This window comes from Canis lupus, chromosome 36 (genome assembly GCF_048164855.1).
Source record: "Canis lupus baileyi chromosome 36, mCanLup2.hap1, whole genome shotgun sequence".
Classification (NCBI taxonomy): domain Eukaryota; kingdom Metazoa; phylum Chordata; class Mammalia; order Carnivora; family Canidae; genus Canis; species Canis lupus.
The window spans coordinates 25,102,248-25,672,439 of record NC_132873.1 but is presented as its reverse complement, the minus strand read 5'-3'; the positions used below and the strand labels follow the sequence as shown (position 1 = coordinate 25,672,439).

At 39.3% G+C, this 570,192-nt stretch overlaps 2 protein-coding genes, 4 long non-coding RNA genes and 1 other non-coding gene across 33 annotated transcripts in view; 6 read left to right on the top strand and 1 right to left on the bottom strand.

Annotated features, from left to right (window-relative positions):
• The window catches only part of LOC140625748 (uncharacterized), a 26,978-nt gene extending 18,496 nt beyond the window's left edge, over window positions 1-8,482 (top strand). The window contains exons 2-3 of the long non-coding RNA XR_012025077.1: window positions 2,350-2,574; window positions 8,245-8,482. This is a non-coding gene — a long non-coding RNA (uncharacterized lncRNA). The remainder of the gene's footprint in view (window positions 1-2,349; window positions 2,575-8,244) is intronic.
• A 156,388-nt stretch (window positions 8,483-164,870) lies between these two features.
• Window positions 164,871-164,943, top strand: TRNAK-CUU (transfer RNA lysine (anticodon CUU)). Its single transcript has one exon. It is a non-coding gene; the product is annotated as a tRNA-Lys (tRNA).
• A 15,622-nt stretch (window positions 164,944-180,565) lies between these two features.
• On the top strand, window positions 180,566-316,944 carry SLC39A10 (solute carrier family 39 member 10). 9 transcript variants are annotated; one of them, XM_072812874.1, is made up of 12 exons: window positions 250,067-250,217; window positions 251,695-251,806; window positions 259,168-259,254; window positions 277,036-278,060; window positions 279,935-280,142; window positions 292,069-292,238; window positions 294,638-294,826; window positions 298,564-298,684; window positions 299,920-300,288; window positions 301,414-301,494; window positions 308,820-309,010; window positions 314,141-316,944. In XM_072812874.1, the coding sequence occupies exons 4-12, from the start codon at window positions 277,047-277,049 to the stop codon at window positions 314,297-314,299; spliced, it is 2,502 nt and encodes an 833-aa protein (XP_072668975.1). In that variant the 5' UTR covers window positions 250,067-250,217; window positions 251,695-251,806; window positions 259,168-259,254; window positions 277,036-277,046; the 3' UTR covers window positions 314,300-316,944. The 9 variants fall into 9 exon arrangements, with proteins under 9 accessions (XP_072668967.1, XP_072668971.1, XP_072668968.1 ...); XM_072812872.1 differs by lacking the exon at window positions 251,695-251,806 and adding an exon at window positions 255,781-255,909 and having other exon boundaries at window positions 250,080-250,217; XM_072812870.1 differs by lacking the exons at window positions 250,067-250,217; window positions 251,695-251,806; window positions 259,168-259,254 and adding exons at window positions 180,571-180,720; window positions 207,369-207,472.
• On the top strand, window positions 259,261-271,334 carry LOC140625539 (uncharacterized). Its single transcript, XR_012024884.1, has 2 exons — window positions 259,261-268,694; window positions 269,420-271,334. It is a non-coding gene; the product is annotated as an uncharacterized lncRNA (long non-coding RNA).
• On the bottom strand, window positions 316,941-551,280 carry DNAH7 (dynein axonemal heavy chain 7). 4 transcript variants are annotated; one of them, XM_072812864.1, is made up of 65 exons: window positions 551,154-551,242; window positions 541,304-541,366; window positions 536,294-536,356; window positions 533,051-533,159; window positions 532,133-532,280; window positions 524,062-524,146; window positions 522,840-523,020; window positions 521,112-521,187; window positions 519,147-519,272; window positions 513,345-513,464; window positions 507,487-507,670; window positions 506,703-506,882; window positions 501,617-501,889; window positions 500,737-500,864; window positions 499,541-499,619; window positions 495,683-495,907; window positions 493,385-493,531; window positions 490,675-491,360; window positions 488,325-488,511; window positions 479,707-479,900; window positions 478,048-478,246; window positions 475,165-475,305; window positions 470,707-470,919; window positions 467,143-467,252; window positions 462,848-463,016; window positions 460,582-460,684; window positions 460,333-460,460; window positions 457,086-457,298; window positions 455,334-455,432; window positions 450,635-450,883; window positions 447,997-448,146; window positions 445,535-445,717; window positions 444,824-445,000; window positions 442,306-442,437; window positions 440,581-440,805; window positions 438,886-439,083; window positions 432,263-432,418; window positions 431,238-431,406; window positions 429,194-429,320; window positions 427,773-427,992; window positions 421,126-421,998; window positions 418,968-419,197; window positions 410,825-411,155; window positions 408,123-408,469; window positions 406,565-406,745; window positions 404,077-404,262; window positions 397,881-398,044; window positions 384,645-384,799; window positions 380,398-380,588; window positions 376,440-376,573; window positions 375,189-375,524; window positions 367,817-367,943; window positions 366,340-366,534; window positions 363,572-363,664; window positions 355,634-355,810; window positions 353,524-353,685; window positions 350,867-351,067; window positions 346,706-346,867; window positions 343,332-343,517; window positions 341,619-341,756; window positions 330,467-330,697; window positions 327,420-327,572; window positions 325,897-326,074; window positions 321,427-321,530; window positions 316,941-317,340 (listed from the first exon to the last, which is right to left on the bottom strand). In XM_072812864.1, the coding sequence occupies exons 1-65, from the start codon at window positions 551,166-551,168 to the stop codon at window positions 317,134-317,136; spliced, it is 12,072 nt and encodes a 4,023-aa protein (XP_072668965.1). In that variant the 5' UTR covers window positions 551,169-551,242; the 3' UTR covers window positions 316,941-317,133. The 4 variants fall into 4 exon arrangements, 2 of the variants coding, with proteins under 2 accessions (XP_072668965.1, XP_072668966.1); XM_072812865.1 differs by lacking the exon at window positions 343,332-343,517 and having other exon boundaries at window positions 551,154-551,257; XR_012024865.1 differs by lacking the exons at window positions 316,941-317,340; window positions 321,427-321,530; window positions 325,897-326,074; ... (1 more) ...; window positions 330,467-330,697; window positions 343,332-343,517 and having other exon boundaries at window positions 350,947-351,067; window positions 551,154-551,280.
• LOC140625537 (uncharacterized) lies at window positions 352,063-488,675 on the top strand. Of its 8 annotated transcripts, none has more exons than XR_012024869.1 (5): window positions 352,063-352,184; window positions 357,484-357,645; window positions 410,992-411,169; window positions 487,935-488,021; window positions 488,369-488,675. It is a non-coding gene; the product is annotated as an uncharacterized lncRNA (long non-coding RNA). The 8 variants fall into 8 exon arrangements; XR_012024868.1 differs by lacking the exons at window positions 487,935-488,021; window positions 488,369-488,675 and adding exons at window positions 465,285-465,367; window positions 465,858-466,001; XR_012024867.1 differs by lacking the exons at window positions 487,935-488,021; window positions 488,369-488,675 and adding exons at window positions 425,031-425,114; window positions 426,575-426,818.
• A 58-nt stretch (window positions 551,281-551,338) lies between the features above and the next one.
• Window positions 551,339-569,976, top strand: LOC140625538 (uncharacterized). Of its 9 annotated transcripts, none has more exons than XR_012024876.1 (6): window positions 551,339-551,615; window positions 552,430-552,792; window positions 554,438-554,599; window positions 565,144-565,290; window positions 565,488-567,279; window positions 568,902-569,976. It is a non-coding gene; the product is annotated as an uncharacterized lncRNA (long non-coding RNA). The 9 variants fall into 9 exon arrangements; XR_012024880.1 differs by having other exon boundaries at window positions 551,339-551,627; XR_012024874.1 differs by having other exon boundaries at window positions 551,339-551,667.
• Window positions 569,977-570,192: the final 216 nt, after the last annotated feature.

The window sequence follows — 570,192 nt, the reverse complement described above, 5'->3', positions numbered from 1 at the left end:
TTCCCACAACCCGACCCAAACCTCAAGGTCCCAGCATTCCCCCACTACTCTACTGGTTTAGTGGAAGTTGGGAAGTTAAGGGAGGATATGAGAAAAATGTTTCTGATTCTCCAGGAACAAGTTTGTCCCTGTCCTGCGTTCATCCCCTCCAATCACTTTCTTGAGAACCACACCCCCTGTTTCACACAGAAAACGCTATTTATTAATCATCTTTCTCAAGTGCCTTGTTGATCATATTGTGCCTCTTTTTGGAAGCCTGTGGTCATCTTCAGTTGTCATTTTAGTCATTGGAATGGATAATCTTTTAGATTTTTAAAGAATAATTGCTCAAATGCACAATACCTAGTTATTTCAGGAACGTTTAAAGCAGGCCTTATTAGCACTTCTTTTATCTGAGGATATTTTTATTTTCCCTGGCATATTACATGCAATATCACTGAAGGCTTAGGCATTTAACTCAATTAAAACATAAATGTTAGATGCTTCTTTTCTTTTTTTTTTAACCCAAGATGTTACAATGGAAATGTTCACTGTTCTTGCTGTGGAAGACATTCACAGGAAACTGGAGATTTCCTTTGAATGAATAATTAAGTTTTTAAAATACTCAAATTAGTGCTGCATTGAATTATAAACTGTCACTTCCAATAATCGTTTGTTCTGACATCTCTACATTACCAAACTGTATTTCTGGAAAAAAAACAAAAACAAAAAACAAAAAACTAGTGGCCAGGGACAGCCTTTTGTCACTATCCATGGAAAGTATTATAAAAAAATTCCGCCTAAGATTGTTTGTATATCAGCAACCCAACTCGTTCAATGATATTTAGAAATCAAAAATATCAGAAATATTTAGAAAGCAAAAAGAATATTACAGTAGTCATCTGTAAAATAAATTTTACATTGTGAGCATATACTGTTGCTAATATTTTTTTCTTATTTTGAAACAAACATCGCATGTGAAAAAGTATTACACTCGTGATAAATCTGCTGCCTTGGTAAGAGCATAAAAAACATGAAAAAAAATTAAAAAATTAAAAAAATAAAAAAAAATGAAACCAAGTTCATGAGAATAGCCTTGACTCGTCCTCATCAAAGTGGTATTTCTACAACACAATCTAGAATTGTTTCTGTTTGTGACTTGTTCCAGTTGTCTATTGCTAATTAACAAACCGCTCCAAATTTAGTAGTTTAAAAAAATAATCATTTGTTTTGCTCATAAATATGAAATGTGAGCAGTCACTAACATCTTATCTCTGCCTAATGGACCATCAGCTGGGGAAAGGCAAGAAACGAAGGATGCGTGGGCTGGGTATCAAATTATCTGAATGCTTACTCATTCACACGTCCCGCAGTTGTGGCGGCCGTAGGATGGATGGGATTTTCGCTGTAGCTGTGGGCTAGAACTCCTACCCACGGTCCTTCACGTGGCTGTTTGGCTTCCTTATAGCATACTGCCTGCCAGCTGAGAGCGAACATCTTAAGAGGACAATCGGAACACCTGTGGCACTTTTATGACACACCCCCACCTCTGAAGTCACACAGCATCACTCAGCTGCACTCCATCAGTTAGGGCAGTTACAGAGGCCCTCCCCATTCAAAGGGAGGAAATATGAACCCTACCAATCGGAAGACTTGTCAGTCTCGCAGTGTAGAAAATACATGTGAGTTGGGGTAAATTGTGAAGACCATCTTTGGAAAGTCCAATGTACTATATGATTGCACAAATACAGATAATTTCAGAAGATGTGGCTCTCCTACAATATACGTTTCACAAAATACTCCTACAAAAGCTTCCTTTGCCAAATACTTTTTTCTGCAGCAGGGGAGATTTTTATGAATTTGATTCTGGGTACAATAAGAGAAGTTTCTAGGCTGAATATTATCCAAAAAAAAAAAAAAAAAAAACCTTCCTTCTGATGAGAAGCCCGTTTATCAAACTATCTTGCTTCACTCCGTCAAGAGCTTATTAGGGTTGGGGTTTGGTCACCTTATTATCACTCTTTGTGGAATATACAATTAACTACTTTGGTTTATCCAGAAGGAATCCATTATGTACCTACGTAAGAAGTAAATATCCCTGGCTGGCCTAACCCTGTACCTTTAAATCAGTCAGTCAGCTCCTTTGTTTCAACATGCAATAATTTTGAGCCCTGGCATCTTTGCCTTGTTCCCAATCTTAATCACAAATGTTGACCCATTTCACATCCTGTTTCATGACTTTATCCTCAACCCCAGACCTCTTGCATCAGCCTCTTGACTGGAGACTCACACTCATTGCCTTTAAATCTGATGATGCATAGGACAGGTTTATGGGTCGTTGCCTTGCACATGATTCTCATCTTTCCTCAGGCTACATCTCCTTCCACTACTCCAGACACGAGTCTACTGCCCCTGCTGGTACCCTGCAGCGCAGCCTCTGCAACCCTATCTGAGCAACAGCCTATGAAGCCACCATTTCTGGGGCCTGGGAAAGCTGAAAGAATGATGCCCCAACAGAGAACACAAGTGTGAATTACTCAGATGTTCACTTTCAATTCATTTAGCATCTAGCCGAAGAAACATATATGTAAACAGGTAAATATAATACAAAACAGAATAAAGTGAATGCTGTAAGAAAAATATAAACTAGTTAGCAATATTATTTGGTGATTCAGATAAATAAACAAATGCTTAATTTTCCTAGGAAATCATCTGATACTGACAAATAAGGATGCATGATACACATAGCTTCTGGATTACTGTGGCTAGTTGGCTATCCCTAAGGAAATAGAAGCACTTGCCGGTGGGCACCAGAGAAAAATAGTGTCCCTGGACCGAACCTATTCATTGTTAACGAATGACAGCTCTCACAATCCGCATGCTAGATCTCTCTGCCAGGGGTGGCATGGTGCAAGGTCACTTAAATTTTCAGCCAAGAGGATAGATCCCAAACAGTTCACCACAAAAGTTCATCATTGACGGCTCCATTGGAGCAGAAGAAACAAGTGTTGTGGGTGCTCGGAGATAGGCTACATCCCCATGGGGATCTTTCTGATCTCATTTATACTTAAATATTTGGTGACACACAGTTCTGGCAGTGTTTGGCAGTTACTGCCTATGCGGTTCTGTCCTATATAAAAATCCCCACATGTTTATTTTTGATATTATTTAAATTTCCTCTATGTGTTTCTTACCAACATTCTAAATGTTGTCTTTGATCTTTTCTTTTTATTCAACTAGTTTGACTCACTGAAATTCCAAGATAGATTTTGGCACAGGACACAAAGAACTGAATAGATTAAATATTTTTCTGATTCCCTTTTCAACTTTGGAGTAAACACAAGTTAAAAGTTATTGTCAATACCATGTGACTTAATGAAAGGTGCTGTATATGTATTTATGTGTACTTCAGAAGAATATTTGCTGCTAATATCCTTTGGAAGATATAGTTGAACATCGGCACATTTTTCCTTTATCAAAATTGTTAGGCCAAGATCATTTTTGCGCTTTATTTTAAATTGCTGGGGAAAACCTTGAGTGTTCCAAGAAAAGAAAATAGAGAGAGAGGGAAAGAAAGAAAGAAGAAAGAAAGAAAGAAAGAAAGAGAGAAAGAAAGAAAGAAAGAAAGAAAGAAAGAAAGAAAGAAAGAAAGAAAGAAAGAAAAAATGAGCCTCTCTTTATAGAAGCTAACCCTTTGAATGTAGATGACTAATGCTTGAGAAATGAATAATCATTGCATAAAATTGTGAGTGTTTAGTGGGAGTTTAGTGGGGTGTGTAGTTTCTTCATAGTCTATGGACTATTTTGTAATTAAAATATAACTTTATCTCTTTGTCTTATATAACATAATATAAATTATTGAAATATTGGAAATATAGATAAATTTTAGTAAATCAAAATCATTACAGGAAAGAATCCTGAATAATGAATTCATTCCTGGGTCCTTAAAGGGCAGCCTATACAGTATTCTATTAATCTGACTGCTGCCCATCTGCAGTTATTTACTCTGGCCCTGCTTCTGTCATAGTAAATCTCTCATGAGAAAGTATCTGAGTGTGAACTCTGCACTCTGGTCTGAGACTGTGAAGTTGATCACCCTTCCTTGTCATTCTTCTCCTGGCTGTCTCAGTAGGCAGACTGGATGGATCTATCCATCCAATATTCTATCAGCAGATTGGGCTCCAGCCTGAGCTGGACCACAATTCTGGAGGCCTGGCCCACTCCACAGTGGGAACAATTAGTTGAGCTTCTATAGATCCAGTCTTGATATGAAGGCTACTAATATCCCTTCCTAGCATTCCAGTTGCCTTTCAGACTTCAATAATCAATTTTATCTTGTTAGGAGGTTCCTTGGAGTACCCACCTTCTGGTATTTAAGAACTACCAAACCAAATAATATTTTAAAAATAGGACATTCTTCAGTCATAGGCTCTCCCGTGAAGCGGTTGCTAGCTCCTAGGTGTATCTTATATCTGTAGAGATAGAAAACAGGCTGCAATAACTAGATTATATACAACAGGATACATTCAGATGTCAGTGCTCTATTTGAAATCCAAGTGTATGTTTAGTTTTAAACCTGGTATTTTAAAAAATTGATGGTTTCCTTTTACTAAGCATCCTGGCTTCTGAAATATTTTACTGTTAATATATACTTCAATCCTTCACTGTGGTCACCCGGATGCCTGGCACCTAATGCCTGGTCACTCATAAAGAGTCAAGTTTACATCCAGCCAGGCCGCTGAAACAACCACATATTCATCTGGTTATTTTTTCTCTAACCAAACAAGCTCAGACCAGTATTTCTGTTGATCTATAGGTTCTCAGAATATTCTCATTTTGCCCAGTCCCTCATAAGCATGTACCAATCATTGACTAGAGTGTCAACTGTAAACCATCAACTAACTCCCTTTTTGACCTGGGCCTATCTTCTTTCTTATATTTTATTTTATACTATACGTCTGTGTCTGGACATAAAGAAGCCATCAGTGTAGAGAACTGAAAATCTAGAACCAGAGCATATCCCTATTCTGAATAACACTAGCATGCAACATCTGCTTAGCATGGATAAAATAGAAAGCAATAAAAAAAAATAGAAAGCAATATATACATAGTTCCTGCCTTCATGCAGTTGATAATCTAAGAACCTAAGATTGAAGATAGAGATAGTAACTACAAAGGAAGGAAAAAAGGGAGTAGGAAAGTTAAGACAAGTAAATGATGTAAAAATGCGAAGGCGCAGCAAGGCTGGAGAAGCCCTCAGTGAATAATGTGGGCTGTGATCATGTGCTGAAATGTAAGAAGTGCCGCATAAAGTCACTTAGTCCCATAGAGCTCACCTCTTCCTAAGCCATGGTGCCAGAAATTCCAGATTTAATGATTTTGCTTAACCAATCAAATTATGCAGTATGTGGCAGAGATTCAAGAAATACTTACTGAGTAAATTTTATAACAGGAACTCTTTAGCTCCAGCCTTTCACCAGATTGGGTCCCAAGGACATAATCCCAGGGGATTTGGGAATATGTTCTAGAACAGTATGTAAGCACCAGGCTCCAGAGGAGTGGGCTGGATGCATGCTCACAATTTGATCACTGCCAGCTCAGCTGAAGACAATAATTTATTCTGATTTCCTATTTGGACTTTGAAAACTCAATGTGAATGGCTAACCATCCTCTAACATGTCTTATTTTCATAAAAGAAATACTAACAGCCACACGATAAAAACCTATAATATCAAACTCTGGCAACCACATTCAGTACTGACCTACTTAAACTATTGGCCCTGTTAAAAGAGAAAAATTAAAACAGATGTGCCTTGATAATCCATTCTTTTACAATGAAATAGATTTAGCAACTGAATTTCAACTACGGTTCTAAGGGAGACTCATTACGGTTATTTTCCAATCTAGTTTAAACTTTTCTGTGGTCATTTTAGATACAGATAGAGATTAATTTTATGGAGAAGGGTTTTAGAAGGCTAAGGTTCAAAGTTTTGAACCATCTATGAGCCAGTTAGCAGCATTTTGTGAACCACATTCATAGTTCTTATCAGTTCTTGGTTCTAAAGTGAACCATTTGGTCATGCGTTGAATGAATATTTGAGGGTCTGAACATGTTAAAGAAAACGGATGGCTGACCAAAACAAACAAACAAATAAAAAACTATCACTCCTTGAAAATCTTAAATCGATGGCACTTGATTTCGTAAAATATTTAAAATAATGTACCTCTGGTCCTATGCTATTAAACAAACTGGCAAACTGTCAACTGCGACACATGCTAAGCCTTTTCATAGAGATATATATGTACATTATGCTACCAGAATACGAAGGAAGAAGCACACAACTGCTTCATGATGACAAGAGTAGATTTGCTATTATTGTGATGTCGTTTATTTCAGGGAGTCAGCATGTGTATGTTTAGTTTTGTGTTGAGCTCTTACAACATTCTGGGCACCATACTAAATACATTTCAGGATTTCTCATTTGATGCTCACAAGCCTAGGAAGTGGGCAACCATTTTTCCCAGTTCAACCTTGTATGAAGGACTAAGGGAGGGGGCAGAGGAGGAATGGTCGGATATTAAATCTGGCCAGGTAGGAAGGACAAGGCCACACCTGGACTTGGAGAATATGAAGGCAACAAGGAATTCCTGAAGAGTCTGTATGCACAGTAGTTACACGGTCTCCTTTCCTGTTACAAAGATCACTTTGCCTTTATTTTAGCTGGAGGTGATGTGTCCTCAGGAACTTTCTGCAGAGCAACTTTGTCGGCTCACAAACACCAGGCAGGGGTAGCATCATCCACAACTGTTATAGAGTAAGTCACATGAGGAAACAGAGGGAGCCCTGCTTAATACAGCTGTACCAAAGCAACCTGGCATAGCCAGCCATCAGGCCAAGAGCTCTAGCAACACTGTTTCAAGTCCTGGCTCACTCATTCAATGGCCTTGTTTTTCTACTGGTGATATGTTGTAGAGATGTGAGAAGCAATGATTATCTATATAATACATTGCCAGTTTCTTCCTAATAAATATGATAAAGCTCTTACCCAGAAAATAAAGTGAGGTTGTATCCAAGGTGGACATAAATGAAGAACAAACATACAACCACCTTCCCAACATGCACATACAAGTTCAAGGCTCCGCTTGACCTAATGCATGCAGATTGTGTTACATACTGGTTTAAAATATATATATTTTATTTTTAAGTAATCTCTGCACCTAACATGGGGCTTGAACTGACAACCCCAAGATCAAGAGTCACATGCTCTACCGACTGAGCCAGCTAGGTGCCCCTATATTGTTATGATCAGAATATACTAATAGCAGCTTCCCTGCACACACTGAGTAATGTGCTCATGGCTACAGGATAATGATTTTTCATCTCAGCTGCAGATTAGAAATCTGAGCAACTGGGGGTGAATGGGTGACGGGCACTGAGGGGGGCACTTGACGGGATGAGCACCGGGTGTTATTCTGTATGTTGGCAAATTGAACACCAATAAAGAATAAATTTATTTAAAAAAATACCCACTTCTGAGGCCTCATCTTAGACAAATTCACTCAGAATAGGTCTGGGCAAGGCCCAGGTATTGTTATTTTTACAAAGGTTTCCAAGTGATTCCAATACATATCCAGATCTAAGAATCACAAACTCTTAGGAAATGCATAAACTGCTGACTACTTGGTGGTGAATTTCAATTCTTGCCAGGGTAAAGGTCCTTTTAGGCCTTTGGGGTTTTGAATACAACCCATCGCTCTGTATCCTAAATAAATTGTTTGCTTGTCTCAGCACACCTGTCAGGGTAGCTACAAAGGTGAAAAGTAAACAGTGCAGAAACTGTCCAGAGATGCCACTGAATCCCATGTACTCTCGGTGGCCTACTTTTTCCATTTTAAAGATGTGAGTTTTAAATGCAGTCCTTAAAGAATTACCATTTGCTCAAATATTTTACCTACAGTTAACATATGTTACCTCCAAAAGAGCAATGATTACTGAATTATTTATAAAATGGTATACTTCTCCAGGAAACTGAGAAACGAGAGCCTTTTCCCTACACTGCGGTCCTTTCATAATTCAAAGAAGATACGTTGCTAAGATGGCAAAATATAATACTAATACTGACAGTGCAAAGGGCAAGTTATTAGAGAAAACAAATATGGTTATGATCTCATGTCTTGCTTATTGATCTGAGCTATTCCAGTCAACACCTACTACAATTCTATTTTTATTACAGGATCTAAGTGTTATGTTTTTGTTGTTTTCAGCTCATCCTGAATCTTTTAAGATGGAGCTAAATCTCTCTAAGGCATACTTGTGGCTGTCAGGACTACATGTGTCAACAGCCTTGAGCGAGCTTATCTGCATCTTCTCTAGAACGGCTTTCTAGAAATGAGAGTGGGCTCTGCATCCCCTATCAGGCGAATAAAAAATAATTAGCATAAATAAACACATTTAGAAAATAGAGAAAAGTAGAAAAACATTATCTATAATCACATCCCCTGATCTCAGTTATTATTAAAATTTTGGTATTTTGCCTCTTAGCTTTCTTTTCTATACATCAGATTGCCTCCAACATAGAAGTAATGAGACTATATACACAATTTCATATTCTGATCTTTTTATTTAATTGTACTACATAAGTATCTATCCATGTTATGATATAATACAGTTTCCATTTTAAAAGAGACCTGAGGCAGTTTAAAAAATAATTTCAAGGGACACCTACCTGGGTGGCTCAGTCGTTGAGTGTCTGTCTTCAGCTCAAAGCGTGATCCCGGGGTTGCAGGATCGAGTCCCACATCGGGCTCCCTGCATGGAGCCTGCTTCTCCCTCTGCCTGTGTCTCTGCCTCTGTGTGTGTGTGTGTGTGTGTGTGTGTGTCTTGAATAAATAAATAACATCTTTAAAAATAATTAAATAAATAATAATTTCAAGATAAAACATTTAAAGATACAAAGGAAGAGCCCATCCAATAGAAGCAGATTCTCTCTGGCAGCTGACAGCACTTAAACTATGAATTTAACATTTCTCTTAGCTGATATAAAACGGGTAATTTGTAGGTATTATTTGCTCATTTTACAACAAAATAAATCATTCTTACTAATACAGAAAACAAGGAGCATGCATTAATATACATAGCATTTTTCTATACAAAGCCAATGCAGAAATTTATTACATACATCTGAGGATATAACTGGGCTGACTATATCCTTTATCTTCTGAACCAGGGAACTTTTGAGAATATATGGATGATTATTGGTTAATAACTACTGCAATAATAGGACAGCAGAAGTAAACCGGGCTGTCCTAATTATTAATTAATAAGAAAATCAAATGTCACAGATAATTTCTACTATTGTTACCTATTAGCAATAAGCATAATAAATTTTAGTCCAATCATGATCTTCTTGTTTAACTTTGTTATTTTTCTTAGAACATTCTGTTGATGTATAGTGTAGCTATTACTGAAAGTACAGACTAAATCTTGGATTAAAATTCATCATAGTCACTGTCTGTCTATGAGGGTCAATATTACACCATTTACTGAACACTTAAAGCCATCAAGCTATGGAAATATTCATGCATAGAAACTTATAATTTTAAGAGATGAACAGAAGGACTATCACTTTGTGGGGGGGAAGAGCACAAGTTATAAAGTCTGAAGCTAACAGCACATTTTAATAATTAGGACGAGGGTCAATTTTTTTTTTCTAACAAAGATCAGAAGTACATGTCCTAAATATTTAAAGATGAAGATCTTAAGAAAAAAAGAATAAACTCCACAAATGAAGTATTAAAATGAAGCCTACTTCATGAGAATATATGTTTTTAAAATCCACAAATAAATGAAAAATAGACAAAAATTCAATGAGGAGAAAATAGAAACAGATAATATGAATAAACAATCCACTAATGAGGAAACAAAAATGTCTAATACATATTTATAAAAAGATGATCATATATCACGTATAATCAGGGAAAGCGATATTAAAAGGAGTGAGATACCACTTTATATTAACTTATTTGACTAAAAAATGTATATCTGACAATACTTTATTACTGAGTCTTTTTGTTCAATGTCACTCTTTCATTACCAGATGTTGGTGAGGATGTGAAGCAACAGGCACTACTAGAGGCAGTGCTAATTGGTATTACTATTTGGAGAATAATTTTGGCACTGTGTTACTAAAATTGAGGTACAAACACAACCATCAGAAATATGGCCCCCAAACAACTAGAAACGTTGCACAAGAAATAGCAAATACACTTTGAAATGCGTACATACATCCACGACAAAGTAAAGTAAGTCTCTGGAGGCCAAAAAAGACAAGGTAACTGAAAACCAGACTCACGCTGTGTGAGTTGTCAGTGTTCAATCCCTACAAATGCAGGGACTTAGGTCTTCAAGACCACAGGGGAACAGAACAAGAGGTCTTTGGCTTGAGGGAAGCTGGAGTCAGAACTGAGACGCCCCATCCCCTCACCCTACTGGACACCACATACATGCATCCGCACACACGTACACTTAAGCACATAGACACAGTGCTTGTGTCCTAGCCGCTTACACCTTTAGTGAAAGGGTTGAATAAAAACAGATCTATCAACACTGGGAAATATAAAGAGTTTGGTTTGTATGGCCTCTAGGTAGAAAATCCTCTCCCCTGAGAATCTATAACACCAGATCTGTGCTGTATATAAGATTAGAATTTGAATGTATGCAACATAAACCGAGAATCCCCCATTTTAAGAAATTAACACTGAAGGGTGCCTGGGTGGCTGAGTCTGTTAAGTGTCTGACATTGGCTCATGTCATGATCTCAGGGTCCTAGGCTAGAGCCCCACATCCAGCTCCCACTCAGCAGGGAGTCTGCTTGTCCCTCTCCCTCTGCCCCTCCCCCCATTCATGCTCTCTCTGTCTCTCTCAAATAAAAAATGAAATCTTTAACAGAGAGAGAGAGAGAAATTAACACTGAAATGATATAAATTGGATGCCTGGCACACACACACACAAAAGCAAGCCCTCCTGGAATGAAGCTCTTGGATCTGTCACCATCCTTCCTGCAAAGGAACTGTTTAGAGAGTTATGGATCTAATAACCATGTGAACTCAAAGGGATAAAGGGCAGGCTGGGGCTAGTAATAATGGAGCTATTATAATCCACATCGAGAGGATGAGGGAAGAGGGGAGATGCAGGAATCGAGGAGAGAATTGGGTACAGAAAGTCATCTTGAGTGAAACAATGACTTTCGCTTAAGAATGCATGAGGAGCATGAATAAATAAAATATTTTAAAAAAAGAATGCATGAGGAGGCATACATAATGGAGAAAATTACAAGAATGTTCTTTGTATCATTGCTCTTTCGTGCAAAAAAAAAGGTACATTTGAGATGCATAAACAGGGCAATAAATTAGTTAACTGTTCCATAACTAGCCATTCATTGGAATATTATACAACAGTCAATAATAAATGAAAAGGCACTACATGTAACAATATGGATACATTTCAAAAATATGAGTAAAAAAAGAGCAGCTTGCAAAAGATTCCTGTAACAGCTATATAAATTTTTAGTTTGTAAAACAATATTTGTATTGTTTATATCTACATATATATGCAATAAAAGTACAAAAGCATGCACAGGAATAATAAATACGACTTTGAGATAGTGCACAACTTTTAGAACTCGGAAGAAGGGGAATGAATTTGAGGAGGAACACAAATATTTATGTATGTTTATACTATTTTCTCCTTTTTAATTCTGTCGTAAATATGGTGGTTAACATTTCACAAGTTGGGTAAGAGATACATGGCTATCCCTCATTATTTTCCCTGCTATTCTGTATTCTTGGAACATTTTATAATTAAAACCCAAGTCTCCTAATTGCTAATTTAGATGATCGGTCTTCAAACATGATGCTAAATTAAAATACGGTCATGTGAAATTAGACTAAATCCAACTCTGACAAAATATTTACATATATAATGTATACATAAATTTTTGTATACATAAATAAATATATACATAATTTAGGTAAAGTTTTCTAATAAATATCTTAAAATACAGGGTCTAATTATAGCCAAAATTATACATGTTCCCTTTAAAGAATTCCAGCTATTTATAGCATTAGAACATTGGGGGAGTTACATGGAGAAGTGTCCACATGGGAAAAAGAAGAGGCTCTAAAGAAAAGCGATAGGCAATTATAGGCAAAATTATAGCCAATCCTCACGTTGGTAGATTTACTTTCATCCGAATTAGGACATCTCTTATCCACTTAAAATTATTAGGCTTTTAATTTTGCATTCTTATTGATTCATACACCTGACCTCATTCCAAGTTTCTTGAGGAAATTAACTGAATATACCCTCACATAGATGTATATGGATCTCATATATGTGTATATTAAGCACATAGATATATAAATATAGGAGGGGTACGACGCTGTTTGTCTTGACAGGAGAAAGTGGTTGACTACACAGAAACTGAAAAAGATCCACTTTGAAATTATAAAAGCAAACATTAAAATGTGACGGGGATAAAACATTAAAATAACTAGTCACACGCCTGTCTTTGCCCTTCTTGCCTTCCAAGCAGAAAGGATTATTTGCTTTTGAGCAGATCCCCAATCTGGGCCTTTGCCGTGCTTGTGAGCAGGGCTGCAGAGCTGCTGATTTATGTGGTTACAATGCACAATGTGAGTTCACTAAATTTGAGGAAGTCAAAGAAATCTCCACGTGACATTCCGGGCTGGGAAGTCAGTCTGTAAAGACATCCAATTTCTTATTTAATCCTTTCTGAGAAAAAAAAAAAAAAAAAAAGAGGAAGGGAGTAGCAGAGAAGCATGGAACTGCTCAGAGCCCTTGCTCCATTGCTCTGCGAAAGAATGGGTCACCTGGAAGCCAAGTTGCTGCCAGGGGGTATCTGGAGCTCTGGGGAAAGCCTGCTTCCTTCCAGGCACCAACCACGATGCCAGGGTCTGAAACACTGGCCTCACATCACATTCCATCTTGAGCCCTGGGACTATTTTACTTTTTGTTCTTATTTATTGCCTCTCTCTCACCTGAGAGCAAGCAATATTTAGTAGACAAATCTTCACTGAGATGAATAGTTGACCTATGCCCCCAAAACACTACAAAGATGACAGGCTCTTATCACTAAGAAATTCCTGGTGGAAGTGAAAGCTTTAAGCTCTAAAATTAGGAGTTAGGCATGGACCCACAGACCAAAGTTTCTGAAAACCTGTCAAGCTGCCCTGAAAGAGCATACAGCAAAGTGGAGCATTACTAGAATCCATATGTAGGAGGCATAAAAATGTACACATAACTTAAAACATGCGAAGAAAATTCAGCTCTTCACTTCCCAGAACTGATTTCATATTTTTACAAGCTCCCATTGAATATTGGAGAAGCTGGCAGGATATAAGTTTGGGGGAAACATCGTATCAATAAACAAGATTTCGTGTTCATAGATTTTTAAATTTGGGGGGTATAATTCACCTTTCAGGTAAACACTTTCAGAGATCCTCTCCTTTGCCCCTGCTTCTACCAATATGGCATTTAGCTTTGTGGTAGAGCTCTCTTGATTTCACGGTGGTGCAGGGGGGATCTTCAAGTCGTCGGAAGCAGGTCTAATGCCTTCTCTGGCCCACCATCAGTTCCTACTGCGGAGCTTCTGCCCAGGTCTGCTTTACTCTGGGTGTGGCTCGCCGTCTGTTCCAGACCGAGATTCACAGCCCCAGCCATCTACCTCTATTCATAAAATGACCATAGCTTCACACCCACCCTGGACCACACCAGCCCCACAAGCTCTTTGAGCACCTCTACATTCCATCCCTCCCCTATCACCCACCAGGATAACAGAGATTCAAGATCCCAACCCACCACAGAAGGCCATGGGAGATGGGAGCCCTGACTTAGGTTAACTACCTCCTTACCTCCCTCCACCAGGGCTATGCCAGTTCTCCCACACTGCTGGACACAGCCCCCAGCGTTCAGGAAGCAGGAGCTGTTTCCTCTTCCTCCATAGCCACACTCCAAACACTTCTCAAGTCTAACTCTCACTCCTCTTCCCTCTTTTCATTCCATCAAGTTTTAATAAGACTATCCTTCCTTCCTAAAAAGCAGAAAATTGCCTTTGCTCCTGGCTTAGAGAAACCTTGATATTTGGGACACCTGGGTGTCTCAGTAGTTGAGCCTTCAGCTCCACCTTCAGTTCTGCCTTCGGTTCAGGGCGTGATCCTGGAGTCTCAGGATCGAGTCCCACATCGGGCTCCCTTCATGGAGCCTGCTTCTCCCTCTGCCTGGGTCTCTGCCTCTCTCTCTTTCTCTGTGACTCTCATGAATAAATAAATAAAATCTTAAAAAAAAAAAAGAAACCTTGATATCCAAACCACCAGACCTACATCTTAACATATTCATGGACGCCTAAAGAATTTATAAAACTTTCTTTTTTTTTTTTTTTTTTTTTTTTTTTTTTTTTTTTTTTACAAAGCGTAACTTTGGGGGACTGTGGTTTTAATGTGGATTTAAAAATCCAATTAAACATGTCAAAAATTAATGTTCTTTTGCGTATATGCTGTATCAATGCTAATCTCCTCAGACCCAAACAAACGGGGCTACTTGATAGTAAGGAGATCAGAAAGTGAAGCCACTAGCACAACCGTGGTGCGGCACAATTGGGAGAACCAGAAGCAGCTGAATTAGATCAGAGCCAAAGGACTACACAGCCAAGATTTGCCTAGACTTGAATTATCACCATTAATAAAGCTACTTAGAGAAGAAGAAAAAAGAAAGAAAGAAAGAAAGAAAGAAAGAAAGAAAGAAAGAAAGAAAGAAAGAAAGAAAGAAAGAAAGAAAGAAAGAAAGAAGAAGAAGAAGAAGAAGAAGAAGAAGAAGAAGAAGAAGAAGAAGAAGAAGAAAGAAAGAAAGAAAGAAAGAAAGAAAGAAAGAAAGAAAGAAAGAAAGAAAGAAAGAAAGAAAGAAAGAAAGAAAGAGAGAGAAGAAAGACACGTAGCCACTATGGCAGTCCTCAGGAAGCACAGTCAAATTCTGATTTCATAACAGAGTTGCCAGGGGGAACCGAGAGAACCAAAGGCAAGTAGGTATGATTCAGTCTCTTGAGAATAGATTCCCAACCATCCCAATTCTGGTGACTGGGAAAAAGTGAGTCCTTTGGATGCACGTAAGGAAGCCTCTGAAAGCCAGCCCAGGACTGAGGTCCTAGGAGAACCTGTTTCTCTTAATCTGCTTCCAGTATGGCAAGACTTACCTTAGGATTAACCCACCAGCTAAGCAGTAACTTTCTGAATTTTTAGGATGTTTCACACCGTGGAATAAAATCCCTAACAGCCCAGGACTGTCCAGAACTTTGGACGGATAGAAGCAGGTGTGTCAGTTTTGACTCTGGCAAGGAAGACCAACTCATGGCCTGCTGCAGCCAGTATTCAATGAACACCCTGATTCTTCTTCTGCAATAAACACACCCTTGTGGATGAGGAGGGAATGAAATTCTGATTGACTTCTGGGACCCCCTATAAACAGTTGCAAGTTCTCTAGAACCCAGATTTAGTACAAGAATATTTGATAGGCAAAGCCCTACTGAACCAGTTCTAGGAGAAAGAGGTCCTGATGGCTGACGAATTCTAAGGAGCGCACAGATGTATGGGATAAATACCTAGAAAAGACAATGGAACAGTTAGTTTCCATTAGTGGAAACAGCTATTTAATGATGTAGAAGAAATGATTAAAGATTATTTTCAGAGCATTTGTATGTATATTGACAAAAACAATTTTATCACTAGCCTTGTTCTCTCAGTTCTGGAGTCGGCACCTTGCACCTGTTAGAATGGCTAAAATCAAAATGACAAGAAAAAACAATTGTAGGGGAGGACGTGGCGAAAAAGGAAACTTTGTACACAGATGGTGGGAGTGCAAACTGGTGCAGCCACTGTGGAAAATTGTATGGAGTTTCCTCAAAAAATAAAAATAGAGGGGCACCTGACTGGTTCAATTGGTAGAGCATGTGAGTCTTGATCTCAGGGGCATGAGTTCAAGCCCCATGTTGGGCATAGGGTTTACTTTAAAAAATAAAAATAGGGGTGCATGGGTGGCTCAGTCAGTCAAGAGACCAACCCTTGGTTTCAGTTCAGGTCATGATCTCAGGGTCATGAGATTCAGCCCCATATCAGGCTCCACATTCAGTGTGGAGTCTGCTGGAGAGTCTCTCCTCTCGCTCTCGCTCTCCCTTTTTGTGCTCTTCCCTCCACTTATACACATGCTCTTTCTCTTTCTCAAATAAATAAAAATCTGTTTTAAGATCTTATTTATTTATTCATGAGAGACACACAGAGAGAGAGGCAGAGACACAGGTAGAAGGAGAAGCAGGCTCCCTGCAGGGAGCCCAATGTGGGATTCAGTCCCCAGACCCTGGGATCATGATCTGAGCCAAAGGCAGACACTCAACCGCTAAGCCACCCAGGAGTCCCAATACAATTTTTTAAAATAATCAATTAATAATTAATTGATTGATTTTTTAAATAGAAATACTATATGATCAAATAATTCTACTATTGGGTATTTACCCAAAGAAAATAAAAACACTAATTCAAAATGATATCTGGGGACACCCATAAATACAGAGAACAAATTACAGTTGCCCACCAGGGAGAGGCCTAGGGTGGTCAAAATGGGCCAAAGGGAGTGGGAAATACAGACTTCCATTACGAAGTGAGTAAGTCATGGGAACAAAAGGCACAACATAAGGGACATAGTCAATGACCTTGTATAGTGATGTAAGGGAACAAATGGGAGCTCGCTGTGGTGAACCTGGCATAATGTATAAACTTGTCAAATCGCGAAGTTGTACATCTAAAACTAAAGTAATATTATGTGTCAATTATATTCAAAAGAAAAAAGAGTTTTGGAGTTGAAGTTCTCTCTGAGTGTGTGTGCTGATGTGTGTGTCTGTACATGTGTGAGTGTATGTATCTGTGCGTGTTAAACACAACTCCATGCTGCTGCCAACACCAAGGTGGCTCAGGTTATTCAGGTTACATGTATTAAAGGTATATGTTTAATGAGATTTACTAACTTATGCCTTTTCTACTTGTAATCTTCCTCATTTAATGGTACTCATTATCATTTTTGTCAATTCATAAAATTATAGAAATTTAGAGTTAGGAAATATTATAAAATTTAACTAGCTCCATACCATCACTTACTGATACATAAGTCAAAGGCTAATGAAAAAGCTCCCAAAAACACAGCTAGTGAATGAGGCAGTAAGAGCCAGAAATCAAGAAATCGGGTCTCTTGATTCTTGCTATCTCCAACAAGATATGGAAGCCAAAGTTTTCTTCCTTGGGGAAAGAAATTAACATTTCTGCCAGAATGCTTGAGTAAATTTCTGATAAGATTTAATTTAAAGACTTGTTATGGGACACTATTTCCATCCCATATAGCTGTCAGACAAAAGTGACCTTTAACCAGACTATTTTTTTCCATTTATATCTAATCTAGTTATTCTCAAATTTTGTCACACATGTGAATCACCTACGGTAGTTTTTAAATTCCCAATGTCTGGATCAAACCCCTTACCAATTAAATAAAAATGACTGGGAGTGGAAGCCAAGTATCAATATCCAGATCTTGGATATTACAAGATTACAAAGATCTTTCTGTATGTGAGGCCAATGTGTAGCCAAACAACAACACTTTTGCTCTCCCTCTACCCCCTTCCCTCTCTCTCCTTCTTGCTCTCTCTTCTTTCCCTCATGCCCACCCCCCCCACACACACACACACACATACACACACACAAATTTCTATCTCTGTCTCTATCTCTCTCTTTTTCTCTCAAACGGCCCTTGGAATTTTGACTATTAAGATTGGTCTAGCTTTTTCTTTTGCATGGATTAACTATTTTTCTAAAGTTTACCCCTCTTTTCAATACCTAAACAATAGGCTTGGGTACTTGAAAAAATAACTTTTAGCTGTGCCTGGTTGGCTCAGTCGGTTAAGCCTTCAGCTCAGGTCATGATCCTGGGGTCTTGAGATGGCCCCAGCTTCAGGCTCCCTGCTCAGTGGGGAGTCTGCTTCTCCTTCTGCCCCTCCCCCTGCTCATGCTTTCTTTCTCTCTCTCAAATGAAGAAATAAAACTTTTAAAAATAATATTAATAACTTTTAAGGACAAACAATACATTCCTTAAAGTGTTTGCATTTATATTAGGAAAATCTAAGAGAATCCAGTTACTCTGAATAAATAAAATCACAACTAACAATTTACTGTCAGAAAAATAGTGTTTGATTAATATCAAACGACTTTACATTCCTTCCATGATTGTGGAAGCACTTGCTTGCTCTTCATTATACAATTATTGGACTGCTAATGCTTTTATGAGCTCTAATCACTTTTTTTGGCCTCTTCCCATCCATCGCTGTAGCTGTAATTGAGTTTACTAAGGAAGTAAATTATGCAATTGTCCATAATAAGATTGACAAGCCAATTTTCCTACTTCCTAAACAGCTAGTTACAGAACACCACAATGTCTAGCAGAGAATATAAGAAATCAGACAAATCCCCATTATTGAGAATCTTATTTTTCTGTCACATTAATTATTTCTCTAAACTTTGTTCCCTATGCATTCATTAACTTGCAATTAAAAATTATATGATTAAAGTATATGAAAGCATCCCAAACTAATATTATTGCTAGAGCAGAGAGAGCTATTTATTGAATTTCCAATATGTACCAGGCTCTAACTGAGCACTTAATACCTATTATCTTAATTTTCACAAAGATTCTAAGATACGTCCTTATTTTATAGTAAGGTAAATTAAGACTCTCTGTAAAGTTAATTAACATCCCCAGGGCATCCTGGTTGGGAGATATCCGACTGGATTTATACTGTCAAATAATTTTAAAAGACGACCAGATTTTTGTTATTAAATCCAAATCTATTGACTCACCAAACAAGGGAACATGGGCCAGGGAAGAGATCTATTGAGTAGTTGATCGAAGGAAGAAAAGTCAAGGGTTTAACTGCCAAAAAGGAGGCATCTTTGATGTTTATTGTAGTTAAGAAGTGAAAATTAGGGACTCCTGGGTGACTGAGGCGTTAAGTGCCTGCCTTCGGCTCAGGGCATGATCCTGAAGTCCCAGGATTGAGTCCCACATCCTGGTCCCTGCATGGAGCCTGCTTCTCTCTCTGTCTATGTCTCTGCCTCCCTCTCTCTGTGTCTCTCATGAATTAATAAATAAAGTCCTAAAAAAAAAAAAGAACTGAAAATTAGTCTTCTGGATAAAATCAAATAAATATATATTGTCTGTACATAGTTTGTTAAATTCCAATTCCCCAAAGGACTTGTATCCAAAATTTATATATTTTTTAAGACTTTTAAAACTCAGTGCTAACAATCCATGTTTCTAATTAGTTAAAATATCTGAGCAATTTTGACACAATCAATCAATGTCATTAGGCTTTAGGAATGCAAATTAAAACTATAATGAAATATTACTGCAAAATATTAGGCTAACTAAAATCCAAAAAAAATAATATCAAATGCTGACAGGATGCAAAACAACTAAAACTCTTTTACATTGTTGTTGGTTTATTTTTTAAGATTTTATTTATTTGAGAGAGAGAGAGAGACACCATGAGAGAGAAATCACAAGCAGAAGGGAGGGGTGGAGGGAGAAGCAGACTCTGCTGAGCAGGGAACCCAACTCGGGGCTGAATCCCAGGACCCTGAGATCATGACCTGAGCCGAAGGTAAATGCTTAACCAACTGAGCTAACCAGAAGCTCTCTCTTTTACATTGTTAATTAGAATGCAAAATAGTACAGGCATTTTGGGAAAATTTGACAGTTTCTTTAAAAATTAAGCATATACCTTTCATATGGCCCAACAAATGTGCTCCTAGGTATTTATTCTAGAGAAATGAAAATTTACTTCATAAAAAACCTTGTACATAAATATTCATAGCAGCTTTATTCATAATCTCGAAAAATTGAAGGGAAAAAACAAATATCCTTCAATAAGTGAATGGATAATAAACTGAGTTATACTATGGACCACAGTTCATCAGCTAAAGAAAGAAATTATGACAAGTGCATTAACATGGATAAATCTCAAACAATTATGCTAAGTGGGGGGAAAAAACTAGCTTTAAAGGCTCCACATCCTATGATTCCATATATATGATATCTTAGGGAAAAAAAAACAGAATAGATGGGGAGTCACCAAGAGTTTCAATCAAATACCCCTGCAAAGGGTGGGGAGCAGGAGAAAGTTTGGAGTATGATGGAATTGTTCTGTGTCCTGATTATGGTGGTGACTGCACAGATCTATACAAGAGTTAAAACTCACAGGACTACACACACACATATACACACACATGCGTGCAATTTTATGGCATGTTAATATTTTATAAAAAAAAAAAACAGAAACTTTACTGAAAGAAAACCCATTGTTCATTCATTAGCAAAGTGTCCTCACTTAGGTTCAATAAGGATCTGATATACTGGAAACACTCAAATTTTGTGACCATTTATCAGCTCTAGTTGATTGGAATCAACTGTGATAAAACCCTAACATCCAGCTTTTATATCTCCTAGGAAGGTGCTACTATAAATAAAACAAAATTATTATTTTTCTAGTCCCTCTTCTTGGTGCTCCTTTGGCGTGAGGCAACAAAATGAGCACACAAAGGATAAGCAAGTCATCAGATTGTAGAGTCTGCACCACCATATTGGTTTTGAGTGTCAATCTACAAAATTCCATTGTATTTATTCAAGTTATTCAAGCTCTTTTGATGGAGAATTATCTGATATATGAACCTGAAAAATAATGGCTGTTCAAAAGCTCTTAAGACCCTATTAATAATTTCCGTGGCAGTAATGACAATTAGAAATGACATAACAAAAAGAAAAAAAGAAATGACATAACAAATGTTTATAAAGTATCCCTTAAAGAAGTTTCTGTCTGGACAAGCCCAAAATATGTGCAATATCTAATGAATAGGTTTGTACCGTCTTTGACATCTTGGACATCTTGGCTTATTGTTGAATTTTATATAAGGATCCAAATGCAGTAAGAGTTATTAGCCAGCACAAAAATGTTATTTAGTGAGTAAAATACCTAAAATGATTCTATTCTCTAGTACCTTTAGATAAGCAAGTTTAAAACTTTTGTTGTTGTTGTTGAGTTTGTATAATACATACTGTATAGTACAATGCCATTTGCTAACACTGTAATTGTAAGGTTAGTTTCAAATGTAGCATTCAAGGGCCTCAGCCAAGGGACAAACCTATGCTCAAAGCAATGAAAAACCAGGGACACCTGGATAGTTTAGTGGCTTAAGAGTCCAACTCTTGATTTTGGCTCAGGTCATGACCTCAGGATCCACCCCACGTCAGCTTGGTGGTCCAGCATGGAGTCTGCTTCTCTTGGAGTCGGCTTGTGTCCTTCTCCCTCTGCCCCTCCCCCTGCTTGCTCTCTTTCTCTCTTAAATAAATAAATCTTGTAAAACTTTTAAAAATTTAAATATTTTTAAAAATGTTTTAAGTCTTTAAAAAACATAGCAATGATAACAATTAATTCCAACCTTCCCTGGCAGATTTGATGTGTGAGCACACAGCCAGAAGAGAGAATAATTCATCATCAATACTACCGGTATAAAAATTCCACAACCCAAATTGACATATAACTGCCTCCCCGAGGGCAAGGCCCACAGAGTGAGTTGATACAACCATAGTACAAGTATACCAAGTCACATTTACACAACCTGACATTTTGGTAAGTTACGTTAGTATACTTGTCAGCTATCTTAGGTTATAACTCTATAACCTAAAGCATGTGAAGTATCCTAACCCAAGTATAACTTGTATATGAAAGCATATAAAAGTATAGGTAACCCAAGCAGTGCAAAATGTTTACCTTAATCAATTTGTTGAGTGAAAAACTGTTATTAGTCATCTCCTGTGATGCGGTGCTATTAGCAGTATTCTACATTATATGGATTATAGAAAAGCTGTTACCTTTTCTATAAGGTATTTATATCCTATTTATAAGGATTAAAAAAAACACTAAGAACATACTTTAAATTTTTTTACCACTATAACTAACTTCGCTTTCTTTACAAAACTAGTGGCTGAATATTATCAACCCGGAAGGCATAATTTTTACTGATAAGGTTATTAATTGTGGGATAATCATAAATTAATTTCCATGGGTGAATCTTATCATAATTGCAGCTGACAACATTTTTAGTAGAATATTCTAATAGCTAGAAACCTCCCTGGTATTATAGAAGGATGACAAACTCAACTTAATTAAATTTCCTGATACAATTATGGCTTTGCTGAATCCAACAAATAGTTGCCTATATAAAGAGTTTGTCCTAGAATTAGGATGGTCAAAAAAATAAGAAAAGTTTCATGACTTATAACAGTTAATATTATTATTAACTAACAGTCCCACTAGTAAGTATTGATCCGAATATTATGTTACCTGTTTTAGATAGTTGGGAGTATAAAATAATAAGTGAATTAAACTTTGCCACTTAGTGAGGAGTCTTTTAAATACTTAATACATTATCTTGGAGGGAAAAATAAAACAAATTTAAAAAGTGATAATGATGTAAAATACAGACTTGTCGAATCACTATGTTGTACACCTGAAACTAATGCAACATTTTGTGTCAACTATACTTAAATAAAATATACTTAGATAAAAAGATAAATAGAAGTGATCATGATAAAAATTAAAGATTGGTGACTTACAACATTGCTCAATACAGAACTTAAAAGAGATGAAAGCCAAGTTACAAGCAGAAAAAATTGTTTTGTTTTGTTTTTTTAAGATTTATTTATTTATTTTATAGGACGCCTAGGTGGTTCAGTCGGTTAACCGTTTGCCTGCAGCTCAGGTCAAGTCCCAGGGTCCTGATACCCTGCAGGAATTCTGCTTCTCCTTCTTCCTTTACCCCTCCCCAACTCATGATCCCTTGGTCACTTTCTCTCTCTCTCTCTCTCAAATTAAAAAAAAAAAATCTTTAAAGATTTATATATTTATTTTGGAGAGAGAAAGAGAGCAGAGAGCATGTGTGTGCACACAAGTGGAGAGATAAAGAGAATCTTAAGCAGACTCCCTGCTGAGTGGGGAGCTGGTCTCCGGGGCTCCAGGGCACCTAACCATCCTGAGATCACAACCTGAGCCAAAATCAATAGTTGGACACTTAACTGACTGAGCCACCCAATCACCCCAGCAGAAAAAATTCTTAAACACCAGGCCAAGACAATGGGACTTCCAAGAGAGGAATTGTCAAGAACATTTTCCAAGATCAAACAAAGAAATTATATGACTATTTCTACCTAGCCATTGAGTCAAGGGAGATAGTAGAAATGAGAACTAAGACTCAAAACTCAAAAATGGAGATAGGAAGGGAAAGGATGGGAAGCAAGCAAAATGCACCACGTCAGGCAAAGAATTGGTAGGAGTCACTTGGATGCTGAGTACTCGTTTAGAGTGAATTTCAAGATGTAGCTCTTTAGCTATCGTATCCCTGTACACGGAGTGGTCATAGAACTAATCCTGCTCACTGGAACTCCTTTCAGGGAAATGGGACACTAAAAATAGATAAAATTACCTGAGTTTTTAAAGTATTATTGACCAACAAATTACCTACAGTAATTAGACTATCACTTTTAATAGCCCCTTAAATTGTACTATCCAAATACTGTTTTTGAAAATAAAAATAACACAACCGTGTGCACTGAACAAAACTTTAGACACTCATATTGAATATCTGAATATTAACAAATAAAATCTTCAGGTTTAAATTATTCTCATTTTAATCAGTATATTAAATAACATTTCTCTCTAATACTATGTCTTGGTATTTTTCTAAAGAATTTATTTTCCTATATAATCTTAATCTTTTTTTCATTGTTTTCATAAAACTGCCTGCACTTTTCTTCAATATTTTTGAATTATTGACATCTTCAATGGATACTTCTTGCAGACTACAGTATTCTAAAATAAAAACTCTATATAGGTGCTGAGATGCTTGAAAAACTCAACAATTTCTGCTAACTAGGATTATTGTCAATGATTTTATACTAAAATACATCAGTATTTCAACCTCAATATTTTCACAGGTACTCCACTCAAAGTGCTTTTCTTTAACAAATATTTTTGCCAAATAAATAACACTGAATAAGTCACCTCCTTTCATGATTTTTTTTAATGCTTTGATTGGATGCTACAAAATCATAGTTCTCAGTTTCATTCCATTCTGGCATAAAATATAAATTTATCTAATTAAAAATAGAAGCTGCATCAAAAGATTCTCCTCATAAGTCAAGATATTTCAATATGCAATTATAGAATTTCAAATTTAAATCTTTATACTCCATCTGAGATCATAAGTTAATTTGTTCAGTTCTGTCTGGAAAAAGTTCTATGTCTTAAGGTTTTACAGTAATTGTAATTTGCTAAAAGTTTCATGCTAACATTTGATTAAAGTTTTCAACTTATTTTGACAAAAATATAGTCAAAATTTAGAACTTGCTTAGATTAAATTTCTATATCATTACAGTTTGATTTAATTTTTTTATTTTTTTAAGATTGTTATTTATTTATGAGAGAGAGAGAGAGAGAGAGAAAGACAGGCAGAGGGAGAAGCAGGCTCCATGCAGGGAGCCTGATGTGGGACTTGATCCTGGGTCTCCAGGATCAGGCCCTGGGTCCAAGGAGGCACTAAACTGCTGAGCCACCCAGGCTGCCCAGTTTAACTTGATTTAAAAAGAAATTCTCCAAAGGTTTAAACATTCCTAAATTCTATTTGATATGAACAACAAAAAGAAAAAATACATACCACCATGTTACAGTACATTTTTAAAATTCAAATTTAACTATGTCACAAGAAAATGTATAGTTCCTTGTTTATAGACAGTAAAATATTTGTAAATCTGTGTAAGTCAAATCATACCTATTTGTGGAATTGCAGCTTCTACTGTATAAAATATTGAACCACAAGCAATCTTAGAGTCATTTTAATTTAATGACATTATTTTTACCATGACCTTGTATTCCACCAAAATACATGTACATATGACATGAAAACAGCGATTTTACTCACAATACTGAATTTTTTTTTTACTGAATGTATGATAGTATTCATAATAATGTCAGTTTTTCAGCTTTGACAGAAAAAACTTCCAAAGTTTTACTTTGATTTCTATGTATTAGATGAAAATAACAAACCATTACAGAAATAAATAATTTTTTTTCAAGTATCTGATGTCAAGATATAAAACTGACATTATTTAACCGATTACAAAGTTCTGCTAGAGGAGCTGACACATTAAACAAAATTGTTTCATAGGTATACAATAAAACTGAATCAAAAAGGAGTAAAATTTAAAAAAAACAAAAAGGAGTAAAATTAACTTAGACTAGTCATTTGACATAAATAAATGTCATACTTCCAGAATGATGTTAAAGGCACATTCTGGGGGTGCCTGGGTAGCTCAGTCAATTAAGTGTCTGACTCAGGTCATGAGTTGATTTTGGCTCAGGTCATGACTTCAGGGTGTGAGATCCAGCCCCACATCAGGCTCCACGCCGGGAGAGAAGCCTGCTTAAGATTAAGATTCCCTCTCTCTCCCTCTGCCCCTCCTCCACTCTCTCTCAATCTCTCTTAAAAAAAGTCACATTCTGCAGACTCACATGTTAACTTTTGGTCTTCAGGCATAATGTTTTTTAAAAAGGAATAATATTTTCAGGAGAATTTCAGTTTCATGCCTTTGGGTTTTCATTGGTCAGTTATACTATTCTGCACATGTGTGCCCCCTACCCTCACACCTTTTTGGTTGATAAAAGTTGACAAACAACTACATGAGTTGGCCTTGACAATCAGAAATTTACTAGATTGTCATTTTAATGTATTTTTTTTTATTTTTGAGAGCTATTAAAAATTTTAAAGTACTGCCAAACACCAAAATGTCTAAGTAGGTTTAACTTTACAACTTACAATGAATGGCAGTACCACTGGGAGGAGGGCAATCAGATCTCTCCAGATGCCCTCTAGAGCAAGGCAGGTCAGCCTCTATCCTCCACACATTATTTTTTAAACCACATAAACTAAAATCCCCATTTCCCTCTGGCCCTAGTGATTGGTGATGACTTCATGAATTTCACAGTCCATGGCCTGGGCCACAGCACAGTTGGCTGGAACCTCAACAGGCTACCTCCCTGCTGAAACAAGAAGGAATGAGCTGTTCCCATTTAATGTTCTGGTGCAATCTGTTTTATCAACAAGGGCCCTGCTTGTTGTCCTCGATAATACTTCTAAGCTTATAACCTAGAAGAGGTTTCCTGAAATGAGAAATAGTACTCTGGCTTGAACAATTACCACCTATCAAGTAAAAACAAACAATAGTGTTTATGCTTTTAAAACAAAGACATCTGTCACAAAATCACCAATGCTAGTATATAATGCAGTTTTGCAAAAGTGCAGCTCTCACCAATGACAAAATCCTTAACTCCTAACTTAATAAAAGCCAACGGTAAGTTTTTAATTCACATTAGTCATATGGATACAGAGTCCGTCAAGTTAACTGAATGCATCGTGGATGAACTTTGAAAACACTATGCAAAGTGAAAGAAGTCAAACATAAAAGGACATATATTGTATTATTACATTTATATGAAATGCTTAGAAGGGGTGAATTTATAAAAACCAAAAGTAGATCAGTGTTTGCCTGAGGCAGACGGTGGGGAAGGGGACATGTACATGGACACGAGGGATCTTACTGGGTAGAGGATTCTAAAATTCATTTATGGTGATAGTTGGATCACTCAGTAAAGTTACTCAAGATCACTGAATTACACACTTGAAGTGGGTAAATTTTCTGCCATGGAAAACAGACGTCAGTAGAGTTGAGGGATGGGAAATCTATCTTTAAATGACAAGCCACTGCACAGGATCACAGTTGATAACATGCAAAAATGTATTTCACATTGTGCTCCATGATATATTTCAAATCAAGTTGAAATGTAGACAATTTCTTAGAATTGAATAAAGCCTCTGACCATAACGCGGTCACTATTATAACTACACGGGAGATGCAACATGCGATTTCTACTTCACAAAAGTGGTAGTAACAGTGGAAGCACTGATAACAAGTAGAAGACTGAGTGTTCTCTGCGGCTCACCCAGAAATATTCAGGTCTGTGCAATAAGAGAAAAGAAGGAGACTCAACAATGAATGTCACACAAGACTGACTTGAGAACAAAAGCATTACCAGGTATTTTTAAAGTGTTCGTGACCTTTCCAGACTCAGTTTCTGTTACAAATTGAACGCAGGCCTGGCATTCAGCAGCTTCTCTGCTTTCAACATTCAGGTTCCAAAATATTATGACTCCTTGAAAAGCTATGAGAATATGCTGGACTGATCTCAAACTTCAGAATGATTCAAGAAAGTCAGAAAAGCTTTGTGCTTGGAAAGTGGATCCACAGAAAAACATTTTAGTTTTTCTAAGCATATACAATAGAAGCTTTCTTGACACATTCATTAACCACTCACAAAAATAAAAATAAAAAAGAAACAAAACAAAACCAAAAACAATCCAGCCCCTCTCAAAAACACACTGGTCGGCCCACGGTGTGCTGAGTGTTCAAATCCATACCTGTCTCTCTCTCTCTCGGACATAAACCTGGGCACATCTGCTCCCATCAATGGTATCCCATTTTACCCAAATACTGCTATTTACTCCCAAATCATTATTGTAATTATTTAATTAAATATCATCAGTGATGTCAATGAAACTGATAGCATAAGAACGTCCCAAAACCCTCTTCTTTGTCAAAGCAACAAGAACGTTGAAAAAATTTGTCAGAATCAACTTTTCCAGAAACTCTGATAATTAACTTTTTGCAGCAATCCAAGCATTTTTTAAATATTTATATATGAACAAGTTTTGTGGCAAGTTTTTGACTGGCCCTATTCTCTTCTTCCTGTGCCTAGCTATGCAGGAGACTTAAAAACCAGCAGCATGCAGTCATGGTAAAAATAAAAACAAAAACACAGTAGCCTAGGAACCAGTGGATGGGATAGAATGGGTTGGAGCTCCTCAAAGCTCCATTCCCAGAGACTGGACCTGATGTGACCCACCTAGTGGTTCCCTGGAAGACCTCAGTCACAAGCTTTATGGACCTGACTCAGAGCTTGTCCTGTGCAAACAGCATTTTCCCCAAAGATAATTTGTCAAAAATAATCAGAGGAAATTAGTTAACATCACAGTTGTCAAAGGTGGCGGATTGGGGTTAGACTAAATGATAGATTAACCAAAAATTTAAAAGGAAAAGTGGAGTAAGGAGGTGTCCATAGAGGGCTTCGAAAACTCCAACCTAGTCCTGGGAATCTAGAAGGCCAAGTACGTGTGTATAGATCTTCTGAACTTCTGCTGTAGTTATTGTTAAAACCACATCATTTAACACTTGCAGAGTAGCATATATGACTTTTAATTATATGTTACTTTTGTCTCCCCAACATTGTATTAACAGCTAACGTTTATATAGAACCACGTGACAGGCATTGTTCTAAGTGCTTTAGATATGTTGGTTTTTTTTAATCCTTATAATAAACTAAACATTACTATTACTCCCATTTTACAAAGAAGAAAACTGACGTTTTAGAGTACCTTAAATCTCAAAGTCCAATACCACCACATGGGGAAACTAGGATTCAAATGCCAGCTTTTCAGCTCAAGAGATCACACTCCTAAACACCCAGTGCTATCATTTCTAATTTGGCCTTTAGCTTACAGAAAAGGCAAAGGCTTTGGAGTCAAGGACTTGTGGGCATTCAATTTTCTAATTTAGGGAAATCATTTCATCTCTGTGAGTCTCAGTTTTTTCCTCTTTAAAATCAGTCTAATAGAGGTGCCTTGGTGCTCAGTCAGTTAAGATCTGCAAAGCATCTGCCTTTGGATCAGGTCATGATCCCAGGGTTCTGGGATCAAGCCCCACATCAGGCTCCCTGCTCCACGGCAAGGCGGCTGCTTCTTCCTTTCCCTCTGCCCCACCCCACCACTTAAGCATGCTCTCTCCTCTCTCATCTCTCTCTCTCTCTCTTTCTCTCAAATAAATAAATAAAATCTCTTTTTAATTTTAAAAATTAAAAAATTTTAAATTAAAAAAAATCAGTCTGATTATACCACTATTTCATTTCGGTTATTATGAATAGTAAACAACAATGTATATAAAAATACACTTTGTATGTTGAAAAGTACTAATAAAAACATTCATTCATTAGATACTTGGGTCAGCGGGACAGCAAGGAGAACAGTGTGATAGAGCAGAGTCAACAAGACCAGGATTGATGCTGCCTTGAACATCTTATCCCTTAGACCTTGGACAAATCATTTCAACTCCACAGGTCTTAGTGTTGACAACTACAAAATAAAAATAACACACACTAACTTTCTAAGTTCTGAGGATTAACGAGAAAAAAAAAAAACTGATAAAGTGTACTCCACAAACATTTCCCTTCTGACTCCCCCTCATCATCGTAGAACAATGCTCCACTTCCATTTACTTTACTTTGCTTTATTTTGCTTCATTACACTTGTCAGCCTCTGACATATATTGATTTGTTTCTTTATTTTCCGTCACTCCAATACAGGATGTAAACTCCCTCAGGTCAAGGACTTGTCATTTTCTTCACTGCTGTATTTCCAACATCAATAACAGTGCCTTAAAAATAGTAAGTGCTCAATAAATATTTGTTCAAGGACTCATTATCATCTACCATTACCATTGTTATAAATGAGATCACAGTCCATATCACTGTAATCAATTAATATAAAATGAAGCAAATATTCACTGAGTAACTTTAAAGTATACAATATGCTCTCAATCCAATTTTCTTAAAGATTAAGCACCACACTACCTGTATCAGAATCACTGAGTATTCATTACACAAGAATTACTGAATAAAAAGGGTGATGTCCCAGGAATTTTTTAACTGAAATCAATCTTTTTCTACTTTTTTTCTTTTAATTCAGATTCCTATTTACCAGCTATTTAAAAACTATTACTTAATGCAAAATTTTCTCATAATTTTGGTAAAGGAAATGCAAGGCTTTTAAATTTTAAATTCAAAAGCTTTGAAACTAATTTTATTTTCCAATGTGTTCATGGATTAAAATGAAAAAAAAAGAAAGAAAGAAAAGATTTATTTTCTAGTTACCATATATTTAAAGTCCAAATATTTTCTCTGGCCAGAACATTTGTCATAATTTTTATGAAAAGATTTTTCTAATTTTTTTTCTTTTCTTGGGTGTTTAGAAGATATCTTTAGATAATTTTTAATTCACTAGAGTTTAAAATTTGGGGTTAGCTAACAGGAAATCATTCAAAAGATACCAAGGAAACCATCCAAAGTTTGTACAAAGATGAATTTTCACAAGGAGAGAAAATAAAAACTATCACATTAAAGTGACTGCCTCATTGTCATCTCAAATAGTTTCACTGTGATGTGAGCCTACTCTAGGCTAAGTATGGTAATAATTCCAAAACCACAGCAGCAATCAAGACCACCAACCACATGAGAATTTAAGGGGACATACTGAAACTTTGCCACAGCTTGAAAGGTATGCAGAGATGCTTGCACACATACGGGGTCTCTGGCACAGTAGTGGTTGTACCTCTAGTCCTTGTACATTTGTTCTGAAGTTCAAAATTTGGAAATACTGATCTCTGAGCAGATTATATATTTACTCAACTAAATCTTAAGCATAGTTTCATACTCTGGTCTACTTTTTTTCTACCTGTTATTATAAACTGGACAGAGAAATGAATGAAGCTCTTCCAGGATGCTCCAGTGAACGTCTGGAAGAAGAGCCACAGTGAGAAGCCAGAGCCTGACTGTTGAGCCAGTTCTTCTCCCCTTTTGCTCATTAGCCATAAACTCCAGCGAGCATGGAGGTGGAATCCATAAAGGATGTTATGACATTGTGGAGTGACTTCTCTGGAATTGATGCCTTAGGCATATTGATGGGAATGAGCAAATGCTGATGCTAAGCTCAGCACCACTGTAGGCATTCAGTGAAAGAAGATGCAGATGTCTTACATCTTGTTGGGGAGAGTGTCATAAATGGCACTAGTTAATGTTAAAAAGGATTAGCATAGAGTACATAGTGAAGAAATTTTTGTAAACAGATGCAAGCCTAGAGTAGAGTGGTTGAAAAGAGCAGATTTCAGAGTTAGACTAGCATTTGAGTTCCCTCCCACCATTTATTTACTAGCTATGCCTTTGCATCTGTGGTTTAATGTAGCTACACTAGAATTTCCATTTTTTTTTATTATTTTATTTATTTACTCATGAGAGACACAGAGAGAGAGAGGCAGAGACATAGGCACTGAGCCACCTGGGCTGCCCAGAATTTCCATTTATATTTAATTATTATAAACCTACTTCCCAAAGAGTTCTTATATAGGTTAAAAGCCAGTTACCATATCTACTCAATAAGAAGAATATTAAAAGCAAAAATTATTGAGTGTTTGTTATCTGCCAAGCATTTTTCTAAGTGTTAACTCATTTAATTCTCTTAGGAATCCTCTGACAGGTTAGAGTGGAACACTGAAACACAAGAGAGCTTATACAGTAGGCTCAAGGTCAACTCTACTAAGTGGTGGAGCTGAGATCTGATGCTATGACCTGTAGTCATGGTAACTTTTGCCTTTCATAAATGGTAGCCAAAAGGGGGAAGTACCAGAGACAGATAGCAGAGCAGGTATTTAGTCACTCCTCTAGGACACCTGGCTGCAATGTAAAGAAGTAACTAGTAGATGGTAAACTTTTTATTATGACGCATATAGAAGAAGCCAGAATCTCTTTAAGAAAATAGGATATATCACAGAAACTTGGCAGGCCAGAGGGAGTGCCATGATATATTCAATGTGCTGAATGGTAAAAAAATATGCAGCCAAGAATACTTTATCCAGCAAAGCTGTCATTCAGAATAGAAGGAGAGATGAGTTTCCCAACAAAAACTAAAGTAATTAATGACCACTAAACCAGCCCTGCAAGAAATATTAAAGGGGACTCTTCGAATGAGAAAGAAAAAACAAAAGCAACAAAGACTAGAAAGAAAAAAAGAGAAAATCTCTAGAAACAATGACTTTACATGTGATACAATGGAGCTAAATTCATATCTATCAATAATCACTCTGAATATAAATGATTAAATGCCCCCAACAAAATACATAGGGTGTCAGAATGGATTAAAAAAACAAGACCCATCTATAGACTGCCTACATGAGACTCACCTTAGAGTTGACATTCTGTGTGTCCCCTGAATGCCCAAATGTTTTATATTTTAGAGATAGCACAGACTGAATGTGAGGAAATGGAGAACCATCTATCATGCTAATGGAAGTCAAAAGAAAGCTAGAGAAGCCATACTTATATTATACAAACTAGATTTTAAAGACTATAACAAAAGATGAAGAAGGGTACTGTATTATAATAAAGGGGCATACCCAACAAGAAAACTGAACAATTTTAAATACTTATGCCCTCAACTTGGTAGCAACCAAATATATAAATCAATTAATTACAAACATGAAGGAACTCATTCATAATAATACAATAATAGTAGGGGACTTTAACATTCCACTCAAAGCAACGGACAGATCATCTAAGTAGAAAATCCACAAGGAAACAAAGGCTTTAAATGACACACTGGACCAGATGGACTTAACAGATATATTCAGAACATTGCCCCTTAAAGAAACAAAATGCACATTCTTTCCCAGGGAACATGGAATGTTCTCCAGAATAGATCACATACTGGGTCACAAATCAGGGCTCAACAAATACAAACAGAATGAGATCATATGATGCATATTTTTTAACACAACACTATGAAACTTGAAGCCAACCACAAGAAAAAATATGGAAAGACCACAAATACATGGAGGTTAAAGAATATTCTACTAAAGAATGAATTGGTTAGCCAAGAAATTTTAAAAATGCATGGAAGCAAATGAAAATGAAAACACAACAGTCTAAAACCTTAGGGATACAGCAAAAGTGGTCCTAAGACAGAAGCATATAGCAATACAAGCCTACCTCAAGAAATAAGAAAAGTCTCAAATACATAACTTAACCTTAAATCTAAAGGAGCTAGAAAAAGAACAGTAAATAAAGCCTAAGCCAACAGAAGAAGGGAAATAATATAGATTAGAGAAGAAAAAAGTGATACAGAATCAAAAAAACAAAAAGGCAGAACAGATCAATGAAACTGAGATGATTCTTTCAAAGAATTAATACAATTGATAAACCCCTAGCCAGACTTATCAAAATGAAAAGAAGAAGGACTCAAATAAACAAAATCACAAGTGAAAGCGGAGAGATAACAACCAACACCAAAGAAATACAAACAATTATAAGAGAATATTATGAAAAATTATTTGCCAACAAACTGGACAATCTGGAAGAAATGGATAAAATCTTAGAAACATGTAAATTACTAAAACTGAAACAGGAAGAAAGACAAAATTTCAACAACTCTATAACCAGAAAAGAAATTAAATCAGTGATCAATAATCTCCCAACAAACAAGAGTCCAGGGCCAGATAGCTTCCCAGGGGAATTCTCCCAAACACTTAGAGAAAAGTTCATACCTATTCTTCTTAAACTGTGCCAAAAAAGTACAAATGGAAGGAAAACTTCTAAACTCATTCTGCAAGGCCAAGATTATTTTGATTCCAAAATCAAAGACCCCACTAAAAAGGGGAATTTTAGGCCAACATCCCTGGTGAACATGGATGCAAAATTCTCAACAAGATACCAGCAAATCATATCCAACAGTACATTAAAAGAATTATTCACCACCACCAAGTGGGATTTATTTCTGGGCTGCAAGTGTGGTTCAATATTCTCAAATCAATCAATGTGATACCCTATGTTAATAATTTTTAAAAAGGATAAGAACCATAGGATCCTGTCAATAGGTTCACAAAAAGCATCGGACAAAGCACATCATACATTCTTGATAAAATCTCTCAATGAAGTAGGGATAAAGGGAACATATGTCAACATCATAAAGGCCATATACAAAAGTCCCACAGTCAATATTATCCTCAATGGGGAAAAAGTGAGAGCTTTTCCTCTAAAGCCAGGAACAAGACAAGGATGTCCACTATAATCACCGTTATTTAACATAGTACTCGAAGTCCTAACCTCAGCAATCAGACATCAAAAAGAAATAATTGGCATCCAAACTGGCAAGGAAGAAGTCAAACTTTCACTACTTGCAGATGACTTGATACTCTATATAGAAAACCCAAAAGACTCCACAAAAAAAAAAAAAAATGCTAGAACTGATACATGAATTCAGCAGTCACAGGACACAAAATCAATGTACAGAAATCTGTGGCATTTCTATACATCAATAATGGAGCAGCAGAAAGAGAAAATAAGGAGTTTATCCCATTTACAATTACACTAGAAATCATAAGATACCTAGGAATAAACCTAACCAAAGAGGTAAAAAAATCTGTATGCTGAAAACTATGGAACACTTAGGAAAAAACTGAAGATAACACAAAGAAATGGAAAAACATCTCTTATGTATTGGAAACATGCTTATGTACTGGAAGAACAAATATTGTTAAAATGTCTGTACTACCCAAAGCAATCTACACATTCAACGCAATCCCTATCTAAATGCCACCAGCATTTTTCACAGGGCTAAAACAAACAATCCTAAAATTTGTATTGGACCACAAAAGATCCCACATAGTCAAAGCAATCTTGAAAAAGAAAAGCAAAGCTGGTGGCATCACAATTCCAGACTTCAAGCTATATTACAAAGCTGTATCATCAAGGCAGTATGGTATTGGCACAAAAACAGACAAGCAGATCAATGGAACAGAACAGAGAACCCAGAAATAGACCCACAACTATATGGTCAACTAGTCTTCTACAAAGCAGAAAAGAATATTCAATGGAAAAAGAACAGTTCTTCAACGAATGGCATTGGGAAAACTGGTCTGTGATGAGCAAAAGAATGAAACTAGACCACTTTCTTTGACCACACACAGAAATAAATTCAAAATGAATGAAAGACCTAAATGTAAAAAACGAACTATCAAAATCCTAGAGGAGAACACAGGCAGTAACCTCTTTGACCTTGGCTGCAGCAACTTCTTACTTACATCATTATATCATTAAAGGCAAGGGAAACAAAAGCAAAAATGAACTACCGGGACTTCATTAATATAAAAAGCTTCTGCACACCAAAAGCAATAGTCAACAAAACTAAAAGGCAGCCTACAGAATGGGAGAAGATACCTGAAGATGACATATCTGATAAAGAGTTAGGATCCAAAATGTATACAGAACTTATCAAACTCAACACCCAAAAAACAATAATCCACGTAAGAAATGGGCAGAAGATATGAATAGACATTTTTCCAAAGAAGACATCCAGATGGCTAGCAGATACATGATGGCTCAACATCATTCATCATCAGGGAAATACAAACCAAAACCCAATGACATACCACCTCACACCTGTCAGAATGGCTAAAATTAACAACACAGGAAACAACAGATGTTGGTAGGGATACAGAGAAAGAAGAACCCTCCTACTCTGTTGGTGGGAATGCAAACTGGTGCAGCCACTGTGGAAAACAGTATGGAGGTTCCTCAAAAAGTTAAAAATAGAGCTACCCTATGATCTAGCAATTGCACTACTAGCTATTTACCCAAAGGATACAAACATACTGATTTGAAGGGGCACAAGCACCCCGATGTTTACAGCAGCATTATCAACAATAGCCAAATTATGGAAAGAGCCTAAGTGTCCATTAACTGATGAATGGATTAAAAAAAAGTGGCATATATATACAATGGTATATTACTCAACCATTAGAAAGAATAAAATCTTGCCATTTGCAACATGGATGGAGCTAGAGTGTATCGTGCTAAGCAAAATAAGTCAGAGAAAGACAAATACCATATGATTTCACCCATATGTGGAACTTAGGAAACAAAACAGATGAACATAGAGGCTGGGAAAAAGAGAGGAAGCCAAATCATAACAGACTCTTAAACTATAAAAACAAACTGAGGGTTGCTGGAAGGGAGGTGGGGAGATGGGCTAAATAGGTGATGGGCACTAAGGAGGGCACTTATTGTGATGAGCACTGAGTTTTATACGTAAGTGATGAATCACTGAATTCCATTCCTGAATATTACAGGGTTACACCATATTTAACTAACTAGAATGTAAATTAAAAATTGAGGGATCCCTGGGTGGCGCAGTGGTTTGGCGCCTGCCTTTGGCCCAGGGTGCGATCCTGGAGACCCGGGATCGAATCCCACGTCGGGCTCCCGGTGCATGGAGCCTGCTTCTTCCTCTGCCTATGTCTCTGCCTCTCTCTCTCTCTGTGACTATCATAAATAAATAAAAATTAAAAAAAAATTGATACAAGAAAAGGGGGGAAATAAGAAATAAAGCAATCATTCTACTCAGCTACCTCTAAGGGGGAAAAAAAACAACCTCTTTATTTCTTTGAAAAAACTATTAACTGTAACAGAACAATGTTGTGATAAATATCAAGATTTTATACCCACAATAATGCATACACATTTATGATGTTCCCTGCAGCCTAAATAGTCTTTGTTTCAGTTGCTGTTACTTAAATCAAGCAGTCCTATCCTACTCTCGCTTGGAAGCCACTTAGAGCCTGCAGCACCATTATCTTCAGCAGCTTGCCTCGCTGCTCTTGGAGGCAGCTGGTACCTAAACTAGGAGGAAACCTCAGCAAGGGCTATAGCAGCCTTTAATCTCTATAATGACAGCACTTAGACCCTAATTATCCAGGCAAATAATTCATGCTACAACAATGGGAGCAAAGGCCCCTTTTGGTCTCTTTCCTCCCAGTGTTTTCATCAAACTAAACTCTGAGAAGATCGTGGCGGTTATCCAAGGTGGACTTGCCATAAATCAGAAGACTGCCTCTCTGGAGAGGTCAAGACCACCTTAAGGATACTTGATCACAGAAATGGAACCGTTCCCTAAATCCTGCAATTTAATCAACCCTCACTAAATACTAAATGGCAGTCATCTGGTTGCTGCTAACTCCAACTGTTAAAATCTAGTCTTCTAAAAATGCAGAACATTTTTATCTTAATACGTTCCTTAAAAATATAAAACCAGTTTTCGTGTGAAACAGGGCCAGTATAAAGACAAGAAAGGAAAACATAAGAGATCCCACCATTACATGCACAGACTAAGAAGAAAAATCAGCAAAGAAAATGACCTATAGGCTAGGGTACATGTGAAAGATTTTATAATAACAATATTCTTATTCCCATTTTACAGTTGAATAAAATGAAATTATATGACCTGTTCAAGGTCATATAACCTATAAGTAAGAAATCAGGCCCACGTGTTCAGATTTGCTCCACTGCTCTGGACTATCTCTCCTGAAATGGTACAATTTGAACTAGGCCTTGAATAAGTACAGAATTTATCAAAATTAAAAAAATGTAGAGCTTTCCAAGAGGGGAAGAAAATAAACAGCAAAGGCATGGAAATAGACTGGAAAGTCTTGGAAGGATATATAATAGAGAGGATGGTACAACATATTGGAGAATTTCAGAGATCAGTTAAAAATATGGGAAAGAAGTCCTCAAGAGAGCAAAATGAAGAAAGTGGTAATTTAGAGAAACCAGTGTAGTAGCTATGGGTTTGAAAATAAGGTCACTTATTGAATACCTTCTATGTTCCAGGCAAACATGATCTCACTCAACCTTTACAACTTTGTAATTTTAAGTTTTCACTGGAGTATTTATTATTTCTCCTACAACTTTGTAATATTAAGCATTCATTGGAGTATTCATTATTTCTCCTGCTCTAACAGCAAAGTGTCTCTAAATGTGGAAATCCCATAGTACTTCTCTAAATTTAAGTACAAAGCAATAAAGTAAACAACACGCAGATAATGTGAACTAATAGAAAGACCTTCTTTTGTGCTCATATTTTTCAAACTGACACTGATCTTCAGAAAGAAATTCAGAACAAAATTATTATACTTCCAAGACCTAGAACTTAAAATATCAAATTATGCACCATTTTAAAGAACTATCACTTATAAATGCAGATGCATTTAGCATGCAATCACAAAACTGTGCATGAACAAATGGATTTTACAAATAGAAAATTATTAGATAGTGTAAGTTTGAATGGATAAGTACTTGAGGAAGTATTTTATTCTAGGCATACTTTTTAAGGAGAAAAAAATAATTATTGTGGTAAGAGCTTAACCAAAATTTTGTTCATATTGGGTTTTAGAAAAATTCAATTCAGTAACTCTTTGTAGAAGATCTACTGCATTCCCAGAATCTTTGGCAGAACCAGAGCTTCTAACAGGCCCTACAACACTAATGGTCATGTTTTATATCTTATGGCCTCCCATTCCTTCCTCTCCTGCACTGCTTAGACCAAGGGATAAACTCTACTCAAAAGTAGCCAGTTCTTAGTCTGCCCAGCAACACACAATAAATTATGGCTCAGCTTAAAAATAAGAATTAAAATAAATCCCTCTTGGAAATTTGAACTAAGAGACTATAGAAAAAAAAATGCCAGATAGTGATAACAGCTGAGAGATTCAAGTTGTGTATGGTCCAAGCAAGAACAGTGGAGCCATTGTGCCATCAGATTTAGAGGAAGCTGATTTGACAGAGAAAATGTGAGGCAGAAATGAGACAGGCCATGCATCCCCTGAGGGTGAGAGAGAAAGAGATAAAAACAAAATCCTTAGTTTCTCATGTTTTCCCAGTTTCATTTCCCAAGAGTCTTGTACATACTCTGGTGCCTATATTTCTATTTCTGTGAGATTTTTATCGGTTGTCCTTACAATAACCTTCTTGTTGAGTGCTTTTCAGTGCTTTTCTGTTCCCTGCCAGCAAGCTATTCCTGCCTAAGACACCTGCTGTGATTCCAGCTCAGAACTACCATCCCAAGGGTTCAAAGACGACTTAAGGAAAGTCCCTGATCCTAAAAATCTTGCAACCAAGTGGAGAACAAATACAGGCACATATCAAATATAATATAAGACAGACCGTGTAGGAGAGTACAAAGTATAATCAAAGTACCATGGGAAGGATGTCTGGTTCAAATTAGTTGTATCTAAGTGGACTTTGTAAAGAAGGTGAAATTTTTACCGGATTTTAAATAATGTCAGGGTTTAAAAAGTAAGGAAAGGTAAAGAGTTATACTCTAGTGCAGGGAAACAGTGGCAGCAGACACAGTGGCAGAAAAGGGCAGCTTCATTGAAGAGCAATTGTTTTGAAATGATTTCAAAGAAAAGAAAGAAAAGGAGAGTTAAGAGGAGATAAATTAAGCATGGTACACAGCACAGAACATGGAAACTGCATAGCCCACAGAGCTTTTCAATTAGAGATATTAGTTGTAAAAAAACTTAAAATTCAGTATTTAGTAATCACTAGGAACAGAGGTAAATCAAGGTAAGATGCCAGTTATTAGAGTAATTGATTCTTGTAGGCCTGATCTTAGAAGGATTCAGAAGACCCAGAAATGATTTTCTGAGTTAAATGTATAAGCAAGGTCAATGAATGCATTTACTAGGAAATGGAGCTCCAGGGGTCCTGGTAGAAAGAGTTGAGAAAGAAATCAGTAGCAAAAGGATAACCCAAGAGGAAGGATAGGACAAGGTAGTGCAAAGTTTAAAGTATATGAGAAAGCAGATACTTTGTGAGTGGCAACCAAGGACAACAGAGTGGAGAAGCATGGTAAAAATAATTAGCCTCAAGGTTCAAAAAAAAAATAACTCAGGTGTAAAGGAATCATAGTGATTTGCATTTGTAGTACAGAAACATTTTTTCAAACCATAAAAATTATCAGTGTATCATGGCGACTCAGTAGGTTAGTAACCTATCAGACCATGATAACCAAAATATTGAATTGGGTTTTTAGAACTTAGCTGTATTTCCAGAACCTAGGAAAATTAGCTATATTTCCAGGTCCTAGGAAAATTTCTTTATAACCTAACTCCTGTGAAAGGTATTAAAACTAAACTAAAATATATATCAGACACTTGCATTTCTGAAAAGGCATTTATCCCTTCAAAGTGGAAGTGTTATTCTTTTTCCCCTTAACAGACCATTGTAAATTTTATAAAAGAATCCCACATATTCAAGCGGTCTAAAATTTAAAATATCTAGGTACCATATCATTTATGAGGCAGTCACTGGAAATCACTTCACCTCTTTCTGTCTTTTCCAAGTGTCTTGAAGAAACATTTGGTGTATGGTGGTGCTTACTTGACTCAGGAATTATTCAGTGAAGTGTATTAATATTCTCTAGACTATGGGCAACTTGGGTATCAATAAGGGTATGGTCATTACAAGAGACTCCTTAACTGCTGCCTAGTTCATTATTTTGTTCTCACTAGATAAAATAGTAGTCATCCCCTAAAAAACAATCCTAAATATGAACTGAAGCACAGGGTTCCTTCTGGGATGAAGAATGAGTGCTGCTCTTCTTACTTTATAATTTTTGGAAAACTATGCTCAGGACTTCAAAAAAATTAAACTAGCATATAATATAACTTATTAAGAACTTGATGAGCCAGGAGAATGAGGAACAAAAGCTTAAATAATTCTGCATATTTAAAATCAACATAAAGAAACACCCTCCAGAACAAAATTGAGGAATGATGAAAACTCATAGCAATGTCTTTGGAAAATGTCTACCGACCAACTTTAACATCTCTGAGTACAGATTTCACAAAATGTCTTACATGGGAGGTCTCTGAAAGAGCCATCTAATAATATTTCATTTAGAAAACTTTAATGAGGAAGACAGACTTCTCTTCTCGTGAACTGTATAAACTTTAAGAAGTTACCTATCTCTCAGGTCCCCATTGCTATTCATGTGAAGTAGAAAGGGTATCGGTGTCCTTCTCACTGGGTAATCATAAAGATGATAGGAAATAGATGATATTGGAAATTTCCTGGCACTGAGTACTTAAAAATATTGGTTCCCTTCTTTCATCTACTGCATCATCATTTGGTCTTCTAGGATTAGGCCTGCAATAATCATAGTCTAGAGCTAAGTAATTTTATTTAGCTGCAAGTAGTCAACTCTACACGCTCTCCTTGAAATCTCTGATGTGTAAAATATACCTTTAGTTAGAAACATAAGGTACAATATGAAGATAGTACCCTTTGGGGCTAATTTAGACAATAACAAGCTGAAATTTGCAGCAGTTCAAAAGTAAAGGGAAAATGATAAAGAATTGCTTTCTATACCTTTTAACTATTTAAAATCCAAGAAGTAGCTATAATTTAGAGATGATTGAAATTGAATTGCTTTTCTGTGTTCTGCCGAAGATAAGAAATGTGTAGATTGTGACCCAACTACTTTGAGAAATTCCATTTATGTTTACCAAAATAAGAGAAAAGGTCAGAAAATGATGCATATGTCCTTTTATACATTGCACTGAAAACAAACATTATTTAAAAGAGCGATATCTCAACCTAACAAAGTTAAATGGGCTAAAACCACCTCCACACTTAATACAGCACTTCATTTTCATGTGGTTAATTTTAAAGATACATAATTTTCACGATATGTTCAATAAGTAAAAGTACTTGAAAGCGATTTATTATGCATGAAACACCCAAGAGGCAATTACAGGTTGTATAATTGGTCATCACATTTTGTTAACAACTAAAATAACCTAAATTGTAAGTCAACCAAGTATCTCTAAAGCAGACACACAACAGGGTTGGAATTAGAAATAAAATGGTCATGTTTCTAAATTTCACCTGCTATCTGGCTTCATTCCCCCAAATTTGATGCATTTGATGTCAAATTGATTATGTTTTTCCAATAAGCTGGAGTCATCAACCTTCTAACAACCATCGCTGAAGACTAAGATTTGGAAAGAAAAGAGAAGTTTTGCAAGAAAATTGTCCTTTTCTCAATATAATCTCCAGTGGTTAGTGGTTTTTTATTCTTAAATTGTGTTATGTCACAGCATTTGGGAACTTCAAACGACTAATTCATGAGTGCCTATGGACACTTGGCTTAGATTACATTAAGGTGCAATCATAGCCCAAAATGGTCTCTTTGAGTCCTATTATTTCCAGTTAGTTTCATTCTCCCCCCATGTCAATAAGTTGTATGCATGGATCTCAGTGGCATTTTATATAGGTGAACAACAACAACAACAACAACAACAAAAAGATGAGGCTGCAGTTCAAGTCACTACTGGAAAAAAGTGATCTCGAATGTACGGTGGGTAATGGAGAAGTAATTTGGCCCAAATTATAAACAAGACAGCATTAGAGAAGGCATTATAAATTCTTATTATCTAGAAACTCATTCATCTTTACAATACCAGACTCCTGAACTATGGTCACACATCACATGTTCCATCATGTGATCATGCGAATGTTAAAGGTACCTGGGAGCAGAGAAAAGCTAAACGTCAGGAAAGGCAAAAATACACGACTAGTGCTACCACCATCCTACACCCAGAGTAAACACCATTAATCACGCCGCTCCTTTTTACTGAATTTGTCTGGAAATCTTACATACGATACCATTAAATGATAAAAGCTAAGGTTAAAATTATGTTCTAAAAAAATGCTCAATGTGACTCATTTCCTTCTCATTGTTATTAATAAAATAACTATATGATAATAATTCCTTAATTAAAATATTTTAGTTCCTTAATTAAAAAAAAAGTTTGTCTATAAATAAGGGTCAAAATACAATAAAAAATGTTATATTGCTAATGACCTGTTGTTTTTTGTGTAAAAGAGATTATTAATTTCTTCAAACAGCATACAAATTAATCATTCTGAATGTTGGATATTTTAACTTTTTATTATGGAAAATTTCAAATGTTAAAAAAAAGTAGAGAGAATTGTCTAATGGATGTGCATACCAAGCAAACATCTCCGATAATTATTAACTTTCTGCTGTTCTAACTTTATCTACCCCTTTACCTTTTTTTCTAAGATATGTTAAAAGTAAATTCAAGAAAGTGTGTCATTGTATCCATTAATTCTCATAAACATATATCTCTATCAGAAAAGAACTTTCTAACACATATCACAATATTCTTATCACACCCAACAAAATTTGCAATAATTTCTTTTTTTTTAGCTTTACATTATATGTAGTTTGAAAGTAATCCAATAAAGCTGTTTTAGTATTTCTTTTTTTAATTATATTTACATTCAATTAATTAATATATAGTGTATTATTGGTTTCAGAGATAGAAGTCAGTGACTCATCAGTCTTACATAACACCCAGTGCTCACCACATCACACACCCTCCTCAATGTCCATCACCCAGCCACCCCATCCCCCCATCAGCAACCCTCAGCTTGTTTCCTATGATTAAGAGTCTCTTATGGTTTGTCTCACTCTCTGATTTTGTCTTGCTTTATTTTTTCTTCACTTCCCCTATGGTCCTCTGTTTTGTTTCATAAATTCCACATATGAGTGAGCTCATAGGATAATTGTCTTTCTCTGATAGACGTATTTCGCTTAGTATATCAGCAAATAACTGCTCATATTCAATTGTCCCCAATTGTCCAAAAATGCCTTTTGAGTTTTTTGGTACAAATCAAGAATTGAGATCTAACTGGTTGATAAATATCATAAAGTATTTTTCAATCTGTAACATTCTTCTCTCCTCTTTTTTAATTTCTTTTTTTTTTTTTTTAGAGAGATGGGAGGGGCAGAGGAAGAGGGAGAGACAGAGAATCTCAACCAGGCTCCATGCTCAGTACAGAGCCAGGCACAGGACTTGCTCTTACAACCCTAAGATCATGACCTGAGCCCAAACCAAGAGTCAGATAGTTGACTGAATGAGCTACCCAGAAGCATCTCTTCTTTTATTTCTTTTATTTTTTTAAATGTTCTTTGTTGAAGAAATTGGGTCATTGTATATAGAATTTTTCCATTTTCTATCCAGCTAATTGGATGGTTTATAATGATGTTTACTATGTTTCCCTATCCTCTATATTTCCTAAAAGTTGGAATTAGAAATAGACAACTTATTAATTCAGGCTTATTTTATTAATTCAGTTTTTTTTTTACTTCTGTCAAGAATCCTTCATGTGTGGAGATATTCATTATTGTGTTACTTCATGAAGCACAAGCCTCCATTTCCCCACTTACTGTCCACAATTAAGAGTGGGCCTCCGCCATCGTCAGGTTCCCCATCAACTTTTCACTTAATGATTCTAGTAGCCATTTGTGATTGTTGCCTCAACCTGCTGTTTCATTAGGGCTTATAAAATAGTGATATTAGCATTCTTTCTGCATTTAATAGTGATTATTTTTCTGTAAATAAGAAATTCTCTCCTCTAAACTTTTAGGTATTCTGAAATACCGCCCATACAGAAAAACTGCATGAGAAGTAACTGAATCTTTCCTTTGATCAATTTTCCAAAAAAATTATTTGATGCCCTAGCTACCTCCAAAGGTGTTAAAAAGGTTTTGTGTTTTTGTTTTTATGCTTGTTTGGTGTTGTTTGTGTGTATCATTAAGTGTTTCACTGCACTGTAATCATTATTCTTTTGCCCCATCTTTGGCCAGTGGGAGCCCTTCAGGTTGGCTCCTGTGTAATTTTGACATGATCGTAATATGCTCGAATAGCTTTCTCCTATCTGTTCTGACAAGATGTCCCAGACTCATCTTGTACAATTCCTACCCCAACCTATAATCTGTCAGTCCTCTAAAGAGCCTTCTTTTTTTGGTTTGGGGTTTTTTTAGTGGAAAAATGATATTTAGATGCCTATGAGTTCTAGAATAGTCATTGTAACTGTGTGGTCATTGCTTCTAGGGCTTTTTCAGTGTACAAACCTAAAAAACAGGTATTTTCAGATAGAGAAAAATAAGCACACGTATCTCCAAGTCAACAGTTACAGGATTTTTATTTCTTTGATTTTATATTTTATCTTTTTTTTTCTTATAGTGAATATCCTGGTTCCTAACATTAACATAATTACTTACGTGATTTATCCTATGTATTTATCTACGTATCTGTTAATAATAAAGTAACAATGCCAACATTACCAGCTGCAATACCATTGAAGGCAGTTTAAAATGTTCGAGTGGTTTTGTCTTTATATCTCACTAATGCTGTAAAGTTAAAACACTGTGTTTTAAAATCACTGAAGTTATTCTTTACATAGTTCTCTGTGACATAGAATTAAGTTTATTAGTTTCTGTTCATTCCCTGTTTTCTAGATAGATTTATGGTTTTCTTTTTAAATTAATTTTGTTTTTAATGACATAAAATGCTTATATAGTCCCCAAGTCCAAACTATAAAACAAAGCACTTTAATGGAGGTCTAGCCTCCATTGCTCTCTCTTTCCTACTGTTTTCTTCACATGTCTGTAAATAATCATTTTCATTAGTTTTTGGCTTATCCATCCATTGTTTCTTTTTGAAAATATCAGCAGTGCACATACAGGGACATATACATACTCACGCACACAAGCCAATATTCTTACCCAAGAAGAAACTTACAGTACACATTCTTCTGCATTTTATATATATGTATTTTTTAAAGATGTATTTATTTATTTATTTGAAAGAGAGAGAGAATGTGCACATGTGAACATGGGGTGGGGTGCGGGGCAGTGCAGAGAGGAAGGGAGAGCATCTTAAACAGACTGCCTCTCGGGCAAGGCTCAATCCCAGGACCCTGAGGTCATGACCTGAGCCAAAACCAAAAGTCAGATGCTTAACCAATTGCACTACCCATGCACTTCATGCATCCTGTATTTTTAATTAATAGCATATTTTATCGATTACTCCAAACATTTTTAGAAACCCACTTCATTTTATGGATGTACCATTATTCTATATCAGATGGTTGAGGGTTTTTTAATAATTAAAAAAATAATTTTCTGGGACACCTGGGTGGCTCAGTGGTTGAGCATCTGCCTTCGGCTTGGGATGTGATCCCAGGGTCCGGGATCAGGTCCCGCATCGGGAACCTGGTTTTCCCTTTGCCTGTGTCTCTGCCTCTCACTCTGTGTCTCTCATGAATAAATAAATGAAATCTAATAATAGTAATAATGATGATGATAATAATGATAATTTTCTAATAATTTTGCAAGTAGTTTATTATTCCTAATGAGATATTTTAATTTTTAGTCTATGACAACTTATTTCCCATTGAAATAAAAAAAATTAACTCCGTGCTTTTCTGGAATCCTACCATAACCCCTCTCAAGTGCAAGATGGGTGGCTTTCATGTGAAAATGTTTATGTCCCCAGTGGGAAAAAAATGAAATACATTTCTTTAAACCAAAGCACAAATTTGTGGTTAATATTTCTCCTTTGACATGAATTGAAATATAGCATTCATCCTGTAGCTTATAGAACACAAGAAAATAAGCAGAAAATTACTGGTTTGAAGTCATAAACACTAAACATTGCTCATAAGTTTTAATAGTGCTAAGAACTGGTTAAAAAGTATCACAAATCTGAAAGATAAAGGTTGTGAGTCAAACAAGTTCACATTTTGCATAACACATCTCCATTACTTCTGCCAATACATAAATGGCATAAATTTTGAATTCATATATGCAAAGTTACTGAATACATATACACATCATAGGAATATACCAAAAGAACTTGTCAACTGAAGCAGAGGTCACCAAGGATACTCCATCAAACAATCAAACAAATGTACATTTGAGCACCTATTGTGGGGCAAGCACTCTGCTAGCTGCTGGAATACAGAGCTGAATTGGCTCCCTGGACTTAACTTTTCTACTAACCTGAGAATTTTTAAAGGATTGACGAAAGACAGACATGATTTACAAATTCTGAAAATGTGCTAGGGACAACGATAATCATTTACAAACTACATCAGAGACAGAACAGAGGAGAAGTTCAACTGATTAATTTTGGGACAGCTTCCCAGCCAAGTGGCAGCTGAGCTGGGCTGTGAAGGATAAATAACGAGAGTAAGATGAGCAAAGGAATTCTTGGCAAAAGGGAAAAGCAAAGGATATTATATTATCCGTTAGAAAACTCTACAAATGGCCTTTCCCAGGACTCAGTACCTCTAGGGTCTCTAAAAAATACCCAGGCCTGGATGCCTCTCCACACCCACAAAGGAACACTCAGATTAATTGGCCTGGAATGAGCCTGCATGTAGGAAGTGTTAAAAGCTCCCCCAGGTAATTCAGTGTGAAACCAAGGCTGATAGTCATTGCAATAGTAGATGTCTGGAACTATATAGGATGTGAGTCCTGCACAAATAGGTCTTTTAGCTCCAAGACAGAGGGATGTCCTCTTTGCTTATAGGAACCCTATAATAAATAAATAAATAAATAAATAAATAAATAAATAAATAAAAAGGAACCCTATAACTGCTGTATGATTCTATATCCTGGGTGTAATGTTCTCAATATTTCACTCTCACTTTCGAATTAAAAAAATGGGGATCTTTTTCAATGCATATTAGAGTCAGTATTCTAAAAACATCCATTGTTTTGCTTGTTTTTATAAACGTATAGGACCAGTGATGTTCTTAGCATTAGTGAGAAATTAGGCTTCAACCTAAAGCCAAAATCTAGTCCATATAAGAGAGGACTGTCCATCTTTCTGGCCACCGGTGCTTAATTATGCATTTCGTTAAGTAAAGTTTTTACTTTAATAGGTTCATTACTAACAATTAGTCTTCTCTCTTTTGTAATTTATACGCACCTGTTTCTAATTACAGTGGCACCATGTCAGCCTTAGAAAATGCATCTTAAACTCTTTAGACAACTTGGATATTTCTACCTACCCAAGGATATTTATCTTTCTGTTTTAAGAATTAAGTCGGCCTTATTTTGTCTCAAATACATTTCCTGCGCTTTTCCAGTATAATGATTTTTGTACTCCCCCAACATTGAAGACATAAATATGAGCATTCCTATTTTGTTTTCATTCTGGAGGCTTACATCTTATTGAAGGTGGTAAGAATTTCTGAATGAAAAAAGGAGACAGGAAACCCTGAAAAATAATTTGTAATCATTAGATTTTTTTTCTAATTCTGTGACTATGCTTATCATCGAATGTCTGTGCCCCCTCTCCACCCAACCCAGAAAAATCATATGTTGAAGCCCTAATCCCCCAACTACCTTGGGAGGTAGTTCGGTTTAGACAAGATAATGAGGGTAGAGCCTCTCCGAAGGGACTAGTGCCTTATTAGCAGGGACCACAGCCTCACACTGTACCATGTGAGGACACAGAAAGAAGATGGCCATCTGCACCCAGAAAGAAGACAGCCTCTCACGAGAAACTAAATCTCTCAGAACCTTCATCTTGGACTTTCCAGCCTCTAGAAATGTGAGAAATAAATATCGTTTAAGCCACCCAGTCTATGATATGTTTTTGAATATTTTATTTATTTATTTGAGATAGAGAAAGAGAGAGAGAGCATGAGCAGGAGAGGGGGGTAGAAGAAGAAGCAGACTCGAGCTTCCTGTGGGGCTCGATCCCAGGACCCCAGGATCATGACCTGACTCGAGGGCAGGCACTTAACCACCCAGGCGTCCCCCATAGTATTTCGTTATAGCACCTCAGAACCCAACCCTAAACCAACGCCACGTTAACTAGTATCAGAAAAGTCTTCTGCCAGAAAATGTGATTACTGTCTCGGCAAAGGAAAGGCCATAAACAAATCCTCTACTCTCAACAGCACCTTAAGCTGAAAGCACAGAATTCTGTGTCACCTGTAGGGGCAAGTAAGGGGAAAGGTTTACTTATAACCATCTATTTTTGTATTTAGTTTTGTATTTAAATATATATTATAAATTATTGCTGACTGGTTAATAAATTCCTATTTTTAGAAACTTCCAGAATTTCAACATAAAGCAATCCTAACAAGGAAAGAAAATAAATGGCACTTAAACAAGGTCATTTGATTGTTTTGACGTTACAATATATAATATGTGGTATTATGTGTTGAAGACATGAATGCTACTTTTAAAAAAATCATCACAATTAATTAATTCCCTGTGCGTTCTGCAAAGGACATTCTCTTACCAGGGTATATAACACGGGGGAAAATCTGCTTCAACATTCTCACTCCTTTCCTGGGGGGCATCTTCTTTATCCCTCCCAGACCAGCTGTCAAATGTGGAAATTCCACATGGTGTCTAGGACATTCCACCCCAAGCCTGTTTGGCCTCAGTGTGCTTCTGGGCTTCCTCTCTTACATCAAACCTTAGGTATCCTTTTCACCATCTCCTCTGATCTCAATTTCCTGGCAAGGACTCAATGAACAAATTCTTATCCATACATGCATGGATGACAGTAAGTTCATTCCAAGTACATTTATGAATTTTCATAATTATCATCTAGAGCTTCTATTTTAAAATGAGTAAGTTATCCTAATGCTGAGAATGGAAGTGATATTGTTTAAAAAAAGACACACACACACACACACACACACACACACAGTTCCAAAAGACCTAGCTTAACAACTCCGTGTAACTCACTTAACCTTTCCGAGCCTCCATGTTAGCAACTGCAAAATTTATATAATATCCACCCCCTTTGTTAGGAGGATTATATGAAAGGAGGTAAAGTAAAGGTACTTTGAAGCCTCTAAAATATATAGGAATATTACACTTGTATGTAAGTGTGTGCGTACACAGGCACGCATATACACTTAAATAAGATAACATTATTCGCTCAACACTGTGGAGTGCTTGGAGCTTTTGGTCCTACCTTCTGCAACTGTCAAACAAATGAGTGACCAGTTAAAATATTAGATGAAAAGGAAAAGAGTAATGACCTTTGGACAGGAAAAGATCGCTATATACCTTGGAGCCTACCACTGAGATGCCCAGAGAAATGACTTTTAGAAAAACGGTCACCATTTCATCCCATGAGCCTTCCAAGTCCAGTAGAGCTGAATCGGACACAGTAGGAGAATATAGAATAAAAATGTCCCTGCAGGTAATTTCATCCTATTATGTTTATTTGAAAGGAAGACTGAACTCTACGCATTTTTTTTCAATGTTCTTTCTTCCAGTTTTGGTGCACTGATCAGAAACAACCTAAAGCGATGTGCTGAGGGCTATAATTTCATAGGAAGTATTGCAGTAAAAAAATTTGATGGATGTGTATCCAAAAGGAGATAACCGAGGGAAGGCATCAGAAGCGAAATAAGATTGTCTTTAAGTAAACCCATTTAGGACCGGCCTATCACATAGACTCCACCACTATAAAATTATGGATTGGCCAGGAGCAGCCAAAAAGCTTGTAAGATATGCTGAGGAAACAAGTTCGGGCTAGTGTGTAATCTTAAAGCTGCTGAGACAGGAAAATCACTAATTGCATTTTCTGAGTGACACTTTTGATCATCCTACCTTCTCATGAAAGAGGATTTTCTGAAAATTGAAAGAGTGTGAGGATGTTAAGAGATCAGCCAAGTGGTGGTATGTTTGCCCAGAATATCATTTTCTGTTTTTGTGAGGATTGGAAGGAAGAGTTGTTTTCGATATTATTGTTTTCCCCTAGAACTCATACTGTGTCTGAGCACTTATTTAGGACGGGCCTTATATACAATATTTTTTCACATGACTACTGAAGTGGATAGAAATGCATGCCAACAAGACATAAATGTCAGTGGCTCCTTCTCCTTGTAATTCTTCAGACGAGTCTTATATAAATGTACTGATGGGAACAAGCGGTAATGGGATTCCTCGGTGAGGAAAAGAATAATATAATGAATGGAGAGCTTCAGGGCAAGAACAATATCAGCAGGAGATAAAGAGAAGTTGAGCAGTGTTCAGACTGAAAAATTATTGGAGAAACAATCTCTAATCTCGGCTAATATGTTAGTGGCTGAATACGAATGTAGGAATACAGCGGCTGTATCATTCATGTTGTGATAACTACTCTTTTCTGTATGAAGAAAGAATCTACACAAGCTGTGGTGCTGGTGAATAAATGGAATTATAGCACTTTAATAGAATCATTTAAGGAAAGACACGGACCTTTTGGAAAGAAAGCTACTTCTCATATCCTGAAAGCCATGAGATCACCTGGGGAGGCTGATGAGCCAACTGCCAGTCAAGGTACTGGATAGAACAGGGGAGAAGACAAAACTGTGCAGCTAACCTACTTATTAATCTCCCTCTCAAACTTTGAAGGTCATCCTGTCTACTCTCTGCCCCAGAAATGCTTAATGTGACTGCTTAAAAACCTTGAGTTTGGGGAACGCCTGGGTATCTCAATGGTTGAGCATCTGCCTTTGGCTCAGGGCCTGACCCCGGGGTCCTGGGATCGAGGCCCATGTCAGGCTCCCCCGGGGAGCCTGCTTCTCCCTCTGCCTGCGTCTCTGACTCTCTCTCCGTCTCTCATGAATAAATAAATAAAATCTTTTTAAAAAGTCTTGAGTTTTTTCACATTATTTACGGTTACTTAATAAGTATCTCAATAGCCTAATGCTACTTCAGATTAGATAAAAATTAGATTCTTTTTAAACATTTGATTCTGCACTAAATTTTATTTACATGGGTTCTGTCTTCATAGTTTGTTGATTACCTGACAAGTACTTAGTCCACAGCATTTAAACATGAGATGGGAATGTTCCACCTGTTTAAAAATCTAAATCACACTAACTTCCATAAACTGCAAATTCCACACACACACCCTTATTCATATTCCCTACCAATTAGTCAATCTGGATAACACAAAAATATTGAAAGGATTTGGTGTTGGAGAAAAAAGAAAGACGTAGAAGATTTTCTCCCACTATTAAGTAACATACTCTGTTTCTAGGCAATTTATTAAAAAAAAAAAAAAAATCGTTCAGCATCTACTACATGCCCACCTGTTCCAAAAACTTGGGAGATGCAAACAAGAATAAGAAGAGAATCCTTACTTGGCTGAAGAAGTATATATGTGTTTGTTTGTTTGTTTATACTTGTAGGAGAGAGTAATTATCCCATATTGTAAAAATTATATTAAAAATATTAATGAGGCCCCTGGGTGGCTCATTGGGTTGGCTCCGTCAGACTTTTGTATTCAAGTGAGGTCATGATCTCAGGGTCATGGGATCCAGCCCAGTTTCAGGCTCTGCACCCAGCAGGGAGTCTGCTGAAGATTCTTTCTCACCCTCCCCCTCTGCCCCAGCCCTTTGCACATACGCACACACTCTCTCTCTCTCTAATAAATAATTTTTAAATATATATATATTAATTTATAAGTAAAACTTCCCAAAATGATTAGACAAACCTAGGATGAATATCTTACTGTATGCAGCATGAATTGGAATGAATAACAATGGGAAATTTTGGCAACAATTACTCTTCACACTGTTTTCCTTTTTGCATTGTTCAAGTAACAAAGTAAATGGAGAAAGTGGGGGGGGGGGTGGTAAAAAAAAAAAACACACAAACAAAAACAAAAAACCTCTGGTTTTAAGACTAAATAATAGGTTCCAAAAGAATTTTTCTGATTCAAAAAAGGATGTTCATTGTCACGTTCTCAGACTTCCAAAGGCTGCCAAATGTTTGTATATTTTGACTCAGTCCATCGAAGATCAGCACAGAGAAGCCCAAAGGTAAGAGTCATTTGGATGCATCCGGGAAGATGCTTGTTCTCTAGCAAGCAACTACCAACCCCAAGCAGCCCTAGAGTGACCTGTCAGCAGCGGGAGCCAGTGTGGGAAAACCAGCACGTAGGTCCCCCAGGTCAGGCCTCTACGTGGTGAAAGAGAAGACAGGGGGAGATTGAATTTGAGTTGAGGATGTAGAAGGAGATGCATGTGGGACCCACCTCCACTGAAGAACTGGTGCTAACAATCCCTCCTGGTTTCACATATTTTTATAACAGAGCCAGAAAAGGAAAAAGAAAGAAAAAAAATAAAAAACACTTTTGTATAAATTGCTTCTTCGTCTGAACTATTGTTTATACTATTTGTCCCTGAGTTTATATTTCTTTATATTGCTATTTATCTTCCTGCAACATTTCCCCAACTGTTCTCTAAAATTCTCTTTGAATCTTCCAAAAACCCAGTGTATAATTGTTGTGTAACAGGGAAGATGTATTTTTAAACAGATTAGAATGCTTCCCTTTTGCTAACTTCTTTGCGTAAGAACTTTTTCTCTTTTAATCCACAGCCAGAGGGAGGATCGGGATTTTTACAGCAGAAGTACAGCCTGCATACATTCTGCTTCTCATGCCCAAAATAAAAATGGGAAGCCAGATTTTTCTCTTAGCTTAACTTTATTAAGAAATTAAAGGGTTTTCTACATTTGAGAACGACTCCTCCGCATACGCAGAGACAAGCCCGGCTGCCTCGCGTGGAAGTTAGGGGTCGCAGGTCAGGAGGGCGGCGTGGGAGGATCCGGGGCTCTCGGCCTCCCACGGACCCCAAATCTGCAGCTACAGGAGGAGCCGAAGGCGTCAGAACTGCCTGAGCAACTGCTCCAGATGGACAGACACGGGGGGACAGGAGGGAGGACACGGGAGGGGGACGAGGAGGGGGGACAGAGGAGGGGAGATGGAGGAGGGGACAGGGGAGGGGGGACACGGGAGGGGAACAGGGGAGGGGGACGGAGGAGGGGACAGGGGAGGGGGGACACGGGAGGGGAACAGGGGAGGGGGGACAGGGGATGGGGATAGGGGAGGGGGGACGGAGGAAGGGGGACAGGAGATGGGGACAGGGGAAGGGGGACAGGGGAGCGGGGACAGGGGAGGTGGACAGGGGAGGGGGACGGGGGGACCGAGGAGGGGGACGGAGGAGGGGGGACAGGGGAGGGGGGCAGAGGAGGGGGGACAGGGGAGGGGGGATAGGGGAAGGGGGCGGAGGAGGGGGACGGAGGAGGGGGGACAGAGGAGGGGGACGGGGGAGGGGGGATGGAGGCGGGGACAGGTGAGGGGGTGGAGGAGGGGGGACACAGACCTTCGGTGGGGCAGCTGCGGGCAGGCGGGGTGCTCCCCCAGGGCCCGGGGGTGCTCACAGCCTTAGTGCCCCCCTGCAGCTCCCTGGGGGTACCCGAAAGCAGCTCACCCCCGCGGGGCCCCCCTTTCACCGGATGGGCCGCACCACCCGCCCCGGCCTCCGTCCGCTTCCAAAGCAGCAAGACCACGAGGGCTTCGGGCGGAGAAGGTGACGGAGGCCGTGGGGGGCCCAGAGGAAGGGCCGGGTCCCCCGAGTCCCCAGGGTGGCCCTGCGGCAAACGCGCGGGGGTGCAGGAGGGCCTCGGCGGCGGACGGCCCCCACCTCCCTACCACCCCCCGCGGGGCAGGAGGGCGCCCCCTCCCTCCCCCCACGGCCCCCACCGAGGCCGCGCAGCGGGGTGACCTCCTCCAAACCCCTGGAAGGCCTAAGAGGAAGGACTCGGGTCCCCTGATGAGAAGCCAGCCCCGTGCCCGGCTCTGGGTACATGGGCCTGCCCTGCTCCTGGGGATCCCGCCCCCCCGCCGTGCTCCTGGGGGTCCCGCCCCCCTCCGTGCTGCTAGGGGTCCTGCCCCCCCTGTGCTCCTGGGGGTCCTGCCCCCCCGTGCTCCTGGGGGTCCCGCCCTCCCCGCCGTGCTCCTGGGGGTCCCGACCCCCCTCCGTGCTCCTGGGGGCCCCCCCTGTGCTCCTGGGGGTCCTGCCCCCCCTGTGCTCCTGGGGGTCCTGCTCCCCCCGTGCTCCTGGGGGTCCCACCCCCCCTCCGTGCCGCTTGGGGTCCTGTCCCCCCCCCCCCCCCAGGAGCACGCCCGTCCGCAACACCGACCCCGGAGCCCATTCCGGGCAGGCTCGGGGTCCCGACCCCAGGGCTGGGACGTCGCAAAGGGCCGGGGGCCCGCAGTGCCCGCGTGGGGTCCGGGGGGGTCCGGGGGGGTCCGGGGGTCCCGCGGGAGCCAGCGGATCCTGGGCAGAGAAGAGGGGGCAGCGGGAGGGCCGGGCAGCCGCCGCCCGAGCCACCCCACGGGCAGCGAGTCCGCGCGAGCCCCCGACCGAGGCCCCGCACAGCCTAAGCGCGCCCCGACAGCACCGGGAGGCGGCGAGGAAGGGGGCACAGCCGGGCACAGCCCGCCCCCCGCGGGACCCCAGAGCCCCCCAGGCCGCGGGGAAGGGCCGGCGACCGCACAGTGAGGCCGCGCGCGGGCGTCGGGCTCCAACTCACCGGTGCACCCTCAAGATCGCGAAGCTGATCCTACAGACCCCATTAAGCCAGGCCTCCTTGATGGTCGGGATTCTTCCCCGGGGAGGGGACGGCTGCAGGTGGCAGGGGGAGGCGTCCACCCCGGCCCCCAGCAGCCATCCCTTGGGGTCGCCCCGGGAGACGAAGGTGCGGTGCACCTGGGAGCCTTGTACTTGGGGATCCAGGTAAGAGGCGACAAGAGCCCCGAGGCGCCCGGGACCGGGGGTCATGCTGAGAAGGGGGGCGGGTGCCCAGGCAGCAGGCTGTCCAAGGGGCGCCGCAGGGCCCACCCTCCGGGGCCCGGCCCCCCCTCCTAGGGCCCTGGTCCTGCCCGCGCCCCCGCCCGACCCCGCGGGGTCACCGAGCCTGGCTCCCCGCAGCCGCGGAGGCCGCTCCCGACCCCGCCTGCCCGGGAGCCCGGGTGTCCCTCCCGCCCGGGTCCAGGAGTGTCTCTGCTCACCTGCCCCCAGCCCCGCAGGCCAGCGCCCCGCCTCCTGTGACCCCGCTCCAGAGCCCCCCCGCCAGGGAGCAGTCACGCAGGGATCCCGCGGATGCAGGCTCCTCAGCGCCCCCAGAGTCAGGCCCCCCGACCCCAGACACCAGGCCACCTGTGGACCCGAAGGCTGCCCTTGACCCAGCTCCCATCCGACTCAGTCGTGGTCCCAGCGCATGGGAAGAAGATGTAGGCAGATGTGTGCTTGAACACAAAGAATGAAAAAATGACTATGGGAAAAATGACTAAAAAGAATGAAAAATCACTAGGGAATGATTCTTGATGTCCTGATAGAGACACCTAACAGCCCTGCCATCTGGGGACCAACTGAAGACCCTGAAGTGCAGCTTTGTTTCAGCAGCACCCCACTAGCCACGAGGCCGGAGGCCGTGCTGTCCACCCCAGGACCAGGGTGGGCAGCTGCCAAAGCCCCTGGTAACGGGCACAATTGCTGGATTATACAGTAAAAGTTTGTTTAGTTTAGTAAGAAACGGCCACACTGTCTTGCAAACTGGCTTTCAAAATGCATTCATTCAGAGCAACGAATGGCAGGCCTGTGGATCCGCGTCTCCACCAGCACTTGGTTCGGTTCCCAGGGTCGGCCGGGTTGTTCTAACAGGTGTACAGTGGTATCTCGTTGTTACTTTAATTTGCAATTCCCTGACAGCTTATGATGCTGAACATCTTTCCATATGTTTATTTGCCATCTGGGTCTCTTGTTTGGGGAGGTGTCTGCTCCACCTTCATATTTTAAGAATGTGCTTTCCTGCTCTTTTTTTTTTTTCAAATTTTAAATATGAAGGGACAAATTCATTTACTCTTATAATAACCTCAAAAATAAATTCCTTCTTGAGATGGAAGTGAAGAATCGGAGTTATTTAATGGGGGAAAAAAAAAAAAACCCAAATGACTCATTCATGATCTTCTCTGAAAAAAAAAAAAAGAAAAAGAAAAGAAAAAAGAGAACTCCTCTTTCTCTCACAGTCACATAGATGGCATTGTACCTGAAAATAAATAATAATGCGCATTGTCCAGCTAGCCTGGAACATTTGCCACTGGGTTTCCATGGTTCCGATTTCACCTGTTTTAGAGGTGCCTATCCCCATCCCACTCTGCATGATGAATCTGAAGGTCTAGGCTATTTTTGAATTGTCACTTTAGCTTTATGAGGTATGTATGCCCTCACTTGTTTTGAATGCCCTTGTATTTAATTCTTTTTTTTTTTTTAAGAGAACTAAGCCTTTATTTCCTTGTTTCACAGATAAACTTGGCTGAATGTATTTAATTCTTATCAATTTTACAGCCAAGGAAAACAGGGATCAAATTTACTACGCAAGCTCGGATTAATGAAATTATTTAAACAACTGGCATGATTGGACTGAAAATACTGTTGCTTTCTAATAATTAATACATTTTCGAATAGGTGGCACATCAGGATATTTATTTTCTGAAAATGTGTTATATCAAAAGATAATAAAGTGCCACTGGGAAAAATCACAAGTCCCTTATTAAACCATGTTTTGGCATGAGTGTGGGTTAGAATCTGAAAGTGTTTGTGAATGAGTCTCAAGCAGTTTACAATAGCTTTATAGGCATGGCTGTTAAGGATACTAAAAGTTTCATAACATAAAAAAAAAAAAGAAGAAAAGAAAGTAAAGAGGCATAAGTAGAGGTCATGCTCAAAATATCCTTAGACATCAATAATTTAGATTAAAATTAGGCTTTACTTTCTAGTACATTCTCACTTATTGGACCAAGTATTGTATGTAATGATTCAGACTAAAATACTATATTCTTTTAACCTTTGAATTTTAACATTTATGATTAATATATTTATGCTTTATGCTCTAATAAAATCCCTGGCTATGTTTTAAAACTCTTGTTGGAAAGTGAATGCTCCAACAATGATAGTTTGATCAAATTATATCATCAAAGACAAAATGAATAAAAAGGGCAGATAAAATTCTGAAACAACAACAAAAGCACCAAGCAGTAGGAAATAATTAAAAAGCAGAAATATCTATTTATCATGAAATTTGAGACTATTTTGGAACCGTAAGCAACTCAGAAGGTCATTTGGTCCATCTACCATGTTTGGAGAAGTCTGTAATTGAGAATTATGCTGGGCAAGTAGTTGTCAATGGTTCTTCTAAAGTTTCCTGGAACATTCTCTGATCCTCCATTACCAACGTTTATTAATTACATTCTAGAATGTCTTAGTTGTCTTCGCCTGAATTCTTTCCTGCTGCTATTTCCTCTGCTTTGCCTTCTGAAGGAACTGCAAATACTTCCTCAAAAGCTAGAACAGTGTTGCTCATACCTCAGTCCCACCAGCACTTTTACACTTTTATCTAAAATTAATAGAAAATACCAGTGTATTAGGTAAACCGAAATAACTGATCCATGAAATGTGTTTCAGTTATCCACATGTATGTGTGTGGATATTCATTTAAATACAAGTATGTGTCTGTCAAGATAAAAATATAATTTTTACTAAGTATAATAGTTTTTAAATATATTTATTTAGTTAGTTTAAAAAATTTAAAAACATAAATCTCTATTAGGACATCAAGAATTATTCCTTAGTCATTTTTCATTCTTTTTATAGTTCAAGGGTATTTTCTAACCATATAATTCCCATTTTGGCTAATAAAATATTTGTTGTTCACACAATAATTCTCCTTGTTGATTGCTCAATTTTGCTTTGGGAAAACTCATGAAATATTTTCTTACACTCAATTTTTTCATTAAATTTTGTAAACTTTTTCACTAGAATAGGAAACCTAGAATTTTCCCACTATTTTTTCACCAAATTACAGAAGATCTAGAATTGTGACTCTTGGAAAATGAGAATAATTTAAAACCTTTGGAGAGGCTACAGTTGGAGGGGCTGCGGAAGATGTCTCCTTGCAGTGCAAGTGCAGTCCTTGGTAACAGTAAATTCCAAAACACCCTTTGGACACCTACCTTTTGGCTTAGGGTTCTAAAACCACAAAGTCCACTCACTTCAATTATCTGCCCAATATTTACCTTATTTGACCCAAGCAAAGGGAACGTCCTCCATGTAGTCAGCTCCATTTGAAGGAGCTAAGAAATGAGTGGAAAAATGATCCTGAGAAAGCATACTCACAAAATCTTGAAAAGTTGATTTGCTTAAAACTCCTCTTTGGGCTGATATTTAGAAGAAATGTCTCCACTTCCCACCTTTCGTTTCTCCAGAGTTTGTAGGCAATAAAAGTGGGATCTGGACCGACACCTCTAAACGGGATGACCTCTGGCCTTTGTAAACTTGACCATCAGCCATGAAAATGTCCCCTGAATTAATTCTGGGCTCTTGTGGAATAAGACCTTCTTAAAGACCATTTTATTGGGACGCCCGGGTGGCTCAGTGGTTGATCGTCTGCCTTCAGCTCAGGACGTGACCCCGGAGTCCTGGGATCGAGTCCCATCAGGCTTCCTGCATGGAGCCTGCCTCTCCTTCTTCCTGTATCTCTGTGCCTCTCATGAATAAATAAATAAATAAACAAATATTTTTTTTTAAAAAAGAGACCATTTTATTGCTTTATTAGGCACTAATGTTGTAACCTGACATATTTTCCTTTGCTCAGGATAGGTCTTCATACATATTTCCTTCAGGGTGGGTAGGGGAAGTGAAAGGGACAGTCTTGTTGTAAAGAAGATGTGAGTTATAGTCCAAGTGCCAGCTTCCCGTGCTGGGACTTTATTTGCCATTCCTTGGGTGTGGGTTCAAAGATAGGTTTTCCAATTTGGGAACTATATTTCTAGTATTAAATGAAAACTGGCGAGTTTCAAATATCTGCCATGATGTTCTTCATATTTGAAAGCATATACTCAGGTATATGCATTTGAACATTTCAGAAGAGTTCCATTCTTTCAGGCACTTAGGACTATAAATCTAAGTATTTAATTCTGTTAATGGGATTTTCCATACCCTGAGATTTTGCTACACTGGGGCACCTGGATGCCAAGAACTGTTCAAAGTGCACAATGATGTTCATTTTTAACTCCTTTATTCTTCATAACGACCACAGAGGTTGGTTACCATTATTTTCCTTATTTTGCAATGTCTGTGGCATAGAGAGGGATGAGGTAGTCACACAAGTTTGCACAGCTAATAAGTGAAAGAGCCAGAAATCAGATACAGCTTGGATTTGGCTCCAGTATCCATGTTCTTAAACGCTGTGCTGTGCCGCCTCTCCATAGAGGGGTCCGTTTTCTCTTCTTGAAGTGGATTAATTTCTGAAGTTAAAAATGAGGTTACTATAAGATATTGCACCTGGTTAAGTGATACATCATAGAATTTGAGAAGGACATCCCTTTGATACCGTCATATGGCTCCCATTGTACCGTTATAGGAAATCTTGTTTTCCAAATAAAATAGACATACTACCATTTAGATACTACAATTTGTAAGGATACTAATCAACTATCTTTTTTGAAAGACTAGAAATGGCATCAAGCAAACACTAACATTTTAAAATGTAATGCCAAAAATTATCTAATTTTAGTGATTTTTAGATTTTTTTTTTCTTTTCAAAATTTATCATGGGGGGGCACCTGCGTGGCTCAGTGGGTTAGGCCTATGGTTCTTGATTTAGGCTCAGGTTATGATCTCAGGGTCATGAGATTGAGCCCCGAGTCAGGCTCCGTGCTAGACCTGGAGTCCGCTTGGGATCCTCTCTCTCTCTCTCTCTCTCTCTCTTGCTCTCTCTCTCTCTCTCTCAAGATAAAATAAAATAGGAGGTCCTGGGTGGCTCAGTCAGTAAGTTTCTGCCTTCAGCTCAGGTCATGATCCCAGAGTCCTGGGACTGAGCCCACGTCAAGATCCCTGCCCAGCGAGGAGTTTGCTTACCCCTCTCCTTCTGCCACCGCCCTCTCACCTCATGCACACGCACTCTCTCTCTCTCTCTCAAATAACTAAATCTGTAAAATAAAAAAGTAAAATAAAAATTTATCATTGAATTTCAGATCACCAAAATGAACAATTCTCACCTGATTAGATAGGAAATCATCTTGTACTTAGCTAGTAAGTGTCGTCAAGTTTGTGTCTTCTGGTTTTAGGTAGGAGAAGACATCTGGTCACCATTCTTCATATATAATAAATCATATACCTGAAGTTGGTAATTAAGCTTACCCTGAAGACTTAGTAACTATGATTCTTGAAAGCTTCTTTGTAAACTCTCAAGCCTTTAATCAGTTAATTCATTATGGACCCTTGCCAAATTCTTTTCATTTTTTTCATGTCTTTTAAATTGTGAAGATCCCAATTGGACACATCTTATAATTTATTATTAAAATATCTTTATCATCGTATCACTCCATTTGGGGAGCACTTGTCTGGGAGTCAGGAGATTTATTTAGAATCCACTTACCCCTTTCCAGTTGATTAGCCATTTGGGGTCTCACAGGTCATCTGACTCCTCTGTATCCTGGTGTGCTTACATGGAGATAGTAGCAACTTGACTACAAGATCTTTCTTGTCTTAAGATTGTATGGTTCCATGATTTCCTCCAGTGAAACAATAACTTTTAATGGATATCTTCATATAGCTAACTTTTTTGCATTGTCTTTTGCCAGATTGTTTTTCCTTTACAGATTTTTTTCCCTTCAGTATATTTATTTTTCAGCTGGTCAAAGTCATTCAGAATTCTACTTTTCTGTAAGGTGAGGGATTTACCCCTTAAAACATCAGTCCTTCAATGCCAATATGCAGTCTCTAGGAAAAAACTCAGAGTATTCTCATGTGTATTAGATCAGTTTGGGGAATTTATATAAGATAAACTGGCATGTTTACACCTAGTCTCACAAAAGAAAAGTTTAACAGGATAAAAATAGGTCAAAAGGTGAGATTAACCAACCATTACTGTTCCTCCATTTCTTCTTCTTCCAATCGTATTTATTTAACACCCCATTTACTGTGCTAGGTGCTATGCCAAGAAAGCACAACAGATGTATTTCTTGTCTTTGAAGAACTCACATCTTAAAATAGGTATTACTGAAGTGAGAAAAAGGGTAAGAAATAGATTTAAAATATGCAGAGACTAAGTGACTCTTTCAAAGTATATGTGCTTTTACCAATATGTTCTGGTTGGAATCTTGCCGTAAAAGGTTCTTTACCATCAAATCTGACCTCATGACTTGGGCAACAGCTACTACTTTGCTCATCTTCATATGACTTTTAGGAAGGATCTTAGAGAAAAGAAACTTTTTTTTTCTTTTTTCCTCTAGTGTTTTTTTCACTTTCTCTTTCTCCTTTCTTCCCCTCCCCACCTCCTCTCCAGTCTGCCTTGCCCCACTCTCTACACAGTACCTCCTCCAGTTTAGGTACTTCATGTATGGTCGGCCCCATACTTTCCTTGGAATCTGGGTCCCACAAATTAGTCTCAACTTGTCCTTAAAATTACTCGTTATTTCTTCCTAAGAAATAAAGGGTTCCTGAGAAATAATAATGATGATGATAAATCTAGTGTAGCTTCTTTTTATAAAGAGGCATTAGAATCTCTGGTAGGGGGAATATAAATAATACTTGCTGGAGTGAGATGTGCATATTCTTAATGTGTGGCTCCAGAGCTGGATAAGGTCAAGAGAACTATAAAGGAAGAATTGGAAAATTTCTGGTAGGATTGAAACAGGAAGAGATAAGGCGTAGAAATATTTCAGCAATATTTGAGAATATGCAGAGTGTTCTAAAGAGTAGATGTAGAGAAAAGAAATAATAGAATAAGCAGTCTGCACATATCCTTTTATTCTAATTTCTAACTATAGATAAGGAATTGGACAGTGAAGAAGAGAGAAGCAAGAGAAGAATTTTAATAAGAATAATTTGATGGCTAAGATGATGAATTACTAGCTCACTCTAGATAAAACAGAAGCACCTACAGCCTTCATTCCTTTGTAAAATGTGGCTAATGGTGCTCTCCTACTGAGGGAATGTCAAAAATAACAATAAAAATTATTGGAAAGTTACCAATAGAAAAAAAATCCCTTAAATAATAACTTTTCTGTCCTGAATTTTTTCAAAGCTTCATTCAATTATTCTACTGATTTATTTTAACACGCCATTTTTTTCTAACAGAACACAGCTATCCTGCTTGAAAGGGAAAAATCTTGAATTTTTCCCTTTGTCAATTGAAACATATCATTCATGTCTATAAAGTTCTAATAGTGATCATCACAATGTAGAATAAGATTTGTGCTTCTTTCCTTTATCAGAAATAGTGGTACATGAGAGAAAGATTGGTAATGAAAGTGACAGTGAATAAAAACATGATAATGGGGAGATGCTGAATTGGGTGAGCCAGAATATTTAATATTAACCCAAATCACTTAAAATTTATTTTACAGAAACAGATGCATTTAAATTACTATTTAGGTGCTCTTACACATTACTGTTTGTAGGGTATGTTTTAAATTTATGGCTCATTTAGTTACGGCTCGGTTGGTAAGCGTGTTAATGAACAAGGTAGAGTTTGGACCATTTATTTAGGTCACGGAAATACTTTCAGGCAAGGGAGAAAGTTCTTCCCCTCTGCAGGGGATGCCTACGTAGAAAAATAATGATTTTGTGTTGATTCTCATGACGGTGTTAGCATCGATAAAAGCTTAAAACTAAATGTTTGATGGGATTTGTATATTCAGTAGAAATAGAATTCAGTGCAGTTGTATCCTCAGCCTTTTTATTTTTTGCTCGGGAATTTTTTAAATGCTTCTACAAGAGGTGAACATTTTATTGATTAGCTAACCCCACAATTTTTACTATGTATAAATAATTGCTAGGTGTTTCAGCAAATTCTAGTTGTAAAAGTGACTGGAGTCAACATTATTTGGTAAATTACTATAATTCCTTACTAAACATTTTTCACATTTCAATTACCTTTTTTCCCTCCCCTCAGTACTAAACAATAAAGTAACTGGGCAGTTAGGACTCATTTTGTCATGCCTGAACATTACCATTTCACAAAGAGTCATCATTTTTGGATATATAAGCTGTCAGTAAAATAATTTTATTTACCTTTAATTGATGCTTAAGCCTCTTTAAGACCATCATTAACAAACCTTCTTTAATGATTAGCCAGGAAACGTCTTCAAATAATTAGCAAATTTCTGGCACCAAACAGAACACCTTTGTCCTACAGGAGTAGAGGGTGGAAGGACCCTTGATGAGGCCCACCAAAGGACAATTCTAGGCCAGATACCCCCAGTGCTCACAGAGGATGAATGCCTGGAGCCATTTAATGAGACTTCCCCCAGGAGGAGAAGAGAATGCTCTCTAGTACCATCATCATTTTATAATCAGCGGAGGTGGGTTTGCAACATTCTTCTTTCCTGTGTGTAAATATGGAACATCTGTGGGAGCAAATGCCTGTACAGACTATGCAAACAAAAATAGAAAGACTCTCATTTTGAAATCTCTTTCCTGGGATGGTCAGGGATGAGAAATAAAAGAGCGGATCCTATTATGGCAGCTTAAGGTAATATTTAGAGTTGCCACAGAAGATAATCAGGTTTGCCCGTTGCTTCAAGACAATGATCTTAATTGATAATTTTCTTAATGTCCCCAAGCATAAGATTCACCTATGCAGATAGAGGCAGGTTGATGTAATGCTTCTAGCAAAAAAGATAATGTTGTGGTCTGCGCAGTTCGAAGTCTCCATGATGATCAGAGATCAGAAAGTAATTTGAAAAGGACAAATTCTACTCCCCAGATGCTCTCTGCTAAAGTAGTTAAGATTGCTATTCCAGATTACTTTTAAAAACACACATGCTGACTTTATACAAGTAATAGAATGTTTCAGTTAGATTTGGCTCACAACAATCCTTTTTATGTTATCACAATCTTAGACTAACTTTCTAATCATACCAAGTTAATTTAGACTAACTGATTAAAAACAATGGAGGAAAGTAATAACTACAGCATTTAAAACCACTTGGGTTTTTTTTTTTTCCTCTCTGGTGTTTATAAGATTTTTCAATAGACCAATGAATGAACACACCATACTTTGAGGTTAGAAATTCTATGCAGTACGTTAACGTGTCCACAAAAGAATCTAAAATCAGCAAGTAGTCTTTGATTTTTCTGATTGAGGACATATTTTAAAATTACACCTTCTAATTTTAACTATCATAAAACAATCCACCCTGATTCCATTTCCCTCTAGTACAAGACAAATTTCCTGATTTGGGACATTTCACTGATAATGATCAAGGGCCCCTTTTACCCCTGTTAGAGAAGTTATTTTCAAAACATTTTAGGAGAACCATGCCATATATTAAAAACTGCGTGCTGTGAACCTTATTTAGTATGTTCTATTGGGAAAATACCAAGCCATGTATATTTTTAAACTTATATGTGTTGAGGAGTGGGGCTATACTGTGCTCGAATTTAATTTAAATGTTACTTATTATAAAGCAGTAGTATTTTAATATGTAGTATTTCAACCCTATGGTTGTTGGCAAGAAACTAGAACTGATTTATAAAAAGTAGATCAAAAATTTCTGAGATTAATCACCAATATTTTCAGCTGTGTCATAAGGTGATATGAAATGAAAAGCCTGAGGATTGTTTTGAAAATTTTATGGGGTCTATTAACGTGGATAGCTGCTGATAATAGATTATACTTATTATTCGAGAACTTTCCAGCAAATGGGATTACCATTGTTCTCACCCCAAACTGTCTTGTCAACTCTACATTTAAAAAAAATTATTTTCTATATAATATACAGGCATACTACCTCAGAGACACTACAGGTTCAGTTCCAGATCATCACGTTAAAGCAAATACCACAATAAAGCAAATCAAATGAATTTTTTGGTTTCCTGATGCATATAAGAGTTATGTTTATACTATCCTGCAATCTATCAATTGTGCGATAGCACTATGTCTAAAAAACAATCTTCATACCTTAATTTAAAAATACTTTATTGCTTAAAAATGTGAATCATCATCTGAGCTTTCAGCTAATCCTCATCTTCTCGCTGGTGGAAAGTCTTGCCTTGTTGTTGGCTGGTGACTGATTAGGCTACTGCAGATTGGGGTGGCAATGGCAATTTCTAAAAATAAGACAGCAATAAGGGTTGCAGCATTGATTGAGTCTTCCTTTCACAAATGATCTCTCTGTAGCACACAATGCTAAGGCTGTTTAATAGCATTTTGCTATTAAACTTCTTTCAGGATTGGAGTCCGTCCTCTCAAACCCTACCACTGCGTGATCAAATAAGTTTATGCAATATTCTAAATCCTTTGTTGTCATGTCAACATCTTCACCAGGAGTAGATTCCATCTAAAGAAACCACTTTCTTTGCTCATCCATAAGAAGCAACTCCTCATCCATTCAAGTTTTATCATGAGATTGCAGCAATTCAGTACATCTTTAGGCTTCACTTCTAATTCTAGTTCTCTTACTACTTCCACCACATCTGCAGTAACCTCCTCCACTGAAGTCTTGAACCCCCCCCCCCCGAGTCACCCAGGAGGGTGGGAATCAACTTCTTTCAAACCCTTGTTAACTTTGATATTACGACCGCTTCCCACTTTGAGTCTTGACCGTTCTTAATGGGCATCTAGAATGGTGAATCCCTTCCAGAAGGTTTTTAGTTTACTTTGCCCAGATTCATCTGAGGAATCACTATTAATGGCAGCTACCGGTATCTATATTTCTTAAATAATAAGACTTGAAAGTTGAAATTGCTCCTTGATCCATGGGCTACAAAATGAATGTCGTGTTAGCAGGCATGAAAGCATTAATCGCATTAGACATCTCCACAGAGCTCTTGGGGGAACAGGTGAGCAGTAAGGAAACTTTATCTTTCTTTCTGAGCAGTAGGTTCTCAACAGTGTGCTTGAAATATTCAGTAAATCATGTTATGAACAGATGTGTTGACATCCAGACTTTGTTGTTCCATTTGTAGAGCACAGAGTAGATTTAGCAAAATTCTTAAGGGTCCTAGGATTTTTGGAATGGTCATTGACCATTGGCTTCAACCTGAAGTCACTAGTTGCATTAGTCTCTAACAAGAGAGTTAGTCTGTCCTTTGAAGTTTTGAAGCCACGCACTGACTTTTCCTCTTTAGTTTTGAGAACCCTAGATGGCATCTCTTCCAATAGAAAGTGGTTTCATCCACCTCGAACATCTGTTGTTTGGTGTAGCCACCTTCACTAGTGATCTTAACTAGATCTGGATAACTGGCTTCAGCTTCTACATCAGCACTTGCTGCTTTACCTTGTACTTTTCTGTTATGGAGATGGCTTCTTTCCTCAAACCTCATGAACCAACCTCTGCTAGCTTCCAACTTTTCTTCTGATGCTTCCTCACCTCTCTCAGCCTTCATAGAATTGAAGACAGTGAGGACCTCCTCTGGATTAGGCTTTGGTTTAGGAGACTATTTTGGCTGGTCTGGTCTACCATCCTGACCACTGAAACTTTCTCCAATCAGCAGTAAGGCTATTCTGCTTTCTTATCATTCATATGTTCACTGGCATAGCACTTTCCATTTTCTTCAAGAACTTTCCTTTTGCACTCACAACTTGGCTGGCTGGTGCAAGAGGCCTGGCTTTCAGCCTGTCTTGGCTTTTGACATGACTTCCTCACTCCTTTCTAGCTTCTTATTTAAAGTGGGAGATGTGTGACTCTTCCTTTCACTTGAACACTTAGGGGCCATTGTAAGGTCTTTAATTGGCCTAATTTCAATATTGTTGTGTCTCGGAGAATAGGGAGGCCTGAGGACAGGGAGACAGGAGAAGGGCTAGTTAGTGGAACAGCCGGAACACACACATTTACCCATAAAGTTCACTGTCTTATATGAATGTGGTTCATGATGCCCCAAAACAATTATAATGGTAACATCAAAGGTCACTGAACGCAGGTCACCATAACAAATAAAATGATAATGAAAAGTTTGAAATATTATAAGAATTACCAAAATTGACACAGAGACACAAAGATAGAAAATTATACAAAAATCGGTTTTAGGGCTCAGGGTGTGATCCCAGGGTCCCAGGATGGAGTCCCACATCGAGCTCCCTGCATGGAGCCTGCTTCTCCCTCTGCCTGTGTCTCTGCCTCTCTCTCTGTGTGTCTCTCATGAATAAATAAATAAAATCCTTAAAAAAAAAAGAAGAATCGTATTGATGCAGGGCTGCTACAGACCTTCAATTTGTAAAGAATATCTGTGAAGCACAATAAAGCAAAACTTGAGAAAATGAGGCGTGCCTATATATAAAATGCAAAACAGTATTTACTATATTCATCAAAATGCATTGAATGTTTTTACTAAATACAGAAAGGATTGTACAATCCTTTTTTTCTGCATGGTCTTTTTTTTTTTTTTTCCTGCATGGTCTTATTGTCCTTAAATTTATAACGTCTGCCTTCATCTCTGCACTCTGTACTTCGAGAGTGTGGGGAAAATTGGTGCTATAATGTTTCATACTTTTCATTTGGATTTATGAGCGCAGAATCTAACTCATCAAAAGTATATTATGTAGGTCTGATTAGCTCCCCTGCAAATGTCTTCTGGAATGCATATCACATACTTTGCATGCAATTAGAAGTTAAAATATGGATGGATATAGGGAAAACTGAGATGGTATCCTTGACTATGCTTATAGAATTCCAGAACCGAAATGGAAACACGTTTTCCATAATTACCATTTACTTTAGCTTCATGTCAATCTCTAACTGGATTACTTCTTTATAAATAATCTTACAGATAAAAACTTTCAAAATAAAATTAGACGCAATGGGAGATAGGAAACAAAGTAAGCTATGAATTCTGTCCTTGAGAAGATGATAGTTTAATATAGGAGATAAGTAAATAACTATAAAACAGATGATACGTGATCTGAGGGGAATCATCAGGACAGTTTAGTGAAGAGGAAAATGACTGCAGGGGACCTAGTGAAGAATATGGCAGATGAGTTTTGGGACTGAGTCTGGCAGAAATAATCAGAAGACGAGAAAAGCAGGGCAGTTCATAGGGTGTAAAATTACTACTAAGAAGGGACTGATCACAGTGTAAAATCATTGGGGTTGGGAGCTGCAGCTGCTGCTAGAACAGGGCAGAGGAGACCTGGGGGTGACTCTGCTCTCTGCCACCATCTCAGGCCAGGTCATTTTCAGCTCCACCACAGTGGCCTTTCCATCGTTCGATGGCCCACTTGGAATGCTGTAGCAAAGGTGGCTAAGGGACTCGTGGCAATTTACTTCCTTCTTTTACTATCCCCTCCTTTTACTATTCTGTCTTTAATGAACAGAATAACACATAGGGAAGGTTCATTTCTCGCAATGTTCATGTCACCCTCAGAACCAAACTCCAAGGCCACACCTGAGAATGAGTCCTGGATGTAGAGCAACGGAGGCCCCGCAGGCGAGGATGACAGGGGCAGTGTGTTTTCAGATGAGGCACCCTGGAGCTAAACCAGCCCCGCACCAGGGGCCTTCAGGTCACTAGGGACTCCCAGGACACTGGCTGCTCAAGGATTATTGCCAGCCTCAGGTCCTCTGGAAATGCCAACAAGGATAATTGCTTACGGAAAAATTGCATAAATTGAAACCTGCTCTTTGCCCAGATAGTATAGATTCTGGAAGCTCTCATTTTTCTGTATGTTTTGTTTGTTTCTAGGCAGCCTGATCACAGCTAGAGGCTGTATTTTTTATATTATTCATTGCCGAATATTGGGTAAGTAGAAAAGATTGAGATGGTTGGGTTGTAGGCTGCTTCCGATGTGTAGGTGATGGGGTGAAGCGCATTCCGGAGCCTTTTAAGGCAGTTCTTAGCAAGCCCACTGTGGCCACCACAGGTGAAATTTATCTCATTAATTTTAATTGGGGAAAGTCATCTTTACTTCCTTTACCTAAAGCCCACACTTCATTCCACGGTTTAATTATGCTATTAATGCGCCTCACCAAAAACACAGTTCATCTCCTCCTGATCTCCTAATAAGCGTCTTACAACAGCTCTTCCAAAACTTCCTCACCGTTTCCAAGCTCTCATTTCTCCACACTCATTCCCAACAAATGAGCTCACTAGCATTTTATGAAGGAGCTAAAACTCATTTGGTGTGGTTTAAACTCCCTCAACTGCTGTCTTCCCAGGTTGGACTTCCCTGCCACCGTGCCCCTTTCCTTTCAAGGCCTAGCACCGGGCCGGGCTTCCTGCCTCTCTCAGTGTGGCCAGAGGCAGGAGCATCAGCTCAGCTGGGAGCTCATTCAAAATGCAGAGTTTCAGGGCCCATGCTGGAACTAAGACTCAAGATCTGAATATTAGAAGGAGCCCCGGGGGTTTTGTACACACAGTCACATTTGGTTTCAGATCCTGGTGGGTCCCCTGTCCCCCAGACTATTTTCCTTCAAGTTTGTGCTTTCACTGTAACTCATCATTGCAATATATCTTCTTCTCTTGTCTTTTCTATCTTGTCAACAAGTCCTTCCCTTCCCACCAGTTCTCACTTAAATTATACTTTCCAGAGATTCTTGGCATAGTCTTAGCCCATTGTCCCGGTTCTTACATCCTTTCATAACGACTCCTGACATTTTGCTTCTACACGTACCCTTGAAAGTAACCCGTGAGCTTCAGTCCCATAAACCAACAACTGAGACTTAGTCTGTGCGCCTTTATATTTTTGGAGAATGTGACATTGCTCAGCAACTTGGAACTTTCTTCTCCAGTTCCCATGACACTAGACTTTGCCCGAGGCTCCAGTGCATGGTGCTGGCTTGTTTTCCTTTCCTGTTCTCAACCATGGTTGAAAAACTGGCATGAGAGAACCCTTAGCTATAAATATGAGACACCTCAACCGTAGGAATTCCCCCTTCCTATACCATGGGGTTGGCATCATTGCGGCATTCAAGGGAAAATCAAAGCAAAACCCAGGACTTGACAACGTAGTTGTTCAAAATGAAAGAGAAGACTTAAAAAGAAAAAAAAAAAAAAAAGAGAGAGAAGACTTATGGAAAAGTCCTGGGGGTTAAGAGTGCTAGAGTTGCTCAATAGATTTGCTCAGATGCCATCTTTTAAGAGAGGCAATAAGTGAGCTGAATAACTTTTGGACTTTTTTCTCACAATATGGGGATTTGGGTATTATAATTATTCCTTTGATGCAAAGTCTCCTGGCTGAGTTCTCACTCCTCCTCCAACTTGGTAGAAATAACTTTGGGAATCAGGAAAAAAACTCATCAATATAGGATGTTAGAAAAAAAAAAAAAAAATAGACCCGAAATTCTATTCTGCTCTCTTGGAGATAACCACAGTTAACACTTCAGGTTTACCTTTCTAAATTTTCATTCATATATAAATAGATAAGTAGATGGATGGATGGATGTGTATTGCACGTGAATACAAAACAAACTTATGTGTGTACAAGAGAACGAAAGCTCCTTTTTTTAACTTACTTTTATAGCATCCCTCAAGTTTCTATGTAAGAGTATATATATCCACGTCATTTTTAATGTCAGTTTTATGACAAAGTGAGTGGTGGTTCTAATCACTTATCATTTTTTTTCTATGTTTTGCTCCTTTAAACAATGTTTAAATGGGCATTTACGTAAAGATGCCTTTATTTGTTTATTTAAAAAAAGATTTTATTTACTTATTCATGAGAGACACAGAGAGAGGCGGAGACACAGGCAGAGGAAGCAGGCTCCATGCAGGGAGCCCGACGTGGGACTCGATCCCAGGGCCCAGGATCATGCCCTGGGCCGAAGGCAAATGCTCAACCGCTGAGCCACCCGGGTGTCCCTGATGCCTTTATTTGTTTAACATATTGCTTCATTATGATAAATTCCCAAAAGTAGGATTTTTATAAAAAGAGCTACGTATATTTCAATTGTGGAAATATATTGCCAAATTGTCCACCAATTTGTAGGCCTTTGACAGTAACAGAGTATTGTTTCTACTAATATTCACCACTAGGTGCAGGCCAGGATTAAGGTCATAGAAAATGCAGGGCTGAATACTGCCTTTATTTAAAATTTTGACATTTTGGGGGCACTTAAGTGGCTCAGTCAGTTAAGCATCTGCCTTCGGCTTGGGTCATGATCTCAGGGTCCTGGGATGGAGCCCCCAGTCGGGCTCTCTGCTCAGACGATATCTGCTTGTCCCTCTCCCTCTCCTGTTCTCGTTCCCCCCTGCTTGTGCTCTCTATCTGTCTCTGTGTGTCAAATAAATAAATAAAATCTTTATTAAAAAATCTTTATGACATTTTGTTCACCATAGACTTTTTTAGATTAATTTCCACCAAAAATGTTATTTTTTGTGATTATTGAATTTTTTGTTCCTTGGGCAGGTAACTTGTCTCACCATAGTCCTTACCCCAAATTTTGAGATTGACTTTTTTTTTATTTAAATTCAATTTGCCAAAAAAATATAAATAAATAAATTAATTAATTAATTCATTAATTCATTAATTAAATTTGCCAACATATAGTATAACACCCAGTGCTCATCTCATCATGTGCCCTCCTTAATGCCCGTCACCCCACACCCACCTCCCGAGACTGACTGAGAAAAAAAAAAAAAAAAGCCAATATGGTTGGTATGAAATGATGGTTGTTACTTTAGTTTGCAATCCTAAAATTTCTAGAGAGGGTAAGCAATGTTTCATATTTAATGATAATTTATATCGTTTCCTCTAGATTGGTTGCTTGTGTTCTTTGCCAACTTTTTATGGAATACTGTCTTTTGCATTTTGACTTGTAAAAACTCTCTGTTTATCATATACATGGTAATAATTTCCCCAGGTTTTTCTCGAAGCTTTTTTTCACATGATTTTTTTCCTACATAAAAGTATGAAATTTTTTTTGTAGGTATGATGTGAATGAAAGACTGTTTGAAAGGGAAAGCTATTTTATTTTTCTTCCTTTCTTCAAATTTTTTCCTAAGAGAATTTAGAGACCAACTCTTCCTTGCCCCTAAGAAAATGTTAACTTTTTTCTCAACACTTAATAATTTGAGTGTTTTGAAATGGACCACGAAGTCTGTTATAGCAGAAAAAAAGGGAGGACAGGTAGGAGGGAAGAAGCAGAGTAATGCTCTCTACACAAGAGGTTGAGCGGTGTTTCTCCACCACCGCAAAAGACTTTTGGAGGAGACAGGACATCTGGTTTCAGGGGTGCCTCGGCCTTCATGCTGGAGATGCAGCAGGATCCCAGGGAAGGTTGCATTGTGCCTCCAGGCAGAGGCTGGCTCCCTAAGTCCTCGTGTGATGCAGAAGCCAGAGTAGAGCTACCCAACTCCAAGACCAAACAGGGACTTAAATATTGAGAATGGCAGCATGAGAAATTCCTTCGAAAATAAAAGCATTGACATTGCATCCCATCATTCCCTTTCAACTCACCTAATCTTCTAACTACCACGTAAGCTTCTCTGATTTCGATGCAACCTTGATGAAGAGAAGGCATCAGCCGTAATAAGATTGGAATTTCCTGACAATCTGTTAGAAGATTGAAATTAAAGGAAACAAAGTCTTGTTGAATATATATATATATATATATATATATATATATATATATTCAAGATCAAATCTGAGATACACATTTGCTAAATGATTAGATTTAAAAATCTTTTCTTCTATATATTTTTGGTTTTGATATAATGCTAAGAAGAGGCTTTCCCATTCCAGGAATTTTTTTAATTGTCCTAGAATTTTTCTAGTATGTTAATGGTTTCATTTTTATTTTTAAATCTTTAATTCATCTCCAGTTCATTTTGGTGTGTTTGTGTATAGTAGGAATGTAATTTTAAAATCATTTCCAAAATGGTTAGCCAGTTTAATTATCATCTCAACCATATATAAAATTCCCGATGGTATAAACTGGACATCCTATGAATGTGAAGCCAGAACTTGTTCTTTTTATTCCCCCCTTCCTTATAAAAGAGTCTAGTCTCTTTTTAAATTCCCTTCAGCTCACTCCCTTTCAGTTTACTCCACCTTGCAGACAAAGTAATCTCTCTAAAAGACAAATGGGCAGAAATCTGCTCATGCCGTAAAGTTGCTGACAAATATTTGAAGGACTATGTTATGTAAGAGGAATCTGCTCTGTCAGGCACAACCAGGATTTCTGGTAGGAAAATTTGGTGCAAATTTAAATTGTCAAACAGTGAAGTATCCTATAGTATAAGGAAGCGGATTCTTGGGTTTTCTTGCCTGTGAACATACTTCAGATTGGATGAGTACTCTGACAAGAAAACCATGGGGGAGCCTGGGGGGCTTGGCCAGTTGGACATCTGACTTTGGCTCAGGTCATGATCTGGGAGTCCTGGGATTGAGCCCCCAGTGGGGCTCCCTGTTCAGCGGGGTGTCTGCTTGTTTCTCTTCCTCTGCCGCTCCCGTTTGTGCTCTCTCTCAAATAAATAATAAAATCTTTTTATTTTTTTTAATGCTGTGGAAGAGAGTCCTTCACAGGTAGAAAATTGGAATCGATGATTTCCAGATTCCAGTTGTGTCAAGTGTGTAGGGCTCCATACACCCAACCTAAAAAAGCAACAAATTAAGGACAAAATTATGATTGTTAAGAAATCTTCAGTTGAAACATACCAACTTTTCCATTAAGTGCCACTTGTTCTATTAAATTCTATTAAGTGCTATTTCTATGAGTGGTTTTAAAATAATGGAGACAAATTTTCTGAATATATAACATATTTATTTATAATTGTTCCCTTTACGATTGGTGTAGTATTTAATTACAAAACAATATTCTTATGAAATGTTAATGTATATTCTCCATCTCTGTTTCAGGTATTTAATTAATTATGATGGCTTAACTATATGAAAATATATTAGCCAGGATTTGATCTTAACATAACTCATTAAAGTGATTTCTTTCTTTCTTTCTTTCTTTCTTTCTTTCTTTCTTTCTTTCTTTCTTTCTTTCTTTCAGTATGGAGTTATGTTATTGGACCATAGTTTTGGTAAAAAAAAAATGGGAAAAAGTTTATTATACTTTTTAACAATATCCATCAGCTCAACACTGATTATCATATGAAATAGGGGCAAGGAGAGTATCAGAACTTCATGGTTGAGTAATTTAGTCTCTGAACCACAATCTAGTTAAGAGTAGAGCCGCAGGGTTACTAATACATTAGGACTAAGGTCACAGAAGGGAATCAGGCCTTATGCTTTGACTTGATTATTATTAAATGTTTCCCTTCAGGAACATTACATTAATTTTCCATTTCAGAAAGAAAATTACTTTTGCAATAGTTAGAACAGGGCACTAACTAGGTTCCTTCAAAATCTGGATATTTGCCAAGTGCCTTGAGATATTCTTGATAGATAATTTCCTCCCTGCCTCCTCCATGCATGCACTAGGCTCTAATTGTCTAGTAGGTGGGAAATATCATTTTGTGTTCAATGAATTTCCACAAATGCTATTTGGAATACCTATGTGATGTAATCAGTAATTCACAGGAGGCTATTTTCCTAGATAAATGCTTTAAATATATGGTGATTTTGTAATTCTGCATCTTTTCTCAAAAAAAAATGGTTTTAGTAACATTTTCCTATTTTCCTTTCTTTTTTTTTTTTTGTAGAAAATTAAAATGTGATAAAGACTAGCAAGTGAAGGAAGGGCACATGGAAAAATAACAGCTCATCCAATCTGGAGATGTTTGAGGTTCTACTTATACTTTACTCTCTCAAAACTTTTTATTCCCCAAAGGTAGCATACTTACTTATATTATGTGCGATTCTACTTAATAAATTTTCTATTGTGCAAAGGAGGATTAACATTTGTCAGAAAATCTGAGGCTTTGCAAAATTCAAATAGCATTGGTCATAAGACACGGTTGTGTTTCCATTCAACTTCTATTTTTTGAAAGAAAACGCTTTAGCATTCATTTTGCCCAAACCCAACCCAATAAATGAAACTCTTCTTGAATGTATTTCAATCCTAGTGTACCAATTACCTATTGCTTTGTGACAAATCACCTAAAAACTCAGTGGCCTCAAATAACTACTATTAATTATTTATCACAATTCTGCAAGTTGACTAGGAGTGTTTTCTGGCAGTCTCAGCTAAGATGGCTAAACCTCTCTATCCTCCAGCAAACAGACCTGGGCTGCATCAAGGGTTTGGCTTCTCTATGTGGCAGTTGGATTCAAAAGGGTGAAATTGGTGGAGGTGAGGCCTCTTGATGCCCTGGCTTGGCAGTCATTTGAATGTCACTTTTGCTACATTCTCTTGGCTAAAGAAAGTCACCAGACAAGCTCAAATTCAATTGGCGAAGTAGATGCCCCCTCTTTCTTGATTAGATGAGTGACAATATCACTTCCTAGGATGGGAGAAATTGTTGGCCATATTTTGCAATCTACCACCTCTGGGAATCTGATCAATCACCATAACTAAGTCAAAATCCCAAGAAACTAGAAAGTATAGATAACTCATACAACCAAGTAAACCAAAAATTTTAACTGGCAAAATTTAAATAGACACTTTACAAAAAAAAAAAAAAATATATATATATATATATATATATATATATATATATATATATATCAATGTCCAGTACACATGTAAATATGTTCAACATCTTATCATCAGGACATGTAAATTGACACCAGAAATAAGGTAATTCCCACTCAACACATGTTACTCATTCTCCCATTCATTTCTTCAATTAACATGTATTATTTTCTCAGTGCCAAACATTGTGATAAGCAATAGTTACATAAAGATAAGTCATGTTTCTTGAAACTCCCAATAGAAATGAAAAAACTGATGCCAAAACAGAGTATTATCATAGACAGTGTACAAAATTTGTAAAGGCACAGAGGAAGTAGTGACCCAACTTTGAGAGACTGGAGGAGGCAGAGTGATTCCTAGATAGTCTTGAAGGAAGAGTGGGAATGTCCAAGGAATAATGGGCACAGGGGGTATTCCCAGAAAAGAAATAATCCTGTGCCAAAATACAAAGGCATGGAAGAGTGTGGCAGGTTTAGGGGAACATAAGGAAGTTTGGCCTCTAAGAGAAAGGAATAAGCTTAGTGGTAACTGATAGGTGGGTGAGTATACAATGGGTGCAGAGACCCATGATAACATTTCCTACTCTGTCTTTCTTGGTGGGCCAGCACAGAAGACCACACCTCCCACACCTCCACTGATCTTTAATCTCCCCCTTCTCTTCTTCCTTCCATAAGAAAAAAATCCCTTTCTTCCCTTGAGCTTCAGTAGCACTTTGTTGTACAGTTGGCACATTTTTACCTCATATTTAGATTATTTCTCTTCATGTCTGATCTCCCTATTTGACTGAAGGCCACTCTTAAGGCAGGACCATTGTCATTGCTTTTCTCTCCAATATTTTGCAAGATTCTTTACTTTTATAGGCCCTCAATAAATGCTTGTTAAATAAATTTTTACTGTACCCATCAATTATTTTTTGGTATATAATGTTGACATGTTATAAAGAAAAGATCAAATACAACATAGTTTACTGCAATTGTCTCATAGGTTTTAGGTAGAAATGAAACTCAGATTGTTAATTTTATATGTTGTAGGCTTTCTTTACAATCAAGTAATTTTGTATATTTTAGATGATTATTGCTTTTTGATATATTTAAATTTTGGAATATTTATTTAAAATATAGATTCCTTTATGCTATGTTTCAAGTTGAACTCAGCTTTCTTGTCCTTACACATTAAATTTTGATCTCATACTAGTTCTTTGTCATGGAATCACTTTCTAACAGTAATTTATAAAAGATATATTAAATACATTGACAATGTGAGATATGAAATGTATTCATATATGAACTAATGATAAATTCAAAACACATTCCAGCAATTCTTGGAGGATGGGCTTGAGGATAATATGGAATATTTTGTTTAGCATCTCAAGGAATGAAATGTGAATTGTTTAAAAATGTAAATCTGATCTAAATTTTAGATATACTTTTAGAATGAAAACTACACAAAACAAAGCTTGGCTTATGTATGTGAAGAGAGAGTGAATAAAACACAAAAAGGTAAGAAAAAAAAGTTATAAAGCTTAATGTGTACTGGACCTAAATGTATTAAATGAAAACTATCTGAATAATTTCAGGAAAGAAAAAAAATTTTTAAATCACAAAATTCAGAAAGTTCATTGAGCATCTATTATATATAGGATACACGAGGGTTTTCATTATTCACTAAATTCAGATGAAAGTTTTCACTTTCTACTTTATATTATATGTCTTGAAGGAGACTTAGTTTCTCCCCAGAATGAAAGGACACTTAAATAATTTATCCCTAGGTGCCAGGATTTATCCTCTACCTCCTGTCAATCCCTCATCAATCAGGCCAGTCCCTAACTAAACAGATGAGGTTTTCACCAAGCTCTGATGGCCAGCAGGCATTGTTGAGCCAAGAATGAAAATTAATTCCATAGACAATGACCTTCTTCTGAAAATGCTTACATAGTCAAGGTTTGCATTCAATCACTCAAGGAAGATGTATTCTACTTGATTTAAGAGAGGCCTTTCCTTTTACTACTATATTGCTTGCTATTGAACAGGAACTCATAAAAAAGGTATTTGTCAGAAGACAGGGCTCCTGCTCTTTTCAAATGATGAGGTTCAGGTCATTTAAGATAGGGTTTCTCCATTTGTGAAGGAAGGTGGTAATGCTCTCCTCCTTTCCAGCTGCAACAGGAGTGTTCAGTGTATCAAGAACCACAATAATTTGTAGTGCATTTTGAGTGTGACAGACTCAAATACCTGTAGCATTTTTTAAGTGCCTACCCCATTACAGTTTATTAACCTTATTTCAGTGGACCCTAGAACAATAATGAGGAAGTATCATTATCCCCATTTTATGAGCAGAGACTGAGATTCAGCGATGTTAAGGAGTTTGCAAAGATAACATTTCAAGTCAGTTCTGGAAAGAAGATTTAGAACTATGTTTTTTCTTATTTCAAATTCAGAACTCTCTCAAGTTTCCCATCCCCACCCTCTCAGAGAAATGCCATCGGCACCGTATTCTCTCCAGATTGTTCAGTGTGTTGAAGTAACACTCTATGCAAGTTCTATAAACTTCAAACTAGACTTTTCCCCTTTACCCCCAAAGAAGAAGACCTCATAGCCATATCGCCTCCCCTGAAATCTGTCATTGCCTCAAAAAGACACTGGATTACAAGCAAAAATAGCCTTGCATAGTTTTACCTGTGATTCAAACGATCCTTATCCAAAACATTTAGAATCAGCCATTAAACCATACGGCTCTGCCTTGGAAACATATTTTTAATTAAATAAAAGCTAAATGGTATTAATAAAGCATTCCAAAAAAAGTTTCTAACTTTAGCTGAATTTAACAACAAAGTTGGGATCCTTTCTCAACCTACAAAAGTAATTAATTCACCACCTGGCTCAGTGCCTCAAAAGGCTTAAATATAAAACATGAAAATTGCTTTCAGTTAAGGGGCAGTGAGATGAGATGGCATGAGAACTTAGTAAAAGACTCACAAGATCAAAGCAATACCTTGGCAGCAGGTCAGGGGTATCTGTTCAAGCACAGCTCCTCTCAGGGTTCAAACAATTGGCATTTATGTGGAACTATAAATAAGCAGCCTCCATCAAGAAAGTGTCCCCAGTCTCTGCTTTTTAGAAACCTCTGAGGAGAGGTGTATTTATCCTGGGTTTTTGTGCTTCTCGGCTGCCAACATGTTTTTGGAACTATCATTAGCACAAAAGGAAAGACATCAGTAATTTCCAACAGCCAAAAAGAGTGAAAAACAAAATAACTGCTGCAGATAGATGTAAGATTCATGCTGTGTACTCCACAGTTCTAACTATCTCTTTTAAGCTTCTACAGGGAATTCGGATCATATTCATATTTGTTTCCTTCCTTCCTAGTGCACATCTTGGCACAAAGTAGACTTTCCAAAAAAGATTGGATGTCAGAATAAATAAGCTGTTGAGTGAAGGACATTCACATAGAATATATCTGTCAGGGAGCCAATATAGTAGGGTCAGTGATTAGACTCTGGAGTCAGACTGTCTGGGGTCAAATACTCATTGCATCACTTACTAACTCTATGATCTCACTCATTATAAAAAAGGAAAAGAAGTGGTATAAATCCATTAGATAAAATATGGTGCATAATAAACTTAGCACAGTGTTCAGCAGATAGTAAGTGCTCAATATACTTATTGTATATTCAATATACAGTATACTATATTTGTATATACTTAATTGTGTATACTCAACATACAATATACTTATTTATCTAGAATCCCATACTTACTAATTTTAATCATCATATATTTGTGATTCACAGAGAGAAATATGGGATGAAAGATGGTTCTGTCTGGTGAACACCAACTGGGTAAGTGGCTGTACAAAAGAGTAAAGATTGATGACTAGAGGGAGATTCTAGGAGCTATACTTCAGGGCTCTATCTTTGGCTTCTTCTAATCAATAATTGTATCAATGACTTGGTTGGAGATTTATCACATTTAAAGACTATCTGACACATCTGGTATAAAGTGGCATCTAACATTCCCCGATTCAGCCTTTCTCAGCTTATCCCCAAAATATCTGTGAAAAAGAGCAAATTATCAAAAACTGAAAGCTGATGATCCATAGATTATGAGAATCCAAGAGGCATGGGCACTATCAACTATGGCTTAAGAAGCATCTAAATTAATGCATCCCAACTGATACTAGCCTGAAATATATTCATTTTATCCAACTAATATTTACTGATTGCCTATAATGTGTTCAGTACTATTCTAGGAACTTGGCATCCATCAGTAAACAAAGCAAAGATTCCTGTATTCATGGAGCATGGGGACAGACGGTAATTATAATTAATGGATAAAATAAAATATATTGTGTTAGATGGTTTTAAGTGCTATGAAACAAAATGGGGGATGGGTACATCACCAGAGGATGAGGGCCGCAGTATTAAGCAGGATGGTCAGGAAGGCCTTGAAGGTGAAATTGGAGCCAACACTAACGGAAGGCTTGACATATGTAAGGGGTTAGCTATGGAGACATCTGAAGGGGGAGGCAGAGCTGGAGGAAAGGCTCTGAGGTAGAATGAAAGAAGAAAACAAGATAAATCACTTTTTCCATGTTCATCCCTACGTGAACAAAACATGATGATCCAGTGGAGTTTGTTTTAGGAAAAGAATAATAATATACATTTTGGAGAAGTTAAGCAGAATTACAACTCAAGAAAGGCCAAACTGAATAAAATGAAGTTTAATGGAGATAAGTGGAGATAAATGATATATTACAATCAAGTTTAAAAAAGAAGTACCTAATTATAGTATAGAAAAAACTAGTTTAAAGGCAGGATGTATCAAAGACACTTAGAAATTTTAGTTGATTTTTTTTTTAAGACCCAATTTGAGTCAACACTGGGAGAGGCTTCCAAAATAGCTCTGGTATTTAAATGCATTATTACCGTGTAATATCCAAACCTGGGAAATTGATATTTTGGCCCACTCTACATGGTTGGTCAAATCCTGGAGTATTGATCAATTCTGTGTTCTTCATTTAAAAGTCCACTCAGAGGAAAACAAACATTATGTTAAGACTAATAGCAGGGGCACCTGGGTGGCTTCAATGGTGAAGCATCTAACTTTTTGCTCAGGTCATGATGTAGGTCAAGCCCCCCAGCAGGCTCCCCACTCAGTGGGGAATCTGCTTGTCCCTCTTCCTCTGCTCATGCTTGCTCTCTCTCTCTCTCTCTCTCCAATAAATAAATAAAATGCTTTTTTTAAAAAAAGACTAAGCATGACATCTATGAGACTGACACTGAAAAGCTAGAAAAGGAAAGGCCTGGGATAAGAATATATTTAAATAGTTGCAAATAAGGTACATATGCAAGGCACTTTCACATAGTTTTTCTTGTTAAATCTTCACAGTATCGGGATCCCTGGGTGGCGCAGCGGTTTGGCGCCTGCCTTTGGCTCAGGGCGCGATCCTGGAGACCCGGGATCGAATCCCACGTTGGGCTCCCGGTGCATGGAGCCCTCTGCCTGTGTCTCTGCCTGTGTCTCTGCCTCTCTCTCTTTCTCTCTCTCTCTCTCTGTGACTATCATAAATAAATAAAAATTAAAAAAAAATCTTCACAGTATCCAGAAATATTCATTATTATTTTTATTGCCACTTCCTTTTTCAAGCCAAAGATTAAGACTCAGAGAGCCTGAAGAGAGGTCAAGTTTGACTTGGCCCCTGGAGGGCGAATATGCATGCTCCATTGATCATGGCTCCAATCCAAGGACGCTCACCAACCTCTTAGGGAGAGCTGTGTTGCTCCCTTCAAGTCTATCTCCAACACTACTATCCCAGCTCCTTGACAAACTGAGTCTCAAGGTTCCAGGTGTCACATGACTATCAATTAACTAAAGCCAGTCTTACGTCTTCTCTTTTTTTTGTGTGTGTGTGTGTGTGTGTGTGTTTTCTTCTTTTAGTCTTCATTACCCTAAGGTCCTAGCAAATTTCTCTCTTCTTTTCACCTTGAAAAAATTTTGAATAGTTCTTAAGTACCCACCATATAAGCAGCAAGAAAAGAGAAAGGCAGTGGAAGGAAATGCAAAGAGATAAAGATGAATAAAAGACCGTATCTAGTAAGTTGAAAATACATACACATCTTGACTCAGTCATTCCCTTTCTGGGTATATTCTCTAGAAAAATTGACATTGGTATATAAGAAGACAGATAGAAAGTAATTACTACAATGCAAGTAGCATTGTTTGTAATATTGAAAAACTAAATAGAAACCAAAGGTGCAGCAACAGAAACATGGGTGGGGCTCCTGGATGGCTCAGTTGATTGAGCGTCCAGCTCTTGGTTTCAGCTCCAGTCATGAGCTCATGGGATTGAGTCCATGTTGGGCTTCATGCCGGGTGGGGGGGGGGGGTCTGCTTGAAGATTCTTTCCCTCTGCCTCTACCCCTACTCGCACATGCTCTCTCTCTAAAATAAGTAAATAAATCTTAAAAAAAAAAATAGAAATGTGGGTAAGCAAAAAGGCAAAATAAATGAACCAGAGCTTATAAGGATGTAGAGGTCATGCAAAGAAAGTTGAATGGGGAAAAAAGTTGCAGAATGGTATATACAAGACGCTTCCACTTATAAACATTTTTAAAAGACCAGAAGTTTCAGATACACATGTGTATCTGCATGCAGTGTGTATATCTGCTTGCCTCCTTCTTTCAAGAGTTGTCTTCCTCCTGGTCACTTCATTTTCTGCTCTGTTCAGATGTATCTATTTGCTTGTTTCTGGGAACTTGATAAAGTTCCCAACAGAGATGAGTCCTTAGTCCTGAGAAGGAGGATTAAGTAGGATCCTGAGCTTTATTTTCCTCATGCTCCCTACCTATACAAATTCGCTTGGGATGCCTGTCCTCATTGCCTGATATAAAATTCTTACCCATTTTTCAAGATCCAATTTAAACCAATTTCCTCTAAAATACTTTCTTAATCACCCCTAATTGGAATTTAATTCTCCTCCCTCCTGTTCTCTTAGCACCTTTTTCAACCACACTTGAAAAATTGTTTATGTATGTCTGTCTCCCCACTACACTAATTGCCTCTGGAGACCATGGGCTTTATCCTCCACACCTCTGAGTTCCTCCTCAGCGCCTAACGCAGGTTCCAGACCTGCGTTTGAGCACCATAAGAGGTGCTCAAAAACGGTTTGTTTAATCCTGATACTTTGTTGTATCAAGACTTCTTGATCTCTTATATACCACTTTCCAGGATGCCTGGGTGTCTCAGGGGTTAAGCACCTGCCTTCGGCCCAGGGTGTGATCCTGGAGCCCCAGGATTAAGTCCCACATCGACTCCCTGCATGGGGCCTGCTGCTCTCTCTGCCTCTCTCTCTCTGTGTGTCTCTCATGAATAAATAAATAAAATCTTTAAAAAAAAAAAATACCACTTTCCTTGGAGCCAATGCCTTTTTTCCCTCTTCTTTTTTTGTAATCTGTAACTAAACATAATTACATTCTGAATCAATTGCTTATCCCCTTCTCTACTGTTTTATCCTCTGCATGCAGTGTGTATATCTGTGTGTGTGTGTGTGTGTGTGTGTGTTTCTACTTTCACACGGAGTTTACTTATTTTTAATTTGGGGAGCTATAAGCTAGTAGTCTACGTGATTTAATTGTGACTAATTTTTTCAGAGTTATTTCAGTGCTAATCTTTTTATATCCACCATATATGATCTTAACAGATAATTTCAGCAAGAAGTGATGAACAAGCTGTTTTTAAATGAATCTTCCCAATGAATTGCAGGACTAGAAAGTTAATGGAGTTAGAAAAGGAATTACTGGAGGCTCTGGGAGTTTTATGAAAGTCATTCCAAATTACCAGATAATGAGGAGCTTTCTTTGATTGCTAATTTATAATTGAATGCAGCTGGATAGTAACTAGTTCCAAAAGCAATTCACTTGTATTGTAGAATTCTGATTATTTTTAAAAGATAAGTTTCTTGGGACTAGAACAGTCAGTTCACATTATATTTTTCTCTCTCTCCCTCTGCATCTTTCTAGGTTTACTTCTGTTCTTATTGAAGCACATCCTTTAGTAGTTCTTTCAGGAAAATCTATGGGTAGCAAAGTGGTATAATCTTTGTCTAAAAAGTGACCTATTTTACTTTCAATTTGGAATGATGCTCTAGCTCTAGTACTTTAAAAATATTGCTGGGAAGACTGGGTGGCTCAGGAGTTTAGCGCCACCTTCAGCCCAGGGCATGATCCCGGAGTCCTGGGATTGAGTCCCAGGTGGGGCTCCCTGCATGGAGCCTGCTTCTCCCTCTGCCTGTGTCTCTTCCTTTCTCTCTCTGTGTGTCTCTCATGAATAAATAAATAAAATCTTTAAAATATATATATTGCTGTCCTTTGTCTTCCAGCGTCTATTACTGACAGAAGCCTAATGACGGTTTAATTATTATGCCTTTGGCAATAATCTATCTTTTCCCTTCATTTAGATTTCAACATTATCTATTTATAAATGTCCTTTTCCCTTTTACTATACTATTTCTAGGTATAAATTATTTTTATTTACCCTAATCATTGTACAAGTATACTTTTAATCTAAGTGTAACAGAACCCAAGTCCATCTGCTCAATATGCAGCAAAGCCAATCACTGAGACATCAGGTTTGTACCACGGAAAGAGTCTGAGAGGCAGCAAAGGAGGAGATGGAAAGACAAGCCTCAAATCCACCTCCCTAAAAGGGGAGAGAACAAGTTTTCTATAAACATGGGAGTTGAAATTGTATACATACTGATAAAAAGGGGGGGCAGAGAATCTGTAATTATTCATGAGAAAAGAGGGAGCATGCACATTAAGCAAACATATATGTGCCATATATCCCATGTCCACTTTGAGGTAGAGACTTAACATCAGAACAAGACAAAATTCAGTCCCTAATGTCAGGGAGGTTATCTTAGGACATGGAGAAAGGGCTATGGTCATGCCCCCCCAAAAGTTTATATAAACTGGATGGAGACTTAGGCTCATTAACTTGGGCGAGGAATTGCTTGTTCAGAGGCTGGAACATTATCAGTTGACCTTGAGTCCAGACTTCTGCAGTGACAACTAGTGAGTTTGCTTGTGGGGTCTAAACAGACACAATAGCTGATTAGGGGGAAACCATTCTCTGGAAAATAAGCTTTAAACTTTCTGCTGGTTTTAACTTCATTAACCCTACAGGACGCAGTTTCGTAAGAGCTCAGCTATTTCCATCTGACGCCTAATTTCAGCTCGAGTCTTGATCTCAGGGTCGTGAGATGGAGCCCTGCATCCAGCTTCACACTCAGCAGGGAGTTTGCTTGAGATTCCCTCTCTCCCCTCCCTGTGCCCCTACCTCCCTGCTCTCTCTCTCTAAAGTAAATAAATACATCTTTAAAAAAAAATTTCAGCTGTTTCTTGCCTAGCTAAATTCATGACTCAGCTCCACTTTTAGAATAGTTTAAGCCAGATAGTTTTCTATAATTCTAGAAAATTTTCAACAATTGCTTTTTCAAATCTTTTTAAAAATTCTTCCAGATAAACATTAGACATAAATTAGCACTTACCTGGTCTTGCTCCTAGCTATATACTTTCATATATTTCTGTCTTTTTTTTTCCTGTATTATGTTCTAGGTAGATTCATCAATACAATATTTCAATTTATTAATTCTTTCTTCAGGTTATTTCTGCTTAGAGTCTTGATGATTTGGGTTTGCAGACTCATTTTTAGAAGTAAGTATTGTTCCTCCCTCCAAGTCACTTACTTCTTCCAATCTAGCAGCTTTCCAGGGGAAACCAGCTCAAAAACTTTTTGACAGGCTTAGTGTTCCTGTCCTGTAACAATAATAAATGCAAAGTGGTGCTCACATCCTTCCTTAAAGCTAATCCGGATCCTCCTGCCTCCCCAAACCACCCAGTTTACGATAGCCCCAGGCAACTGTCATTAGTAACTCTTTACATCTTCATTGTAAAAGGAAACCATAATGTACCTGGTTTCCAGTGGTCTCTCTACATCTAGAACTCTACCTTATGTGTTTTCATTTTTCCTGTACTCAAAAGATGAAATCCTGGCAGCCTCACTGGTTTAGTATCTCTCAAGAGTTTGCAGTTCTGTTCTGTTTCCTGTCCATGAACATGTATGTCTGACTTTGACCATTTAGTTTTCCCTTTCTCCATGTTATGTGCCATGTGTAAGCATATGACACTGGGCTTGGGGGAGAGGGTGCATGGAGTCTACCCTGCCCCACTCTGCTCTCATTCTAGCTGTTTTTAAGGCAGTTCTGGTGTCTCACTGGAAGCCTTCTCTCTTCCTCTAGCAGTCGAAGTTGTAAATGCTAGCGTATGAGATTCAAGTCCCATCATACGCACACCAGATCGTGAAATTGTTCATCAAATGGGAATAATCCTTCTGGTTTGTATCCATAGACTCTTTAATAACAGTTAAATACTGGTTGAATGTTTTCTACTGTTTTCTACTGATAATGAGCAGAACCAACATTTCACATACCCAGTCAGCACTTTGTCACTATTTAAATCTGATGAACCAACAAGAGAGGGCTACAGTAAGGTAATTTCTACGTTAAGATAATTTCTGACTGCACAAGATCCTGGAAATCCTAATTCTGTAGAAGCTGACACTGAGTGAGTCAGAGTAGACACCTGGAAGGGTAGTGTTCTCCTCTATTTTTCTACCTGGTACATTGACCATTATATAAGCAATCTATCCCCTTAATGGAGACTACAGAATTTCAACAAATAGATGATAGATATAGATGATAGATGATAGATGATAGATAGATAGATAGATAGATAGATAGATAGATAGATAGATAACACACACACACAAGGTCCTTGAAGAGAGAAGATGAGGGACTTCAACCTGTATCTCCATTACAAAAATACTGTTTTTACTTAAATTATATCTTTTAGTTCATGGAATTTTAAGAAGACTGGCAAAATATGGCTGCAACATATAGCACGTATTATACAAAGAGTCAGTAATTGACTGAAAACAGAATAAACTGATGACCCATAGCAATAAATCAGCACTCTCAAATAGCACTTTCGAAGATAATTAAAAATTTAACCACCACCTTTTTAACATTATTTCTCCAAATACTTACATGTATTTATTTGTGCAGGAGAGATGAAAAAGAGAAAAAGGTGTTAATGAAGAATGGATAATAGAATTAATAAAAGCTTGGTTAAAAAAATTCTCCCACTTTTGACTTTCAGTATCATTTCAAGTGCATCACATAATTTCTCTGCCTACAAAGTAGAAATGCTAATATTTGCCATATCTTCAACTGATAAACACTCTTTGAACAGCCAGGATTAAGACTCAATGTATTACATTGATAAATACAGCAGAGTGCTATTTTTACTAACATTTTTCAAACCTTCTAAAATTTTTAATTCACCGAAAATAATTGCTTAATTATATGAAAAGACATGAACACCTGACTAGATTAAGATTTCACATCCCAAGGGGAAATTCACATAGAGTTGTCCCATGAATTTACAGGGGGAAAAATTGGACTTATAAACTTGGAGCCTTAGGTCAGGTTTACTCCAATCTAAAGCTTTTTTCCAACTGTAAGGAAAAATTCAGCTTTGTTTTATGAGATGAAAAAGTTATAAAACACACTGCTCTTACACAACCAAGTGACTCAAAGTGCTATTTCTCTCAGCAATTATCATATGAGCTACAAGAATCAAATGAATTCAGGGGATGCTATGAGCCACTATAAAATGCCAGTGCCGGTGTTTAAGTAAAATAGTTGAACATTGTCAAAAAAATGATTGTGTTGTGAACAGTGCTAACATTGAAAAAAGAACCATGCCTACCTATTTATCATCTGTGTCTGTGTGTGTTGAGAAGGAAGAAGGGTGAGTTGAGAGCGGTCCACGAGGCCAGCAATACACCTTCACTGTCCTACCTCAGGAATCTATCACTCCTCAGTACCATCCAGTAATTCAGTTCACACAGATCTTGATCACCTTTCCCTTCCACCAAATATCATGCTGGTCTGTTACAGTGATATATTATGTTGATTGGACCTAATGAGTGAGAAGTAACAATCACTCTAGACTTATTGGTGAGACATTTGCATGTCAGAGGATGGGAAATAAATCATACTAAAATTCATAGGTCTTCAACTTCAGTGAAATTTTGAGGGGTCTACTGGTATTGGCATGTTGAGATACACCTCTCAGGTGAAGGATAAGCCGTTGCATCCCCTGGACCCTCCTATAACTAAGAAAGAAGCACAGTGCCTAGTGGGCCTTTTTGGATTTTGAGTGCAACCTATTTCTTATTTGGGTATGTTACTCCAGCCCATTTATTGAGTTACCTGAAAAACTGTGAGTTTTGAGTGAGGCCAAGAAGAAGAGAAGTCTCTACAACAGGTCTAGCTGTTGTTCAAGCTGGCCTCCCACTTGGCCCATATGATGCAGCAGATTCAGTAATGCTTGAAATGTCAGTGGCAGACAGAAATACCATCTAGGGACTTGGGCAGGCTTGTGTAGGTGAATTGCAGCCCAAATCTTTAGGATTTGGGAGCCCTGCCATTCTCCGCAGATAACTACCCTCCTTTTGAGAAACACCTCATGACCTACTATTGGGCCTTAGTAGAAACAGAAAGCTTGGCCACAGGCTACCAAGTTACTATGCTATCTAAGCTACCTATCATGAACTAGGGGCTATCTAGCTCACCAAGCCATAAAGTTTGAGGAGCACAGCAAGACTTCATCATCAAATGTAGGTGTTATATACATGATCAGGCTCAAGAAGGACCTCAAAGTTGGGACACCTGGGTGGCTCAGTGGTTGAGCGTCTGCCTTTGGCTCAGGGCATGACCCTGGGGTCCTGGGATAGAGTCCCGCATCAGGGTTCCTGCATGGAGCCTGCTTCGCCTTCTGCCTGTGTCTCTGCCTCTGTGTGTGTGTGTGTGTGTGCACGTGCGTGTGTCTCATGAATAAATAAAATCTTAAAAAAAAAAAAAAGAAGGCCCTCAAACCATAAGTAACTTATGTGGAGAAGTGGCCCAAATATTCATGATCCCCACCTCTACTACACTGGCTTTTCTCCCAGCCTGCTTCTGTGGCCTCATGAGAAGTTCCCTATAATATACATTGACAGAGAAAAAGACGACACAGGCCTGCTTTATGAATCCGAAGTAGACAGCTGTCGCACTATAGTCCTTCTCTGGGACATCCCTGAAGAGCGGTAGTAAAGGGAAATCCTCCCAGTGGGCAGAACTTTGGGCAGTGCCCCTGGATATCCACTTTGTTTGGAAGGAAAAATAGCCAAATGTGCAACCATATAGCAACTTACAGGACTGTAGCCAAAGGTTTGCCTAAATAGTCAGGAAATTAGAAGGAACATGATTGGAAAATCAATGACAAAGAAGTTTGGGGTTGAGGTATATGGATAGACTTCCCTGAATGGGCAAAAAAATGTGAAAGTATTCATGTCCCATGGGAATGCTCACCAAAGGACAACCTTGGTAGAAGAGGATTCTAACCATCAAGTCAATAGGATGTCCTGTTCTGTGGATACTGGTCAACCCCTTTCCCCAGCCATCTCTCCCATCACCAAATGGGTCCATGAGCAAAGGGCCATGGTGGCAGGGGTAGAGGCTAAACATAGGCTTAGCAACATGAACTTATACACACCAAGACCAACCTGGCTGCTCTGGCTACCACTGAGTGTGGGCAGTGGTCTGGTGGCAGCAGACCAACACTGATTCCCCAATATGGCACTACTCCTTGGGGTGATCAACAAGCTACCTAGTGGCAGGTGGTTCCATCTGCTTCCATCATGGAAGGGACAGAGTTTTGTTCTTTCCAGAATAGATATTTACTCTGGATATAGATTTGCTTTATCTACACACAAAGTCTCTGCCAAAACTATCATCTGCGGACTTCTAGAATGTCTTATCTACTGTCATAGTATTTCACAGAGCATTACTTCTGGTTAAGAAACTCACTTGGCAAAAGAAATGTAGCAATGGGCCCATGCTTATGGAATTCATTGATCTTACCATGTCCCACCACCCCCTGCCCATTCTGAAGCAACTAGCTTGATAAAAGGCCACAAGGACCTTTTGAAGACAGTCATAGCATGGGCTATGTGGCAATACCTTGCAGGGCTGGCACAAGGCTTCTCCAGAAGGCTGCATATGCTTTTAATCAGTATCCAATATAAGATGCTGTTTCTCTGGTAGCCAGGATTCATGAGTCCAAGAACTAAGGGTTTAAAAGGGGAGTGGCACCACTCATTATTACCCCCACCGACACATTAGCAAAATTTTTCCTTTCTGTTCCTTTGACATTATGCCTTGCTAGCCTAAAGGTCTTATTTCCAAAGAGAGGAGTGCTTCTATCAGTAAAAAACAATGATTCCAGTGAACTATAAGTTAAGATTGCCACCTCACCACTTTGGGCTCCTCACGTCTCTCAATCAACAGTCAAAGAAAGAAGTTATGGTCTTGGCTGAGGTGATTGATTTTGACTACCAAGGGGAAATTTGACTACGGTTCCTCAATGGGGGAAAGGAAGAGTATAGGTGGAATACAGAAGATTGACTGGGGTGTCTCTAAATACCACCACGCCCTGTGGTTAAGGTCAATGGAAAACAGCAACAACCCAATCCAGGCAGGACTATTAATGGCCCAGATCCTTTAGGAATGAAAGTTTGGGTTACTCTGCCACCTGCTCAAAAAAAAAAACAAAAACAAAAACAAAAACAAAAAACAAAACAAAACAAAACCACAACCAGCTGAGATGCTTTCTAAAGCAAAGGGAATACAAAATGGGTAGTAAAAGAAGAAATGCTTACAAATACCAGCTACAACCACATAACCAACCAGTTATAAATACAAGGACTGTAATTGTCATAAGTATTTCCTCCTTTTTTTGCCATGAATGTGTTGGGGTGTATACACACATATGTTAAACAAATTATTTTACATCATAGTATTTAAGTTATGGGATACCAGGAGAAGAGTAGACCTGAGTTAAGGACTTTATCTCCTCTCCTGGTGAAGCTACAGGATAGTTGTGTCATGCGAGGCAGAATTATGACCTTATCATTGTTAGAGGTGATGTACAGATATGTGCATGGGTGCCAAGTTGACAAGGGTTGGATATATAATCGTTTATTGTATGTGTCAACTTCCCTGGGCTAAGGGACACCCACATAGCTGGTAAAATATTTTTTCTTGATGTGTCTATAAGGATATTGCCAGAAGAGATTAGTATTCGAACTGGTAACCTGAGTAAACATTGCCTTCACCCGTGAAAGTGAGTATCATCCAATCTGTTAATGGTCCAAATAAAACAAAAAGGCATCAAAAGGGCAAATTTACTCTTTAAGCTGCACTCAGACATTGGTGCTCCTTGTTCTCAGGGCTTTGGCCTTGGCCTTGGCCTTATACCATCAACTCCCTGGTTCTTAGCCCTTCAGACACAGACTATGACTTGTGCCATTGTCTCCCGTGGTTCTCAGGCCTTCCAGTTTGGACTGGAACTACCACCGTCGGCTTTCCTGGTCCTCTGGCTTAAGTATTTCTCAGCCTCCATAATCAAATGAGCTAATCTCTCATAATAAATCTCTTTCTATATATCTGTACAAATCCTATTGTTTCTCTTTCTCTGGGGAACTCTAATTCACCAGTCTATTTGATATTCCCTATGTCACTACCATATATTTCCCCCAACGCTGCTAATATATATCTTTCAAGAAACTTCGTAACTGCCAATTTAGTTATGGACTACATGTTCTCTCAGAATGGATATTTTGAAGTCCTGACTCCCAAAGTGACTGTATTTGCAGATAAGGCCTTTAAAGAGGTAACTATGGTTAAATGAGGTCAGCACAGTGTGGTCCTAACAGGAGAAAGAGACAACAGAAAGAACGCCCAAATAGGCCATGTGATAACACATGAGAAGGCTACCGTCTGAAAGCCAAAGAAAGAGCCCTCAGGAGAAACCAACCCTGCCAGCACTTTGATCTTGGAATTCCAGCCTCCAGAATTGTGAGAAATAAATTTCTGTTACTTAAGCCACTTGACCTGCGGTACTCTGTTATGGCAGCCTTAGAACACTCATCCACCGTCTCTGCCATGAAGTCTTTCTGAATGGGCGCTCACCTCTATGGAGTCCTACAAGGCAGTTTCTTCTGCACCACCCTTATGGTACTTTTTTTTTTTTTTTAACTTTTTATCGTGAAATAATTTTAGACTCACAGGAAAGTTGCAGAAATAGTACAGAGAGCTCTCATGCTATCCTTCACTCGTCTTTCCCTGCTGTTAACACCTTATACAAGAAAAGAACATAACATTGGTAAAATACTATTAATTAGGGACACCTGGGTGGCTCAGTGGTGGAGTGTCTGCCTTCGGCTTGGGGCATGATCCCGGAATCCAGGATCGAGTCCCACATCGGGCCTCCCGCATGGAGCCTGTGTCTCCCTCTGCCTGTGTCTCTGCATCTCTCTGGGTCTCTCAAGAATAAATAAACAAAACCTTTAAAAATATACTATTAACTAAACAACAACCTCATTCAAATATCACCAATTTTCCTCAAGTGTGTGTGTGTATATGTGTGTGTGGGTGTGGGTGTGTGTGTTACAGGGTAACACAAAGTTCCACATGGCATTTAGTTGCCATGCTTTCTTAAACTCTTCCAATCTATGACATTTCCTCAATCTTTTCTTATTTTTCATGACCTCTATACTTTTGAAAAGTACTAGAAAGTTATTTTGTAGACTGCCTATCAATTTGGATTTGTCTGATATTTTCCTACGATTCAACGGAGGTTATGCATTCCTGAGAAGAATACCCCAGAAGTGAGGTTGAACCCTTCTTGGTGCATCATCTCAGAGGGCACATGGTATGAATATGTCTAATTTGGGGTAATGTTAACATGGATATTTGGTTAAAAAGCTACCTGCCAGATTTCTTCACTGTAGGGTTACTATTTCGGCCTTATAATTAATAAATGCCTTGAGAGAGTATAAGATTATGCAAATATTCTGTTTCTCATCATATTTTTGCCCATGAATTTTAACATCCATTGATAGATCTTGCCTGCAACAGTCATTACGTAGTGTTTATCCAATGGGGATTATTCTACTTCTCTAATTTCTTGTACATTTATTCATTGAATGTTTTTCTCTAAGTAAGAGTTGTCCTTTTTTCAAACCCCATTTATTCATTTATTTAATTGCTTATACGAGTATGGACTCATTGATATTTATTTTATGAGCATAATCTATCACTGTGGTTATTTACTTTGTTCAAATTATTTCAGCTCTGGCCTTTGATTCTGGAGCTCCTTGTTTAGATCATAGTCTCTATCATCAAATAGAATAGCTGGGTAAATCTTTCTTACATTCATCACTTGGACTCTCCCACTTCCCTCTTTACTTATAATGATCCCTATGATTACATTGGACCCACACAGATAATCCAGAATAATCTCCCTAATTTAAAGTCAGCTCATTAGTGACCTCAATTCCATCTGTAACTTTAACTCCCCCTTGACATGTAACAAAACATATTCAAAAGTTCTATTGATTAGAATATAGATAATTTGGGGAGACTACTACTCTGCCTACCACAGAATAAATACCTCTAATTCCAACCCAACATCTCATTCTATCCTTCCTCGTTTCCTTATTTGAAACTTCTTTCCTCGACAGTGAGAAAGCTGGCTCTCATTATCTATGACATATTGTTCTAACCTCACAGTATACAGTCAAAATCCTGTTTTCCAAAGTTATTTAGGTTAGTTGTTATCACCCCCCATCTTTTTCATTGTGGTTCTAACAGTTAGTTTCACTTCTTACTGCTTGCATTCCCCCAACTATATAGTGGACTTGAATTAATTATTGGAGGGAATAATACAAGAAACAATGCTAGGATTCTAAAAATTAGGACTATATAAAAAATTTATTCAGAGAAGTGTCACTTTCTCCCTCAATCCTTGCCACTCAATTCCCGTTCTTCCCTTCTTTGTACTACTTTGTCTCTCACTCCCCATAAAAAGCCAATCTTATTGAATTTTGCTTTATTCTTTCCCTATTTCATTGGCACAAATGAGCAGGAACATGTATATCTTCTTATATCCTCCCCTTGTGGTGGGAACAATTAAAATCCAATCTTTTAGCAACCTGGAGGTTTAGAATGCCATATTGTTGTCTATAATCACTATGCTCTGCATTACACCTCTAGGACTTTTTTTTTCTTTTTCTCTAGGACTTATTTATCTACTAGACCCAAGGTCTGTACCCTTAAACCAGATATTCTCAATTCCTCCACTCCCCGGTCTCTGGTAACCAACATTCTATACTCTGTTTTTATAAGTTTCGCTTTTTCAGATCCCCCATATAAGTGATATCATACAGTATTTGTCTTTCTCTGTATCTCACTTAATGCCCTCAAGGAGGACCATTTCTATATCTTGTCTTTTGTATATGAATTATGTATTCATATATGTTTTCCTTTTCTTAGCAGGTTTTATTCCTTTGTGCTTCAATTCTCTCTATATTAGGAATGTTAGCACTTTATTTATGTCATATCTAAATATTTTCTCCAGTTTTTCAGTTATCTTAGGCTTTCATTTATGGTATTTTTCACCATCCCAGGAAGTGTTTTATGTAGTCAAATTTACCACTCTTTTCTTTTATTGTGAGTCAGTTAGAAAGACTTCCTCTACTTTGAAGTAAGAGAGAAATTCATCTAGGGTGCCTGGGTAGCTCAGTCGGTTAAGTATCTGCTTTCAGCTTGGGCCATGATCCAGGGTGGTGGGATCAAGCCCCACATGGGGCTCCCTGCCCAGTGAGGAGCCACTTCTCCCTCTCCTCCCTACTTATGCTCCATTGCCATCTCTGTCTCTCTCGCAAATAAATAAATAAAGTCTTTTTAAGAAGAGAAAAAGAGAAATTCATCTATCTCATCATTCCTCTAATACTGTTCCTCTAATCATTCCTCTACTACTGTCTAATTTCTGTCTTGCAGTTATTTGGTTTAGTCTCCACTACCACCACCAATAACCTCTTTCTTCACTAAACTTCAAGATCTCTCAAGAGAACCTCCCCCTTGTTTTATGATCCCTCAAATAATTAACCCAACTTCTTTATCTTCAATAAGATCCTCAATAAAATAAAAATTAAGGAAGCAAATTGAATTGAATTTACAGGAAGAAATCAGCTATGCTTAACAAATGCCATATCTCAAAAGTTAGAGGAGTTTTAAATAAATCAGTTATCAGGTTCTCCAAAATTAAGTAGATTGTCTTCCAAAATGAGGACTCTGGAAGGAAATATAAAGATACTCTTACTTAGGCCCTTTAATTTGCAAATAAAGAAACTAATACCAGGTAAGTTTAGGGACTTGCCCAGTATCTTACAGTCAATGAGAAGTATCAGCTCAGTGGTCTACGAAGCCCGAACAAACTCTTCGTCTACTAAACTTCCCATCCTACTATCCAAAACTTTCTCAACTTTTATTTTAGTTTAGTAAAGCTGGTTTTCAAAACAATCTACACCCTAATACAACCCAGACAGAACAGTTGATAAGAAATCAAAGAGTTTTCTAAGAGGTTAAAAAAGCTGCCAGCATTTCAAATGTCTGGCTGTGGTCAGATACACTTTGAGTGAAGGAAACACCATGGATTTTGAGTCTAAAAAAGATTTTCTTCCAATACACTCTTACTAGAAAGTCAGCTACGTCATGTATGAAAGACAGGATTTCCTGCTGATAAATAAGGAACCAACTGCTCAAACACAGCTCAATAAATATGTCCTGCAGAGGTTTCAAACTGGTGGACAGCAGGCCAACTACAGCTAATAGAGCTGTTTTCTTTGAAGTGCTATTTTCTAATACTGAGCAACATTATTTTTACATCAAGAAATTACTTATAAAAATATCAATTTTCACTGTTTCCTGAAAAATTAAAAGAACTGGCAGCTCTGAGCTTACATTTCCATGTGATATTAACTGGTCAGAGTTGAGACATGGCTAATTCTTTTGGACAGATTTCAATGTACCACTATCTCTGCCACTTCCCAACCCAACCCAACCCACTTCATTCAGTTATGTCCCACCTAGACCTTATAGGCCTATATAGTTTACAACCACTGATATGGACTTTGGTTGGATGCTGGCAAGTAACACGTTGAGTTTGGAATAACATCAGTAAGATGGTAGTTATTATTTATTGATCACTTTAGGTGCCAGAGATTTTAAAGTACTTTATATACATCATTTAAACCTCGCAAAGAGCTCTTTGAAGGAGATAAAGCCCTCCCGTCTTTCAAAAGAGAAAACGGAGGTTCCACAAAGTTAACTTGCTTCAGTGTACACTGCTACAAAGTGACTGCTACTTTGGGCAGGGATTTAAAGTACTCAAAGACAGCAGATGGTGAAAACAGATGGAGTGACAATATAGATGAGATCTGAGAAGTTTGTGCATGGAGAGGGTCATAGAAAAACATAGCAAAAAGGGTAAGTAAAAAACTTACAGAAGAGTAAAATAGTAAGCAAAAAAGAGAACAGAAGAATAGGAAAGGAAAGTTCTGAGAACACTCAGCAACAAAAGCAAAGCTCCAGCAGTAAGATATTCAGATACAGAGCAGGAAGGGGAGACTAGAAAGGATATTTGAGGAAGCAGCATGATCCAAGGAATGATGGAATGATAAGTCTTAGAGAATGGGACCATAGGCACCCTCAGCCCACACACATTGATTCTTTCAAAATGTGTTAATCATTCATAATCTGATGAGCAAATTTGTCTCTAACTTCCACAGCAATTCCACAGCAATTGTGGACCGTCGGAAATACTCTAAAATGCAGGTGAAGGTCAGTTGGTCTTGCTTAGCTGTCTTATCCGCCTTACCAAAATCCACTCTGTAGAGACACCTGGGTGGCTCAGTGGTTGAGCATCTGCCTTCAGCTCAGGGCATGACCCCAGGGTCCTGGGATTGAGTCCCATGTCGAGCTCCCTGCAAGGAGCCTGCTTCTCCCTGCCGATGTCTCTGCCTCTCTCTGTCTTTCATAAATAATAAATAAAATATTTTTTAAAAATCCGCTCTGTACCATCTACTAGCGACATTGACAACCTTGGTGCTAAACCATACTTTTCAATCACTTCCTTGAACCTATCCCCTTCCTGATCCTGACCTCAACTCCAGTTTGCAATTACCTTTTCTTTGTCGTTCTTATTCTTCCTTGAACTCTTTGGTATGCTTCTAAAGGTTTTCAGAAAGGAAAAGGAGGGTAGGAAAGGGAGGTAGGGAAGGAAAGAAGTAAGGAAAGGGAAAAGAAAAGAAAGGGAAAAGAAGGAAAGAAAATTCCTGATTTGTAGCATTTGCTGATCCCCATAGTGTAAATATTGAATTATGGCCAACTTCAGACTACGTATGCAATGTCCCTGAAAACCATCTTGAAGAGAGATGTGAAGTAAAACACCATTTTATAGTATTTGCATCATACCATATGCATAAAATAGATATATCAAGCATATCAGTAATAGTAAAATGTAGTGAAATAAATAGAAATCAGTTTAGAGCAATTATTACTTTGTTTTTAATACAGTATATTTAATTGTTGATATCATTTAATATTTAATGGCTGTGATAACAATCAACTAACAAAATACCTGAAAATGTAAAAATTGGCTCTTGTGAGCCAGCAGGAGCCAGCTCCAGCACACACCACTGTTTATATTTCAAACTTCTAGGGGACATGAGACACTTAAATGGGCTAGATATCTTCTTTCTCTATTTTTATAATTTAATCTTTGACTCTGAGACCTTCTAAACAAAAATATATCCTGTGTCTCCTCTACTTTCAGTTCTCTACTGCAACATACTTCATTTCCAAAACCAGATGTGTGGGTTTTCCACGCATGAAGCAATTCTGTGACACCTGTGTGTCCTACAATTTAACCCAATCCTGACACTATCTACCTGGAAATGGTGCCAGATTCCCCAGGTCAGAGGGTCAGTCCCACAAGCCTGCTCCACCCTCTCAGATGGCAATCACAAGTCCAGGCTAATGCCGGTACTTCTGGCCAGCTGACTAATAATCAGAGGTTCCCATGACGTTCCCCCCGCGCCCCCCCAATCCCCTACCAGGTTCTATTAATTTCCTAGAGTAGCTCACAGAACTCAGGAAAACAGTTTCCCCACTAGATCACCAGTTTATGATAAAAGGCTTTAACTCTAGGAGATGCATAAGGTAAGGAGATAGTGTGGAGCCTCTATGCTCTCTCAGGGTGTGCTGCCTTTCTAGCACCACCACCTGTTCACCATCTCAAAAGTTCTCTGAACCCTGTCCTTTTGGGATTTTATGGAGGCTTCATTATGTTGCCATAGCTGATTAAATCATTGGCTGCTGGTGATTAATTCAATTTCCAGCCCCTGGCCCTCCCCAGAGGTCAAAGAGGGGAATTAAAATCTCTCCAACCCTCTAATCACTTCGTTGGTTCCCCTAGCAACCGCTACCCATCCTTAGATGCTTTACAAAAGTCACCTCATTAACATAAATTCAGGTGTGGTTGAAAAGGGGTTGTTAGGAATCACAAGGTATTTCTTTCACCTTATGGCTCGGGAGCTGTTTCAGAATAGAGGATAAAAGAGCAAAGAGTATAACAGAGGCTCTTATTGTTAGGAAATTCCAAGAGTTTTAGGAATCCTTCACTAGAAATGGAGACCAAGATCAAAATATATATTTCTTATTATGAATCACAATTTTGCAGATTGCCACAAAAAAGAATTTTAATCTCTGTCTTTTCTTGGTCCTACCACTCCCATAGGCTGTGCCACACAGTCCCTGAGATCTTTCCAAGTATTGTGAGGGAGCCACCAGGTTAGCAGTCATCAGAGCAAACAGGTACCACTGAGAAGTCCATTGTCCTGACCCACAGGACACCTGGATCCAGTGTCTCTCTACTCCTCCACACCACGTTTGGAAAGCTAAGTGGCAGATATTTTTTGGTGACTTACCCAAGGTCACACCACTATTCAGCAACAGAAGCTAGGCAGAGATGCAGGTCTTCTACCTCTAAACCTTAACAAGGCACCAGGAGCTTCTCATGATCTGGTCCCTGCCCACCTACTACTTTCTATGGTGTTTTCCAACTCCCAGTTGCCTTTTTTTCTCTCCTCCAGCACACCTGTCTTCATGTTTTTAGGCTTTTGCCTATGCTGTTCTGATCATTTGAAATCCTTTCTCATTCCAAACAAGAGCTGATAGGTTCCAACTCAGCATTCAAGACTTTACTGAGAAGTCTGCTCATTTGGATTCAGGTGCATGCCCCTCTTACAGTCCTTATCACATTTTGCTATCATTTTCTGTTTGAATTTCTCTCACCTATTGACTGTGAACCAGCTTCTTGAGAGGCAGATTCACTGTTTTGTTCATCATTAGCACAATGCCTAGCATGCAACAAATCTTCAGTAAATGATTGTTTATATCTAAAAGACCATAAAAAATGGATGAGTCTCATTTAGTAACTTTTAAAAAGGGTGATTCATTGTACAAATAACCTATTGACTGCAAATTAAAGCAACAATCTAGTCAAAGAAGATGTTGGCTAGAATTGCAGCAAGTCACAAGTATCTCAGAAATAAAACCCAAAGGAGCCCCCTGGGCAGATCATCTAAGAACTATCAGCCATACAGAGGATGAGAGGGACATTCTCTGTATCCTCCTTCCCAGCAGCTGTCACAGTGAATCCACCTTTTCTTGAATTTTAATCAGAGCTACAATTCTCTATTTCCCCCGCCAACAAAAATATATGAGCAGCAGCTACACACAGATTTTCTACTTTCATCACTAAGGAGACCACATTTTGATAATTCTCAACACAATTACAAGGAAGAACAAACCCAAGTCAGTATGCTTGACTAAGCCAAGTCAAACAAGCCTAGGTGTGGAATGACACGGGCAAAAAAGGACAAGGTCAGTGGAAAAAAATTCTCGGTGGGTACAGGCTATCTCAATGTACAAAACTTTGCATGACCACCAGTGTGATGATTGCTTCTTGCTGAAGACTTGAGTTAACACAAAAGAAACTATCGTGGTCTATTTCCATTCTATGACCATTGCCAAATTAATACAAAAATAGTGAAAAACTTTCATAGCATATAAATCGAGATGGAAAGCACGTCTCATTTTTTTATATATGAGCAAAGCCAAGGGCCACAAGAAAAACTATTCAGCAGTAAGCCCCTTACTGCCTAGATTCACACAAAATTGCATGCAGAAAAGGACCCTTCTCCTTGCCTGCCATATGCAAAAACCTCTATGTATTCCTTCCTTCAAGCATCCCTTTGCCTCTTGTCGTGGGTTGACTTGCTTTCCCTCCAAAAGTTCATATAGTGAAATCCTAACCCCCAGTACTTCGGAACGTGACCTTATTTGGAGATAGGTAATCAGATTAAAGTGGGGTCATGGGATGGGGCCCTGATCCAATGTGATTTGTCTTTTTGAAAAGGGGAAATTTGGAGACACACACACACACACACACACACCCTGAGAGCATACCTGGTGAAGAAGACACAGGGCAAAGATGGCCATCTGTAAGCCAACCAGAGAGGCCGCAACAGATCCTTCCATCACAACCCTCAGAAGCAACCAATCTTGCCAATACCTTGATTTCAGACTGGTGGCATCCAGAACCATAGGACAATACATTTCTGTCATGTAAGCCGTTCTGTTTGTGGTCCCTTGTTATGGCAGCCCCAGGCAATTCATACCCTCCTCCTAGACATGTTTCTTCAGATATCCTTCATCCCCGTTCTTCCAAGATTTTCTAAGGTTAAAAAAAGTTACTTCACAGATGTGTATTATAAATCTTACAGTTTCATTTGCCTTTTTTTAAAAAAAATCAGTGCATAATCTTACCTCACAAAGTTAGATGTAACGTGGGGGAAAACCTCTACAATTTTCAAACCTGTAATAATTGAGTTCTATAATCACCAAAAAAAGAAAAGTACAAAAGAAAACCAATGCTGAGACCTCTCATAAAGCAAGTATAAAGGCAGAAGACAAAATTGGCTGTGCACTATCATTAACTAAAGCTATCACAGTCCCTTTGTCATCTTAAATAGCTATTCCATGATCTTTTCACTTGCAATAATGAATCAAACTTTTGATAAAAGAAAATATTTGATCTCCTTTTAGCCAAAAATGTCCCTTTTATAATCCCATTTAATATTCTAGAAGAGTTTTCTTTCCTTTGAAAAAAATGTAAGTTTGACAATCTAAAGGCATTTGTATTTTAAAGCCTACAAAAAGACTTTTGGAGAGTACCTGGTGAAGTACTGACTTGCCTCTGCAGCTCAAAATTTCAATTATTATAGAATTTCACTCAGAATAGCATTTCTACCTTTTAACCTTCATCTAAATAATGTTCATTTCTCTTTCACTGTGATAGAGTTCAAGCCCTTGCAATATGCTGTAAAAGTAGTAGGAGATATACAATTATACTTTTTTCCCCTTTGTTCCTCGATTTCAGACATCAGTCTATACCCCCAAATAAAATAAAATAAAAATTCATGTTTTCTGCAGAGACCTGTTTCCCAAGAAGAAATCAGTAAGGATAGATTGCAGTTCTCTCAGAGAATAAGAATGCATCAGGCAAGCGTATCTCTTTTATTGTGTTTTTCTTCTGAAACACAAGAAATAGATTTTCCAATTTTGGAAAGCTGATTCCCATAAAAGCATCCCTAAACTGTGAGAAAATTATCTCGGCAATGAGGAATGAAACGGTCTTTCCAAAAATATTTACATGACTTGCAAAGGAGTGGCTAAAACGCATCTCAATAGACAGCTTATATTTGTTGTAGGTGGAAAGGACTACAGAAAAGTGATTGAACATGACAAGACTCTGATTTTAAAAACTGACTTCATTTGGCAACTAATAAAAGGAATTGTGCTTACTTGACTCATGGCATTTTTCCCTTGGCATGCAAAATCCAAATGAAATTAAAAAAAAGAGTAAAGTTGACTACGACAGAATTTAGAAATGTGGCTGAAAGTAAATCAAGAGAGGAATGACCCTGACTACTAACTATTCAATGACAGCTTGTTGGTAAGCAAAATGGACTCTACCTAATTTGAGCAGACAGGGAGCTTAGAGGCACAACCGGAGAGAACTCAACGAACACACCAACCTGACAGGACAGGAGCCAAAATCTCTCTTACCTGGTTAGCAACAGCGAGTGGGCAGTTTTGCCTGGGCTCCGCCAGTGGGTTGGATCCACTCCCCTGCTTGTCCTTTCCCCTAGATTCAAGCTGGGGAGATTGTCATCAGGCCATCTTGGTTTACCTGCCTAGAGAAGAGTCCTTTGACCAAGGCTGCTTACAAGGTACGAGAGGTAATTTCTCCAAAAGTAGGAAGTGCTTAAGAAGAGAAGGAGAAATGGAGGTTAAGTTGCATAGATAAGTAAACAAATAAACATTCTATAATTATATCCCCCCCAAAACCTCATAAAAATTACAAAAAGTAAAATCATTTTCAAAATGAAGGTGCTGACAAGTAGTTGACCAGTAGTAGCATATGAGTTAAATATGAACTAAAGATAGTTTAGGAATCTCATTATGCACAGGAGGATTGAAAAGAAGTTATTATGTTTAAAACAGTCAAGCAAGATTCACGACTCCTAGAATAAACCAAATAATTTTCAAGTGCCTACACATATATTTTTCTGCATGTTAAATAACTTAAATGACTTTCCCCTCCCCCCGTATTTCCTCAGTTTTACATTCAGATTATCTTTTACATACACCATTCTATTCACTGAGATTTTACTAGTGGCAGTGGCATGAGTTTAATGGCATTTCTCAAATACAAATGGCCAATTCATGATACAATTTAAATTGTCTAAAAAAGGGTTTTATGTTAGGCTAAACAAATCCTTTGAAAATGTAGCCAGATTTTTAAGTTCTCCTACAAACAACCAGCCTTGTAATTACTGTTCCGCAAACTATATTTTTAATGTTGAAGTATCTTCTCAACAGTAAAACTTCACTTGTGCCATAAATGCCATTCAGTTTGGATTTTGCTTTGCTTAAAAGAAATGTATAAAAATTATCATTGATGATATAGTTTATTGCCCGAAAACACCACACCTAGCAAGCTTTGTTTCTCTACCTAATAATTTGTTAAGTGTGCTCTTACTTAGAAACATCCTGATGAGTTTCTTGCCACATAATAAAACACAGTGTTAACTTATCCTCATGGCTTGTCAAGACCAAGAAACTGAAGAGACAGCTTGAAAAAGGAAACCACATCAAAATGGTTTTATTTCCTGGAATAAGAGTCATTAAAAAAATTTTTGATTCCTCAAATTTAATTTTAATTAGACTTTTTTAAACCTAAGTTCCTGGCAATAGAAGGATCCTCACTCGTTTTATCTTAGCAAAATGAAGAGAAATGCAAAAATGTCATGTTCATTCTTTATTTAAAATGAAGAATCTTTTCTGCAGAGTAAAGGCTTTAGGCATAAAGCTCTTCATCTAATAGCAATATTTTGACTATCTTTATGCTAGAATCTTCATTTTGACAGTCTTGCAGCTGTGAAAGTTTGCAGCTTCCTGAGCTAAACTCAAGAGGCTCTGAGTCCATGCCAGCTGTCTTTCAATTTCACATCAACTCTCTTGATATTTTGTCAGTTTAAAGCTTTTGCAAAGTTTGCAAGGCCTGAATTCATTAGATAAGGGAAATGGGTCATCTAAATCTTAGCCAACCTCAACTGCCATAGAGATTCACTATTGCAAATCTCCTTCAAGACTGAATTAGAAAATAGACCCCATGGGTCTTTGTCATTTTTGGTATTTGATGATACCATTTTAACAGCAGCTGCTGAAGCTGTGTGTGCCTCAATAAAAATCTCTGGTTTAAATTCTCTTTCCTTTATATTTTCTGTATAAAATTGGATGCTGACAGCTGCAATAATAAGGCCAAGAAGGTCATTTAAAGTTCAGTTTGCTGGGCACACCCTAGGTAACAAATTCATCATAAAGGCACTTTTCAAAAATTACGATGGTTATTAGAAGAAAAATCCATCTTGTTTTTAAAGAATTTGGCAACAGTTTTAAAGAGCTAAAAAAAAAAAAAAAGAAAAAAGAAAAGAAAGAAAGAAAAGAAAAAAAAAACGGATTGGCAGGGGTAGTTAAAGAAATTGGACAAAGTTTCAACCAACAAAAGCATTTGATGATTCCTCTGAGAGTGAAGAACAGCCTTATTATCACAGGCAATCATACATTATCTATATTTTGGTATAGTATGCATCTTAGATCTGCAGAGATTGATCCCTTTTTACATCTTGTTATTAAGATAGAAATAGTTAAATGCATATCTTTTTTTTAAATTTTTTTAAATGCATGTCTATGCTTTAACTGAAGGGGAAAAAACTACATAGTACATGAAACAGAAAAAAATTGTTGTTAATATTCTGTAACACATAAATGAATGAGTGCTTTATCCCATGTCTACGTGGATTCTCTGTACACACACCTATCAAATTTTATTTTCTTCTGTTAATCTGTCTCATGTCAATTGACTCTTAGTCCAACTAGAAGGACGTTGAAAGGGACAGGAATTCCTGCTCCCCAACACCTACTAGAGCAGTCACAAGCTCGGTAACAGTGCTATCCCTTAGCACTTCCGGTGATGATGGAAATGTTCTATATCTGCACTATCAAATATGGTAATTATTAGATGCATGTGGCTATTGAGCATGTGAAATGTGGCCAGCGCAACTGTGTAGCTGATTTTTTTAATTTAGCTTAATTTAATTAATTCAAATTTAAATAGCCATATGCAGTTAACGCTAACATCTTGGATAGCGTAGACCTACACATTGATACTTCCACTAGAAACTTCACTCAAAAATAGTTCTGAGTGAATAAAAGTTTGACTAACATATCAATCCTTATTTTAATCTCTGGAACTTTATAACAGTTTTATTTACTAAACTATAATACATCAAAATTTCTCCTGAGGAGGGATGCCTGGGAAGCTCCTACTCTTGGTTTTGGCTGATGAGGATCCTGATCTCAGGGTCCTGAGCTGTGGCTCTCTACTCAGCATCAGGAGTCTGCTTGAAATTTTCCCCTTCCCTCCCCTCCTCCCTCCCTCCCCCTCTGCTCCTCACTCTCTCTCTCTAAAAAATAAATAAATACAATCTTAAAAACAACAACTACAACAAACACTTCTCCTAAGGAGGGGCACCTGGGTGGTGCAGTCAGTTAAGTGTAGGACTCTTGATTTCGGCTCAAGTCCTGATGTCAGGGTCCTAAGATGGAGTCCGTCCTCAGGCTCTGCCCTCAGCACAGAGTCTACTTCAGATTCTCTCTCCTTTTCTCTCTGCTCCTTCTGCTCATGCTCCATCTCTCTAAAATAAATAAATAAATAAATCTAAAACAAACAAACAAAACACACACACACACACACACACAAAACCCTTCTCCTAAGGAAATCAACACAGGCTTTGGCAGCTGCCATGAGCTACCATGATATAAACTACCATGATAGCAATGGTGAGCTGCCCAGATACCAAAGCATGATGGAGCTCCTTTGTCAGCAATTTGATAGCATGCAAAACACCAGGACCCTCTAAGAACAGCTTCCCACGAAGGGATCCATAATGGAAACCAGTAACAATAGGAGCCTCTATCAGCAGAATCTGTGCTTAAAAACCAGGAGTAGTTGTTAGGGTTGGCATGTGACGATATGACTTCTTGGAAAACATCTCCTCTACTTCCAGTCGAATGTTACCCATGTAGAAGAATAAACTTTTTTTCACCTTTGATTTGTAACCCAACATAGTCACAGTTTCTAGAAATTAGTTACTCTTTGAGGGACATTATTCTACCTAACATACATACTCCTAACAAAGTGGCCATGATGATGCTTTGGATCCTCAGGTAACAGGGTCAACTTGGACTCTATGTCCAAAGATTAGCAATATGTTTGGACATTCCTCTTTCTAAAGTGTATGACGTCCAAATAAATTGTCACAGGTCCTTTTGGGTAGAGAGCAGAGAAGCCATTGATCTTTATACATGCTGTCAGTGTTGCAGCCTCTTTCATCTGGGAAGTTGGCCTTCCCTCTAGTCAATGAGCTCTAGATCTGAGAATTGGCTCAGGTGTGTGAACTGAGCAAGAAAGAGATTACGACATTTTGTTGGGGTGACTGCTCTTAGCCTCCTGATCATCAATACTTGATTTATTTTGGTTGTATAGATTGTGAAATATCATGACTGATGGCTCCTTTATGTTGCTCCTGGGAACGCCATGCTCTCTCTTTGTGGGTCAGACATGCTGGCTTCTACTCTGACCTTTGGTCATTATTATAACTGCATCTGCCTTGCTTCTGTAGTTAAGGACACCACCTGACCGCTATTTCAGGATTCTTTCATCCTCTTTGCTATCGGTGACCCCAGATCCATAACAGCATCTTCTTCTGAGTCCTGAGTTACAGAGGGGAGCCGCCACTGAGCTCAGCGATGCTGGTGCCACTCTCATCTGTATAATTCAACACAGTGGTTAACAGGATTTTTCTTCCAGCACATTAAAGATGTCACTCCACTATACTCTGGTTTATGTAGTTTCTACACAAGAAATATGTTTTTTTATATGTGCTCCTCTCTATGTAATGTATCATTTTTTTCTGTGTGTGTACATGTTGTGTACGTGTGTTTGGCTTTTATCATTCTGGTATTCTTTGGTTTGGGTTGAATTGAATCTTTGGTTTGGTGTCTGTCATTAATTTTGGAAAATTATCAGCCATCATTTCTTCAAATTTTGCTCTTGTTGTTGTTGTTGTTGTTGTTTTATGCCCTCCCCACCCTGTTCTAGGATTTCACTTGTACATATATCTGACCATCTAACATAGTCCCATAGTTCTTTCTCTGTTCTGAGACAGGGTTGTTTTTTTTTTTTTTCCATTCTCTTTTATCTTTTTATATCAATTTTTGTAATTTCTATCATCAAATTCACTGAATTTTCCCTGAACTGTGTCAGTTGATAAATCAATCAAAACCATTCATCATATCTGTAATTTTTTTATTTCTACCATTTACATTTGGTTTTGAGTTTTCTTATAATTTCTATCTACTAGAATTACCCAACTGACATGCATGCTCTCCATGTCATGTCTTTTACACTTGAGCCTTTAACAGAGTGGTCCTAATTATTTTACGTTCTTACATCTTGTGTTATGTAAGAGCAAACTTGTGTAGATTACTTTGCCTTTTTATAGTGGATTAACTCTTCTTACTTCTTTGTGTCCTTTGTAATTTTGTTGTTGTTGAAGGATGGAGGAAAGTGATTTTTACGCTGGGAAATGGGCATGCCTTTCCTTCTGCTAGGCCTTCATTATGGGAGGTTGAGTAAATTTGGCTAGAAGTTGAGCTGAGTTTTGCATTGTTGTTAGTATGCCACCAGCCCAAAATTCCTCGAGTATTACCCTGAGTTTAGAGTGGAAACTGGTCAGGGTAGAAACTGGTTTAACTCAACTTCTGTTCCACCATCAGATTAGGATTTCCCTTCGGATTATGCCTCAGAGAGACTCTCTCTCCAATCTCCTTCCCCTCTCCCAACAATAAAGCACTATTACTTGTTATTCAGTGTTTATAAGCTAGTGCCTGTCTTTGGTAAGCAAGTGCACAATTCCTATCTCTCCTTGAAGATGACAGATTTCCTGATTTGGGGTTACTTTCTTACCTTGTAACTTCAGCTCTCCCATGTCTTTAAGAAAAATTGTGAACTTACAAATTGTCCATGTGTTGTTGTTGTTTTTGTTATAAAGAATGGGGTTTTTGCTCCTTCCAACTTCCTATATCCTAAGCAGAAGTCAAAATGCCCTTAGCATTTTGATCAAGAGAGTTCTATCTAGCCCTTTCCACAGATCATGGTCAGCTGGTGGGTATCGTGGCTTTATGTAGCATATCCATTCCCATATGCTCAAATCTCTGAGCCTTTTGATTGCTTCCTCTATTATTTGTCAGGGAAGTTCTGGGACTTTTAAAGTATGCACTTTTCCAAGCTTCCAGGATCCCACCTGGAAGTCTATTATTATCAGTTCTTGAGGCCTTGCTGGAACGTTAAACCTGTCTTACTGATAAACTCTCCCTCACTCATCTTTATTTTCTTTGCTGTTTGAATCAGCACTCTTAGATTCTAGTCCCATATGCACCCTTCTAGTTCCTACTAGTTTATGTTAACTAGGTCCTGCAACCTCTCTAGTCCCCTTCCTCGCTTAGCAGACCCAGCTCTTTCCCAGGCATTTTGTGTTGTAGTTTGACCCCAGCTATTGCTCAGGAGAGACACAGGAGAAAATGCATGGGGAGTCGGGAGGGGCTGCAGAGAAGAGGGGGGAGGACCTGCAGATGTCATTTTTTCAAGGAAGAATCCTCTCTACCTTGTCTATAGACAAGTAAATGCCTCTTTACACTGTCTAAAGCATGACAGAAAAGATAAAAAGCCCAGGGCTCAGAGGAAAGTAAGGATTTGAGATTCTCAAGTGTTTGAACCCAAATGTCTCGATCCCAAATTTCACTCCTTCCCAAATAGGGTGCTGGATTTTGTAAGCAGACTCTCCAGGATTGAGAATTCAATCTCCTTTGGAATTCTGTTACCCCTGTAAGCACTGGGCTGGATCCTCAGCCTTTCCTGTACTCTGACAGGACATTAGAACTCTGATCCTAAGGAGACCCTCTGGCTTTCACTCTTACCTCAACTTTCATTGTCCTTCTCTAATACAGCAATCCACCCCCAGCAACAACCCTCCATTTCAACAATCCTTAAATCATCATTTTGCCTCAGCCTCTCAAATGCTCACCTACCATAACCTGCCAGTATATTTCCTTTCACCGGGATCCCATCACCATCACTACTGATCATCTGTGAATGTTGTAACAATTATAATGCAATCTCATGCCAGGCTCTATCAATGCTCCATCTGCCTACCGATAGCGATGGTGAACCAACTCTAAAGTCCCATTCTAGAATCTGCTTCCTAGGATCCCTCTGCTTCTTATATCAACTGAAATAGTCCCCCAACCTTCACCCTACTTCTGGAAAATAGTCTCTGAGACTCTGATTATTTACATACAGAAGGTTTATTGCTAATGCTCTTGGAAACAACTATGAGTGGCGAGAAAGCAGTATTACACAGAGAAACAGGTCAAACTGTGATGGATTTACAAACCAGGACTACAGGCAATACCTCAGAGACCTTCAGAATGAAAATGGTCCTTCATGGTGGTGTCTGGGTGGCTCAGTGGTTGAGGGTCTGCCTTTGGTTCAGGTCGTGGCCTTCAGGTTGAGTCCTTACATCAGGCTCCCTACAAGGAGGCCGCTTCTCCCTCTGCCTATGTCTCTGCCTCTCTCTCTGTATCTCTCATGAATAAATAAATAAAATCTTAAAAAAAAAAAAAGGTCCTTCAGAGTTGTCTCAATTAAGTCAAGAGGGCTGAGCATTTGTACCACACATCAACCAGTCCTAAGAAACAGATTTCTACCAGTAGAGGAGTGAAACCACGTAATCTTCCTTCATCCAAAGACAATTCCCAGGAAAGGATTCCATTATGAGCCTTCATCAGCTAACTCTCTCATCAGCTACAGGAATGAGTGCCCTGATCCTGAAAGGGATTCTGGGCAACACACCGTAACACCAGCCTCAAAGGGATTACTACTCATAGGTGATAAATAGGGAATTTGCAACACTGTAGTTGGGATCTCCTCTCAACATCTCATGTGAATTGAAGGGCTCTAAATATTCACAGATTTTTCAAGCCTGATCAACAAGATTCATAACACTCTCTGTCTTCCCCATGTTTTATATCCTAAGCTTAATGCTTCCACGAAGTTTGTGTGAATACCTCAATCTCATCTCAGCTATCAAATGAAGAAATAAGGAAAAGTCTGTTAAATACAACTAGAGTTTTGAAGGGAGAACCACAAACTTCCAATACCATGAAGTCAGGACAGTGGCAGCAGTAGAAAACCAAGAGAAACTACAAGAGAAAATGAGCCCATGATCAGAGATAGGCTCACCAGGAGATGTTTCTTTCATTAACAGTGGTGGAAGATGTGGGTTTTAATTTCATGAAACAGCTAGGATTTCTTTGCAGTTCACAACACAAAAACTCTAGGCTGTAACTCTGTCACATATGTTCTTTCTTCGTGATGGTACTTCAAGAGGCTCAGATAGAAATGTATTATGAAATCCAACATTAGTAAATGTTACTCATTTTGGTACAGTACAATATAAAAAGATAAAACTCTCTAAGTCTTATAAGAATACTTATAAAAGAATGCTTATCAAAAATCATTCTCATAAGAACATGATTGTTTTCATAATTTTAGCCAAGGCTTAGAGATTTCAAGTAAGTTGTCCAAATTCACATTGTTGATAACAGATTAAGAATTCTAGGGTAAAAAAATACATAAATAAAAGGATTCTAGGATGATCTGGTCCTCAAAATTCATGCCCCTAAGCACTATGCCAAAGGATGTCTTTAGAATAAAATAAACAACATGGAAAAAAAAAAACCCTACATGATTTTAAGCTCAAAATTTTCTCTAAAATGATTAGATTTATGTTACCTAAAATCTTTTATTTTTAAAGAAAGATTTTATTTATTTGACAGAGAAAGAGAAAGTGAGTACACGTGCATAAGCAGGGGGAGCAACAGAGGAAGAGGGAGAAGGAGGCTGCCCACTGAGCAGGGAGCCTGATGTAGAGCTTGATCCCAGGACCTAAGCTGAAGGCAGATGCTTAGTGGATGGAGCCACCAGGTTCCCCACCTCTCTCTAGCCAGAAGATGTAGTATCACTTTTACTGAAGCCTTAGCCTTCACTTCTTCTTTACCATGCATGCACTGGGATAGATTTCAGAATGAACCAAAGTATTACCCAGATATAGAGGAGTCCCATTTTGAAAAAGACAATGTATTTAATAGTACCAGGAAAAAGACACTGAATGGATTAGGAAGACATTTCCAGCTTCGGTTCTCTCAAAACCACAACTGAGGGAGGAAAAGAACCACACAAACACCCAACCCATGGGATTACCTTTATCTCCATCTAAGCATCACAGGAAGAAGTGGCAAAACCAAGTCTCATCTTAAAACAAAACTGTCTTTCTTATGATGAAACGAAGTGTTAGGGTCTTCTATTTCTCAAGAGGGCTGCCAATATTTTAGCCAAGTACTATAGAAGAAAACATAAGCAAAAGAAGATACAAATACCTAATGTAATACTTCCGGAACAATAACACAACTGGAAGAGACAAGTGAAAGTGATCTTTGGTCAAATTGGGTTAACCCTACAATGGGACCATTATCTCCCTCTCCTTTACAGAATGTATATACATGGAGCCAATGATTTTTTTTTTCACTCTATTTTTGAGAGAAAGAGTGGAGCAGAGGGAGAGAGAATCTCAAGCAGGCTCCACACCCAGCACAAACACTTGTCTCATGACCCTGAGATCATGGATCATGACCAGAGCCAAAATCAAGAGTTTTGACATTTAACCAACTGAGACACCCAGGCACTCCTGGAGCCAATGATTTTAATTAAACAGGTATAGTGCACAGGATAACTTCCATTTCTTTTTTTTTTTTTTAAGATTTATTTATTTATTTATTTATTTATTTATTTGAGGAGACAGAGGGAGAGTATGTGCACAAGTTGTGGGAGAGGCAGTGAGACACTCCTCAAGCAGACTCCCTGCCAATCACAGACCCCAACTCAGGACTCAACCTCACGACCCATGAGCTGAAACCAAGAGACAAACTCAACAAACTGAGTGCCCCAGGCACCCCAGGATGACTTCCATTTCTGATCAATCTTCTGATACCGAGTCCAGCCCAGTTCTTACCAAAAAAAACAAATATACATAAACGATAGTTTTCCTGCATAGATCAAATGACTCTTCCGTCCCTATAAATGCTCTTCTGTGAAATTAAGAAGCACAGAGTCTGCTTCCGATTCTCTCTCCCTCTGCCCCTCTTGTTCATGCTCTCTCTCCTTCTCTCTCAAATAAACACATTAATCTTAAAAAAAAAAAAAAAGGTAAAGAGTTACTTGTATGCGAGAACAATAGTTGTGTCAGAGGCTTTTAGACTTGATATCAGGATTTCTCCTCTAACTTTAGACTACTTCAGCCCATTCTCATGAATTTTTTTTTTTTTTGTAATTAATGAAGTTCTACAACCAAGAGCAACTGTCTCCTGATAGTAAAAAGAGGAGCCAGAAAGAAAAATGTGATTTGTGTACTTGTAGACGCAGCCTTTCAACCTCCTGGCATTTCTTTTTCCTTCTCCAATCATTTCTCCTGTCACATAATCAAGTGAATAAACATTTCTTTTGGTTCCAGTTTAATTTAAAAAATTTTAAAGGTTTATTTATTTATTTATTTGAGAAAGAGAGAGCAAGCACAAGCAGGGGGAGGGGCAGAGAGAGAGGGAGAAGCAGACTCCCTTGCTGAGCAGGGAGCCCGAGATCATGACCTGAGATTGAAGGCAGATGCTTGACCAACTGAGCCATCCAGGCATCCCAACTCAAATTCTTATATATATTAAAAAAGATGGATCTAGATTTTGAAGCCCCCCTCACCAATTTAGAAAAACAAACAGGGTATCCCTAGGAAACTTAGTAGCCAACTATACTTTTTATAGTTGGGGAGATATTGATATAATCTGTTTGGTATTACGTAAATATGAATCATAGGGTTAAGTAACCTACAAGATTTAATTAAAAGCATATTAGGTTCCACATTTTGTTTTCTGGGTTTTTTTTTCTTACATCACAGTTATAAGCCTTATGGAATGCAAAAAAAACCTAGTAAGGCTTTGATTCAATTCTACATCACAATCCCATGAACTATTTTGAAAGGTTTGGTTCAGGCACAATGATTCTAACCAAGGAATTCTTTCTGTAATTTCACAAGAGTAAAAGAAACAGTTACCAGTGAGTTTTTGCTTGAAACAAAGCACGTATCACCATTATTCATTATCTGTATTACACGTACAGCATTGAAAGAACATAACTGACATCAACCTAGCATATTAACTATCAGAGACAAAATAGAATTGCTCAAATTCATTGGCCACTGGAGAGCTCATACCCACTCCATTCACGCCCCGTACACAATGATGTTTGATTTGGAACAAGTGTAATATCACACAAGAGTCACTGACCCACACTAGTTGAGGGCAGCAGATAATAAAAGAGAAATTAAACAAAACCTTTACACTTAATTATAAGGTTAGTGTAAGAATTTTGTCCCTCAGACTTACTTTTCTTGAAATATTTAACTTGGTTCAGAATGGACTTCTGCAGACGTTAAGTTGGATTTCTTCCAGGTTTTGAGTCATTCTTCAGCTTTCTATTAAAAAAAAAAAGAAAAAAACAAAAATTTTAATCCCATGTTGTTCATTGGTTCTTAATAATCCCTCATGTGTTAGTAACTTTCCTAAGGAAATGTTCCCAGTTCTGGGTTCTGAAAAAAAGTCAGGCTCCAACTTACAAGTTAACTCAATGTATTATTAACCATTCAGGGCCCCTGGGTGGCTCAGTGGGTTGAGTGTTTGACTCCTGGTCTCAGGTCAGGTCATGATCTCAGGGTTGTGAGATCCAGCCCTGTGTCAGGCTCCTCGACACACAGTTTGCTTGAGATGCTCTCTCTCCCTCTCCCTCTGCTTCTCTCCTGCTCTCACTTTCTCTCTCTAAAAATAAATAAATAAGATCTTAAAAAAAAAATTCTTAAGTCAGTTCACTCAAACTTGGAAACAACATCTCCAGAGAAACAATCTTCCGAGGGGCGGTCGCATCCCCCGCCAGCATACACAACTCACAAAGTGATGAAATTTCCCGCAGCATCCTGCCACCGTGCTTGGTTTTAATAGTGTTAAGGGAATTAAACAAGGAGCCCATTAGACTGGGGTGGCTTCAGTGCCTCACTCGTCTATGTTAGCAAACCAAAACCTCAGCCTGAAATGCTCCAAGGATAAGAAATCAAAACCTAAAAAAATAAAATAAAATAAAATAAAATAAAATAAAATAAAATAAAATAATAAAAATTTAAAAAAAAATCAAAACCTAAGGACAAGCAATCACACAAAGCCAACCAGACTTTCCCAAATAAGGCAACTGCTTAAATTATAGCAATCAAATAATTTCCTTGCTCTACTTCCGATCTTCTCTGTAAAACTCTTTCCCCAGCTCCTGGCAGTGGAGCACTGCTAACCACTTCCTGCTCGGCTGCCTTATTCCAGCTAATTTTTGCTCAAGTAAGCTCTTAAAAAATGTATTATGCCTCAGTTTATCTCTTTAACACTAGTAAGCACATCTCCTCGCTCATGTGGGGGGTAAAAACACAGTTGGCTCAGTTTCACACAGAGAATCTGCTGGCTTTGCTCACAGGAGCTCAGAATGGGGAGCAAATGCTACTCAGGAGCTGGAAGTGCTGGCTGTTCTCCTAGGAGCTGCCCCTGTGAGGAGAGAGACCCCCTCATACCAAGGGCTTCAACAGCTGCTTCGCCCCGGCCCTACTTAGACCCTACTTAGAGCAGGCTCTCCACACAGCAGCCCAAGAGACCGTCTACAGAGCAAACCGGATCGTGTTGCTTCTCATCTCAAAGCTCTCCAAGGTTGCCCATTATAGTTGGAAAAAATTTCAAGTCCTAACTTGGACCTGCATGATCTGGCCTCTGGCTACTTCCCTGATCTCATTTCCTAACACTCTTCCCCCAACTCACTCTCTGCTCCAGCCAGTTTGAAACTCTTCAAACATGTCAAGCATGTTCTCACTCTAAGGACTCTGCACTTGGGATGCATGGGAGGCTCAGCAGTTGAGCATCTACCTTCAGCTCAGGGCCTGATCCCAGTCCTGGGGTCAAGTCTCATGTCGGGCTCCCTGCATGGAGCCTGCTTCTCCCTCTGCCTGTGTCTCTGCCTCTCTCTCTCGTCTCTCTCTCTCTCTCTCTCTCATGATTAAATAAAAAAAACTTAAAAAAACAAAAAAGGACTCTGCACTTGATGTTCTCTCTACCTCTCTACTTCTCCCTTCCTCCAGAGGAGACATGGCTTCTGGCTTTTAACTTCTTCAACTTCTGTCTCTGTTGTAATGTCACCTTCTTAGGTCTCTTTGGATGATCCTAAAATAGCACTCCAATCACTCTCAAACAATTGCCATGCTTCATTTTGTATCACAGCCCCTGATACTCTCTGGCTTTTGTTGCATATTTATTTATCTTTCTTAGTACAATGTAAGCTCCACTAGGGTAAAAAATTAGTTTTGTTTGCCTCTGTATTCCCTAAAACGGTGCATGGTACATAGTATCCATTCCATATATATTTGTTCAGTAAATGAATGGGAGATATGGTTCTGTAAGAAAATTGTTCACAAATCACAGCCTGCCTACATTTAAAACTGGCTTCTATCATCTCAATGTTTACCAGCTAATGCCAGGAAAAGATAAGTTAGCTAAATGAGAAGAGTCAGCCATACAATAATTAAAACATTCTTCTGAACAAAATACATTCTGGAAAATCAACAACCAGAATATTCTTTAAAAAAATCAGTGTATAGGACCTTCCATCTTTTCACCTATGGCCTGATTATAAGCAGGAGCCCTACAGCTATCCACAAGGGCTGTATATTTTCCAAATTGTGCATATCTGTGTAGTCCTCTGAAGCACTTGACTCAAATGGAAAGTACCTAAGGCTATTGGCATTCACAGATGCAACATCTTCACCTTCAGTTTACCGCAGCCTTCAAGGCTGAGAAAGACAGTACACTCAGCAGGAGTGATGATTGCTGATCTTGGAATGACGGAATGTTAGAGCGGAGACACCTAAGAAATATTTACTCAACCCTCTACATTTATATTTGAGCAAATGAAGGACCAGAGAGGAAATGTAGCTGGAAAGTACCAGAATATGCCACCGGAAAAAAGCCTGTTTGGCAGATGTATGATTTTGAGCTAAAAGCCATTGAGAACCAGCAGAAAAAGCTCTAAAAAAAAAGGGCACAGGTTTTCCTTTTGTGAAGGAAATTTACACGTATAAGAGGAATTTCATTTGCAGAGTTGTCCTCCTCTCCCATTCTAGGAAGAGACGAAAATCTGATCAATGGGAAGAAATCTACTTTCATATGCAAACAAACCATACTAATGACCCTTGTTTATCACTTTCCCTGATCACCTTCCCACAACTTGCCTTCCTCACCCCAAAGCCCAAAACCTCTTTTCTTTGGTTTTGCATAGGATGGTAGGTAAACAAGTTCTAACTCCCCTTTGGATTATTCACAGGGTCCTCCCGTGTGCGTGCATGGCGTGCATGTTAATATGCGTCTGTTCTTTTTTCTCTTGGTAGCCTCTCTTTGCCAGTCTAACTTACAGAGCCCCAGCTAGAGAACCTAATATGGGTAGAGGGAAAATGTTCTTTCTTCACCCCCTACATTGCTGATGTATCTTTATTATTTTATTAAACATCTTTATAAACAGGTTTTGTTTCGATCCATTAGTTATTTTCCTCGTTTTTGTTAATTTAGAAGCATACCTTTATGTTGCAAAATCCAGTTGTTTCTTTGACGAACAACTCTAGAACCTAGTGTGGTTGACAAATTGTTAACCTTCGCCTGCCCTCCATCCTTTCACAGACGCAAATACTTCTGACTCACTTACTCTTTCCTTATCCTGAGCTGGAAAGAATGGAAACTCTTCCTGGCTGCAGAAGTCAGCCTCTGACGCCACCAGCCACGTTAACCAGAGCCTCGTCTAGCCCTGTCCACAGGAACTGGCTCATGGAAGGACACAGATCTATTACATTAGATCTATTACAAGACACCAAAATCCTCATTCCAGGAGTAAACTCAAGAGGAAAAAGAGGAAAATTCACTAATTTAAATCTTGATCCATAGTCAGCCACAGAAGGGAATCCTGCCTGGAAAATGAGCCCACACAACTGAAAGCAGAGACACCAGATGGAAAGAAACGGAGACCCTATGACATTATTAGGTTCTTTGGATCTGGTTATATCTACATCTTGATTTTTCAGTTCCTCAGGTCAATGCACTAAGTTGGGTTTTCTATCATGCACCACCACAAGTAGACTAACAACTGCAGAGTGTTATTTGAATTTACAGAGGAAAAGCAAATACAGTGATATAATATAGGGAGTGATTTGAACACACAAGAATAAAGCTTTTCACATTCATCCGCCTTCAATAAAGAGGCTAAAACTAGAAGCAATGCAAATAATATAGTTAGCAAGTTTGTTGGCTCTAATTTAAAGCAAGAAACCTACTGCCTGAGTTTTAATCATCTGCACACTTTCCTGTGCCCCAATCCCTAGCAAAAATAACTTCCAATAAATTGTTATAGGAAGAAAAGAGCCTTGTGAATCAAATTGCTATTTCTACTGGCTGATGAAAAAAGGTTTTAATATAAAAAGATACTAAAAAGCAAACTCAGCTGCAAAAAATTAAGATCAATTTGGAGATTTGTTTTTATTCTTAAGGCAGAAAAACTCATGACTATAACAACAACTGCATGCATAACTATCCATGGTTCCTGTGGCCCCCAAAGGTAGCCACACACACACACACACACAAACACAAAAAAAATGCTGTCATGCATTGCAGCTTTCAGCTAGAAGGAGAAATACTGTCAGCCGGAAGAGTTCAATTTTCCCTTCGGCCTGTGTGGGGTCACTTATCTAACAGAATTGGCCATAATAATAACCAGCAAAACAAAATGGAAAAGTGTACTGAGGGAAACAATTTCAATTCAACCCTATTTCAAATACGGGATAGAGTAAAAATCCTTTCTTAGCAACACATTTTCCCAACCTGAAGAGCTTTGGAAGGTTTATTGTGCTCACCGTAGTCTTCTCTAAAGGGCTACAATCCATGAGTCATTTAGTTAAGTAATCTACTTTTACCCAACAATTCAAACATTTCTTTGAGGTTTGGAAGAATCGTAGCTTCTGTGTTATCCATGCCTGTGTCTATACGGAAACAAAAGCTGTGTTCATAAACATTAATGTAGAAAATTAAATAGTTGGAGAGAGAAAAAAAAAAGGCACTCTCACTGAATGGTGAGTAAATTGATATCGATATGTTTTTATCATGAATTAGAAAGCTACCTCAATTCTTTACTTACACTTGTAAAAAACAACAAAAATGAATGTTTCATTAGTTCAAAAGTGGATTGATGCAGTAAAAATGTCCATTCTTCCCAAAGTGATTTATAGTTGCGATACAATTCCTAACAAATTCCCAGCAGAGTATTGTGTAGATATGGGCACGCTTATTCTAAAATTTATACTGAAAGGCACAGGAATTAGAAGAGCTAAACCAATTTGCAAAAGAAGTATAAAGGGAAAGAAATCAGTCGATCCAGGGTTAGGAGTTACTAGACAGCTACAGCGATGGGGACGGTGTGGTGCTGGTAGAGGAAAAGACCCATAGACCAAGGGAACAGAGCAGACAACAGGGACAACAGAGAAAGAGACCCCATAAATATGCCTCCCTGATTTCTGCCAAAGGTGCAAAAGCAATTCAACCGAGGAACGATAGAGAACTCTTTCAACAAATGGTGCTGGAGAAATTAGACATCCATAAGCAAAAACAAAAAAGGCAAGCAAACAAACAAGAAAGAAAGAGAGAGAAAGAAAAATGAGTGGGGCACCAGGGTGGCACAGTCAGCTAAACATCCAACTCTTGGTTTCAGGTCAGGTCACGATCTCAGGGTCCTGAGAGCAAGTGTGTCAGTCTCCGCGCTCAGCATGGAGTCTGCTTGGGATTCTCTCTCCCTTTTCCTCGGCCCCTCCTGCTTGCGCTTTTTCTCTCTCTCCCACTCAAATAAATGAATCTTTCTGAAAAATGAAGCATCACTCTAAACCTTACACCTTATGCAAAAATTAACTCAAAAGGATCATAGACTTAAATGTAAAATGTAGAACTGTAAGACCATGAAACATTTATACAAAAACATAGGAGATAATCTTCAGGTCCAAGAGCTAGATCTGACACTAAAAGAGCCACCTATAAGAGGAAAAAAAAAAGATAATAAATGGGACTCCGTCAAAATTTAAAATATTTGCTTAAAAATAAATAAAATAAAATAAATAAATAAATAAAATAAAATAATAAAATAAAATATTTGCTTAGCAAAAGATCCTGGACAGAGTATGAAAAGAAGAGCAGCAGACTTGGAGAGAGCATTTGCAAGCCACATCTCTGATAAAGGACATAGAATAAATCTTAAAAACCTCAAACACTACAGCAGGGGCGCCTGGGTGACTCAGCTAGTGAAGCAGCCAGCTCTTGGCCTTGGCTCAGGTCATGATTTCAGGGTCCTGGGATCAAGCCCTTCCTGGTTTCTCCCTCTCCCTCTCCCATTGCCCCTCCCTCCCACTTGCACATACACTCTCTAAATACTTATATTCAGTCGTAAATCTTAAAAAAAAAATAACAGTATTTTTTTTTTTATTTTTTGAGTATGGTTGACACATAATGCTACATTAGTTTCAGGTGTACAAAATAATTATTGGACAAGTGTGTACACTATGCTGCGCTCACCACAAGGGTAGCTCCCGACCATCACCCTACAATGCTATTACAACGCCATTGACCACATTCCTGATACTGTGCCTTTTATTCCCATGACTTATTCGCTCCATAACTGGAAGCCTGTACACCCTCTCCCCTTCACCCATTTTACCCATCCTGCCACCCCCAACCCGGCAACCATCAATTTGTTCTCTGTATTTATAGGTCTTTTACTTGCTTATTCACTTTTTTTTTTTTTAATTTCCACATACAAGTGAAATCTTATGACATTCGTCTTTCTTAGTCTGACAAATTTCACTGAGCATACTACCCTCTAGGTCCATCCATGTTGTCCCAAATGGCACTATCTCACCCCTTTAAATGGCTGCATAATATCCCGTTGCACATCTGTATCTCCCTTACCCATTCATCTATCAATGGACACTTGGGTTCTTAGGTTGCTGCCATATCTTGGCTATTGTAAATAATGCTGCAGTAAACATAGGGCCGCTTATGCCTTTTTGAATTATTATTTTCATTTTCTTTGGGTAAATACCCAGTAAAAAAAAAATTCAATAGTATCAGATTTCCCCTCAGAATCTTGGATCAAGGGGCTCTGCAGACCTACTCCCCAGAAAAACAATCATAATTGTTAAGATTACCAAAAAAGTCTCTGGAAAGAACATTTATTCAAGGAAGATCTACTAAAATTCAGTAAAAACAACAAGAATCTGGCATTTAACTACATCCCACTCCCCACTCCTCTCGCCCCTTCCCAGCTCAGCACAGCAGAAATCCCACTCTAAGTGGGTGCAGCCAAGAATACATTGATTCCTCTCCCTCTGGCTCATCACAGTCAAGGGCTATGATATCTCCCCAGGAGGAGCAAGCCACTATTTCTCCTCCTTTCCTCCAGATCCACGTTGCAGAGGCTAAATGCAGGTGCCTGTGGCCTGAAGACCGTGCCTCCCTTTCTCTACCTGGCCCCTTTGTAGAGCATAGGCTCTACCTCCCAGAGGGCCCTCAATGATGAGAAGATGCTGAGAAACTGGATCACTCACCCCCTGCTGGTGGCTGCCTAGAAAGCATGTGTCAGTGTCTTACATGTGTTTACCATGTAACCCAAAGATTGCCCCCTTGGGCAATCAGAAAAAAAGATTGATGTTCACATGATGACTTGCACATGAATGTTCACAGCAGCTTTATTCATAATAGACAAAAGCAGGGCAGCCCGGGTGGCTCAGCGGTTGAGCACCGCCTTCAGCCCAGGGCCTGACCCTGGAGACCTGGGATCGAGCCCCATGTCGGGCTCCCTGCAGGGAGCCTGCTTCTCCCTCTGCTGTGTCTCTGCCTCTCTCTCTCTCTCTCTGTGTCTCTCATGGATGGATAAAAATAATAATAAAATAAAATAAAATAAAATAAAATAAAATAAAATAAAATAAAATAAAACATAGACAGAAGCTTGAAACAACCCAAATGTCCCTCCATAGGTGAGTGGTTAAACAAACTGTGGTATGTCACAGTACAGAATAGTATTGAGCAATAAAAAGGAATTGATATACTAAACAACTTGGATCTCGAGAAAATTAAACTGATTAAAAAAAAAATATGTCAAAAGATCACATACTGTTTGATTCCATTACTAAGCATTCTTGACACAACCAATGATGCCATGGAGGATAGATCAGTGGTTGCCAAAGACTGAAGGTGCGTGGCTGCGGCTATTAAAAAGTAGCATGAGGGAGGCAACTGGGTGGCTCGGTGGTTGGTGTCTGCCTTTGTCTCTGCCCCTCTCTGTGTCTCTCATGAATAAATAAATAAAATCTTTAAAAAAAAAAAAAGGTAACATGAGGGATCCTTGTGATGAAACTGTTCTTGTATTGACTGTGGTTATGGTCCTATGAACGTACACATGTGATAAAATTGTATAGGATGAAATACACACACAAACACATACATGTGCATGTGAGACTGGTGAGATCTGGATAAAATAAAATTAATGGCTTCCATCAATGTCCGTTTCCTGTTAGTGCTATCATACTATGGGGGGAAACCAAGTGAAGAATATATGGGATCTCTCTGTATTATTTCTTACAACTGCACAGGAATCTACAATTATCTCAAAGTAAAAAAATAAAATAAAATAAATTTAATAAACGTGAATTAAATGTCACACAAAGTTGAGCGGTCAGATGAATTTTAGATGAGATTAGCTGAGATAATCACGTCATCATCACTACTAACCATTTGGACCAGAGAATTTCCTTTATTTCCCCTTATTTTGGACCTTTATGACACGAAAGACATAAAAAAATACGGTGTTTGAGGGTTACTACCTCCAGCTATGGTCCCTTGACAGCTAACAGGTTAAGAAATTTTCTTTTGGTAATCACGGGGTTGCCGCAGAGGTGATTTGGCACCGGGCAAAGCGTATGGCCCACGGCATCATGGGTGAGGAGTCAAATCCTAGCTTGGTTTCTTGCAACATCTGTGACATGGAATATGTTCTTTACTCTCTCTCAAAGTCAGGGCTGCAAATTGCATAAGAACAGCTGCTTACAGAATTTTGTGAAAATTAAATGTGGTAAAATAAGTAAACAAATGGCTGTATTAAAGGGTTAAACAATTATTGCTGTCAACTAGAAATAAAGCCACGATGGACCCTCAGAGCTTCCCTAATGAGGTCCCTGAATTACACAGAAGAGGGATCTGAGGTCAGGAAAAGTGACAGTCGGAGAGTAGGCGGGGGTTAGCCTAACAGGTGAGGGGCCGGGGCAGATGTACTGGGCACTTTGGAAGGCCTCTCCCATTTTTATAATAGAAAGATGTTAAGTATTTGAAGGAAATCACCTCTTACTCGCCTGCTTTTTAATCTCCCACCGCGCCCAGGTGATACGAGTACACATAGCATAGTCGTTTCATAAATGAGAGCTTCAGTTACAAAAACAAAAAACCAAAAGCAAAAATCCTGCCAAGGCAAACTCAACAATATACATTTTATCTCGTAGAGGACTTTTTGTCATCCTGGTCCCAATTTGAAAACCAGTACAGCTTTCTTCCCCCTCCACCTCAACTGAAAGAGACCAAAGTTCCACGTTTGTAGGTATCAGTTGCCAAAATTCCTTACATGGCAACATAGTACCTCGCCCAATTTTATTTCATTAAAATCCAAATTGTGTCAGTATAGTCATTGTCTTTACCTTTAGAAAATGAGATCTGTGGTCTTTTCCCTTTATGGAAGCTGAGCAGACGTTGAAACTCCCAGGCTTGGGGGGTACGAGGGGATATCTGGACCTTCACATTTTCGTTTTATTTCTGTAAAGTCATTCTGAGTAAAAACTTTAGTATGCCTAAAACTAATACAATAGTATATGGTAATTATAGAGCGACACCACCAATAAAAATCACCATGGGCATAAAGCTGTGTTTGATGACTGACGGGTGGGCCTTCTCCAGTCTTAGAATCAAAAAAGAAAAGTATTGTCGAAGCAATGTTTTGTTTGTTTGTTTGTTTGTTTGTTTGTTTTTGAAAAATGATGGAAGTGAAGCAAAAATGAAGGCCAATCAAAGGTAAATCACAGAAGAACAGACTTAGTGCCGAGAGTGGCTCTTCAACCTGTGACTAGAAGATCCCTGGGAGGGGGAAAGTAGAGGTTCTCATAGGAAATCTGTGGAATCGTGAATGCAGCTAACATTGTGTGTGTGTCTCACACATACACGCTATTTCCAAGTGCACAAAAATTATGCTAAAATTAACAAAGATAAAATTAATTTTTAGACATCATCTAGGGATTGAAGATATGTCCATTAAAAAAAAAAAACCTTTAGGCTTTTGTTTTATGGCACTGTTTTAGCTTTCCAAGTCTACCTGTCTTAAGGCTTTATGCATTATTTTATACACCTGAATTTTCAGGTTCTTATCTGGGCCCATAAGAAGTATATTTAAGAAAATGCCTTTGTCTGAGCTCCTGGACCTTGAATATACTCACCTTTATTTATGCATGCTCTGAAAACCTTATATAACTTGATGTGTCTTATTTTTTAACAGGTTTCTTTTGCAAGCAGGAGCTGCTGAAACAATCATTTGAAGCTCCCCAAGGGTTTCCCCCACCGTAATGCCAGCTTTCCTGGATTGACTGTAACGCTACAATTCCCCAGGGCTTTGTAATAATAAAACCTTCTACATGTACAGCACTTTCAATTTTTCAAAGCACGTTAACCCATATAATTTTATCCTGTGACTCTTTGTAGAGGGTATTTTTTTTTCCTGCTTAAAAGTGAGGGCGAAACTGGAAGGGAGACTGCCTGTGTTCCCAGGGACAGAGCCCAGACAAAATGCAAGCGTCCGAAAATCCCCCCGAATGAAAGGCTGCTAGTACGTATCATGCTTGACACCCAGAAAGTTTCTCTTCTGGGTTATGAATGTCAAAATATTTTGACAACTGAGAGTCACATGAGTTTGTGGGTACAAGTGGCAACATTTTTTTTGTTTTTTAATTCCTTTGTGAGCTGTGTCAGAATAATCATTACCCGAACAAAAGTGCCAAAAGTGGTGGTGGGTGGACAAAAAATAACCTTAGGTCCCCGTTGGCGGATATTTTTATAACTGTGCCAGTTTGCTGAGGAGTGGAATCTCTGGTATCTGTATGGCCAACGATACAACAACGTCTTTTACTCCCGAAGGTAAAATTGTTAAATCATTTTTCTAGCGGATCAAAGTGGCAGATGGCGTTCTTTATTTCATCATAAATATTGTAATCTTCATCACATAAAAATAGATGCTAAATATTGAAACCAGCGTTGAGAACCCCTCTTTTTCAATCAAAGACATAATATATTAGCGACAGGAGAAAATTCATCACATACTATTATGCACAGAAGAGTAAAATGAGGTGGTCTTCTTAATTTCTGTAAGAATTACAGATTGAATCACAAATTGAACTGAGACACCCAATTCCACTGATGGGAGGAGGAAAAGGCTGCGTTGAAATTTGCCAGGGAAAGATGATGGACGCGTTGTCGCTTAACACAGTCTCTTTCAAGGAAATATCAGTCCATTTGAAGTATTCCTGTCTATTAGGGCCTGTCTCCCCTCCTCCTCCTTTCCCAAAGAGGCATCCACTGCCCAAGGGAGCCTGTCGTGCTCCAAGGCCATGAGGCAGGGCCCTCAGCTGACCTCACCCCAAAGGGACCATCTAGAAGTCTTCCTTTGTGTGGGGATCGCGCTCCTCTCTATGGAGCTTCTAGCTCTGACATCTCTGGCTGCAAGATTTCTTGGGATTTTTCCCTTAAAATGTGCACTTTAAAAAATATCATTATAGCAGCGATGGCTACAAGAGACACCATATTTTAGACATTTGCATCTCCTCCATCACAAGCTCCAAATTTTAAATAAACATCTAAGTATATCGTTCTCTCTTAATATCTCACTTCACTTGGTTTCTCTAGCTGGTGGTGGGAGCCGTGCTCTCGCCCTCGTGGCCAGCCCTGGTGCCCCGGCCTTGGGGACAAAACACGCTCCCCTGACACCAGGTTGTTCTTAACCTTCCTCATTACCAAGAACATCGCCGATGATTTCAAGCATCCTGTTTTCTGTGCACCGATCCGGCTTCCTCGTTGTTTTTATAATTTTAAATTGTTGCACATTTAAAATGTAGATTAACTGGCAGGAAGAAAAAAAAACATCATCTAAAAGTTCCCCGCAATTTCAATCCTTCTCTTAACCGGAGAACACACCACAGGAAGTGGAGCTGAGCGTCGCCAGTAACCATATATTATAAATGAATATTTTTTTCAGTTGCAGTTGTGGAAGAAGGTTGACTTGGGAGCCATGTTCTTGTGTGTGTGTGTGTAACCAAAATTTAAGAAAAATTATAATATTGATTCATAAAGCTCAATGCATTTCTCAAAAAGACATTCTGGGGGATGGGGGAGCCTCCTGGGACTCATGGGCCCCTCCTGTTTTCCAGCTAGCCTTCCTGCAGACCAGAACCAGGTATGTTGACCGGTGGCAGTAACTGAAGGACCCTGTGATGCTGTCCCCACAGCTCCCAATCCAGGGAGGGCATTTTCAGCCACCAGCTCCTGCATGGTCAGCCCCAGTTCAGGGAGCCCCCTTACCCAGGTCAGATCCTTCCCAGGGAGATCCGTATCAGATGACGGATCTACGCAGGCCTGGTCATTCCAGTCCAACGACAGACAACACTGCACAGAGCATCTGAGCTCCAGGTCTCACCCTGGGGTCTGCAAAGCTCATCAAGGGGCTGCTTTGCAGCTTGGCTTCCACTCAGCTCAATCCTTGCACCTTCTCCTTGCCCAGTGAGCACGCTGCAAGCAAACCTGGGTCTCAGCGTCTGCTTCCTTGAGAACCCAATCTTATCCTCCTAAAGTATTACAGTCCTGATACCACCCTCACACAAAATCACTCCATTTTCCAGGCACTCGCCATATGTAAAATATTACACCATCTACCCCAGTGGTTGTCAATGGCTCGGAGAGATCTCGGTTTTTTAAATATTGGTATCCAGACCAATTAACTCTGATACAGGAGGGTTTGGTTCTTGTCTCCGGGAGTCCAGGAATGAATCTCGAGGACCCAGGACAGTGAGTAAAGTGATAGAAGTCTATTAAGAGATACAGAGAAAGCTCTCAGGAGTGAGAGGGGTCCCGACACTGAGGCCTTGTAGGGTTGGCCTTGTAGGGTTGGCCTTCTATCGGAAGGCAACCAGGGAACCTACATCCTTTTAACATTATCTACTGATATCACTATTGAGTAAGGCCTAGTGGTAACATCTTTAATGCCTTACTTCTTCTTTAGGGTCTGGTTATTCTTTGTTGGTCACGGATGACTGTCATAAAGACACCCTCCCCGCCCACACCTAGGGCAGGGTGGTCTGGCTTGTTGCCTCATCTCTGGTTTCCTTACACCTCAGCATTTTGGGGATTTTTGTGAGCCTGCTCCCATGGCCCCCTACCTAGCCCTGCCTAGCCTTGTTTGTCCCTAACTCAACTCTGGGTGGGGTGGGGGACTAGGGATTTGTATTACTTTGAAAGCTCTCCATGGGATTCTAAAATGCGGCCAGGATTGAGAACATTCTAGGCTTCTAGGAAAATGTGTACAATTATAATCAACCAAGGTGAAAGGAACAGATTCTGCTGCATATGCTTGCCCTTGCAGAGGATAAAACATGTTCCCACTACCTGGTCTGCCAGCCAGTCTACACACACCCATCACTTTGCTTTTGCTCAAGTTCCAGCAGGTGAAATATTTTTGCTCCCAGTTAGCCAGTTTCTCCATCTGTGCAATAAATCCTGTCCTCTCAAGGACTTCTCTCTAGAATGACCCCTCCTGCTTCTGCATTTTGTTTTCTTTCTCTGCTGCAGTATTCCCACTGGCAAATAAATATGTGAAGATATCTCCATTCTTTACTGAGAAAAAAAGAAAGCTCAACCTTATATCTTTCTCTAGCTACTTCTAGCCATGTAGCCACTGCCCCATTTCTCTGCTCCTCCTACAGGAAACATCTTCAAACAGCTGATTGTATCAGCTTTCTCCATTTCTTCACCTTCCACTCTCTCCTGAACCTACTTTCATCAGTTTTTTTATCCCGACCCTCCGATCAAAGCTGCTCTTATCAAGGTTATGGTGACATCCACGTTGCCAGGCTCAGTGGTGAATTCTCAGTCTTCATATTACTAAACCTGTCAGGTGACTCTGACCCAGTCCATCATTCCCTCTTCACAGCACTGTCTTCACTGGGAGTCCTGGGTAGCTCACCCCCTTGAGATTCCCTTCCGGGCACCTGGGTGGCTCAGTGGCTGAGGGTCTGCCTTTGGCTCAGGGTGTGACCCCAGGGTCTTGGGACTGAGCCCCTCATCTGGCTCCCTGCATGGAGCCTGCTTCTCCCTCTGCCTATGTTTCTGCCTCTCTCTCTCTGCTCTCATGAATAAATAATTTTTTTTAAAAAGAGAGATTCTCTTCCTACCCTAATCGTCCCTGCTTCTCAGTCTTCTTCGTTGATCCCTCTTCATCCACCCAACCTCTACACATTACTTTGCCAAAGAGCTCATCGCTCCTCTTCGCTACCTGCGTTTGCTCATTCAGGAATTATCCCAGTTTTATGGCTTTAAATACCATCTTTATGCTTGAGATTCCCAAGTGTAAGTTCCTAATGCAGATTATTCCCCTGAATTTCAAGTGTATCTTATCCCAACTACCATTCTGATCTCCACTAAAATCTCTAATTGTTATGTCACACTTATCATGTGCAAAAAACTAATATACTTCCTTCCCAAACTGCTACTTCTCTGGTCTTCTCAATATCAGTAAATAGCAACACTAAACCTAGTTGTTTTTGCTGAAACTTCGAAATCATTATTAACTGTTCTCTTTTGATTCTATCCCACAAAGCTCTTAGCTCTACCTTTAAGATATATCCAGATGAGACCACTTCCCATTCCCACCCTGCTGCCAGTCTAACTAAGCAACGCTCACGTCTCAAGCTAAATCCCAACGTCCTTAGGTATCTATGAACATACTCCTCTGGCCCCATGCTGCCTGTCCATGTGCATCACTTTCAGGCCTCTTCCACTCACATCCATCTCACCGAATGCGGAGTAGCATTGTACCTCATGATGTGAATCTCTCCCACTAGGCTTCGAGCAGGTTCTTAGTCATCTCTTTATTTCCATTCAGAGCGACATGACGAAACACTATCAATAAATGGTAGGTGGATGAATAATGAATGAATGATTCAACAACGTTACAATATTGACTATAATGGATAAATAGATATATTGATCTGCTTGACAGACATCTCAAGAGGTTATTATTAGCTACATTCACTGTGTCATGCCAACTGAAAAGAATTTCACACTTGCTTTGATATATTCATTTTTTTTTCTTCGACTCAGTCAGTAGAATTAATTGTCTTCCCTTTTTTCCAGAGGCTGATTAATTTAAACAAAAGGGCACGTGTGGTGACCCTCACAGCACACCGAGTGAGTTAGTCGACTTCAATAACTCAGTGTGTACAAAGAAAGCCTCCTGAAACACGGCAAGAGCTAACTAAGCCGACAAAAATCAGTCCTAAAAGTTTAGAAAGCCCCCAATAATCTATGTATTTTTAAAATTATCTCAGAATTATTTATAAAGAGATGAGGTAGGGGCGCCTGGCTGGCTCAGTCAGTAGAGCATGCACCTCTTGATTTTGGCTCGGACCATGATTGCAGGGTTGTGGGATGGAGCCCTGCCTTGGGCTCTGCCCTCAGCATGGAGTCTGCTTGTCCCTCTCCCTCCACCTCCAACCCTCCTCTCTCTCTCTCTCTCTCTCTCTTTCTCTCTCTCTCTCTCCAAATGAATGAATAAAATCTTTTAAAAAATAAAAATCTTTTAAAAAATAAAGAAAGAGATTAGGTAGCTGTTGCATATTCCTGGATAACTTAAATTGGCATAATCTTTTTAAAGTTTTGACCATTTTTATTTTTAACTTAGGCCTACTTGTTATTAGTTCAGAGAGGCTTACACCTGGTCCAAAATTAAAATTAGTGTGCATTTCCCTAATGAGAGTGACTTCATGATTTGCATTCACATTAATTCTCAACAGCCTTGCTTAAAATTGTTTTGAATTAGAGTTTCATAATTAGGATTTAACATTTAAATCATATTCAGGAGACTGTGCATATGGTTAAACAGACTGCCAGAATAAATTATGAACTAACAAAATAGTAATCTATTACTTTAAGGCATTTGGTAAGTCATACTGTAGTTATCCTTTTACATCTTTTTTACAAAATATTCTCTTAGGTTTCTTAACTACAGTTCACCCCCCTCTTTTGACCCATGACACCTGCTCACAGTGATGTCACCTTCACCATGCCACCCAGGGCATCAAACGGGGCATGTCACCTTCACCATGCCGCCCCAGGGCCCAGGTCCTATGGGCCGATGACATGAGGGAGAAATTTAGTAAAATACCTAGTGTGCTTGCTTATGTCTTTATTAACCTCAACTCCCCCCTTTTCTCTCAATTATAGTGTAACTTCCAATAATGCTTTTTTCAGCTTATAATATTACCTACCTAACATTCTATTTAGAAATTGGAAAGAAAAACCCAAGATCAGGTGTTTGCATATTTTCTTTTGAAATTTAAGTGCCATTTTATTGGTTATTTTCTCTCCTAACCTTTCCATCTTCCAGTCTTCTCCAACTTAACTGTATCCTAGCTTGGTCACCTGGTCTCCGGTGAAAGCTTTCACAACCTCAGGACTACTGACATTTTGGGCCAGATGATTCTTTGTTGTTAGGGACTTTTTCTGTGCATGTAGGATGCTTAGCAGCATCCCTGGCCTCTACCCACCAGATGCGGGTACAACTCCTCCCACCCCCACTCTGGTTATAACAATCAAAAAAAGTTTTCAGATATTTTCAGACATTTCCTGAGGAGGTAGAGGGAGGGACAAATTGCCCCCAGTGGAGAACCACTGCTCTACGATAACTGAAGCTAAAGGTCTTTCAAAAATTTGTTTAAAAAGATCTTTCTGAATGACACAGCAGCTACCAAGGATCACAGGGATTCAAGTTCATATCATCTTAATCCACAATGTGTTCTTTCGCCTAAAATGAGAAAGTTTACCCTAGTGGGGCATAGATAAAACTCAATTTAACCACGATACACTCCTGGAGGCCGTGAGTGTAATGACATGTGATGGTTAATTTTATTGTCAACCCAAAGAGTATTTTTGGATGAGATTAACATTTACGTCAGTAAATTTTTATTAAATCAAATTTCCCTCCATAATGTGGGTGGGCCTCATCCAATCAGCAAGTAAGAAAACTGTATTGCTGGTAGTCCAACAGACTGCCTTGGAACTGGAATTGTACCATGGGCTCTCCTGGATCTCCAGCCCGCCAGCCCATGCTGCAGATTTTGGATTTGCCCGCCTCCATAAATGTATGAAGTAATTCCTTATAATAAATCATATATATACTTTCCCTCCGGAGAACTCTAACACATGACATAAATAAATGGACGAACAATATTTCTGTTTTTCTTCTCCGTACACACAGTCTTTCCTCAAGTTACCAGAGCCATCCTCATTGCTTTGAAAAGAATAAGTGTGTTTTTTGACTTCTGAACGTTGCCAAAGATTCAAAAGGGAAGGTTTAAGGAAGACCTAGAGTTTCTATGATAACAGAAGAATTATAAAGAGAGTAGAGGGTGTGAAAAGATGCAGGGTGGAGCAAGACATGATAGGGCTTGTGGAAAGAAGCAGAGCCAACACTAAGAGTCCGAGGAACTCTGTGGTAGGAGGGCCAATCTTGGGAGCCAATCCATGGTGCAGAGGAGACCCGCTGAGGGAGCACCTCACATCCCCTGGAGGGAGATCCACATTACCTGCAGTCTTGTGACTAAAACGTGTCTGCTATCAGTTGCTTACATGTTGCCCATGAATTGTGCTCTGAGACTTTGTGGAGGCCCATTCGAACCGCCTGATGTAAAAGCAACGTCTCTTTTTCAAAGGCCCAGAGCACTTGTAAGCCTCTTTCCAAAACAGAGGTTTGGGCTCCTCGGCACTCAGAAATAGGGAAGGGAAAATCGCTGTTTTGGTGAAATCATGAATGCTTATGCTGTGCTTCCTCATGCTGAGAATGACGTCCGGTGATCAAGTTCACAAGATAAGAAGCGTAGGTCTCAAGTTGAATAGAGCAGAAAATGATGCAAAGCAAAATATAACACAGAGTATTGTCTTTTGTGCAGCATTCTAAGTTTTGAAAAAAATCAAACTCCCCTATATCTGCTTTGTTTTAAATCACAGCTCTTCTGAGTAAGATGCTTAACAAACAAATGAGTTCTCCTTACATGCAGACCGCATTCGTATGTTATGAGGTTCTTGACTTATTTGAAAAAAAAAATTATTTCTAATAATACAGCACATGAAAATGGCTAGACATAATTCACCAATTTTTGAAGCATGAGTTTGGAATAGCTTGACAAAATATAGGTTAACTTACCCTATAACCCAGAAACTCCACCGACAGCTAAGTACCCAAGAGAAGTGAGAACAGAAGAAAACATGTACTAGAAGGTTCATGGTAGCTTTATTCATAATAGTGCAAAATTGGAAACAACCCAAATAACCATCATGGGAGACTATGCATAGACATAGGCATACAGAGTACTCTACTATGAAAAAAAGAATGAACTAGCAATATCACTATCACATGAATGAATATCAAAAACATGCTGAGCTAAAGAAGCCAGACATTAAAGCACATCCTGTAGGATTCCATTTACATGAATTTCAACAGGTGAGTCAGGATAGAGGATGACTCTGGGTAAGGCAAGTAATCTGTAGGGAAGGACGGAAAGGGTGCAGGGGCACCCACTGACGTGGTGGGAATAGCCTGTATCTCATCCTAGGTAGTGGTCCTTAGCCGCTCACATCGGAAAACTTAAACCAAGCTATACACTTAACAGTACATGTTACTCCATGCATGTTATATCCCAACATCCTAAACGTTCTATATATGGAAAGAACTGCATACAGCATCCACTGGGAGGGACCTCAGGAGGAATTACTAAGAAATAAAGGAAGTTGGATTCAGTCTAAAGCCTCTGAAACTGAGGTATCTGCTGATTTAAAAAGTCATGTGCCAGGGCGCCTGGCTGGCTCAGTCAGAAGAGCATGCGACTCCTGGTCTCGGGGTTGTGAATATGAGCCCCGTGTTGGGTGTAGAGATTGCTTAAATAAACAAAACTTAAAAAAAAAAAGAAAGAAAGAAAGAGTCATGGGTTAGGTATTCATCCTCTATAATCAGGAAAAAAAAAATGATTCAGATATCAAGGCCCAAAGGAAAATCATCAGGGTGCGGATTTGAGACAACAAACACTGTCCTGCTGTCCACTGCCTCTCACACGGTCTACTAATTTTCTGTGGCCGTCATGACTAGTTACCAAAAAATTAGTGGCTTGTCTCTCCGTTTCTATGGATAAGAAGACAAGGTCATCTTAGCCGGTTTCTCTGCTCTAAAATTTTTTAAGGCCAAAATCAAAGCGTCAGCCAGCTGGCCTCTTATCCAGAGGTTCTGGGAAGACTTTATTTCCCTGCTCATTCTGGTTATTGGCAAAATTGAGTTCATTGTGGTCGTAGATCCCTATTTCTTTGTTTGCTGTCATTTAGAGACCACCCTCAGGTCCTAAAAGGCCCACGCGTGTTCCTTGTTGATGACCCCTTGCACGCCAGAGCCAGAAAGGAAGGTCAAATCCTTCCAAGCTTCCCATGTCTCTGCTGGTTCACTCGTATGCCTCCAGCTGGAGAAAGTTCTCTGCTTTCAAGAGCTCGTGTGATTAGGTGGGCGGACGTGGGTAATGCAGGATAGATAGGCTCTCTTGCCCTCATCACATCTGCATGGTCGCTTTTGCCAGGTGGCATAGCCTCTCAACAGGCTCCAGGACTTAAGCTCAGGTGTACCTTCCCGCCAGCTGCACGTGGACGGCTCGGTTTGGCACTCATGGCTCTGTGGCACCAGGCACTCGCTCACTCACCAGTGCTCACTGGTCGTCTTGAATGAGAAGAGGGAGGATGGCCAATCCGTCTGCAGCCTGATGGCCATCAAGGGATGGTCTCTTCACTGGGAGCTGTAGTGCAGTCTTGGGATATAGCACCCCTATCTTCCGTTACCGACGCTAGCCCTAGTTGGACCCCGACAGGCTGCTCCTAAGGAATCACTGCTCCCCACAGTAATTCCTAAATAATCCTCTCTTATGAAGACTCTGTTTCTGGGCAAAGATAAACCTTCCAGGCGAAGGATGACACGTGCTCCGATAGCCATCCTCTCTCCCCTGCCCTGGCAGGGACCAGCCCGGACAAGGGGAGCGAGGGAAAAGTGGCTTGCTCTAACCCGGGATACACAGAAGGCAGCACGTGAATCCTGGTCATCTCCACTGTCCGAATTCCAGGGGTGACCACAACGTGGCCCTGGGACCCCCCCTTAGCCGTGGCTTGGATACACGTTGCCTTGGCCACATTTCCTTCCCCCTTTGGTCACACCCTCGGATATCTTCACTCCACAGAGCATCTCACAGTTTGTGAATCTTCTGTCACACATGCACTGCCACGGGGCCTCCAATCTGGTTAGTAAAGCAGGCAAGCTCTGTTTCTCCTCATTTTGTTGTGATCGCCGAGGCTCAGGTGAGCAGAGTGACTGGGTGTTAACGAACTGGCGAGCAGCAGACGGGCTGCATCCAGCAGGTGTTTCACCATCAGGGTGGCACTTGCAGCCGCACCCACCCCCAGAGCCCTCTCGTTGGGAATCTCTGAGTCCCGCCCCTGTGCTTCCTTCACAGTAGAGTGTGAGTGACTGAATCTTCCCAGGAGTGTCTGTATTTTAATAGCAGATGAAGCAGATTCAATGGGTAAAATCTCAGGTATTAGCAATCAAGTCAGGGAGAAATGGGTCGGGAAGAAAGGGGGCATCGGAGGTCTTCCCAAAACGCCGAGGATGACATTTGGAAGGTTCTTTCAAATACATCAAGAAAAAGGTCAAACTCAGTGCCAGACTCTCATGAAAGTTAGACATCAAGTTAAAGCTGCTTCAGACACACCTCAATTCATACCAAAAATGAAGTCAACACATGGACAGGGGAAGGTGGGAAGTTTAACAAGAATTGCAGCAAGGAACTTAGGAGGAGAGATTAAAATGCCAGGTGCCAGGAAACTAAAATGATTTGAAAGACAGCAGTTCTCGAGTTAATACGTTAAATCAGATGCGTTAACATTCGGTCAAGAGTTGGAGAAACTGGAAATATGGCTTTCTCTCCCAGATGACTGAATAACAGCGATTTTTATGCTTTTTTTTCTTTTGTGTTCATTAGAATAGATCGCCCTGTCCTGAACTCAGTAGGACCCAGAAAGCCCCCATTAAGGAAATGTAATCATCTCTGAGACCACAGTGTACACTGGAAATAGTGTGCAAGGGCCTGCCTCTTTCTTTCCCCTACAGTGTTTTCCCACTTATTTTTTTGTCCCCTGTTATCTCTTGACCTGTTTTATACTACCAGCTTCTCAGATGTATTTTAATAATATAGAAAATTATGCATTTTACGTTTCCCTTTGTGAAACCTCAGGCCACCAAAAAAAGATTAATTTTAGTCTGACAAAATTAGACTAAAACCTTTTTTTTGTTTTTGTTTTTTGTTTTTGTTTTTGTTTTTGTTTTTTTTGTTTTTGTTTTTGCAGCAATGCTGGAGTCTTGATTTCTTGTTTAAAACCAGCAAGTTAAATAAATAAATAAATAAATAAATAAACAAACAAACAAATAAATAAAACCAGCAAGTAACATCATTTTTGTGTCATTATAAGGTGAAAGGGACCTTGGCAAGTTATCTAGTTTTTAAACCAGGAGATACTGCATTAACACCATCGAACAATAGGGCCTGCCCTTCCTCTTAATTATGTATTTTCAATCTGAAGGTAACTTCATAGAGTATTTGTTCTCTTTACAAATGACAAAATTATAATGGTGATTATGGTTGACATAGGTGGGTAGGTATCTAGTCATAGACTGAATTTTTGCTTCTATTTAGATATACAGAGCTGTCCTGTTTCATACGTTAAGCACATCTCACCAAAAATTATGGTTCTCTGTTTATCTGTTTAAGAGAAAATACTATATGTAGGGAAGTGAGAGTCACCCTCCCTTAAAAGAAATATGAACTATCCCAAGTACAGAAAGAACTGGTCAGCATCTATGGTCATACCCATTGACGACGCAGAAAGATGGTTCAAGATAATAGGTTAATTAGAATGCTCCAGAGCAGAGCTACCTCTGTGGACTCACTCCTCTCTCTAAGCAGATGAAACCTCTCTGTGACCCCATTAATGATGCTGGGATGATAATAAGGCTGACTGATGTGAGACAGGACGCTAAGGTGAGACCTCCTTCTAGCGAACATCACGGGCCTAGGAGAGGAATAAGGATGTGCTAGAGGACAAGTTGGGGGTGAGGTGGGGGAGGAGACAAAGCAGGAATTTTATCTCTATTTTTATATAAGCCAGACTCCCTACCGCGTCCTTGAGTCTTAGCGGGGCTCTCGAGCTGGAGCTCTCTAGCAGGAATAAAGGGAAAGCAGGGCCTTGTCTCCTACCTGTTACTGAGGGTGACAGCTGATTTCATGGGGGAAGATTCGATAGAATTTGATTTGGAGCCAGTGATCTGACACTCCATAGAGATGTATCTCTTGGCTTAAGATTCACAGCAGGGCTCAAGTAGGAGTCACAGCTTATTGCAAAACACATACGAGAATTATTATTCACCTCTTCGTTATAATGAGAGAATCTAAATATTTCAGCTTCTTTTTGTTTTTATAATTGGAGTCTGCTAGTCTAGGAAGAGGACTGTAGTCAAAGGCTACAGTACTCCTCCCCTCTGCAACAAAACACAGAGCAAAAAAAGTTACTGACTCTTCTACAACCCTACTTAAGTATCCACGTATTTTCTAAAATACTATGAAATAATCCTATGTTAGATGTTTTCAAACAATAGGTAGACAACTAACTAATGACTGTGGTTTAAAATGCAATTAATATTCCATCTCCAAGATTCCTCTGCTCCTTGCAGTTCCAATTGCAAATCCATAGTTCACTGAAATCGCATCGGTGATGACGATTAGAAATTTTTTTTTGAAAATTACTTTATAATTCATTAAGTATTATATGGAAAACACGTCAATGATTTTATTATTAACAAACAATGGCCTATGAGGGAGCTCTGAGCTCTGCTCTAGGATCCCACCGCCACTTCCTCTCATCTGGTGGGAAGAAAATTAGCAAATAATTCTATCCCCTGCCACAGAGGAGCAGGGATTATATACCATAGAAGCACAACAAAGTTGTAGATTACTTTTGGATTTAGAAATGGTCAGAAGCACTTTTATTCTGTTTGTGTTTCATCCTGAGCCAAAGGAAAACAGTGGATTAAAAAAACTATCTCTTTGTTTTTTTGTTTTGTTTTGTTTTGTTTTTTTAAAAAAGCCAGGACACCTGGGTGGCTCAGTGGTTGAGTGTTTGCCCTCGGCTCAGGTCATGATCCCGGGGCCCTGGGATCGAGTCCCACGTCGGGCTCCCTGCGTGGAGCCTAATTAATTAACTAATAAAAGCCGATTCTGAATGTGTATAGATAATAAAACCAAGAACCTAGTTTAAAGTCATTTTAAGTTTGGTTATGTCTGGAGAAAACTAAGTACACTTTCTGAACCATCATTTCTCTTCTGAGCCAGTCCTGCTTTCTGGACTCCCATAATTATCCAAATATGTTTCATGATTTTGACAACACAAGGGCTGATGCTCTGGTTGGCTGATAAAACAGTATGAGAGCAGGAGACTCTGTGGTTTTTGACAACGAATGGAAACACATCCCAGGAATCTGCCAATTACGGTTGAGCAGAACCAAGTTTTAGTCTCACTTGAAAGGTCATGTCAACCTGGTGTGTTAGAAGGCAAGCCTCTTGTTTCAGTCTTTGGGCTTAGAGATTCTGTTTGCATAGTTTTCTTTATCATCAAAGAGAAGCAATTAACAATGCTTGAATCAACAGAGAGTGCCTTTAGGTCTCCCTGGCCCCACAATTCCTCTTTCACGAAAGCTGATTCCTTGCGTAAAACAAACTACCATATCTAACTTGCCTTCTACGAGGGAGGGATTTATGTTATTCGGCTTCCACAACTCTGTAAATCATGTTCTTTCAAACTACACTTCCGAGGCTCACAATATATGGAGTATTGGAAGGGTTCACACGACCTGCTGACAATCTCACTGTGCCTCTTTTTTTTTTAAGATTAAGATTATTTATTTATTTATTTATTTATTTATTTATTTATTTATTTATTTATTTATTTTAGAGAGAGAGAGACTGGGAGAGAGAGTGTGTGTGTGAGCACAGGGAGGGGCAGTGGGGCAGGGGCAGGTGAGTAGGGAGGGGGAGAGAGAGAGAACCTCAAGCAGACTCCACTGAGCTCGGAGGGCCACTCATGACCCCGAGATCACAACCTAAGCCAAAACCAAAAGTCTGGGCACTTAACCACCTGAGCCACCCGGATACCCCTCCACCTGCCCCTTTTCTATCTTCCAAGTTACACTCTTGACCTATGGTAATTGTGCATCTGCACACAGATACACATTCTTGCGCTTGTTCATGAAGGACAAACACAAATGTGATAGATCACCAAAAACCAAAGCAGAATTTCTGACATAACTTTTAATCACTTACCTATTTTTGTTCACATTTGTACCAAGAAGAATGCTGGCTTATTTTAATAATGCCTGCTGTTACTTCACTAACTCTGACTTAACTTAGGCAAAAACAGATTTATTAGAAATACTTGCAAAAATAAATAAATAAAATTTAAAAAGAAAGGAAATATTTGCAATAGTTCATACAATTGATGGGGATGCTGAGCAATCAGATCCAAGGGAGCTCCAGGTGTCAGCAGAGCACCTTCTCTTGAATGAATTTGTTCAAACCAATTCCAGTCTTCTCTGTAGTCTACTCAAGTTCCCTATTTATTGAACAAAACATCTGATTAGTTTAACTAGAATCATATGCTCATCTCACTCCCATTTTCCAAAACAGAGACTATTCCTTAGAAATTCATCAGTACTGGGCACCTCGGTGGCTCAGTGGTTTGAGCACCTGACTTTGGCTCAGGTCATGATCCTGGGGTCCTGAGATCGAGTCCTGGATCAGGCTCCCTGCAGAGAGCCTGCTTCTCCCTCTGCCTCTTTCTCTGTGTCTCTCATGAATAAATAAATAAAATCTTAAAAAATATAAAAGAAGGAAAGAAATTCATCAGTACCAAACGATGGAATGGATGTGACACAGCCCAAATCAAGGGCTGTCCACCCCGGTCCAATAGTTTAGCTTCCCAGGAACCTCATATCTGCCTCTTTGTGTAAGAGAGCCAACCATCCTCATCCAACAATTCGTAACTATTGCATGTAAAACTGACTGGAAACTCATCTCCCCCAGAAAGAAACCTCCAGGTGGGTCGGTTTCTCGTGAAGTTGCCAGTGAGACTTTCCTTTGCCCTCTCCCCTAACACCCCGCCCCACCAGCAAAGTTGAATCTAATTATATGGAGGTTTCAAATACTACCAACCACTTGCTTTGTTGTTTTTTCTTAAGAGAATTTGAAGGAGGATTTTCTTCCTTACAAAGGAGAATACCAACTGCCTATCTCTTGGCTTAGGGAACAGAGAGTAACTTAATAGTTCCACAGATCATACACCCCCAGGGAAAGAGTTACAACGCTGGCACTAAAATATGGAAGTCAAAAATCAACCAATGATCAGTATATCCCCTTCTCAAATATGTTTTCAACCATTTTATTAAGGCATAATTTACACACCATAATATTCATCAATTTTATGTCTATGTTCAATGAATCTTTTTTTTTATTTTTTTTTAATTTTTATTTATTTATGATAGTCACACAGAGAGAGAGAGAGGCAGAGACACAGGCAGAGGGAGAAGCAGGCTCCATGCACTGGGAGCCCGATGTGGGATTCGATCCCGGGTCTCCAGGATCGCGCCCTGGGCCAAAGGCAGGCGCCAAACCGCTGTGCCACCCAGGGATCCCTGAATCTAAATAAATGTATACAGTTGTGCAGCCATCACCACAGTCCAGTCTTACAAAACTTGACACCCCAAAATGTTTCCCTGTGCTCATTTGCAGTCAATCTTGACTCCAATCCCAACCCCTACACAACGACTGATCTGCTTTTTTTAAATTATAGTTTTGTCTTTTCTGGAAATTTCATGTAAATGGAATCTTACGCAGTTCCTGCATCTGGCTTCTTTCACTTTTCATAATGTTTTTGAGGTTCATCCATGCTGCCGCGTATATCCTGGTTCTTTCTTTTCCATTGCTCAGTTGCTGAGTAATATTCAACAAAATGGCAATATACCATTTTGTTTAGGTGTTCACTAGCTGATAGACATTTAGACTTTTTCCCTGTTTTGTTTTGCTATTATGAATAATACAGCTCTGAACGTATACAGACAAGATTTTGTATATATATATATGTTGTCATTTCTCTTGGTTAGATTCTAGGAAAGTATATCTTTAACTTGTTAAGAAATTGCCAAACTGTTGTCCAAAGTAGCTATACCATTCTATATTCCTACCAGCATTGTGCGGAGGTTCAAGTCCCTCGACATCCTTTTTTTAAAAAATTATTTTATTTATTTATTCATGAGAGACACAGAGAGAGAAGCAGAGACACAGGCAGAGGGAGAAGTAGGCTCCATGCAGGGAGCCCGACGTGGGACTCGATCCAGGACCCCAGGATCACGCCCTTGACTGAAGGCAGAAGCTCAACCACTGAGCCACCCGGGCTGCCCAAGTCCCTCCACATCCTTGGCGACACTGGTATTATGTCTTTTTTACTACATCATTCTAGTTGCTCCCAGTGCTATCGCTGTGTTTAAATTTGCATTTGTCAATGACCACACTCGCCATGTGCATACCTTCTTTAGTGAAGTGTCTACTCAAGACCATTTTTCAACTGAGTCCTTTGTTTCTTTATTCTTGTGTAATAGGAGTTTGTCATATATTCTGGATGCAAGTTCTTTATCATGTACGTTATTTGCAAATGTTTTCTCTCAGTCTGTGGCTTATCTTTTCATTTTTGAAAAGTGAAAGACGTTGATTTTGTTAAAGCCAATTTATCTTTTTTTCTTTAATAATAGATAGGACTTCTGGTACCCCATATAAGAAATCTTTAGCTAATCCAAAGTTAAAAAGATTTCTTCCTATGCTTTTTCATAGTTTCAGTCTTCACTTTAAAGTCTATGATTCTTTTGTGGTTAACTATTTTTGTTAATGGTGAAAGGAGAAAGTCCAAGTTCATTTTGTGTCATACAAATATCCATTTGCTCCAGCATTATGTTTTTAAAAGGTTAAAGCATAACCTTTATGTTTCTCGGGTGCCTGGGTGGCTCAATCAGTTAAGCATCTGACTCCTGATCTCAACATATTTATGTAGGCTCCACGCCCAGTGGAGCCTACATAAAAAACCTAATTAATTAATTAATTAAAAGGTTATATTTTCTCAAAGAAAAAAAAAAGATTATACTTTCTCCATTGAATTACCTTGGCATCTTTGTTGAAAATCAATAGACTCTAAATATATGAGTTTATTTCTAGACTACATCCTGTTCTATTGTTGATGTTTATCCTTATGACTTCATTAGTTCAGCTTTCCAGTTAGTTTTTCTTTTTAAGATTGATTTATTAATTTTTAGAAAGAGAAAGAGAGAGTATGAGTTGAGGGGAGGGGGGATCAAAGGGAGAGAACTTCAAGCAGACTCCTAGCTGAGCACCGAGCCCGATGCAGGGCTCAATCTCCCAACCCTAAGATCATGACCTGACCCAAAAATCAAGAGTTGGACACCTAACCAACTGAGTCTCCCACCAATTAGTCTTTAAATTGGCTAATCTAATTTTCCAGACGTGTTCTTCTTTTTCAAATACATTTTAGCTGGTCTATATCCTTTGCCTTTTCATTTAAATTTTAGGAGGAATTTGTCCGTTTATACCAAAAAGAAATGCTTGGAACTTTATAGGGATTATGTTGTATCTATAGATCAGTTTGAGAAAAACTGTCCTCTTAACAACAGGGAGGCTTCCAATCTTTGAATCCTTAACATTACCCTCTATTTAAATCTTCTTTAATTTCTATCAGCTATGTGAGTACTTCTCAGTATATAATTCTTTTTTTTAAGATTTTTTTTATATATTTATTCATGAGAGACATAGAGAGAGAGAGAGGCAGAGACACAGGCAGAGGGAAAAGCAGGCTCCATGAAAGGAGCCAGATGCGGGACTCGATCCTGGATCCCAGGATCACACCCTGAGACAAAGGCAGATGCTCAACCACTGAGCCACCCAGGCGTCCCACAGTATATAATTCTTATACTTCTTTTTTTTTTTAAAGATTTTATTTATACATTTGACAGAGAGAAAGAGAAGAGCACATGTGCACGAGAGGAAGAGGGGCAAAGGGAAAGGGGGAAGCAGACTCCCCTGCTGAGCAGGGAGCATGATACAGGGCCCGATCCCAGGTCCCTGAGATCAGGACCCAAGCCGAAGGCAGACACTTAACCGACTGAGCCCCAAATCTCATACTTCATTTGTTATATTTAGAAGTAAGTATTTTATTCTTTTTGATGGTATTGTGAGTAGAATTGTGGGTTTAAGTTTTTATTTAAAGTGCAATTAAATACCATACAGTGTAATATTAGTTTCAGGTGTACAAAGCAGAGTTGTCTTTTACCCATTTTTTTTTATTGTTGCCAGTAAGTAGAAATAAAACTGATTATTTTTAAGATTTTATTTACTTATTCATGAGAAGAATAAGGCAGGCAGAGGGAGACACAGGCTCCATGCTCCCCGACGTGGGACTCGATCCCGGGTCTCCAGGATCACACCTGAGCCAAAGGCAGATGCTCAACCACTGAGCCACTCGGGCGTCCCTAAACACAATTTTTGTATAATTTTATATCTCATACACATCTTATAGCCTGTGACTGTGCTAGACTTCAGTTTCCTCACCAGGAGGACATTGCATTTTAAAATTATCTTCAGCTAAAAGATTCTAAGATCCTTGTTTTAGAACCAATAAAAACAAAGGAGGAGCATAAACAGACGCCGTGGCTCCACTAGACTACAAAGGTCAAACTCGGAAGTAGGCTTGCAGGTTCCAGCGAGTGTGCCTGTATGCCATTCATTAAAGGAAGGAGGTGGCCTCAGTGTTGGTCCCGGCACAGTCTGACCATGTGACGGTTGCTGCCAGGTGCGCAGATGTCATGCTCTTCCAGACGATGCTGTTGGGTTATCTGTTTCCCTGAGCTCACGGTCTGGGTTCTTCCAGAGAACTGCTATAGAAGCAAAGATCACCATTCTGTGGATCCGTAGCTGTCAGATAGAAGCTGCTGGAATCCACCTTGCACTTGAATTCATCTTGCAATGGATTTTTTTTAACACTATCAACATATCTCATGCCTCAGCTGTTACACCTCACGCAGACACCTGAAAAATGAGCTGATAATGAAACAGAATGTGAACAGGATCTATTGTCCAGGGCGCCTTCCTAAATAACTGGCGCACTGGGAAAGCCTGAGCCACGGTGGGAACTTTCGGGGATGATGACATAGCATGTCCCTGGATCTATTTTACTGTCCACGAACGTAATTATTTCCTGGGCAAAATATCAGTATGTTGGTGCTACGGTTTAACTAGAATTGTGGCACCTGAGTGTCATAAATAGTGTGAGTGTTCACCTGACCGCGGGCTTGTGCCCTGTGTTTAAGTAAATACGAACAGGTTGTCTTTTAAGACCTATAGCAAGAGAAAATATAAGCAAAATATTGCATATTTTTGCTTGAATATATATTCATGTTTTGAATCTAAGCAAAAGAAAACTCAAGGACGCCTGCATGCTTGTGTGTGGGTGCAGGTGTGGGTGCTGCGAGGGAGAGGGGCTTGCTGAGCTACTTCCAAGGGCCCCAAACACCTTGGTGGAGGGTGCCAGGGACGGCCCAGGGGAGCTTCTCCTCGAGGGGACCCAGGAGACAAGGCTGGGGGAGATGGGGAGGACAGGACTTGCTCTGCTGTTCGGCACTGCTCCCCCAGCTGAGCTATTTTGGGGGTCCCCAGGACAGAAGCTCATGGAGGGACCTACAGCCGGCGCAGTGAGGCCTGGATGCCCTACAGGTGTAGCCAGGACCCAGCAGACCCAGCCACGCCTGGCAGCTCCCCTGAAGAGCAGGGCTGCTTGTGAGCCCCTGACACATCTCGGAGGACTTCCAAAAACCACAGGGCAAAAGGATTTTTGGGGGATCAGTGCCTCGCCCCCCAGCGGGCACACCGAGCTGGCAAAGCCCGAGCCTTACCATCAATTTCACATTGTTTTCCATAATAAACCAGTAAAATCTGGGGAAATGTGGTTTTATATGGATCCAGAAGTTCCTTTTCCCCAAACCAGTTCTGATTCCTCTGCTGCTTGTGTCCTGACCACCCTTTAAAATTTCCAAAATTAAAAAAATAATAATAAAAAATAAAAATAAATAAAATTTCCAAAATAGGGGATCCCTGGGGGGCCCAGCGGTTTAGCACCTGCCTTCGACCCGGGGTGTGACCCTGGGGTCCTGGGATCGAATCCCAAGTCGGGCTCCCTGCATGGAGCCTGCTTCTCCCTCGGCCTGTGTCTCTGCCTCTCTCTCCTTTTGGGTCTCTCATGAATAAATGAATTAAAAAATCTTTAAAAATAAAATAAAATTTCCAAAGTAATCTAGATAACCAGTAGTCTAAACACTCCTGTGCCCCTTTGCCAACAACCAAAACTGTAAGGAAATAAATGATTTCCCAGTCCTTGTCAGTCCTTTTACCCTAACTATTGCTTCCTGTTAAAACTAATGGTGGGAATACTAATGCTGATACTTATTTTTTTTATCTCTAAATCTACCTACATTTATCTCTACCTAAATATGCTTAAATATATACATATATACACACGCACTTCTCAATTTTGTACCTCACTTAAAGGGAGTAGACACCAAAAGAATAAATCATATAAATCAGAACTTCTGGGCAGCCAGAGGTCATGAGAAAGGAGCACTAGAAAATCAAACGATGCCAACGCGACCTACTTGATCCCCGTAAGCATGGTGACCTATGATGATAGGTTTTATCCGTCCACTCACAAACCAGTGGATATTTTTGCAGATAATAACTTCCCTGAAGACGGTGCCACCCAGGATATTGCAGATGGTGCCATTTTGGTGATTTCCACATTTGTTTCAATTGAACTCCTCAACCCTCTTATCTTTGGGGGTGATGGGAGCCCACTTGACACCAACATTGTAGTTCTTTGTAGCTCCTGCAGCAACCTGGGTGACCCGGTCATTGGTGGCATCATGATTCTCTGTGCCTAACTCATAGCTGTGCAGCTCTAGTTCCACACAGGGAAAAATGAGTTTTTCTTTAATCAACTCCCCAGTGATTCGTGTCACTTCATCTCCTCGAATCTCTACCGCATAACCGCCATGGATTTTTGGAAACATTTTGACTTCAAGAAACCTTTCCAACTTCTAATCACCTCCACTTCTTTCAATCCTGCAGACACAACTGAGTGGGTTTTATTTCCTGCCGAAGAAGATTCGCGGGCGAAGAGCCAGGGGCGCCACAGCCCCCCACATGCTGAAGCTCACAAGCATCTACACTGGCAACACCAACCGGGCCTCAGCTGTTTTGGCTTCCGACACCACCTCTGCACCAACCCAAGAGCCAGGGGGTTGGGGGGTGGGAGGAGCAGAAGGCTGGTCTTACTGACTCAGCATGATGCTAGGTGACTTCACGCACTGTCTACTTTTTAAATTCAAAATAGATCTTTGAGTCCTATCCTTATGTCACAAAGAAACTAAGTTTTTGAGGGATTAAGTAACTTGCCCAGGGGTCACACGGCAAGTAAGTGGTGGAACCAAGGGAATAGCAGTGAGTTTTTTCCTAGCTCACTCCTGTGTTCAATGCTGGTGGATCAAAGCAGATTTTCTGGCCGAAAGTCTTGACTCTTTATAGGGGCTCAAGCTTCCTCAAGAGAAGAAAGATGGACAATTATAGCCCTTGGTTTTCCTTTTGCACCCATTGAAATTAATAAAAGCCACTCAAGAGGCTCCTGGCTGGCGAAGTCAATAGAGCTTGCAACTCTTGATCTCAGAGTTGTAGGTGCGAGTCCCACTTGGGTGTAGACATCACTTAAAAATAAAATATTAAAAAAAAAAAGAAGCCACTCAAGCCACAAGCAAGAGCCAATTCCACCTGCCACTCTATTGTCTGCCAATCATCCAATGTAAGGATGCCAGAGGCCACTGAGCAGTGGAAATAACAGTCACAGGAGGGTCTAAGGAATTTAAAGCAGTTTTAAGTCCCTGCCAGTTTACGGCAAAAGCCTTCCATCGAAAAAATAACAGGGGTAGCTGGCTGGGTCTTTTAATCTCAGGGTCGTGACTTTTAATCTCAGGGTCGTGAGTTCAGCCCCATGTTGGGTATAGAGATCACTTTAAAATAAAAAAATAACGGGGCACCGGCTGGGTCTGTTGGTAACTCTTGGTCTCGGGATAGTGAGCTTGAGCCCCATGTTGGGAGTCGAGTTTGCTTAAAAATATAATGTCCATTAGGCATTAAGACAGAAAAGAGAAAAGAAGGACACCTGGATGGCTCAGTTGATTAATTATCCGACTCTTGATTTCAGCTCGGGTGGTGATCTCGGGGTCGTGGGATCAAGCCCTGCACTCAGCGCGGAGTCTGCTGGAGAGTCTCTCTCCACCCCTCCCCCCTCACATTCTCTCCCTCTTTCACTCTCTTTCTCTCTCTAAATAAATATCTTTAAAAAAGAGAGAGAGAGAGAGAAAAGAAGAGTAGAGGGGTCCCCTTCTTCCCAGAACACCATTGGCAACTTGAGGAGCCCCACTTAGGACACAGAGGAAATTGAGGCCAAGTGTTTCTCAGGAGAGGATGCCTCCCCCTCCCCTAAGTATCCACAGTACTGAGAGCTCTAACAGGAGAGGAAAAGGGCAGCCGCTGCCTTGGCTGAAGATTTGTTTCCCTCTCAATCCCTCCACCGTCACACATGCACGTGCACACACACACACCCCCAAGCCCTGTAATTTTGCACACCTAGGGTATATCCAGTGTAGCACAGAATAAAGCTTACAAGACCTTATAGAGTAACAGTGCTGGCCCTGGCCCTGTCGTCCCTCGGAATAAGTTAATTAACGCTCTTTGGGTCTCCTCTTCCCACACTCTTAAAAGAGGAAATTGGACCAGATCGTATTTTTTAAACTTTCACAACTCTAACCATCTCTAATGTTCAAAGAACGACCCAGGGGAATTGTAGCATAGCTCTTAAAAGAACTCTGAATCAGGGTGTAAGTCACCTTTCATTCTCTGAATGATCTAAATTGATGTTTAAGATATTCTTTTTCTCTTTTATTTTTCTTTTCTTTTTCTTTTTTTCTTTTTTTATTTTTATTTTATTTTATTTTAAGAGACTGCTGTTGCCCTTCAGGCAAAAGAAAGCTCTGTCCTCATCGGTTAGCTGGCCCTCTTCGAGGCACAATGCATCCCTAACTTCTAACCTTGGCTGTGGTACTTCCCTGTTCTTTTCCTATTGTAGAAGCTCTCCGAAGTCTTGTTTGCAGAATAATGAAGAAAACATCGCTGTGTGCAAGACCGCTTGTCACCTCTGAATAGACTCCATCAACATCCCGCCACTTCATCTTGTTTAGACTCATCGACTGCTCTGTGGAAGGACACCGAAGGCCCCATCTATCTCCTGGAGACAGGCGAGCACGAATCCTTTTTCCTGTCTCAAAAAGAGCTGACACGCTTTTAGTGGTGTTTATCTTCACTGAAGGGTGATAACCTTGAAAATGAAAGTTAAAAAAGACTGAAACAATTAGGTGCACGGTCTTCTTCATTCCGTATCCACAATAGGCTTCCTGCTATAGTTCACCGTGTGGAAGCTTTTGTAGGGTCCACGCTGATGTTTGTAATGCAAGGTAAGGTCACATTTTATTTATAAAATACAAGCGCACCATGTCGTGACTCTTTTGCAAAAAAAAAACTAATTCCTCTTTTAAGCCTAAAATGGGTTACAAATAGCATCCTTTTGACTTTTCCTTAATGTGAGCTCTGCACCCGAGCTGGGGCCCGAACTCAGGATCCTGGGACCAAGCCGCCCGCGCTATCAGCCGGGAGCCTCCGAAATACCATCCTTTTCCTATTTTCCAGCCTCTCCTCCACCTTCCCACAGGACCCAGGCCTTTTTTTTTTTCCTCTTCCGTCCCATTCCTGGACTCCACCGTATTATGTCCTAATTACAGTCTTGGAATTTCCCTAAAATAATCGTCCTGAGCGCGGGCAAAGTCTTGGGGGCGGGGCAAGGACAACGGTAGGCGCTTTCCGAGTCGCACCCCTGGGTTTCTGCACCCACTGAACCGCCTCGCCCCTGCAGCCCCTGCGGCCACCCCTCCCCGCGCCCACCCGCCGCCCCGCCCCTCGGGGACCTGGGGTCCCCCCGGGAGGCCCGACCTTCCCGGCTCCGCAGCCCTCGGGAGGGGGAGGGGGAGGGGGAAGGGGGAGGGGGAAGGAGGGAGGGGGAGGGGGGAGGGGGTATCGGCGCCGGCCCCGGGCCGCTCCGCCCGCAGCTCCCCTGCTGCAGCCCCTGCACCCAGCCGCGGGCTCCGGTGCTCTTCCCGCACCCCCGCACCCCAGGGCTGGGCCCCCGGCCCCTGTACCCCCACGCCCCCTCCCCCTGCGCACCCCCAAACCCCGCACCCTAGGGCCCCCGTGTACCCCCAGCATCCCAGGACCAAGCCCCCGGCCCCCCGCGCACCCCACAGCCCCGCACCCCAGGGCCTCCGCGCACCCCCCGCACCCCAGGGCTGGGCCCCCAGGTGCAGGGGCCGGTTCCGGAGTGAGGGGGACGTTGGACCCATCCCCACCCCGGCACCCCCCAACCCCCCTGACGTGCGGCCAGCGGGGCTCCTTGCAGCCGGTTGCGGAGGCGCCGGCGTCCTGGGGCCGCAAAGTGGCGCGGGGTGCGCGTGGGTCCTTCCCTGGGACCGGCCAGGCCGAGTCCCCGCCAGCCCTGCTGCCCGCTCCGCCACCCGGCGCTCCCCACCCTCCGGGATCCCCGAGGCCCGCTAAGCATCTGCCCCCCGCCTCCCCCCCTCGCCTCCCCCGCCCTGGGCCTCCCCCCCTCCCCGGCCTCCTCCACTCCGCCTTCCCCCCCCTTGGCCTCCTCCCATCCTGCCTCCCCCCGACGCCCCCCACCTCCCGACTCCCCCACCCCCCTCGACACGACATGACCCCCCCTCCCGAACTCCCTCCAGACCTACCCTGCCGCCCCGGCCGCCCCGCCTCCCCCAACCACCCCCCCCCCCCCCCGGCCTCCTGACACCCCTCTAACCGCCCCCTCCCGCCTCCCTGGCCTCCCCCGCCCCCCGCCGGCCTCTCTACCCCACGCCCGCCTCCCGAACCCCTCCCGAGTCCCCCGCCCTCCCAACCCCCCTGCCCCCCGCCCCCGTCCCCTGGGTGCCATCGGCTGAGCATCCAACCCCTGGGGGCCAGGTGCGGACGAAGCCCCATCATAGCCCCCGTCAGCCCCGCAGCCCCGCAGCCCCATTTGGCCGCCTGCGCCCCAGGCCTGAGCTCCTCCCGGGATGGAAGAGCGCCCAGGGGTAGGGCGCCCGGGTTGGTCCCGGGGATGGAAGAGCGCCCACGGGGTAGGGCGCCCGGGTTGGTCCCGGGGATGGAAGAGCGCCCACGGGGTAGGGGTAGGGGTAGGGCGCCCGGGTTGGTCCCAGGATGGAAGAGCTGCCCACGGGGTAGGGCACCAGGTAGGTCCTGGTGACGGAAGAGCGCCCATGGGTTAGTGGGTTAGGGCACCGGGTTGGTCCCAGGATGGAAGAGCGCCCACGGGGTAGGGCACCGGGTTGGTCCCAGGGATGGAAGAGCGCCCACGGGGTAGGGCGCCCGGGTTGGTCCCGGTGATGGAAGAGCGCCCACGGGGTAGGGGTAGGGGTAGGGCGCCCGGGTTGGTCCCAGGATGGAAGAGCTGCCCACGGGGTAGGGCACCAGGTAGGTCCTGGTGACGGAAGAGCGCCCATGGGTTAGTGGGTTAGGGCACCGGGTTGGTCCCAGGATGGAAGAGCGCCCACGGGGTAGGGCACCGGGTTGGTCCCAGGGATGGAAGAGCGCCCACGGGGTAGGGCGCCCGGGTTGGTCCCGGTGATGGAAGAGCGCCCACGGGGTAGGGGTAGGGCACCCAGGTTGGTCCTGGGGATGGAAGAGCGCCCACGGGGTAGGGCGCCCGGGTTGGTCCCAGGATGGAAGAGCACCCACGGGGTAGGGGTAGGGCACCCAGGTTGGTCCTGGGGATGGAAGAGCACCCACGGGGTAGGGCGCCCGGGTTGGTCCCAGGATGGAAGAGCACCCACGGGGTAGGGCGCCCGGGTTGGTCCCAGGATGGAAGAGCGCCCACGGGGTAGGGCGCCCGGGTTGGTCCCGGTGATGGAAGAGCGCCCACGGGGTAGGGGTAGGGCACCCAGGTTGGTCCTGGGGATGGAAGAGCACCCACGGGGTAGGGCGCCCGGGTTGGTCCCAGGATGGAAGAGCACCCACGGGGTAGGGCGCCCGGGTTGGTCCCAGGGATGGAAGAGTGCCCACGGGGTAGGGCGCCCGGGTTGGTCCCGGTGATGGAAGAGCGCCCACGGGGTAGGGGTAGGGCACCCGGGTTGGTCCCGGTGATGGAAGAGCACCCACGGGGTAGGGCGCCCGGGTTGGTCCCAGGATGGAAGAGCTGCCCACGGGGTAGGGCACCGGGTAGGTCCTGGTGATGGAAGAGAGCCCATGGGTTAGTGGGTTAGGGCACCGGGTTGGTCCCAGGATGGAAGAGCGCCCACGGGGTAGGGCGCCCGGGTTGGTCCCGGTGATGGAAGAGCGCCCACGGGGTAGGGGTAGGGCACCCGGGTTGGTCCTGGGGATGGAAGAGCGCCCACGGGGTAGGGCGCCCGGGTTGGTCCCGGTGATGGAAGAGCGCCCACGGGGTAGGGGTAGGGCACCCGGGTTGGTCCCGGTGATGGAAGAGCACCCACGGGGTAGGGCGCCCGGGTTGGTCCCAGGATGGAAGAGCTGCCCACGGGGTAGGGCACCGGGTAGGTCCTGGTGATGGAAGAGCGCCCATGGGTTAGTGGGTTAGGGCACCGGGTTGGTCCCAGGATGGAAGAGCGCCCACGGGGTAGGGCCCCTGCGTTGGCTCCTGGGCTCCGACCCGGGAGCGGGGCATCCTAACAAAATCCCCACCGTGGCCTGCCCGGCTTCACCCCGCCTATGGGGAGGGACGAGCTTGCACGCGGAGGCCTTTCTTTCCATATGAACTTTTTTTTCATCTTTACATCTTCCACCTCCACAAAATAGTTAGAGGTACACTAGGTGCTGGGCAGCAGCTTCAAACAGTGTAGATGAGGACTTGCCCTAAAATAGCCATAATCTAAAACACAAAAATATTGAGATTTCATAGCAAGGTTTTTAAGATGCTTAAAACTGTAGCACCGGGCGGAGGTGCAGGAGCATCTCAGGAAGGGCTTTTTGAGTTGAATTGTGATGAATGAAGTGAAATGTCTGCTTGTCTGTTAAGAGCAAAGCAGCGTCATAGACCTGAAGCTCGAGGAAGCTTCTTTGAAGAAGCCAGAGATTCTTTATATATATATATTTTTAATTGGTGTTCAATTTACCAACATACAGAATAACACCCAGTGCTCACCCCGTCAAGTGGCCCCCTCAGTGCCCGTCACCCAGTCACCCCCAGCCCCCGCCCACCTCCCCTTCCACCACCCCTTGTTCGTTTCCCAGAGTTAGGAGTCTCTCATGTTCTGTCTCCTTCCCTGATATTTCCCACTCATCTTTTCTCCTTTCCCCTTTATTCCCTTTCACTATCCTTTATATTCCCCAAATGAATGAGACCATACAATGTCCTTCTCCGACTGACTTACTTCACTCAGCATAATACCCTCCAGTTCCATCCACATGGAAGCCAATGGTGGGTATTTGTCATTTCTAATGAAGCCACAGATTCAAATCCTACCTTCTTTGCAAAGCGTTGTTAAAAAGGGAAAAGGAGGGGCCCCTGGATGGTGTAGTCGGTCCAGCGGCTGACTCTTGATTTTGGTTCAAGTCATGATCTCAGGGTCATGGGATCGAGCCCTGTGAGCCTTACGTCAGGTCTCTGCTGTAAGATTCTCTCTCTCCCTCTTCCTCTGCCCCTCCCTTGCCTCCCTCTTTAAAAATAATAATAATAATAATTAATTAATTAAAAAGAAGAAAGAAAAATAAAGTAAGATCAACACAGAGAGGGAGGCTAACCGTTAAGAGACTCTTAACTATAGAGAACAGACTGAGGGTTGCTGGAGGGGAGGTGGGGGGTGGGCTAAATGGGTGATGGGCATTAGGCACTTGCTGGGGTGAGCACTGGCTGTTGTATGTGGATGATGAATCACTGGATTCTGCTCCTAAAACTAGTGCTGTATGTGAGCTACCTTGATTAGGTAGATGATAGGTAGATGACTGATTGACTGATAGATAGATAGATAGATAGATAGATAGATAGATAGATAGATAGATGATAGATGGATGATAGATAGATAACAGAACAACAGGCCCCACTGGAGTCACTTCCCTTAAGCCCCACTTAATGCCCAATCAAACTGTAGGTTTGGCCTCTACCAAGTATGGGATTTTAAGCCAATCAGTCTGGGATTTCCTGAGCAGCACGAGCACCCCCTAAAGGAAGGTGACCTTGACTGAAATAATCCTTCTATTTCTTTTGTGGATGACCTCCTTGCCCTGCCCCCTCCTGCCTCTGAAAGCCTCCCATTTTGTAGAGCTCCTCTGGAGCACCCTTCTGTTTGTTAGCTAGGATGCTGTCTGACTCATGAATCATGGATAAAGCCAATTAGATTTCTAAATTTACTCAGTTGAATTTTTGTTCCTTAACAGTATATAACCTTGGGAAAAAATCATAAAACAGAGATAATAAACTATCTCTCGGGGATGTTGTAATGAAAGTTAGATAAGTATGCAAATCATCTAACATGTTTGGTTCAATGGAAGCTAACTTTTTTTTTTTAAGTCATAAAGAAGAGTTTTATGGCTGTATGAAATGAGGATTAAAAGGTCAGCATCTGTCACTCTTCTAAGCTCTTATCTAAGACCAGATAATGGTGACGGTCAGGGGTCTCTGTAAGAGGTTTCTCCTGTTTGGAAACTGAATGCCAGGTGCAGAGCAAAAATGAAAGCTCTTGAGGGTATCCGAGCCTTGGATGCCAACGATAACTCACGGAAATATCAATGCCTCATTTTACTATCAAAATAAATCTGTAGGGAGTCCCTTGTTTAAATATGGCACCGAACATTTGGCCTAGGACAACAAGGAGGACAGCAGCGGGGAGACCATCCCCGCATTCGACTCAAGTTTGGCCCATGGTTAAGTCATGATCTCTCTTCACCTTAAGCAGCCCATTGTGGAGACAGCTCTGGATGGACACAGGGTCCAAAATCCTAGGATCTGAAACAAGTGGCCCCCCTTCCTAGCTGTGGGCCTGCGACAAAGTCCCGGAGCCACTGCACCTCAGTTTCCTCATCTGTGAAGTGAAGACAGTTCTTGTTCTTCCTCCCCCATCAAGTTACTGATTGTTACCATCACCTGTTCTGTCCCAGCTGCACCCACCTCTCCGGTTTGGCCTCGAGGAAGGGGCTTCTCAGCTCTGTGTCAGGTATTCTTTTCTTTTTTTTTTTTTTTAAGATTTATTTATTTATGATAGACAGACAGAGAGAGAGAGAGAGGCAGAGACACAGGCAGAGGGAGAAGCAGGCTCCATGCACCGGGAGCCCGACGTGGGATTCGATCCCGGGTCTCCAGGATCGCGCCCTGGGCCAAAGGCAGGCGCTAAACCGCTGAGCCACCCAGGGATCCCCTCTGTGTCAGGTATTAATTTGGGTTCCCTCGCCTAATCCTCGCATCGGCCTAATGAGGTAGCTGTGATTCCCATTTTACAGCTGAGAAAACTGAAACTCTGAGAGGTTAGTTAGCTTACACACCTGGTTAGAGGCAGAGGGGGACCCCAACCTCAAAGCCCATGATCCAGGCTGTTACCCCGCTGCTCCTCGGAAACTGAAGCAGCGCGTGGATGCCCGCACTCAACTGACAGGCGTGGTTGAAGGCCCAGATCCTGCCTCGAGGAGTTTATGCCCAAAATCACAGTTGAAAGACGTGCCGTTTCCATCCACCCCAGAAGGATTACCTGAAGCCTGGGTCTCCCGCCAGGGGGCTAATTTCCTGACAGGCTGTAGGACCACCACACGCAGTGGCCCCACAGTCAGTGGGCCTGCAGAGACTTGATCCGTCTCACCAAAAGCTGCGACCTCTCCTCTGGCTTGTCAGGACCTCCCCCTCTGTTTCCACTGAAGTAACATCAAAGAAAAAAACACTTATTGGGATCCCTGGGTGGCTCAGCGATTTAGCACCTGCCTTCGGCCCGGGGGCATGATCCTGGGGTCCTGGGGTCGAGTCCCACATCGGGCTCCTTGCATGGAGCCTGTGTCTCTGCTTTTCTCCCTCTCTCTGTGTCTCTCATGAATAAATAAATAAAATCTTTAAAAAAAAAAAAAAAAAAAAAACAACAACACTTATTTACTCCATTTCCTTTAACCAGAAAGAAAAGTGCATTTGGCTGGTCTTAAGCAGACAAACCTGACGCTGCACTGCAAAGAGGAAAACATCTCTCAAAACACAAAAATGATAAGAGACCTTTCCCTGGCCTTTCTTAGCGACGCACATCGTATTACAGTATTAATTGCTCACACAGTTAGAGCCTAGATTTTAAGACTCCAGAGTCGTTGTCTGATTCCATTTCGCACCAAAGGACGGGCCTGGAAGTCAGGGCTCCTTACTCCCTGTGCTGTGGCCTTCTTCAGCTCTGCTAGTCTTAATTCCCTGCCTGAAGGAGAAGAATCTTGTCCTGCTTTCTTCCTCTCTGCCAAATTCCTGTTGCTTGGTTGGTGATGAGCTGGTAACAGCTTGATGAGAATGCCATCGAGGCCTTCGGTGTCCAGATCAAGGGAGCTTATAAAGAGGTGCCTTTCATCTTTTCCTAAAGTCAGGGCCTCGGGTAATCACTTCTTGTCCAGAGGCAGTGAGTCCCCCAGATGAGATGCCATGACGTGGGGAACTCTGGCCCCAACTTGGTCAGCTCGAGAAGGATACGGTCTACCTCAGGGTGACTTCTGGACACACTAAGTAGGAAGAACCAAACGGTTCCTCCAGTGACAGGGTCAGCGGGATCAGAGCCCGAGCCTTGAGATAAATCAGATATTGAAGAAGTAAACAACAAAAGGAGCTGAAGACAGATTGGATACAGACATGGTGCTTGTATCTGGCAGCCAGCAAGCCGCCAACTTTCTCTTCTGCAAGCAGACAGACACGGTGTTTCTGCTGAGCCATCTTATCACATTGCTGGTCTGCGAGCTCTTGGGAAGCAAGGACTCTCTTATGCAGAGTTGTAGCTCATAGTTCGCAGCACACTGCCTCTACACGGTGGGCGTTGGATGTATGAAGAAATGAAGGAAGGAAGGAACAAAAACTCTATGTCCTCTATCCTGAAGAAATTTATGATGAAGACTTTTGCTCTTCTCCCAGACTATTTAAAACCTCAATAGACAAAACTGAACAATTATGTTATAGGAGAAATGGGGAGAATGGGAAATAAGAGGGAGGACTATAAGGAAAGGAGTAAACGTTTGTTCAGAGGCTACGTCGTGTCAAGCACTACAGCAGGAAATTCGCATATGTCATTTCATCTAATCTGTACGATAGCGTCATGACTCAGATACTCCTATGCTCCTTCTTTTATAGATAGAGAGCGAAACTGGGGCTCGGAAAGACTAACTTGTTCAAAGTCATGCCGCTGGTGACGGAGCTGGAATTCAAACCACTAACTGCAAAGCCCATATTCTTTTCATTGGATCAGGCTGGCTACCGTGGGCAAAAATAGCCTTCTACAGTCAAAATGAACAGCATTCTAGCAACAAACATTTCTATCATTCCAGCACGGCTAGCACTATCCCCTCTTCTCCCATTGACATACTTTTTTTTTTTTTTTTTAATTTAGAACTGATTTGGAACGTCTGCTTCCAGCAAAGATGGAATAACAAGCAACTAATGTACACTTCTGGCTAAAATAACCAAAAAAATAAATAAATAAAATGTATAAATATATTACGCTACAGTTTTCAAGATCTTGAGCACCAGGCAATGAAGTAGAATGATCCCCGAGTGATGGGAAACAAATGATGTGAGCCCTACAACTGCCCTGACTTATTACTTTGAGAGAATTTCCAAGCCATGGCACAAAGAAGGTCTCCAGGCACAATCCAGTGAATGACCTGAGTTGAAAAGATAGAACTGACAGCCCAAGGAGAATCAAGGCAGGTAGAGTTTACAGAGCAGTGCACCAGAAAGGAGAGAGCTACACAAAGAAAGAACTCCAGAGATTTGCAGAAGGGACCCCAGAGAAATCAGCAGGGTACTGATCAGTGCAGGCTTGTGAAGAAGTTATTCCTGGCCAGGAAGGAGCCACCTAATAGGATTAAAGTGAAGTGTGTCCAGCAGTCACACAAAACCAAGACTAGCATATATTTCCAACCAGACTGGATAAAAGTCATAATCCATGAAGTTTGGGGTAGATTACACATTGGGTATTCTTACCTCAGTAGTGGCAAATAATTATACCTAAACACTATGCTGATCTCCTAAATAAATGTTAAATACAAGACCCAAAGGATCAAACTATTTTCAAGTAACTTAACTAGATTCTAGAATACAGCTCAAGAATATTTATAGGAATACAATGATGTACAATACCAACATGGTAACATTCACAATGTCCACCATCCAGTTATCCAGAGAAGCAAGCAAGCAAAATAGTAGGAAAGCGCAATCTAACCTATAATAAGTAGAATATTAACCAACTGACACCAACTCAGAACTGGCACAGACGCTAGAATTAGCAGACAAAGACAATGAAACGTTATTACTATGTTCCAGGTGTTGAGAAAGTTAAGTAGAAATACGGAAGATTCGATAAGGAAATCAAATCACCATGCTATCTGAAATTTTTTAAAAATACACTGAATGAGGTTAAGAGTAGATTAGACATTGCAGGAAAAAATATTATTGACCTTAAAACATAACAAAGCTATCCAAAAGGTAACAAAGAATTTTTTGAAGGATTTTTTTTATGAAAATAGAATGAATGAGCCATGGAACAGCTTCAAGAGGATTAATATACATATTACTGGAATCCCTAAAATAAGGGTGTGTAAAAAAGTATGAAAGGAAATAATGACGAGGCTTTTCAAATTTGAGGAAACAATAAACCCCACAGATGCAAAAAGCTCAACAAAAGTCAACTATAAGAAACAGGAAGATGGGGATCCCTGGGTGGCGCAGCGGTTTAGCACCTGCCTTTGGCCCAGGGCCCAATCCTGGAGTCCTGGAATCGAGTCCCGCTTCGGGCTTCCGGCATGGAGCCTGCTTCTCCCTCCTCCTGTGTCTCTGCCTCTCTCTCTCTGTCTGTCTATCATAAATAAATAATCTTAAAAAAAAAAAAAGAAAGAAAAGAAACAGGAAGAAAACTGTACCAAAGTACATCATAATCAAATTGTCAAAACAAGTGATAAAGAGAAAAATCTTGGGATGCCTGGGTGGCTCAGGGGTTTAGCATCGCCTTCAGCCCAGGGTGTGATCCTGGAGACCTGGGATCGAGTCCCATGTCAGGCTCCCTGCATGGAGCCTGCCTCTCCCTCTGCCTGTGTCTCTGCCTCTCTCTCTCTCTCTCTCTGTGTCTCTCATGAATAAATAAATAAAATCTTTAAAAAAAAAAGAGAGAAAAAAATCTTAAAAGACAGAGAGAAAAAAAGATACATTATGTACAGAAAAGCAAAATAAAGATGACACCAGATTTCTCCTCAGGAATAATACAACCCAGAATATAGTCAAGCATCATTATTTTAAATACTGAAAGAAAAAAGCTGTCAGTCTAGGATTTTACACTCAGTGGGAATATCTTCCATAAACAAAGACCAAATAAGGACTTTTTCAGACATACAAAGCTGAAAGAATCTATCACTAGCAAATCTATACTACAACAGATATTAAAAGAAGCCTTGGCAGCCTGGATGGTTCAGCGGTTTAGCGCTGCCTTCAACTCAGGGTGTGATGATCCTGGAGACCCTGGATTGAGGACCGTGTCGGCTCCCTGCATGGAGCCTGCTTCTGCCTGTGTCTGTGCCTCTCTCTGTCTCTCATGAATAAATAAATAAATAAATCTTAAGAAGAAAAGAAGTCTTTCCTACGGAAGGAAAATGACACCAGCTCGAAATATAGACTTACACAAGTTAATGAAGAACACCAAAATATATATTTCCATGGGTAAATATATAAGGCATTTTTCTTACAATTTATATGTCTTAAAAGATGGTTGCTTGTTCAAACAATGGTGATAATTTGTTGTGGGGTTTATAACACATGTAAAATTAAACACACATGAAAATAATAACAAAGGCTAGCAGAAGACAAAAGGAAGTACACTATTGTAAGATCCCTAAACTATCCTTGAACCAGTATAATATCACTTGAAGGGCAGCCCGGGTGGCTCAGCGGTTTAGCGCCGCCTTCAGCCCAGGGCCTGGTCCTGGAGACCCGGGATCAAGTCCCACGTCGGGCTCCCTGCGTAGAGCCTGCTTCTCCCTCTGCCTGTGTCTCTGCCTCTCTCTCTCTGTGTGTGTCTCTCATGAATAAATAAATAAAATCTTAAAAAAAAAAGAAAGAAAGAAAAAGAAAGAAAGAAGAAAGAAAGAAAGAAAGGGCACTCATTTAGATCCTATGGATTTTATCTTATCTATGGTTTTATTCCTCCTCAGTTACTCTTTGAAATGATTTATCTTTCAATTTGCAGAAATAATTTTTCCCTTCTAACTAACATCACATTCTGTGATGCTTATTCATCTACGTTACAACAAGGGACAATGTGCTCCTTTAACAATCTTCTATGCTAAACTCAGCTAAGGCCAAGAATTGGATTCCTGGATCATAAATCTCAAAGCTCAGCTCTTTCAGAACAGGTGCCCCACCTGCCCCCCAACCAAGGTCTTGGTTTCTCAGAAACATGATGTTACTCCTTGAAGATCCAAAAATCACCGTCCACTGTCCCTCCTCCCGGGGATCCACCCACCATGAGTCAGATAGAGGCTCCTTTACCACCTTCCAAATAAACTGTTGCCAATGCTACCTCCTTATCCAAACAAGAGTGTCACCAGATCTCTTCTTTAGTCCTCAGAGTGGTTGACCTTAGTGTTTCCAGAGAACTTGTTGCCCACACCTCACAGCAGAGCTAATTCAGTTTCCTTCTTAAGAGAGGCTAAAGTAATTTTTTTGGCACTTTCTTGACAAAGAAGAAAACACACACACACACACACACACACACACACACACACACACACCAAATCTGGTTTGGAAAACAGCAACCTTTTGCGCTTGAAAATTCTTTCCAGTCCTCTTTAACCATGAAAAGAAGAGGTATGCAAATACATACTCAGTCTTTAATGGGTTATAATGCCTTAAGACTAAAACCAAACTGATAATAATAATAATAATAGCAACTAATGGGGCGCCTGGGTGGTTCAGTCAGTTGAGCATCCAACTCTTGATTTTGGCTCTGGTCATGATCTCTGAATTGTGAGTTAGAGCCCTGAGACCAGCTCCGCACTCGGTGGGGAGTCTGCTTGAGATTCTTTCCCCCTGCTCTCTCTCTATATATATATTAAATATAATATATTTAATTATATTTAAATAATCTTTAAATAATAAAATAAAATAAAAATAATAGCAACTAATATAAACTGAATATGATGTTCTTCATCTGATATAGTGCACAGGTCACCAAAACCAAACCAGATTAATAACAACAACAATAACAGAAGCAGAAGCAGCAATAAGAGCTAACATAAACTGAATGTTCCCTCTGTTTTCGGCAACATGCAAAACACTTTATTTGTATTGTTCCACTTACTCCTTATCATAATTCTGTGGGTAAGGGATTATTATTATGGTCATTTTATATGAAAAACTTAAGCCCAGAGGGCACGTAGCTGAAAATGTTAGGATTGAATCCCTGAATTATAAATTACTGTATAAAAATTAACCTCAAATAATTCAACTAGCTGCTAATTAATGTATTTCGTTTTAGAAACAAGATAGTAGCAGCTGTTTACCCTCCTGTAGTAACTGTAAGCATGCCTAATCAATTTATTTCAACAAATATTTATAGAGGGGCTACCATGTGCCACGCACTGCACTAGCCACTAGAGATACAAAGGTTAGTCCTTGCCGAAGAGCTCATAACCTGACAAGAGAGAGAGAGATTTTTTTTTAAGGCAATAAAAAAGGAAAAGGAATAAGGTCAAAAGATATGTTACATGAATATAGGGTAGTACAGAGAAGGAAATGATTTATATCCTGAAAGCTTTTGATCTCAGAAAAAAATTAATACTAAGTTATACATTTGTTGGAAGAACAGTAGAATGAGAATAAATGCAATAAAAGTGTGAGCAAAAGAAAGTGTGAGGAAAAGTGCATAAAACTGAATCTTGATGTTTTTATATCTTTTCAGCTTTCTTACATAGGTTTCTAGATTTTATTTAAAGTATGCAAATGGTGCTAATAAATGAGTAATGAATAGTGTTACCTTTTTTTCCCAGAGTTTTTAAAATTACTTATGAACTTTATTTCATCTACCTTTTTTCCCTTATACTTAGGAAAGTCTACCTATTGAACCAATTACTACTAAGCCTGGAAATAATCCTCAGGAAACATCCCAAATTGCAGGGAGAACATCCAAGCTGAATTTTCAGTCTCTAATAAAAATAATACCAGTCAGTTCATTTATTTTTAAAGATTTTATTTATTTATTCATGAGAGACACAGAGAGAGAGGCAGAGACACAGGCAGAGGGAGAAACAGGCTCCATGCAGGGAGCCCGATGTGGGACCCTGGGGATCACACCCCGAGCTGAAGGCAGATGCTTAACCACTGATCCACCCAGGGATCCCAACCAATCAGTTCATTAAAATTGCTCTAAGTTTTAGTGGAGAAAATTTTGTATGCATTTTTCTTTTCCAGTTCTGCTGGTTTTCCTCCTTAGGGTGAACAGTTTAGAAAATCAGCAATGAAGAGAAAACTATGCCCCTTATACACTGAATGAATTGTTACAGTTCAGATCACAAACTACACTTTTTTTGTGAGAGAGAGAGAGAGAGAGAATGAATAAGGAGGGGAGATGGGCAGAGGGAGAGGGAGAGAGAGAGGACCTTAAACAGACTCCAAGTCAGCACAGATTTCAACCCTAGACTCCATCTCACAACTCTGAGACCATGACATGAGCCAAAATCAAGAGTTGGGTGCTTAACTGACTGAGCCACCCAGTCGCCCCACAACCATGCTTTTTTAATTCTATAAAAGGAAATTCTTTCTTATTCAAGATTTATTTATTTATTTATTTGTTTATTTATTTATTTATTTGAGAGAGAGAGAAAGAAAGAGCAGAGAATGGGGGTGGGTAATGGGGAGGGGCAGAGGGAGTGAGAATCTTTAAGCTGACTCTGCAGTGAGTGTGGAACCCAATACAGGACCCCATCTCACAACCCTGAGATCATTACCTGAGCAGAAACCAAGACTCCAACGCTTAACCGACTACACCACCGAGGCACTCCAGCAGAAGGAAATTCTAAATGGGCCAGAGTATCAAGAAAGTTGGTTAAAGCAATCTTAACTTGCCAGAACTGGCGCTTTTTAAAAAAGTAATTAGTAAGGGATCCCTGGATGGCTCAGCAGTTTAGTGTCTACCTTCAGCCCAGGGCATGGTCCTGGAGTCTTGGGATCAAGTCCCACGTCGGGCTCCCTGCATGGAGCCTGCTTCTCCCTCTGCCTATGTCTCTGCCTCTCTCTCTCTCTCTCTCTCTGTGTCTCATGAATAAATAAATAAAATATTTTTTAAAGTAATTAGTAATAACCATTGCTATCAGGTACTTTTTTATTTTTATTTTTTTCAGGTACTTTTTAAAAAACAGAATTATTTTTATCTATTTATTTGGTGAATCATTTTTTATTCACTCATTTTTTTTTTCAAAAACTTTTTATTGAGGGTCAATTTTGTGCTAAATGTTCTAAGCGCTGAGGCTATGACATGGAACAAAATGATGGTTCTGATCATAGAACTTATTTTCTACTGAGAGAGAGAAATAATAGCCAAATTAAAAAGCAAATATGTAATGTCAGATTGTGGTAAGCACTAAGGAAAAGAAGAGTAAGGCATGACAAGGAGCATCGAGGGAGTTGGGGATTCGCAAATACAGTACCAGATACAACATCACATGAATAAAAACCTGAAGGAAGTAACAGAGCAGTTCATGCAGAGATTCCCCGAGGAGGAGCAGCCAGTGCAAAGGTTCTGAGGCAGCAGCATACCTGGCCCATCCACAGAAGCAGATGGAAGCCAAGATGGCAGGAGGGAAGGAAGTGACAGACCAAGTGTAAGACAGAAGTTGTAGGATGGAGAGAGGGCTGGGAGACAAACACAGACAAACATTGTGGGCCATTGTAAGAACCTTGGCTTGTCTTCTGGGTGAGATAGAAGTCATTGGAGAGTCCTGGAGGAACAACCAGCCGGATCATAGAAGAACCAAAAAATGGTTTTCCTCCAAAGTGAAGAAAGTGAGGTGCTTCCAGAAAGAGAGAGAACTCAACTGTATCCAGTCATCGAGGGAGTTGAGGACTGAGAATTAGCCCTTTGATTTGACAAGAAGGGGTTCAGTAGTGACGCTGACAGGAACCTTGCGAATGGCACAGTAAGAGCAACAATCTGGAGCAAGTTCAGGCCTGAAAGGAAGAATAAGAATCAGAGCCATTTTTGAAGAGGTTTGCTCGAAAAGAGTTAAGGCAATATCAAAAGGGAGATTCAGGGTCAAATGATTTTGGCTTTTTTTGTGAGGAGAGGATACTATAATTTGTTTGCATGTTTCGTCATTACAGCTCACAAATTAGAACTCTTCAGTAGCAACACAGATTCGGATGAATTTGCCTGTTTTCAGAACTCTTTTGATGGACTGATGTGACTCATTCGTCTCTTAGTATCCTATGGGCTTACGGACTTTGTACCTCATAACATTAGAAACATATGTCCTACTGGTCTTTTCTAAACCTTTTAACCCACCGTCTGCTCTGGAATCATCAGTAAAGACCTGAAAATTAGAGATGTGCTGTGCGTGTGTGTCTGTGTACATGTGAGAGAGACAGACAGAGAGACAGAGAGTTGAGAAGCAAGCTGTACATTACTTAAAATTTGATATTTATAATCCTTTTTGGCCAAACTTCTAAAAAAAAGAAATTGATCAAGCAGGAAAACAGTTCATCCAGAAAATTAAAGTAATGCTTCTTTTTGCATGCAACAATTTCTTCTGCTTAATCTTCTTGATCTTTCCAAATTAACACCCTCCAAAATTAAATTTACTTTAGACATGCATAATTTCTAAGATTTGATCCTAGTCATTTCCTATGCAGGTTTTTCAAAGAAATCGATGCAATCTGTAAGGATGGATCAGTTGCATGACCAGACTATCCTAAAAGACTAATAGTTTTCCAGCTAAATAGAATTAATTTATGTTTAGAGGAATATATTGAGCAATGTGAACCTTAAATGTGCTTTTTTTCTCTTTCATATATATAAATGATATGTGGAATAAAAACAGTGCCTGTGTGGAGTTCGTGTAGCTTGGTGTTTGGGACTTTTTTTGTTGGCCTGAGATGCATTGACACACTGTTGTTCTGGGACTACGGTTCCAAGAAAAGCCATTGTAGATTTTTCTCTTAGGAGGTCATGATTGATATGCAATTTTTACCCATTGGCATTCTTAAACTTGTTTGTCTTTTTATTAAAGAAAAAGTGTTAGGATAAGTAATTGGAAGAAAATTGTTTTTATTCATTATTATATGGCACAAGAGAATCAGAACAAACCCTCTTATCCTCCTTTTTGCAAAAATTAGAGAAGCATTTCAGGACCTTTGTCTTGTTTCTTATTCATTTCTCACCATCAGTGTCACAGGCATCAAAACACAGGTGGGTGCTTAACTACGTTTAGACGATAATGGTGATGATGGTGGTTATCGGTCGTAGCAAATATGCAACTGGACTTTCTCTCGAATAACTGAGTTAAGGGTGGTATTTTCCCGTAAAATATAGAAAGTAAGAACTTGTCCTATACACCTAATTTTGAAATTCTGCTACTTCTATAAGTGCCATAAAGTAGCTGCCAAGGTATTCGGTATGGCCCAGAAGAGCTACTCACAGGCCATTCTTGCCTAATACAGGCAAACTTAAAAAGTAAAGTTCGATTAATTTTTTTCTACACCCTGCCACACAAACAACTGGTTAAGTTTGGGAAAGCAAATGTTTTTTGTCCTAAAATTCATCCCTATCTTCTATTCCTTAAGATCATTAGAATAAAATAATCACTCAATAGATCCTGTTGGATGAACCCCAACGCCATTACTACTACATTCACACTGGTGTTACCATATATGGATAGAGAAGGCATTTCTAGAAATAGGTTATCATTTGTATATATAAGCTATTATTTATATACATAAGTTTTTATTTCCAAATATAGGTTAATATATATATAGCTAAATACAGGGAAAGAGATTATGAGTTTAAAATTTAGGAATCAAGGTTTGTAGATTCAGTTTTAACCCTGCCACATACTGTGACCTTGAGCAAATTAGTTAACCTCCTGGTGGCTTAATTTATACATCTACAGAAGAGTAAATTACCACCTACATTATTTACAGAGAGGATGAGGATTTACTTAACATAGTAATTAGTGGGACTCTATTATTTTGGTAAAATTCTAGCTCAGCTGGAAATCTGCACAGATTTAATTTATGGCAAATCTTAATGCTGAAATAACTACTAATGTATTTTTTTAAAGGAACTATCCAACTGTAAAATTGGCAAAATGCTTCCCTTGGGCAAGACAAATGAGTTTACTCTGTTGAAGCAAATCAGCTCATTGGATCAGACTATAGGACTAGAGAGTTCAAGGTCACAAGAGTAGCTCCCATATTGCTCAGATACTTTCACAAACAAAACTGTCTGAGCCATGACTTCATTTGCATCCCTGATTTACATCTTCATCTATTGCTCTATAGTATATGGCATAGGTCACCAAGGAGTCTGTCCTAAGAATGTAGATACCTCAGTAATATCTCTACCCCCAACTGAATAAGGAATGCAAGACCCAAATCCTGCTAATTGTTTAAGTTAGTAAGATCATTTTTATTTAATTACTAAAAAGTAGGCTTCAAGAACATGGAGGCTTTTGGGGATGCCTGGCTGGCTCAGTTGGTAGAGCATGGGACTCTTGATCTCAGAATCATGAGTTCAAGCCTCACGTTGGGCATAGGGCTTGCTTTAGAAAAATAGTCTGCAAGAACATAGACGCTTTTGTCTGTGTTCTATCATATGTCTGGCTCCTTGAACAATGCCTGGTACAAAATAAACAATAAGTATCTGTTGAATAAATTAACTCTCCATCAGAAATTTGGAGGTCTCTTTCCTGTCATTTCCAAAGAAGCTATAGGACATCCAGAAGGCAATTTTAAAAATCTCTTTTTCTAATTATTATTATTACATTATGGTTTGTGGTCAAATTGACATATACATTGAACGTATTCAGAAATAACGAGGGTAAGAACATTTTGCTCTCTGTGTTCATCTCTATTCATCATGAGACCTACAAACTGATCTCCACTTATAACAGTTTGCCCAAAGCCTTCCTAATGTATACCTGTCAGCCTAACATTATTATTAATACCACCCTCTTTTATGTCCAAGAAGTCCTGCTTCAGACCAAAATATATGCTTAACTCTAACTACCAGCCTAACTACATACCAGGACATAAGGAACCTATCCTGTTGCAAATTGACTCTAAGTAAAGCTGAAACAGAATCTGGAAGTAATCTATGAAACCTCTAATAAGGAAGGCCAAAATAAGTAGTATAGTAAAAAGAATATTAAATTGGAAGTTAACAAACTTGAAATATAGTCTAAGTTATACCCCCTCACTAGCTGGGTGGCTTTGGAACAAAATGTTTAAATGGCTCTTACTTTAATCCCTAAAGAGAGCCATTGACTTAAACTAGAAAATCTTAAGAGCACGTCTGGCTCTGTTATTTTATAATTCTTCAGTTTATTTAGTGTTCTTTCTCCTCTATTTTAATCATTTGTTAGAATGTGAATTTTGGCTCACTGATTTAATTTCCTAATGGCTAAATGACTTCTGAGATCCCTTCCACCCAAGCCTAAAAATGTAATTGGGCTTGAAAGTATAGGTCTGCTAGTCTAGACTGAGGAAGTAAAAATCATGACTAGATGTCTTGTGAAGGAAATGACTAAACAATAATTTATAAGTATAGAGAACTTTTGAGGAGGAAGATAAAATCTGGGTAGGACACTGTAGTTTTGGGACAGCTAGAAAAATGTTAAGGTTCTCTAAGATCCAGTAGCAAGGAGAAGAGAGGGAGTCAAAAGTTAAGAGAAAGAAGGGTCCTAGGCTGGCTGAGGTGGTAGAGTCTTGATCTTGGGGTTTGACCCCTATGTTAGATGTAGAGAGTACTTTTAAAAAATGTTTAAGAGGAGGAACATAGAGGGAAATCTTCAGAATTTCTTTAGATGTAGTTGATCTCGTCATCTTCACCTAGAGGCCAAACCAGTTGTTCATTAATGACATATACCATTGATTAGCTCCTTCTCCATTTTTTCATGATGTCCACCCATTGATGATTGTGGTGATTTTTTTTAAGGTTTGTATGTTTAAGCAATCTCTACCCTCAATGTGGGACAGGAACTCACAACCCCAAGATCAAGAGTCGCATGGTCTTCTGAGAGAGCCAGCCAGTTGCCCTGATTCCGGCAGTTTAAAAATATGTCCACAAATGTTTAAATTCTCCTTCCTTAAAGAGGTGAAGCTTATTCTTCCTCTTTTGAGTGCAGGCTGGACTTGATGACTAGCTTCTAATAAGTAGATTATGATAGAAGTGATGGGATATCACTACCAAGACCAGATCATAAAAGGCACTGTGATTTCCTCTTTGATCTCCTTGAGTAACTCTCTAAGGGAACTGGCTGCCATCTTCTAAAGATACCCAAGGAACCCTCTGCAGAGTTGCATGTGGCCTCCTGCCAACAGCTAATAGGAACTGAGGCCTCCTGCTAACAGTCATGTAATGAAGCATCCTGGAAATAGATCCTCCAGGCCAACGTAAGCCTTCAGATGACTGCGGCTCCCACTGACATCCTGACTCGACCTCATGAGAGACCTTCAACCAGAAATACCCAACTGATATGTTTTTGAATCCCTGACCCACAGAAACTTGAAATGGCAAATATTTGTTGTTTTAAGCTGCTAAGTTTGGGGATAATTGGCTACAAAGCAATATATAACTAAAACAGTGATCCGGCTAAGAAAGGGAATACCCTCAGGAGAAGGGGGGCAGGGTATGGATGATCAATATCAGGTGCTAAGTATGAGAAAAGAGTCTAATTAAACTATCTACATGGGAGAAGAATCTGTCCTCTAAGAATGAGATTCAGGTGGACAGGGAAGGGCCTTTTTTTTTTTTTTTTTCATAATGCCACTAACCTTCTCTATGGGAGATATATTCTAAAGTCTTTACAAGTGAAACGACATGATGTCTATCTAGATTTTGCTTTAAAATATTTTAGGAAAAAAAATAATAACCTGGGAGTAGGGGGTAGATGAAGTGAGATACCAAAATACTGATAATGGTTGAAGCTGCACAATTGATACACGGGAGTTCATTATTCAATTTTCTCCACTTTTGAGTGTGTTCAAAATTTCCACAATAAAATGCTTTAAAAATCAAAAAAATATATATTATGACACTCTCGACTCTAATGCTTTATAGCAAATATCCACTTCAGAATTATTTTAATTGAGCTCAAAATGTATTTCAAATACAATTTCAGGACCTGAAACAATAAAAATAAATAAGCATGCTTTTTAGCCTCATCCACCTGCATGAGTGGAGTGGTGGGGGATTGGCGACACAGAACCCCAGGACTCCCAGGCCATGTTCGCTTCTTCATTATCCTCAATACCACCACCCTCGAAGAGGTGGCAAGGTCTGTATGCTGAGCCTATCCAAGGGAATCTGAGGGGGTGCTCTGGGTTGAATTATGAAGATATACCAAGCAGATATACTCAAGGTCAAGCTCCTGTAACCTATGAATGTGAATTTAGGGAAATACAGTCTTTGTGACGTATAGTTAAGTTAAAATGAGGTCATACTAGATTAGGGTATCCTTTTGAAAAGAGGAAAATTTAGACACATAGAGAAGAAGGCCATGTGATGATGGAAGTAGATATTGGAGTGATGTAGCTACAGGCCAAAGGAATGCCAGGGATTGCAGGCAGGCGACTACCAGGAGATAAGAGAGACACAGTTTCTGCCCCAGGGCAGAAGGAACCAACCCTGCTAACACCTTGATTTCAGACTCCTTGCTTCCAGAATTGTGAGAGAATGAATTTTTGTTATTTCATTGAGTTATATTCATTGAGTTTGTGGTACCTTGTTCCAGTAGCCCTATGAAACATAAACTGGAATCACTAAAGCAATTTCTGGATCTATTGGATTTCCTTCCCACAAATGAACCTAGAAATACTCGCTTGGCAGTGTAAAAACAGAGAATTTGTCACTTTTATGAGCAGTTTGCTGCTAATAAACCCTCACAGGGTGAGGTCCACATTATCACCCCAGATCCCTTACCCCTGCCTTCCTCAGGTCATTCTCACTGCCTTCACTTTTTCCTCTGAGAGCAGGATGTGGTTTACCCCAACTTGCCCCCTTCTTGGAACCAGCATATGATACATACTTATTTTGAAGGGTTTTACAATTGCTATTGCACAGAAATGGGAATTTAAAATGATTAAAAAGTATCACAAAATTATAGAAATCGCCAAAATATAGAAATAGTGACATATGCAGTTTTCATTAAGATGTCACTGAAGTTTGGCCTATCATTGTCACATGGTAATGGCTCAGTAAGGATGACTGTCATTGTTTCCAGAACTACTTCATGAGCCACTTCGGAATGTGGAGGTTGTATCAGGCCACTGACCACAGAAAGATAAGAATATAGGGATGCCTGGGAGGCGTTGAGTGCCTGCTTTCAGCCCAGGGCGTGATCCTGGAGTCCTGGGATCGAGTCCCATGTCGACTCCCTGCATGGAGCCTGTTTCTCCCTCTGCCTGTGTCTCTGTGTCTCTCGTGAATAAATAAATAAAATCTTTAAAAAAAAAAAAAGAAAGATAAGAAGATAGAGTCTCCTTCAGAGGTTATTCTTCAGAAAGGACAAAAATATCTAAGCAAATAAGAGCTATAGGTGTTAAGATATAAAAGAATACAAGTCAAGCCACCTGGGAGGGTCAGTTGGTTGAGTGTCTGACTCTTGATTTCAGTTCAGGACATGATCTCAGCATCATGAAACTGAACCCCCATCAGGCTTAGCACTCAGCAGAGTCTGCTCAAGATTCTTTTTTTCCCCTCTTCCTGCACTCCTTGGTCTCTCTCTCTTTCTCTCAAATAAATAAATAAACAAACAAACAAATAAATAAGTAAATCTTTTTTTAAAAAAAGTATATGTCATATTGAGGTAGCATAAATTAGTTGTCAGAAACAATTTCCAGAATAAAATAATCCTTATTGGGTCTTTAAAAATACAACGTGGGGAGGCGACTGCCTGGTTTAGTTGGTAAAGCATGCAATATTTAATCTTAGGGTTGCAGGTTCATGCCCCATGTTGGGTGTGGAGTCTACTTAAAATTAAAACAAAAAAAAATTTTAATATATTGAAAAAATTAAAAAATAAAAATGCAAAGTGGAAAAGGATATTTTAGCATGAGCATAGAAAGATAGGTAGGTAGATAGATACAAATTGGGGGGAACTGCTAGTAATTTATTGTGGGTACAGTGGCATAAAATATAATTGAAAACGAGTAACAAAACAAGAGTAGGTACAAATATTTGGAGGGAAATAAAATGATGACAAAAGAGAAGTTAGTTTCGAAAATTGTTCCATAAATTCCCAAGGGTTTTTTATAAGTAGCCTTCACATATGGCTCCATGCTTCATAGCAGATAATTCAAAGAAAGAACATTATCACTTAAGAAACTTAAGAGTTTGTGAGGAAAAAGAAATCCTTTTCTCAAAAGAATGGGAATAAAGGAAAGAAAGTTAACACGTTCGGTTGTAGGAACGTGAACAGTTTAATGCCTTTGGGGAAATACTGGTGAAGTTGTCCAGTGAGCACCAGAGCCCACGGTTAGAGATGTCAAATAAACGGTGCCTGGGTGTCTCGGTCGGTTAAGTCTCCAACTCATTTTCAGCTCAGGTCATGATCTCAGGGTGGTGAGATGGAGCCTGCGATGGGCTCTGCGCTGGATAGGCAGCCTGCTTAAGATTCTCTCTCGTCCCTCCCCTCTGCTTCTCCCCCACCCACTTAACTCCCATTCATGCACATGCTTGCACTCACGCATGTGCTCTCTCTCTCTCTCTCTCTCAAAGAAAAAAAAAAAAGGTATATGACAGAGTAGATAGTAGCATAGGCTCTGGAGCCAAAATGCCAGGGCTCAAGTCATAGCTCCATCCAGAACTTACTAGGTGACCTTGGGCAAATTAACCTAACTTCTCTGTCTCCGTTCCCACAAATCTGAATTTTAACACTTCCTTCATGTGATTCTGATACAAGCAGTCTGAGTATCTGACCCTTTCAAATAATTGCTCTGGATCGTGGAAATGAATTAGGAGTAGATATTTTTTCATTAGAGTCAGAGCTATCACAAAAGCAGGCCAAGATATTTTGTAGTATTTGGCCCCACATTGCAAGAATTCAATATTTGCGGAAAGAATCTGAAATGTTAGAAAAATTAACTGAGTTATTTTATGGAAAGTGCTTAGAAGAGTGCCTGACCCATAGCAAATATTCAATAATGTTAAAAGAAAGGAATAGGGACCATAAGAGGAAGAGACCAAGACAGAGCACACCAAGGGAAGAGAGCCAAGGAGAAGTAGCACATAAGCGGCGGACAAAGAAATTGAAGGCTCCGGGAAAGGGAACCAGCAGAAACACTGATAAACAACAGTTGCTCAAAAGTTAAATCTTCGGAGAATTCCAAAGGTACAAATGAAAGAAGAGTCCAGTGGTTTGTCACTTGGATCAACTGGAAGCTCTCAGATGATGCACAGAAGCCACAGAAGTAGGGAGAGCAGGGTAGGTGGCCAGGGCACGACCCTTCTCATCAGCCCTCTGCTGTTGTAGCCCTGTGTCTGCCCACGGTAAGTGCGAATGGTTGTCCTTGACGTGAAGGTGCAACATGAAGACTTAGCATTTTCTTCCAAGATAATCGACTCTAGCTGTTCACACATATCAACTTGGGGAAAGCATTTTAAATAGATAATGCAAATTCTTAAAAATGTATCTTTGTATCACCTTCCCCCAATTTTACCCCTGTCACTCAGTATCACCTGCCCATTTCCTAAGATAGAATTAGTGATAATAAAAAAAAAAAGAAAAAGAAAAAAGAACTAATGATGATGCGGGAGTAGATAGCAGGGCAGAAAGAAAATGCCACAAATGGAGATGTAAGGTAGACTGAAAATTAAATAAGACTTTGTCTTGAGAAACACTGCAGCAGTAGAGGTAGAAAGTCAGTCTGGTTTTAGATGTTGGTTAGGGGGTGTGCTTAAAATGCAGATTGTCAGGCGCTACCTTCAGAGAGGTCCAGGAATCTGCATTTTAACACTTCCTTCATGTGATTCTGATACAAGCAGTCTGAGTATCTGACCCTTTCAAATAAGTGCTCCAGATCCTGGAGATGAATTGGGAGTAGATATTTTTTTCATTACAGAGGCAGAGCTATCACAAAAGCAGGCCAGGATATTTTGTAGTATTTGGTCCCACATTGCAAGAATTCATATAGAGAAGCAGTTGTCAAGCTTTAGGGATTGTTAAATACAGATTAGTGGGCCTCACACCCAGAGCTTCTGACTGAGTAGGTCTGGGGCGAGGTCCAAGAATTAGTCGTTCTAACAAGCTCCCGGGTGATTTCATTTTGCTGCTGCAGGAACCACATGCCGAGCACTACTACCCTTCAGCTTCCTAAAAGGATAATATTTTGCTATCCTTTGTCAGAAACATGAAGCAAACCAAGCTCATTATATTAAAAAAAAAAGGAATAAAATATGAAACTATGGTGGCCTGTGAAGCTTATATGTTAAAGAAGAAAATAGTTTCACACATTCATTACGCTGTATGATCTCAAGGCCGTCCCAGGTGGATCAGGATAGAAATGAGCAATATTTGGTTCCTTTGATTAAATCACAGTGCTTTTGCACATACATCCCAAAACTTCCCCTGGGAAGTTGTAAATGACACACGTAGAAGTACTGGGTTCAGCCCTTATCAAAAAGTCGGTTTCCATTTGAGCAGACTTCACGTGAGAAATAGTTTGGGAATTATTTCTCCTTCCTAACTCTGGGATGTTGTGTAAGAATCCCAAATAAAGATTAAGTTAATAATAAAGACCAACGTACTATGCTTGTAAATGACTTATTTTCCAACTATGATTCATACTTACATACTTGCATAGTGTGTATCCAATATGACTGTACACACTGTCATTCTTTTTAGCAACTATTCTGAAATTCCTTTAAAATGAGAAACCTGAAATAGTTTTCATATGATGCATTTATTGTAACAAATTAAAGTGCAAAGTTCCTCCATAATTGCCTATCTTTTCTAAATGTATAGCTGGGGGGAGCCCAGGTGGCTCGGTGGTTGAGCATCTGCCTTCAGCTCAGGGCATGGTCCCAAGGTCCTGGGATCGAGTATTTGTAAATACTTTCCCATAAATATATGTTACGTGCTGACTTTTATAGAAGAGAGTTTATCATTTGAAATAATACCTGTTAGGCTTTCATATTTTTGGAAGAGTATTAATTCAAATGTATATGCTCAAGTTAAATTGTTAATTATGGGGCCACTTGAGTGGCTCAGTTAGTTAGGCATCCAACTCTTGGTTTTGGCTCAGGTCATGATCTCAGGGTCTTATGATTGAGTCCCAGGTTGGGATCCATGCTGGGTGCGGAGCCTGCTTAATATCCTCTCCCTCTGCCTCTCCCTCAAGCCCTCCCCTCCTCCCTCTCTAAAAAAGTAGTAGTAATAATAATAACAAATAGTAAGTAAAATTGTAAATTATGAAAAGAATAGGTGTTTTATGAGAGAGAGAACATTTATAGTCATCAATGCATTTATAACAATATGAAATGAAAATCTGTGAGCATCAATTACATAGTCACAGGTGTATTTTAGGTGAATGTGAGGCGAACAGATTTTTTTTAACAAAATCACAGATGATGAAATTGGAAAATGAATACCATGATAAGAAAGGTTTGACCTCACAGGTGTGTTAGATGCAAACCAGGTGGTTCTGATCAAATCACTCGGGGATGACAATGAGATTTCTAGAGCACTGTGGGGGCTTACGGGACTTCTATGGAGGCTATATGGGCCAGACTGCGAGCTGCCTTGTAACTACAGTTTTTCAAGCTGCCTTCTTCAAAGCTTCAGTAGAAGAAGAGTAAGATTCCTTTTTTCTTTTTTTAAGATTTTATTTATTTATTCATGAGAGACAGAGACAGAGTCAGAGACACAGGCAGAGGGAGAAGCAGGCTCCATGCAGGGAGCCCGACGTGGGACTCGATCCAGGGTCTCCAGGATCACACCCTGGGCTGAAGGTGGTACTAAACAACTGGGCCACCCCAGCTGCCCCTCCTTTTTTCTTTAAAAATAGTTTCATTTGGGGGTGCCTGGGTGGCTCAGTCAGTTAAGCATCTGCTTTTGGCTCTGTTCATGATCCCAGGGTCCTGGGATGGAGCCCCACATCCGGCCCCCTGCTCTGCGGGGAGCCTGCTTCTCCCTCTGACCTTCCCCTCTACTCATGCTCTCTCTCTCACTCTGCTCAAATAAATAATTCAACTAAAATCTTAAAATAAATAAACACAATCCATCCTTAACATTAAGGTAATATGTAAATATGGTTTTAAAAAGTTTAAGATAGAAAGGGAAATGCTTTCCCCCTCTCATAATACACTGAGTTCCTCTCCCCAAAATTAACCACAGTTAATATGTTTTTTGTGTGTCTATGTGTGAGTATCCCAACTTATAAACATCTCTTTTTTCTTATTTACACTAGTACAGTCATTCCATACATATTGCTTTACATCTTGTTGAAAAACATATGTTGGAGATCTTTCCATAAGTGCAAATACAAATCTTCCTCATTCTTCTTTTTTTTAGGTGTGTGATATACCACTGAATGTGTGCACAGTAAGTTATGCAATTATCCTCCTATTAAAGATTTAGTTGGTTGTCAATTTTTGTTTTTTATAAGCAATGCCACAATGTTGAATATATCCATAGGGTAAATTATCAGTTGTGGAATATCTGGGTCAAAGGGGATGTGGGTTTGCAATTTTGATAGATGCTGCCAAATTGCCCTCTTAAAGGGCTGTGCCTCTGTTCCTATTAACAGAGAATAAAAGAGCCTCAGGAGCACTGGCTCTTTGCTTAACCATTGCTTCCAACCACAGTAAGAGGAGAGGAGCCTATTCCAGATACTGGCAGGAACCCACCTGCCCCCTGTAGAGTTTCCCACTTATCAGTGCACGAGGGAATTCCCTGAACTCTGGTGAGGGCACTCAAAGGCATTTCTCTCTAATTTCACTCGTCAGCTTATCATATAAATATGTATTTAGCATATTTATCAAAGGATACCCACCATATGCTAGTTTCCCTAGAGCTTGCTAATAATCTGGAATTTTTGCATCTGTCCTGCATTTCATTTTGTCCTTGGGAAATATATAGTTCCAGCATCTGGATGGTAATAATAAATAATAATAGCTCCCTTATATGGGACTTTTGCTCCAGGAACTCAAAACACATTATGCACATTATCTCATTAATCATAAAAACATCCCTTTAAGGAAGGCATTTTCATCCGTATTTTAAAATTACATAGAGCTTGAGCAACAGAGTGTAAGGATTTCCCTTACGGGTCTTCATGAACTGATGGGTTTTATGTATTCTGGTCTCCTGACTTGAGTTCAGCAAAGTTCACGACAGAGGCTCTCTGAGTTCTCTTCATTAAGCAAAGTCTCAATGCTTTTATAAAACTATAACAAGAAAATGGAACAGAGGTCTCCAGATAAGACAGAGAAGGTTGTGAACCACTTCTCTCAAAAGATTTTACCTTCTTCCATTAAACAATTGCAAAAAGAATAGGAGCCAGGCCACAGGTGGGGAAGAAACCGTATTGTAGGTTAAAGTTTATTCCAGAGTGCCAGGGGATTCTCATGGTGGCGGTCGAAATGAGACAACTGAATCTGTCAAGTTTTCTGAAACACTCTCAAGCTATGATCAAGTGGGAATGGAGGGAGATGAGCTAAAATTTATGTTTGGCTTGATAGACAAGACTATAATTTGGGGAGAAATCTCTTAGACTGCCCAGCTGACGTTGCCATGTGACCCCTGATACCAACATTGGCAGATCAATGTCTGAAGATAATGCCAAGTGGTTTACTCGGTGCCTTCCATGTAGCGACCATCATTGGGAAATCCAGAGCTACTTGGACAGAATTCTTGGTCTGACTTGGGAAGGTTATCTGCAGAAGCTCCTTGCGGGCAAGTAGGAACAGAGGCATGACTCCGGCATTTCCTTCAGGCTTATTGGGCTGTCAGCTGCAGGTATACAATGGATTTTTCTTTTGGTGCATTTCTATTCTTCTCTCATAAAAGTTAAGATTCCGAGGATAATGTCTTACACAAGAAGGCAGAAATACCTTTCAAGCTGGGATCTCACTCAGGGATCCTCTTCCTACAGTTTTGAGGTCTTAAACAAAGGCTATCATTGTCTCTTCCTGTTGCAATTTATAGCAGAATTCTTTTTTTTTTTTTTGGCCTCAAAGGAGGAAATGCAGTATGGTGAATAGAAAAAATAATACAAAATTCCATAAATAAAATCTCCTCTCTTGCCTTATAACTTCCACCAAGAATGACTTGTGAACCAGTAGCAGAGATCAAAGACAGCTCACAGACTTTTCCAGAACAAAAAAAAAGTGCTGGGGCTGAATTTTTTAGCATTTCAAATACCAAAATAGATAGAAGGAATTCAGAGAAATAATGTGCAAAATACTGTGGGCTGCAGTTAGCAGACCTGATTTGCTTTCTATAGCAGCAAAACTAGATGTGACTAACTTCAATGCTAAGAACAGTGGAGCATAGCTGTATGGCTCATATTCGTGTTAATTTTGGTGCAATAAAAGGTTTTTGATTGTGTTTATTATCTCAGACCACTCAAAAAACACCAAAACCCTAGGTAGGTGTCCTGAAATACTGTGCCATGTTTAACCAAAAAAGCTTCTTGTGATAACATTCATTTGGGATCTGACGCTTGAAAGATTTCATAAATGTGAAGCATTTCGTTTAAACAAACACACAATCACATACCAAACTGTCTTTGGTAAGAAGAGACAAGGTCAGCTCCAAAGGGTTCCTGTCTCCTGTAGGGTTTACCATTAGAGAATGAAGGCAAATTGCCAGTGCCTGTGTACATGAATTTTCTTTGTCCTCTTTTGTTTTGGTTGTGGGGCCTATCCTAGTGATTTTACAAGATGCCTGCTGTGTTCCTGAGAAAATAAAATGTGCTAAGCATGCTTGCCTTCAGCCTGTCCTCACCCATGGGAGATATCGGAGGTGATTAATTGCTGGTCTCCTAACTGCTCTTCTCTCCACTCCTTAGGTAGTTTGGTTTTAATCACAACAAAGTTATTCTTTCAAGTGAAAATGCTGGCAGGTCCCTTCAGGTTTTATTGGGCCCTAGAGATACTTGGTCTAATCTGAATCTGAAGGTTAACTTCCAAAATGTAATTCAATTTATCTGATTTTTTTTTTTTTTTTAAGCCATTGATACTGCCAAGAATACAGGTAACCTTTTTAGGATCCTTTCAGGCAGTTTCAGTGGTGTGAGAGAACATTCAGTGCAAGAATTTCTGTATTCTCTAAAACTGGAAGACCTCTCATGAAACTACACAAAAACATGATGTTAGAGCTGGAAGGGATGCTAACTCGTCTAATACAGGCCAGTCATTTTATCACATAAAACGTTTTCATGATATGATTTTTTTCAAAATATGTCACTTTCTTTGGATAAAATAAGCATACCGCTCAAATGTCAAAAGGCATTTGTCAAAATATTGGGCAATGGAAAATAAATATTTCCTGATTACCCAGTTAGTATCCCTGGAGAGAACCACACTACCAGCTTCTTAGGATTTTTCCAGAGGTCTTTTATGCATGCTATGCCATCCTTTCAGCAAGAGCTCCAGAACTGGCCAGCCCAGAGAGGTCATAAATTAATCACCATTTGATAATCATCATAAAGTAATAGTGGATCTTCTAATTCCAATATCTCTTAGCTCTGTCACTTACTATCTTGGACAAGTTAATTAATCTTTCTTCCTCATTTTCCCCATTCCTGTGGTAGAAGTGATGATGCCTGTTGGGCAGGATTGTCAGGGTAAGTGAGATAATGTACCAAAGTTTCAGACACACCCCTTGATTTTGACTATGGGAAAATATCATCTTTTTTTCCTATCCATTTTCATTTCAAATGCAGAAGACAAAGTCTTACCAAGGTAGGAACGAAGATATCTGTGGAATAGATGCAATAAGAAAGTGTGTGTCATGTTGTGTGTTTTCACAGCTCTATCACTTTGCCTAGCTTTAATGAAGTTGGCTGGCCTCCTCCTTCCTCATTTCATTAGTAGGTGTCTTTAATCTTCTCCAAGACCATGGCATACAACCATGAAAATCAGATGTCTCCTCTAAATGCACTACTTTCAAAGACTGTATGCAGAAAAAATTATTGAAAAAGTAAGAGAGGTGAGGATTTATCATTTAATAGATGCAACAAGTCTGTACCAGGCACTTTGCTAAGTGACACAGAGTCAGGCAAAACACAATGGAGAAGATGGTACTAAGGACGGCTCTACTTAGGGATTGGTGAAATTCAAGGGAATGCTTGGTCTGCTAAGACCTAGAAAATCATTAGTCTCACTCAAATTTAAGATTTCACTGAAAAAAAATCCAACCAAATAATTTAAGGAATTATTGATATGTATTATTCATATGACTGAGGAAGCAAAAAGATCGAGCAGGCTTTTTATAAGAAGGGACCCGGTTGGCTTATTGGTAGGGCATGCAACTCTTGATCTCAGGGTCATGAGTTTGAATCCCATGTTAGGTAGAGAGCTTATGTAAAATGAAAAAATAAAATAAAAAAGCCAAGGGCTCTATAATATCAACAAAGACCTACTTTTTTTTCCATTGTTATTCTCTGTCTTCCATGATGTTGTTTTCACCTCCACCTTGTCTCTTCTAATGGTCTCAAGGAGGTAGTGAGAAACAACCAGAAGTTCATTATTCCTAGTTCATATCTACAAAAGCAGAGAGTGCTTTTGTGGTAACCCCCATGGGTTAGAGAGAAATTTTCTTTCCCCCAAACCCTTGCCACTGTCTACTCAACATCGTTGTTCCTAACTGGAGGAACAATGTCTGAAGCCAAACAGCAATTAGCCCTGGAGCTGGGCAATCTGACCCAACCCGTGCTGGAAAACACAATGTTTACTTAGAAAGTAGAAAGAAGCCTGGCTGGCGAGGAGAGACTTCCCAAATATCAACCAGAGCTCTTGTTATTCTTTCTTTCTGCATGTCTATTCCACATTGCTCTCTTGCCATGGGACAACTCCCAAGCCAAATATCTGTGATTCTGCAAATCTAATTCCATTCCCATCATTGACCTGTGATGTTTGCGCTTTATATCAAAAGTCTTAAATATAATTAACTTGGCCTAACCTATGGGTTGACTTGCATAGTGGGTCTCCACACATTGGTCCTTGTCGCCTATAGCCAGAGGAGTAGGGTCATCTGAGATAATCATGGATGACTAGGCCCATCTGTTTAGCAGGGTTTGTGGGTGGGAACAGATTCTTTTAGAAGGGGATGTAGGCAGAAAGGCAATTTTATACTTCTCTTCCCAGAAAAATCCCAGAGGTGAAAAGGATAGGGAAAAAATGGCCCTGGAATGTAAAGATAAAAGAAAAAACTGGATTCAAAATTAGGCTGTGTGACTGACCATAGATGTTTGTTCTACTCACTATTTTAACCTTAAAATCTCTGGAATTTGCTTTTAAAAACACCAAAATACTACTTCAAGGAGAACTATCACAGAAGAAAACAATCTTTGATCATAATCTAGAACCTAAAAAGATATTTTTATGCTCACTGTAGCCCAGGTGTTGGAAAGTGTCAACCCATGGCTAAATTTTATGCCTTTTTTTTTTTTTTTTTTGCACACTATTACTTCCTCAAAACGACTTTAAAATTGAAAGGGCTAAGAGAATACCTCAATAGAATTTCTCCCAGCAACAGGGCATTTCACTCTGAGGTAAATAACCCATTTGAGCTTCCAGATTTCCAAAAAGGTGGTAGAGGTTCCCATCCCATCCATCCCTGGCCTAGCCCTGATATATTCACTGGAAAGGGGGAAGTTTTTCAGTTCTCACCAGTAGCCATGGCGCCAAAGAAAGAAGAGAGTGTGGGCATCAATGAGAGCAGTGCAACCAAAATTCTGTTGGGCAAGGGTAACAGAGCTGGAATGAGCCGGGCTTCTCTTGACTCCCTAATCCCGCCCAAGGCTCACTTTGACCCAAAAGACCATCTAACTGATCACTATTTTAAATGTGAAAGAAGATCTAAAAGGACTCTTTTAACTCCCACCATCCCCAACCTGGAGCGGATTGGGCTGAAGGCACCAAAATTTCCCCTGAGGCATGGAAATCGCACCAAAGTTTATCTTGATGGCTCCAATACTTGAATTCAGAACCTTTTGCCTAGACTAGACCAGATTTCAAAAAACCCTAAAATGAAGTTGAACAAAAGAAAAATATAAGGAACAGAGAGACAAACACTTTTTAAAACAATGTTACTTGGCCTGTAGCTAATTCTGATTTTAGTTTTAAAAAAAAAAAAAGCCCACAAAGGCCAGTGATGGTTAAAACTAGAGTTAAAAGAAAGAAGAGAAGACTTTAGATATAAAGGCAGAATTTTTTTTTTGATCAACATTTCATGTAGCAGCTCCTACACGGCCTTCCCATTTCTCAATAGCTTTGATTTGTGGAAATAAGGGTTATGCAATTTCCACACATTGTGCTCCAATCACAGCATGTAGGCAACAATAAAAAGCAAACAACTAGATGCACTCAAGGCTGGAGATTTTGATAAGCTTTTCTTTTCATTCCACAAGGGTTTTTAACTTGATATTTTTCTGAGGCAACTGAGATATTCTTATTGAGCTTTAATGGGATATACATGAATACTGGGAAGCATCTCATTTTCTTCAATGTATCTATGGCAGCAGCCCTGGTTAATCTAGTTGTGAAAAATTAACCGAAAAGAAATTATTGGACTATGAGAATTCCACAGTTGACAGATTGTTGGTCTTTCTCTTAAAAAAAAAAAAAAAAAAGAAGAAGAAAAGAAAAAGAAAAAAAGAACTATGCCATCTGTTTACAAAAGATGAGAAATGTTGAAAAAAATTATTTCCCTTAGGGCATAATGCTACAGCCATTTAGAGAGAGGTCTCTGGCATTTTCAGTGAGGCTTTGGTAGGAGGAACGAGACAGCATCAGGTCTGCACAGTCGTTGACTGAGAAAAACACAGATGATTTCCTCTGGTCCTTATTTTAGTTTTACTCTTTGAACTTCCAGCAGTTTATTTATTATTGTTGTTGTTATTTTTAATTGGGGACAGATTGTTTTAGGAATCATCTTGGTTCCTTTTTTGAAGTTGGGTTTTTTTTGGTTTTTTTGTGTTTTGGTTTTTTTTTTTTTTTGAGACTGGTTTCTAAAGTGCTCCACCTCCACCACCTGTCACTCTACGGAGGGCTACGACTTGAGGGCACTCACCAGTTCTGAGCTCAGCTGCGGACTGGATGGTGAAGGGCAGCGGCAGAAGGAGGTGGAGGTTCAGATCTGGAGGTAGGTGGCAATACAGTCTTTCAAAATAAAAATCCCCAGGCTGCAGCTCTCTGATAAATTTCCATACACTCTGTGCACCTAGAGAAATAAAACTAATCTACCAAATGTAATTCTCTCAGAAGGATTTTCTCCTTACATACAAAACCCTGGGATATTTACGTCCTCACCCCATCATTTCTATGTGATTAATCATATGTTGGTCACCTGTCACTAGATGGCATCCTGTAGTGTTTCTTAACAGCAGCTAACTAAGTTGGCAAAATTACAGCGTGGGCCATTTTTCTGTATTTTCTTCTTTGGTATGGATCTAGAGAGTCTAAATTGGATACTGGATATTTCATCTTTATTTGCTTTATGGGTTTGGTTTTGTAAAATTTGTATATGCTTGAGATTCTTCTTCTCAGTGTGTCTTGCTAGGACATTACCTCAATGATTCTGAGTCTTAAATAAAGAATAAATTTCTGCTTCCTCTAAATTTTCTTCCAAGTCACACACACAAATATTTACTCTTAGAGACTTTGCAGAAATAAAATAAAGCTCAACACGTCCAGGATCTTTACCTCGACATGCAGGCAGAACAAGATCTACCTATGAAATCTTGTTTTATCCAAGCATGGCCAGTTGCCAGTTGGAATCTATTCACAGATAAGCCAGGTTGATGGGAATAATATAAAAATGATCAGTTGATGCTTTCAGAAACCTGTGATATTTATAAAGGAAATATAATAACAATAAATAAGGAAAACTGTCACAAATAAGAGTTAATGGTCATAGTCTTCTACTTTCCAGATGTGACAGGTAATTATGACCATTTTCCCCCCAGTTTTATTGAGAAATAATTGTTAATGATTATTTTTATTTGTTTTATTCCAAACAACCATATGTTACTGAAGAATGGAATCTAACTTTCATGTTGTCAGTAAAATAAGACAAATCTTTCTACATTTCAATTATGATTTAATGACCTGAAAATTTGTAAACAATAGCAATGTATTATTGATGATAAAATGTATTATTTGGAGTTAGGCTAACAAGATAAATGACAGATCAGATGATAAGATAGCATCTAATATAGTACTTGATATTCTAAATAATTGTCTAAAATCTATAGTATTAATTTTCTATTTTCATTTACTAGTTTACTATCTGGAAAGATGGTTCTCCTTCAATTTATCTTTTTATTTTATTCTATTAATTCATTCAACAAATATTAGCTGAATACCTATGTTGGATTAGATGGCTAGAGATGCAAAAATAAATAAGACACTAAATTTGCCCTCAAAAAGTTTTTAGTTCTTTGTGTTGTTAAGCATCCATATAGTAAGTTTCAGAATCAATCAGCGGGAGTAGGAGGAGGAAGGAGAGAAGGAGAGCAGAGAGAGAAAGAAAAAGAGGAAGTGCAGAGTCTTAGATGAAGCAACCAGAAGTACGATTCTAGTCACAGCTCTGCTAGTAGACTCCCTGGAGCTCCCTCATTGTATGTGTAAATGAAATAATTTTACATAAAAGTGTTTTGTAAACTGTAAAATACTTTTTAAATGTACAGCTTTTTAAAGCTTTCTAATTTCTTCCTGCAAGAACCCCACAGTTTTCAAATAGAGCTTTGATCTTGTAATCAAGTCTTACTTCCTTTTAATTTACCCTCTACTTTAAAATTCCAACTCCATAAATAAACCCCATTAAATTACCAACTCCTCTTGTAACACAAAACAGAAACACTATGATCTTGGAGAGTGAAAAGGTAGGAGGCTAAACTAAAGAGCCCTGTGATCACATCAGACTCTGAGACATTAAGACTCTGCAATGATCACTTTCTCACCTTCTACTCTAACTCTTGCTCCTTCCCCTTGGATTCCTGCAGATGAGAAATGGAATCGCCAGCACATTCTATTACAGGAACTCATGCGGGATAAAGAGACCTCTTGAAAGTTTCATTCTGGTCCTATAACTTTACCTCTTTTACACTTTGACGGTAGAAAGGAAATAAAGTCCTAGTTAATGGATGGGTTTAGGAGATTCAGTGAAATACCACCTATTTTTACAGTTATTCAATAGTTTTGCAAAATGCTTCTCAGTTTTGAGTATGGCCAGTCATTTCATATTCTCTGATACAGAAGTCAGAGAACTTCCTTTTCCACAGATTGTATGCAGAAATCAATATGTAAGAAACTCCATACTCAAATATATTTAAGACCCCAATGAAAAATACAAAAAATGGTGTCCTTTGTCAAGTCCTTGACTGGCTCTGGATGGGTAGAGGTGTATTATCTTAGTTTCCTAGACTATTATCCGAAGGTTTTGCCTTTTATTTTGTTACTGTATTAAGTTGCATTTTTAGTATGATGACAGCTTACCAATAAAGATAATCTTCTAATTAAGCATTTGGGCTGAAGATAGCCCCTCAATATATCAGTATATCCTTATTTGAAATAGTCTTATTCCATTGAGAAAATAGAAAAAAAAGTTACATTCTACCTGTAGAAATTTATACCTATCCTTATTTTGAATGATTAGTTTTATTCTAGAATATTTATTTGCTATCCAATATGGGCTGGGAGAAAACTTGAAAGGTTGGAACTGAAAGGTTAGAGACAGAGATATCCATTTACCATATTGTTTTCTGGCTTCTCCTTCCTTTTTTAGGTTTATGACATTTTTCTCTTTAAAATATTAATTCAAGCCAACGAGTGTCTTAGGAATGGCTTATTAGTATTTGTGCATAAGAAACCTAGAAAATAAAAGTCTGCATCATCAGTTCCAAAGATCATAGCATTTAAGTCTTTGGCCATCATTATATTTGGGTAAAAAGATGTTTTCTATCACAAAAGTGTATGCACCTACATTTAGCCATGGACAAAACGTCCCTGGAAAGAAGCAGAGATTTTTTAAAAAATTATTTTGGGAAAGTGTGCTGAGGCTTTTCTCTAAAAATAAAATGGCATTTCATCAGTACTGGTCATTTTGTAGCCACATTTGACAAATGATCACAGATGCTCATAAAAATCTAAAAGGAACTGTGTGTTGTTCTCCTCTGACACGGCAAAATATCTTTCCTTTAACTGCATTTTAAAACAAAAACAAACTTTACCACTTTGATTAAAGAGAATACAGGAAGCCATAGGGTCCCACCCAGAGTTCCTGCATTCAAAATGTCCTCACGGGGAAGAAGGTTGAGGTGTTTTTAAGAACAGAACTTTCATGTTTCTGTCTCTAAACAATGGCGCTTCCTGTTTTGACCTCTAACCATGCTAAGCTATCCAAAAGTAAGATGATGGACTTCTCCTTTTTACCCAGTGAAGAGCATTTGTACCTCTTCTCAGCGTATGTGATTAGAGTGAAGATTATCAAAGCTCAATTTCCCTGAGGTACTGTACATTGATCTATGGTCTCCTAACAAAAGTTGGGATTTTCCAAAATTTATAGTTACCTAGCTATGAGCCTGGTAGTCAAGCCAAGAGAATATGCACTATTCTTCATCTCAAATATAGGTCAAAAGCTGCATGTTGCCTCTAAATGTCTCCAGTGTTTTACTAAAAAAAAATTATCAACAGCCCTTAATAGTCAGGACTCTGTGATTGCCTCCTTTAAGACACCTTCTTTCAAAAGAAAGAGAGAGAAAAAGAAAAGGTGAGGAAGGAAGAAAGAGGAAAGAAAACAGAAAAGAAGGAAAAGAGAAAATAGGAGGAAGGGAGGGAGGAAGGAAGGAAAGAAAGAAAAATTAAAATAGAGCGAGAAGGCCATCACTTCAAAGTGATGCCAGACTGGCTGAGGCTCCAAGAGGGAGGGCCTTAGGCCTCTCACCAAGAAGATTCTTGGCTTTGGGCAAGAAAGAATTCAAGAGCAAGTCATTTGGAAAGAGAGACAAAGATTTATTAAGTATTAAAGTGAGAGAGGAGCTACTTCATAGACAAAGTAGCAGTCTTTCCTCCCAAGTAAGGAAGAGAGGGGGATTCTTCTTTTGCCTCTAACAAAGGGTTTTATAAGTTTTGGGGGGTTTTTTGGTGTTTGTTTTTCTTTAATTAGCTAACCATAAGGACACCTGACTGGCTCAGTTGGTAGAGTATGTCACCCTTGATCTCAGGGTTGTAGGTTTGAACCCCACATTGGATATAGAGATTACTTAAAAATAAAATCTTAAACATAATGTAGGTAACTGTATAGGGGGGGCTTACTCTTTAACTTTGGGTCTAACATTTACATTAGGTGGTTGGTTTTTCCATTGTGTTAGGGTTGTGGAATCATCCACAGGGTGCCATCTTAAGAATATCCAGCATTTATGACTTACTGCTGTAAAGAGTGGGGTTTTGTGGTCCTCTGTGAGTTGGATCTTGTGACTCTTTTTTTTTTCTTTAAGATTTTATTTATTTATTCATGAGAGGCAGAAAGAGAGAGAGAGAGGCAGAGACACAGGCAGAGACAGGCAGAGGGAGAAGCAGGCTCCCCTCAAGGAGCTGGATATGGGACTCGATCCGAAATCCAGGGATCACGCCCTAAGCCAAAGGCAGACGTTCAACCACTGAGCCACCCAGGCTTCCCAGATCTTTATGACCTGCTGACTTTTAGAGTAAGGGTTAGCCTAAAGCCAAATTGGCATGACTTTGGTCAACGTGTCTCTCAAGCCTTCTTCCCCTCTTTGCCTCAAAAGTAAGAAAAAACTACTTGGAAGATTCAATAATCTGAGTACCTGTTGCTTCCCAAAACCAGAAAAAAATATTATTTTTAAACAAATCCTGTTTCACTTAGTATAAAACGTAATTCATGTTAGTTTTTGAAAAGTAGATACAAATTAATGGAATGCTGAGGATGTAAGTATGATCTCAAAACAAATAACAAAAGCATTTTAGAAGAAATATACTCAAAGTTTTGTTTTGTTTGTAAGTAGTACTATATATTGAAAGAGGACACTATTTAAAGTGGGGGGAAAATTCAGCAACAGTTCCATTTTCTTTATTATTGTGAAAATGACAGTTTATTAGAAATAAGAATATATTTTCTCAACAAAGACAAACCTTATCTGGGAATCTTGGAATTTGTCCTTCCATTCTTGAGTGAAGTTGTGTATTTCTTTTTTCTTTTCTTTTTTTTTTTTTTTTAGATTTTATTTATTTATTCATGAGAGACACAGGCAGAGGAAGAAGCAGGCTCAATTCAGGGAGCCCAATGTGGGACTCAATCCCAGGACCCTGGGATCACGACCTGAGCCAAAGGCAGATGCCCAACTGGCCCAGTGAGCCACCCAGGTGTCCCAAGTTGTATATTTCTATATCCAATGTGTTGGCTTTAATTCTCAGATTCTATAAAATCTTCCTTAAATATAAATGTGTAAACTATTTTATGTATATTTACACACACAATTTAAATTACATATGCATAGAAATAAATGTTTTAGGAAGAATTAAGTGACAGCTTTTTAAAAAATAGTTCAATTAATTGGGATAAACACATTGAAAATAAATTCCTTCAAGCATTCATTATTATCATTAATGATTTACGTATGGCTTTTTTAAAATAAGAAATTTATATGTTTCAGATGCAAATTCTAGATTGTTACTCATACCAAATGATACTAAAACAATAAAACATTTGCTAAAGCAGAAGATAAGTAAAACATCCTCCAAGGTTGCCATTGGTGTAGCTAATAGCAAAATTGTTAAAGCTGCTAATCCCACTTGGAAATCTGTACAATGTGATCAGCAAATGCATGAAAAATATTAATGGAGTATCTGAGAAGACCAAAGACAATTACAAAACTCAATTTTTAGAATACATTCTAGAGCAAAAATAAGTTTTAAATGCAGAAGATTTTCTGACACAGTAACTAAGCTGATCAGGTTTTCTTGACTGATACTTCTATAAATTTATAAAACTGAAATAAAAAATGGGCAACTGCCAAAAAGGAATGTTTTCTCCTTCTTCCATAAAACAAACATTTTGTAAAATAATTTTTGCTGTAAAAATGATCACTGTTACACCCTCTCCTTAATTCTTCTTCTTTTTTAAAAAATATTTATTTATTTGACAGAGAGGGAGAGGGAGAGAGAGAGCACAAGCAGGCGGAATGGGAGGGGGTGGAGAAGCTGACTCTGTGCTGGGCAGGGAGCAGGATGTGGGGCTCAATCCCAGGACCCTGAGATCATGACCTGAGCCAAAGGCAGATGCTTAACTGACTTTTCCACCCAGGCACCTGGCCTCTCCTTAATTCTTGATTTATGTTTTTTAAATATATTTTCCATAAATAAAGAATTGGTAAATTATTTGATACTCTTGATTCACTATCAGTAGCAGTCTGGTCAGATGATTAGATAACAGATAAATAATTTTTTAAAACCTTTATAAATAGAATATGAGGCCATGATAATCCTTTAAGTTCAAGGAGATACTCCACATCTAAGATCACTCTTACCTCTAAAAGTCAATTGCTCGGCAGGTTCAGTTTTAGATGGTGAGTGCTCCAAGAGCAGGAACTATGAAACCAGCTAGCCTGTATTTATAGTATAGGAGTACCACTCACTAGTATCTCTAGTAAATTAGGTCAATTTACACCAGTAAACTGTAGTTTTGTCTTTTATTTTTTTAAAAGACTTTTTTAAATTTATTTGACAGGGAGAGAGAGAGAAAGTACAGCAGGGGAATAGCAGAGGCAAAGGGAGAAGTAGGCTTCCTGCTGAGCAGGGAGCCTGATGCATGACTCGATCCCAGGACCCTGGGATCATGACCTGAGCAGAAGGCAGACTCTTAACTGGCTGAGCCACCCAGGTGCCCCTCTTTTATTTTTATTCAAAATTTTTTTTTTAGGATTTACTTATTTGTTTTAGAGAGAGAGAATATGAGCAGGAGGGGCAGGATGAAAGAGAGAGAATCTCAAGCAGACTCTGTGCTGAGCTAAGAGGCCAACATGGGGCTTGATCTCACAACCCTCAGATGATGACCTGAGCCAAAATCAAGAGTGGGTCACTTAACAGACTGTGCCACCTTGGTGCCCCTATTTACTTACTTACTTACTTACTTACTTACTTACTTACTTACTTACTTATTTATTTATTTAAGAGAGAGAGCACACATGAGCTTGAGTAGAGAGGGGGAGAGAGAGAATCTTCAAGCAAACTGCCTGCTGAGTGCAGAGCCTGATGGGAAGCTCGATTCCATGACTCATGAGATCATGGCCTGAGCCCAAAGGAAGAGTAGGAGGCTGAGCCGACTGATCCACCCAGGCACCCCTAGTTTTCTCCCTTTAAGTGGAAATGGTAGCAGCCCCTTCTTCACAGTGTTGTTCCGAGCACTCCATGAGATAATTCATGCCTAGTGCAATGTCTAGGACACAGCAGGCATGCCAAAAATTACCAGTTGATGGGATCCCTGGGTGGCTCAGCGGTTGAGCACCTGCCTTTGGTCCAGGGCGTGATCCTGGAGTCCTGGGATCAAGTCCCACATCGGGCTCCCTTCATGGAGCCTGCTTCTCCCTCTGCCTGTGTCTCTGCCTCTCTTTCTGGGTCTCTCATGAATAAAATCTTAAAAAAAAAAATACCAGTTGCAATAATGTTGTTACTGAAGATGGTGCAAATGATGATACTTATGCTATCAGGGTTTTAAACTTCCTCCTGAGAGTTTTAGTTTTATCTGGGACTAGACGGTAAGCACCCTTCCCACCCTCGTTCATGTTCTCCTTGAGACCTCAATATCTACACAGAAATAAAGTGTTAGAATTACACTCTCCTATTCCTGACACCTTCCCATCTCAGTAGTTCTAAGGAAGTATGTAGTTATATCTCAAATGTGAAATTATAGTCAATACAATTATAAAGTCAAGTTTGGAAGTTCAGGAACACAAGACCCATACTAGGAAAAACAAAGAGAATTAGCAATCTATAAAAATGACAAAAAGCTAGAAATATGTGGTGGATTAGGATTAGGTGGGGAGCCACTGTGATGCTAATTAGAACTGTAAACTCCTCCCAAAGAGCCGGGCAGGAAGACTTTAGGCTGAGGCAGGCTGAGACCATTTTGACCTCTCACCCTGTCTCCCCTGACCAAGATAGAAGAACATTTTTTTAAGGGAGAGCAAAACCATATCCTTTTTCTTTCGAGCCAATGCACCTTGAAAGCTGTTCCTGGGGTAAGTCTTCTCATGTCCAACTCATCCTAGACTTAAGATAAATGACCACCACCACCATGGAAAGGACAGTTAGTAAGGTAGCGTGTATTTCCTTATTATTTAAACACTTGAACTGAGGTCATGGGGAATATCAATGGGCCAAGCATCAAGAATGGCAGAGTGCTTTAGGGTATTAGTGGAATATTTTCTTGAAGACATAAACTTGTATTTCTACACACTAGAAACTGCTTCTCCAAGGAGAAATTTTGCTGCCTTTAGTCTTGAGATTCATGTGCCTTGTCCCTTTCCCCCTTCCAGATCCCTCTCTCATGTTTTCACCAGAGTAACAGATCTAGGAACTACTAACTATAGTGAAGAATGTAAGCATCTGGCACGTAGAAAATTAAACTATTGATGTTTGTTGTATATACAGGGAATCGTTCACTGGAAGCTTTAAATTGTTAGATTTGTGTTTTTCAAAGGAAGTCATTGTAGGAAGAAACAAAAGTCGGGTGACTGGCTCTTTGCCATATCTCTAAGCAAGGTTAACTGTTCACTTACGGTCTTTGGAGTCAATAGAGTGGTCCACTCTATTGTGAAGAGGAAAAAGGCAGGGAGATGACACCTTTGATGTGATCCTCTCAAGATTTCTTTCAATTCTGAGCATCTAGATTCTAGGATGATGTAGAATGTTGGATATATGACAAAACTATCGGGCATCATTATATAAAGTAATGTGCAAAAATGTGAAGGTGTGTGTGTGTGTGTGTGTGTGTGTACTTTGCTGTGGCAGGGAGGAATATTTCTTTTACCCTATTAGGTTCTGGGGCTGGCCTAAGAATCGAATCGACATAAAACAGATTAACGGGAGAATAACATACAAATTTTCTTTTTCTTTTTCTTTTTTTTTTTTTTTTTTTTACAAATGCATGAGAGTCCTCAGATAGAAAATGAAGACCTGAAGAAGCCATCAGGCCCAAAAGCTTATGGAAGTTTTTACACAGATCATAAATTGTGAGGATATGATAAGACACAAAGGAGTGTGGGCTGGGGCCGTGGGTTGCGGGGCAGTGATGAGGAATTATAGGAGAAGGGAGACTAAGGGAAGACAAGAGTTACTTTAGTAAGGGGGTACGCAGGTCCATCCCACAGTGACATCTCTAAGGACAAGATTGTTCCCTTCCTCGTAGACGGAGGGCGCTTTTCTCCTTGAAAATGTAATACCTGCTTTTAGGTGGGAAATGGGGGACCAATAGCTCTTCATACACCTTCAGTTCAAAATCATCAATATGCCAAAGGGGAATATTTTGGGGTGGCATGTCTTTAATCCCCTCACCTAATAAACTTTTTTCAGATTAGAAAAAAAGGCAACTCAACAAGAAAAATCTTTTTAATTCCTACTGTGAACTAATCTTGCAGCCACAGATAGTGGTACATGGGTCTGTGGATTGTTCGTAACGTCTCGGTAATTTGCAGAGTAAACACACTGGAGTCCTTCAGTTAACAGCAGATAAATAATCTGAGGCTTGTGTGTAATTTAGTCAGAAAATAAGCAATTTGATCAGCAAAGATTTTCAGGCCGATCAGAGAATTGAACTAGTAAATTGTTAAATCAGTTAGATACGTAACATTGTAATGGAAGAGATACGTTGCTAGCACGACCTTATCTCCTAGAATTGATCATTAATTCCAAGATACTTGAATGATGTGATGAGGGAATATATTCAGAAAAATCAAAGGACAAACAACGCTAAAAACAGTTCCTATGCTAAACCAGTCAAATTAGAAGGACTGATTCGAATTGCAAAACACTGTTCGGAAATGATGAAATGGAATAGTAAATGAATGTGAATGGAAGTTAGGAAGGACAATAAACAATGAAAATAAGTGCAGATAAATTTCCATATTATGTAAATGGGCACCTTAAGACATCTTTTTAAAAAGACTTTATTTATTTATTTATTTATTTATTTATTTATTTATTTGAGACAGAGAGAGAGCGCCCGGGCGCAGCACAAGTTGGGGGGGTGGTGGAGGCAGAGGGAGAGGGAGAAGCAGGCCTTCCACTGAGAGGTAGCCTGACACAGGGCTCAGTCCCAGGACCTTGGGTCATGACCTGAGCCAAAGGCAGACACTTAACCCACCGAGTCACCCTTGTGCCCCCTGGACCTTAAGACATTTAAAAGACATTTTTATAATGCTGACCACGTTGGAAAAGTGGAAGTAGAAGAACCAAAGAAAAGTTGCATCTTATCATACATGTCGTATAATGCAAAGACTAAGATAAGGTGGTTAGACGGTGGATTCTGGGGACCTGATGCTGAACCTAGATGATGCGGAACGACTTTGCAAATCCTGCCTTGTGTTACCTAGTCTCTGTTGGAATTGCTTTGTGCTCTTAACCTTTTTGAACGTGTTGCACCTTTAGATTAGCCGTGTGGAGGGTACAATTTTAAAGATAAAAGGAAATCTCTCACAGGCCCAGACAGATGAGTAGGCATTTCAGGTCAATGCCAACTTGGAAGCGTACGAGGGGGTGTCCACTCCCTGGGATAGAAGCTCAGACTCCGGGCTATTGGAAGGCCTGATGTGTGAATTAACTCTGTTGGTACAAACCGTCTTCCGACTTGAAATTCTCTCAGTTCCCCACTGTAGGAGGCCCAAGCCAAGTTTAGATTTCTGAACGCTTGTCTCTTAGGAAGTATTATGATTTAGAAGATTAAAACCTTAAGGAGAAACAGTGTTCAGGAAATAGAGGTCAGGAGTAGCCACGTAGAAGGTTTACGACTGCTTTGCCTCTCACTAAAACAGAGCGACGTCGTGAGCACACTAAATAAACCTACTATCTCTGACACATCAGCAATAAAGGGTGTTCATAGGATTAATTTTTTTTATTGTACCTTGCTGTGTGCTCAAAACTCTTCAAGGTCTCAACTCTGCAGAGCTTCAGTGAGATTGTCTTTCTTGTTCCAGGTAACGTGAATCTTGAGTTTTATTTTTCTTCTATTGGCATGAGTGGTAGCAGTTTGTTTCTTTGATTCAGGATCCCAATCCTCAAGCTTTTTAACATACGATAATTTTAATAATTAATACAAATTTTTAAAAAGATTTTATTTATTTATTCATGAGAGACAGAGAGAGGCAGAGACACAGGCAGAGGGAGAAGCAGGCTCCATGCAGGGAGCCTGATGGGGACTCGATCCCGGGACTCCAGGATCACGCCCTGAGCCAAAGGCAGGCGCTAAACTGCTGAGCCACCCAGGGATCCCCTAATTAATACAAATTTAAGTTCTGAATTATCTTTCTGTAACCTGCTCCAATAGCCAAGTAGATGTATCTTCATTTTCTCTAAAACCTGACCAAGTCTTAAACTCTTTTACTGATAACTTCACCCTGAAGCTCAGGCCCTGAGATTTGCACTCAAGTCCCAATTACCCTTTTCTGAAGGTGCCATCCCAATGCACCTCAGGGCCTGGAATTTCTTCTTCCTCTTAAACTTCCTTTCTTTTTCCTAATGTGCTGTCCTCTTCAAGTGGGGTTTCTATTCCCAACGCCCATGTCCCTCTTTCTTAATCACCACAAGCAGAAGTACTGGTCAGTTCTCAAAGGCCAACACCGAAATGTTGATAGTTTGCTAAATGCTATCTACAAATAAAGCTGTGTGTGTAATAGATTTTCTCTTAAGGGTCCTACGGGTAGGAGAAGCATTACCCTACTATTAGTAAATAGCCCATTGTTGGCTGTGAAACCCAAATAATTGAGGTTTCAAGGACTGAAGGGCAGGTGTGTAACAGGTAAACCACAGACACGGCCCTCCCTGTATGCAGGGCCCCAGGAAAACAACGGGGAGGAATATTCAAGACACTTGTCAGCAGGGCCCTGATTACAGCTGCAATACTTCAGCGGGCCAAGCTGTGTTTTGCACTGTTTGAATCCCTAAATTTTAAACATTTCTATAGAACTCTAAAATAAACTATCTGAAGTCTGCCCAGAGCTTATTGTATTTAGCACGCGATTCTAAAAGCCTTCCAAAAGAGCCACCTTAGCAGTTCATTCCTTTTTACTTATAATAATAAGTTAAGTCTGTACCCTGGCCCAGAGATGAACTATTTATGGCTTTCCATCTTTTTGGCCCAATGCCCTGACAGCTTAGTGACCAGACATTTCTAGATATGCTAACTGAAGATTTGGAGCATGGGGGAGTCAACTTTGCTCTTGACTGGAGATCTAGTTTGTGTTATGAATAAAACAAAACCCTTCTCCCCACCTCCCCCCAGCTGCTGTACCTAGTCAGATTCCAAACTCTTCTCAAGGTAAAACAGCAGCCTCCCAAAGTGAGTCCTTCACTGCATTTGTAAAGCTGTGACGGTGGGACACCCAATATTGTAAGACATAGCTTGAGATTTGTAACCATACTCTTGATATTTAAAAAAAAGGGGGGGGTACAAAAAAATGGAAAAGCTGAACAAAAAATAGGCTGCAAAGCAAAATCTGACTCCAGAATTTTGGCAAGTTTTCTTTTTTTGACTGCAATCATTTCAAGGAGAGGGTAGCCTCTTTCTCCAATCTCATCTTTGCAAAGAAGCACATCAAAGCCGAAGAAGGAGTCCTGATCTTTCCCCTGCTGGGACCCGAAGGGCAAGATGGGGCTGTGTGTGTAACACAGCCATGGAAATAGGATGAAACTCGTGGCTGTTTTCCTGAAGCTTATCCCAGAGTTGTCATGGTAACTCCCGGGGGTGGGGGGCGTGTAGACTGTTGTAGCTTCAGGGTATAATTTTGGGCTACATTCTTAAAAGAGGGCATCAAGTGCTTGCATTAAGAGTTACAGAAGAATCTTTTGGAAGTGGATTAGACTGAATTAAGATTTTGGTTTGGACTTTTGAGAGAGTGGGTGTCTTGGGAGAAGACAATAGAAGAAATATGTCGATTGGAAAGTCTTGCTAAATCAAGGGGTGGGTGGCGGTTGGAGCTCAGAGAAGCAGAGATTCATACCAGATAGCAAAACTAAAAGAAAGAATCTGAACGTAAAAAACAATTGGAGCCATTTGCTAATCTAAGTATGCACATTCGGCTCAGAATTGGAGCTTTTTTTATTTTTATTTTTATTTTATTTTATTTTTTTAGAATTGGAGCTTTAAGAGAAATTGCCCTGTGCTATCAGCTTCTCTGTTGTTCTATTGGTATTACATATGGAAGCCTCCATGGCAATGGATTGGATCCTGCTGGTTTCCTATATTTTCATTCTGAAATGATTTCTCCTCTGTGTTAACAGCCTGTATGAGCTTTTCTCTTCTTACAGAAAAGCTTAAATGAAATAAAGTCTCATTGCAGCCGTTTATTTATATATATTTTTAGAGATTTATTTATTGGGGCACCTGGGTGGCTCAGTCAGTTGAGTGCATGACTCTTGGTTTCCTTTCAGGTCGTGATCTCAGGGTCTGGGATCCAGCCCCACGGCAGGCCCTGTGCTCAGTGAGGAATCTCCTGGAGCTTATCTCCCTCTCCCTCCTCTCCTCCCCCTGCTTGCACATGCCCACGCGCTCTCTCTCAAGTAAATATGATTTAAATTTTTATCTAATTTTTCCTTTGTGGCAGTCCCTAAGCCTGCCTCTCTGGTTTTTCAGATTCAAGTACCATATCCTTGAAGGAACAGGCTTCTGTACAAACAAGGTACTCCTTTCCGGAGCTTTAGCTTCACTAGAAAATTTTGGTGAAAAGAAATTATGGAAGAGACTGCCAAACTCAAAACAACATTTGAGACAAAACAGAACTAGGAAGACCTACCCTGTTTGGGGCAGGACAGCTTCAAGCCACCTGTGCCCAACCTGCCCACCCTCCATGATTTTCACTATTAATACTTGGGGGAAAACAGAGAAGCCATGATTGCAGCAGTTTCCTGGGGATTCCTGACGATGAATCCAAACCGTGCAACGTGCAAGTACCCCCAAATTACTATTGAATTACTTACACCTGGTTCAGGGCATGGTGACTTGTCTTTTTACAGCAATCTCAAGGCCCACTGTGGGCCAGTGTGATTCCAAGTCAGAGGTCAACACTCGATTCTCCATATGCCAAGTCAGAGCCACCACCTGTTTTTCTTTGCTTTTCTTAAATATTTTATTTCTTTATTCATGAGCAACACAGAGACAGAGGCAGAGACACAGGCAGAGAAGCAGACTCCATACAGGGAGCCGATGTGGGACTCGATCCCAGGACTCCAAGGTCATGACCTGAGCCGAAGGCAGACCCTCAACCCCTGAGCCACCCATAGGTCCTCCACCACCAGTATTTTTTACAGCCTTCACGATAAAAATGATCTTTACATTTTTCTATGATTGAAAAAGATCAAAAGAAGAATATTCATGACATGAAAATTATATGAAATTCAATTTCAGCTGCAAATAAAGTTTTATTGGGACATAGGCCAGAAACACATTCGTTTCTGCATTGTTAGGGGCCGCCTTCTTGCCATTAAGAGCAGAGTTAAGTAGTTTCCACAGAGACCATATGGCCTGAAATATTTACTCCTTGGCTCTTTACAGAAAATTGTAGCCATGCTCCCCACTATGGGATAACCCACAGCCTGGGTTATCTAAATTTAAGACATCAATCAAATTATTTTAATACTCCATTAACAAGAGTGTTCTAATAAGAGTTCTATTGTTCTGCTATCAGTGCATAAAAATACAGAGATTAGATTTCTTAATGTTAAGACTAACAAAAAGACAAGATACACAAAGAAAAGCAAGGGTTGTTGTGATACTTCTAAGTATCTCTTCCAAAGAAAATGGAAGACTTTTCAATGATACTCACTGTTAGGTTTCCTTTTACATATCAGAAATCAAAATGCCCTGGTTTCAACCCCATGGTGACTGGACACTCCCACTTGATCAGCAATTTTCTTACAGAGAAGTTAATGATCAGTGTGTGCAAGTTCAGATTCTGACCTTATTTGTCAAACTGTCTGTGGTTCAATGTGCTGGGAAAACCGGCAAAAGGAAGGAAGCGTTCAGATATGTGTCTTCTGAAGCGTCATTCATCTTGAATTAATGAAGAACCCAGAACAGTTTTCTGGGCTTGCTTTATATTTATTTATTTATTTATTTATTTATTTATTTATTTATTTATTTAGTTTGTTTATTTATTTATTTATTTATTTATTTATTTATTTCTGGGCTTGCTTTAAACAGAGGAAAGGTGTCTTTTTGAATTAGAAGTTGTGATTCTAATTTAGCCAAGTCTCTCACCTCCCTATTTAAGTCTGGAGAGTGTGGTATTTTTTCCTTGGGTCTTAACCAATCTTTTTAAAAAATCAGAACAATGGGATTTACAATTGTACCTTTGCCTTATCAGAGTCCTTCTCCACTTTTCTACTGATGTACCTACTGGGTGATGTTCACATGGGGTGTGCCCAAGGTTGTACATAATCCCAGAATCCACTGACGACAATGCAACCACACTCAGGCTCGTAGGATGGGAGTAAATACAAGAAAACCATAAATCCGGGCAGTCCTGGTGGCTCAGCGGTTTAGTGCCGCCTTCAGCCTAAGGTGTGATCCTGGAGACTCGGGATTGAGTCCCACATGGGGCTCCCTGCATGGAGCCTGCTTCTCCCTCTGCCTGTGTCTCTGCCTCTCTCTCTCTCTGTATGTCTGATGAACAAATAAATAAAATTTAAAAAAATAAAGAAAACCATAAATCCAGTCCTATGAGTATTTTAAGTCAACTCCAGTACATTTATGCCAGTTTTAGGACTTGTGAACAAGTTGGTTGAAACACATCTCACACACAACTAGTCACAAGACCTCAGTTGAACAAGAGCTGTGGCCTGAGAACACATTTAATTCGGGTTACATAGCCAAAACATTGGCTGCGCTGGCCCCTTGGCCTCCAGAGAGCATTCTCTGGGAGGCAGCAGCCGGAGTGGCAGCGAACTTGACTGTCATGGTACTTCTGTCGGGAGAGGCTCCTGGAGATTGAACATTAATAGCCTCTTGCAGCCTCACATTTGACTCCACTTCTGGGACACTTTGCCCCTTTGGATCCCATTGCCCATCAGTGCAGTGAGCTGTTCAGTCCCACTGGACGTGGGTACAGGTAAGAGATCACGCCTCCTCTGTATGTCATTTCCCATAAGCTGCCAAGGTGTTCTCAGAAACCTCAGAAACAGCTGGTGTTTTGTGGCATCAGAATTACTTATTTCTGTACATGCCCCGCAGTATTTTCAAGAATGTGCTCATTTTCACTGGACGTGCATGGCTCTCTTCAAGGTCACACCTTCTCAGAATCGTTTCCCTCACGTATTTAGGACAGCAGGTATTTCAGGAATAAGCATTCATCAAAATCATTCAGTTGGAGTTTGATATAGAGTGCCTCCTTTTAACCAGTCTAAAAAATGGAGGGAAAAGTTCTGGTCAGTGGATCTAGGTCGAGAACATACCTACATCGCGGGGCACCTGGATGGCACAGTCGGTTAGGCAGCCCACTCTTGGTTTTGGCTCAGGTCATGATCTCAGGGGCCTGGGATCCAGCCCTCGCTGGGCTCTGTTCTTAGCCGGGAGTCTGCTTGAAATTCTCCCTGCATTCCCACAACTTGCACTCTCTCTCTCTCTCTCTCTCTAGTAAATAAATAAATCTTTTTTTTTTTTTTAAAGAATACCTACATTTAAGGAGAAAATGAAATTTTCTAAGTCAACAGCACACTTTTAGACTTCTTCTCACTTATAATAACCGTAGTCTCATCAGACCTGAGCACAGGGCCCATCTGTTGGGTAGGCTGAGGAGTGTCAAATCGTGGTAATGACGTCAGGCAGGTTAGGATAGCTGCTGTGACTCTCCAGGGAACGTTCATTCCCCAGGGAGTTTGTAGGCTCAACTGCCAGAAAGGGGAACACAGTCCTAGTCCTGAAGTCAAAGCAAAACTCCCCTTGAATGTGAATTTGGTGGCTGTGTGTTCTGCACAAGCAAGACGTGTGCTCTGAATGCAAGGTTTGTTGCAAAAACCGAAATTTAATTGGTATCAATGATGTCTAGATAACACATTTCCCGTAATATAGAACTTACTTTCTGGAAGTGGCCTATGCTGCTTGGCGTTCACAAGACTGACACTAAGGCTGCCCACAGGGTCTTAGCCATCTGATTGGATTTTTCTATTCTGTTTCTTGATCAAGACATCAAGCTTTGTGTTTTTTGCTATAAACAGATCTTCCATCATGACTTTTTTTTAAGATCTTATTTATTTATTCATTTATTTGAGAGAGAGAGAGAGAGCACAAGCAAGGAGAGGGGCAGCCGGAGAGAGAAAAGCAGACTCCTGGCTGAGCAGGGAGCCTGAAGAACTCAGGGAAGCAACATGGGGCCCCGTCCCAGGACCCTAAGACCATGACCCCAGCCAAAGTCAGCCCCTCAACCCACTGAGCCACCCGGGCACCTCGCATCTTGATTTTGAACAACATTCCTTCTCTTGGTTTCCTTTTCTTTCTTTCTTTCTTTCCTTCCTTCTTTCTTTCTTTCTTTCTTTCTTTCTTTCTTTCTTTCTTCTCTCTCTCTCTCTCTCTCTTTTTTTTTTTTTTTGGTTTATTTTTTCTTAGTGTCTTAAATGCTTTATGCCAGTCATTTTTTTTTTTTTCATTTTTCACTTTTAAATTTTTGGTTGCTTTTCCCACTTTATTTTCTTTAGTAATTGTATACCTTCAATTTATAATGTGAATACGCTCATGTTTGCAAACATTCTTTTTCCAAAGAAGTGATAGGATTTGATGGATTTCCTTGGCATGTCAGAAACTGACTTAGCAACATGTTTCTTTAAAAATCTACCTTTGATTACAGTGGATTTTTTCATGTCATACATATAGTTTCTACTTTTTTCAGCTTTATTTATCATCTACATAGAATAAAATTTAATAATTTTGAGTACATATTCAGAAGAGTTTTGACAAATGTGCAATCCCCATAACCACTACCAAAATCAACATACAGAACACCCATAAGGACTCCCTGCCCCTCTGCTATTAATCGTCTCGGCCTCCCGCCCCCCATGCCCTCAGTCGCTGAAAGGCCTACTCATCTTTCTCTCACTGGGCCTACCTTTTTAAAATTTCATATAAATGAAGTCATCTTGTGTGCATTCTTTTGTCTTTGGCTGCTTCCACTCAGCAAAATGCTTTTGAGATTTGTCTGTGGCCAGTGGCTTGTTTCTTTTCACTGTTACATGTATTTGTAGTTTATTCCTTGTTGTGAAATAGTTTTCCATGGAACAAGTCTACCACAAGTTGTTGATCAGTTTACTAACTGATGGACATTTGGGTTGCTTTCATTTGTTGACTATTACAAACAAGCTCCTATGAACATATCACTCAAGCCTTTGTACGAATATACATTTTTGTTTTCTTGGGTAGATAACCAGGAGAGGGATTGCTGAATCGTACAATAAATGTATATTCAATTTTTCAAAGGAACTGCAAAGAGTTTTTCAAAGTGGCTCGACCACTTTGCATTCCCACTAGCAGCGTATAAGCATTTCGATTGTTTTACATAATCACCAAAACTTGATACTGTGTTATCAATATTTTAAATTTTAGTTCCTGTAGTGGTGATTGATGTGACTTTAATTTGTATTAGCCTCATGAATAATGTTTATTTTATCTAAAAAGACTGTTGGTTTTATTCATTTTTCTTTTCCTGTTGTCCATTTTCTGATTTCTATTCTTTTTTCTGTTTTACCTTGGTTTACTTTGATCTTATTCTTAACTGTTTTATTTTAACAGAGAATGAAGGCATCAATCCTTAATGTGATTGCTTAATGTGAAAGCTCTTAGGTCATTCATTTTATTTATGTATTTACTTTTTTAAGTGATCTCTATGTCCAATGTGGGGCTCAAACTCATGACCTGGTGATCAAGAGTCATATGTTCTAACAAGAGCCAGTCCTCTTTCATCGTAAATCTTTCTTCTCTTGTAATATAAGCATTTAGTATTATAAATTTCTCATCAAACTCTAATTTAGCTGCATTACATACAATTGCTATGTTGTGGGATTTTTGTTTTTGCCTTTGTTTTAGATTTTATTTACTTATTTGAGAGAGAAAGCACGAGTTTGGGGAGGGGGCAGAGGGAGAGAGAGAAGCACGCTCCCCGCTGAACAGGCAATGCTATGGGGATGTGCGGCTCCATCCCAGGGCCCTGGGATCATGATCTAAGCCAAAGGCAAACACTCAACCCACTGAGACACTCATGCACCCCAACTATGTTGGGTTTTTACTTTTATTGATTTCAACATATTTTATTTTTACCTTGGGTTATTTGGAAGTATGTTGTTTAATCTAACTGCTTGAGAATTATCTACATATCTAGAAAACTACTGCTTTCTTGTATCCTTGCTTTTTGGCCAGACACCGTTTTGTTTTTGTTTTTCTTTTTAAATTTTCAGTACTATTAAATTTATTGAGATTTATTTTAAACCTAAAATCTGATGTATCTTGAATGTTTCATGTACAGTGGAAAAAAAAAATGTGAATTCTGCTGCTGTTTCTGGATGGACCACTCTGTTTATGTCAATTAGGTCAAGTTGACTAACGATTCTGGTAGTTTCTGTTTACTACTGCAACCCAAGTATGGTCAGTTGTCTATAAATATTTTTTGCGTGAATGAAGGAATACATGATCTGTATTGTAACTATGTTGTTTTTAATCCCCCACTCGGAGTTCTAAAGTGGCCTGGCTGAGGAATAATCTCAAAGCTGATCAGTGCATCTATCTCCCTAGCATCCAGACTGTCACATCTGAGCAGTAGGTTGAAAGGCCACTGGGCCTCCATGGCCTCCCTTTACGTCAGTTCTAGACCTATTACTGCAAAGTTTGCTGTGTACACAGTTTTCCTGGTTACCTAAACTTCAAGAGATTGTCGATCATTTCTTTGTACATGAAACCTACCTTTCATTATTGTTCTGAAGGAAAACATCCAGAAGAAAAGAACTTACATCTATGTAAAGAGAGTCAGTGCAAATCTGATTTTCAAGGCAGGCAGCTGAGGACGGGCGAGGGAGAGGGCCAAAGGGAAGGGAGAGATCGCAGCAGTGAAATTTTTATGACCTAAGTGCATTCTTTAGTGATTACAATTTTTTAATGTACTCTCTCTTTACAGAGTGTTTGTTTCTTTGCATGAATCTTTTAAAAGAGATGTCACTCGTGTTCGTGGCCCAGGAATAAAAATGGCAGTCCCTGAAATCAAGGTTATCAGTCTTTTTAGAATAACCTCACAATCCCCACCACCACCAAAAGTTGTATTCCATGCTTCTTTCTTTTTTTTTTTTCCATGCTTATTTCTTTTAAAACTTCAGGCAAATAAACATTAATTTTATTTTGAGACTTTTACAACACCCCTTGAAATTAATATGTATACACTGCCTGCTAAAAAAACAAAAAAACAAAACAAAACAAAACAAAACAAAAAACAGGATTTCAGGATTGGGATTGAATTGTTTGGTAACTGTGACACCTATTAGCTAGAGTTGTAATTTGTATAGCCTCCAACAGTGGTGAGAGCATGCTATTTTCCTAAATTAATGCATTGGAGTCCACATAAAATTTGTGCGCTATTAATGTCCAGCTCTGCTTCCTGTCATTTCAGTCCTTTTTCTTCTTTTTCTTTAATTCCCTCCAAGGAAACCTTGATGGAAATCAAGTCTGGCCAGTTTTGTTAGTTCTTGCCTCAAGTATAAGTGCTATCTTTAAAATCAGAGCTCTGCTTGCTAGTCTGAAGTGCTTCTAATTAGGCCAAAACATGTCTTAGCCTGAGAAATTTCTCTGCATAATTTTAAGTTTTAATATGTAAGAAAGCTGGCCAAAAGAATATTATATGTGGATTTTTGGGGGTTAAACCTATTGAAACCAATTTAACACAATTTGCTATAAAAACTTCCCTCTAGCCTCTGAAATATTTTAATTAGATACTGCTTGGAGTATGCAAACATTAACTTGACATATTCTTGTCTTTAGCTCATGGTCTCCTACATTTTCCCTCTGACTATTTTTTTTCTTGTGTTACTCCCACAAAGGGATTCTTTGTGGCTTATTTTTAGATAATCAGGAAGGATGATGCTACTCTGGTATGAAGGAGAATCATTCTGAATCCAACGAGAACAGCTTAGTTTTGAGAGCCTGAGAAGGAGGCCTTTAGTCACAGCTCTGGGGACCATCCCTGACTGCACTGTGGGAGCAGTTACTGGATGAAGTGGCACGTGCAAGGCCTTAGTCTGAGCCACTGTTCCCCTGGTGTGCAGGGTAAGGGGTGGAGGGAGAGGGAGAGGGAGAGAATCCCCAGTAGACTCCCCACTGAGCACGGCGCCCTATGCGGGGCTCCATCTCCCGACCCTGAGATCATAACCTGAGCCAAAATCAAGAGTCAGATACTTAGTCAACTGCGCCACCCAGGCAGCCCCAAGCCATGACCCTCCTGATGCCAAGAGGAAGAAACACACACTTCCCCTGAAAGGTGGTTATAAATCCTGGTACAGGGCTACAGGAATATGAATCCTCTCTGTCCCTATACCTTGGGATTAAGTTGGGTTGTTCCTAGATCGAACCTTGAGTCCCCAGTGCCAGCCTGCTTTGGAAAAACCATTCACTGTATTATAAGCGTGCTTCTGAGGTTGCATCGGGCCCTTAGCTGGTTATAGGGTAGAAAAGGACCCCGTCCTCAGAGGCAGTGAGCGCAGCCCTGTGCTGGGACACTCTGCTTGCCCAGTGGTGCATGTAGTACAGCCTGCAGAAGTGTGTATGTGGCTGCCCAGCTGCTACATCTATGACTTGCCCCTAGGATCACTCTTGGCAGGAAATAGTCTGTCCTGAATGTTTGGATGGTGATAGCTAGAACGACCCGGGGGTTACAAGACCAGTAAGCCTGGTAATTGTCACAAGTGCTGCAGAAAAAGGCCATAAGGTGTGGACAGAAACCATGGCTGCTGTTTCTTTTTTTTTTTCCCCCTTTTAATATTTTTTATCTATTTATTCATGAGAGACACAGAGAGAGAGGCAGAGACACAGACAGAGGGAGAAACAAGCTCCATGCAGGGAGCCTGACGTGGGACTCGATTCCAGGACCCCGGGGTCACAGCCTGGGCCGAAGGTAGATGCTCAACCACTGAGCCCCCCGGGTGCCCCATGTCTGCTGTTTCTTCTTTTTTTTTTTTGTCTGCTGTTTCTTATGTTTGGTCTCTTCGCTTCTATTTCCCTTCCCCGGGAAGGGCTTCCCTTGTCAATCCATTGAGAATGGAGTCCCATTTTTTTCTTCTTACAAGTGACATGTATTGTATTTGTGTGTTTATTTTGTTTATTGCCTACCTTTTCAGCTATGCTTGTGAGGTGTTCACCAACACACCCGCATCACGTAGCTACTACTTGACACAGAGTTGGCATTTAGTAAACATTCCAAGGAAGGAATGTCTTTAGCAACCTCCGACAGCAGCAAGGGGATGAGAGGTAGGAAGGCCATCCAAGATAACAAGAAGAGAGGGTGGACAGCAGCCCTTGATCGGAGGGACACAATCAATATGATTTCCCATACTGCAGGGGCTTTCCTCGACTCTCACCCTTTAACAGATAAGAGAAGTTGGACACTTGATGACTCATTGTTTGTAGCTAACATTCACTGAGAAGGTCAGTGCCAGGCACTGTGCGTAGTGTTTTGTTTACACACAGTAGGTCATCCAACCTGAACAACAAGTACTCTGTGAAGTCAGTGTAATTATTATTCCAGTTCACAAATACGAAAGAGGAGACTTATGTATGGGGGTGATGATATTAGTTATACAACATGATAAATGACAAAGTCAGGACTTGAACTCAGGTCGGTTTGATCCCAACTATCCAACTCTCAAACATTATTTTTCCCCACTCTTATTTTTTTTAAAGGTTTTATTTATTTATTCATGAGAGACATGGAGAGAGAGGCAGAGACACAGGCAGAGGGAGAAACAGGCTCCACGCAGGGAGCCCTATGTGGGACTTGATCCCAGGACCCTGGATCACGCCCTGAGCCAAAGGCAGATGCTCAACCGCTGAGCCACCCAGGCATATTTTTCCCCACTCTTAAACATTATTAAACAGATAATTTTATCTTGATAATTTTATCTTTATTAAATTAAATTAATAAATAAATCTTTATTAATTAAAAAGATAATTTTATCTTTATCTTGAACATGGTGGGGCCCAAAGAGGTGCAAAGTGTGCGCACCTATCACATACTCCCCTAACCTTGGTCTCTTGGTCCAACCTACACTTGGTCTATCAGACGGTGGAGGATTTCCAATTTTGCCTGTGTCCTAATCTAGTAAATCACCATCTCCGTATTCCATTATTTCATTTTGTTTCCTTGGGGCTTACTCTTCACACTGTGGGCAGACAGCTATTTACCTCATGGTTTCCACATCCTTGGTTGGATCTAGGCTGTTTCTCACCCTCAGCAAGGGAAGAGGGGGCTTGTCATCTAGCTCAACAGCAAAAATGCTGTCTCTGGTGGGATTTCTTTTCCTCAAGGTTTTAATGATGCCTTAAAACGGCAATCTTGTGAGCCTTTTTTTTTTTTTTTTTTTTAGTTTTCCTGTTTGTTTTTTTTTTTCTTAAAGATTATATTTATTTATTTGAGAGAGAGAAAGAGCATGCACATGCAGGCAGGGGGTGGAAGGAGCAGAGGGACAGGGAGAAGCAGACTCCCCACCTGAGCATGAGCCCCAGGCAGGGCTCGATCCCAGGACCCTAAAATCATGACCTGAGTGAAAAGCAGATGCTTAACCACTTAACTGACTGAGCCACCCAGGCACCTCACCTTCCTCAGTTTGGAGACTGCTGTCATTGGTGTCCCAGAGCCCTGGCAGCTTGGGAATGTCAGCCACTCCCAGAAAAAAAGCATAGGCAACTGCTCCTTGAAACTAATATCAGAATTTTTTTTAAGTGTCTATTAAAGTTTCTCACCAAAAAAAATAAAAAAATAAAAAATAAATAAAGTTTCTCACCCCAGGTGATCAAAAACATTTTCAAGACCAATTTTATAGTATCTATACTACAGATTGCCTTGCCGGGTTAAAAATTACGATAATTATTTAAGATATATGTAGTATTTCAATGCACGCAAATTGCAGTATAACTTCCAATTCATCATATAAACACATGTGTTCAAAGCCTAGGTGAAAGGGAAGAAATAAAGATGCACGAGTTGACTCCAAGAGGTTAAAAATATAATTGTAATTATTTAGCAAGACAGATACGGTGGGATATCTTGGTCTTTTTATAAAATCCTAAAACCCCTACATAAACCAGCCTAACAACAACCTGCTACCAGCGACAGGTGCCTTCCCTTCCTTGTCTCTGCTGCTGAGAGGGAGGGAGCTCACAGCTCGCATCTGCAAGAACAGGGCGGGACGTGCAGAGGAACACTGCACAGTTATTAGTTTCCCTCCTCTGTCCCTCCCTCTCCTGACCCAGCTCAATTTTGCAGAAGAAAAAAAATTGAGGCAAGTTAATCTGTGGCTTTTCCAGATCTAAATGTGGGGTAACACAGAGACCTACAATCCAGCGATGCTCTAAATATTTTGTGATCCTGTCCACTGCGTCCGTATGGCTGAAGACAGGCTCAAGGTTAAGCTGCATTTTATTTTGCGAACTTGTGAAAGTTGCACAAAACACATTCGTGTATTTTAATTATCCTTGATTATTATCCATGCTAGGTGGAAAGTATTTAAAAATCACAAAAACATTTCTGCCTGCATCTTGAGGCTTATACCACCAAACATTAAGAATGGTTCATCCATCATGAGCTTGTTCAGGGAAAAAAAAAAAAAAAAGTATTAAAATGTTTTGTGCTGCAGTTTAAAAGTCCATCATGTCACCCTTCTTATAGTGTGTTTGGTCTTTATACCTTCATAGTGGGCAGTACAGATAAAAGTGTCACTTGAGATCAAATTCTTCTACTACCTACCAGAAACAGGGAGTCTGAGCAAGGCTAAGCAGTTTATTTCAATCCAGCAAACATTTATCAAAAGCCTAAGACCCACCTAGGTCCTAAAGGCAGAGAGTACAAAAAGTAGCAGAATCTTTTTTTTTTTTCCTATTTTTTAAAACATTTTATTTTTTTTTTTAAATATTTTATTTATTTATTCAGGGGCAGATGCCCAACCACTGAGCCGCCCAGACGTCCCAACATTTTATTATATTTAATTGAGAGCAAGATCACGAGCAGCGGGGAAGGGCAGAGGGCAGGGTGAGGAGCGGACTCTCTGCTGGGCAGGGAGCCTGATGCCAGGCTCCATCCCAGGACCCCAGGATCTTAACCTACTGAGCCACCCAGGTGCCCAAGTAGTAGAATCCTAATAGGGAGATGAGACGATACACAGATGGCCACATCATAGAGTAGGGCAGTGATTAAACGAGGACATTTGCAGCTGGAGGAGAGGAAGTGGGAAATACTTGAGAAATGGGGACAGAAGGTGGTATATATCATTTCAGTTACAAATTACTCTAGATCCGGACACCTGGGTGGCTCAGCCTTTGGCCCAAGCCGTGATCCCAGGGTCCTTGGATCGAGTCCCACGTCGGGCTCCCTGCATGGAGCCTGCTTCTCCCTCTGCCTGTGTCTCTACCTCTGTCTCTCTCTCTGTGTGTCTCTCATGAATAAAAAATCTTAAAAAAAAAAAAAAAGGATGGCTCTAGACCAAGACCTCCTCCAATGTGACACAGCTGAATCAAGGTTCACTGGTTTCTGTTTTGGCCCCTGCTTCTCTCCCACTTGCATCTTCTTCTTCCATCCCCCTTCCCTTGCCCAAAGAAGAAAGAAATGGAAGGAAAATAATTTTCTTTCTCTTCCAATGCAAACTTTATTGTGTTGTCTAGGGCAGATATGGTAGAGGAAGATACTCATGGGATGAGGCATATGGTACGCTGTGAGAAAGCGATGCAAAACTTTCCAGATTGCAAAGGGATAACTCACAGGAATGAAAACATTAGAGAGGGAGCATCTGAAGAAGAGGAAAAGACAGGATGTGCGTGTGGTGCCAGTTTACCGTAGTCACGGTGTTATGAAAGGATCGTCCAAAAGACCTTGTTTTATTTATTTAATCAAGTAATCACACTCTCTCGACACTTGGATGGCAAGAGCAGAAATAAAGGTATTCGTGAAGTCAGACTTGCTATTGCCAGGAAGAAGTAAGGAATGCCAGTTTTAATCTCTGCTACCTGTGTAAGTCCTAAGGGGAAGATGAGCTCATGAGCGCACATATAGATCATCACAAAGCCGAATTAAAATACATTAAATATGGAAGTCGGATATAAGGCCCTCAGGGTTATGCAATATAAAAAGAATAGCTGAAGAACAACCTGAAGCTTTAAAAGGTGGAAACCCAAGATCCTCACTGGCTGGGGAAAACAGTTACTACTCACTCATCAAGGAAAACACCTTATATATATCACTTGGGATTTGCAACCCCTAGCACTCCAACTGATCTAAATGAATGTAAATTTAGGAGGAGGGACTTGTTTTATCCTCGCATTTGTGGTCTCCACAGCCTCTGGACGGACCTGACAGGCTTCTATAATTTACCTAAATTGGATTAAGCTGAAATAGAGAGGGAAGGCTTCCCAAATCATCTATTGAAGTCTTCTTCAAAGGGTAAGTCTCATTTATTCAGCATTTTTTAAAAATGGTATAGTTACCTAGCAAAGTATATGCTATTGCTAAACAGCTGAATGTTTATTTTAATATTTCATTTTTGGGTAACAAGTGGCTTCAGCAGTACTGGGATCGGTACGATGAATGACGGATATGCTCCCCTCCCCTGTACACCAGGAAGTTTCACGTTCAGGGAGTGAGCCTTGCAACAAACCCTGGGTGTGTTCTTGAGTTGGCATCACCAAGGAACTTCAATGGGGAGCAAAGTAAAAACAAAAGACTTTAAGATAGAACAAAATAGATACCGGTGTAAAGCAAGAAATATGTAAATTCATACAAAGGAATAAAAATCAAAAGAATACTGAGATTATGGAAAGTATTAAAAGCTGAGAAGCAGGTATAGGAAGATTTATTTGCAAAGACATCACCTCAAGGGCCATAAGGTAGACAAGGGATTTTATGTAGGAATGAGGGGGAGATTGTTCTCAAAAATAACCCAAGATGATAGAAAAGAGGTATTTGGCTATAAGGGAAAAAAAAAGTCCACATAGACCTTTCTTTTGCAGGTAAAGACTACTCAAAAAAAGAGTAAACAGTAAACATTTTGGAATCATGAAGAAAACATTGACAGTGCATAGGTGTACATTATTAAAATTTCAGGAATGTTCATTTACTGTAATAAGTAACATGAGTAAAATAAGGGAGACAAATCTAGAAAGAAAGAAATAACTGGGTTGTTTGTATGTTTGTTTGTTTTTTTCTTATAACCTCAGAAATGGACTCTCAACATGCTGAGTTCATGTTGAGAGTTCAGGGAGATTAGCTGATCTCTAATCAACTAATGATTGAGAGTTCAGGGAGATTAATTGATTCTTGGCGGGTGTGGTTAGGCTCACAGGTGAACTCCTCCTGGAGAAGCAGAAATATAGCAAGAGAACTAATTCTACCTGAAAGCCAAATGGGCCTCCATTATTGAAAGAGAAATCCTCTCATTCTATTCAAAACAAACAAACAAAAAAACACCTTAAATTCTGGAGTACTCCACATCTGGCAAACGGAGTTAGCAACGAAGCCCAGTGCTGGAATGTCTTGCGTGTCTCAGCTGCAAAGACTCACTAACAAGGCAGCAAGTTAAGGTCTAGCACAGTTTTTTCAGAAACTATTTCTGGCTTAATTTAAAAGTAAATAAACTAATTTCAGGCTATAATTTTGGAAAAAAAAAAGGAATTAAGAATTAAAAAAAAAAAAAGAATTTAAGACCTTGTTCTGTGCTTTTCTTCCACATAGAGAAACTAAAAAGGGAGAAGAAAAACCCTTTACAGAAAAAGTACGCAGCCCATTTTTGGATTCTTTGGCATAAAGAACTGGTCACCAGAGTCTAATTCTACTAACAGTTGGATTTCAGTCTGCTCCTTTAGGTTCCATGTTATATAAGGAGAACAGCTCGTATCTGTATGTTCTTTAGGTAATTCCATGTTGAGGGCCTGTTGTACCAAAAACATTTTTATGCTTGCTTGTTATTCCTCGAATAACAGAAATATTATTAGCCAATGTGCCTTTAAAGCCTAAAAGATCTGTAAATGTAATTCAGTACCCAAATTTTACATTTTTTTTTTTTTTGGTCTTGTTATTATTTGACATTTCAGTCGTCGTTTTCAGGGACCTCATTTTGTATTTAGCTGGGTACATTTTGTTTTTTTCTGCAAGTATTTGAATCCATTCATGACAGTGTAGATGCTTAGACGTGCTTTGGAAAAGTATGTGATGTGCATGTAAAAAAATTTTTTTTTTAATCTCATGTGCACCTATTTGGGAGGATGCCTAACACACTGAGCTCCCATTCTGTGCCACTCAAAAAAGATAAGCAATCAGCTTCTGCCCTCAGGGAGATTACCATCTATTGTAGCTGTTTTCTACATCTACCTCATCTGTTTTCTTCATGGTTTGAAAGAATAATTAAGCTCTGCATATGCTGAGTAAGCACCTTGCCTGAGCAGTGGTGAGATAAAGTGATTTTGTAGACAGATAGACCTGGGCTTGAACCTCGGCACTTAGTACTTCTGATCCTGGAAGTCTGAGAGTTCACTTTTAAGACAGGAGTGCTAATTTTTAGCTGACAGGAGTTTCATGGGGTTAAATGTAATAATGTTTATAAGATGCAGACCATAGAGATAAGCCGTAAATTCTTAGAGCCCCGGCACGCCATGGATATTATTTAAATGACGTGGTCAGCTTTAGCAATTCTGTAATGGTCTGCATTAATTTCTATCTAGTATCATTTTAAAATAATAAAATAACTGAAAATAAGTTCATAAATGCAGTCAGGTTCTAACTTGGCAGTACTTTGGGTGGTGAAAGAGGCAGCAATTTCCTTGTTAACAATTCGAGAGACAAAAAAAAAAAAAAATCGAGAGACAACCTAGGAATGCCAGAGCTTGAAGCTCAGGAGCCTTGCAAGCCTCGGTCCTTCCACACTGTCCTCATCAGTCTCAGCCTCTGCAGTTCGAGCCCATCTGCCCAGGGCTGAGAAGTGTCCAGAGGGAGGAGAACAGAAAAATGGATTTGTGGTGTTTTTACAAAGCCTAAGGGTGGGAGGTGGGGGGGGGGGGGACACTAAGGAGATAGGGATTGGTTTTGCCAGGATTCTATAAAAAAAGAAGAGCACATAAATGATACCAAGAGACTGACTAGAAGTAGATGTTGGTGTTTCTCAGCCTCCTGCTCCCAATGCACAGGATCCATTTTGTGGTTTTTCACAGGAAGAGCGCAAGGCAAGTCCAAGCACGGGCCCACCTCTCATACCTGGACAGCACTTGTGCCCTCACCCCTCTCTCCTCTCCCATTCTGTTGAACCGTGTGGAACAATAAAGAAACTACCCTTGAGACCAACCTTGAATTCTCCACCTAAGACCCAGATGGGCCGTGAACTCTGTCCACCTCATCACTCCTTGCAACCGTCTCCCTCAAAAAAGGGTCACGGCACTTCCTATAAAGAGTAGGAGATGGAAGGGCCTCCCTACTCAAGAAATCCCACAATTGAACTGAAGGCCGTAAGCCCTGCAGCTTATTTGGAGTTTTTCTCATTGTTGAATTCCTCTCCTCTCTCCACATTTCCCACCTAAGAAGGGAGGGAAGGTTAAAAGGAAAACAGTTTGAAAAAAGAAAAAAAAAAAAAAAAAAGACTGGAAAAATGACCAAACTGTCTCATTTATTAATTTTAATAAATGTTTTAGAAAGATTTTATTTATTCATGAGACACACAGAGAAGCAGAGACACAGGCAGAGGGAGAAGCAGGCTCCATGCAGGGAGCCCGATGCTGGACTCGATCCCAGGACCCTGGGATCATGCCCCGAAGGCAGATGCTCAACCTCTGAGCCACCCGGGCGTCCCATTATCTCATTTTTTTTATTTAAGTAATCTCTACACCCAACCCACCGAGCTCTAACTCCCCACCCCAAGATCAAGAGCCATGTCTTCCTCCCACTGAGCCATCTGGGCAGGTGCCCTATTGTTCTAGTTATGTTGGGTGAATATAACACAATTTATTCTTCCCTGTTGATAATTGTTTTTGTTGTTTAGTTATTTAAGTAATAAGTCTGCCTTAAGATCCCCCTGTGCATTTTTTTAAAAGATTTTGTGTTTAAGCAATCGCTACACACAACATGAGGCTTGAACTTCAAACCCCAAGACTGAGTAGCATGCGTTCTCCATTTCCTCCAGGCCCTTCTCTGTGGAAATGGTGACTAGGACTGTGAGGAGAGTTTCCAAGACCCAGTTAACCTTGCCCCATTTTAGTTTTTCAACTTACTTTGGCATTGGAATTGAAAGGAAAATAAAAATCCTCTGTTGTCTAAATTTGAGGGGGATGGGGAACTGAGACAGATGGACAGACATAAAGGGAGGACAGGAGGGTGGGTGGAAGGAGAGAAGGGAGGAAGAAAATGGGTAGGCATGACCTTTACCTCATAATTCTCATTTTATAGAGGAATCTGATCATCTTAATTTGCAGTAACTAAGTAACTAACACTTACATGGCTACATGATTCCTTACTTCACTCTTGGAATACTCCATGTCCTCTGGAAAGGTTTAAAGAGCTTTGTCACATCCCTTTAAGAAGTGATGAAAACAGTGTCAAATACGAGTTTCAGAGCCACCATCGTCACCAAGGAGCATAGTTGACTTTTGAGTGTTTTTTTCCTAAAAGTTGTTTTTCTTTTTTTAAACTTCATGAAGAATCCAAACTCCTGAACCAGTCGGAGGGAGACTGAGGAAGATGACGAACCGCCTCTGGAAGTACGCACCGCTCCATGCACCGCTCTATGCACCGTTGCAGGCAGGCTTTATTGCTGCCTCTAACCCTTTGATTCCTTATTGCCCCTCCCTAGATTTTTCTCCTTTCGTTGTTACTTAATTTGCTTCCTCCAATGTGGGAGGCCATGAGCATCAGACCTTCAAGTGTGTTCCTTTAAGCTCTAGGATCTACATTAATAAACTATCTAGGCAATTACCTAACCTGTCCCTTTTCCAAAAATTTGATATATAGATCATTTAAGAAACTGGCCAGTTACAACAATCAGTGCATGGTAATTAGTGACTCATTTAGTCAACCGTGTATTTCAGAGATTTTCAGTTCTATCGCGAAGATTAAGAATAGTTTTTTAGGATGGGGCACCTGGGTGGCTCAGTCGGTTAAGCTTCTGACTCTTGATTTCGACTCAGGTCATGACCTCTGGGTCATGAGACCGAGGCCCACGTGGTGCTCCAAATGGGGCATGGAACCTGCTTCAGATTCTTTGTCTCCTTCCCCCTCTGCCCCTCCCCTGCAGGCTCTGGTGTACACTGGCTTTCTTTCTCCCTCAAAAAAAGAAAAGAACAAACAAAAAAACAAAAAAACCCTGGCTGGCTCAGTTGGTGGAGCACATGACTCTTGATCTCGGGGTCATGAGTTCGAGCCACAGGTTGGATGTAGAGATTACTTAAAATCTTAAAGAGTTTTTTATTGTGTGTTTTTCATTTCAGGAATGTTGGTTTATTTTTAATTGTGTTGTTTAGTTATGGGGCAATAAACACATTCTTTGTAACGACATCAATTCGTATTTGAAACCAGATGATAATCATTTTCAATTAAGTTCGTGCCAAATGAAGTTTGGGAGGCTTCATGATAAATTCTATCAACCCACAGAACTTCTGAAGGGTAGTCTCGTGGCATTGTAGAATAAATTGCAAATGATATCAAAATAGTGACAAGTGGCTGTGCAAACAGCAAGCCAAGTTTCCGGCAACCCTTTAATCAAAAAAGTTAATCTAAGAAAAAAATGCAAAAGACTTCTCAATCTCCCATTTTTAACAATCATAGGTGGAAGTTTAAAATATTTGTGATTTCTTTCTTTTTTTTTTCCCCCTGTAACATTTAGGGCTGGGATGAGTGAAGCTTCTATGATGAGTGTTTTACCTCACACTCCTGGGCTGGAAGTAGTTTTATTTAAAGGAAGAATGGAAAGTATATAGGCCAAAGTTGAGAGAGAAAAGATAAATATTTGGGTTGAAGGGCAGTGGCCATAGAAATGCCTTAGATAATAAGTATATAAAAGGCTTGGCATTTATTACTGTGCTTGGAAGGATAGTCTGGAGGCTCCTGAGTTTTCTTGCAAACCACATCAGCAGCAGCTCCATCTGGGAAAGAGTTCTCTGCCCTAACCCACATTCCAAGGCCAACTCTCAGGCTTTCCTTAAAAGGTGCCTTGAATTAAGCTGCCAGGAAATAACCCTTTGTTAGCTCGGTGGTTCTGGGCTCAAAGAAGGCTGAAGGATACAAATATAAAATGTGATTTTTTTTTTTTTTAAAACCACTCTAGCTAGAGCTGGTTTTGAATTCCTATGATAGTGTTGAATTTGCTCAAGATTCTTTTTTTTAAGATTCTCATTCAGCCTTTACAATTGGCTCAATGTTTGGGATAAGGGGAAACCTGTTGATACAGCTCTTTGAAGTGCTGTGGGTTTCAAAACAACTCTAGAAAGCCCGCATTCCTGCGGTGAGGCCAGGCCGGGGTGGGCGGAAGGCCTGGCCAGTCATTCAGAGGAGGAGAAAGGGACCGAACTTACCTCCCAACAGGTGAAGTTAAGCAAGTCCTGTAAGTGGATTGATTTGTTATAGAAACCAAAGTTCTGTTCGCGGGACCATAAACAACACCCCCTCACCTAGTACCTTCTATTTCTCCACCCCACCCTCAAAGGCCCCCAGCTCCCTGCTGGGGAAGGCGGCCTTTCTTGTTGCAAGTGCCTTTCTTCCTCCTGATGATTGCTATTTTTTTTTCTTTCTTTTTAGCTCAAAAGGAGATTTTTCCCCCCTTTTTTTTGGTCTTGCTTGTGTGCCTTTTCTTTTTTTTTTTTTTTTTTTGTGTGTGTGCCTTTTCTAATACATTGTTTCTCTCTTCCTTTGTTACTCGTTGCTCCTTCACATCTTAAAAACAAACCTGAGCTTTGTATCCAAACAAAATAAATGCATGCTCTCGAAAATTATAAAGGAATCGTACAGCTGTCCTCCGTGATTATGTTCTTTGAGCATCAAAGATTTTGAAAGTGCTTAGAAATGTCTGTTTTAACAAAAGCCACCCTAAAACTTCTTACAGAAGCCCATCTTTGTGAAGTCCCTGATTTTTGCTTTTACGGGTGGTTTACAGAAATACCGAGTGTGTCTCAGAAATACCTGTGCATGTTTCAGCGGAGTTGGAAGTTCGACAAGTGAAAGCTCTAGGCTGATCTTTCATTTGCGGTTAAATCTGGCCATTTATGCAGAGGAGTGGTTTTTGAGAAGGAAATCTTCCTGCAGAGGTAGAGGTATAATAAGCATTATTCAGGGCAACAACTTAACTGGAAAAAGGATGACAGGTGAGGGTTGTGGGAGCAAGGGAGATGGGGGCTGATGTTTTGAAAGCTCTTAGAATTGGGAATTTTGTGAGTGTTGTCAGACTCTTGGGGGAGGTAGAGAGAGGCCTTCCAGGGTGTGTCTTCACCTGCTCCGAACTCCCTTCCTCCCTCCTGCCCCTGCGTCCAGGCCCTTCGCATCCACGGGCCATGCTCCCGAGCTGAGCTGCTGGCAGCCTCCAGCTGGGGCTCTGGGCTGCTCTGACTCATGCTCACTTTTATCCCGTGAGATCATTCACCCCAGGAGTCATGGCATTAATTTTCCAGGAGGCCGGCTGACCAGGGATGAAGTTAAAGGACTTGAAATAGCCTGGGGACCCAGCAGGAGCTTGAGAACTAGTCGGTGGATCAGAGTTTTCAGCTGTTTCCCTCATCCAGTTAGGCCTCCCGCCTGACCTTGGGGGAGCAGGCTCGCTTTTTTGTTCGTGTTGCAGTTATAACCCCGACTTTTATTTATTTATTTTTTAATTTTTATTTATTTGTGATAATCACAGAGAGAGAGAGAGAGAGGCAGAGGGAGAAGCAGGCTCTATGCACCGGGAGCCCGACGTGGGATTCAATCCCGGGTCTCCAGGATCGCGCCCTGGGCCAAAGGCAGGCGCCAAACGCTGCGCCACCCAGGGATCCCCTAACCCCGACTTTTAAAATACCCAGTGGACGTTGCCAAAGTTAATAAGCCTGCCTTCATCTACCTAATCATTCCAAGCCCTCCAAACCCTTTGTAGCTGTATTTCCCATACACCCTTCACATTTTGCTTATGGGAACTAGGAAGGCGGGTTGCTCCAGGCCCCCTGCACCCCCTAATAAGAGCAGGGCAGGGTGTTGAGCTTCACCTGTCACATTGCCATCAGGGATGCTTTTGCTGCTCCAGAAACATTTCTAAAATAAAGACCAAAAATCCACATTAAAAAGATATCCGGAAAAAAATAATAAAATAAAAAAAATAAAAAAATAAAAAAAAATAAAAAGATATCCAGTTAAAAAAAAAAAAAGCCTAAGCTTTAGACAAATCCCACTAATAAGCCATTCCACCTCTAGCAAACCGTGAGATCCCAGTCATTTGGGGGTTTTTCGGTGAAGGGCAGTTGACCCACATGGTGTCTGCTGGTTTTCAGGTGTGCAGCATCTGATGGCTTCCACCCCATGTTGGTTCTTGGAGTTGTTGCCTGAATCACAAATGAAAGAGGGGTGCCCGGGGTGCCTGCCTTCCCTCGGGGCGCACACTGATACCACCTGCTGGTGCCACTGCCCCAGGGGGCCGGTGGTGGGGGCTCGAGGGGAGGGCAGCTCACCCCGGACTCTGGGCACCTGATTCGGGGAGTCCAGGGTGCTGGGAGGCCAGCATTCTGCATTCTCAGCAAGTCACAGGTGGCAAGACCACGGCTGCTCTCCAATGTTATCACCTGGGCAGTTGTGTTATGTTGTTTTTTAAGATTTTATGTATTTGTTCATGAGAGACACACAGAGAGAGGCAGAGACATAGGCAGAGGGAGACGCAGGCTCCCTGCAGGGAGCCTAATGCAGGACTCGATCCCAGAACCCTGGGTTCAGGCCCTGAGCCAGAGGCAGACTGACGCTCAACCACTGAGCCACCCAGCCCCCACACCCCCCCCCCCGGAATTGTTTAAAGCTCCAAATCTTTGGGTTTTGCCTATCCCCCCCTACATGCTTCTCCCCTCCCCCCCCATTCCTCTCAAGTTTCTCATCGAATTGGCCTTGAGTTACAGCCAGAGTATGGGGACTTTTTAAAGCTCCAAGTACTTCTAATATTTAGACAAGTTTAAGAACCTCTAGATCTTGTTTTTAATCAGTTGCTACTTGGAAATCCATTCACTTATTTGTATCAGCCGCCTGGTCCCTGTCGGCATTTGGTTTTCTGAATTAGATGCTCTGTCCTCTTTTTGAGGCCATCACATCAGTCTTTCAGGTATTTAACACATTTTAAAAATTCTTCTTGCACTTGCCTTGCTCTAAGCCCCATACACATTTATTCGTGACTCCTAAGGCAATGACCACATTCTGACTTATAATTTTATGTGTGCTTATCTTAACCTCCCTCGTTGATAAACTACCTGGAGGCAGACACTGTCTCCCCTCTTTTATCTTTCTCTGTGGTTTCCCAACCGGTGCCCCCACACGGTGCCCTGAGCATGCATTTCTTCATTGAAGGAGCACTCAAGGCTTCGCAGAGAGCTGGTATTCCAGATACGATCCCTCCCCCATGTAGGAGCTGACCAGTCAAATGAGGGAGACCGATATGCACACATGATTTACAAAAACAAATGTTAAGTATTCAGCCAAGACAAGACAAATCTAAACTATTAACAGATTGGAAAGAAGGTCTTTTTTGAGGAAAGGATTGAGATCGGAAGAATATGTAACTCAGTGGGGGTGGGAAGCGAGGGTGAAGAGCATCCAAGATAGAGGAAACTAGCATTTGCGTAACTTTAGAAAGAAATTTAATTTTTTTCAATCAAAAATCTTCCTACCCCCTATCCTCCATCTACCCAGGTCCCCAGGTGCCAACAATTATTAGTTTCTTGTGTATCCTTTAAAAATATCATTAAATCGTTTTTTAAAAAGAGAACTATGAGAGCATTGAGAAAGAGAAGCAAGACTGGAGTCTAGGAAATCAGTCCTAGGGAAATAAAAAGGCAAGGAAATAAAAAGCAAGTGAAGGGTCAGGGAAATTTAAATAGTTGATCTGTGTAGCAACATAGTCTCTTTAGGCATGTTCGACAAATGCATACTAAACACTGAATTTCCATCTCTCTTTTCCCCCCTAAACAATGTGTTCTTTATCTCTTTTCATTACAGAGATACCTTTTCTTTTTCCTAAGGAAAAAACTTGCTTTAAGGCTGAGCATTATCCTATTATGTAGCTGTATTAACTAGTATGTCCCCAATATTTCGGTTGCTTGCAGTATTTTACTGTTGCAAACAATGCCACAATGAGTAATTTTGAACCTTGAACATTTTTCACATATGTAAGATCGTTTTCCAGAAGAGAAATTGCTGAGTCACGAGCATATGAATTTGTAATTTTGAGACTTAGATTGCCTTCCAAAAGTATTTTCTCATTTTACATTCTCACCGGAAATACATGAGAGCCCCTTTCTCGACTGCATCCTCAATAGTGTGTTATCAACCTTTTGGATATTTGTTTAGTGCTACTAGGTACAAAAAAATATATCTTAATACTTTTAATTTGGACCTTATTATAAGGGAAGCTGAATATCTTCTGATATGTTTTAGAGACTTATTTTTTTCTGTAAACTTCATGTATTTTTCTTTTTCAAGATTTTACTTTTAAGTAATCTCCACACCCAATGTGGGGCTTGACTTCTATAGACTGAGCCAGCCAGGCACCCCTAAACTTCCTGTTTTCATACTTTTTTGCCCAGTTTTATATTGAGTTGTTGGTGACTTTCTTATTGATTTCTAAAAACTCTTTATGTATTAAAGATTTTATACTTTTTTGACGTGAGTTACCGATAATTCTCCCAGTCTTCTGTATGTGCTTACAGTGTTGTGGTATTTTTTTGTTTGTTAGTTGTTTTCTTGTTTGTTTTGATCTTTATAGTTGGTTTGGGTTTTGATAGAGTTAAATTTATCGATCTTTTCTATGTTTCAGATTTTGAGTCATAGTCAGAATGGCCTAACTCACTCCAAGACTATAAATAAATTCTTCCATGTTACAATCTAGAACATTTATAGCTCTGCTTTTTTACATTTAAGTCTTTGATCTTTCATATGCATTTGGCATATGATGTAAGGCATTCATCTGATTGTTTTTGTATGCCCATGTGCTGTTAAAATATCATTACATTGTTTTTTAAAAAGATAAGTATGAGAGCATTGAGAAAGAGAAGCAAGACTCAAGTCTAGGAAATCAGTCCTAGGGAAATAAAAAGGCAATGTAATAAAAAGCAAGTGAAGGGCTAGGGAAATTTAAATAGTTGATCTGTGTAGCAACATGGATAGCAAACATTACATGGGTGTTGCCGTTATCACACCCCTTCATGGTAGACATGGCCAATCTGACGTGATACTTCTTAAAACATTGTTTTAGGCAGCCACTTCCTATTAATCAAAATAAATACATTTGCCATCCCTGATGTAGGATTTGATTTGGGAAGTAACGGAGGGGGAAGAGAAGTGGCAAGAGAGGGAACTGAAAAGGCAAATGATATCAGGGTTTTGAATGCATATTAAGCAATGGTGATATGATGTGAGGAGGTTTTTGTTGGTTTCTTAGGTTTTTTTTTTTTTAGTGTAAAAAAGTGACATGTTACGTGTTTCAACAAAGTGGGGGGCAGGGTGGAGAGTGATGGCTCGAAAAACAGAAACAAAAGCAACTGTAGTAGTCCAGTCTAGAGATGCTGAATATCTGAACTCAGGTAATAGAGTGCAGTAGAGAGGAAGAGCCATATTCAAGAGGTAAACTCAGTAGGACATATTAAGTGTCAAATGGCAGGAATTGAAAGAAATTAGCTATAGGTAGTGGAGAAAGGGTAGACTAAAAAATGATTAGTTTCCTAAAGTCGTGCACGTGGTAGTTTGGAGACTCTGAAAACTTAGGAGGAGGAACACATTTGAGGATGGGGAGATGAAAATAATGGTAATGAGTGCGGATTTCAGATAATTAACACTGTGTTTGAACTGTCCATATTTGCTAGCACTGGGCTAAAATTATGATGTGTTTAGCAATAAAGAGAAGAATTAGTGTTGATTCATACAAAATAAATACTTGAGGACAGAAACTGAAAACATGGAACTCTGGGTCCTCAATATGAAAGAAGACTTGCTTCAGGAACTGGGGGAAAAGTTGAACTTGCAGGTGGACCCTGTAATAATGGAAACAATGACAAAAGTTGATACAAGTCTACATAAACTGGAACAGGAAGCATGAGGTGATCTTCCAATAATAATCCAGCATTAGCCACCACCAGCCAGTCCCAGCATATTGTGTCCAAGCGGAGGCTCCAGGACTTTAGACATTAAAATCCTGGAGAACATTCAAAGAGCAACAAAGATAATTAAAGGGTTAGAAATAATAGCTGAGGCATGAAAGTATATTTGAGTTAGCCTGGAGAGAAGAAGAACAAATGGTTACTCCATTCACAGTAGATGAAAGCACTCTAGAAATAACTATTTCCTCATAGTTGGGAGCAAGAGAAGAAGGGATTAAATTGTAAATTGATGTGCATGAGATACAGGGCAAAACTTCCTGAGAAGAAGGTTAAATAATAGATTAGAGCTAAATTTGGTAGTTCAAGTTGTCTGGAAGTTGTGAAATCTGTCTGTGAATCTTTAAAGCATGGAGAGCTAAACAGGAAATCCTCTATTTAGCAAGCACCCTGTGCTTAAGGATCCAATTCTATATCCCTGCCAGCAAAAAAAAATCCACCACAGATCTTGTGTGAATTGCTGCCCTAAGATCCCCTATTCCAGAAGGTCCTCACCCCTGTCAATGGCCCTTTAAGAGCTATGCATTCATTCCATAATTATTTTTGAACCATCCACGCGGGACATTATTTTAGGATAGAGAGTGAACGAAACAGAAAAACGAATGTAGCCAGTTTATTGAGTCTTGCTTGTGTCAAGTATAAGCAACTACCTGCTTAACTCGAAAACCCACCTTTTTGAAAACTTGTCTCTTGCTCTATTCCCTATTTGCTGGGTCTTTGTTTCCTCTGCAAGTGTCTTCTGGAGTCTGGTTATCTCAGGATCCAGTGCAGGGGACTGGAGGGTCCTCACTCCAAAAATAAATAGGGTTCAAAAGTGTGGATTTAATATTTTTCAAATAGAACACAGATTGCCTGTAGTTTTAATTTGTATCGAAAGCACTCAAGATGTAATTTATTCATTGGGCTTACTCCCTTCTTTTTGACAATCTGCCGTCTGACAGCCACTAGTGAATTTGACAGCATCGTGCTCAATGACGGCGCTTATTGGAGACTTATTATAATGAGAGCGACTTCTTTAAAAAACTCTTTGTTCAGATAAGCAAAATTAGAATATACATCATTTAGGTGTTTATGTAATAAAGGTAGATATGCCACGTATTGTTAGATGTCTAATAATGTGAAATATTTGGAAGGCTACTGCAGGCATACATGTCTAGAAATTAGCTGAATTTTTTAAAGGCAGATTTGGAATTGGAAATTGATTGCTATATGGGTTATGAGTTCCTTGATTTCTCTGAAGATAGTGTTTGGTGGATTTCACTTTCTTGGTACTGAACCTCCTCCGTTCACAGAGGCTAAGGGCTGTTTATATTGTAGAAGCCACCTCTAGGCAGGGGGGCATGTTCCTCCTGGTATTATTTCTAAATGCTTTAAAGCCTCTCTCTATCACTTGAACCCATTCTCCAGATGGAGGATTTGGCAGTGGCAGAAGGTAGGACTAAGGATAAAGGTAAAGGGCCAACGTGGCTAGAAAATACCTTATTGGTAAAATTGTCGCTGATTCAGAGAGGTGCAAAGTACCAGAATCCCTTTGCAGCAGTTGTAGTACAGCGGGATCCAGTACTGGGACAGCATTTGGCCTGGAAAGCTAGACACTGAAGGGTGGACTCTTGTAACTGCATAACCAGGCAGACATTGATGACGCTGTTGATTTTTTGAGAGCAGAGAGATAAGGGGTGGGGGGGATTCCAGAGTATCCCAGAATTAATTGTTTTTATAGAACAATTACCTATGATCATGATAAGTCCAATGACCGACGCACCATGCATAGGAAAATATGATAAGGGCTTTAGAAACACTATCTCATTAAATCTTTGTAGATCCTTGTAATGTGAGAATATTTGGCAAATGAAAAAAACTGCAGCCTAGACAGTTGAATAATTTCCCCTACTTAGAAAATCGTGACGTTGGGATTCAGACTCAAATCAATCTGGTTCTAAATCTACTCATTCATTATGTCACATTGGTTCTTATTATTGTACCTGTTGCACCTTATTAGAAAATGAATAATTTGGATTTCCCCCTTAACAACTTTTTTTTTTAATTTTTTTAATTTGCATTTAATCTATGCAGAATTTACTCCCTGGCCATAAGTTTTTGTTTCTTCCGTTTCTTCTGGGATGTCTTTTTCTTCTGTGCAACCTCCTCTTCTGGTTTAGGAATAGTCTGCTCTTTTTCAGTAAGAATCATCTCGATGTGGCAGGGAGAGATCATGTGTGGGTTAATCCGGCCATGAGCCCTGTAGGTTCTACGTCACATCTTGGGGGCTTGGTTCACCTGGATGAGCTCAATGACCAGAGAATCTACACCTAAACCCTTAAGTTCAGTGGTACTCTCTGCATTTTAAAGCACGTGCAGTAAAAATTGAGCACTTTTCTTGGGCCACCGACCCTGTGTCCTGCCCCACTGTTGGGCCTGCGCACACCTACCAACTCCACCACCGTAGTGATAGAATGGCACACACTGCCTCTGCAAAGTGACATCTTTCAGATACTTGGTGGCTTTTTGGATATGCATAACCTTGATGGCCTGGGCAGTTTCACACGTGTTCTTAAAGTGCACACGAAGATTTGAACCTCTCGATTTGCATGATTTTGGAGAGTTTTCTGGGTCCAGTGAGTAGCAAACCATTTTTGGAGGTCACCTGAGGCCGCTCTGGGGAAGAGACCCCCTTAACTTCAAACACTCCAACATAACAAGGAGTGTTTTGGGTTAAGTAGACCTGCTAAAGCGGACATTTTCAGTTAGAGGCCATCAGATGGCAATACCAGAACTGCTGCTAATCAGCTATGCCTCCCGGGCTCAGGTCATAGTAATATTTTAAAAGTAGATGGCTTGAGGAAAAATCAAGTGTTTGAAAGAGAAATTGTGATGAATGTGACGAAGTGACTTGTAAATAAAAACCAAAAGGGGGACGCATGGGTGGCTCAGTGGTTGGGTGTCTGCCTTCGGCCCAGGGCATGATCCTGGGGTCCTGGGATCAAGTCCCACATCGGGGTCCCTGCATGGAGCCTGCTTCTCCCTCTGCCTGTGTCTCTGCCTCTCTTTCTCTCTCTCTCACTCTGTATCTCTCATGAAAAAATAATTAAAAAAAAAATAGGAAGCTTGGAAGTTTTATGTCTGGACTTAGGAACAAGCAGAGAAGAGCAATAGCTAGAGACCCCCCAGAGGTAAAATCACCAAGCAATGATGGCAGAGACTGAGTCAGCTAAGGCCAGAAAGCATGGTTGAAAGAGCTATGAGGAAAGTTGGGGTGAAAAATTATGCAAATGAATGATGTCACTATAATGGAATTTGAGATCCATTTAATAAAAAGGTCCATTAAAAAAAAAAAGTCCATTGTATTCAGGGCTGTTCTTCCAAATTACACAAGGTCATGTGTTTTCATGACATGACTGATTTTGAGTGTGCTGCTGTATCAATAGTAGGATTCCCCCTAAGTGTAAGTTATATATTAATTCTTCCGTTTAAATTTCATTCAGAATTATGTTTGTGATCTTACAAGTTTTTATAAGAACATAGATTCTCCCCAACATCTGTCACTCTGACCTTGCTCAGTATTATGTAATTTATTGTAAGCAGATTGTTTGTACTAGAAGTAAATGTATCCTTTTGGGCTTGGCGTACATTTCTTGAACAAAAGAGGCCATACTAAACCAAATATTTACTGTGAAGCCAATAACTGGTACTCTACAAATACCATGTCTTGAGTAATTTTTATTTTGGTTGTATATAGCTAAAGTATAAGGCAACCCATTAATTGTAAGCTTTGCCTTTCAAACAGAAATTTGGCCCTGAAAAGAAAGACATTTTTGGCTTTATAAAATGATTTATTTTGAAAATTTAAATAAGCCAAAATGAATATACTATGTTATATACCTTTTTTAAAAAATATGATCTTGTTTCTCAGCAACTTGCTTTTTCATCCTTTGAAAATGAAAGAGCACAAAAACATTGTGAATATATTTGTAACATTGCTAAAGGATTCCATCAAACTAATGATGTTTTAGTCATTTGTTAAAAATGTAAAATTCAAAACACACACACACACACACACACACACACACACATACACCCTCTTAGGTATATAGATTGGGAAAGATTAGACCGATGACTCAAAATCTAAAATAAAACTCATTTCCTGATCATTTTTGTCAGGAAGAAACTAGAGAAGGAAGATCATTCACCAGTCAAAAATCTGGTGACCCCTTCCGTTGTATCCATCGCATAAAAGAAAGCCTGTTTCCATTAATTAAGGACACAAAGTGTGGAGGCGCCTGTCTGGCTCAGTTGGTAGAGCATGGGACTCTTGATCTTGGGATTGCGAGTTCAATCTCCACGCTGAGGGTAGAGTTCACTTAAAAGAATAAATTAAATTAAATTAAACTAAAAACAAAAAACCAAGGGTGGTGATTGCCAACAGGGAAGAGTGAACCTTGTACTCACAAGTTAGCAAACTTTGAAAAGGCAATTTCACAAGGTGCTAATAACATGTTTGGGAATAGTCACAATCTTTGTCCCATGAGGCATTATGGACTTAAGACTTCGTTGACAACTTATTCTGATCAGCCAGTTACATAAGAATTGCTTCTTTACCACCTGTCATTCCCATCCCCCTCCATTTATGAAGTATCCATTGTAGACAAGGCATTGGGATGAGAGATGAGCAAAGAAAATACATGTATAAATAAGGTCTCTGGGGGCGCCTGGGTGGCTCAGTCGGTTAAGCATCCACCTCTTGGTTTCAGCTCAGGTCATGATCTCAGGATCATGAGATCAAGCTGCAGATTATCTCCCTAATCCTCTGTTTCTTCCCTGCTCGTTCTCTCTCTCTCTCTTTCTCTCTCTCTCAAATAAATAAATCTTTAAAAAATAATAATAATAAAAAATAAGGTCTCTGCCCATTCTGGATTTCCTAACAGATACCAGCAAGGCAGGGATACAAACAATTGAAGAAAGCTCAGCGATGATAAACTTAACCAAATTTTTTATTAGCAAAAGGAAGAAACAAAAAAACTGGAGAGAAGTTCTTAATTTACATGTACAGCTGAGTTTTGCATTTTGGCATTTATAGCTTGGTACTGACTTGCTTTACACAATGTATGAGGAATCCTAATCTTTACAGAGGTCTAGGCTTTAAAAGTTCCAAAGGAGACCCTGTCCTGGCCTTTCTTATCTTGAGGAAATGAAAACCTCTGAAATTTTCTTCTGTTCTGTACTCTTTATTTTCCCCCTGGAGATAGCAGTCATATGATCAGAAAGCCTAGAATTTGTCAGACTTCCCTTGGGGTAAGAAGGCCTCGCTCAGATTCAGATAGTGGCATACTAACAGCAGTAAATCTAATTCTCTCTGCCTATATAGTAGGGCTACTTTGTAATTTACCTCTTCTTTCTTGATGGCTTTGTTCTTGAAGCTTTGAGATGAGAGAGTAAGAAAGCAAAGTTCAATTTGACATATACAAACAAAAATAATACAGTATTTTTTTTTTCATGAACACAAAGTATGGTTTACGAATCTATATAATGTCTTAAAAAAACCCAAACAACTCAAACAGGCTTTCTCTAATTCTGTGGAAATGAAAATAGAAGAGCTTCCTTTTAAAGAACATGCTACTTCTCGATTTTAGGGATTCTTATCACAGAGCAGAGACAGTAATTAAAAAGGGTCAGTTGGAAAGTAACTGTGCAATGTGCAGATAAGTGTGGGGAAGATGTCAGGGAAAATATCATCAATAGGTAATATTTTCCCTGAGTAAATTTTCCCACAGAGAAAGATTTTTCTATATAGAGTTACTCATCTGTATCTCAGGCTCACAAACTGGCTGGTAAGTTTTAGTGGCAGGAAAATTGATAAATAGTTGTAGCCTGGAGATACAATTTCTCTCCTTGCACATAAATGTCTTCCCATGCCCCTTGGCTGTTTTTATCTCAAAGCATTAATCTATGTTTCTTGGGGAAAATAAATTCATGATGGTGCATCAGTAAATTCTCAACAGCTCAAAGATTGCCTTAAAATTGTATTTTAAAATATTACCTTTCTATATTAAATTGAGGGTTCACTGTTGTTACCTAAGAAGTGATCTAAATTGGGAGCTTTTAACCAGGGAAATGTGTAGATTCCAATTTGCTGTGATGATCTGGATAATTTATTCCTCATCCATCTCTCAAAACATTTCGAGACTGTGAATCTCGAAATCTGCACGAAAACAAAACAAAGCAAAAAGCTCCCTCAGTGACTCATACTCCCCAAAGTGATTTATTTAAACAGAATAGCTACAACTTCAATAATTGTCCATTCTTCCATTTTAAAATGGAGTGAATGACGGAGACGCTCATTTCAGTAAGTTGCCACTTTACGTCATTCCGTGGACCAGAGGCCTGGCGATGTGATTTGAGCAGTACCAGCTTCCCACCATTAGCAACACACCCTAAAGGCAATTATATTACACAAATTAACAAACCCCAGCAGATGATGTAATTACCTGAGTAGCTGAAAAGTCAGGAAGAGAGACTTCTAAGGATGTGCCAATCCAACCTTCAAGGACTCTTGGAAAAAATTGGTATTACCTACATTGGAACATGTTCTTACACAGCAGGAAATAAGGCCGGGAAAGAGATGGAAACAAGACAGGGAAATATGAGAGAAGGAAGATGTATATAGGTACATAATGTACGAATGCCCAGGTGTTGCCTTAACAATCAATAAAAACCAGTGTTTTTTTCAGGGAGGAACAGTAATGCCAAAGGTGGGAACAGATTGCTGTCAGTATGAAATTTTGTAGACTTCACACTTCTGGTAGCGTCTGCTCTCTGGATAATTTATTAAGTCCCTTGTGGAAGAAATCTGTGAGTTAGATCTATTAAAATAAATGTTAGAAACGAACTACTGATATAAGGAACATTTACAAAGACGAACACTTTGGTAAAAAAAAAAAAAAAAAGCAGCAAAATGTCAGCAAAGTCAGTGTCCTATCCACCTTGTTTATTAAGTTATAATTGAAATATATGAATAAATGTGTTAATGTAACAATTAAAGCATGCACAGAAACCGTGAACATTTATGGACTACCCATCACATGTAAGAGGGTCTTGAGGGAGGTACAGATGAATAACCCAGGCTCCAAACTCTGGGAGTTTATGATAGAACACTTGTGCAGCTGATGAATTGTTTGTACTCTGAACATATGAAGTTCTCCATAAACATTCATATATCACAGACCCTCCGCAGAGGGTGAAGGAGGAAATGAAAATGCTTGAGTCCTTTGCTATTTATTCTTCCCCTAGGAGAGTTCAAAATAAATGATAATTAATGTCAAATACACACACACACACACACACACACACATACACACACACACCCCTGCTAAATTATTATTACCTTAGCAGGTTTGTCTTACATTCAATCAATATCCACATCCACTTTAATCCATTACTTAATACTAACTTACTATTTATTACGTGCCAGGCACCGGGGACACAAATTAACAAGCAAGTGGTCTCTGTCTTCAGGAAACATACATTCTAATGGATAGACAAATGTAAAATTTTAAAAAGGCAAGTGATTCATTACAAATTATGATAAATACTTTGAAGAAAAAGATTGAGGCCACGCTGTGGGGTCGGGCTGCCTTATTTAGACTAAAGAGTCAAGAAAAGTCTTTTGAAAAAATTAAGCAGAGAGACCTAAATATATGAGAAATTAGTCTAGTAAAAATAGAGTAGGACAAGTTTTCAAGTTTTCTAGGCAGACATCCTGGGCCTTCTTTACATGCTTTCCAATTATTCTTGAGCAATCTTACCCAGTCCCATGGCTTTGCGTATCATCTAAACACTGACAACTCCAAATTTATTATCTGACTCACACTTCTCTTTGGAGCTTGACCTGGATATTCCATTACTTACTTGACATCTCCACTGAGAGGTCTCAGGTATCTCCAACTTAAAATATCTCAAACTAGGAAGTCTCTGTCCCCCACCCCCACCTCCAAAACTGCTCCTCCCCCAATCTTGTCCCTCTTGGTAGGCGATACCTCTATCCATATGCTTATTCATACCAGAAATCCGAGAGTTCCTTGACCTCCCCCCCACGCTCCCCACACGTGTTATTATCCAGGCTAAGTCTTATCAATTCTATCACCAAAATTGATCTCAAATTACTATTTTGGCATAAGCACCTCTTGCTTAGATTATTGCAATAGCACCAGTGAGCTCGAAATCAACGCCTATGCCTGCATCTGGGGAGCTACAGACCAAGCACGGCAGTCTCAGGTAAGTGGAGGGGACACTTTTCAGCTGATATTTTCAAGCATGTCATGCCAAGAGCTCTACACTTGCACAAACCACTTGGCAAAATTTCTCTTCTGATGGTTTACAAGGGCTACCAATAGCTTCATATTACTTTCTCCTTGGCCCCTGACCGAAAGGGACAATTTGGAGAAGAAATATTTCCATACTACTGCCAGAAGAATTCAACTAGCTATTTCACTTGACATCTATGTTTAAAATGTCAAATCGAACCTCTGATTAAAAAATTCAATTTCTAATTAAACACCGAACACATCTTAGCCCCAAGCTATACAGCAGCTTAAAGAAATTTAACCACGTTTTTAACAATACCTCAATACGCAATATGACTCCAAAGTTTAAAGATTTACTTCCTTTAAAAAAAAAAAAAACCAAATTGTTAGAAAAATTGTAATTTAATTCATTTAACCATAATTTACTTAAAAGTCACTGATACTTTGTTTTCTGTTAGTGCTTCAGGTTGGTTGAAAAACATGATTGAATGGAAATAGATTGATCTTTGCTGGGTCTTTTGGGGTTATTTCTGATAAATAGCCTTTGAAAAGAATCTCAATTTATGATTAAGAATATTTACCGGTATGTAACATCTATACGCATTTGCGACAGAATGTGGGGAAGGTATAACCACAAGATGAATTTCACTACATTCTAGCAGAGAAAGCAATAAAAAATTTTATGGATGTACTGATCAGTGTTTATAAAGGACAAAACAATTAGATTTTATTTGTGAAATAGGATAGAACATTTCAATAAAAACACAATTACTACTGTATATAAGACTGCTAATTGTCCTTATTTATTTATTTTTAAGATTTTATTTATTTATTCATGAGAGACCGAGAGAAAGAGAGAGGCAGAGACACAGGCAGAGGGAGAAGCAGGCTCCATGCAGGGAGCCCGATGTGGGACTCGATCCCGGGATCACAGGATCACAACCTGAGCCAAAGGTAGACGCTCAACCACTGAGCCACCCAGAGGTCCCCTCTAATTGTCTAATTGTGTTTATAAAGCACGATTACTGAAGCTGCTCCATCATACAATGGCTGTGACTCTTGAGAAACCTAATCTTCATTGCTTAGGCTCTCTGTTCAAGGATTTTAGAGGTCTGCATTATTCATATTTGTTTTGAAAGCAGACAAGAGGAGTTTTATCATGCTTTTGATTTCAGATAAGGAATGCCCAGGGAAGTTAAATAGTTCATTGTTTTTATCAAAACATTTTCCAGGAAGTGGAGTTGAAGTGATAATGTCAAATAGAGAAAGAGCTTCAGCTCTCATTCTCCTTCTTTTTTATTAAACAATTGTGCTTGATCTCCTAATGTGAATTAAGATTCCTGATTTCATCCAGTCCTCCGAATCTAGACCATTTCTAGACCTCTTCTAGTGACAAAAGGATGGCACTTCTTTATTTTGAAACTTCTAAAATAATAGATCTTGATGTGGTCACGTCTACTCATTCCAGGGCTAGTCTAAATTAAGATATGTAAGTTAGTATTTAATTTTTGAGCTTAAAATATATCTGTATGTCCTTTAGTCTAGAATTATACATTAGAGGAGTTGACTTTTTTTTTAAGATTTTATTTTACTTATTCATGAGAGACACAGAGAAAGAGAGAGAGAGGCAGAGACACAGGCAGAGGGAGAAGCAGGCTCCACGCAGGGAGCTCGATGTGGGACTCAATCCCAGGTCTCCAGGATCCCGCCCTGGACCAAAGGTGGTGCTAAACCACTGAGCCACCTGGGCTGCCCCTCTTTTTTTTTTTTTTTTTTTTTTTAAGATTTTATTATTTATTCATTAGAAATAGAGAAAGAGGCAGAGACACAGGCAGAGGGAGAAGCAGGCTCCATGCAGGGAGCCCAATGTGGGACTCGATCTTGGGACCCTGGGATCATGCCCTGAGCCAAAGGCAGATGCTCAACCTCCTGAGCCACCCAGGCGTCCCTATGGTTTGATTTCTTGACGCTTGAATATATTCCAGGGGTTTTTGCTTCAGAACACCTGGTTGCTTTCTGATCCTGATTACTCTCTAAATCAGAAGTAATGTTTTTTAGTCCCTAAGTTTTGGGCGTGAAATTCTAATCCCTTTTATGCTTCTTATGTTCTTATTAATATTTAAAACTGTCTTTTTTATTTGAGTTGTCTCCATATGAAACACCTATTCTAGTTGTTCAACTTGGTAAGCCTCCTTCCAACTACAGTTACGTGGCTGGTAATGATTTTGTTTGGCTTGCTCATTTCAGGGAGTTTGGAGTGCAAGCTCTCCGATCAGGATCTTGGGGTCATTTATATAGTGATGGGTTCACAAGATTATGTGTAAGATTATGTACAAGTAAAAATGGTTTGGACTTTAAGGAACAGAAAACTTGTCTAAAGGTCACTTAAGGGACTCCTGGGTGGCTCAGTGGTTGAGCGCCTGCCTTTGGCTCAGGGCGTGATCCTGGAATCCCGGGATCTAGTTCCACATCGGGCTCCCCGCAGGGAGCCTGCTTCTCTCTCTGCTTCTCCCTCTGCCTGTGTCTCTGCCTCTTTTTCTGTGTCTCTCATGAATAAATAAATAAAGTCTTAAAAAAAAAAAAAGGTCACCTAAACCATAAGGAAAATCATTGTTTCACATAACAAGAATTCTAAAGATAGGTTAGTTTGAAAGTTGAGTAATTCATTGATTCATCAATGCCGTCCCTTTGCCCAGATGTTTTCCATCTTTTCACATTTCCAGATTCTAAAAGTGTGTTATTTGTCCCCTTGGGCAGATTACTTCTAGGTTTCCCAAGTAGATGACAAAGTCCAGAGGCAGAAAACAGAAATTTGTTTCCAGTGTCTTATTAGAAGAAAGCTTTCCCAGAGGCCCCACTGGGTTTTTGGCTAGAATTATGTCACATACCTAATCCAGAACTAATTGGTAAATGAAATGGACTATCATATTGGCTTAGCAGTGGTTTATGGGACCTAGAGACACAGATCCTTGCAGGGAGTTCACAAGGTTCAAATTCTTTCCTCTGACAATGGTTAAGATGTTGTTTGCCTTTTTTCACTCCACTGGTGGTATAAAAGGAGCAGTAGTAGGTAATATTCCAGGCTGTTTAGTACAAATCAAGGCTGTGGCACCAGAATGTTCTAGAAGGGGACACCTGGGTGGCTTAGCGGTTGAGCATTTGCCTTTAGCTCAGGTCATGATCCTGGGGTCCCAGGATTGGTTTCCGAGTGGGGCTCCCAGGGAGCCTGCTTCTCCTTCTGCCTGTGTCCCTGCCTCTCTCTCTGTGTCTCTCATGAATAAATAAATAAAATCTTTAAAACAAACAAACAAAATGTGCTAATAGTCAGTGTATGCCTCACTGCCAGGCACTAACATAAAGTTATAGAGTTTGCTGTTATTTTCTGGTCCATACTGAAGTGCTCATGTTATTTCGGTCACATACTATACGACTGAGTTATAAGTTGATATAGCTGCTTTTTTTCATGGAACATTTTCTTTCTTTTCTTCTTTTCTTTTCTTTTCTTTTCTTTTCTTTTCTTTTCTTTTCTTTTCTTCTTTTCTTTTCTCTCTTTTCTTTTCTTTCTTTTAACCCGAAAAATGGACAAAGTACCATTATTCAGACTTGGGTATTTTGCAGACATTTTCTTGAAAATGAACAGAAGAAATAAGCCTGCTGCTTTGAGGAAAACAACTGATAACATTTGTTGCAAATGATAAAAATTCAATCTTTCAGGTGAAAATTAGAATACTGGGTAACTTGTATCCACTACTCTGAGCTTACTAGGTTCCCAGGACTTAAACATTTTTCTGATGACAGCAGTGCTGAAATTAACAGAAGTGATTTTTTTTTTTGGTATGGTATGATGAGTGGTGTCAGCATTTGAAAGATCTGCATGACTCAGTGAACCAGTATTTTCTCAATGACTAATGCACGTTACGCAACTACTGGAGGGTAACATCCATCTTAAGACCAAAATAGACTGAAAGATTTAAAGGTAACACTATGCAGTCTCACTGAATCTGTTTTCTGATTCAACATTATAGAGAACCTTTGAGGAACTACCACTTTTGAGTTTTAGTATTGTATCAAAGAAGAATATCCACAAATTTCTGAAGAGGCTGTTAAATTACTTACTATTTGTATGAGGTTGGTTTTTTTTTTTTTTAAACATACTTCAACCAAAACAAGATACTGAATGCAAAAGCAGATATGAACATCTATGTTTTTTTCTATTAAGCCAGACTTTTCAAATATTTTTATTTTGAAAATAGTTATTTTCCATAAAATTTTCACATTAATGTGTAATGGGTTTATTATTTTTACTTTTCAATGAATTAATATATTACAATTTTTTTTTCTTTAAGATTTTATTTATTTATTCACGAGAGACACAGAGAGAGAAAGAGAGAGAGAGAGGCAGAGACACAGGCAGAGGGAGCAGCAGCCTCCATGCAGGGAGCCCGACATGGGACTGGATCCCGGGACTCCAGGATCACAACCTGGGCCAAAGGCAGGCACTCCACCTAGAGATCCCCTACATTACAAAATTTTAATTTTAATTTTCTAAAATGGTAAATATTGATAGATAGGAGTCACATAAACAAATATACTTTGTAGTCCTCGGTAGTTTTGAGAGTTTTTACAAAAGGGTCCTGAAACCAAAAAGTTTGAGAACCACCTGGTTTAGAACAATCAAGGATTAACCATTTGGGGCTTAGCTACAGCCTCCTCTGCCTACATGATTTTATGTTGTCTTAGTAACAGAGTGGTTATTAACAGGGTGGTTAATGGCTTGATTAGAGCAATGATCTGCTGTAGTTAAGTTGAAGGAGAATTTTCCCAGTGACATGTGGCAGTCAGCAAACCGTGATCCATCTTTGGGAAATGTTGGCAAAGGGTTCTCTGGTCTCAGAGACAGGGATCTCATACTGCAATGCTTCTGGGCTGCCAGATTCTAGAGGAAAGCTTTCTTCAGAAGCTGCATATAGGAAAGGGGCAGAAGCAATTTGTTGCCTTTTATGCCCTTTGGGATCACCCTGTATCTCTGGTCTGGCCCCAAAAGGCAGTCATGTTCTTTGTCCCAAGCTGGGGATGCCCATTTCTTTCTTAAGGAACACAAAGCAATGAAATTCCATATCATTATCTCCTATCAGGGCTGGAGGTCTCAGCCGTACCTGGGCACACCTCCAGCCTCTACAAGTCAGCCAAGGCTGTTTTGAACGATGGATTGGTAATTCAGAAAAGTTAATGCATTGAGAGTAAAGGGAGCAAATAGAAATAGAATCAAACAATATTCGTATGAAACCAGAGAGGATAATGATGGTAAAGAAAACTGCCATTGAGAATATGCTAGGCTCTCATTAGATCACTGGGGGAAATTATAATGCCCTTAACCATGATTGAGGACACGATGGGAGCCACAGAATTAGGGTTAAAATGAGGGTTTCTCCTTTGGACATATTGAGTTTAATATTCCTGAAAGTATAGGTAGAAATGTCCACTGAGCAGTTGGAAATATTGTCTGACCTTTAAAAGAGAGATGGGGCTTAAAATACAGATCTTGGAGTGTTCAGCATGAAGGTCACACTTGAAGCTTTAGGAACTGGTAGGATTTCTTTCCCCTTCACAGATAAAGTGATAAGCCAAGGCAGTCAAAGGTAGAAATTTAGGAGGTACCTTGCTGGTGGGTAGGGTGTGACTCTTGATCTCAAGGTTGTGAATTCAAGCCCCATGATGGGTGTAGAAATTACTTGAAAATAAAATCTTATAAAAAAAAAAATCTCTACACCCAACGTGGGGCTTAAATTCATGACTCCAAAATCAAGAGTGGCTTGCTTTTCTGACTGGGCCAGCCAGGCACCCCTAGAACAGTTTTAGATATGTAGAAAATGTAGATTGCAGAGAGTTCTAATGTACCCAACATCCAGTTTCTCCTATTAGCATCTTACATTGATATGTTTGTTACAAATAATGAACCAATATTGATAAACTATTTTTAAAAATATTTTATTTATTTATTCATGAGAGACACACAGAGAGGCAGAGACACAGGCAGAGAGAAAAGCAGGCTCCACGCAGGGAGCTCGATGTGGGACTCGATCCCGGGACTCCAGGATCACACCTCGAGTGGAAGGCAGACACTCAACCGCTGAGCCACCCAGGGGTCCCTGATAAACTATTATTAACTAAAATCCATAATTTATTCAGATTTCCTTAGGTTTACATAATGTGGGGTGTTTTTTTTTTTTTTTCTGTCCCAGAATCCCATCCATGTTGTCACATTAGTTGTCCTAGCTTCTTAGGTTCCTTTTGGTGGTGACAGTTTCTCAGATTTTCCTTGTTTTTTGATGACCATGACAGTTTGAAGAGTATTGGTTAGATATTTTGTAGAATGGTCCTGATGTTTTCCTCGGGATTAAATTCACATAAACAAATGTGAGGTTTTGGGAGGAAGACCATAGAGGTAAAAGGGCTATTTTAATCACCTTATATCAAAGGTACATACTGTCAACATAATTTATCACTGTTCTTGTTGACCTTGATCTTCTGGCTGAGTTGGGGTTTTTCAGATTTTCCCACTTAAAGTTACTCCCCTCCTCTTTCCATACTGTACTCCCAGAAAGGAAGTCTAATGTATGCCACACCTAAGGTGGGGAGTTATGCCCCCACTCCTTTCTTTTCTTTTTTAACATTTAGAATCCAAAGTGATTTTATTTATTTATTATTTATTTATTTATTATTTGAGGGTGAGAGAGAGCAGCGGCAGAGGCAGAGGGAGAGGGAGAAGCAGATTCCCTGCTCAGCACGGAGCCCGTTGCAGGGCTTGATCCCAAGACCCAGAGACCATGACCTGCGCTGAAGGCAGATGCTCAACGGGCTGAGCCACTCAGGTGCCCCTGTTCTCCCTCGTTTTAAAATTTAATCATTTATTTCTATCAGCGTGGACTCTTGGATATTTACTTTATACTCTGGGTTTTAATTCAAAACATTTATTTTGTTGCTTAAACTGTTCCAGCCTTAGCTGTTGGGATGCTTTCAGTGGCTTCTGGGTTTCTTTCACACAGCCCTGCTCAATCATGACTTTTGAGTTAGCCATTTCACCAGTGTGGTGAACACAGCACAACCGTATGTTGAGGAGTAAGTAGGTACAAAGCAGTGGAAGGTACGTAGTACCTCAAATCAAGGTGAGGCCTAATACTTGTCTTTGTAAATCTTCTAGACATTTTAATATCATAAAAACAAAGATAAGTGAAAGTCCTGGCTATGTCATGAAAAGGCCCAAAGCATTAAAAAAACAAAACAAAAGTTAAATTGGATGAATATTGGATGAACATATTATAAAACTTATAATCTGGTGAGACTGAGAAAATAATTACTGTCTGTTCTTACTGCTTTTATATTTGCTGTACCCTAATTTTTTTCTTTTAACAGAGAGTAACGTGGTAAATGTTAATTATAATGTGGGTATGCCAGAATTTTTGATGTACTCCAAACTTCTCTGAATGCCAGAAGTGTAGGATTATAGAGAAAATAACTTGATTTTAGGTTTCATTTCAATTCCTGCAAAGACTTGATCTTCAGAAATGCTATAAAAATGTTTTCCAGGGAATAGGTAATAGTTCTCACCGCGGATATCTTCTAGTAAAGAAATTTTAAAATATTTAGAAGACAAAGGTTGTGTTCATTTTGTTTTGCGAGTATTTCCTCATTTGAATGAACCGATGAAGTTTTAAAATTTTGCAGGTGACAAAAGAAGCAAGAGAGGGTTGAGGGGTGTTGGTTGGTAGGGTTTGGAGAGGCTAAGGAGGAAAAGAAAATATTAATTTATAACGCTTCCTCCACATATTATTATCAATCACATTTCATATTTGGGGGTCAGAGCAGCCAATCTACCAGTATTTACTCTATATCAACTTTGTACCACGCGATGTACTTGAATCTGAGGATACTACATTGAACAAGTCACCATCCTGCTAACAAGCAATAGGTGAGCATAAGAGGCCTAGGTTGGGGGTAGACAAATATACCACAAGTATGGTGCACTGCAAGCTATGTGCTGCGTGTGCAAGCATGCAGAAGGCAAAACTAAGCCCAATTTGGTTTGGGAATAAATATGCAGGGGAGCTCCTCATAGCAATAACTAAACTTAATCCTGAAGGGCACATAGGAGATGGAGGAAGATGAAGGAAGGGGTGGGGGATGCAAAGAAGTACACATTAAGAAAGGAAAACTGTAGCATTTGGGGGAGTAACAAGTCTTTGAGCATGGCTAGATGCGAGAGTGCTGGACCTGCATTATCCAGTGGAAATATAATGTAAACCAATTACGGAGTAAAAAAAAAAAAAAAAAAAAAACTTGAGTAGTTACATTAAGAAAGTAAAATAATCAGGTAAAGTTACTTTTAGGAATGTTTTAGTCTAATATGTTTACAATTGTCTTACTTCACCATGTAATCAATATAGAAGATTTATTAATGAGATGTTCTTACATTTTTTTTAACCACATTTGAGAAAGCTAATGTACGAATTACACTTAGAGAGTGTCCCAAATCGCACTGGCCCCATTTCAAGTCTTAAATGGCCACCTGTGGCTTGTAGCCACTCTTGGACATTATCGCCATGGAGTGAAGTAATGAGCGATAAATGTGCAGAAATACGGGAGCAGATTAGGTAGGACATGGTCTGTCAGTGAAACGATGTCACCCGAGGGTGATGGGGGGTTTTTGATAAGTTTATGTGTGGGAGTAATCTGATCAAATTAGCGATGACTCCCATTTTCACTGTGGGCAGTGGATTGGAGGTGGGCTTGACCAGAAGTCAGTGAGTTTTAGGTAATATGTTTTATATTATATAAAAATATGATGATATTTTTAAATAGGGAGTGACTTGAGTGTGGTGAGAAGTAGGAGTCAAGAGTCATAAGGAGAGAGTGAATGGAGAGGAGACAGGAGCAGCTACATCACGTTTGCTTTCTTCCTCCCCCCATCGGAAGTTTGGTAGAACCATTCTGAGAAGGAGAGAGGCTTGGGGGAGGGGGGCGAAAACAAGAAGGATGGCAGGATTGGGAGAGAGTATTCAGTTTGGGACATCTTAAATTCTACGAGTTGCCTGTGAGACATCAAGTGGAATGTTGTCATCTGAAAACAGGGAGATAAATGTCACCAATATATAAATAGTAACTGAAGTCATGGGGTTGGATAATATTACCCAGAGTGAGTGTGTAAAACAGTAATTCTAAATCCTGAATCTTTGGTAAGAATTGGGAGGTAATTTAAAAAAATGCAGATTTTGGTCTCAATCCCCAAGATGCTGGTTCACTAGGGTGACCTTGGAAATTGCATCTTTAATAAGAGCTCCTAGTCTCTGACGCTGATGCAAGGGGTGTTTAAAACACTCTTTACAAACACTCGTGTAGAATGATCTATAAGAGGATTCATTAATGAAAAATCAGGAGTGCTATTTGCTATTAAAATGGAGGGGGATCTGGGTTCTTACCTAAAGGGGAACGAGGTTGCGGGTGGGACAGCTAGGCAGGTACTTTACTGGTGGGGCAGTCAGCCTGGGGAAAAGGCACCACGCTTTGGGTACTTCTCAAGATGTGTGTCCTGGGCATATCTTCTCAATCTACCACCAAACCCATCAAATTCCCCCTCATATTTGAAGGAGGAAGTGGCTAACTACTTTGAAAAGAGCAGAGACATCAAATAGACTACCAGTTGGGAGTGACCACTGAATTTAGGTCATTGGTGACCATTTGGATGATCTAGTAGAGACAGAAGCCCAATGTCAATGGGTGAGTGGACAAAATGGGTTGAGTCAGTGTATAAAAAAAGTCTTTTTAAGAATTTTAGCTAGAAGAGAGAGGAACATGAAGGCAGGGTGTATAGATGGATGTTTGCTTAAGAAATAATACGAGATACATGCCCTTCTTTCGAGTCTGTCCATCCTTGTTGCATTTCCATTACATGGGTGGATTCATTCTGTAAAGTCATGGGACTTCTGTCCACGCTTCATAGAATGTAGTTATTAAATAATATTGTGCTTATACATTCAAATCAGTCAAATAATGTGCAATCATACTAATACTTCCTCTTCTAATTATTGGAATGAACAAACCATTTTGCAGAATAACAGTAGGTAATTATGGATAATCTGAAAGAAGTGTCAACCTATGGTAGGTTTAAGATTGGATGAGGGACACAAGAAAGGCAAAAAAAAAAAAAAAAAAAAAAAAAAAAAAAAAACAGAAAAAATTCAGCCTGAACCAGAATTTTTCAGTTTCCTTCTTACCTGTCCTCTACCAGCCGATCATGCACCTTTGGCGGAGCCGCCTCCTCAGCCCCAAACTGATAAAGTTTCTAGCCTCCCTTAAGCATGGTGAGTCCACAAGGCAGTTCATCTATCTCTCGTAAAGAAGAGCTCATCAGAACTTCATTGTTGCAGTAATTTTGTGTTAGCTGCTGACTCCTCTCTCCTCCTCAATAATTCCACTCCCATTATTAGGGTAATTTAGAACTGACTGATTATCAGTCACCAAACTTATTCTTTACCAATGTTAAGTACCAGTGTAAATAGGACACAAATGCAGTAAATATTTAAAAGATTTGCCTTGCTTCCAGTGTGAATGTGGAGGGCTACAAAGTATAAAAATTAAAATGAAATGAAATATAAATAGGAGTGTTAGGGCTTCATTTCTTTTCTTTTCTTTTTTTTTTTTTAATATTTATTTACTTATTTGAGAGAGAGAGAGAAACTCAAGCAGATTCCATGAAGAGTGTGACCCCTGACATGGGGCTCAATCTCAAGACCCTGAGATCATGACCTGAGCTGAAATCAAAATCAAGAGTCAGGTGTCCAATCAACCATGCCACCAAGGCACGCCTTAGAGCTTCTTTTCTAAATATAGCTGAAAGTTCAATTCATTATTTTTGTTTGTTTCCACCTGAGAGGATGGATCTATTTTGGAATGAAGCCAAATAATTTAAAAGTCACATTTGCATCACTTTCAAGGTATGCACAGTTTGCCTTAAAAAAGTGCCAGGCAGGGGTATGCAGCAGCAGCATCTCAGCTGGTGTCACTATTGATATATTTGGTCATTTCAGAATTGCTCCAGGTACAAAACTGTTATTCTATATTGGAAGTCCTTACATAAATACAGAGAAAAAAAAATTACTGCTTCTGAAAGATTTGTGAAATTACATTTTAAAGCTCTAGATTTAGAAAATCATTTATGTGCCAGAGTTTGCTCTAATTCTTTGAACATTATAGATACTAGGAGTCTATTTAATTTGCTTTTATTATAATGCTTTATTTTTTACCATTATTATGGAATTTTTAAAACACAAGAGCAGGGAAAATAGTAAAATGACACCCATATAAACATCATCCACCTTCAGGAGTTCACACGTGAGTAGTCTCGCATCACCTATATACTCCCACTGGATTATTTCAAAGCAAATCTTGGACATCGTATTGCATCCATAAATACATCGGGGTATATCTCTAAAAGACAAGGACTCTATTTTTCTTTTAAGCATAATACTAATATCACATGAAAAAAAATTCCTTACTATCAAATATCAGTCATTATTAAAAATGTCCTGATTATCTCATATTTCTTTTTACAATTGGATTCTTGAAATTAGGAACCAGGGAGACTTCCATAATGAAATGCTGTATTTTCAATGTTTACTTAGCTGTGAATTCTAGATGAGAAGACTTGAAGTGCTTCAAAAGACATTCCTTGACAGATACTAATTAGGAAAATAATTAAAAAGATTATTTTCTACGTAGTCACTAGAGGTTTCCAGTTTGATCTTCATTTCAGTAGCAGAAATGCCACCTGGCCTGACACAGGCACTTGAGCCCTCTGAACCTAAAGTCATATACACAGATTTCTAAACTTTTAGGCTTTCTGACTTTGTCTTTCAACCTTTGGTCAAAATCCTAAGGGACATAATTATATGTTGGATCTGTACTTAATTAATAGGAACCATTCTCTAGGATCTGGTCTTTGATCTAGTCTTCGGATAGACCAATTCCCCAGGGACCTAATAGAGTAGAGTGAGTTGGAAATTCAGATAATTCTCATGATACCTGATTTCCATTTCCTACTCCCTTTTTTTTATCTATACCAATGTAAAAGCAAAATTAGAACATAAAAGATGATACAGATGGTTCATCACATCTGTCTTTGATGGTTCCAATGTAATAAAAAGGTTTATAAAAGAAAATATCTCTGCTGAAGAGTTTGGTTATTTGGCAATCAGTATCAACCGGAAGGGTCAAGATACCTTCCATCTACACTTGTAACATTGCTAATAAATCAGGTATCCTAACACAAAACTCTAAAGAACTGGGAAACATACAGGAAGAGGCTCACGCTGGAATCATACTCAAAAGTAGCCACTCTATTTTGTGCAAATTCTAGAGAGTTCAAGTTCAGAGTAATAGTCACACAGGCATACACACAATTCTTTGTAAAGATTTATGATGTTTGTTGTGGACTCTGCCTTGAGAGGATAAAAGCTTCCTATTCTGGGTCTCCCAGGACGTAGCCCACGCTGCCTCCAGTGAGCCTGGGAAGTGTGAGTCGAGGGGATTTGGTTGTGGTCTTGTATAAAGCTGACGGTGCCGTTCTCGTGATTCAGCACTGCTATCTTTATAGCATCAGAAAAACATTCTTGTTAGCAAAAACCGATTTGGCCCTTCGTTTCTTAAAACAGGATTTGAGAATTTAGCAAGTACATCTTCTTCTCTCTCTTTCTCACACACACACACACACACACACACACACACACGCATGTGATAAATAGCTTAGTGGTTTAAGATCAAGGGCTTTGAGCTTAGACGGTGGGTTTGCGATTTAGCAGATGTCCCCCCAGTTGGGCATGTTACAGGATTTCTCTGCAGTTATTTTCTTAGCAGTGAAATGGGTATGATGAGAGTAGACGGGGTTGTTGTGAGAATCATGTAAGAAAATGTCTGTAAAATGCTTAGGAAAGTTCTGATGCCTAGTAAACATTCAGTAACTGTTCGTTAGTGGTGCTAGTAACAGCATTAGGATAGAGAAATTATAAAAATGTTATAACCTTTACCAAATCCCACCACTATGAATGTAGTTTATTTCTCCAAATCTCATTATATGTTCTATAGTGTTATACCTGGCGTTCCACTCATGCACAACAGTTCTTCAAGGCACTTTTTTGGGGCCTGAGGGGACCTTGCTGGTAACCACAGCTCCTGCAGCCCTTTGTCTTGAGGAGTTTGGTTAGGGATAAAACACAATTAAAGGCACACAGAGAAAGGGGTAAGGGGGATTTTAAAATTGACTGGAACCATAAAGGAAAGAAATAGTATATACTGAGAAGAGGGAGAAGTGGTAAGTTAGGGGAAGAGGGCTCTCGAGATAAGGAAGGCCTCTTGGAGAAAGTGAAACCTAAAGGATGAGAAAGTTTCTGGTAATCTAGATTATCCTTTTTAGCTGCAGAATATTTTACCCTATAGATACACCATGAAAATTACTCTTATTTAAGGAAAAGCAAATTTCTGATCAGATGCAATTAATGTTGGAAAATCAACAATGATATTCTGTTGTAAGCAGTATTTTCTGAAATTCCATCGTAGGCCCTTCTAACAACCTTTTGCTAGGTAATTGGTGATAATTGTGACAGGGACCTTACTGTTGCTTTGATTATACCTTATTAGGTGTCAGGGACTTTACAAAGTATTTTAAATGCCTACATTATCTTATTTACTTGTATTAGTTTATTTAATCTTAAAAGCAACCCTGGAGTAGTTCTGGTAAACTATGACAGATGGAACACGGGTGTTTATGTTTTTCTCAACTAAAAGATCACAAAAATGAAGTAAAGAAATGGCAAAGATACAGCAATAGAGAAGATAATGGGCAAGAGTAATAAACAGTTTGAAAGATAGAGAATGATGAACTATTTTTCCTTAGAGAATTTAGTCCTTGGGAATGGGAATAGCAGGAAGAAGGAAGCCCTTGGGGGTGCTGAGTTGTAGCACTGGGCCCCTGTGAAGAAGGAGGTGATCCATATATCTGGAAATAGGAAGATGTTGAAAATCGAGGGGATCCCGGAGGGGCTCAGCAGTTTAGCCGCCTTTGGCCCAGGGTGCGATCCTGGAGACCTGGGATCGAGTCCCACGTTGGGCTCCCTGCATGGAGCCTGCTTCTCCCTCTGCCTCTCTGTGTGTGTGTGTGTCTCTCATGAATAAATAAATAGATTCTTTAAAAAAAAAAAAAAAAAAAGAAAAAAGAAAAGAAATCTGATGTAAAGGAGCAGACTCCCTGATCTCCTAGATATGAGTGTGTGTATTTAAGAGAGTTAAATCCTGGCCTTCCTTATTGAAAGTCAATAGCAGAAATCTAAAATTGATGAAATAGCAGGGTAAGTATATCATTTTAAAACATGGACATAATTCCCTGGAGAAAAGCTGAAATAATGGAAGGTTTTGTTCCAGGAGGTAAATTCCGGAGTTGGAGATATACTGCTGTTTCTGTTCTAATTTTTTTTTAATTGTAGTTAAATATATATAATAAATATCATTTTAGCCATTTTTTTAAGGTCTGACACTCAGACAGAAAGGTTTTATTGACTTGTATTTATGAGTAGATGAAGGAGAGCCCATTAAAAAATTCTACTTTTTTTCTTGCTAGCATCTAAGATATTGCAAAATAAAATCAAATGGGTTTAATCAATATGGTAGGGTTTGTTGGGGTAAATTATACACAAAATTTACCATTTTAACACTTCAGTTGCATTAAAGTACATTCACAGTGTTGTACAGCCATCAACACTATCCATTTCCAGAATTTTTTCATCATCCCAAATGGAAACTGTACCCATTATGCCTTAATTCCCCATTCTCTTCCTCACCCTCTTCCCCCACCCACCACGTGGTAACCTCTGTTCTGGTACTTTCTGCTTTGATGAATGTGCCTTTTCTAGGTATCTCATACCAGTGGAATCATAAGATATTTGTTTTTGTGTCTGACTTACTCCACTTAGCATAATGTTTTCAGGATTCATTTGTATTATAGCACGCCATTTCTTTTTGAAATTTAAAGCTAATGTTAATGTATTACTCTCATAAAAATAGAAAGTAAAACAAACAAAACCCTGCAAAATAGTGCTCAGTTTTTAGGTATTGAACTCGAAGCTGAACGATCAGGCTTTAAGAAGGGTGTTTCAAGGCCATAGCTAGGACGTTAACAGAGCGGGGGTCCAGTTTCATTTTCTCTCCTTGACCCTTATCAGAGCTCTTTGTTTAATCCACGATTGCTTCACACGTGGATTATTGCTGTAACAGCTTCCCAGGGTATTCATTTTCTATTTCTGTTGTAACACGTTACTTCAAACTTGGTGGCTTAGAACAAGTTCATTATTAAGTTCTGTAGGTCGGAGGTCGGACATGGTCTCACTGGGCCGCACTCCTTCTGGAGGGACCCATCTCCCTGCCTTTTCCAGCTTCTGGAGGCCACCCACATTCCTTAGCTTTTGGCTTTCTTTCTCCAGCAACATTGCATCACTCTGACTGAACTTCCACGGTCACATCACCCTCTGATTTTCCTGTTTCTACTTTTGTGATTAAATTGAGCCTGCCTGGGATCCCCAGGTGGCTCAGCGGTTTAGCGCTGCCTTCGGCTCAGGGCATGATCCTGGGGACCCGGGATCGAGTCCCACGTCCGGCTCCCTGCATGGAGCCTGCTTCTCCCTCTGCCTGTGTCTCTGCCTCTCTCTATCTCTCATGAATAAATACATAAAATCTTAAAAAAAATTTGAGCCTAATTTGGGATCCTCTCCCCTCAAGGTCAGCTAACTGACAACCTAATTCTATCCCCAGTCTCTGCTTTCCTTTGCCATGTAAACTAACATTCACGGGTTCCAGAGATCAGAATGTGGGTATCACTTGTAGGGGGTGTGGGAGGCCTTCTTCTGCCTACCAAGCTGATCCTATTGCCTACTTCCCTCTTGCCTGTGATCTTGACACTTGCTTAAGATCCTTGGGCAGCTCTTACAGCCTCCAGGGCAGCGTTCAGACTCTCTGTATGGCCCACAAAGCCCTGCCTTACCGGTCCTGTCTCCTCTCTTCCAATCTCCCGTGTCAAAAACACACGTCAACACCCTGGGTTTCAGTTCCCCAATTGAGAACCATACTTGTACTCATTTCACCCGTCTGCTTGCATTGCTCTGCCCCCTGCCCTTTAATCGGCTCTGTCTTACTCATCCTTAAGTCAGACCTTCTAAAAAAAAAAAAAAAAAAGTCAGACCTTGCATATCACTTCCTTTTTGAAGGCATGTTTGCTTTGATTGCCATAGCAACCCAGACCCCCCTCTCTCTCTCTCTGTGTGACTATCATAAATAAATAAAAATTTAAAAAAAAATAATAAAAAAAAATAAATTTGCTGGGATATATTTGCCTGCACCTGACCAAGTCTTCGTTGATGAGCACGTTAATAGCTCGCTTTAACATGACTGATCAAACTTGTTAACATATAATTGATTCTGCTTAATTTTTAATATAACTCTACTGGTATAAATAAATACTTGAACAACTACATCAAATCACCATAAAGAGGGGAAAGCTTTCAACTAAATGTATAACCAGATTGGCTAATTAACTTTCTAATTTAAGAGACTGTGGAATAAACATCTCCCTTGGAATTGATTCAAGCCAGTCAAGCTGAAAGATAAAGCAAAAAAGAACAAATGTTCACATTACAAGTATCTTGAAATGTTTTTATGCTATTCTCTATTCTCTATTCCATTTAAAATTTCCATTGACCTGCAACATTTACAGACTGAAAACCAGTTTATGGTTCTACAGATTTCTAAAAAAAAATTATCAATCTTTACAGAGAAACTAATATAGGTATCCTCACAAAAATTGGGACAGACTTGATATAAGGAGGGAAGGTATTGCAAGGGTTAAGGCTGTAGTCTCCAGATCGACTGTCTGGACTGGGGTCCTGGGTCTGCCCCATGCTGTGTAACTGCCTCAACTTTCTTCATCTGCGAAATGGGCATAATGATATTTACCTTGCAGGGCTGTACAGGGATAAGTTATATTTAACTCATTTAAACCACCTGACACATTTTAAACTATGCATTTTCCCATATTTAGGGTGGGAAGAAACACTGTGAAACCTAATTGCCTAGAGAAAGCAACTGTCACGGTAATTGGAATGAAACCTGAGTTGATGAAATCATTGGAAGCTGTAGGTGAGATCATCTATGGGGAAGCAAGCCAAGCATAGTAGGTTCTTAATTATTGGCTACCGCCAGAATCATTCCCCCAAAAACATTCCCCCAAAAACATTTAGCTTCTCTAAAGATGTGAAATGGTTAGAAGAGTTGGTCCATGGCATTCTGTGAAAAATGCAAAAGTGGCTTATTCCAGTAAAAATAAAATATAATTTGGACTTTAGTTAGAAACAGCGCAAGAAAAATTTAGAAATCCCTAAAAGCTACTCTGTTTTGACAATTCATTTATTACCTTCTCTGATGTTTAGAATTCTGCTGTATTCCTGCTGTCAAATTTTTAATAAATAAAGGTAAGCAATGTTTGTTAAGCTAAACCTAGTGTATCTTGATTTTTAAAAGATATATTGATTGTTTTCATAAGTGTCATTTGTGAGACGGGTCTCATTAGTTGGAATCTCTAGGCAAGGTTTGAAACCTCTCATGTGATGACATTTTAAGTGAATTTTAAAAATGAGTTTATTAATTTTAACTGGTTAAGCAAATGAACCTGCTTTAAAAAATATTCACATGGAGGAGCGTCTTGTCTAGGAGGCTCAGTCCGTTAAGCATCTGACTTTGGCTTTAGGTTATGATCTCAAGGTTCTGGAATGGAGCAAGTTGGGCTCCCATGCTCAGCTGCTTCTCTCTCTCTTCCCTCTCCTTCTGCTCTTCCCCCTTGTTCTCTTTCTCTCTCTCTCTCTCTCAAATAAATAAATGAAATCTTTGAAAAATTTACATGGTCACTTACTGCTAATGCATTTCCATGTTGATAGTTTTCCTTGAAGTGTGACCATTCACAAATCCTCTTTGAGTTTACAATATTCATGTGGATTACTTACATTGCCTTTTTTTTTTTTTTTTTTTTTTTTAATTCCTTTGGACTAGGATTCAAGGTTTGGAAAGTTGATTTTTTTTTTCCTGTGCTTCCAGCATTGTAAAAGATCCAGAACGTCTGCCTGTTGGCATCTAGGCCCCCAGGCTTGGTACAAGGGACAGCTTACCAAGCCTGCTGGTTTTCTTCATCTTAGTATTCTGTGAGTGAACGAGGCTGGCTAGAAGCAAGATTGAGAAGTTGGCAATTTGTCTAGTTTTCCTTTTGTCCCACACTACTTTGAACCACATTACCCTTAGGAAACGGGATAATCGTGTTTCCTCCCTTCTTAACACTTCCTCTTCTTCAGAAAAGGCATGAAAAAAAATACACTCTCGCAGCAGTATAAATAAGTAGTAAAATAGTGGTAACTTCCCTCAGGTCAAAGTCCCTTTGGTTTCAGGTTCCAGTAATAAAGTTCTAAATGTGAAATTCCGGGGATGGGTGACCCTGGGCAAGAAGTCTTCTTGGTACCATCATGTAGGCAAATGTATGGTCTGACTGTTATCCTGGCTCCGGCTGTGAGCTTCTTCCTTTCATTAATTCTTGAGTGGGTATTCCTATTTCCCCTGGGTTAGGTCTCGTTCCTATTTTTGAAAGGACTTGCCATGGCAAATCAGAAGCTTGAAGCCTCTCCATATTGTCCTTCTTCCTGTCTAATGTTGATGAAAGTCCTTGTGTTTGCACCGCAATGAACCAGAACTGAGGGATTTGCCTAGTCTAATGTTGGCAGCAACTAGGCCAATGATATAAAAGTTCACTTTTCTACTGGGGGTGGGGAGTTGTTTGAACTGTTGTTTTAATTGTTTCATTTCTCCAATCTATTTTAGTTTGTGCAGTTAGCCTGAAACTCATTTTATTGCAGAGGCCTACAAACTCAAAATGGTCTCACCTGACAGGCACATCGGTCACATTTGTCTCTCTCCAGGGTGGGACCTCATACATCCCAAGTCTCATCCTGATCCTGGGCTTGACCTGTTAGATGTCACACAGTGCTACGGGTCTTAAAGAACACCATGAGGTGTGCCTTTTACATTTCTCTGGCTTCAGATCTGGAGCAGGCTGGGGAGAGAGCTTGGGGGGGAGGGGGGGCTCGATTTCCAGGCTGGAATACATAGTCTCCAAAAGTGAGTAGACAATTGTTAATTTTGAGGCCTTGGTTTAGAATATATTCCTGACATCTTTTTTCAATTCGTTAACACCTTTTCCTGCTACTTTGTACCCCCACCCCACCTCAGTGCTATATATCCACATAATGTAGTCTTTCTTGTTCTCTTTCCTCTAGGCATGACCTTGTCTGATCCACACTTTTTTGGCCATGTAAAAATCAGAATTAATTAATTATTTGAGACAGAGCTGGTTGTGGGGGGCAGAGGGAGAGGTAGAAGCAGACTCATCCCGGAGCAGGGAGCCTGACCTTGGGCTCAATCCCAGGACTCTGAGATCATGACCTGAGCCAGAGGTAGATGCCTCACGGACCGAGCCACCCAGGCCTGTACCCTAATTAAAAGTTCTTAACTTTGTTGTGAACGGTGACTTTTCCCCTCTACTTGAGGGAAACCACGTTTATGACACAGACTTCCTTTAGTCACAACTAAAAATTGAGGTAGGAAGTGTGGTTGCTTTCCATATTTATTGTAGCTAGTTCTTTTCTAATCCTCTGAGGAGCAAAAAAGGCCACTGGATTTATTATATCATCCCTCACAAAGGTAGGTGGGCCATGCTTAAAATTTTATATATGTGAAATAAAATTGTGATCAGTGCAGTGTGAATAAGCAAAATTAATGAAAGGAAACCATTTACAAATAATTCAGTAGTACTCTCTCTTGCCTCCACCCCCACCCTACCCCCCTTTGGCTTTTTGCAAATCGTCTGTACTGTTTTTAGAGTTCGGGTGAGCTTCTTTATGAATCCAATGAAGTGGATAGGAAAAGAAAATGACTAAACCTTTAGAAAATTCTATGATTCTGGGTGGCTCAGTTGGTTACGTGTTCGACTCTTGATTTTGGCTCAGGTCACGATCTCAGGTTCATGAGATCAAGACCTGCTTTGGGCTCTGCACGGTGAAGCCTGCTTGGGATTCCGTCTCCCCCTCTCCCCTCACCCCTTTCTCTTGCACGGGTGCACTGTCTTGCTCTCTCTTTCTTAAATAAAAAAGAAAATTTTATAATTCTAACATACTAGAAATTCCTTACTCTGACACATTCCTTGTACATAAAATGGGCAAAAATAATACATTACGGTGATATTTTTGCAGCACTCGCCATTGTTTAACTCAGCAGGTGATTTTGAGTAAGGCTTCAAGTCATTTGCTGAGATTCCTTTTCCCGGTGGGAAAAGTAATATACTAGTTTGCAGCTCATTTACCATATGTAGTAATTTCAATCTAAGCCTTGCCCTAATCAGAGGGCATATACTTGATCATATGTGAATGTTATGGGTAAGTGTATAGAAGTGAGAGGAGACGTGGCCTATTTTCAAGTAGGTTTACCCTATAGTTTTATGCAAGGATGACATTTAAAGCAGTTGGTTAAAGCGAGGGCACCAGCTGATGAGAATGCCAGTCTTCGGTAACAGGTGGGTCCTATCGGTTTCCTGCTTAGCCAGGCATTAACCTGGGAGGTCTGGAGAATCCTGAAAGGGCTGATACCGGGGTAGGGTCTTGAGGAACTGGACTCAAAGCTGCAGCTGTTGACTAGCTTGTATGGAAGTATCTGAATATGTGATGAATCGGTTCACCTGCACTTGTGTGGAAAAGCGTTGTGGGTAGCGTAACATGTAAGTAATCTAAGTACTGTATCTTACTGACATTTAGGAGAAAGATTTGCATATATAGTAAAGGTGGTGATAATAATGTGGTCAATAAAGTAATTTTAAGCCTTAAAACATAAGGGTAATTTGGAAGCTTTTAGTGCTTAGTACCTAAAAGATGCACCCTATCGATTTTATGAAATCTAAGGACATAGGTCAACTTTTATGGGATCCAAGGAGTGTAGAATGACTTTAGACCACTTCCCTTGACTTACCCATGAATCTGAGGACCGTGGTCATTGTCTCCCAGTCAGACTTGCCCTCTCCCTACACCTCAGCTCTCTCTACCTACAGCTATGGAACCTGGCAGTAGGGGGGGAAGGAGGAGGGCCCGTGGACAGAGCTTCCCAGACGAGAAAAAAGGAATATGAGCAGCTCAGTGTCTTGACCGTCCATAGGCATTTATTTATTGAGCGCCTAAAAGCTGTTGTTTGTAGAGATGATAAACCAAGACCCAGAGTCTCGCTTCACAAAGATGAGCAGGCCGAAGAGCCGGACATGCGGCCTTACTAACTGGGGTTGGATCCCAGATCTCCTATCTGTTCTGTGATCTGAAGCCAGTTCCTTAACTTCCTGTGCCTCAGTTTCCCGGGGGTGGGGGGTTAGCCACCTCCAGCTCACTGCGCTGTGAGCAGCAAGCGCACGTACACGCGAGACCCCCCGGAGGCACCTGACGCCCCGTGAAGCTCGTGGGTCCCGGGGCTGTGCCCTCCGCTGGCCCCCCCAGAACTCCCTCCGTTAGAAGCGGGGATGCAGGGCCTGGCGGCCTCGGCACCGTGCACAGAGGCCTCCCGGGGGGAGGAGCTGAGCGCGGGGCGGGGGCAGGTGTGCAGAGCCACCTGGTTAGGAATGCACGGATCGCGAAGTGCCCGGGGAACAGGGGGAGGCGGGGCGGGTGCAGGTGCAGGTGCGGGGGGCGCCGGGGGCGGCCGGGCTCCATCCGGAGGCTCAGCCGCTGGGTGTTCTGAAAGGGTCGGTGAACGGGGCGGGAGGCGGCGGAGGGGACACGTGCGCAGGTTGCCAGCGTGTCGGGAGCCGCCCTGGGCGCGCGCCGGGCTCTCCGGACTCGGCTTCCCGGGCTGGCGGGGCTTGCACGGAAGCCCTTGCGGCTCGCGCCCGCTGCCGGGCCCTAAGGGGCCGAGAGGGTCCCCGGGCCGAGGGGAGGGGCCGCACCGCTGGCGGCCCGGGGCTCCCGCAGCGCGCGCACCTCGCAGCCGGCCGGGGCCGGGGGCGGGGGCGAGCGGAGAGCGCGGCGCGCGCATGCGCCGGAGGCCGCCCCCCCCCCCGCGGCCTTTCTTGGAACAAAACTCGCGCGGAGCCGGGGCGTTGCGCCGTTTGCGTAGACTGGCGCGGGCTGCGGCGCGGCGGCCCCTGCGCAGCTCGCGTAGCCCGAGGCGGGGCCCGGCGGGGGCGTGTACGCCCGCAGCGTAGCGCCCGGGGCCCGGGTGCGGCTGCGCGGGGGCCGGCGGGGGCCGGTACGCCGGCGGCGTAGCGCGGGGCCTGGCGCGCGGGCCTCGGCGGCGCACTTGGCGCAGGCGGCCTTGGTGAATAGGCGGCTCGGTGCAGCCGGGCTGGTACCGAGCGGAGAGGAGATGCACACGGCACTCGAGTGCGAGGTGACTATAAAACCCCGATTTGTTTACGTTCCCTCCCCCAGAACCGGGCCCGTGCGCGGCCGAGGCTGCGAGCCCGGGGCGGGGGCGGCGGCGGCGGCGGCGGCGGCGGCGGCGGCGGGGGGGGGGGGGCGCGGGGGTCGGGCCCGGGCTCGGCGGCGGCGGCGGCGGCGGGCGGAGCGCGCGGGGGGCTGCGCGGGGGGCGCCGCGGGCCTGGGCGGCCGCAGCCTCGGTCCGCGCGGGGGCCGCCGCCTCGCCGAGCGCAGCGGAGCGGGCCGGGGGCCGGGGGTGGGGGTGGGGGTGCGGGGGGCCCCGCGGTGACCCCGCCCGACCTCCCCGGCCCGCGGTGCGGGGGGCGCCGGCCCCGGGAGCCTAACGGACGGGCCGCCGGGCTGCGAGCGGGAGGCCGCGTGGACCTCTGCTGCCGGCCGCGGGGCGGGGGGGGCCGGGCCGGGGCGGGGAGGGGGCCGGGGCGGGGGGCGCCGGCTTTGTTCCTCAGGGCCCTGCGGCCCAGGCGGCGCGCGTCCGGCGGGGGAGGGGGGCTCGCCGTCCTGGGGGTGCTCCTCCCATCCCGGGGTCCCCCCCGCCGTCCTGGGGGTGGTCCTCGCCACCTGGGGGAGTCCCTGCCGTCCTGGGGTCCCCCCGCCATCCTGGGGGGTCCCTACCGTCTTGGGGTCTCCCCCTTGCTGTGCCGGGAGGGGTCCCTGCCGTCCCGGGGTCTCCCCCCTCCCCGCTCTCCTAGGGTCCTTCCCCCGCCGTCCTGGGGGTGCTCCTCCCCATCCCGGGGTCCCACCTGCCGTCCTAGGGGTGGTCCTCCCCATCCTGGGGATCCCCCACCGTCCTGGGGTCCCCCCCGCTCTCCTAGGGTCCTTCCCCCGCCGTCCTGGGGGTGCTCCTCCGCATGCTGGGGGGTCCCCGCCGTCCTGGGGGTGGTGCTCCCCATCCTGGGGGATCCCCCACCGTCCTGGGGTCCCCCTTGCCATCCTGGAGTTTCCCCCGCCATCCTGGGGGTGGTCCTTGCCGTCCTGGGAGGGTCCCTGCCGTCCCGGGGTCTCCCCCTGCCATCCCGGGGTGTCCCCTGCTATCCTAGGGTCCCCCCGCCGTCCTGGGGGTGGTGCTCCCCACCCTGGGGTGGTCCTCGCCGTCCCGGGGTCCCCCCCGCTATCCTGGGGTCCCCCCCGCCGTCCTGGGGGTGGTCCTTGCCGTCCCGGGGTCCCCCCCGCTATCCTAGGGTCCCCCCCGCCGTCCTGGGGGTGGTGCTCCCCACCCTGGGGTGGTCCCCGCGGTCCTTCCCGGGCTCGTGGGAGCTGCCCCGTGGCCCCAGCCCCGGGTACCAGCCGCAGCCGCAGCCGCCTCGGCCTCCAGCCCCTGTTCCAAGTAGCACAGAGTGACATTAAAGCACATACTTTTTTTTTTTTTTTTTTTTTTAAGTAGGCCATGTTGTTGTTTCTGTTTTCTTTTTCCTTGACTCTCACTTAAGGTATCGCTCGCTGCCGGGAAAACTCTGGTTTTGTCTGCAAGTTGGAGCAAAACTAACCCGTGACAGGTTTCCTGAGGAGCAGCCAACCCCGGGGAGGCTGGAGCTGTAGAATGTAGGTCGTGGCAGGGCAGCGGAAACGCTCGTTTAAGTCAAGACTTCTGTGTTTCAGGACTTCCTGCCCTACATGTTTCGGCGGCTTTGTGCGTCGGGCACTGGCTGCAGACTTTGGGGGCCGGTACCAGGCAACCCGGGCCCTACACCCCGAGTACTCTGGGGGGAGAGCACTAGGGACCTGACAAGTGGTGTGAAGACAGGATGTACCCCGGGGGGGGGGGGGGGGGGATAGGCAGGAATACAGCCAGGTACGCTGAAATCAAAATAATGAATAACCCGTGCTTTAGCAGAGCATTAGGTATTGAGTAGTTTTGGGGGTAAATGCCTAATTTCAAACTGGTGAGGACCAAATGGTCTTCAAGGGGTTTAATTTGTAGTATTTCTTCCGATAAAAGTATTAGATGCTTCTGCACGTCACCGTGGTTTTGCCTACATTCGGAACTGAAAGAACAGTTTTCAGAGAGGAGAAATGTGTTGTTTTTTTTTTAAGTCCAGATTCAAAAACCTGCAGTTTTATACACACACAGGCTGTGGTTAAGAAAGCTGGCGCAGGGATGACATAGGTGCTACTTCAAGAGAAGTGGTCAGGGAGGACCTTTCTAGGGTTGACACGAAGAGTACGTTGCGTGATAAGCTGGACTTGTTCTTCCCGTTACCAGTTGATGTTCTCCAGCTAAAAGCCAACAGAGCCCCCCCTTCTTCTAGCGCCTGATTTTGAAGTACTTTCAGGAGGCCTGGAGTATGGTACTGAGTATTCACTCTGGGGATGGGTTTTTCGGTTTTTCGCTGCTTTACGGAGAATGTAGGATATAGGCGTTAGCAGCAAGGGATGTTACGGTTAGGATATAACTAAAGAGAATTTACCTTGTTCTCCAACCTCTGTCACATACTGGAAAGGACTTCGGGTTTTGCGGTGAGACTTAGAGTTCAAAACTATGACCCGTTTATTAACTAGTTTGGTTACTTTGAGCAAGTTGCTTTACCTTAATCTTTTATCTGAACTTGTGCTAAAAAGCCCTCTTCATGGCTTTACTGCCATCTTTATTATTTATTTATTTTTAAAAGATTTTATTTATTCATGAGACACACAGAAGGAGGGACACAGGGAGAGGGAGAAGCAGGCTCCATGCAGGGGGCCCGATGTGGGACTCGATCCCGGGTCTCCAGGATCGCGCCCTGGGCCCAAGGCAGCCGCTTAACTGCTGCGCGACCCAGGGATCCCCATACTGCGATCTTTATGAATGACATAATGAAACAAAGGGCTGCAGAAAATTTTAGTTCATTTTACCTTCTTTTCTCCGTACAGATGTTTCAGTTTCTCATCAGGGTTGAAGGAGTACTTTGTCTTTAACTCGGATAACTTGAGGTTTGACGGTCTCTACTGGGCCGTTGCCGGAGATGCAGTTATCCTATTTGGTACTGTTCTGTTACATGTAATAATCCATAGAATTTTTTTCTGCTTCTCATATTTTTTAACTTAAAATTCTACATGTACATCTTGCTTTCCCTGTCTAAATCCTTGAGGCAGCACATACTCCCCAACTTTTTGTCACACGGTGCTCATGACGTTATTCAGTGGATGTGCAAAGTTTGCCTGTCAACCTTCTAAATGAAGTTTAACAGAACTTAAATGTAGCATTAACCCGAAGAAATACGTGGGATAAAAATGTCAGTCCTTGTCTCTGTAGTGCTCACCTCAATGGAAATGCCAGGGATGTTGCTTTTATCGAAAGGACAGTTTTTTTTTTTTAATCAAAAGGACACAAGGGGTAGGCCCCTGGTAGGCTCAGTTTGTTGAGTGTCTGACTCTTGGTTTTGTCTCAGGTCATGATCTTGGGGTGATGAGAATAGAGCCCCAAATAGGGCCCTGAGCTTAGCTGGGAGTGTGCTTGAGTTTCTCTGCAGCTGCCCCTCCACTCGAACGTACTCTCAATCAATCAATCAGTTCATCTTAAACATGGTAGTGGTGTTTTCCAAACAGATTCACAATATGCAAGAGAAACTACACAGTAGGACATGGAAAGAAGTGTTGGGGATCAAAGCAGAAAGCTATCCTTTTTCCTTTATACTAAGTTTTATAACCCTATAAAATTGTCTTTCATTATAATGTAATTTTCATTAAAAATACCAACCTTGGCCTAAAGTTTACCTGGTAGAGGAATGCCCAGGCGGTCCCAGCGGCTCGATGCTGCCCCCTAGTGTTTGATTCCCCTTGAGGTTTTCTTGAGCTTTGCTTTTCCTTCACCTTCATCTTTTCCTGAAACGAAATCTATTTAAATTAGATTCTGTAGTGCTACATTATATCTAGACTACTTTGGGGTTTCCTCCAACTGGTAAGTTGACTAATACGATGGATGTAGTAATTTTGAATTGGTTAACTCTGGTTGCTCTTAGCTTCTGTAGTTTTCCAAGTGAGTTTTGGGTGGAGATAGGACAGTAAAAGGCCAAGTTTCAAAACAGGAGGAAAGGTATATGTTAGAGAATTTAACAGGATTTCCTGTTAAAAATATGTAGTCATATAAACCCAGGTTTCACATTAGACCAGTTATCAATATGCTGAACTGTCTTTTTCTTTTTCATGAATTTTGTAAGTTCTGTGAGTTGGCCGTGCAAAATGTGTTCACTAGGTATGAAGGCGATTTACGACTCAAATTGTGAAGTTTTAAATAACAATAGCATCGAACTTACTTCCAAATGTTGAAGAGACCACACAATGTTGTTAAAACAATACATTGATTCTATGATATATAGCAGTGTCAAATTTTATTTTTCTGTTATCAGAACATAAGATTTGATTGCTAGATAAAGGGATTGGATATTTAATAGATTTTTAATACTTGATTTTTCATGTTAAAAGTTGTTATCAGAATGGGGTGCTGGTGGGTGGCCGTATAAGGATAAAATCTAAAATCTTACTCAAATAGTATTTAAATTGTTTTCACTGAGAGTTAGTGGTAGATGATTTTATAATTACCTAATTTTATAATTATGTCGTATAATTATATTGCAAATATTTTACTGCTGAAATAGAGGGAGATATGAGGATAACACTTTTGCTGCCATTAACATTTCTAACTGCCATGTTTACACTTAATAATATGTACCCTACTTTTGGGGATCATCTTCTCCATTCAGAAAAGTGGTTTTGGGGGATTAGAAGAGTGAATCAGAATGTTGTAAGAAGTATCTTTGTCTTACTAATATAGTAAGATTATGTCATAAGGCCAGCAATAAGAATTACTATGAACTATGTATGAAAGTTATTTTTAGTCCTAGAGTGATTATCTTAAGACTCATCAGTCACTGATCACTTCAGTTTTTAGATTTATTTTCATTCATATAGAAGTTAGAAAGTATAAATGGTCTTCAGTTGTAGTAACAAAATCACAAAGGTATGCATCCCATTGTCCTATTAAACAAACAAACCCATATCCGTGTCCTCACTTAAGCTTTTTTTTCTGAATTCACTTTATAAATTTTGTGAGTTTCTGAATTTTAAAATCCTGGTTTTTCCCCTACAGTTGTCTGCAACTTAATATGTAAATTAAGCCAAGGGTCAGCAAGCTATGGACAGTGCACCAAATCAGCCTGCTTTTGTAAATTAAATATTGGAAAACAGCCTCTTTGTCCACTTAAGTATAGTATATGGCTGCTTTTGTGCCATGACGGCAGAATTGTGTAGTTGGCCTTAGAGTCTGCACGGCCCACAAAACCTAAAACAGTAACTGGATTTTTAAAGTCTGCCAACCCCTGCATCCTGTTCTTAATGTTTTATAACTATTTGATATGTTGCTAGTATTTAAAATAGTTAAGTTTTCTTAGAACCTATATGAGTTAAAAACTAGTAGAAAAACATTGAAATAGAAATTTGTGGGTGATAATGTGAGTTCTCAGTTTTTGTTTTTTTAACCTAAGTAATATAGATGCTTTTTGTTTCTTCCTCTTTCCATTTTCCCTCTATGGGAGGAATAGCACCTTGATTGTGTTTGGCGCTGGAATATGAAGCCCGTGGCCTTCAACCTTGGGTTACTAACGCCTCAGTCTGTCAACTGTTGATACTTACGGAGCATCTTTTACAGTTTACCTTCTCTACTTTAAAAGGTGGTGGTGTCTTCCTTGTACCTCCTTCAGAGCAGAAAATGTTTCATGTTTATTTTTATGCCTTCTCCCCTGCCCCCCTCCCCTTCCTTTCCCTCCTCTTTCTTCTCTCCTCTCATAAAGAACTTCGGATTGCATGTTTACAGGCCTGTGAACAGCTGTGTTGTACCTCTCAGTACACCTCTGCTTAGAATGAATTATTACTCTATTTTGATTATAGGGGAAGAAATATTCATGCTGTTATGGAGGAACATAGCCTCTAGATGAAGGGGGCTGTGAACGATTGATTTTATATGCTTTATCAAGATAAATAGAATAATATGTTATTACATTATAAAACAATGAAATCAGTAAAATATATTAGTAATACATCCTATCTAACTCTAATATTCATTATACGATTTTTTTAAAAGATTTTATTTATTCATGAGAGACTCAGAGAGAGGCAGAGACACAGGCAGAGGGAGAAGCAGGCTCCATGCAGGGACCCCGATGCGGGACTCGATCCCGGGGCTCCAGGATCAGACCCTGGACTGAAGAAAGGGGCTAAACCCCTGAGCCACTCAGGGATCCCCTATTATATGATCATATATAAACTTGGATTATATAACAAAATAGAGAAAAGTTAGGTATTACATAGTCTATATTATATATTATAAAGCAGTGAGATCATGTTTTCCATTCCAATGTATCTTTTTTAGTCCAGACTTCATCACTTGTTAAATGTTTGGAACACACTTTTTAAGATTTTAAGTTAGTATACTCTAGTTTTTTTCAAATAGAGCGAATAATTTGATGTACTTAGCCAGTGTAAACAGCAAGTTTATCTCCAAGAAAGTAACCATACCGATTTAAAAAAATGAGGAAGGAAATCAGAAAGGTATGTTCCAATCAAATCACTGATTTTAGGCAAAAAGTGCTCTTTAAATTCACTGTAAGGGCAGCCCGGGTGGCTCAGCGGTTTAGCACCGCCTTCAGCCCAGGGCGTGATCCTGGAGACCCGGGACCGTGTCCCACGTCGGGCTCCCTGCATGGAGCCTGCTTCTCCCTCTGCCTGTGTCTCTGCCTCTGTGTCTCTCCTGAATAAATAAATAAAATATTTAAAAATAATAATAAATTCATTGTAAATATTATATGTAATTTAATTTATAACTTATAAAACAGTACAGCTTTTCCTATGAAGATTTTTGCCTAACTACAAGTACTTGAAGATGTATCGGAGTCATGTTAATTTAAATTTCTTTTTTTTTTTTTAAAGAAGAAAATAGTATTGGGAGCAATAAGTTCTTAAATTTAGAAACCATAGAAGAAATTGCAAAAAAAATCATGTTTCATTACATGTATATGAAAACCTCTGTACATACATGAAAGGGAAAATATTATAATCAAAATAAAAAGACACTGCACAGAACTGAAGGTGGTGTTTGCAGAAAATATGACAAAGTCATGTTATATAAAAGCTCACCTATGTTGGTAAGAATATTGAGGCAAAATAATAATGATAAACATCTAAATAAAGATAAGGCAAAATCTTTATTACAAAATTAATAGTACCAAGTACTGAAGAGGATGCTATGATCATACTGCTGGTGGCAGCATAACCAAACTTAATTTCCTTAGAAACCAATTTGAAAGTATGTAAGAAGACCTGAAAAGCGTTAACATTTTTTTGTAGTCTTTTCCTACATCTCGAAATTATCCAAGCAAGTAACCAAAAATAATAGCACAAATTGAAATTAAAGTGATTGCATATTGTGATTAAAACTCTATACAAATATTTGTGAAAATCTTGAAACTGTAAGTAATTCACTTCCACATGTGACAAAATGTGATTTTGTTTAACAAAAGCTTAAGATTTATAATTGCTGGCTTTTATTTTTAGTTTTTTTTTCTTTTTCTTTTTCCCCAGTGAGTAATTGCAACTTGGTTTATTTAAGCCTGTTTTTAGTTTTTTTCAATCAGAGTTGTACGTGAATATAAAGGATTAAATAGTTCCATGGAGGTTTTTTTTGTTATTTTTTTTAGTTCTATGAAGTTTTTAGGGAAAAGGAAAAATCAGTCCTCCTGGTCTTCCTTCTTTCATGTTTTTCTACCTAGAAAGACAGGAACTCCTTTAGTTTCATTAGTTGATTATTTTGCTCTTCACTGCCATGTCTTCAGTATATTCATTATTGCTTATTGATTTTCAATTTAAGTCATTATTTGTTAAATGAAAGATGAAGATTTACCATTTTTCCTCCTCTCAACAAATCTCCCACTTTCTATACCCTTGTTTTTCAGTACAATTATTGTGTAATTTTGGTTTAGAACAGTATGTAGTGTTCTATTTTTGTGACTAAATGTTACAATATCAGGTATTATAATAAAACTATTTTTTTCTTTCCTGCACAACTTTGTTTTTTTCTGGCATTAATGCTTACTTTTCCTTTTTATTTTTCTATGTGCATATATATCACAGAATCTCAGCTCTGTGTACCTGAATGTAGCTCCTATAAGAAAGGGAAATGTGCCCTAAAAAGACCATTTATGGAATAATTTATAGTTTAGTTTTTTTTTTTTTTTAAGATTTTATTTATTCATGAGAGAGACAAGCAGAGACACAGGCAGAGGGAGAAGCAGGCTTCTTGCAGGGAGCCTGACATAGGACTCGATCCCCAGACCTGGGTGAAGACAGACACTCAACTACTGAGCCACCCAGGCGTCCCTAATTTATAGTTTTCTTATATGTTGGACATTGTTAAACTTAATAATGAAGATGATTGCTAATTGGTAATGACATTGGTAGTTTGCTATAAAAAATTTTTTTTTAAGATTTTATTTATTTATTCATGAGAAACACAGAGAGGCAGAGACATAAAGGGAGAAGCAGGCCAGGAGCCTGATGGTGGGACTCGATCCTAGGACCCCAGGATCACAACCTGAGTCAAAGGCAGACTCTCGACCACTGAGCCATCCAGGTGCCCCACTACTGAAAATTAAGTAGGTTTGGCATTTGAATTACATTTTTGTAAGATTCTGTTAAGTGACAGAGCTGAATCATCACTTTGTTCAACAATTAAGAGGACCTTGATGGCTTAAAATACTGCAAGGACACCTAAAATTAATCACACAGAAAGCTGCTACGATGGGGAAGATGTAGCTTGTGTTGTCATCATCATCAAAAAATGTTATAAATGCTGTAAAAATGTTTTTAAAATGTTTATAAAAAGATTACCCTGGACATTCTTTGATTTTTTTTTTTTTTTTTTTTTCCCTTCCCAGTCCTCATGGAAAGGAATTCTATTAACTGGCAGTGCTTCTGAATGACAAGCTGGTGCAAAATCAGGGACATGTAACAGTGACACAAAGGTTAGAGTCATGATGAATGGACTGATAAAAATTTGAGCGTGGCAGTGACTATTCTTAAAGTCAGCTGCCAGTGGTGATGAGTCAGTCAAGCATGTGTGCCTAATTCAAGTCCTAAGATTAACACTACTAAGTCCTCTTCATGATGCATCTTATGTAGGTTTAAATGCATTTGGTATAAAAGAGGTTGAAGTCTATTTACAGGGTAGCCTAAAGTCATAAACATTGTAGTAGTTTCAAAAGGCATCACGGTATTTTGTGACTAAGAAGAGCCATTACACTTACTAATGTCAAATGTTCTGTGTATTCACAAGTAGCAGAACGGACACAGGAATATAGGTGGCTTTCAACAGTATGGTTCCAGGCTCCCCATAACAAAAATATAGAGACTTGAGTTAGTTGTTTTGATATGCAAAGAGAAGGTGTAGGCTTTGCACATGAAAGTTTAAAATACAATAAAGATGATTTGATATGCCGATGCTTGATTTGGTACACTTGAGTCTAGGCTCAGATGTTTTCATTCTCTCCTGTTAAAGTTAATGAAACGGGCTTCACTGAATTCCACCCAAGCTCACGTAGAGCATGCATCTAACTTTTTGTATGTATGAATCTCAGTGGAAATATGAAGAGATTGAATGGTGCTTGCTTGTTGGGAAGAGCTGCATTGGCATTCCAAACTAAAACTGTGACATTCGTAAATTAGGTATCTGGTCAAGTCAGGTAATGAAGAAAAGCAAACCTTGAAGCTAATGAAGATTCTGCTGTTCTGCTGAGAACTCATTACTGAAATAATTTTATGCCTTGAAAAGGTTTTTTTTTTTTTCTCTTATGCCTTGAAAAGTTTTATAATGTCAGTGAAACTAGTATGTTGTGATGATTCTTTTCTACTTCTCAAATACTAGTGAATTGGGTACCTTTTGTAATCTAGAATTGGTCTTGGTTGTACTAATGCTGAATGTGCATTTTTGAATATTCTTGCTAATGCTTTTTCAGAGGAATCAAAACAAAGAGACTGCCTTCCCCCCCCCCCCCCCCCGGTTATATATACTTTTTGGAAGTTAAGTGAAAGATACATAGAACCATATCTAATAGTAGTAATACCTTAGGGTGATATACTTGCTTTACAGAGCGGCTTTATGTACATTAGTTCAATTGATGGATAAATGTAGGTGCTATGCCCCTGCTTTGTAGATTGGGAACAGTGACAGGCCTGGGATGAATTAGAGACCAAGGTTTCTAATCCCTGGTTCTTTACTATGTACAAAATACTGTATTCAGCAGGTGTGTCAGAAATTGGGTTTAAAATGGGCCCTAGGGGATCCCTGGGTGGCTCAGCGGTTTAGCGCCTGCCTTTGACCCAGGGCGCGATCCTAGGGTCCTGGGATCGAGTCCCGCATTGGGCTCCCGGCATGGAGCCTGCTTCTCCCTGTGCCTCTGCCCCCCCCCCCCATGTCTGTCGTGAATAAATAAAATCTTTAAAAATAAATAAATAAATAAATAAATAAATAAATAAATAAATAAATAGGTCCTAGGGGACGCCTGGGTTCCTCAGTCAGTTAAGCAGCTGCCTTTGGCTCAGGTCATGACCCAGAGGTGCTGGGATTGAGCCCTGTGTCAGGCAAGGAATTTGCTTCTCCATCTGCCTCCCCCCGGCCTCATGGGCTCTCTCTGTCTGAAATAAATAAATCTTTAAAAAAATAAAATGGATCCTGGTTCTATTGCTATTAATAACTTGCACTTAAATAGCATATAACATTGTAATAAGTAAAATGGAAAAACGTTTAAAGCTTTTTCCACTTCAAAAAAAATACTTGTTATTTTACATGATTATCATAATTACTGTGAAATAGGACAGGGATTAATATCCCCACGTTACAAGTGGTAATAAGACTTAAAGAGGTTAAGTGATATGCACAGCAACTCCTAGTGAGTTGCAGAGCCAGATCTTTGAGGTCTTGGGTTCCTAGAATAGTGTTTTGTCAGCATGCAAACAGTCTCATCCTGTGTGTACGCTGATGAATTACGTGGGGAAACTAAATTGGTATCTGACTACCAATATAGGGAAAGATTAATGAAGTCATTCAGTGGTGTAAATGCCAGTTTATGTGGTTCAGGACATAATATAGAACCAATTTCTACCATGTTTAAAGAAGTCCTATAATGAAACCTTTTTAAAAAATGAAGTTCTTTATGAAATTGGGATACTGTGTACATTTATTAAATGAATTTTCACATTAAGTGTATTTAAAGCATGACATATAATCCAGATAACATCTTTTAGTGGTTTTTTTTTTTTTTTTTTTTTCTTTTGATTTTGCTCTCCTTTGTTGGCCTTCAGAATACCAGTCTGGAGCATTGAAATGCTTAGTTTTAAAACCTTGCTTAGTGGGGCACCAGGGTGGCTCAGTGAGCTCAGGTCATGATCTCTCGGGGTCCTGGGATTAAGCCCTCCATCCGGCTCCCTGCTCAGCAGAATCTGCTTCTCTCCCCCTCTGACCCTCTGACCCTCCTCCTCACTTGTGTTTTCCCTCTGTCTCAAATAAATAAAATCTTAAAAAAAAAAAAAAAAAAACCTTGCTACGTAGTTGATAGTATCTTTCCTATGATTCTGTGTGTGTATGTGTGTGTGTGTGTGTGTGTGTATGAATGAGAGAACGGAGATAAAAGCTACTGACCTTTCATTTGATTTTCATTTTCCTTTTAAAAAATACTCTCTAGTTGAAGTCTTTTTTTTTTTTTTTCTTTAAGTCAAATGTTGAATAGATTATACACAGGATATGCTACTGACCCTCCCAGTAACATCAACCTGTTGTTGGAAATAGAATTATTTTAGTGTCTATTAGTTACCTTTTTTATGTTAATCATTTTGTTGATTCATTTATTGATAATCATATTGAGTTTTTTAATATTAACTTAAGTAATAGGGGACAGTTTGTTTTCCCTTTAGTAGTGTACTTTGGATATTAGTACATCAGTAATTAGTAATTATCTCACAGTGTTCTGGTTTTATGATATACAGATATGCTGGTGTAGTAGAAAGAGTCTTAGACATTCAAGTCAGGGGACTGCCACAACTTGAGGTATCACCTTAATCATGTATACCTTCTCTGGGTCTTAGATTTCTACTTATAAAATAAGAGTATTTACCTGGTATACTTAAATATCTTTTTATCTTAAACTTTCTGTGGTTCTGTCTGTATGAAATAACTATCTTCTTTAGATAAAATATAGAAAGATTTTGTAATGTTAGCAATTAGTGTATATTTCAGTTTGTTCTTGATATAGGTGTCTAATTTTATTTAAAAATTTAAAAAATTGTAATTTGGCACTTTATGCAGGAAAAAGTACCATAGGAAGCCTACAATTAAAGATGTTTATTTATCTTTTAAAGATTTTATTTGTTCATAAGAAACACACACAGGCAGAGACACAGGCAGAGGGAGAAGCAGGCTCCATGCAGGGAGCCCGACGTGGGACTTGATCCCTGGTCTCCAGGATCAGGCCCTGGGCTGAAGGCGGCGCTAAACCGCTGAGCCACCCAGGCTGCCCATTAAAGATGTTTATAAGCCTTTATAAAAGAACTTGGTATGGAGATTATCAACTCTGCTTCTGTTTCTTTTAAGTGTAATCATCTAGTTAATAAGCAAGATCCTTTGGTTACCAATAATAACTTTTTTCTTTCTGGTTAAGACATGGATTTTCTATTACAGTATTTTTAAGTGCATATGAAAACTGGTGAAATTAGATCTGTAGTTATATGGGTTATCAGTTTCTTTTGAAAATGTACTGTTATTATTTAAACATCTTTGGGAAAATTGGGTAAAAAGTGCATGGAAACTGAACTGTTTTTACAACTTATATCTTAAATTATTTATTATTTTTTAAAGATTTTATTTATTTATTCATGAGAGACAGAGACACAGGCAGAAGGAGAAGCAGGCTCCATGCAGGGAGCCCAATGTGGGACTTGATCTCTGGTCTCCAGGATCACACCCTGGGCTGAAGGTGGCACTAAACCACTGAGCCACCTGGGCTGCCCTTAAATTATTTTTTTAATTTTTAAGAAATATTTAAATTTTTTTAGAGAGAGAGTGTGAGTGGCGGTGAGGTGTGGAGGAAGGCAGGGGGAGAGGGGAGAGAGAATCCCAAACAGGTTCCACACTCTGAGCAGAGCCTGGCACAGAGCTGGATCTTACGACCGTGAGATCATGACCTGTGCCCAAACCAGTAACGAACCCATTGAGCTACCCAGGTGCCCCATATCTTAAATTATTTTAAAATAAAAAGTTAAAAAATACATTTGTCTTTGGAGATGGTTAAATATAGGTCTGTTTGTAGAAGGTACATATTGCTGATTTTACTAATTGAAAGTTGAAATATCTATATACTATATATATATTTTTTTAATTTTATTTTTAAGTAATCTCTGTACCCAACCTGGGGCTTGAACTCACAACCCCCAGATCAAGAGTTGCATGTTCCACCAACCTAGCCAGCCGGGCACCCCTGAAATACTATTCTTCAAGGATTAAAAATTATTTTGTCTGGGGATGCCTGAGTGGCTCAGTCTCTTAAGCATCTGACTCTTGATTTCAGCTCAGGTAATGATCTCAGGGTCATAAGATCAAGCCCATGTTGGGTTTAGTGCTCAGTGTGGGGTCTTCATGAGATTTTTTCCTTTCCCTCTTCTCCCCCTGCCTCTCCCCCCACTCTCAACCCCAAGAATCCTCTTTGTGCTATGGTTAGAATAGGATCCTTAACTTCATGGAATGCTCGAGAAACTCAAGTTGTGGTTGAGGCTGTATTTCCCGATATCCTTGTAGCTGATTGAGGCCATGTGACTAAGTTCTTGCTATTGGAATGTGAGAAGCGATGCATGCAATGTCTGCTTCAAAGAAATTTCTGTACCTGGATTTTGATTTTTTGTTTTACAGCTGATTGGGATAGCACCCGTGTAAGGCTGATGTATCTCTGACTGAGGCAGAGCTATTCCCAGACCTAGAGCAGTCATCTTGGACTGTTTGAGAGAGAGAAATAAACTTGATTGTTTAAGCCACTGCACTTCTGCAAGAGATCTTTGCAGTAGCTGCTTAGTCCACTCTGACTAATGCATACTTCATCCAAATGACTCTCAAGCACATTTGTATGGAAGTTCCGAACTGAAGTTGCAAAGTTTATGAATGATTTACTTAGAGAAAAAACATTTAACATATGTTTAAAATTATACCTATGATGTCACTCATGTATTTGCATTCCTGCAGTACTCTTGGATATGAATAATTAGAGGAATCAGGATATTTAGAATTCTTGGAATAATCTAATTTGAGTGCCTTACATTTAAAACATGACAAATGACCATTTAAATCTCCTATAGACCACTCACAGTTTTTTGTGTTTCGTGTGAAGTTGGTAACCAGAGGGTTAATGAGACCAACAAGCACACTGCAGACCCTTTTTGTTTGTTTTGTTTGCCTTTAAATATCCCTGATTCTCCTCCTTGGGGAGGCAGATTTGAGGCTTGCTCTTCTTGTTTGCCTCTTGAATAAACCCTCTCCTTGCTGCATACTTGATGTCTCAGCGATTGGCTTTGCTGCATGTCTGGCATACAAACTTGGGTTCAGTTATGTATTTGGTGAGCCAACCAGGAGTTCTTTGCCTGTGGTTTGTTGGCCCTCAGTCAGTAATGGGAGTCTAGTGCTGCCTAGCATCTGTGTCCTAGGGACCGTCCCCAGAGCCCTATTTCTACAGGGTACCATCGACTTTTGGTGCTTAATTTAACTCTTGTGGCAAGGAACCTGTTTTTGGTTTGGACAGGTGTCTCTTGGTAAGTGCTTAATGTGCCATGCTCAGCCTGTGAGCTTATTTCTTCCTTCCATTTGGTTTGGTTCTCTTAGATTTCTTTCTCCCATTTGATTACCTCTGAATGGGGGGTATGGGTTCTCTTAGCCTTCTTGTTTAAGGAAAGGCTGATTGGAAGTCATTTGGTTCAGTTGGTGAGGCCTCAACTTTCAGGGAGGAACCAGTGCTCACAGAGGTATGATGGACTTCATTTGGTTTAATTGTTGCTGCAGCTTTTGGTATCTTTGGACAAAACTGGCTATGTTCTAATTGGGAAATGACAGTATGATTGCCACATGCAGGCCTTTGGGCTGTATTCTCCAAAATTGGGCAATGTTTAGTTATGAATCCATGAAAAGGAAAAAAAAAATCCTGTTTTTGTAACACTGCTTGGCCACAATATTTATTAGACCTCAGAGAAAAGTGATAAACAGATCCATAAATTATAATACTATCTTGCAATGAGACTTATTTTTTTAAGTAGTCTCTAAACCCAACGTGGAGATCCAACTCACAACCCTGAGATTAAGGGGGGTAGGCATGCTCTACAAGGGAGCCAGCTAGGCACCCCTAGGTTTTATAAAAGGGCCTTTAATGAGGATTTTGTTTGTATCTTATTTATATATTTGTGTATCTACAAAAGTTAATGTGAGGTTATTTTTATCCCTCCAGATGGTTTTAATTAATTTGTAAAAGAGCTCTGGTTAGATGATTCTTGGGCAAGTGCTTCTAAGAATTGGGCATTCTAAAACCCCAAAATGGAAACTAACCCACGTGTTTTCAAGTCTACGTGATCTGGGGAAAAATTCAGTATTAAAGATAATTTAAGGTTGTTAAATGATGTTAAAATAGGTTGTCAGCATTAGATATAGAACTTTTTGTTCTGCCTGTGTTTACCAGAAGTGAGGTAGGCTCATGTTATTTCTGTTGCAAAATTTGTTAAAAAAGGAAAAAAAAAAACTTTGAAATAATTCTAATGTAATTAAGACTACTGGAAACAGTTCTGTATGAAAAGAAAGTGAGACTCATTATTTAAAGAGGAAAATCCTAGGATACAGTCTGAATGTAAAAAGGAAGAAAGTTTGTGGGAAGGGAATCTTCGGAAAGGAATTTTGTGCACAGTTGGGATTAAGATTATGGAGATTAGTATGTAAAAAAAGTTTCTTAGGGGCGTGGTCAACACCTGGGAAAGGAAAGGGAGAGTGGAAAGCAAGATTAGGCAGGAGCTGAGCATTGATACGGTATCAGCAGAAGCCCTAGCTAATATCTAAGTTCCAAAAGTTGGATTGCCCTTAGAGCCATCCTGAATTGTGTCCAAAGGCCTGGACTTGTATATCCTCATATTGAACAATCAATGGATGTGACCACCTGGGAAGAGAGCATGCTCTTAGCAGGGCAGCTGTCTTCAGGCAAGGCAATCCTGATAGCCTTTGAGAGGTTCCTGCAGCTGAGAGCCTTCTTTCCTGATGGAGATTCTGATCAGCATATCCCATTATCCACAAGAACTCCAGTCCATGCAGTGTCCTGCGTGTCCTTGTCTCACTAAGTGTATATCAACGGTGGGGGGGGGGGGGTGATAGGAATATAAGGAGGGACTGCAAAAATTTTTAAATTTTTTTTTAAATATTTTATTTATTCATGAGAATACACAGAGAGGAGAGAGAGGGAGAAGCAGGCTCCATGTAGGGAGCCTGACATGGGACCTGATCCTGGGTCTCCAGGATCACACCCTGGGCTGAAGGCAGCGCTAAACTGCTGAGCTGCCAGGGCTGCCCTAAATTTATTTTATTGGAATGAATGAGTCTTAATATTAGAAATACCCTAGTATAAGATTGGAATTTGGTTTTTCTGTTAAAAATAATATTTTTCTTAGATTATTTGTCTAAATTCTAACCAAATGTTTTCTTTTTTTTTTTTAATGATTTTATTTATTTATTCACGACAGACACAGAGAGCTCTAGAGACAGAGACACAGGCAGAGAGAGGGGCAGGCTCCATGCAGGGAGCCTGATGTGGGACTCGATCTCGGGGCCCCAGGATCACACCCCCGGCCGAAGGTGGTGCTAAACCCCTGAGCCACCGGGGCTGCCCTTCTTTATCTTTAATCTGCCTAGAAAAAACTCTCTGTACTTGCCTTTAGAATCTCTTATTGCCACCTTGGCTAAATAGATCCATTAAATACTAAGTTTTGTCACAATCTATAATGCTATTTAAGCATGTTCTTTAAAACCTGATATTTAAAAAAAATAAAAAATAAAAAATAAAGCCTGATATTTCTGACAGACTTCCCAACTTCACCTTCTAAGTAGTCTTTTTGACTAATGAGGCTGACTTTTTGGTATATCAAATTACATGGGAAGCATTGTCAAATAAGTAATGATAGACTTTCTTAGGTTGTATAGGTGAATGCAATAGCTGTTTCAGAAATTATATAAAACTCCTAAGGTTTTGCTATATCCTGATGATGTCATCACTTCTAATTGAAGGGTGTATCACAGAATTTCCTTGTCAATTACATGGTAATGACAGATATCTGATACCTCTAAAATCATAAAACCAAGAATTTCCAGAACTATTGGGAAAACTGCATTATTTTTGGTGGAAATGAAGGTGATTTTAGAAGTTATGTTTCAGTAGTACACATTGGTGGATGTTAAAGACAATTCATCAGAACTGGGATCTAAGTGTTAGTTGTTTTTCAATAAAACTAGTCTGTATCCTGAATTCTGGTTTTCTCAAATATCTGGCTAAGACTTCTCCAAACTTGGGATAAACTTTCTTATCCCAAGTCCAGAGAAAAGGAGAAAAATCATTGAGAACTAAAACTTCCTTTTTTCCTGAAGCCCTGCAAGCTGGAGCTGACACCTTGAGGTAAACTTCAGAGAAAATTGCCACAATGGCCCATTTTTGTTTTAGACAATCTTCATGCCTGTTGCTGTATTGGCCACTCAGATCACCAGAGACATACAGATAATTGAACAAGTTCATTCCACCTGTCTTCATTTGATGGATCTGCCATTGGAAAATCCAGACCTTGAGATATTCACAGAAGCAATTTTATGGATCAAGAATAAAGAAGAGCTAGATACATGACCCATCAGTTAGTATTCATTGCCGACATTACCAGAAATCAGATTGCTCAATTGCCTAAGGGAATAGGCAGGGACATTAAGCCACAGTTAGTGGCCCATACAGAGACTCCAAAACCCTCTGTAATGGCTTTAGTACCAAAGACTTAACTCACCAGTATTCTGTTGAAAACCTAAGAAGAACTGAAGAATGGAGTTTTGGACACGTTACTGGCACTACCTAGAGCCAGCTGGAAATATAATGAACAAGGGATAATCCTTATCCCAGAACATCTTGTAGTTGTATTTACCAGAGCACCCCAGATGGGTGAGATGTTACTCTCCAGTGGATCTAGAAGTATATTGTGGGTCCCAATCTTCAGAGACCTGTCAAAAAACAGTGAAAAAATGTGATGTTTGTGCGAAAAACAATCCTAAGACTGGACTCCCACCAGTTCTAAAAGGCATACCACTTAAGAGGCCCCAAACCTGTTGAAGACTGGCAGGTGGACTTTACCATGATGCTACACACAATGGGTAATTTTCAATATTTGCTAGTATTTTTTTTTTTAAGATTTTATTTATTCATGAGAGTTGCAGAGAGAGAAGCAGGCTCCATGCAGGGAGCCCGATGTGGGATGTGATCCGGGGACTCCACGATCATGCCTTGGGCTTAAGGGAGGCATTCAACTGCTGAGCCACCCAAGTGTCCCTATTTGCTAGTATTTGTAAACACCTTTTACAAGTTGAGTTGAAGCTCTTCCATGCCATTCAGAGAAGGTATCAGAAGTTGTCAAAACACTTTAAACAAAGTCATTTCTGAGCTTGGATTGCTGCTAACAATTCAGAGTGACAGTGGTGCAGTATTTACGGTGAAAGTCACAAAAGCAGTGTCCCGTGTGTTGGGCATGCAGTGACAATTACGTGCTTCATGCAGACCTCAATCAACTGGGAAAATGAAAAAATGAACCATATACTTAGAAGAACTTTGGTAAAGATTTGTAAAGAAACCAGTTTAACATGGGGGGGAAAAAAACCTTGCTAGTTGCCCTGCTCTGAGTAAGTGACCCCTAACAATAAGCGTGGTTTAAGCTCCTAAGAAGTATTCTATGGAAGACCCTTTCTCCACGCTTTTTAGGACTTGGGAGTTTCTAACAGGGCTCACGTTAGGGAATTGGATACTATCAGGTATGTTCAATCTTGTGGAAATTCTTAACTGCTGTAATAAGTTTGCTTCCAGCAGCTTGATTTGTACCCCACAGGTGTGCCCTTACACTTCCTGGTCCTAGACTTGGTCTTATTTAAGGCCTGGAAGAGCAAGCATACAGAGGACCAACTCCAGCCTTGTTGGACAGGACCTTCTGTGGTGCTATTGACCATGATTCCTCAGTGAAACTAAAGGGAGTTAAGCCATGGATTCACCACACTCAGATGAAGCTGGTTCCACAAGAATCCACAGGTTTACTATACCCTTGTCGGGAAGGAGAACCTCAAAAAGAATCCTGCTTGGATCAGTGAGCCTCTGATGGACCTAAAACTATTTAGGAGAGCTAGTCCAAAGAAATCATTTTTCTATTGTTTGCAACCTCTCAAGCTTGAAAAGATAATCTACCATTAGGATTTTGCCAACATTGGTCAGGGGTGGCAGTCTTTCTCACTGTTGAATATATCATTCTGAACCTGGCTCAGAGTATGACCACAGCATCCAAGTAGTAATCCTCATAACTTCTTTTGGTCTAATTTGATGCACTCCATCAGCTTAGAGACAGGTTAATCAAGTCATCCAGTTAACCACACTCCTTGCTTTCAAATGAAATCTTCAGTGATTCTGCAGAATGAAAATATTGATCATCTTGAACTAACAGGAGTGCTGTGAGCATCCCTCGGTTTCATTTTATATGTGGATATGAATATTTTTCTAGGGGAACTAGAGTGTAAAAATCTCAGTTAATGTAGAATGCTGAGTTTCAGTTTGTATGTTGGAACTAAAGAATATTTCTAAATGAGTGCAGAGAGTTCAAGTCTTCTAACTCTGATCTTCTCCCCCTTTCAGCTAGAAGTAACTAGAGCGTTCATGGTCCCAATTCCCTCAAGAAAGGAATGATCAAAAGACAGTGGGGATTGATACAAGTGACCAAAGGTTAACGGGACTAATAAGTGCAGCTGCAGCTTTTTACCCAGACCTTTTTTATTTGCCTTGAAACAGCTTTGTCAATCTCTTCCTTAGGGGAGGCAGATTGAGGCTTGCTCTCGCGTCTCCTTGTCTCCTTGTCTGACTGCTTCTCCGATAAACCCTTTTCTTGCTGCATACTCAGTGTCTCAGTGATTGGTTTTGCTGCACTTTGAGCATAGAACTTGTTTGGCCACACATGGGGTCAATTATTTGATGTTGCCTGAGAAAATATATGTATGTTTTATTTCTACCATTGGTACCTATTCATTTGACAGATAATAAGCACTGAATAAACCACAAGACATTTAACGTATCAGATGAGTGAAGCAACATTCACTAAGAATAGTCTCTTTTCACTAGCATCTTCTAGTGGAAAGTCAAAGTAAAATGCAGGGAGTGTAACTGCCCTCTTAGTAGTGATTGTCTTAATTACCCATGCTCTTTCATCTTCATTATTGTACAAGCAAAATTAATATATTTTAAATGGTGACTTTATCCATGAAGCTATATATGAAACTGATGTGTTTGGATTTAAAAAACCCAAGCCTCATACTTAATGTAGCTTTTAATATTAGAAAACATTATAGATTTATTACTTTTAATAATTCTTAAGCCACGTATGTTACATATAATTCTACCTATTTTATTTCAAGGAATCCCAAGATTCAGTTGACTGTAGTATATCATTTTAAATAAATAAGAGTGTTTGATTTACTTGTATTGATTGTAATTCTCACACGTTGGCTGTCTGATTCAGACTGGATAAAACATTGCCGAGACCTACTGACAGAGTTCCTGATTCAATGAGTTTGGATGGGGTGCAAGAATTTATATTTCTAACAAGTTCCAAGGTGACTGTGATGCTGCTTCTGCTGCTCCTACAACCATACTTTGATTAATCATGGATAGAGGTTATGTGATCTTTTCAAACTAAAGAATACGTAGAAGAATATAACCTGAATCCCATTATCCTGCTCTAATAAATACTAAACGTTTTGTCACAATGCTTCAGATCTCTCTCTTTTTAAGAAATAAAACCCTGCAGATGCAGTTATATGTGTATACCACCCTCCGTCATCTGACTCTCCTCTTACTGAGAGGTAACCAGTCCAGAATGTAATCATCCCTACGTTAGGTTCTTGCTACCTATCGATATATATACCCCAAAAGTAAGATGTTTTGCATATTTTTTTATTGTGTTCAAGTGATAGGACATGTACCTTTTTGTTTTAAATTGTTTCTGAGATTTGTGCATGTTACATATTCCTTCATAGTCCTACATTTATCATTCCAGTGTAATTTTTAATTACATAAATATAGCACATTTATTTTATCCATTCTTCCACTCTTGGGCATTATAGGTTTGTGGCAGGCACTAATTATTACATAATTGACTGCCATTCCTTATTTACCTCCTTTTTCTTGCTTTGAAGCCGCCATGTTCTGTGAGTACTTCCTCTCATGTATGTAGGGGAGAGAACATTTTTCCATTCCCAAGGGAATAAATATCTATTTGTCTAAGTCACAGTAATTTATTCCTTTACCAGTGATTGGTTTTGGCTTGGGTATGTAGTACAGTCCTGGTCTAATATATGTGAAGGGAAATCTAAGACTTTGGGGAAATATTTTTCTCCTTGGGTAAGAAGAGGTATGAAGAGAAATCCTCCAGCTTTGGATATAGTTGTGCAAGGATGGAATGGTTGTAGCAATAGCAGTTCTTTGAGACTCTGAGGGGACAAATCTGAGAACTTGGGTTTTTGATCATGCAACTATCTTGGAACCACCCATTTCTGCCAGCTTTTTTTAATGTGAAATTCTTTTCTGGTGTTCCGTTATTACAACCAAAATATCCCATTATAAGGTAGTTAACATTTAAGAACCCCCCCCCCAAAACAAGACTGCAATTAACATTCTTGAGTTTGTCTCCTGTGAGTGTAAGAGTTTCTCTAGGATAGATGGATTGATAGAAGTGGAATTTTGGGGCTATAGAGTATGTTCACATTCACATTTAGTAGATGTCAAGTTGCTTCCCAAAATGATTGTACCTATAATATAAACTCCCATCAGCAGTGTATAATAGTTTCTATTTCCCTTCGTTAGATCTTCGCGTAACACATGTTGTCAGATAATAATTTTGTCTGTTAATGTTTTAGTGCATTATCTAGATTAGTAATTATGTTGCTTTTCAACCAGCTTTTTTTTTTTTTAAGATATTTATTTAATAACTTTAGATAGTAGAAGAGGGAAAGCTCCTGAGTGGGTGAGGCGGAAAGGCAAAGGGAGAGAGAGAAGCAGACTCCTTGTTAAAAATGGAGCCCAGTCTCACAACCCTGAGATCACCACCTGAGCAGAAACCAAGAATTGGGCACTCAACCAGCTGAGCCACCCAGGAGCCCCTGTCCTCTTTATATCATTTGTAGAGTTGGCTGTGCAGTATTAGAGTTTTTTTTTTTTTCCCCATATTGACCAATATGTTTTATATATTCTGGGTACTGATCTTTGATATGCATTGCTTGCATATGCACATTGCAAAGATTTTCTAGTGTGTGGCTTGTCCTATGCTTTGTCTATGGTGTCATTTATTGTAGAGTAATATTTAAATAATTTAATTAAAACTTTAAGGTTTGTACTTTCTGTGTCTTACCTGAAAAATCTTTTCCCTAAAGTCATGATAGTCTCCTAAATTTTCTTCTAAAACTTGTAAAGAATTTTACTCTTCACATGTATGTCTTTATTCATTTTAGAGTTAATTTTTGTGTATGGTGGGAGAAGAACATCTAACTTATTCACAATCGGTATTATTGATTTTCTTTCTGAATTCTTTTCTGTTTTTGTGCCAGTCCTGTGTTACTGTAGTTTGTGTAACTTCATAAATAAAGAAGTCTTTATTACCTTACTAATTTATCTCTTGATTTTTTTTTTTTTTTGTCTTTGGGATTTTGCTCCTCATATGAATTTTTGGATAAGCTTGTGCAATCTTACCAGAAACAAATAGTACTAGGATTTTAACTGACAGTGAATTAAATTTGTATGTACACTTGGAAAGAATTTACATACCTTATATCTCCTCCATATAGGTGATGTATCTCTCTAGTTTTTGTTGTTCTTTACTGCCTTTCAATAATATCTTACACATTTCTTTTTATTAATAGTCTTGTTCTGTTTATTTCTAGGAGCCTTATGATTGTTAATTACGTTTTCTAACTTTTCATTGAAAGAAAACTTTATTTTAAAAAAACTTTTTCACTGAAATACAGTATGTATACAGAAAAGTATGCAGAGTATAAATACAATGCATTATCACAAAGTAGTTGTATTTGTGTAACTATTACTCATAAAAGAGAATGTTACTTGACTTTCCAACCCAATTATTACCTTCTACCTTCCTTTCAAAAAAGTCATCATTGGGATACCTGGGTAGCTCAGTTGAAGAGCTTGTGACTCTTGATCTCCCAGTTGTGAGTTCAAGTCCCATGTTGGGTGTAGAGATTATTTAAAAGTAAAATCTTTAAAAAAAAAAAAAAAGTCATTGTTATCTTGGTTAAATTTTACCTACTTTTAACTTTATATAAGTATATATGGCTTCTATATGCTTGTCTGTGGTGTTCTCTTTAATGTTTGCCATCTTTTGCACAGTCTGAGAGATTTGTGTTGATATGTGGAGCCATAATTTCGTTTTCATTCCTGTGTAGTATTCCACTGTGAGATTATTCTGTTTGTCCATTAGCTGATGAACGTTTTAAGCTATGATGAATGATGATTGTGTTAATTCTTACGTTCATCTCTTTTGGTATCACTGTGCATGCATTTCTGTCGAACACATACCTAGGATTAGAGTTGCTGTGTGAGTGGATATGCTTTTATGTTCAACTTTGGGAGATCCTGTCAAACATTTTTTCAAAAATACCAATGTATGGTCAGTCCCACCAACAGTGCATTCAAATTCTAGTTAACTTCATATTCTTAATCTACATCTTTTGTTATCTTACTCATTCTGGTAGATATATAGTAGTACCTAACCATGATTTTAAGTTATATTTCTCTGATAACTATTGAGGTTGGGACTCTTTTCACATGCTTAGTAATTTGGCTATTTTCTTATGAAGTGCCTGTTCAGACTTCCTACCCACTTTTCTGTTGAATTGTCTCATAATTTTCATATTGCCTTGTAGAAATTCCTTACATAGATTGACTGGTAATGTTGTGATAATATTTTCTCAATCTGTGGCTTGCTCCCCACCCCCTACCCCTTTTTTAAAGATTATTTATTTATTTATTCATGAGAGACACAGGCAGAGGGAGAAGCAGGCTCCATGTAGGGAGCCTGACATGGGACTCAATCCCGGGTCTCCAGGATCACGCCCTGGGCTGAAGGTGGTGCTAAGTCGCTGAGCCACCTGGGCTGCCCATCCCACCCCTCCTTTTTAAATATTTTATTTTTAAGTAATCTCTCTACCCAACATGGGGCTGGAACCCACAGCTTCAGTATGGTCTACCTACTGAGCCAGCCAGGTGCCCCTCTCCCCCATTTTTATTTTAAAGATCTGTGGTTTACCCTTTTATTTTTTTCTCCAAGATTTATTTGAGAGAGAGAGAGAGAGAGAGAGAGAGGAAGGAGGACAGGGGAAGCACAGAGCCCAATATGGGGCTCTATCTCACAACCCTGAGATCACGACCTGAGCTGAAGGCAAGAGTCGGATGCTCAACTGACTGAGCCACCAAGATGCCCCTTGCCTTATTAATAATCTCTTAATGATATGTCCTGATGAACAGAAATTCCTTAATTTTAGTTGTATACTTTATCAGTTTCCCTTTATAATATTTTTTATGTTCTATTTTAAATGTCTTGAAGCTAGCCTCTCAAATGAATCTAGATCTACACTTTTCAGTACCATAGCCATTAGACACATGTGGTTATCAAGTACTTGAAGTGTGGCTAGTCTAAACTAAGATGTTCTGTGAGTGTAAGATACATGCTGGATTTCAATGACCTAGTATTAAAAAAAGAATGTAAAAATCTCACTAGTAGTTTTAATACTCATTACATGTTGAAATGATAATATTTTACACTTATGAGTTAAAATATAACATGAAAATAACTTCGACCTGTTTATTCTAGAACATTTTAAAATCAATTGATTCACCTGCATTTCTATATTCTAAAAGTGTGTTGTCCAGTAGAATTTTGTGATAATGGACATATTCTGTATTTACACTGTCCAGTGTAGTAGCCATTAGCTGAAAGCGTCTATTGAGCATTTAAAATTTAACTGAGGTGATTGAGAAGTTGAAATTTTTTTAAAGATTTGTTTATTTATTTATGATAGACCTAGAGTGAGAGAGGCAGAGACACAGGAGGAGGGAGAAGCAGGCTCCATGCAGGGAGCCCGACGCGGGTCTCGATCCCGGGACTCCAGGATCCCACCCTGGGCCAAAGGCAGGCGCTAAACTGCTGAGCCACCCAGGGATCCCCAAGAGAAGTTGAATTTTAAATGTAGTTAGTTTAAATTTAGGTAGCCATATGTGGGTAGTGACTATTGTATTGAATGGCACAGTTATGGACACTTTATTGCTTTAACATTTATTGTTTTTTAGATTTCCAGTCTGTCTGAATTGCTTTTTATATATGGTGTAAGGTAGGGGTCAAGTTTTAAGATTTTATTTACTTGTTCATGAGAGATAGAGACATAGGCAGAGGGAGAAGCAGGCTCCCTGCAGGGAGCTTTTTGCAGGACTTACCCCAGGACCCAGGATCACAACATGAGCCAAAGGCAGACACTCGACCACTGAACCTCCCAGGCGCCTCTATAGGGATCAGGTTTTATTTATGTATTTTCTTCCAAATGGAAATCAAATTGATCAAGCACCAAGGAAAAGAGAATCTCTACTATTTTTAGACACTGTTTTGTTTCTTTGGTATATTTGTTTGTCTTCTTCCAAATACCATACTATCTTTAGTAGCTGGTAGAGAGGGTTCCTCTATCTTGATCTTCATGAAGGTTGACCATTTTTGGACTTTCCTATTTCCACATAAATATTAAAAGTACCTCATCAATTTTCAGTTTCTTCTGAGAATTTGATTTGTATTACATTGGATGTATATCACATCCAGTCATAAACATGATAGAGCCGATTTATTTAGGTCTTTCATTTCTCTCAGTAATATGTGATCTTTAATTTATGTAAAGGTCTTGCATATCTTTTGTTAGATTTATTCCTAGCTATTTGTTACTGTAAATGATACGGTTTTCTAATTTCATTTTCTAATTATTGCTAGTGGATAGAAATGAAATCAATTTTATGTTATTGTCCAGTTTTACTGTTCTGTTTCATCTTCTTGTCTTACTGCACTGACCAGGACCTCAAGAACAAGGATCAGCAAGCTTTTGTAAAGGACCATATAGGAAGGAAGCCAGAAGTTCCTGTATAAATATATAGTAGACTCTTAAGTGTTGTGCTTAGGAGGAGTTAGGATAGTCCATAGATGGAATTTTGAACAATTTGTACTAATTTGAAGGGCTGTGCACTATTTTGATACATTAAAAGGGGCCATTGTTATAGGGAATTGAAGAAAAGAATGATTTATAGCACTGAAAGAAATGTGGTAAAACATTGGCCTAGTGGATTGGCAGTTGCTGGAGAGTTAATGATTATATTGAATGTAAGTATGAACTAATGCTTGCTTCTCTTTTTAAATCCCTTTAGGAAAAATAGAAATGAAGGTACATATGCACACAAAATTTTGCCTCATTTGTTTGCTGACATTTATTTTCCATCACTGCAACCATTGCCATGAAGAACATGACCATGGTTCTGAAGAACATCACAGACATCGTCGTGGAATGACAGAGTCGGAGTCAAGCAAATTTTCAGTGCTGGATGCTGAAAATGAAAAAAAATACTATATTGAAAAACTCTTTGACCGTTACGGTGAAAATGGAAGATTATCCTTTTTTGGTCTGGAGAAACTTTTAACAAACTTGGGCCTTGGAGAGATAAAAGTAGTTGAGATTAATCATGAGGATCTTGGCCATGATCATGTTTCTCACTTAGATATTTTGGCAGTTCAAGAGGGAAAGCATTTTCACTCTCATAACCACCAGCATTCCCACAATCATTTAAATTCAGAAAATCAAACTGTGACAAGCGTATCAACAAAAAGAAACCACAAGTGTGATCCAGAGAAAGAGACCATTGAAGTATCTGTCAAATCTGATGATAAACATATGCATGACCATAGTCATCGCTTATGTCATCACCATTGTTTGCATCATCACCTTGATCATAACGCCACTCGCCATTTTCCTAATGATTCCATTCCTCACAGCGAGCGTGGGGAGCCTAGCCATGAACCTTCAACAGAGACCAATAAAACACAGGAACAATCTGAGAGTAAGCTACCGAAAGGAAAGAGGAAGAGAAAAGGGAAGAAAAGTAATGAAAATTCTGAAGTTATTACACCAGGTTTTCCCCCTAACCATGATCGGGGTGAACAGTATGAGCATAATCGGGTCCACAAACCTGATCGTGTACATAACCCAGGTCATTCTCATGTGCGCCTTCCAGAACATAATGGTCATGATCCCGGTCATGGACACCCAGATCTTAATCCTGATAATGAAGGTGAGCTTCGACATACCAGAAAGCGAGAAGCACCACACGTTAAAAAAAGTGCAATTTATTCAGCTGCTACTCACAAGGATCATAACGAAGATGACCGTCAACATGAGGTAGGTGTAAAGAGATGGCTGCTCCATAATTCTCACATAGTTGTGGAGCATTTTAGGTAAAAAGAGAAGTAACAGTGGAGGATAGTCAATCATATTCAAACTTAATTTCCAGATATAATATTCTTGAATAAAATACTTTAAGGAATTAAAATCCGATTAAAGGTTTTTATCTGGATTTTCACTTTCAGTGTTTCTCAAAAAATCTAAATATTTAAAGGTTGTTAGAACATATATTCCTTATTTTACTTTCTTGCTTATTTATGACTTGTTTTGACTTCCCAAGTTAGTTTTCATTTTGTTTATTTTGGTTGGTTCTAGATACTTGAAAACTGAATCCTTTTTGTTTACCTGTCCAGTTGGACAGTAACTAGGGATTTTCTTTTTCAAAATTTCTAGCTTAATGAATTAACCACAGAATGGTTCCCAGTTACTGATGTAGCTCCAAAGTCCGTTAAATGTGGTAGATTTGTTTTCTCTATGTCACTTTATAGTAGGGCCTACTTCATCGTAATTAATTTTTTCTCATGCCTTTGACAGATGGCAATAGAATAATAAAGCCCACTAGTAAAGGGATGATTGTGTTTTCCTTAAAGGAAAGTTTTAAAAACTTTCATATTCTTTTGAATACTTGCACATTTGATGGATTTCCTTCCCAATTTTTTAAAACTACTTACCTTATACATGTTTATTTTTGTTTCATTAAAAGTATATCGACATCCTTATTTAACTCTACTTTTTAGTACTTATTAAAGTCTAGAAGATTGTTGAATTTATTTGTTGTCATATGCATAAAAGCAGCACCGTCTAGTAGGGAAAATGACCTCACCGTTTCTGTCTCTATAATTGAAATATGTTTTACATCTATGAAAATATCTCTGTGTTTCTTCCCTGTGTGAATAATCAGATACTGGTTTTCAGCAGCACTGATTTTAAAAGCACTTCTGTTTTAAAATCTTAGTGTACTTGTAAGGAAATGCTCTTATTTATTTACTACTATAGATAATATCCTAGCATCTTTTGTTGATGATAACCAGACATTATCATGAATGTTACTCGTTTTACAAGACTTGTGGGGTCTGTATCAGTCAAACATGTTGATTTATATCCTCACAGGTCTGACACATTGGGAATTTTCTCAGGATTTCTATAGAAATGTTCTATGCACTGGATAGAGTAGTAATTCATGTTAAGACCTGAGAAGAATAATTTTCTTGTTTATATATTTTGATTTTGTTTTTTGTACCATAAATAAAATCATATAATGAGGTGGCAAGTCTGTAAGCATACAACCAAAGAGTATCATTTTAGATATTTGCTATATGATAGGTCCAAACTTGTTTGCTCTTTGTTTTCTACTTTGTTTTGTACTTAAAAGTACCAGTGGATGAAACTGCCTTCTTTCCTCTTCCACTTTTAGCATTGGGCTAGAATTTTCCAATATGATATTTTTCTGGGGTACCTTAGGCAGTGAAAATGTCTGTATTGTATATTTTATTATAAAGTTGTTAATGTACTCATGTCTATTTAACAAATAAGAATCTTGAATGATTGATGATTGCACTTTGAATAGGGAAGTGATTTTTCTCTTCACCCCCTTAGGAATGCAGCTGTGTGTGATTTTTATTAATTATTGAGAGAGTCAATTATCTTTCATGTGTTGGAGTAGAAAATAGTTAAAGTCCACGTAAAGTTTTGGGTATTGAAGTCGAATGTATTTCTATCATAAATTCTTAACAAACAGTTTTATTTGTAATAGATATCTTTATTACAGGTTATTTTCAAATAATATTTAGAATATTTTTTATTGCACAGTAATTTATTTTTCTGCTTAATTTTCTTAAAGGACTCTTAATTGGTTTATCAATTTTTTGCAGTGTTTGAACGTCACTCAGTTGTTAAAATACTATGGTCATGGTGCCAATTCTCCAATCTCACCTGATTTATTTACATACCTTTGCCCTGCTTTATTATATCAAATCGACAGCAGACTTTGTATTGAACATTTTGACAGACTTCTAGTTGAAGATTTAAATAAGGATAAAAATCAGGTTCCTGAAGATAAGGCAAATATAGGGGCATCAGGTAAGAAAGATTTAAGTTTTTTTTGTTCCTCATAGTCTTTGTACTTTTTTAAAAAATGTAATTGAATTAGAAAGTAATTCCAAATTATCATCTTCCTTCTGGTGACTTTGTTATGTTTTAGTCAGGATTAGATTATGACCATTTAAAAAGGATTAGGGGAAGACAGGAGGCACAGTAGCTCCTTGTCTTTTCTGGGACTATGGAGGAAAGTCTTATCATGGATAGAGAATTAGATTAAAAAGGAGATACGGGTTTGTGATAAATGGATTCTTCTTGATGGGCAAGTGTAAATAATGCGGCTGCCAATTAAAGTCATTTGGTGTTATAATTAACTTTTTAGCAGAGTTGAGGACCTGTGGTGAAAAGCTAAGATTAAGTTTATAAGGAAATCAAAGGGAAGCCAATGTTGTTAACTCAGTGAATGTCAGAAATGCCTGTGATTGGCACGGGAATTCATTATGGGCAGTTTCATAGAGAGCTTCAACAAAAGTAAAACCAGAACGATTACCAGGGGGCTCCTGGTGGCTCAGTGAGTGTCTGCCTTTGGCTCAGGTCATGATCGCAAGGTCCTGGGATCCAGCCTGCATCAGGCTATCTGCTTGGGAGTCTGCTTCTCCCTCTCTCTTGCTCTCTGTCCTTCCTGCTTTTGCAGTTTTTCTCATATGTGCGCATGCATGCACACACTTGGGCATCTGCACACACTCTCCCAAATAAATAAATAAAATTAAAAAAAAAAAACTATTTCCAAAAATCTCTCTAGGCTTTTTTAGAACCATATCTGGTTGGCTAGATAGCTCCACCTTGATGTTCACAGGTACCTCCCACTTAGTATTTCCCAAACTTCTACTCCACAAAAAGTGTATACCTCTTATTGAATCCCAAATGTCATAACAATCCATCTTTTTTAAAAAAAAATCTGAAAATCTTTGGCTTTGTTTTTCTTTTTTTCCCCTTGCATAATCAATTGTCAAGTCCGATTGAGTCTTCTCTGAAATACCTTCTAACTATCCACTCCATCATAACTTGGTTCTTGATTGAATTGTTGAAATAACTTCATAACCTTCCCTTTCTAAAATGCAAATGAGTCTCCCAACACAGAGTTTTTCCTTTTTAATGACAGCTGATATACTTTTATTAACAAGTATTACAAGGCATTCTTCTGAACTCAATGACTTTTACTTCTTACAATAGTTGTATAAGGTAGACAATGTTCTAATAACTAACTCCCAAAATCTCAGAGCTAGTCAGTGATAGTGCTAGGATTCAAGCCAGGGGAGTTTAATCATTTTGCTCTCCATGTACTAAGTGTTTCATATGCTTTTTTCCCCCCATTAAATTTTAACAATACTCTATTGAATTATTTTGTTTAAAGATCTATTTATTTTAGAGCGAGAAAGTGTACAAGCTGGTGGAGGGGCCGAGGGAGTAGGGGAGAGAGAATCTTCAAGCAGTCTCCTTCCTAAGTATGGAGCCAGACTTGGGGCTCAATCCCCGGAGATCATGACCTGAGGCAAAAATCAAGAGTTGGATGCTCAACTCTCTAGGATATGACCTCTGCCTACCTACTTCTCCACCCATTTCCCCCACCTTTTATTTCGGCCGTAACCATAGCAGACTCCTGATAATAGATTATTCTGTTTTCCCCTCATTTATCTCAGCCTTTTCACATTCTGAACCTTTCTAGTGGAGTGACCGCAATGATTTCTCAAAGATCCAGCTCAAGAGTTAGACCTTCTGGAATAACTTACTCACCATCGTAGACTTAGTTAAGTTCCCTTGATCTATCCAATCCCTGTACAGAGCTTGGGAGATTTTCATAATTGGATTTGTTATCTGTTTTTCTTGGACTTTAGTTGCTTAAAGGAAGTGACTAGGTCTTTTGAACAAGAAAGCATTCACATATTGATTAAATGAATAAATTAATCTATAAGCTTTCAGTTATAACCCAGGAAAGACCCTCGTTGTAAATGAATCTGAGGATCGTTTTATGAGTATACTTGACCTTTGAACAACACAGATTTGCGCTGCATGTGTATGCTTGTATGCAGATATTTTTCAATAACTACATTGGATAGTTTCTTGAAGGTTTGCAACATTTTGAAAAAACTCACAGGAATTGTGTAGCCTAGAAATAATGAAGAAATTAAGGTATTACTGTAAAACTACAGTATATAACACATATACAAAATATGTGTTGATTGATTACGTTAACGGTAAGGATCGATTGTGTATCAGTCGGACTAGTATACTTTGATGATGCAGTGTCTCAGAATGAGTAGAATTCTCATGAACTTCATCATGTGTGAGATCACAATGGAGGCAGTTCTGGTTGAAATGCCCAAGATGGAGTGGCACTGCTGCTTGGTAATGGAAGTGACTAAATTGATAACGTGTGAATTTGGGTCAAAAATGGGGTCTGACAAGATAAAAGATTGAAAAGGCAGAATTTTAAAAATTTTTCATAGCACAGGAATAAGGTAGACACGTTTAAGAGTATCACAGTCCAGTGTACATGTCAGAGTTTTATTTGAATAGAGATATTCATTAAAGCTTGAAAGAGTACAAGCGAAAGGAAATGCTGTCACGACTTAACGAACTAATAAGCCTCATTAGGTACCCACCTGCTGGTTAATTTCTTTGTGATATGAAAATAACTTTAGATAAATTAATCATCAGGTCTTCTATTTATTAGGACCTTACCATGTCCTGTTTTAAATACTTTTACAAGGCTATTTACCTGATGCAGGCACTTTAATTTACTTCTGTTTGCTGAGGAAAGGAGGAGGCTTTGAGAAATTAGGTAACTTGTGCAAGGTCACACGGCTGCCAGGGAGCAGAGCCGTAATAGGACCCAGAGTAATCGTAACCTGGACGCTCCTCTCCACTACTTCCTGCCAAAAAGGTTCTTACGTCGACTTTGCTAGCATAGGTGACAAGGAGATACAGGGAGTTCTATGTAATTCCATTTGGTAGTGCTGTGACAGGTGATGCAGACACAGGTAAGAAAGTGATAGAGGTGAGTATGGGTGTCAGGATGGATTAGTAAAACCCAACACCCAGGAATAGTCTTGTTAGGAAGGACCTACTCAGTCAGCTAAGCTCAGTAAGGTCGGAGGACGTGAGTCCACTTAGAAGCTTTGAATTCTGGTCTTTGGACAGATAAATATGTCCCTTCACTGGCTTCGTGTTCAAAGACGTTTGTAGATGAGTAAACACCGTAAGGGCCAGTCTCTCGAGTGCTTCGAAATTCTCACTGAGGTAGGAGAAAAGGGAACATTAGGTCTGAGGTACTTGATTTAAATTTAAAAAACCACATTTGTTCTTTACATGGAAAAACAGAGGCTGATGGGATTGTCGCATCTAGAGTTCAACCTAAGAGTCTTTTTTTTATTTTTAAGGCTTCCAGGAAATTCTAGTTGTTTTTACATCGACAGTGGATTAGGACTTAAAAGTTTTCTATGTTACAATATTGACATAATCTATATATTTTAACAAGAGCTGTTGACAGATGCTTGACGATCATAAGATATTAAAAATTAGAGTTTATTCAATCGGAGAAGCCTCAGAGGAAATTATACTTGCTTTGAAAACAAATATGTAGCTAATAGTGAATATTGATTAGTTGTTTGCAGGTGGTTTTTAGCACTGTCAGAAATGAAGCTTGAATTAACTATGTGCTGATAGATGTTAATAGTTGTTAGAGAGAATGCCCTGCTAGTAATTATTTTTAATGACTGCTGCACCATTAAGAAAGGTTAACTTGTTCCATATAAATCTCCCATAGTGACACAGCTACTACCTCATTACTGTTCAAAGACTGCTGTAAACCAAGTCTGCCATATACTGTTATGGTAGAAATCGTTTGTTTCACAAGATTGGCTCATTTAGTCATAGAGTTGACCCTTGCTTAATTGCCAAGGGGGGGTGGTGAATAGGCCGCTAAGCATTTTCTGCCAATTAAAATGCTGAAACAGTGTAGAAAACTGCCGTCTTGCACATGCTTTGAACCGAGTTAATTAGAAAGTTTCCACAGATGAGCGCTTCTTTTTAAAAGAATGCATTTTCTCTCTAGATAATGAGAAAGGGAGTTGGTGAATAACTAAGCTTGAAGACCTTTAACGTTTTAAGCGACCTAATTTGCAGAATAAGTGAAGCTTGTTTCAGACATTTAATGTTTTTTTATTGTATATGGTATCTTGGGTACAAATAAAGGAAACGTTTGTTAGTTGTATTTAGTAGTTTGCATATTGTTATTTTGCATAAGTTTTAGAAAAGATGCCTTTTATCGTTTGTTTTGCAATTTTTTTTTTGGCTTGTTTTATACTAAACAAGTTGGGGTTTCAAAAGCACAATAATTTGGTTAGAAATTAGAAAAATTTGTTCACTTGTTTTGTGATTTGTTTTTTGGCTTGTTTTATACTAAACAAGTTGTGATTTCAAAAGCACAATAATTTGGTTAGAAATTAGAAAAACTTTATTACCTGAATTGCTTTTTTTCTACACCTAGGAAATTTTGGTAGAGCTTATGTAAACTTAAATGTTATTAAATCTAAAAATAAGTGCTTGAATAACATGGGAAAATGTCTCAAGTACAATAAAATCAAAACAGTGTTAGTTCTCATAGGTTAAAAGGATTGTAATTGTCCTTGAAGAAGGTTTGCAAGTTGTGAGAATGACTATTACTTAAAATTTTAGCACTGGAAAGCTATAATTACTTTTAAAAAATTAATAAGAAATCAGTATAAGAAATCATGTATTTATAATAGCATACACTTGTGAGAGGACTGTTTTGCCAATGAAATAGTTATAATGGAAAACCTATAGAAATACCTGGAAACCTATAGAAAATACCTGGAAATTTTCTGATTTACCTACAATGGGAAATACAGTTCTTTACACAATGAGAAATACAGCTCGTTATTTCTTAACACTGACAAAAATAAGTGATAATTTATATTAAATGGAACATAAATATTTTAACCTTACTTTCAGGTGACATTGAAATAAATACAAGTTTATTCTGAGATTTCATGTAGTTGGTTGTTTTGTAGTAATCTTTTGTCCCGTCCCCTCTATTCTATTTTATTCAAATTTTGAAAGATTGTCATTTGGTTTAATAAAATTAGTATTTCTTCTTACTTTCATGTTTAGACTTATTGTATTATATGTCCTCCTTTATGTAAAGCACCTCTAAGGTAAATATATAAGTGATAAATCACTTGGCTGAGAATTCTCTGAAAATACTGTAATTTAATGGAGAAAATAGTGGATTAAGAGAGGACTTTCAATTTAGTTTTTACTTTGCCATTTTATTTTAGCTAGCTATGTTTTTATTAGGGTAAAATGTATATAACCTAAGATTTGCCATTTTAACTGCTAAACTGTACAAATCAGTGGTATTTATTACATTAATGATGTTGTGCAGCCATCAAACTATTTTTTTAAGAGATTTTATTTATAGGTAATCTCTGCACCCAAAATGGAGCTTGAACTCACAACTCCAAGATGAATGCTTGCATGCTGTACTAAGCCAGCCAGGCACTCCCAAACTATCTTAAAAAAATTTTTTATCACCCCAAATAGAAACTTTGTAACCATTAAGCAACACATCTTCATTTCCTCTTCCTCCTAGCCCTTAGTAACTTTTCATCTTTTTTGTTTCTGAATTTATTCTGTTCTAGAGAGCTTGTGTAAGTGGAATTGTACAATATTTGTCTATGTCTGGTTTATTTCACTCTGTAGTTTTCAAGGTTCATCCACATTGTAGCATCTATTAGAACTTCATTCCTTTTTATGGCTGAATGCTCTTGTATGTATGTACCACATTTTGTTAATCCATTCATCTGTTGATGGACACTTCGTTGTTTCTACCTTTTGGCTGTTTTGAATGATGCTCTAATGAACACAAGGCATAGAAGTATCTGAGTCTTTGCTTTCAATTCTTTTGAGGAATATACCTGGGTACAGAATTCCTGTGTTATAAAGGGATTCCTTTTAGCCTTCTGAGGAATTAACCAAACCGTTTCTACAGTGGCTGTGCCACATTATATTCCCATCAACAGTGTACTAAGGTTCCAGTTTCTCTGCATCTTTGTCAACATGTGTGTGTGTTTTTTAAATAGTCATTCTAGTAGATGTGAAGTTGTATTATTTAACATAACATTTCTCTGCCTCAGAATGCAAATCTGTAACGTAGAACAATGGTTTATATTAGAATTTTCCAAATCAGGGGCACCTGGGTGGCCTCAGTAGGTTAAGCATCTGCCTTTGACTCCGGTCATGCTCTCAGGGTCCTGGGATCCATCCAGTCCTAGATCTGGTTCCCTGCTCAGTGTGAAGTCCGCTTCTCCCTCTACCCCTCTCCCTTGGCTTGTGTGCCTTTTCTCTCTCTTCTTTCTCAAATAAATAAAATCTAAAAAAAAAAAAAAAAAGAATTTCCAGATCGTGTTTTGTAGGATCCTGGTTCATTGAGAGATATAATAGGTTCCATGATCAAGTGAGATAGAAAAATAATGCACACTCTGTTCCCTTGCAGAAATTGACAGCACTTATTAAGCTGTTAGAGGCTGTTGTTTAACCAAGAATTACCAAGTCCTTTTGATCATTAAATTCTCCCCTCACTCCCCGTGGAATACCACGTGAGACTCAGAGGAGCGCAGTTTGAGGAACACTGGTATAGATTATTAAAGTCCTTTCTATCTATACAGTATGACCCTGCCAATTTAAGTAACTCCTGGTAAGCAAGGAATTGAAAAAATTATTTTTTTTAATGGGGCAGAATAGGGCAGCCCGGGTGGCTCAGCGGTTTAGCGCCATCTTCAGCCCAGGGTGTGATCCTGGAGACCCGGGATCGAGTCCCACGTCGGGCTCCCTGCATGGAGCCTGCCTCTCCCTCTGCCTGTGTTTCTGCTTCTTTCTCTGTGTCTCTCAATAATAAGTAAATAAAATGTTTTTAAAAAGTAAGTAAATAAAGGGGCAGAATAACTGGCCTCTTTGAAATTGTTTTTTTATAATTTCCAACTCTGTTGACAAGACAACATAGAGGAATAATGAAACTATGATAGTCCCGGTTGTACCCTCTGTTTTATATCCAAACTACATTATTGGAAGTTATAGGATCCTTTTTAGTCCTAGAATTTATTTCTTTTAAGTAAATTAAAAAATCTTTTGAAGGTAGCAAGCATACTAAATATATTTCCTCTAGTTGGAAAAATGAGAAAACACTAATTTTTAAAAAAAGTTCTATAAGGTATTCAAAATTATACATATTATTTCATTTTAATCTTAAGAGTATAGTCTTTTTCTGATTCTTGGCTTTTGTTGTTGATGAATAACCAGTTAATTGGCAGTAATTTGACTATGTGACCAGAGAACCAAAAGCATTTGTATTAATTAGTTTTTAGAAGCGTATGTTTTTATATGTATGCATGTATATATGTGTATTACCTGCTTTTGGAGGGGCCACTGTCCATGCTCAGTGTAATACCATTTTCCTGAATGACTCCCGAGGGACATCATTAGCATTTTATTCTAAGAAAATGGCATTCCCTCACAGATACATTGAGGATGGCACCCTGGTAGGTAGTGCTCTGCTGCTGGATAGATTTATGTAAGGCTTTCTCTTTTGTGGGCTTTTGTTTTCTTGTATTTTCTGAGTTTCAGATACCAAATATCACAAATGCCAAAGATTGCCTAATCATCAAATGGGCTTTTCTTTTTCAAGCATTTATTTTCTTAGTTCACAGATTTGCTTTCCCAAGTGAATGAGAAAGAGATAATTTTAGAGCTGTTAAATAAGAAATTATAGCTGGGAGTGTGTAATATGTGACATGTACTCATTTGTGCACATGAATTCGTATACCCTTTCACACTCAGAACCTCCCTCAACTATTTGTGCGAGCACTTGGGTAATTTAATGTGTCAGTCTGTCAGTGATTGATTGCTTTTAAGTAACAGTATATTTAGTTCACTTACCTTATTGGCAAATTGATTTTTCACTGAATTCGGTTTTGGTTGATTTGTCCTTTGGTAGATTGGTTTTTAGCTAGTAAACCAAAAGCCATTTGAGAGTGAAAGTCATCTCAGAATAGTGCAAAGTGTTTATGGATTCATAGACTCTTGGACTTTTCTTCACATTCAGAATACCCTTAGCCAGAAGTTAATGTGAGAATTTTAGAACGGAAATATTTGCCTACAATAATGTTCATTTTCAGATCTAATTTTTGTGATTAGGAGATAGAATCATATTTTCTCTCTAATGATTAGGTTTTAGAAATATGCTTGTAAGAAAATATTTCTTATAAGGGTCTTAGTTTGTAATCTCAAATTTTAAACGTGCTTCTAATGCTAATTTATTTGTTGAATTATTTTGTGTAAGTTATTAATCATCTTAAATATCTGCTGTATCGAATTAATGGTATCTCTCTATCATAAGATTTGGAAATTTAATTCCTATCGCAAATATTTTAAAAGGCAAATCCAGAAATGAATGAACATATATTTCCCAGTGTAGAATATAAGCCTAGAAAAAAGAAAAGATCAGATTCAGTAAGATTTATCTAACTAGATTTTGGTAAATGTAGATTCTAATTTAGTATCTTAGTCTGATTATGTGAATTGTCTTGGACATGGGAACATAGGAATAAAATAAATACTTTTATTGGATAATTTGACTAATTCCAGTGTATTTTTGAACAAAATAATTCTGATTAATAAAAAATTTCTAATTATGAAAAGTTATAAAATTTGTCTATTTTAGTATATTTTGGGTTTCATCTGTAGTTTTTGCAGTCCCCAACCATATGTATTAGTGAGTATACACAGAATATCTTGGAATATGAATTACTGGCTTTTTTTGTTGTTGTTAAGATTTTATTTATTCATGAGAGACACAGAGGCAGAGACACAGGCAGAGGGAGAAGCAGTCTCCATGCAGGGAGCCCGATGTGGGACTCCATCCTGGGACCCCAGGATCACGCCCTGGGCTAAAGGCAGGCGCTAAACTGCTGAGCCACCCAAGGATCCCAATTACTGGCTTTTCTAAGTAGTTTTTCTCTTTTCTTTTCTTTTTTTTTTTTTTTTTAAGATTTTTATTTATTTGAGAGAGAGAAAGCACAAGTGGGGAGGGGACAGAGGGAAAGGGAGAGAGAATCTCAAGCAGACTCCCCCCTGAGATCATGATCTAAGCAGAAGGCAGATGCTTAACCACCTGAGCCACCCAGGTACCCCTTAGTTTGTAGTGCTGTTTTTCTTTACATTCTTTTTTTGTTGTTTTAAGATTTTATTTATTTATTCATGAGAGACACACAGAGAGAGAAAAGCAGGCTGCTTGTAGGGAGGCTGGTATAGGGGCTCGATCCCAGGAGCCTGAGATGACGACCTGAGCCAAAGGCAGATGCTCAACCACTGAGCCACCCAGGTGTCCCTAAAATTGTACATTAATATAGGAGACATTTAACTTCAGGTTATTATATTTGTAACTGCTTCAATTTGTCTCGTGTAGTTATTACAAGTATCTTTTGTTCACTTTTTCCCCATTGTTATGATTGGAGCTACAGAGCTGTGGTAGATTTTAACAAACCTTTGTTGGTTTAGTTGGCTGATGACTTTATTGGCTCCCTGAATTTATGTATACCTATGGCCACTCCAACCTATTTCTCAGGCTCTCCCAATGATGTTATTGTTCCTGCCTGTGCTTGGGAGACAGAGAGGAACTTGGTCATCATGAAGTCAACTTTTAAACTTTATTTGACCTTCTGTTTTTTCTTTTTAGAATAGGGTTTTTGACCTCAATTCCCTTTTGCCCTATAGTCCCAGCCATAGTTGGGGGAATCGTCATCTTACCCTTTGGTTTCACTAACAAGCGAATGCTGACTTCATAATGAATCTTTTTCCTTTCCTTCTTCCTTCCTCCCAAATCTTTTGCAAGGATTAAAGCCACTGAATCCAGATTCTTGTTGTTTGTTTCTATCTTTTTTTGGCCTTTTAGAATACTCCTGTTTGTATTGGAAATTATGTTAGGTATAGAATAAACCATGGAACTTCCATTAGTAGTGGATGACCTCTTGTTTTAATCCTGTGAGCTAACTTAGCTTAGAATTATATTACAGTGCTTATGTTATTGGATACTGTGATTAAAATACCCAAGGAGTCAACACAATTGTATTGATAAAACTCAGCATTTAATGGGTTAAAGTTTCATTTCCTTATCTATCCTTCTCTTTGTCTTTGACAATGTTTTTTTTACCTTGTTGAAGAAATTTTCCTTTGTTCTCTTATCACAATACTTAAGGTAAAATCTCAGCAGATTTATAGTCCTGTTGGGTTTGATGAGAAAAACAGCATTTTAGATTAAAAACTTTACAAAATTATCATTCTTTAGTGAAATTTTCCTTTTTTTAAAAAAATAATATTTTATCTATTTATTTATTTATTTATTTTAAAGGCAGTGTTTATTTGACAGCACAAGCAGTGGGAGTAGTAGACAGAGGGAGAGGGAGAAGCAGGTGTCCTGCTGAGCAGAGACCCCAATGTGGGCTGGATCCCAGGACACCAGGACCACAACCTGAGTCCAAGGCAGATGCTCAACTGCTTTGAGCCGCCCAGGCGCCAAAGCAGAATTTTTTTTTTTTTTTTTTTTTTAAGATTTTATTCATGAGAAAGAGAGAGAGAGAGAAGCAAAGACACAGGCAGAGGGGGAAGCAGGCTCCATGCAGGGAGCCCAGCGTGGGTCCCGGGACTCCAGGATCACGCCCTGGGCTGAAGGCAGCGCTAAACTGCTGAGCCACCTGGGCCACCCCAAAGCAGAATTTTTTTAATTTAAAACATTTCTATTTCATTTAAACCATTAATAGAAAGTAATCTCTTTTTTAAAGAGGGCATATGCCCATGTGTGCCATTGGGTGGAGGAGGTTAGCAGAGGGAGAGAGAGTATCTTAGGTGCTATACCCAGCATGGGGCCTGACATGGGGTTTGATCTCACCACCCTGAGATCATGACCTGAGCCAAAATCAAGAGTCTGATGCTTGACCTCCCAAGCCACCCAGGCAACCCTAAAGTAATCTTACTTTTTAAGTGAAAATGCCCCACCCCCTGAACCCTGGCATTTATTTCTGGTGTCTAATCTCCTTATCAATAGCTTAGATAAAGAAATGTGCAAGGAATTCTCCATTTTTCATCACACTTAACGTTTTTCCTAAATCATACTGTGAAACATTTCTCTTGTGTTCTGATTCAGTTAAAATTATATAGGGAAATTCTTAAAAAGTAGAAAATGATACAGAAAGTCAAATAGGAAGAAAGGGAGTTTGAAACAGGTTATGGAGTAAAGATATCAAGGGGATAGGACTGAAATATCCTTTGTGAAAAGAAGAAACAAAATACAAAAAAAGCTACCAGTAATGAAGATATTTATATCTTTTGTGAATATGTTTCCATTTTGGACTGGTATATTAAGCTTCTTAAACTTTGTATTAGAAAGATTTACAAAGATAACACTATATACTTGGCTTCCTCTAATGATCACAGCAGAGTTTTATAATTGTATTTTCTAAATAGTTTTATTGCTCTGGCTCTACCTTTATACCTTGATAAAATTTTATTTATAGTCTAGATATTAAAGAGTGAATCACAGCCTGAAGTAATTTTTAAGTCCTTGTTTCTAATAAGGTGGGCCACTGAAAGTATTATTTATAACTATATACTGAAGGTCTGAATTTCTTAATTATTTAAGTATTCAAGTTGGTTATTTGGTTGTTTTGTTTTGTTTTTAAACACAGCAGTGCCAAAATGTATAACTTCTTAAAAAGCATGGTTAGGGTAAAATAATCTATCTTCCATGACTCATTTATCTTATGTGTATTGTTTTTTATAGCTGTTTGGTTTATATCGTCATATTAATGTTGACTATTAATTTTCTTTCCTACAGCATGGATTTGTGGTATCATTTCTATCACTGTCATTAGCCTGCTTTCCTTGCTAGGCGTGATCTTGGTTCCCATCATTAACCAAGGATGCTTCAAATTTCTTCTCACATTCCTTGTTGCACTAGCTGTAGGAACAATGAGTGGAGATGCCCTTCTTCATCTACTGCCCCATGTAAGAAAACTTTTTAATCTTTAAAAAATACATAAATAAAAATATTTGAACTAAAAGGGTCCTTCATTAGCAAGCTGTGTAGCATCTAATCCAGTATTTGTTTTGCTTGTAGGACAAAGTACTTTTTCCCATTTACATAGTTTTAGTAGCAGTATTTTTGAAATAAATTGAATCATTAGGTTTTAAAATAGCATCAAAAATTGGTAACATCAGTTTTACTTTCTGCTGTCACAGTGTATACGTACCAAATCACCATGATGTACTTAAATATCTCAACAGTTTTGTAAGTCAGGTTAACCTCAGTAGAGCTGAAGTTTTAAAAAGATTACTCTTAGCAGTTCTGAAAATGAATACTTAAAAAGATACACCACTCATTGATTTTTATCTGTATGGTATATCAAGAAAGCCTTTAGAAGAAATATATACGAGGTCTCATAATGATTGCTCTATATAGCCAGTGTGCCACAGGCATCTTTATTTGATCAAGAATAGGCTGACATGCTCTGTTAACAATTTTAGGCGTTTAGCTCTTTGCATTTCAGACCGTTTATCTTTTTTCACCTGGCATACCACTTGTTTTCTTCTATTCCAAGACATTTTTTTTTAAAGATTTATTTATTAGAGAGAGAGACAGGGAGTGCATGCATACATGCATGTGAGTGAAAGGAGTGAGAGACAGCTGCTGAGCTCTGAACCCCACCCAGGGCTCCATCCCAGGATCCATGAGATCATAACCTGAGCTGATACCAAGAGTAGGAAGCTCAACCGACTGAGCTGCCCAGGTGCCCCATATTCCAGGACACTTCTAATGATATGATCATATGCCTACACTCCTAGTTACCTTGCTTATCATCCTTCTAAAATCTGTTTCCAGTTAGGAGTATTTTATCTAGTGTTACTGCTTTTACTTCAAATTATGAAAGCACTGGGGCTTTTTCTTTTCAAAATGTAAAATTACAGATTTGAAAGTTTTTTATATATATATTCTTACCATCACCTTTGGCGTATTTGGGAGACAGAATTGTATTTTTTATTTTTTATTTTATTTTATTTTTTTTTTAATTTTTATTTTTTATGATAGTCATACAGAGAGAGAGAGAGAGAGGCAGAGACATAGGCAGAGGGAGAAGCAGGCTCCATGCACCTGGAGCCTGACGTGGGATTCGATCCAGGGTCTGCAGGATCGCGCCCTGGGCCAAAGGCAGGCGCTAAACCACTGCGCCACCCAGGGATCCCAGAATTGTATTTTTTAAAAAGTAATCTCTGTACCCAACATGGGGCTGGAACTTACAGCCTAGAGATAAGAGTTGGACACTACTACTAAAAAAAAAAAAAAAAAAAAAAAGAGTTGGACACTACTAACTGAGCCAGCCAGGTGCCCTCAGAATTGTATCTGTGTATTTTGTATAATCCTCTCCCCTGCTTCACTTTTGGTTGAGAATTCCAGATTTGGTATCTGGAATAATATATGGCACTGCCTTAAAAAATCGATTAGTGAATCTTAAAATTGTGAATATGAATTTTTTTGTAAATTGATTATGTTATTTACTTATTTCCCCCCTTATTCACACCTCTCGCTTATTACTCTTTTTACCTGTCATCAAGAATAGCAAGAGTCTGGAAAAAAAAGAAAAGAAAAAAGAATAGCAACAGTCTGTTTGAATAGTCTTACTTTCTTTGAGAAGTTTAGAAACCTGATGGCCACTGGCAAATGGAGAAGCAATACAAATGTTAAAAGGAAAATACTTAAGACTTAGTTCTCTAACTTTTAAGATCATTATTGTGAAACTTGTACACTTCACAATTAAAAAATAACTTTATTTCTATACATTTATTTTTGCTAAAGCTTTAAAATATAGAAATGAAACACATGTTTAAGTATATACTTTTGGTAATGTTCCACAGTATAAGCATAGGTAGCATCTCAACACTTCTTTAAAATAACTTATAAGAGAAAAATATAATCAATTCAAGAAAAAGTTAGATTACAGGCAGTCCAAGGTTGTCACCTGCTGGTGAATTAGTTCATTTTTACTGAGTGTTCGGCATCTGGGTCAAGTTCACTTCAGTTTACAAAGGACTCTTCACTCCCCGGATGTCTTACTGCTGCTTGATTCCTTCACCGTAGTATGTATCTTAACCCTATAGGCATTTGAGTTTGTGGTCTTTGCTATCAGAGTTACCATTTCATGGTTACCATGAAATGTTGCACTTGCCAGGCCTCTGAGTACATCAAAATTAAATAGAAGGCTACCTACATTTAAGTGAGATAATATGTAGAGAACACTTTAAAAATTGAAAGGTATTTTTTTCTGTGTCATCCAGGAGATCATAATCTCAAAATTTTAAATAGCATTTTTAACTACTTGTTCAGAAGTTTTTGTTATTCTTATTAATAGTCTCAGGGTGGACATGATCACAGTCATCAGCATGCACATGGGCATGGACATTCTCATGGACATGAATCTAAGAAGTTTTTGGAAGAATATGATGCTGTATTGAAAGGACTTGTTGCTCTAGGAGGCATTTACTTGTTATTTATCATTGAACACTGCATTAGAATGTTTAAGCACTACAAACAGCAAAGAGTAAGTATCTTTTAATGGTTTCTTCCATTTTCTGAGATCTAAAACTGAACCAAAAAAATCATTTTCTGGCCACATGTTTAATTGTGATGTTGGTGTGTATTAAAGGAAACATTGATCTTTGCATTTTTTATCATTACATTTATCATTATAATCAGAATATAGCAGTCTTAGTTACTTTGTTGGAATTTTTCTTTTTTCTTTTTTTTTTTTTTTTTGTTGGAATTTTTCTAAATGACTTAATAAATAGGATGGAGAAAGCTATGGCCAATTTCTGCTTATTTCAAAAGACCAAAAATGTATAAATAGAAACAAATCTCATTGGTCCACTTAGGTCATATTTTCAAGTGAAAGTGGCTTTCACTGTCCTATCAACAAAAATGTTTTTCACACAATACATTTCTTTATCAGAAATGCTAATGGTAGAAGCAGTAGAGGTAAGAAGGATTTAGATTGGGGGGGGGCTTTGTAGGAAGAAAATATAATGAAATGAAGGAAATCTGGATGATGAACCTCTTGGATGCTTAGACTGTTGATTAAATACCCTGCTTGTCATGAGCTGTGTTTCATGGCATATTTGTGAGAATAAGATAAATATCTAAAATAATTTTTTCCCCTAAGTAATTTCCACCCTTCCCTTTTCATAGTGGTTCATGTCTGTTTCTAAAGGTCTGTCTAGAGTACATCTCACTAACATGTTTGTGATACTAGTGCTGATTATCTTCAGTGTACTCTGTATAATATAGTCTGTCTGGAGAACATTGTTAAGAAAGTTTTTTACAAAAAAGAAAATTCTTATATTTTGCTGGTTTACTACAGATATTTAAAAAAATCTTTTTCCTCAAGAATGAAGAATATTCATGATCATAATATATACACAGTTCACTCTGACAATACAGCTTTGTTATTTAATGTATATATTTTGTTTGTGTATGTACATATCTTATGTAAATTTTTTTGAGATAAAATATGGTTTAGAACAGAGCTCTAAACTGAGATTCAACGGGAGTGATTCTAATTCTTGCCCAGCCACAAACTAGCTGTGAAACTATGACTCATTCCTCCCGATTTCCAGTTGCTATCTAAATCTGTGGGAAATAAACCCTACTTTTCATCTGTATTTTCATATCGTATTCTAAATAGTATATTTAATTTCAATTGCCATGTTTTAGTCTGGACATCATATTTAATTGCCTCCGAAGAAAGGGTGATGAAGATGATGTGCCAGCAAATCATCATCTGAGAAATGATAAAAGGAACTGGGAGGGATCAAAAGTAAAAGAAATCTCAAATTATTTGGTTTTTGAAGGGTGTATGGAAAGGTTGAATGGGTGATGAATAATGTGGGAGGGATGCCAAGGCGAGAGTAGCTGGAGGGAAATGAGTCAGAAGAGTGGTGATGGGAGCTGGAACTAGAGTCATATCTAAAGGAAAGGGAAGAGAAGATGATTAAGAGAATTCTTTGAATGAGAGAATAAGATTTGATCATTGATGACCTGTAGAACTACAGATATCTTAGGGTTCATCTCCTAGTTTAGAACACAATTACATATTGGAAAGTATTGGAGAAGTTGTGGAATTACTGTAAAGCCATAATTTTCTTCAATTGTATATACCTGCTAACATTGAGGCAATGAATATTGATACATAATATGTACAAGCTATTAGGGTCTGTGTAATTTACAGATAACTATAAAATGTAGTCTCTCGAGAGTTCAAAATAAACAAGATTTCTGTTTTTGTAAATTAATCTTGATCTCATTTTGGCTTTTTGTTATTTTTTAAAAAGATTTTATTTATTCACAAGAGAGGCAGAGACACAGAGGGAGAAGCAGGCTCCCAGTAGGGACCCCGATGTGGGACTCGATCCCAGGACGCCAGGATCATGCCCTGAGTCAAAGGCAAATGCTTAACTGCTGAGCCACCAAGGCATCCCTGATCTCATTTTGAATTCAAATTTACTGGACGAATTGAGCAGACTTATTTTTGTAAACTAACGTAGGAGAATAGAGTCCCCAGAACACAGCAGCAGCTCTTCTGTAAATTTGGAATTGTAGGAAGTAAATGACTGAAAGGAGCACCTCAATCTAATAGTAAGGAATTCTTCAAGTATATCAAAGAAAGGAATTTGGGCAGGTAAATCACTGCATTTATTTTATGATAAATAGGACAATGAGTATAACCAAAGATGAAAAAGTATATTGCATTTTTTGAAGAAAGGGAATTAGTGATATTTGAATAGAACAGACATTTGGCCATCTGTGCAGAAGAGTCCGTTATTGGAAGGAAGCTTTCAGAGCATAAATTAATACATTAGATGCTGACCAGGTTCGGCAAGTTGAGGCTTTGAGGGTAATGATTGAGCAAGTTTTTTGGAAAGTGGACAATCAGAACCAAAGCAGTAAAACAGAATCCCAGCTAGTATTTGCATTTTCTGCTACTACTGGCTTCCCCCACGCCCCCTCCCCCCCCCCCGGTTTTTTTCTTCTTTAATTCATGACTGCAGTTTCTTTTTTTCTCTTTAGGTTATTTCCATTACTTTCTTTTGAACATTTTATGTTTCCCCAGTTTCTGTTACTGCTGTGAAGCAGGAAAACCCACAACTTAATGGCATATAACAATAATTTATTATTTCTCTTAATTTTGTGAGGAAATTGGGCAGGATTCAGCTGTCCTGCTTTGGCCTGGACAGGGCGTGTAGAAGGCCCACAAATGGTCCTTGTCTGTGTCTTGGTGCTCCTCCACATGGCCTCTTGAGGGTCTGTACTGAGGTTCTTCACAGCAACAGTTTCTTCCCTGAGCGAAAGCAAAAGGTGCCAGGCTGCCCTGAGACCGGTCCTGGAACTGTGACCCATCATCACTCTCTTGTATTCAGTTGATCAAAAGGGCACAGCTTATTTGCTTTCTTAAATTTACATAGATTGGAAATAGAAATTTATTTTTTATTTTTTTTATTTTTTGGAAATAGAAATTTAAATCGGAAGAGTGGTCAGTGGTAGTTACATAGTTATACTGATAAAGGGAAAAAGCAGACTATTAAAAAGATAGGAAAGAAACTCAAACCTAAACCATGAAGTACAATCATTAGAATTTATTAATAATTGAGGATAGATTAGATGAGAAAGAAAACTTAGCTTTATTGCGAAGCTGTGAAGAGTCCGTTGCTGATAGGTGATTTTCATAAACATTTCATTTAATCCTAAGAATCTATCATTTTTATTTTACAGATGAGTATTCTTATGCCCAAGTCTCACAGAGGTAAACTCCAAATTTTGAGACTTTAACTCAAGTGTAACTGTGATCATTATGTCACATTTAGGGAAACGGAAGATTGCATTCAATAAAATGAAATTTAGAGGAATAAATTTTATGTTTTTGGAACTTCCTATTTCCTGTACACTCTTAAATAAGGCAGATGTTAAATACATTTCACACATTTCACTTGGTTTCATATAATATGGTACTCTGTGTTCTGAGTTTCATATAATATGGTACCCCATTCTGTATTTCAAAGTAGTTGAATTGCATCTTTGAGTATTGAGGGGGCAGGAAACAACATAGAAATTTCGTTGGATATTTTATCTAGTTAGACCCCTTGATAAATTTTAAAATAATTTTTCTTATTTTTTCCTAAATATATGAATAAAGTATTACTACCAGTTTTCCCCATAGATGTTAACAAGTGAATATTGTTGCTAATTGTGGCTGCAGATTTGATACTAATACTAGATTCTTTACAGGGAAAACAGAAATGGTTTATGAAGCAGAACACAGAAGAATCAACTATTGGAAGGAAACTTTCAGATCATAAGTTAAATAATACACCAGATGCTGACTGGCTTCAGCTCAAGCCTCTTGCCGGTAGACAACAGTTCTGACTAAAGAGAAACTTTTAAAATATAAAAATCGAAATACTGCTTCTATACTGTGCCTATGTTTGAAATATCTTGTTTTTGTAACTTCCCTAATAGTAGTTTCTAACTTGTATTTCTTTAAATGTGAGTGTATCTTGTGATTTTGTTAGTGTTTTATTTATTTCAGCCTTACTGATAACTGGAATGTGGGACTAATTATATCACAGGGCAAGGAACATATTGCACTTTAGTTTACAGGAGAAAAAAAATGAAACAGAAGGGCTTTGTAAGTGGTGTACTTGTGTTATTTGTAGTTGTTGGCCATGGAAAATCTGCACACCCTCCGTATGTGATTGGTTTCGTATGGAAGACGGAGAGTGGTCTCCATACAAAAAAAGTCTCTGCTCATCCATTCATCCTTTCTGTTGCCTGGTAGTTGCTATGAGGTAGCTTACAATTTTCAAGGAAACATAAACATTTTTTTTTAATCTAATTTTACCTTTTCATTTGAACTTGTGTTTCCCCTGAATATACCAATGATTTTCTTCAGAAAAGGAGCAGACAAGACTCTTAAGTGTGTACTCTGTTGCAAAATACAATTTGAGAAGTAGTAGGCTCTTTGTCACCTAATAAATAGCTTTAAAAAATTAGGTGAGAGGCCAGCCTCAATTTAAAAAAAGTACATCTCAGATGTTGTTACCACCTACGAGTTTCTGAATTTGATTCTGGTAATGATCCTAAGTCACATTTTCAGATAAGCGGAGCATTGGAGGGTGCCAGTTATTTAAAGTTTGTCTTTGTTTTCTTGAGTGATAAGAGGAGGTTAGAGTGGGTAAACTTCAAGGTTCCTTTAAGGATTTCTGAAATATTCTGGGTCCATCATGTTGTCCTATAAATGCTGCAGTGACTTGCTACACTTTGATTCCTGCCAGCCGTTTATGATGTCCTCCTTAAGTTTCAGGGTCTTCATGCTTGCCAGTTCTCACTTTGCCTGCTCTTGGTCTCAGTGCTCTTACTTACCTCATCTGGTTCATCTTTTGGACCCTCAAAACCTCAGTTTGTTTTTTGTGTGAACACATGTGTATTTGTTTCATTAGCATTTGTACATTTACTTGGGACTTTTAAAAGACATTCACTTAAGAAGTGTCCATTGCATTGCTGTTCCGTCTGGGTTTAAGAAATTAGCTAAGAAGTATTCATTTACTTGTTGATAAAGTATATCCTTTGCTATTATAAATGTAGGAACTGATGACTCGGTCGTTTCTGAAGATCGACTTAATGAAACCGAACTGACAGATTTAGAAGGTCAACAGGAATCCCCTCCTAAAAATTACATTTGTGTGGAAGAGGAGAAAATCATGGACCATTCTCACAGTGATGGATTACATGCCATTCACGAGCATGATCTCCATGCTGCTGCCCACAACCACCACGATGAGAGTAAAACTGTGCTGAGGAAACACAACCATCAGTGGCACCACAAACATTCTCATCATTCTCATGGGCCCTGTCATTCTGGATCTGATCTCAAAGAAACAGGGATAGCTAACATAGCCTGGATGGTGATCATGGGGGATGGCATCCACAACTTCAGCGATGGGTTAGCGATCGGTAAGTGCGCTTGAACCTTGGGTTATCATTTGTTGTTCCTTAAGACCACTTTCCTTCGTCCACAGTTTTAGTACTAATATTACGAATTGGAGTACATAAGATTAACTTTTGGAGGTTAACAAGTATACTGTTATACATTACTCTAGTCATTTGATTTTTTTTTTTTCCCAGAGGCTAGGTTAATGTTTTTGACAAGTTTATTTGGGGCATACAGATGTAATTTTACGGAGTTTTTCTTTGAATATATAAACAAGTATCTGTAATACACTACTTTAATAACATTTCAAGGCATAGTCACCATATGAAAAAGGCTACCTTAGCATTTTATTTTCAAATACATTTACATGACCCTGAATATGTAATTTCAGTCCTAGATTTAATAATGTTTTTGTCTTTGAAAAGGTGAAGAAAAATTTACATGTTAAAAATCTGTTGTGCCAAAGTCAAATACTGTATTAAAATCTTGCTACTGTAAACTGATATTACCAGTTAGGAGACTATTAAATGTGGTATAAATGCATGATCTTCTTTTCCAGACTTGACTCAGAAGTAGGCTTTGGTTTCTTTCAGAAAGGAGAGGCCACGTTTTTTAATCTACCATAGCTGTCAATGTTAGAGAATAAAGAATTTTACTAGGAGAATCAAATGCATTTATAACTCTGATTTCAGTTCTCAAGATCATCAGATAAATAGTACTTTGTAGCCTGTATGCTCTAAACCCAGCAAAGTTCAGATAAGGATAGTAGCCATTTAAGTATCTTTAAATATTTCTATGAGAGAGCAAATATAATCGTAGACTTATAGGACTTAAAAATTTAGCATCAGACTTCCGCTCAAAGACTGAAATGCTGAAAAGCATTAGTACGCCCAAGCTTTTAGTGAGTTAGAAGGCTACCCTAATGGAGAAATCATCAGGGAATATTTCATTGAGTAGCTTTTTCTCTGGGGGTGATATACCCATTGTGCTTCACTTATATATTCAAAAAATACAGTGTAAGATAAGTGTTAGTCACTCAGATATTATGAAATTTAGGCAGGCAACAGAGGCTGTCCCTGTCATTATTAATGAAAATGGAAAAAGCAGAAGTAAACATCACCTGATTTTCTTTCTGTCCTCCACTTCAGGAGCAGCTTTCAGTGCTGGATTGACGGGAGGAATCAGTACTTCGATAGCTGTCTTTTGTCATGAGCTGCCACATGAGTTAGGTAATATATAACCTTAAGAATTTCACCAGATTACCTCAAACCTAAGACTTCTTCAATTATAAATGCATCTAAATTTTGGAGAGGTTAAACATAAAAATGGCTGATGGCAAATACAAATGTCACTATTCTTGTACTATATAATTTGCATTATACATGTTTAAAAATGTACATTGTTTTGTATGTTTGTATCTTTATGTATTATGTTATATCCCATTTGTTTCTTACCTTATGTTACTATCATTATGCTTTTAAACTCCATCCAGGTTATCATGAGTTAATTTAATATGTTGCTTTTACCCAATACTCAAAAGTTATGCATTTACTGCATTTTACATATTTATTAGCACCTAGTATTGGATACAGCATGCCTTTAATTCCCTGCCACCAAAGATTTTAATTTCCTGCCACCACTGTACACTGAACATCTGTAGACTTAGTGCCTTTAGGCTCCTGTGAGAACATCTTTTGGGCATGTACCCAGCAACAGAATTGTTGGGTCCTAGGATGTACGTGCCTAAGAAGAGCCATATTACTAGCCACAATGGCCAAACTAGTATAATCTCTAGCCAGCAATCCCGGAGAGTTCCTGTGTTTCCATATCCCTGCCGACACTTGGCATTAAGTTCTTTAAGTTTTGTCAACATGATAGGTGTAAAGTGATAGGATTTTGTTGTTTTAGTAGGCTCCTACTGATTTACCAATGGTTTTTTTTTTTTTTAAGTTTCTCTTCATGTGTTTTGTTTTTTTTCTATAAATTGAAAAACATTAGATGTGAACATGCATTCATCACATAGAAAATATCCAAGGGATGTGGAGATGACATTAATTAGAAAGAAAAAATAATTCCATCTTTTGAGTGCAAATAATTTCTTCATGTGCTCTTGCTAGTTTAACATTTTTCTTAAATTTGACTATGCAACATCTGTCATTTGTGTTTTTGTTGATAGTAGTACCCTTATTTGCTTACTCTGAGAAAGAGTTTATAAGTTTCTTAGAAAATTATTAACTGCTCAGAAAACGGAGAACAGTTTATTAGTGCTTACTTGGTCCTGATTCTTTAAGCCTTGATTCCATATTTAGAGTTTTTGTTCCTTTGCCAGCCTTGAGCATGTGGTCTTTTTTTTTTTTTTTTTTTTTAAGATTTATTTATTTATTTGTTCATGAGAGACAGAGAGAGAGGCAGAGACACAGGCAGAGGGAGAAGCAGGCTCCATGCCAGGAGCCCGACACGGGACTCGATCCTGGGACTCCAGGATCTGCCCTGGGCCAAAGGCAGGCGCCAAACCACTGAGCCCCACCCAGGGATCCGAGCATGTGGTCTTACATCTTATGTCTTGGTTCATGCCCCATCGTTTTTTACCTAAACCAGACTAAACCATCATTGTCTTTATTGTCTTTTGCTTGGATAATTTCCATAGTATTTATATCTAGTTTCATTCTGTCCAGTCCATCTCGTATACCTTATCCTAAACATGGCTTCTCAAATGTGACTTGCTCTTTAATCAGAATTTTTCGGTTGCTTCCCTTACATAGAGCGTTAGAAGCTGAGATTCATTAGTGTTCCTCTCAGCGACCTTCCTTTCTGCCCACCTTTATAGCCTCACTCACTCTACTTGCTATTGCATGTTTTCCACTTCACACAGACACAATTCACCAAACGTACCATGGGTGCATGAACCTGCTTCTCTGCCTCTACCTTTCTCCTCTTTGGCTTCTCTTGCTACTTGTATCCCTACTTAATCATGTTCAGAGTCTTTATTTCCTGACTTCAGGACTGTCCTCTGGTATCCCATGCATTGGTTACTTTTCCTCTAAACTTTATCACTTACTGTCAGTAGGTCTTTCTTTTGGTACTTACTATATATCCAACTTAGATGTCTTCCCCATTAAAATGTAGGTTCTTTGTGTGCAGATACTGTCTATACCCTTCTCTTCGCTTCTTTCCTATGTTAGTAAGAGAGTAATCTGCCATATTTGTATTCCGTAGCAATACAAATCAGGGCTCTCAGTTTTCATGTGAGTTATAGATTGCCTAATAATTTTAACCTTCCATTTTTCTTTTGAACTTGCTTAGAGATAGACTCGGATAGTCCTACACACATGTCATAGTATACTGGGAAAACCTTCAGCTTCCCTTCCTACCCACTTACTGCTCCCTGAATGGAGTCGGTCTTGCCATTTTGTGATTATTGACAGCAGGGAGTTTGGAGATTAGGGATGGTTGCCTTCCTACCACATACTCCCTTTATCTCTCTGTAGTTTCTCCTTGAAAGAGTGACACACAGGGAATGATAGTCACATATAAAACAAATGCAGCACAGATATAATGGCTAGGTAAGGCCTTGATATCCAATGCAGAGCTCTTATAAAAACTGAGTTTTAGAACTCTGCTTGGGCCAGGACTCCTCAGTGAGACATTAGACCCTAAGTCTACCTGTTTTACCCACAAACCAGAAGTTCAGGTGTTATTACTGCTATGAGAGGAAACAACAATTTAAGTATATTGAGGAGCGCCTGGGTGGCTCAGTCGGTTAAGTGTCCAATTCTTGATTTCGGCTCAGATCATGATCACACGGTCTTGACATCTAGCCCCACATCGAGCACAGTGCCTGTTTGGGATTCTATCTCTCCCTCTCCCCCAGCTCATGCACGTGCTTGCACTCTCTCTAAAAAAATAAATAAATAAAAATAAAACTTTTAAAGTATATTGAACTGTGCTACCAGGAAAGGAGTGAAACCTTAAGAAAAAGGAAAATTTCCCTCCAATGCTTAGTACCAAATCCATATAAACTCCATATTCTAGCTGTCTAGGCTCCTAGGGAAGAAAGCAAAACTGGAGGTGATATATAAAGGTAGGAAGTGTTTAAAAAAAAAAATTGTAGAGCCTATTTTTTGCCTTTAAGGCACAGTAATGGGCACGTTGGCAAAATAGGCCGAGATGAATGCCCTACTCTGGTTATCTACTCTTACTCACTTGGAGAGGAAGAGAATCTGGAGACAGAGGTATAGAAACATCTTCCTCAAGCTCCCAAGCAAGGGAAAGATGATTTCCCTTGATGCTGAGATAGAAACATGGCAGGTACATAGGGGAGACATCTTCTCCCTGGTTAACAGGTTAAGATATTGTCAAAGCAGCATATTATATCACATTCCAGGATAATTTATTTGATTTAAAACCCCTTTGGCCCTAGTTAAATTTTTGATTATGAATTCATAAAACTGTTCTGAGATTTTTATACTGAAGTCATAGCCTAAGGGGGAAAACGTGTTTAAATTACATTTTAATGCATGAAAAACTGACCCTTAGTAATTCCAAGCTTTATTTTTCCTCTTCTAAACAGATTGCTGTTTCTCTAATGGTGTGCCAGATGGGGGTTTTGTTCTTAGGAATGCGATAGGAAAAATTGTAGTTTTAAGCCTTAGAGTGATATACAGCTCAGGGACATTCACTCCAAGAGGTGTGCAGAAATTGAAACCATTTGAGAAAATAGAAAACCTTTGTCTCTCATTGCATGTTTGCTCTGGAGTGTGGTAATGGATGAAATTGCCTGAATTTATTATTCTTCTGTTTTTGCAAAACTTATATAGCTAAATTTAAGTAAGTTGCAGTATTACTGTTGGATTCTCTCTTACTTTTTCCCCACACTCTTTCAGTAAGGAGCTATAAAAATTTGAATAATTATTTGTAAGAAAACTTGTATAAGAACATATGAAAGGGAAATGAGATTGGGGATAATCCAGAAAGGCAGATAATCCAAACTCTCTTAACATTAAGTAATGTGTTCTAATTTAAAGAAGGTAACATTTTGATAAATAAGCGTATCTTTATTATTCAGATGCCGCTCAAGAGAGGCTATGGTGCTATCCACTTTTTCCTTTCCTCTCATGTATATTTAAGGGGTAAATAGAATTTCCAAATAAGATATTCATAATGTGCTCAATTGTCCAGGGAAAATTGAACATTCACTATATAGATTTATACACATACACAAGTATACACATACATTATTTAAGACAAAAATAAAGAATTTTAAAATACACATTTGTTTTAAAAAAATCTCAATAGTTGATGTTAGCAGATGTTAACATAATTATAGCATTGGATCACATTAACAGCTTTGGCAGGCACACCTCATTTGTTGTGCTGCTAATGATATCTTTTGTCAGCAGAAAGAAAAGGATATTGACGTCTCAAAAGATGAACAGATTTGCTTGTTTGGTGTTAAGTCCCAACTGTATTCCTTTGATCCCCTTTTGAAATGTTTATACAGGTTCTTACTGAGAAAGGTGGAGAAAAAGGGAGAAAAATATGCAGATAGATACCTTTGATAATTTGTAGTCTAAGATAAGACAAGGACAAAGAGATTTTAAATGAAATAATTCATTCACAAGATCATTATACAGAGATGATTTATACTGCTATATATTAGCCATGAACAATTGGAAATTGATATTTTTTTATAAGTACTTTTATAATAACACCAAAAAGCATGAAATGCTTAGGTTTAAATCTAACAAAATGTACATAGAATCCGTATGGTGAGAACTGCAAATCACCACAAAATAAATCAAAGGCGACTTGAGTGTGAAGAGTGTATATGAGGTTTATGGACCGGAAGATTCAGTATCTTTAAGGTGGCAATCTTCCTTATAGTTTAAGTGCATTCCCAATCAGAATACCAGCAAGCTATTTCAAATGAGGTTTTTCAAAATTTTCTGTGGAAAGGGAAAGGAACTTGGATAGCCAGAAGAATTTTGAAAAAGGACAGCAAAATTGACTGGAACAAAGTAGAATTCTCATGTATATGCCAGAGTATTTTCAATAAAGTGCAAAGGAAATTCCATATCAAAAGGATAGTTTTTCCAACAAATGTTACTGTAGTAATTGGATATTTAGTAGCAGGAAAAAGGCCCAAAAAGCAAAAAAAAAAAAAAAAAAACCTCACACAGTAGGACAAAAGAACTAAAAATAGATCATTGATTTAAATTGAAAAGATCTTTTTGAAAAGAAAGAAAGTGCACACACGGGCAGCGGTGCAGAGGGAGAGAGAGAATCCCAGGCAGGCGTCATGCTCAACATGCCCAATCTCATGGCCCTGAGATCATGACCCCAGCCTAAATCAACAGGTGGACACTTGGACTAACTGAGGCACTCAGATGCTCTTTAGATAAAAGTTTTAAAATACAGGTTTCTGGGGTGCCTGGGTGGCTCAGTTGGTCAAGCGTCTGCCTTTGGTTCAGGTCATGATCCCAGGGTCCTGGGATTGAGCCCCGGGTCAGGCTCTCTGGGGAGCCTGCTTCTCCGTCTCCCTCTGCCTGCTGCTCCCCATGCCTCTGCATGCACGCTCTGTCTCTCACTTTTCTCCCAAATTAATAAATAAAATATTTAAAAATAGAATACAGGTTTCCCTTGCTATCCAAAATAGTGTCCCTGTTGAAACCTTTTGTAAGCTAAAATGGCTTAAAATTAGAAGGATTTGCTGTTAATTTATATGGAGAGGGTTTGGGGCATTCCTAGACTCACAAAATAACCTCGCAGGCTTTTTGATACGTGAGGAGACATCTTGCTGTTGGAGGCACACAACAGAGATAAAGCACAGATGCACAAAGTCTTCTCCTGGGGAAGGAGCTGGGTGGGCCGCTCTTGGCCGCTTGGGGTGCATGCCGCCTGCACAGCGGCTCACTGCAAAACAAAGGCTGTTTTCACTTTTTTTCTTTTTTCTTAAAAGGGAATATCCTCTTCAGATGTTTTGTTTGGTTTTGTTAAGGAAAGCAGGTACTAATGTAGGTCTCTAATAAAAGTGAAGTGGCTGTAATGTGAACTTTTGAAAAGTGGGGGTTACCTGTATCACTAGAAGAAAACATACAAGAATATATTTGTGTTCTTGGATTAGGCAAGTTTTCTTAGACACAATGCCAAAAGCATGATCCATTGAGGAAAAAAGTAATAAATGAACTTCATAAAAATTAACTCTACACAAAAGAGACTTGTTAAAAATGAAAAGATGGTAAGGACTGTGAAGAAATATTTGGAAAATATTCCAAAAGACAAAAGACTTTTAGGAAAAGATGCAAGGAGAGTAATGTTAGGTAGAAACTGGAGAATAGCAGTCTAGAAGCCACTGGTAGATAATCTCCCAGCTAATTTTTCTGTTAATGTCTTCCTATCTGTTATAAATTAGAACTTTGTGACCATAAGAATTAAAAAAGAAAACGTCACATAAAATTAAGATGCCTTCTTTGAAAGTGTATGTATGTACGTATGTGTGTGTAATCTCAAGCCCTAGCATGGGGCTCAAACTCATGACCCTGAGATCAAGTCGTGTGCTCTTCCAACTGAGCCAGCCAGGTGCCCCCAAAATGGGTTCTTAAGGTAAAGAGATGCCCCAGTATTCCAGTAATACCTTGCACTGCTAAGTGTTCAATGACTGAATGTTTGTACGTTTAGTGACTAAGACAAACAAAAGAGTTGTTCTAATTAGTTGAAATTACTGATTTTGACCCGTTAGTTTTAAGACTATTATTTCTTAGCAGTATTTGTTTTTCTAGTAAAGTTTCTGAGCACTATCTAACGTTTTTTTCTAGTGGTCCCAACTATTGACACACGAGTGAGAAAGTCTCTATTTTTACATTTTTAGTATTTTTAGAATTAAGATTAATTTTTTTCTGGAAAAACTAAACAAATATAAACAGCATACAATATTAAAGAGTCTGTTACCTCTCTTCTTTCTAAGGCCATTTCCCTTTGAAAATAGGGCAGAGATCAGAGTAGAGAACTTTGTTACAGGAAGAGCAGTGACCAAGTTCTTTTTTTCTATTATGTTTTCTGATCTTTTTTAAAAAAATTACATTTCACATTCTACAGAAAAGTGACCCTTTTGATGTACATTCTTTGAATTTTAACATGTATATAGATTTCTTTAACAACCACCACTGCCGTCAGGATACAGAAGAATTCCATCATCCCAACGAGTCCCTTCATGCAGGACCTTTGTAGTCACACCCTTTGCCCACCCCTGCCTTGGGCAACCTCGGCATGTTCTTCATCACTATAGTTTTACCTTTCTGAGATCTCCTATAAATGGAATCATATATAACCTTTCAGACTGTCTTTGAGTAGCATGCCTGTTGAGATTTACTCAAGTTTTACACATATTGGGTTTAATTTACTAAATAAAAAAATAAATTTTTATAACAAAGTTTCAGTTATTAAAGGTGTTATCTTTTTATGTCAATTCTTAATTTTGTTTTCTAATTTTTTTTCCCTAAAATCTGTGTGTAAAAGCCTATGGTTGTAAAACTCTCACATTATGTCTTTACTGCAGGTGATTTTGCAGTTCTTCTTAAAGCGGGCATGACTGTAAAGCAAGCAATTGTATACAACCTCCTCTCTGCCATGATGGCTTACATAGGCATGCTTATAGGCACAGCTGTTGGTCAGTATGCCAATAACATCACACTCTGGATCTTTGCAATCACTGCTGGCATGTTCCTTTATGTAGCCTTGGTGGATATGGTAAGATATTTTGTATTTTTGTTACTACTAAATCTGTAAATAGAATGCACCTTCCAAAAAATGGAAGAAGTCTTTGGATGTAGTTTGAAAGACTATTTTTTAAAAATACATGCCCCATTTTAAAACATATGATATCCTAAGTAGTCTGTTAGAGAAAGACAATTAAAATTAAGTAGGAAGATTTCTTTGGAAATCCATTGAGATGCCAAGAATTTTTGAGCAGGGATATTAGTATTCAAAGTGTAATCATCAACATTTAGAGATAATTATATACTTTGTAGATTTTATAACATTAGGATGTAAGTACTTTGTTATTATTAGTAGAGTAATTCTTTGGGCTTGTTTTATGGCAAATAAATAATACACTTCTTAGGGAAGCCAATCTTCTGCAGAAAGTGGTATATGTTCCTAGGGATTTATGTAATTTTCCTTATTTCTGACTTTAAAGTTAACAAATCTAAATCTAATTTCTAATCTGAGATTAAGAAATATAATCTAAAATCTACATAAAACTAGCAAATAGTTTTAATTTTACCTTCGTATCTTAAATATGTTAAATATTTGTAGAACTAGCATTTTGATTAATTTTTGTCTTTGGATATTATGTTCACTTTTCCTCCTGATTGGATCTGTTAGTCTCATTTCAAAATTATATAACCTTAATCTTTAATCACAGAATTATTGTCTGCTTGTAGTAGAAAGTCTAGAAAATATTAACAAAAAATAAAAACCGTTGACCTTCTATACCTAGAGTTCGCCATTTCCTGGTCTTTTCTTAGACTCCAGCACTTCACTTCCTGTCTCCATGCCCAGCCTGTTACCTTACTTCCTACTTAAGGAGAATACTGAAGCCCTGGAGACAACTTCCCACCTGTTCCCATCACCATTTCTACTCCTCTCTTCTCCTCTCCTCGCTGATGTCAGCTCCTTACAGCCGCTCCCTGGAGCTTGTCCCTTTTTACTAACTCCCTGAAATTCTCCCCTTTCTGTGTCCATTTTCCCCTCTCTGCTGGATCATTTCTATGAGCATTTAAACCTCCTGTACTTCTCACCTACAGAGGTAGGAGGGAGGGATTTTCTTAACTCCAGCTTCCATTCATTCATTCATTCATTCATTCATGAGAGAGACAGAGAGAGAGAGAGAGAGAGGCAGAGACACAGGCAGAGGGAGAAGCAGGCTCCATGCAGGGAGCCCGAAGTGGGACGGATCCTGGATCTCCAGGATCAGGCCCTGAGCTGAAGGTGGTGCTAAACCACTGAGCCACCAGGGCTGCCCTCCAGTTTCCATTTTAGTCCTCAACTACCGGTTTTTCTTTCTTTGTCATGCAAATCACCCTTATTTTCTAATTCTCTTCTTTCTTGAGTCTGGCCTCAGCAGGTGTCCTCCCCAACTGCTGGGCCAGATTGCTTTTGTTACATCTCCATTGTTACTGGCTCACCACCTTTCTGGCCTTTCTCAGCTTGTTTTCTGACCTCCCTCTTCTCCCCACCTGTAAATGCTGGTGAGGGCCCTCTAGGTAATGTCATTTAGTCTCATGACTTTAAAAATTTAATGGCCAGTAATTCCTACATTTATGTCTTTAGCCCAGACCTTTTCTTTAACTCCACCTGCTTCCCTGAATGTCTGCCAGGAACTGTAAGCTTAGAGTATGTTTAGAGCCCAACTCTTGAGATTTGCCAGCCTTAACTCATTGGACCAGCAACTTCTATAGGGTTCTCTGTCTTATAAATGATGGTTCCATTCTTCTGGTTGCTCAGATCAAAACCCTGATTATTATTCTTTGACTCAGCTCTCTTCTCTGTCTGCTCCACCTCTGGCTCATCCTAGGTCCTGGGAGACCTCCGCTTCCTAACTACCTCTGCTGTCCCCATCTTCTAACTCTCCCTGTTTCTGCTGTTGACTTGTCTACGACATTGAGTCAACAGTCTTGTCACCTAAGTGCTTCAAACTCTTCAATGGCTCCTTGTGAATTCCTCTCCCTCCTCTTGCCTCTCCTTCATTTCTTTTTTTCTTTTTTAAAATATTTTATTTATTCATGAGAGACAGACAGAATGAGGGTGAGAGAGAAAGAGGCAGAGACACAGGCAGAGGGAGAAGCAGGCTGCATGCAGGGAGCCTGACTTGGGACTCTGGGACTCAGTCCCGGGTCTCCAGAATCACGCCCTGGGCAGAAAGCGGTGCTAAACCACTGAGCCACCCAGGCTGCCCACTCCCTCATTACTCTGACTTTACCTCATCTTCTCTCCCTTGCCCCCAGGAGGTGCACACTGCCTCAGGGGCCTGGCTCTTGATGGTCACTCCATGTGGAATATTTTGCCTGCAGACATCCTCTTGGCTGGCCCCCTCACTCCTTATGAAGCTTCCCATCTAAAATTTCAACCTCTACCCCTCTATTCCTATTTTACTTTTTTTCTCCTTTGCACTTGTATCTCGATCTATTAATAGCACACTAAGCATTTTATTTATTGAGCTCATTGTATCCCCTCTTGGATTAGTTCTGGGAGGGTAAGCTTTTTTGGTAGTATTTCATTTACTCCTAGAGAAGTAGGTCACAGTTAGTTGAATGAAAAATGAATGAGTTAATTCTTATACTAGGAAGCTGAAGATGTAAAAAAGAAGAAAGATAATCTTTACAGTAAGGACTTAAAGTCTAATGAAGAAGAAAAGTAGCTATTAATTAGAATTCTTCTGATAATGGCTTATGATAGAATAGTGCACCATGTTTGCGGAACTACGGAGAGAGGCTGGCTAAAAATGGGAGGGAAAATGAGGGAAGTTTTTCTGGAATGGGAAATCTGAGCTGAATCTTAAAAGCTACAGAAGAGTTTATTAGAAGCAAGAGGAAAGGGCAAATGAGAAAGAGTAATGAATAGCATTGTTCCTTTAACCAGTGAGTCTACTCCTGGGACTGTATGCTGAGGAAATAACCTAACATGACTACTGCTAAGAAAACAAGCAAACAAAAATAAAACTGTATTAAAGTATTTTTGCAGCAGCATTTGTAATTTTCTAATTACATTGGAAACACCCTAAATGTCAAAGAGGGAAAACTACCCACATATATTTTAGAATTTTAATGACAATTTTTTTTTTCTCATGGTAAGTGGAAAAATAAATGGATTAAAAAATTACATCCACCGTCATCAGATAGATGTTGGCCAGATAATGAGAGTCACATAAAATTCAGTGCTATAAAAAAAAATGAGAATTTATCTTGTAAGTTTTGAGGAACCATTACAAGGTTTAAGCAACAATGACATGATATTTTTGTTTTAGAAAGACCCTGACTAGAGAGGTTTTCATTCATTTACAGTTATTCAGTATGATAGCGAGAGTACCAGCAGTTTTAGTTTGAGGTATCTTTCAGACTCCAAGTGGAAGTGTCCAGCTGGTTTTAAGGGCTCTGGATAGTAGCTGTTTACCAGCCAGTTTGGAAGCACTGTTGCATTTTAACAGGTATGGCCATACCAGTAGGTACAGCTGGCTCTTCACTGTGGTTATGATCGACGAATATGGATGTGGGCGTTCAGGGTTGAATTTAATGTGGGGAAGACAAGGCGCCTCTTCTGGCTGGTATGAGCACATACCTAGAGGGGACATTTCAGTGAAACCTCCTGTATGTTACTTATGCTTCAGTGTTCAGGAAAGACAGATGTAAAAGTTTTTTGTCATGATAAAAACTTGAGAAAAGGAGAAAAAAAAAAAAAAAGTCTTCTTACTAGAACCACAGGTGGGAAGTTGCCGGGTTTAGTTTTAATCCAGAGGTTGGCAAACTGTCTGTAAAGGGACCGACAGTAAATATTTAGGCTTTGTAGCCCATATAGTCTCTGTGACAGTTAATCAGCTCTGCTCTCTGGGGTGTCTATCACAGTTACTTAACTCTGCTCAAAAAGAACAGTAACTGCCATCAGCCATTATGTGCTACTGCCATAGACTCTTGAACAAAATAGATGACCAGCATGAAGTAGTTCTCAAGTAGGGCCCTGAGGGGATTGTTAAATATACTGTTGCAATGTCAGAATATGGCAGTTGGATTAATTGTACTCATTATTTAATAAGAACAGTAGTGCTTCTTCCTAGGCAGGCATTATGTTCTTAATGCTGCATTTTTCCTCTCTGAACCAAAAAGCACCCAGATACTGTTTGGAGTAAAGCTTAGAGTCTAAGAGAGTAGCCTATCAGTGTCATCGTTCTGATGATAATCACTGCAAACTTGAAAAACAATACACAGAACAGGAAAATGAAATGTGGAAGTAGCAGTTCTTTCACAATTTTGATTAGACATGGGTGGAGGGACCTTATGCTTGTAATAATGCACATGCATTTCTTTAACAAATCTTATTTACTTAAAGACAAGTTTTATATTTGAAGTATGTATTATTCTTTACTAGTATATGCTTATGCTTTAGAAATCAAACTAAAAACTTCAAAGAACTGTGCCTTTAAAGGTATTGGAAATATTCAGGTTTTTGAAATTTTATCGTGTTTAGGGAAATTAGAGTACCCTGTGAAGGCAGTGAGAGCCACTTGGTAGCAGTCCTGCTGGACAGCTTTGAGAGACTATTTTCTCTATTCTTGCAAGGAAAATAATGGCTTAAGGGCATAGAAATAACAAATTAGGAGCCGTCTGTAAATGTCCATCCATGCTTTCACATGCAGTTGGATAGGAGAATTTTAAATGGAAATGGTAAAGAAATGAAACCGTTTTGAACTAGATATCTCCCCAAAGAATCTTAACATTTTCAGTGATTCTGAGAATTGTGGTCTTTCCTGGAGAGTTTTATTGGCAATAATAAGTTGTCTTCTACTTTAGCATAAAGCAAATGTCATAAATGACCAGGTCAGTGAATGGTAACTTTAAATATATACCTAGTGCATATATTTGCATTTGTTCAGGGTTTAGGGGGGAACAGATTTAGCATTTACTTACTACATAGCTAGAGCATAAACTTTGTCAGTGTTTGGCTGAAACACGTGTCATGGTTAGCATTATGTTTAATAGAATAATTCTACTTGTAGTTATGCTTTATTCATTAGTTTAAAGTAGAAGAATGTTAAAAAAAATTAAGCAGAATATTACCCAAAATTGCTTGTAAGAATCTGCGGGTCTTTTTTTTTTTCCCCCCCAGCTTCCAGAAATGTTGCATGGTGATGGTGACAATGAAGAACATGGCTTTTGTCCAGTGGGGCAATTCATTCTTCAGAATTTAGGATTGCTGTTTGGATTTGCCATTATGCTGGTGATTGCCCTCTATGAAGACAAAATTGTGTTTGACCTCCAGTTTTAACCATTCCCAGTAATCATTGTGGATTACGAGAATGTTACCATGCAGCTTTGCATCTGTTCCTAGTACTGTATGCACATTGCTCAAAGAAAAGTCGGTGGCTTGCACTACTTACAAGTTCCATAGGTTTGAGCCTAACCACAAAAGACTGGTGCTCAGTACTGCTTTTCCCTGTGCGAAAGGGATCTTTTAACGATATAAAGCTTGTGATAAAGAAAGGAGAAAAATGGGACTCCATGAACCAATGTTGGTATAGGTTTGATTCAGACTTTTAAAAAAAAAAAAAATCATATGAAACACTAAAGTAGTCTCTTTGGTAGTAGAAACTTCTGTGGCTATGCAGAAATAGAAATTGAACCAAAAAAATCACTTAAACTTTAAAAATATTTTAAATGGACTTGGGGCAGACTTTTCTTTGTGCTAAAAATGAATTGTAGTGTCCTTGAATCCAGTTACATACATACCTAAGGTAATGGGGATCAACTCGATACAATTTTGAAACTGCATAAAGTAGGCTGTAGGAACTAGAGGAAAGCTCAGGCTGCGTTAGCGTATGAACTTAGCGTTGGGAAAAGCCCTATTCTTGAATCTAGAGTTACTATTTTTGTATATATTGGCATAGTGTTTAAACTTGCAGCCTAAACTACTGAACTTTGTGATTGTATGTTTGTGTGAGCTTCAGTTTAATGAAAGGTTCTTTGTATTAATATTATACTTGGTGTTTGGGTGTTTTGTTTTGTTTTTTCTTTCAAACTTCAATTTTGTTTTTGTTTGGGGATTTTTGGTGGGGGCAGGGAGTTTGCAGCATGTGGTAAAATGTTTTTGTTTTTTGTTTTTTGTTTTTTTCGTTAAAAATGTAATAACCCTCTAGGAGATACCAGAAAATAGAAGAACCCAAACATGGTCTAAATATTCAGTTTTCCTATATTAACAGTACTAACTAGTTATTTGGGAAATTTAAGTTCTGAACGTAATGCATTGCTTTACCGGCCTGGTTCTGGAACCTAGAACACACGCCGTGACCGGCAGGAACCCAGGTTTACCACGTCCACAATCGGTTAGAAAGGGTTATGAGGATAATCCCCATGGATGCCATGGTGTCCCGGTCCCAGGTGACTTGGAAGAGACACTTAGTAATGCAGCTGAAACCGCTTGATCCTTCTGTGCCAAGATACGCTGCTGGTGCCTGATGGGGACTGGTCCGGAGAGGTGCCCTGCTCCACCACAATCGGGTGACTTGTGAGAAGTGCAAGCCATGTTGATCCTGCATTTTGGCCTAATAATTTGTAGTTTACTAGTCATACTGCATGTAGCTTTCTGTTTACATCTGGTGCCACATGGTCTTCATTTATGCCAGGTAAACTGTATTTGAACTCTGTGCAGGCAGCTTTGTTTTAATCTGCTTGGCTACCAATGCAGCTGCTTTAAAAATCGTAACGTTCAAATATTTAAGAGCCAAACTCCTTCCATTCCATTTAGAGTGTTTGCATTTCGCCCTCCTTCTCTCCTCAACTCCTTTCCTCTTACTTCATGAACTTTAAACAAAAAAATAAAACTTTGAGAGCAGCACATGTATCCAGGTAGTAAGAGTATTGCCAGTGTTTCTTCTTTATGCTGTAAGTAAGGAAGCTTAGGTGTTATTGCCTTGATTTATGCCTGAATTTGAAAAATTATTCCTGGCTTTCTCCAAGGCCTCCTGTAATAAGTAGAGGTTGGTTTGTTTTTGTTTTTTTCCACATAGAATATTTTCCGCATTGGGCACTGACTTAGCACAGTCCTCATCTCATTGCTTGGCCCTTCAAGCAACCTAGCTAAAAGGTGCTGATATTTTATTTAGTACTGCCAACTTGGAGTGATTAAAATATCTTGCTTTCTGAACCAAGATATATTTATAGTTCTTTTTTGCATTTTTATACCCAAGGAGGTTTCTGCATTCCAGCATTAAATCTGCTTAATTTTAAGACTTTTATGAAAAAGCAACAGTTGGAATATACTCCCAGTCTTAAAGGTCTGGTTTAAAGCAAACAAGTTCTGCTGAAGTATATTTAAAGTTTTATATTCTCTCAAAAGTGGTATTATCTTCATCTGCTAGATTTTTTTAACCTATTAAGAGGGCTGTAACAGTTGCTGCTAGTATTTTGTTAGGGTTCCACCATCATTTAGTTTCCACATCATTCTAATGTATAGTTTCAAGTCTTACTAGACAATCTGAATTCCACTACATTTCTGTTTGGCTCCAACATTCCATTTAGCTTGACCAGTCTAATTTAACACGTGTGTGTTGGAGGTCATTAATGTTACTTGTACAATGCTGTCACTGTGTGACATCCATATGAATTTTGGTGTATATCACATTGCATTCAATCAGCTGTGATTATGCGTAGAAATACTATAGTAACTAGATGCAGTGTGAATTTTTTCCATTAACAGTCAGTGGCTTAAATATGATTATGGTCCTGCAAGGTGATACTTGCTAAAATATCTAAACTTTTGTTTGTTTGTAACTGAATCATTTTTTAAAAATTCATAAAGCTGGAAATGATCAAATGCTGTTTTTTTTTTTCATTGTCAACAGTGGTGTGTCATTTTATGTATGTTCCTAATGCTTATGGAACTCTCCCAAAATAAAGTTATTCAGAAAGAGTAAATGTACCAGTGTGTTTTATTTCAGAACATTTCCTTACACTGAAGTAGGAGTCATTTTAAATCTAGGTTGCATTTGCACATAAAATTATAAGTACAGCTTTAGTGAAATTGACTTAAACCCAAGTGTTTATACTTACTACTCAACCAACCATCTAACAAGAAAACGGTAACAGGGAAATGGTATCTTCTAATTACGAATTAAGTTGACATAATAATGCTACACCCCGTCCAATCCAGTGCTCCATGGGTTGATCAGAGGGAAGAGTCATGGCAATAACAAAATTTGTAGAATGGCCAGTGGTGGATAATGTTCCTCTCCGCTCACTTGTCTTATACAGTGGAGCAACATAGCTTGGTCGTTCTGGTATGTCTGCCCTCTTACAGGGCTTTAGCCACATCTGGAAGAAAGTGCAGAAAACTTATTTAGGTCAAGGTCATTACATTTATATTTGAACCTAATAGGATATTCAAGTTCTATGTCAGCAAATTATGAGACACACACAGAGGGAGAAGCAGGCTCCTCGCAGGGAGCCCGATGTGGGACTGGATCCTGGATCCAGAGATCACTCCCTGAGCCGAAGGCAGACGCTCAACTGCTGAGCCACCTGGGCATCCCAATATCAGCAAATTTCTGTGGCCCAAATAGATTTTACTTTTTTGTAAGCAATTGCTGCCATTGTTCAAAACATTTGTAATTGTTTTAGCTCTTTTAAAAGTTGAAATATAATTGTTTATATTAGTTTCAGGTGTACAACATGATTCGACAATTCCGTGCATCACTCCACTCACCAAGTGTACTCCCCAAATGTCACCAAATATCATTACTGCGATCTTACTATATTCCCTATATTGTACTTTGCATCTGCGTACTCATTATATAATGCAAGTTTATACTTCTTAACCCCCCTTATCTATTCCATCTACCCTCTCCCTGACCCCCCATGTCCCCTGTAGCAACCACCGATTTGCTCTTTTAAGAGTCTGGGGGTTTTTGGTCTGAGTTTCTCTGTTCATTTGTTTTGTTTCACTCCACATGAGTGAAATCATAAGCCATTTCTTTTTCTGACTTCTTTCACTTACCATGATACCCCCTAGGTCCATCCATGTTGTTGTAAATGGCAAGATTTCATTCTTCTATGGCTGAATAATTCTATGCAATATTATATATAATATATGCATATATATCCACATCTTTATTCAGTCGTCTGTCAATAGAACTTGGTATGCTTCCTTGACTGTTGTAAATAACTGCAATAATCATATCTTTTCTATTAGTGTTTTTATCTTTGAGTAAATACCCAGGAGTGGAATTACTGGATCACAGGGTATTTCTATTTTTAATTTTTTGAGGAGCCTCCATACTGTTTTGCACAGTGGCTGCATCACTTTGCATTCCCACCAACAGTGCACGAGGGGTCCTTTTTCTCCACATCCTCGCCAACACTTGCTATTTCTTGTTTTGTTTGTTGTTGTTTTTGATTCTAGCAATTTGGACAAGTGTCAGGTGATAACCTCGTTGTGGTTTTCCTTTGCATTTCCACAATGATCAGTGAGAGCATCCTTTCATGTTTCTGTTTACCATGTGTAGGTGGTCTTGGGCAGAGGACCTGAGCAGACAGTTTTCCAATTTAATTGGTTATTTGCTCTTGAGTTATATGTTCTTTATACACTTTGGATATTAACCCCTTATTGGATACAATCGTTTGCAAATATCTCCCCCCCCCCATTCAATAGGCTGCCTTTTTGTTTTGATGGTTTTATGCAAAACCTTTTTATTTTATTGCAGTCCCAATAGTTTGTTTCCCTTGCCTCAGGAGACCTATCTAGAAAAATGGTGTAAACCCAATGCTAACAAGATTACTGCCTATATTTTCTTTTAGGCATTTTATGGTTTCAGGTCCTGTATTTTGGTCTTCAATCCATTTTGAATTTATTTTTGTGTATGGTGTAAGAAAATGGTCTGGTTTCATTCTTTTGCATGTAAGCTGTCCAGTTTAACCAGCACCATTTGTTGAAGACACAGTCTTTTCCCCATTGGATGTTCTTGCCTCCTTCATGGTAGATTAATTAGTCATGTAAGTTTGGGTTTATTCCTGGGTTCTCTATTCTGTTCAGTTGATCTATGTGTATTTGTGCCAGTACCACACTATTTTGATTAGGTGGCTTTGTGTATACCTCACAATCTGGAATTGTGATATCTTCAGCTTTGTTCTTTTTTTCTCAGGATTGCTTTGGTATTCAGGATGTTTTATGGTTCCATACAAATTTTGCTATTTGTTCTAGTTCCGTGAACAAAGCTGTTGGTATTTTGATAGGGATTACATAAAATCTATAGGTCTCTTTGGGTCGTATGGACATTTTAACTATTAATTCTTCTGATCCATGAGTATAGAATATCTTTCTGTTTGTGTTGTTTTCAATTTCTCTCATCAATGGGTTATAGTTTTCACAGTACAGGTCTTTCACCTCCTTGGGTAAGTTTATTCATAGGCATTTTTAGTGCATAATGTTATCCATGTATTCTTCACCTCTTCACCATACTTTTCTGGGGATGATTTTTTCACTGTTTACATTAAAAACAGCAACAAAATCGTACATACTTTTAAAGAGAACCACCACCATTGATAATCATGTCACTGTATGTATTTAATAAAGGTCAATCTCAAAAAATCTGAAAGGATTTTTGTCAGTGATTTCAGAACTTAGGTCACCTCCCCATTTTAGGTGACTATTTTAAAGGGGGCTATTACATATATTGTGCTGTTTATAACCTAGTTGCTTTCCTTTATAACTACAGTAAACCCATTTTATTTTTAGAAAGTCATTAGCCAAGTTCCTAAAGTATTAAGCACTGTTAAACCTAACCAATCTAAAAAAAAAAAAAAAAAAAAGATTGACAAGTTGTTCTGAATATGAGAGTGAAGAGCAAACTGATCATAATGATGAAATAGTGTTTTGTTTTAAAATCTAATTGAAATTCTTTTTTAACTAATAGCAATTCTTTAGGGGATAATGGCTTGACAGCCCTGCTGTTCAGAGCCCTCTTTTAGGTTTCTCAGGTCAAAATAAATTGTATGAAGGAGTTAATAGGGATGCTAGGCTGTGTTTCTCCCCCATTACTGTGGAATCCATAAAGCAGTTTTTCAGACAGAGTTACATATACGGACTCAACAATACTTAAGCTGAGTGTATTTCATTTTAGCCAAGAACACATTTTCTTAATGAGAATTCTTTTCACTGACTTCAAGAGAATCATCCACTTATAAATCCCTTGTATTCATTGCAATCTACCTTAAAAGAGTTTCCATGTAATAGAAGTTCTATCCCAATCAACTCCTAAAATCGTAAACGATTGCCCTGTGACTTTGAATCTGGATCTCCTATTTAAAACTCTGTCCATACATAGTATCTTAGCATATAGGGCAGGTTTCTTGCAACTGGCTCTTGGCTGATCCCTCAGTGTACCTGTTAGGATTTCTGCCCGTCTGAGCTGCTCCCAGTGTCCCACAGTACATGTAAATCCACAGCCTATTTTCATCACACCATCCCAGACTGGCCTTTCCAAGTGTGTGGAAATCTATCTAGTCATTTCCTCATGATGCAGTAACAGATGGAAACCGTATCTTCCATGGGTTAGCTGGCCCATGCTGAAGATAGGTTCCTAGGAAACAGAAGCTTGTATGTGGATGGTTTTCATAGAGCAATCTCTATAAGCATCATTTTTAGGTCAAGGTAGATGTAAGAAATATAATTTCTTTTCTTTTTCTAAGAAATACAATTTTTGTGTATGTATGCACATATGGATACATAGATACAGTCAATTCTCATTCTTCCTGGATTCTGTATTTGCAAATCTGCTTTATGGTCCTTTATAGCATGTTCAGAGCCTCAAAAAATGTGAGTCACCAAACAAGCACGATTCCCAGCTGAGGTTGAACCTGGTCACATTCTGCTTTTCTATTTCAACTCCTACAAATAAATGTAAGCACATTTCCTTTTGATGAGTTATTTAATACCAAGTTTTTGGCATTTTTTTTGGTTGTTGTTGTTAGTGGGTTCCCTGTTTAAAACGGCTCCTAAGTGTAGTGCTCAGGTGCTATCTAGTGTTCCTGAGTGCGCGAAGGCCGTGATGAGTCTTAGGGAGAAAATACTATAGGGTTCGTTCAGGCGAGAGTTGCAGAGCCATCCATGAGGTTCGATGTTCATTAGTCAAAAGTAAGGCATTTTTAAATGAAACATAAAACAAGATTATGTGTTGATCAGTTAACCGTAATGTGAGCAGAGGATCGTGGAAACTTAATCTTATATTTCTCCTAGGAGCTGTGGTTCAGTATTGGCTAATTCAGTGCTCAGGAGGAAATTGATAAAACAGAAGTGCTGTGAATGAGAATTGACGGTATGTATTAGTGTGTGTGTGTGTGTGTGTGTGTGTGTGTGTGTGTGTGTGTTAGTACCCCGATCGCTTCCACAGATCAAATACTAACCACAGGCATCGTATCATAAAGAATTTTGGGATGTGATTCTGCAAGTTTCTTGATCTTTCTATTCCAGGAAGCTCCATCCAGAAATAATCCATGAATGAAAACCCCTAAATACAAAAGAAGCAGGTTAATACAACGGTTTAAACATGCATATTGATCAAATTCTGAATCTGAAATTCCTGTGAGTGCTCTGCAGATGATACCAAGGTCGACTGCAGCCTCGACTTGTACTAAAGTAAAAGCAGTATTCTGAGTGCTTCGTCTTAACATACATAAGCCTATCTAGGCTTTGCCTCGTTAATTCAATAGTAAGATTAGATGTGGAAGATAAAAGAGAAATGGAATTTTAGTCTGTGGGAAGTTCTCAGTTTAGGTGAACGGTATCAGATTTATATGTTTTTTTTGTTTGTTTTGCCTTTTTTTTTTTTTTTTTTTAGTAGTATCAGATTTATATGTTTAGTTGCCCAGTGATCATAATGTCAGGGGCCATGAAAGCTGCAAGAAAAGTTCTTAATGTAGCTGTAGGGATCCAGTGGCTTCTAGGCAGCATGTAAAGAAAATACTCTTCCGCAGATCTTGAATGTCATGAAAGGTAATTCTCTCTTCCCCTTCTAGAATTTATTCTCACTCCCAGATCTCTCCTTAGTCTGGAGAGAATACATGAATAAACCTCCCCGCCCCGGAATGTAATGTCATACACTAACCACGGAAGGAGAACACAAATTTGGAAATCACTGCAACTCTGATCGGTGCTCTGTCCTTCTGTAGAAAGCCTCGGGAACTGAATATAGGTGTAGGCCCACGAAGACACTCACTGTAACGGTTGCACAGACGCGAAGAGAAGCAGTGTGGAACTTAGAAAGACCTAGGTCTTAGCTCCTAATACTCTGTGTGACCCTGAGCAAGTCATTTGACTTTAGACCTGTTTGGTCCTCTGAGAACAACTGGAAAACTTTTGTAAAACGATGCCTACTTTGTCTACCTTGTAGAGTTGTTAGAATCAAATCAGCTAATACTTGCAAAAGCACTTTGTCAAGTAGTATATAAAAATCCACATGGGCCGTGCTGTCCAGTAGGACTCTGTGTACTGATAGAAATATTCTGTATCTGTGCTTTCCAATATGGTAGCCGCTGCCTATTAGAGACCTGAAACCTGGTGAGTGTGACCGAGGGGCTGAATTTTAAATGTTTTAAAAAGATTTATTTGTTTGCGAGAAAGAGCACAAATGGGGTGAGGGGCAGAGGGAGAAGCAGACTCCCTGCTGAGCAGGGAGCCCGCTGTGGGGCTCGATCCCAGGATCATGATCTGAGCCAAAGGCAGCCGCTTAACCAACCGAGCCACCCAGGCGTCCCTGAATTTTAAATTTAATTATAGTTTAATTTTAAATGCCACATGTGAATAATCCAGTGCTGGATGTTGGCAGGTAGGGGTGGGGGTAATGGGAAGACTTTCTCCTCTCTAGGGTTTGTTGTTTTTTTTTTTTAAGACTTTATTTATTCATGAGAGATAAAGAGATGCAGACATACGTAGAGGGAAAAGTAGGCTCCCTGTGGGGAGCCCGATGTGGGACCCGATCCTAGGACTCTGGGGTCGCGACCTGAGCCAAAGGCAGACTCTCAGCCACTGAGCCACCCAGGCGCCCCTCTCCTCTCTAGGTTTTAACTGATGGAAAGAATCGCTGGAATAAAATAATCAGTTTTACTAACTGGCAAAGCACTTGTCCAGTAGCTGTTCAAGTATTACTCTGGTAAAACTGAATTGCAAAGTGCACCCTGGGCCTGGAGCAGTGTTGGGGGTGGACCGGCCTGAGGCAGGGATACCACATCCTACGGACTGTTTCCAGCCAGATCTAAGGCCTGCGGGGCAGCCACAATAATAGACGGGAATAGGGAACTAGAGGACTCCAGCCAGGTCCGGGAGAGCCCTTTCACACCCTGCAAGCATAGCCCAGTACATCGCCGGTTCTAACCAACCAGATTATCTATTCCTCCACTGGGGAAGAAAATGTCAGAAAAAGTAAAGAGTTCTTTCCAACATTTAAGGAAACTGGCAATAAGGATAAAATCTCCTCCAACCCAGCAACAATTGTATAGGAAATATGGGGGTATATAAACATGTTTTTCTTTCTGATGGTCAATACAGGCCACGTGGAAGACACAAGATCTAAAAGGACAGGTAGGGGGATCCCTGGGTGGCGCAGCGGTTTGGCGCCTGCCTTTGGCCCAGGGCGCGATCCTGGAGACCCGGGATCGAATCCCACATCGGGCTCCCGGTGCATGGAGCCTGCTTCTCCCTCTGCCTGTGTCTCTGCCTCTCTCTCTCTCTGTGACTATCATAAATAAATAAAAATTGAAAAAAAAATTTAAAAAAAAATAAAATAAAATAAAATAAAATAAAAGGACAGGTAGGTATTAACTGGGTCTCGCTTCAGAGCTGCTGCTGCTCCGAGTCACACGCGGTGGTGTGCGAGGTGTGGTCAGCAAATGGTGTCAGCTCTTCACCATTCTCTGCCTCCCTGCTGTGTAATGCCCCTCACTGGGGGCTCTGAGGCCCCCATTAGTACTAATAATTCAGGTAAGAGGCATCTTAGCAAGTAAGTACAGCTAGAATGTAGGATTCCAAATCTATGCGGATTTACAGCAACATTGTGGTCACTTTACCAGTCCTTTAAGAGTGACCTGTTTCATCAAGTAATTTAATCTTAGGTAAATAAAGCTGACTTCTTTGGGAGCCCCAGAATCCAGAAACAGGCACACACTAAAGTGTGTACAAAGGAGACAGGCCAATGGAATGGTAGAGGTAACGGCAGGGAAAAAGTAGTCTAGCCCGAGCTTTCCCAGGTGGATTCTGGGTTCCTCCCATGAGGGTCACATGAAAAAGTTGTTCCTTGGGACTTTTCCTAAAGAACTGATGGCTACTCTTTACTGCATAATCTTGGAACACTAAATGGTCCTTATTGATCTTTAAGTTCTACTTTATCCCTGCTCCACTGTTTTCAAGATAATTTTGGATTTTAATATGTGTAGACCTTGAATGAAAGCAGTTGTGGGTTAAATTAGTAAATCACCATAGAAAGAAATACCAACGATTGGCAATTCAGTAGTTTGATCTTAAATATTAACTAGTTTATAAACTTCAGGCAATGCTTTTAGAGATTCAATTTTTTTTAGCTGAGTTCAAAAACCTTAATTCTGAGGTATATCAATACTACCTAACCTTCAATCCAAATGCCATCTTCCCTGCCTTTTACCCTAATAATGTAAGAATCAACCACAGCTTCATCAAGAAACTTTCCTTGAGAAATGTGATAATGTCTTCAAACTTGTACTTTTACAAAAATACTCGGCAGGCCTTAGAGAAAGCAGCTAGTGAAGCATAAGAGCCAGATGGCGTGGGGTTTGGTCAACTCTGCCCATTGCTGGCTGTGAGACGTTGGGCAGGTTAGTTAACTTTCCTGAGCCTTAGTTTCCACCTGTGTATAATGGGGGTGGGGGGGGGGCGGGTATTTGCAGTATCTGCCTAGGGTTATTGTGAAGATTACATGTGAAGGGCTGGGCAGTTTCTAGAACCTAGCAGGCATACAGAGCAACTCCATAGCCCTCCTCTGATTTCCTTTTACCCAATTTAAATACTCCTTTCCCCACTTCCTAAATACTTAGTTTGAACCAAATTATTTATCCTTCTCAGTATACTGCTAATCTATATTTTGACTTCTATTATTTCAATAAACATCTATTTATTGGTATCTTTTACAGCATGTATTATAGTGAGCTGTACAGAGAATGTATTGTTTTAAAGGCTGATATAATTGAAGGAACAATAAACTAAACAACTTAGCAGTTTGTTACATGCCCTTTGGGCATTCGACGATATAACCATTCTGAGTGTGTTACGAATAAGAGCAACAGTCCGAGGATTAAGTCCTTGGAAACTCCAAGTTTTAGAGGAAGAAAAGCTAGCACAGAAGCATGAATGGTGTCCAGTGAGAGAAACAAAGGGAGAAGGATGGCCCTAGAAGGAGAGCATGGTCAGCTGGTAAAAACCACTGAGGGTTTAAGATGAACTGAATTCATGAGATTTGTCGATATGGAAGTCATTACTAACTCCTAAGTGAAGAGCCTCAGTTGATTGGAGAGGATGAGAGGTAGATGGGAACTAGGAAGTGAGAACCTGAAGACGTGTGAAGACCATTCTTTGGAGAAATCTGCAACAAAAAGGAGAGAGACATGGGGCAGTAGCTGAGGGGATGTGGATGTGAGGACAGAATTCGTTGTCGATTTGTTTTTTAAGATGACAGATTGTAAAGTATGTTGCATGTAGATAGGAATTCCTTTCCCTCAACTACGTGAAAGTAACACACATGATCATTAAAACATGATCGTTTCACTCGTTGACACCTGAACAAAATAAGCAAGACTGTTAGGTCTGTTCAGTACCTGGATACCCCCAACTCATTCTCTCACCGCACTCACCATCTTCTGGAGCATACTTATACTCTTTGTCTTCCATCACTTCATAGTCAAACCCAAGGAGATCAATGGGGATGGTGTATTTCCTGGCATAGTTCTGCTGGGCACCGGTCAGGAAGGCTTGTGTGAAGAAGAAGCCAGAAAGCCAGAAGACTGGAGGAGGCCCCACCTCATACCATTGCTACAGTGGCAAAGCACACATGTTCTAAGGCTAGAGCATTTCAACTTTGAATACAACACTGCTTAATAAAATTTATCCCCCAAAACTTCCCCTATCATCTTTTAGGTAGACTAATAGAGGAGCTATCACTAAGAGGAATAAAAAGCTATACTGTCAAGATTTTTAAAAAGATATTATTCAGTGTTTGTTCTGACTTCAGTTTCATAGTCCCTCTACCAGCTAGGGTATCACAGTGTGGGTTAATACAGAAGTAAATGTCTTTATCCATCCCCAGTGGTTCCTTCCAAAAAGCTCCATACAATATACATTGTTGCACAATATATCATGTTACATGGTTGGATAGAATAGATCCTATAACATCTGGGATTGGGCTATTTTTCCCATTTTTTTTTCTATCATTAGTGCCCAGTAGAATATTCCTTGGAGGTTTTCCCACCTACTTTACCAAAATACAATGGAATCCAATATATGGAAATACATTATTACACAAGGAATTTCCAAAAGAAACAAGGTAGTGAGAACTTCAAATTTTTATAAATATCAAGATATCCACATGATTCTATTTATATCAGACCTTAATAAGCTAATTGAGTACTGACTTTAAATAGTATAGTATAGAAGCCAAATGAATTTGAAGAACTTTCCCCTGTTGGAGTCCAAAGTAGAGCCTTCATCTTTCAAGAACAATCTTAATCCTTTAGTATCAACTCTAGTATAACAGAAGGCCTGTGTTGAGTCATTTTATCCCCGCAGAAATTTTCTCACAGGCAGTTTTTGATGCAGTATGTACCGTATCTAGGAAATTAATACTTCTGATGAATACAAGTAATAACATAGTTAAGCACTAGTCTTGCCAGATAATTAGGAGACAGGCTTCTGCTCACTCCACATTTCCAAGGCAATTAGTTAGTCATTGAGATTAGTATTGTCTTGGACTTGAACAGCAGTCGAGTGACTCCATGACCTGGAAGAGTACTGGACGAGGAAGAGAGAAGACTCCTTGCTACTAGCTTGCCTGGTTTTCTAAGGTGCTCTGCTCTAGGAATCCGTTGTAATGCTTAGCATTTAATGGAAAAGTCAACATAGCCAGTTCTTTTCTCTAAGTGTCACTAACTTGAGCGTCTAAGTTTACTGAACATAAACACTTGCTCCTAAAGGAATGTACAGAGATTCTATTTCCAATACTAGTATTTTGACAGTTGAGTGTTAACAGTTACACAAATTATACGCAATACTGAGTGGCAGGATGCACAGAAAAACTAGAGAGTAATACTCATCACTTAGGCATCCTGATGAAGAAAATGAAATCAAAGGAAACAACACGTGATCATTTAGATGAACTCACCTGCAAGAACTTTAGTCTTGAAAGGAAATCATTTACATAGCTCCCAAGTGGTTTAAGGCTTGGGTATGATTTACCCATCCACATTCCTGGAATTTTGACGTTCAGAATGCTGCTAACCACTTCTTCAAGATCTGTAGACATCACCACAAGCCCCTGAAATACAGTTAACCTTCGGTTAACATAATATTGATCTTGGACAATCCTCTCTTAAATACCTTTTTTCATAATTACGCTTTGTTTGAAATCATGAATAGTTAAGGCTGAGCCATAGAGCAAAAACAGAAAAGATATGTTCCTCTGCTGCCAGTAAGTCATGGAGTCACTGAACTATTCTTTACAAAACATTGACAATTTGACTTTTAATCAAATTTTTGTGGAAAATTTTCTTATTGAGGGTATGACTGATAATAGAACATTGTACAGTTGGCCCTTGAACAACATGGGTTTGGACTGCACTGGTTCATGTGGATTTTCTTTTTCAAAAACTACATTGAAAATTCTTTTGAGATTTAACTCACAGTTGAACTAAGTAACCTGAAAATACTGAAAAATTTCAGAGACAGGTACTGTAAGAATACAATATATAATACATATAACATATGAATTATGTGTTACTTGACTATTATATACAAGGCTTCCAATCAACAGTAGGCTATTAGTAGTAAGTTTTTGAGATGTCAAGAGTTAAGTGTGGGTTTTTGACTATATGGAGGTCAGTGCCCCTAATACCCATGTTGTTCAAGTTTCAACTGTATCAGTTTCGTATACGCAACACGATGATTTAATATTTGGATATATTGCAAAATGATCACAGTAGTCTAGTCAACATCTGTCACCATACACAGTTACAGTATTTTTTTCTTGTGAGGAGAACTTTTAAGATTCATTCTCAACTACTTGCAAATTTGCAATACAGGATTATTAACCAAAGTCATTCTGCTGTACATTACATCCTCATGGCTTTTATAACAGGAAGTTTGTACCTTTTGACTTCACCCTTTTGCCGACCCTGGAAAAGCTTAATACTTAGCTACTCACTAGTTATTAAATCACAGCCTAACTTAGTTTACTGCTCTATTAAATGAATTAACTAATACATCTCTGTCTTGCCTTCTTAAAAGAATAGTGATGAAGCATTTGTATTTTAAGGGCATAAGCCCATAAATGTGGAAAAGATAGGGAAAGGCAAAATGACAACACAGTTTGGGCCTGCTGGCCGGTGATGTTAGAAGCCAGGAGATGATAACCTGATCCTAAACTAGCAGAGGAGAAAGCTAAGAAGCAACTAGATATCACTGCAAAATACGCAAGAGTGTTTGGAATTGACGGCCCTAGATGAAAATGAGCAGAAAGTGGTGCTAAATGAAAAGGGTTATTGAAATTGGGTTTCAAAAACAGATTTTGGGGACTTCTCCCATAAATCTGCACATTGCCTACCTCGAGTGAAACCTGGAAGGGAAAATGAAGAAATCCCAGGAGGGATACCAGGCTCTGCTGGGGTCCCATAACCATCCTGAAGTCAGGAATTAAGTGAATGAATGCACATGGGATGCTGAGCTCCCTGAGGACACTGGAAGCCAGGTCTTTCTCTTCCAGGAAGGACATAGGACGAACCGGGTCAAGGAGAAACACATGATCCTCCATGCTGCTTAGCCAAACAGCCCAACCGGATGATACCACAACCAGCCTGGTAGTCTCCTCCTTTGACAATAACTCCTAGTTAACCACTTTTGTCCACCTCCAACGCTACTGTAAGAAAGCAACTCAGCGGGGCTACTTCAAGTAGCATAATCGCTCCCTGCCTGCACTCTTGTTCCCCTACAGCCCTTCCTGCAGCGGTCAGAGTGAAATTTTAAATCTGTAAGAGAGATTATTTAACTGCCTTACTTACACTGTTCTGAAGAGCTCCCCTTTTACCCTTTAGAATACAATTCATGATCTGAACCATGGCCAACAGGGCCATTATGAGTCTGTGGCTTCTCTCTGTCCTACAGTTTCCCTCATGCTCACTTGACTCCAGGCACAAGAGCCTTCGGTACTGCGTTCCCAGACCAGGCCACACTTGTTCTCATGGCCTTTGCACTTGCTATATCCTCTGCCCAAATGTTCCATGGTTTGCCCTTAAGTTCAGGCCTCCACTCAACGGTCAGCTCCCCAAAGTCATCTGATGCAAAACGACTGAACGAGTTTCCCACCCATCACTCTACCTTCTTCTCCTTTATTATTTTTTTCCCACAGAACTTACCATTTATCAAAATTAATGCCTATTTTTAAATTTGTGTCTCCCTTATTAAAACTTAAGGTTTATGGAGGTGCCTGGGTGGCTCAGTAGGTTAAGCATCCAATTCTTGATTTCAGCTCAGATCATGATCTCAGGGTCATGAGATGGAGCCCAGCTTCTGGCTCTGTGCTAGGGATGGAGCCTGCTTGGGATTCTCTCTCTCCCTCTGGCCTTCCTCGCCATTCCCTCTCTCCCTTCTCATAAATGAATGAATGAATGAATAAATGTTATTATTTTTAAATTAATTAATTAATTAAATGTTATTATTTTTTAAAGTGGGAGAAGGCACCTGGGTGGCACAGTTGGTAAGATGTCCAACTCTTGGTTTCTGCCCAGGTCATGATCTCAGGGTCATGGGATCAAGCCCTCAGTCAGGTTCAGTGCAGAGTCTGCTTACATTTCTCCCTCCTTCTCCTTCTGCTCCCCCTCCACACCCCACACACTCTTTTTCTCTCTTTGTCTCAAATAAATAAATCTTTAAAACTTAAGTTCTATGAAGGTAAAGGCTTTGTCTCTCTTAGTCCTTTGTGTTTTTGTAGCATGTATCCTATCTAGCAAACTACGCTAACATACCCCATACTTCATCACCCACTTATTAACTGCCATCCCCAAAGTTCTATATGTTCTTTAAGGGCAGGCATTTTGCTTCTATCCCCAGAATGAAGAACAATGCTTGCACACAATCTCCCCCCAGTAAATATTTGCTGAGTAAAATGAATGATAATTTTATTGCGATGATTCTTTTTTTGGGTATATATCCCCTTACCTTGATTGCTTTTTGAATGTTGATGCATGATTCCCTTATGGTCTGCAACAGCTTATTGAACCGTCCCATCTCTTGGACAAGCACAGTGTTCATGCTCTGAGTGTAGGTTGTTGGGTACCGCCTCATTGCCGCCTCAACATCAAAGTTGTTTGGAAGTTTACCCAGGATGTCACCAGCAACCTCATACACCACTTCATCTGATGATTTTGCGCCAGCATCTGCTGAACGAGACTGAAAAGAATTCAAACTAAAACTCAGAAATCCTCATAAAGGTGTAGGAATTGCTGCATAGGAAAACTCCTAAGGCAAACTCTACGAGTGCAACTCTGCTATTTAACTGATGATTCTTCTCCACGCCAGAGTTATTGAAGTGATGAAAACAGGCGGGGGGGGGGGGGCTGAGACAGGAAGGAGGAAGGAGGAGGAAGGAGGAAGGAGGAAGACACTGTTAGGAGGAGAAAAGAGCATGCATGATGTTCACAGACAAAAGAGGAAGGAAGACCCTGTTAGGGAGGAAGACACTGTTAGGGAGGAGAAAAGAGCATGCATGATGTTCACAGACAAAAGAGGGTCTGGAGGAAGCAAAGAAGCTGCACTGTGTGCTTCCTGGGTAGAGAGGGAGTGGATGCTGTGAACAGAAGGAAGGAAAAGCATTTACGTTGGTGGGGTGGCTGAGGACGGATGGACAGTAACACGCAGGAGGGGGGAATTTGATCTTGCTTTGAGAAAGTTTGTCACAAAATATAGTTGCCAACAGCTCCGGTGCCTACTGGTGCCAAGAGCAGAGATATAGTTTTGTCCTTGAACCAGGAGGGCAAAGAAAATAAGCTCCTCTCCTCTAAGCAGTTGGAAGAGTTATGGAGAAAGGCAGACTTTAGTGACTCACACCGAAAGAAAGGAAGGGGAATTTCATTTCAATTTTTATTTTTTATGTTTATAGTGGCAGGGCATAAATGAATCTATATTCTTTTCGGAAAACCATTTAAATCCTCACAATATATGTGTGTGTGTGTGTGTGTGTGTGTGTGTGTGTGTGTGTCCGTGTGTCCACGTTGAGAGAAAACAAGCACAATTAGAATATAAATGAATATATCTCATATTTTTCCAGTCCTAGGAAATTGTGTTTAGTCTTATTAAAGAGTTTGCATTTCCTGGTTTCTTTCCTGACACTTCGGCATAAGCAAAAGAGCTCTATGAAGGTGACATTCCCAATGCCAATATATTTATTGTTCTAATGTTTTTCCCTGTTCTAATTCTTAGAGATACTTTAAATACACAGTGCAAGTCTTGTCATGGTTGGCTTGCTCTCCAGACTGCTGTTCTGGTCTCTGCCTCTGGATTGTGACAAACCCAGTGTCGAAGCTTTGAGCTCCTGCCTACCCATTATCATATTGCACTTGCCAGTCTGAGTTCGAGGATCCTGCAAGAGGCCGTTTAATTACATACTGAGAAGATACCCCATGTGTATTTAGACTTGTTTGTTTGGTTCTGAGTCATTTTCTGTTGGAATGAACCCACTGCTTTATGTATTCTATAACGTGGCACAGCCCATCGACTTTAAATGAAGCCAAAAGACGCTCTAAATGTCCTGTTGTCAGACCACTGTATCGCATGTGTCTAATATTCCCAAAGATCTACTTATTCATGTCTGGGTCTATACTTTTGCACTCAGGCAGTGACTGACTTTAGTGGTATTAATATATGTAAAAGTGGATGTAAAAATAAGTCTTCCTCCTTTCTCCCTTATTAGAAAATGTCATCTTATGGTAGACCAGAGCCCGGAGTTCCAGGGACTTTCCACCAAGAATAGCCCACCACTCTGTCCTCCTAATCCAGGTCACTGAGCCCCCCTGCCCCCAACATCTCTTGTTATCTGTCCTTCTGGGTTCTCTCCCATCTTTAGGATCCAGAAAGTGCATTATGGTTCAAGAGCACAGATTCTGGAGCCAAACTAGTGGGAGTCGGACTACTTGGCTTTCAGGCCTGGCTTGAAATTATACCAGCTGACCTTAAGCAAGCTACTTCATCATTCCGTGTCTGTTTTCTAGCTGCAGAGTGGGAATAATGAGCCCCTACCTCGGGATTGCTACATGCATCACACTGTCCCACACGAAGCGCTCAAACAGCGCTAGCGCACAGTCAGCACTGGGTAAGGACTAACCATTATCATTATTGCTCTGAGATTCCATAGAAGTAAAAAGATCGGCGAGAGTTTAGTTCATGGGATAACTCACTTGGCCAAATAAGCATTCTTACTGAAATTTTAATGACTAAGGGAACGCTTGCCATTTGGACTACTTTGCTTTCAAAAATGAAAGGGAAAGAAAAGCCAACAGTGGAACACATGTGCCAAAGGGACAGTGCAAGAGAAGATCTCTTAATAGAAAAGAAGATGAAATATTTTTCATTCAAATATACTAACCTGTGCCCGTGGCATGCTGGACTCCAGTGCCTTAGACACGCCGTCACATTTGTGCGCTCACAAACAGAGCGGCCGCCTGCAAAGTGTCAACTGTACTTTTTTCTTCAACATCTTTATACATTTTATACAATTGCCATTGTATTCTTTAAAATATTAGGTTATGTGATAAAATACTGATGTGAAAGAAACTTGCTACGTAACCTAGATTAAATGTTCTGGAATATTCGTAAAAGATAAGTCATGTTATTTATTTATTTATGTATGTATGTATGTATGTATGATAAGTCATTTTAAAGGTGGTTGTTGACTTAGAGAACAGAAAAAATTTGAGAGTGAACTCTGGCTTCAAACCTCTTTCCCAGTATCTCTGATAGTCTCTCATTTTTAAGGAATTAAAAAGGGACATAAGGTATGATGCTCTTGCTGGGAGAGAATGTGCCCCTTCTTGGAGTGCATGGGGAAGAGGGGCTACTGCCTGTCCAAGGATGAAAGGCCCACCTGGTGCCCATGAGCAGTCACTCGTTAGCAAGGGACAGAAGCCCGCACCGAGGGCAGACAGCCTGGTCGCTGCTTTTCACTGTCCTTCACTGTAAACACCCGTGTGGCCGTGCAACTGTCTTTCTGTGACAAAATAGCACCAGGCCCAGCACAGGGAGGCTCTCCTCTGCAGGGGAGGAGGGGTCTGCACCATGCAGAGCCCTTTAAAATTTGGAGTTTTGAATCCCAGCTGCATGCCAGAGAGAAAACACAGGAGAATTGTGGCGCCAGGTGTGCGGATCACCTGGGCACAGACAGCTTGAGGGCAAGGATTTGACAACGCCTGGGACACAAGGCAGGAAACTGTTCACTTTTCTGTGAAGGCTTCCTGAGCAGCTGCAGGCACGAGATCCCCTCCCTGCAGAGGAGACAGCAAGACGATGCCATCTCCCCGCCTCCCACCACCATAACAGTTGGACTTCAGTGAGCATATGGCACCCTCAGTGGAGGCTGGAGCTGCTTACACCAACACCACCCACCTGCGCCCTGCAGGTGCATCTTTACCAAGGTAGGTGTGACTGGGAGCCAGCCAGCAGGCCTCTCCCCAGGAGCACCAACTCAGGCCCCCTGAGTGTACCAAGTCTACTGATCACACAATGTTCCAAAGTGTCAGCTTCAGTTCTGGTGGAAATTGATTGCTTGATTATTGATTATTTATGTATGCATGTATGTATGGGAGAGAGAGAGTGTGAGCATGCACAAGAGTGGGGGTGGAGCAGAGGGGAAGGGAGAGGGAGGATGAAAGAATCTCAAACAGACTCTGCATGAGCAAGGAGCCTGACTTTGGGCTCAATCTCAGGGTCCTGAAATCATGACCAGCACGTAAGCCAAGAGTCAGGTGCTCAACTGATTGAGCCACCAAAGAATCCCTGTTCTGTGGAAATAGGACCGGGCTTTATTGCTCTTTTTTTTTCCCCCCCCTTTGGAATAAGGTCTTTATAGGTTTTTGTTTGTTTTTTCATTTCATATTCTCTCTCTCTCTTTTTTTTTTTTTTGGATCAGGCTTCCCTTTCTTCCCTTTCTTTTCCTTTGGAATCAGGCTTATGTTTTTTTGTTCGTTTGTTTGTTTCTTTGGGGGCTTTTTGGTTCCTTTTCTTTTCCTTGGATCGGGTTTTTTTCTTTTTTTAATCAGGCTTATCTTAACAAATCAAAGCACACCTAATTAAAAGTCTAAACACTCCCTATTACAAGTAAGGAGGAACTCTGCAGAGGACTGACCTCTGGGAAAGGGCAGGCAAAACACAGCAGCAGGGCACACACAGCACACACCAGAAACACTTCCTGAAGCACCAGGCCCTGGACAGTGTGTGACTCCTGCTTAATACAGTATTACGGTCAGAACACACAGAAGACACAAGCCTAGACACAAGGACAAGATGATGGACTTCTCTCCCTAAGAAAGACCAAGAAGAAATCACAGCCAGGGATTTGCTCAAAATAGATATCAGCAATACAACGGAACAAGAATTTAAAACCACAGTCATAGGAACACTGGCTGGGCTTGAAAGAAGCATAGAAGACACCAGAGAAACCCTGGCTGCAGAGATAAAAGACCTAGAAACTAGTCAGGCTGAAATATAAAATTGCTGTAACTGAGATGCAGAACTGACTGGATGTAATCACAGTCACAGGATTGAGGATGGGAGGATGGAAGGATTGAGGATGGAAGGATGGAGGATGGAAGGATGGAGGATGGAAGGAGCAGAGGAATGACTAGGTGATACAGAAGATAAAATTATGGAAAACAATGAAGCTGAAAAGAATAGGGAAAGAGAACTATCAGATCATGAGTATAGCCTTAGGGAACTCGCTGATTCCAGAAAGCACAACAACATCTATCTCACAGGAGTCCCTGAGAAAGGAGAACAGGGAAAAGAGGGCAGAAGGTTTGTTTGAGCAAATTATCACTGAGAACTTCCCTAATCTGGGGAAGGAAGCAGGCATTCAAGTCGAAGAGGCACAGAGAACTCCCTGCAAAATCAACAAGGACCGGTCAACACCAAGACATAGCACAGTGAAACTTGCCAAATACAAAGATAAAAAGAATTCTAAAAGCAGCTAGAGACGAGTCCTTAATCTACAAGGGTAGACACATATGATTAGCAGAAATGTCCACAGAGACCTGGCAGGCCAGAAGTTAGCAGCATGATACATATTCAACCCTAAGTGGAAAAAATATGCATCCATGAATACGTTATCCAGCAAGATTGTCATTCAGAATAGAAGGAAAGATAAAGAATGCCATACACAAGCAAACACTAAAGCAGCTCATGAACACTAAACTGTCCTGTAAGAAATATTATAGGGGACCCTTTGAGCAGAAAGGGAGATCCAAAGTAACAAAGCCCAGAAAGGAACAGAGACAATCTATAAGAACAGCAAATTTACAGGTAATACAATGGCACTAAATTGATATCTATCAATAATTACTCTGAGTATAAATGAACTCAATGCTCCAATCAAATGACAAAGAGTATCAGAACGGATTAAAAAAAACAAGACCCATCAATATGCTACTTAGAAGAGACTTATTTTATTTTATTTTATTTTATTTTATTTTATTTTATTTTATTTTATTTTAAAGATTTTATTTATTTATTCCTAGGAGACACACACAGAGAGAGAGGCAGGGACACAAGAAGAAGGAGAAACAGATTCCCTGCAGGGAGCCTGATATGGGACTTGATCCCAGGACTCCAGGATCATACCCTGAGCCAAAGGCAGATGTTTAACTGCTGAGCCATCCAGGTACCCCTGAAGAGACTCATTTTAGGCCCAAAGACACCTGAAGATTGAAAGTGAGAGGATAGGGGGGCACCTCTATCCACCTCGGTGGCTCAGGGGTTGAGCGTCTGCCTTTGGCTCAGGTCGTGATGCCAGAGTCCTGCGATCGAGTCACACATTGGGCTCCCCACATGGAGCCTGCTTCTCTCTCTGCCTATGTCTCTGTCTCTGCCTCTCTGTGTCTCTATTTGAATAAATAAATAAAATCTTAAAAAAAAAAGAGAAAGTACAAGGATAGAGAACCACTTATCATGCTAATGGTCATCAGAAGAAAGCTGGAGGAGCCATACTTATATCAGATAAACTAAATTTTAAACCAAGGACTACCAGGAGATGTAGAAAGGCACTCATAATAAAGGGGTCTAGCCAACAAGAAAATCAAACAATTGTAAATATTTATGCCCCCAACTTAGGAGCACCCAAATATATAAAAATCAATTAATAACAAACATAAAGAATCTCATTATCATATAATAATAATAGGGGACTTAAACACCCCACTCACAACAATGGACAGATCATCCAAGCAGATCAGCAAGGAAACAGGGCTTTGAATGACACACTGGACCAGATGGACTTAACAGATATAGACAGAACATTTCATCCTGAAGCAACAGAATATACATTCTTTTCAAGTGTACATGGGACCTTCTCCAGAATAGATCACACACTAGGTCACAAATTAGGCCTCAACCAGGACAAAAAGATTGAGATCATACCATGCATATTATCAGATCACAACACCATGAAACTTGAAGCCACCACAAGGAAAAATTTGGAATGACCACAAATACATGGAGGTCAAAGAACATCCTACTAAGAAATGAATGGGTTAACCAGGAAATTAAAGAAGAAATTTTAAAAATACATAGAAGCAGTCAAATGCTCTGCCCTGAGCTATGAGGGGGGTTTGGGGGTGAGTGGGTGATGGGCACTGAAGGGAGCACTTGATGGGATAAACACTGGGTGTTATTCTGTATGTTGGCAAATTGAACACCAATAAAAAATAAATTTATTATTAAAAATATACATAGAAGCAAATGAAAATGAAAGCATAAAGGCAGTCCTAAGAGGGCAGTATATAGCAAGACAGGCCCACCTCAAGAAGAAACAAAAGTCTGAAATATACAACCTAACCTTACATCTAAAGGAGTTGGAAAAAGAATATCAAAGCTTAAAACTAGCGGAATAATGGATATAATAAAAATTAGAGCAGAAATAAATCATACAGAAATATAAAAAACCCAGGACAGATCAATGAAACTAGAAGTTGACTCTTTGAAAGAATTAATAAAATTGATAAACCCCTAGCAAGCCTTATCAAAAAGAAAAGAGAAAGAACTCAAATAAATAATCACAAATGAGAGAGGAGAGATCATAACCAATTTGCAGAAAAACAAACAATTGTGAGAAGATATTATCAGCAATTATTTGCCAACAAATTGGGAAATCTGGAAGAAATAGATAAATTCCTAGAAAAATAAAACAAAACTGAAACAGGAAGAAAGAGAAAATTTCAACAGACCCATAACCAGCAAAGAAATTGAAGCAGTCAGTAATCAAATGTCTCCCAGGAAGCAAGATTCCAGGGCAGATGGCTTCCCAGGGAATTCTACCAAAGATGTAAAGAAGAGTTAATACCTATTCTCAAATTGCTCCAAAAAAAGAAATGGAAGGAAAATGTCCAAACTCATTCTATGAAGCCAGCATCATCTTGATCCCAAAACCAGACAGGGACCCCACTAAAAAAAGAGAATTACAGGGGCACCTGGTAGCTCAGTTGGTTTAGCATCTGACTCTTGATTTTGGCTCAGGTCATTATCTCAGGATCGTGAGACTGAGCTGTGCTTGGGTCTACACGCTCAGTGTGGAGTCTGAGAGTCCTTCTGCCCTCCCCTCATGTTTTGTCCCTCTCTAAAATAAATAATCTGTTTTAAAAAGGGAGAATTATAGACCAACATTCCTGATGAACATGGATGCAAAAATTCTCAACAAGATACTAGGAAATCGAACCCCACAGCACATTAAAAGAATTGTTCACCATAATCAAGTGGGATTTATTCCTAGGCTGCAAGGATGGTTCAATATTCACAAATAAATCAACGTGATACCACATTAATAAAAGAAAGGATAAGAACCATATGATCTTCTCAATAGATGCAGAAAAATCATCTAACAAAATAACATTATCCTTTCTTGGAAAGCTCTCAAGAAAGTAGGGATAGAAGGAACATACCTCATAAAGGCCATCTACAAAAGACCCGTAGTTATTATCATCCTCAGTGGGGAAAAACGGAGAGCTTTTCCTCTAAAGTCAGGAACAAGACAGGGATGTCCACTCTCTCCACTGTTGTTCAACATAGTGCTGGAAGTCCTACCCTCAGCAATCAGACAACAAAAAGAAATTTAAAAAATCACCAAGAAAGAAGCCAAACTTTCAGTTTGCATAGACATGATGCTCTATGTAGAAAAACTGAAAGACTCCACCAAAACACTGCTAGAACTGATACACGAATTCAGCAAAGTTGCAGGAGATAAAATCAATGTGCAGAAGTCTGTTGCATTCCTATACACCATAATGAAACAGCAGGAAGAGAAATCAAGGAATCCATCCCATTTACAATGGCACCAAAAACCATCAGAGAGCTCTGAATAAACCTACCCCAAAGGTAAAAGATCTGTACTCTGAAAACTATAACATTTATGAAGGAAATTGAAGATGATACAGAGAAAAGGAAAAACACTCCATGCTCATAGATTGGAAGCACAAATGTTGTTAAAATGTCTGTATTACCCAAAGCAATCTATTCATTCAATGCAACCCCAATCAAAATGCCACTAACATTTTTCAAAGAGCTAAAACAAACAATCCTAAATTTGTATGGAACCAGAAAAGGTCCTGAATGCCACAGTAATGTTGAAAAGCAAAGGGCAGGCAGGCATCATAATTCCAGACTCCGAGCTTATTACAAAGTTGTAATCAACAAGACAGTGTGGTACCGGCACAAAAACACACACATAGATCCATGGAACAGAAGAGGAAGCCCAGAAATGGACCCACAGCCATATGGTCAATTAATCTTCTACAAAGCAGGAAAGAATATCCAACAGAAAAATGACAATTCCTTCAGCAAATGGTGTTGGGAGAAATGGACAACATGCAGAAGAAGGAAACCACTTACACTATATACAAAAAGAAATTCGAAATGGTTGGAAGACCTAAATGAGAGACAGGAAACCATAAAGTGCTAGAGGAGAACACAGGCAGCAACCCCTTTGACCTTGGCAATAGAAACCTCTTTCTGGACATGTCACCTGAGACAAGGGAAACAAAAACAAAAATAAACTATTCGGACTTCTTCAAGATAAAAAGCTTCTGCATAGTAAAGAAAACAATCAACCAAACCAAAAGGCTGCCTAGGAAATAAGAGAGCATATTTGCAAATCTTGACAAATCTGATCAAGAGTAGGATCTGAGGGATCCCTGGGTGGCTCAGCAGTTGAGCACCTGCCTTCAGCTCAGGCTGTGATCCTGGAGACCCGGGATCGAATCCCACATCGGGCTCCCTGCATGGGGCCTGCTTCTCCCTCTGCCCGTGTCTCTGCCTCTCTCTCTCTCTCTCTCTCTGTGTGTCTCTCATGAATAAATAAATAAAATGTTTTTTAAACATTTTTTAAAAAGAGTAGGATCTGAAATCTGTAAAGAATGTATCAGATTCAACAGCCAAAAAACAAATGATCCAGTTAAGATATGGCCAGAGGACATCAATGGACATTTTTCCCAAGAGGACGTCCAGATGGCCAACTGACGCATGACAGGACGCTTGCCATCACTCATTGTTAGGGAAATGCAAATCAAACCTATGATGAGATGCCGCCTCACACCTGTCCGAATGGCTAAAGCTAACAACACAGGGAACAAGAGATGTCGGTGAGGATGAGGGGAAAGGGGACCCCTCTGGTGCTGTCGGTGGGAATGCGAACTGGGGCGGCCGCTCTGGAAAACAGCGTGGAGCCTCCTCAGAAAGTCAGGAATAGGGCTGCCCTATGATCTAGTGACGGCACTAATCGGCATCTACCTGAGTAAAGTACAGAGTCACAGGGCACATGCGCTCTGACGTTTAGGGCAGCATCACCGACGAAGGCCAAACTCTGGAAGGAGCACAAGTATCCGCCGAGTGACCAGTGGATAAAGAGGTGGTGGACACGCACACACGCACACACGCCACACACGCACAACGGATTGTTCCTTGGCCATCAGAGTGAAAGCTTGACATTTGCAACGTCATGGATGGAACTAGAGGATATTGTGCTAAGTGACATAAGTCAGAGAGAGATAAACACCATATGATTTCACTCATTTGTGGAATTTTATAAAACAATACAGATGAACTTATGGGAAGAGAAGGGAAAAATAAAATTAAGACAAAAACAGAGAGAGGCAAACTGTAAGAGACGCCTAACTACAGAGGACAAACTAAGGGTTGCTGGAGGGGCAGTGGGTGGGGGCATGGAGTAAATGGGTGATGGCTATTAAGGAGGGCACTTTTATTTTTTAAAGATTTTATTTATTTGAGAGAGAGAGAAGTAGAGAGAGGTAGAGAGAGACAGCGCAAGCAGGGGGGATACAGGCATAGGGAGAGAGAATCTCAGCAGACTGTGCGATGAGCATGGAGCCTGGTGCAGGGCTCAATCCCGGGACCCCAATATCCGGACCTGAGCCGAAACCAAGAGTTGGACACTCAACCTACTGGGCCTCCCAGCCACCACCGCGAGGAGGGTGCGTATGATGAGCTCTGGGTATGACATGCAAGTGATGAATCACTAAATTCTACTCCCGAAACCGATACTACACTATACATTATATAACTGGAATTGAAACAAAAACTTGGAAGGAGGACGCCAGGGAGGCTCAGTGGTTGAGCGTCTGCCTTCATCCCAGGGCGTGATCCTGGGGTCCCAGGATCGAGTCCCATGTCGGGCTCCCTGCATGGAGCCTGCTTCTCCCTCTGCCTGTGTCTCTGCCTCTGTGTGTGTGTGTGTGTGTGTGTGTGTGTGTGTGTCTCTCATGAATAAACAAATAAAATCTTTAAAAAAAAAAACTTGGAAGGAAAAAAAAGGATATAATGCACTTGGGCATGGTATCTTTATGACAGGCAAAATGGAACTCCCAGCAGCTGAACGATACTCAAAGATTCTTTCTCAATCAAAACACTGATAAAAAAAAAAAAAAAAGAAGCCGCCAACCAAAACCACATGTTCATGTGCTTAATGTTTACACTCATATATAAGGTACATGGGAATTTTTGTCCTTTCCTTAAAATGCTTCTCCACTGTAAGAGGTGGGCACATGCTGCGGGGGCAGCGTCCCCTCCAGCCTCGGGAGCTGGTTCCTGCACGGATCCATACCTGGGTGAGAAGAATGTTGTCGAACAGCAGTTGGGTTTCTGACTGATCTTTAGTGATATCTGCATTGGCATTCATCCCAAAGATTTCCGTTGCGGGGTTCAGCGGCAGAGTCTTTGTGTATTCGATGTAGCTTTTGTGCTGCAAGATGAATAACAAAGGGCCGGGAAGTTAGAAATCAATTATCCCGTAGAACTTTCTGAGAAGAGATGACTTTCAATACTCAAGTTATTGAGTGGATGAGCCCATGAAACTGGACACTGGATGCTTTCACTGTCTTTCAGCCTGGGCCAAAGTTTAAAAAGAAAAAACAACGACAATAAAAAAGGACACATTTAGGAAGAGAAAGAAAACGTTCCATCCAACGGGCATGGATTTTTAAAAGGGAGAAAGGAATATCCCTGCCATCTCCTTTAGAAAATTTTTTCTGGAGGAATTATTCAGCACCACATTTGCTGATGATTTGTTCTTAATTTATTGCAAGAATTCTTTTTCTCTTTACTCTGATTTTTTTTGTTTACTCTTGTGATAAATCTACGTAATTCAGAAAGGCAAATATCACCTGAATGATTATTATCCTGAGATAATCACCATTAACATTTCTTTTTACGCATGCGCACATTCTATATTTTATTTACATGGACTCTGTCAAAGTTACAAGCCTTTCTTCATGCTCATATAATCGTACAAATACTCATATACGTTTATGGCGGGGGGGGGGTTGATTACAGATGGTTTTTCAAAATGAGTTATATTCCATATCCCTGACTTCATCTTGCCTTTTTTCCTCACTTGACAATTCGTCCCTGGAAATCTTGACACTCATGGCCCCGCATGTTGACTCGCTCCACTCATTTAGTGACTTAGGCTCGGGGACGGATTTTCTCTTCATCTCTATTGACATCTGCTCTCAGCCAGCATTAGTCCTAATGGATGATGGGGTTATGGAATGTGGCTCTGTTGCATATGGTCCTACGTTTAACTTTCAACATGTGCCCTTTTGACTTCTAGGAATAAAATGAGAGCCAATTCAACTGTCCTGGGGGTCCCTGGAAGTCTACTGTGTGATAATCTGAAGGCGGACACCGCATCTTCCATGAGGGCAGGCCTAGAAAAAGTAGCAGAAGGAAATGGACTCTTGCAGTAGGATGGTTCTGGAACTCTCTTCCCCTTCCTACCTGTGTGGCCTTGGGCAAGTCCTTCAACTCTAGTGAATCTGCTTTCTCATTCGTCAAAAGGACGGAATGATAATACCACCGTTACTCTGATGCTCTAGTGAGACGAGTACCTGTACAGCTTTGTAAATAAGCAAGCATGACCTTGCTGTTAATGGTTATTGTTGATATTATTATTATTATTTTTTGTTGTTGTTGTTGTTGTTGTTATTATTTTGTGACCCTTCCCACGTGTATTTCCACTTTAACTGGGGACGATGTCTTTTTGCCAAAGGAATAAACTCATGATAGAAGTTTGGGTCACTAGGAAGCTATCCTTGGGTGAGTGGTGGATTGATGGTTTCTGATAGTCCTCACGTTACAGCAAATGGCAAACCACTAGCTACATCTGTGCATGAGGTTTGTTCTCTTCCTTGAAGACTGAACAAAGGACACACAATGGTCAGCCAAAAAACAAGGCCTCTAGGGGAAGAAAAATCACCATTTTATCAGAGGAATTTCAGGTTTCCTTGCTTTTAGTTTTCTTGAAGGGCGTACTTACATCACCAGAAGGAGGAACAAAGTAGATGCCGCTGGAGTCGAATTTGTAGCCTGGGTTTTGAACTAGTTCTGGGTTGAAGAATTTGTTCAGGATGCTGCGCAGCGTGCGCCGGTCCCAGTCATCCGTCACCCTGCCTCCGTAATTGCATTCACCTGTCATGTACTGCAGGGCTTCGTAAGGCAGTTCCTAGGAGCCAGGGTTCAAGTCACTCTGCGGGCTGAGAGTTCTCAGTCGCGTGTTACCTACAGAGCTGTGCTTCCTGTTTGCTCCTATTATTAAATTCAACTGGGCTTACAAAATTGGCATTAAGCACTAGTTCCCTTTATACACTTCTCTGCTAATTCCGGAGTCGTCTTCTCCTTGTGTCATTTGTCAATGCTGAGGGCAAAAGTCATCTATTACCTTGGCCCGGACTCACTCACTACTCAACCAACACGAATGGACCACCTACTATGTGCCAGACACACAATGAGTGAGACCAGAATCCCAGCCATGAAAACCTGGCGTGGCTGACTGACATTCAAGACAAACCCCCTATAATTCAGAGATAATCAGTGTTAGTTTCCTTCATCATCTTTTTTTATATCCCTCTGGATTTTGACAATAGGAATCACTATTGTGTTATATAAACAATATTGTGATACAGATAAAAACAGTTCTGCGTATAGTTTTTCACCAAGTCTCATAGGATACCTTTTACCATTTCATGAAATACTCTTTCAAAATATTTTAATTTAAGAAATAAAACCGATGAACATAGAGGAAGGGGAAAAACACAGAGTTCGGGAGTTGGACACTTCCCCGACTGAGCCACCCAGGTGACCCACCAAATTGCTTTTTTGAAAGGCTGTAGCAATTGTAGGAATCAGTTTTAAAATTTTTGCTAATTTGATTGACCAAAGATAATACTGTGTTAGCTTGCATTCCTACAATATCAGTGAAGTTCATAATTTTTTCGTGTTTAGTAACATTTGTTCTCTGAACTAGTCTTCTATTCATTTTTTGACCCAATTAAAATGTTAATGGCTTTATTTCTATGCACTGTTTTATGAATTATCCTTTTTATTCAGACTTGTGGAAATATTCTTTCCTTTTAGTTTGTTTTTTTTTTTTATCACATTCTCTGGTCTAAAGAATTTTTAAATGTTTATGAGTGCAAAAGTATTGGTTGTTCATACTGTTCATACTTTTATCATCAGCATAAATACTTAAACAGCCACCAGCAATACAGAGAATTCTATTTCTCGTTGCTCTCAACAGAACTGAGCATTTTCACTCAGGAGAAAATATTGATAGTTAAACAATAACATTGTTTTTAAATATTTTTAGATATATTTTAATTTTTAGCATCACTACACCCAACAGGAGCTTGAACTTACAACCCCAAGATCCGGAGTCACGTGCTTTGCCTACTGAGCCAGCCAAGCCCCCCTGTTTTTTATTTTTAAATGTATTTTTTAATTGAGATATAATTGACATATAACATTAGTTTCAAATGTGTAACAAAGATTTGATACTTGCACGTATTGTGAAATGAACACAACAATAAGTCTATTTAGCAAGTCATTAGCCATTACACATAACTATACATTTTTTCTTGTGATGAGAACTTTTAAGATCTATTCTCAGCCACCTTCAAATATGCAATATAGTTTTAACTCTAGTCACCATACTGAACATTTCATATCTTAAGTTTATTTTTGATACTGACATTGTAAAAATGTTTATTCACTACTTGTATTTATCTTGTTAAATTATCTTCTCTGCTCTTCTATGTATTTTCCTCATTTGGATGATTATATTTTTTATTATTATTAAAATCTCTATGCAGTTATTAAATCAGATAGATTTTAGCTATCTCTTCAATTTTCATTTGTCTTTTTACAATATCTTATTGTTTACGGTAATAAAGCAATGCTTTAAAATATAGCAATTTTTTACTTTTGGATTATATCATCATCTTTGTCCTTTCATGCCCTTCTTTATTTTTTTAAAGATTTTATCTAAAAAATCAGGCAGAGGGAGAAGCAGGCTCCCCGCAAGGAGCCCGATGAAGGACTCAATCCCAGGACCTGAGCTGAAGGCAGATGCTCAACTGCTGAGACCCAGGTGTCCCTACAAATAGTTCCAGTCAACCATTATTTTCAAAATAAGATTATTTCTTAAAATAATTAAGAGATTGAAGCAAAAGAAATTTTATGATGTTTATCCTAAGAGACAGTATAGTAGTATATGCTATTCTTATTATGCATTCACATATTTTAACTTCTTAGACATAAATGTTTCAGATAACATCTCTGATATCTTCTGGAAGAATGTGGTTTTCAATGTAGTCTCAATGTTTCTCATTTCTATGTCTATGATATTCTGAACATGTCTATGATATTTTACAAAACTTCATTTTATGTTTGCTAAATTTTGAATTGCTGGCACTTTTAACTGACTCTACTACAGACTATAATATTTTAAATTAGAATATACTCTACTGATAAGAGCCTCTTGTATTTGCCTCCCTCCTTCCCCCCCTTTCTCTATGTTCATTTGTTTTGTTTCTTAAATTCCACATATGGGTGAACTTTAGGGACAAAATTCTACTAAAATTTGGGAGGGATTCACTCTCAAAAAGTTCCATATCCTTACAGGATGCCTGGATTGATTTAATAAGCAGTTCTTCAAAAAAAAAAAAAAAGAGAGAGAGAAAAAAGCAGTTATTCAAAGTTGCAAACATGTTAAAAATCCAACTGATAGACAAGTGGCTAAAAGAGAAAATGGGGGAGTGTGTGTGTGTGTGTGTGTGTGTGTGTGTGTGTGAAAGAGAGAGAGAGAGAGAGAGAATTGTAGGGGCTTACATGCAGTTGATGTGACAATATTAGACTGTTTGTTTTTTTCCCCCCAGAATCCACACCTCAGGTGAACATCAGTGACCTAAAGAGTCTGTTTTCTCCTGATGAATGGCCCAAATCTAAATTCTGGAATAATACAGTACAATCACATTTCTCTAAAAATAAAGTCATGCTCCAGAACAGGAGGAAATCAATTTATATTTTCATTTCAGAGCCTGGTTGATTGACGGTCTTCTCAAATCCTTTTCAAAATAAGCCCAATATGATCATCTCGCCCATTCCCATAGGTGTTTCTATGTCAAAAATAAATAATAATAAAACATAGGTTCTTAATAGACAAACCAATGTCCTAACTACCTACGATAGCAGTTTTGATATCCTATTATAACAAAGTGTTATTTAATAAGCTGTTGCGAATTATCCTATTTATTTTGTAAGAGTAGGAATTAATGAGAAGTCCCTGCTTACTATACAAACACAATGTGATAAAGAGCAAAATAGGTAATATTCTTGCTGTGACTTTTATGATACCTCATACTGGTTCAGGAACATGTGGAGTTGCTGTACACTGATTCTTAGGTCAGTCTCATTGAACTCATAAGGAATATTCCACCCCAGGGGTCCAAATTTCCGTCTCTCCTGTACCAAAGCATGAAAGAAGCAGAGGCCATAAAGTAATTTCTTGAATTCCTCCTGTAATGAGAAGAAATGGCACCACATCATTTCCTTCCTCACATTGCATTATGCTTACCATTTTTTAAAATGAAAGTGACTCTGTGTTTATAAATATATCCATCCCAAAGTACATTACAACAGAATTCACTATTTCAGCAGGCTATGTAGGCAGAAACATGTCCCTTTGTATGCATGTTCAGTTGGCACACGTAGCTATGTACACCTGGTTTTTAAGGAGCACATTCAGCTCGTCTATTTAGTCTTACTAAATCCTATAAGGATTTTGGAGGTTCCAACTGAGCATAGTGAGGCAAGAAGAATGAACTCCAGTGTGTGGTCCCAGACCACCATGGAGAAATTTCAAAGTAGACAGTTCAAACCAATTAAGCAGTTCTACAAGAAGGACTTCCAGATGAAAACTTTGGCCTTATGACTTTTCCAGTTACTCTTTAGATAATAAGAAGTCTTACAGTTACTTTGAATGGCAAAGTCAGCCTTGAATCAGAAATCAGGAAGTAGTATGCACCCTCCACAAGAATGCTAGAAAATGGTCGAAATAGACCTTGAGAGAGGATTTTGTGAAGGTTTCCTTGGAAAGAGCAGTGGCTGTGCTGGGAGCCCTTTTGCCCCTATCTCCAAGGAGAAAGGAGCGTGAGGTGTATCCTCTTAGTCCAAGCTAATGAGAAGGAATTAATGGGGCTCCTCAGAAAGTTGATGCATGTTCCTTGCACCTGGGGTAGAGTGGAAAAGTGCAAAACTTATGCCTGAAAGAGTAGAGCAGTCTTTGGCTCCAGGGCAGTGAATTGAGAGAGGGAAATCAGAGCCCTGCTTCCAATAGTGGGCCGCCCCAGAGTGATCCCAAGGAGCAGATGGGGACGTAGGTTAAGAATATCAGTTAAGGGATGTGCCTGGGTGGCTCAGTTGGTTAGATGTCTGTCTCTTGATTTCTGCTCAGATCATGATCTCAGGGTTGTGAGACTGAGGCCTGTGTTAGGCTCCACAGTGGATATGGAGCCTGCTTAAGATTCCCTCTCTCCCTCTCAAAAAAAAAAAAAAAAAGAAAAAGAAAAAGAAAAGAATGTCAGCCAGGGGAAATATTTCTTGGTCTTCTTGGTCAAGAGTACTTCTTCTACCTAGGGACAGGTGTAAGTGTCCCCTGTGGAATAAACTGAGAGGAGGAGTGGAGACAAAAGCAAAGTAGCATCAATTTAACCAGAGAGGTGGGGGGAAACGCAGAGTGACAAGTGCTGCGTGGATTCTGGAACTATTTTATTTTATTTCACTTTGTTTTATTTTATTTATTTATTTTTTTTCTTTTTTCACTTTGTTTTAAAGTAGGCTCCATACTCGGTGTGGAGCCCAGCGTGAGGCTTGAACTCACAACCCTGAGATGGAGACCTGGGCTAAAACCAAGAGCGGGACACTCAGCCGACCGAGCCACCCAGACACCCTTAGAACTACTTTCGATATGTTACAGAACCGAGCAAATTGGTAAATGTGATGATGATGTGGGAGCCAGGTGCTAGTGCAGAAGTGACCTGTGTATATGGAATGAGGGAAAGTGAGGAAGAACCCTGGGCGGATGGGCGGAAGCTGGATGGATCATTACAAATTCATCACTTCTGCAGTATGCAAATGAGTACCTGCGTGTGCGTGTGCTCGTCTGCATGCACCCGGAGGCGGGTATGCATATTTGTGCACATACATGTGCATGTGTGTGAGACTACCTGCATGTATTTCCAAGTTTTCTCCCCTCAAAGGACCAAGAACCAGAAACAAGGCAGTAGCGCTGGACTCGTCTAGAACCTAGATCTAGGTCTCCATAACCAGGACTTCACAGAAAAATGACCGGTTCCAGGGCTAGATGACAGATGAACCTGCAGCATCTTATGCCAAAAAAGCAAGAAGGCTAAGTAATAACAACAACCACAACCACAACCACAATAACAATAAACGATGGGCCCAGTACAGAGGGCCCAGCTTGGGGGCGCTCCCACTGACCAAATCTGGGACCATTTGAGTAAAAGACTTAGGATAGTAAAGAACTGTAAGCCACTGGGGGGGGGGGGGGGGGGCAGGGACCAAGGAATTCCTGAGTCCCTGCCAACAGCACACAAATAAAGGGAGAGGGGAGAGCTGTTGCAGAGAGTAGAGGGCAGGTGTCAAGCAAGGAGCTGGAACTGTCATAGGGAACAACCGGGTCAGGCAAGGTACATCAATGGCCACGCAAGCTGGACCAGGGGTCTGTTTTGATGAGAAACAGGATCTCGACGAGGCCTTAGAATGTCTCCCCAGAGACTGACCATCAGTTGCAAGGGGCTCTTATCACACATTGAAGAAATCCGACAACATTGTCTCTGGGTGATCAAGACTCATATCAACAGTGAAGGATAAATGGACATCGTGTGTCTCCCAGGGCGATAGTCCGAGGCCACAGTTTCACTAATGTAGTTTTTTGGCTAAAGATGCATAATTGCATCTAATCACGAAGAAATATCAGACAAGCCCCAAATGAGAAATGTTACTAAAAAAAAACCTTAAGAGGAGGTAAATTCTTCAGAAATGTCAAGGTCTTCAAATTCAAAGACAGGCTGAGGCAATGTTCCGGATTAAAGGAGGCGAAGAGCCACAGCGACTAAATTTTAACCCGAGACCGATCGCTAGTGAGCAGGGAAGATGCTCTAAGGGACATGATTGAATCAGTGGACAGCTCGGGAACACAGACAGCAGATTAGATAAAATCGTGTGTTCTTATCGAATCCACTAAACTAATAATGGTACGAGGGCAAAATAAAATCTCTATTCTTAAGAAATATGCATCGAAGTGTTTCCTTGGGGGTGAGGGGTTGTGACATATCTGAGTTACCCACAAAAGTCGTATGTTAACAGCAGGTGAATACGGGCTGTAGGGCTGGTCTTAGCACTACTTTCATGTAGTTTTCCTTGCCACTTTTCTGTAAGTCAAAAATTATTTCCAAGTACAAAGTCAAAGCAAACATGATGATGAACTCTTTTGGCTTTTGAGGGGATTTGGCTTTTGGTTTGGATGGTGTTTCATAAATGCCTAGACTTCCAATATGTGGGACTTCCACTGGAGAGACCTTTGGCTCTAGAAGAAACGAAGTGAAATTGTGCACAAAGGGCATCTGTCCAGGCTGGCCTGTGCAGACGTGCCCTCACCACCTACCCCGGAGGAACCCGCTCTCTCTGGGCCTAATCAACGCGAAAGCCACCCAGACAGCAGGTCTTAGCCCAGAGGATAAGGGTGGACTGAGTTTTAAGCATAGGCGCTTGCTTTCCCTCAGTACCTGGGACTTTTGTTTAATGAAAGTACTTCTTTATTTTTAATGTTTCCTTTTGATGCGTCCTTAAAACATATCCCGATATCAAAAGCGTGAGCTGTTTAATGGCAAAAACTTAACCAAGGTTCACAACCCCTCTTAAAAAGAAACTCTTCCATTTTTAATTATGGCAAAACGCTGTGAAACAATTTCAGGTCACAGACATTCACACACCGAATTCTAATCATGAAAGCAGTGGGTGGTTTCCCCGCTTGCCCAGGGACGCTGAAAAAGACCCTTATGAGTCCCATCAATCAAGGAGTAAAATCATTCTGGCTCTCATTATAGTTATATGGAGGAAATATTTTTATGTTTTAATTTAAAGATACGGCTCCAAAGAGCAAAAGGCTCAGTTAATATCCTGAAACAAGATTCTCCAACCTTGCAGATTTGTACTGGGAATGGCTTACAGCTGACTTTCTAAATGGAAAGCTACATTATTAATGACACCCCAGAAGATCTCAGCTGCGCAGAAATGAGGCCGGTGGTAAAATTAAAATAAAATATTAATACAATTGACTTCAGCACAGTCAATAATCAGTAATCAAAACCAACGGCACTGCAGGGCAGGAGGCCTATCTAATCTGTAGTTTTGCTCAGCCCCACACAGCCGTGGTCAGCAGGGGCCACTTGGACCGCGTCGGGGCCGAGGGAGCAAGACTTAGCCACTACTAACAGGCTTTTTGCAGCTGCCAAAGAACTCGGGGTCGGAGATCGGGTCCATGAGGTACGATCGAATGATATTGGCTCGTAAACCTTTCGGGGCTTCATTGGTCATTTTCACGCCATTCTGCAGGACGGACACGGGGAAACTTGGTGATGGGTAACTTGTCAACCAGAGGCGGAAATCGGGATGTGTTGCTTCTGGGCTTAGCTCCTGCAAAAAAATAAATAAAGAAAAAAAATAAAAAGGGAAATTAGACATGAATGGGTACGTACAACCCAAGGAACATCTCCAGCCCGTATGTGCATGGGACGGCTTGGAAGTGGGAGGAAGCAGTTTTACAAAATAGAACCTACTGCTGCAATTTTGGGCACAAGTCTTGAAATCTGATTCTGCCCCGGAAACAACATTCTTCGTCGAGAAGGCCCAGAGCGTTGCCATGCTTCTTGGTAAATTTTAATCACGCAACGATCAAGTTCGCAAAGGCATTCCGTAATTTAGAGTTGGCCACACTAGAGACTAGGACATTCAAAAAAAAAAAATCTCCTATCGTAACTGATGTTGCTGAAATATTTATAGCTATAATCCTCTGCCCGAGGGCCGGATTAAGAACGAGCCATTCTTCTGGCTGTAGCCAGGTTGTGAGAATGAGCAGCATAAGTCAATATTAAGCCAAGCAGAGATGAAAAGAAGGAGAGAACATTCGGAAAGGGAAAGTATTGAAACATAGCCCTCTGAGCTCTATTTTCTTAAGGGGTGAGTCAGGTGTGCACCGGGGAGGATAGCGGAACACTCAGCGCATCCTGAAGGCCATGGGGGCGCCTTCCTTTCCCCTCTTCCTGGTCACTCCTGCTCCCTCTTGCTACCTCCCCCTCCCAACTGTCTGTGGCAGTAGTATCTTAGGGTTTTTCTAAAATTGCAATGCTTTGTCCATAAGACATGTTTTGAGCAGTCATGCGGTAAAGGGGCAAGGGGGAATTAGGAAGGATGCAAAGGTGCCTACATTTTTTAGGAATTACTAAGTAGTGGAGAGTGAGGGCGACCACTTCTCCCTCCCACCAGCTGTCCTGTGCCTGGTGACTTAAACATGACCCAAGGGCCTTTGGGCCCAGTGTGCCATCCATTAGGGACTGCTCTCCTCTCCTTTATGACTCTCCAATGGGGCATATGTGACACAGTTGAACAGGTCATCTCTAGGCCATTCTCATGACCTGTTCAACTGTGTCACATATGCCCCATTGGAGAATGGCCTAGAGATGGAGGAGCCATGAGGAAACAGGCACAGATATGAAACCTTTAATGTAACAACCTCAAGGATGAGAAGATGTTGGTAAGGCAAATAATCGAAGAATCATTTTTCAGACAGAAATAACATTATGATGGCCTATATTCTTTTTTTTAAAGCTTTACTTATTCGAGAGAGAATGAGAGAGGAGGAGTGGGGGGCGGGGGAGATGCAGAGGGAGAGAGAATCTCAAGCAGCACAGAGCCTGACTTTGGGGCTTGATCCCACAACCCTGAAACCATGACCTGAGACGAAATCAAGAGTTGGATGCTTATCCCATTGAGCTCCCCAGCTGCCCCATCATGGCCTATATTCTTGAAAAAGTGTGTCATCCCAATGAAAGCAAAAGAAGCTCAAACGACTAGAGCCTAGAAGTCACAACCAAACCCAAAGGAAACAAAGGTCAACGAGGAAGCAGGTCGTCAGACATGATGAGGCTTTAAAATAATCTTCCACGCAAAGCGAAAGTTTTAAGCAGTGAAGCAATATTCATTCACTAATTTAGGAAATAGTTCTGGATTGTCTCTTTGGGCCAGGCATAACTCCAGGTGCTGGAGATGAAGCAGAAGACAAAGCAGACAAAGTCTCTGTTCTCATGACATTTGTAGTCTAATGGAAGATAGACAAGATGGTGACAAGTGGCACGAAAGAAAATACGACCCTCTCCTTAAAGTTTCAATTGTATGTCTGGATAGAGCCAGTTATATCCTTAGCTTGGCTAATTAGTAACCCAAGGGACTCTGAGTTAGGAGGGGTCTAGGGTCATGGGTAATTACATCAAATGTTTTTTCGCTGTTGGTCGGAGTCAAGTGCCAGGTTTCCTCAGCTGAGCTACGTGGGGTTGCCTTGCTGGGATTTCCACCTCCCACAGAGGGAAGTGCCACAGCCCACGGCAAGAACAGGTGGGGGAGTCTTCCTCGGGTTTCAGACTGATCCTCTGTGCAAGGGCTACTGTCTGAGCAGGTCAGAAGGGAGAAGCAAAGTTACGCCCTGAAGCCTCTGGGTTTAGAGTGGCTTCATGCATTTCCCCCTGAAAAGCCTCCTTTGAAGTTGTCTTTGCTCCACTGCTGTAAGAGGTAAGTTGTTTTCTGTCTGCCCTGTGGCTGACTCCCCTCCTTGAGGCTGTTCTCCTGGACGAGGGAGATTCCAACTCACTGCATGAGCCCTTGTCCCTGTTGAGAGGGACTGGGCAAGGGCTGACTGTGTGACTTCTTCTCGTCTTCCTACTCCCGACGTGAGCCCATCTCTCCTGTAATCCAGCCATGCCACTAGCCTGTAGCCTGTAGCCCCCCCAAACCAGGGGCAGGCATGGAGTTGAATGACAGTTGTAACACTAGTTATGGAGGGGAATACAAATCTAATAAAAACAAGCTTGCATTTTTACCTCGCAAACTTTCTCAAGGGTTGGCATCCAAGAGGTGGCAAGGTGACAATTCTGAAGAACAACCCATGTTCCTTCCTTGATGGCTTTTTCTACCATCTTCATGGCTATGGGCCCTTGGCCTTGACCAAGAGATAAAGAGCTAAGTTTGGACCCCCCATATCCCTGTGAACAAGAATAGTAAAGATGTTACTTGACAACACATTTTTAAAGAAGAATCAATACTAATCTTACAGAAAATGTTAACCTTAAGCATATTAAAATTTAATTATCCAGCATCCCTCAAAGTTCTAAATATAACATATGCAACCCTATAAAATTCTTACTGATTAAGAATCTTATAAATACTCAGATCAAAAGCAAATCAGCTCATATTGGAAACGGTCATGGCAATACATGGAAAATTCTCTAGGGTCTTTGATTGTTGAGCTATGGAAAAGAAAAAAAAATTTAGAACACTTTCAACGTGAGAAAACAGGAGATGAAAGGACCCTGTTATGCAACTCCTAAAATCCGGAGCCCAGAAGAAAACTATGAACAGATAGATGAACTTGTCCTGTTTCCTCCACATCTTTGAATAATTCTATATTGATTTGGCCAGTGTATTGAGCTTAGAGAAAAAAATATATTAGCCCCTAAGTCCTATTTAAAAGTTTCCTTAAAGAATTCTATGGGAATGTTTGTCTGGAATGTATTTCTACTGTAGCCCGATTCATCTGCAGCTTCTACGACTCCCTGGGATCTTTCTCTCTCAAGCAGTCGTCACTGCGATGCCTCTTTGGAAGAGCCTCCAGTTATGGTCTTGGGCTGCCTCTGAACATCCACGGCTCATCAGCACTAGTAGGTAGAAGCATCAGGAAACAAAAAACAGAGCCAGCTACTACTGTTTCTGGAAGAAGTGGGGATAGCAGGTGAAGACGATGCACTGAGCAGGCCTACGCAGGGCCTAGGGAGTCATCATGTTGTACAACATGGGAAGAAAAATGGGGAGGACGTAGGAAGATCTCAAGCAGTTGAAAAGGTCATGTTGATTTGGAGAGGGTGAGTCCCACCTAAAATGAGTTCTTCCGGCATCCACACCACTTCCACTCTGGTCCTTCCTACCATTGCTCTTCCTGGCCTTTTAGCAGCAACCCCCCTGACTAATGCCCTGCTTCCATACTGCACACAGATAAGTTCTCCTCACTCCAGCTAAGATGGGCTTTAGAAACTATGGATCACCTCGTGTCACTTTCCTGCTTGAAACCCTGCCACATAACCCCACTGTATTCGAAGAGCTGTGCGGCCTTTAAGAAGTCACCCAACCTTCCCATGCGTTAGTGGCCCTCTCTACACAATGGAGATGCCACCATCTACCGCAGAGGATTACTTTAAGAAAGAGAAGAGAAATATGCATTACAAGGTCTGGCCAAATTAACAGTACGTGTGAAGCACAATACAAGTGGTGCTGGTGGTTTTAGAAACATCAGTATCACTTCCACAAAATGTTACTTTGATTAGACCAAAAAGGGAAAAAAGTCAACCCGACAATGTCCAGTCACCTGTTTATGAAGATTTTCTTATTCTAGGTTGAATGACATAAGAAAATTTGCAGTAAGTTCATTTGAATAATTTTTAAAGCCTTGAGGTAAAAATATTAGAATGCATTCTAACCTGGTAAAGTCATTGTAATAGACGATTGTCCTGGAAAGTCAAGAGGGTCGCCCCATAGAGACTGGAGATGTGGCAGGATCAGAGCGGGTGCCTCCCGGGGTCGCTACTCAGGCTTGAATTTATTAAGTCAACCCAAGCTCTTGTACTGATGTCATAATGTCAGAGTCCCTTGGTCCCTCCAAAATAAAAATAAGGGGCACCCAGGCCAAATTCTGGTTTTATAATCTGGATATGGAGAATTATTTTTGTTGTCCGTGCTGCCATCTAAATAGCATTTTCTTGAGACTCTGTCAACTTTTGGACCTCCCAGTACTTTCAAGAGCTAAGTGAGTGATAAAATGTTACCTTTCCCTCCCCCACTTAGGATAAGCAAGTTTGTTTTGGAAAACATTTAGTGGAAAATACTATATTGATCCACTTTTTTAATATCAGATAACCTCATCTATTTTAAGGTACCTACCTGGTCATCAGCAAATTTTAGAAGGGCAGCCATGGGATCCGCTCCAGGAGAGAGCACAAAAATCAGTGGTGAACAGCAGTTGCTATCTCCAAATGCCTTGGATAAATCAAAGGGGGGTGGTTCAATGAATGCACGCCCCAGTCTGTTCGTTATAAATTCTTGCAGCATTGGAACAACCTAGGAAGGACCAGAATATATTGGGAAGAATATTCCAACTTGCTTACAAATTTCAAAGTTCAGATTCAAAGATAATTTGAAACAAAGGAGTCTAGCTCCATTAGTGTAGCTATTTGCTAAATGTTGGTGGAGGGTCAAAGCACCACTTGCTGTAAGAAGAGTCTTTTAGATAGAAAAAAAAATGATAAATTATTTAAATAATGAAAGATGAGCATTAGTGACACCAGAATTCAAAGGCATTTTTCTTCCCTTCAGTGAGCATTCAACATGTGGTGAAGAATAGAAGAAACCTCAACTCTTAAGTTTTAAAATACTACATTCTCGGAGTCCATAACTCAAACATAGAAATTTGAGAGTGATTGATATAGTACTGGACCATCAAGAAGGAATCAATAGGGCTGGAAACAAAACAGAAAGAAAGCAAAAAAGAAAAGTAGCATGAAAGAGAAACAGGCTATACGCCCAAGAAATGGACCAAACTACATTGCGTGGATTTCTGGATACGTGCCTGCCCACTTTCTGGGAGCACATGGGAGAGAGAGCACCACTCTGGCCCAGAGCCCCCTCGCAGGCGTTTATGGGGACATGGAATTTTATTCATTAATGTGACTGATATACAGCCTCCAATACATCCCTCGTCCTTCCCTCTTTCTTTAAAAATCTGTCTAAAAAAAAAAAATCTGTCTGTCTGTCTGTCTACCTACCTACCTACCAATTTATTTAAGAAAGAGAGAGAGGGAGGGAGCAAGAGCAGGAGCAGAGGATCTCAAGCAGATGCCCTCCTGAGCCTGGAGTGGGGCTCAATCTCACCACCTCAAGATCATGACCTGAGCTGAAACCCGGTTGCTTAGCCAACTGAGCCACCCAGGCACCCCTTTCCTTCCCTCTTTCTAAAGAAGAGTTTACACCTTTTTTTTTTTAAATGATTTGATTGATTGATTTAAGAGATAGAGAGCGTGAGCAGAGGGAGGGGCAGGGGAAGAGACAGAGAAGCAGACTCCCCACCAAGCAGGGAGCCCTACCCTGGGCTGGATCCCAAGACCCTGAGACCATAACCTGAGCCAAAGGCAGACACTTAGAGGACGGAGCCACCCAGGAGCCCTGGGTCTACGCCTACAAATCTGGACGATGGCTCCCAGCTGATCATGACTCAGAGGTGAGGCACACAAGTGATAATGATGGGTTTAACAAGCCGGTATCCCTCTACCTGGGTACCAAATTATGTAAACATATTCCAGGAAGAGGAGTAATGGAGTAACAGGAACCCACAGAATTTTTTGAAGGCCCCAGCATCACTCTAACTGGGTACCTGCACATACCCAAGGATGGAGTCGTGTGTACACAGCACGCTCCAAATTAGGTCGTCAGTTCCACCAGCCTGCATCCTTCCTGAACGTGGAGCATCCTGCAAGAGCAATCTCCAGATACCAAGTATCTCAAAATGGTAGTCTCTTCTGGAAAAAGTTACAAGTATTTCCAAACTTTAACCATGCATTCTCCAGAACATCTGTTCACACAGGGTTTGTAAGTCAAAATCACTGCCAGGTCACAGTGTCCATCCCAGTGTGGATGAGCGTGTATGACAGAGGGTGTGAGGGCGGGGAGCTGGGAGACAGTGAAGGAGTATCTGGGCTTACGTTAGATTTTTAAATCCCTCCCCAATATTTCTCTAGGTTCATTCAAATACAGAAAATATATGGAAAAGCAACAACAAGCATACAAGCAGCGTGTTGGCGAGGATCTACCTACCAGGGTGACTCAAGAATTCTTTGCACACAGTTGATATATACCGAACAATGAATGGATAAAAACTCGGGATGGCTCTTTTTGTGAAGGTGAGATTCTAATTATAGAAATTTTAGACAAAAATCACAGTGTAATAATTCACCCACACAAAAGGTTTCATTTCTACGTAAGTTATTTCATGTTTCAGGTATTTTGAACGCGCGCAGATGTCAAGCTTATTGCAGGAAACTAAAAATACTCTGTCTATCCCAGGCCTTGTCTTGGCCTTTCTCCTTATTTTTTTTCCCCAAGGTTGGTCTTTTCTCACTACATTTAAAAAACCAAGAGCAACTAACAGAAGAAAATGAAAATTTTTGCTAATTTGCAAAAAATCTCATCTCCTCCCAGGGCTGACTTCGTCACTAACCTTCACTAACCTTCTGTTCTGGGGGTGGTTGAGGCTGCTGTCAGCCGCTGCTCCTGTGCAGACGTGGCTGGACGACCCTCAGCGCCCGAGCACCTGGTCAGGGGTGCACACGTCGGCGCGAGTGCAAATTTCAGTGTCTTGTTTTTAATTTTAACCTGAGCAAGGCTTACGTTCTCCCAAGACCAAACTGTGACTCCCAAGGTAGATGAAGCTGTGCTTGCTGTTCAGTTTGCAAGGCAGCAGAATTGGGTTTGCTTCTGCAGGCTGATTCTGCTAGCATGAGGTCTGTAAAATGAAATCTGTCAGTAACAAAAATTACAGACTAATCGAGGCAACCATCTTCCGCAAGGCAGGAAAGAAGTTTATGGTCTTCCATTTATGTTTTTCTATGGATTGCAAATTCCTATAGGATTTATTTAAGGTCAGAGAAATATATGCCCTTACACCTGACAAGTTTCTTAGTGAAAGCTGATTAATTTGCTGTGTACAGTTCAGAAGAAGAGGACGGTGGCCAGAAGCTCTTCATTTTGTGAATGGGCTCAAAACACTGCACACCTTAGTATTTATCCCCTTGATGTTTCTTGTATCAATAAAACACAATAAAATACTAAATTCTACATGAAAGTGTGAGCCCATCTCATTTTTTTCCTACTGGTGATTGAATGAGCATCCTTTATATTTTTCTAAACTAGAACATTAGAGAACTTGGCATGTGTGGCTTCTTACCATTGAGTGGAATTCGTTTTGAGAAGGGAGCAGTGGAAAGGAGACAAAAAAAAAATTGGGCTGCCAAATAATGTCAACTGTACCCTAGAGATAAAACAACCGTTGATCTTCCTGGTGGGTATCTGTAGTTACTCATGACTTGGAGAATGCAAGGAAATAAAAAATCTACACAGCACGGGCCCAAATCGTAGCCTCGTATAGCACTGTTTCTTTCTCCAGTAGGCTAGTGCCATGGTACCTTGGAAAACTGCTCTTTTAAAAGTATGATAGTCTTTTAATTACTGTTGGATCCTATTAGCTAGCATTTTGGTGAGAATTTTGACACCCATGTTCATCAGGGATACTGGTCTGTAAATCTCCTTTTCAGTGGGAGCTATGTCTGGTTTTGGGGTCAAGATAACGCTGGCTTCCTAGAGTTTGGAAGTTTTCCTTCCATTTCTATTTTTTGAAATAGCTTCAGAAGAATAGGTATTAAATTCCTCTTTAAGTGTTTCATAGAATCACCCAGCCCTGGACTCCTATTTGTTGGGAGATTTTTGATGAATGCTTCGATTTCCTTGCTGGTTATGGGTCTTTGCAGGTTTTCAATTTCTTCCTGTTTCAGTTTTGGTAGTTTATAAATCTCTAGGGAGGCACCCATTTCTTCCAGATTGCCTAATTTGTTGGCACAAAGCTGCTCATAATATGTTTTCTTTAAGATTTTATTTATTTATTCATGAAAGACACAGAGAGAGGCAGAAAGACAGGCAGAGGGAGAAGCAGACTCCATGCAGGGATCCTGATGCAGGACTTGATCCCCGGACCAGGATCACGCCCTGAGTGGAAGGCAGATGCTCAGCTCCCCAGGCGTTCCTCATAACATGTTCTTATAATTGTATTTCTTCAGTGTTGGTTGTGGTCTCTCCTCTTTCATTCATTATTTTATTTATTTGGGTCCTTCCCTACCAGTGATTTAATGAACATCCTTTACATTTTCTTTTTGGCAAGTCTGGCCAGAAGTTTATCAGTCTTATTGTTTCAAGAACCAGCTCTTAGTTTCATTGATCTGTTCTTGTGTTCTTTTGGTTTCTATTTCATTGATTTCTGCTCTAATCTTTATTATTTCTCTCTCCTGCTGGGTTTAGGCCTTATTTGTTGTTCTTTCTCCAGCCTCTTTAGGTGTAAGGTTAGGTTGTGTATTTGAGACCTTTCTTGTTTTTTGAGATAGGCCTGTATTGTTATATACTTTCCTCTTCGGACTGCCTTTGCTGCATCCCAAAGGTTTTGAACAGTTGTGCTTTCATTTTCATTTGTTTCCATGAATTTTTAAAATTTTTAATTTCCTAGTTGACCCATTCATTTTTTAGCAGGAGATGCTCTTTAACCTCCATGTATTTGAGTTCTTCCCAAATTTCCTCTTGAGACTGAGTTGCAGTTTCAAAGAATTGTCTGAAAACACGCAGGGAATGATCCCAATCTTTTGGTACTGGTTGAGACCTGATTTAGGACCCAGTATGTGATCTATTCTGGAGAATGTTCCACGCACACTCAAGAAGAATGTGTATTCTGTTGTTTTAGGATGGAATGCTCTGAATATATCTGTGAAGTCCATCTGTTCCAGTGTGTCATTCAAAGCCCTGTTTCGTCGATCTGCTGCTTAGACGATCTGTCCCAATTGCACCACTAGGTGCAGATGTAGTGATCCTACGGTGCACCCGCACCCCAGCATTTACAGTAGCAATGTCCAAATAGTGAACTCTGGAAAGAGCCCAGATGTCCATCGACAAAGGAATGGATAAAGAAGATGTGGAATGTGATACTACTCAGCCACCAAAAAAATGAAATCTTGCCATTTCCAATGATGTGGATGAAACTAGAGGATATTATGCTAAGTGAAATAAGTCAATCAGAGAAAGACAATTATCATATGATATGTGGAATTCATATGTGGAATTTAAGAAACAAAACAGTATCACAGGGGAAGAGAAGGAAGAGTAAAACAAGATGAAATCAGAGAGGGAGGCAAACCATAAGAGACTCTTAATCATAGGACTCAAGCCATAGAGACTCTTAATCAGTTTGTTTCCTTCATCGTAGGAAACAAACTGAAGGTCGCTGGAGGGGAAGTGGTTGGGGAACAGGGTAACTGGGTGCTGGGCATTAAGGAGGGCATGTGATGTCATGAGCCCTGGGTGTTATATAAGACTGATGAATCAATGACCTCTACCTCTGAAACAAATATTATATGTTAATTAATTGAATTTAAATAAAGTTTTTAAAAAGTATAATAGCCATATATTAGTTTAAAAATATATACAGATTCCAAAATCAACAATTTACCACTAGAACTTGGAGAACCTGGTAACAGCAAGATTGAAAGGTTTGAGGTTGCTAGTAAAAGAACATACTAATAATTTTTTACATTAAGGATTACAGGTGTGATTGTATAAATAATAGTAATTAATCACCTAAGTTAAATTGAATTATGCTGTAGTAGCAAACATTTCCAGATCTCAGTGACTTCATACAACAAAAATCTTATTTCTTATCCTTGCAAAGTCATGTGGGTGTGTGGGCAACGCACTTCCTGTGCTGGTTCAGTGTCCCAGCCTGCTGTGGCACTTAAATATCAAATGTGATTCACACTATTTTGATGGCAGGGAGAGCACCCTGGAGAATTTCATGCTGCCAGTTAAATGCTTTTGCCCTGACACTTCTCACATTTTATTGGCCAAAGCGAGGTTTATGGCCAGAGTCCTTCACTTTGTATGTGTGCAAAGGGGGAGAACTGGAAATAACAGTGAATAGCATTAATGTCTACACTCATCCAGCTACCCGAGGAAAACTCTAAAAGAGAGATGGAAACATATAGGGCAAAGTTAGAAGACAAGGTGCCAAAGTATTGGATAAAGTAGCAATGAAAAGTATGAATTGATTTAAAAACAGAAACAGGGATGCCTGAGTGGCTCAGTTGGTTAAGCATCTGCCTTGGCTCATGATCCCTGGGTCTGGCCTCCGGGGGAGGGGGGGGGTAGTGGGGATAGGAGGGGTCAGAGGGCGGTCCCTGATCAGTGTGGAGTCTGCTTCTCCGTCTCCCTCTGTTCTGAATACACCCTTTTCCTCTCTCACACACATGATCTCTCTCTCAAATAAAGAAAATTTAAAAATAAATAAATAAAAAATAAAAACAAAAACATACAAACAAAAACCCCTTAGCTTGAAGATCTAACTCCTCATCTCCCTCAAATACCTTTAAAAAGAGAATGAATAAGTAATATTTGATCTTTTTGGTAGCTCAACGTATTTTCAGATTAAGACACCAAATTTTGTAAGACTAGGGAAAAAATATCTATAGGTGAAAAACTTAATATAAAATGGGAACAGAAGCTTCTTTGTTTTTTTCAAATCCTGAGGAGAGAGGACTGGAGGTCCATGCAGAATCATTTTAGTAGAATGGTCTTCAGTAGAAAGCCAAAACCTTCGAAAATTTTAATAAAAGGGTTTAAAAGAGAAAGCCGTATTAGGAAAGAGTGTGAAATATTTCATATTCTTCCAAATTTAATACTTGCAGGGCAAACTTCTAAGCTTTATCACTAAAATTTCAGTGGCATGTCATTTTGAAAGGGCTACCAAGGCACAGAATGTTTCATTAGTTTAATAAGGATTCCTGAAAAATTGTGGCTACTCCCAAAACCCAAGAGCAGGACAACATTAGGACTTTCACGGGCCCTAGGCACCTTGTGTGTCCTTCACCCGTGAAAAAATACTGAAAATTATATTTTACAATTGTTTTAGTATAATTACTAGCATAATACAGACTGGATTATTTTTTCTAATTTTAAAAGGAATTAAAACATTTTCACATAAACACCTAGAAGTATCATAGGCTCTAGGCACAATGACCAAATGACTCTTGGGCTCAGGCTAACAGCGCGCAGACAAGACAAACAAGAATTGCATTATGTCCACTGAAGAGACTATGGCTTACAGAGGAAAGAACTCATCCACCCCAGTTAACACTGATGCATGTAAAAACTTTTAAAAATGAATTGCTTTCACCACCTAAATTCTGGATTTTTGTTGTTAGGGTGGAATTACTGTCTTAAATTCCCTAGCAACTCAAATTGTGAACATAATAAGTTATGAAATCTTTATGTATTACTTTTACTTGAGTAGTAACAGAGGACAATTAGGATATTTCTTCAACTTTTTCTCAACATACCTAATATCTACATTTTTTTCAGAGTATACGTATATCTCTGTGGATACAGGTCATTATACATAAGTCAGTAGTTTGATTTTTTAAAAATAGAGTATAATTATGCAAATGAGAATGTCACCAAGTACTGAAATTTGCTGACATGATAGGTCAGCTGATTCATTGGTTATATACTTTATCATTTTTAAGAGATTAAAATGAACAGTATTGACATTTTCCTTTGTAGTCAGCAGTGATGAATGTCTTAAAAACGATATTCCACTAGCTTTCCAACGGCCAACAAAGAACTATCTGTAAGACAGCATTTAAAAAGAGCCAGAAATTCTACTGTATCTGCTAGGTACTAACACCACTGACTAATATCATCAAAGTAATGAGAATAAAGATGAGATTACAGCATGTAAGGAATTGGGGAAGCACAAATTAAAAGGAAGAATCATAAAATAAATAAAACTATAAAATATAACCTGGCCAGTTACTGACTTCGTGTGGCTCTAATGATGTACATACTTCTTGAAAAATGACTGCATTTGAAAGAAGTGGGATTAGTTCCCCCAGGCTCCTCCACTTCCCCTGTGATTATATAAGGAAATTCCAGCAGGCAGGGCTGGAATGGTGGGGGCGGGGCGGGGGGCAGAGAGTGGAGACTGGAATCACTGAGCTGCTTTCAAAAGCCCACACTTACCTTGTCTGGCCTCAAGCAACGAATGATAAGCATCCTTTGAAACTCATTTGCTTTATCTTCCCAATTTTCAGGAAAAACCTCATGATGTGGTTCCTAAAATTACAGTAGATATAATTCAGTGTTATTTTAGAGATTATTTCTAAAGAGAAGAGCCTTTTGACTTAGAAGCGGATTTTTAGAGAAAGCATAAAATGACAAAATGAAATCAAGAATACTAATGTAAATTTTATTAGGCTAGGGTAAAGTTATGAAATAAGGAATGAAAAGAAAATTTAAAACACCACAAAGGAATCAAAACTAGGACATGAATTAAGCAGGTTAATGTCAATATGAATACTAATCATTAGACAAAATGAAACCTGTTATTAAAAAATGTGCATTTCCCATTATTTCTCCAAAGGCATTTTAAAAACTACCATCATCATCTATTTATAAAAAATAAATATTTATTACAAAGGAAGCAAGAAAGGCATCATACTTAAATTTATTCTATTTCCTGTTTTGAACAATGTTTTGGTGTCTTTCTTATAAAGGTATATTTGAAACTGTATATAGTAAGAAGCAGCCAAAAGAGAGAACTATTAAAAATATACAAGAAGAGAAGCATTAAGATCCCAGGAGGGGTAAACTCAAAAAAAAGTGGGGGAGCTTTTGTAATTTTAAAATTGTAAGAAAGGCTATGTGGTATCTCATATTAGAAACCTCCAAGCTTGTCTTTTCCAGTTTGGGGCCATTGTAAATAATGCTGCTATGAATATATTTGCACAGGTGTTTTTGTGGGATTTATTTTCATTTCTCTTGAATAAATATATGAGTGAAATTTCTAGGTTAAAAGGATTGGTGATGGGCAGCCCGGGTGGCTCAATGGTTTAGTACCGCCTTCAGCCCAGGGCCTGATCCTGGGGATTCAGAATCGAGTCCCATGTCGGGATCCCTGCATGGAGCTTCCTTCTCCTCTGCCTGTGTCTCTGTGCCTCTCTCTCTCTCTCATAAATAAATAAAAATTTAAAAATAATAAAATAAATCTCCAAGCTTCATTCAGCATAGTGAATAAAATTTCTATTTGAAGTTAGAATGAAGTACTCACAAAACATATTTGTCTGTAGGAAATATATTTTTATTATTAATAGGGAGAAGTCCAAAAGAGATCCAGTCCAAAATATTCACATTTATGTATAGATACAATCTGTCACATATAATACAAGTAGGTAACCAAATAAAAATGTTCTTCACATATCTCACTCTTTCCTTCCCCTTCCCATCTTCCTCAAAGACAGCTCTTGCATATTAAACCCAAGAAAGCAGGAATAAAGAAGTGGAAAAAAATAATTGCAAATTGATAAAATATTAGCCCTTGTGCTAAAAAAAAAAAAAATTAAAAAAAAAATTGAAGGCAGGCAACAATTTCTACATGTTCCGGAAGGGAAATTGTTTTACATTTTGTGTTGACTGTAATAGTCTCCAATTAGCAAGATAGAATTCCATGAAAAATTGTTGGAGAACTATTAGCTTTTCCTTCTGAAGGGGAGGTGGAAATTTTCTTCTATCCAAGGTTCTTCTAGCTGGAGTACAAATTAAATTTACGTGAAACAGATTAATAGGAGCAAAAAACCCCAAAGTTTGATTACATGTACATGGAGGCCCAATAATGAAATGAGACTTAAAGAAAGGATCAAGGCAAGTAGCTTTTATACCTTCCAGACTAATAAGAGACCATAAATCTGTGAGAAATTGACAGGAAAAAAAAAATTTAACTTTGGGAGTTTCAGTTAGTAGGGAATTCTGAACAGAATTCGGGCTGGGGGAGTAAATTAGTAAAAAGCAACAAGCCTTGTTGATACAGCTTTCTAAGCTCTAAATTTCTGGTCTCTGGTGATTAGGATGTGTTTTTACCTTCTGGTAGAGGGAGAAGACCTTTCACATGGGACATGTATTTCCTGTTCTCAAGGGGACTGAGGGTACTTCTTGCACAAGCTGTCACTTAAGTAACTTTTATTCAAAATAATCCATATGCCAAAGCGGCACATTTTGGGTAGCTTCTCCTTGATCCCTACACCTCATGTCAAATGACAAAAATGTTTACTAGCCAATACCTTGCATTCTAGCTTATATCTGTATTTATAACCTGCGTTCAGAAAATCTAAATAATAACTCTTTTGTAAACATTTTTTTTTAAGATTTATTTATTTTAGGGAGAGAGAGAGCATGAGCTGAAAGGGCACTGGAAGAGGGAGAGAGAATCTCAAGTAGACTTCACACTGAGTGTGGAGCCCAATCCCACGACCCAAAGATCATGACCTGAGCTGAAACCAAGAGTTGGACACTCAATCAACTGTGTCACTCAGGCGCCCCTGTAAAAAAAATTGGCACCCCCAAACTTGGGGCTCAAACTTACAACCCCAAGATCAAGAGTCACATGCTCTACCCACTGACCCAGCCAGGTGCCTCTCTTTTGTAAGCTTTTTAACTCACCTGCTACTATGATTGCATAGTCTAAATTGTTAATAAATAAAAACCTGGCATGGGAAATCAAAAAGAATATTTTAAGGAACATGCACTCCACACAATTCAGGGATTTATACAGAAGTTCAGAGGAAAACCACCAACTTAGAAGGTGGGGATAATATAAATCTAAACCTTGATTTCAACACCTGACCAGTTGTTTAAAGCTTACTTAAATTTTGTTTTTATTCAAAGATAAGAATAAATTATTTGCATTATTTTCTCCACTTAAAAACTTTGGAATAAGCAAGAGGGTTAAAACATACCAAACTATCATACACTTTTTTCCATCCATCCTTTAAGTGCATAAACTCCCTACGAATGGTTTTGAAGGAAGGTAAATCATCTAGTCGACATATTTCATCCCATGATTTTTGGGGAAGCCACGTGCAAGGGTTGGCATGAGGATTATCCAACCCAATGCCACCAGTCAGCAGAAATCTCCACTCGGCTTTATTAATCTTTGGAAAACAAAGTAGCATGAAGAGTCAGAAATGAATTCATTACATACATAAGAAATTTAAACCATTTTCAAAGAATTGGCTGTTGATTTTTCAGTCCTAGGTATGGTCCTTGTGAAATTCTATATCGACTGGTATAGCAGCTCAGTACTTATTCATAAGAAACTAATCCATCCATTATAACCAGCTTTCAAAATAGTTCCATTCTAGATAGCTATTTTTTTGATAATGCTCCTCCAGAATTATTAATCTAAACATAAAAGTTTCACTAATCTAAATACAAAAATTCTATCTGAGTATATGTTTTTTTCTCAAATGTCCGCTTAGAGTTTTACAGGCTCTAAAAATTGTGGGAAGACAGGAGGGAGAGGCGGGTGGGTGGTGGTATCAGCAAAACAAGTGAACGGACCTGGGAGATACTGGCTTCCAGTATGAAATGAGTAAGTCACAGTAATAAAAGGTACAGCATCAAGAATATAGTCAATGGTACTGAAATAGCATGATGTGGTGGCAGATGGTAGTCACCCTTGGCTGTATAGAACTGATGAATCACTATGTGGTGCGCTGGAAACTAAAGTAATATTGTGTATCAACTATACTCAATAAATAAAAATAAAAATGAATAAACTAAAAATTTTAGGAAGACAACATCATCAATCTGTCATATTTTCAACTATTTTTCATAAAATATAATGAGGTACTGCTACAAAACTTTTGCAGGAAATTCAAGAATAAAGCCTCTACTCCTTCAGAATTCGACCAATGCATCACCTAATGAAATCAATGAATCTTAAACACCGAAGGGAATAAAATAGTGAATTTACACAGTACCTCTCTTTTATTCTTACAGTGCTTCTTATATTTTAATTGAACAGATTTGAAATATAACAAAAATTTATGAAAGGTATTGTTAAGCCCAAATGGTTAGACTCGACTAATTTGCACAAGTTCTTAAAAACGTTACCATTTATATGATTACTTGGTGTAAATTTATCAACATGTTTGGTACATTTATAAGCAGACCTATATGTGATTCTAATAGAAACTATTTTAAACTAAAACATGCATAAATTTAAGTAATAATTACAGAGTGAACTTTGCTTTATTTATTTTTCACCTCCGTAAAATTCAATCTAGTTTTGAGGTCTTGCTTTAACCGTAATTATTGTTTATTTACAACCCTTTTGTATGTATACACACACACACACACACACACACACTCAAATTAGTAAATTAGCAAATCCATGTTATTCTTTTTTCTAAAAATTTTACCAGTACTGACCGCACGTTCATGTAGTAGCAGATTTATAGTAAGACAAAAGGAAAAGAGTAGCTTATCCTTCTCAAAGAGTGATCGGCAGACATTAACATACAGGGAGTAAGTAAAGTGATCCTTGAGAATTTGAAGCCTACAGGTCAACAGAAAGACAAGGGAATAAATAAAAATGCATTATACCTTAAAGAAAATGCCTTTAAGGAAACCTATTGTAAACCATTTAGATGTATATCCTTCTAATAAGCTTTCTGGCCAATTACCCCCAAAACAATCAAGAATCATCATTAACTAGGTGCACCAATTTGAGAGCTATGCAATGTAGAAACACTTCAGTAGAATTGCATTTTACTGTTGATTGATTTTTTTAAAAGAAACTTAATCTTTCTTTTGGATAAAAGTCAATGCATGGTACATTAATCTATTTTAAAGATTTGTGGACTATTTTTAGCTATAAAGAATTTCTTGGGGTAAAATTTGATTTTCTTATTCTGCAGATGCTTCCAAACATTCTATATTATATATTAAATTAATAGCTTCTTTATTAAATTAACATTTGTAGTGTGCTACTCTGCTCATGAATCTATAAAAGCTGGAGAAAGCACAAAACTTGATAAACTACATGTTTATTTACCACATTGACGGAAACATGGAAATATAAATAATCACAATATTTGTAACTAACAACTTTCTCTTAAGTGCTAACATATGTTTTCTGTATTCATAGCAATTCCTTATGTGAATATAATACTTTAAGCATTTTCATTTAATTATGTCATAAGGAAAATAAACTTCATCATTGAAATATTTCTAGGTTATAATAGTGGTAATAGAAATGAACAGTTGGCTGAAAACCTTTGCAGAGAGTTAATGATTGACAATGGCCCAAACTAAGCAGATTAATTTAACTGAAGGAAAAATTAGTATAGTTTGATTTTGGCTAAGCAAAATTCTACCAATGTTTCTTAATGTGTCTTGAAAGAATAATCTATCAGTACCACCATATCTTGGCTATTTTCAGACTGATATTCTAGGCTACCGAACATCTCAGCTCTATTTTTTTCCTTACTTGTCTATTCTTTAATTATTTTGTCCCCTGCCAGCATTCTCATTAAAAAAAAAAAAAAAATACAACAAATTGATGTATTTTATTTCTAGTTGAGAAAACCCTCTGAAAAAGGGCTTGGTAGAGAGGTCTTTGAAACTAGTTGCTGAAATATAGTTGAATTCTCTGAAGATTTAAAATAATCATACTATTCTTGTCCCTATTTTTATGCTAATCATGGTCTTTTCACACTTGGCATTTAATTTGTCTCATCTGTAACAGTGCAATTAATACAGGGTAGCTCAGATTTGGTCTTTCTAAAATAAAATAAAAATGCACCTTAAAACAAATTTCCGCTTATAGAGAGGAAGATTGAGGGAAAAATTATAAGGGTCACTGGTATTAGAAATTCAAGTTCAGACTCATTAGTGGTAAAAATGCAGATTAAAATACAATTTTTTAATAATCTGTTACAGTGAAAAAGTAGATAAAAATGATCATTTTCAATGCTGATGCATGAGACAGGGTTATAAGATCATTTGTGTCACTCTGATAGAGTTGTATATTTGAATAACCATCCAAGGTTCTGAAAGAAGTAACTACCTTTGTCCTAATTTGGGGGTTCTAGCCTATAGAAATAATTAACAATGTGGATGCTTTTATTTATTGTAATATTATTTATAATTTGAAAGCTGGAGATTACTTTTGAATCTTACAATAAGAAAATTATAGCACATTCATAAAATGGTGTATTGTGCAACCACTAAAAATTATGTTTCAGAAGAGTCTTTAATAACATGGGAAAAATTATCTTGATAGAAGTGGAAGGAAAAGAAAAAGGAAACTGTGCATGTGTGTGTATACACTTACATAGTTTTCTGAGAGAGATTTTACTTTGGTCCCTGTAACAAAGCTATATCTTTGTTAGATTTTTGTTTCTGTACTTATGTGTTTTTTTGCTACAGGTATTTATTTTCTAATTAAAAATTTGATTAAAAAAAACAGGTGATCCAAATTACGATGGCTATTTCACAGTATACATATTTATATATATGGCTATGTCATAGCAGTCATAATGTATGTTTGGTATAATAGTTAAGAATTATTATGAATAAAAATATTAGAAGGTAAACAAAAATGAAATATGTTTCCATAAAAGGAAATAAGAGATAATTTTACTAGTTGCTATAAGTTTATACCATTAAACACCATCAGTTTATCCTATCTACCCCCTCCTCCTGGCAACCATCATTTTACTGTTGTTTTTTGTTTTTAGAGGTATGAATTTTTTTCTGATTCCACATATAAGGGGTATCCACAGTACTTCTCTTTTTCTGATTTATCTTAGCACAGTGTGGTAACCAATGTTACCATATATACATATATACAATATATATGTATGACATATTGACGTATATACAATGTCAATGTCGATCAATGTCACAAATGGCAGACCATGGACACGCAGGACAATGAAAATAGACACCAATAGCATGCCACTTATAAAAAATCAACTCCCAATGGGTCAAAGATGTAAACTTAAGACCTGATACCTTAAAACTCCTAGAAGAAAACATAGGGAAGAAACCTATCAATGTTGATTTCAGCACTGATTTTCTTGAACATGACACCAAAAGCACAAACATAAGCAAAAATCAATAAATGGGACTAATTCAAACCCAAAAGCTTCTGCACAGCAAAAGAAACAATTAACAAAATAGTGCCAAGAAATAAACCTATGCTTATATGGGCAATTAATCTGTGACAAAGGAGGCAAAAATACACAACGGGGGAAAAGACAGTCTTTTCAACAAATGGTGCTGGGAAAACTGGACAGCGACTTGTAGAAGAATGAAACTGGGCCATTTTCTTACACCAAAAGTAAACTCATAATGGATTAAAGATCTCAATGTGAGACCTGGAACCATAAAACTCCTAGAAGAAAACAGGCAGTAATTTCTTTCATATTGGCCTTAGCAACATTTTTCTAGATATGTCTCCTTGGGCAAGGGAAACAAAACCAAAAATAAACTATTGGGACTACAGAAATTAAAAAATAAACAAAGAATGAAGCACAGTGAAGACAACTATCAACACAAAAAGGCAACCCAGTGAACGGGAGAAGTTATGCACATATGATACGTCTGATGAGGGATTACTAAGCAAAATATATAAACAACTTCTACAGCTTAAAAACCAAAAACTCAAATAACCTGATTAAAAATAGGCAGAGGATCTGAACAGACATTTTTCCAAAGACATACAGATGTCAAACAGACACATGAAAAGATGCTCAACATCACTAATCACCCAGGAAATGCAAATCAAAACCACAATGAGGTATCACTGGACACTTTTCAGCATCACTAGAATCAGAAAAACAAGAAGTGTTGGTAAGGATGTAGAACAAAAGGAACCCTGTGCCCTGCTGGTGGGAATGTAGAGTGGCACAGCCACTGTGGAAAACAGTAAGGAAGTTCCTCAAAAACATTAAAATAAAAATTTTAAAATAGTAATTCCACTCTTAGGTATTTACCCATAGAAAATGAAAACAGTAATTTGAAAAGATATATACGCCTCTATGTTTACTGCTGCATTATTTACAAGAGCCAAGATATAGAAGCAACCCAAGTGCCTATTGACGGATGGATGGATAGAGAAAATGGGGGGTACACATATAGATACAATGGACTATTCCTCAGCCATAGAAAAGAATGAGATCTTGCCATTTGTAACAACATGGAGGGACCTAGAGGATATGATGCTAAGTGAAATAAGTTGGACAGAGAAAGACAGATACCATAAGATTTCACTCCTATGTGGAATCTAAAAAACAAACCAAACAAACAAAATGCAGAAACAGACCCATAAATACAGAGAAGTGATGGTTGCCAGAGGGGAGGGTGTTGGGAGGATGGGCAAAATGAGTGAAGGGGAGTGGGAGATACAGGCTTCCAGTTATGGAATGAGTAAGTCATGGGAATAAAAGGTACCGCATAGGGAGTAAGTCAGTGGCATTGCAACAGCGTTGTACGGTGCCAGATGGGAGCTACACTCGCGGTGAGCACTACATCTAGAGAAAGTGAATCACTGTGTTGTACACCTGAAACTAATGCAACATTGTGTGTTAACTATACTTCAAAACGAGCAAACAAAAAAAAAAACCCAAAGGAAAACAAAACAAAGGGCAACCATGAGAGAAAATTTTTGCAAACCATATGTCAGATTAAGAATTAAGGTGCAAAATATACAAAGAGCTAACAATAACACAAAAACAATCTGACTTAAAAATGGGCAGAAGACCTGAATAGACATTTTCCTAAAGAGGACATCAGAATTGGTAACAGGCACGTGAAAAGCTGCTCAGCATCACTAATTACCAGGGAAATGCAGATCAACACCACGAGAGATCACCTCCCCTCCTAACAGAACGCAAAAGATAATAGGTGGTGGCCAGCACGTGGGGAAAAGGGAACGCCTCCACAAATCATGTGTGGTTCTCCTCTGGCTCAAGCCAGTTTGCTAGCACAGATGGTCACTTCAATTAGCAGATAAATTTGGGATGAGATTTCTGCCTTTTTGCAATCTCTTAGTGGACTGCCTGTGATGTGCAACACATTCTGGTTTAATGGTACCGCATGATAAACTTGTTTTCTTTCTCTACTACCTTTGTAAGGAAAATTTCTGGGTTGAGAAAATATTTTGCTTGGATACTTCTGCAACAATATACCAGCACAATGGAAGTGAATAAACCACTGCACTACACAAAACACTATGAATTTCACAAATGAAACGTTGAGTATGAGATGCCAGACAAACAAGCGCACACACTGTGATCCCATTCATGAAGTTCTGCTACAACAGGCAAAACTAATTTATGGTGTTGGAAATCAGGACCGTCTTTAGCTTGGTGGAAGAGGTTTGGTTAGTTACTAGAAGGGGACACAAAGCCGGGTTTCTGGGCTGTCTGTAACCTTCTGGGTCTTAATCCGGGTGCTAGTTACACAGGTTTGCTCAGTCATGAAAGTTGAGCAAAGGGGATCCCTGAGTGGCTCAGTGGTTTAGCGCCTGTCTTTGGCCCAGGGTGTGATCCTGGAGTCCCGGGATCGAGTCTCACGTCGGGCTCCTGGCATGGAGCCTGCTTCTCCCTCCTCCTGTGTCTCTGCCTCTCTCTATCATTCATTCATTCATAAATAAATAAATAAATAAATAAATAAATAAATAAATAAATCTTTAAAAAAAAAAGAAAGTTGAGCAAATACTCTGATTTCTGCATGCTTCTGAGTGTATACTAACAATTTCTGTGAAATTTTCAAATATGCTTTCCTATTTACTCTTTAGTTGGTTCCAGAATTATACTTTCAGGCTCACTAGAGGCATGAATGGGATTTTCACTGTATTAAAATTAAGGGATTTTAAGTAAAAAAGACACATTTTATTTTCTAGATTTCATCCTAATCTCATATCTGGGTAAAAGGATTTGATTTTCCATAAATCATAAGGGACTATAGTCATAATTATGAAGAAACATGTCATATGTGTGGATGACTTCTAATATGATGAAACAAGTCATAATAAAGGAACCAATTAGTTGTAAAGCAAAAAATTGTTCTGATTTTTAACTCTTGTACATAAAACATGTCTTTAAGCAGCAGAGCAAAGAAATTTTCTTCTCTAGATTCCAGCAAATACTTTTTTTTTTTTTTTTTTAGGATTTTATTTATTTATTCATGAGAGAACACAGAGAGAGAGGTAGAGACACAGGAGAGGGAGAAGCAGGCTCCACGCTGGGAGTCCTATGTGGGACTCAATCCCGAGACTCCAGGATCATGCCCTGAGCTGAAGGCAGACACTCAGCCACTGAGCCACCCAGGCGTCCGTCCAGCAAATATTTCAATTTAAAAGTACTTAAGATGATAATATTTGGGTGACCTGGTTTTAAAAAGGTAGAGAAAAAGAACTGCATTGAGAAACAAAACATTGTTTGCTATTGTGGCTCCATGTGATCAGTACTGTGATAAGTTCTGGGAATATTAGAAAAACAAACAAAACCGCCAAAACCCTTATCTCAGGGAACTCAGAACCTAGTATGAAAACCAGACATGCTTGTTTGATTAACTAACAATGCACATGGCTGGGAATGATTCGAAGAAAGGGAGCTAAAAAATCTTATTTTCTCTATTTCAGTAATCCCCTCCTACCCTTGAAAATTTCAGATTCTGGAAGGAATAGAGAAATAAATGAAACATTTTCAAATATCATAATATGAAAACATACTTTAAACTCCACCATCACATGTGTCTTCTTGAAGATGTCCACCTCCTATTTCTCACGGGCAGACAGCTGAGAAATTGTATGCTAAGCCATGTGCTGGTCTTTACACCTTTATTGATCTCAAATTCAAGGTTGTAAAATAATGATACTAATAATGAAACTACTCAGTTTAAGAATATTCAAAATTTAGCAGAGTTCTACATGGTAAATGAAAGGAATTCAATTCAGATTGTCAGGAGGTTCTCATTTTGAATCTCTAAAAACTAATTCTTCACTGCCAAGTGATAAGTATTAAACTGAATTTCCTTTGTGGGTATGAGCAGTCAAGAAACTGAAGTACCTCGCTTCCTACTGATCAATAAAGTTGGAGAGTGCAATGATTGCAATGAGCAATTTTCTTTGTTCAAGAGGTAATTTCGTGTTAGAGCTCATTAAAAATATGTTTTAATACCAAACTAAAACTTACCTGATAATAAATGAAATTCTACTCTCTCATACATTTAGTGTTACGTAAGGTCCTAATCCCTTTATTTATTACGATAGCCAACTGGAAAATAAGGTATTTTACGTAAATAAGAATAACCCAACTAATCACAATAAGGTATTTTTTAAAACCCTGTTACTTGACAAACTGTAACTATGTGACTTTTGGAATGCGAGTTTACAGAGGGTAAGAGTCCCGTCTTTTCAAGGTCTTAACCATTCTTTCCAAACCTCCAATCACAAATACTTTTGGTAAATGATAAGCAGAGATAAGTGTTTCCTCTCTTTAGAATGACATTATAATCCTATCTCCCTGTAAATGACTTCCTGGCAGGCTGAATTTGGCCACACTTATTCCTTTTCTCACCCTCAAATTTATTTCTAGCACGATGATTAATCAAGCCCACATTAGCCATAAGAGTCATGCTCACGGCATTTCTGTAACAGCAGTGAGAGCCACCAATTACTATTGCATTTTCATGCAGTAATAAATAAATAAATAGTAATAGTCAGTAGTAATAGTCAGTATATTTATAAATAATATAATAGTCAGTAATGAATAGTATTTCTTTTCCATACCTTTTTACTAAAATTTCTGATTTCTCTGAATTTTCGATAGACAGGATATAAAGATTAATAAACCAGGTCAGTGAGTATTGGTACATGGGCTCGATGTTAGCTAGGTCGGCAATAGAGAAGAACAGGATGGTGGAATGGATGGCGATAGGCCGATAGCCCATGCGGGTGCTATCAATCTTCTTCTCTGTCTCTTCAGCTACTTCCTGCTTTTGAGAAATCTCATTAGCCAAAGCCTTGGAGGAAGATAATATCTTAATAGCAGTTTCATCTTCTAATATATTGCCTTCAGAAGATGAAAGAACTTCTAAAATCTTGTCCTCTATTTCCTTTAACTGCCTGGAATAAAACACAATTTTCGCAGAAGAAAAAAGAAATCGTTTAAAATCCCTTCACGCACACATTCTTGTATGAGAAACAAAGAGCTTGTAACCCAAGAAATGCATCACTTTGTGACAAATACCCGTAACGGTGATATTGTATAATTAATTTCTTATCTTGCAAAATGTCAGAAAGACAGGCCTTTCTGCTCCACTTCTCTTCCCGACCATCATTTGCGTGGTAACTAGAGGGAGAGGTGTAAGCCCATCAAGTATCTCAGCCCTGAGTGAATGAAAGCATCGCTCCATTTATTTTCTAAAATTTTTCATGACTCCTGGAGCTTCAGCCTTGGTGCCTATGCTAGAGATACTATGAGCAGAAACTGGGATGCAGAGTGTCCACTCAGACTGTGCTCCGGGGAAAACAGATAACATCAATTACATAATGAATACTACAACTTTTGTGCTAAAACGAGTCGTTGAAAATACATTGCCTTGATTGGTGGTAGGCCTTCCAGGGCTTCCAGGGGCTGAGAACTTGTATATAGAAATATACTCTTAGGCAGTTTTCTACATGAACACCACGGCATTGGGATGCCTTATCTTTTCCTCTTAAATCTTCCCCTTCGATGCATCTGCTAAATCTAACAAAATAGATCTTTAACATGTACTTTAATCCATTCTAAGTGATCCTGAAACAAGTAAGAACAATCCTGTGTTTTGCTTTGTTCTAGAGAGAAAGAGAGAGAGCGAGCACGCGAACATGTATGAGTGAGTAGGTGAGGATGGGAGGTGGGGGAAGAGAGAATCGTAAGCAGACTCTGCTGAGCACGGAGCCTGAGATCACGACCTGAGCTGAAATCAAGAGTCCAGTGCTTAACCGGCTGAGCCACCCAGTTGCCCCAACAATTCCGTGTTTTATAATGTTGGAAACCTTTTGTTTTCAGCTCCTTGTAGTATCAAGGCTTGCTTTTCTTCTTCAAGGTCTGGCCTCTCTCGTGCCACCACGATTCCCAATAGCTGATCTTGCATTCCCTCAGAAGTGATCATGAAGTTTAGTAATGTTACCTGTAAATGAAAGAATATACAAGAATTGCACAGTTGTTTTACTGAGAAAGCCTCTGCTTTAAGTTCTGACCTTAAAATGGACTCATTCCTATAGTAGTATATGTGACAAGTGAAATTTGTAGACGTTTCTCATAGTCATAAACATAATATTTCAAAAGGTTTTGTTTGGTGATCAATTTATTCCTATTTCGAATGATCCAATTGTTGACAAACTGTTTAATCCCCAAGTCAGGGCAGCCCGGGGATCTCAGTGGTTTAGCGCCACCTTCAGCCCAGGGCGTGATCCTGGAGACCCGGGATCGAATCCCACGTTGGGCTCCCTGCATGGAGCCTGCTTCTTCCTCTACCTGTGTCTCTGCCTCCCTCTCTCTCTCTCTCTGTTTCTCATGAATGAATAAATCCCCAAGTCAATTGGAATCAGGTTGAAAACTACCCTTCATCCTGGCTGGATGAGCTGATTTACATGTTAGGGATCCTAACGGTGTCAAAAAGTAAAGGAAATCTTATCAAGTGAGATAGAGGGAAAAAGAACACTGTCATTACCTGTCATGAGTATACATGATATTTACAATGTGATGATCATATCACATACTAGGTAACGCATGATATACAATAGAATATTATAATGCGGCCGATTATACAATCATACGACAATATGACCAGTCACTATTGTGAACGAGGGAATGCGCTGTTTTAATGGTGTCCATCAAGGTGCGGTCTCTCAACACCTACTTTCTCTCCGTCTGTAATGACTCCTATAGGCTCTCTTTCCTACATCTTAAAGTTCCTCCTCCCCTGGTTCTTTCCTGGAAGTGGGAAAGTAATCACGCTAAGGTCTCTCTTTCACAAAGCAAATAAATAAGTCATTCTCTTGCTCCCCCTACAATCCCTTCCAGCAATGGAATGATCTCTCTCTGGGCCTTCACAACTATACTTAGTGATAATGGTATTCATATGTGCTTTCTGTCTCAGTCTCATTCCATTCTCCAGTGCTCTACCACCTGCTCTCACCCCAGCCTCCACACACCCATCAATACACACAGCAATAAGCTAGAAAAACTTCCTGGCTCTGGTCATCAACGAACCCACAGATCAATAAACACTTACTTGACTGTTGCTTAATTTGACCCCCACCCTCCACTCCAGCCTTTTTACACATCTCTTTTGCAATCTGCCTGCCCTCTGCCCTTGTGTCTTGAGTTGAGGTCTACCCTTAGGTCTTCAACATCACCTCCCATGCCTCCTTTCACGTGCCTTTCATTTCTGCTCTGCTGAACTGATGGTGAAATCCCATGCACGCTGGCTGTGAAATATCTGTAGGGGCTTCAGCTCAGGCCGTTGGTGGGAGACTTTAGGTTCCCCCCCTCGCCTAGTAAGAGAATTTGAGGAGGTTCCCTCTGCAAGAATAGAGTGATTCTGTTTTTGTAAGAAAATGTCCCACCTGTGATCAGAAAGTGTAAAGTGCCCCTAGGCAGGTGACCCCCAGCCCTGCCCAAACCCGGTAACTTCTCCATGGCGGTTTTGTCTAGGTTACACTTGCCCCCCTTCACTTGACCCGTGATGGGCCTTGGATACCACTAGGGATAGATTACATGAGCATAATCATAAACTTAGATGGGATAATAAGAAATTCCTAAAATCGAACAATTAAAAAACTCATTAAATGTTATTTTGTAATGCTCTCCGGCTTTGGCATTTATTCATGGGGAAAAATAAAGCTTTCAAGAGTTTTTCCCTTCTGACATGAGAAACCAAGCACGGGAGTTATATTTTCTTTAATGCCCAAACCATAGTCCTAGTATTGAGCCAAATACATGTTTTACAACTTTTACCTTCTTGTGTTCAGACACAAAGAGGTATTCATTCATAGTCCATTAATGCGGGATCTTATGAGATCAAGATTTTGTAAATCTAGGCATTCACTCACGAATAACAATAAACATTCAAACAAATATTAACAAAGAAACATTTCAAATTATATAACATATGATTTCATAATTTTACTTTCCTTTAGAGTCAAAAGGATTATAGCAGCATGATATCATCCCTTGGGAACTTTTGAAAGCAAAGGTACATAAAAGATCCTAAAAATAGGATTTAGAGGAAGTATTTTAATTTGTAAATGAAAGCAAGTAACTGCCTCACTATGTTTTCTAATCCCTGTTTAATCAATTCCGGCAATTAAAAATAATGAAGCAATAAGACACCTTGGGGATCTTAAGGATTTCGATAGTGAATCATAGATCAGTTTCCTTCCCACAGCGGCTTATAACTTCTATAACTAGTTACTGATGAACTAAGAATTATTCGTTATTTGTGAAATTTTCATAGATCTCACTGAAAAGTATAAATGGTTTTTCATGTCATCTATTAAAAAAAAAACCCACAGCTTTGGAATTTTAACATTTCATTTTATGTTTCATTCTTTCTCACTTATGTTTAAAAGTTAAATAACAATCCTAATCATTAACACTCATTTAACACTGTGCTGGGTCTTATTCTAAGCCTTCGCATAGATGACTTTAGTCTTTATACTGTCCTATGAGATGGAGATTTCTTTTTTTCTTTTTTCTTTTTTTGTTTGTTTGTTTTTTTGAGATGGAGATTTCTTATTCCCGTTTTCTAGACTAAGGAATGGAGGCACAGAGAGATTAAATAACTTGGCTAACATCACACAATTGGCAAGTGATAAAGCTAGAATTTGAACCAAGCTCCAGAATCATGTTCTTAATAACTACTAGTTACAAACCCCTCCTAATAGATAACCAGGCAATATGCAATTTTTGGTGTTTAGATAACATTTTAATTAGTTAAAATAGTGGCCAAGAATTTCCGTATTGTAACATTCTGTTTTAAAAACTAAGCTCAAGGGTGACCCCACTTTCCCTCAGTCTTCTTGGCTTCTCTGAATGTCCAGGCTAAAGTATGCCTCCAATTGTGAGCGCCTGTGTTTTCCCAGTCATAAATAGGGTCACTCTACATACACATTATTTACAGTGTAAACCTCTTGGGAACAGTGACCGTGTTTATTCATCTTGGAGGGAATGAATTATAGCACCTTTGTGCTTCCTCTGCCTCTGTAGAAAGATGCCTACCTTAATTTAAATATTTCTAGTTGAGACAGTTTTTGAACTCACTAGCCAAATCTTGTCTCCATATGTGACTTTCAAAATCTGAATCAACATTTCTTAATGTCCTCTCCGGCCAGCTGTAAATGAAAGTTATCCCTTTCTCCTTTGCTCATTCCACAAACATTTATCAAGCACCAAGATTTGGGAATAAAAAATGGAATGACCTCCATGAGTTCAGTTGCAGATCAACATCTCAAGGGATTTTAGTCATTGACTAAAACTTAAAACTAACTTTGCTCTCGAAAGGAATTTCTAGTATTTTCAAAGAACCAGTGATCACAATCAGTTCTTGTAAGTCACTATATAAAATCAGATAACAGCAACCTCATTCTGAGAAAGAAGAATGGATTTTTGTTAATTCCAATGCCAAGAATTAGCATATTATCATTTATTACAAAGGAGGTGCATATATGTCATCTCTGCTTAACAATGAGATTCTAAGAATAATATCAATCATAGAAATTAGATTCTCAAAAATCTTTTTTTTCCCCCCACTGCATACTGAAGGCTCCTTTATTACTTACATGCACACACAAAACAAACACTTGGAAATTATTATAGCAATTTCAGGAAATGCCAAAAAAGGACAAAATCTATTTTTCTTAGGAAGACCTGTCCTTCTTACGGCTTAGGAGGAAAATAAAGTCATTAATTGTAAAATTCAATAAAGAAACATTCACTTTAGATACTGGCCTTTACTGATGTTTCAGGAAGATAATGAGGATTTCTTAGCTTGGTAGTAATATAGAAGCGGAAATCCGGTGCATATTCAATGGTAGAGTCCCCAAGTCGGATACATGTACTCCCACCCTGCTTAAAGGTCTGCTTTAGTAGAAGAGGTTCCAGAATAGGATCTAGTTCTTCTCCGACATTTTCTAGCAGCACTGGAGTAAAATGAGAAAAAGAGACCATGTTATTTTAAATACTGACTGTAAACATTCAACCCTCCAAATTCTCTCAGCTTCTAGATTGCTGTTAGGCCTCATTACCTATAAACTTATTTTTGTCCTCTAAGGAAGCAATATCATACAAATCATAGGATGCCTGTGGGATGAGCCTAACTGGTGGGTCTGGTCACTTTGCCTCCTTCCATCCTTCTTGGCCTACGCGGGGCTCCGCACTAGGTGCTCAAGTGTCATGGCGGTGAGGTCTATCTGTCTGAGGCACCAGAGAATAAGCATTTTGAGTTGTAGTTTTCAAATGGTTATTATATTCTTAAGTATGAAAGTGACTCCTGCTTATTGTGGAACATGTGAAAAATGTAGGGAAGAATAAAAGTGTTAAAATGAGGAGGCCATTAGACGGAGCTGGCTCTCACGCTACTGTGACCTAAATAAGGAAACCAAAATCTAAGCTTACAAATGTCTCAAGGTTACAAAATCAAATCAAAATCAGAATCCCAAGGATAACCAACTGCAAACAGCCACTTAGGTTTTAAGCCATGGTCAACTGAATAATTTCCTTTCTGTGCTCCCGGCTTGCTCCCTCTCCCCAGCTCTGGTCACTGGGGTACCCTAACCACTTCCTGTTTGGCGCTGCCCAATTCCAACTAATTTTTGCTCAAAAAGACTCTTAAAATTTTTAGTTTGGCTCAGCTTATCTTTTGAATGTTTTAGATAATTGACTCTTTTAAATGTTTTAGATAATTGACTCATATTCATATATAGTTTGGTAGAAAAATGACACCAAAGTATGATAATTGCTGAATAAATTTTTCTCTTCGGTATTTTTATTTATCTTTTCTATGCACAATTGAGACTAAACAATGTATCTAATTTTGCATCCCAATCACTTTGCTTGACATTATACCATAAACATTCCAATTAAAACCAACAAACATACTTTTAATCACGGCATAATAGTTTCATATTAATTTTATCTCATTTTTTAAGTCAATTCTCTATGGTTAGATATTTGGATTGCTTTCTGTTCTTATTATAAATAACTCTGTATACAAAAACTTTGTGCCTACAAATACTTTCTTATGATAGCATTCTAGAAGGGGAATCCCTGGAAGAAAGATCAGTGACATTGTTAAGGCTCAGGATACATTTGCCAAATTAGTCTTCTTACATTTTGGTGTTTGGGGTGCTACTGAGGCCAACCTTGAGTAGCGGTGTTTTCACAAGTCCTTTGGGGGTCTGGGTATGCAAGCTTGAAGGGAAAGAGGAATCATAGAGCACTGGGATGACAGGTATTTGAACCTTTATTGCAGACATATACTGCTCCTTCCCAGAGGTTGCTCTTGGCTAAACGGATCCCTAAAATTGTCTTGTCAATCTCCTTCAGCAGCGAGATCTTAATTAACCAAAGCAGGCATGCCAGATAATTTTAAAATTCATTTTCATTTTCTGCTTGAATAAAATGATTATTTTTCGTAGTTAAATAATATGAGTGCATTATAATGGATTAAATACATTAATCTATTATTTAGATTGCTTCCATTTTTCTATTGTTAATAATGCTACAGCGAACATCTTTTTGAATAAACCCTTGTGTTCATCTCTGATTACTTAATCAAGCTGGAGTCCTAGAAGCGCAATTAATTTAAAGGCTATTTATATTGCCAAATTACTTTCCTGAATGGCTGCAGAAATGTCAGAGTTGCAATGAGCACTCCTTTTTTTTTTTCTTTTCAAACTTTTTTTTTTTTTTTAAGTTTTTTTATTTATTTATGATAGTCACAGAGAGAGAGAGAGAAAGGGAGGCAGAGACACAGGCAGAGGGAGAAGCAGGCTCCATGCACCGGGACCCCGATGTGGGATTCGATCCCAGGTCTCCAGGATCGCGCTCTGGGCCAAAGGCAGGCGCTAAACCGCTGCGCCACCCAGGGATCCCTCAAACTTTTTATATAATAATGTACTTAGAAATGCTAGGCACCGTGTTGACATTTTATTTTCTCATCCTCAAATGCTTTAAAAAGCATGGAATATTGTTACCCCAGTTTTACATATGGGCAAACTAGGGCAAGGCAACGGAGCTAAAATTTTCAGTTAAATCATCTAGTAAATGGCAAAGCAGATACTTGAACTAAGCAGTATGATTCCTTACACAGTTCCTTTAACCACTGTGTCAGACTGCTGATGTTAAATACTCCATTCATGACTTTTACAATTTGATAGGTAAAAAATAGTTAAAAATCGTATCCAAGGCTTGATGTTTTAGATGTTCTTTGTCTAATTACATTTTTTCCCTCTTAACATTATATATCAGTATACTTGCCCATTTTCTTATTGTGTATGTTATTTACAATTCAGTACAGCTCCAAGTGATTAAAAACCCACAACAAAAGTGACACAAAAAAAGGCTTATTGTGTCTGTATTAGCTCAGGCTTTCAGGTAAAGGGAGCCTGAGCTAATCAGCCCCGGGTTGAAGGACAGTGTGTCCGAGCTGTCAGAGATCCAAGCTGGGACATCTTGCTCCTTTGCTATTCTTATTATGTGGCTTTGATCTTTTTGGCCGAAATGGCCTTTCAAATGACATCCATATTCCCACCATCAGAAAGAAAGAAAAAACAGAAAAGGAGAAAACATCCTTTAAAAATATTTCCTGAGAATCACAAATGGCACTTCTACTTACATCTTGATGGCCAGACCATAGTCACATGTTCATATACAACCACAGTAGAAGTTAGGAAGTTTCTTTCTTAACTATGAATGCAATGTTGCCCACACAGAGGGGTACCAATTATCGGGTATCAAATATTGGGGAACAAATATCATTTGTTGTCATAAAATGCTAGTTTTTAAAACTTTATTTGTAGCTTTTAACATTGTCGTAGCAAAGAGCTCCCCCTTGCCCATTTCCTACTTGATTTCAAATGTGTTTACACTTCTTTTCTTTTTTTACATTTTATATTTTTTTTAAATAATAAATTTATTTTTATTGGTGTTCAATTTGCCAACTACATTTTATCTTGTAGAGATTTTCAAACCTTGGTCAGGGGCGCCTGGGTGGCTTAGTCGGTTGAGCACCCGACTGGCTCAGGTCACCCTCTCAGGGTTGTGAAACTGAGCTCTGCATCAGGCTCTGCGCTCAGCACCGAGTAGGCCTGGGGTTTGGGATTCTTTCTCTCCTCCTCCCCTTTCCCCCAATCTGCTCATGCTCTCTCTAAAAGAAATAAAAATCTTTAAAAAAACAAAGTTTCAAGCTCTGTTCAAAAGTAAAAAGAACAGCATTAGCTCATTGTTGATATGCAAAAATAAAATGCCTGAGACTACCTGATACATTTGTTCTAATTCTTCACGCAGTATTAGCTCTAATAGCAACTGGGATTTGCTAAACTCATCCTAGGGATAAATACACTGTAGTTTCATAATACTTACATGTATTTATTTGGTCAAGTAAATAGTCAAAACTTGATAGGTAACATAGATTTAAAATGTGACAACCCCAATTTACTCAAATCATAAATATTTAGTTTTGACAAATGGGACATGCACATGGGGCTTTACTGAAAAATCCTTGTCATGTTTCTAATCTCTCCATTGTGGCAGATAATAGTCAGCCATGCGAAATGTGTATTCACTTCGCTGCCACTTTGGTAGGACAATCGAAAGAAGAATAAATAGATAATTGGACTAATGTTGTGTTAAAATACTACTGGCATATCAAGTGGCTCTTTTAATTGCAGAAGTGGAGTTGTAACAGGAACTACAGAGTGGCACAGCACAGACAAAAATGAAAACAGCTACATTAGAGGATGCATCGCAAATGAATCTTGGGACAAAGAAAACAACCTAACCGGCAAGAACAATCATCTCTTGAGTTCCCGATTAATTATCAATAAGTAATGAAAGACATAACAAAGTCATTATTTATTGAAGATGAATCTGGCACAACTATCTTTTTAAAGAAGAAAAAAACCCTTCATTCTTTTGGGTTAATTGTGCCTTCTCCAGGCATTTCTGTAAAGTATAATTATTATTTGCATACATACCAGGGGTACCAAACTGGATGCAGTTTTCCAGAGTCCTGACATAGTCAGGATCATTTAATTTAACCACTTGAAGACTATTGGCTTTTTCCATGTTCTTGACCCATTTATTAGCCTGACCTTGAGGATCTATCATCAGGGGCCATCTTCTTGCATTCCTGAAAGGGGGAAGAAAGACAGTGCTAGCCAAGTCATGAATTGTCTCTAGGCTACTTAGTCACACACACATCACTTTCTTACAGTTTATACTTTACAGTAATATTTTACTTTTTAACTTATCTTTAGAAACTATGCTCTTATAGCAGAGACATTTAGATTGAACAGGCTATTAAACGACACTGTAAAAAAATCACTTGGCAAACACAAGATTTTCTTTTACTCCTTTTGGAAAATTACAATTCTGTAAAGGTTAAATTACATTTTTGAAAAAGAAATATTTGCTGCTTTTGCTAGTTAGTGCAATTAACCATTAAGAATACTGCAAATTAGGCAACTCTCATTCTTCACTAGGCCCTGACCTTCATTAATTACTCCTGTGACTACGAAAGAGTTCCCTCCGTTTCCTGGCTTCAATTTGCTATCACTTGTACAAGAGGAAAAGAGAAAGGATTGAGACGTTATCTCTCTCCTTGAAATCTAGGCCATTAAAGATATAATGGTTTTTAAAAAATAAGGCAAAAAGCCTAATTTTAATCATCTAAACCTCTTGGGCCCCAAAACATTAATGTAACTATCAACTCAGTATTTGTTTCAAGTGCTTGTACATCTCATGTCATATTTGTAGTTCATTACATATTTGTGAGCTTCTTACGAACAGAAACATATTCTCTGAAAGTCAGTTTTTGCACTCGGGGAGAGCTCCTACTTCCTGTTGTATTCTCAGCTCCCTGTTTTATGATAAGAACAAGAGGAGTAAACCACGAGGTAGTTTATTTTCCAGGGTGCCGTGGGGTCACAAAAAGCCAATATTTCCCATTGCCAAATGACATCTAACCAGGTAGCTTTCTGGATTGTGTGAAATGGACTCAGCCTTGAGATTACTGTTCTTTTTCTTGGAAGCTTCAGTAAACACAAGCCATAATTTTGGCCACTTTCCTAAAGATGCGGCCATGCTCTTCAAAAATGAGCACAGCAAATGGACACAGATCATTAGAAGAACAGGAGGAGAAAAATAAAATATGACTGGGGCAAAAACAAAACAAAAAGCATGAGACTGAAGCAGGGTGGTTTATTCAATTTCATCTCCTTAGAATATGAATTTAGAATTTTATAGGATAATTTGTCCCAAATGGAATTAATCACCTTTTTAACACTTAAGTTAGAGCCTGGAATAAAAAAAAATAAAACATGTAGCTTATATTAGAAAGAAGATAGTCTAGTTCTCCAGTATCAGTGTTATATAATGAAATAGCTTGAAATTGAATGACTCCATCTTCCTTCTGTTGCTTCTACAATTTCTAACCACAATACCCATGTTCATACTGTTCCTTTGTCTAAAATGCACCTCTTCCTCATTCTTTCATGTTCAAGTCCTACTTGTGTTTCAAGGTCAGCTCAGATGGTGTGCGATACACGGAGTACCACAGACCATCCTAACAGAAATGTATTTTCTAATCTCCGATTATAAGGACATCAGTTCTATTGAATTAGGGCTCCACTATTCTGACCTCACTATCATTAATTATCTCCAAAAAGGCCCAGTCTCCAAATAGTCACATTGGGGGTTATATAGTCAACGTACAAATGGGAGGTTGTGGATCATTCAGTGCATATCATAATATTAATTATATTTAAGAAGAAATGAGGCAAAAAGAGTAGTGTAGTATCTTAGATGTAATCAGCTAATAAAAAGAGAAACATTTCCATAAGAAACTAAAGGGAGTGAGAAGGAAAATTAGAAAGAAATACAACTTATAAATATGTAAGTTTCATTCTGTCACATTTTCGAAATATTTTTAAGTTGGGAGGATTCTGTGTGTTATGCTTTCCTAAGAAACTGAATGACTCACTCTGCCTTCTGTTGCTTCCACAATTTTTAATCACAATGTTTAATCACCCATATTTACACTCTTCCTTTGTCCAAAATGCACTTCTTCATTCTTTCGTGTTCAAGTCCTAGTTGTGTTTCAGGGTCAGCTCAAATGTTACACAATATACAAAACCCATCCTAGTCTCTTTTTCTGTCAACTTCTTCAGCAGTTCATCTGGATTACATGTGTGGTGCTCTGATACAATGATCATATTCTATTACGGTAATTTTTAAATTTGTTAATGGCATCACTCATTTAAATTAGATACTCTTTGAGGGAAATGTCCACAGTGATTTTTCTTTATCCTTTTTCTCTAAAGCAAATAAAATTTGATAATCTACCGGAAGGTAAACAACAAAGAGCATCTAGCAAACCTCATACAGGTTAACAGATTCTAAAAAACAGGTATTTTTTAAAGAGAGTTTTATTTATTTATTCATGAGGGCCACACAGAGAGAGACAGAGACACAGGCAAAGGAAGAAGCAGGCTCCCTGTAGAGAGCCTGATGTGGGACTTGATCCCAGGACCTCAGGATCATGATCTGAGCCAAAGGCAGATGCTCAACCCCTGAGCCACCCAGATGTTCCCAAAGAGGTATTTTCAAAGCAATCATCCTTGTCTAGAGGATACCAGTCCAAAGAATACCATCTCAAGTTTGGAACAAAGGATTCTGGTGCTGATCAAGCTGGGCTAAGTCTGTCATAGCCTTTCTCTTCCACTGTTACAATGAAAGGTTCTGGGCAAAATACAAAATTTTACTCAAAGATTCTAAAAAGTAAATAATAAAAAGTGAATGGGAAGAAAGTTAGAACTTGAGGAATGACCAATAAGGGGGGTAGTGAGTTTCTTGTCGTTTTGTTTTCCTTTCCATTTTCTGGCTTTGGTCAAAGAATGGGCCTAATGGGGCACCTGGGCAGTAGGCACAGGGAGGAAAAACTCAAACTAGAAGACAGTAAACAATCATGTGTGAGCCAGAGAGTGGGGCGGGGGAGAGGCAGGGGAATCTTTTTTCTTCTGCCCCCGTCCTCAGGTCAAAGCCACCCACAGAACTGTAATCCTATGCAGAAGCAGCGGTAGTACAGGCATTACTACACTGAGAGGAAACCAATCTCTTTAATAACAGGCTGAGCAAAGGCTCATGTGCTGTGCACGGTGTACAAGGTGTCTTCATCTGCTCAGGCTATTCTAACAAATGACCGTAGACTGAGTAGCTTAAATATCAGACATTTTTCATAGTTCTGGAGGCTGGGAAGCCAGAATCAAGGTTCCAGCAGATCCAGTGATTGGTGAGGGCCTCCTTCTGGTTTCTGGATGGCAGTCGTCTCATCGCCTTCTCACGTGGCAAAGAGAAATTGATCTCTCTGTGTCTCTTAAGGACACTAGCCCCATTCAAGACTCCACCCTCATGTCCCTGTAACCTCCTCCCAAGGTTGTACCTCCAAATGACACCACATTGGTGACTTAGGCTCAATATATCAATTTGGCAGGAAAAAAAAAGTCCAAAGCAGGGGGAACTGTAGTATTTTTCTTTTTTCCTCTTACCACTTTGCCCCAAGTATGGACATGTGTTATACAAAAGTGTAGGAAGCGGAAACTCAGAGAACACAATCATTTTGGACAGAAAAATCCAGAAAAGGGGGTCGCTGGGATATGGAAAGTAAGGGAGAAATTCTGGAGGAGACAGACCAAAGAAAGAATTCCTTAATTCAGATGCAACTTCTGAGCTCACTATCAAGCTGTGCATGTGTAAAACACATCCAAAGAAGCATACCAAAAGCTTTGAGCTACAACATAAACCCAAAGTCCCAGACTAACCTCTGAGTAATGCATTCTTAGAAGTATATCTAGGCAGCATAGCAAAGGCTTTCAATTATGACCTGACACTGGAAACATCATCCACAGAAGGAAACCAACTAACCAAGTTGTTTGACTACTATAAAACAAAAATCAGTCTTATCCAGAAGATTTTAATAGGAACCAGAATTTCATTTTCAAAAGGTACAGGGTGCAATCCAAAATTACTTGACATACAAAGAGCCAGAATATGACTAATTCTCAAAGAAAAAGCAAGAGCTGGAACTACCAGAAAAAAAAAAATTAAAGAAGTTACTATAAGCATTCTCCAAAATGTAAAGGCAAACATTAAAAAAAAAAAAAAAAATTGGGTGGGGCGCCTGGGTGGCTCAGGTGGTTAACCGTTGGACTACTGATTTCTGCCCAGGCCGTGATCTCATGGGCCATGAGACTGAGCCCTGTGGCAGGCTCTGTGCTGAATGGGGAGTATCCTTGCGATTCTCTCTCTCTGCCTCTGCCTTTCCCCTGGCTTAAGCTCTCACTCTAAATATATAAAATATTTATAAATAAATAAATGAATGGAAAGGGAGAGAAACAGAATAAAAAGAACCAAAAGGAAATTTTAGAACCAAAAAATATCTGAAATAAGAATTCCAATGTAATGATTCAATAGCAGAAAGGAGATGATACAGGAAGGTCAGTAATCTAAAAGACAGATGCAGGGACGCCTGAGTGGGTCAGTGGTTGAGTGCCTGCCTTCGGGCCAGGGTGTCATCCTGGGTTTCTGGGCTCAAGTCCCACATCAGGCTCCTTGCATGGAGCCTGCTTCTCCCTCTGCCTGCGTCTCTGCCTCTCTCTGTTTCTCATGAATAAATAAATAAAATCTTTAAAATAAAAGATAGATGCATACAAATAATCCAATTTGAACACTTAACAAGAGAGAGAAAAAAGATAAAACAGAGCCTCCAAGACCTGTGAGAAAAATATAAAGAGGTTTAATATTCATGTGATAGGGGTCCCAAGAGAGGAGGAGATTAATACAGAAAACATATTTGAAAAAATAATGGCTGAAACTTTCTCAAACTCAGTGAAACCCATACATTTACAGTTTCACAAAGCTGAGCAATCCTCAAAAAAGGAGAAACTAAGAAACAAAACACACAAAAATGCACACATCCAGATACACTATAATCAAACTGCTAAACACCAAAGATTTGAAAGAATATTTTTGAAAACAACCAGAGAAAAGTGATATATTATAGATGTATAGATGACATTTATTCAGATGACTTTAGATTTTGACTCACAAATCATAGAGCCCAAACACAGAACATTCTTAGTAGAATGAAAAGAACTGTCAACACAGAATTCTATATCCACTAAATATATCCCTCAAGAATAAAGGCAAAATAAAGACATTCTCAGATCAAGGAAACAAAAATTCTTTGCCAGCAGATTTTCTATAAAAAAAACCTAAAGTTCTTTACTCAGAAGGGAAATGATACCATAGTAAATTTTATAAAGAAAAAAAGAGCAATGAAAAGGTAAATAGACTATTTTTCTTCTCTTGAGTTCTTTAAAATATGTATAAATGTTGAGACAAAAACATTAAGTTGGGAGAGCTTCAAAGTATACAGATGACTACTATAATAACATAACCAACCAGAGGAGGGTAAAGGAGACCTACATGGTTGTCTACATTTTACATTTTAATTTGAAGTGGTAAAATATTATCTCTAAGTAAAGAATTTATACTAAAAAATAATGCAAAGCATTATAATGAAAATAGAATACTAAAACTTGTGGATTATTCAAATAATCCAATAGAATGAGAAGCAGAACAATGAAAATCAGATGTAAGAACAAAAAAGAAAAATAATAAAATGGTAAATCTAAATTCAGTTATACCAAGGACATTAAGTGTAAAGTTGTCTAAACATAGTAATTAATGGAGAGACATTACCAATTTGGAAAAAAATATAAGCTCTGACTGTATGCTGTCTACAAGATACTCATTTTAAATATATATATATATATATTAAATAAAATCATGGTAAAAGATACACCATGCAAACACTGATCAAAAGAAAGCTGAATTGTGTATAGACTTCAGAACAAGAAAAATTATCAAGGATCGAGACATTACATAGTAATAAAAGGGTCAATTTATCATGAAGACATGATAATCCTACATACTTATGCAAAGAGCTCCAAACACATTAGGCCAAAACTAATAGAACTGAAGGGACAATAAGTAGACAGCAAATTAGCAAGGGCATGGAAGATGTGAAAATACTATTACACAACTCAACCTAATTGACATCTAAAGAGCCCTCTACCCAATAACAAAATATATATTTTTTTTCAAGTACACATGGAGCATTCACAAAGACAGAGCATATTTATACTATACAACAAACTTTAACAAATTTAAAGGAATCGTACAACATATATTGGAATTAAATTACAAATTATAAAACAATAGCAAAAGACACCTTAAAAATTAGCAAATATTTGAAATTAATGTATTTTTAAATGACCTATAAATTAAAGAGGAAGTCTCAAGAGAAATTGGAACATATTTTAAAGGAAAAGAAAATACAATACAACATATCAAAATTCGTGCTATGCAGCTAAAGCAGTGCTTAGTGGGAAATGTATAGCAGTGAACGCATGGATTAGAAAAGAAAAACCTGAAATCAATAATTTAAGCTTTCACCTCAGGAAACCACAGAAAGAAGAGTAGTTTTGACCTAAAAGAAGCAAAAGAAAAGAATAAATATTAAAGCAGAAGCCAATAAAATGGAAAACCAGAAAGACAGAGAAAAGCAATGAAATGAAAGCCTTATTCTTAGATAGGATCTGGAAAAATTATCAAAGACTAGCTAGACTGATCTGATCAAGCAAAGCAAAGAAAATGCTAATTACCAATACCAGGAATGATAGAGAAGTTTATCATTATAGATTCCTGCAGAGATTAAAAGGATGGCAAGGGGATACTACAAATAACTCCCTCCCCATAAATTTGACAACTTCGTTGAAATGGACTCATTCGCTCAAATAAAAAAATCAATCAGTACAGTTCACCATATTAACAAACTAGAAATAAAAAATATATCTCAATATACACAGAACAAGCACTTGACAAAATTTAACATTTTTTTTAAGATTGATTGATTGATTTGAAAGAGAGAGTGAGAGAAGGCATGAGCAAGGAGGAGAGGGGGAAGGGAACCTGATGTGGGGCTTGATCCCAGGACCCTGGGATCATGACCCAAACTGAAGGCAGATGATTAACTGAGCCAGCCAGGTGCCCCCAAATTTAACGTGTATTAATGATAAAAACCCTCAGTAAACTGGAAACAGAGAGAGTTTCCTTTACTTGATGAAAAGGATGTACAAAAAATCCTGTAGTTTATACAATACATCAAAGTGAAAGGCTAATTCCATTCCCTTAAGATTGGGAAAAGGCAACAACGTGAAACTTCATCTATTCAACACTATCTTAGATGGTGTAAATTATACTTGTTTAACAAGTATTCTTACATGTGCTATATAGAAAGTTCTTGACGGTGCAATAAGAAATAAAAGGCATAATATTAGAAAATAAGAAATGAAATTGCTTCTATTTGCAGAAAGTGTGTCTCTGTACAATATCCTAATGAATCTATAGAAAAGATCCTAAAACTAATAAATGAATTTATCAAGGTCACAAGGTACATGGTCAATATCCAAAAAGCATTTGCTTTTCTAGTACTAGCAATGAACAGCAGAATAAACTCTGTTAAAGTATCATTTACAATAGCACACAGAAATAAAAAGTACTGGATATAAATCTAACAATGAAACACTGATGAAAGAAATCAAAGGAGATCTAAAAAAAACCAGAGATATAATAAAAAAAAAAATCTCTGCACAGCAAAGGAAACAATCAACAAAACAAAAAAGCAGCCTACAGAATGGGAGAAGATATTTGCACATGACGTGTCTGATAAAGGGTTAGGGTCCACACTATAAGGAACTTATTAAACTCAACACCCAGAAAACCCAAAAAATCCAGTGAAGAAATGGGCAGAAGACATGAATAGACATTTTTCAAGGAAGACATCCAGATGGCTAACAGACACATGAAAAGATGCTCAACATCACTCATCAAATCAAAATCACAATGAGATACCATGTGTCAGAATGGCTAAAATTATCACAGGAAACAACAGATGTTGGAAAGGATGCAGAGAAGGAAGAACCCTCTTACACTGTTGGTGGGAATGCAAGCTGGTGCAGCCACTCTGAACAGTATGGAGGTTCTTCAAAAAATTAAAAATAGAGCTACCCTAGGATCCAGCAATTGCACTACTAGGTGTACAAAATACAGATTCAAAGGGATACATGCACCCTGATGTTTGTAGCAGCAGTTAGAGCAATTATTATCAATAATAGCCAAATTAGGGCAGCTGGGGTGGCTCAGCAGTTTAGCACCACCTTCAGCCCAGGGCATGATCCTGGAGACCCGGGATCGAGTCCCGCGTCAGGCTCCCTGCATGGAGCCTGCTTCTCCCTCTGCCTGTGTCTCTGCCTCTCTCTCTCTCTCTCTCACTCTTTCTCTCTCTCTGTGTGTCTCTCATGAATAAATAAATAAAACCTTTAAAAATAATAATAGCCAAATTATGGAAAGAGCCTAAATGTTCATTGACTGATGAATGGGTAAAGAAGACGTGGTATATAAAAAAAAAAATAACAGTATACACACACACACACACACACACACACCCCCCACACACAATGGAATACTACTCAGCCATCTGAAAGAATGAAATCTTGCCATTTGCAATGTTGTGGGTGGGGCTAGAGTGTATTATACTAAGTGAAATAAATCAGAGAAAGACAATATCATCTGTGTAATTTAAGAAACAAAATAGATGAACATATGGAAAGGGAGAAAAAAAAGAGAGGAAACAAACCATGAGACTTAATGATAGAACAAACTGAGGGTTGCTAGAGGGAAGATGGGCAAGAGAATGGGCTAAATAGGTTACGAGCAGTGAGGACACTTAGTGATGAGCCCTGGATATTATATGTATGTGAGGAATCACTAAACTCTTCTCCTGAAACCAGAATTACACAATATGTTAACTAGAATTTAAACAAAACTTGAAATAAAATGAAAAAATTTTAAAACAGGGATATATTGTGTTTATAGAAGACTTACTGTCAATTTTTCTCAAATTGACATATAGATTCAATACAGTTCCAATCAAAATCCCAGCAAGGATCTTTTGTAGATATTTAAAAACTGATTCCAAAATTTATAATGAGAGGCACAAAACTGAGATAATAATTTTGAATAGGGTGGAAGACATATAATCTAACTTCAAGACCTAATAGAAAGCTATACTAATCAAGGCAATGTGGTTTTTGCATCAAGACAAATAGATCGACAGAATAGACAATCCAGAAATAGAACTACATATTTGCTGACAACGGACTTTCAACAAAGATGTAAAATCAATTCAATGGAAAAAAGGTAATGTTTCCATACACATTGTGCTGGAACAATTATATATATACTTATTATATATGTACATACACACACACACACAATACTATCTGTGTATTTGCACACACAGAGATGTTGTTCCATATCCAGTTAACAATTATATGAAACTTATTTTCTCAAAACAACACTCTCATATACAGAGCCTGATGCAGGGCTGGATCTCACAACTCATGAGACATGATCTCAGCTGAAAACAAGAGTTGGACACTCAACTAAGTCCCTTAAACTAAGTCCTAATTTTGCGTTTAAAGATAAGGGCTTCTATAAAACATCAAAGGAGACGTTCCTTCAAGGTAGGTAGAGAAGAATGTACTGGTTTTAATAACAATTATCGTGGAGAACTATATGCAATGCACATTGGTTTACACAGCTTCACTCTTTGAATATAAATCCTGAATCTGAAATGAACAAACACCCTATTTACTGTTTGCTTCCTCTCCATTATTTTGCCTTATTTTCTGACAACACTTTTCTCCACATAATCCTCTTATTTCCTCCACCAAACACTCATGAATCTAGAAATGCTTTAAAATCTGTGGTTCCCAGAGCACCTGGGTGACTCAGTGGTTGAGCATCTGCCTTTGGCTCAGGTCATGATCCCGAGGTCCTGGAATCGGGTCCCGCATCGTCTCCCCGCAGAGAGCCTGCTTCTCCTTCTGCCTGTGTCTCTGCTTCTCTCTGTGTGTCTCATGAATGAATAAATATAATCTTAAAAAAAAAATCAATGGTTCCCAAATGAAAACTGAATTTTTATAGACTCAGGATTCCAAGTTTTAATATTGTTTGTTCTTTTGTGATTCTCTAGAGAGGATTACTATTTGGTGCTCTTTTGGGCTTTAGAAAAATCCAGACTTCCAAAGGTAATAATACATGTTCACAGTAGTCTGCATGGAGGGACACAGAATTTAAATATATGACAGTGGTGCAACTCAAAGAGGTTTGCTATTTTCCTCTTTACACACATACATAAAAATAGATTAAAAAAAAACAGACAATGAAAGACTGGTGCTCCTCTCAGTTATTACTGCTACTGAAATAAACCTAATTTATCTGACTCCTCTAGAAACAAAAACTAAAAGATATTTTTAAAACACAGAGTTATATCAGATATAGGTCTGATTTATTTACCAAGTTATTAAACAGTCTTACTATTTCCCTGTGAAATGTTCAGATACAATCCAATTACACTCAATGTTATCGCTAGTCCTTGAAATGCTGATTAGCCAAGGACCTTCAGGTGTCAATAGCTCCAAAAGTTAATTATATTCCAACTTATCTAAATTTTATAGATTCTTCCCCGTTTCCCGAAATAATCAACTCTTCAGTCAGCTGAGATAGTACGTAAAAAGCACTTAGCACAGGATTAGGTCTTTAGTAAGTGCTCAGTATTAGGTACTATCATTATCAAGCAAGTATCTCTGGGGAATGGAAAAACACACGAGGCAAGTAAATAAGATACTTATCTGATGCTTCAAAATGATCACCTTAAACCTATTTACTGAAACCTCTCAGTATAGGATTACCAAAATAACATTGACAAAATAAGCCAAGAATGAAAAATGTTAATATTTCTTTCTTAATAAAGTTGCTACCGTAACATTTTGCTAATATTTCAACACTGTAACAAATGAATAGCAAAAATGTAAGGGTTCTGTGTCATTAAAACCATTTTTTTTTTACCTCTTTGTCTCCTGAAATATGAGTTTGTTATCTTGAAAAATAACCATGAAAGATTTGGAATCTTAGAAGCAGAAATACTCATCAATGCGCTTTTATTACTAAAATACGACTGGGCCCAAATGAAAGAGCACATTTATTTGCTGAAAAATAAGAAGGAATTTGGCCTCCAATGAATATAATGGTTATAGATATCCTGCCAGGGAGAACACAGGTATACAAGCTGCAAAATGAAACAATAAAGACACGACTACCCTTATACGGGACGTGATCAATTATAGTCACAAGTGCTTGGAAAGAGCAAAGTATTTTTTCTACAAGGGGAAAAGATAGCAATAGCAAAAAACAGCAAATATCTGACTCTTCTTTAGGCTGAATTGGTACAGATGGGTAAAGTAAAAGCGGACTTCTAAATTTTCAGAAACCTCCCATTTATGTTGATGTCTAATTGTATTCTCACATTAAACACCAACACAAAGTCTGAGTGCCACCTACTTGTTAAATAATTAAAAAAACTAGCTGTCATCCTGTGCTTCTAAAAGGGCACTTAAAAATCTGTTTCAGTGGCAAACTAACGCACATATTTATCATTTAACTGAATCCTATCATTTCTCTTCTGGATTAATTTAGATTATGAGAGCGCAGTACCCAGTACTTAATTTTCGTTCACCAAGGAAAAGCTTTGTAGTCTTTTCTCCAAATCAACAAAATAATTACATTTAAATTTAGTTCCTGAAAAAGCTCATCAAAGTATGATTTACTTGGTTAAAACTATGAGAACCATCTTTTCATATTTTCTTTTTCGCCTTTATTACTAGAAAGTTTTGTACTTAATTCAGGACCCAAATGTAAGGATGAGCTTGTCTGAAGTACCTAGAGAAGTAACTACTTCTTTAACCGCCCCTAGGTGGTCTCATAAGATTTTTACTTTATATTCACACACCTCAAATCCCTGTAGAACAAGTCAGCAAATAAATGCTAAAGAAGTTCATAGAGGGATGCCTGGGTGGCTCAGTGGTTGAGCACCTGCCTTCAGCCCAGGGAGTGACCCCGGAGTCCCAGGATCGCGTCCCACGTCAGGCTCCCTGCATGGGGCCTGCTTCTCCCTCTGCCTGTGTCTCTACCTCTCTCTCTCTCTCATGAATAAATAAATAAAATCTTAAAAGAAAGAAGTCCAGAGAGAGAGAGACAGAGAGAGACAGAGAGAGAGAGAGAGCATTTGTTGATTGGTAAAGAAACGTGTTCATCCGAATTTTTTTTGTGGAATGATTTTCATAAATACCCCATACAAAAAATTTATTGAAGACCCAGTCTTCACACGTAGTGGTTAATTCTATTTTAAAAATTCGCATGAGTCTGCCATTTTTACTTTAAGTACTAGGACGTCAATTATTTTTTCAGTAGTAAACTAGCAACTAATTAAAATAGTCATGTCATACAGAACTGAACATTTCTACTGATGGTTTCCCCCTGCTATTACCTCCAAGAAGACGGGCCCAGTGATAGAGGCCCATGGTAATGTGAACTAGGGAATGACACAAATGATGACTGTCCTCAAACTGGGGCAGACTGAGGTCCTTGGTTTCCAGGAGGTAAGACTTGTAGGAAAGGTGAGGCTGGATGAGCTGCTTTATTCTCCCAGCTGAATTTCCATGGGATTTGTCTACTAACCAGGAGATTCCAGGAATAGCAGCTACTGTCTTGAAAGTCCCCATGAGTCCCAGACCCAGAAATGTATCCATATCATTTAAATTGGTCCCAAGCATAGCAGTGACTAAGAATTTTGTACACCAGAACCCATCACCACCACCAACTCACCCCCCGCTGCATCTTTCATCAATTTGCAATAACAAAACCCTGTAATTTTATGGGAAAAGGTCTTTCAGACTTCACTTGCTCATGTTAGGATTTTGCTCCATTTGCCAAAGGCTGATGATTAAAAATTAAGCAAAAATCATTAGGGTTTTTGGTTGTTCTTACAGTCTCCAATATGCAATAGTTCTAATATTAGTAGGAAAAGGAAGAGATTATTCATATTTAATTTAGCTAATTAATGACTTAAGTAAAAATTTCACAATACTATAAAAGTTTTCTAGCTATAATTGTTTAAAAAAAAGATGCACAGATAAATAAATCTACTGATTAATAGAGATCATTTGTGAGAAAAGTATTTTCCTTACATGATGATGATCCCATTATCAATGGAAAACGAGTCCGAAGGTAACCCAGCAATGTTCCAGGCCCGAATTGTCACTGCTTCTCCCAGGATACCCATAAGAGAATAGTCATCAGAGCAGGGAATATCTTTGCTTTTGCACAAATTTGTCCACTCCTTGATTTGGTTCTTTAAGACACAGACATAGGAAAACAAATGAATACTTTGTAAACCCCTCGATTACACTTTATTCCTTGAGTCAACCAACCATTGTTGAAACTGCACCTCAAAAGACAATGTATCAGATTTTTTTCATATAGAACTATAATTTAGAAGGCCCATGATGCATTCAAACAAAAATTAACTATATCCAATATTAATTTTAGATACATCACTTCATAGTGAAGTCAAAGTCAGAATTTCATATCTGAAAAGAACAATTGCCAATCTCTATTCTAAAGCTACACTTGACAAAGTAGTTGGAGACCATCATTATTCCGTATATTTTAAGTTTTTTATGTTTTTTAGTAATCTCTACATCCACTCTATAGGAGCTTGAACTCACAACCCCGAGGTCAGGAGTCGCACACTTCCCTCTGACTGAGCCAGCCAGGCACCCCCATATATTTTCTTTAAATTACAAATTTCCAGTAAGCCTTAATACAGTATGATGGTGGGATCCCTGGGTGGTGCAGCGGTTTAGCGCCTGCCTTTGGCCCAGGGCGCGATCCTGGAGACCCGGGATCGAATCCCACGTCGGGCTCCCAGTGCTTGGAGCCTGCTTCTCCCTCTGCCTGTGTCTCTGCCTCTCTTTCTCTCTGTGTGACTATCATAAATAAATAAAAAAAAATTTAAAAAAATACAGTATGATGGTATATAAGTAAATCTAATTTGAACTGGTAGGGGACATTTTTTTCTGGCTCTTGTATGCCTGGCAGGGAGAGATCATGGGGGGGCTAGTAGGCACCAACAAGGTTCGGGGCACATATTGGAGGGTGCGATATCCCACCAGGGGCACGGTTTGCTAGGTTGCTCAGGAACCAAAAGGGTAGTTCAAGTCCAGGTTCACATGCAGAAAGTCAGAAGTCAAGGTCCAACTTGGGGTTACACATCAAAGAGTGCAGAAACAGCGAGAGACAAGGCCAGAGGAAAACCAGGTGAGGAAGGGACGCGGAAAAGAGGCACAGACACCCAAGGTGCTGGCACCAGCTGACAGGCAGGTGACGGTGCTGTGGGTGCTGGGGGTGCTGGCTGAGAGGGCACAGGGGGGCACCACCACCTGCCCCGGCTCCTGTCCAGCCGGCTCCACCAACACTCCCCTCTGTTGCACATGAAAGGCCACGACAGGTTAGGGGGAACTGGTGACTTTCGGGACCTTGACTGGTCCGTCACTTTGCAGAATGTCGCACAGTAGCATCTCTGCGATGTTCCCTCGTGATTCAACTCAGGTCATGCACCTTCGGCAAGAATATGATAGACACAACGTCGTGTTCTCACCACATCATATCAGCAGTCGGGTTTCAAACTCTTCATTTATTGAGGACGCTGACTTTTATCCCTTGGTGAAGCTGTCACCTGCAGGCTTGTCCCATACATGTGTGATCTCAGGTGTGACGAAAGCTTCTTTGGATGGTGGGACCCAACACAAGACACTCTGATAGACGAAGAGCTCGACTTCTTGCTACCTGTACTGCCCAACGGGAGAAAGATGCCCCACAGGAGGTCACCCCCAGATAAGAGGGCAACAGCACACGGGGAAACAGGCCAGTACACATGGGGCGGGATGCGGGAGGGTCAGCAAGGCTGCAGGGGGGGCTTCCTTGGGGTGGGGTAGGCCTCTTCCACAGGCCGGCCAAGAAGGCGCTGTCCCCGGTGCTAGGTGTCCGGGGGCCCCTGGAAGCCGACCGCCTGTTAGAACCTCGAGGCCAAGCTGAGAAGGGAAATGATTGGCCTGAGGGCTGAGCTAACTACCCCCCGAAAGGAATTCAGAGGTTTTACTCAGGATTCAACACCGAATTAAGGCAGCTCTCTCTGGGAGATACTGTGTTATGGCTTCTGCACGGCTCTTTTCCCCTTTGCCTCCCTCATGAATGAGCATTTCATGGGGAGATATCGTAGCTGTACTATCGAGCTTTGCCAGACACTCATTTTTAAGATGTATGAATTTATGTCATTACAGATTTATCCTCTTCTATGTTTTTTAGTCTCTCTTAAAAAATATAATTGACATATCACATGATAGTAATTTCAGGTGTACAGCATGAGGATTCACTCCTTGTGCATACTGGGAGCTCAGCATAGGGAGTCTAGTTAACATCCGTCATCAGAGTCACAGAAATGTTTTTCTTACGGGAATTTTTAAGACCTTGTGACTTTCAAATGTATGATACAGGATTATCAACTATAGTCACCATGCTGTACATTGCACCCAAGGACTTATTCATTTTATAACTGGAAATGTGCACCTTTGGAACCCCTTCACCCATTTTGCTCACATCTTTTATTCAATGGGTTATAATATGTTACCATCATTATTGATTGTTGATTTGATCATAGAAGTAACTTCAAACTCAACTTTATGTCCTTTTAACATGTCTCTGATTCTTTGAGCACTTTCTTTCTTACTCTTGCTTTATTTTTTTTTAAAGATGTATTTATTTATTCATGAGACACACACACAGAGAGGGAGAGACACAGGCAGAGGGAGAAGCAGGCTCCATGCAGGGAGCCTGATGCAGGACTCGATCCCAGATCCCAGGATAACGACCTGGGCCAAAGGCAGGTGCCCAACCACTGAGCCACCCGGGCATTCCACTTACTCTCACTTTAAAAAGATATTGTCCTATTATCAAGTTCAGGCTAACCAAGTATAATCCTACTGTTTTAAGTTCAGCCTGCATAGCAACCTAAATGACAAAGTCCTTTTGCCATACAATGCAACCTAGTCACAGGTATAAAACTACACGACAAATTCTGGGGGCAAAGTCTCACCTTTTATGAATACTTAAAAACTGTCACCTGGCTTTCTGTTGGGTTTGGTTGTTGATACCAGGAAGAGGTGGTGTGGCTGTGTAGGGAGGAGGGGTATAAAGTATGTCTGGTTTGAATTCCACTCTCTAGTGCACAGTTCCTACTGGCATGTTTTGATCTCTTTGTTGTCAGGCTACAGGGTAGACTTTTGGGAAAAATCTGGAGGTTTTGTCAAATATAGCATGATGCTGGTGTTGGTATGATAGTCAATAATATGGGGAAGAAGTAAAGAAAACAATAGTGACTGTGGGATGTTGTTTATAGATGACCAGTGAAGCATGTTATCATATTTCTGGATTAAAAATCTAAGTGGCCCAATAATGCATCTAAGGGTACAGCAGCAGAGAGTCACTGAAATGAACGTGAGGTGCTCTGAACAAGCTTCTCTAAATACAAGCCAGGAGCCTTGACTAGTAATCAGCTGATGCAACAGATGGTAGCAATGAAAAATTGACCATTAAGAGTGTCACGTTGGTGAAAATATCCACTACCACCAAAACAGTTTTGACTCTGACTGTAGGCAGGGAAAACGAGAAAGTTCAAATTAATTCAACTCCAGAGCTTACATGTCCTGACAGCCCTGTAGGATTCTGTTGTAGAGAGTGGTATGAGCACTGCAGTTAAAGCACCATGGGCCCAGTTATCTTAGAAGTGGGGGGTTCCATGTTTTATTTATGAAGAGTGCCAGAAGTTCTACGAAGAAGTTGATGAATAATTAACAGCTACTCAGATTCAAGCTTGGAAGGAGGGGATCCAGCTATTTATTGAGGGATCTTGGTATCCAGAGACTTGGATACTTTGAAAAGAACCAAGATTGTTGTGAAGTTTTTTTTTGTTTTTGATCTTAGTTGGGTTTCCCAGAAGCAGACTTTGAGATGAAGGCTTAGGTGAAGTGATTTATTAAGGAAGGGGTACTGGGCGGGGGGCTGTACAAGGACTGGGAAGAAGCCAACAAAAGTGAGGAATCAGCCAAAGTTCTGCAGCAGGTGGCTTTGGTTTGATCCCACAGAGAATGTAAGTTAGTTCTTAGAGCTGTTCCAACCAGAGGGAAGGGAGGGAGATTCTCATGCTCCCCCTTCTGTTAGTCATTCATCCAGGCATGCCCTAGGGGGAAATAAATCCCCAGGCCATTGTAGCTCTCCAGACACTGCACAAGGTGGATTCTAAGAACCGAAAGGAAGTCTGCAAAAAGAGTCGTAGGCACTGGTTGTTGGATATGAAAGTGCAGGAAGCCAGGAGGGCATCTGGACAGATACTGATGTTGCCACTATAACCTCATGCTTACAAGTGAATGGGAAACTTCTGATGGGGTGTAAACTGCCAGCTGCCCTGACCTGAGAGAGAGAGCGAGAGAGAGAGAATGAGATCAGAGTGGGACATAGAGAATAAATTCACAGGAAGGAGCAGCAACATCGGAGACTCAAGGAAAGTAAAGGCCTGAGGAAGCAAGGAAGGGGTAAAATTGCCTTGAAGCCCTCACAGGGATGAAATGGGATGGGATGACAGGGCTACTTGAATCAAGGGTGAGGACAGTGGATGTGAGTTCATAGGAGTTTGGGTTGTACCTGTGTCGAGCTTGAGTGTCACTTTACTTCTGTCACTAAACTCCAGGGTCTGGTTCTGGACCTCAATGTTCTCTTGAAGGATTTGTGTGGTGGGCTGATGGGCACCCCTCATTCTGGTGGAAGTGGGTGTCTGTGGAGTCAACAAGATCCAGTGCCCAGGAACGAGTCGGTCAGAGAGGCAGGGTGGGGAGGCACGGTACTTTCAGCTTGGCACTGGAACGCTCAATAGGAGCCATACCCAGGAGTATGTTGGGAGCCAACAGGGAAGGGGAAGGGCGGCCACGGCTACCCCTTCCATTGTTCTAAGTTGATGGAGGAGAGCAGAGAGATTGTTAAATTAGGATTCTGACTACAGGTGACTACAGGTCCCATCCCTGCTGTGTCATTAACCAGCCATGTGGCTCTAAGCTGCTCCCTTCATCTTTATAAGCTTCAGTCTCTGAAACTGTGGAGCAAACAAGTCTATTACCAGAGTCTCATGGTAAACATGAACTATTTATTTGAACTATGAGGTGTTAATGCCATAGCAAGAAACAGTGATTCAGAGATCGAAATGAACAAAGTGAGGAAGAGTGTGAGGGTCATGCACCAGGACAAGGGTTACCAGGTCCCAAGGAGACCAGAAAGATCACGTGTTTGAAGAGTTTAAATCAGTTTGGTTAAAAACAAACAAACCAAAACAGTGGCCCCCAAGAAACAACCCTACTTAAGAGAAAGCCCCCAAATTAAGAAAGGCTCGACTGAGACCATGTGCAAATGTTTTGAAAAAAAAGAAAGAGAGAAAGAAGAAAAGTGAGTTGTCAATTATTTTCTCTACTTGCTTGACACCAGAAGCTATTGCCAAATGTTGTAAAATTTCTCTCTTCTCCCTATTCTCCTTCTCTTTCTCTTTTAGTGCTTTTAATTTTTCTAAATCTCTCCTCCTGCTTTGACAGGGCCATGTTCTGGGTTGGATTCCAGTTCAACTTTTCAAAAGATATGCTGGGTCTCATTCAGGAATGGGCTGAAAAGTACTAGGAAAAAGCAGGAAGAAGAAATAGAAGCGGGAACTGGGTCACAAAGAAGGAGGCCGACTCCATCAAAGGGGTGGAAATTAGAAGCAGGAAACTCGGCATTAGGTTTCTAGGAAGCCACTTACTGATTTGGTCTAAGTCAGCTTGCCTTTTCCTCCCCTGAAGTTTTAGTGTCTGAAGTGATTTTTGAAATGATTCATTCCTGAGGCTCATAGAGAGTAGTTGATTAAACACACATACACACCAAAAAAAAAAAAAAAAGATAAGAAAAAATCCTGATCTCCTTACACTGGTTTAGGAAAGGAAATTTTATATTTAGGGCCTACCATTTCATGTTACCTTTTAAAATCAACGTTTCTAAAACAATTTGATTTTAGAAGAATATTTGATAAGGCATCTTACGGCTATCAAGCCAATTTACAGAGTAACTAAAATACACAACTAGAAATTACCTGGAAACTCCTCACTCCTTGTTCTTAACCAAAAAAACAAAACAAAACAAAAACAAAAACAAAAACAAAAAAGCAAGCAAACAAAATCTCCTAAGATTAGTTAGTATTGGCTATATGGGGAGGGCTAAAAGAGACCTTAGAAATCGACTAGTACTCTTTACCTGTCGATAGTTAGATGTAAAGGCGCCCAGGTAGGCGACAATTCCCGAGGAAATAAGGATGTCACCTGTCAGGTTGATGTACAACTGCCCCAGCTCCAAAGCTGTAAGGCTCCAGCGAGTTTTCTCACCCCCCAGGCCTCCAATCAGCTGCTCAGCTCGTTCTAGCTTCTTGCTGCACAAGTCAACCTCAAAAATAAAAGGCAGCTGTTAGCAACACCCGCAAGTAGAAAATAAGTTAAGATTTCCACAAGATTTTGGCCTCAGAGATAAATTATTTTTTTCATTGCAAACTTTCCACTGGAATTTTTTTAACTCTCTAAAAAAATGTGAGCTATTTCACTATGAAGGCTGGAAAGTCCATGGAATGTTAGAATTGTTTTTCATGATAAAGTTTGTACAGTAAGGATGTGTAATAAAGTATACACAATTTATGAAATTCTTAGTGGCTACTTATCACATAATGCACGGATAGCTCTGTTTAAGGAAAGCGGGAGACACTGATATTTGCTTAAGTAATAAAGGACATTCTTTAGCAGATATGAATGTTTTCCCTCAAGTTTAAATACTCTAAAAGCATTTTATTTCAAATGGTCTATCAAAATCTTTCCCTCATTTAACTTACGGTTGACTTGATGATAATTCTAAAGGTTAAATGTTTAAAAGTTGTAATAATTTATGCAAACTTGCAAAGCACAATTTTCAAGTTGTTAAATTGTGTCAACCTACTCACACACTTGCAATTAACCTTCAATTAGGACATCAATCAATAGCTGAGAGCCTACTTTGTGCAGAAGACTGTCAACCAAATTTGATTATGCGTAATTAAGCAATGTGATTAAAAAAAGAAAAAGGATAATTACGAAGGTGGAAAACTGGGGGAAAAGCCATTTCAACCCAGGCAATGGCAATATTCCAGTAAAATACCTGAATTATTTTGGTTTAATTTTCAGTGACTTTGCATCATTTTTCTTGGATAAAGACAAGACCAAGCAAAGGCTGGCTTAAGGTTCAAAATGAAATGACTGACATGGAAAAAAGTAAACAATTGATAAAAGCAGAAGCATTTAGATTACTGTGGAATATGAATTTGGCCTATACTTTTTCCTAATGCTATTAATATTTATATGAAATAAATTCCTTTAGACCAAAAGATCTAAAATACTAAATTGGTTTATCTAAAGATAGGCTTGAAAAAGCAATGGTATATAGTTGGTAACATTTTTGTGCTTCACAAATTTAAATCTTTTGTTTTTAAATTTTCCCTCTTTAATATTTTCTGTCTTCCTGGCTTGTTTCTCCATCCTTTCTTTCAGTAATGTTTGTAATAAACTGAATTATGTCTCAGACGACAATAAAGTTGCTATCAGAAACTATCAAGTAGAAATATTGTAACTAAAATTTTGCCCCCAAAAGCAGGTTGTTAGTACACACATAAGCATATATTCATTTTACATTACCATTATTTCGTCACAAAAAAATAAAATTTCAAACCTACTACAGAGTTGGCAAATATTTACAATAAACCACATACCAGCCTATCATATTACTTAAACTAAAACTGACTGCTTGGAAATCATGCCGTGTCATAAGTAAAATTTTTAAAGATGAGCAATGTCATGCATTTGTACACAACAGAATTTGGTCACAGCCTCTAGGATGAAACAGTCTGGGAAAGAGAGCAGCTATTAGAGCCAGATTGCCTTTGTCCAGACTTCAGCCTCCACGCTTAGAAGCTGGGTTGACCATAGGCAAGTTACTTGAGCTTTCTGTGCTTTAGTTTCTGCAAAATGATACAAAACGATGACCTCCTTCGGAAGGCTGTATCACGAATAAATGAGATCAACACACGCTGCTCCCAGAACAACAGTGACTTGCAGAGGAAGCACTCAATAAATATTGACTGTTATAAAATATTTTGACTTTTTTTCCCCCTAGAACATAATCAGACTTGAGCAGTTAGTTATTACAAATAGTTTCACCTTTTTAGTCTTAAAATAATTTTCAGAGGACACAGTGTGGTTCTGGGTATTGAGTTCTTATCTCAGTTCTGCTGTCAACCTTTAGACAACCCAAGTCACTTAATATTTTGGTTCTCCATTTCCCTACCTATAATATGAAGAATTATTTAAATAATCTAGCTCAATAGCCTGGTAATCTAAACCAGAGATAATTGACTTTGGTTGGGGGAGGGGAGAGAAAAAGCCCAGAAAGTAAAAATTTGAGGCTTTGTGGATTGAGAGGCAAAACTGACGATATTGTGTAGGTACTTATACAACCATTTACTGTATAATCATTAAAAAATGTCAACACCATAATTAGCTTGTGGACCATACAAAAACGGGCAATGGTGGATTTGGCCCATGGGCCATGGGTTGCCAATCCTCAACCAGAAGGAAAGCAGGAGATTGTGGCTGTTATTTACCAGTGCAAACATCATTTTTATTGAAGTAATTAGGATTCGTCCCTATTTGTCTATGTTATCACATACCTGGTTTTCCAAATCAGCCTTTTTCTGTTTATTTAGTTCAAGTGTATCCTGAAGCTTGGCCAGCTTGTCCTGAACTTCACGCAGGGCTCCCTGCTTCTTTCGAAGACCATCCATAGCAATTTTAAGCTCCCCTTCGGCTGCAGCTAGTTTTATCTTTTTGGGAGCTACTATTTTTGCCACTCTGCAAAAAGTAAAATTAGAGAATTAGATATACATTTTATACTGTAGTACATTTTCTATCACTGAATTTGTTTTTCTATCCTTACTATAACTCAAAACACATCTTTATGCAAAAATATATTCTGTATTTCATAGTCATAATCTGTATTTCATCTAGTGATCCAACCCGACCTCAGCACATATGATGATCAAAATAGATATCAAAGATGGGTAACATCTTCAAATAAGTAATTTTTTTTCAAATAAGTAATTTTTTATCCAATATAAAGTATTGATTATTGACAGTATGAATATTGGTCATTTTATAAAAGGAAAACGGTTTATGTGAAATACTGCAGTGTTTATGAAAACTAGTCTAATTCATAAAGCTTAATTCTTAGGAGGTGAGGTGTTTTACCTACGTCATTCTGCTCCTTAAAATTTTTCAGAATTCATCTTTAACTAAAACTTACCATCTATAAATATATATGTCGATAATAGAATAATAGAAGGGACTATATAAGGAAAAGATTGAATCTAAATTACCTTCTACCTGGGAAATGGGATCAGTGATGTTAGCTTTCTAAACAAATGATAAAATATTAAATTAAAATTTATCATTAACATAGCATGGTCTGAAACCCATGCAGTGAACAATAGATTTGTATAATGATTCAAATTGTGTATGAGTTTGAAAGACATGCTGTAAGAGTTGCTTTTTCAAGAATAACTCATAAGTTTTTCTGGTTTGTACAAAACATAAGTGGTTCTCATACAATCACCAGAAAAGACTCCTTGTCTTACAAAGAATATATATATATCATACTAGTGGTTTTCAAAATGTGGTCCAAGACATGCTTCATCCCATTCGGGGTGTCCATGACATCCTCTCCTGTCCAATTAAACATCTGACTTAGGCTGTATTTTATTCGTATACTTCAGTTGGAACAATATATTGCAGCAGATTGAACGAAGATGCAGTTTGAGAGTCCAGCTATCTCATACTGGTCACATATTAAAGAGATTTGCAAAAATATAAAACATCACTACTGTTCTCATAATTTTTGTGAAAAATGTGAATAAAAAATAAGTTATTTATGTAACATGCAATATTTTTATGAGTTAATAGTTGTTTCAAGTTTCTCTGTTTCAACTTCTAATAATGATAGATAAACACGTTTTTGGTGTCTTCAAGAATTTTTAAGAGTATAAAGGGTTCCTGAGCCCAAAAATGTTTACACACCACTGTATTATATTATATAATTGATATAGTCTTGCCTTCAGTAAATATGTACACACATAAAGATACTAGATATGAAAGTTTTATACTGTCTAAATGACCAAACAGGAAAATAAAACACAGGGTTTTATTGTTGTTGTTGTTGTTGTTAGTACTTACTTATCATACGAATCCATTGCTATGACCCATTTACAAAGACCTTCAGCTGCTGTGGAAGCATTTCTAATCTTTTCTGGAACAAAATCTGGATTTGGAATATAATTTTTTCTTATGATATTCATATAAGCTGCAGGAATGTTGTCCTTGTCGTATTCATGAAGTGACTGTAGAAATCGGATGTCACCAAGAAGTCTCTTAGCTGGACCCCAGAAATCCTCTATTTTTTTCCCTGAACCTGTTGGGTCAGGGATTTTGTCAGCTTTGATGCCTTTCAAGATGCATATAGCTTCCATAACAAGCTTGACACCAGCAGGAGGACTCTTCATGGATTTTACCACTGTGATGTCCTAGAAATAACAACATGCTAATCATTAGAAAAGAATTTTTTGTTGACAAATTATGTCTAATTGGCTCCTATTTTCAAACTAAACCATAAGATAGAAACTCACTGTGTTTACTGGATAGAAATGGTGACAGCGATAGAATTCTGTCACAAAACATTGAGAAGTTTGTCCCAAAGGAAAAGTTAAGAACAACAACAACAAAATAATGGAAATATGCCCTAATGTGAGAGTGCTCATGATGTAGTCAACTTCAAAAATATGTAACAGAGATTTGAGATTTGGCTGTTGCAAAATAAGAGTTTTGTAGCTTCTTAAAAAAATTTTTTTAAAGATTTTATTTATTTATTCATGAGAGAGACAGGGGGAGAGAGAGAGAGGCAGAGACACAGGCAGAGAGAGAAGCAGGCTCCCTGTAGGGAGCCCAACGTGAGACTCGATCCCGGGACCCCAGAATCACGCTCCGGGCCGAAGGCAGGTGCTCAACTGTTGAGCCACCCAGGCGTCCCAGCTTCTTAAAAATTATGAAAGTAATAGATGCAAACATTAGAAAAATACATACAAAAAATATCTTGTAATCCTGTAATATCTAGTTAACTACTGCAAATATTTTAAATTTATATTTCTTCTATATGTTTTCTATGTCACATATACTATAAACTAGTGTATATGCTACATTTTCACCAATTTGGAATTATAGTATACATAACATTCGTGCTGCTTCAAAACTTTTCATATTTCAGTAACAATATATAGTGAACATCATACTTACATCAATGAAACACATCATTTTAATGGCTGCATGACCTTCTGATGTATAGATATGAACCATAATTCTCAGACCCTATGTTTTTTTTCCTCTATTTTTCTTTTACTATTGTAATTGCCATATTGAATTAACAGCTTTGTGATTTTTATTGTTTTTTTTGTGTGTGTGATTTTTATTGTTAAAGCTTTTGGCACATATTGACAAACTCCTCTCCAGAAAGTATAAAAGCTGTTTTACTACATATACCCTTAGCAACAATGCTAGGCATTCTGATAAGCAAAGGAAATCATATTTTAATCTGTTTTTTAATACAAGTGAGGTAGGATACATTTTCATATGTTTATTGACTACTTGGGCTTCCTTTTTTGTGAATTACTTCTTCATATCATTTACTATCTTATAACTTTTTTTATTGATTTATAAGCTTTTTACATAGAGGCATCTTAATCTTTTGTTTGCCATGTAGTTCAAATATTATCTCCCAGTGTTTTTACACTTCTGTGATGTTTATATTAAACAAAATGTGTTGGTTTTTAGGTAGAATTTGTAACTTAAATTTTTTTTATTAGTTATGAAAAGCAGAAGAGTATCCAGAGCACATATGCTACAAGCAATTTTGTCTAGGTTTTTTTTTTTTTTTTTTCTTATTTCTCTCACATTTAAGAAATCCAAGGGCCTGGTCCATTGCAAGATATAAACATGACCTGCATTTTTCTACTATCTTATAGTAATATAATTGTTTATATTTAAATTTTAATCACTCTGAAATTTATATTGGAGTTAGGCGTGAAGAAAGGATCTCTCCTCACCCAAAAGTCTAGCACAATTCTCAACATTATGTTTAAAAATTCACCTTTATCTTTCTTAATTGAACTATCCCCCCTTTCACATCTAAATTTTTATTTATTTTTTTAATATATATTTTTTATTTTTATTTTATTTTAATTTATTTATTTTTATGATAGAGAGAGAGAGAGAGAGAGAGAGAGAGGCAGAGACACAGGCAGAGGGAGAAGCAGGCTCCAAGCACCGGGAGCCCAACGTGGGATTCAATCCCGGTTCTCCAGGATCGCGCCCTGGGCCAAAGGCAGGCGCCAAACCGCTGCGCCACCCAGGGATCCCCACATCTAAATTTTTAATGCCACATTTCATCCAATCTAAGACATGCTATTATAAAATACAACATTGTAGGCCATGCTACTAAGTCTCACCAAAATAAAAAAACCCCAAACACTAACCAACACTGACACGGTAGGTTATCACATCTACTGTGAGGTGTACACCGATTACAACAGTGTCTAAATGTGCAAAGTGCACCTTGGAATTAAACTACACACGTAGGTCCCATGCCTCTATCTACCACTGAACTGCAAAAGTGTTGTGCAAAGGTTTTGACACAACCGAGGTTTTAGGGTGGGTTCTGCAATAAGGCAGTTTTCTCCTTTTCCAAAACTGTGAGTCATGCACACGCACTTGTTTTATTTCAGGTCAGTCGGGGAATTCTCTTGCCCATTTGAGTTGCATCAGGTGCAGAGCCAACCTGGCTTCCCTGAGCCAGGCGAGGCAGGCGTGGTGCACGGCTGTGCTCCTACCTGCGCCGTCAGGGTATCCAGGGCCGAGAGCGCCGACTCCAAGATGGGCAAGGCCTCGGCCAGGTCCGCATCACACTCGTCCTTGATGGCCTTGGCAGCCAGGGCTTGCTCGTTTGCTATCGTTTCGTCGGCTTTCACCACTTTTTCGGTTTTGGCCACCTCTACAGACTCCCTCTCGATGATTGCCATCATCTCGTCCACCTCTTTGCTCGCAACCTTCAACTGGGGATGGAGCGCCTCCAGCTCGGCTTGCATCGTGGCCACTTGAGATGCCGCAGAATCCAGTTTGTCCAAGCCCACTTCATACCTCTTCTTCATTTTCATGACCTCGCTGGAAGCAGACAGGTAAAGCAGGTTAGGCATCGGGTGCTGTGCCCTTCAAGGAAAAGCCTGAAATGTCCTTGAGCTTCTCAGGCTTTTCCCCAGGCATCACTAAAGGAGTGGTATGAAAGATTTTCACTAACAATTTGTCAAAATCCTGAGCTTCAGACAAAATTCTGAGCTTCAGAATAGCCAGTTGTGCACAATTAGAGCCAAAAGGATGCCGTGTTCGTTTTTGTGTGTCCCGTACCTAGCACAGGATCCAGGCATTGAACAGAATTCCAAAAGCTTGTGTGTTATATACTAGGGATAAGGCAAGGCGTGCTCATTACCAAAAGGAATTGTGTACCTCTAAATTAGTCACTTTGGGAAGTTTATCCCTACAACACACTACCGTTCCTCAAAATCTTTTCATAATCACATCTTTTAAATAGACTTCAGGGCCCAAAATATATTATCTTGAATGTTGCCAAAGGTGGCAGATGATTTTAAGGAGTATTCAATATCCCAAAATAATTTTTTATTAAGACAATAATGATGGGAGGCCTGGGTGGCTCAGTGGTTGAAGCGTGTGCCTTGGGCTCAGGGTGTGATCCCGGGGTCCTGGGATCCAGTCCCACATCAGGCTCCCTTCAGGGACCCTGCTTCTCCCTCTCCCTATGTCTCTGCCTCTCTCTCTCTCTCTCTCTCTCTCTCTCTCTCTCATGAATAAATAAAACCTTAAAAATAAGACAATAATGACAAAATGGATAGATAATAACACTCAACACTGTGTGCAAAATGATTACAAAGCAATAACAGTTGATTGGGAATACAATAGTATTTTATGTGCTTTAAACACTTTATCTGCTTTCATGTATGTTCTCTGGATAATTATACATTAGATGTAGAGAAAACTCTTTTTTATAATTCATTTCATTTAAAATATTTGATATACCATAATGTTTCAGAGTAAAAGGGGACATATTTTAGAAATCATCTTCAAAAAAGAGGTTGAAAAAAAAAAAAGAGGTTGGAGTAGATAACAAACCAGCCTGATGACTGTGTAAAGGCAGAAGCATACTCTTCAGCTGAGGGCTTACCTGGCTTGAATTGGAGTAGATAACGGGAAAAACATTAAAAAGACTGCCACAGGGGGGAAAAAAAATCCCACACACCTCACATTTAGAAGTGAGGGTATGCTATGTTTTGTCACACATTTATTTCCCTTGAGTCAGAAAAATACTTGACATAATAGGAAATGAGGGGATTGGATACATAATAACACTATCTGGGAATTTGGTTTTCCAAAATCTTTAGAACAAGAACAGGAAAGTTTCCATACTGTGGTTGATCCCATGTGATGGTTTGCTAGCTAAACTACTGGCATCTTAGCAGGTGACCTGCTAACTTGCTTCTAGGTTACCAGAGAACCTGGCTATAAAGAGATCTGGAAGCTTTAGCTATTAAGGGAAGAGTAACCAAAGGATGGGGATCCCAGCTGAGGTAAAGGATAATTTTTTAAAAAGGTTTTAAAACTTAGTTTTTACTTGAGAGAGGGAGAGAGAGTGCGAGAGTGAGAGTGGGGAAGGGTGGAGCAGAGGGAAAGAATCCCAAGCAGACTCCCAGCTGAGCACAGAGCCCTAAACGGGGCTCAATCCCATGGCTTCAAGCTCATGACCTGAGCCGAAACCAAGAGGCAGACAATCAAATGAGCCACCCAGGTGCCCCATAGAGAAGTTTTTTAAAAAGAGGAAGATTTGAAAGGCAAGTAAGAATAACTAAAAATGCCTAGAAAACTATAACTTTCAATTTTCCTAAAACTTTGTATCTCATTTTCATAATATTTCTTTCAGTTAGGATGGCCTTAAACATTTTAAGTGTATAATCAGAGACATAATATCCAAAATGTAATAAGACTCTCCAAAAAGGTTTAATATTCTTAGATGGGAAAATATGGAAGAAAAAAAAAAGGCAAGATTTCATTAAGATTTCATTAAGTTAAAGATCATAAGATCTACATGGAAAGATACAGTAATGTAGATGCAGATTTCACTAAGTAGATGCAAAAAGTACGGATGATATGATTCAAACATGGGAGTATGGATCATGGTGCATAGGAAAGCTCTGACACCCCAGCTGCAGAAGATATTACAATAGTCACTGTAAATATGGATGAGGAGTATCCTACCAGGATGTAGGTAGCATCCTGGACAACATGGGAAAAGATGCTTCAAAATGCTTGACATAGTGGGTTAGCACAGGAAGATTTAGAATTAATTATAGTTAATATGCAAACATTAAACTTTGCATCAATATTTTTGCACCATGAAATTTGTGCATATTTGTATTTTAAGTATGTATTTTAATATTTAAAAGAATTCAGTCTGTTAGGTTCACAGATCAACCTTACAATCCAATATAAATTATGTAATTGAGCAAGAGCTACATTTCTGTTTTAAAGTAAAAATAGCTCATAAAGTTTATAGATAATACTAAACATTTAAAAGAACATAAGGCCCACCCTCTGTATTAGTTTAACTAGGCTTTATAAATTATTAAAGTACCTAGGAAAGTTTGATTTGTTAAATCAGACCTCAAAGGGGAAATAAAAACCTTTAAAAATTATAAATGCAACATAAAAATTTTGCTGAAATTACTTTTTAAACGTGACCAAACATTCCTGAAGCTTCCCTTAAAAGGTAGATCAGTAAAAATTTCTAAATATCTAATTTTGTAGCATAAGATAATGTTTTTACATTTTCTAATATATTGGGTATTTTTTAGAATCAAAGAAACTCTTGAATAAACTTTTTGTTTGCATCTAAAAGTCACCCCCAGCAGATTGAAGGGGGTTAAGATGGCAGCATAGTAGGAGGACCCTAGGCTTGCCTCCTCCCAGAACACAGCTAGATAAAACCCAAATAATTCTGAATACCCAAGAAACCACCAGACAACTGACAGAATAAACTGCACAACTAGAGGGAGAGAAGAGGCCACATTATTGAAGGGAGGAGGTACCTGATTTGAGGGATAATCACTCCGGATATAAATGGACTAAGAGCTCCAGTCAAAAGACATCGAGTGTCAAGATGGATTAAAAAAAGACCCATCCATATGCTACCTATAGGAGACTCACTTTAGACCCACGGGTTGAAAGTGAGGGGACGAAGAATCCATCATACTAATGGACATCAAAAGAAAGCTGGGAAAAAAAAAAAAAAAAAAGAAAGCTGGAGTAGCCAAACATACAACAAACTAGATTTTAAACCAATGACTATAATAAGAGATGAAGAAGGGCACGACCTCATAAAAACGGGGTCTATCCAACAAGAAGATCTAGCAGTTGTATGCATTTATGATGCTAACTTGGGAGCACCCAAATATATAAATCAACTAATAACAAATATAAGGAAATTCATCAATAATACAACAATAGCAGGGAACTCTGACACCCCACTCACAGCAACGGACAGATTCCCTAAGCAGAAGATCAGCAAGGAAACAGTGGCTTTGAATGACACACTAGACCAGGTGGACTTAGCAGATATAGTCAGAACATTTCATCCTGAAGCAACAGAATACACATTCTTTTTTGAGTGCACATAGGACCTTCTCCAAAATAGATCACACACTAGGTCACAAGTCGGGCAGGCCTCAACAACAAAAAGACTGAGATCATATCATGCATATTTTCCAACCACAATGCTATGAAACGTGAAGCCAACCACAAGAAAAAATTTGGAAAGACCAGAAATACATGGAGGTTAAAAAGCATCTTAATAAAGAGTGAATGGGTCATCCAAGAAATTCAAGAAGAAATTTAAAAATACATGGAAACAAATGAAAATGAAAACATGATGATCTAAAACCTTTGGGATGCAGAAAAAGCTGCCATAAGGGGGAAGCATATAGCAATATAGGCCTACCTCAAAAAGAAAAAAATTCTCAAATACACAACTTAACCTTGCACCTAAAAGAGTTAGAAAAAGAACAAATGAAGTCTAATGCCAGCAAAAGAAAGAAAATAATAAAGAGCGCTAATAAATGATATAGAATTAAACAAACAAAAAAAGTAAAACAAATCCACAAAACCAGGAGTTAGTTTTTTGAAAGAATTAACAAAATTGATAAACCCCTAACCAGACTCATCTAAAAGAAAAGAGAAGGGACCCAAATAAAAATCACAAATGAGAGAGGAGAAATCACAACCAACACTGCAGACATATAAATAGTTATAAAAGAATATTATGAAAAATTGTATGCCAACAAATTGGGCAATCTGAAAGAAATGGATAAATTCCTAGAAACATAGAAACTACCAAAACTAAAACAGTAAGAAAGAGAAAATTTGACAGCCCCGTAACCAGCAAAGAAACTGAAGCAGGAATCAGAAATCTCCTAACAAACAAGAGTCCATGGCCAGATAGATTCCCAGGGGAATTCTCTGAAACATTTAAGGAAGAACTAATACCTAGTCTTCTGAAGCTGTTCCAAAAATAGACATGGAAGGAAAAATTCCAAAATCGTCCTATAAGGCCATTATTACCTTGATCCCGAAACAAGGCATTGCTGAAAACTACAGAACACTAATTAAAGAAACTGAAGAGGACACAAAGAAATGGAAAAATATTCCATGCTCATGGATTGGAAAGGCAAATATTGTTAAAATGTCTATACTACTCAAAGCAATCTACACATTCAATGCAATCCCTATCAAAATGCCACCAGCATTTTTCACAGGGCTAGAACAAACAATCCTAAAATTTGTATGGAACCACAAAAGACCCTGAATAGCCAAAACAATCATGAAAAAGAAAAGCTGGAAGAACACAATTCCAGATTGTAAATGTTTATTACAAAGCTATAGTGATGAAGACAGTATGGTGCTAGCACAAAACCAGACATATAGATTAATGGAACAGAACAAAGAACCCAGAAATGGACCCACAACTATATGGTCAACTAATCTTTGACAAAGCAGGAGAGAATATCCGACGGAAAAAAAGATAGCCTCTTCAACAAATGGTGTTTGGAAAACCAGACAGAGACATGCAAAAGAATGAAACTGGACCAATTTGTTACACCATCCACAAAAATAAATTCAAAATGATGAAAGACCTAAATGTGAGACAGGAAACCATCAAATTCCTAAAGGAGAACACAGGCAGCAGCAACGTCATTGACGTTGTAAGAGAAGCTTCTTACTCTAGACACACCCCCGGAAGCGAGGGAAACGAGCAAAATGAACTACTGGGACCTCATCAAGCTAGAAAGCTGCGCAGCAAAGGAAACAATCAAACTATAAAGCAGCCTACAGAATAGGAGAAGGTATTTGCAAATGACTTATCTGATAAGGGTGAGGACCCAAACTCCACGCAGAAGTTATCAAACTCAACACCTAAAAACAAATAATCCAATTAAGAAATGGACAGAAGACATGAATAGACATTTTTCTAAAGAAGACATTTAGATGGCTAATGGGCGCATGAAAAGACACTCAACATCACTTGTCATCGGGAAAATACAAATCCAAACCACAATGAGATCCCACCTCACACCAGTGAGAATGGGGAAAATTAACAAGGCAGGAAACAACAAATGTTGGCGAGGATGTGGAGAAAGGGGACCCCTCTTGCACTGTTGGCAGGAATGCAAGCTGGTGGGGCCACTCTGGAAAACAGTATGGAGGTTCCTCAAAAAGTCAAAAATAGAACCACCCTACAATCCAGCAATTACGCTACTGAGTATTTACCAAAAGTTCACAAAAATACTGAACTTAAGGGATACATGCACCCCAATGTTTACAGCAGCATTATCAACAATAGCCAAATTATGGAAAGAGCCCAAATGTCCATCAACTGATGAATGGATAGAGAAGTTACGAGGTGCACGCATGTGTGCGCACGCGCGTGTGTGTATACAGTGGAATATCACTCAGCCATCAAAAAGAATGAAATCTTGCCATTTGCGATGACATGGATGGAGCTCGAGTGTATTATGCTAAATGAAATAAGTCAGATGGAGAAAGACAAATATCTAGGATTTCACTCATATGTGTAAATTAAGAAACAAAATAGATTCACATAGCAGAAGGGTGGAAAAGAGAGGGAGGCAAACCATAAAACAGACTTTTAATGATAGAGAACAAACTGAGGGTTGCTGGCAGGGGGGTGGGCAGGAGGGTGGGTTAAACGGGTGATGGACATTAAGGAAGATATTTATTGTGATGAGCCTTGGGCGTTGTAGTGCATGATGAATCACTAAACTCTATTCCTGAAACCAATACTACATTATATGTTAACCAACTGGAATTTAAATAAAACCTTGAAACTACAAAAATAAATAAATAAATGTCACCTTCAATGACATTAAAAACTCACATCGACACATATATAGTCCATAAGCTTATTGATGTTTATATTGAGATTTTCAAAATGAGTTTTTTTTTTTTTACTTCTTAACCCTTTATTTCCTGACTAATACAAGTTTATATGCTTTGCCTTACATCCTAAGGTTAGTTTTCACACAAAGGAATGCTAGAACACAAAGGAATTATCATTTTGGTATATTTTAGGTAATGTCCTATTATAAGGACTGTATCACAAAGTGTTTTTAATATTTGTTAGATTATCTTTAAAATCTTACATAGTACCAATAAAATCATCAGTGAAGGGAATTCGATTTAATAGTTAATTGGGTTACTGTTTAGTATCTATGTCATTTAATAGTTTTTAAAAACTCATTTTCTTTTTAAAATTTTTTTAAATTTTTATTTATTTATGATAGTCACGGGGGGGGGGGGCAGGCAGAGACGCAGGCAGAGGGAGAAGCAGGCTCCATGCACCGGGAGCCCGATGTGGGATTCAATTCCGGGTCTCCAGGATCGAGCCCTGGCCCAAAGGCAGGCGCCAAACCGCTGCGCCACCCAGGGATCCCTCATTTTCATTTTAAGAGGCAAATCTGAAATTTCTCTAACTGGAAAATCAGTTATTTTCAAACTTAAATTTTGTTTCAGATTTTCATATAGTATTTTTATCTACATGACACCATAATATACAAATTTTATCAAGACTTAGGGCAAGTACCAAGGGAATGGCACTTTTCCCCTGTAGAGATAATAAAAGAAAAAAATAGAGGTTTTAAAAAACCATGTTAGCCAAGTTACAACACATCCTGTGATTCCCTCTTCCCTTTTACAAATAATGAGAGTTTAAAGAAGGAAACCTGACTAGGTATATAGAGTAGCTGTATCTGGTTTCAGCTGTTCATACCTGTACAGGAGTTTTATCTATTATCTAATTACTTATCAAAAAAAAAATCTCTCCAGTGGTGTTTATTCAATATCATTGTCAAAGGACCCTAGAGTCTTAGCCCAGCTCTAAGTAGCACATCTTTATTCCTTCAATGAATACGATTATGCATTTACAGTGCGCTAGACGATGCATCTATATAAAAGAGTAAGACCTTCTCCCTATCCTAAATGTTTGTGAAATAAACCAAAATTCACAGTACAGACATATACATGTGTGTATATATACAAGATAAATCTTTATGACATCCTAAGCTATGTCATTTCTGTACACACAAATATTTTAAAACCGCCATAGCTTACTTAGAAATGTGAAATTTGAGGGTGCCTGGGTGGTGGAGTCGGTTGAGCCCCTGACTCTTGGTTTTGGCTCAGGTCATTATATCAGGGTAGTGAGACTGAGCCCAAGACAGGACCCACACTCAGCTCAGTGTGGAGTCTATTTGCCCTTCTCTCTCCCCCTAGTTCCCTCGGCCCCTCCCCCTGCTCACTCTCTCTAAAATACATAAATAAATAAACCTTCTTTTTTACCTTCTTTTCTTTTCCAACAAGATTTTGAAGGTGGAGATTAATTCAAGATATGAGGTAGGAGTCACATAATTGTATCTTTGAAGTTCAACATAGAAGGATGTAGATAAATCTATAGTAGAAGTGTGGAAGCTTTTACACATGCTGATACAGTCCTCTCGTATTTCCTCTGACATTTCAATTTCTTCCAAGAAGCGCGAGGCAACTGCCTGGAGTGCATCTTCAGGCCATGACTAAATTTAAGATAAACGAGTTAGTACTTGATCAAAGTGGCTAGTCTAGCGTAAGTTACTGCTGCCATCCTTTGCGATTTATGGGTGTTAGAAACGGAAGGGAACACGTGAGGGATGAGGCTGGAGGGACACTGCCATGAGGAACTTCCCTCCCTACTCCCACCCAAGGACTTGCACACTCAGGGCCGAGAGCCAGGAGCTAGTACAAGTAATATTGATTCTTCATGGTCTGTTCAAAGGTCACAGAAACTGTTCATGAACATTGTAGGAGTAAAGAAGAGGAAAGGCATTAAACTGATGGAATGCCTATTTCCGCGTGCATCCTACCTGCACCATCCCAGCCAATTCTCCCAATAATTCTCTGAAAGTAAATGTTGTCCTTTCCACTGAACTCCAGAAGAGTATGAATGACTATTTCCTTGATTTCTCTAAAAGGTATCTCAAACGCAACAGGTCCAAAGCGTGGTTCCTAACTCCCCCCAGATAATCACCACCTTCCCCAACTTTGTAAACATCCCCAACATCCGCCCCTATTCTCCAGCCAGAATGCAGGAATCCTCCTCGATACCCCTCCTCCTCCTCAACCCTTCATCACCCCATGCAGAAGATCTATAGGCACCATCCGCACGATCGCGTCCAAATCCTTTCTCTTCTTCCTACGCCTACCACGGCCATCCCAAGTCACCTCTGTTTTCGTCTGCTTGGAATGTTCCCAGAGTCCTGGCCGGCTCCCGGCCTGTGTGGCTCCCTACAGCTGCCGGAGCGATTTTCTTCCAAAGGTAAATGAGCTCATGTCACACTCCTCAATTAATAATGCTTCAAAGACTTCCTAGCACACTTCAAATCCAAAACCAACTCGCTTGTCTCTGCCGATGGGCCCTTGCCACCCTTCTGACCTCACCCCTGTCGCTCCGGCCTCAGTTTCTCTCCACCTGCGTCTCCACGGCCCCTCCCTGGCCTCTGCCCAGACCCTCTGAGCCCTGGCACCTTTCGTCTGGCGAGCCTCCCCTTTGAGGTCACCTCTTCGGAAAGCCTTTGACTGCCCCGTTGATGGAACAGTCCTTTGCTACCTTGGTTGTCTCTAGAAAAATCAGCTTGGGATCAGAAGCCTGGTCTATTTCGCTTCCGGCTTTTAGAAGAGCACCTGCTATTGAGCAAGGGGCTCCGTAAGCTTGCTTCGCAGGAAAGCGTGCTAGCAGGAAACGGAGGGACAGAGGGGCCATGGAGTTCCCCCCAAGGTCACATGCTGACACAGCCACCCCCCCAGGGGCTCTGCTGCAGGCCCCAGCTTCCCCACTGCACCCCGGTCTTGGCTGCTCTGGGTGTCCTGAACCTGAAGTCTGCAGCCACGGGGTCACTCCGGCTTTCTTGCCTTTGGCTTCCTGTAGACGTTGGCTAATAGAAAACAACGGGAGGAGGGGGAAGTGGGGGGGGAGTCGTGCCCCCTCCCCGGCATCCCTGCAGGAGCTCAGGTCTGGGCCTCTGCCTCCCGATCCTGGGATGCAGCTCTCCTGCCCGGCTCCAAGCTCCAGGGCCGTGCTTTCCCCCTCCTGCCCCTTTACCCCCCAGCGGTAGTGACAGCTCCCTGTACTGCCCCCCTTCCAACTGCTCGCCTCCTCCCCCTCGGATCCCTCACCCCTACCCCCCCAGGGACAGCTCCCTCATCAGCTCTTGCAGGGAAGCCTTCCAGCGGGCCTTCTCCCCGAGCCCCCGACTGCTACTCAAACCTCCCCTAAAGCCTTCTGTGAAATGTTGGGGTCACTGAGTGTATGTCAGTGAGAAAATGTTTGTCTCTTACGACTTCTTGAATTTGCACAACACATCATCATCTATCAGAAAATTCTGCTTGATGCATCTATGAAAGGAGCCACGGTGATGACAAAGACTGGACCGTTCTAGAAGTCGACCTAAGGTCTGCCCAGCAATACCTGAAACCAGTCAATGGTGCAGCAGTTAACAAGAGCGGGGAACTTGCGGAGGCGAACCCGGAATGCATCCCCGATGGGACTCATGGCCAGGACGACGTGCAGGTGGTTGCGACAGCGATCGATGAACATATTGAAAAGGGCTATGGGGCTCCCATCGGTCTGTTTGGTCTTATCCCGTTGGCGATCTAACTGCCGCATCTTGTCACAGATCTCCTGCTTCTCATCCAACGGGAAGAGGTTGGGGACCTCCCCAGCGTTCAGCAGGTTGTTGACATCTTCTAGAAAGGACTCCCTTTTAATCTGAGTGTCTGTGAACAGGAAGACCCCCTGCATCTCACCTTCGGCACATTTCCTTAGGATCACTTTTAAATCCTCGTGCCACTCAAAATGACCATAGCCCTTGGAGATTTCAACCTGAAAAACGGAATAATCAGCCATGTGGGCAGCTAACCGGGTGACAGACTGCCTTCCACTCCCTCCGACCCCGACCAGAAGAGCGTGGCTGCGGGGCTGCTTCAGGATCCTGGAAATCCTGCTGATGTGTTCTATGGCAAATCGGAATAAGACCAGGCTCATGGTTTTTTTGCTCATGTTATTGTATTCTTCCAGGTGAGCTTCCACGATCACCCGCAGATTATCCACATCCTCGATTTCCCTGTAGTTGGTGTCCTCCCTCCTGGGGTCGTGGAAATCACAGAACATTAAGCTACGCAAGTCATCTTCTCCTACCACCCCGTCACCGTCGAAATCTAAGCTTTGGAAAAGTTCCTGAAAGTCTTCGTCCATGTATTTTTGCAAAACTTCTCGAATGTAGTTGATAAGCCAACTTCGATCTGCATTATCCAGAAGACGATCATAATACACTCTGAGGACCTAGAGGGTAATGAAGCAGCAGCATTAGGCGCCGATTCTTCTGGTTTTGTGCTTTCATTTACATATTAATCTCAAGTCACAGAAAAAGGACTCTCAGGAAAATTTCTATGGGTTTTATTAAAAGCATAGCCACGTAATCAGGATGTACTCATAATAATGCTTGTTTTAAATATTAGTTTTGATCATATATATTTGAGATGATACACAGTTAACATTCAGTTACGAATAAACCAAGATAACTTGGGGGCACTGAAGCCGATTAGAGAGGTGCAAAGAGTATGAATGACTAGAAAAGGAAAAAAGGGACTAGAGAAGGTTAGTGGCTGCCTTTGCTCTGGTCACTTAGATATAGATAAGGAAGCTGGGTATTCCCTTGCCATGATCCTTCCTTTTTCTAAGCCGGGAAATATTCTGAAAATTATTGACAAATGGATAGTATTATTTTTTTGAGCTCACTTTTTTGGAAAAAAGAGTGAATGTCTTAGGTGAAAGCCAAGTTGGTTTTGCACATTTATTATCTTTAAGTCACCGCAGAGGACAATCTACTAAAATAAACTCTGGTGATATGCACATGTTACTGGATTATAAGAAATAGTTAAGCAGGCTTGTCACAGAAAACAGCGATTTCCTCAACATGGTGTAATTGTCCCTTGGTTACTAACTGTTTGGACTGGACTATGTCCCTCTCCACTCCTCCCCCTCTTCCCCCCCCCCACCCAGTTCATGTGGAAGTCCTACCCACCAATAGGACTATATTAAGAGTGACATCCTTTAAGGAGGTAATTAAAGTTAAATACAGTCACAAGGGTGGAACCCTAGTCCCATAGCCCTAGTCCCCTAGGACTGTCCTTATAAGATGAGGGTTTCCACTCTTTGCCTGCAGGTACACAGAGGAAAGGCCAGTGAGGACAGTGAGGAGCAGCCATCTAACCACACTTGGTGGCACCTTGGACTCCCGGCCTCTGGGACTAGGAGGAAATAAATTTCTGTTAAGCCACTCTGCTTGTGGTGTTGTGTTACGGCAGCACTAGCAGACTAATGGACGTACGCTACAAGCAGTGCATGTCTGCAGTAGCAGGACTTCTGTCATTTGGGGGAAATTACTGAAACCCGCCTGCATCAGCTGGAGCTGTACCTGTAAAATACCTGCTTTGCGTTATATTCCAGATGTATGGCAAAAATAAAATGACAGCGTATGTGGAAACACTATAAAATTCAGAAGTAAAATCGTGACAAACCACCTCGAAATCAGCCTAATGGTGTTCAAGAGTAGTGATTTGAGTGTTTTCACTATTGTCACTATTGTCAAGCTGGTGCCAAAATAGTGTCCCTTTTTCTAGCAGTGGCGGCTGCATACGCAAATGGTATGACTGAGGCTTCCTGCATACTCTAACCAGTCCAAGAGCTATTTCTTTATGGGGCAACCTAGTTGCCCGATGTATGCCCATCATCCCCTGCTTGGATTGAGGGCTGAAGACCATGTACAATATTCCTGTGGGAGGAGAAACCTAAATCAAGCCCACCTCACATATCAGGTGTCAGGGCCTAAGAGGAATCAGTATGCTGGGATCTAGCTGGCAACGTGGCAAGAAGCTAAGGTAGGGTTTCTCAAGGACTGTCACCACACCTGTACCGACTCATCTGTTGTGCTGGCAAAAATGCAGAGTGCAGGGGCCCACTCCAGGCCCTGACTTGAAAACTTTGGGGATGGTGCCTGGGAATATCTTTTATTTTTCGACTTTTATTTCTTTACATAAGGTACAAAAATCCAAAGTGTGCAGCTCCAAGAATTTTTACACAGGTGACACCCTGTCACCACCACCAAGATCAAGGTACAGAACACTCCCAGCGCCTTAGAGGCTCCCTCCCATGCTCACTTCTGTGGACACCCTCCCCTCTCTACCCTGTGATCCTATTGCCCCCCTCTTCCATTTTTAAAAGTTTGATATGTAAAATTTTTCTATTATAAATCTACATGATTATCAGAGAGGCAATTTCTGGAATATTTTTATTACATTGTACTTTTGCTTTGAGTTTATTTACCTCCAAGCCTTAATTACAGATTGTTTTAACTGATACCTAATTCACATATCATAACATTCGCTCTTTTAAAGCACGTAATTTGGTGGCTTTTATAATATTCACGAAGGTAAGCAAGCATCATAACTATCAATTCTAGAACATCTTCATCATCCCATGTGGAAACCCTGTACCCCTTAGGAGTCACTCCTTATTATTCCCCTACACTCCCCACAACCCCTGGCAACCATTAACCTATTTTCTGCCTCTAGGCTTCTTTCTCTTAACACGATGTTTTCCAGGTTAATCCATGCTGTAGTATGCGTCGCTATTTCCTTTCAGAGCTGAATAAAGTTCCATTGTAAGTACATGCCACATTTTGTCCAGGCATCAGCTGATGTATATCTAGGTTGTGTCTACTTTTTGTTTATTATGAATGATTCTAATAACATTCCTGCATAAGTTTTTGTGGGGACATATGTTTTTGGTTCTCCTGGATATGTGGCCAGGAGCAGAACTGCTGGGTCCTATGGTAACTCTGTGTTTAACGTTTTGAGAAACTACCAAACTGTTCTCCACTGCAGCTGCACCATTTTTCATTCCCACAGGCAGTGGGTGGCGGCTCTGACCATCCTTACCAATACTTGTTATTAACTGTCTTTTTGATGACCACCATCCTAGCTTCCCTAATGATTAATGATGTTGAACATCTTTTCATGTGCTTATTGGCCATCTGCGTGTCATCTTTGGAGAAATGTCTATTCGAATCCTTTGCCCACTTTTAAATTAGGTTGTCTTTTATTTATTTTTTATTTTTTTTAGGTTGTCTTTTACTGTTGAGTTGTTATGTTTTCTGGATATTAGACATTAGATATTGCGATTTTTTTCCCCATTCTATGGGTTGTCATCTCATTTTCTAGATACTATCCAATGAGGCATGAAAAAGTTTAATGAAATAAATTTCATTTTTAATGAAATCTAATTTATTTTTTTTCCTTGGGTCACTTGTGCAGAATAACTACATTTAACAAAGCAAACCGGATGTTATGTACACAAATGTTTGAAAGCCATGGAGAAGTCAAAGAGAACGTAAAGTAGTAAGCCAATTTCAAACCTAAAAAAGCATTTATTAAAATTATATTAGCTCTTTTAGTTTGGTAAAAGTGTCTGGAAAGGAAAGGGGCATCTAAAATAGTATCTGTCATATATTAGACCTTAGGAAATCTTTTTTGAGTGAATAGGAACAAAGCACAAATAGAGTGTTGAGTTCAAGCACTTCATATTTTTTGAAATGTTGGGAACAATGTGTCTAGCACTGTTCTCAGCACTGTGGATAAATCTGTGACCAAAAAAAAAAAAATCTCTGCCCTCATGGAGCTCCCTACCTGAGGGAGATGGACAATAAACATGACAAATAAATTATATGGCGTGTTAGATGCTGATAAATGCTATGAAAAGAAGAAAAATAGAGTAAGTCAAGAAAGACTGGAATTCCTGGTGGGGTGTGAGAATGTCGTATTCAATGGTGGTCAGTGTGGGCCTCACTGAGAAGGAGAGATTTAAAAAAAAAAAAAAAAAAAAAAAAAGAAGGAGAGATTTGATCAAAGGCAGTAGGAAGCAGGCCCACAGGATCTGGGGGGAAAGCATTCCAGGCCGAGTGCATGGCCAGTAGGCCTGTGTTGCTAGGTGAAGGGTGAATGAGTGTGAGGGCAGGAGGCAGCCTGAGGGGAGCCAGGAAAGAGGTACACACGTGAGACCTTATGGGCCATCAGACTTTTATTTTTAATCCCTCCCAATGAAGTAGAGTGCTATTGAAAGGTTTTGAGCTAAGAACTTAAATTTACTACATTATATCAATATGAAGTATTCACTAAAAATTGCAAGTTATTATAGCACGAATTTCATTAAATGCCCAAAGAGCTCAACAGCCATTGTCGAAACTCAATAATGTCACACTGAAGTGTAGTATAAGATTTGAAAGATGCTAAAAAGGGCACATACCATAAATATACAATAGCACATATGAGCTCCTCCCACGACTAGAAGAAAGGAACGGCCTGTATAATCCCAAGCCATGAAGCATGTTATGTATAATAAGGCTGCCTTTCTTCTTCTCTTTATGCATTTGTACAAATTATGTGCTTGCCATGTGTCAGGTGCTGGGGAAAGTAGAGAAATTAGTAAAGTTGCTGCTCTCAAAAAGCTTCTACTCCAGTAGAGACACTAAATAAGCCAAAATATAGGCAGTGTCAAGTGATGTTCCGTGTTATAAAGAAGAAAATGAGATAAAGGAAAAAGAGCTATGGGAGGTAGGGATGGCTCAGAGCAAGCCTCAACAGAAAGGGGATATTTGACAGAGACCTTCAGGAAGCAGGCAGGCTTTCTGGATAATGGGGGGAAGAGTGTTCTAGGCAGAAGGAATATCAAAGGGTGAAGCTCCTGGAGAGGAGGATGCTAGATGCTTCCTAGAGCAAGATTTGGCTACTGACAAAACTCACTCCTTTGATGAAGTCAGAGACATCCTCCCCTCATATCTCTCTCCTTCTCTACCTTTCAGCTACTGTGGCCTACTAGACTTATAGCCTGTGTCCATGTCCCAGGATATTCATCCCACTCTGGCAAGTAAGGGACCTACAGAGAGTGCAGTAAGAATCCACAGGTCAGGGGACGCCTGGGTGGCTCAGTGGTTGAGTGTCTGCCTTTGGCTCAGGATGTGATCCTGAAGTTCTAGGATCGAGTCCCACATCGGGCTCCCTGCATGGAGCCTGCTTCTCCCTCTACCTATGTCTCTGCCTCTCTCTCTCTCTGTGTCTTTCATGAATGGATAAATAAAATCTTTAAAAAAAAAAAAAAAAAGAATCTACAGATCATAGGTTTTGAGAAAATTATTTTAGGGACCTTGCTGTGGCCAAAATTCTTGAGCAGAATTTCATTTGGACTTATATTTGAATGTGTGAGGATTTGGGAATTCAAATTGTAAAATAAAAAGCCTATTGAAATGGAATTTTTATCATTTATTTATTTTATTTAGAAATGGAGTTTTTAAATGTCTCTTTGAAATTTTTATCTCTATAGCATATGGTTTTAACATAGTACATTCCTATTTTCTAGATTTCTTAACTACATTGTTAAAATTAAAATAACTATATTATCTATGTATTAAAAATAAAAGTTTTCTTTAACTTTCCTATAATTCTTTGTCTATTTTGGAAATACTGAATTATTATTTTTGACCCCTTATTTTGGTATTCTTTCTTTCCTTCCACAAGCTTTTACAAGAAAATATTTACCCACATACCGCTTCCCAAAAAGAAATATATTTTAATATAGTTTGTATGCCCTCAAAACTGATTTGCTTTGCAATTGTTTTGGCATCTAGAAATACAAGTAATGTAAATACATACATTCATTTCTTATAAAAACAGCTCCTTAAAAAGTATTCCGTCTCAAAAATTATTTGAGATCAAACTAACAAGGATTAAGTCACTTAAGCGATATTTATCCAAAGTCATACCTACTTCAAAATATTTTATAAATCACCAAAATTTCTAAAAATAGGAATAATCCATTGTAAATATCATAAAATATATTAGTGATAAATATTCTTTTAAATTACCTTGATCATTGGCCTTCATAATGCCAAATAGCTAAATGCATTTCAATATAAATTGCTAAATGTTTCTTTTTACTCATTTATTGCTGTAAAAAAAGGTTGGTTTCTTGCATAATCATATTTTAATAACACAAAAGTTTACCTCATGAACCCAGAGACGTTTAATCACTTCTTTGGTTTCTGCTGTTTCTGGTCTTGACAAGCAAACACCCTGAATGACACGGGAAAAATCACGGAGGTTGAACAAGTAGTGAGATTTAGCTGGAGTAGGCAAGAGATTCCTCATGGCTTCTTTATATAGAGCCATCGTACCATTAACAATTTGTGTGGTCAAATCTAGAAAATCGTCTGGAAATTTATGACTTAAAAAAATAATAAAAAGAAAGAAAATGTTAGGAAATACAATACACAGATGATATTTAGCATACCTAGTGTGAAAGTTATTCTGATCAAATGATTTAATTTATAAAATTAACATTTCATATAATAATGATACAATTTTAATTCAAAACTGCTTTCCATTCATTGTTTTATGTTCAAAGAGACTCCATGGGAAGGCAAGACTAATGTAACAGACTTAGAACTACTTAAATAAGTGAACAGAAGAGCCAGCCGAGGAACCCTGACCATATAATTCAAATCCAGCATCCACTAAACAAGTGTGTCCTATTCACTTTCACCCCTTAGCATTCTCAATTGCATATAAAAGGAATCGCTGAAGAACACTAGTGAAATGAGTATTTTTGGAGAAAAAAAGGAAGCAAATAAAAATACAGAAGAAAAAAGAAAAAGGAGAGTTTTTTTTTTAAGTGAAATAAACAAGGAGTCAGGATTTAAAAAAAAAAAAAAAGAAGAAGCGCAAAGGGCACAATTAGGTGGGAAAGAACATGTAGAACAGAGATCCATTTGGAAAAACTGACTCTAACTTCCCGCTCAACAAGGTGCCGTGGTCCCCCTTCATCATCACCAGGTAAGGCAACGAATGACAATTTTCCTGAGAATGGACATCAGGGAGCTGAGACCTGCACTGCTCAGCTCCACTTGGCTCCCTGACCTCTGCACATCTTGTGGAGAAGCACTGAACGTCCAGAGCCAGGCAGCAACGTTTCCCCAGGGCACAGGCCCCAAGGCTACACTCAAACTTAGACATGAATCTCCTTGGAGAACTCAAGAGTTCTACTACAGGGTATGAAAGTCACAGGAAAAACCTGGAATAAATCTTTCCAGCATTAATTGCACTACATGGTAAAAATTCAGAGCATTAATAATTCTACTGTGGACATATTATACAGCAGAGTGCAAAATTGGTATGGATTTTGGGGCTAAAATTCAAGACATCAGACAAAAAAAAAAAAAAGAAAGAAAGATACTCTGGCCCCTTTGTGATATGGTCCCATACTTGGAGATGAGAGCAGCAGAGGGCAGTGATGTTACCTGTTATCTTTTTCTTTATCTAGGGATGTTTTCAGGGAATAGTGTGAGGGGTACTACTTGTATTGATAGGTTTCCAAAATACTCTATACCCTCTAAATGAAAAAAAGAAACACACTTTACATTACTTACCAGATTTTTAAATGCCAGGTTAAAATTCTGGAGAAGATTGTAAACATGGATTTATCACTAAACTCATTGATTGTTATAATATTAAAATGTCTCATATATCGGGGAGTCACTGGATTTCGACCACCACCTAAATATTAAAAAGAGTAACTCTTAACAATGTTACTGCTACCCACTAGAATATTTTCTCTGATATTTTACAGCATAAAACAAATTGAAAGATGGACAAATTCATAGCACACAGAGAAAGTAGGAGTAATTGTTTGGGTAACCCTGACCTAAAAGCAGCTTTCCCCTCAAATTCAACACACTGTTTTTCTTTTTCTTTCTTTCTTTCTTTTTTTTTTAACACACTCTTTTTCTAATTGAATTGTCTGATTGAGTTCTTGGGTCAGGTCAATTTACCAAAGGAAATCAGATCAGATGGAAAGCCATTGGTCACCTTCTCTGTAACTCATATAGCCTAAAGCAGTAAATAGTAAACGTCCTCATAATATAATATTAAGATACATTAAAAAATAGTAATATTACATACAATTTTGGCAAACCTGACTGATCAAACTTAAGAGTCCTTCCCACATGGCTGAAATTCAACACAATCTTAGCATTTAGGCTAATTCTTCACCCACATCCTAAAATGAATTTCCTAAAGACTAGTCCATGTGGTTCATGTGGCCACTTCACTGCATGCTTGCATTTTTAAAGATTTGTGGATTATCTCACTCTCACAAAATAATGATTACATTTTCAAAGATAAGGCATTTTTTTAAAAAAAGTAATTATTTTGAGAGAGAGAGAATATGCATGAATGGAAGGAGGGTCAGAGACAGAGGGAGAGAGAATCTCAAGCAGACCCCACGCTAAGTGTGGAGCCTGACAAGGGCCTCAGTCTCAAGATCTGAGATCATCAACTGAGTCAAAATCAAGAGTTGAACACAACTGACCGAGCTACCCAAGTGCCCTTCAATATGAGGCTTTAATAACTGATTTAAAATGTAACATCATTTAAAAAATTATTGGTGTTATTATCTTTAAGTATATAGACAAATCTCACTTTTTTTTAGAAGAGAAAAGAGAGGTAAACCATACAACAGACTCATAACTATAGAGAACAAACAGGGTGGCAGGAGGGAGGTGGCGGGAGATGGATTAAATAGGCAATGGATATTAAACAGGGCACCTGTTGTGATGAGCACTGAGTGTTTTATATATGTGATAAATCGCTAAATCCTACACATGAAAGTAATACTACACCGTATGTTAACTAGAATTTAAATAAAAACTTGGAAAGAAAAAACGCATTTGAAGTGGCCCAGGAAGTGCACTTAGAGGAATTACTGACTCAGAGCAACCTGACTGGGTTACAAGTCAAAAAAGGTCAGGGGGTCAGAAGAGACTCTCTGAAGAAATGATATATGGAGAAAAGGAATTTTTAAAGACTGCAATACCAGCTTGAGTTCAGGAAAAAGAGTTAAAGATGTCCAGTTAGTTGAATCAAGCCACTTTTGACGCCCCATCATAAAAAAAAATTTCTCCCGTATAGATTTCTTCGAGTTTATCAAATTCCCATGAGAAATGTAAAGAATCTTTGAAGATTAATTCTTTTGGCTATTTGATACTTTAAATTTCTCTTAACAGCCTGATTAAATCCAAAGACTCTCTAGAATGGGACTTGATTGGGGTAGAAAAGGAGATTTCATACAGTAGAAGAATTAAGGAATAAAAAAGAAGGAAATGAGCTGCCCCAGGGGGATCTGGGTCCTTAGATACAGAGAAAGAAGTGCAAAGTCGCAGAAGGTGGGAGAAAAGGGATTTGGAAGCATTGGTGGGAGAACGGCCCTAAGTAAGGCAATCCACGTTGTAGTGTTGACCATTGTAGTATCTTCCCAGAGGCCCCAAGGTATACACAGAGAAAACATACACACGAGAAACTCTAACTCAAATTGTCCAGCTGGATTTCTCTCTATCTCCAGGCATTTCTCCAGATACAGATACGTAGATTGAGAGTAATTCTCAATCTTAGTGATCACAAACTCAGAAAATGTACCTGGGGGTCCCATGGCACACATGATTTGAATGTCCACTAGTTTAATCATAGAACAATCCTTTAGGTCATACCAATTCCAGTGATCTAACCATTGTCTAAGCAACTCAATGGGAGGCTGAGCCCCATATACTTCACGAGCGGGCATATTGACATCATCTACAAAGACAACCTGAGAATAAAAAGAGAAACAATATTAGAAATACTTAACCCCTTGATATATTGTCCTGTTGTGTAAACAGTGTTGAGGCAAAGAATGAGATTATCTTCTTATAGAATTCATATGAGAGACATGATGGTTTCTTTTCAAATCAAGAATAATACCCCCTAGCATCCGTGCTTCTAAGGAATAGGGAAAGTCTTGTGACAACCATTATAGATTAAAAGAGTTGAGGATTTATTAATCCTCTTGCACAATTTGCTCATCAATATGCCTCCTCTTTTTCCTTATACAATTCTAATACATTGAAGTAAATGAGAAAGGTAGGATGTTAAAATGATTATAACTTCCGAGTGGTGACAGTGAGGTTCAGAAGGCTGTTTGTGGCAGAGGAACACAAGGGACGTCAATTGATAGTTGGGTTGTTTAAAGGCCTAGAGGACTAAGCAGCAAGACTGCTGAATAAAAATGTTAATCAGAGAATGAGAAAGGTAGCTAATTTCCCAGATGAATATTCTATTTTTTAATTCAAAGGGCAATTGCTTGTTTTTAATGTCAAGTTGTCTAATGCACATGCAAATGTGAAGACACTTATGGGAAAACTTAATCAAAATTTGTGACTAAAGGGGGCCTGGCTAGCTCACTCAGTAGAGCATGCTACTCTTCATTTTGGGGCTATAAGTTCGTTTGGGCCCCATGTTGGGTGCAAAGATTCCTTAAAAATAAAATTTTTTTTAAAAATGTGTGATTTTTTTTGTGTGTGTACAAAAAGCTATGAAGTCCTAGTATATCTGGTTGTTCTGACTTTCGCAGGGCACATGAAGAGGACCAGGGCTGTACCATACGTATAGAAACAGAGACCAATTACCATTCTCTTGCCCAAAGGAGGACCGAAGACTCCCTTTCTTCTTTTGTCCAATTTTGACATGATAATATTCTGAGTTTGAGCTGCTGTAGTCTGTGCTGAGAAGTTAATTAGCAGAGGCTTGTAGATATCTTTATTGAGTTGATTTAAAAGAAAATTCTGTAAAACAGAATATAACAGGAAATAATAAATGAGCCATAGTTGGAACTATGTCCTGACATTTCAAAATAAACGCTAACATCACTATTGACACTTGAATTTAGAGCGTCATAACAATGTGAAACGAGAGATGGAATCAACACAGTTACCATACTGGTGGCACATCCGTGTTTGTCGAGGACCAGTGCATACGGCTTCTCTGATTTCCAAAGCCACCGTGCAGGGTACACGTGCCTTCTCAGCATGAGGTCATGGGGACCCAGAGGCTTTCAAGAAACTTGCTTCAGGTCTCAGGGGTGGGGCAAGAATTCAAATTGTCCCCTGTCTCTTTCCATATCAATGTTCGTTTTGTTATAGTTTATCTTTCCACTTAAATACCAAGTTATCTGACTTTCAGTTTGGAAGCAAATATGTATATTTTCCAAATGCATTTCTTTGGAAAGCAAGTGCAATTATAAGGATTATTAATGAAGATGTGTTTTACAAAACATCTTGTAAAAGAATAATGAAATAGGAAAACAATTACCGTATGTTAGGTAGAAAAAGATGACAAAATTAAATGCAAAGTATGCTCCCCATTTTGCAAAAAAGTTTTGTTTTGTTTCTGTTTTGTTTTGTTTTTTTGTTTGTTTGTTTTTTGTTTTTTTAACCTGGGTCGTTTTAATGCCTGGGTTGAATTTGGGTTGAGGATACAAATGACAAAAGGCTTTATTTTTCTCCAACCACTGCCTTTCCCCATGTCAAGTATCCATTCCTTGACTCTTGATGATACCTTGGGTAAATCCCTTAGCTTTCTGTATACTTTCAGAAAAATCTTTCTTTTTTCTGTATTTTTAAAAATTTAAATTCAAATTAGTTAACATAGTGTAGTATTGGTTTCAGGAATTTAATGATTCGTCACTTACATATAGTACCTGGTGCTCATCACAGGTGCCCTCTCTAGCATCCCTCACCCGTTTAGCCCGTTCCCCTTACTTCCCCTCCAGTTTGTTGTCTAGAGTTAAGAGTCTAAGTGACTCTTAAGGTTCTACGGTTTGCCTTCCTCTCTGCTTATGACTGCCTTTGCTGCATCCCAAAGGTTTGGACTGTTGGCTTTTCATTTTGATTTTTATTTCACTGATGATTAATGATCTTGAGCATCTTTTTTTCGTGTGTCTGTTGGCCATTTGTCTTCTTTGGGGAATTGTTTGTGCATGTCTTCTGCCCATTTCTTAACTGGATTATTTATTTTTTGGGTGTTGATTTTGATGAGTTCTCTATATAGACTCTGGATACTCTCTGTTTCCATGATTTTTTTTTTTTTAGCTCTTCTTTAATTCCCTGGTTAACTTATTCATTCTTTAGTAAGATGTTCTTTAACCTCTATGTATTTATCATCTTTCCAAATTTTTCCTTGTGATTGACTTCAAGTTTCATAGCATTGTGGTTGGAAAATATGCATGGTATGATCTCAATATTTTTGTACTACTCAAAGCCTGATTTGTAATCTAGGATGTGATCTATCCTGGAGAATGTTCCATGTGCACTTGGAAAGAATATGTATTCTTCTGCTTTAGAATGAAGTGTTCTAGTGCTCGCTTCGGCAGCACATATACTAGAATGAAGTGTTCTAACTATATCTGTTAAGTCCACCTGGTCCAGTGTGTCATTCAAAGCCCTTGTTTCCTTATTGATCTGCTTAGATGATCTGTCCATTGCTGTTAGTGGAATGTTAAAGTCCTCTATTACTATTGCATTATGAATTTCCTTATGTTTGTTATTAATTGATTTATATATTTGGGTGCTCCTGAGTTGGGGACATGAATATTAACAATTGTTCAATTTTGTTGGACAGACTCCTTTATTATTCTATAGTGCCCTTCTTCATCTCTTATTAGTCTTTGGTTTAAAATCTAGTTTGTCTAAGTATGGCTCCTCCAGTTTTCTTCTGATGACCATTAACATGATAAATGGTTCTCCATCCCCTCACATTCATTTTTTTTTGAAAGATCTTATTTGAGGTAGAGAGAAAGTGAATGAGTGAGCAGGAGTAAGGGAGTAGAGAGAGAGAAAGAAAGAAGCAAGCTCCTTGCTGAGCAGGGAGCCAGACAAGGGGCTCCATCCCAGGACCCTGGGATCATGACCTGAGCCAAAGGCAGATACTTAACCAATTGAGCCACCCAGGCACCCCCATCTTCTCACTTTCCCTCTAGAGTGAAAGTCTAAGTCTTTGGGTCTAAAATCAACCATTTCAAAGCAGCATATCAATGAGTTTTTTTAAATCTATTCTGATACCTTATGTCTTTTTATTGGAGCATTAAGTCCATTTACATTCAGAGTAATTATTCACAAATATAATTTAGTGCCATTGTATTACCTGTAAAGTAACTGTTCCTGTAGATTGTTCCTTTATAGTATTTGTTGCTTTTTTTTTAATTTTTATTTATTTATAATAGTCACACACAGAGAGAGAGAGAGAGGTAGAGACACAGGCAGAGGGAGAAGCAGGCTCCATGCACTGGGAGCCCGACGTGGGATTCGATCCTGGGTCTCCAGGATCGCGCCCTGGGCCAAAGGCAGGCACTAAACCACTGCGCCACCCAGGGATCCCCGTATTTGTTGCTTTCTGTCTCTCTTTCCCACTCACAGGGTCCTTTTTAATATTTCTTTTTTTTTAATATTTCTTTTTTTAATAAAGATTTTTCATTTATTTATTATTCACGAGAGACACAGAGAGAGAGAGAGAGAGAGGCGCAGAGAGGGAGAGGGAGAAGGAGGCTCCATGCAGGAAGCCTGACACAGGACTTGATCCCAGGACTCTGGGATCATGTCCTAAGCCAAAGGCAGACACTCAACTGCTGAGCCACCCAGGTGTCCCCTCTTTAATATTTCTTGAAGACCTGGTTTAGTGTTCATGAGCTCCTTTAGTCTTAGCTTGTCTTGAAAACTCTATTTTTCCTTCTACTCTGGATGACAACCTTGCTGGATAAAGTATTCTTGGCTGCATATTTTTCTTCTTAGCATGTTAAATATTTCATACCACTCTCTATGTCCTGTCAAGTTACTGTGGACAGATCTGCTGCTCACCTTATGTATCTACCTTTGTAGGTTAAGATAAAAGAATGCTCTCTCAATCTTTGTATTTGGCAAGTTTCACTGTGCTATGTCTTGGTGTTGACCGGTCCTTGTTGATTTTGCAGGGAGTTCTCTGTGCCTCTTCGACTTGAATGCCTGCTTCCTTCCCCAGATTAGGGAAGTTCTCAGTGATAATTTGCTCAAACAAACCTTCTGCCCTCTTTTCCCTGTTCTCCTTTCTCAGGGACTCCTGTGAGATAGATGTTGTTGTGCTTTCTGGAATCAGCGAGTTCCCTAAGGCTATACTCATGATCTGATAGTTCTCTTTCCCTATTCTTTTCAGCTTCATTGTTTTCCATAATTTTATCTTCTGTATCACCTAGTCATTCCTCTGCTCCTTCTATCCTCCATCCTTCCATCCTCAATCCTGTGACTGTGATTACATCCAGTCAGTTCTGCATCTCAGTTACAGCAATTTTATATTTCAGCCTGACTAGTTTTTAGGTCTTATCTCTGCAGCCAGCGTTTCTCTGGTGTCTTCTATGCTTCTTTCAAGCCCAGCCAGTGTTCCTATGACTGTGGTTTTAAATTCTTGTTCCATTGTATTGCTGATATCTGTTTTGAGCAAATCCCTGGCTGTGATTTCTTCTTGGTCTTTCTTAGGGAGAGAAGTCCATCATCTTGTCCTTGTGTCTAGGCTTGTGTCTTCTGTGTGTTCTGACCGTAATACTGTATTAAGCAGGAGTCACACACTGTCCAGGGCCTGGTGCTTCAGGAAGTGTTTCTGGTGTGTGCTGTGTGCGCCCTGCTGCTGTGTTTTGGCTGCCCTTTCCCAGAGGTCAGTCCTCTGCAGAGTTCCTCCTTACTTGCAACGGGGAGTGTTTGGACCTTTAATTAGGTGTGCTTTGATTTCCTAGGGGAAAAAAAAAAAAACCCTCATCCAAAAAAGAGAAAAGGAAAAAGGAACAAAAAACACCTACACAGACTAACAAAAGACTAGAAACCTGATTCTAATGGAAAAAAGAAAACTTAAAAGAAAAAAAGAAGAGATAAGCCTGATTCAAAAAATGAGAAAAGGAAACAAAGAAATGAGCAAAAAAACTATAAGCTTGACTCCAAAAGAAAAAGAAAACAAAAAGATTATTCAGAAAGTTTAAAAAGATTAAAAATAGAAAAAAGAAGAAAGCCTGGTCCTATTTCCACTAGAACTGATGATGCTTCGGAGCACTCAAAGATCAGTAGATTTGGTATATTGTGGGGGGAAGGGGCCTGCGTTGTTCTTCTGAGGGGGAGGCCTTTTATGCTGACTTACAGCCAGACCTACCCTTATAGGGACGCAATGGGGTGGGGTTTGGTGTATGTGACTCCAGCTTCCACTCTAGGTGCTATGTTTCTCTCTGAAGTCCAACTATACTGGCGAGGTGGGGCAGGGGGTTGGGATGTGTATGGAAGTGGCACCACGCTACCTTTTCCTCCCCAGGGAGCTAACCTCCCACCAGCACTATTCAGGAGGCACTCACAGAAAAGCAAATAATCTCCCCTCCTGTGTCCCAGGCCCTCATCAGATCCTCACCCTCAAACTGTCTGTGCCTGGCCATCAGCATGCCCTCCACCTTAGTTCTCCTGTATTTGATCTCTGGTGCATGACTGGGATTCAAAATTCCAAATCTTAAAGGACGTGGCAAAGCATGGACTCGCTCTCCTCCAAGGGAGAGAGGGCTGAGCTCAGCACCATTCTGTCCCAGAAAAGCAGTCAAATGGCCATGATGGTGCATGGAGTCTATGATGAAGCACCAGGAAAAGCTGCAACCAGGTTATCTGTCCTGTGCCTCGGTCCCCGGCTGTTGAATGGCCACTACTCAATGGTGCCTGGCAAGCCTTTTGTCCTTGGAGAGGCAATTCCCTCTTCCAAATGTACTCCAGGAAGAAGAACATTCTTTCTCTCCCAGTGCAACTCGGGATCTTGAGCTAACCCTACATGCTGCTTTCTCTCCCACTTTCTTCCTCTCTCCCTGACTTCTCTCCACAAAAAGGGCCCCTTCCCCTCTGTGGCACCGCAGTTTTCTCTCCCCCAATTCACGGCTCCAAACTTTGCATCAGCCACATTCTCTCCCTCTAATTGTGCAGATTGTTTTCTTAAATCCTCAGATCAATTTCCTAGTTGTTCATCATGATTTGATGTTCATCTAGCTGTGTTTGAGGGACAAGGCAAGCCCAGGTTCCCCCTACTACTCCACCATCCTAAGTCTTCCTTCCAGAAAGATCATTTTCTAACCTGGTCAAACCAACACCTTGATTTAAAATCTGTTTAAAAATAAATAAATAAAAATAAAAGAAAAAATAATAATAAAATCTGTTTAAACTTCTCCTAGCCCCTGCTCTTGGATATTCCCTGAAGCAGTCCTGCCATAAAGTAGGTGAATGCATGTTGACTGAGAAGCTGCAATGGCAGAGGGACCACTGGTGGCTCCTTTGGACTCCCCTACCTGCTTTCCCTATCTTCTTCCCACCCCGCAGCTGGCTGGGAGGCAGAATGAGAGGAAGAGGGGCAAAAAGTCCTACCTTACTGGCACCACTGTGGTTCTCTCTTGGCTAATGCGGTCTTGCCTGCTGTCATGGAAAAGCTTCCAAATGCTTCCTCTCTGAGGGGAGCAGATCTGCAATATCTTTAGCAACTCCAAAGGGACACCCATACTGTATAATTCTCTGCTATTAGGGAACTAATGGGGCTCCCACACTGCTGGGGGAGTCCTCTAGAATGGAGTCCCAAGAAGGCTGAAGTCCACTTATCTTCCACTTTGTCCAGCTGGCCCTGGGAAAACTTGCACCTACTTGTCACACCAAAGCTGCAGGTGCTACTTACAGTTAGCTCCAGCCAGCTTTCTGCCTTCAGAAGTCAGAAACTAGAGGCAAGAACTGATCTTTGTTCAATATGACCTTCTCAACACAAGGGAACCCACACTATGTAAAGCTACTGAGATTTGGGGCATGATCTGTTATAGCAGTTAGCATTTTCTCACCAAACACACAATGGGTAGATTCCAGAAGTGAAAGAAAATCAGTTTTATTTTTACAGAGTAATCCTCCATATATTAAATAATTTTGAAAATTAAATATCAAGTGTAGTTAATCAAATACCCCTTCCTTTCAAGGGATATGAAATTCTTCGTCCTGAATGAGCTGTTTTTATTAAAACACCTTTAAAAAGGTACAACAATCTAGTGATATAAACCCACATCATATCTTTAGTCAATTTCTAAAATAAATAGGCAGTTACTCAAAAATTCTCTGTGGCTACAACATCAAAATATTTTAATATTCAAAAAATATGAAGCCTATTTCAGGTGGTTTGAAAAATAGCATTCTTAGGAATATTATGCACATTTCAACATGTAGATTTCTATAATACTTACAGTAATATAAACACTCTTTCCGGTTCCTGTTGGTCCTACAAATATGGAAGGCTTCTGATGGGTGGTCAACAGTTCCATTAGTGCAGAGCACCGAACCGTGTCCAGAGTTGGTACAATGATTTCATTAAACATCACGTCCTTAGGAATTGGAGGAGCTTCTGCCAATTTCTTTACCCATGGTTCCCATTTTCCTATTCCCTGTTTATAATAAACAGCCAAATAGTGAATGTTATAAAATACTTTTAAAAGTTCTGTACTACTATGCCATTGTAGAAAAGACCAACGGTCAGACCAAAAAACCCACTGATGCTTATACATTTGTTTTTATCCTTTATCCCTGAGTTCAAAAGTTAAATTCTATGTTAAACTGAGGAGAAACTAGGCTTTTATATGAATCAAAATGAAATGACAATGCCCTGAATTTTTAATGCCCTGAAACCACTGATGACATTAACCCAAAGATCAAATATTTTGGGCAAATTCCAGATTCTTTAATGGCACTGACAAAACTGGATTAATCAATGCATTAAAGAGTAAAGAATTTTATTGGTGTCAACCAATATAGAATTTTTTCCCCTAGAACATCAGCTGCATGTTGCTAAATACTTTTATAATGTGTTTATAACATCAGTTTATCATTTCAGGTGAGAGGCTTTTTAAAATTGTGGTTAAAAAAAAAACCCTAAAATTTACCTTCAACCATTTTTTTGAGCATATGGTTCAGTAGTATTAACTATAGTCACAATGTTGTGGAACAGATACCTAGAATGGACAAGATTTCTTACTGCTGTGAGATTATTAGAAATTAACATTATACCATATCTTTGTATCCAATTAGCTTATTAACTAAAATTTGTATTTGCTATGCAGTGTTTAGAAAAAAAATTCAAAAGTATCATGTTAACTCTCCTGCCTTAGGAAAACATCACTGGTCTCTTCATTCTTACAGAATCAAATTTTAAGCTCCCGGTCATCCAAAACATCAGAATTCAGACCCTCCTTCCTTCATATGTCCCACACTCCAGCTTCGTTGATGCACCTACTGTTTCCCAATGTGCCCAGGTCACCCTTTAGGCATTGAGTGTCACATGACATTCTTCTGAAGATGTTAAGAATTTGCTGAGGGCAGCACAGTGACTTCATCATTTATCCTCTGTCACAGTGCTATGCATGGGTACAGTTGGGGTTTTTTTTTTTTTTTTTTTTTTGAGGAGGAGGGAGGATTCACATCAAATTTAAAAATTGTATTGCAAAGAAATTTCTGCAACTTTCTAGAACTAATAAAGAAACAATGTCCTTCGCATATTCTTGATAATCTTTTCTAACATGCATCCTTTGCCACCATATAGCAAAGGAAAAATTAAGAATGGAAAATCTGGAGTGGACACTCATTTAGAGATTTTTTGATACTATCTCTGAGCCCTAATTTATTTAATGGGAAGATTTACAAAATACTACTACCTTTACTACTTCACTGAGATGTTGGAAAACAAATAGAAATGACTGTGGAAAAGCAGCTTTACGAGGACTCAAACCCAGAAGTGTCTGACTTCAAAGCCGAGCACCTCCTTCTACTATTCCACGCTGACTCTTAAACAGTGGTGACAAGGTGGCCCCAGGGCCATTATGTGCTGCGTGTTGCCAAGGGAAATTCTGACTGGTTGGCGGTTGTAGATCTTGCTTCAGAGTTCTTACCTCAGTGACAAATTGATAATCATATATTGTTTTTTTCTCAGGAAATGGGACAGTTAGTGCTTTTGAAGACGTTTGTTCCATGCCACTCAGTAATTTAAATTTATTTTGAGTTTTTTCTGAAATTGGGCCTTCCATTAGTTCTCGAAGAATCATATCAAATTTCAACCGATCATCATCTTTACAGGAAGCTCCGATGGACCAGATCAATGAAAACAGGAAAATGCCCTGTGTTGGAGAGATGAGAAGATGAGTGCGTTAAAGAGTAACTTTAATGTATTTTTGAGCTTGAATCAAATCAGCTGGATTAATAAATACCTTTGAAAGAAATTTAATAACAGTAGGTTATCTCAGGATTTTATAATAATCAGATTTTTAAAAATCAAATTGCATGTCTTCTAAAATCATGCTATCAGAAAAGATAATACAATGCAAAGTGTAACTTTCGCCTTTGTGAAACCTGGTAAGCCACGTGGTATTTTAAGTAGATGGCAGGACCCCGATATTAAAAAAAGCATATTGAGATGACTTTGTATTAAGGCAAGGTTTAATAAGGAAGAATCAACCCACAATACACATGCCTTTTAAATTTAAATTTTGATACTGTTTTCTTAAAAGTAGAACAAATTCATTTTGTTTATCCACCTGTTATAATAACTATCTGAGCGTTGATTGCATAACTAAAACTGCCATTTGCAAATTTACCAGGCTTACGCAGGAAAATAAAGCAGATGACGAGACCCACCACTGAATGAGAACACTTATTTCCTTGTTTTTATTTTTTTAATTTCCTTGTTTTAAAACCAAATCCTCCTTTTATTTATTTGGAAGAGAGGGAGAGAGATTGGGAGGGGAGGGGCATGGGGAGAGAGTCTCAAGCAGACTCCTGGCTGAGAGTGGAGCCTGATGGGGGGCTTGATTCCATGACTCTAAGATCACGACCTGAGTCGAAATCAAAATCTGACACTTAACTGACTGAGCCACCCAGGTGCCCCTTCAAATCCCCTTTTTAATGCCAAAATGAACATAACCTTAACTATGTTCATAAAAGTTTTGGACTCAACCTCAACACTGTTTGCCTACTTCCTAGATTACTCATAGGCTGTTTTTCTCTGGAAACTAAAACTAAATTAAAAATCAATTTATTGAATAGAATATAAGCAATAAGAGCAACACATTGATCACATTAGAAATGCTACCAGTAGCAATACATAATTTTTATTAAGGAATATTCAAGGTTCATTGATAATTTTATTCCTGCTTGAAAAGTATGTTTATACATATTTTCTTGCCTTCGTCAATCCTCATATATATTTATACACACATATGTAAATATTTATATCTCAAGAAAAAAGGAAAAAAATCAAGGAAAAACACAAAGAATTATGATTTGCAGGTTGAAGGGGAGATGACTTTTGTTATCAAATGGTCACTGCTCTCTTGAGGACTGATCATTTCTGAGGCTGCTTAAGTGACTTAAGATTTCAGTAGCAGATCTAAGGATATCATTGGGTTTCTCCCAAACCTCATGATACAATCTGGCACTGCCAGTCCAGGAGCTTCCCTACAAGTACCCACTATTTGGGACCTGACTTTTCCCTTGCTGTTCAGCTCCTATCAAATGTTCAGTTCCAGTTCCAGGGGGCGAATGCAGTTCATCAATTAGCAAACATTGAGGAAAGCAGGAGATGTCCTTCTATTGCCCGATTCAAAGGCAACCGGCCTTACCTCAAGTAGAGAGTACGTTTCTCGATCATTTCTCTCTCTCACTTTGATTTCATCAGAAAAGTCATCCATAAAACAGTCTATTAGATTCATTAAGGATCGGACTAAGTTTGTATCTGAAGTAGGAGATAATTCCTGAAAAATCAGGGGGATAAGTCTATAAAACAAATTAACTTAAATAAGCATCAACGAATACTTATTGAACTTTCTTCATCCTCGCAGCCACAGCACCTATGAAAAGGCACTATCATAATGCTAGATGCAGGTGAGAAAACTGAGGCATAGATCAATTCTCTAGTCTACAGTGTGGTGGCCCTAGGGGTCATGCCCAGTGAATGTACTCTTGAACCACTCCCGCGCTGATTCTCAGATTCAAAAAGTTTACTTTTACATGTTCAGTTGAACACGTAACTGATAACCCAGAATCTTTTTACCAATTTTGTAAAGCCAAACACTAAAAAAAAAATCTTTTGGCAAATTAAAATTATGTTTCAAAACGTATTTTATACATCTTTACAGCAACACTCATAGTAAACTCATGCCTATGGAATAAATTTGTAAGTCTTGAAGAGCATGAAATGTTCCCAGAGTGCTGCAAACCCCAAGCACTTTACTTTTTGGGTCTCACCACGACAGTTTATAAGATAAATGAGTGTGTAGAGCTCCTAGCACCATGCACCATATAACCAGTTCTCCATAAATATGTGTCTTCTTCCCTCCAAGCCTTCCTCCAGCCTTTAGAGTGGTATTGCTCTGTGGTTAATGTGTGAGAATTAACTCTCTGAAATGGACTCTCAAGATCAGAAGCCGCCGACTTCATATTTAGTCGCTGTCCCAGTAGAAATAGGCAGAAATGTCAACTGACTTTCTAAGGATGGGACTAAGTATTACTGATGCAACACTAAAAGACAAAGAGTTATTACTACAAAGAAGACACTTATTTCTACATAGTAAATAAGTGGTATTCAGCACTTCTTTGAGAGGACAAAAGTGTAGAGTGCATTTTAGAAGCTTGTATTAAAAGTCTGTTTTTTCTTCTCTTTTACTACTGAAAAGACTGTTATTATTTGGAATATTCATTAATTTTAATGCCTACGTTCTCTGACAATGCTGGGTTGAGGGGGAACCTGCAGCTTATTTTATATGTTTAACTGTTTTTGAAAGATGACTACTTCATATCTCAACACATTTCAAGTTTGCTTTATTTTTTAATTTTTAAGCAGCCAATCTTCTTGAAAGAGCAGGGTACAGCACTGTTGCGCCAGGAGCTCTCACATTAGCCAGCTGCCCTGGAGCAACCTTGCCTCTTCCCTGAAAAATTTTGGGCTACGGTTCTCCCCATGATCTTCTCAACTGCTAAATCCAAGGGACATGTGCCAATCCTTTTTTGCCTTGACCTCTTAGTAGTTTCTGATAATACTGACTACTCACTTGCTTCTTTAAAGGCTCTCCTCCCTGAAATACAGCTGTACTTGACATTCTATTCTCTCTCTCTTACCTTTTTTCTCTAGGTTTTTGCTTTAGGTAATATCCACTGCCATGATTTTAAATTCTGCTTTCCATACCTGTACCTTGAGCCAAACTTGTGCCTTAAGCTTTTCTATTATATTTCCAGCAGCAGGAGAAATACCAGCCAGGAGTCCCTATACTTGTTCCAGAGCCAAAGTCATCCTAAAGACCTTTGGTTGACATCTCCCAAAGCAGAAATTAAGTATACTCTCCCTACAATTTCCAGCTGGAGAGAGTTTAAGAGGCTGCCTGGAAATCCATCAACTCTCAAAGGCAGGAGATTTCCATTCGTGCTGTCACTTCTCCCCATTACACCCTTCTCCCTGCACCAATCCCCAGGATACACTGAAAGAAAGAAAAATGGATTTGGATTTCTCTCAATCTTCTCCAGGGACTGACTTTCCTCCCTGAATCCGTTTTTTTTAGCCAACAACAGTAATCTCTAAACAAGTAGATGCACTCATGCGAAGTATCGTGGATTCCTCATTCAGCACGCCTAAAGCAGGAACATGTGTTCCTCCATTATTACCTACTATCTGATTCTTTAGATGTCATAAATGAATTACTTTTAAAACTTGTCCTTTTGTGGATTATAAAATAATACATATTTATTCTAGGAACTTTGAAAAACAGAGAAAATTATAAAAATGGAAACTAAAATATAATAGTCCCAGAGAAATGAGATATAGCATTTTAGGATATGTTCATCCAGATGTGGTTAGGTGGGTCTTTGAGGTTTTGTTTTTGTTTTTTTTTTTTTTGTTTTTTTAGGAGGGAACAGATTAGCATCCGTACATTTTTTCAGACCGTAACATGCCTCATGAAAATTTTTTTGGAGATTAAGTATATAAATTAAAATCATTTTACTTTAATCAGAAAAGTTCTTAGTTAAGCAGTTAAATTATTTTAATCTCTGATAGTTGATATTAACAATAGACATTAAAATGAACATATTTGGCTGATTTGGATTTTCCATTTATTTTTTAAATCTTAAAATTCTCATCCCTCTTACCTTCGCATGCTTTCTAATAAATTCAACAGAAACTGGGACCATTCTGTCAAATAAGCCTACTATAAATTCTTTCTGAATAAGATTAATCGCAGCAGGTAAAAGATTTATCCAAGACAACATTAGTGGTCTCCAGCCTAACATGTGAGGCTCCATGTAAATCATACCACATCTGGAAACCTAGAAAAAAGAATAATTGTTTACCATCAAGGTAATGCTTCTATAAGAAATATGACTCGGTACATCTGCTTCACATAACCTTCAGAAAATTCTTCAAAAGCAGCTTAATTTTATGTAATTTCATGATCTAAATTTTTGTGTATGACTTTACCAGTGGTTGTAGACAAAGAGGAAAAAAAATCCCTGACTCTAAAATTTGTCAAGGTAGGTCAACAGATAGACCTGTTCTTCAAGAATCTGAGTATGGTTAAAATGGATTCTACTGGGGCGCTCGGGTGGCTCAGTGGTTGAGCATCCGCCTTCAGCTCAGGGCATGATCCTGGGGTCCTGGGATCGAGTCCTGCATCAGGCTCCCTGCATGGAGCCTGCTTCTCCCTCTGCTTGTGTCTCTGCCTCTCTCTCTGTGTCACTCATGAATAAACAAAATCTTTAGGAAAATGAATTCTACTAATGTTTTTCATTCAGAGTTTCAAAGTAATAAAAGCATTTATGACATTTCAGATTTATAAGCAGATGTCAAAATTGAGAACTTACGGTGGCAGGAGAAGCAACTTCCAAATCCATTGGTTCGAAAATAAGATTCATTTGTGGTGACATCTGAATAATCTCCCCACTCATCAGACACAGTTTTTTGTTATCATCCAGCACCGTATTCATATTCTCAATCCACACTGCATCTACTGGGCCATCAAAAATTAACCATTTCCTATCTGGTGTCTGTTTTATGCATATGATAAATAAAGGGCAAAAAAATTAATAATGATAATGTAAGCAAACAGTCCAATGATGCTTCAAGATTTAAAAATATAACTCCTAAAATTAATTTTACCATGAAAAAGTAAAGGCATCTTTTGAATAAAGTGTGCATGTGTATGGAGAGAGAGACTCACTGAAGAAGCCTGTATTTCCAACAGACAAGACAGAAATATAACATCTTTTCTCAAATTGCATATATATATAAAATATAACATCTTTTCCAATGTTTCTGAACTTACATATAACATATTTTAGAAAGTATTATGAGTAAAAAAAATGTACAATTGCCAGGGAAAACAGAATTTTCATTGAAATCTGATTCTGTGTAGTATTATGTTCATACAGATCAACTACTCTTGGGTACTAAATCAAGTTTTTCTTCCCTCCACTGGATAAATTCACACATATATACCCTTCTTGGGTTGAACGGTTTTATAGTAATGTAGGGCATTAATATAAGATTCCATCTCACTATAATAAATATGACAACATTTGCACACTCTCTGAAATACAGTAAAAGCTCAATAAATACTAAGGAGTGGCCAGGTATTCGCTGAAGAGTGCAAAAGCTGATTCTCCTTTTCAGATCTTATGAATCAGCTTTTTTTTGTGTGTACAAAGACGATACCTTGGTTCAGTTTCAGCAAATGTGAATTCGGGTTGAAGTGGTGGGGGGATTTGGACCCATCCTATAAACTTGTCAGTCCCTACAAGGCAACTGCTTTAACCTAGAAGACAGTGGAGCTGTCATGGGCTCAGGGCTGCCCCACATCCATACTCCAAGGCCAGCTCTGGCCATTCTCAAGAAGGAGGAAGAGCTCATACCTCCGAGATTACCTCCAGATCAACTTTTCCTCATATCCTGGCTTCCCATGCCTGTTCATCTTCACTTTGGGCAACTTGGCCATGTAAGAGCAAGATGTTGGGCTCTGCAGTCTAAAGGACCTCACTTTTCATTTGACTTTTACTACTTACCAGCTATGTGACTTTGGGTCAGTGCCTTAACCTCTCTGAGTATTTATGGGACAAAACTTCTGGAAAAGGTAATATATGCAATGTAACTGAACATAAAATGGGAGGCATATCATAATTATTTCTGTATAAATAATGTAACTATATACATTATCTCAAGATGCCATGTGCTAATCTGGACCAGCATACATCTGCTGTGAAAAGAAAGAACCTGAGAGGTTATATCAACGCTCTCACACCCCTGTCTGCTTCACAATTACTTTTATCCTAGAAATTACTAGTAAAGCCTGATCCTGGGCAGGATCTCTGCCCCATGAAAGCTAATTCTTACGTTACTCATTGCCCAAGGTCCTTCACCCATTAAGAGCGGAACTGAGATTTGGCATTTCTCAATTACCACATCGCCTACGAGTCATGATCAGCGGGGTTCTTAGGTGGATAAAGAGCACCAAAGTCAGGACATATGGTAAGCAGAATAAAGGAGACATTTATTTTAAAAAGATTTAATGCATTTAATGTCTCTAGCCTAGGCCCCTTCTCTTTTAAGACCAGACTTAGCAACTGTCTCCCATTTGCTCACACTCTGTGGACAGCCTGCTAATGGAGAGCAACCAAGTTAACATCTTATTGGACTGTGGACTCTTTCTCGTAAGAGTGGGCAACAGCCACTCAGCAGAACCAGCCAGGGGTGGGTAAGTGCCCGCTCTCCTCCACAGCAATCAGCAGCTGGCACATCCCTCACCTCTTGCGCGTGCCACGGGCAGCCCATTCACTTCCTGACACGGTAGGGCCAACGTGTTGAAGTTGAAGTCTGTTTTTTTTTAAGGTCTGCAATTTCTTGTCTAAAAATGGAGCATATCTAACAACTAGTGGGTATGACAGAGAGAGCAGCCCAGAAGGTGGGCAATGGAAGAGCATGACTCAAGGGGTGAAAGGCTCACATTATTTAGATGTTCTCCATCCTGTATCATTTAGCCTGGAAAAAAGAGAGAGAGAGAGAGAGAGAACCAGAAGAGCTTTTCCCTGCCCTCTCTTCTCTGCACACCAAGCTAAAGGCTCTCGCCAGCATGGTCTGCTGCCTCTTTGTAGGCGCTAACGATGGTCCTCGCAAAAGCACCGTGGGACCATCCAGTATTGTGTGTTTCAAATAGATGCCTTAAACTAGAAATATAGATTTTTGTCTGAAACAATTGGGAAAAAATCAGAAATTTGTCAGAAGGAACTAACACAGTCTCTCTCAATGCACACACTAAAGGGTTAGTACCTACCGTTGAGGAAGCAAAGGCTCTGAAACTGACAGCGAGGATGCCATCCGACCACTCATGAGACACCACATCGAACTGCCCATACAGCTGACCCATGGTGACAGACTTGGGATTTAAAACAGTAATTTGAACCTTGTTTTCTTCCATTAACCCCTTAAGGGAAAAAAAAAACACATTTCTTCATTAGAAGGATACTGTCCTTATTCATAGAAAACACGATTTGATATGTACAAAATCCTAGACTCTACAAAGAAACTACCAGAAGCAAAGAACTTTTCACAAAATTCCAGCATACAAAGTCAATACGTAAAGACTGGTTGTGTTTTTCTCTACAGGGCCAATGAACAACTAAAAAAATAATAAAATTTCATGGGTTTAGTTTTTAAAACCCATGAAATACAACTCAGTAATCAATTAGCAGAGGATGTGAAAGAGCTATAAACCTAAAACTACAAAATGAGGGCTGGTAATTTTTTTTGGAAAGGGTAAGCTAGCAAATATTACAAGTTTTTCAGGTTACATATAGTTGGCCACATATTCTTCCCCATTTCTCTTTCTTTTCCTTCTTTCTGTTCATTGGGGGGTCTTTCAGTGTGTTTTTTACAAACCTTAAAAAACGTTACCACCATTCTAAGCTCATTGATATTAGAAAAATAGGCTTGGGGCCAAATCTGGCCTATATAATTGGCTATAATTGGCTGATTCCTGCTACCAAACATTCTCTGAGAGAAAATTAAAAGGTCTGAATATAGAGAACTATGCTCCATTCTCACAGAATCGAAAAGTTAATATTGGTAAGTTGTCAATTCTGACCAGAACCTAGAAAGCTGGTGTGGGAATTATACAAAGGATGCTAATACCCTTAGGGCATAAGCTTTTTATGTTTTTAATTAATAGATGTTATTTTCTTAGAGTAGGTTTACAGAGAAATTGAGTGGAAAGTACAGAGATTCACATATATCCCCCCACCCCACCTCACCCCTTCTGTTTCCCCTATTATTAAAGCCATGCATTGAGGTGGTATATTATTATGAATGGTGAATTGATACTGATACATTATTACTTTTTAAAGGTTTGTTTATTTATCTGAGAGACAGAGAGAGAGAGAGAGAGAGAGAGAGCATGAGCAGGAGGGGCAGAGAGAGAGGGAGAGAATCTTAAGTAGATTCCACAATAAGTGCGGAGCCTGATGCACAGCTTGATCTCACAACACTGCGATCACCTACTTAACTGACTGCACCACCCAGGCATCCCTGATACATTATCATTAACCAAAGTCCATGGTTTACATTAAGGGTCGTTCTTGACGTACATTCAACAGGTCCTGCCAAATGCATAATGGCACATTTCCACCCTTACAGAACCATACAGAATAGTTTCACTGCCCTAAAATCCCCTGTGCTCTCCTATTCGTCATCACTTCTTTTTTTTATATCTAACATAACAAGTGCAACTCTTCCCAACACTGCCTTCGCCCCCGCAACCCCCCACTCCCAGGGCTTGGGACACAAACTAGCAAACTTAAGAAGAGACGTGGAATGATAACACGAAACAGCAAAACAAGCTCAAGGTCTTCACATTCTTCTCTGTGTCCACCAAGGGGAGAACAAGGCATCATCCTACATTGGGAAATATGGGAAAGCCCCACCATCTTAGTCAGAGCAAGACGCTGCTGCTAAAGCAAGATTCTTGTCCCAAAAATGCAGCAAGGCTAGTGAGACTCCACAATCACAAATCCCACTTGGCTACAAACATTGAAATATAAGAAGCAAAAAACTATTCAAAATATAAGTAGAAAGAAGTGCAGTATTAGTTGGAGAATTAAAAACAGCCTCATTCCTTTAGCATGTCAGAGTAGACCAAACTAGGATGTAGAAGATGCAAATTGTGAATGATACAATCATTTGTTGCATTTGTGTGCACACATATGTGTTATATGATGCAAAACACACATTCACCTCAATACCACTAGCAGCCTATCACAGAAGTTTGTGTTACAAATCGAACCATCCAAAAATAAATTAAAAGAAAACACTCTTTAAAGTATGAAATGAAAACCTCCTGGCTTTTCATGTTTTCAGATATTTTCTACAACAAGCGTGTTAGCTTCATAAATAAAAAAAATGTTGAAAAGAAATAAAAGGTTGACAGGAACACCTATGATCCTTCATATACTAAACTTAATTGCTTCATATTACTTTTCTAGTAGTATTTTCCTTTTGACTAATTTTTTCTATGATTTCAAGTTGCTACATTAAAGTATCTTTTAAAATGACTATACATGGCCGAGTTCATTTGGGGAATATAAATAATAGTGAAAGGGAAAATAAGGGAAGGGAGAAGAAATGTGTGGGAAATATCAGAAAGGGAGACAGAACATAAAGACTGCTAACTCTGGGAAACGAACTAGGGGTGGTAGAAGGGGAGGAGGGCGGGGGGTGGGAGTGAATGGGTGACGGGCACTGGGTGTTATTCTGTATGTTAGTAAATTGAACACCAATAAAAAAATAAAAAAATAAAAAAAAAAAAAATAAAAAAATAAAAAAAAAATAAAATAAAATAAAATAAAATAAAATGACTATACATTCTATCTTGCACAAAGCTGATTATGAATAAATTATTGCACTAATAACACACTTACCTTTTCACACATGTCACTCAGCGCACCAGCTAAGACACGATATGCGCTGGTTTTTCCTCCAAACGGTTCTCCAACGATCATAAAACCATGACGCACAATCATCATTTCGTATATTTGAAGTATCTTCTCAGAAAAGAATTTGGTCATTTGCAAATTCATGGATTCACAGTTGTCTTTGATAGCTGCTAGCAAATCATTATAATCTGGTTTCGGTAATTTCACACCAGGAAACAAATCTGAAGTGATTCCCTGATGATAGAAGATTTGAGGATTTATATTATATATCTGATACCCTCTTTCTCTTTCTCTCTACACACACACACACCACACACATAAAGGTGATGAAATTCCTCCCATCCTCATATTTAATATTGATGGAAATAGAGCCATTAAATAAACAGTATTTTTAACAGCTTTATAGAGATATGACTGCCATACAATGAACTCTATATATATATTTTTTTAAAGTGGTACAATTTGATAAGTAGAGCCATCAACTCAAGATAGTCAACATATCATTCCCAAAAGTCATCTTGTGACCTTTTGTAATTCTCCTTCCTTTCTCTCTTTGCCACCTCCCATCTCCATCCCCAGGTAACCACTAATTTGCTGTTACTATTTTTATTTGCATTATCTAGAATTTAATATAGATGAAGTTACATATTATGAGTACAACACTTTTTTTTTCTGACTTATTTTCACTCAACAGAAAGATTTGGAGATTCCCTCATGTGACATCATGTATTAATAGTTCATTGCATACACGTAGTACATTTGAATCCATTCCCTCGTTGATGGATACTTTCATTGTTCCCAGTTTGGGGCTACAGCAAATAAAACTGCTATGAACATTTATATATAATTCTTTGTATGGGCAAATGTCTTCATTTCTTTTGGGTGAATACTGAGGCATAATGAAATACCTGGATAATATGATGGCTATACGTTTAATATTTTAAGAAACTGTCTGCTTTCCAAAGTGGTTGTATTATTTTACATTCACCCCAGCAGTGTGTAAGACTTTGGACATTTAGTATGCTCAATCTTTTTAATATTATCCACAGAGATAAGCATGTCACAGTATCTTACTGTGGCTGCAATGTGTAGTTCCTGATGACTAACATTTCGCAGGTGCCTATTTGCTTTATATATATATGTTCTTTAATGAAGTGCCTATTCAGGGCACCCCCGGTGGTGCAGCGGTTTAGCACCGCCTGCAGCCCGGGGTCTGATCCTGGAGTCCCTGGATCAAGTCCCGCATCAGGCTTCCTGCGTGGAGCCCGCTTCTCCCTCTGCCTGTGTCTCTGCCTCTCAGTCTCTCTCTCTCTCTCTCTCTCTCTCTCTCTCTGAATAAATAAATTTAAAAAAAAACTTATTTAAAAAAAAATGAAGTGCCTATTCAAATCTCTTGCCTATTTTTAATTGGTTTATTTTCTTAATGGTAAGTTTTGACCATTCTTTAAATATTCTGCATGCAACTCCTTCATCATATCTAATCTGCAAATATTTCTTCCTAGTCTGCAACTTGTCTTTCATCATCTAACCAGTGTCTTTCAAAGAGCAAACTTTTAACATTTTGATGAGTCTCTTTTTTTTTATCATTTATTGTTTTATCATTGTGCTTTTGGTGCTGTGTTTAAGAAATTTTTGCCTAACCCCAAATCACAAGATATTTCTCCTGCTTTCTTCTAGAAATTTTACCATTTTATAAAACTTTTAAATTAAAAAGTTAGACAAATATTATCTGATTTCAAGATTTATTATATAGACAGTGTCATCTGATATAACGATAGACAAATATATCAATGGGACAGAATGAGGAGTCTAGAAAGAGACCCACACACATTTGAACAATTGATTCTCAACAAAGAATGTTTAAGAAAAAATAAAAAGAATGTTAGAGAAAAAATAAAAAGAGTGCCTGGATTTGTCAAAACAATGAATTTTAATCCATACCTCAATATCACATACAAAAAATAGTTCAAAGGTATTTTAATTACTGTGATGATCAGAATTTAATCAGCTTAGTGTCCCTCAAAAATTCATGCCCATACAAAACCTCAAAATATAACTTCATTTGGAAATAGGATCTTTGCAGATATAATTAGGTAAATTAAGATGAGGTGATACTGGGCCTTAAATCTAATGATTTATGTCTTTATAATAGAAAGGAGAGGAATATTCAAACACAAATACACCCAGGGAAGACCATGTAGTGATGGAGGCAGAGATCAGAATGAGGTCAACCCATGCCAGGGAATGTCAGGGGTTGCCAATAGCCAACAGAAGCTAAGAAGAGGCAAAGGAGTGTTTCCTAGAGCCTTGATTTGAGACATCTTCCCTTCAGTACTTTGAGAGAATACCTTTCTATTGTCTCAAGCCATCAAGTTGTGGTATTTTGTTATGGCAGCTTGAGGAAACTGATAAAATCATTTAATATGTGATTAGAAAGAATTATGATTCCGTTTTTAGTATATAGGAATACATAAAGCTGATGGCAAAGTCTAAGAAACATACCTTTTTTTAAATATTTTTTATTTATTTATGATAGTCACACACAGAGAGAGAGGCAGAGACATAGGCAGAGGGAGAAGCAGGCTCCATGCACTGGGAGCCCGACGTGGGATTCGATCCCGGGTCTCCAGGATCACACCCTGGGCCAAAGGCAGGTGCTAAACCGCTGCGCCACCCAGGGATCCCCAGAAACATACCTTTATTAACTGTTAAAGCTGTAAGTATTATAGCATCCTATGCGAGAAATAGGACTTATTTTTACTCTGAAGGTAAAAGTAAAAATTCAGAAGTGCTTCATGGGAAAGCATACATTCGAACTATACTTTAGAATTTATGAATTAATGAGTTCAATTGCCGCTATATTTAATCCTTCAAATACTGTTATGGAGAAACTGATCTTAGTTTATCAAAGCAATAAGTTGCCTTAGGATAAAGGAGAGAAAAAAGGCAATGCAGCTCAGTAGTTAAGGGCACTCTGCAGCCTGATTGCATGCTCCTGTACTAACTATAAATAAAAGTTAAGTATCTTTGCCTCAGTGAAATGATTTGTAAAACAGGGGAGAAGACAGCACCTGACCTACTGGGTCATTATGAGCATTAAATAAGTTACTATTTGTAAAGCTCTTAGAATAGTGTCTGATCCATAATAAGTCCACAGTATTTGGTAAATCAACAAACATATCTTCTTGGATTGTTCAAATTGTTTTGGTTGACCTTGAAGGAAGCGGACCACTCCAGAACACATTTGGTATCCAGTGGTTCTCAACCAAGACCAATTCCCCTCCCTCTCCTGTCAGGTACAGGGTCAAAAATACGTGGCATTGCTCTGGTTGTCACAACAGAAGACAACCTATAAATACTGGAGTGGGGGTAAGAAGCAAGTTTGCCTAATGTTCTACAGTCTCACAACAAGGAATTCCCCTAATCTGAAGTGACAGTTATGCTCCCTCTTGGAGATATTGCTCAGTGAATGTTCACTGAATGACTACACAATGCTTGAGACTACATCTGGTGATATATATTTCCACTTTGTAAAAATACAGTTTTTACTCTTAGAAAATTTATACAATATACCAAAGAAACAGGAAAAGTGGGGGAAAAATTAGAGAGAAAGACAAACCGTGAGAGACTCCTAACGCTGGGAAACTAAGGGTTACAGAAAGGGAGGCAGGTAGGGGGGAATGGGGTAACTGGGTGATGGGCATTAAGGAGGGCACATGAGAAGATGAGCACTGGGGGGTTATAAGTTGGCAAATTGAATTTAAATAAAATATAAAAAATAAATAAAATTTTTAAAAAGAAAAGAAATTGAGGAAAAATATTAGGAAAAAAATTTGAAACTATTCCTCATAGATTCACTCTATATTTACACTCCAGCTCTAAGTACTTTGAAAAGATCCTTTCAAATGTTGAAACACGGTTACTATGGAGAGCAGACGACACTGGACCACACTACAGTGGCAGCATCACTTCTCCCCATTCCCATAACATCCCACTTCGGTCTTTACAGTTGGAAACTAACTGCCTGAACCTCAAGACAGCACAGATTAGTGCAACAATTAACATCTGTTGGGAGCCCATGGCCTCCCAATTCCTTCTACCTGAGATGAGGAAAAGGAAAAGAATGACATCAAATAATAATATGAAGACCTTAATCATTATTCTAATGCCTCTCAATTAATAATAGTCTAATCTTAAATATAACAAGATTATTAAACTTAGTTCTTCCTCTAAGTCACCCTGAAAAAAAATCAATTTCATTAAAGCCATTACACTCTTTTTAAAGAAAGTAAGCTTTTAAAGAAATTTCTTCGATTATTAATTCAACAAACATTGGCCAAGTACCCCTTCTCTGCAAAAGATTCAGTCGAGTGTTAGACCCGTTATTTTCCTACATTCTAGTGCAATTTATCAGCAAACATATTTTGTAACCTTTGTGTGCTTATAGACATTGCAGGTTTTTTTTTAAAAAAAAAGGACGATTTAAAAATCCCAACTTGTTGAAAGTCATCTGAAGCCACAGAGCTATACATACTTCAAGTAAAACATAAAATGATCTATGTTTCTTTGTGCCATATCATTATTTTCTGTAGTAGGAGTTTCTCAAAGGGAGTCGCAGACTTGTACATTTGATAAATACGTTATTATAAAAATTCTGTTACACTAAAATAATAAATATCCTTACCTCAAAGAGTGGTAAATCATGGGACAAAAATTTTGGCAGATTTACATCAATAATAGATCTAAGCAGCAGAATTTCTTCATTTTCATTTGGATATTTCAGCTAAAAGAAAACACACTCATGATGATACCTCCACCCACTAAATGCGCCCCCTACATTAACACACACACGCACATGCATCCACGCACAGGCCCCAGAGACAAGCTCACGTAGAACTGTTCTCATTTATTTTCCTTTAATTGGATGGTTATGAATTTTAGAGGTTGAAAAAAATTCCAAAACACTTGGGTAACTCCAAAGTTTACTAAAAACCTAGCTGAACTCTGAACCTGTAGCTCAGGCCCACAGTAAGGGCTGCATAGTTCATAAAAATATGAACTCCAAATTATTTCTCCCAACTTCAATACTTTATTCAACATCTCACTCCCAAGTTTCTCCTACCATCATACATTTAATTTTCCAGAACCCTCTTCCTTTCCTCTAGAATCTTTCAGTCTAATAAATTCCATGTTTCAGGTTAACTGGCTTTACCCTTTACAAAGCCAGTGATGCCCGGCAGTTAGGTTCAGAGCACCCATTGCCAAAGCTGATCCTTGCTTATATGGACTTTGTCTTTGGATCAGTCTAACCACACCTAAATGATGAGGTGTCAAAAGTCTAGTTTGTTATTTGAGAAGCTATTATTTTAAAGCCTATGTTTAAATTGTTTCTTGATATAATAAAACAAACTTCAAAATATGCAAGCCAACACTTTCAACAATTCTAAATTAGCTTTTGACAAACAATGAAAGGATTCATTTGCAGGATTCATTTGCTGCATAACTTTAATAGCTCAATTCCATAGTCAAGATGTCAGTGAAAACAAACACTAGGCAATGTATTATCTTTCCCATTATCTGACTGTAGTGTAATCCTGACGTGCCAGGTTAATACAAATTGTTGCTTCTAGTTGCATTTGTTTATTGCAAAAAAATAATGACGTGCAGTTATTCTAGGCTAATATGAAATAGAATATCACCACAATATATTAGAATTCTCAGTAACATTTATTATAGAAGATAAAAATGCTCGCCATCGTTCTTAATCACATAGAATATATTTTGAAATCTTTATCTTCTGCAAAACATGAACATGAAAATTTTATAAACTCCAAGGTCACATTTTGCATTTTGCTATTAACTATATAGCCCGCCTTGCTTTGTTTCATACAGAACTAATGCACAAGTAATTGTTTATGCCTCTACAAAACATTTTCAATGGAAAGTTACACAAGTCTCAAAGGATTTGGATTTTTCCATCTATATGCTTATGATTTATTTCATTTTAAAATGCAAACATTATATTGCAAATCTATAACTGCTACTCTATAATAGGCTGTAATTATATGATCACGTTAATTGATAATGCTTTGGCACACTTGTATATATTTATTAATTATACATTATTTCCTTTAAAGCTCTACATGTTCCATGTAGACTGAAAGCCTTCAAAATCTTTCCCAGCAGCAAGTATCTCTTTTCATACACCTAAAATTATGGAACAGAATGCAAATCATTAAGAATTATGTCTAAGTTTTGACAAATCATAAAATTTCCTTTTTCACATGTGCAAACAATCAACTGTTTTTTTAGAACAAGAACTGGATTTTTTTTTTAGTTGATGAAACCAACCAGTTATTGGAACTCTGTGAAGACACGGGGTCCTGAGATTTACAAACAGAAAATTTATGAATAAGAAATAACTTGAGTTCTCTACCTTTAGATTCCCCGCAGCGGTAAGCACTGACTTCACGGCTCTCATGCCATAGTCATAGTGATGTTGTGAGGACAATTGCTCTGAACACAAGCGGTAGGTAGCCACGATTTTTACTGACAGTGGCCGAGCTGTGACAAACCCACAGGAGTACAGGACTATTTCAGCAATCATGGCATAGTCAGGCACCATCATTGCTACTGTCCGAAAGAGGGCCTGCAGGAGTGCAGAAAAGGTATTTTTGAAAAGACCATCGTAAAGATAACCCTACTGTGCATTTCCTAACGTGTTAGGGCTGTGTAGCTTTTCTGCAATAATGTTAAATTACAATATCCAAATCACATAGATACAAACACTTAATTTTAAAAACCGGTTTCTTGATGAGCACTGGGTGTTATTCTGTATGTTGGCAAATTGAACACCAATAAAAAATAAATTTATTATTTAAAAAAAAAGAAACATTACAAAAGAAAATATTACCTGGAAAATAAAAGCCATTTTCATCACACAAAAAAATAAAAATAAAAATAAATAAAAACCGGTTTCTTGCAAATATCTTTAACTTCTGTATACATTTTTTCCTTAAATTATGCTGAAAGAACACTCAAACTTTTATGATACTTAGATCTTGGGTGAATCATTAATTCACATGTTAATTATCAACAATTATCTATTCTTCTTGGTAAATGACAGGTTACAGGGATAAAGTATCCTAGGCTGCTGGGATGTCCAAAAGCTGGGCTTTTCAGCTGCTCTGGTGAGAAAGGGCATGGTATTGGGAGACCAGGCGTTAAGTGAGGTTTTCTGGGAATCTAATTAGTTGTATGCTGCGTGCTAATCACATAATTCCTAATAACTAATAACAAGGCTATGTCAGATAAATAAGGTAATTTTAGCACTAAGTTTAAAGGTAATTTAGTGCTCTTTACAATTTTTAAGTTCAATAAATAAATAAATAAATAAAATTTTTAAGTTCAATTCTGGCTTAACCAATGATATACTTTCTTGAGTGTAAAAGAAGAGTATAGCTCCAGGTATCTATCATACCAGGGCTGAAATAAATTCTGATACATGTAATCAACATGAGCATTATCCTTCTGGAAAGCTATGCCTCAGGTTGTTGGCTTTGTGACCTTAGAAGATCAAGTATGCCCATTTTACCATGGCTTCTAAGATTCAACTATTCCAAAATGCTTATTGAATATTGATTCTTTAGAATAATTTTAATATTAAATATAGCTTCTCTAATGTAGAAATGTGCTTAAGAAATTGCTCTGCTCTCCAGATCTTCTGTAGATGCACAGGATGTCTAAATGGGACTCTATCCGCACGGTGGCACAGATGTACTGAGACTGCAGTATAGATGCAGTTGGGTCCTAATTCCAAGGTTCTTGAGAACAGGCCAAGAACTTGGAACTTTTTTTCTGTAGGCAAAAAACAACCACAACAAAACCAATAGCTTTTTAAGTCTGGAAGTTACAGGATCAGATTTCTTCTGAAGACTCTGGTAGAATTAAAGCAGGGGATTCATTATAGTGAATTTAGTGGGGAAGAGATTGGTGACAAGTGAGCTGTTGCAGGAAATTGCACGCAGGAGAAGAATGAAGAGGGATGGAAGGAAGGTGAGGCAGCGGGATGACAAGGCTTTTGCAAAATAGGATCCCTGGTTTCGGTGACTGGCTGGATCATAGGGAGACAAAGAGCAAAGTCTCAAGGACTACTCTAAAGACATTCTCTGGAATGTCTTCATTCCAGAATCTCTCTTTTTTAAAAATTTTTAAAAAGATTTTATTTATTTATTCATGAGAGAGGCAGAGACACAGGCAGAGGGAGAAGCATGCTCCCTGTAGGGAGCCTGACTGGGGACTCGATCCCAGGACGCCGGGGTCACGACCTGAGCCAAAGGCAGGTGCTCAACCACTGAGCCACCCAGATGCCCACCCCCTCGCCATTTTTTAAAGGAAGATATATTTCATTCTTTTCAGACTAAAATATTTTCTTCAAAATTGTTAGGTATTTCCATATACACTTGATAACAGATGTTCTGTAGCAGTTCTAACCAAGAAGACTGCACAGTAGGAACAACAACAAAGCCATCAGAATTTGAGAGCAGCTTCCGGCCTAAGGTAGATGGAAAATACATCACCCACAGAACTATAAGGTAGATACTGTGACACCATTTCAACAGGCACAGCACACGAAACTGTGAACCAGTTTCCACAGGGCATGAACAGATTCAACCAATAATCCTCCCAGCTTTTTTGATGAGCTATTCATAGATTTGTGCCTTTACAAATACTATGTGTTCAGATTGATCCTACTGAAGAAAAGCAGAGCAAACAAAAGAACTGCTACCAAAGAGCTCTTCAAATTTAAATCACAATGAAAAGTTGCAAAAAAAAAAAAACACTTCTTAGATAAAAGAGGATTTGCCAGTTTTTATTTTTTAAGATCTTCTCCCTCAGTAAGACAAAGTACTAAAACATCTCATCTAAGGTATCAAAGTGCATGGAATGGAAATACCAAAGTACTTTGTAGCAATTTGTTGGGTCAAAAGTCTCTTTGGTGGAAAAGGAAAATTTGTCAACTAGTCTAAGAAGCTGTCACTCTAATTATGTAAATAGCAGAAGGGATGTAGGACCTTTGTGGGGAGGCAATTTAGCAGCACATCTCTTGGTCCTATGACCATACTTAAGGAAATATTTTAAAATCGACAAAAGCCTTAAGTAAAAACTGCCCATTGCAAAATTATTTATAATGAAGGAAAACTAAAAGCAACCAAAGCGTCCAAAAGTAAGATGCAGTTCAGTAAATTTATTCACAGTTTGAATTATGTTTATAAAGATAGGAAAATGCTCGTGTTGTAATATTAACCTGAAACAAAAAAAAGCAACCCAGCATATGCAATTGCCGGAGTCTATCATTTAAAATTAACATTTTAAAAGGTATTGAAAATTGCAGGATACGATATAGCAAGCAATAGAATGGGCATCTTTTCCAGTATTTCCTCTGTCTTCTAATTTTCTATAATTATCATTTTTTAAATGTCAGTTTGGAAGTTGCATCTGGTTTGCACATTTATTTTCTAAAGGTACTCTACAGCTTTAAAAATTATTTTCTAAAACAGTTTTCTAAAATATCATGTCCAAAAGCAAATATTTTGCATAAAATTCAAGGAAAGCATGTTCTTACATATTAATTTTATAAACTACAGAAAGGAAATAGATGGTATCATTGCCCCCTTCTGTACCTTCAGATTATCCGGCAGCTCTGATCGCCCGGCATACCCAGGGTTCATCGTTATAAAGACAGCGCATGTGGGGTCAAGTTTTAATTCAGTTCCTTCAAACACTAGTATATCGGCCCCTGCATTGATACCTGTGGGCCATCAAGAATGAAATGACTTAGCAATTCACATTTAAATGTGAGTTGTGCCATTCATCATCCCCCGGGGTTTCTACTGTGTTGACATGATCCAAAGACAAACCAGCCCCATTACCTCTTTGGATAGTAAGAATTTGTTGAGCAACCACAGACAGTACTTCCAAATCAATTCTGTTAAACTCATCAAAGCAAGCCCAAGCTCCACAAGATAACAGTCCCTGGGAGAAAAGAATAATGAAATTTTTCAATTTTATCTGATTGAATATCACATTGAAATGTTGCATTTTCACCTGATATTTTCAAGGATTTAATATCCTATCAAGGAAATTGCTTATTCATCTTTATCTTTAAAGACAGCATATTGTTTTTTATTAGAAATTCATTATTCTGCACAAATAAGGAGTTTGATCAATTAGAAAACTGTCCATTTGGTCGATAGCTTTTTACTTTATATCTTTTGGCATCTGTAATCTCAAGGCTTTTCTTACTTTTTATATACAAGTTGATTTTGTTTGCTTTTTCTATATGGACTTCATAGAATAGATTGCAATATTCCTCTAAATAAGAGGACTTTTGTTGCTAATGAGACTATTTTGTGATCTGAGCACCTTTATAGCACCTACATACTACTGAGGCCCTAGTTTGCACTTCCAACTGACAGCTACCTCACAAATGTGTGCCATTTGGGTTAAAGAAAACTGGACCACCAAGTTTGAGTAGCTCAGTCCATATTCAAATTTACTTAAAAAAATCAATTTGACATTTATTGACTGCATATTCTATAGATTGTATGTGTGTGTGTGTGTGTGTGTCTGTGTGTGTGTGTGTTTCACTGAGTACCTGGTATACGTCAGGCATGATGCATGTATTTTTTATGCAAAGAAACTAAGACTATAACTTAAGGATGTTAAGTAATTAGACAAGGCCACATAGCTAATAGTGGCTGACTTTGGATCTGTACACAGTTCCATCTACCCAAACACATTGGAGTAAACGTGAACTCAGTGCATTTTGTAAAATAGTACATTTTCATTTGTTGGAGAACACTGTGACTTTGCTCTCCATGTATAATAAGAGGATTAGAAACCATAGAGAGCAAAAAATACTTATGAAGTCACTTATTCAAATAGTTATAAGGATTTTGAGATTTTTAGTAGGAAGACCCATGTCTTTTTTATTCAGTACCCCTGTTATTCAGCATGATCCTAACATTAAGTATCTACATAACCAATAAATACTTATCAGTAAGCAACTAATACCATAAGTATATGAATCTATATCAAGGAATTAATGTTATATATATTCAAAAATTGAATAGTACATACCAAACTTTTCTTTAAACGTTTAAGAATATGATGGCTATTCAAACTAAACTATAGAGACTCTTTTAGATTTATTATCTCTTTCTTAAAAAACCATTACAAGGTTGTATATCATTACAGAGTATGATTAAAATGGCTCTTTGTCATTCAATTGTTTTCTTGCTATTTATTATAATTTTGACTTTTAAAATCTTATCCTAGTTGTTTCAGCATCACAAATGTAGAGACTTCTTATATTCCAAATCTATTATAAAACGACCAGGCCGTATATCAGCTACGAACAGTTTGCTGTCTAGGGTAGGATTGGTATATTCTTTTTTATTAGTTTGATTTTCTTTTTAGATCTTAACTTTTCTGAAGAAATTTTGAAAAATAATTATGGAATTTTTAAAAATAAGAATTACAGAATCTTTACAGAAAAACAGATATTAACAAATAAACAGAACCTATAATCCCAAATGGATAAGTCTTGTGTTCGACTGTTCCAGCTAACAGTTTAAAGGATAACAGGCTGTAGCAACAAAGCGGTAAAATGACCAGACATTCCTAGGTTTATAGACAGGTATGTTACATTTTTAATCCCCCCACCTTTTGCAATCTTACAGACTCCTAAGAGTGGATATCTGACTCAGAATAAGAAAACAAACTAGGATTTTAAGCTTGCAAAAAGAAAAAGAATTAACTAGAGGGTATTTATGACAGTAAATTACTGAATCATGACTTGTTAGTAACAAGAGCTACAGACTAAAGAAAACTTTAGATTCCCCACAGTCTTCCCATGATGTAGTGGTTCTCCAGTTTTTAGCTGCCCAATACATTGAAGGGACACCACTCATTGCTATCAATAATACTGACCCGTTTGAGCAGGAACTGGATACACAGGTAGAGCTCCTGCTCAGGTAAGCTTTGGAAATAACCCTGCTTCTCTGGAGAATGGAGACAGTGCTTTGATTTTACTTAAACTACAAGAAGTCTCACTTGCATTGAATTATGTTGCATTATATATAACCTTCCTCTCTGATTGGTTATCATTTTGTAAAGAAATTAGTCAATTCAAACCTTAAAGAATTTTCCTAAGGCCAGATAATCCAAGCCATCGGAGCAGTTGAAAACAACACACTGCTTGGCCACTGCTTTTGCTAAATCTTTGGTCGTTTCAGTCTTTCCAGTGCCAGCTGGCCCCTCAGGAGCTCCTCCGAGATGCAGATGAAGGGCTCCAAACAAGGTTCTGAAATATAAGAATGGAGCAATCTTTGTAGAATAATGCCATTTTTTAGTATACATTACTAAAAGAGGAAAAGTTCAAACTGAGAGCCAAATTTTCCACTTCCTTTTCAATAACTTCTTCCTTCCCACGAATCTCTGAAAATCTCTGACTGTGCATTCCTTCATTACATTTCACTTCTGAAGAGGTGATTAAATATGACAGAACCAGAACAAATGCACTTGAAATTCAATGCTGACTCTGGTCAATATGGAAAATTCAGTTGATGCCGAACCACCCACTTCCCCGAATGGCAAGCACCTGGCAATGCTACATTAAAAAAAAAAAATACTAACTTTTGAGATACATAGCCATTTTTGAAAGAATGTAAAGGAAATCACTAACGAGAAAATGCAAAATTTTCAGTAATTAGCTGCTAAAGCTCTAGAGGTACATATTGTTTTGGGATCTGCATACAAACACAAGTGCATTTACGACCACATAGAAACAGAAAATTTTTTTTTTTTTTTTTTTTTTTTAAGATTTGAGAGACAGAGAGAGAGATCTAGTGGGGGACGGGGTGGGAAGGAGTAGAGGGAGAGGGAGAGAAAGTCTTAAGCAGACTCCATGGTGAGCCCAGAGCCCAATGCCAGGCTCAATCTCACAATCCTGAGATCACAACCTGAACCAAAACGAAGAGCTGAATGCTTAAGCTTAACCAACTGTGCCGCACAGGTGCCCCCAAATAGAAAAATTCTTCTATTGAGCAAGGTGAAGAGCTGGAATAGGTTCACCTATGCAAACCTAGAAGCCTTGAAAAGCTGATTTATCTCTATATGGGAACTAAAATTTCTGGAGAAGGACAAAGAGAAAAATCAGCTGCAGAAGAGGTAGGAAGCTTACCCTTCACTGCAGCACCCAATGAAGAGCCTACATCATTCATGGAGGTAGGGTCCAAATTTCCATTATCCATGGGCACATTTACCCAAACTGGGAAATTCACACTGAAATTTTGTTTGGGCCAAAGAAAAACCTGAAGCCCTTTCAAGAGACAAACATGCTCCACATGGACACCTCTACAGCTGAGAAAATGTAAGACTTCATGGGGAAATGACTCTTACTTTTATTATGAACTCATAATAAAAACCAGAGAGAAAGAGTGAGGAAGAGAAAGAGAGAGAGAGAATGATCAAAATTAAGAGTCAGACTTGTGGTGCCAGGCAGACAAAGGTGTGGGGGAATTAACTACATACATGGTACTCTTTAATATTCTGGTGGTTTATTCTATGAGATTTTAAATAAAAAGCAATAGGAGCCTCTGTGTAGTACAGTTGGTTAAGTGTCTGACTCTTGGTTATGACTCAGCTGTGATCTCAGGGTTGTGAGATCAAGCCTCACGTCAGGCTCCACTGAATCTGCTTGAGTTTCTCTCTCTCTCCCCCTTTGCCCCTCCCCCACACGCTCTTTCTCTAAAATAAACAAATCTTTTTTTAAAAAGTGACATAAGAAAATAGTGAGAAAAAAGTCAATTTCATAAAAGAGACAACCTGAAATCTAGCAATGAAAAAATATAGTCACTGGACCTACTAATAAATTACCAGATTAACTAGCAGAGTAAACATGAAGAAACAGAATTCTGCACTACAAGATAAATATGAGGAAATCACCCAGGAAGATGTCGAGATGGAATATAAGTACAGGTGAGAGATCAAAAAAAGGAAGAGAATGGGGAAAAGGCAAAATTAAAAAAGCAATGCCTATGGGGTGCCTGGGTGGCTCAGTAGTTTAAGCACCTGACTCTTGGTTTCAACCAGGTCATGATCTCAGGGTCTTTGTGCTGGGCATGGAGCCTGCTTAAGATCCTCTCTCTCAACTCCCTCTGCCCCTCCCTTCCTCTGTCCCATACATACATACATACATACATACATACATACATACATAAATCATTCTCTGGCTGAGAATTTCCCAGAATTGAAGAAATATATGAACTAAAAAGTCTCAAGTGGATAAATAATAGTCACCCACATCTAGTAGCATTACAGTGAACAACAATAAAGAGAAAATCTTAAAAATTACAATAGAAAAAAATACCTACAAAGGAATCATCATAACAGACTTCTCAGCAGTGGCAACAAATGCCAGGAGAATGATATCTTTGGAGAGCTGAGGGGAAATTATGGTTCACTTATAGTTCTATACCTAGCTATCCTATCCTTTAATAATTGAATGAAGACCAAATTTTGTTTAAAAAAGCATTTTTAGACAAAGACTGATAGAGCTCACTACTTGCAGAACCCCACTGAAAGAATTACTAAAGGATGTTGCCTAGTAAGAAGAAAAATTAAACCAGAAAGGTGGCAAAGGAAGTAGCAATGGTGAGTAAAGACAATGATAAAAATTTTTTGTTAAATGTATGTAAATATTAGATGTAAAAAATATGTAACACAATAGAAATAGAGCAATATATGTCAGATCATCTTATCTTACAGACAGTAAGGCTGGTCACCTAGCACAAGGGCACATGGAAATTGGCTAGGAAGCTTGTCAAAGAGAGGTGAAGAGTAAAGATCTTTGGAAAGAATTGTTAACTGTGTTGTTTATTTCCCGTCCCTAATGTAGAAAAGAAGAAAGCACTTGTTCCTCTTCCAAGCTACCTGAGGGGTTTTAGAGAACTTTTCAAAAAGCTTGGCACACTGTCTGACCCCTGGAGTTTAGGGGCTGGGAATTCAATCACAACTTAAAATATTTAAAGTCAAGAAAATGCCTGTAGCTATTCCTGATGGCAGAGCCAGGGGAAAACAGTGACAGTGAGACAGATGTACTCATACTGCTGGCAAAATGAATGCCTATTTATCATCTGACCAGATCCAGATCTCATCAGAAGGGAGCTATATTTGAGTCATGTTGAGTGGGACTGTCAGGAGACACATCTAGAATCAGAGAAGACACTGAGGTGAGTGTCCATGTGTTGGTTGACCTCAGAGACTGAAGCAGAAGTCACCAGCACCCAGCCAGAGAAGGCATCTTGCACAGGTGACTAGGGGTGGGGAGGGGTTTCCAAAGAACCCACATAAGTATCTTATGGGAGATCTGGCACATCTGGGCTTGTGCCCTCACTGAGGACACTAAACAGCCAAGAGATAGCTGCCACAGGAGATACTTATCTAATGTGAACCCACCTCTCCTGTTCCTTCTCCCCTCCTCCATTAACCCCCAACACTGGAGGAGTCGCAGGTGAGCTATGGAGGGATAGATGCAAAGGACAGGGTTAAAACTGCAAATGACTGCCCACACTTGAATCCCCAAATGCAGGCCTGGAGCTTGTATCAAGCTTGAGCTGGGAGGGAAGGGGAGTTTGGTTGTTTTTGTTTTTTAATTATTTTTTTATCGGAGTTCAATTTGCCAACATATAGCAAAACACCCAGTGCTCATCCCATCAAGTGCGGAAGGGGAGTTTTAAATTGGATGAAAGATGTTGGCTTTGACATTAGACCCAAATGGACTTTTTAATATTTGAAAAAAAACCCACAAAATTTTAACTTAGCTTTTGACAATAATTTGGAGTACGAGAGATGGGAACTAGGATTAAAGTTGTTAAAGCACCTTGATTATTCAGAAGCACAATAGGAGAAAATGTCAATGGAAACATCTATAGGTTATCTAATGGAGGTATCCAGCAGGCATGTAACACAAGTATACAGGAGAGACACTGGCTGGAGTTACAGATTTATGGATCTTCAGAATGTAAGCTAGTAAAGCCTGAAAGTGGATGAGAACATTTGAGAAACCATGAGGCATGAGACAAAATACCCTGTGAAAACAGAACTCTAGAAAATTCTGTGTTTCGGGGGAAGCCATGGGTTGCCTCAAATGATCTGAAAAAAATAAAAAAAGAAAGCTTCAAGAAAGGATAAATGAACAATGTAAACAACAATAGCAATATTGGGCAATACTTAGCTCCAGAGTTGAGAGGAGAAAGCCAGCAGAGAAAGAGAAATTGAAGGTAAAGTTGACGGGGTATTGAGAGTCTAAGAAAGGATAATGTAGGATATATTTACCAAGTGGAAGCTAATCTGGTTCTTCTAAAGATTTAGTGGCCTAGGGTGAGTGAAATTTAATTTCCAGTAGACCCTTAAATTAGTGAGTTTACCTGTAACATCGATCAGTGAGTGGGGTAATAACCAGCCGAGGAGAATTACCCAGATACTCATATCCATACCGTAAACCAGCATTGATCATCTTTGTTTCTAAATGATTTTCCTAGGATAAATCAGGAAAAATGAAGTTAAATAATAAAATTTTAAATAATATGAAATCTCAAACTTCTTAATAGATAATTGCCAAGTTATAAACAACACCTGGCACTTGGGTGACTCAGTCAGTTAAGCATCTGCCGCCGGCTCAGGTCATGATCCCCAGGGTCCTGGGAGGGAGCCCTACATTGGGCTCCCTGCCTTGTAGGGAGTCTGTTTCTCCCTCTTCCTCTGCCCCTCCTCCTTGCTTTCAAATGAATAAATAAAAAATCCTTAAAAATTTTTTCAATTTCCAGACATCCTTAAATTCCACAGAAGAATTCAATAACTAATTTCTTTGGATAAGTAACTGAAGTCAACGGGTTCAATTTTTTCCATAGGTACCTGTGGAAAATATATTTGTCCCTTATATTTCCTATATTTTCTTTTTTTACTTGCTAATGCTTTTTTTTTTAAATTGAGACATAATTGATGTACAATATGAGTTTCACATATAAACATAATCACTCTATATTTGTGTATATTATAAAATGATCACAGTAAGTCAAGATCATATGTAAGTACAGTTTTCTAATAATGAGAATTTTAATATTTACTCTTAGCAACTTTTAAATATGCAGTACAGTATTATTAACTATAGCCAACATAACGTGCATTACATCCCCATGACTTATTTATGACCAGAAGTTTGTAGTTTTTTGACTCTCTTCACCCATTTCTCCCATCTTCCCACTCTCAGCCTCTGGCGAACCAATCTGTTCGCTGTATCTACGAGCTTGGTTTGTTTCAGATTGTACATATACGTGGGATCATATTGTTTTTGTCTTTGTCTGACTTATTTCACTTAGTATAATGTCCTCAGGGTCAATCCATATCATTGCAAATGATGGGATTTCATTTTTAACGACTAAATAATATTCCATTGCACATATATACCACACCTTTATTCATTCACCTGTCAATGGACATTCAGGTCGTTGCTATAGCTGTTATTGGAAATAATGCTGCAATAAACATGGGAGTACATACCGCTTTTCAAGTGCCTTTATTTTCTTTAGATAATATCCAGAAGTGGAATTGTTGGATCATATGATAGTTCGATTTTTTATTTATATTTTTTAATTTTTTATTTTTTGAGGAGACTGCATACTGTTTTCCAGAGTGGTTGCACCAATTTATATTCCCACTAACAGGGCACAATGGTTCCCTTTTTCCCCACCCCCTTACCTGTATTTGTTATCTTTTATCTTATGATAATGGCCGTTCTAATAGGTGTGACGGGATCTCTCACTGTGGCTTTGATTTGCATTTCCCTGATGATAAGTGATGTTGAGCTTCTTTTCATGAACCTGGTAGCCGTCTTTATGTCTTCTTTGGAATAACGTCTGTTCAGATCCTTTGACTATTTTCAAAATAGGTAGTTTTTGCTATTGAGTTGTAGGAGTTCTTTATGTATCTTAGATGTTAACCCCTTATCAGATATGATTTGCAAGTACTTTTTCCACTCAGGAAGTTGCCTTTTCATTGTGTTGATGGTTTCCTTTGTTGTGTAGCACTCTTTAGTTTGATGCAGTACCACTTATTTTTGCTTTTGTTGCCAAGTCCAAAAAAAAAAAAAAAAAAAAAAAATCATTGCCAAGCCTGGGTTAAGGGGCTTACCATCTATGTTTTCTTCTAGGAGTTTTATGGTTTCAGCTCTTACATTCACGTCTTTAATCCATTTTGAGTTAATTATTGTCTATGGAGTAAGACAGTGGTCTAGCTTCTGTATTTGCTATGTGGCTGTTCAGTTTTTCCAACACTATTGACTGAAGAGACTTTCTTTTCTCCACTGTATATTCTTGGCTCCTTTGTCATAAATTATGTGACATATATGCCTCGGTGTATTTCTGGGCTCTCTGTTCTGTTCCATTGATCCATGTGTCTCTTTTTATACCAATACCATTCTGTTTTGATTACTCTAGCTTTGTAGTATAATTCGGTATCAGGTAGCATGATGCCTCCAGCTTTGTTCTTTTTCAAGATTTCTTCAGCTATACAGTGACTTTTGCGGCTGCATACAAATTTTAGGACTGTTTTATTTCTGTGAAAAAATGCCATTGGGGGCAGCCCAAGTGGTTCAGCAGTTTAGCGCTGCCTTCAGCCCAGAGCGTGATCCTGGAGACCCAGAATCGAGTCCCACATCGGGCTCCCTGCATGGAGCCTGCTTCTCCCTCTGCCTGTGTCTCTGCCTCTCTCTCTCCCCCCCTCTCTGTGTTTCTCATGAATAAATAAATAATCTCTTTAAAAAATGCCATTGGAATTTTGACAGGGATTACACTGATTCACTGGGAGCATTTTAACAACGTTAGTTTTCCAATCCACAAGCATAAGGTATCTTGCCATTTATTCGTGTCTTCTTCAATTTCCTTTACTAATGTCTTAGAGTTTTCAGTGTGCAAGTCTTTCACCACCCTGGCTAAATTTATTTTTAAGTATTTTGTTCTCTTTTATATAAGTGGGATTGTTTTTAAAATTGCTCTGGTAGTTCATTATTCTCCTATATTTATAATTAATTGTTTAATTCATTTTCACTACTGGGTGGGTATTATGTTATCGCCCTTTTACAGATAAGGAAACTGATGCTTACAGACAGTAAATAACTTGCCCAGGTCATACATCTGGTAAGGGAAGGGGCTGGCATTTGAAATGACGATTCCATTGTGAGCTCCTATCTACTACCTCTCCTATGGTTTTCCAGGCATCTGGTTCTCATCTTTTTTTTTCCCACTCCCATACCACTTCAAGTCTTTCACAGAAGTGAATCTGCTAAGGATTTTTGAGTCTGTATCCTCTCACACCCTCAGTTCCTTCTTCCTCCTGTCGTCAGGCCCACCTTGCCCATTCTACTAACTGTTCCTATCGCCTTTCCAGTTTCGACTGCCATCACCACCCGTCCAGGTGTCCTGATAAGAGCCTTCCTTCCAGATCATGTTTCTGGTTCCTTCAATTGATCAACAAGAGGAAGCTTTCATGATTAAATCACAATAAAAGTCTGATTTCTTACATTCTTTAGATGTATCAAAAATCTAGAAACACACAAAAAAAATCTAGAAACACAATTTTAAACTGCCTAGTTCAGATATTTTACAGATTCAGCAGGCATAAGGACTCATTTAAAATGAGTCATTTTTTATAATTACTCAATTGATATGTGTCTATATGTGTATATGTATTTATACAGAACTATACATTTGAATATGGATTTGGATATTAATGAAGATATAGTCTTTTGTACAGATGATATATAGTCTTTGGCTGCCTTCATCTTCAGTCTGCAGAATGCTTGTTTGGGTACAGTCAGTCATCAGCAAAAAATCCTATATTATCATATATACTATTTCCCGTGCGAGCAAGCAAGCACAAATTAAAAAGCTATGAGCTGAAATTGCCATGTAATAACACTCAGTGATATCACTTACTTGCCAATAATACCGAAGCTGACTTAACCACTCAAAGTCAGAGTCATCACTAACTTTTTTTTTAACAAGCAATGTGAGGACATCTCTAGCATGGACGTCTAGCACCACGAGGGCTCCCAGAGTAACACGATTCTGCTTGGACAATTTGCCACGGACCAAAGTTACAATATCATCAATTTGCATGTTACATTTTTCCAAGTATTGCTCAAGAGCCTGGAAGAAAATAAGAATTAATGTGATCAGAATTTTTCTGAACAAAAATATTCTCAGCTGGTATGAATACAGAGTGGGTTGCTTTACAGTTTTTCTATATGACATAATTTAAAAATAAATTGTGGGTTTTCTTACTTGCAAAAGTATTAGGTGAATAAGGCCAATCTGGCCAGATGCAGTGGACACACGTGGTTTGTATCTACTCAACAGCCTTTCCCTTCCTGTCTCCACTCTCTGCTCTGGGGTCTGGTGAGCTGTCCATCACCTTCCCCATCTCAAAGGCAGCGGGGGTGTGTGGGGGTGATGTGTGACCCAACCAGAGCCAGTCATTGTTCTTCCCAGGAACTGCTGTATAGGCAGAGGGGGAAAGTGCTTTCCACTAGGCCCAGTGGACTCAGGAGCATGCCCATCTGAGGCCACCGCAAGCCTTCAGCCCCACTGCGGGACAAAGGCCACCAGAGCCAAGCAGAGAGAGAAGAGGGTGGAAAGAAGAGTGGCTACTGCAGCGCTGATGCCCCGAGCCCCTGGTCCCAGCTGCTGGGTCGTGCATCCCATCAGCCCCTTAGCCCTGAGCCCTGCCATGCTCACTTATGGGGCTGGATTTGTGCCACTTGAAATGGAAAGACTTTAATAAACAAAACGTCCAACTTCGTAGTTTATGGTAAACAAGGCCACTTCTGAGAACCAGGCTTGCTTTGGAATCTGTTTGTTTGTTTCTGGTTTTTTTGTGGGCTAAATCTAATTAGTAAGTTAAAAAAGAGAAGAGGGTTGATGATGACAATCAAATTAGAATCAATGAAACCAGCTATGCTTACGGGAGGTGTCAGCGTGCTCCAGCAGGCTGCGGTGGTTGTGTTCCCCACTCTAATAATGTCTGATAAACCCTGGGCACCAAGGAGTGCATTTCATTCCTTCAGGACCAGGCAACTGGTGATGATGTAACCAGAGAGCATTTCCAAGAACGAGAAAAATGTTGAAGGATGGTGCTGGAGACCGCAAACTGTTTCTCTACGGGACACTTTACTTATTTCTTGAACTATTTTATCTTTGCCTTTAAGGAGGTAATTTGTTCAAAGGTTTGGTGCTTGAACACTGCAGCCTCCATATTATTTACATAATCAATTGCTATTAATTCTCCTTGTAGGCAAGTGAGAGAGATATGTCTGTCCCACCCATGTTTAAAGAGATAAAAGTGTTGAAATTCTTGGAGACAATTAGTGAATATATTAAGTATATTGAGCATATAAATGAGTAAGAACCAATTTTCTCCTAAGAATGTAAGCCACACGGATGGGTCATCTTAGTTTTCTCATCAGTAAATGTGAGGAACTCTGAGAACCTTACTAGTTCTCACATTCCATAGTTCAACAGAAAACATAAAATAAAAATTTAATGTTTAAACCTGACGGTCCAAATTATATGTCCATAAGAATTTATTACTACACACCGTAGCTGAATGTATTTTCCTATACTAGGAAAACAGATTTAGAACTAAAATTTAACTTCAAACTGTGATAAATGGAGTTCTTTAGGAACAAATATTATGTGAATCAATGAGAATTTAGATTAGAGATAGAAAAGAATCATGATACTGATAGCATTTTTGTTACATTTTCTTCCTTGTAAATCATTCTGTAAAAGGAGCTAAGGAACCTAAAGGTTACTAGTATTATATGCTCCCAAAATAAACCCTGCCTGAAATCAAATATTTTTTTATCATACCTGGATCCTTCTACATATGCAATGATACAGTGGCTCAAAATCACATCACTATGTGCAACATCCTGAGCTCTGTGATAGCAGTGATTCTTTCATTCATCTCCCACGGACTAGTTCCACAATCCACATTCACTGAATAAATAAATCCCAACAGGTCCTCTGGGAGCATGATTGTAGAAGATATAGGGCTTTTATAATATCAAGCTTAGACAACCTGGTGTGTTTGCCGAGAATGGAAGTATCCAGTCTTCTAGGAGGCTGCCAAGAGTCTCCAGCTGCTCAACCACAGTCATCAGTTTCAAATGTGAACCACACATTAGGGGAAAAAAATTATCAACACATACAATACTAAAACATATGCTAGCCTCCCATGATAAAACTACATGTTAAACTTCTAAAACCCCATCAACGCTATTGAATACTAAAACATGCGCCAGCCCCTCATGATGCTGCTACAGAACTTCAATGGCCTAACCATGGCTGAAAGACAGGGACAAGGGGCACCGACAGGGGATCGAGGGCAGAGTAGTCTCGAGCAGGTGAACAAGAATTAATTTTTAAGGACACATATAAAGCTTAATTCTATATCACAAAACTTAACCATGAAAGCACCACAGAATGCAACAGAAGACGGTAGTCTGGCAAGCAACAACAGCAGAGGCGTAACTTGCTGAGTCTTGCTAACCCACGGCTTTAGAGGACCTTGAGTTTATGGTGCTGAATCACCCTCAAGTAACTCAGGTTCTCATTTTGGCTTTCTCTGTGAATGGCTCCATGCCTGCACCATGTCATGTGAGTAGAAAGAAAACTGAATAGGCTGATAAATGAGTAAATAAATAACTCAATCTCAGTATCAGTGAATAGTGCTGTAAACAAAAATCCCTATCTGTATCTGGATGCAATGTGGTAAGCATTATAGGCAGACAGTTTTGAGCAGAGGACACGTTGATATGGGAGTGACATAAATTGCATATCCCTCGAGATTCAAATTATGCTTGGGAGAGAAATGGAATCATGAAAAAGCTGTAGTTTACACTATTTTTTAAAAAAGATTTTTAATTTATTCCTGAGACACACACACAGAGGCAGAGACACAGGCAGAGGGAGAAGCAGGCTCCATGCAGGGAGCCCTATGTGGGACTCGATCCCGGGACCCAAGGATCATACCCTGAGCCAAAGGCAGATGCTCAACCCTGAGCCACCCAGGTGCCCCTAGTTTATGCTTTAAAATGCTGTACGTCAACTCCTACCATTGCAGCTTGCTTGGAGTGAGACCAAAGAAAAATATGGATTTGACAGAGGGGTAGAGGTTTGATAAACACCACATTTCAACTGAGGAAATTTGCAAGATGCCTACTCATTTGTCTAATCCGCTCATTTGCTTCTTTGTTCCCTGCAGACTAAGTCCCATGGTGGCGAGTGACAAAGTTGGTATTGTGGGTGGGGGGCTGGCCAGCAAGCAAGGAGGGAGATCCGGGAGGTTACATGTTGCCCCAGTAGCCTAGGTTGGTGATAGAGGAATCCCTCCGTGTGGTAGCTTAAAAGTAAAGAGAGAAAATGAATTCTCTAGACCCACTAGGTAAAAAAAAAAAAAAAAAAAGAGGGAAAAAGAAAAATGCCTATGGGGCTGGAATCCAAGACCTCAGAAGTAACTCCAAGAGCTCACCGCTGTTAGGGAAACCCCCATTCCCCTGTGCCCTGCATTCTGTGAAGACAGACTTTTTCCAGAAAACCCTCACCTCCTGCCCTATGCCCTCAGCTCTCCCCACAGGAAAGAAATAAGTCAACTGTTGGTAAGTTTGAAAGAACTAAGCATGTGTCACTCAGTTCCTTCCTTTATGGGATCTGCCTACAGAGAATAACATTCTCTCGCAAACCTCAACACTATCAGCCATTCAACAGTGCCTTAAAGACCGTAATACCAAACTCCACATCAAAAATACATTTCAAATTCATGATTTCAGACAAAAGATCTAGGACTACTTTCAACCTGAAATCCTGTCTCAAGGATAAAAATGTTGCATTAAAAAAAAAAAAAAAAGAAATGTTGCATTAAATGTGGTTTCTGTGTTAATTACTGTGGTTTCTGTGTTAATTTGTTTGTTAATTACTAACAGTGAACCAATTAATATTATTACATTAATATGTATAACATATTAGAATATTTAAAATTAAGCATCATTTAAGATATCAATAATTATTATTCAAAATCAATATATTAAGAATTAAAAATGAAAGTCAAAATAAATCAACCAACACCTTGTCTTCACAGGATGGTTTTACTCAAGGCATAAAAGAGAATTATGTTACTTTTCCTCCTGATTTTTCCGAGTTTAGGAAGTTTCTTAGTTTTATTGCCCCTATTTTTAAAGGTATAAATTGTATATAATAACAAGACTGAGGCTCAAATACCCTTGATGTTTTAAGAGGATTGTCTTTGTTTTTGTTTTTTTTTTTATAATTAGTGTATTCTGGCAATAGTACTGTTGAAAAAATGCTGAAAAACCTGGGGGTAATAAAGCTTACCTCTTGTCCCTTTAGAATAGCTGTTTGTACTTCTAGTGTCCAAAACGTTTGAGATACACAGAGCACTGTCTGTCCAGGCCAATCCCTCACCCAGTTGATTCGCAAATTTTGTGTATAGGCAAATATTGCATCTTTGATTACCTAATTGGGGAAAAAAAATGCTAAGGATAGTTTCACAGTTTACTTGAATGGCCTATACAATGAAGAGCTAATCCCTAAGCAGATGAACTCATACTGTTCAACTTTTTAAAAGCATGTTAGCCAATAATGAAGACTCAAAGCATTGGTTTGACTATTTAAATTCAAGTTTATTCATATACCTGTGAGCAAAAAAAAAATATTATCTAGTATTTTATTTCATTGATACAGGAATAATTCGTGTGAACTACATTAAATCAAAGATTCATTTGACCAACTGTAGCCAAAGATATCCTAGATACATTTAGATTGATCCAGCACAAGCAGTTTTACTGTGAAATATAAATTTAAGTCATTCCAAAATGAGATCTGTCAAATCCATAGACAATAGTTTTCTTTGAACTTCATCAGATCCCCATTCAGCCATGGGCTTATGTGCACACTCAGGCAAACCACACGACTCCTCTCAAGTTCCTCCTGTTTCCTTACTCTCAATCTGTAAGATACTAGATGCCCAAGGCAATGATGACAAGTACGGGTGTATAATTCATTTATGGAAAGTTAAGTATAAGGAAAGTCAGGAAGTCTTATTTATGCTCTTTGCTACATGTTTTGAGTCTAATTCATGTGCTTCACCAGCATATGTTTTCAGTGGCTTGGCATATTCCACTTTTTACCAGGCATCTAGGAGAAGCATTCTAATCTTTTACACATACCAACCAAAAATAGGAATGTTGCCTGTGAGGTGACACCCACTTAAATGTTTGATTTCAGAAAAGACTGTCAAAATTAGATTTTTCTGAGAAATATATAAAGGATGTATGAAGCTTTCTGGATTTCTAGTCTAGCTAGGATATTTATGGAGCTGAATAGAGATGAAGGGCAGTGTTGGCTATTGATAACAAAGAAAATTTCAAAAGCCAAAAGGAGCTACAGAAAGGGCAGGTGAAAATGAGCAACTGAAGGACGGAAAAAACATAGAAAATAGAAGGCACAGTACAGAAATGTCAGGGATGGAGTAAATACGTTCTCTAAAAGGACAGTGTGTAAAGAACAAGAGGAAAGCATTAAAATCTAAATTACAATTTCTACATAGTGGATGAGGAGAAATTTATAAAAACATTCTACAATATTGTACATAAAATATGTCTATGTGTGCCATATCCATGTGGAAATATAGATGGAAGTAACATACGCATGATAAAGGGGCAATGGTGCCAAGAACATGACTTTTTTATTATTTACAAATGACCCAAAATTGACTTAATTTAAGCATGCAATACTCTTTCAAGTATGCAAATACATTCAGTAAAACATAGTAACGCACATCTCTCACTTTGTAGTACTGGATATTAAACTCAATTACACGTTTCAGTGACACAGACTTATACATGAACATTTAGGAAAGATACTTCCTACACAATTCCTTGCCATCCCATCTAAAAGCTCTGGAATGGCAACCAAAATACCTTCTCTAAGTGCTTTGACAAAAATAATTAAAAGAATAGTTGTAATAGTATTAGGTCTAAGACAATGAGTTATCACTGTATATATCAGTTAACAAACTATATACGCAAGGCTGCTGAGTAGGGATCAAAGTAGAATTCATTGATATTGCTTACAGCTATATAAATGGGAATCTTATTTGTCAGGATATATCAAGGCTTATGAAAGCTCATCCCTTGGACCTAGTGGTCCTACATGTGAGAAGTTATCATAAGAAATAATTCAATCAAAGAAACCAGCTATATCCATATGGATAGTCACTCTAATTTAATCCATAATAGGGAGAAATGAAAAACTATCCAAATCACTTTACACCTACTTAAAAACTATTATGCAGGCAGATATTAAAACTATATTTAAGAAGAGAAAGCAGTACTTAGACACATGCTATCTTTTAAACACTTAGATTCTAATCAGTTTTTCAATAATGTATGAGAGTATCTGAAAAATTAATGAAAACTGTTCTTGAATAGGACATGATGCCATATTTCCTTCTCATTCCTGTTCTCATGATCCCCAAACTCAATCATGATTTTCATTCTTGATGAGGAACTTGAATGCTATGTCCACGTTATAATAAAAAATGGACTTAAGTGCTCAATTATTCTGTATTTGTTGCCAGGACTTGAAATTTTCTACTAATAAAAATAATTACAAATGACTGAGTTGATGTTTTACAAGATACGGAAAATATGAAGTGACTTAACTATAGGCAGTATTTGTGATTTTCTAATATTTTGGTACATATTTTGTATACGCACAGGAGAAAAATATTCACCATAGAAACATACATGTCAAGGAGATTGATGTGAAACTGTAGAGATACACCCAAGGCAAGACTAACAATAGACTCTGTAGACCAAGGTGTGTTTAATTAATGATGAAAGAAGTAGCATGTGGCTACAAGAAATAGGACTTAGGACTAAAATCCAATACTTCAAAATATCATCCATACTTCAGTAGTATCGATGGTACTTTGTCCCACTTTTCAAGTGGGCCATCTCTTTATCTTTAAGCTATCTATTATAATTAAACTGGTAATTCATGATTAAAAAACGTCTGTCTAAAAAAAAGTGCATTTATCAACAATACATTTTTTATGTAACTTCTACTCCAACATAGAACTCAAACTCATGACTCTGAGATCAAGAGTCACATTCTCTGCCTACGGAGCCACAGGTATCCCCCACAATACAATAAATTCTACATCGTTACTAGAAATAATGATAAATACAGTACCTTGTGGATGGATTTAATCATAACTCTCTCTAGCTCAACCAACCACTTCTCCACTTGACCTCTGGCTTTGGCTGTCGAAATGGTCTCTGTGAGTTCCACGACCTCTCCTTCACTACTCTTCATGTGGGTAATGTCTAAAGTTTCTGTAAATTCTACCCTTGCAATTCCTTCAAAACATTTCTTCAAGTGAGGTTGCACCCTGTTGGGGGAGGTGGGGGGGAGGAAAATATTTAAGCGAATTAATTACATTAAAGAATTCCTAAACTATCAGTGTTCTCTGTGTACCAATCCTCATTCACAATTTACACATGTGCAATATGTGTTAGGCCCCTACTTGATGCTGCTGGAGATGAAACACTGAGGGGGAACAAAAGGCATGATCCCTGCCTGTATGGATTACTCAGTCCAGTAGGAGGTCATCATTAATTGAATAATCACAAAAAGATCTGTCAAACTTTAATTATAATAAGAGCTACAGAGGAGACACCCATGAGGCTTTGTTTCCAACACAATGAATTGAAAGATGTTAAAAGTAGCATAAAAGGCAAACCAGTCTTGACTAATAGATAATACACTAATTGGAAGAATCTTCAAATGCACAAAACTAGCTTTTTCAACTGGGATCTTCAGAGACTGCTTACAAATTATGAACCGGGTTTAGCATTTTAAGTACTTCACAGTTCACTACATCAACTGCTTTGAAAGCATCCAACTATGGTCATTGTAATACAGATGGAAGTGGCTAAGCCCTCATTTTTGGCACATTACCAATAACCAATTGAATTTATCTTGCAATAGGAAATAAGGAAGTGGGATATTAAAATTCAGATGGAAAACTGACCCTAAATTTATCTTTTTGTCTGGGTTATTCGTCTCCTACTTTGAAGGCACAAGGCACAAAAGTAACAAATTTAATAAATATCCATTCACTGTCTGCTATATACTAGAAATACACATTCTTCTAAGGAGTTGGGAATCAGCATTGGAAAAAAAAAAGTCAAAAATCTCTGCCATCATGGAGCTTTTATTCTGCTAGAGGAAATCAGATGGTGAACTAAGTACATTTTAGAGCATGCCAGATGATTTAAAAAATGCTGAAAGAAAATAGGGCAAAAAAGATAATCCAGGACAGGTGGCTAGGGGGTGCTGGGTTGCCATTTTAAATACAATGGTCTGGGAAAGTTTTCTCAATGGGCAGGCGTCTGAGCGTGTTTCCACAAAAATCTAGAGGAGGTAAAAGAAGTCGTGGATACTTAGATAAGGAGCATCTTTTGCAAAGAGGACAGTACACTGAAGGAAGAGGCTGTCCCTTTTATTGTAGAATTGGAAGGACTATAACAGAGTCAACAAGAAAACCAGAGAGAGAAATAGGAAGGATGATGGGAGACCACCTGCGTGGGTCAATGCAAGCCACTGTAAGAGTGATGTGTTCTGAAAAATATGTAAGAGAAAACCAACAAAATATGAAATCCTCCCCAAGATGCATCACATTTGGGAAAATATCCTTCAGTGATATTAAGTATGTTTTTATTACATTGGTTATTGATAATATTTAGGATATTCTTGAATATCATTATATCTATCCACATTCTACCTTATTTTAAAAATTAAATTTAAGCAGATAAATTTAGCCACGTGTTATATATGTAAGCAACTTACCTAGTGGGATCTTTAGTCTCAGATAGTATCTCAAGAAGTTCATCATTAGACAAGAAAAAGAATCTGGGGAAGAAGAGACGTTTCTTTTCCAAATATTCATTAAGTCCCTTAAGAATGAGTTCCAAAAGTTCATTTGATTTTTTCAGCCTTTCCAGCATCCTCTCAATAGTTACAACTTGTAGAACATGTTTATCCTAAAAATAAAAAAAAAAACACCCAACTCAAAAATATCAATTCCAAATTTAGTGTTCACCGTTGACATCAATGACAAACTAAGAAAAGGTCTTTACTAAGAAAAAGCTGCTAAAACACATTGGAGGTATTAATCACCAGACCAAACAGTGAGTACATGCTAGTATATTTATTAATATGAGTAACAGAAAATGTATAGATTTTTTTTAATGTATAGATATTAAGGGAATGTTGTTAAAAAAAATTAAACAAGGAATTTCAAGACTAACTAATTTAGCTTACTTCTCTTACTCAGCCATGGCTAAGAGATCAACCAAAAGTGTCAGCTGTAAATTGTTCTATAGAGCAGTTTTATTATTTCTGCAGGACTCTCTAAAATGCTTTTGCTAGTATACTCGGAATGTGGCTGAAAGGGAAAGATGCACTTTTCTGCATTGTTTTGAATTTTAACAATGTAACTTGGAAACCCAGCAATTTAATCGAATAAGATAATCATCATTAATACCTGTTTTCTCAATAAAACAGGTTCACATGGAAATATGTAACATATCATTGTTACCTTCAAAGAGACAATTTTAAAACGATATTTTATTTCCTAACAGTTCTATGTTTAAATACACATTTTTAAAAACACATGTAAAAAGAAGCATGACAAAGACCCAAATCATAATTTAAATGTGCAATTCATCCAATAAAGAAAGGAAAGAGGAGTACTCTTGGACTCCTAAATCCAAAAACCAAAATGATGTTCTCAGAGTGCCACCTTCTGGTAATGTTTGCCTTTTCTTGTTGGAAAAAACCAAAAACCAAAAACAGGCTGAATAGTTGCTAGTAAGTGTGAAAAACTCCTTTCACAAACTAACAATATTTATTTTCTTCTCAGCCAAAGAATTTATTGCAATATTCCTATTTTGGATCTGAGGTTTGAAAGCTAAAGAAAAATTCAGCTATTTAAAACAACAGTTCATATCTCTTTCCCTAAATACTACAATTACAAAAGAAATACCTCTTCACATTCAAGAAAAGTTTTGTATTGGATTCTTGAGGTCAAACCTACTTAGCCAGATTCGCTCTACGACTGAGCCAAATGTGCCATCCCTCAATGAACAAAGGCCATAATGTATGTACCTTTGTATGTTGACTTAAGGGAAAAAAAATATGTAAAAGTAATCATCTCATGACTGGAAAATAAAGTTCCTTCACTTTCTCCCTGTGGTAAGGTGAACATAACAAAGACTGCATCAGATAAAGGAAAGTGCAGACCTGGTTCCTAAGACTCAACGCTGCTTCTAACCTGTATGACCTCGGGTCATTTACTTACCCAGAGTCTCTGTTTTCTTATCTTTATTTTTTTTAATTTATTTTTTATTGGTGTTCAATTTGCCAACATACAGAATAACACCCAGTGCTCATTCCGTCAAGTGCCCCCCTCAGTGCCCGTCACCCAGTCACCGCCACCCTCCGCCCACCTCCCCTTCCACCACCCCTTGTTCGTTTCCCAGAGTCAGGAGTCTCTCATGTTCTGTCTCCCTTTCTGATATATCCCACTCATTTTTTTCCTTTCCCCTTTATTCCCTTTCACTATTTTTTTATATTCCCCAAATGAATGAGACCATATAATGTTTGTCCTTCTCCAATTGACTTATTTCAGAAAGATGAATGGATAAAGAAGATGTGGTATATGTATCAATGTTTTCTTATCTTTAAAAGGGGAATAAGAGTCCTCTTCCAAAGGCGTTCTGAGGACCAAACTAGATGAAATACTTGAAGCAACTCAGATGGTATAAGTGCAGGAAGCACCTATACCTGAAACTACCCTTCATTTTGTCCTCCACGACTGTCTATGAAAGAGATGGACGGATGGACGGACAGAAAGACACTACGGGGGGAGGGGGCGGGGTGGACAGATGGAAGGAATGAGGAGGTTACTCCACTCCAGTTTCACAGAGTTAAAATGAACGGTTATAATCTGTCACCCTTCGGGGAGGCTATTGATCATTGTAAAATAAAACTGGCCTCAAGTGCCTTAAGTCTTGCCATAGCCTTGCTCTGCAGCAGGCGTTCACTCCATCATTAGGTGCTGCCCATGAGCCCACGCAGGGCGAGGGGAGCCTGCCGGCCTACAGAGCAACTCAAGGAGACACAGTCCTCCATGGCCCACCAGGATGGAACTTGGTAGCTCTGTTCTCAGGACATAATAATAAGATGTTCTAATAGGAAGCTACCAGAAATTTGAAACTTAGTGTGACTCCCTTGACACTTTAATTACTTTCTGTCTCCTGGAGGGGAAGAAAAGGAATTTCTAGCTGTCATATTTTTTTTCTTGGTTAAAGGAATAATTCTACAAATTTTATGTGTCTTCTTTGGCTTCACAAGTATCTCTACTCTCAGCAGCTCAAAGTAACAATCTACTGGTTGATTTACATTTTTAAACCAAATGCCTGTGATATCAGGGGCCTGAAACTTGAATTTGGGTATATAGAGAAAGCATTCTAATTCCTGCCTCCAGGAAGCCTCACAGAAAGTATGTTTTCATATGCTTCATGATATTAAGCTCATGCCAGTTCCGTGAACTTCCAAAAGCATAATAAACTACCTCATCAGAAATCCCTGGATAACGGGAAATTTGGCAGATACTCATGAAACCTTTTAAGCGTTAAGAAAGAAAACGCGGACTCACAGAAGAGACCTTGGGACACCTTGTCTTGCATATTTTCCAGGATTCTGCGGAGGCTTCAGGCAAGGGAAGCTCAGCAGGAGAGTCAGATGACCTACAGTCGATCAAATCAACCCCAAAGTCCCCATTTCCCAGTTCTCACCATCCTACTCTGGCCCACTAAGTAATTTACCTTTCACATAACAGATCCGGCAAGGCTCTCATTTAAATTACTTTGTAATTTGCCAACCCACTGAATCAGGCTCCATCGCTCATTCTTGGCTATGTCAAACTTCTAGCTGTAATAAGAGGCTCTTTAAGGGCGGCCACAGAAGCTCCTTAGTCCTCTGACCATGTCTTGAGTAGTTGTAAATTCTGAATTAAGCCATATCATCCTTTAATTTCTCCAGTGCTTTTAAAAGAATTCAGCCCGCCTTCTATCCCTTTTATCTCAAATTCCTATAGTACTGACTTAATCCAGCAGCCACCTGGTCCACTAAAGAACTGCCTGTAAAATAGACTCTCCATTCCAGGAGACCAAGAGCATAATTTAAGTGATTTTTGTACTGCATGCCAGGTACCGCCAGTATCCCGTCTTCAAATGGTAACTAGATTTTCACCATCCTAAAACCCAACTGGGTCATATCAACAACTCTAGTTCCATCTTTGAGGTGTTTGTACATTTATTCAGAGTTCTGTGCAGAATGCTTCTAGGTACATTAAGCAAAAAAGACACTTAACATAGGGAATTAAATGATTACAAAGTCATCAGAAGGCCTAAGGGAGCATGCTCCGAGCTGAGCTTACAGGAGCGACTCCTAAAACACTGTGGAACTGACCTACCAGGAGGGTTTCTATCTCTGCCCCAATCAGGACAAAAGAATACCACCACTGACTCTACTGCACTCAACCGCACCATGGTAGGTGTGATTCTAGGGCTCAGAAAGCCACCATCGTCGCTGTCTCTAAATACCTATGAAGCTGATGACCAGATATTGAAGTCCTGCTGGAAAAAAAAAAAAAAAAAAAAAAGTCATATGCTCATGATCTTGCCTGACAGCAGAAATAGCTGAAATGACAAGAAGATGGCTGCTGTTTCACTTATGCTTTCCAAATCCCAAGTGCGTGTTTACAGTCGTCTAAATCTAATTCATTGCCAAAAACTAGATGGTAGGGAGTCTGAGAGATGGTTTTTAGCTTTCCAGCTCACTAGAAAGAAGTGAGATGCATAGTGCCAAGTGATCATATTTACTGGTCAAGACAAAGAAAGAAAAAAAGTGACTCCTAAGTGTTTTGCCCGAGCAACCAGGGAGATGGTACTGACGTGTACTAAGATGTGGTTAGACTACAAGAGGAAAAGTTTGGGGGAGAAGTTCAAGAGTGCATTTTTATGCTGGTATGGAAAACAAATGAAGACTTGTAAGGGTCAAAAGTCAGGTTGGGGAGTGAGTGCAGTGTACATGAAGACAGATTACCCACTTCCTTCACCTCCGAATGGTAGGCAGTTAACTGGTTTCCCCCCCGCCCTGAATCTTAAGGAGAGGGCCGAAGAGAACCCCTGGAAATGTTTTCATTGTCTTCAAATAGAGGAGGCTAACATCTACCCCAACTGGAAGTCTGCTCCAGCACCAGGGGTGATGACCTGTTCCAGTGCTACCAGAGCAGGAAAAAGAACTGTGGGAGAAGATGGTAGGGAGAAGATGGTAGGGTGGAATGACCAGGTGAAGGAAGGGCAAAGACCATGTGCCCAAAGCTACTAAGAGGTACAGAAGATGGATCCTCCCTGTTCTGCAAGCCCTGGATGAGACTAAGGACTACAGACTTCTGAAATACTGCTGTAGCCTGGGGCAGAAATGTGGCGGTAGCCACCACTGGAAGGTCAGGTTGAAGATGAAGCCCAATCTCATAGAGGATGATCAAAACAGGGAGAGATGCTCAGGATAGACTCTCTTACCAGAGAGCTCATCAGGAGTTTCGCCTGTCCCTACTGAGTCAATTTGTGGACTTTACCAGTCCACGACTGACCAAAAAGCTAGACCAGTTGTGATGACCAACAATAAGGGTATAGAGCCTGGACACCACCAACAAAAGGCTATCTTATGACCACTAAGCAAAAGGACAGCCAGTTTGGCTGGACTAGTTATATTAGTAAATCCTCTCATTCTTGCCCTCTTTCTTCCTCCCTCCCTCTCCCTATCTCCCCACCCCACCCCCTTTCCTTCCTTGTCTTTGTCCCAGCACCAGGAAATAAGCCCAGGAGGGAGAGAAGTAGTGTGAGAGGGCAGTCCCCATATCTCCCCAACATTTCAAACTCAGCTTTACCTACTCTGTGCAAAGGACAAGAGCTCTGGGTAGAACATGAGACAGGTACAGCTAAGCCTTCACAGGCAAAACTATCTTAATAGTGATTGAAAAATTCTGGAATTAGACTGAAAGGTCAAGGTCCTAGGGAGAAAGGGTCTTTGGTAGCAGGTTTCAAAACATGAAATTATCCTTTACATTTTATATTTCACCTCTGAGTCTCTTTTCCTAACCGGTTCTAAAAGCAGCTTTATTAGAAATCCCTCAGATGGCTTTCTGCCCCTGGACGCCTCCAAGCATCGTTGAAGTCTCCCCTCCCACCATGGTCACGTCTAAGTCAGAGTCTCCCAAAGAGCCTGAACAGCTGCAGAAGCTCTTCATTGAAGGTTTGAGCTTTGAAACAGCTGATGGGGACTGCTTACGGACTATGCTAATGAGAGATCCAAACACCAAGCGCTCCGGAGGCTTTGGGTTCATCAGGTAGGCCACCCTGGAGGAGGTGGATGCAACCACGGATGTAAGGCCACAAAAGGCGGATGGGAGAGTTGTGGAATCAGAGAGGCCTGTCTCAAGAGAAGATTCTCAAAGCCCTGGTGCCTGCTTAACTGTAAAAGATTTTTGTTGGTGGCATTAAAGAAGACACTGAAGAACATCATCTATGAGATTATTTTGAACAATATGGGAAGATTGAAGTGATTGAGATCATGACTTGATGGAAGTGGTGGCAAAAAGAGAGGCTTTGCTTTTGTGACCTTTGATGACCCTGACCCTGTAGACAAGACTGTCATTCAAAAATCCCATGCTGTGAATGGTCACAACTGTGAAGGAAGGAAAGCCTTATCTAAGCTAGAGATGGCTAGTGCTTCGTCCAGCCTAAGAGGTCGAAGTGGTTCTGGAAACTCTGGTGGTGGTCGTGGAGGTGGTTTCGGTGGAGATGACAACTTTGGTCATGGGGGTAAACTTCAGTGGTCGAGGTGGCTTCGGTGGCAGTCAAGGTGGTGGTGGATACAGTGGCAGTGGGGATGGCTAGAAGGGATTTAGTGATGATGGAAGCCACTTGGGGGTGGGGAGGAAGCTATTATGATTTTGGCAATTACAACAATCAATCTTCAAATTTTGGACCCATGGAAGGAGGACATTCTGGAGACAGAGGCTCTGGCCCTGTTGGTGGTGGAGGCCAATACTTCACCAAACCACGAGGTCAAGGTGGCTACGGTTCCAGCAGCAGCAGTGGCCATGGCAGGGGCGGAAGGTTTTAATTACTGCCAGGAAACAAAGCTTAACAGGAGAGGAGAGGTGACAGGGAAGCTACAGGTTACAACAGATTTGTGATCCCAGCCAAGCAAGTGGTGGCAGGGCCCACCTGCTACAAACTGTGAAGACACAGTTTAGACAATTCTCATGTGTATGGGCAAAAAACTCGAGGACTGTATTTGTGAGTAATTGTATAACAGGTTATTTTAGCTTCCGTTCTGTGGAAAGTGTAAAGCAGCCCAACAAAGGGTTTTAATGTAGGGGTTTTTTTGCATCCACGCTGTTGATTGCTAAATGTAATAGTCTGATCACGACACTGAATGAATGTCTTTAAAAAAAAAAAAAAAAAAAAGAAATCCCTCAGATGGAAAGTGATGGCTTTTTGTATCAAACAATCCAGTGATGTCTCTACTACACAGGTCACCTCATTAGCCTTCCCGAGAAAATACGGACTTAGGTTTATTGTCAAAGCTTTGGAGAATATGGACAAAAGCTATCCTGAATACTAATATATTGAGAAAAAGAAAATGTAAAGCCGGTTCAGGAAGACGATCAGGTCTTACAGCAAAAGTAGAGGAAGCATCACCCAAAAGAAACTGCTTATTTAGGAATAAGAATAAGTAATGTTTTTTGTTTTGTCTGTTCCCCGCCCCCCCCTTTTTTTTTTAAATATACAGTGTTTCATTAGTTTTCAAGTGTACTTGTTTGTTTTTAAGATTTATTTATTTTAGAATGGGGAGAGAAGGGCAGAGAATCCTTAAGCAGCATCCATGCTGAGCACAGAACCTGACTCGGGGCTCAATCCCACAACCCTGAGATCATGAGCTGAGCTGCAACCAACAGTCAGATGCTTAACTCGGTGTGCCACCCAGGTGCCCTTGTGTGTTTTTTTAATTCAGCAGTTTGGTAGAATTGAAGATCTGCCTCCTTAATTTAACTAGCGCCAGCATAGCTGCCCTTTTTCTAGGTACTAAAATGTCTATAAAATTTCCTTAGCAATATGGGGTTTTGAAGAGTATTTTGATCAAATACAAAAAAAACATTTTTTATTTTAAAAATGATCTTAACTAGGAAAATACAAACATCTATTTTTTGTTTGGGGCAACCAAGAAAAATCTATTTCATCCTTTTCCAAGTGAAAATGTATACATGTTGTAAGGATTTTGCCCTTTTGTAAAGAAACAATAAATGAATGGCTGAATGTTTAAAACAAATTAGAGATGATTAAATGTATTGCAAAGTGACACATCAACAGTCTCTTATAGAATTCCAGTGTGATTAATTTTGCAAAAGTTTGGTTTATACAGAGATAGGTTTCAAGTATTACATAAAACAAAGTAAACTTATTAAATCTATGTCTATATTTCGGAACATTTTTCCTAGCAAATCATATGGTTGGTGTTGATCCAGTATTATCTGTGTTTAGGATTATAGTCACAGCTTTCAAAGTTCAAATAATAAAAATATGCATATTCCTATGTTAGGGTAGGAAAATTTTAAGATAATACTCACCCTATCTTACAGTATTATATTTGATCAAAAACATGAATGGAGAAATTTACATTCACTTAATGAATATAATTTAATAACTAATACTTCTTCTATTTAATGTTACCTTCCCAGTAACATACAGACCATGCTTTGCAGGCAGTAAATGTCTTTTGAATTGAACAAAAAATTCACATCTTTTTCAGTGTCACTAGTGTGGTCACCAAATTCCATCCTTAAATTTTAAGTTCAGTATTTGTGTTTTGATTGATTGATTGCATTTTGTTTGTATGTATTGGTCTCTTTAATTTTATCTTTGCAACTCATTCTTTTTTAGATGCCTAAAGAGAAACTTATTGATTGAGCAGCATGCTGGCATGTTTCCACAATAGCGCGTTTCAGTGGTGGCGCAGCCCATAACCAGGTGGGCACAGAAGAAATGGGGACATGGAGCGCTGCTCACAGGGTCTTCCTGCCAGAGCATCCAGTAGAAACCACTAATAGAACCACATGTCATTAAATAATGCAAATTACTTTGGACCTCAAGAAGCAGTCAGGACAAAATATCTAGTCAGTTTTGATATTTCCTGCTCCTAGATCCTAAAGTAATATATTAAAGGGGGACGTAGGTGGAGGAGGAAAAGAAAATGACTTATTTGGAGTGTTTTGAAAACAAAAATCATGTCACTTCAACCAAATAATTACATCCTCGGAGATTTTCACTTACTTGTACAACACTTTTCATTATATCTCTCCATGTTTTATCCACAGCTGTAAATCGTCTTCCTTCCTCAGGCATTTGAGACATAATGTCTGGAGAACTGAAAATGGGCTCCAGATATAACCATGTGGCTTGGACTTTGAGCCATTCATCCAGAATTTCTTGAAGCAGCAGGAGCTTGCTCTCCCATTCTCTGAGAACAAAACACAGTGGTTCGACAGCAAATCAAGCAATGTTTCAGATGACAGAACTCAAAACGATGCTCTTTGACTGTCAATCTTGTATGCAGTGCTCCTATTCCTATTTCCATTTCTTTACCTTCATTTAACAATAAATCACTAAATTTGTTCTTCAAAATCTGCTTTAAAATCATAGCACCAATATTTATGTTTATACAGATATACACGTTCAGATATACGCATCTACAAATGGGCAGGTTTCTGTATATGCCATAGCAACGAACCTTTCCGCAAATCAATTCCATGGCTAGAAGATACAAACTGAGAAATGAGATTTTGGAGACAGTAATGATGTCCTCAATGAAGGGCAATCTGAACTTCTTAGGAAAGGTAGTTACATCCAAGACTCACTTCCTTTAACATTCTTCTTTTAAAAAAAAAAAAAAATTGGGCCCATAAAGGCTTTATTTCCAGAATACAATATTTCTGGGTTTTAAAGAAAATCTACATAAACTAAAATATGATAGTATGTTATTTATTAGAAGGAAGCACTTTTTATTTATTTTTATTTTCTTAAATATTTTATTTATTTATTCACGAGAGACAGAGAGAGAGAGAGGCAGAGACACAGGCAGAGGGAGAAGCAGGCTCCTTACAGGATGTGGAACTCGATCCTGGGACCCTGGGTCACCCCCTGAGCCAAAGGCAGACACTCAACCGCTGAGCCACCCAGTCTCAGAAAGCACTTTTTTCCAGGCATCCCAGCAAGCATTTTTTAAATCTACAACAGCAATCAGTTCATATCTAAATATGGAGAACACAGATAATGACAAGATTTCTTCAAGAATATATATAATTACTCTATTAACTAACAATTTTATAGGCACAATTTTAAGATCTCTGTACGTATTTGCTCCTTCCTCACCATATTCTAAGGTCCAGTATATCTGGTTACCAATGGGGAGACTAAGGCGGATAAAGGTAAGTACCAGGTTTAGGTTCACCCAGCTAATGAATGATAGATCCAGATCTGACCCCAGAAAGCTGCAAGAGATAACACAGCCATCAAAAAGGATGATCAGTCAATGGCAACAGGTCTTAGAGGTGGGATAGCTTTACGTGTAGATTAATAGATGTTTTTCATCATTTATAATTAGTGATCTGTAATTTTAGACTATTAAAATCAAGTTCTGTCAATAGAAGTTCTCAAAGTCACCAGGCATTTTCAAATGTTTTTCTAAAATCTCTTTAACATTTATCAGATTTAACATCTCTTCTTTTCACAAGAAGAGATGAATGCCTCTGCCTTCCCTTCTTCCCGCTTTCTCCATCTAATCCTTGACGGAGACAGACAATTTCCCGCTGGCTAATGATCTCATGTGCAGTCCTTAAAACTAGAATCTGGTTATACTGCTTCCAGAGTAGTTTAAAAAAAAATTTCCTCTTGATAAGCATATTGAAGCAAGCAAGGCCGAGCAACCTGAGTGCCCGGGCCCATGCAGGGCACACTCAAGTTTAGGATGACATCAATAGCAGGGGGTGCACACTGCCAAGCAGTTAGCTTTCCCTTGTCATACAAACTCACACTGAAGATGGTAGCCTGATTTGGATTTACACTCTTTTTAAGGTAAAATATAAACCGCTTAATACAAATTACAAACATTTTTAAAAAATAACAGGATAAGGATTTAATTTAATCATCTGTGTCAGATGCCTGAAACTCCAGACTCGAGTCATAATATTCATACTTCTGTGCCTACCTAGGCATCCTTCAGGCATAGAAGTGAGAATCATAATAGACTTTCAAGGATCATCTACAACAATCTCATTAGTATATTTGGAAAATGACATTATCTTCAGTTTCATAGATAATATGTTGTATGAACTATGTGCAGAGATGTGAAATTATTTTTGAGTCAAATATATAAGATCAGATTGCAGGCAATAAAAATGAATATCTGGAGGCTGTTTGTCCACCACTTTCATTAGGACCATAGATGATAGCAAAGAAATGGACACTTTTCCAGATGCAAAGAAGGTTATCACTCTTTACGATCAACTATTTAAAATATTAAGTATGAAGTGCAGAATCAATTTCCAAAAAGAACTGTATATTATATACAAGTGACAATTTTGGTAAACATGGCATACACACGGTCCCATAAATATCACTTTACCTTATTTGTTTTTCGTAAGGTTTGATGAAGGGAGATCCTCGCATAGTTTGTGTTTTAATAATGTGATCATCCAACAGCATCTGAATTTCATCAACTGATGACAAAATAAATGTCCCACTTTCTCTATAAGGAAGAATGACAAATTCCATAGCATCCCACTCATTAGTCATCTTGTCCATGGCCTTTTCAAGAGAATGTTCTTTGCTTGCTGCTTCGCTAATACCCTCAAACCTATATAAGTACGGTTCCAAATCCATGTCTAAAAAAGAGAAGACAGTGGAGTCATCTGTTGGCTGCAGCGGGTAGCCGACAATGCTGGACATGGCCTCCCAGTGCCGGGGGCGCAAGCCAGGATTACAAATCACTTGAATGAGAGGAATGTGCTGCTTGAAATCCTCCACCTTTGCTCTGACTTTTTTTGTCATTGCCAATGCATTTGGAGAATCGTGGAAGGTCTTCTCCAGCTTATATAGTCCTCTCCAGTAATTTCCAACATCTGTTTCTACCTGGTCTGGGTTCACCTTATGATACGGCCCTTCAGTCCACGCTCGGTATTTGTTGCTAAATTCAACAGCAGTTTCATAGAGGCGAAGGTAAGGGTTCAAACTGTCTTGGATTTTTTTACGTTGAGGATATATTGATGGAAGCCAACCAAATGCCTCTTCTTCAGCATTAAATTGCTCAATCTGGAACGACGGGTATAAGATATGTTATTCTGCAAGTGAATGATATTCAAACTTAATTTTTAAAAAATATTTTTATCAAAAATAGTGAAAGGGAATCAAGGGGAAAGGAGAAAAAAATGAGTGGGAAATATCAGAAAGGGAGACAGAACATGAGAGACTCCTAACTCTGGGAAACGAACTAGGGGTGGTAGAAAAGGAGGTGGGCGGGGGGTGGGGGTCACTGGGGTGATGGGCACTGCGGGGGGTCACTTGATGGGATGAGCACTGGGTGTTATTCTGTATGTTGGCAAATTGAACACCAACAAAAAAATAAATTAAAAATTAAAAAATAAAGATCAAAAAAATTTTTTTTTATCAAATGTGACCCCTCCCCCAGGCCCTCAGTAAGCCCCAAAGTTTTACTGAAATTAGGCCACAATCGAGAAATACTGAATGGCAATCTATGTTTCCTATTTATTTTTGTTACATTTTCCAGAGAACAGTATCTGGTTACGTCAGTTAAAATAGTAATGATATGTATAAAGACATCTTTGTCCATCCAGATATATTAAGCTTATGGCATCAGTAATTAACAAGAACTTAAGTACTTTTAATACACACAGCATTGTATCAGGTACTGTGGAAAACAGAAAAAAGTATTATATTGCAAAACACCAACACTAAGGAGGTGGTATTTCAGCTAAGGAGATAAGACATGCATATGTAGAAAGTTAAATTGCAATTGCTCAACAATAATATAGGCAATAAAGGGGATGTCTCAGAGTAGTAACTCTAATACACACGCATCGTGTATACAAAAAATGCTACCACTCAGAGGCAAGATACCATGGTGAATAGATGCTTATGTAGAGAAGTTGCAACCAGAGCTGGATCTTGAAGATGTACGGGATAAAAAGAAGCAAAGAAGGGGAGCCTGGGTGACTCAGTCAAGCACTGACTTCAGATCAGGTCATGATCTCAGGGTCCTGGGATCAAGCCCAGCCTCGGGCTTCCTGCTTCTGGGCTCCCTGCCCAGAGGGGAGTCTGCTTCTCCCTCTACCCCTTCCCACTGCTCATGCTCACTTTCTCTCTTTCTCAAATAAATAAAATCTTAAAAAAAAAAGAAAAAGAAAAAGAAGAGGCAAAGAACTCATTAATTTCCTCTTTAGTAGTAGAAGTATATGAGGAGGTAGGTGACTTAGAGGAGAAATCTATAGAATTGAAAAGTGTGTTAGGCATATAAATCATGCAGATTACCCAAAATTTCAGTAGCCACATAATTTTAAAGCCTACAGCTTCTCTTTTCTTAACATGTGTTCACATATTTGTGACTATTATAAACTATTTAATTACCTGAACTGATAAGATACTAACATCTTTCAATGTAAGAAAAATGAGAAAGCGTCATAATATGGTCTGTTTTCATATTTCCCCTTTTTATTTAAAAAATGCAATTAAAAATCTCAAACATCTTATTTGGCAAAAGGTATGGCTTTTCCACTTCCAGCTTCTTCTAAAGAGAAAGCCAAGTTCTGACATACCAATATTGGGAACAAACTGGCTCGGTGGGAGAAGGTAATGGGCCTAATTTAAAAACCCAGCCACCAAATCTAGAGAGGCTTCTATGAAGATGGGCAAACTAATGAGTAAGCAAGTGCTAGCAAATGATGTAAATGATTAAATGATGCAAAATAAAAAATAAGCAGGTGGAAATATCACTAGATCTTTCAAATAAAAGATGAATGGCCCTGATAGAACTACCAGAAGAAAACAGCAATGCTGCTTCTCCTTAGTATGTGTATAAGATCTATTTTTGCCACTTACTTCTTATTAAAAAAAAATTTTAATTCCTGTATAGTTAACATACTATATTAGTTTTAGGTGTATGATATTTGTGCCACTTATTCTGGAAAGGTAGCTAAACTTTCATTTGAATCTATTTATAAAAGGTGAATATACAATACGAACCCAATGCTTTCTTTTGAACTAATTCATCCTCTTAAAAATTTTATTTTTTTTCCTCTTAAAAATTTTAAAAACTATACCTTGTCTGCTGCTAAGTCCAACTTTGCATTCAGAGTTTGAGCCTTTTTCAGGTATCGCTGTACATCCTGAAGGTCTCCAAAGGAGTAAAATTCTTCTGACTGCTTAGCATAACTCTCCAATTCCTCCACAAACCGTTCACACCGTAACTAGTACAAACAATATTTGTTGTTACAATATTTTATTTGTTTTTGTTACAATATTTTAAAGATAAAACCCCTAGGCATCGTGAAAAGTTTAAATATTTGTAAGGATTATCAGAATTATTATTCTGTTTTGTCACTGGCAAGATATAAAGAGGAGACTCATTTGGAAGATGATGAGGATCTAAAATATGCAGGATTTTTTAAGAGGTGGGATTTAAAATTAATGAATTAAGATTCCTATAATTCCGAAATTAGATAAAGTTAAATTTGTCCTACCAATGTAAGAAAGTCTAACCAATAAAATAAGAATGGGCTAAACAATGGTATTATTCTTTAGTATGCTAAAGAATGTGTGCTAACAAATGATTTATAAGATTTTTTAAAAATTCATAATAATCAAGTATGGGGCTAAAAGAAAGCTCCAGTTTTTTAAAGGCTATATAGTGAGATCTGTGGCATTTTTACAAATAACTAAAAAAAAAAAAAATAAAAAAAATAAAAAACAGACTTTGTGTTCTGATATTCAATATCTTATCAATTTTCAATTGCTAAAACAAAACACTCCAAGGTCATTTTTCTTGTCCTATTGGCTCTCTTCACAGGAAATGTGCAAGGCGAATAAATCTGGATTTTAAAATCTAAAAAACTCCAGCCTTCTAATATAAAACAGGCGTGTGGGTTTTTTTTTTTTTAATGAAAAAAGCTCATTACAAAATTATCATTGGTAAGGCACTCCAAATTAAATGGCTCTAAAAAAAATCAGCTCTTAATAAAATATTCAAAAGTCAAATCTGGGTTATTCAAAATTAGATTTTATATTTTATGGATTATCTAGGCTGATTTCTGTCTTCTTTAGTTCATGGAAATTTTATTGCTCTGGCCCAGTGGGGGAAGAAAAATGAGAGGACAAAATTCATCAATAGTAGTTTGGAGAATAGTGTTTACTTATAGCAAAGCACAGATAACTCCGAGCCACCTAACAGTTTTCGAAGAATCCTTCATGACTTCCATGTCTAACATTTACTATTCATGATGTTTTCTACAGGTTTAAAAAAATTCTGGAAAAAAAAAATTCTGAAATGGCCTAATGCTCAACAGAAATACAGACTACAGTTTAAAATAAAGGTTTTTGGTTAAGCCTATGAATTATTCTCCCAACAACATGTTCTACCAATGAATTGTGTTTGCTGTAATGTGATAGGAAGAGGTTGGGCTTGCTATCAAAGGACGTCTCTTGGCTGACCCGGCATAAGTCTCTTCACTTTGGAAACCTCAGCTCCTTCCTCTGTAATGTGAAACTGAAACCATGAAATCATTTATTCGGACAATAGCTATGGAGGGGCTCACACTATTCCTGCGTGTCAGGCACCACACTAGCCCATGGGTATAAATGGAGAAGAGGAATAAAGGAAACAGGTTTGCCATCAAAGCACTGACCGTCTACTGGCGAGATGCCCTTGACAATGAGAACATAGTGATCAGGTTAATTAATCCAGTGGAGACGTGTTCAAAATGTAGGGGAGGTGAGGAGAAGCAGAACTCAGGTCTGATGAGAAGAATTCTGAGAAAGTCAACTGAGTCCACGAGAGAGACAAGCACGTGTGCAGGCCAGGGGTGCGCTTGCCAGCAAATGGACAGAACGTATAAGAGAGGAGAGGTGGAAGGAGGGCAGGGATCTAAAAGTTGCTCAGGGTTGTTGTAAAGTCCAGAACAAGAAAAGGAGGAGATAGAAGATGAAGCTGAACAAGCAGATGAGGGGGAAAAAAAATCACAAACCATCTTATATGTTGGACACCAGAAAAGATGAGAGTTACTGAATGTTAGAGTGAGGACTCTGGGCACAATCCCTAGGTGAGTTCGCCCAGAGAGCTTTGAGGTCAACCAATAAAAATAACTCAAAAGAGTAGTATAAACTGTATAAAATAAACACTATTTTTAGTAATGGTCATTTGTAGTTAATGTATTAGAATTTTTCACCGTTGAAAAGTCAAGCAATGAAGCTGCATGGTCCAGTATGGCTACCATCTTCCACCAAGACTGATGGCATAAGAAAGCTTAAATACCTGACCTGTGAAACAGAGGAGCTGTTGTAAGAAGTCGAAACTTAAACATTTCCAGACAACGAAAATAACTTAAAATATCTATGATGCCAACCTTAAGGCCTTCTTGATATTGTTCCGTTTTCTCTTTAATGATTTTCCTGTGCTCATCAAAAATTTCGTCCATTCTTCCAAACCACTGGAACACATTATTATTTAACCTGATGTCTCCTGGAGAGAAGTTTGTACACTCAATGAGGAAGGCGAGGCAGTTTTTAGAATCCACCAATCTCTGGCCCAGTTCAACCATCTCAGTTGTCTCTACTTTCTGAATATAAGCCTGCGGGAAGACAAAGATTGCAAATGGCATTTCAAGGGACAGCTCAAGTCAAAACATAGGCTGTGGAGACACTTGGCATAAAGATGCATGAATTTGTACAGACTTGTTAGAAGTGAAGGCTCTTGGTTCAACATAGGAGACTGCCAACACAGCTCACTTGTCATCAGTCCCACGCACCTCTACACAACAGCAGCGGGGAAAAATAGAAAATACTGAACACATTAGGAGCCCCAGGAAACCAGAGAAGAATGCAATGGATTTCTGGGAGAAACGAGGCAGGGTGATATCATCTATTCTTTGACAGCAGCACTTTGGGACACCTGCTAGTGCCTGACACTGTGCCAGGGGCTGGCAATTCAGTGCGACAACCAACCGACCAGAGCTTTGCCCCCATAGGCTTTCTGGTCTAGTTGGGGGCGGGGGGAGGGGGCGGGGACAAGCATTAGTCTCATCACCTCCGTAACAAATGTTAAATTGCAAACATGCAAAAAAAAAAAAAATTGCAAACATGCAGCAGACACCAGGACTACAACACTCTCCTTAACTATGAAAACTAAAACATAGCTAGCTATAGGCAAAATTTAACAAGAAATGTGCTACATCTGTATGAGGAAAACTATAATGCTTTATTGAGGGACATTTTAAAAGTTCTGGATAAAAGTATAAATATATGATAAGATGTAATATTCTCAAGATGTAAGTTTGCCTCCAATAAGTCTATAAAACCAGTGCAATTTCTATCAAAATTGCCACGGCATTTTAAAAAACAGAATTCATCATAATTCTGAAAGTCTCTGAAATGGTAAATACTTAAGAGTAGTAAAGATAATCATGAAAAAAATGATAGACACTAGCCAAATATGAACACATAATATAGACTTATTTATTTTTATAAGATGGTATTTATTTTCTCATGAGAGACACAGAGAAAGAGAGAGAGGCAGAGACACAGGCAGAGGGAGAAGCAGGTTCCATGCAGGGAGCCCGACACGGGACTCGATCCCAGGACCTGAGCCAAAGGCAGACACTCAACCCCTGAGCGCCCCCCCCCCACCAGGTACCCCTAGATGTAGTAATTTAAGTAGTTCTTGTTCTGTCCCAGGAATAGAGAAGGGAGAAGAGAGGTCAGAACTATATCTGTGTACTTGTGGGAATTCAGCATTGAAAAGATGCACTTAAAATCAAGAGCGGAAAAAATAATAATAATAAAATAAAATCAAGAGCGAAATGACGGATGACTTAATAAATCATATTAATTAGTTACTGATCTTGGGGAAAAAGCTAAGATTCCTTGTTACCTGGGAGAGATACAAAGAAGATATTACTGTTCAGTGAATACAGTAACTTGCCGCAGGGTAATGATTTTGTTTTTGTAAACACAAATCTGTGAGGGGTAGTGGTGAATGCACAGGTGTGTGCACGCGTATGTGTGTGCATGAGCACACGCGTACATGCACGTGTACATATGCACAAATAGCTCTCTCAAGGCTCTTTTTTTAATTTTTAATTTTTTTCAAAGCTCTTTTGATACATGTTAATTCACATATCTTAATATAAATGTTGAAGGAAATCTGCTTCCCTATTGAAAAATGAGAAGACTGGCAATGACATGTAACTACCTATATGTTCACCTTCCCTATTGTATACCCTACCCTCCCTGTCCAGGAAGTAAATGTTGCTTTTTTTTTAATGCTTTTAAAAGTCTATTTAATCTTCATTTCTCTGGTTTTCTCTCTTCATCTCTCTCTCTCTAGTGTTATTTATGCTTAACACTGTAAACATGTTTGGAAAGAGAATTCACATTAAACTTAAAAAAAATCATTACTCAAAAGAGAGAATTTATGGAAAAAGATAGACTCCTGCTTTTTACCTTGTACAATTCCATATTGCTTAAAATTTTACTTTTGTGATTAAAGGAGCAACATTGTCTAAAAGTCTGTCATTAATATATCATTCTAGGAAGGCTACATTTTATGTTCCAAATCCAAACAAGTAAGATGGGAACCATGGTGGTTTCCGCAAGTAACAAAATGTCTAACTGAAAATATATTTTTGTAATTTGGTTAATTAGATTTCTGTATAGTCAAACAACAGGATTTTTATTTCCCAATTTCGGTATTGAATACAGAAGTTATTTTGCCCTTGTGCAACTAAACTTCTCTAAGATACAGAAATATTAAATAACAGTTAATGAATCCTATTTGCTAATTCTGTTGTTATGAACAACAGAAATTCACATTAAATAACTCCAAATTTGTAAATATTTCCAGTGATGGCTAGGAGGGTAAATAAACAATATTGATATTCATTTTTCCAAAGGAATACAGTTATGGAATTCCAGTTATTTTATAATCATCCATGATCAAAGCATCACTTGACATCCTATGAAAACTGATATAAAATATAAAAATCTTCTAAAAGAGATTATGTACAGATGTGTGTATCAAATACACACACATATACACACACATACAAATTCACATGCTAACAACCCTAATCCAAGTACAAAAACTTTAAAGAAAATAGAATTCTTTTAGTTAAAGGCTGATATGTAGAAGTTGGTTCTAATAACTTTAAAAAAGTTTTCTTTAAATGAGTAATTTAAAGAATGTGCATAAGCATTTGAACTTCTTTTGTAACTTCTTGCCTATACAAAGTTTTGAATGATTTTACATGTTTTGCGGAGTTGGCTTAAATATTTTAAAATCTAAGAGGAAAACATTTCATTTTAGGTCTTGAGAATGCTGGCTGGAAAAAGAAAGTGTCGTAAAAGCCTGTTGTTATGAGAATGAAGAAGGAATAAAATAAAATGGTGATTAGCTAGTTGTTTTACCCACCATTAGGCGGACTTCAAGTACAGAAGAAACATGAAAAATGATTGAAGTGAGACTTACCTGTTATTTTAATACCATAAATCCTAGGCTCAAAACATTTTGGCAAACTACCACAGAAAATTTTAACATGTCATAAAAACAGCCTATAGGAAACAAATTATTAAAGATTAAATATTTGATTAAAAAAGTTAAGGATGACCTCCTAGCTCAGGTTACCCAAGACAGTCCTGGTTAATGCCTTTGAACATGGCAAGAAGTACTAATGATGTTCTCAGAATATTGGTAGATGGTTATGCTAACAGCTCTTCCAGTATCCATGTTTCACCTCCTCCTATCCATACCTGTGGTGTCTTCTCATTCTCTGGCCATGGGACTTGTTTTGGCCAATGAGATGTTGACCACTGTGATGCACAGAGACACTTGAAAAGTATCTGTACAACTGGGCTTGCTTTTGCGTTTCTACCATGCCAGGAGAACATGCCCAGTGAGGCTGCTGGAGTTTAAGAGACGAGTGAAGTCGAGTCAAAATGCCAAAAATCGCACACTAGTCAACCCAGCTGAGAGCTAGCAAGACCCAACTGAGTGAGTGATCCAACTGTGACCAGAACCGGCCGGGAACACCCAGCCTGAATCACCAAACTGCAGATTCATGAGCTAAGAATGATAAAATATTATTTTAAGGCTCTTTAAACTTTTGGAGTGATTTGTTATTGTATTATCATGTTGATAATTAACTAATAACAGCTGGGGAGACAATTAACTTATACACATAGGACTTCTAAGAGTTTATAAATAATACCTTCATTTCCATTAGTTCCGCTGTATTTGGAGGAGTGCTAAGAGCTTTTTCAGCTATCTTCTCAAATTCATCACATAATCTGAAACACCAGACAAAATCAGTCTTACATAATTAAGCTTTATACCTAAATACATTCCTGTGTACTATTTAAATGTGCCGCCATGTGAAAAAGAAAGATGATCTTACCTATGTGACGTCTAAAGAATTAAAAAGCCAATTTGTGTCCATGCTCATTCATTCAATATACATTTAATGATCATTTATTACATTCCCAACTATGATGTTAAGTGAGAGACAGAGAAATGGAGAAGATATAATAACGACTCTCAAGAAGTTCCTAATCCTATATAAAAGCCAGGGCCATAAACAATCACTTCCAACCTACAATTTTAGGGGCTCTATCAGAGATTTAGTTGAGATAGCACCCAAAAAGTGGTACTGGTTTGTAGGTCTATTTCCCCCTTAAGAGTGTAACTTCCTTCAGCAATTATATTCATATTTGGAGTATAAGCACTTACTGTTGTGCCTAATATAAGCTTCCTTTCGGCTTTCATGCATCCTGAATATTTTTTTGAATGATCTATGTTTTCCTGTAATACCATAACCATTACAAAATTTCTGATTATGTGGGGGGATTTTCCATGTAACCGATGCCAGAAAAAGAGGTTCCCGGAGCAACAGTAACACCAGTTGTTCTAAGACAAGTTCTATTTCTTGTCTAAATAGATGGGTATCCTGCTTTCTACCTTTCCACGAGTTTACTTAACATGAGCCAGTTTTCCTAAAAATCTCCAGGTTGGTCAACAAATAAGTTTTTAGTTAAGATAACATGTTATCACGGCCTTAAAGAGTAATTACACTGAATGAAGTTCCAAACTTGAGGGTCGGTTAGGACTGAGGACAATTATTGGGAAAATCCGCTTTGTGTACTGGATTATACAAACTTAAAATCTTAGTGATCTTAGAAAATGCTCATCTGATTTGTGCAAACAAAACTGCAAGCACATTTTAATACCGCCTTATTTCAGGCAGTTGGGTAGGCACAGTTGTGGTGAAAACCTAATAATAATCATAGCATAACGAAGCCAAGTAGGAGGGTCACTGATGACACCATTCTAATCCATAACTTTATTTGAAGGACAACTGATTCTATCTAACATCCCCCTGAAAAAAAAAAAATAGTATCACATAAATACCTTGTATTTACTTCCTGGTGATCTCTGAACATTTTAGCTATAAGTTTTCCACAAATAATTTCTGCTCGCTTCACCAAAGCTCTGATTAATTCCTCACAGTGCATCTCAAACATTCCTAAACGAACAGTCTGCAATGTTAAGTATTAAAAGTTTAATAAACATGAAAATAAAAGATTCCCACAATTTTGCCTTTCTCACAAGGTGTGTGTGATCTAACAAGATTCAGATTTTCTGTTGTTTTTTTTTTAATATGATTCAGGCAGGATTTTCTAAACACTCATATTCTGCAGCTATCTTCTGGGTAAATCTTCAAGAGTTTGTTATCTTGGAAGCCAATTCTATTTCAGGACAACAACGGATATAAGAACTTTGGAGAATTGAGTTATTGCTAAATAGACAGTGGGGGATTTAAATGTTACATATTCTCTGTACAAAACAGTAATGTGTGTTCAAGGTGGAAATTTTGGAAATTATAAAAAAGGACAAATGAAAATCTTAAATTACCAGCCTCTTGCTGAACAGAAGTAATCACATTTTGGTGTAATTACTGTATTTTCCAAAGGATTTTTAAACACTAAAGCAAAAGAAAAAATTAAGTTCTTGGAATTTTTGAGGGATCAAATTATATAAAGTAGCTAAAAGTTAGGCTTGAAGTACTAGACTTTCAGTCCTATGAGGACAAGAACCCTGTTTTGTCTCCTTCCACTTATCCAGGGCTTACTACCCCAACACTTGGCCCGTGGAGAGGCAAGAAATACTTTCCCTGTTGATAGTAACGGTCTGAGTCTTTCACTGTATGGTCCAAGAACACATCCTAATAAAACTGGGAAAAAAAGATCATTAGTTACAAAGAACAGTTGTACAAAAACAGATCATTTACCTTTCTAGATGTGTACTGTATCTCCTCTATTAGTTTTTGGTACTTGCGAATTTCTTGAATTATTCTCTCATAAGTATGATTTTCTTCGAGGAAAGCATCGACTTCTTGCTCAGCTTTTCTGGTGATCAGAAAGTTATACTTGTCATAGAGTCTGAGGTGTTTGGTAGGTTCCTCACTCTCTCTTATTACCACTTCCTTCACCTTGTCTTTGTGGGCTTCGATGATTTCATTCAGAATTACTGGTTTCAAGGTTGCTGGCTTAGACTTACTTTCCTAAACAAAGGAGAAAAATAACATTCATTTCCAAAAATAAAGGTAGTCGTATCCTTTATCTTTGTAAAAATGCCGATCTTACCATATATAGAGGTTTTTAAATTTTATTCATTTTTATTTTTTTATTGGAGTTCGATTTGCCAGCAAATAGCATAACACCCAGTGCTCAACCCATCAAGTGCCCCCCTCAATGCCCGTAACCCAGTCACCCCAACCCCCCGCCCGCCTCCCTTTCCACCACCCTTTGTTCATTTCCCAGAGTTAAGTGTGAGAGAAAAGGTTTTTTTTTTTTTTTTTACTCACAAGACCTTTTTGATTTTATAACCTCTATAGAAAGATATTCAGTTTAATCATAGCAGTGTATTGAATATCTGAGTCTCATATAACTTTTTTTGTTTTCCTTCAAGGCTACCTAGTTTTGTTTTTCTGTAGGGATCAAAGAACTGCCACTTGAAAATATAGACAAAATAAAAGAATATGAAAACACCCAAAATCCACATTTTCTTTGTGCAATTGTATATGCTTTATAAGGTAGTCCTTGCATTGCATTTTGTTTTTAAAAAGTCAACCAGCTCAGTGTCATATCATCATATTCTTTGATCACAGTACTTTTTCACCTTGAGGAGTAATCTGTCTTAGAACAAAGAAAGACTGTTAAGTCACTCATTTGTTGACCTTTGATCTTTGATTCTGTGAACAGTGACTAGAGTAGACTAAAATTCCTAGTTACAAAATGTGCATTCTGCTACCACCATTAGAATAATGGATCAGACAACAATTTTAAATAAGCAAACACATCTCAACAGCTTGTCTCCTCTTCTCAAATAAAAGGGCGAGTACAGGGGATCCCTGGGTGGCTCAGCGGTTTGGCGCCTGCCTTTGGCCCAGGGCGTGATCCTGGAGTCCCAGGATCGAGTCCCACGTTGGGCTCCCTGCATGGAGCCTGCTTCTCACTCTGCCTGTGTCTCTGCTTCTCTCTCTCTATGTCTCTCATAAATAAATAAATAAATCTTTAAAAAAAATCTTTAAAAAAAAGGGCAAGTACATGTGTCTACATGGTTGATTATCTTGAATCAAGTTACACTTAAAAATGTAGATGCTCTACCCCCCCAATTCAGAAGGGATTTTTCACTGTGACAAACAAAAATTATGATCCGTAGTGGATATTCTACAGCATTTACTAGATAATATCAAAAGATTCCTTAGAGAAAAAAAAAAGATTCCTTAGAGATCTGGGTAGTTTATTCAGGTCTCCAGGGTGCATTTGCCTAAGATGCTCATATTGCTTAGAACTAGATGCTTCTTGAGAACTTTAGTGAATCCCACCACCACCACTCAGCCCTGAGCTCCGTAGGTGCTTGGTGCCATCTATTCCAGAAAACAAAACAAAACACAACAACTTTGGGATAAAGCAATCTATATTATGTACTGTATGCAATGTAATTATTGGATCAAATGCAAAGGTCATTAATATTCATTATGCAATGTTTCTTAAACATATTAACAGCCTGTCTGATGTCCATAGCCTATAGGTCTCTCTTTCTAAACATAACTGGATACCAGTACATCAGAACTATATTAGCATGTATACTTGTGATATGAATTCTAATCAGTTTCTATCAGGAGTTAAGGGGAATATTTTGTATGAGACAGTGCCAAGTGTTCCAAGGTCTATCAAAAGAGATCATAAGATAGATGGTGATATGCCTGCACTCACAGCATCTTAGCCCCTTGCACTTACCTATCATGGGGAAAAAAAAAGTGGATTTTAATTTCACTTTCTGTTTCTATCAAAGACTGTGATAAGAACAGCTCTACGAAATACGCTTCTGCAGTTGCTGTCAAAGGTCATCGAAATCACGTTCAATCATCTTACTCGAAGTGTCTTCTATATCACTTGTTTCCAAACCTAACTGATAACTAGCAAAATATCCCTAGATGATTCTGGCAACCTGTCTCTGAGAACCAACTACCACCGTGAATCCGCATCTCTAGGAGCAAGAGGTGGTGGTGGTGGATTTGTATTTTTAAAATCTCACCAGGTGATGCTGACCCATAGGGTTTCAGAACTATTACCCTGTGTAGAAGGCCCCGTGTAAGATCTCTTTCTCTCAGAATCTCACAGCAGGAAGAATACCTGAGCAGTCTAAATTAACTGTTTAATTCCAAGTAAAACTTGTCTTATTCCTTAGAAACCAGGAGACTCAGAGCCATATTTTATAACCATTAAATCAAAGCAACTGTATTCATTCAAATGACGGTAATCCTTTCCTCTACTTTGAGCACACCCTGTGATTCTCACTAACGTGTTATATTTGTCTGTTGGGTAAGCTCCTTCAGATCATTCCTGGAAAAAAAAAAAAAAAGGCAGGGTATCCCTGGAGAAAGATGCAATAGAACTAATAGAACAAATAGAACTGAAGTTAAACGGAGGACAAAGTAAACTGTATTTCTCGAGAGACTTCTGTCTGTGGCAACATGAGGAACAGATAACCTGAAAATAGCTATCTAGTTCAAAACCTGTAAGTGTGCTGGGGGGATAAAATGCCAAACACAACTTGTATAATACACAGTAAGGAAGCAAAATAATAGAGCAAGTCTAGGGACCAACGTGAGAGAACATAAACTGAGAGGTAATCCTGTGCCCAAGTGAGCAGCTGCCCAGAGACTGCTGATCCCTGGTGGCCTAAGTTTTGCTCAATTGAGTCTCTAGCAAGATGGGCCTCTGTGCAGGGGTGCGTGGGGATGGGGTGGGGATGATGGTCAGGAAACAAAGCCTCCCCTGAGGAAGGAGGAGTCATAATTTCTGCACCCCACAGAAAGCCAAGAACACGGGAAGGTGACACACAATTTCAGAATGCTGACGGGCGAGGGAACCTCTGAATGAGGGAGGAAAGGCAAGGAAAATATCCTGTTTTGACCTTGTCTTTCAGTGCAGAAGAAAAAACATGGTCACCTGAAGAATTTGTGACCTGCAGCGTGTTCTCATGCAGATTTGGGTAAACTAGTACATTGCCAGTGTGGCCTACAAAATCCGCTGCGAGAATTTCATTTAAAAATAGTCCTTCAGTCTGGAGAGGCCTCCAGAGCAACCATCAGGAGAATATGCAAGTTCTGGAGGAACCCACTTAAATTAAGGCCTTAAGGACCTCCCTGCGTGAGGTACTTACATGTATAAGCCCAGAATAATAAAGAAAAAACACCCACAGAAATAAGCCACCATGGGCAAGGGTCATATCAGCAAAGCACCTTTTATAGAGAAGTAAAAGAGTAACAAATATATGACTAAATACAAGAGACTATCAAAAGTGACCTGTGCGATTTGACAAAGAACTTAAAGGAATTCCTAGAAAATAAAAATCTTAAAAAAATTAGAAGCTCTATGATGAGGATAATATCCTCACAATGGATCATTTCACCATCACAATGTTGAGTAAAACAAACAAACAAACAAACAAGCAGGGGATCCCTGGGTGGCTCAGCGGTTTAGTGCCCGCCTTGGGCCCAGGACGTGATCCTGGGGACCTGAGATCGAGTCCCGCGTCGGGCTCCCTGCATGGAGCCTGCTTCTCCCTCTGCCTGTGTCTCTGCCTCTCTCTCTCTCTCTCTCTCTCTCTCTCTCTCTCTCTCTTTCTCTCTCTCTCTCTCTCATAAATAAATAAATAAAATCTTTAAAAAAAAAAAAACAAAAAACAGGTCAGTGATTATAAGATGACTCTACACAAAGTCCTGGAAAGAATAAATGGTAATTGTTGAGGGATATGCACACAGGTTGTAAGTCTATCTTGAAATTTCAGCTTAATAACTACAAAATTCGAGATAGCGATTCTTTTGCCACAAGGTAGGAGAGGAGTGTGGGAACAGGGAAGGGCAGTGGTCAGAAGAGATTAAGGGTATCCATAATGATAGTCCACTTCTCTAGTTAGATTCTAGTACATGGGGGTAACTTTACTACCACCTAAAACTACACACTAGTTTCCTGGATGCTTTCCTATTCATATTTGTGAATGACTTCAATAAAAAAGAGGGGACCTGGGTGGGGTGGTTCAGTCGTTTAAGCCGCCAACCCTTGGTTTTGGCTCAGGTCATGATCTCGCAGTGGTGGATAGAGCCCTGTGTTGAGGTTGGAGCTCAGCGCAGAGTCTGCTTCACATGTTCTCTCCCTTCCCCTCTGCCCTTCCCTGCCCACCCCCTACTTGTGTGCATGCTCTTTCTATATAATAAATATTTTTTAAAAAGTAAAAGAAATAGGAAAGAATTTAACAAGCCACTGGACTTACAAACTTGAAAACATTTTAAGTGAAGGAATTATCAGACATGCTTGTTTTGTACACGAGACTGCAGTAACTGCTGTTGAAATACCCAAGTTCAGCAAAGCTTTGCTAAATACGTGGCCAGAGAGAGAAGGGAAGTAGAATTTGGGATTGGAGAGTACAGAGATGCTACTACTTATGGGAAAAGGTATATGAGGAGAGTAATCAACTGGAGGACGGTTTTAGAGAGCTACAACAGTATAAGGGAGGCCTACGGCATGGCTTGAGTGCTACAGCAAACACTCATCAACTGTTTTAAACTGGAGCACAACTTTAATTCTTTCCCTTAAGAAAAATTTCAGTCCCAAGAAACTAGGTATACTCCAAGATCAGCTAGTGGGAAAACAGTATTTTGTTGAATTAAAACTTTCTTATATACCAATTTTACCAAGCCATTTATATTCTGCAAGGCAGAGAATAGAGGTCTACACTTTTTAAAGGTTGTTTGAAATGAATATCATCATGGAAATTCAAGCTATCAGAATACCCTTGTTACTTACCCACTTGGAATACAATTTTGTCTCAACTCTTGGGACAAAACTGACAGCCTTAATCATGATGTCATAAATGTTCAGAAGGATGTCTGCATAGTCATTGAAATCAGGTTCAAACTTAATGGTGTCATTTTCAAGAATCAGCCTCATGATGAAACCCGGATGTTCATGAGCTCTAATAGAATCCTGCAAGAAAAAATTATACATGGATGTTAATATATTATGAACCAGGAGAGACTAAGCAGTGCACTGGTCCCAATTAGAAAACATGGGAACTCACATCTCCTCTTATGCCCTAGACGGTTAAGCCAATGAGGAGCTCTACTAAAAAGAGCAAGAATAATTCCCAGCTAGACGTGTTGGTATCTAGTATCCACCTGGCCTACAGATCAAGGAGTTCCAGAAAAAGGAGAATGTGCATAGCAATGGGGCTCTACACTCATACAAGAGCCCAAGAGAACATTCAAATTTCCAGGCCCAGGTCACATTCTAATAGGACTCTCTTCCAGAAAGAAAAGAGTTCCTTGCAGAAACCTTCCCCAGGCATCACGACCCAAATTTCCCAATATTTTTACTTCCCTTCACTAATCCTTCACCAACATGAATATAATCATGTTGAATCCTGAATCCTGAATATTCAGATTGATACTTTTTTTAAAAAAAATAGGTAAGTGATCTAAAAGTATACTTCCTCCTCTCCCACTGGAAAAAGTTCTTTAAAAAAAAAAAAACATTTTCCTTTTGAAAATAAATTAGTAGATGAATATTGGTGTAACTGCACCATACTTACTGGTGGTTGTGCTATTAAGTCTGTGAAATCCTGCATGGAGACCAAAGTGAGTTCCTGCAGCTGTAAAGTCATAAGTGTTGCCGCACAGTTGAAAAAAGATTCCAATTTGGCACTGCTGTCACCGGTTGGCAATTGTTTTTTTTTATTGCCTTGGTAATAAATATTCTGCACTTCTGGAAACCACCTTGGAAGCACAAAAGACTTTTAAAAGTTAATACTTCCAGTGAATCACTCCTTTTACATTAAGCATCAGCAGTAACTTCTAGACATCCAAAGGTCTTCCTAGAGAGGTACATTGCTAATTGACATGAGCCACTCTCTGAAACATAAGCACTAGCATATTTCACTTTTTCTTGGAAAATAAATTTTAATCACAGTCAATGGAAGATGACTCAACAATGTGATGCTGTGAGAAAATAAAAACGTAAATCTAACTCCTGAAACTCTGATTCCTGTACTTTTTTAAATAAAAATGTATTGGGGGATCCCTGGGTGGTGCAGCGGTTTGGCGCCTGCCTTTGGCCCAGGGCGCGATCCTGGAGACCGGGATCGAATCCCACGTCGGGCTCCCGGTGCATGGAGCCTGCTTCTCCCTCTGCCTATGTCTCTGCCTCTCTCTCTCTCTCTCTCTCTCTGTGTGACTATCATAAATAAATAAAAATTTAAAAATAAATAAGTAAATAAGTATTGGATATCACAAAATACTACTCACTGGTCTCCAAAATGTTCTTTGGGAAAAGGATTTGTTAATTTAAAGCTAAAATGCAAATTGCTGATTAAATCAAGTAAGTTTGTTTGGTTCAATCCACTTGGTACTTTCTGCTATTCTGTTTCACAATGACTTGAAACCAAGTCAATAAAATCAATTATTTTCTTATTCCCCTTAATGTGAAATCCTGAAAGAATGACTGTTTTAAGACAGTTTCAAATATGTATGTATCCTCATAATAAAAGGGTAACAGTAAATTCACATATAGATTTATAATGATAACAAGTCTAGTTTTCAGTTTATAAAACCACTAATAGTACAAAATTAAGGAATATTGAGAACTCTTTATAAGAGATATTTTTAAAAAGTAGGGTCTTCATATCTTTAGGAGTTCCCTGAATGCCCCAAGAAAGATCTAAATTTTAAATACATGTATTCATTTCTTTAATAAATGAATTAGTATCTACTTTAGTATCTACTATGTGCTAGGAACAGTATCATGGGAGATATAAAAAGATATATCATCTCTTATAATAATGAAGACAATGCATCATAGGATAAAAAACAGTCTTGAAGTCAAAGGATTGAGATATAATTTTCCATTTAACTAACAGAGAAGGATTTTATAGTGAAGATGGCAATTTCACTGAAGGAAGGAAATGAAAAGTATCAGAAGAAAAGAATTTGAAATAGAAGTGTGATAATAAGAAAAATAAGTGGATGAGTGGGGCTAATATGTCTAATCATTTCATTGTCTATAATAGAGATGATAGATTTCTTCCTAGAAAATAGGAGAAATAAGTGGAGGAAAGTCTGTGAGGACTTTTGCAGAACTTGGGAACTAAACACAAGAAGTTGGGGCAACCTCACTCTCAAAAATGAAGCTATGGCAAATCTTTTTGCTGTAAGGTGTCATTGTTGAGGCAATAGATAAAGAGGATGAGTAACAAATACTAAGTAGAGAAGGGCAATGCTATATTAAGAAAGGGGACCAAGAAACTGCCAGTTTATTGCAGTGACCAGTAGTTCAGACAAGAGATGAAATAGACTTGGGGCCATCAAACTGGAAAAAAAGACAAATTATGCTTTAAAAATTATCCAGTCATTGTCCCGAAGACATTTACAGGGCTCCCTATTATGTACAAAACACTTGGTACAAAATATTAGTCTGCAAAGTGCTTATAGGCACTTTGGAGGAAAAAACAAACACACAAGTACATGTTACAAAAGGAAGGAATGTTGCAAAAGAGGTATTCAAGAGGAAGAGATCACTTTTTAGGGGGAAACAACAGAGAATTTCATAGAAGGATCATTTGAGCTGGGTATTGGAGAACGAAGAAAGGCTTATCCAGTAATAAGCTGCATTAAGTACTAAAAACTATGTGGATCATAATATTTTGCCAGTAGACTTCAAGAGGTTTCATTCTGTTTAATTTCCTTAACCTTTTATTCAATTTGATATAATTATATATGCAAAGATGGTAATACTAAGAGTCACAGAGTTTAAGAGACTAACTTAATAATCAGAAAATTTTCCAAAAAATAAAAAGACCATGGCCCAGGTAAAGATGGATTCATTATTATGTTCTACAGAACATTTAAAGAATTAATAACCAATCCTTCATAAACTGCCCAAAGAGAGAAAAACAGAGAGAGGAATACTCCTGACTCATTCTATGAAGTCAATATTATCATGCCCAGACAAATACATCACAAGAAAAAGAAAACTGCAGACCAATATCCCTTATGCATGTATAACACAAAAATCCTCAACAAAGTAGTAGCAGACTGAATCCAGCAGCATATAAAAAGAATTATACTCCATGGCCAAGTGGGATTTATCTCAGGAATGAAAGATTAGTTCAATATATTAAAACCAATGTAATATACTAATAAAGTAGGAAAAAACCCATTATGATCTTAGCTGCAGAAAAACATTTGGCAATATCTGCGTAACAGAAACAATCAAGAAACAAAGAATGAAAGGGAAATTCCTCAACTTGATAAAGGGAACAGCTAACAAAATGACAAAACACTGAAAGCCTTCCCCTGACATCAGGCACAATACAAGGATGTCCACCCTCGCCACATCTTTTCAATACTGTACTGGAGATTCTAACCAAAGCATTTAGGCAAAGAGAAGACAAAAGAAACAAATGCAGATAAGAAATGAAGAAGTAGAACTATATCTATTTGCAGATAACACAAACTTCTATAGAAAAAGATATAAAGGTTACACACACACACACACACACACACACACAAAAACTATTGGTGCTAATAAACAAGTTTAGCAAGGTTGCAGGATATAAGATCAATGTACAAAAAAAAAAAAAAAACAGACTTTATCAAAATTAAAAAAATATTTGTGTCTCAGGGTGCCTGGGTTACTCAGTTAAGTATCCAACTCTCTCTCTCTCTCTCTGGTTTTTTTTTTTTTTTTTTTTTTTTTTTTTTTTTTTTTTTTACTGTCCAACTCTTGATCTCAGCTCAGGTCTTGATCTCAGGGTCATGAGCTCAAGCCCCATATTGGGCTTCATATTGGGCATGCAGCTTATTTTTTTAAAAAAATTTTTTTGTGCCTCAAATCTGTGCCTATCAAGCAAATGAAAGGATCAACCACATAATGAGAGAAATACTTGTAAATCATGTACTGAAGGTTTAGTATCCAGAATATATAAAAAACTCTTACAATTCAAAAATAAAAATACTAATCAATACAAAGTAAGCAACTATCTGAATAGACACATCCAAATAAGACAAATACATGAATAAGCATATAAAAAGATGCTCAACATAGTCATTAGAGAAATGCAAATCAAGCCCACAATAAGATAGAACTTCACCTCTACTAGGATGACTGTATATAATCAGAAAGATGGACAATAACAAGTACAAACAGGATGTAGAGAAAGTGGAACCGTCATATATTGTTGATAGGAACGTAAAATCTTACAGACCTTTTAGGGAACAAATATGGTAGTTCCTCAAAAAGTCAAACACGGAGCTATTACATAACCCAACAATTCTACTCCTAGATATATACCCAAGAGGACTGAAAACACACGTTCATACCGATGTTCATTGCACTATGCATTATTCCTAATAGGCAAAGAGTAGCAACAACACAAATGTCCAGCTACTGGTGAACGGATAAGCAAAATATGTTAGCTCCATATGATGAAATATTTGGCCATGAGAAGGAATAAAGTACTGATACAGGCTATAACATGGATGAACCTTGAGAACATTGTCCTTAGTGTAAGAAGATAGACATAAATGTATACATATTATGTAATCCCTCTGAGATGAAACATTCAGAATGGGTACGGAAAGTATGTTAGTGATTGTCAGGGCACGTGGGAGGGGGAATCAGGAGTGTCTGATAACAGAGAAAGTGTTTCTTTTGGGCGGTGATAGAATTAGTGATGATTATCGCAAAACATAAGCCACTGAAATGTACACAAGAAAGTGGTGAATTTTATGGTAAGTAAGTTATATCTCAATTTTAAAAAATAGTTAGCAATCTACTGATTATGGCTAGTGACAGGCTAAGGGTGGTCAAGATGTAGATGACAACAAACAGAAAAAGTCACAAAGTTTTTTCAGCTTAGCCTGGGAATGGTCCAGAACAGGAAGAGAGATGCTGATATTCAGGTGGCATTCAACTGGAGATATGCAGTATGAAATTAGTAACAAGGGCCTAGAGCTCAAAAAAACGTAAGACCTTGAGACAGAAAAGACAGTGGAGATCATGACATTGTCATGAGTGTAAGTAAAGAAGACAAAGGAGCAAACACTTGAGAGGCCCCCACTCTTGGGGATGGTAAGAACATGGAACCTAGAAAACAGATTTCCAGAATGCAGGGGTGATAAACCATAGCAACTGCTGAGTCGATGCGGAGGGTGATTACGGAGAGAGGGTATTTGGGTTTGGGGCAGATACCATAACCATTTACTAATCCTTTCCCCACTGTGAGGAGCTGATCTGCGGTCTTTTAGCCATGATAAACACATTCTGGTTCACTACTGGAAGTATAGACACAGTGTTCTTCCCCTAGAATCAATCAGGAAGCATCAAGAGCCACAGCTAATCAATTTACAACTCTCAGCAAAACTTTTCAATAAAGGTTTGACCTCTACTCTGCACCCGTGATGCCCAATTGACCAAAATTTACAGTGGTAATATATTCCTGGGGTATAACCCTGAGGTTATAGATCAAGAAAATTTATTTGTATTCTGTCTTTAAGAGGTCATTTTCTTCCCTGTAATTAGTTATGGGGTTTCATTCTATCCCCCTCATCTATTTGTTTATGTTAACTAAATACTAGAATTAAAGGAAATTCTAAAGCTCTTTCAAGTAATGTCAGAAAAAGAATTTGATTCTGACATAATGGAGAAGAAAAAAAGATAAAGGAAAGATTCAGCCTTAAACTATGAAGATGTATCTCCAACTTTTGGAAAACATGAAGCCATGCTGGAGTTACATGACCTCTGTTACCTGCGATTTGAGCTCATTTTAATGTCCTATTTATAATAACCCATGATAGAGAAAGTTTTCCTGTATTGTTTCAGAGCATATTGTCTGGTACCTACATCAATAATTATCAAGTGTGGCTATTCCATTTTTAAGGATCAATCTGAGACGTTTAACTACCATTTGATAAGTCTAACCTCTCAGTGCAATTGTAAACTCCTTTAAAGAATATAGATCACCCCAATTGTGCTTTAACTATTCTTCATCCCCCATCCAAAAGCAAAATGAGAGAGGTATAGTGCCTTAAATGTATTACTAGATGTCAAATATCTAATAAATGGATAAGTTGATGATCATTCTCCCAACAGTATCCAACCCCACTCTTAGAAAAGTAGAAACCAGACATTGAGAGGAAAAAAAAAAAAAAACACTATAATTATTTTAGTTCCTGCACAATCTACGCTGTGTAGAACATTCGGATAGGCCATACAGACCAACTCCGTTAAAGATATTATACTTAATTCTTGAACAGAAATAATTACAAACTTATTAAAATAGGATTTTCTTTAAAAATAAAATAAAATAGGATTTTCTAAATGCAGCTAAAATATAGTTCCCCACAAGAACATTTTTAAAATTGTGTTTTCCTCCATGAAATTTCAAAACTTTACATTTTAAGTAGAGTCTCTTTAGCAGATTCCATGTGTTTCATGACAATGGTGTGAAATGCTGACAGCTCTAATGCATCCTGGCGGTTATGAAACTCTTCTATATCAACTAAACGTAGTTTTCTGCAAGACATAAAAAAATAAGCAATAATTAAGGCAGGAGATTTCTTTGCTTTTAATCTTTTTGTTAACTGGTCTCCTCGAAAATATGATATTCCTAGGTTATATCATTAAAATGCTTATTTAATAAAATTAAATATTTAAGAACATGAAATTTTAAAAATAATTTTAATTTTTTAACTAATGTAATTAGATTTGATAAGGACACGGTATAAATTATGAAGCATTCTTGTGAAGTAGAACAAAATCGAAATAACGGATTTGATAGATAATTTAGATAGATTTTTGCTTTCAAGTTGGAACAATTGCAATAGGAAAAGATAAATCTCAAAGCTTGGAAGCCTCGCTACTCCTAAAACAAAAATTGTACCCACTCTAAAAAGAAAGCAATCTTGCATTTTAGGGCGCTGTGGGGTGGGGGAGACCTCACACTTAATTAAGACCTATTGTATCACAATCTTATGATCCTGTCTGGTTTTGTTGTTGTCTTGGGTTTTTTTGTTTTGTTTTGTTTTGTTTAAGAAAACACAGTGCTTACTCTAGTCAACAGCTTTCCATTCAACTTCTTTTCTGACTACAATGCTATGGATCTTTGTTATATACATGGTTTACACATTTAAGACGTTTCTGTTGGGGGCTCCACACTGGGTGTGGAGCCTACTTAAAAAAATTAATAAAAGAATTTTCTGTTGGGAATACTGGACGAGCACATGGAAAAGAGGAAACTGAACCCTAATCTTACACCACACACAAAAATTAACTCAAAATGGATTAATGACTTGAATAGAAGACCTGAAACCATAGAAGTCCTAGAAGAAAACATAGGCAGTAAGCTCCTGGACATGAGTGTTGGCAATGATTTTTTTGGATCTGATGCCAAAAGCAAAAAATAAACAAGTGGGACTACATCAAACTAAAATGCTTCTGCACAGCCAAATCAACCATTAACAAAATGAAAAGGCATCCTACTTACTGAATGGGAGAAAATATTTGCAAATCATATACTAAGAAGGGGTTAATATTAAAAATTTATAAAGAACACGTACAACTCAGTAGAAAAAAAATCCGATTAAAAAGTGGGCAGAGGATTTGAATCAACAGTTTTCCAAGAAGGTACAAAGATGGCCAACAGGTATATATGAAAAGATGTTCACATCACTAATTATCAGGGAAATACAAATCAAACCAAAATGAGATTATCATCGCACACCTGCTAGGATGGCTATTAAAAAAAGGTAAGAAATAAGTGTTGGCGAGAATGTGGACAAGAGAGAATCCTTGTGCGCTGTTTGTGGAAATGTAAATTGGTGCAGCCACTATGGAAAACAATACGGAGGCTCCTCAAAAAGTAAAGAATAGGACTACCATATTATTATCAGCACTTCTACTTCCAGATATTTATCTGAAGACAATGAAAACACTAAATATACATGGTTTACATATTTATTACTCATGTTATTGCATTATTGATAATAGTCAAAACAGGGAAACAATCTAAATGTCCGTTGATGGATAAGGAAATCGTGATACATAAGTATATGTCATGGAATATTATTCAGCCATAAAATAATGAAATCTTGCCATTTGAGACACCATGGATGGACCCCGAAAGCATCATGCTAAGTGAAATAAGCCAGACACAGACAAATAACTTGATGACCTCATATGTGCCATCTAAAATACTGGAAACTGACCTCGTGGATGTGGAGAACAGACTGATGGCTGCCTGGGGCAGGGGATGGGGGGGGGGGGCAACATAACCTCACTCTCTTAGACCTCTTTCTCTCACATTCAACTACTCTAATTCATGGCCTGTGGTAATGTCCACGTATATGTCCATATACACTCTACACACGTCTTCATATATACACACTATTTTTCAAGCAAATATACCTGTGTGGTGTGTAGGTTGTGACTGCGTTACATACGCCAGCTCAGACACGAAGTGGGTTGTGTGCATCTACCCACTGAAGGACACAGGCTTGCACACTCCCATCTACAAACATTCCCTTCGGTCTCCACACCTGTGCACTTTCACAGCCATCCAGATGATTCTCTCATTACCCTTCCCCAGCCCACGGCCACACACATGGATGTTCTCTATCTTCAAGAGCTGCTGAGATTAAGGCCCAACTGACTGTGGCCTGGAGGAAGGATGCCCTGGGTGATCAATGCAGCCTCCTGCTCCGAGAGGAGGACTCTCAGCTGTGCAACGACTCGTGTCTGCAAGGGCAACAATGAAGTTGCCAGAGTCCTCTTCCTCCCCGCAGACTGCAAAGCTTCTTCCTCATTTGTCTTCAACCCAGATGCCATTTGTCATCACCCCAGATGCCTTGAGGTTTGCTTCAGTTGCTGCTACTGATACCTCCGTCGCTATGACCGTGGACAGCAAGTCTGGACACATCCCTCATTTACTGTTTTTGATCTGGACTTTATTCCCTTTTTTCTTCCCCTCTCTCCTCTCATTTTCTTGACTCTTGCCTCCTGACAGGGCCCAACAAAGTCAAGCCTTTTATGGATGATGCTAGGGACTGCAGCCTCACCCCCCAGCAACCAGTGTGCCCTGGTAGTTCTATCTACCAGGTTACAAAATGGTTAATGGTTACAAAAGAAAACAGCTCTGGTGGTGGTGTGAAGATAAAATGTACCCCTGCATGCAAACAGCCTTTGTGGAGGTGAGGTCATCCTATGTATGACCTCATGACTGCAAGCACAGTCAAATCACAGGGCTGGGCAGGAGAGGAATACCCGAGAGAAAAGAAATGGGAAAAACATGGGCAAGGAGATAGCCTCTTCCTATTCCAAAGGCCAAATTCCAGCGGGCAAAGAAATCCACGTCGTACAACAGAACGCAGAACGATGCTTTCCAGCAGTGTGTGGTTTGACCAACAAAGGCCACGTTTAGGCCGTGTGTACGTGTAGGCGCACGTGTGTATCTGATCATATGAGCACAAAATAAAATAAGGGAAGCTATCCCGCGGGATGGTTGCCATGGGTCTTTGGCTGGGCAGGTGGAGAGGAGGGCAGCGAGGAGGAAGAGAAAGGCTGGTGGGTGGAAGTCAGGCAAAAAAGTATATATGATCACATTTATATGCTTATATAAAAGTTTCATAGATGGCCGCGTGTTTAATTAAAATTTATTTTTAAAAAGCAGACAGGCCCAAGCCAGTAATATGACAACAACCTGATGCACTGCCAAAAAGAAAATGTGAATTTTTCTTCGAGAATAGTTGCATTTTAGTAAACTATGCTGGTGAAATGTGGAAAAGGGCAGTAGGGGCTATCGAATTTAGATGAGACCATACACCCCAATGGCCGTTTCTTTCATGCAGTGGGTGTCTGCCAACTAATGCACCACCAAAGCCATTTCTTACAGAAACAGTATTTGGTGATCACTGAGTAGCTTTCAAAATACATTTTTGTATTATAGCACTGCATAAGCTATTCTGACAGTGATCTGCTCTCAAATCATTCCCTGCAAAGCTTACTTTAAAAAGGGGGGAGCTGGGGATCCCTGGGTGGCGCAGCGGTTTGGCACCTGCCTTTGGCCCAGGGCGCGATCCTGGAGACCCGGGATTGAATCCGTCGGGCTCCCGGTGCATGGGGCCTGCTTCTCCCTCTGCCTGTGTCTCTGCCTCCCTCTCTCTGTCTCTATCATAAATAAATAAAAATTTAAAAAAAGGGGGGGGAGCTGTATAATGTGAAAGTTTTAAGTTAAGTACCTTAGGAAAGAGCCATGTAAATCTATGTAAGAAACTTGTAGCATATGTAAGGTTTTGCTGGCATTTATCCTACAAAAATAGAATATTTTAGTATGAATTTGCTGAATGTAAGACCATGGACTCTGTTTTTATACTATGACCTGATTTTAAAGGTCCAAAATAATTTGTTTTTAAAAGTTTGTCCTCGTGCTAAAGTGTCAGTGTATGTATAATTGATCTGGTTGTAAACTATATTTCGAATTAAATCCTAGTGTAATGACGTGGGCACTTGACGAGATGAGCACTGGGTGTTATTCTGTACGTTGGCAAATTGAACACCAATAAAAAAAATTATTAAAAAAATAATAAAATAAATCCTAGTGTAATAAGCTTTATATAACTAAAAGTTTTAAACTGCTAAAACATTTCCTATTTTTAAGAGATGTGAGATGCAGTATGGGACTATTTTAATTTTTCTTCCTTAAGCCCAAATATTAAACTATTAAAGGGTCCCTCCAACCTTAAAGATTCATTCTGGCTTTCAGTAATTTTTGTAATCTAGAATATGAATATAGTTTAGTGTATGATGTCAGTATATATATTTTTTGTTACTAGTCCAAGTGCAACCCAGGGGACCATTAATGCAAAAGATGTAATTTCTTACATAGTATCTTGATAAGGTGTTTTACATAAATATAACAGTTAATCCAACAGTAAATTACAAATCTGTATGGGAGACTCAATTTAAAAATTCTGATTGTAAGTGCCCTATTCTAATTTGGTGGTTTACATTTTAAAGCAGAGTGGCTAAATTGTGTTTCTCCAGTTAAACTTAGATGAGGTGACATGGCTCAAGTCAAATAATGCTATCCTAAAGTTTACATAGTACTTCATGTACATTTGTGAATTTCAAGCATGAAATTAAAAAATAAAATTGCCTCTTCCCCCCTCCCCCAAAAAAAAGAAAAAAGCAGACAGGATGCAACTCTGTGGGGTCAGAGGATGCAATAAAAATTGCAATAAAAATTATGCACAGTTCAGGTCTAAGGACGGGCTTCCCGTCGAATGGTTTCAGGAGGCCCCGCAAAGTGTGCTCGCTTCCCATGCCCTCCTGCCACACAGCAGGTGCAGCCAAGACCCGGGGACCCCGCAGGGCCGGCTGCTTGGGGGGGGGGGGGGGCTGCAGTCGTGGGGGTCGCAAAGGTTGGAGTTGGGAGGGAAGGCTCCAGACTATTTAGAGACTGGGTGTCTCCTCTCTCCTAAGGCAGGTCTGATCCAGATTTTGAGGTTCCTGAGAGGAGCCCTTCTCTAGGAAACAATCTAAGGAAATCCTACTGCTTTTGCATCCTTTAGGAAGCCTGTGCCCGCAGGTGCATATGCTAGGACACCCCCCTGACACCCTAGAAGGCACGGTGCAAGGGAGGGAGCATGAAGCTGGAGCTTCTCAACCCAGGGACCAGCTGTCCTCGGCCCTGGGAGCAAGCAGGTCAGCTCCACGCCCCCCCCAACCAACAGGATCCACATCCAGCTGTGCCAAGCACGTGTCACCTGTGGCTGTGCATCCCACCGTGACAATGTCTATGAGGTGATGATGCATCACCTCCAACAGTCATGCCATTCGGGTAGGCGATACCTTCTAGGCTTCTACACCATCCAGATGATTGGAGCGGCTAATGTTTTGTGGGATCTAAAACAAAGCATGACAATTCAGCCCCTAAACTGTGACTAGTCCTTAAAGTCTGTGCGGTAGTGGGCTCTGGGGTGGGGGTTAGAGGTAACTGGGCGAGAGGTAAAAGGCAATGTCCGTGCTCTACTGCACCTCTACGCTGCTGATTTAAAACCAGTACCAGTTACCATACTGATGGTAAGTTTGTAGTCATTTTTTTTATTTGCAGTTAAAACAGTAAGAGAAATCATTAAGGTGTGACGAAATAGCTCTTATAACCCTTTTAAGAGGCAGCGCGGTAAGGCCGGAGATACTCACTTATAAGTACTGTGCCACAAATCTAGCACAGCCAACATTGTAGGGTTCAGTGTGTTCAAGTGATCCTTAATATAATTGCTTGCAGCTAAAAAAGATTTCCTCCAAGGTTTGGGAAGAATTTCCATTCTGAAAACGAAGAAAAAAATCGGCTATCTTTAGAAATCAAAACAAAGTATTGTTTTAGCATACTTTTTGAGTAATAATGCTTTTTTTTTTTTCTTTAGAGATTGGTGGGGGAGCAGAGGGAGAGAGAGCACCTTAAGCAGTCCCCATGCCCAGCCCTGAACCCGACTTAGGACTCGATCTCACAAGCCTGAGATCCTGATCTGAGCCCAAATCAAGAGCTGGTCGCTGAACCAACCGAGCCATCAAAGTGCCCCAATAATGGCTGCATTTTAATAAAAAGTATTATGTATCCCTTACAGTCATAGCAAAACATATAATTATATATTAAAAAGGCCATACTTTCTATAGTCTAAGCCATATAATTTTAGAATATTAACATATGAAATTAGACTTGAATCTTTTTTTAAAGATTTTATTTATTTAAGAGAGAGCAGGGGGAGGGTCAGAGGGAGAGAGAGAGAGAAGTGGCCTCTCTGCTGAGCGGGAGCCCGGCTTGGAGCTCAATCCCAGGATCCCAAGATTATCACCTGAGCCGAAGGCAGACACTCAACCGACTGAGCCACCCAGGCGTCCCTGAGTCTTTTTCAAGTTTTATTTATTTAAGTAATCGCTACACTCAACCTGGGGGCTCAAACTCATGACTCCAAGGATCAAGGGTCATATGCTCTCCCAACTGAGCCAACCAGGTATCCCATAGACTAGAATCTTTAATACATACGGTAACTATTTTTCCTTTAAATACTTAACCAAGGTCACAAATAACTAATAATGATGAATAGAAATAGTAGCCAGCTTTTTTCTCATATATATCTTGAAAGACTTCATTTCAAGACACAAAATGTTTAAATTTTTCTGCTTTGGGTTTTCTTTTTTTTTTTTTTTCTGCTTCCGGAAATTCCCTTCAACTTAACCTCTGTTTATATGTAAAGGACACTTCCAACATCACCAACACTAACATCCTTATTTGAAGACTCCTATGACTTGAATAGTCAATCGTCCTTAATACAGCAAAGATATGCCATTTTCATCTTTCAGAGTATATTTAAACATTTGCGTTTGATGCCTACAATTTTTTTATTTTCACTGACTTTAAACACTTAATCTTGTTTTATTATATAGCAAGCTTAATTCAGTTTTCAGTCGTAGTCATAGCACCTTTACAATTAAAAAGATGATTTTTATCTCTTCCCAGGAGAAAAGCTGTTCTCCACATAAGATATGTTGGAAACGACTGAATAATTTTTTCTTGCCATTATATGAAAACGATCGGAGGCACTTTTAAATAGTATGAAAGAAGCAACACGGCATTGTTTACTAAATCCTAAAAATAGAAGCGCTATTCTTCAAACTATTTAAGAGATTTATTCCTAAATGTTAATTACTTAGGGAAATATATAGCAAGTGTATTTTTCTATTATGTGTCCTATATTTTAATCTAATAAATTGGAATATATTCTATATATACGTATTTTCCGCAATGTTCCCCAGCATGTTTTTATGCATTCCAATTGCCATTAAGCTCTGATATCCTATTACATCTGAAGCCTGTACTAGTAGCCATGGAAATACAAAGATCTCTACCAAGTTCTTTCACCAGTGCACTTCTGTTTTAAGCACACGGGTGTCCATATTCATCCCTCTGCCTACCCATTTACCCATGGATTTATAAACAGAACATAGCAGGGCTTAGATTCATAAACATAATAAGAATAAGCAGTTGTATATATGAAGTACCTAAGTTATAAGCATCTATAGGAGAAATGTAACCAGTGTATGAATATATACACATACACAAAACAGTCATATCATCAATATTCTTACAGAAACGTGATCACTTACTCAGCACGGTGGGGTGGAAGTTCATCTGGTTTTTTATCCTCTTCTTTTTCCCTAGGATCTTTTAAAACAAAATCAACTAAAAGAAAATTGAAAAGTTCTGATAAATAACCTGATGTGGATTATATTTCCAAGCAATTGCAAAACTAATTCCACTAAAATCAATCACTATGTCATCTAAAATAATGGAGCAGTTTGTGCGTATGACGACTAAAGTGGTTATGAGAAAACCTACGATGTCTGTGTCTTTGTGAGTGTATGGGCACTCTCCTAAGAGCAGGTCTCTATTATTTCACTTGAGAATAATAATTGGTCTTAAGATGACATTTCCTTCATAGCAACTCTACCAAAAGTATTTTCCGCTGAAGGGCAACAATACAGAATCCTAACAGTCTGCTTTCATTGAGGAAACTTAGGTATTGCTTTGTTCTCTTCAAAGTTGCGTAAAAGCATAAAACATAAATCAGCAGAAGGAGCTGCTGGTCCTTAATCCAGTTCATCTGCCCTTGAAGATGCTCTTTCTAAAACGCAACTGTGCCGTCACCCCTTTGCTTGAGGTCCTTTGGTGACTCACTAACCTTGATCCCTTTAAAAAGGGATGGAAGGCCCTTCAGATACTGGCCCCTCCCAAAGGCACCCTAGGCTTCCGCCACCACCATGCTTGCAGGCCTCAAGAGCCCTTCGCACCATTTTCTTCACTAAGTGCACCCCCCTTAGTGTTGGGTCTGTGTTTCAAGAGGGTTCGGGCATCTCTGGAGTCGGTACCGAGTCAGGTGTGAGTTTCTCTCCCTTACAGCATGTTCTCTGTTTCCCTCCTTACCTAGCCTACTGCTCTACCTTGTGATGGTGATTTGTCCACTTCCCTCATTACAACAATGAACTCTTTGGGAGCAGAGATTTGACTTTTTATTTTTATGTTATTTTTTATGTTATGTTATATTTATGTTATGTTAATGTTTAAGATTGAGTCTTAAATACAGTCAATGCCCTCCCACCCAAAAGGCCCCCCCAGACAACTCCAAAACATGAGGATTTCTCCAGCTCTTGAACACGGCATCAATTATATCAGCTTTCCAATCACACTTCATTGGAGAATTTTTTTTTTTTTTTTTAAAGAGTATAGATTCAAAGGCCTGTCTCCGGAAATCTTAATTCAGATGGATTAAGAAAACAGTAGGTCTGGTAAGTCAGCCTTAGAATCTAGTGGTCCGTATCAGGAATCAGCAAACTTTTTATGCAAAGGCTTGATTATAAAGATCTTCAACTTTATGAGCTACAAGGCCTCGATCACTACTCATCTCTGCTCCTGGAGCTCAAAAGCAGCCACAAACCATATGCAAATGAATGCGTAGGACTACATTCCAAAAAAATGTTATCACCAAAACAGGCAGTGAGCCAGACCAGATCTGTGAGCTGTAGTTTGCCAACCCCTGGGTCCGTAGCAACAATTTTTAATTAATCACCTTCTAACCTGTGAAATCAATAATATTAATGCTAATTAAATGATTAGCATTTTATAATTTCCTCAGTTCTGTCCATTACTGAGTGGATATAACCCTACAAAAAAAAAAAGTTTGAATTTTTTGTTTACTTTATAATGAAATTTCCTAAGATCTTAGGCAATAAAATAGCAATGCAAAAAAGCAGAATAAATATAATAGTTTCAAGTATAGCTACTAACTTTCAATTAGTAAGACATATTCAAATTAGGAAGGAAAAATACAGGTTTACCTATGGATTTTTTTACACTAAGAAGATAATTTTCTCTCATTTCATCGGATAATACAAGTATGCTATCGGTGAGGACTTTCAGATGTTGGGGGACTAAATTCAAAACATGCTCTAGCCAAGAATCTTCCATTGGGGCTACATGGTCTGTATCAATTCCATGGTGAATGTAATAGTAGTATCTCTGCATAAAGAAGATGGAGAAAATTCAGATGGGTTTAGTCCTATAATGAAAGAAGTCTGTTCATCAAAAATAAAACTGCTGAGCAAAATCAAAGTTGTAGGAAAACTCAAAGTATTTACAAATCATAAAAAAGTATCTTGTGTAATTCATGGAGACATTATTAAAGATCCCCTAAATTTAAAAAAATATAGGATACTTCATGAAAACTAAAGCTCTTATCTTAGTTCATAACTACAATGTAAAACATCAAGTTCTATTACCAAATATATGATGTGTTAAGAAGAACCCATGCTGAAGCAGAATTTAGTGTTTTATAAATGTGTGAAAATGTGGTAAATTGGTTTTGGGCCTTTTCTTATGGATAATCAAGTCGATCTTACAAACTGCGAGTGACTCAGTATTCCTACACAGTAAGTTCAGAAATCTAGGACAGGATTTAGGAAATTTTCAATCGGCCGATTAATAGTCCATCTTACATGTGTACATAAAATTACATGTGTACATAAAATATTCACTTTAAGACATGATAGTATTAATCTAACAATAGACCTTTAACTTTCATATATTTTCATAAATTTTTGCATGTCACCTATTAGAAAAAATTTAAACAAAGTATTTTTTCAAAATACTTCAAAATTAGCAATGTTCAAGGCTTTGATGTTTACCTTTTTAAAAATTCATCTGTATTTGATATATTAGAATAGTTCTAAAGTTACGATGCTTTATAATGTATACATTACATAACTAAAATAGTTTCTAACAGAAAAATAAAGACACGTGAAAGCTCTACAAGACTGGGGCTCATTCTCACAAATGGAGCCGGTAAACTTGAGATTCTTTCATTGTGGTCTCCGACGTCAAAGGAAAGAAGGATTTCCCCCCAATATCCAATCCAATCCAAGAGCAATTCTGTAGAACTCCCCATTTACTCCTCTGTCCACAGAGTTCCACAAGAGAGGAGCACAAAATAATCTTAAACCTTTAAAATTATCTTCAAGTGCTTCCTTTACATTCAATTATACAGACAAAAGAGCTCATTACCAAGATGTCTTTCTCTATTGCAGATGTGGTCGGTTTTGGAAATGTGCTTTCATCCGGGCTAGCTGAGTCTAAGGCATCTTGTTGCCTAAAAAAATGATAAACACACTATTTGATTGTACGTGAAGGGCAGTTAGAATACACATCAATGGATACACAGTTGACCCTAGAACAACTCAAGTTTGAACTGTGTAGGTTCACATACACTTTTTTTTTTTTTACAGTACAATGTTGTAAATATATTTTCTATTATGATTTTCTAAATATTTTCTTTAGCTTATTGTAAAAATACAGTATGTACTATGTAACACAAAAACATGTGTAAAATGCCTGTCTATATTATCAGTAAGGCTTCTGGTCAACAGTAGGCTATTAATCTTAAAATTTTCGGAGAGTCAAAAACTATACGTGAATTTTCAACTGTAGCAGGGGTCAGTGCCCCTAACCCCTAAGTGTTGACTGTCAAAACCTCAGGACTGTCTTCTACTAAATCTTGAGAACAAAATGAATTGTCGAACATTTTATTAGTAGCACATATCACACATATTTGTTTGATACCACATTGCTCCTAGAACCCTTTCTCTTTATTCATAAACAGATAGTTCTATTGGAAGTGATTGGCAAGACCTAATTCAGAGGCTACATTCTTCTTGATGGGCTTTGCTCATTCTTCCTCATTACTCCAAACTCAAGCTCTCTCTGAAATTTTATAGGAGTGCTCTTGCATTATCGCTAAAATATGTATGGTTATTTATAAATAAGGGATTTAAAAGAACACCAATGGAAAAGATTTTAGATGTAGTTTTCAGATACATTCTTAAAAAGACCATTTCTCAGATATCTAGAAATATCCAGTACAAGCTAGCAAAGAGTAACATTGCTCATATGTTCCTGTATATTATTGGCTAACTGTCCATAAATGGACAATGTTGACGGCTATAATTCAGTTCAAACTCTATACCAGATACAAGCCACATTTTGTGACTTCTCCTGGGACACCGTTGTGGAAAAAGACCTAAGTCATATCTTCATGAAAAATAAGAAGTGGTTCTGGGATAGCTTTAACTTCTTTATCATCGAATGTGTCATGCTCTGGATTCCAGCTTCACGTGGGATGGCTACAGGTCAGTGATGCTGTATAATAAAATATCCCCCCTCCACTAACTGCCAGTGAGTGGGAACCAGAGGTTTACTGATTATCTGTCTGAGATAGCACACTAAGACAGGTGCCACGATGCATCTTCTAAATTATTTCATCTTTTACAAATCCAGGAATCAAATATTCTGTGAACTTTACCATCATTATTTTCAATTATATGGAACAGAGAAAAGAGTCAATTCGAGGTCTCCTTTTAATTCAGAACATAGTAGGTGCTCAATAAATGTTCATCAAGTGAGGGAATAAGGATATAAAAGGAGCAATGGAAGATATTCTGTAGTTGGAGCAAGGAGGGTTAATTATTCTAACTACAAAAGTAGTCTTCTCATTATTTCTGTCGTAATGAGTTACTAATGTGACAGTAAGAGACGTCAGGAATCGGGACATCCACATATAGATTCTGTTACCCTAAAGTGCATGACCCTAATAACTGGGTTGTTCTTTTTTTTTTTTTTTTAATGGCAGAAGTGTTCATGTTATTTACCTTGCTGCACCTGGAGAATCCAACAAGCTTCATCCTCTGTGTGAGTAATGCCTGCCTAAAAGAGCGCAGCAAAGTCAGGGTAGATGAGGAGGGAAAAGGTTGGGGGCTACGGGAGTGGCTGCAGAAGTTTCTGCAGTCATCACAAAGATCCTTTCAGCTCTAAAACTCCAGGTATTCCATCCTAGGGCTACAGGCAAAGATTCTGCTAGTGGAAAACAACCATAAAAACTTTTTATTGATCACCAGTTAGGCCCTCAATAGTTTCACAGACCTTTTCTCTAATCCTCACACCTATTGTTAGAGGAGACAGAGAAATTATTCCCACTTCACAGATGAGAAACTGAATGTCAGATTAAATAACTTCCCCTTTGTCACGTAGTTAATTAAGTACAAAAAATGAGGATTTGCCCGTCCATGTGTGCTTCCAAACTGCCATGCTCTTTCCAGCAGAACAATACTGCTTTCAGGAATAAATCAATATGGGAGACACTTTACCTGACTAAAGAGAAAATATGATGTGCCTTATGTCCTGAAAATGAAAAAATATTGATTTTCTCTTTATTAAATCAATAGTGATTTTGCGTCAAGATGGTGGCAAAAACATCACTTTTTCAAGTTTCCTTGTGAAAATGGTAGTAATTTTAACTAATGATTGTAAAGAGACTAGAGGGCCATCAGTTGAGGAGATATTTCAACAAATTTCTGGAACATGAAAAGAAGAGAGGGCAGATAAAACAGAGTTGAAAACACCATAGGCCCATAACTCAGGCAGGAAGGCAACCAATCTGCCCAGGAGATCTGGAGAAAAGGTTCTGGTCTTGTAGTCAGCAGGTACCGAAGGAGAAAGGAGTAGAATGGCTGAAAATAAGGAATTTTTCTGAACTTTATACCAGCAAATTAAACTTAAGTGAAAATAGATTCCTAAAAAGCAAAAATACCAAACATGACTCAAGAAGAAATAGAAAATCCGAATAGATACATATCAGATAGTAAACTAATTGAACTAGTAATTAATAATCTTCCCACAAGGAGAACTTCAGGTCCAGATGGTTTCAAAAAGTTCTATCCAGGGGCCCCTAGGTAGCTCAGTCAGTCAAGCACCTAGATTGTTGCTTGTTCTTAGCTCAGGTCTTGATCTCAGGGTTGTGGGTTCAAGCCACACGTTAAAAAAAAAAAAAAAAAATCTATCAAAGGAGGAAATACCAATTCTACCTAAACCCATTCAGAAATCAGGCGATAAAAACACTTCCCAACTCATTTTGAACCTTAAAGCCAGACACGACAATGAAAGTACAGACCCATATCATTCATTAAGACGACAGACTTGAAAATCCTTAACAAAATATTAACAAATCAACTCCAGCAACACACAAAAAGCATTATACATAATGACTAAGTGAAAGGAATCCAAGCTTTAACATGAAAAGCAATTAATATGACATACTATATTTAAAAATTAAAGGACAAAAACCAAATTTTCATTTCAGTGGACACTGATAAGGCATTTGACAAAAATCCAGCACTCATCTATGAAAACATCTCTCAAACAACTAGGAAAAGAAGGATCTTTTTCAACCTGATAAAGGGTATTTTTAAAACCTACAGAACATCCTGCAAACACATGAAAGACTGAATGCTTTTCCACGAAGACTGGGAATTCCACTATCACCAATTCTATTCAGTAAAATACTGAAGAACCGAACAAGTGCAAAATGGAAAGTGAGAAAAATGAAAGGCATCAGAGAGGGAGTAAAAACTGTATTTGCAAACAACATAACTGTATATATAGGAAATTCCATGGAATCTTTTAAAATGCTGCAGAACTAGTAACCAAGTTTATGAAGGTCTTAGGATGCGAGATCAATAAGTAGAAATCAATTGATATTTCCTATATGCTAGTAAAGAACACTGAGAAAAATAATTCCATTGACATCAAAAAAATACTTAAGATATTTTTAAAAGAAATATAAGTTCCAAAAAAAAAAGAAATACAAGTTTCATACATTAAAAAGTACAAGACATTGCTAAGAGCAATTAAAGAAAAACTGAGTAAATGAAGAGAAATAACATGTTTATGGGCCAGAAGACTCAGTATTATTGTAATGACATCCCGAAATTGACCCATCGATTCAATGCAATGACTACTAAATCCTAGCAGGCCTTCCCCGCACCCCCGCCCCCCAGAAACTGACAAGCTAGTCTTCAAATATGTGCATATGAAAATGCAAAATACATAGTATTGTCAAAACAATTTTGAAAATGGCTAATAAATGTTGTGGACTTAAACTATTTTCAAAGTTTACTATAAAGCTCAAGTGATCAAGACAGCATGGTAGTGATGTAAAGAGGGACATATAGACCAATGGAACAGAAATAGAACCCCATATATGGTCAAATGATTCTTGACAAAGGTGCCAAGTTAATTCAATGAGAATAGACTTTTCAACAAAGAGGGTTGAAACATTTGAATATCTATATGAAAAAAACAAAATCAAACCTCAACCTTAGCTCATACCAAGGACATGCCATTAAACTAAATCATGTACATAAATGTAAGAGCTGAAAGTATAAACCTTCTAAGAAAACATGGAAGAAAATCTTGTGATAGGAAAGGATTTTTAGATATGACACCAAAAACATCAAAAAAAAAGAGAAATTTGATAAATTGAGCTTTGTTAAAATTTAAAGCTTTTACTTTCCAAAAAATACCACTTAGAAACTGAAGAGATAAGAGAAAGGGAAAGAAAATATTTGCAAAGATAGATCTGATAAAAGATTTTGTATAGGAAATATATCAAGAACTCTTAGCATGTATCAATAGAAAGATAATCCAATTTAAAACAGGCAAAAGATTTAAATAGACACTTCAAAGAAGTTCTGTGAATGTCAACCACCTATGATCATTAGGCATTAGGGATCTAGAACTTAAAGCCATAATGAGATAAAATAACACATCTACTAGAAATGGCTAGAATAGGCAAAACAAAACAAAAACCAAGGATGTGGAAAAACTAGAAACCTCTTCTCACACTTGGAAGACAGTTTCAGCAAAGTCTTTGAAAATTAAACATATCCTACTATACAATCGAGCATTTCTACACTTTGGCATCTACCCAGAAGAAGAGAAAGCACATCCACGGAAAGTTCAGATGTTCAGAGCAGCACTCTCCAATAGCCCAAAACCAGAAACAATGAACAAAATGAAAGGATTTAAAAAAAAAAATAAAAGATTTTATGTATTTGAGAGAGAGCATGAGAGCAGGAGCAGGGGAAAGTGAGGGAGGGGGCGGGTAGGGGGAAACAGACCCCTCCCACCCTACCCCACCCCTTAGCAGGGAGCCCAATGTGGGGCTGATCCCAGAACCCTGAGATTACGACCAGAGCTGAAGGCAGCTGCTTAACTGCCTGAGCCACCCAGACACCCCCGAGGATTTTAAAAACATACATATTGTATGATTCCATTTAGATGAAATTTTAGAAAAAGAGAAAACTATACAAACAGAACACAGATCAATGACTGCCTGCAGCAACCAGTAACAGAGAGAATTAATTGAAGTGTGCATACTTTTCAAACAGATGATAGAAGTATTCTTAATCTAGATTTTGGCTAAGGTTGCACAGCCATAGAAATTTACTGAAATTCATTCGATTGTACATTAACCTGGATGATTTTAACGGTATGTAAGTTATAGCTCAGTAAAGCTGTTTTTAAGCCTATCTAAAAGGCTTTGAAAAATAAAGTGTTCAGGAAAAAAAGAGAGAGAGAGAGAGAGAGAGAGAGGTTGACAAAATACAAACACAGATTGCAAATAAAGTAATAATGAATAGAGTGATGTAGGCTTCTCGTCAACAATAATACGTCATGGTGGCTACAGTTGATAGTATTATATTTGATGATGGAAATTTGCTAAGAGAGTAGAACTTAGGTGCTCTTAAAAAAAAAGCTAAACATGTGAGGTGATGGATGTGTTAATTAACTTGATTATGGGAATTATTTTACAATATATACATATACTCTCACATTGCAGACTTCCAATATATTTTAATTTTATTTGTCAATTATACCTTAATAAAGCTGGGGGATATAATACATGCCAAAAAATACTGGTTCGTATTTTTCAATCTAATGTTTTCAGATGTAAGGTAAAAATCATGACTATCATTTAATTTTGTAGCCAGCTTCGTCATTAATTCAAGAATAAGAACAGAGAACTTTACAGAGATGAGAGTCTCAACTTTACTCCTCATAGATCCTCACTGAAACAACTACATGAGGATGAACGTCGGCAAAAAAGAAAATACACCCACAAGTGAAGAGTGGAATACAAAGAGAATTGTCTTTAAAAAAAAAAAAATGTTTTATTTATTTATTTATGAGAGACACAGAGAGAGGCAGACACACAGGTAGAGGGAGAAGCAGGCTCCATGCAGGGAGCCCGACACAGGACTCGATCCCAGGACCCCAGGATCATGACCTGAGCCAAAGGCAGACGCTCAACTGCTGAGCCACCCAGGCGCCCCCCAAAGAGAATTTTCTAAAGAACTAGAAAACACATTAGTAAACCTAAGTGTTAAGGGAAAAAAGTGTGGGGAATTTAAGGACTTGGCAGAATGAAAAGTATTAGAGAAATATTGGTAGAAATAAGATGCAAGAATGATCACATGGAAAATGCAAAGGAAAGTTTAGAGCTAAGTTAGAGCGATCCGAGACCCCTCTGTGTTATTCAGGGGGAAGTCTGATAAAAATTGAATTTTAAACTTTAAGAAGTATAAACTGCAATATGAGGCTTTAAAAATATGATGGTAACCACTAAAAGAATAGAAATGTTTAATAGCTTTTAAGCCAATAGAAATAAAGGGAGAAGAGAGAATTTGATTCAATAGAGAAAAAAAAAATAAGCCAAGGTAACATATAGTAAATAGAAAGTACAAAATAAATCGGTAGAAGCACGTATATATAAGAAATACCAACCACTACAAATGGGATTAGATGTGCTATTAAAGCATAGAAACTCTAAAATTGAATTTCAGTATGTCCAGCCATATCCTGTTTATAAAAGGCATAGCTAAAAAAGTGACATAAAATGGCTAAAAGGAGACTGCTGTTTCTTATAATACAACAACAAAGATAATCTGAAAAAAACAATTCCACTCCATAAATATTGGATAACAAGACACATTCCTTTTGAATGCATAGCCGAGCTGACAAAAAAGAAAGGAAACACTAGGAGTTAAAAAAAAAAAAAAAAAAAGGAGTGGCAATCGGCAAAACCCTGAGGCCAGGCTGCTCCTCTGGGGCCCAGGGCGGTGGACCCTAAGGCCCACGCAAATCAGGAGGTCAGGTTCTGAACAGAACTGAGAGAAATGGAGAATTCAAAGTGAGACCCCCTCTGTGAAGCTGAAACCCAGGACGGGCTCTACCCTCAACCAGAGAAGGCCCAGAAATGACAGGCACAGGAAGTGGCTTCGAGAAACATCACCATCTGTCTCGGCCAGATTTCTGGGTAGAAAAAAAAAAAAAAGTTGCTTCCAAGGCTTTGCAACCAGAGGCCTACCTGACCCTTGGTCTTGGGTTTTGATTGTACCCTGTTTGTGGGATGGGAGTGCTTAACCCAAACAAGCGACGTAAGTGGGCCCAGCTGGTAAGACTCCAGTGGCCACCAGGGAAGGCCAACTCCAGAGCGCTCTAGCAGAGGCACACACCCACTGTCCGGCTGCACGGGGCTCCCACAAAATCCCCTTGCCCTTTGTAAGCACACAGTAAGCACTGTCCCCCCTTGGGGATCGCCATGGGGCCAGCCAAGTACCATATGGGGACCATAACACAGGGTTCCGCGGGGTAGCTATGATGCAACATGTCATGAGATCATGGCCCCAGCTCGCTGTGTGGGGGCCTCGAGAGTCACACAGAAAGGAAGAGGAGGCGAAGCAACCAGCATGAAGCAGTGAGGAAAAGAGTGAAGAGGAATCAGTGACTTGGGTCCACTTTATCCTTCGTAATGGACCTACAACTCAGACAGGGCGAGCCTGGCCCTGTTCACACTGCTGATCACTTCGAACTAATTCCTCTTTTTTCTGGACAAGGAGACCCCCGATACCAGAGAAGGTGCCACATCGCCCGAGTTGATGAGATGAGGGGGGAAAAGACTGCCCCGGATCTCCCACCAGCCGTCGTGGGCCTCACCAGGACCCCCAGCCTTTCCACTCTCCCAGCCAACATCGGGATTAACGGCAGGACCTTTTCAGCTCATGATATTTCAAGGAGGGACACAAGGTGAGGCTCCATCTTTCAATCTTTATGTGTACCCTGACCTCACTCCAACAGGCTTTAAGGCGCTCTTAGAGGTGCACAGAAATTTTAGACTTTTAGATAAAAAGTTCCTCTGGGCTCTACCGAGGGGGGCACACACTGATTAGCTTACAGGACTTACATGATGACGTTAACAAGGGTGCTTCTAAAGTTTTCTCGTTCTTTATGTAGAGATTTGCTCCTGGCTTTCAAAGTAGGTGGTCCAGCATAATTATCATCATTTTGATCCCGTATTTTGCCCTTTTTTCCAAAGTGTTCCATGTATTCAGCTTGAATTAAAAAAAAAATGAGTTAGTCATTTTAAAAGTAAGCTGGACTATGTAAGTGGTTAGAATTAAATGCTAATGCACTTATCAAAAAAAAAAAAAAAACTACACACTATAAGTTCTCAAGTAACCATAAGCACAGTTAATCTTCTTTCAGTATTAGGAAGTTAAACTATTCTTGTTTTATATCATCATAATAGAAATCTCTGTTTCAAGGATACTTAATATATATTTTGATTAATATGCTAATAAACTTTAATTTTCCATTGATTTGCATAAAACCTTTTTAAAATGAAGATTAAAATTATAATTAAGAACAGAATGCAAAACTATCTCAGAAAATTTAAAGAACCACGATGAAAAAAATGTTAATATTCAATGTAATCAATCTGATGAGTCAAAAAAATAAAAAGTACAAAATGTGAAAATGAGTAATTTGGAAGCAACATTTACAACTTATTTAACTCCCTCTTAGAAAAAAAAATAACTTCTTAGTCTAATGTAGAGAATTCTGACTACACTAAATCAAAGTTTTAATATAAACACCCTCCAATTCTTAAGATATTGCCTTTTATAGCGTTTACAACAGCCTGAAATAATTAAGAACTGGAATCAATTATTTTATGAAGGAAAACATTTGGGATAAGTTTTTCTACTTGGTATCAATGTCATTTCAGTTTTACGATTTCATTACTCTGAACTAAATGTAGGATTTTTTTTTTTTGTCCCCTCTCGAAAATGTCCTTAAATCTAATTTGGAATAAAGTTCTTACCATAGGACTGTTCATTTTTAACAGTAAACTGTTCTGGAATATCATCGTCCTGTTTTATCCTCAAATGGAATGATGGAGCTGCCTGCTGCCACTGGGGCCTTGTACTTACCTGAAATATGAAATTTAAACAGCATTAATAAAACAAGATTGGGGTGGGGGGGACCTTTTCTCATAAAATGCGTGTTTATAAACACACACATTTTCTCAAACAAATCAGGGCGTTGGAAGAAGGCACACTCAGCAGCAATTCTTATTCAAGCCTGTGAGTGGCTGTAGTGTGTGACATTTGTGACATTATTGAAGGCTCTGTGCTGGTGTGGGGTGGGCATCTCTTCCTCAACACTGGGGTGCTGGTTCCCCAGAGCCTACTCACTCCTCAGTGTTGGCAATGACTTTTAAGCCTTCCGTCTTAATGAGAGGAACACTCTGTGGGTCTCCACCACTAATGAGCTTCTCTGCATTCCAGCTGCAAAAGACCATTCTGTTCTCATGGCTTTGAGTGGCTCTAGATTTCTCTGGCACCTTGGAAATCTATTCCACAGCTTAAGGCAGGGTTCGTGAATTCCTATACCTACAAGAGCCGGGTGGGTGCCCTAAAAGAGGGAGGAAGGCTAGTGATGAGAACTAATTGGCTCTCAGCTTCAGTGCTGGGAAATGATAGAGGGTGGTGGGGACTGCGGCAGATGGCAAGATACCCAGGTCTTCTAAAATGACAGCAAAAATGAGCTCAAGCCCATTATTGCAATACCAGAACACACATCCACCGCTGCTGGGATCTCGGACTCTTAATAAACCCAGATGGGTGGGTTTTACTAACTTTTAAAAAAAGACATTATTTATTTGAGAGCAAGAGCAGTCACAAAGGGGGGGGGGGGGGCGAGCAGACTCCCTGCTGAGCCCTGAGCCCCAGGCGGGCCTCAATCCCAGGACAGATGGGTGTTTAAGGTCAAAATTACGTTTTACTGACAACGGAGTCTGCGTCCTCCTTTCAGATCCAGGCCAACTTGAAAGCCCATACTCGCACTGGCTTCTTCTTCCTAGTTTTACTCTGTCCAATCTTCTACTCCTGCTTTCAAATAAACTTACCATACACAAGTCCTCATGTCAGGCTCCTCTTTCACAGGAAAACAAGCTAAGACAACTTAAAAATCAATGCTCTTCCCGCCTCCTGTCTGCCCTACTGTTTCTGTACTCTTGTCTTTCTCTACCAAGGATTTAGGATTTGCGGGAACACTATGAGCGAGGGGTACAAAAAGGATCAAGTCACCGGCTGAGACTGGGAGCTACCAGTGCCAAGTTATCCTTGATTTCAACTACAGGGATCACCTCCAGAAGCATGAATTTCTGGAATGAAAAAAAAAAATCACTCTAGGTCTCAACTACTGCTAGAAAATCTCACCCAGGTGCAAACCTTAATATTCAGATGAAAATACTTTGCTATGTTTTCATCAGTGGATTTTTAAAAACATCTCTTAGAAATATTTCCTTCACAACACACGAAACTGAGAATGCTGAAAAAATATTAAGATACAAATAAACATAAAGCCAGGTTGAAAGCAGCCAACAAACGCATTTTAGACTATTAGACGCCACCAACAGGAAAGGATTATTATACAACTTAGCCACTGAATAGTAAATAAGAAAGTTAGGTTTATATTTCTAAACCCATATACTAACAAGACACACACACTAAGGGCCTTTTTTTTTTTTTTTTCAGTTTAAAAATGTGTTAAGTTTTTAAAAGAAAATGCCTATTGTACCCTTGTCCTTTAAACTAGAAAATTTAAAAAAAAATAAAATAAAATAAACTAGAAAATTTACGGTCGATTTTATAGAATGAGGGAAAGCATTCTACGGCTCCATTTTGCAGAACTTGGCATGATCAACTGGCATCATCCATAAAAACCTATTTTTAATTAAAATTTGTATTTTTTAATATTCAAGGTAACACTTAAGAATATTAACTCAAGTTTCCCAAGAGAAAAATTGCTATCCATTTTCAGTTATCAGGAATCTTCCCTCCAAAAAGCCACACAAATTCAATTTTATACTCGGTTTGTAGCTTTTAAATTATCTTTTAAAAAAATAATGCTTTAGATAAACCTTGAAAACATTATGCTAAATAAAATAAGCCAAGCATTAAAGGATAGGCACTGTATGGTTCCACTTATATGAGGTACGTAGAATGGTCAAATATGGAAAGTAGAATGCTAGCTGCCATGGGCGGGGGGGACAGAGTGGGGAACAGAGAGGTATAATGGATGCAGAGCCTCACTTTGCAAAGATGAGAATTCTGGAGATGGATGGTGGTGACGGTTGCACAACCATGTGAGTGTACATAATGCCACCGAACTGCGGTTCAATTACAAATAATTAAAATGGTAATTTTATGTTAGGTAAATTTTATCGCAGTTAGAAAAAAATATTGTTTACATTGAACCTCCACTTAAGCTCCACTTCCAGAAGTCACAAGAGCACAATTCAAAAGCATTAAGCTCAACATAATTACTAGTAAAATCATGGGTAAAAATCTATTACAGTGAAGTATATTGTACCCAGCACTTACCAATTGAAAATGCCTCTGAATTGCTTCTACCATAGGACAATGATAATTTATAATCATAATTTTTTTTAAGATTTTATTTATTCTTGAGACACACAGAGAGGCAGAGACGTTAAGTAGAGGGAGAAGCGGGCTCCCTGTCAGGAGTCCAATGTGGGGACCCTGGGATCACGCCCTGAGCCAAGGGCAAATGCTCAACCACTGAGCCAGGCGCCCCTAATCATAATTTTTAGAAAGGATACCAAGATCAGAGGCCTCTTCTGCGGCATAGCATTTCGGCGCTGGATGACGTAGCTCAAAGAAACTCTTTTCATTCTCAAACTCAGAAACAGCAGCTCAGAAAGATAAATGACCCTTTCAGATCCTGAGGCTGCTAGTGACAAAGCCATAAGCTGAGGCCTCATTTCCTGACTCCAACACTGATAAACTTGCTGCTGGTCCATCTTGGAAATGCCCTTATCCAGAATATTGAAATACTCTCGACATACTAGGAAAGTATAGCTTACAGTTAGTTTAAGATTGTTCTTTTTCCTGATATGTGCTCCTTGTAGAACTTCTCCATCAGAACATAATCAAATGGAGCACAAAATTCAAAATCAGATGCCCAGTTCCTTATTTACAAGTCTGAAACCATGTTTTCAAAAGGGCAGAGATCCAATGAGAGAATGTAGGTAAGTTACCGTAGCCAACTGTGGTAAAACTCTTCCTGGTATCTTGGGTTTTTCTTTGGTGGCTGACTTATCCTGCATGAAAACACGAGAAAAACGGTTTACTCTTAATGTCACAATTGATTCACTCAGCCAATTTTACAGAGGGTCTATTATAAAGTAAAGCACATTATCTCAAACACTTAGAGACCTATTTCCATTACTTCTACATTTCTCCACGCTTGTCTTTGAAGGACCTCCTCTGTAGCAAGGAAAGACAGGAAAGTGGCATCCCACAATACTTAGAAAGCTTTAAGGAGTGTGCAAAACTTTTTATCCATCACATCTTTGGAGAATGGATCTGAACCTAGTGACTGTCAAGGGCTTACCCAGCTCTACTACCCGTCTCTATCACTGAAATAGCATTTTTGTTCCATTGACAACTGTGATGCTCCACTTCCTACGGTAAAAAGGCATTCTAATGTGCTCTCCAACTGCCATAACTTGTACTTTTCAGAGAAAAAGTGTTGCTGTCTCCTTTGAGTAGAAGAGAAGTGCAGGGTAGGAGTTTCATCCATGTAAGAGGAAGCGCTGTTGAGAATGCTACTTTGATCTGTAAAACAGGACGCATGCTGTGGCCACTCAACTCATTGCCTCTCAGCATCAGATCTTTACTTTTAACCCAGTTTGCTGGCGCAGTGTATAGCTCTTTCCCAAACATAATTAGTAGGACTTTCACTCTCAATGGCATCTAGGTTTGGGTGAGAAATTCTCTTATTTATCATGCAAGGCCATTCAAAGAGTTATTTCATAAATGGTCCTGGCAGCAGTAAACAAGGTATATGAAGAAGACCCTAAGGTAGGCAGTGAGAATAGTTTAGTGGCTTTTTAAAATCTAGGCAACGGGAGATATGGGCCTTGATTTAGAGAAAATACTAGAACCTGAAGGTCACCACAGCGTTCTTGAACACACGGTTTGATCATACTGTTCCCTGGTCAGAAACATCAAAAGCTCCCTATTAAAGCAGACAAGTCTTCATCACCTTGGTGTTCAAAGCCTCTTCAATATGCCCCAAACTACCTCATTTTCCAGCCTCTCTTAGCTACTCTGTAGCCATATGACCCCTGCTGGATCTTGAAATGTGAGCACTGACAGGACATATATGAGCTGCTGTGCTTCTCCAGGCTCTCCTGCCCCTGTCACTGGAGTGGGAGGCCCCATGTACCCACTGACATAGCTAGAAGGTGGAAGAGGACTGCCTGGCCCATATCAGACTTCATGCGACTAAAGGCAATCTCTGTTGGATTAAGTCTCTAGAACATGGGAGTCTGTTATATTAGCTAGTATTAACTATGCCAACAAACCGACCCGCCAGGATGCCTCTCAGTCTTTTCTTGTTTCAGTCCAGTTCTTTCTTCAGGACCAAGGTCAAAAGTTTAGATTTTTCTCTTTTAGCTCCAATTGAATATGTATCGCATGCTTTGGGTAATTCTTATTGTTTAAATCCTGTCTGAAATATAATTTGTGTATGTGTGTCCTACTCTCCTACCCCCTCAATCTCAACCTACTAATTCAGTCTTCCAGAACTGAATAAATGGGCTTTTTTTTTTTTTAAGATTTATTCATGAGAGACACAGAGACAGAGAAAGAGAGGCAGAGATACAGGCAGAGGGAGAAGCAGGTTCCATGCAGGGAGCCTGATGTGGGATTCGATCTCGGATCCTGGGATCAGGCCCTGAGCCAAAGGTAGACGCTCAACTGCTAAGCCACCCAGGCGTCCCAAATCAATGGGTTTTAATTTTAATTTTATCTTAGAAAAAAATTAAAATTGGCTAACCAAGCTCTAAGAGAAAAAAATGTAACTGAAGAAGAACCACCACCAACAACAATGAATTGCAATGAGCTTCAAACAGTATTCACCAAAGTACATCAGATTAGGTGAATGTTTCATGTATATCCAGTGCTGTAACACGAATATTTTCTACAATTCCTAGTGAACCACAGGATGTGGAGAAAAACATGAGCATGAAATTTTCTTTTTTTTTTTTAAGGTTTTATTTATTTATTCCTAAGAAACACACAGAGAGAGAGAGGCAGAGACCCAGGCAGAAGGAGAAGCAGGCTCCTTGTGGGATTGATGTGGGACTCGATCCCAGGACCCCGGGGTCACACCCTGAGCCAAAGGCAGACGCTCAACCACTGAGCCACCCAGGCATCCCAGAATGAAATTTTCAAGCTAAAATGTGCAACAGGTGTTCTCAAAGTAGAAGGCTGCCCATTGAGAAGAACGAGGGAGCAACAAGAATGAAATTGGAGACAATAGAGAGGAAAGGTTGGGGATATGTGTTCCAAGTGACCTGGAACTTTCACACCAAGCCTCCTACACAAACCCTCACACACCTGACTTAAGATCTCTACACCACCCATTCTGCATGCTGAGCTGTCAACACGGATCTCCTCAACACCCTGGGTAAGCGGTGGTGAGGGCCTTATGTTTCCCATAGTGCAGTGCACAATGTATGCCTAATAGAATATTTTATACACAGTTCTCTGACCAACCAAGAAGAGCAACCGCACATAAGCCAGAATAACATCTAAGGTTGTTCTTCAATAAGATTAGAGGGGTGGTTTTTGAATAAGATCTACATGTTTTTGCTGATTAGCAATTCTGTTTTAGTCTGCAGTTTCCTGTCCGATGATGACCGAGGCATATGCCACCCTTTCCCTCTTCCTTGGCACTCTTGTGAGATTGGCCCTAAGGGACTTCCAATGACAAACTCGTGCTTCACCTCCTTTCCCATCCTTCTGGTGTCACCTCTGATTCCACACATGGCTCTAACGAACAGTTATCATCTACCTTCATTTATATAGGAATGACAGTGTTTCACCTCAAGAAAACGTCTTTTGCTTTCCACTGTGGGGTTTCTCCAATGCCATAGACTGGGACTCTCAAGGTAGCCCCTTCTGCACCTGTGTGCAAGCACACACATGCACAAGTGACCAAAAGGGGGTGAAAGTTAACACTCTCAGGAGGAATCGCCACCAACGTAGGATGAGGGCTGATGGATAAATACTACTCCCTAATCATACCAAGTACACGGTTTCAGGGAGCATTCGATAAGCTCCAGATGATGGCAGGGTCATCCCAAGTTCTCTAACGTGGCAATGAACTTGCTAACACATCCTCAGTTCGCTTTTTCTTCTTCTTACTTTTACTCTCCCCAATCTCTTATTCCTGCTTCCTGGGATCACCTCCCAAAGTGCACACAAATCCTTTTTTCAGGCTTTCCTTTCACAGGAAAACAAACAGACAACTTAAAAATGCCCTTCCCTCCTTCCACTCTCATCTTGCTCCATAAAGGATTTAGGATTTGTGAGAGTGCTATGAGCAAGATGTGCAGAAAGTATGAGAATCCAGTCACTAGGTCATGGACATGGGGAACCACCAGTGCTGAGTCACCCCTGATTTCAACTACAGGGATCATCTCCAGAAGCATGAACATCTATAATGAAAAATCACTCTAGGTCTTAACTATGCTGGAAAAATGTCACCCAAGTGCAAACCTTAATATTCCAATGACAATATTTTTAACTCGGACTATTTAAAAATTTTTTTAATATTATTTAATAAGATTTTATTTTTATTTGTAAAAACCCAAAGGATACAAAGAAAATTGGTAAGATACAGTCAAATAAGAACACAGTATATATTTTAAAACAGGCAACAAAATCATTTTAGACAGTTATATGCCTCACTGGCTAGAAAGGATTAGTCATCTCAGCCACTGAATATTTATTAAGTAAATTTAAATTTTGTTGATATTTCCAAGCCTATATACTAAACATAAAAAAAACAAATGGCAATTTGTTTTTCAGTTTTAAAATTTGTTGAATTTTTAAGGGAAAAAATGTCTATTTCAGATCTTTGTCTTTAAAAAAACAGATTTTTGCAGAACTAAAAAAAATGATGCTATGATTTTATTTTATAAAACACGGTGCGATAATTTTGGCATTATCAACATAAACAAGTTCACAATTAAAACATGTACTTTGAAATGTTCAAGAACATTCACCTGCAAAATTTCATGCAAGATTTTTAAGCTGAAAGCAGCTTTTATTTCAAATTATTAGGGATCTTCTCTGCAAGAAGAAATCCAGATTTTATAGTTTATTCTGAGGTTTTTTTTTAAGATTTTATTTATTTATTCATGAGAGACAGAAAGAGAGAGAGAGAGAGAGGCAGAGACACAGACAGAGGGAGAAGCAGGCTCCATGCAGGGAGCCTGACGTGGGACTCGATCCCGGGTCTCCAGGATCACGCCCTGGGCTGAAGGCAGCGCTAAACCGCTGAGCCACCCAGGATGCCCCAGAGTTTTTAAAAGATGTTTTAAAGCAAATAACGTTTGCATTGAACTTCCACTTACACCCAACTTCCAGCAATCACAAGAGTGTAACTCTATGGCATTAAACTCAATATAATTACTAGACAGTAAATTTTAATGCAGTAAAATCTAATGTTTCTAATGCTAAAAAATCAACTAAAAATGTCTATTAACTGCCTTTTCCACAGAATAATAATTTAAAATCAAAATAATGACAAAGGATGCCAAGATCTAAGAAGTCATATTTTAGCGCTGGAAGAGGCATCTCCTCAAAGATCATTAAGTTAATTCTTCTCATTTTCAGACTTAGAAACTGGGGCTCAAAGATGTAAGTGACTTGACAATAGTCACAGAGCCATTAGTGACAAAGCTATCACCTAAGACTTCGCTTCTGGATTCTAGTACTGCTTCTGCTGGCCCATCTTCACAATTCTTTTATTCAGACTACTCAAACATTCTGTGCATACAGTAACTATAACTTACAATTCCTTTATTAAGCTATTTTTCCCAAGATATATAGATCATAGACAGTATCCATCAGAAAAGATTGAAATGGAGCACAGAATTTAAAACCAGAAACTGAGTGACTTATTTGAAAGTATGAAACTAGTAAACCTTATTTTTAAAGCAATAAAGTATGATGATATATTGGTAAATTACCGTAGACAACTGTGGTAAAAATCTCACTGGTGTCTTGGATTTTTCCTTGTTGGCTGATTTGTCCTGTATGAAAAAAATACAATCAATTACTGTTCACTATTTATGAAAAAAGAAAATAAAAAAATAAAAATAAAAAAAATCAATTACTGTTCACTCTTAATGTTAAAACTGATTCACTCAACCAAATTTTACAGTGTCTAATACTAAGCATACATCATTCAAAATATCCTAAAACATACCCTACAGATGGTATAATATTGTATACAGAAAGTTAAAAGGGATCCACAATTATTAGAGCTAAGGAATAGGTTAATGCCAGCAAGTTACTGGATGTAAAACCAATGTGCACACACGCAAAAAAAATTCAACTGTATTTTTTTAAATTGTATTTTTAAACACTAGCAATGAACAGTCCAAAATTGAAAGAAAAAAGTCACTTACCATAGAATCAAAAAAGGATAAAATAGGAATAACTTAAGAAGTGTAGGACTTGCACAATGAAGGTAATAAAACATCACCGAAAAAAAATTAAAGATAACTTTAATGGAAAGACATCCCATGTGCATGGATTAGAAGACAAATATTAAGATGCAATACTCCTTCTGCCCAAAATTATCTACAGACTCAACACATTCCCTATCAAAATCTCAGCTATAGTTTTAAGGTAGAAATTAACGAGTTAATCATAAAATTTACACAGAAATATAAGGACCCAGGACAGCCAAACGATTTTGAAAAAGAACAAGTTGGCAGACGCATACTTCCATATTTCACAACTTCCTACAAAGCTATGATAATGAAGACTGCATGAGGATAAACATCAAAGAAATAGAATTGGAAGTTTCGAAATAAGCCCACCTATCTACGGGCAATTGATTTTTGACCAGAGTACCAAGACAATTCAGTGAAAAACTGGTCATATCTTCCTCTGGATATTTATCTGAATCTAAACGGTGTCCAAAGTTTACCCAGCCTTGCCTCCCTTCTCCATGGCTAAAACTTCATTCTTTCCCCCCAGAATCCTTTACTTCCTAAGGTTAATATACTCTGAAGTTCCTACTAATAAGTACAAAGGTTACTTGTCACTTTCAGAGAATCCCTTTACCTTCTTTGCAGTAGAGAAGAGTTCTACTGCAGGAAGCTCATCCAAGAAGTGCTATTGAGAATGATACTTTGATTTATGAAATGGATACTAGGAGTTGGGCTTTGGTCACATAAAGTCCTTGCCTCTTAGCATCAAATCCATGCTTTTGTCCTCGCTGGTGGTTCTCGAACAGGACCAAAAGATTTCTCTAGGTTCAGAAGGGACACCAAGATGAGAAAAACGGCCAAAGGGCCTCTTCTTCCTGGTGGCAGTGCTGTGCCTCATCGCTCTCACGGCCTGGCTGCCAGCAGTCCACCTGCTGGCCCCCAGCACCTTTCCAGCCACTGGTATGTGGCCCATCTGGTGGCAGACGACGTCGAGGTTTCACTACCATCTCTATCAGTAGCTTCCCGGCAAGTTTCCCTGACATCAGAGGGAGGAATCCTTTCAAACTGTTCAGGGTGCAAATCCGTGATTTTCTCACACGTGGATACCCTCTTCACTGGTTTTCACAGCTGTAAAGTGTTCCACCGTATGAATATATTGCAATTTATCCGCCCCTTTTTCTTGTGAGTGGGCGGATAAATTTAATAAGTTAAATAACTTATTTCCAATTTTTGTACTTTTTATACCATCTTCTTGCATGTGTGTGTACTAGTACTATAGTTAAGCACACACACATACAATTCTTGTGTCCCCCACATACAGTGCTAGTATATTTGATATGCATGTATTATGCATATACTGTGTATATCTGGTTTTGTCCCTTAAATTCCATTGATATATTTGTGGACCTGTAAACACATTGTATCAAATTACTGTAACTTCACAACAGGTCTTGAAATACTTGTAATTCTCTCCACCTTATTATTGTTAAGCATTATCAGATCCAGGGTTCTGGTCCAAGACGGTGGCATAGGAAGACTGAACTCCCTCCTCCATAGACACACCAAATCCACACCTATTTGTAGAGCAGTTCCTCCTGAGGAAGGACTGAGGACTGACTCAACAGCTTCTGCACAATAAAAGATTAAGAGGCTGCAGACAACAGGCAAGAGAGGTGGAGACCCAGTAAGGAAGGGAATGTGGCTCCCCACCAAGTCTGCGAGCTACAGTGGGGAGGGCTAGCACTGAGGGACCGAGCTGATAGATCTGTCTACCCTGGGGCACAGGAAAACATAAAACAAAACAAAAAAAAAATACGGTCTGAAAGAGCAACTAGAATATCGAAGATCCAGCCTTAGAAGTCCACCAAATAGCAAGGGAGCTACCGGAGTGGTGTCCAAGTTCAAGAGCCTGGGCAAGCACTGTGGTTGACACCCATCTTCCACATTGATAGTATAGACAGGGGCAGAGTCTGGGCGCTGTAGGGAGGCTACTGCCACAGTGAGCACCAAGTCTCTAGCTCACCCCAACCCCAGACACCCTGGGACACAGAAAAAAAAACCCCACAGTTTAGGAGAGCAACTAAATATAAAAAATAATATAAAATATAAGAGACTGAATGGCAAGGGAGCTGCTGGAACCCAGAATTAGAGGGGCTGGTGAGCACCATGGTTTACATTCTCCTTCCACCTTGCTAGTGTGGACAGGACCAAGGTCCATGTGCCATAGTCAGTCTACTGTCTCAGTGAGCCCCAGAGACCCTAGCCCACACCAGCCTTAGACATTCCCAAAGTGGATGTTCTCTAGATAGGGACTGGCCGCCTTGGTGGGTTTTTTGCATCTATGTTCATCAGGGATATTAGAATATTGAACTATTCTTACAACCCCAGGGAAGGGAAATAAAAGGCTAAAAGCAACTTTTAGGACTACACCAATAAAAAGCTTTTGCAACAAAACAAGAAGGCAGCCTACTGAGTGCAAGGAGATCTTTACAAATGATTTAACTAATAAGGGGTTAATATAAAAAATACATAAAGAACTTCTACAACACCAGGGGAAAATAATTTTTAAAAAAATACAGAGGGACCTGAATAAACACTTTGCCAAAGAAAACATACAAATGACAAATACACATGAAAAAGTGCTCCCCATCCCTAATCATCAGGGAAATTCAAATTCAAATCAAAACCACAGTGATATATAACCTCACACTTGTCAGAATAGCTAGAGTCAAAAAGATGAAAAGTAAGTGTTGGTGAAGATGTGGAGAAAAGGAACACTCATGCATCGTTGAGGTTATGTAAATTGGTGCAACCACTGTAGAAAACAGCATGGAAAAAAAAAAAAGAAAAAGCATGGAGATGCCACAAAACATCAAATCTATCATGATCCAGCAATTCCACGACTCATATTTACCTAAAAAAAATATAAACATTAATTTGAAAAGATATGTACCCCTATGTTATTGCAGTATTTACAACAGCCAACATATGGAAGCAACCCTAGTGTTCATCCATAGATGAGTGGATAAAGCTGGGGTATATATACACAAATATACACACACACACAATGGAAATAGAGGCGAGACCTTGCCATTTGCAACATCATGGATGCACATAAAGAATATTTCGCTAAATGAAATAAGATAGACAAGGACAAATATTACAGATTTTGCTTATATACGAAATCTAAAAAATAGTAATGAACAAAAAGCAGAAACGGACCCATAAATACAGAGAGTTGGTGGTTCCCAGAGGGGAGGGGGGTTGGGGATGGGCAAAATGAGTGAAGGGGAGTGGGAGATACAGGCTTCCAGGTACATAATGAAGAAGTCATAAGAATAAAAAGTACAGCATAGTGATGCCTGGGTGGCTCAGTGGTTGAGCATCTGCCTTGGACTCAGGTGTGATCCTGGAGACCCGGGATCGAGTCCCACGTTGGGCTCCCTGCATGGAGCCTGCTTCTCCCTCTGCCTCTGTCTGTCTCTCTCTCATGAATAAATAAATAAAATCTTTAAAAAAAAAAAAAAAGTACAGCATAGAGAATGTAGTCAATGGTATTGTAATAGCATTTTATGGTGACAGAAGGTAGCTATGCTTGTGGTGAGGACAACATATAAACTTGTCAAATCACCACGTTTACACCCAAAACTAATATAACGTTGTAGGTCAACTACACCTCAATTAAAAAAAAAATTATCGGACAATCTGGACATTTTTTTCTACCGGGTGAATTTTCTCATCCATGTTGTATAAAACTTTGAGGGATTTTGATTTTTGATAAAAGTATGGTGAATTGCTAGAATCACTTGGAGGAAGCTGACATAATTAGGATACTGACTTGTTTTTCATGAATATAGGATTTATTCATTCAGATTCGAGGAATGTATCCTTCAAAAACATTTCATACTATTCTTCGTAAGAGTCTTATATACCTTTATTAGATTTATTCTTAAGTATAAAAATTTTGAATGGGAAAATGAATCATAGCCTCTGAACAACAGATTTACATATTATGCCAACTGCTTTGTCAATATGGAAAGGTCTCTGAAAGCCGCATCTACTTATAATTGCTGCAATGGTAAGGTTTTGTTTTCCCAAGTCTCCACCCAATTTTTTTTTTTTTTTTTTTTTTTTTCCTTGCTGGGAGCCTGGAAGGCTAAATTCTATGTATGGGCACCACCTGGGCTCCCAGCCCTCTGTCTTTTGGTGGAGATTAAGCAATGAGAGGCATGGGTGGGAGACTAAAGAGCAGGAGGGGAGAGAGTTTGGGATAGTTCTTTCCTAGGACTCCCTGTTGCCCACAGTTCTGATAGTAGCTGAATTCTTTCAGAGCTCAGCCCCAGTCAGGAAGCTACCATTCCAAACCCCCCACCCCCTCTCACCAGGTTTTGATAACGTGGGGACCGGTCAGGCCTGGGAATGGTAATGACTTCCTGTTGCTATTCATCCTTAAGCACCTCCTCATCATCCTTGGCTCTTTCCCTTAACCTTCCCCACACCCCTGCAAAAGGTCCCTAAGTTTTCTTCAGTTAAGTCCTTGTGAGCATATCATCGGTTTTCTGCTGAGGTCCTGACTAATCTAACTTTCTATTATTAAAGTTGAAATTGCTAAGGAGTCTAGATCTTCCTGGAGCAGTCTGGCTTTGCATTTAGTTTTTATTTTGATTTTCAACTACTTGTTTATTGGAAGGGATATTGTCATCTAATCTTAACTACCCCGATCAAATGGCCAGACTCTGAATGTGTCTGGTTAAATCAGCCATTTAAAAAAAAAAAAAAAAAAAATCAGCCATTTTATGAAGTTGACTGGTTAAAACAATAACCTTCCAAATTTTAACAGGGTGGATTTAACATAGTGGCCATATATTTGCATTATGGTCGTTAAAGTTATCACCAAGGTGAGGGCTTCATTTTGAACTGGTTTTACTCTGACCTCCCTTTTTAAGCAAGGGCATCAAGAAGATAGGAAAACTGAATGAGCATCATATAAATGCAAAATTACAGTAGTTGGTCTAACAATTAGAAAAAGCACTAGGGTACAGTTGGGCTGACAAATCTTTCCTCCTTACCTGCCCACAACACGTAGTGGATTTGTGGGGGCGCTCCATGGGTTTTGCCTATTTTTTATCTTGAAACCCCTGGAAGTTCCTCAGTGAAGCTCAAATGCCTTACTTTGTTTTAATTTTAAAAATGAAATGAGCAGTTGCGAAAGATTTATCTTTGTTTTAAATACCTAACTTAAGAACTCAGACTGCTATTCCTGAAAAATGCCATGTCACTCTCAAAGTTCCACTAATGAGATGAATATGTTAAAATCTCCTTCAGCAAATATGATTTACCACCTGCTCACTTCTTCAAACTAAATGAATACATAAGTAAATGTCACAGAAGAATGGCATTTCCAAAAGTTTAATCCATTCCATTTGTTTTAGGTTAAAATATAAAAGCTTTCATCCTTTCCAAAGGAACACTGCACTTGAGATTAGCATAAATGAGAGGACCAAGGGTTTTGAAATTACTGAGCAACCAAAGTAGTGAAAGAGGGACCTCTGCTGTTTAAATATGGTGTTTAAACAGTGGAAATCCTAAATGGGCTCATGCAACATTCTTTCAAGATCCCAATAACATCTCTTCAATAATATAGGTCCTTTTAGGGGATGGGGAGCGGGGGGGGGGGGGAGGAGATGAGGGGTGTCCTCTCCAAGCATTTTTATTAAGATAAAGCAAAACTTAACTGCCAATAGGTTTTTAGTAGATGCTTTTTAGTTGTAGACTGGTCAAGCTGGGGGCTTTGGAAAAATAATAGCAATTCAGAAATACCATCATAAGTACGGTAAGCATGTGTTTTAAATTTCAGCACCACAGGGTGTGGTTCAAGACCAGGCCAAAGACTGATAAGAATATCAAGCAAAGAAATTGCTTAATGTATATTGATGGTGAGGATACCAAATGTTTTTAAAAGGATTTTGATTACAGTATCATGTAAAAAAAAAAATCACTAGTAGAATCCATTAGTCTAACTGCTCAGTTTTTTGGCTACCAATATCTTTTTTATTTCTTCATTGTTCTTTTACCACTAATTACTAAATATATGGTAAGTGATTCAGCGTGTTTCTTAGTTTATTACACATTTCAATAAGATGTTAAGACTAGGTTTACTTGATCATGATTGATCATGATCATTTGCTTCATGAATTATGGACATTTTATTAATAATCTACAAACCAGGGGGCACTTGGGTGGCTCAGAAGCTGAGCGCCTGCCTTGGGCTCAGGTGGTGATCCCAGATCTTCGGATCAAGTCCCTCCTGGGGCTCCCTGCTCAGAGGGGAGTCAGCTTCTCCCTCTATGTCTCTGCCTCTTTCTCTGTCACTCATGAATAAATTTAAGTCTACAACCCAATGGATAGAGGAATAGATAAATTACCTTTTAACATCCTTTCCTCAATAAACTAGCACTACGAAAAAAAAGTATCAAAAAGGGAAGAATTATAGTTTAGTGTTAAAACAAAGAAGCTAAGCAAAATCTGCAGACTTAAAAGCAACTGTTCTCCATTCAGTACCAGGATGCTTAAGGGGCTTTTCCCATATTCATCAAGGGAGTTAGAGCGGTTTTCCCAGTTGCTAGATCATGCCCATGCTTAATGCCTTCCCGGTCTGTTCTAGCATTAAAGACTTTGGCCACAGTTCTGCATTTCTTTTGTTTACAGTTGCTCATGAGTTAAGTGAGGAGAGTTCTAAGAAGTACTGCGACACCCAGCTTTTATTACCGGTCATGGGGATATTTTCTTAAGAAACTCCATTTGCCACCTACCAAACCCTTTCACATATAGTGTGGAGCCTTACTTTTACGTCACAACCTCAATAAAGGAGATGTACTGATTCCCTGTCCCCTTGCACAAAAGGGAGAGGAGGCTGACAAACATGAAGCGATTTGCTAGAGGCCTCACAACTAGACAAGGGCTTAAAGTCCAGCCCTAGACTGCCTGAGCCCACGGCGAGCTTCCCCGCACCCTAGCGAGCTCAGCATCCCCACGCTGGGCACCCTCGGGGCTGCAGCTCTAACCGGGGTAGCTCGGCCGGGCACCCTGGGGCTGCAGCTCTAACTAGGGGAGCTCCTCCGGGCACCCTCGGGGCTGCAGCTCTAACCGGGAAGCTCCTCCGGGCACCCTCGGGCTGCAGCTAAAACCAGGGGATCTCCTCCGGGCACCCTCGGGCTGCAGCTCTAACCGGGGGAGCTCCTCCGGGCACCCTCGGGCTGCAGCTCTACCGGGGTAACTCCACCGGGCACCCTCGGGCTGCAGCTCTAACCGGGGGAGCTCCTCCGGGCACCCTCGGGCTGCAGCTCTAACCGGGGGAGCTCCTCCGGGCACCCTCGGGCTGCAGCTCTAACCGGGGAAGCTCCTCCGGGCACCCTCGGGCTGCAGCTCTAACTGGGAAGCTCCACCGGGCACCCTCGGGCTGCAGCTCTAACCGGGAAGCTCCTCCGGGCACCCTCAGGCTGCAGCTCTAACCGGGGCAGCTCCTCCGGGCACCCTCGAGGCTGCAGCTCTAACCAGGGGAGCTCCTCCGGGCACCCTCGAGGCTGCAGCTCTAACCAGGGGAGCTCCTCCGGGCACCCTCGGGCTGCAGCTCTACCGGGGTAACTCCACCGGGCACCCTCGGGCTGCAGCTCTAACCGGGGGAGCTCCTCCGGGCACCCTCAAGCTGCAGCTCTAACCGGGGGAGCTCCACCGGGCACCCTCGGGCTGCAGCTCTAACCGGGAAGCTCCACCGGGCACCCTCGGGCTGCAGCTCTAACCGGGGCAGCTCCTCCGGGCACCCTCGAGGCTGCAGCTCTAACCAGGGGAGCTCCTCCGGGCACCCTCGGGCTGCAGCTCTAACCGGGGAAGCTCCTCCGGGCACCCTCGAGGCTGCAGCTCTAACCGGGGGAGCTCCTCCGGGCACCCTCGGGCTGCAGCTCTAACCGGGGGAGCTCCTCCGGGCACCCTCGGGGCTGCAGCTCTAACCGGGAAGCTCCACCGGGCACCCTCGGGCTGCAGCTAAAACCAGGGGATCTCTTCCGGGCACCCTCGGGCTGCAGCTCTAACCGGGGGAGCTCCTCCGGGCACCCTCGGGCTGCAGCTCTAACCGGGGGAGCTCCTCCGGGCACCCTCGGGCTGCAGCTCTAACCGGGAAGCTCCACCGGGCACCCTCAGGCTGCAGCTAAAACCAGGGGATCTCTTCCGGGCACCCTCGGGCTGCAGCTCTAACCGGGGGAGCTCCTCCGGGCACCCTCGGGCTGCAGCTCTACCGGGGTAACTCCACCGGGCACCCTCGGGCTGCAGCTCTAACCGGGGGAGCTCCTCCGGGCACCCTCGGGCTGCAGCTCTAACCGGGGGAGCTCCTCCGGGCACCCTCGGGCTGCAGCTCTAACCGGGGAAGCTCCTCCGGGCACCCTCGGGCTGCAGCTCTAACTGGGAAGCTCCACCGGGCACCCTCGGGCTGCAGCTCTAACCGGGAAGCTCCTCCGGGCACCCTCAGGCTGCAGCTCTAACCGGGGCAGCTCCTCCGGGCACCCTCGAGGCTGCAGCTAAAACCAGGGGAGCTCCTCCGGGCACCCTCGGGCTGCAGCTCTAACCAGGGGAGCTCCTCCGGGCACCCTCGGGCTGCAGCTCTACCGGGGTAACTCCACCGGGCACCCTCGGGCTGCAGCTCTAACCGGGGGAGCTCCTCCGGGCACCCTCAAGCTGCAGCTCTAACCGGGGGAGCTCCTCCGGGCACCCTCGGGCTGCAGCTCTAACCGGGGGAGCTCCACCGGGCACCCTCAAGCTGCAGCTCTAACCGGGGGAGCTCCACCGGGCACCCTCGGGCTGCAGCTCTAACCGGGGGAGCTCCTCCGGGCACCCTCGGGCTGCAGCTCTAACCGGGGGAGCTCCTCCGGGCACCCTCGGGCTGCAGCTCTAACCGGGAAGCTCCACCGGGCACCCTCGGGCTGCAGCTCTACCGGGGTAACTCCACCGGGCACCCTCGGGCTGCAGCTCTAACCGGGGGAGCTCCTCCGGGCACCCTCGGGCTGCAGCTCTAACCGGGAAGCTCCACCGGGCACCCTCGGGCTGCAGCTCTACCGGGGTAACTCCACCGGGCACCCTCGGGCTGCAGCTCTAACCGGGGGAGCTCCTCCGGGCGTCAAGGTTGTTATGACAACACCGAGGAGGCCCGGTTGGGAAGCAAACATTTAAGAGTTTCCACGGAGAGCGCTCGGAGTCCCGGAGGGCCCTGGGTGAAGGGGCCCGCACCCCTGCACCGCCGCCCCGGGGTCACCACAGGCGCTGGAGGGCCCGGCTGCCGGCCTCTGAGGCCGCGGGGAGGCCCGTGCGCCCCCGCCCGCCGCATCCTCACCTGCTCGTCGCTCATGGCCGCGAGGACGCGCCGTCACCCGTGGCTCCGCGGAGGCTCCGTGGGCGCCGCTCGGGCGAGGGAAGGGCGGCCTGGGACCCGCTGCAGCCCCGGCTCCCGCAGCGCCCGCCGGCCAGCGTCCTCGTTGCTAGGCAACGGCCCGCCGGCTCCATTTCCGGTCACCTTCCCCCCCACCCCGCCCTGGGGCGCCCTGGGCGGCAGGTGCAGGTGGCAGGTGGCGCCCCCAGCTCAGCGCACAGCTGCTCCCGCGGTGCTTCTGCCTTGCGGGGGGCTTCCCGTTGATTAGGAACGGCCCCACCTGTCCTCTAACCTAACCGGCTGCTCCAGGCCCTGGCCAGCTTTCTGTGCCTAAAAAGTCTCAGAAAACTAGTGGAATAAGAAAGCAAAATCACCTGCTAACACCTAGAGGGAAGCTTCCAGGTCTCGGCTGTTGTAGATACTGAAGTAAGCACAGGGGTGCGTAGGTCTTTTTGAATTAGGGTTTTTGTTCTCTTTGGTAAGTAGTGCGATTACTAGATCTTGGGGGTGTTTCTATTTTTAATTTTTTGAGGAAGCTCCATAGGGTTTTCCACAGAGGCCGCACCAGTGGCATTCCCCCCAACAGGGCACGAGGGGTCCTAACCCTCTACAGTTCTCGCCAATGCTTGTTCCCACAGGTCCTCTAGTCATTCCCGCAGGTGTCAGGTGATAGCTCCCTCTGGTTTTGATGCTCATTTTCCTGATTAGGGATGTTGAGCACTTTTTCAGACGTCTGGTGGTCATCTGTAGATCTTCTTTGGAAAAGGTTTATTCAGGTCCTCTCTGTCCATCTTAAGGAAAAAAATAATTTTGGGGTTTGAATAATATATAATTTAATATCCATATATGTAAAGAAATTAGATCATTTGCAAGTATCTTCTCCCATTCGGCAGGCTGCCTTTTCAAGTTTTTTGATGGTTTCCTTTGTTGTGCATAAACTTTCTATTTTGGTATAGTCCCAGGAGTTATTTTTGTTTTAGCTCTCTTGCCCAAAGTTTATGTAGAAAAATGTTACTATGGCTGACATCAAGAAGATTATGGTGGAGGTTTTCTTCTAAAAGTTTTATGGTCAGAGCAGAAAGAATAGGCGTGAGGGTATGGACTCTGCAGTTTCAGAAGAGGGGCGATGCCAGGCATCATCGGGGTGCCCGGGATGGCCTTGGAAGTGGGTGACTGAAGTGAAGGCCTGTGGTCACGGCCGGTCAAGGAACAAAGTTGCTAAGGCTGTGGCTGTTCCCAGGGAGGCTGAAGTCGCAGAGGCGGGTGGAAGACTGTGAGCCAAGGTCTTCAATGAAGGAGGCAGGAAGAGAAGATGTGACGAGCCTAAAATTAGTAAGAACTTTTTAGTGGCAAACAGATGATGAATGTTGCAGACCCCATGTCCTGAGCTGGAAATGTGGAAGGATGGAAAGTCCCGCCCAGAAGCAGAGCCTTCGAGGAGACAAAGTGCAGTAAACACCTGGCGGTCGGCCCAGGCTTCCAAGAACAGTAAGGATTGCGTGCACTTTCATAGCCCGAGAGCACAGCGAAACCTCTGAAAGCCTAATAGAGTGCTGGCGGGCTGATTCCTCAGCCAAAAAGAAAAAAAAAATGCATTTAGAAGGTAAGAGTACGAGAAGCTAAAAAAATTACCCCAAAGTGCTTACACCACAGGCAGTAACCAAGAGATGTGAAGGTACGACTGGTTTAGTGGCTGCCAGTGTGGGGCCAGCAGGACTGCCCCGGGAGCTTGCAGGTGTTTAGAAGGACTTGATGGAAAGCCAGCATCACCTGGGTCGCTTCATGGCAGGTGGACGTAGGCGGGCCAGCAGGATACAGGTGGCTTCACTGCAACAGTCTAGATAGAGATGAGCCTGAAGAAGTCAGCCATTCACTTTCCCACCCTTTCCCCAGCTGCCAATTTTCCTTTTTTTTTTTTTTTTTTAATTTTTCCTTTTTCCATCCTCTGCTGTCTCCGTGTGCGCTCACCCCAACCTCAAAAGCCATGATGGAAATAACCAAACATCAGGTGTTCTGACTGCCTTACCTCTCCCGGACCTCCATTTCTGGCTCCTATAGGGGTACAAGGGCTCATTCACAGAATCCTGTTCCTGGACCTGTCTTCTGTGGGGCACTTTGCCAGAATGATGGAAGGAAAAACAATTTTATAAAAATTGGGAAGACCATTCTTTTGTTTTTGTCAGTTATTGTGATTCCTGACAAGCAAGAGGAATGTGACTCCTGGGACTGAATTTCCCTAGTAATTCTCGCAGTAATCAGCAATATCACCAACCAGACCGAGGCCGGGACCTAATCCCTGTCCTCACCATTCAGGTTTAGGTCCGCTCGAAACCCTGAAAAGAACTGATACATTTCAAAAATTGTTAGGAATGGAATTTTAGATTAGGTGAATTGGACAACTGGATCCTTCCAATTAGAGAGACGCTTTATCACCATTACTTATTTCCTTGGAAGACTCGCTTATGCATCCAGCGTTTAATTTGGGTAGAGCTATCTTTACATGCTTTTGATTTATTAATCTACAAATCTGGACGTCTACTTTAAGAGAAGGTGTCTGGGAACAGAAAGTGGTTACCTCAGTTAACCAAATATAAAAGACCAAATGAAGAACAGAAATTGACTTGCTGATATGTCAGTTCCCTGGGTGTCAAGTTCAGCTGCATTTATGATTTTGTGTTTTCTCTCATGGTTTGGGTGAGGTTTTTTTCTAAAATGATTTTATTACACATGAACCAAATGCTTGCTTAGGATTTTATGCCCAAATATGTGCTGATTCTAAGGGAATCTTTTATGAGGCATTTATTTTCCTTTAAAAGGTATCATATAAGCTGCTGAGTTTTGTTGCGTTATTTCTTACTAATTTTTTTTTACCTCCTGCTTTTTGAAACTCCAGCTTTATAGAAGGAAAGAGTGCTGGAATGTTATGCATGCTTCTTTTGAAGCAGTGTGGCTGCTTTTTATTGTGGGGCATGATATGAGGTTGAGAAAATTGAGTGTACCTCTTAAAGCAGAGGCCAGAATCTGGTATTCTTTTCTCTACCCATGCCTTTCTCTCTCTCTGTGCACCTATACTCCTCCCCATCTTCCTCATCTTGCTCAGTTGACAAGGATTTCTTGAACACCTGCTGTGGGCCAGGCATTGTTCTAGGTGTGGGAGAGAGGGGAGGCAGCCAAGATCCCATCTCCTATTCTAGTAAAGAGGAACAGAAAATTAGCAAGAAAAAAAATATTTTGTTTGTTTATTTCAGATAATGAAAAAATACAGGAAGTAAATGAAATGAAAGGTTAATAGGAGAAACTGCAGCCCTAGAAAGTCTCTCACAGGAGGGACGTTTGAGCTGAGATCTGAATGACAAAAGGAGGAGCCAGCCCTTCAAAAAAATGTCAGGAATGAGTTCCCCCAGGAGCAGGTGAGCCAGTGAGAGTCAGGCCTGGATGTGAGAATAAACTTGACACACTCAAAGCCTGAAGAAGGCCGGGGACACAGTGAGGAAGGATCGTATTTTAATAAGGTGAAGAAACCGTGAATTGAAATGGAGCAAGAGTGGAAGCAGGAAGGCCGGCTAGGAACCTACTGAAAATAGGGAAGCGACAATGGTGCTTCCACTTGGGGGAAGTAATGGAAAGTGGAGAGAAGGGGACACATCAGGGATATATTTTGGGGGAAAACCTGAAAGGATTTGCTGATGGACTAGATATAAGGAATAAGAATGAGGTAAAATGACTATTAGGGGTTTTTTCTTTTGCCTGAGTTACTTGGTAGATAGAAGGTGCAAGAAAATTTTTAAAAACTTGGTTCTTAAAAATGTTAAGTTTGAGACGTCTATTAAATGTCCAAGTAAGATTTTGAGGAGGTAGGAAGCTGTACAACTCTGGGTATAGCTCTGGTCAAGGGATAAATTAGAAGTTCATCCATAGATAGATGATCATTGACCATGAGAGTAGATGAAAACGTCAAACAAGAGAGTGTAAATAGAAACAAAAAGGAAGGTGATCCAAGGAACAAGTCCCAAGACTCTTGTTTTCTCTTTCTGGAAACTTGCAATTTAAAAATTGCCGAATTTGTCAACCCTTTAACAAAGAGGCAAGCACAAAGAGTTGCAGCAGATATCTCAGATACAAAAGGAGCCCTACAAAATGTGGTTGACAATTCATGCATGTGGTATTTGTTTGTGAAAATACTGAGCTATATATGGACCAAATCCCATAAAAACAAATAATGATGCTATTTTATTACCACACGTTGACCTTCTACTAATCACAACCAGATCTAACCAACCCAAATGGTTGCATTCAATTTCTTTGAACACTAGAGGGAGATATACTCACCTGCAAACCGGAGAGAAAAATGAACTTGTGTTTCTATAGAACTACTCTTTTACCGTAGAGCCATAGACTATTTTAAAACTTGATATTTTTGCAATCATCAAGAAAGAAGTCTTGAGTAAATTATACTTCTTGGAAAGTAACTCGATGTCTTTGCTAAATCAGGTTTCAGTAGAAGGCTATGTTGTAGATGACTGCCATGTGGTATATTTTCAGGTGATAGCTTACATTTTTCCTTGGACAATGTGGAGCAATGATATAAAACCTGTTAGTTTTTATTTGGAGAAACATCATTTCCTCCTTCCTAGGAATTCTGGCAGCATTTCATTGTAAGTCAAAGTGTCAGAAGCTTTGACTCTTGACCTTATGTCTGTGGACCTGGGGAATGTGCTGTGCTTCATCACGTTCAGTGTTTTTAGGTGGCTTAAAGGTCACTGGCGTTGACTTCATTCTGGACTTTTTATTTGCCCAATAAAATGTTCTTTGACTTTGCTAGGTAATCGCATAGATATGTAGTGTTTTCATGATTGCTTGGGGCAGCTAGAAAACTTTCTCTTTATTTACTTTGGTAATCTTTCCAAAGAACATACTGTAAAACGTCCTCTCTTCCTGATCAAAGGTTGAATGTGAACACTACCCAACAATTCTTAGCCTACCAAATACTTTATTTGACCTTGTAACTAATTTACAAGTCTTTTTTTTTTGTTTTGTTTTGTTTTGTTTTTGTTGTTGTTCAACACTGAAATGCTTCTGTTAATTAAAGGGGGAAAATGTGTTTTCTATCTCTAGGGAAGAAGGAAAGTGTAGGAAAAGAAGCTATTTTCTGGAATCAGAGCTGGTATGAATCCTGACTTTGGACAGATGTCAACTAAACTTATTATGGTCATTGTATTACCATATATACATATTGTGATTATATATTATTTGATATGCATATCAAGTAATTATACAACTGAAAGGAATACAATGTTGTAAGTCAATTATATCTCAAAACAAATTCCTGAATTTGTCTCTACTGATGAAAGTAAACAAGTCGCTTTCTATCTCTGAACTATCATTTTCTTTTCTCTAACTTAGAATCACAGCCTTTTAGAGTTGTTGTGGGGGCTCATTCAGACAATGTACGAAAAGCATCCAGCTTAGCTTCTGGTAAAAAAGCAAACATTCCAAGTTTCCTGGGCCCCACTCTTTCTTTCCCTGTGAAGTGCTTTGTAAATTGACCCTATAAATCATATGTTCATAGATTATGTGCTCTGAAGTATTTGTCAAGTGCTGGTCATATGTACAGAATGTGACCCAGGCCACGTTTGCAAGGCAATCTTGCGGGCATTCGTGTGTGGTCAGAGCTGTATTGCCTGCCCTGTGCTCTCCAGGACTAGGTCAGAAAGAGGACCTCACTAGGCGATCAACTACTCCTAATTATGGGCTTATGAGCAGAGAAAAAAGGAGACACTGAAAGTCTGGTGAGGATTATTATCCCTGCAGGGAATGACTTCCCCTTTCCCTCCACAAATATCAATTTTACCTCCCACCCCCATAAAGGTCCAGCTCAAATCCTTTGTCCAACAGACATTCCTAGCCTAAATGAACTCATCTCTCCAAACACCTATAATATTTATGCAATTCAGTCACCCGCAACTCATGCCTTGCATTCCTACTTACCCTTCACCTACACGGTCTCCCCAACCAGGTAGGTCCTTACAAGGCATGGTTGCTACTAAGTCATATTTCTTAGTGGTTCACTTTAACGCCTTCCACGGTACTCTACTGGAAGCAGCCACTGATGCTTCCTTGAATGTATTCCCAGGTCAGTTTTCCTTCGCCTTCCTTGCCACACACATTTTGACAATAGAACTCATCAAGGGTAAACGAATCCGTACTGTTTAAATCATTCTGCTGACAGCATCTGCCAATTATCTCTTTAAACTACAGATTCTTAAAAAGAAAAAGCCCCAAAGTCTAACCTATTATGCTTACCTTTATGCTGTTTACTTTGCTACCCATGGCATAATTCTTGCCAAGTATTCACTCTCAGTTGGAACAAACTAGCTACCATGGGGTCATTTACAGGTATAATATATATGATAAACATTTTTATCATTGGCAGCTGACTTTTTTCTTTTTAAATTCCATAGTCAAGTGTTATTATTGGTCATAAAACGAGCGATAATTTGACACGTGTCAAACTCTGACATTGTCACACACGACTCCATTTTTACATATGCAGAACTGAAACAGATGGTGAAGTTTTATCATCATTTATTATTCAAGCTGCAATAAAGGGTTGCTAAAGCTAGAATTAGAATGCTCTTCAAGGTCGTGAAGGATAAAGAATCACACATGAAATGCAGCACCTGTTCCCCGAGTGTCAAACCATAACACAGGAAAGTCCTAATCCTCGGTCTTGACTACAGAGCAGCTCTGTGATGTGGCCGACAGGCAGTGCGAGGCTGCTTTAGGGTGGTCGCAACCTGCCTCTGAGGCACACGAGGCAAGATTATATGCTCTTCAAGAGGACAATACAGGGAACGTATTTTCAAATACTGATAATTGAAGTAACATTTTCAAAAGAGACACATGGCAATGTATTTTTTATTTTTGTATTTTTTATTTTTTTTAAATATCCTAGTAATGGGTAGTTTTTCAAAAGCAGATGCAGAAAAAATATGGGAGCAGACTCTGCTCTTAATCATTCACAAATCTCTTAGCTAAATTTTATGTTTAATTACATTTTCTCCTAAACTCTACTCCATTTCTCCTTCCTTTCATATCTCAAATCCTCAAGTGAGTGGTCTTTACTCACTTGATCCACTTGATCCACTTTTTATTTCCTTGCCATTTGATCTCTTTGAAAATCTATAATCTACAATAAATCTATTGAATCTCAGTTCAAATAATCTACTTGAAATCTATTTCCACAGTCCATGTCTTCAAACCGCTAACAACCTTGACCCATTTCTTGTTTTTCTTAACTACTATTCAGAATTTGAGGTTGCTGTTACTTCCTTCTTAAAATTATTTTCTTCCTAGTCTTGCATGACAGCCAAGCCCCATTCTTCTACTTCTCTCACATTTTTCTGGCTCTTCTTCCTTCCCTGTCCATCCATTTGTAGACAATCCTTACAGCCTTGGTTGTGCTCTCTCCCCTCATTGCTCATGCCAATGACTCATCTACTCTTAAAGCTTCATATTCCACCTTTATGCTTACAGCTCCAGAGTCTTTGTTCCCTGCCATTTTCCCTCTGAATACTTATATCTTGTGCTCAATTATCTACATGACTTTTCCCTTCAAACTACACTGCTGTCCGAAACCACAGATCCAAAACTGATCTCCTCTTCCCAAGTTTTCAGCTTTACCTGCAGCCTTACCAATCTTCCAAGATCAGTATCTTGAATTCATCTTGGTTTTCTCCTTGTTCTCCAAGTCTGCATTAGCCATCTGTTGCCATTATTATTATTATTATTATTATTATTATTATTGAAATGTCTTAGGATCATCTCTTCCTTCTCGTCCTACTGCCATTAGTAAAAGCCAGGCTCTGAGCACCTAGGTAACTGGGTGGGTCTTTTTTTTTTTTTTTTTAATTTTTTTTTTTTATTTATTTATGATAGTCACATAGAGAGAGAGAGAGAGAGAGAGAGAGGCAGAGACACAGGCAGAGGGAGAAGCAGGCTCCATGCACCGGGAGCCCGACGTGGGACTCGATCCGGGGTCTCCAGGATCGCGCCCTGGGCCAAAGGCAGGCGCCAAACCGCTGCGCCACCCAGGGATCCCCTGTGTGGGTCTTTTAATTGTGGTTTGTTTGGTCCTCAGTCTGTCCAATATGCACACTTAAAAGCAAATAACACTAAAATAATCCAGAATGATTCCTTCTTGGTCTCATGTCATCAAACTCTATTTCAGAAGACTACCCATCAATTCCTTCTTCCTTATCAATCTATTCTTTTTTTTTTCATTTGTTTCTATTGAAGTTTGATTTGCCAACATATAGTATAACACCCAGTGCTCATTCCATCAAGTGCCCTCCTCCGTGCCCGTCAATCCATTCTTACCTTCCATAACCCTCTTCCCTATGCAGAGTCTCTATATTGTGCAACATAGAACCTCTACTCAGGTTGTGATCCTCCACATTTTAACTGACTCTACTTATCCTCTGTATCTTTCTTTATCCAGCCTTATCCCAAACCAATTCAAAGGCATTCCATCAATAAGCTTTTGCCCAAAAAAAAAAAAAAAAAAAAAAAAAAAAAAATAAGCTTTTGCCCAAATATCTAACAATGGTCCATTCCTTTTTAAAACAAGAATTCACATAATATAACCTTCCAGTTTATTAACTATTATTGTTTGTATAAAGGCTATTCTCCTTTCTTTACCTAATGTATTATTTTTTTCCATTTTTACTTATTCTCTAAGTCCCAGTTTAAAGATCACGTCCTCTACAAAGTCTACCCTGGCCATCCCAGTCACTTGTGTCCCCTAAACATACCTGGCATAGTCTCAGTTATGTACCTGAACAGATGTAAAAATCTTCCAGTTGTACTATATTTTGAAAAAGAATGACCTCAATGGAATTAATTGCTTATTTAGACCCTAAGGATGCATACATAAATTAACAGGTAAAGATGATATTTTTCTAGGCCAAGGCTTCGGTGTTATTAGTAGAAGCAATAAATAGAAATGAATTCTCAGAGCTATTCTATTTTCAGCAAAGCTAAAAAATAGCTTATCATCAGTCTAAGAAATATTTATCACTATAGTTTATATAGTAATCATTATTTTTGTTTTTAAAACTTTATCTCAAATTACAAAAATAACAAACTGATACCATAATGGTTATATCGATCATAATACAATTGTCAAAATCCATATGATTTTGCAAAGAGCAAACCCTAATATAAACTATGGACTTTACTTATAATATATCAATATTTGCTCATCACTGTAATAAATGTGTTACACTAACACAAATACTAATAATAGGGAAAATGGGGATAAGGGAGATTAGGAGGCATATAGGAACTCTCTACTTTCCACTCAATTTTTCTGTAAACTTAAAACTATTCCAAAAAAAATCCAATTTATTAACTTCTTTAAAATAACGTATTTATTATAGAAAATGTGTAATGTCCTGTAAAAAAGGACAAGGAAGAATATTTAAAACATCTTCAAGCCTATGACTTTGTCATTGTCAGTATTTTGATATCCCTTCAGTCTATCATTCTGTTTATCGATCGATCCATCCATCCATCCATCCCTGGAAGATACTTTATCCACTATTGTTACATGACTATTTTCTTCTAATATTTAATCATATATCACAAGCAGTTTTCCTGCCATTAAATAATCTCTAGCAATAAATTTTTTAATAATCACATGATATAAACCTCTTTATCTTGAAGCTGTATTTCTAAGATTTCCCTGAGCTTTAATTTCTGCAGCATGATAAACCCATTTCCTTTAGTACTTTCTAAACCTGCATCACTGTTTCCTTCTTGGTATTCATATCTGCATTTTTTTTTTAAGAGAGAGCACAGGGGGAGGGGCAGAGGGAAAGGGAGAGAATCTTAAGCAGGTTCTATGCCCAGCACGGAGCTCGATCTCACAACCCTGAATTCTTGACTTGAGCCGAAATCGAGAGTTAGACACTGAACGAACTGAGCCACCCAGGAGCCCCCATATCTCTATTCTTGCTATCCCCTTCTCAGGATGCTTTACAGTGACTTATTTATATTACTTACTGATTTTCTATGTAGCAGTCCCTTTCCACAGAATCATTTTTTTGTGTGTAACATTTCTTTTCTAAAAATACACCAGCAAAAAAAAAAAAGCAAAAAATACATCAGCTTATTAGCTAAGAGTAGTTTTTGACATAAAGCAGCATGCGTACTGTTATACAGCTCATCAGTGATTAATTAGAACATATACTAAAGTATGCCAATGACTCCAAGATCTTTTTCTACCTGATGCCTAATCTTTATAGCCTATGGCCCTGAATTACTATTTGGGTTTATTTAAGAAAGAAACTTAGAGATGGGGCTGATTAGAAGTAGTACCCTACAGAGTCTCTCTATATTAGAACCACATAAGAGTTTCTGAATTAGTGCACATGGGTTGAAGTGGTCCCACTGATAGGCCAAAACTGTCCTCTGGTTCTGGCTTGTATTGCTATCGAGAAGTCAACAATTATTGTTCACCTGGATGTAACGTTCCTTTCCTCTGGCTGCTTTTAATATGTTCTTTTTTCATAGATTTTTGCCAATTTGATTATGAGGTATGGTTTGATGTGATCTTTGTATTTATCTCCCTTCACATTGACCAGTTTCCTTGGGTTATATTTATCATCCATTTTGGAAAACATTTAACCACTATTGCTTGAAATACCTCTCTGCTCCAGTTATACTTTATCCAATATATAATATAGTATATATTATAATATATATATATGTATATATAGGAACAGCTTGTTTAAATTAGATAATCATATATATGTGTGTGTATATATATACACATGTATTACACAGTATTTATATATGTGTGTGTGTATATATACTGATTACTTGATCTGTCTACAGCTCTCTGAGGCTCCGTCCACTTTTTTTTTCAGTGTCTGCTCTCCATGCTTCAGTTTTGATAGTTCCTGTGTCCTTGTCTTCAAGTTGTGGTTTTTTGGTTGTTCTCCTGTAGTGTTAAACCTATCTTGTGGTCATTTCATTTTATATGTTGATACTTTTGGTTCTGGAGCTTCTATTTGATTCTTTTCTTAGAGACTCAATTTCTCTGTTAAGATTCTCTGTTCTTTCAATGTGCTTATGTTTTTCTTTTAATCCTTGAATATATTTATAACAGTGGTTCAAAAGTCCTAGCCACTAATTTTATCATCACAGTTATTTCTCGTTCGGTTTACATTGGCTGACTTTTTCCCCTCTGGCTGTACAACTGGGACTGGCGTATTTGGTAGCATAACCCCCACACAGGGTCTTTGGTCTGTGGGGGTATCTTAGAGCTACCATCCTGGGGAGCCCAGTGGAAGCCTCTGGAGCTTCCCTCTACCGCCTGTAAAAAATGGCATATCAAAAACACATCCATCTATGGGGTAAATGATTTATGGGGTAAATCAGTGCCACCCTTAGTATCTAAAGGAAAAATACTTTTACCAGGGCCCACAATAAGAGTTACATTGAATCATAAACTATGACTTCTGCTTTGGTACTTTAAGCAAAAATAAAACACATTAAGAATGAAAAGAAGAACGTAAGTACAATTGCAGGAAATATTAAAATGTAAGGGAAAACATGATAAATAATGTTATGTCCACATATTTAAAACCTAAATGAGTTGGGGACACCTGGGTGGCTCAGCGGTTGAGCATCTACCTTTGGCTCAGGGCGTAATCCCGGTCCCGGGATCGAGTCTCACTTCGGGCTCCCTGCATGGAGGCTGCTTCTCCCTCTGTCAGTGTCTCTGCTTCTCTCTCTGTGTTTCTCATGAATAAATAAATCTTTAAATGATTTGGACAAATCTAAATCTAAATGATTTGGAAAAATTCCTAGAAAAATATGACTAAAATACAAACAAAAGACTAAAGAAGAAACAGAAAATCTGAATGATCTTAAAATTATTATTGTAATTGCATCAGTAATTAAAAGATTTCTCAAAAGGTAAAGCCAGCTCAGAAAGTTCCATATATGAATGAAACATTCAAGGAATATGTTCTAATTTTAAACAAACTGTTCCTAAGACTAGGAAAAGAGGAAAATGCCCCAACTAATTAATAAGCCCAACTGAACCTTCCGAATAAAATTAGACAACGACAATATGAACAGGAAAATTATAGGCCATTCCCACTGTGGGAAAGCCCTAAATAAAATATTAGTAGGCCAAAGTGAGTTGAGTATATAAAATACAAGAATGCAAGAATTGTTTAACATTAGAAACATCTATTAATATAATTGACCTCATTGTGGTATAATGAAAAAATACATATGGTCTTTGTCCCACATTCTTGGCACAGAGCTTTTAAAATCCTTGGCATTTCCTGAGGGAGAGCAGTGACTATTGTTATTCATAACAAGCCCCTTTCTACCAAACCTTTGGAAGACCAAGCATGAGATTAGAGGTTTGGGAGTTTCAGTCCCAGCTTCTGACATTTGAGGATGGAAGCGCAGGGGACTGGAGGTTGTTTGATCACCAATGATCAATAAGTGAATCAATCATGCCTACTTAATGAAACCTTAATAAAACATTCTTAAACTACGAGGTTCTGGCCGCTTCCAGGGGGTAAACACATCAGTGCTGGAGAAGAGGTGCCTGGAGAAGGCACGCGAGCTCCGTGCCTGACCCCCTCTGCCTCCCATCACCTTGCCATGAGCATCTCTTCCATTTGGCTGCTCCTGGGTTGTATCCTTTCTAATAAAACTGTGATCCTAATTCTAGAGCTTTCCTGAGTTCTACAAATCATTCTATCGAATTATCAAACCTGGTCATGGGAAGACTCCTATTTATAGCCAATTGGTCAGCAGTGGGGGGGGGGGGGGGCGTTCCAGCAACTTGTGACCAATATCTGAAGTGAGGACAGTCTTGTGGCACAGAGTCCTTAACCTATGGGGTTGATGCTAATTCAGTGTAGTTAGTGGAAGAATTGAATTGAATCATAGGACGCCCAGTTGGTATGACAGACAAAATTGTTATTGGAAAGATACCATATGGTTCAAGACAAATTAGAGGGGAAAAAAATCATATAATTTCCTCAGAAAGTGGAGCAAGAAAATAGGTAGCAAATCCTTTAGGTCTATCTGCCCAGATCCCACACGAGTGCGCACTGTGTACCACTAATGGGTTACAAGTGAACCAAGATCGTGAAGGCTCTGAAAGCCAGACCCCTTAAGCTCGTTGCTTCTCCAGCTTCAAACAGATTCCTAGGTTTTTTTCTACTGTCATGAGGGAATAGTATAATTTTCTATGTGCGCGGTCATGTCAGAAAGTATAGAATTTTTTTTTTTTTTTTTAGTAGATGAGTTTAACTCAAATGGCTGTTATTCTATGGTTCCATCTCCTACTCATTGGTGGATGAGATCCATCAGTTTTTGAGTAGAGCTTCTCTATTAAAAAATGTTTCAATCTCTAACTACTGGGAACTTGCTCTTTTCTTCCCTCCACGCCTGAACTAATGTGACACAAGGATCACGGGTAAGAGTGTGTTTTGCAAATGCAAATTTCCCTCCATTGGGCTGAATTAAGGCCAAGAGGGAGGGCACAGAGTGTGTTAGCCAGCCTATTTCACCACTTCCTCACACCCTCCAATGTAATTGCTTTCAGCAATCAAGCTGATATTTTTAATCTCCATTGATCTGACTGGCTCCAAGGGAACTTAATTTCAGTTATTAACCGCTTAATATGCCAATGCTTAGAATTTTTAAAATGAGGAGCTATTCTGAATCAAAACCCATGGATGAGCCAAACTTGAACCCAGGTTCACCAATGATTTGCAAACTTTGCACTTACTGCAAACGTTTTCATACACGGCTCTTCTCCTGCTTTTATTCTCTCTGAACTGTCCCTGAAAAAATCTCCCTGAGATCTCTGACCAACTTCACTTTAAGCCACCTGCCCTCTTCTATTTCTGCCCAGGAGGACTCTGTGACCAGTGTCAGATGGGCCTGTCAGAGCAAGGCGTGTTGCCCCTCCCTTCCGCTTCCCCCTCTCTTGCACTGGGGGATCTTCCTCCCTTAAAGGATCTCAATGATGACTCTGCTCCACAACCTGAAGTCACACTTGGTGAGCTTCCAGCCTCATTTTTTTTCCTGTTTTTCAATCCTCGTTAGTCAGGAGCCCCTTCTAGAAATCAACGCATCATGACTCTGTTCTGGAGCATATCCCTTCCAGGTGACCCTCACGTGGAACTTTGAGAATAGCAGGTTTATTTCCATAACATTGGCACCGAGCAAGACACTCTCTTTCTATTCCCTTTGCAGATATTTATGAAGTGCCGTCCCTCCCTGTCAAGGCAGTCTTGCATCTGTACCCTGAAGAGAGAACCTCCACGGGCCATATTACTACCAAGGCTTTGTCCCATCACACTTTCCACCCCAACAACACACGGATGTTATACCCCTGCTAGGACCCACTATAATCACTGTTTCCACGCTCACAAATACAAAATGCTCTTATGTTAAGAGATGGTCAGCATTTTGTTTTTGTCACAGAATCATTATCTCTATAGGTTTGCTCTTTGGATTTTAAGTAATAATCTGACATAGAGGGTACTTACACAGACCATGGTACTTAGCCAAAGATATCCAGAAGGTTTGCTCAAAAACAATTCTTGTTGGGTCAGCCTTTATTAAATCCTCCCCAGGAGCTGATATTTTGAGAACAAAATATTACTGGTAAAGAGAAGCATGTGAAGTTTCCAAAAGCAAAAGCGTATGTAACCAATGAAAGGATAAAATTTCAAGGCCTGTACAGTAAAGCAGCTGTTAGATGATTTACTGGAAAATTCTTCCAAAACATAACAGAGGCTTCCTACTACAAAGGAAATATTTTCCTTCAAGTCCATACTATTAAAGTTCAATATGTAACATACTCAAAAGACCTCTCTAATAAAATCTGAGATTTTCACGAAAACCTCCACCTTAGGGACTTGATTCTCATTCCATCCCTCTGCACAGCCCGAGCATCACTGGTGTGAGATTCGTGATGTGTGTTCTAAACTCCAGACTCATTCCTTCTGTGCAGTTTCCAGTATCAATAGCAGAGGCCGGGACTTCATCTCTCCAGCCTACGAGTGACTCCTGTTAAACTCAGCAAATCAGATAACCTCTCACTTGCAATCAGAGAAATTATCTTAGACCTGCCAGCAGAGCTCTGGGGATTTACAAGGCAATGAGGACAACTGCAAAGCAATACTTAATGAGGGGGATGAGGGGGGTCAGCAAGGGAGAGAAAAATAGACTGTTTCCAGTACCTGCCTTAGCTTTCTACATGGTCGACCAGAGGCAGAAGGCCTTTCTCGGGTGTTCTCCACCTGTTTTGGCCAAGTCCTGGAGGAGAGAATGAAGGCAACTCTGAGGTATGCAGCACATTGCACGCTCACTGCTCCACAGCCCAGAGCAGTGATGGATGAGGACCCCAGGCAACGCTTCCCATCTAGCCTCATTCTCGACTCTGCTGACCCATGAGCCCATTTATTAGGAGTCATCGGAAAGCTCTTGGGCTCTGTAATGCCGTATATTCACGTCGAGCATCCCCTGGCTCAAATGACAAGGACTCCACCTGTACAAAGGGCATTACTGAGCTTCCTGGGGCGTAATTACTCCTGAGGCTTCGATCCCCACAGGAAAAGCAAAGTGGCAGTGGACAGAGGAGACACAGTGGGGCAAGTCGAGGACGAGGAAAGATGTGTCCTGCCACCTGCCTCCCTTCCTATTCTGAACGTGCCAACCAATTCCAGCCCACCTGTCCCCCATGTGCCAGAGTGTGGGGCAGGCCCCTGGAGCAAGAGACGTTCTCCTGGGCAGACAGCTCTTTATCTGATTCCTGATTAATGGTAAAGTGGCTGCTCTCAGCTCTGGATGTTCACACCATAAGACAGGACACTTGGCTTCCACACGTGCATCTGTTTGATTGAAACTCCAGGCTGCACAGGCCTACTTTTCTGAAGAAAGGAACGTGAAAAGGGCCCAATGGCAACAGGAACATTGATACAGGAATGGTTTGGTCAATGACTACGGCATATGAGCTAAAGGTCATATTTCGGTAAAATAGGTAATGGTTTGGTCAATGACTACGGCATATGAGCTAAAGGTCATATTTTGGTAAAATAGGTAATTTTGGGGGGTGGGGAATGTAGAAAGTAACTTCAAAAAAAAAATTCAGTGAATACGAAAAAGGGCATATTTGGTCCATGATGAGAACTTTTTCCTTCCTTGTGAAAGCACTACTATCTTCAAAGTTACCTACAACTGTTTACTACATGGACCCTTTGAGCTTCATTGATAAGGAGGGAGTCAAACACTGCTTCCAGTGATACTCTGCTCACGTGGGTGACAGCAGGCCCCCTGCCTTGGGCCATGCCACCCTAGTTCCAGCTGAGGAGCCGCTGTAAAGTCTGTCCCGATCAAAGCAATGAATGGGCCCAGGGTCTGCTCGTTCCAAGCGTCAGGAGATACCTTGGGATCAGTTATAGAGCTGTTTCTTCATATGTGTCTTAGCACCCCACAGTGTGCACGCTCCCCTGGTGTCTCCTCTTCTCCCTTTGCTGGCCGACTCCTGGGTATCCCCTAGGGATCAACAGCCCTGAGCTCACAGCACTTGGGCTCAGGCCCAGGGATGAGTCAGGATGGCCTTTCCTCTTGGCTAGTGACTAGTGTAGGGATCAAACCAAAAAGGAAACACTGCTAAGGGCTTTGGAAAAAGGCTTTCCTCCCTAATAAAAGGCAACTTGACGTGACCGGGAATAGAAAGTAGATGGTAAGTGCAGTTTCGCAGCATGCTGTTCCCTCCACGAGAGTATACAGTGACCTGGCCATGACAGCAGCTCTCCGGCGTTGGCTCAGTTTACCTGATGTGGTAGGCTGAATGATGCCCCCCTCCCCAGAGACGTCAGGGTCGTCATCCCCAGCGTCTGTGACTCTGCTCCCTTACATGAAAATGAACTTTTGATTAAGACAGGGGTCTGGAAACAGGGAGATTATGCTGGGCCATCCTGAGAGGTCCGGTGTCCCTCTCAGAGGACAGAAAGAGATCCCAGTCAGTAGTGGGAGAGGTGCTGTGGGAAGCAAGACACTCAGTGATGGGAAGGGGGGACTATGGCCAAGGAAGACAGGACGTCCTAGAAGCTGAGAAGGGCAAGGAAACTGCTTCTCTCTTAAACCTCCAGAAGGTACTCAGCCCTGCCGACGGCTTGAATTTGGACTGCCCGGACTGTAAGAGAATAAATTGGTGTGTTTTAAGCCAAAGTTGGTGGAAATGTGTTATACTAGCAAGAAGAAACTAGCATTTCTGGCTAGCCAGGTAAGACACGTTCCCTATGTCTTACATGTAGTCCCTCTGTTAGTTTGGATGTTTTGCTGCACATAACAGAAGCCCCAACTGAAAATCACTTAAACAGTTAAGGGACCTAGGACCTCACTTGTTAAAACAGAGAAGCAGTGTCAAGGTGTTACAGGTTGGTTAATTTAGCAACTCAATGACATCTCAGAGATCCATGTTTTGGGGGTTTTTTCCCTCCAAATTCGTGCTTGGCTGTTCTCAACAGGAAGGTTTATCTCTTTGTCTTGGTCCACACATGGTCAAAATGGTGGTTGGGGTTCTAATCACTAATCCTTACACACTAATATCCAAAGGCTGAAAGATAAAATCACTCTTTTGATGCATCTTTTTTTAAGCACCAGGAATATTCTCCCAGAAGTCCCCACCTCGATGTTGCTTCATGGGAAAAGAGGATTTCCACTACCTCCGTTTGACCTCAGCCTGAACTTCCCAACTGATGAAGTTCTTCCCTCTGGCTTATGTCTCAACTCAGGCAAAAGACCCTGCAAGCAAAGCATGTCATGATGGGAACCCTCAAGTAATAAGGACTGCCCTGAAGTCAGCAAGACCCCATACGATCGACCCCAAAGACAAGGATCACCCTTGACCTTTACCATCCACCTGCATGTACCCACCAACTCTTGTCCCACATTTTCCCTACATAAACCTGGAAGTACTTTCAGTACAATGGAGGCATCTTTGAAATGCTAGTCCATGGTCTTCTCAGTGTGGCCTCCCTTTCTTTCTAAATACCTTTCTTATTTCACCACCACCCATCCTCTACACCTTTGGACTCTGTCAGCAGCAAGTGGCTGAAACCTGGTCTGTTTGGGACCCCCAGAGTGAGGTGCTCTTGCACCCCTGTGCCCTGGTCGTGGTGTGGCATTAGCAAGAAGCTGATTCACCTACTTCTAAACCAGTCACCAGGAAGGGGGTGGACTCAAGAACCCCGTCCTGGGACAACAGAAGAGCTGGTCCCTCCTGACCAGCTAGGTCACGGCATCCTATTTTCCAGGTTGCATTAGTAAGAAAGAAGCGAGACAGTAGCTGATGTGCAGAAACACATACATTCCCTCCTCGAGGATCCTTTTGAACAAACAACTACATCAAAGACAAAAATCTTCCAAAGTTGAAGAGGGCTGTCCTTTCAGCAAAATGTGCGAATGTCTATAACTTCCACTTCTTTTGCTCAAAATCTTCTGACCTGGAAGTGCATTCATTTATTTAATATTTTTCTTTGCTTAGTGCAGCCCCCGAATGAATGTTTACTGAACCAAGGGTCGATAATAGTTATTTTGTGCCTCTAGCGATATTATTTTCTTATTTGATTCTCAACAGTTGAGCGGGTGTTTAGAGTCTACTGGAGATTTTATTAACATAAATATTTGTGTTAGATTGAATAAAAATAAAAATACTAACTGTTACATAACATTTTCTCTGAGCCTGTTGTTACACTAAGGACTTTACATAACTCATCTAATCCTAGCTGTACGAAGTAGTACTGGGTTTTGAGCGAGAGGGTGTGAGTGGGGGGGCTTGTTTTTTTCTTTTTTTTTTTTTAACATGGAGCTTAAACTCAGGACCCTGAGATGAAGAGCCACATGTTCTACAGACTGAGCCGGCCAGGTGCCCCCAAAGTGGTACTGG

Excerpts from the sequence above, each read along its gene's own strand:
- SLC39A10 (XM_072812866.1), top strand. The coding sequence starts at position 180,675 with ATGGTGAAGGGCAGCGGCAGAAGGAGGTGGAGGTTCAGATCTGGAG. Across the intron at positions 180,721-277,035 it reads GTGGAGGTTCAGATCTGGAG|GAAAAATAGAAATGAAGGTA; the intron begins GTAGGTGGCAAT and ends AAATCCCTTTAG. Across the intron at positions 300,289-301,413 it reads CAGCGATGGGTTAGCGATCG|GAGCAGCTTTCAGTGCTGGA; the intron begins GTAAGTGCGCTT and ends CCTCCACTTCAG.
- DNAH7 (XM_072812864.1), bottom strand. Across the intron at positions 532,281-533,050 it reads TAAAAATGAACAGTCCTATG|CTGAATACATGGAACACTTT; the intron begins GTAAGAACTTTA and ends TTTTAATTCAAG. Across the intron at positions 495,908-499,540 it reads CGGAACTAATGGAAATGAAG|GCTTATATTCAGAAAGTAGA; the intron begins GTATTATTTATA and ends GTCTTCCCGCAG.